Raw genomic sequence first — 560745 nt, 5'->3', positions numbered from 1 at the left:
CATTATGAACGCACGGCATCTGAGGGACACCACACTAGGTTATTTCTGTCATTGCAAGGAAACTATCAAGGCCTTTCTAGTAGCTATTCACAACCAACGTAATGTAAGTCTAACTGTATGGTGGTGAGTTGTTATTACACAAGTTTCACATGAACCGTATTATCTTCACTATTAATACAGAGTGTCTCACATTGCATGGTTTCTTGCTAAAACATCATTTCATTTTTAGCGGTAGAAAGAAGAGAAGATGTAACCTTGATAGCCTTGAAGACAAAAGAATTGATTGTGCACCATTAGCTTGAAGATCATGACTTTGATGAAGGTGAATTGTATAGTGAACTAGCTAATGTGCCTATGCTTCGCTACAGTTTTTTACATCGTATACGGATTTCTACATAAATTACACGCCGTAATTGAGATTTCATTAAATTTATTAAAGTGCATACCACTACTTTTGAGATTCACTTATCCTAAACGATACATCATATTAACAAACGGTTTGTGCCATTAGATGCTCCCTTTACTGTTCTACATTTTTAATTCTAAAACATTTTCTCATATCTCCGATATTTATGGATAATTTGAATTCAAAACTTTGAAAAGGGTGAAATTTGAATATATTTATAATGCTTTACATTATTTTTTGCATACTCAAGTATAATCTAGAATCATGCAATTTGGTCCACATATGGCCTTCAATCATGCCAATGTGTGCACCAAACTTGATGACGCTATCTTTCCTATAAGTGTGTCAAACAAAGAAATATACATGTAAAAATCACCAAATTCATGAACAATCCAGAAATACAGCCAAATCTAACGTATAAGGGAGAGACATATGACAAATCGCAGTTGTGTCGATCAAGTACTATCACTGACCATCCACTTGCCGGTTCCCAGAAAAGACTTAAGACATCAGTTGCATTCATTGACCTGACATCTGCTTATGACACCGTCTGGAGGCATGGCATGATCTATAAACTCCTACACACAATACTTAGTAGAAGAATAGCCAGACTTGTGGATAACATGCTAACGAATCACAGATTCCAAGTAATTTTGGGAAACACCATCAGTAATAAGAAGAAACTTAACAATGGGCTGCCTCAAGGCTCTGTCCTGGCCCGACTTCTCTTCAGCCTCTATATCTCTGACATGCCTGCAACCATTTCAAGAAAGTTTGGCTATGCAGATGACTGGGCAATTGCTATTCAGGACAAACAGATCGAAAATACAAAACATACCCTAACTACTTATTTATGCATTCTTGAAGAATACTTCCGAAAATGGAGGCTGAAGCCAAACCCAAACAAAACTAGAGTGACATGTTTCCACTTATGCAGTAAGCTAGCTAATCGTGAACTAGAAGTGTACCTGGGTAAAAATCGCTTGACCCACACCAATGAATCCAACTATCTAGGAATCACATTAGATAGAATCTCTTCTTCAAGAAACACCTGAAGAAAACAGCTGAAAAACTGAAGTCTAGAAACAACATACTTCAGAAACTGTGTGGCACTACATGGGGTTCGTCGGCCGACACTTTACGCACCAGCGCCCTCAGTTTGGTCTACTCAACAGCTGAGTATTGTTCTCCAGTGTGGCTCAATAGCAGCTATTTAATTGAAACAGGCAATGAGAATTGTATCTGGCACAGTAAAATCAACGCCTACATTCTGGTTACCAGCACTGAGTCACATTCCACCAGCGGAACTCAAAATGCAAACACCTTACTCCGGGAGTATAAGAAGATGAATGCAAACGACTACCTACCAATACACCAGGACATCATTACTGCTGAAGCCAGACGTTTACATTCGCGGAACTCCTCCATCCGGACAGCGAGACACCTGGTGAACAATAATTTCAACCTCTCGCAAACCTGGAAGGAAGAATTGGTAAAAAACATTCCACGTCAGCTGCAAGACATCACAAGCACCACAACACAGCCAAGTGGCTTTCACCTACCGTGGAAAACATGGTCAACTCTGAACAGGATAAGAACAAACCATGGCAGATGTGCAGAACTTCTCTACAAGTGGGAACATATACCTTCGCCAGAATGCAGTTGTGGAACTCCCAGGCAGCCCATACGGCACATAGTGAATGACTGCCCGATGCATTCATATAGTGGCAACTTCAGTGACTTCGTGGAAGCAGGTCCAGCTGTAATAGACTTTATTAACAACTTGAAAGTCAAACTGTAAATAATGTGAATATGTATTTTATTTTTGACTAATGTTGATATGTACAGCCAAACGGTAAATAAATACAACAAAAAGTCATAGTACCAAAGTTGTAGATCAGTCCAAATTGGCCCGAGAATGTGCTATCTCTTTTGTGGTACGACTTACCGTTTAGCCAACAAATACCTCAAAAGGAAAGCCTCTGCACTCATTAAAATTTTCTCCATATTTCGATATTTTTGGGGTAAAAAGTGAAAAACTTGAACATCTTGGAATTTTTCCATCGGTTACAGGCTAAAAGCTATAATTTCGCCAAAATTCAATGTTCTAGCTCATCTGGCAGATAGTACTGCCATCTTGATTTGGGGGGAAGGGGGATAAAAATTAGGAATTTCCTGAAATTTTTTTTATAGGTTGCCACTTTGTATAAATTATACGACTGCGTTCTTATGCTGAGCCCAAAATTTGAAGCCCCCAGCATGCCGCCTTCAGGGAATTTTGAGAATTTTTGATTTTTCTATGGATCCTGGGGTCATCAGGTTCTCCGGTACCAATTTTCAAATTTCTGGAAGTGCCTCATTAATTCACGTCTATTTTCATTTTTTTTAATATTTACTAACTGATGCACCCGTGCTTTGCAACGGAATTCTACATTGTATACAGAATTGTAGGTTAGGTAGAGTACACGTGAGCAAGATTGTATTAAATTGTATAGCTCTTAACGTTACCCTAGAAACGCGACTGAAAAATCACCAAACGTCTTTTCTCATATGAAGACTGTGTTAGGGAATTTTCATTGGAATGGTAGGCCTGCTTACCTACCATCAGTCACAATCAAGTTGGGGAATTGCATTATAATGGCAGACACTCACTCTCTACCTGCCTTTTTACATCCTCAGTGTGCATTTCCCAACAGAAATGAACATAGGTCATTACAAAGGCGTTAGTAGTAATGGCGCGAGAAAAGCAATGATTTTCCTGACATACTTGATCAAATGGAAAACCACACATTTTCTCACTTTTAACTAACAGTACTACGCTGATGATCTAACAGTCAAAAGTTTCAGAGCTGGAATGACCAGGCCGCAGACAGCCATGATCCGTGAATACTCTTAGTCTTTTTTTCGGGGGGGAAAGGGGGTCGAATAGTGGAGAGTCCCAGGACAAAAACTATGCCCTTTTACTAATCTGTTTCGTATGAGTACCCGATGAGTCAGAAAATCTCAATTCACTACACTGGCGGCAGAAAAATCTATCTGACTTGGAGGCAATTTTTTCCTCCAAGCCAGAAGAGAACTTCACTGCTAATCTATATATATAAAATAAGAGTTTTGTCTGTACATTGCTCAGAATTTGAAAAGAATGGTATTTCTGTATCGGTCATGTCCATAGTAACAAGAAAATGCACTTTTTACTTTTCCGTAATTTCTGTCTGTCTGTCTGTCTGTCTGTCTGTCTGTCTGTCTGTCTGTCTGTCTGTCTGTCTGTCTGTATGTCTGTATGTATGTATGTATGTATGTATGTATGTATGTACGTACATGCATCACGAGAAAACGGTTGAAGAGAATTTAACGAAAATCGGTATGTGAAGTCAGGGGATGAGCCTCTACAATCTAGGCTATAAATCATTTTACTCACGCCGAGTGAAATGGTAGTTTAGGGGAAGGCCTAAAATTGAATTCTCAACTATTTATGTTATTAGTGGTCTAATGAAAATCGGTATGTAAAGTCAGGGAATGAGCCTCTACAATCCAGGCTATAAATCATTTTACTCACGCTGAGTGAAATGTTAGTTTAGGAGAAGGCCTAAAATTGAATTCTCAACTATTTATGTTATTAGTGGTCGTATTTTAAAGAAAATGGGTATGCAAAGTTGGAGAATAAGTTGCTACAATCTAGGCTATCAGTAATTGTATTCACGCTGAGAAAAATGGTAGTTTAGGGGAAGGCCTAAAATATAATTCTCAAATATTTCTTATTAGAGGTGTAATCGATGAATGCTACATAACTAGGGTTATATTGTATTAAACTTCCTATTATTCATGTCTTATACATTGTTACCATACTGGCTATGATCACAAAGATATTCATGATTTTGGATTTTTGTTACTAAGTCCATATCAGCGCCGAGTAACCAGAAATGGGTAATAAGTATTTAATGAAAATCGGTATGTAAAGTTGGAGAATAAGAAACTACAGTTTATGGTATAAAATATTTTACAAATCACAGAGTTGAAAGAAAACTAAATGTGAAGGCCTACAATATAGAAAGCTCATAACATTGATCAACAATAACATTACTTTGACCATTGTTTATCGTGATGTGCTTTGTGTCATCTGTCGCCCTTCATCTCCGGTAGATAGGATTACTGCTGCGTACAGAGTATTTTTATTTGATTTACGTCGCACCGACATAGATAGGTTTTATGGCGACGATGGGTTTTATGGCGACGATGGGATAGGAAAGGGCTAGGAGTGCCTTAGGTCTTAATTAAGGTACAGGCCCAACATTTGACTGGTGTGAAAGTGGGAAACCACGGAATACCATCATCAGCGCTGCCGACATTGCGGTTCGAATCCACTATCTCTCGGATGCAAGTTCACAGCTGCGCACCGCTAACAACACGGTCAACTCGCCCAGTCGTACAGAGTGGAACAGCCTGCCTGAATATTGATGGGAAGTAGCTGGGGAGTTAGATAACTTTCTTCTTTAGCATGCCATTCCCCTGGTTTATAAATTTTCTGATACTACTGGTACGTAACACACTGGATCATCATAGCATTCGGGCTATTCAATCCCTACTCTGAGGCACTGATTGGAATGAACAGTGTGCATATTTAGCGGAATAATGGCAGATGAGTGTTCATGGCAATCTGCGGCCTGGTCATCCCAGCTCTGGAACTTTGGACTATTAGATTGGCACCGCAATCTAACCGCAACACTGTTCGTTAAAAGTGATAAAACGTGCGCCTTTCCATTTGATCGAGTATTTTATATGATAGCATTGCTTTTAATCGCTACATTCATACTTACGTTTTTTTTTTTTTTTTTTTTTTTTTTTTTTTGCTAGTTGCTTTACGTCGCACCGACACAGATAGGTCTTATGGCGACGATGGGACAGGAAAGGGCTAGGAGTGGGAAGGAAGCGGCCGTGGCCTTAATTAAGGTACAACCCCAGCATTTGCCTGGTGTGAAAATAGGAAACCACGGAAAACCATTCTCAGGGCTGCCGACAGTGGGGTTCGAACCTACTATCTCCCGAATACTGGATACTGGTTTGAAATAATAACATTAAGTTATTTATTAGACCACCTAATCAATACATTATTTCAATCTAATATCATCAATACGGACCAAAAATGATATTTATTACATGTAATACTGGATACTGGCCGCACTTAAGCGACTGCAGCTATCGAGCTCGGTACTTACGTTTTTGTAATGACCTATGTTGATTTCTGGTTAAGAAAACCACAAAGTCAGTCTTTCTGAGAATCCCGTAGCGAAGCACGGGTACATCAGCTAGTTTGGAATAAAATGAATGTAGAATTTAATAAAAGTGAAGAGGAAGAGCTCTTTTTAAGAAACGGCTCTTTTCAGGGTAGAATTTTGAGTTATTTAGTGAATTGCAGTGCTATAATTTGGAATATGCCTAAATTGTATTTCTTTTTTTTTTTTTTTTTTTTTGCTAGGGGCTTTACGTCGCACCGACACAGATAGGTCTTATGGCGACGATGGGATAGGAAAGGCCTAGGATTTGGAAGGAAGCGGCTGTGGCCTTAATTAAGGTACAGCCCCAGCATTTGCCTGGTGTGAAAATGGGAAACCACGGAAAACCATTTTCAGGGCTGCCGATAGTGGGTTTCGAACCTATCTCCCGGATGCAAGCTCACAGCCGCGCGCCTCTACGCGCACGGCCAACTCGCCCGGTGAAATTGTATTTCTAGACCAGGTCATACTACTACTGCCGGGCTGAGTGGCTCAGACGGTTAAGGCGCTGGCCTTCTGACCCCAGCATGGCAGGTTTGATCCTGGCTCAGTCCGGTGGTATTTGAACGTGCTCAAATATGTCAGCCTCGTGTCGGTAGATTTACTGGCACGTAAAAGAACTCCTGCGGGACTAAATTCCGGCAGGCCCGTGTCCGAAAACCGTAAAAGAATAGTTAGTGGGACGTAAAACAAATATTATTATTATTATTATTATTATTATTATTATTATTATTATTATTATTATTATTATTATTATTACTGAGAGTCTGCCTTAAGAGTGCACTATGCTCATTCAAAACAGTGCGTCAAGAGTAGGGATCGAATAGCTGGAATACTATGATGAACCAGTGAGTTTACATACCAGCAGTACGGTATCAGAAAATGTATGAACCAGAGGAATGACATGCTAAAGAAGAAAGTTTTCTAACTCCCCAGCTATTTCCCACCAGTATTCAGTCAGGCTGTTATACTCGGTACGCATCGATAATCCCATCTATCGGAGTTGAGCGGCAGCATAAGAGACAAAGAACATCACCACAAACAATGGTCAATGTAATGTTCTTTTTGATCAATGTTATGCGCTTTCAATATTGTAGGCCTTCACATATATTTAGTTTTCTTCCTACTCTGAAATACCACTCTTATCATAGTCGGTACCGTGCGGTAAAATTGAATAAAACATAAATGGTCAGAAATTGTATTCTCTATAACTTTTGTTATGTAAGTACTTAGATGTATGGCTCTTCAGGCGTTTGCTCTATTAACCAGCGTTTCGTCTTAGGTCTGACACTAGACTCTTCAGAGTGGGATGTGTCAGACCCTACCCACTGACGCTGGGTGTATAATAATAATAATTTCGTGTGGCTATTTCTAGCCGAGTGCAGCCCTTGTAAGGCAGACCCTCCGATGAGGGTGGGCGGCATCTGCCATGTGTAGGTAACTGCGTGTGATTGTGGTGGAGGATAGTGTTATGTGCGGTGTGTGAGTTGCAGGGATGTTGGGGACAGCACAAACACCCAGCCCCCGGGCCATTGGAATTAACCAATGAAGGTTAAAATCCCCGACCCAGCCGGGAATCGAACCCGGGACCCTCTGAACCGAAGGCCAGTACGCTGACCATTCAGCCAACGAGTCGGACGCTGGGTGTATGCAGGTGAACTTATCAGAAGCCTGTTTAAGAGGCACAGTCTGATAACTGCATACGGGAGATAAAACTCCTCAATGGAATTAATGCCCGCCTAGCAATTCCAAATGGAAATTCTAAATTCCCATGGAGGGAATTAGATATTTTTCCACCAATAGAGCATATCAAAAATTAGATGTATGGCTCTTCAGGCATTTGCTCTATTAACCAGCGTTTCGTCTTAGGTCTGACGCTAGACTCTTCAGAGTGGGATGTGTCAGACCCTACCCACTCTATTCCATGGACGCCGGGTGTATGCAGGTGAACTTATCAGAAGCCTATTTAAGAGGCACAGTCTAATAAATGCATACGGGTGATAAAACTCCACAATGGAATTAATGCCCGCCTAGCAATTCCGAATGGAAATTCTAAATTTCCATGGAGGGAATTAGATATTTTTTCACCAATAGAGCATATCAAAAATTAGATGTATGGCTCTTCAGGCGTTTGCTCTGTTAACCAGCGTTTCGTCTTAGGTTGACACTAGACTCTTCAGAGTGGGATGTGTCAGACCCTACCCACTGACGCTGGGTGTATGCAGGTGAACTTATCAGGAGCCTATTTAAGAGGCACAGTCTGATAACTGCATATCTAATTTTTGATATGCTGTATTGGTGGAAAAATATCTAATTCCCTCCATGGGAATTTAGAATTTCCATTCGGAATTGTTAGGCGGGCATTAATTCCATTGTGGAGTTTTATCTCCCGTATGCAGTTGTCAGACTGTGCCTCTTAAATAGGCTTCTGATAAGTTCACCTGCATACACCCAGCGTCAGTGGGTAGGGTCTGACACATCCCACTCTGAAGAGTCTAGTGTCAGACCTAAGACAAAACGCTGGTTAATAGAGCAAACGCCTGAAGAGCCATACATCTAATTTTTAATATGCTCTATTGGTGGAAAAATATCTAATTGCCTTCATGGGAATTTAAAATTTCCTTTATGTAAGTACTTTTCGATAGAACAAATAACATAGGTATTTAAAAATTAAATATTCGGTGCCTTCCCCTAAACTACAATTTCATACTGGGCGAATAAAAGTGTTTATAACTTAGACTGTAGTTTCTTATTCCCCGACTGTTATTAAATTAAATTCTGTTTTTAATATGGACTTGGCAACAAAAATACAAATTCATGAACATCTGTGTTATCATAGCCGGTACGGTAACAATGTATGACATAAATGATCGGAAATGTAATTCTATATTACTTTAGTTATGTAGTATTTATCGATGGGACCACTAATAATATAAATATTTGAGAATTCAATTTTAGGCCTTCCCCTAAACTATAATTTCACTCAGCGTGAGCAAAATTATTTACAGCCTAGATTGTAGTGGTTCAATCTCCGACTTCACATACCGATTTTCATTAAATTCTCTTCAGCCGTTTTCTCGTGATGCGTGTACATACAAACATTACGGAAAAGTAAAAAAGGCATTTCCTTATTACTATGAACATGACCGATACTGACATACCATTCTTTTCAAATTCTAAGCAACGTACAGACAAAACTCTTATTTTATATAGATAAATACATCGCTCCAGACGGATTTGCTTTTATATAGAGAGAGATGACGGATAAGCACGAGCACATGTAAAAGTGCAGACCTCCGCTTCGAGATCCACTACTCGTAAACGGTACATCATAATAACAAACGGTTTGGGCTATCAGACGCCCCTTTTATCCTTCTACATGTTTGTTGTAAAACATTTTCTCGTACTTCACACATTTATGGATTGAAATAAGTTCGAAACTTTAAATAGGGTGAAATTTGAATATATTTTATCGCTTTACATTATTATTATTATTATTAATTATTTTGCATGCTTAAGTATAAGCTAGAATCATAGAATTTGGTCCACATATGGCCTTCGATCGTGCCAATGTGCGCACCAAACTTGATTCTATCTTTCCCACAAGTGTGTCAAAGAATGAAATATACGTGTAAAAAGCACCAAATTTACGAACAATCCAGAAATACAAGCCAAATCTAACGTATAAGGGAAAGAGACACGACAAAAATTTATAGGACCAAAGTTGTAGATCACTCCAAATTGATCTGAGATTTGGCCATCCGTTTTGTGGTACGACTTACCGTTTACCCAGCGAATACCGGTACCTCAAAAATGTATGCACAGTCATTAAAATATTGCCTCCATTTTTTGACATCTTTGGTGGTAAAAAGTGAAATATTTGAACATCTTGGATTTTTTTTTCCGTCGGATAGAGGTTAAAAGCTATAATTTCGCCAAATTAAATTTTTCTAGCTCGTCTGGCAGATTGTACCGCCATCTTTGTTTGGGAGGAAGGGGAATAAAAATTAAGAAATTCCTGAAAATTTTTTAAGCCACGAAACCTATAGGTTGTCGCTTTGCATAGTTTATACGACTACGTTCTTATGCTGAGACAAATTTGAAGCCCCATTCGGTGTTCGGCTGTTGTGCAGTGCACACGTCTCGCTCCGGTCACTGGTGCAGCGGCTTTTTCCTGTCTGTAGATAAGTAGAGTGTTTTATGTTTGTGTTTGTATCCTAGTAATTTTTCTTTTGTGTTTGTTTCGGAGTTAGTATAGTGTAATCCCCTTTTGGACTACTATGTCTGTAGATAGTGGCGGTGGCCCGTTAGGACGACCTCCTGATATTGGTAAAGATGCCGTGCGTGAGGATTTACACATGAACGCTAGTAATACTGATACCCAATGAGACAGTTCTCAAGATACCATACGTGACATGGATCAGCGTCCGCCCGTTCCTGTACCTACCTATTCTAACACTCATCTTGGCCCTTACATAGTTTTTGTCGAATCGATTGAATCTCAAAATAAAATAGGACATATTCACCCTATGACTCTGGGTCGGATTTTCTATGAGAGGCAAATAGGTGACGTCAAGGCCATCCATAGGAAGGGAAGAAATAGAATTCAAGTTACTTTCATGTCTAGTAAGGCTGCAAACGCCTTTCTCTCTCATCCCATTCTTACAGAAAAGAAATTGACAGCTTTTATTCCCTCTTCGAATATTCAGCGAGTAGGGGTAATACGGGGAGTAGACACTACTATTTCTGAATCCGGCATTCTCACTTATTTAGACTCACCCTATCCTGTAGTGAAAGTACAACGTCTAAATAGACGTTCATCCAAAGACGGAAAAACTGAATATATCCCTACAGGTACTGTGAAGGTTGTATTCGAAAGTCAACAACTTCCGAAAAGTGTGTCCATTTTTAAAGTCATTTTAGAGGTTCAGGCCTTTATATTCTCTCCTTTATTATGCAAACGATGTCAGCGGTATGGACATACCGCTACTAATTGTCGTTCCAGGGAGCCGAGATGTGGAAAGTGTTCCCTTACTCATTCTACTGAAGACTGCACTCACCAAGTCGTTAAATGCGCTAACTGTGGCGGAAATCATCCTGCGGGAGCAGAACATTGTGAAATCCACAAACAACAAAAAGAAATTAAACGCATTATGAGTGTTGAAAACAAATCATATTTCGAAGTGAAAAACTATTTTGCCCCATTACAGTCTCTATCTAACCCCCTTCTGATGCCCCAACATTATCCTCCTTTACCCAATAGACCATCTCAATCGGACGAAACTCTCCCTCGAAAGCGTAAATTTACTATGGTGGTTAGTAACCCTTCCCGCCCACCCGTTACACCAGGTTATGACAGGGCATCATATCTTAATTTGATAAGTAATCCGAAGACGGTTCCAGAACATTCTGGCACTCCCGTCGTGCGTTTGCTACCTGCTACTTCTAACGAGCCTGCATCTACATCACGGAAGCCAAGTCCTCAAGGGCAACCTTCGGCTCCCCATCCGCCAATATCGGCATCTCCCTCTGTCATGGCTTTACATTGTAAATCAAACGTTAATTCTAATGAACAGTGTCGAAACATCCTTAAAAACCTTGCAGATATACTCGCCGAAATGGGCCCAAACGACCCACGGAAGCATCAGTTAAAATCAGTATATGATGAGTTTCTTCTATCCTTGGGACTTTCCCCTACTGCCAAGTAAAACATGCGGATACTGCAATGGAATTGTCGGAGCATATTAAATAAGAAACATCGTAAAATATTCTGGAATATTAACAGCTCTCATTTGTACTGACTCCTTAAGCACCTTGATGGCTTTCGACAATCCCGAACATACCAATAATTGGTACATTCAAAATTTATGCAAATTAATTTATGACTTGTCCATCCGTCATGTTAAAGTATTATTCGCACGGATTCCGGGTCATTCTCGAATACACGGTAACGTCACAGCGGATATCCTATCTACAGAGGCCGCCCAGGATACTGGATTGGACTACTATATCGCAGTTTCACACACAGACTCATGGGAACACTGTCGTCACTTCATCCACGATCAGCGGTGTGCAGAATGGCACCGAACTTCCCAGTTGAAAGGTAAGCACTTATTCACGCTTATGCCTGATATTCCTAATAAACCGTGGTTCGCCTTTGGTAACTACACTCGGCGTCATATTACTACAATCATACGGCTCCGCTTAAATCATGTGTGTACGCCTGCTCATCTCTATCGCTTTAATCTTATCGAAAGTAACTTATGTCCATGCGGTCGGGCAGTAGGTACTGTCAATCATATCTTTTTTCAGTGTCAGACATATGAACATCACCGTCGCGAATTCATTGCTAAGCTTCTTCCTGCGGGTTACCAACTGCCGTTAAATGTTTCGTGTTTAGTGTTTCAACCGCCTTTTCGCGTTGTAGACTTCATACTTACTTTTTTAGTTACCTGTAACATCCAATTGTAACCTTTTCCTTCCTTATAGGTACGAACTTTCGCATCCCAACCCCTATTTGTGGTCCGGTCTAGTTTGTTTGTAGTAAGACGTCGTGGCAGACCACACAGACGTGAAGCATTAGAACCCTGTGTCCCAGTGTTTTTGTGTTATGCCTTGATAGTTTAGCCTCCATATTATTGGTATTTTCCTTAGTTTCATTCTTGCCGGCTGTAATTAGCTTCATTACATAGCTAACCGTACTATCTCGTAGTGTACTAATTTCTTCTAATGTTGGTACCTCTCCCAGACATTACTTCTCCCGCAAACCAGTGACTGGACGTAGCGTCTTACGACGATGTCCAAAAACTAACCAAGAAGAAGAAGAAGAAATTTGAAGCCCCCATCGTGCCCACTTCAGGGAATTTTGAGAATTTTTGGTTGTTCTACGGATCCTCAGGTCATCAGCTTCTCCGGTACCAAGTTTCAAATTTCTGAGATTTCTGGAAGTGCCTCATTAATTCACGTCTATTTTAATTCCTATATACATTTATATATACATCACTCCAGACCGACTTGCATTTATATATATATAAATGACGGATAAGCATGAGCTCGTGTAAAAGTGCAGACCTCCACTTCGAGATTCACTACTCCTAAACGATACACCATATTCACAAAGGGTTTGGGCTGTTAGACATCACTTTTATCCTTCTACATGTTTGTTTGTAAACCATTTTTTCGTATCTCACATATTTATGGGTTAAATTGAGTTCGAAAATTTGAATAGGGTGAAATTTATGTACATATTTAAAGCTTGCATTATATTTTTTGCATACTTATATATAAGCTAGAAGCATGAAAGTTGGTCCACGAATGGGCATCGATCGTGCCAATGTGTGCACCGAACTTGATGACTGGAAGATTCCTATAAGTGTGTCAAACAATGAAATATACGTGTAAAAATCACCAAATTGATGAACAATTCAGAAATACGGCCAAATCTAACGATTAAGGGAGAGGAATACGACAAAATGTTATAGGACCAAAGTTGTAGATCACACCAAATTGAACTGAGATTGTGCCATCCGCTTTGTGATGCGACTTACAGTTTAGCCAACAAATAGCTCAAAATGAATGCCTGCACACTCATTAAAATTGCATCCATATTTCTATATTTTGGGGGTAAAGTTAAAAATTTGAACATCTTAGAATTTTTCCATCAGTTACAGGCTAACAGCTATAATTTCGCCAAATTTCAATTTTCTAGCTCGTCTGGCAGATTGTGCCGCCATCTTGATTTGGGGGAACAGGGATAAAAATTAGGAATTTCCTGAAAATGTTTTTAGCTCAGGAAACTTATAGGTTGTCGCTTTGGATAAATTATAGGACTGCGTTCTTATGCCGAACCCAAAGTTTGAAACATTCCAGCGTGCCCCAGGGAATTTTGAGAATTTTCCATTATTCTAGGGATCCTGCGGTTATCAGGTTCTCCGGTACCAAGTTTCAAATTTCTGAGATTTCTGGAATTGCCTCATTAATTCACGTCTATTTTCATTTTTATATATACATTTCTCCAGACCGTCTTATTTTATATGTACCTATACTAGCTGATGTACCTGTGCTTCGCTACGGAATTCTAGTGTACACGCTGTGAGCAAGATTGTATTAAATTGCATAGCTCTTAACGTTATCCCAAGGTTCTTAAACACTACTAAAGGTTGGGCCCAACGCGAGACGAGCTACTATTGGTTAACGAAATGACGTCACAGTAGGAGCAAAGCAACCGAGCCCAGAGCGCGCAGATCAGTAGGAATCTCGTAATACCAGCAAACATTACAGTTTCTCAGAACTAACTGAAGACCAGACAAAGTTTACTGCTGTAATAAGATTGAAAGAGAGTACAGTATAGTAAGTTTTCATTAATTCTATTACGAATAAGGCGTAAATGTAACGAGACGGCACACTGACCAACGCTTGAAATTTATTAACAAATCCAAGTTCCTCTATTTAGTTTGAGGAGGGTTCTCTCAAATCTGTCAACATAAATATTTAGAGATATGAAATGCTTGTAATATTAAATGTTGATCGCAGAACTTCCGTAATTGAACTACCGTATGTTAACATGCGATATACTGACTCATTTCCGCAGGTATCGAGTTTAAAGCTTAACACATATTATAACAGCAGCAGAAGTAAGTTCATATTCGAAACCATGCATAGATATTCCTACTTTTTAAAATTAAAGAATGAGAAAAAACAGGAAAAACACTTAATTAGAACACAGTCCTACCTGTGAGATCAGATGTCATGAAGTGGTTGCTTTTGAAGATAAAATCCACTGCCGTGCCTTTCGCCGATGAGCTGCTATGGATCTTTCAGTCCTTGCCCGAATGTTCATTTGTCGTATACGTATAAATGTTCTCGTTCTAACATACATTTTTACTATTTCTGGTGGTACAGCGGGGAATTGACTGCTAATTATTTGACACACTTTGCGTATAATATTAGGTATGCGTGACAGTTCAGCACGTCCGTGAGTGTCCGTGGTCTGTTCTTCTCCATTTTTTGCTCCGAACACTGTGGAACTGACGAATTTCTCAGGAATAATTGTGCACTTACTGGGCTACTACTGTAAATGCTACCGAGGAGGTTCTCTGTAGGTACTGCATCTTTTTTCAAGATCTTCTTGGAGGTAAATGCAGTAATTCTGCTGTTAAATCGGGAACATAACTGGCGTCAGTAAAATGCCACGAGCACACAGTAGAAGCAGCTACATTGAAAAAATCCTTCCTTTTATATTTTTGTATCAAAATTTTTGCATGTCTGAAGCTTTAGGAAAAGAATGATACACGATATACATATGTTAGTTTCGCCTTTCTGCTGTATGACAGACAGCCAGTTACTGCACATCCAGCCATTGTTGTCAGTTATTTCGAATAGACATCATCTGCTTTAGCCTAACAAATTTAAGAAATTTTATTCACACTCAAAATTTCGCAAAATGACATGCAAGTGGCACGAGGGCTGGAACGGGGTCAACTCAGCATCGGGAGATCAACTGAGTAGAGGTGGGTTCGATTCCCACCTCAGCCATCCCGGAAGTGGTTTTCTGTGGTTTCCCCACTTCTCCTCCAGGAAAATGCTGGGATGGTACCTAACTTAAGGCCACGGCCGCTTCCTTCCCTCTTCCTTGTCTATCCCTTCCGCTCTTCCCATCCGTCCACACGACTTTTTGTTCAGCATAGCAGGTGAGGCCGCCTGGGTGAGGTACCGGTCATCCTGCCCAGTTGTATCCCCGACCCAGAGTCTGAAGCTCCAGGACACTGCCCTTGAGGCGGTGGAGGTGGGATCTCTCGCTGAGTCCCAGAGAAAAACCAACCCTGGAGGGTAACCAGATTAAGAAAGAAGAAAGAAATATATTCACTGCAATGATGCTGTGAACACAGAAATTTAATTCCAGCTACTATTACACACGTCACGCAACTAACGAAAAGAAAATAAGTGTACCACCTCACTGCACGAAACACTGCAACTTAACAGAGATCTCACAGAAACGAACTACGACACACACACACACTACGCAAAATACAGTAGGCCACTATATAAACCAATAGCAATATACGGAAAGAAACTACGTATAGATATTACGTGGAAATCCTTTATTTATAAGACAGACAGCGATAAACAATGAAATAAGATGCACGTGCGGTTGTATCGTTGTATGGTACACAGTCACGGTGCTCCTGTGATGACGTCACGAGCAAGACGAGAGAAAACCAACATCAACTGCGCAGCCAATCTGGGCACGTTATCCTAGAAACACAATGGGGAAGTCACCAAACAAACAACTTTTCACATATGAAGACTGAGTTAGGGAATTTTCACTGTAATGCTAGATTGCATTGTTGGATGCGCTTGAGAACGTTTGGCTGTTGAGAGAGCTCTTGCATTATTGTGGTGATAAAGTAGTGAAAACCTATTGAAATAGCTAAATTTTGTGTATATCTGATTCATTTAGTGCTGTTTATATAGTGGTGTTTAGTGCTTGTTGGTAGAAATTGGGAGTAGTGATATTTATTTAAATTTTGTAACAAGTAATTCAGTTGGTCTTCAGTAAATTATGCTTTCTAGGTAAATTAGTCTAGCTAGGTGTACCTTGTTTCGAATTTAGGTTTAGGAAATACTTTAGGTAATAATATTAACTTTAAAAATATTTGTAAATATCTGTAGGTTCGTTGGTTATACTTACAAAGGCAGATTATCATAAGGAATAGTACTGTGAATTCTGCAGCAACTTCTCCGGTATTTCGTACAGATATCCGTTCAAACTATCGCGAAGGTAATAATTTACTACATTAAAAAATACGATACGCCTGTAAACTTCCATTTAAAAAGAAGTTAAAGAGATTACACGGTAATAGTTAACAGTCGTATTGTTATTGATTATTGTCGCTCCTCATATTCAAATACTGCATTGTTAGCTACAGTCGTGAACAAAGGGTGTAGTGTAGTCAAGTAAATATAAATAAAAATCAGCTGACCTTGTATTCCATTCATTTGTACGTCTGAGTAGGTAGTTAAAGTATCCGTAATTTATATTTCGCTCCCTCGATCTTTCAGTATTTATGAGCGGTTAGCTAATAATAATAAAGTTCATATATCCCAGTAATTGCAGTTCAAGTCCCTGGAGTAGGAGTAGTAGTAGTAGTAGTTTTGATAGAAATATTTGAGAAATTACTGTAGACAACCTCGTATTTTTCAGTAGGCCTAATTAAGGACACTTTTATTCTCCGTCCCGCGGAGTACGGAAAATAATAGTAATCCACCAGCTGTAATAATCACATAACCACATTTCAGTAGAATTGTAGTGAAGATAAGGTATAATATATTAGCTGTAATAAACACATAACCACATTTCAGTAGAATTGTAGTGAAGATAAGGTATAATATATTAGACAGTATCTTGCCAGTTACGTTCGTGTTTTTCTTCGTGTATGGCAATCCTTTCGATACTTAAGCATTTAACCAAACGCAGTGTAGAGTAGTGTAGATACATTGTAGTATGGATACAGTACATTTAGATAGTGCCGTATCTTGCCTGCTATATCCGTGTGTTATTTTTCGTGTGTATCTATTAGACCGTAATACTAATAATAATTTGTCTAAGCATTTAGCTTCGTTGGTAATCTTTGAGTACAGTAGTTCTTACAAATTTCATTTCTGTTGTGCTTAGTTTAGTGACATACGGTACGGTACCGATATCATAATTAGGATACGTCTGAAAGTAGTTTAAAATTACTGTAGTGTACTGTACAGTAGTATACGAGTAATATCCTATTAGAATTTACTGTGATTATTTTATTATTGTAAAATATTTGTGTAGTACTAGTGTAGTAGAGGTATCCGTAGAAACTCTTACTAAAATACTGTTGTTGTAATTAGAATAGGCTTAATTGCAGTTTGGAATTGTGTAGTTCTTGTGTAGGCTATTACTTTCGATATTCAGTAATTAACAGCAGTTTTTATCCTGTCAGGGGTTGTAGGATAAAAGAAATAGAACACGACTAAGTACTATTGTAGTGTAGTCGTATATTAATTACCTTATTGTTGTGTACTATCCCATACAATATATCCCTCCGTTCATTTATTTTTTGCAAATAAGTTATTTTATTTTTAATTTAATTTTTTCCGTAAAGAATGCCTAAGGAGCGCGAGTGTACTTACTGTGGGTGTGGCGAGGCATTGAGGGGTATGAGGGTGGAGTTGGAAAGTTTGAGGGAGATAATTCGAATTCTCACAGAAGACAGGAAGGAAGATTGGACTCCCTCAAACAATGTACAGGTTACAGTAAGTGTACAAGAGGGAGGGGAAGGAAAGGGAGGAGTTGTGGAAGACAGGTGGCCTAATGTTCTGAGGGGAAGGAGATTACAGGCTAAGGGCTTTATTCAGGATCAGAATTCAGGACAGGTGGTACGAGTCACTCCAGGTAGAACAACAGAGGGAAGATGAGGGACAGGGAACTGTTGCTGAGATGTGTGGAAGTAGGAGGAAGGGAAAAGGTAGGAAAGGGAAATGTAGAGTAGAGGATAGGAAACGACAGGTGGAACAGGGTCATGGGAAGGAGAAAAGGGAGGAGGAAGTAGCTTCTGCAGCTATCAGGAAAGATAGGCCTGACCAGGAGGGGAGGGGATCAAATGAGGTGGGTAGGGTTGAGGCTCTGGTCATGGGAGATTCCATCGTTAGACACGTGGGGAAAGTGTGTGGAGGAAAGGGTACCAGGGTAGAGTGTTATCCAGGAATTAGGTTGAGGCAGATGTTGAGGAAAGTAGAAGAGAGGGAGGAGGGGAAGGAGAAGGTGGTAGTGTTTCACGTTGGTACCAACAACGTAAGGCAAGCTGATATAAGTACCAACATAGTTGGAGATGTGTGGGGTCTGGTAAATGCAGCACGGGTGAAGTTTAAGAAAGCGGAGATTGTTATTAGTGGCATACTGCGTAGAAAGGATACTGACTGGAGGGTGATTGAGGATTTAAATGAGACTATGGAGTGGGTATGTGGGAAACTGGGAGTGAAATTTCTAGATCCTAATGGGTGGGTAGGAGATAGGGATCTGCGCTCAGATGGCCTTCATTTAAACCGCAGTGGTACGTATAAGTTAGGAAATTTGTTTGGAAGGGTAATAGGGAGGTACATTCAGGGAAACGGGATGCCCTAGGGAGCGGTGATAAGGGAACAGGGAACTGGAAATCAAGTAGGGATGACATAAAATTGTTAGTGTTGAACTGTGGAAAGGAATAGAATTAAGTAATTTAATAGATATATATTTACCAGATATTGTAATAGGAGTTGAATCATGGCTGAGAAATGATATAATGGATGCAGAAATTTTCTCACGGCACTGGAGTGTGTATCGTAGAGATAGGATAGGTATGGTGGGAGGGGGAGTATTCATTCTGGTGAAAGAAGAATTTGTAAGCTAAGGTAAAGATGAGACACATGAAATTCTAGGTGTAAGGCTCATTTCTAAAGATAATAGACAACTTGATATCTTTGGAGTGTACAGACCGGAAAAGGTTAGCACTGACGCGGATTCGGAATTATTTGATAGGATAGTCAGCTATGTGGGAAACGACATCGAAAGAAATGTGATTGTAGCGGGAGATCTGAATTTGCCAGATGTCAATTGGGAAGGAAATGCGAACGACAGGAAACATGACCAACAAATGGCAAATAAGTTAATATGGGAAGGACAGATGATTCAGAAAGTGATGGAACCAACCAGAGGGAAACATATCCTGGATGTGGTGCTGATAAAACCAGATGAGCTCTATAGGGAAACTGAAGTAATAGATGGTATTAGTGATCATGAAGCTGTTTTTGCGGTAGTTAAAAATAAATGTGATAAAAAGGAAGGTCTTAAAAGTAGGACTGTTAGGCAGTACCATATGGCTGATAAAGCAGGCATGAGGCAGTTTCTAAAAAGTAACTATGATCGGTGGAAAACGGTAAATAAAAATATAAACAGACTCTGGGATGGGTTTAAAGAAATTGTTGAGGAATGCGAAAACAGGTTTGTACCATTATGGGTGGTAAGGAATGGTAAAGACCCACCTTATTATAATAGAGAAATAAAGAGACTAAGAAGGAGGTGCAGACTGGAAAGGAATAGAGTTAGAAATGACTGTAGAAGTAAGGAGAAATTGAAGGAACTTACTAGAAAATTGAATCTAGCAAAGAAGGCAGCTAAGGATAACATGATGGCAAGCATAATTGGCAGTCATACGAATTTTAGTGAAAAATGGAAGGGTATGTAGGCAGAAACAGGTTCCAAGAAGGACATTCCAGCAATAATTAATGAACAAGGAGAGTGTGTATGTGAGGATCTTCAAAAGGCAGAAGTATTCAGTCAGCAGTATGTAAAGATTGTTGGTTACAAGGATAATGTCGAGATAGAGGAGGAGACTAAGGCCAAAGAAGTAATAAAATTTACATATGATAACAATGACATTTACAATAAGATACAAAACTTGAAAACTAGAAAAGCGGCTAGAATTGATCAGATTTCTGGGGATATACTAAAGACAATGGGTTGGGATATAGTACCATATCTGAAGTACTTATTTCATTATTGTTTGGTCGGAGGAGCTATACCAGATGAATGGAGAGTTGCTATAGTAGCCCCTGTGTATGAAGGAAAGGGTGATAGACATAAAGCTGAAAATTACAGGCCAGTAAGTTTGACATGCTTTGTATGTAAGCTTTGGGAAGGCATTTTTTCTGATTATATTAAACATGTTTGTGAAATTAATAACTGGTTCGATAGTAGGCAGTTCGGTTTTAGGTAAGGTTATTCCACTGAAGCTCAACTTGTAGGATTCCAGCAAGATATAGCAGATATCTTGGATTCAGGAGGTCAAATGGACTGTATCGCGATTGTCCTGTCTAAAGCATTTGATAGGGTGGATCATGGGTGACTACTGGCAAAAATGAGTGCAATTGGACTAGACAAAAGAGTGATTGAATGGGTTGCTATATTTCTAGAAAATAGATCTCAGAGAATTAGAGTAGGTGAAGCTTTATCTGACCCTGTAAAAATTAAGAGGGGAATTCCTCAAGGCAGTATTATTGGACCTTTATGTTTTCTTATATATATAAATGATATGAGTAAAGGAGTGGAATCGGAGGTAAGGCTTTTTGCGAATGATGTTATTCTCTATAGAGTGATAAATAAGTTACAAGGTTGTGAGCAACTGCAACGTGACCTCGAAAATGTTGTGAGATGGACAGCAGGCAATGGTATGTTGATAAACGGGGTTAAAAGTCAGGTTGTGAGTTTCACAAATAGGAACAGTCCTCTCAGTTTTTATTACTGCGTTGATGGGGTGAAAGTTCCTTTTGGGGATGATTGTAAATATCTGGGTGTTAATATATGGAAAGATCTTCATTGGGGTAATCACATAAATGGGATTGTAAATAAAGGGTACAGATCTCTGCACATGGTTATGAGGGTGTTTAGGGGTTGTAGTAAGGATGTAAAGGAGAGTGCATATAAGTCTCCGGTAAGACCCCAACTAGAGTATGGTTCCTGTGTATGGGACCCTCATCATGTTTTCTTATATATATAAATGATATGAGTAAAGGAGTGGAATCGGAGGTAAGGCTTTTTGCGAATGATGTTATTCTCTATAGAGTGATAAATAAGTTACAAGGTTGTGAGCAACTGCAACGTGACCTCGAAAATGTTGTGAGATGGACAGCAGGCAATGGTATGTTGATAAACGGGGTTAAAAGTCAGGTTGTGAGTTTCACAAATAGGAACAGTCCTCTCAGTTTTTATTACTGCGTTGATGGGGTGAAAGTTCCTTTTGGGGATGATTGTAAATATCTGGGTGTTAATATATGGAAAGATCTTCATTGGGGTAATCACATAAATGGGATTGTAAATAAAGGGTACAGATCTCTGCACATGGTTATGAGGGTGTTTAGGGGTTGTAGTAAGGATGTAAAGGAGAGTGCATATAAGTCTCCGGTAAGACCCCAACTAGAGTATGGTTCCTTTGTATGGGACCCTCATCAGGATTACCTGATTCAAGAACTGGAAGAAATCCAAAGAAAAGCAGCTCGTTTTGTTCTGGGTGATTTCCGACAAAAGATTAGCGTTACAAAAATGTTGCAATGTTTGAGTTGGGAAGAATTGAGAGGATGAAGAAGAGCTGGTCGACTAACTGGTATGTTCCAAGCTGTCAGCGGAGAGATGGCGTGGCATGACATTAGTAAACGAATAAGTTTGAATGGCGTTTATAAAAGTAGGAAAGATTACAGTATGAAGATAAAGTTGGAATTCAAGAGGACAAGCTGGGGCAAATATTCATTTATAGGAAGGGGAGTTAGGGATTGGAATAACTTACCAAGGGAGATGTTCAATAAATTTCCAATTTCTTTGAAATCATTTAGGAAAAGGCTAGGAAAGCAACAGATAGGGAATCTGCCTCCTGGGCGACTGCCTTAAATGCAGATCAGTATTGATTGATTGATTGACCCGCTTGCATACCATTTGTCACAGGTTGGGGAGTTTTCATTATAATGGTAGACACTCACTCTCCACCTGCCTTTTTACATCCTCAGGAAGACTGTCTTAGTGGTTTTTCCGAACTGAAATGAACATACATTTCAATGATGTCAGTAGGAATGGCGCGATTAAAAGCAATGCTTTCATATGAAATACTCGATAAAATGAAACACCACCCATTTTCTCACTTTTAACCAACAGGACTACATTGCCCATCTAACAATCCAAAGTTCCAGAGCTGGAATGACCTAGCCGCAGACAGCCGTGATTCGTGAACACTCTTCGTCTTTTATCGGCGGGGAGAGGGTCGAATAGTGGAGACTCCCAAGTCAAAAACTGTGCCCTTTTACTAATCTGTTTCCTAGGAGTACCCAGTGAGTCGGAAAATATAAATTCACTACACTGGCGGCGAAAAAATCTATCTGACTTGGAGGCAAATTTTTCCTCCAAGCCAGAGGAGAAACCCACTCTTCACTGATAATTTGGAATAAAATGAATGTAGAATTTAATAAAAGTGAAGAGGAAGAAGCTTTTCTTAAGAAACGACTCTTTTCAGCGTTGAATTTTGAGTTACTTAGTGAATAGTGGTGCTATAATTTGGAATAGACCTAAATTGTAATTCTAGACCATGTAATAATAATAATAATACTAAGCGAGCCTCTGCCTTAAATGTGCACACTGCTCATTCAAAACAGCGCGTCAGATTAGGGATCGAATAGCTGGAATACAATGATGAACCAGTCTGTTACGTACCGCCAGTATCAGAAAATGTCTGAACCAGAGGTATGGCATTCTAAAGAAGAAAGTTTTCTAACTCCCCGACTATTTCCCGCCAGTATTCAGTCAGACTATTATACTCGGTACGCAGCAGCAATCCCATCTATCGGAGTTAAGAGGCAGCACAAGAGACAAATAACATCACAACAAACAGTGGTCAATGTAATGTTATTGTTGCTCAATGTTATGCGCTTTCGATATTGTAGGCCTTCACATTTAGTTTTCTTCCGACACTGAAATACCACTCTTATCATGGTCGGTACGGTAAAACCGAATAAAAACATATATGATCGGAAATCGTATTCTCTATAACTTTTGCTACGTAGTACTTTTCGATTGGACCAAAACATAGGTACGGTATTTAAAAATTAAAATTTTAGGCGCCTTCCCCTAAACTACAATTTCATCCAGGTTCAATAAAATTGTGTATAGCTTAGACTGTAGTTTCTTATTCCCTGACTCTATATACCGATTTTCATTAAATTCTGTTAACCCATTTCTCGTGGCTCGGCGTCGATATTGACTTAGCAACAAAAATACAAATTCATGAATATCTGTGTTATCATAGCCGGTACGGTAAAATGTATAACACATAAATGGTCGGAAATTTAATTCTATATAACTTTTGTTATGTAGTATTTATCGATACGACCCCTATTAATATAAATATTTGAGAATTAAATTTTAGGCCTTCCGCTAAACTACCATTTAATTCAACGTGAATAAAATGATTTATAGCCTAGATTGTAGTGACTCATTCTCCAACTTTTCATACCAGTCTTAAATGAGATAGGACCACTAATAACGTAAATATATTAGAATTAAATTTTAGGCCTTCCCCTAAAATACAATTTTACTCAGCGTGAATAAAATTATTTATAGCCTAGATTGTAGTGACTTATTGCCTGACTTTGCATACAAATTTTTATTAAGGTAGGACCACTAATAACTTAAATATTTGAAAATTAAATTTTTGGCCTTCCCCTAAACTACAATTTCTATCGACGTGAATATAATTATTTATGGCTTAGATTGTAACGACTTATTCCCCGACTTTGCATACCGATTTTCATTAAATTCTCTTGAGCCGTTGTCTAGTGATGCGTGTACGTACATACATACAAACAGACAGACAGAAATTACGGAAAAGTAAAAAGTGCATTTCCTTGTTACTGTGGACATGACCGATACAGAAATACCATTCTTTTCAAATTCTGAGCAATGTACAGACCAAACTCTTATTTATATATATAGATGAAGGATAAGCATGAACACGACTAAAAGTGCAGATCTCCACTTCGAGATTCGCTACTCCTAAACGGTACTCATATTAACAAGCGGTTTGCGCCATTAGTCGCCCCATTTATCCTTCTACATGTTAGTTTGTTAACCATTTTTTCGTATCTCACATATTTATGGGTTAAATTGAGTTCGAAAAGTCGAATAGGTTGAAATTTGGGTACATTTTTAACGCCTTACTTTTTTTGCATACGTATGTATAAGCTAGAATCATGAAATTGAATCCACATATGGCCTTAGATTGTGCCAATGAGCGCACCAAACTTGATGACTCTCTTTCCTACAAGTGTGTCAAACAATTAAATATACGTGTAAAAATTACCAAATTTACGAACAATCCAGAAATACGGCCAAATCTAACGTATAAGGGAAAGAGATACGACAAAAATTTATAGGACCAGAGTTGTAGATCACTCCAAATTGAATTGAGATTTTGCATCCGTTTTGTGGTACGACTTACCGTTTACCCAACAAATACCTCAAAAAATGTCTGCACAGTCATTAAAATTGCCTCCATATTTCGACATCCTTGGGAGTATAAAGTGAAAAATTTGAACGTCTTGGATTTTTCCGTCGGATAGAGGTTAAAAGCTATAATTTTGCAAATTTCAATTTTCTAGCTCGTCTGTCAGATTGTGCCGTTATCTTGACTTGGGGTAATGAGGATAAGAATTAGGAATTCCTGAAACATTTTTAAGCAAAAGAAACTTTGGAAATATTATACGACTGCGTTCTTATGCTGAGCCTAAAATTTGAAACCCCCAGCGTGCCCCTTCGGGGAATTTTGAGAATACTCTATATTTTGATGGACGCTGGGATTATCAGCTTCTCTGGTACCAAGTTTCAAATTTCTGGGATTTCTGAAAGTGCCTCATTAACTCACGACTATTTTCATTTTTATATATTTATACACATATCGTTCCAGACCGACTTGCTTTCATATCTTGTGCACCCGCCTCCTACCCTATGGGCTCCGGCGATAATTGTACAGGGTCGCTAACGAGTTATAATCAAGCGGGCATAAACCGAAAATTAACTTATGGGCATACAAGGTAGGAAGAGACGGGTGGCATAACTATATTAGAATGAGAACGAATTTCTTAAATTTAAATTAAATCAAATGATTTATTAAATCCTGATGATTATGTGAATGAAACATGTATACACACAAGTGATATGCAGGATTTTGCTGTACATCGATGTGGATGATTTCAAAAGAAATTGATGTTGAGGGGTAAGACCGAGTATCGCCCATTGGTAAAACAGATATGTCATGACTTAGCGTATACGGAAAACATTTAATATGAGTCACTGTAGCTATTCCCATATTAATGGGCAGTTAACTTATACACTCATTGCAACCAAGTCTGAGCGACACCTATTCTACTACAAATTGTTCCCCATAGAATAACTGAACATATGATACAATTTGTACTAAGATCAAAATCTTGGGTTCAGATCGAACCTTCATTTAAGTAGATGATTTCTCCGAACCATTGTCGACGCTGAACACAGTACATTCAAACATAGGATACCAGGAAAGCAACTCTTAAAAATACACATTTATATACACAAGGCATGTGAGATGCATCACATTTATCTCAACACCTGAAAGTCGCTGTATACATGTGCCCCAGACCGAACTCGAAACCATGTCAACAGGGATCCTGAAACCCTACTTTCTATCTAAATGCAAGAGATAATAATAAAGTAAATATTATGTATTTATTACCGGGTCAGTTATTACTGGCGTAAACCTAGATCAGGTGTCTACAATGAATCCGTCCACACGCTCGCACGAACAAAAGCTCCTGTCAGACAACGATTCTTTTGAGGGTCGCAGTCCACACAAAAATAATGCACACAAAAAGATATGGTTCAGGCCTCGATACGGGCGAGACTTGTTACATCTAACCACTCGTTTAAAATAACACACTCGTCCTTTCATAATACATCACATTATGGCACAACATAACACCATCGTCATGGGGTCCTTCCCCATTTATCTCACAAATTAAATGCCTCTGCATGTGCAATTACAATTGACAATACTTTCTCATACCGTGAGTCCTGACCCCGAGTCTTCCTAATATTATAGACTGTAACTCTGCATTTATTTCACACACAGCTGATCGTATGGTCAATTCAACACGTACCCCTGAACAATAAGACACTGGCTTCCAATATTAATATCGTTACTATTATTATTAGGATTATAATTATTATATTTATAAATACCGGACAGATGGGATAAAGACATCCGGAAGATTACTGGGATCAATTGGCAGAACATCGCTCAAGACCGTCCCAGATGGAGAGACCTCATGAAAACCTACCTTGCTTCGGACTTAAAGAGGCCACATCGTAAAAACGGTTGAATATGGCTGATAGTGATAGTGATAGTGATAGTGATAAATACATTCAAATTAGTTTACCCTCCTCGTGACCTGCTTACGTGATTCCCATTGCACACACACACACACACACACATGAATCAAAATGACACACACGGTAATTATAGCAGCACACGCGTTAATAAACCAGTACACGCCTCAAACACCACACGCGTTTATCAAACGCGTTAATCAAACGTAACACGTGGCAATTAAAAAAACACAAATTAAATTAAATTGTCCCCACCTAAATATATAATTGGAGGGCTTTGGGCGGCTGTTATCGTTGCATCACTTCACGTGTTAATCATTCTACTATAATACCATTACACATGCAGTCTAACTACTCCGGTTAAACACAAGCTTATCCTACATTAACAAACCTAGAATCTATCAAACTACGGTACTGGTCTTAAAGAACGATTAATAAAACTTAAATCCCCCCAAAATAAAATGAAAAACAAAATCCCTTTTTCCCTGAAATAAGTTTTCTATATTTACAATTATAGCCACTCAGACTTGTTACAAAGAAAGACTCTGTGATTTGCTTTGGCACATTTACATTTAAATAAAAGTGAATCTCAATCATTTATAGCGACAGCTTTACACCAAATAATTCCCGTACGGTACTTAAAATCCATGAATAAGTAAAATATGGGTTACTCAGCCTAGGATCCCTTGTTACACCTTCGTCAGCTCAGGTGATCCATCTTGGAGTTCTTACCGCCGAACCACCAGCACTGAGAAGGTAGCTGGTTCAACCTGTAGACTGCTGGATTTCATCTCCATTATCCTTGGTGAATGATGACTCTCCGCAGTTATTTAGGCACAGAAATGCACGCGATTAATCCTCGTTACGTACGTCAGCTTCAACACGCACGACGCGACGCGATCTTTGATTTACCAGTCCCGAATCAAAGAATATTGCTACAGGGTATTTTGATGCGGCACGCACAATAAAAATCCGCAACTCGACACTGATCTTACTGCAACAATTCATGTATCACTACCCGTCCCCGCAGTTACCTCGGGTAAACACTGAGTAATAATAATAATAATAATAATAATAATAATAATAATAATAATAATAATAATAATAATAATAATAATAATAAAAGTTTACGAGTTAACCCAAGTGTTCAGAAACTCGACACAGTTTAAACAATTCACTTATTAAAGGTTGCGGTGTTAATAGAATGTATAATTCACTCGCATTAGTCAATTACTTTGCTTTTTTTACACCACAATTTACACAACAAAAGGACACTGGGAGCACGACTGACATAGGTCCGCACCGCGTGAATAACTAATCCAAGTGCAGTAGGGTGGCGCTTCTGCAGTCTTTTAATAATTAATTAGCACCCCTTCTCAAAACTCGCATAGGGACTATCCACGGCCTAATAGAGGTAAAATAGTCCGATATTTAGGAGACCAGTATACACCTGATGTAAATGAGACATATCCGTGCGAAATCCGATCGTGGAATTCCTCGTAAGTAATAAATGACACTCCTCGGTCTCTCTCTCTCTCTCTCTCTCTCTCTCTCTCTCTCTCTCTCTCTCTCCTTAGGTGAATCCCCGTGTCAGTGAGGTGTGACGATACAAGCCAGATGGCTGCCAGTATTTTTTCATGATTATATAACCAAGTATTCTATCTCTATCAGGAAATTAGCAACAGAAAGGACACCACGCACTCCAAATAAATACTCCAACCATCACCAGTTCTTCTGGATCGAAAAGCAATGCTAGAATATGAATTTTATTAATTCTCTCGGCGTAAATGATCAAGTTGGTCATGCTGATTTAAAGATGGCTCCCATATTCCGCTTCGAAAAAGTTTACCTCTCCCGCCCAGCTACTGCATGAGGTAGGGTAAACTTCTCCTACATACCACAGTGGTGGTCCATCGGCTCGGCCCCACCCGTAACGTCACAAGCTTCAACCACCCGCGAGCTTGCCGCTAGACAAAGAAAAGATTGCGCAACATAGCGTTAATACAGAAAAATTTCAGCATAAAATTTAAAGGGTGGTTTTATCCCTTGCCATGAAGTTGATAGTTATCGGTTTTAAATTTTTCTTCTCAAAATAGCGTTACGTCTGTAATTTAGATGACCACTCTTGACCAAAGGTCCTTGGATCATGCCCCTGTCGGGTGCAATATATAGATGACGGATAAGCATGAACACGTTTAAAAGTGCAGACCTCCACTTCGAGATTCTCTACTCCTAACCGGTACATCATATTAACAAAGGAATTGGGCTATCAGACGCCCCTTTATCCTTCTATATATTTGTTTGTAAAACATTTTCTCGTATCTCACATATTTATGGGTTAAATTGAGTTCGAAAATTTGAATAGGGTGAAATTTGGGTACATTTTAACGCTTGACATTATTTTTTGCATACTTATGTATAAGTTAGATTCGTGAAATTTTGTCCACATAAAGCCTTCGATCGTACCAATGTGCGCACTGAGCTTGATGACTCTATCTTTGCTACAAGTGTGTCAAACAATGGAATATACGTGTAAAAATAACCAAATTTACGAACAATCCAGAAATACGGCCAAATGTAACGTATAAGGGAGAGAGATACGACAAAAATTTGTAGGACCAAAGGTGAAATTGAACTGAGATTCTGCCATCCGTTATGTGATACGACTTACCGTTTAACCAACAAATACCTCAAAAGCAATGTCTGCACAGTCATTAAAATTGCCACCATATTTCGATATCTCTGGGGGTAAAAAGTAAAAAATTTGAACATCTTGGATTTTTTCCACCGGTTGGAGGCTAAAAGCTATAATTTCGCCAAATGTCAATTTATAGCTCGTCTGGCAGATTGTGCCGAAATTTTGATTTGGGGGAAGGGGGATACAAATTGGGAAATCCCTGATAATTTTTTAAGCCCACGAAACCTACAGGTTGTCATTTTGAATAAATTATACGACTGCGTTCTTATGCTGGGCCCAAAATTTGAAGCCCCCTTTAGGGAACTTGGAGAATTTTCTATTTTTCTAGGGATCCTGGGGTCATCAGGTTCTGACAGATTGTGCCGCCATCTTGATATGGGAAGAAGGGGGATAAAAATTAAGAAATTTCTGAAAACTTTTTAAACCTATGAAACCTATAGGTTGTGGCTTTGGATAAATTATACGACTGTGTTCTTATGCCGAGTCCAAAATCTGAAACCCCAGCGTGACCCTTTCATCGAATTTTCCATTTTTCTTGAGATCTTAGGGTCATCAATTTCTCCGGTACCCAATTTCAAATTTCTGATATTTCTGGAAGTGCCTCATTAATTTACGCCTATCTTCATTTTTTGTATATTTATATATACATCGTTCCAGACCGACTTGCATTTGTATATATGGAGATGACGGATAAGCATGAGCACGTGTAAAAGTGCAGACCTCCACTTCGAGATTCACTACTCCTAAACGATACACCATATTAACAAAGTGTTTGGGCTATCAGACGTCCCTTTTATCCTTTTACATGTTTGTGTGTAAAACATTTTCTCGTATCTCACATAGTTATGGATTGAATTGAGTTCGAAACTCTGAATAGGGTGAAATTTGAATACATTTATAACGCTTTACATTAACTTTGCGTACTTAAGTATAAGCTAGAATCATGCAATTTGGTGTACATATGGCCTTCGATCTAGCCAATGTGCGCACGTGTGTCAAACAATGAAGTATACGTGTAAAAATCACCAAATTTACGAACAATCCAGAAATACAGCCAAATCTAACGTATAAGAGAGAGAGAGAGAGAGAGAGAGATACGAAAAAATGTCATAGGAACAAAGTTGTAGATCACTCCAAATTGAACTGAGAATGTGCCATCCGTTTTGTGATACAACTTACCGTTTAGCCAACAAATGGCCCAAAATGAAATCCTGCACAGTCATTAAAATTGCCTCCATATTTCGATATTTTTGGGGATAAAAAGTGAAAATTTCGAACATCTTCGAATTTTTCCGTCGGTTACAAGCTAAGAGCTATAATGTCCCCAAATTTCAATTCTCTAGCTCGTCTGGCATATTGTGCCGCCATCGTAATTTGGGGGAAGGGGGATAAAATTCAGGAATTTCCGGAACATTTTTAAGCACACAAAACCTATAGGTTGTCGCTTTGGATAAATTATACGACTGCATTCTTTTGCTGAACCCAAAATTTGAAGCCCCGAGCGTGCCCCGTTCAAGGAATTTTGAGTATTTTCGATTTTTCTAGGGATACTATCAGGTTCTCCGGTACCAAGTTTCAAATTTCTGAGATTTCTGGAATTGCCCCATTAATTCATGTCTATTTCCATTTTTATATATTTATATACTTCGCTCCATACCCACATGCTTTTATATACAGATGACTAGGAAGATGTTCTAAAAACCAGAAGGGAAAGTATAGACACTGAACAAGGCGCAGAGAGTTGTGTTGAAGCAGGAGAAATTGACAGTATTTATTTCCTATGGCGATTATAGTTTCTAAGCAGGGTAAAGCTAATCCTCCAAGAAATGTTCAAGCCCAGTGACAAAATATCGTCATGCATTTATTTACCTCATGTGAAAGGTGGTGCAAAGAAAGCTGGAAACTATAATGTGATGACACAATGTTGTCTACTATAGTTGAGTGATCAAACGGGACAATTGAACAGGTTCAAAGGATCTACAGCAGGAAAAGAATGCTCAATCTACATACATATGTCAAATAACGGTCCCAATTTGTATCATCATCGTATTAATCATTAGCCGTTGTGCTCATTACTGAGCGTAGTGAGCTCATAACTCTATCATTTCAGTGTTGCAATCTTGACGAGTTGTCTCCATCCCAACTGGCATACCGATACTGTATTTACATATTGCAAGGAAAAATATAACCGCACAAATATCAAGGCGATTTGGGCTAGCAATTAGACGGGTGTAGAGCTGTGCCTCTTGCTTATGTGAGATATACTTTTTTGGTTCCTATATATTGCGTAATGCCCATCGTTAATTGATTTTATATCAATAAATTAGATTCAGTAATTTATATTCATCCTTTCAAAATTACCTAAAATTAATTGAATCATTATTCGAAACGTGGGACAGCATAATTGCCTCGAAAACGAAAAGGCCTCTCTCAGATGCCACGCGACTTTCTTTGACCTAGAATTGTGTGCGACCACTGCAGGCTTAATTGAATCTTTATATTTCCTCTTGAGCATTAATTCAGGGTATGTATTTTTTTGCTTTACGTCGCACCGACACAGATAGGTCTTATGGCAACGATGGGATAGGAAATGCCTAGGAGTGGGAAGGAAGCGGCCGTGGCCTTCATTGCGGTACATCCCCAGCATTTCCCTGGTGTGAAAATGGGATACCACGCAAAACCATCTTCAGGGTTGCCAATAGTACGGTTCGAACCCACTATCTCCCGGATGCAAGCTCACAGCCTCGCGTCACCTAACCGATGGTATGGTTTAATATTAATGTATCCTGTTCTATCTTACTGGCACTTGCACACAACTATCTGTAGGAATGGTAAACGTCTATCATTGTTAGGTGGTGGCAAGGAAAAGCCTGGTGAGAATTTACCGTATTTCACCGAATGCAAGACGACGTGTTTTTTTCAGAAGTTCATGTGAAAAATCAAGATCGTCTTGCATTCGCGACGTAACAGTGATCGACACCACTGGCAGCTACCATGGTAACCACACTGCTTCCCTTCAAACCCCCCCCCCCCCCCTCGCCGCTCGCCAAAACTGAACCTTTCAGCGTCCGCATCTTCATTGTACATCGCTATCCGCGGCAGTGAATTGTACAGTCCCTCTGTGTAATATTACTGTTTCCCTGAAAATAGTGAACAAAATGACATTCTACTAGTCTCTACAAAAACATTCCCCAAATCCTCAGAATAGCATCATAACATTAGGCCCACATACTCTTTTGAGCTAATTGCATGGTCAACCATAACGTACTTCCGAGGCCAACTGCGCAGGAAATGCCATTCGAATTGGAAAAACTTGCATGCGACCCTTCGAATTCTTAGAAAGGCCACAGTTACTCAGTGATAGAGTTATAACGCGTCTACTGTATCTGACGCCCTGTAAAATTAACAGTTTTATAGACAGCAGAATTATTTTCATGATGGATCATCATATTGTAGAGACACGTGGAAAAGGTATTGCCGGCAAATTTTAAACGGATTCTCTTCGATAATACGTTGCCAGTTTTAAATTAATGGTTATTAAACAAACGGATATAAAAGAATATTTCTGCAGCCGCAAGAAGATACAGGATAACTAAAGCCGATGTTCAGCGTTGGCCTGAAGACAAAGGTAGTCTAAAAATGCGTACTGTACAAGAAAGACATTCAGTGGAATGCAACAGGGACGCTTTAAAGAAGTCGAACATGAAATTTTAAGGCGTGTGCGCGAAAATGGCGAGATCGGAATGGCCATAACACGAGATGTGATACGTAAGTGGGCTCGCGAAGTGGAATTCCCTGAAATTTCAAAGGCAGTATCGGATACCCCTATTGAAAATGATTAGAGAAATATGTAGGATGTACATGATACTTGTGTGTGTTTAATTGCTTTCTCAAATTAAATATGAAATTTGTTATGAATAAAATTATGATTTCACAAAGCACTTTTTAAGCCTGATTTAATGTTTCTGAAGCAAAAAGTGGGGGGTCATCTTGGATTCGGAGAAATACGGTACTTTATGCTGACATCTTAGGTATCGTGGAGAGGATGAAGACCTACAAAAGAACATTCTATATTAGTATAGTTTTTGCTTTGTATATCATAGGTATGCAATGAAGAAGCTTACTGGTTATTTAACCCACAGAGTTCATGCTTTTCCAAGGTAGGAACATTAAAAAGAACACAAGAGGATAAACACACTGACATTTAGTTGATTTAATAGTGTATTGTAGCTTATGTTGTCAAGTGTATGATGCAGGATTACGCCATGCGTCGGATATGGAGCAGTGTTGCTACTTACATGATACGCACCCCAAATCCTACAAGACATGTGAATTTTTTTATTATTCCTTGGAAACAGGCTAAACGACTATTAAAGGATTCTCGGTTGCATGAAGCCGGCAGTCAGAATCTCAAGAATCTCGTAATCCCCTCTTGACTGTAGCATCAAACCTCTGCTGCCATTGATTATCTGTTCAACGGATATTTCTTGTCGTGAAACTTCTCCTCTCTACTACACAATGTACCAGCCAGTCTCTGCTGTCTAGTCAGCTTCTACTGTCAGATTCAAACGTATGGGTACTTGAGTTTAAGCTTCTGTGAAAAAATGAATATGTGCACAATCTCAAACCTAATAGCACCAAATTATACTTCATTTCTTCCTGCTTTTAATGGTGGTATATGTACTATATTTTGCCATGTTTATTTATGTATCTGTTGTAATCGTACTGAAAAAAAGAAAATGTTTTTTTAGCATTCTACAGATAAACCTCCTCTTTAAAACGTGTCATTCAAACATGATAATATTTGAATGTGCCATAGCCTAAACTGTCCCAAACGAGATTTCAAGCTTACAAAGGTTTTCACTATCGCTTAAAAGTTATCAATTTAATTTTTCTCTGGCTCCATGGCTTAATGGTTAGCGTGCTGGCCTATGGTCCAAAGCGTCCCAAGTTCAATTCCCGGTCGGAACCTTAACTGGTTAATTCTTATGGTTCGGGGGCTGGGTGTCTGTAGGTCCCCATTCTCACAGACGCGCAGGTCGCTTATCAGACATGCACCAGGCCTCTCCGGAGGCCACGTGCTATTATTATTATTATTATTATTATTATTATTATTATTAATTTAATTTGTAATGTGTTTCTCAGTTCTACTTAATGGGGCGTAGTCGCGTATTATAAAACTTAATCTTAAGTTTACCTAGAGATTAATTTTACTGCCACTAATCTAACGTTTAAACTGAAGTTTAAGAATATATAACCTTACAACATGGCAGAACAAATGGATCTCGAAGATATTTTTGAGGTGTTTGAAGAAATACTAAGCGATGATGAAGAAGTGGTTCAAATTATTGACGACCAGGGGCACCACGAGTTTTTCGAGTAAGGGCACGTCACTTTCACACATGGAACGAAACAGAGTTTTCAAATAGGCTTAGACTTACAAAACACTGTCATAACCCAAATTGGTGCTGGAATAAAACATGCAACGATAGGGCAAGAAAGTAAAAATGACTTTTTGATCTGCTTGAGTATCAAAAGTGTAAATTTTAGAAAATAAAGTAACTTCCTTCTATTTCAGAAATCATGCTGTAGAACCCCTCAGTCAGCTACTAACAGCATTGCGGTTTTATGCCCCCCGTAGTATGTTTATTACAATGGGAGATGTCGGAGGAATTCATAAGGCCACTGTTTTACGGACTATATAAATATTTTTGTACTAATTGCACGAGCAATTCTATTTCCTTGCAAGTAAAATTAGGACAACGTTTATTGTTTTTATGCGCCATCTTACCTACAAGAAGTAAACAAATCATTATCGATAATCATCTTTTCTTGCAAGTCACTGCAAAACATTATCGACAGTCATCTTTTCTCGCAAGTCACTGTTACTAAGATCGTATATTTCTTTCTTCGCCTCAGTTTAACTTAGGCCGGCCATTATAAGACTCAACATCGCTTTATACTCAAGTTACAGTTTAACGCTATCTTCAGTTTAAACCTACATTATAATACCAGCCTTAAGTCAGACAAAGCTGTGGTTAACATCGTTATAATCACTGCAGTTTCTTCTTTCATAATCAATATTTTATAATATTAATTTCCCATTTCCAGCTTCTCGGGTCGGATTGTGAATCAAGGACCTCCATAGCTGCCTGTCTCTCCACCACACTTTTCCTTTTTTATGTACACCTTCTGGTTTTTCTCCCCCTCTCCTCTACGCACTCCCACACTGAATCTGTCCACGTTTTTGGGGTCTTCCCCGTGGTCTCTTTCCTGTTAACTTCTCTGAAAAACCTATTTTTGGAACTCTCTCTTCTTCCCTTCTCATCATATACCCATACTACTTTAGCTTTGTTGTTTCTATCCTGTCTTGAAGTTTCAGTTGAAGTTTTCCTTATCTCTTCATTTCTAATTCTATCCTTTCTGCTCTTGCCCTTAATACCGCTTAGAAATTTCATCTCCGCTGTCTGTATTCTACTCCCCTCTCGTTTTGTTGTAGCCCAAGATCCAGCTGCATAGGATAGTACGGGTTCATAATAGGTTCAATATAATCCTTTCTTACATTCCTTCGGGATATCTTGGTTCTACAAAATACCCCTTACACTCTGGTAGAAGCTGTTAGCTTGCTGTACTCTTTTTCCAATTTCCTCGGTAATCTTTCCATCTTCTGTGATCACACTTCCCAAGTACTTGAAACTTTTAACCACTTCAAGAATTTTACCATTCAGTTTTATCTTTCCTCTTCCTTCCTTCCTTCCTTCCTTCCTTCCTTCCTTCCTTCCTTCCTTTCTTCCTTCCTTCCTTCCTTCCTTCCCCTTGTCATCACTATTGTTTTACTTTTCTCTGTGCCTACATTCATTCCAATTTTTTCTATCTCTTGATTCCATACATCTATTTGTTTTTGCACTTCCGTTTCATCCTCACCCCATACCACTATATCATCTGCAAACAACATGGCTTTTGTTGCCTGTCTTCCCAATCTCTGTTTAATGATCTTATGAATTTCATCCATGACTATGATGAATAGTGTGGGGGATAGTACACTTCCCTGTCGGAGACCAGTTTCACCTTTAAACCATTTTGTTTTTCCTATACTAGTCTTGACATTACTAACACAATTTTTGTACATAGCTTTTATCATTTGCACTTCTACTGTGTTAACTTGTTTTCTCCTTAATGTAAAAAAACCTCTACGGACGTCGGACTTGCTTCGGGCAGAATACGCCCTTACCCTTTCTTAATGTGTCCCACACCAACTGTCTGGGCACATTGTCATAAGCTTTCTTAATGTCGATAAATGTCATCACTATGTCTTTTCCAAACTCCCATCTTTTCTCCATGTCTTAATGTAAAGATCAGGTCAATCGTTGATCTGCCTGTCCTAAAACCATGCTGTTCTTCGTCCATTTCTTCTTCTAGCTTCCTCATCAGTATTCCTTCCAATACTCTATCAAATATCTTAGCTACATGGGCAATAAGGGCGATCCCTCTGTAGTTATTGCATTCATTTTTATCACCTTTCTTAAAATATCGGAATAATTAAACCCTTTCCCCACTCATCTGGGATCTCTTTCTTCCTCCAGATTATTCTAAATAATCTATACAGCCACTGCAGCCCTATTGGTTCTGCTGCTCACATCATTTCCGTAGTTACGTCATCCACTCCTGCTGCTTTACCGCTCTTCATCTTTTATGTGGATTCCTCTATTTCTAACATAGATATCTCTTCTTTTTCTTCGTCTTCTTTCCCAATTGTCTCTTCTTGCTCCTTCTCTTCTACAAGTTCACTGTATTTCATATTTAGCAATTCTGACAAGTATTCTTCCCATCTTTTTAGTAGCTAAGTCATCCCTTTGCGTCAATATCTGCCCTGTTTCATTTTTTACAAATTTTGTGTATCTTCCCTATTTCCCTATTTCACCAAACCACACAAGACATTTTTACTTCCCTTTATGTCCTCCTGTAATGTTTCTGTGAAACTTTCCCCGCTCTTCCGTTTTTCTTCTTGTACTATTTTCTTACATACCTTTTAGGCTTCATTACATTTCTGCCAATTCTCTGTACCATTGCTGCCTATCCACTTCCTCCAAACCATTTGTTTCTCTTTAACTGCTTCCTTTACCCTGCTGTTCCACCAAGGAGTCTCCTTTTCCTTTTTCCTCCCTGATAGTCTTCCACACGTGTTTACTGCACATTTTACAAATCCGTTTCTGAGACATGTCCATTCCTCTTCCAAACTGTTCAAGGCATCTTTGGGAATTTCTTTCTTCAGATCCTCTTGAAGCGTATCCCTTATTTCTTTCTCTTTTAACTTCCATCCATTTATTTTTCTTTCCCTTTTTACTATCAACCATTATTTTATCTAGTCTTAATTTGGCTACCACCAATTTGTGGTCTCTTTCGAAATCTGCTCTTGGCATTGCTGTCAAATCCTCCAGTTGTCTCCGTTCCTCCTTCTCCACCAGAATATGATCAATCATTTCCTTTGTCTTTCTATCTCCCAACCGTAACTAGTTATTTTGTGAGTTCTTTTTTTCTAAATGATGTATTGCCAACGATTAATCGATTCCTTCTACAAATATCTATTATCAAATCTCCTTCTTCATCTTGGTTTCCGTAACTATAGGGGTCAGTTATCTCTTCTTTTCCCTGTCTGTCTGTTACAACATGTGCATTCATGTCTCCCATTATTATAACCTCTTTGTCTTTAATACAACTTTCCAGTTCTTCTAGAAACTCTTCTAAACTTTCATCTGCATTCCCCGATTGCGCTGCATAAACCTGTATAAAATCCTTGATTCCACTCTCAAGTACAAATCTAACTTTAACTACCCTGTCACTGATCTGGTCAATTTTGTCCACATATTGCACTAAGTCTCCTCTCAATATAAAACCAACACCATTTGTTGCCATCTTTCCTCTACTCCAATATAATCACCCTTTCTTCAATTCTATTTGACCTTTCTTCTTCATATACTCTATCAGTTCTTCTACCATTCCATTCAAAGTCATGGCATTGATGATACCGATTCTTGTGATGTTCGGTAGCCCACTTCTCACAGTTTACCCAGAGCACCGGGAACTGCGCGTCACTTCAGGGTGACGCCGTAGAATTTTTCGAGGCCTCGATTGACTCGCAATCTTTTTACAGGCTGTTTGTACGATGGATTTGCCACTCCTAAATGCATTTTATTACTTCCTGCCAGGTTTAAATTAGGCTGCCCCTAACATGGAGGCAGACGCCTTTTGTAGCCGATCCCCGGAGTACGTACAGACGCTACGGGTTTGCCCCTTCTGCCATCTCCACTGTACTGAAGTCCATCTTCTCCGCCGTAGATGCCGTTGAGGTCTTCACCCATACCTCGGGGCAAGGGCCCTCCATATTTATGACCCTTGGAGAGAGGGTGTCCCAGTATTTTAAAGCTCCCTGGGACGCGCTCTCTATGGGTCAGGTTCCCTTGGTTACTTATTGGAAGTTAACCCCACCCACACAGGCTGAGGTTATTTTCAGGTTATATATATACCGATTTTTATTTGAGCGGCAAATGTAACGGGCTCCAACAGCAACATCATGGCTGCGTTGAGAGCGCAGTGTTGCTGCATTGCAGCATGGGGTTTATTTTAACCTGGTATTCCTGCTTAGGCCTGAATCATCTGGAATTCATCCAAAGCATGTGAAACACAGACATTCTCAGTGATACTTGTTCCCACCTAGGTTCAAATGCCTATAATGGCTTGGTATTCAGAAGGAGAGATTGCGATTTTTCTACGTGTGATTTCCTTTTCTAAAACTGAAAGCGAAAATGGAAATTATAAAAGGATTTTGTTGATGTCAGTCAAGAAGATTGGGGCCAGGTAAGGAAAACGGACAGGGACAGCCACTGAACTCAAGGAAGAAACAGCGCCTTACACATGAACGCCCAATAATCAATTTAGGCGAGTTCACTCTTTGAATAATCCGGAGAAGCATGTGCGATTTTTATATGAGCAGGGTTTTCGGTACTGTTGAAAGTCTTCTGAAGAAACTCAAAGGAAATGCGGACAGTTTTCCTGAAATGTCTACTTCTGCTCTGATCTGTGTAGTTAAAGAATTAGGACTTAGTTTGAAAAAGTTCAGTAAGACGAAGCCTTTTCGTTGAAGTTGCTGCTTCTCACTACACTTTTCTAAGGTAAATAAGTGCTCGTTCCCAAGGCTACCACCACCATCACCTACAAAAACTTCTATTAAGTTACCAGTCAAACTTGTGGTTAAAAATCATTCTTTAACATATGGATGGCAGGGAAGTATTGAACATAACCTAAATAGAGACATCAACAATTACGACCAATATCAGAGGCATATCAAGCAAATTTACGGATAACAAGGAGACTTTAAAATAACGTCCGGGACAGGAAAACGCATGATCATTTTACACATTGGAAGTGATGATGGCTTTATTTCTTTACCTGGTGTTGAGCTGTGCTTTTCTTTTGGCGAAAAGGAAAATAGATACACTGGCGGAAAAATATCCAAACACCAAGAAGGGGTTGTGCTAGATTAACGAAAGTTGGTAGGCGTGTTTATACATCTGAAAGATGACGTTGATTCAAATTTTCCACAAATCGCATTAGTGTGGCGCTAGTACGGGCCCTATGACGCTGCACATCAGGTTTGCCTTAAATGCGAGATGTACTGTGCAAGAGCGTTAGCAAATACAGTAGAGACAATACGCGACACTAGCGAGATATCGAGGGACATCTATTAGAACTCTCTCTAGCGGATTGACCTGAGAACTACTGATTTTGTCATAAGAGCACGTGTAATTGTGTGTGTAGTTTTTGGTGTTATTTATGCATTTTAAGTGAGTTGACATAATTAAATAGTAGCGTGTGTCATTCCTTGATATCTCCTCTCAACGTGAGGGGAAATGTATGTGCTGTGTTTGGCTGCAGTAACTATGAAGTAGAGAAGAATCCGCGGTCTTTCTTCAGTTTCCCTCGTGACAAGAAAATGTAAGTAATATTGTGTTTGCACATATATTCTTCCAGTGAAAAAGAGATTTTTATAGTACTTCATAACTTTCTGACCTGCTCGAACTGGCTTAAAATATAATACGGATATTTTATTGTATAGTGCAGCAGTTAACCTTCAATATCGATGTGTTGTTGTAGGTGTGATCTGTGGGTTTGATTTCATTCAGGAAAATGCATATGAGTGTGGCTGGTCGTGTTCCAATTTACCCCATTTGGAATTCCGTAATGCGTTGTCAAGCACTGAAGAAAAAAGGGGTGATTTAAGAAATGTGTATATTTTGTTGAAACAAGATGATGATGCAAATTTGCTTTATCGTAATTTAATTATGGCAAGTGTTACTTATAGGGAAAATTTGAATGGTTTTGAGGATAATTTTGTAGATTTTCTTTCTGTTAGTAGGCTTCAAGTTAAAAGGAAAATTGTCCAGCTCTTAAATGTAAATTCATTGAATCATATGTGTAAGGAATATGCTGATATTTTTGTTGACAAGTGTTTTAATATGATGATACAATGCTTTTGAATGAGAAAAAAGAAAAATCTAGCCGTGAACGTTCAGGCAGGAGTTCTAAAGCTAAAAATGTAATGCATAAATGAAAGCTCAAGCCCTTTCACAGCAGTCCATTTCACATATTGAATATATGTCAACTGTAATTTCAGTCTTTAAATAATAACCTGTTAAATAATTCTTCATTCATTTATCCAGAATTGCTTTACCAACTTTGAAGTTAATATCTTAGTAACACTTTCTGTCTAGACGTAATTTATTTATCCATTTCCGTATATACATTTCCATTGATATTTGAATTTAGCTCGAATTTTCAGGTCAAGCCACTAGGAGCGGCACTTGCGACTTGTCTCCCATTTTAACAAGGCTAAATCCGGAAGTGTCGCGTGTTGTCTATACTGTATTTGGCGTCAGTTACCTGTGAAATTGGACGGAGTGACTGTGAGTCTTGAAAGATAAGCATTTCACTATAGTCCGTATTGATTGATATAACAATTAAAATTAATAAAATTATGTAATGATTCCACCTTTTCAATACATGTACGCTGAATAAAGTAAAGTAACATCACTAGTTGATCATAAACGGTACCGGTTTCGACCCACGTTCCAGGTCATTATCAGCCGATCACTCAAAAACAGAAAAACCAATACAGAGATAAATAAATAGTAATGTAGAAGATATAGTTTTTTCACCAGACGTAAGCTTGTGTGGAGCAGTATAAAACATGTGACTTTAGCACCGTGTCTCAAAAGATTTTATCATCCTGAAGACTGTGGCGAAAACTGAAGGCTACCAAGGCTATCGTTGAAGCCCTAACCTCAAATGCGAACAATGTAAATCTAGAGCACATTATAATGTAAGCATCTGACACATTGTTCCTTTTACAAATGTTGAACGCAATGAGATGAAAAGTCGTTCGTTTCTCTGAGTACAAGCCATCGGAGAAAGATATTGCAGCCCAGGCACTCCGTCCCTCTCCCCTCGCCTAACCTCACACGGCTTGCCGCTGAAGGCCGGATAGCAGCGGGAACCGCGGGGAATAGGTGTGCTAGGCTTCGGTCTGTCAGATCGCCATTGCTAACGGAGGAGAGATAAATCAAATACTCGAAGTTCTCCGGAAGTTTCGGAATTGGCACATGCGTTCCTCATCGTATATACTTCCTTGCTGGTATTCACTCCCTTTTGCCCCTACATCCTTGTAGAAAGACACTGCAGGACTACAGTTTTCTTTTATAGTTAGGTCTGCTAAAATGAAATGTAACTTTTCATGTTTAGTGTTCTCTTTGGTTGGTTGTAATCGAAGCTGCGATCATGGGTCGGAAACCACCAGTGATCTCCCGAGAAGAAAGCTAATAAACCAGTGAACGTTGGGTACGATTGCTGGTAATGCTGTAAAATTGAAAACTTCAATTTAATAATAATACGAGCTAATAATAATAATAATACCAGGCGAGTTGGCCGTGCGGTTAGGGGCGCGCTGCTGTGAGCTTGCATTCGGGAGATAGTGGGTTAGAATCCCATTGTCGGCAGCCCTGAAGATGGTTTTCCGTAGTTTATTTTCACACCAGGAAAATGCTGGGGCTGTACCTTAATTAAGGCCAGGGCCGCTTCCTTCCAACTCCTAGGCCTGGTCTATCCCATCGTCGCCATAACACCAATCTGTGTCCGTGCGACGTAAAGCCACTAGCAAAATAATAGTGCATGGCTTCTTTATAGGCTTGGTGGTGGTCTAATGAGGATAAAATGAATGGCGAAGACGTGATAAACATCCAGTTCCTAAGTCAGGGGAATTAATGGTACGAGTGGGTTGATTCTGAGAATTGAACCGAGCCCCCCGGACCAAAGGCAAGCATTCTATCCATTTAGCTACAAACTGGACTTTAATTTGCTAAACCTTAGGTTTCCATCTCCACTGATCAGGTGTTGATTATTGACAGTAGTAGAGGCCAGGGCAGTAGCTTGTGAAACAGCACTGACAATACAGCAGGCTATTCTGTAGGCTATTGGTTGCAGCTCTGAACGCTTAGGGCTTGACATTCACTAAACGTAGTTGCTTTACGTCGCACAGACACAGATAGGTCTTATGGCGACGATGGGACAGGGAAGGAGTAGGAGTGGGAAGGAAGCGTCCGTGGCCTTAATTAAGGTACAGCCACAGCATTTGCCTGGTGTGAAAATGGGAAACCACGGAAAACCATTTTCAGGGCTGCCGACAATGGGATTCGAACCTACTATCTCCCGAATACTGGATACTGGCCGCACTTAAGCGACTGCAGCTATCGAGCTCGGTATTCACTAAACCGACTATCGAAAAGGGGTAACCTAAGTCTAGTGGTAGGCTATGTCTTGATCTCAGCATACTCCACTTCCTGGAGAGAAGAATAAACAGCTCGAGGAACAATTTTGCAATCGCTAACAAGCTCAAGTTCGTGTGGAGCAGTATAACACATGTGACTGTAGCTAGAGTTGTATCGTTCATGAACTAACTAGTTCATTTGAACAACTCGTTTATTTAAACTGGTACGAGTTCGTTGAAATGTTTTGAACTGGTCGTTCACACGAGCATACAACATGTGTCGGAGGACGAAGATCGAAGCAATCTATTGTCTATTGTAAAATGTATGTACTAGATCGCGCCGCTAGTGTTGTTGCCAAGATAGCACATAATCAACTACCTCTTTCATTTGATTTATTTGAACGACAAAATAAGCTCGCTCGCGAATAACCAATGGCGTGCCGTGTTATTGGTCACATGCCAGCACAACATTAACACTTCTCAACTAGGGAGGAGGGAGGAGGGGGGAGTTATAGAAAATTATAAAGCTTGTCTGTCTCTCCGTCTCTCGTAGATACCATTTCTCCACTTAGACAGGCGGCCGCATTCGGTAGTTGTATTCTGCTCGTGCCCATAATAAACTAACGCGTTGATTTGAAGCACTGCCTGCTCGATCTGCATCCAATGGCCGCTTATAATGCCTGCTCATTACAATGTTTTATCTTCTTCCTCTTCTTCTTCTCCTTCGTTTTGCCTCATGACTGAGGCGTCGTGACTATCATAATATTCAGCCATCCAGCCGCTGAACCATACTCCGCCATTCTTCCCTATCTATAGCTTTCAATGTGATTGCTCTGAGAGAACTCTGTAGAGGGCCGTTCACAAAGCCATCTACAGTTAAAGCCGGAAGGAACGCTTGGCAACGCTGTATCTATCTGTCAAGCGGAGGCCGAGAGAAAAGGGGGAGTGTCCGACTTTGAATTGACTTCATCCATATTCAGCGCACTTAGACCAACGTGATGGTTACGAAAAATAATCACACTGTGAAAAATGATTCCAAGAAACACACACGTCAAAAAATGCATTCGGTAAAGTTAGAAATACACATTTTACATGCATAAAAACAAAACCATTAAAGAACTGTACTCACAAGCTCAATATTTATGGAGTGTTGACAGCTTCCTTCGTTTACTGATTTTATCATCACTACTAGCATAACTCTTGTTCTTAATCTGCTTTCTATAATTATTCAACATGGCATTGGAAAATGTGGACAATAAACAGTCTATTAGACTATTATTGTCATGCCCACAGTTACCATGTTCAAACCAGAATTGTTGATATTCTTCTCTCCCTAAAGCAGCTCTGGACAGAGAGAAGAGAACTTCTTTGTGATTTCCACAATCCAGGTAATCTTCCTTGTAGTCTTCAGACACCAACAAGGTAAATATTCCTGTCACTGTTACACAGACACACACAACACAATCTGTTGGCACCATTAACCCACCTCTCTGAAGTTCTTCAAAATAGGGGTCAACTGTTTCATTGCACTGCAGGAGACCTAAACATGTGTCACAGCTTATTCTTTTGGATATTGTCCTTACTGCATACCCAGAAATGTATATTACACCTGACATCTCAAAATGCCCATCAAAAAAGTCACATGATTAAAGTGAGTCGAACCTTTTAATTACTGCCATATTGAGCCTAATATCATCTGTCTTGGTGGAATCAGACATATCTGACTGGCTACAGTCAAACTGTACTTTTCCATACCTAGATGAGTGCAAGCCCAGAACACACTTAATCCTAATTTTCTTCTCAATTTCTATAACTTGAAGTGCAGTAACATTGTAGTTACAACCACTAAGCTGTCTGTACTGACCAAACCTTCTTTCCAGATTGTCACTCTGAAACTTCCCTAACAGTAAATAATTTGAATTCACAGTCTCAAATGAAAATTGGATAAATTTTAACAGTTGTGGTATGTACCAAAGCTTTTGAAGTGTCAGTTGTTAAATGACCATGAGCCAAATTTAAATCACCCCTACTGCTTACCCACTCATAGAAATGTTGAAGAAATTGAATGCGGTCATCATCTAGTCCAGTAAAAGGCATTTGATTGTGGTCCCTCTTGCAAATTCCTTTAATTACACTTTTGACGTTTACGATACGCCACTACTTACTAATGATTTCTAAAAGTATTGCTGTGGCATTAGAATCTAGTTGACTGGTTTTTAAAGCAGCTATGGTGGAGTCATGGAACAGATTATCAACAAGTAACACTTTCTGCCTATCAAGATTGTTGGATACACCGTTTTATAATTAAGTTTAAACCTGACAATGAATGCTCTGACACTTGTTCAGAATACAGGACTAACTGTTATGTGCATAATAAAGTTACTCCCATAAATATTCGGTCACTCTGATTTTTGATACACTTTTATTGGATAATTATTCTTACACTGTAATGATAATGTATTATACAACGAAACATGTAGAAAATTTAATGCAACGTTATAGACACATTGTGATGTAAGTCAAACTCTTCTGGCAGTCATTAGTACGCCATCTGTCGTACATTTAAATATAAGCAACATTCCAATGCCGCCTCAAAAATATTCGGCCACCCCACAAAAAAAACAACATAAACTCGCATAATTCACAACCCTGTTACACATTCAGTACTTTGTAGTTCCACCTTCATATTTTATGACCTCTTCCAGTCGATTCGGCATACTGGCGATAACTTTCTTGATATAATCAGGGCTTAATGCCGCCCATTCTTGTAGCAGTCTCCTCTTCAAGTCTGTGAGGGAACTTGTCGGCCGGAATTGCAGAGCTGCCTTCATTTGACTGCACACATTCTCGATGGGGTTCAGGTCGGGTGATTGTGGTGGAGTCTCCAAAACCTTCGGGCAGTTGTACAGCAGCCACTCCCTGACAAGTTACGACTTGTGCTTGGGGTCGTTATCTTGGTAGAATTTGAAAGTACGCTGTGTACAAAGTTATTCCGCAGATTGTCGTAAATTGTTTTTGAGGACAGCCAAATAGCCCTCTTTTGTCAAAATATGTTCAGTGAAACTGAGTGCACCAACCCTGTTCGATGCAACACATCCCCACACCATTGCACTTCCTTCACCATATTTTACCGTTGCTTGTAAACTGCTTGTTTTCAGTACCTCGTGACGTTTCCGCCACACAAATTGCTTTCCATCGGACCCAAACACGTTGAACTTTGACTCATCAACAAATAACACATCCTCCCACCAAGCACTGGGTTTGGTTACGTAGGTTTTGCGAACTCTAACCGCTTCTCTTCGTATACCGCGCTAATGAATGGTTTCCTCCTAGCTCTTCTCTCAAGTAACTCATTCCTTCGCAGTGCTCTTCGCACGGTTGCAGTACTCACTTTCTTTCTACACTCCTCTAAGACAGCTGCTACCACTTTCTGAGCACTAATTTTTGGATTTCGTTTCCCATTCCGAAGCACAAACCGCTCCTGTCGTTCTGTCAGCCTACTTGGTCTGCCTGTGTGAGGAACCGAATCAATTCTGTCTTCATTTTTGAATCGTCTGATTATATCCAACTATTATTCTGCTATGTTAAGCATCTGCGATATCTTTCTATGCGATTTACCTCGAGCATGATGGAATATCACGAGCTGGCGTTCTTCAAACGTGGTATTGTGTTGTCTTTTGCACCCTATTTGATACCTATCCGCAACACTACAGCGAATGACTTTGGCACGATGGGTCTCGCGGCACCGCATTTCTGAACTGAAAGTTTTGCAACGCTATCTGCCCTGTCTCTGTCAATGAACACAACGGCAATCCTGGCCTTTCCGGGTGACCGAATATTTTTGAGGCGTATCATTTCACCCATGTGAGCAATATCCTTTCTTTTACAGTATAATGTAAATCAATGCTCCCTGATTCCTCTTCGGCATAAGCAACCACATGTAGTTCCATTACTTAGACACGTTTGGTTTCACTTCCTGCTCATGGTTGCGTTATTGTCATCACTTTTTCGCGGATTTTATCAGTGGCCGAATATTTATGGGAGTGACTGGATGTGACAACAATAGGATAAATAAGAATATGTTTAGCAGTATGTGTTCATTATTAGGAAGTGAAAGTCCATATTGTGTACCAAATCCCCAACATAAGAATTTACAAATATTTCTCATGTTTGATCCTGTACATATATTCAAGAACATCAGGAATAACTGGCTGAATCAGAAAGACAGAGACAAAACTTTTATTTTCCCTGATTTTGAAGTAGATCAGATTATCCATAAGGCGTACATTAATGATTTAAAGAACCTTTATGTGTACCGCAGTCATGCATCCAACCTGATTGCTACAGCTTTTAATAAAATATTTCCGGACTGTGCTTTCACTGGGGTGAGAGAGATGATTTCCTTAAAGGATCCTAACGCAGAATGCACCATGAAAGCTTGTATTGTTCTTGTTTCTTGCAATAGTCTATTCTTGGCTTTACGGTACTCCGTTCTTGTACTCAAGAGAGGGATTCACATAAATTTCATCAAGACTTAAAACTATATATTTTTCAATGTCTGATAAATTCCTTGTCAATCGGTAAAGAAAGTTTCTGTTTTCCTTTTTCGAATTAGGTGACACATGTAAATTTCCTGCTAATTTTTCAAGGTACTTAGGGTGTGGTAGTATCAGTGTACCACTCTCACGCAAAGAACAATAAGCAGCATGAGACTGACAGTTCAACATAAAGGCAAGAACCAATGTACTTTTTGAGTAACTCTTCTTCCTTTTAGTACAAAGTTCGAATTGTTAACAATGATACCGGTATTTACAATAACATACAAAAGTTTAAAACTAGAAAAGCGGCTTGAATTGATAAGATTTCTAGGGTTATAGTAAAGACAATGGGTTGGGATATAGTACCATATCTGAAGTACTTATTTGATTATTGTTTGGTCGGAGGAGCTATACCAGATGAATGCAGAGTTGCTATAGTGGCCCCTATGTATAAAGGAAAGGGTGATAGACATAAAGCTGAAAATTACAGGCCAGTAAGTTTGACATGCATTGTATGTTAGCTTTGAGAAGGCATTCTTTCTGATTATATTAGACATGTTTGTGAAATTAATAACTGGTTCGATAGAAGGCAGTTCGGTTTTAGGTAAGGTTATTCCACTGAAGCTCAACTTGTAGGATTCCAGCAAGATATAGCAGATATCTTGGATTCAGGAGGTCAAATGGACTGTATCGCGATTGTCCTGTCTAAAGCATTTGATAGGGTGGATCATGGGTGACTACTGGCAAAAATGAGTGCAATTGGACTAGACAAAAGAGTGACTGAATGGGTTGCTATATTTCTAGAAAATAGATCTCAGATAATTAGAGTAGGTGAAGCTTTATCTGACCCTGTAAAAATTAAGAGGGGAATTCCTCAAGGCAGTATTATCGGACCTTTATGTTTTCTTATATATATAAATTATATGAGTAAAGGAGTGGAATCGGAGGTAAGGCTTTTTGCGGATGATGTTATTCTCTATAGAGTAATAAATAAGTTACAAGATTGTGAGCAACTGCAACATGACCTCGAAAATGTGAGATGGACAGCAGGCAATGGTATGTTGATAAACGGGGTTAAAAGTCAGGTTGTGAGTTTCACAAATAGGAAAAGTCCTCTCAGTTTTAATTACTGCGTTGATGGGGTGAAAGTTCCCTTTGGGGATGATTGTAAGTATATGGGTGTTAATATAAGGAAAGATCTTCATTGGGGTAATCACATAAATGGGATTGTAAATAAAGGGTACAGATCTCTGCACATGGTTATGAGGGTGTTTAGGGGTTGTAGTAAGGATGTAAAGGAGACGGCATATAAGTCTCTGGTAAGACCCCAACTAGAGTATGGTTCCAGTGCATGGGACCCTCACCAGGATAACCTGATTCAAGAACTGGAAAAAAATCCAAAGAAAAGCACTTCGATTTGTTCTGGGTGATTTCCGACAAAAGAGTAGCGTTACAAAAATGTTGCAATGTTTGGGCTGGGAAGAACTGAGGGAAAGAAGAACAGCTGCTCGACTAAGTGGTATGTTCCAAGCTGTCAGCGGAGAGATGGCGTGGAATGACATTAGTAGACGAATAAGTTTGTGTGGCGTTTATAAAAGTAGGAAAGATCGCAGTTTGAAGATAAAGTTGGAATTCAAGAGGAAAAACTGGGGCAAATATTCATTTATAGGAAGGGGAGTTAGGGATTGGAATAAATTACCAAGGGAGATGTTCAATAAATTTCCATTTTCTTTGAAATCATTTAGGAACAGGCTAGGAAAACAATAGATAGGGAATCTGCCACCTGGGCGACTGCCCTAAATGCAAATCAGTATTGATTGATTGATTGATTGATTGATTGATTGATTGTTCTCTTAAAAGACAAGGTTAGATGAGAAGTCTGTGCTTTCACTAATGACTTCACAAATCTCTATGAGCTTGTCAAGCATTTTAAGTACATTACATGTACACATTCAACACTAACACTACTAGCAGTGGCTCCTGTATAATTTAATAAATATTCATTTAGCTGAAACCACTTGGAGATTTTACCATCAGCTAGACATTTAATTTCTTTGACTGACACCTGATAACTATTAACATATACAGTCACATTCATATCCTGGTAAATTTTTAGTAAATTACTTACATTTGGCAAATCATCCTGATTTAATCTGTATATGCAAAGAAATTCATTACAGACACTGATCTGCCATACTGACATATCAATTTTGGTATGAAGAAGGGATTTTAAATGAATAAAGTCTGATATTAAGTCATCTTGAAGCTTTGATTCCTCCAAATCTATTTTCCTCTTGTTTTCCCCACTCTTAATTTCCAGTCTCCTATCTTTCTAGTTTGACACTGCTATATACTCTTTGGTACAGCGCCTCTATCGCACATATCATTTTCCTAGAAACTACCACCCTCCCTAGTTTTTCTATTAACGCCTTTCTGCTTACCGTGTTAAACGCTTTCTCAAAATCTACTGCTGCTAGAAATAAGCTTCCTCTTTTTTCGCACAGTGTATTTCCCTGCTAGCATTTTCACAACCATGATATAATCTATCGCTTGCCTCCCCCTCCTGAAACCTCCCAGGTATTTAGAGATTATGCCGTTGTTTTAGGCCCAGTGTCTTAGACTATTGGCTAAGACACCTGTGTAAACTTTGCTCAATGAGTCTAACAGGGTTGTACCTCGGTAGTTATTGGGTAAATTTCTATTTCCTTTCTTTTTGTATATTGGGGATATTATCCCATACTCCCATTCCTTCGGTACCTTTGATCCTTTGAAAATCCTATTGAATAGATTTACAATTCCTTCTACCATCTGACAGTATTTACTTATTTGTTTCCAGCATACATTACTAATACCATTCCTCCCAGCCTCGCTGATTTTATCTTCGGATTCCCAATCACCTCCTTAACTTCTTCTATCGTGTTATCCCTATCTAGTTCTTGGATGCTTACTTCCACGTCAGACCACACAGCCTGCTTTCTTTCCTTGTACTCACACTCGTCCCTTCCTCATAATAGCTCGCTAAAATATGCCACCCATTTTGCATAGTCAATATTCATTTTCTTCGGACCCTTCCCTCCTTTATTGATCATATTTATTGTCTCCCAAATTTTTCCAGCCTGATTCACGCTGCATTCCTCATTTATTAGCTCTGATTGGTCCTTCAACCACTTCTTCTTCTCCGCAATTTTCCTTTTATATTCTTTCCTCAGTCTACAAAATGCTTCACGACTTTGTTCCTTCCCTTTGCTCTGTACTCTTTTAATGCTCCTAGCGCTGCTCTTCTACAAACCTCACATTCCGTATCATACCAGCCATCCCCTTATAATTTTCTTCTTCTGTTGTGTTCAACTGCCCGTGTCACTCTCCTTATAGGGTACTCTAACAGCTCGAGCGTTCTGTTTATGTTATTAGTCTTCTATCTTCAGGACCTTTTCTTTTCACACTCTTTGATGACAAATATTTGGGCAAATTTGGGAAAATAGTTGGACATTCATTAGGAAGAAGCTCATTAGGTTTAGGTGGTTGTATAGTTATATTGCTTTTACTATCACATAATTTATCCCCTTTTGAAAAACTGTCATCTGTGAAATGTTTTATACACACGACTGATTCCTTCCCAGGTTCCCAATTATCCAGCTTAACTTGACGAATCCATTTTTGTTTTAATTCCTCATCTGAAGGGAACCTAAACGAGGTAACATAACCATCCTTTTTGATGTCATAGTTGCTACGACACATAGGAACACAACATTTTCTGGGCATCTGCAAATACACGAAACGTGTTATTAATAACCCAAATTCGGGCATGCCTTCATGAATTTCGATAATAGGTTCTACGTACGTCACTCAGTCACCTACCTTGTTACATATACTCGAACATATCCATGAAAAATAAAAATTAATACAACACGAAGTTCACTACACACCAACATACACAGATAGCTCCCGTACTTTCGGCTTGGCCTCCACTGGACGTTGCCAAACTTGCAGGACTCCAGCTTGTAAAATGTAGACGGCTCTGGCCGTTCACCATGTCAATCCATCGTGTTGATACGCGTCCTCGTTGTCTGGTTCCCTGAACTTTGCCTTCAACAATCAACTCTTGAAGGCTACCATTTCGGCGCATTATATGTCCAAAGTAGCGTACGATCCGCTGGGAGACCTTACACGATACCCACGGTAGACGAAAGCACCAAAAGGCCCCAGTCTGTCGGATTGAAATAGCGGAAAATAGGCTACTACTGCACTTCTTTTCAGTGTAGATGCTGTGTTCTACAGAGTTGTATTTGTTGGAGGATTGCTTCCCCGAAATATTATGAGTATGGGCAGAGATTATAGTTAATATAGTCACTTTCACGTAGTACATTAGGCGAATATCCGGGAGCGATGACGTTTGGAGCAGGTAAATCACCGCTAATAAAGGAAAGATTGCAAGCAGAAGCCACTAATTTGAATGATCTGAAGAAAGTTTGCTCTCTTATTTGCGACGAAATGACAATTAAAGAGTGGCTGCTCTATAACAAAGAAGAGGACAGATTGTATGGACTTGTCAAAGCAAAGGGAGTCTATGGAGAAGAAATTAGAATATACTATCAACTCGCCAACGAATTGCTGTGCTTTGTAATTCATGGATTGACGAAAAAATGTATGAATCCGCTTGCATAATTCATGCTGAAGACATTACAAGGAAATGCATTTTATTCCTCGTTCAGCAGGTTTTGAATGCTGGATTCTATGTTATGCATCTTGTGACAGACAAGCATAGAACAAATACTCCATTGTTCCAGATTCGGTGACGGAGAATTAAGTCATGTGTGGTTCATCCTGGCAACTCCATGCGACAGTTTCTGCCAATATGTTCAAGAGATACAAGAAGCGTCCAAAGCTGCCTATAAGAAAAGACTTGCCAAAGAAACACATCAAGCTATTAATAATTTCGTGTGGCTATTTCTAGCCGAGTGCAGCCCTGCCATGCGTAGGTAACTGCGTGTTATTGTGGTGGAGGATAGTGTTATGTGTGGTGTGTGAGTTGCAGGGATGTTGGGGACAGCACAAACTCCCAGCCCCCGGGCCATTGGAATTAACCAATGAAGATTAAAATCCCCGACCCGGCCGGGAATCGAACCCGGGACTCTCTGAAACGAAGGCCAGTACGCTGGCCATTCAGCCAACGAGTCGGACAAAAGTAAACTCGGGTCCTCATCCCGGGGTGATGCAGATCTTTTCAGGCATACCCCCATTGGAGGTGAGCTGCATGTGCCATTTCAACCACATACCAGCCCTCCTGCCATTCTTAAATTTCTGGCAGTACCGGGAATCGAACCAGGGGCCCCCGAGGAGGCAGCTAATAACAATAACCGTTACGCTACGGAGGTGGACAAGCTATTATTATCCCTGTTCTGCTCCTTGGTTGAATGGTCGGCCTTGAAGTCTTTGGTTCAGAGTGTCCCGGGTTCAATTGCCGTCCGGGTCAGGGATTTTAATTGCGTCTGATTAATTCTCCTGGCTCGTGGAATGGGTGTTTGTGCCTCTGCCAACATTCTTATCATCAGATACAGACAAAAACCACACTACCAATCATGACAGAAACCGGCAATAATTATTAAGTCCCTTAACATAAGGGTGACGTCAGGGTCGCACCCGTTCGAAAAACAGGAGAAAATCCGCATATGAGTGACACAGTTCGTACCCGCATACCCACAGGTGTGGGAAAAGTGGTGGAAAGAGATTATCTACTTCCTCTTTCATTGTTCATCTTCTACAGAATGATTTTTTATGTGCTGACACAGGCCTTTCAGGAGATCCAATACTCAGTTGTAATCGAGCTAGCGAAGCGAGAGGTTGTATTGTTCAGTTAGTGCTGAGTGAGAAGAATTAATATAGCTGTGGAGCAGTATCGCGCGGCCATAGGGCGATGGCACGGGCGAGTGAAGAGTGTGTGTGTGTACGGCAAGTGGGAAGTTGCACCTACGACAATCTGGGCTCGAGGTAACTATGATGGTGGCACCAGTAGTGGCAATTCTTCTGATAATAGGAGGCATAAAAGTGAACCCAGGACCAACGGGATAAATGAGTTGCGAGGACATGGAAAAGATTAGGGAATTAGTCAGAGATGCTTGCCAGATTGATCAAAGAAGAGAGGTAATTCGCGAGCTGAGAAATGATATGGCAGAAATGAAAGACTGTATAAAAGAAGAGATAAGAATGATGATATAAAAGGTGGTAGAAAACTGTAGGGAAATAGAATTACTGAAGGCGAAAATGAAGGGGATTGAAGGGGAAATGGAGAAATTAAAGTGGAAACAGAAAATTCTATTCAGGACACAAAGAGGAAAAATATTTTCATATACGGCATATCGCAGAATGACAACGAGGATCTGAATGATCTAACGCGTAAAGTGTTGGATGTTATAAATAATTATGTATAGATAAGTAGTAAATAAGAAGGCATTAATGAAATTCTTAGGCTGGGGAGAGTCAAACGGAAAATACCTATTAAAGTTAAGTTGATCTCGGCTCTGAAGGTGAACAAAATCATCGTCATTGCGAAGAACCTAAAAGGAGAAAGGATTTGGGTGAGAAGAGATATGGATAAAGAGACTGTCATGGAACAGAGATTCCTGCGATTTCATCTAGTAGAAGCTAGGAATTATGGACTAAAAGCATACATAAGAGACAAACGTCTTATAGTAGGTGACAGTAACTGGTCGCGTATTTGGTCAATTGCACAGCTACGGGAAATGGATAGGTAGTTGAGTACATCGCCCCAGGAAGTGCAACTGTCTGTAGAGCAAGGAATTCGCCAGTCAGCTTCCTGTACTGTGGCTGACAATGTACAATCTGATGATAACAGCGACCTTCATACTCTACAGAACAGAAGACAGCAGAGTGACGAACGCATAGTAGAGGGGGATGGACATCCAGCTGAATGTCGAGTCGACACGAATCCAGGGAGCAGCGGCTTATCTGATGACAGAAGCAAGACGTTGGCAGGGAGAGGTAAATCCTTGAGTTTAATTTACTTCTGGGCTAAAAAGGACAAAGGACAGAAAGGCAATATAGACAAAGAAATTATTAGTTTGCCAGAGGGCAGTATTCTAAAACCGGAGAAAAAGAGAATGACTAGAAGTAAGAAAAGTAATTTGTCTGAGGATAAAAGTAAGAACAAGTTAGGAAATAAACAGGTGAAATTATTAATGGCAGAAATGCATATCATTACCTTTGTTGAGAGTTGGATAGCACCGGGATATGAAGTACATACTGAAGATTTTAAAACGTATAACAAGTCAAGGGGCAGGAATACGTGGTATACGAACCTCGATAAGGGAAGTAAAGGAGAAAATTGAAATAATAGAATCAGATATAGAAGAAATACTTTGGGTGAAAGCAAGGTTAATACAGAAGAGGGATGTTAATCTATGTCTCGGTTCTGTATACAATTCTCCCGAGGGCTCGACATTGGCAAACAAGGAATTTTTCACAGAGTTAGCATTAGAAATAAATAGATTAAAGAATATACGAGAGAACATAGGTATTGTAATGATGGGGGGCTTTAATGCGAGGATTGCAGACTTGAAACCAGTTTATTGTAAAGAGGCTGAGGAAATAATAACAGGAATAAGAACTAGACAAGGTAAAGGTTACAATAACTATGGCGAAAAACTATTAGAATTATGTGGAACAGAAGAACTGTATATTTTAAATGGGTGATGGCCAGGAGATGAAAGGGATAATTTAACGTTTATAACAGAAACGGGTGGTTGTGCTATTGATCTAGTATTATGTTCTAAGGAGGCATTACCAGTCATTAAGAGGATAAATGTTAAAGGTTGGGGAGAATAGCATCACTTAACCACAATTATAAATATGGTAAACACGGAAGAGAATAGTGGAGGGTATTGTCAAATTAATATTAAAGAGAGATCAGTGTCCAAGTTTATATGGAGAGAAAGCACAGAATTCAAGGAATATTTCGAAGGGAGGTCTTTTGAAATTATTAAGACAGGAATTAAGATCGCGATTGAAGAAAATAGACGAGGCGATAAAGCTAATAGAAAACACAATACTGTTGGCAGGACATAAGATGTTGGCTCGGGAGGTAAGAATACAAAGAAATAGTGGGTAGTACAGTGAAGAATGCAGACGAAAAAAGGCAGAAGTAATGAAAGCACTAGACACATTCAGAAAAATAGGTGGGCAAGAATCAAGAAAAGCATTCTGTAGCAAAATAAAAGCGTACAAGGAATTACTGGTAATAAGTAAAGATTTGTGGCAGAAGAAACAGACTGACAACTTAAACATAAATCCTATGAATATAGATGTTAATAAAGTATGGTATAGAAACGTAAAATTTGTAGAGACAGAAAAAGTATAACACAGGTAAATATGTCATAGAGAATGGATAGAATACTTTAGCAAATTGTTAAGTGGTGAAGATCGTTGGAAACAGAATGTAGAGAAGATGGGCGTCTCGAGAGGATTAGAGTTCACCCTGCCTGATTTAGATAAGGAAATTTCAGCCGCCGAAGTAAACGAAATATTAAAGACAGGGAGGAAGGGGAATCAGGAGCAATTTCGGTTATAAACAACGAATTGTGTAAGGAAACAGGCAAAACCAGCTTTATCCTAGCAAGTATCCGATTATAATACTGACCCTTGTGCTATTTTTTCTTCTTCTCTTCAAGATTTTAAAAGCTTTTAAAGCACAGTGCTACAGTCACAAGTATTGTACTGCTCCACATGAACTTGCGCCTGGCATCGACTTCAGTACTCTTCCTCGAGCTATTTAATCTTATTTTCTTCAATATTTTAAAAACTTTTAAAGTACCGGTACTGTGCTACTGTCACATGTGTTATACTGCTCCAAACGAACTTGCGTCTGTTAGCTATTGCAAAATTGTTCCTCGAGCTGTTTATTCTTATCTTCAGGATTATAAAATCTCTTGAGACACGGTGCTACAATCACATGTGTTATACTGCTCCACACGGACTTACGTCTGGTGAAACAAACTATATATTCTACATAGGGTTGCCATAATCTCGAAATCCAAAACCAGGACAAAACTTACGTTCAGCGTTATCGATCGAAGGAAATGGAAATGTGAGGAATAAGGAGTCCTCATGCCCCTAAGCTAAGGGAATTGTGCATTAAATTAATGATCCAGAGTTGAGGAAGGACTGCTTCAGTAAGAAAGCATTTATTATCAAAAATGATAATATGCATTAAATTATTCAGTACACGAAGTTCCATTGTCATCATTTAAGCTTTTTCTTCTACAAATCGTACTTTTCAGAACCTTGAACAGATGAAAGGAACTTCATCTGGTTCTCAATCAGTTTATGAAGTTCACTGCAACTTACATTTTTCATATTGTGCTGTATTTGCAACATTGCATTAACTGATTTTACTGTTAATCGATTCCTTTCTTCTGTCCATTGAGTATTCATGAGGGAAAAGTCTCTCTACATTGGCGTTATGACCGGGAACGGAGAAATAAAATTTCACAATTTTCAGCAACTCTGATCACTAGAAATACAATTATGAACGAAGAACACCCATTTCTTATATGACATCAAATTCTCAAAACTTTCATCTTTGACCTCCCCCAAAATACACTTTAATTCCAGTACTTGTCAAAGAAAAGGGACTCACTCAATTTACACCTTGTGTTTTCATGCACCCACTTGAATGTCTTTTCAACATTTTCCCATGAAGGTACAGTCTTTAACAAAATCCAGTCAAAATGTGTAATATCAGACAAGGGGTTACTCCATTTTATCAAGTAATCAATAGTAATTTGATAGAAAGGAGGGACTTCCCCTAGAAATGTAGACTGCTGATATTGTGTAAGGTCAGACATTTATATTTTAACTTTAGACCTAACGAAAACACACTGATTTCTCTCTCCTAAAATTTGCTGCATATTTTCTACCTCCAATCTTACCTCATTCACTGATATGTCTTCCCTCTCAATACTGCTAACTACCCTCTGGAAAGGATTCATTTGTGCATTCAAGAAGAGCAGATACATTTCACCTTCAGAATCAGAAAATAATTTCTTGAGAAGGGAAGGACACGTATCAAGTGAAAGAAAGTAAGACTTAAGTGCCTTAAACATGTGGATGAACCTCTCTATAGCAGGAAACATGATGAGCCACCTGGTTCTTACATGTCTAAGTAGGTCCTTATTTGTCACATCAACAAATTCTGAAAATTCTATCAGCGATGCTACACGAACAGTATGTGGAGAAATAATTAAAACCTTTATGATAATATTCTTAATATCATGAGAGAGGACATCTGCACCAGTCTGAATTGCATTATGCAAAATATGAGCTGCACAACCTACTCCTAAAATGTCCCTATTCAGTTTATTCTGAAGTTTCTTGTACAGATTGTTTTCTCCTTTTCTCGCAACACCCCGAAAGTTAGTATTTGTGTTATGTCCACCAAAAGCATATACTTTATCACTAAGCCCATATTCTAAAATGGCACTGTATACACACTCTGTCATTGTACTAGAATTCTCACTGTCACATTCATTTAAATTTAACAATCTACTTTGGACACCTTCGTCATAACCAAAATACTGCAAAAGAACAGGAAATATTTTCAAATACTTGTGGTTGCTAGCATCAGTGCTAATACCAACATAATTGGCCTTCGATAGACTGTTCCTTGTTCTGTCTTCAATGAACGGTGATATCATATTATTAACGATGGCTTCTGCTTTAGTATTGGCGCTGAAAATGTTTACTGCAACTTTCGAGTCACTAAAAACCTGAGATATAATTTTTGAAGTACAAGAACTGGAGTTGTATGAATGATGGTGCTTGACACAGTGAAATGCAAATGTAGCTTCTGCTGCGGCTACTTTATTACCATCTGCCTGTGTTTTGAAAAAGCAGGTGAGTTGTTTGGAAGATGATAAACCCACTGCCGTCTTATGATTTCCGATTGCACGTGGTCGTGAATAGCATGTTAAATCAATTACTGATTGAAATGTACGCACTGAGAAGAGGAAAAACGTATAATATAACGTTGAAAATTAAGTTACATCATTCTTGCACCACCGTTTTAATTTAGTCTCTAAATCATAAATCTTTGTCATGATTTTCCGGATCTTTCTGGGACTGATTTAATTTTCTTTGTAGTAAGGTACGTTGGCTGATAGGGTAAATGCTAGGATAGGCATCATTAGTTTTAACTTCGGAATTTTGCGCGGCACTGGAATTAGATCACCACTTTCTATAGGTATATGTCTTCCCTCAGAATACATTTGATTTCAAAAATGATAAAATCATTAATGCACACAACATTATTAGCCCTATGATTCGTTTCGAAGTTTTCCTTACGAATGCTCTTAACCCAATTTTACTAGGTCTATTGGAAACGGGAACACTGAGCTCTTACTTACATCCAGGCACGCAGCACATTGAACTGTAAACATATTGCATAGGTAACTAAAAATACAGAAAGTACTTTCGGAGAAGAACACGAGAATCAAAATTAACCTAATCACCACCGACATTGTTGGAACAAATAAGATCTTTGAGAACAAACAGCTTCTTACGGCACTGAAAGAAGATCTATAATCTTCTTAAGACCATAAATAAATATCATGTATGATTAATAATATTCAAATTTCCATAAATATTTGGTAACAACACGGCTCACACAATTCAAAACAAACGCTTGCTAGCACTCCAGCTGACGCCATTACGGACAGTTTCGATAGGTCGGTTAAGGTCTGAGATATTGTAGTTGGTCTTGATTTGCTGACCGCCCACTGTATCGACAAGTCGCAATCTCTCAAATCAAAGAGGATGTACTGTATACCATCAGAGATGACTGACTGCCCACTGATTCGATATCTCGAAAGCTGCTCTGTTCTCTTTGAATTATATATAATGTGAAGGCAAAGAGATAACATATTGATGCATCTTTGACAAAAATTCGGGCAATAAGCAACTAGCTGTGTATGGTTCGTGCATAAAATCAATTGTTGCCGAGGATGACCACATTATCTGTGACGGTGTCATAGAAAACATCACAGAGCGTGTGTTAAATTAAATAAACGGGAATTCAAGACATTAATTGAGGACAAATCAAAGAAGTGGTACTGCGGCAAGTGTGATAGTGTGACTGGCGATCTGGCTGCAGGGCCGAGTGACCATAAGCTTGTGGATAAGGAATCTGTAGTTAGGGGCATCCACAAAAGGCTATATAAACTAAAAGGAATCGAAGCTGAACAAGCGGAAATTAAAAAGTCGGTAACCTTCTGTGCTGAGAGTTTCGACGATATTAAGCGTCAGCTGCACAAAATAACTGACGATTTTAAAAACCCTATGGCAGAAGTAGCGGCTTTGAAGTCTAAGCTTGCTTTCCTCGAAAGGGAAAAGACAAGAGCAGATGAAGAAGTCTCTAAGTTTAGAGACGAAAATCAAGACCTCCAACAGTACGTCCGGAGGAAAAACGTAGAAATTCATGGACTGCCTCAGCTTGGTGACGAGAATCCAGTCGCAGTTGTGAAAGCACTTGGCAATGAGTTCTGTGTCGAAGTGACCGACAGGGATATTGATGCGTGTCATCATCTACCCCAAAAGAAGCAGGAACTCTCTCCTCCTCTCCTTGTAAAATTTTGTAGCCGGTTAAAAAAGGATCAGCTGCTCGCAGCAAGAAATAATAAATCAACACTAAGCTCAAAAGATTTAGGTATCCAAGCAGCTAACCGAGCTGTATATATCAATGAACATCTGTCTTCAGGGAATAAATATCTCCATAAGATAGCCAGGGATCTACGGCAATATGGATATACATATATTTGGACAAGGGACTGCAAAATCTACGTAAGAAGGACTGAAAACAATCGATCAGTGCGAATTAGGAGCATTGATGATATTAGAAAGTTGCAGAGCTAAGACACAAGTGTAACGACACAGCCAAGATATCATACCAACACTCGTTAATGGCAGTACCTAAGTGTTACAACAGATATTCCTTTTTTCCATTAGGCTGTTATGAAATTCAATACGTTTCCATAATTTTTTTTACAGAACATCAGTTCATATACAGTTGCTTCTCATCTGGACGGAAACAGCTCTACTGGTCCGTCAAAATCTTACAGTGCGGTTAGGTGCTTATACGTAAACAGCAGGAGTATCCGAAACAAACTTGAGGAAATAGAAATTATGTTGCACATTATAGGTCAGGTAGATATATTGGTTGTGACAGAAACCTGGGTTAAAAGTGAGGAGGCGAAATACTACAATATACCAAATTATAGGAGCATCTTTGGCACAGAGATGGCAAAGCTGGAGGTGGCTTAGGTATTTACAATTCGCACTGTTAGAAAGTAAATGTGAAAATGAATTGTGAACTTGATCATAGCTTGATATGGATTGAAATTTATAGGGATAAATTTAATTGATTTAATTGCAGTATGTAACCCAAATTGGAATAATGCCACAACATTTCTAGCATCCCTCAAAAATTTTCTAAGCACAACAACTAAGAATTTATGCCTATATTTGGGTGACACGAATATTGATATCTTAACTAGTGACCAACTAAAAAGAAAATACATGAACCTGCTTTCTTGCTATGATTTCAAGCAATGCAATAATGTATATCCAACACGAATATGTGATACCACGGGCACTTAAATAGATCATGTGTCTATAAATAATTCTGGAATATATTATTATTTATCAAATGTTGGTAGCTATATATGTGACCATTAGATATTGTTTTGCCAAATTCCAAATCTCCATCACAATTCGCTTGAACTGAAAAGGCTGAAAGCAACTAATGTAGACCGAAAAGATGATAGACCTGAAAGTAGTAGTATCACTGAACATAACACAAAAGTCATAAACAACACTACTAGTAGGATTGACATAATGTATAATTCCTTTATCGACCAACTACAGCTTAGTACACAAAGACAGAAAGCACAAAGTCATCGAACACAAAGAACTGGTAGCTCGCCATGGATATCGTCTGAACTTCTCAGCCTTATTATGCGACGTGATATTTTACATGCGAAACTTAAAAATCCCACCCTAAAGAATAACATCAATCTCAATCAGGAATATCGTACGTGGAGAACAATGTAACAAATCTAAAAAGGAGATTAAAAAACAAATATTACTCTGAAAAATTTAAAAATCATAACAAGAACCCAAAGGAAACGTAGAAAATAATCACCGAAAGCATACATAACAGAAAAACAACAAAAGGCGATAATTGTACATCTCTATAAATAGATAACAACATAATTAGAGACAGTCAGGAAATGTGTGAATCATTAAATTTATATTTTTCAAATATTGGTAAAATACCTCCCCAGAGCACTGAAACCCTTGGGGTTCCTAGTTACTTGAACTCATTTTACATATCCAACAGGTGAAACAGAAGTATGATCTATAATATCAAATCTAAAAAACAACAGTAGCTGTGGGCAGGATGGTATAACTGCCAACTTTCTAAAAGAATTCCAGGATTCTTTAAGCGGGATGCTAACAGAGATCAATAATGAATCCTTGGCATCTGGTACATTACCTATTTCATATTTTTGATTTACATAAATGACATACAGTCTTTTTTACACTAAAGGTAAAATGTAAATTATTTGCCGAAGATACACTGAAGAAAATCGAAATTGCAACACTCAGAAGGAGTGGTGCTACATTACTGCAATTGAACACGTAGGACGAGTGTTCAGTTGTGATTCGATGGTTACACTTTCAGGTCCCTCCAATCACAAGTTTGGACAACAATCAATACAGGATTTGCCCACAACGAGCTGCAATACATTGATGAATTCGTCGAGACATGGAGTCAATACGGCCTTGGATCGCTTCCTGAGTAATTGTGGCCCATGCTTGCTGCACTGCACGGGTCAGTTGTTCCATTGTTGTGAGTGGCTGAGGACGGTTGGCCAGTTGTCGACCCATCATGTCCCACACATGCTCAATAGGACTGAGGTCCGGGGAACTGGCAGGTCATTCTAAGGTTGTGATGTCCTGGAGAGCTTCTCTGCAGATGCGTGCAGTGTGAACCCGGGCATTGTCGTGCTGAAACATCCCATTAGCAATGTTCGCCATCATAGGACAACCACTGGATTGTGTACCCTATCAACGTACTGTCGAGCAGTCATAGTGCCCTCAACAAGCACTAATTGTGATTTCACATTAAAGCCAATAGCTCCCCAGATCATAATGCTTGGTGTTGGCACTGTGTGCCTCTCGACAATAAGATCTGGGCGGCCCCTCTCTCCGGTACGTCGGCGCACATGATTCCGGCGATCACTGCGGGCAAGACAGAAACGCGATTCATCACTAAAGACGACCCTATGCCATTCGCCGACCCACGTCGTTCTCGATACCAGGCCAGCCTTACACGTCGCTGTTGTGGGGTCAATGGAACACCTTCATCAGGGACACGGGCTCGTAAGCCATTTGCACGCAGGCGATTACCAACTGTTTGTTGTGTAACGTGGGGTGCCACAACTGCTCGAATTTGCGCTGCTGTTGCATAGGGTTCCATTCGGGCCATCCGAATGATGCAGCGATCCTCTCTCACAGTTGTCCGTCGCGCTGGGCCTGTGCCAGATCTAAGAGTGTGGGTACCTTCATTTGACCACTGCTGCCATACACGTTGTACCGTAGATGCCTGTCGGCCAACACGTGCAGCGACAGTCCTTAGCGATAATTCAGCCTCACACAGCCCAATTATCGGAGCCCTCTCAAACGGCGACAGTTGTTGATAGCGTGCTCTTCTCTGTCGTCGAGGCATGTCTGACGGGGAACACTTCAATGCTCAGACTGTAAGTTAACTACGCTACACAAGAGTCAGTATACTGGACTTGATTCCTCCGCGACCAATCACGTGGGGAGACCTGTAGCAACAATACAATGGATCTGAAACTTTGATCGTTTACATACCTACATGGCATCGTTCCATATCTTGAAAATCAACACAAACGATCAATGCCTTCATGGTGTTACAATTTTCATTTTCTTAAGTGTGTCTTAATAACTTATAAAGGAATAAGCGAAACACAAATTATAGAAATACAAATTGTGACTTGAAAAAGTTGTCGGATTGGGCTTTATCCCAAAGAATGATAATAAATTTGACTAAAGCAAAATACTTAATCCTTCATAAAACAGCCCGTAAAATCACAGCGGGTAACACTGTTGTCCTACAGAACCAAATAATAGCGTCAAGTTAGCTATGCAACTTGGTATGTTATTAAGACTCGATACGTCGCCATAAGATCTATCTGTGTCGGCGCGACGTAAAGCCCCTAGCAAAAAAAAAAGACTCGATACTTTCCTTGAAAAGCAATATTGATTATGTAATCAGCAAAATTACCCGTTTGATACGAATAATGTACAGATTAAGGTACATTAATTTCTCACACAAACTATTGATTTGTATATATTATGCAATTATATACCGACATCTATCATATGTAAGCTTCACTGGGTTAAATGTAGGGAAAATTATGTTACTAATTTAGAAATCCTACAAAAAAGAGCCATAAAAATCATGTATGGATTCCCTTCCTCAAACCGTCAAATGAAGTTTGTTCAGAGTCAAATATTCTGCCATTGCATACGGTAATTGTATTTTCATAATCAGTACTGTACTCCGCAGCTGGCCCGCACGGCGTGGCAGCTGGTACACGACGAAATCACACACTGTCTCTACGGGGCTGGCGAGCTCCTTATATTGCCCTAGGTCGGATGGCCAGACTGAAAATATGAGCCTTTTAAAAATTTCATAACTCGGCCATCCTTCCACCGGTTTTCATGAAATTTTGGGCAGTAGTATTTGTTCTCCAGGCCTACAAGATGACGTTCTTCAAATCACGATCGGACATCCTGTTCATGATATAATGACATCGAAGCGAATGGAACATTCGATCGTGACGTCACTTGGCCTTGGCTGGTACTCTGCAGCGAGCGATCACTTTCACGCTGTCACCTATGATGCCTGCGCACTCGGCGCTCGTTTTAAATCCACGCAGTCGGGCACTGCTAAGGACCGGTGATAGAAAATACGCGATACAAGTGCCGAAAAATTTTCTCATCGGACTCTAACTTCTCGTGAAAGCAGAGAACTTATTCATTTGTAATGTCGATCTGTCGAGCTGATTAACATTATTTTTGTATTTTGAATTTCGTATTGCAGAGACTATACAGTAATCGCTGTCTCGTAGATATTTTTGAAACTATGCTGTTATGAGAGTGTGAAGGACTTAGTGCGTGAAGACTGTGTCTTAGCGAAACATTGTTTCCTTTTCGAGAGTCTGTATTAAGTTATTTCGTGAAACTGTGCCCTCGTGAAAATACATTTCTTGTCAAAGGCTGTGTTAATTCGCGTCGTAAAGGACAGTGCCAAGTTTTCTTTCCAAAATACTGTGTTAATACACTTCGTGAAAAACTGTGCCGACATTTCTTTTCATAAGACTGTGCGGACATTTCTTTTCAATGAGTTAATACACTTCGTGAAATACTATGCCGACATTTCTTTTCAAATACTGTGTTAATTCACTCCGTGAAATAATGTGCCTTCATTTCTTATCAAAGGAATATGTTAACTCACTTCGTGAAAGACTGTGTCTACATTTATTGTCGAGAGATTGTGTCAAGCTACTTATAAAAACTATGCCTCAGTGGAGAATTTATTTCTGAGAGACTGTGTGATTTTCGATCAAGACTACGTCATAATGGAACTTGGTTCTTTTTCGCGAGACTGCGTGTTAAGAGTCATAAACTGTTTCTTAACTGTCTTCATAGAAACTTTAATATATTTCCACGCGTGTGTGTGTTGTGTGTTAGATTATTGCATTTGCTTCTCCGTACTCACTACAAACAGTACGAAAGACTGTGTCCGTAGGACTGACTTTATTTCTCTTCTTCACACTGAGATTAAGTGAAGTTGTATACAGTTGAATCACAGAAAGTTCCAGATTATTTTTTCGTAGCCTATGACTTCGAGTTCGCCAGTGACTATTTCATGAACAGTGTTAATTTCTATTAATTTCAAAAAACTGTGTTTTTGAATCCGTTTTTTCAAAGTAATGTGCGTCCAACACCATTTACAGTGGAACTTGTTCAGTTAATAAACAAGATCTCGCCACGACTTGCAGTGCAGTGCGGTAGAGAAGTGTCGTATCAGATTCTATTGATATTCTGTGCGATCCTCTTACATTTCTCTACCGGTACTCCCTTCATGGGACTTTAGTAGAATACAAAGCTAATCAACTATTACACGCTGCACTATCGTCAGACCACCGACCCCAGGTTCGAGTCACCTTTAACATCAAGGACCGACAACCGCGGTGGGACGGCGCGGACACCGAGGGACGACGCGGACGCCGACGCCAAGGGACAACGCATTTTCCACATCTTCCAGGACATTCAACTTCAATCATCCATCGGTAAAGGTGATATAATTTCCATGTTTTCTTGAATAAACTGCAATTTCCACTTTAAAATGAACTTATTGCACTACTCTTCTCTCTTATACTCTCTGAGCATGAAACGTACACGCCCTGGCGTCAATCCATGCTCTCCACTAAGCTAAAGTACGGGCGTTCATGTTTCAATATGCACCTTTCCATCTCATTAAGATCATTTCAGAAGCCGCGTTATTTGTAGCATGTTGGGCAAATGAAACGTCCCCGGGGCTTGATCGGCCTGTGTCCAGAACCGGACTCGCGAATGAGGACTCTTCAGACAATAGAAAGCAGAATTTAAAACCAGTACCCGCAGAAAAAGCACTCTTTTTCGTCAGACAGAATGAGCAATAAGACGGTATGCTACAAATAGTTAAATACGCCACAGGTGGAACTTTTTACAGGGTTCCACGCTAACGGCCAGCGTCGAATTTTGGTGCGCAAAATTATGCGATACTCTGAGCCAGACGTAGGAAAATTATGTATGGCACATCAGTGAACAGTGCTAAATTTTCCGTGTATTCCAGACTGAAAATGTGGACTACATTCTTCGCGGGGCGAATTGAGGTCACGAGCTGTCCAACTGCGCTGAATTGAAAATAAATGTGAATGCAGGGAATCTAGAAGCCGTGAATGTGCCCCAAATTTAACTCCACTCGCCAAGGAATGTTTGTGCTCTATTTGAAAGCGGCAGCTTGAATACATAAGAACTGCCGATCGATCTGCTGTCGCATTTAGCTCATGTGAAAGAAGAAGCCAAGATCTATAATATGCATCCTGTAAATGTTTTGAACTCTAGTTATTAACAGAGCTGATTTTCTTAATTAAACGTAACAAAGCCTGCAACCCAATGTGCCGTTTAGTTGGAAATAAAAGGAACGCCACTGGCTGACCCTAGAAAGCACACCGACAGCTAACAAAGGACGAAGTTATTGTCCGTCGCGATTGAAAATATTACAACCCGGGAGTGCATCTTGTGAACAGTGAATTATGAAACTTGAACAATAGCCATTCGACCTTAGGCAAAGGTCTCATAATTTGCGCATTATTAAGTAGGCTGCTAGAAAAAATTGAATAAATAAATAGCGGGAGCTGGGTAGAACAATGCCGGTGTAAGGTACGGCCCGTTAGCTGTCAACTAGCGTCATAAATACATGGCAGAAAATTCGATAGTAAGAATCGGGCGACCAGAACTATTCGGCGATTCTGAGTAAGTTTTTTTTTTTATTCTATGAGTGCCTTGCTCGTAGTATCAGTGTGAACCACCCGTGTCTATAGTGACCCGTTTACATAATGGAAACTCCTGTGTTAAATTCTGTGTGTGTCGCAGTAATCAGAATGAAATGCGTGAGGGTCCCGGGTTCGATTCCCGGCCGGGTCGGGGATTTTAACCTTCATCGGTTAATTCCAGTGGCCCGGGGGCTGGGTGTTCGTACTGTCCCCAACATCCCTGCAACTCACACACCACACATAACACTCCTCCACGCAGTGACCTACAAATGGCAGATGCCGCCTACACTCGTCCGAGGGTCTGCCTTACAAGGGCTGCACTCGGCTAGAAATAGCCACACGAAATTATTATACTGCCTCCATTCTCTTCAAGTTTGCAGGCGAACGAATGGTGATATCTTTATATAAAAGAAACGCAAAGCTGTTTCTAGCGAGAGTTTCTCTTTATATCGAAGATTGCTTTAGCCGCAGCTGTGTATCTTTCTTCTATTTGCTTGCTGAAGGTTTACTCTGTTACCGGTAGTTGAAAGGTTAGTCCCAAATACTTACAGGAGTTTACCCGTTCCTAGCTATCATTACCGCATTAGAGGGTATCTGTTTTTGATTTATTCCCTCTACGCCTAAATTTCATAATCTTTGTTTTTCTTGTGTTAATTTCTAATCCATTCTTTTGTGACCATATATACAACCAGTCCAATCCTCCTTGTAAATCCAGCTTGCTTTTTGACAATAGTATCATGTCATCCGCATGTAGTATCATTTTGATCTCTTATGAGGTAACCTCTTGGATAACGTCAGGAGTCAGGAGGTTAAACAGCATTGGGCTCAGGGGATCTCCTTGAAGAACGCCACTAGGATTGTTCCACTCCATCGCTGACAGATAAAATGTTGAGGTTCGCCTTAAAGTGATATCATCTCTCGTGTGAAGCCGGGGAAGGTAACTAGTAAATAAATAAATAAATAAATAAATAAATAAATAAATAAATAAATAAATAAATAAATAAATAAATAAATAAATCAAACATTCAATCAATACATATCACTAGATAATGAAAGCAGGCAAAGGACGCCGTACCTCCGTGGAATAAACGCCATGAAAGTAATAATAATAATAATAATAATAATAATAATAATAATAATAATAATAATAATAATAATTGACCATGAATTCCCCCCCCCCCTTAAGAAAACTTAATGTATGTTGCTGTGCTATTCAGCTCATTTGATATCTATTTAATTATGCTTGCTTTCTTTGCATCACGCCCGTCGCTGTGTTATAATAAATGTGTTCTCTCCCTGTTCTTAACTTATGGCTCCAGGGTAAGGAATTCTCTCCATCCTGGGGCGCCCTTCTCGCCCGTCCACTTTCCTTTCTTTCTTTGTTTCTTTCTTTCTTCGCCTCGCCGGGCGGTGGAAACACTCACCTCCTGCGCTTTGAGCAGATCACTTGTTTTCCGTCGAACCCAACACCGTGAGGTGGCATGGGAGGTAAGTTCAGGTTTTCAAAATATTGGTAGGATAATGGGAGGAACTAAGAAATGGTAATGTAAAGCCATGTATTTGGCATCTTTGGTCTCTGTGCTGATTACAGCAAGCTTGGTCTTGAGCCATCAATGTAAAACGTACTTTGAAACTAAGTGTACTTTCTTTAAAATTCTATGTTTGTTTTAAAACGATCATTAAATATTTGTGGGCTCTTGAGCCTTTGTTATCTGTGTTTTGACTTGTAGTCACGGTAGGAGCTGGAGAATGGGCTCACGGAAATGATATGTAAAGTGCCAGAATGTTCTGGGCCTTTAGTTTGAGAAGCGATGTGTTTCGCTCGGAATTGTAACTTAATGGGTTGCCAACTTCATATTGACTTTTAGATGTATAATGTATTCGAGGTCATTTGTGAACTAGATTTCAGCCCAGTGTGATTGTTCGAATATTATCTGGTACTAAGCCAAATAGTTTTCGTTGGTGTTAGTCCTCTTGTAGGAGGACTGAATTATGTTGCTGTTTTATATGGGGCTGGCCCCCTACTTACAGGTGAATAATGAAAACGGGCCAGAACCCTCTACTTAAACATGTTAATTCTCAAGCGCTTCCAAACCTGTTCGTTGTTATTATTTGTAAAATAAATATTCAAACCAAGTTGTTAAACCAATTGTCTTGAGCTTTGTAGCCTCTGGGTTGGTTCTTACGTTTGTTAGTCCAGATCCTTGGCCCGTACCCCTTTTTGACTTCCTGCCGGTAGAATTACGGTACAAATTGCTGGTAGCCAGGAGCGTGGTTCGATCTGGACTTATTATTAAGTTACTTGTGAAATTTGAGCCCTGGGAGCTCTATCGTCTCGGTATTTCTTGACTCTGCCTTGTGTCTTGCAGCAGTTATACGATGGCTACTCGAGACATCGTTTATCCGGGAGCCTTGCGGAAGGAGGAGCTGCTATATGAGCTAGCAATACGTAATCTAGAATCAAAAGTGACGATTAAGGCCGATGAATTTTGGTTAAGGAACAATTTGCATAGGACTGTTTCAGTGCCCTGTTATACCGAAAGCGAGGTCGTGAGTTCGGTATCTCTTATCGAGGCTAATCTCTCTGATATCGCCTCAGTGATGGATATCCTGGAGAGCGACGTAGCTTCGCCCCATCAAATTAAAAGTGTCCAGGGTCGTTTGATACATTACATTCATCGTGTGGAAGATCTGCTGTCATTAGAATTGAAGGAGGAGGTGTTGAATCAGGTTCGGCATTTAAAGGACAAATCCTCTAAACTTTTAGAGAAAGTTGAGGCTTGGCTAGCTGGCCGGTCTATCAAAACGAAGCCTGTGCTACCATCCACTGCCCCGGTAGTAGGCGAGTTAAACGAACCTACTCCTGACATTGGATCTAACGGACAGCGAGCTTCCCTCGAGCCGCATATCTCCTCTTTAAATGGTTATTCAAAACATCACTCTACGAGTCTCCAGCCAACTTTGTTTTCGCAAGTTTCACCCTTTTCGAGTATTCCTCATCCCTTAAATAACATGCTGAAAGGCAGTGATGTGGTTGCGTTTCTGCTTTTCCTTGTCGTATTCTTGGATCACGCTCAAGTATTGGGTTGACGCATGTACAGATTTTTACAGGTTATTTATCCGCATACAGTTGGAGTTCTTTCTGATAAGATTGTTAATGCAATATGTGAACAATTGTCGTTGCATCAGTTTCACGCACATTTACTAACTCTCATTATCCCCACTAGGGCTCTTAATTCTTTTGTGCAGCAATTCTATTTTAGAGTGCAACGTTTAAACGAGAACATTTCAGAATTTATTTCGGACATTAAATTTTATACCAGGGTTTTCACACTTCATTATACGGATGAGCAGGTTGTTTCTACTATTGTGGAAGGGATTGCTCCCTCGTATCGTTCTTGCTTGTATTTTGTGCCACAGCCTCGTAATTTTGCCGAGCTGGAAGCCATGCTTGTCTCTGCGGAGGGCATTCGTCATGCCGATTCACTTCGCGTTGCTGATCTTCCTTCTTCTGATCGGGGTGTTACTGAGCGTTCGGTTTCTCGCAAAACCGTCCCGTTAAAAAAATGTTTTGGCTGCGGCGCTTCAGATCATCTTCGTAATAAATGCCCTTCTCGATCTTTACAGGCACAAGGGTCTAGCCGTGGTTCGAGTACCGAGGTACCGCCTAGGGTTTCGAATGTTGTATGTTTTAGGTGTGGGACCCCTGGTCATGTGGAGAGGTATTGTACGCAAAGGCCGAATAGTAGCTGACTAGACCTGAAAAAGGCCAGGGACGGGCTCATTAATTCGTCGTCACCTAGTCAAAATCATTGTATGTATTCAGGTGAACATGTATCATCCTGCCCTGCCGAGTGTTTGCAGATAACTACCGAGATTAAGGGCGTGAGCCCATTTGTTAAGGCCGAAATTAATAATGAACCGGTGTCGGCACTCTTAGATAGTGGAAGTGCCGCTTCCTTTTTAAGCGAAGGGTAATTTGGTCTGCATAAATCTGTGTGCAAATTTCCCGTCGTCCACCCGGTTTCCTTTTCCTGTATGGCTGATAATTCTTCTAGAGTTGAAGTTTTTGGAGTTGTGAAGTGTAAGATTCGCGTTACTAATTTTTCCTGAAAATTCCCTTTGTATGTGACCAAAGATTTACCGTCTCCTATAATACTTGGACCAGATTCTTTGGCTTACTCAGGCTTGGTTTTGGATATGCAGGAAGGGTCCTGCTGGTTCAAATTTGGTCGTGCTGTTAACATTCCTGCATTGCTTTCTAACTCTGTTTCTTCTTCTGCCGTGGTGCCCCCTCAGGACGAAATGGTCACCGATCTTAACCATTTGCCTGAGGATCAGACTGAGTGCATTAGGGAGGTGTGTGATGCCTTTCCCGAGGTTTTCACTGAGAAATTGGGGATGACTAACTTGTTGAAGTACAAGATAGAGGTCACGGATTCGATTCCTGTTAGGAGTCTGCCCTACCGTCTTTCTCCCGCAAATCAATCATTAAAATGTTGGATGAGGGAGTAATTTGACCTTCTACTTCAGCTTACTCCTCCCCTACATTTCTCGTGCCTAAGCCTCAGGGAGGTTACCGTCCGGTTTTGGATTATAGGGCATTAAATAAGAAGGTGATATTGCAATCTCTTCCGCTCCCAGACTTGCATTCTTGTTTTACATGGTTCATAAAGGCTAGGTATTTTACCGTTGTGGATTTAAGCCAGGCCTTTTATCAAATCCCTTTGGCAGAGGAGTCCAGTCATTTGACAGCCTTCGCCACCGACTGGAATCTCTACGAATTCTGTCGTCTGCCCTTTTACATTTCCAGTTGCGCTGCTGTCCTCACTAGGCTACTGGAGCAATTGTTTTCAGATATTAAGTTCAGTTATCTTTATCATTACCTTGACAACGTTGTAATTTATTCGGAAACTTTTGAGGACCACCTTGACCACCTAAGCGAAGTGTTGTCACGACTACGTAACGCTGGGCTGACGGTTAAGTTGTCCAAGTTGTCTTTTGCGAAGCCCGAGATGTCCTTTTTAGGACATATAGTATCATCAAATGGACTTTCAGTCGACCAAGCTCGCACCCGAGGCATTCATGAGTTCAGACCACCGTCGGACGTTAAAGTTGTCACCCGCTTCGTCGGAATTGTCTACTTTTTCCGGAAGTTTATTCCTAACTTTGCTAAGCGTGCTGGGCCTCTCTTAACGCCCTTCGTCGTAAAGGTGTTAAGTTTGAATGGGGTACTTTCCAACAAGCTGCCTTTGATGATCTGAAGTTGGCAATATCTAATGCTCCGGTACTGGCGATGTCCGATTTCTCAAAAACCTTCATTGTTCAGACCGACACTGCATCCTCTACTGTTGCGGCTGTCCTACTTCAGGATTCCGATTTGGGACCTTGTCTCCTCTCGAAAGTAAATACTCAGTCTATGTTAGAGAGTTTGGCTGTGTTGTTTGCCTTGAAGAGGTTTCGAATATATTTAGAACATGTAAAATTCGAACTTGAAACAGATAACCAAGCGTTGAGCTGTGTCCTGGGCAAGCCTAGGAAAACAAGCCGTCCAGCTCGGTGGGCCATAAGCATCTCGGCGTTTCAGTTCGATGTTCGGCACATTCGAGGCTCGGACAATGTTGTGGCCGATTCTCTTAGCCGCATGTTCTCTATTCAGGCTGACGACTCTTCAGTTTCTTAGTCCCTAACCTCATTACCCCTTGCTGGAGCGATCTTGTCTGATGCCCCGTTATTATACCATGATCTTGCTAAATTCCAAGTGGAAGATCCCATCTTGGGGCCTATTGTTCAGCAGTTGAATGAAGGCAAGATTGTTAATCCATATGTGTTAACGAATGGTGTTCTTTGTTGTCCCTCCCGCCATGATCGCAAAATGAAAGTAGTTGTACCCTCTGTATTACGACCTATGATATTTCAATATTTCCATGAAACTCCTTTGGCTGGTCATCAGCGAGTGTTTAAGACCAGGGAAATGATTCGAGAAAACTTCCTTTGGAAGGGGCTTGATGGTGAAGTCCGCGAATTGGTCAAGGCGTGTAAAATTTGTAGGGTAAGAAAGCCTTCCCTTAATATTCGTGTCGGCCTGTTGTCTTCTACCCAGGCTACGCGACCCGTGCGACGTCTTTTTATCGTTTATGTGAGTCCCCTCCCCAAATTAAGGACGGATGACAATAGATTCGTCTTCGTTTGTGTCGACGGCTTCACTCGTGTTTCTTGTTTTTTTCCGATGACGTTAGCCACGGCAGAATCCACCACAAGGTGTTTAAAAACTATATTTTCATCCTTTGGTCCTATCCAGTACCTGGTTTCCGATAATGCTAGGGCGTTCACATCAAATTTATTTAAGAAATTTTGCTTTAGTCTGTCCATTGCACATGTGGCAACGTCTCCGTATTACCCGCAACCGTCTTATGCGGAGAGAGTCAACCGTAATTTGCGGTCCGCACTCATCGCTTTCCATCATGACGATGTTCAGAGGTGGAACCCATCGTTTCCATGGCTTGCTTCCGCTGTGTCTCTCATGTTTCTTTCGTTCCCAACTCTCCGCTCAGTAACCTTTGGAACATTAATGAGCGGTTACGAGAAAGGATTGACCCCCTTAACATTAGGGCCATTTGGAAAAAGGCCAAGGATACCTTAAGGTGTCATATGAGAAGAAGAGGGAGCGTTACGATAAGGAGCGCCGACCTACCGATCTCGCGGTTCGGGATGTTGTTTTTGTTAAGACTTTTGTGCCTTCCGGTAAACTCGCTTCCCGTTTCCGCGGACCATATGAAATTACTGATTTCTTAACGCCGGTCACTTGTTGTTGAAGGACCTCGAGATGGAGGGAGTCTTCCGAGTTCATCTTTCGCAGGTTAAGCCTGCTTAGCGTTTTCCTTCTGTGCTGCTGTGTAGCAGTCTGTCTCGGCTAAGGGTATCTTGATTTCATGTGGTATGGTGCTTTAACATGGTTATCTGGGCAATTTTGACTCAACTTCATCCTCGATTGGGGATGTAATCTCCCAAAGTTAGCTTAAGATATTCTTTTAATCTGGATGTATTATTTAATGTGAGTCCTCCCAGAGTCCTGTCGCACCCGTGCTGCTCCCATGCCCCCTGTCCGGTTACCTGCGCTGCCTTGGCCTCCTGTATTCTGCACCTGTGGATGGATTTTTTCAACACCCTTGCTGGCCTTCTGCTTTATTTTACAGTGGACTGGAGTATCCACCTACGCCCGCTGCACCATGGAAAGGGCCCCTTATGTCTGCGATCCTTGGCGATCATCGACTCTGGCCACCTTGTCTTACGGCTACCTACTTCAGAAGGATTGTGTATTCCAGCGCTCGTCTTGCCGAAGTAGGCTCTGAGACAGTCTACTACTGTGGCCGTCGTTTTGCAGTTGAATGCCGCGCATGCTGCTCAATTGTCCGTTTAGGTTCCATCCCAGCTATGTGTTTTGCCGGCTCTGGTGGCTCGCTTTTCCCCTGGCGATTGCTGGGGACATCTTCCACTTAATTTAGTCTACGTGTTTTTCTTGTCATACCCCGAGATAATCTTGGCAAGGACTCGCTTCTTCATTTTTATGTGCAGCAAGAATATTAGTATCGTATATAATTAATAATTGTAAGGCAAGAATACTATTCTGTATCCAGCAAGTGTTCAAGATAATGAACTTTACAAGGCAGTTTTATGTGTGGAAAACTATTTTCCAACCCTGTGTTGGTGTTTAGGGGGTCTGAGCTGTGAATTTAACCCCCCCCCCTTTTTAAAAACGTGATGTATGTTGCTGTGCTATTTAGCTTGTTTGATATCTATTTAATTATGCTTGATTTCTTTGCATCACGCCCGCCGATGTTCTCTCCCTATTCCTAACTTATGGCTCCAGAGTAAGGAATTCTTTCCATCCTGGGGCGCCTTTCTCGCCCGTCCCCTTTTCTTTCTTTCCTTCATGCCCGGCTCGCTTGCGCTCCCCCCCTCCCGGGTCACCATGAGAGGGAGCGCGCTAACGTAAACCTGGGTCATTCCCGTCCCGCCGAGACTGTTCGCCTCGCCGGGCGGTGGAAACACTCACCTCCTGCACTTTGAGCAGATCACTTGTTTTCCATCGAACCAAAGACCGTGAGGGTGCATGGGAGGTAAGATGTTCAGGTTTTCAAAATGTTGGTAGGATAATGGGAGGAACTAACAAATCGTAATGTAAAGCCATGTATTTGGCATCTTTGTTTTGTGTGCTGATATCAGCAAGCTTGGTCTTGAGCCATCATTGTAAAACGTACTTTTAAACTAGTCCGCCTCTATAGCGTAGTGGTTAGTGTGATTAGCTGCCACCCCCGGAGGCCCGGGTTCGATTCCGGGCTCTGCCGGGAAATTTGAAAAGTGGTACGAGGGCTGGAAGAGGGTCCACTCAGCCTCGGGAGGTCAACTGAGTAGAGGTAGGTTCGATTCCCACCTCAGCCATCCTCGAAGTGGTTTTCCGTGATTTCCCACTTCTCCTCCAGGCAAATGCCAGGATGATACCTAACTTAAGGCCACGGCCGCTTCCTTCCTTGTCTATCCCTTCCAATCTTCCCTTCCCCCTACAATGCCTCTGTTCAGCATAGCAGGCGAGGCCGCCTGGGCGAGGTACTGGTTATACTCCCCAGTTGTATCCCCCGATCTAGAGTCTGAAGCTCCAGGACACAGGCCTTGAGGCGGTAGAGGTGGGATCCCTCGCTGAGTCCGAGGAAAACACCGAACCTGGAGGGTAAACAGATTACGAACGAACGAACTTTTAAACCAAGTGTACTTTCTTTAAAATTCTATGTTTGTTTTAAAACGGTAATTAAATATTGGTGGGCTCTTGAGCCTTTGTTATCTATGTTTTGACTTGTAATCACGGTAGGAGCTGGAGAATAGGCTCACGGAAATGATATGTAAAGTGCCAGAATGTTCTGGGCGTTTAGTTTGAGAAGCGATGTGTTTCGCTCGGAATTGTAACTTAATGGGTTGCCAACTTCATATTGACTTTTAGATGTATAATTTATTCGAGGTCATTTGTGAACTAGATTTCAGCCCAATGTTATTGTTAGAATATTATCTGGTACTAAGCCAAATAGTTTTCGTTGGTGTTAGTCCTCTTGTAGGAGGAGAGAATTATGCTGCTGTTTTTATATGGGGCTGGCCCCCTGCTTACAGGTAAATAATGAAAACGGGCCAGAACCCTCTACTTAAACACGCTAATTCTCGAGCGCTTCCAAACCTGTTCGTTGTTATTATTTGTAAAATAAATATTCAAGCCAAGTTGTTAAACCAATTGTTTTGAGCTTTGTAGCCTCTGGGTTGGTCCTTACGTTTGTTCGTCCAGATCCTTGGCCCGCACCCGTTTGGGTCTTCCTGCCGGTAGAATTATGGTATAATAATAATAATAATAATAATAATAATAATAATAATAATAATAATAATAATAATAATAATAATAATAATAATAATAATACTAATAATAATAATAATAATATTTTTTACGAGGGATTGTGGAAAATCTTCAAAAGACACTTGTGAAGGGTCTACACTCCACAAGTGTGTGGGATTCGTGCCCACTAAAAACCACACACCCTTTTCCTACGATGTGTGTCATCACCCCGGAACCGCTCTCGCATTACTTCAGTGTGATATCGTGCTTTGCCTTTCAGACGTCTTCTTTCTTCATTTCTCCTTACGAACGTTCGTATGCTTCCAAATCCTTCTTCTTCTGACGAAGGATGTTCTCCACGTACACTGCCACGCGATCCCGTGATTCCTGCTTTCGCAGCATCACCGAAATAATATTATCTGTTGTCAGTTCTCCTAGTTCAGTTTCCACACATCTTCTCTGAATCGTCCAATGACCGCATACAAAAAAGGTGTGAAATACGTCGTCAATGTCATCACAGTATATGCATGCTGCGTCACTCACTCTGCCCAATTTATGTAGGAATTTCCGGAAATATCCATGCCCTGTTAGAAGCTGCGTGAGGTAGTAATTTACTTCACAACGGGCCCTTTCAACCCAGATATCCAAACGAGGTATCAGTCGCTTGGTCCATTTGCCTCGAGGGTCACTTTCCCATCTGAGTTGCCATCGTGTCATCCGTGACTGAATGTACGCTTCTTTGAACATTTCTTTCCCAGCTCTCCTTGGGCACGCCAGATTTCATGTCGCTCCAATGCAAGTAGGTCTATTGGGGCTATTGCTGCCACCGTGAGGATTGCAAGTTCATAAACCGTGCGGTATGAGTAGTATAATTGGATGGTTCGGCGGCCACCACCACCACCGGGTCCCAGAGGCCTCCTCCACCACCACCACAGCCAGAGGCCTCCCAGGGGCCTCCTCCACCACAGCCAGAGTCCTCTTCCAGTGCTGCCAACTTAACCTAACTAGCGCGAAATTTGAATTGGTAAATAAAGCCACGTGCATTTTTTGACAGCCACGTGCTTTTTGACAGACAACAACGGATCGCTAACCTCCGTACTGCCATCTTGACGAGCCTAAACCTCAGTGGTACCAACTTAACCTAACTAGCGCGAGATTTGCATAGGTAAACAAAGCCACGTGCTTTTTGACAGCCACGTGCTTTTTGACAGACAACAACGCATCGCTAACCTCAGTGCTGCCATCTTGACGGGCCTAAACCTTAATGCTACCAACTTAACCTCACTAGCACGAGATTTGAATCGGTAAACAAATCCACGTGCTTTTTGACAGCTGTCATCCGCCATCTTCAATCTATAGAGCATAGTGCTGCCCTCTTTAGCTACTTACCTTTGAAATGGGGTGGCGGATAATTTGAAAAATGCTTTTTGACAGCAGCCATCTTTAATCTAGAGAGCACCGTGCTGCCCTCTTTAGCTATATACCTGTGGTGGCAGGCAATTCTACGTGACAGCAGCCATCTGCTGCCCTCTTTGTGGTGGCGGGAAATTCAACGTGCTCTTGTTTGGAAACAAACTCACGTGCTTTTTCTGACAGCTGTCATCCGCCGTCTTGCATCACAAACCTCAGTGCTGCACTCTTTAGCTAGATACCTTTGAAATGTGGTGGCGGCAAATTCCACGTGCTCTTGTTTGGAAACAAATTCTACGTGCTCTTCAGCTGTCATCCACCATCTTTAATCCAGAGAGCACCGAGCTGCCCTCTTTAGCTACTTACCTTTGAAATATGGTGGCGGCAAATTCTACGTGCTCTTGTTTGGAAACAAACCCATGTGCTTTTCTGACAGCTGTCATCCGCCATCTTTAATCAAGAGAGCGCAGTGCCGCACTCTTTAGTTGAAATGTGGTGGCAGCAAATTCTACATTCCCCATCTTTAATCTACAGAGCGCCGCGCTGCACTCTGTGGTGGCGGACAATTTGAAAAGCTGCCAAGAGAGCATCGTGTTGGCATCTTTATTCTTTGACATGTGGTGGCGGATAATTTGAAAAATGCTTTTTGACAGCAGCCATCTTTAATCAAGAGAGCACCGTGCTGCCCTCTTCAGCTAGATACCTGTGGTGGCAGGCAATTCCACATCCGCCATCTGAGAGCACCGTGCTGCGCTCTTGATCGTAGTAGCGGACAATTTAAAAAGAACATGTCAAGGAATACCTTTGTTCTAAAAGAAAACAAGACTACAGTTCTGAACGGCTTGCGTAAGATAGCGATTGTTATAACCTCCTTTTCCCTGCTCTGTTAAGGCATAGCTTTATCGAATACTTGAAGATTATATTACAAAATAAGTGATTAAGAATATAATCGAACACTCTACTCGATACAACATATGATCAGAACATTGAATGATGTGTTTGGGGTGCACCTTCGTTCTAAGAGAATCGAACCCGAGACTGCCGGGTGAGAGGCAAGCACACTAAACCAAACCGTAGGAGCCGCAATTCTCTTTCTATATAATAATTTCGTGTGGCTATTTCTAACCAAGTGCAGTCTAAAAATAAATCCTAGTCTTGTTACATTAGGAAGGGTAACTGGCTAAATCCTAGTCTTTCAGCGTCAGGGAGGGCAATCGGCCGTAAAACAGATTCTTGCGATTTAAACTCTTGCGTCAGGAGGGGGCACTCGGCTGTAAAACATATTTTTAATCCCGGCCCTGTTACGTTAGGAACCACATCTAGCTGTAAAAACAAGAGCTCCAAACATTTACAGTGTTAAGCTTTAGGAGCAGGCTATGTGCTCACACTAGGTTATATTTTTTGTTCCGCTGCTTAGAACACTGTCTTTGAAGTTGTACCTGTGTAGTCAGAGTGAGTGAGGAATGCATGCGTTGACTGAAATTGTACGCTAGTCTTCCGGTTGTAGTAACCTTCAGCGATGTCAGTGCGTGCATGATAAGCTACTTGTAACTCACGGAATATTTTCTTAATCGTGTTAGTAATTCTTTCTTGTGTAAGTTCTTAAGATAAAATATTATGATTGTACGGAGAGGGTATAACCTAGTGCTAGCACACAGCCTACTCCTATTGAAAGAGCCTGCACGGTACCGGCATATAGGCTACTCATGTTGAAGGAGCCTGTACAATGTTTGACGTCCCCATCAACAGCGTTATATACCCTTACTTAATGCTGGCTTTTTGCACACCCTCTGGTTATTCGAAACTGCCTAAGAATGTAATATACAACAGTAGGGAGAGTGTAAAACCCGGTGCCGGTACATAGCCTACTCCTAACGAAAGAGCCTACGCATAGCTTATCACCTCCATCCGACAGATGAATCGCCATCAACATCTTGTACACACAATCATTTTCGAAGGAGCCTGCACAAGGTTTAACGCCCCCATCAACAACGTTATATGCCCTTACTTAATGCTGGCTTTTTGCACACCCTCTGGTTATTCGAAACTGCATAAGAATGTAACATACGACAGTAAGCTGAGAGTAACACGCGCTGCCGGTACATAGCCTACTCCTACCGAAGAAGCCTGCACATAGCTTATCGCCTCCATCCGACAGATGAATCACCATCAACATCTTGTACTCACAATCATTTTCGAAGGACCCTGCACAAGGTTTAACGCCCCCATCAATAGCGTTATATACCCTTACTTAATGCTAGATTTTTGCACACACTCTAGTTATTCGAAACTGCCTAAGAATGTAATATACAAGAGTAGGGAAAGGGTAAAACCCGGTGCCGGCACATAGCCTACTCCTACCGAAGAAGCCTGCACATAGCTTATCGCCTCCATCCGACAGATGAATCACCATCAACATCTTGTACTCACAATCATTTTCGAAGGAGCCTGCACAAGGTTTAACGCCCCCATCAACAGCGTTATATGCCCTTACTTAATGCTGGCTTTTTGCACGCCCTCTGGTTATTCGAAACTAGCTGAGAATGTAATATGCAACAGTAGGATCGCTTCCATCCGACAAATGAATCACCCTCAACACTCTTGTACCCGCAATCATTCTCGCTACTTCGGGAGTTTGCGGGTTCGAACCCCTACTGTCGGAAGCCGTAAAAAAGCAAATACTAGGCGTGGGACCTGCGCGATCGTCATAAGGTGTAATTGCATGATCTAGCCGGATGCGGTCTTAGCTCAATACCTTTAAGTGCCTACAGGTAAGGAATACCGCGGATGTCGGCTTCTTGCTTAGCTTAGTATCCTCCCGTTTAAGTCCAGAGGTCGAGGATCGCGCGCTAACTTTCTAAGGCTCGATCCACTGCAGAACTCTTAAATTCTGACACCTCGGCATCAACAGCAGGTTCGATCCCTGCTTAAATACATCAGCCTGCAGAACTCAGCGTAAGGCACTCAGGAGAGCTCTTGTTGCATAAACATTTAGTTCCAACTGTACTGCAGTTGTCAGCGACTTTCACATACGCTTGGTAACAAGCAGCATATTTAGTCGCTGCAGTCTGCGTGAAGCGCTCACAGTTCTTTGTGTGTGTTTATTACGTGCATATCCCCCGTCTAAGTACTGTATGCTGTGAATATTATTCTTCAGCCTTCAACTTAAGGTAAGCCTGAACTGTTAGTTACTTTTTGCAAAGCAAATTCTACGCTAGGTAATAAACATCTACATTCATATATTTTCTTTTCTTTTTAGGTACAACTAGAATATTATCGTTCGAGTTACAGGCTTGAAGGTACGCATTTTATTCATCCGAGTAACAGTCTGCAGCGCGAACATTTAAAGGTATGTTTCGAACTTTGAGTTGTAAAGATAGCTAGGCTAGCTGATGTACCCTTTTATATATATTCCTACACTACATTCATATATGTTTGTTCTTTTTAGGTACGACCAGAATATTATCATTCGAGTTTCAGGCTTGAACGCACGCATTTTATTCATCCGATTAACAGTCTGCAGCACGTGCATTTTTAAGGTATGTTTCGAACTTTGAGTTGTAAAGATAGCTAGGCTAGCTAACGTACCCTACACTACATTCATATATGTTTGTTCTTTTTAGGTACGGCCAGAATATAATCGCTCGAGTTTCAGGCTTGAACACACGCATTTTATTCATCTGAGTAACAGTTTGCAGCGCGTACATTTTAAGGTATGTTTCGAACATTTTCTATCGCAACTGTAGTCTAATCTCTATTGATAAATAGTTGTTTCCTTCAATCCGCACGCTATAGAAGAGGTTAATCCTATAATTTCAAACTCACAGCATTGTCTGTCCTCTATAGGTTGAAACTTGTTTTCTTCCGAGCATTGCAACTTTAGTCTTTTGAAAAATAGTTGTTCTCTACAATCCTCATGCTATAGAAGAGGTTAATCTTATAATTTCAAACTTACAGCAGTGTCTGACCTCTATAGGTTGAAACTTGGTTTCTTCCGAACATCGTATTTTTAGTCTATTGATAAATAGTTATTCTCTTCAATAAGCATGCTGTAGAAGAGGTTAATCTTATAATTTCAAACTTCCAGCAATGTCCGACCTCAATAGGATGAAACTTGGTTTCCTCCGAACATCGTAACTTTAGTCTAATGATAAATAGTTATTCTCATCAATCAGCATGCTGTAGAAGAGGTTAATCCTATAATTTCAAACTTTCAGCAATGTCCGACCTCAATAGGTTGAAACTTGGATTCCTACGAACATCGTAACTTTAGTCTAATGATAAATAGTTATTCTCTTCAACCAGCATGCTGTAGAAGAGGTTAATTTTATAATTTCAAACTTTCAGCAATGTCCGACCTCAATAGGTTGAAACTTGGTTTCTTCCGAACATCGTAACCTTAGTCTAATGAGAAATAGTTATTCTCTTCAATCAGCATGCTGTAGAAGAAGTTAATCTTATAATTTCAAACTTTCAGCAATGTCCAACCTCAATAGGTTGAAACTTGGTTTCTTCCGAACATCGTAACTTTAGTCTAATGATAAATAGTTAAACTCTTCAATCAGCATGCTGTAGAAGAGGTTAATCTTATAATTTCAAACTTTCAGCAATGTCCGACCTCAATAGGTTGAAACTTGGTTTCTTCCGAACATCTTAACTTTAGTCTAATGATAAATAGTTATTCTCTTCAATCAGCATGCTGTGGAAGAGGTTAATCTAATAATTTCAAACTTTCAGCAATGTCCGACCTCAATAAGTTGAAACTTGGTTTCTTCCGAGCATCTCAAATTTAATCTAATCTCTATTGATGAGTAGTTGTTCTCTTTAATCCTACACGCTGGTTAATGCTTAGTAATTAAATTTTCGTTTTTTCTTTGCGACTCGAGGAAAGGATATTGAGTTACTATATTTTTAACAACAAGAGTGCTTCAACTTTGTTAGGTATAGAACATTTATCTCTTTCTGTTTGCTTTTAAAAACTTACGACAATGTCTGACCTCTATAGGTTGAAACTTGGTTTCTTCCGCACGTTGCAACTTTAGGCTAATCTCCATTCATAAATAGTTGTTCTCTTCAATCTTTCATGCTGGTTGATCGTTATTAATTAAATTTTTGTTTTTTCATTGCGACTCGAGGAAAGGACAATAAGTTACTATAGTTTTAAGAACAAAAGTGCTTCTGCTTTGTTAGGTATAAAACATTTATGTCTCTCTGCCTGCTTTTTAAAAAAAATTACGACAATGTCTGACTTCTATAAGTTAAAACTTGGTTTTCTTCCGCACGTTGCAACTTTAGGCTTATCTCTATTCATAAATGGTTGTTCTCTTTTCAGGACTTGAAGTCAACATGTTTCCCTGCTCGCATTGCGATATAACTTTTACAAGACGAGATGCCTTTACACGTCATTTAAAAATAAAACATAGTAAGGCATCCAATACGTTACACTGCGACCAGTGTGAGGCGACGTTTACGAGGGTAGATGCCCTTACGCGTCATGTTAAATCAAAACACCCTAGCATAACATCCGCTTTATGTGATATTTGCGGGCTGTACTTCGCTAATGTAGAGCAATACCAGGCTCACTTAGCAGAGGTACATCAAATATCTACTTGCCCTCAGGTAGTAGGGAAAAAGCGTGCAGCTACTGATGTAGCTGTAGAGAGTACTAGTAGTAAAAAACCTAGAAAAAATCATGAACTTCAAACTATTCACTGCGAGCACTGTAACACTGATGTACCATCTTCGCATTTTCAGGGGCACTTACGCAGTAATGAGCATAAAAATAATGCTAGTAGAAGTGGCTGTAATGCAAACATCGAGGAAATTAATACTGCATTTAAAAGCAGGATTTTTAGTTGTAGAATTCGTGCCAGTCAAAAGGTTCCGAGCACTTCAAACTTTTTAAATTGTGTTCAACCGGATGTACAACAGCTTCTCGCTAAAACTTTGTCCAATCAAAATTTATTTAAAGTTAATTTTGAACTTTTCGCCTTGTACATTAAAAGCACGGATGAATCGGAAATAACGGACATTAAATCATTTAATACGAAAAATTTCGTCATAAGTCAGTCAACTAATTTTGGTGATGTACTTAGGGATGTCTCGAACATTATTTCAACTAAGAGCGAGGAATTTAATTAAAAGGAATCAGGGTGGGCTTTAGTTGAAATAATGTATCTAGAAGTTAACATCAATAAGTACAATCCTATGCGAGGTTCATCGTACATCGAGCTGCCGACATGGATTCAGCGAAAAGAAGCTGTTGTAAACATCCAAAACAATGACGAAGCATGTTTTGCATGGGCGGTGATGTCGGCTTTAAATCCTGCTAAATCAGACGTAGCTAAAAGAACATCATCGTATCCAATCTATTCAACGAAACTAAATTTCGATAGCATCGAATTTCCTATGCACTTAAAGGACATTAAGCGCTTTGAAGAACTAAATAACATTAGCATTAATGTGTATGGTGTAGAGAAAAAGTCTGTAGTAGGTCCTCTGTATTATACATATCATAAGAAGAGTACTCATGTTAACTTACTCTATATCGAAAACAGTGAGAATAGCCACTTTTGCTGGATTAAAAATCTGAGTAGACTTGTTCGTAGTCAGTAGTCAAACAGGTGTAACAAAAAGTGGCTATGTGATGGATGCTTTCAGTATTTTAGAACTGAAGATCACTTAACGAAGCATTCCAAGAATGACTGCAATCATGTATATACAGAGATACCTACTACGGGCAATGATGTTTCAAAATTTACAAATTTTCACAAGCAGATGTGGGTACCTTTCGTGATTTATGCGGACTTTGAAGGCATCCTCAAGCCATGCAGCACATGCTCACCTAATCCTGACAACTCTTTCACTAATACTACACACACGCATGTCCCGTATAGCTTCGCGTATTACATCAAGTGTAGTTATGATAGTACGCTTAACAAGTTAGAGCTGTATCGAGGACCTGATGCTGCTAAAGTATTTTTAGAAAGACTTGAAAGTGATGCAGTACTTCTTGGTCGTATTCTAAATAGTAATATTCCTATGAAGCCACTCACCGAAATTCAGTTAAATGATCATGAACGTGCTACAAAATGTAGTATTTGTAATGGGGAATTTTCCGAAAATGACCCTAAAGTGTTTGATCATGATCATTTAACAGGTTTCTACAGATGTGCCGCTCATTATACCTGTAATCTTAAGTACAGAGTTCCAAAATTTATCCCTGTAATTTTTCATAACTTCTCTGGTTACGACTCACATTTCTTCATTTCACAATTTGGAGCTTCAGATGAAAAAGTAGATATAATCCCTCAGAATAAAGAGCGGTACATTGCGTTTACAAAGTTTGTAAAAGTAGATGCGGAGCATTCTATAAAACTGAGATTCCTTGACTCTTTTCGCTTTATGGCTAGTAACCTCGATAAACTTTCTAGTCGTTTACAGCCAGAACAATTTACGGAAATACGACGCGTTTTTCCTGAAGAAGCGCAGTTTAATTTACTTCGGCGTAAGGGTGTTTTTTGTTATGAATATCTTGACTGCTTAGAACGCCTCGAAGAACGTGCCTTACCATCGAAACAATCCTTTTACAGCTCGCTGAATTCAGCAGATATTTGTGATGATGACTATTTACATGCACAACATACCTGGGAACAGTTCCACATTCAAACGCTGGGTGAATACTCCGACTTATATTTAAAGACGGATGTACTTTTGTTAGCTGATGTTTTTGAAAATTTTCGCTGTGTTTGCAAGAAAACCTACAGCCTTGACCCATGTCAGTATTTTACAGCGCCTGGGTTAAGTTGGGATGCGATGTTAAAATACACGCAGGTGAATTTGGAACTGCTAACCGATATTGATATGGTACACTTTATAAAATCGTCTATTCGAGGCGGTCTAAGTCAGTGCAGTGGGCGGTATTCTAAGGCAAATAATAAGTACATGCCGAGTTTCGATTCTAGTCAGGAATCTCAGTATATTGTTTATCTCGATGCTAATAATCAGTATGTGTGGGCGAAGAGTCAGCATCTACCGATGAGTGGTTTCCGCTGGCTAACGCAGTGCGAAATTGATGCTTTACAGCTGCACGCCCTAGGCGATGAAGCTGACAAAGGCTATTTCCTCGAAGTTGACTTACAGTATTCTAAAGAGTTACACACTTCTCATAATGACTTACCGTTCTGCCCTGAAAATATGGAAGTCCCCATACATCGCATCAACGACGAAAATGCTAATTGCTAATTTGTGTGATAAATCCAAGTATTTCATTCATTACAGAAATTTAAAACAGTGTTTGCAGCATGGTTTGAAGTTATCCAAAATTCATCGCGTACTAGAATTTAATCAGTCACCGTGGCTAAAGCCATATATCGATCTGACTAATAATTTAAGAACAAATGCAGTTTACGAGTTTGAGAAAGATTTCTACAAGCTCATGAATAACAGTGTGTTTGGTAAGACTATGGAAAATGTTGACACACGCGTTGATGTAAAATTAATTACAAACTGGGAAAATATTAAGAAAAGGTATGGTGCTAACTATTTAATAAGTAAACCAAATTTCCTCAGCTGTACCATCATACATGAGAATTTAGTTATTATACAGATGAATCGTGTTAAGGTTAAGTATGACAAACCTACCTACGTCGGCTTTGCAGTACTTGAATTGGCTAAAACACTCATTCATGAATTCCATTACGATTATATGATGAAGAAGTACGAGCATAATGCGCAATTGCTCTACACAGATACCGATTCGTTTATTTATCAAATCAAAACTGATGACTATTACAATGATATAAAGCCAGACTTGGGTAGGTTTGATACTAGTAACTATCCTGCAAATAATCAATATCATCTACCGCTAGTGAACAAAAAGGTTCTAGGTAAAATGAAGGTGAATGTGCTGGAAATATTATCGATTCATTTGCAGGTACTAAATCCAAGTCATATTGCATAAAACTCTTAAATGAACTACAAATAAAGAGATTGAAGGGGGTGAAAAAGAATGTAGTTCAGAATCAGCTAAGTTTTGAAAACTATAACAATTGCATTAAAAGTAATCCACCTATTTTGCATAAGCAAATGTCTGTCATTAGAAGCAAGAAGCACCAGTTGTACACTCATTTAATTAGTAAGGTAGCCCTTAATAGTGATGATTGCAAACGGTTTGTCATTCCAAATTCTACCAACACTCTAGCCTGGGGGCATAGTAGTATTGATAGGTACTACTTTACATAAAGCAGATATGTGTGTGTGTGTGTGTGTGTGTGTGAAAAACATTATGCTAGAGGTGTGTACTTTGTAACATATACTTTAAGCTGTCTTACATCACAGTTCACTGTACATATTGTATAAAGATAGGGAGAGGTACGCTGAGAGCGTAGTACGGCAAGTTTAAACTTGTACATTCAAGAATTGTGTCGAGAATAGGAGAAGTACGCAAACATCACTACGGTAAAATGATTCGAGATAAAACTTGTACATACAAGATGTAAATAAATAATGTAGAATTGGCATATTCTTTTATTTTAGATTAGGTATTACCTTCCTCCCGCTCCTTATTTGCAAGATAGAGTTTTGTTCAATACTATATCACTCAAGGAAGAAGAGTAAGTATGTCAAGAAAGAAGGTGTTGAGCAGATTCGAGAAGAGAATTTGCAGCGTTTCATTCTAGTCTTGCAATGCAGTATTCAACAGCATCGAACTATAAACGGTAGTATGTGTTCAAGTCTAAACTTGCATACTCTTGCTTTTGCGATGCACGTTCGATAGAGATGTACCTTGATAGAGGAGGAAGAGCAGCTTAGTAAGTATGTTGAGAAGATAATTTTTTTTCTTTCTAAACAGTGCTCGATTCTAGTCATGCAATGCAGTGTTCAACAACGTCGAACTATAAACAGTAGTATGTGTTCAAGTCTAAACTTGTAGGTACGCGATATGCGTGCTGTCTTATGTGTAAGATTGCGTTGTATGTTCGATAATGCTATGCCTTAACAGAGCAGGGAAAAGGAGGTTATAACAATCGCTATCTTACGCAAGCCGTTCAGAACTGTAGTCTTGTTTTCTTTTAGAACAAAGGTATTCCTTGACATGTTCTTTTTAAATTGTTCGCTACTACGATCAAGAGCGCAGCACGGTGCTCTCAGATGGCGGATGTGGAATTGCCTGCCACCACAGGTATCTAGCTGAAGAGGGAAGCACGGTGTTCTCTTGATTAAAGATGGCTGCTGTCAAAAAGCATTTTTCAAATTATCCGCCACCACATGTCAAAGAATAAAGATGCCAACACGATGCTCTCTTGGCAGCTTTTCAAATTGTCCGCTACCACAGAGTGCAGCGCGGCGCTCTGTAGATTAAAGACGGGGAATGTAGAATTTGCTGCCACCACATTTCAACTAAAGAGTGCGTCACTGCGCTCTCTTGATTAAAGATGGCGGATGACAGCTGTCAGAAAAGCACATGGGTTTGTTTCCAAACAAGAGCACGTAGAATTTGCCGCCACCACATTTCAAAGGTAAGTAGCTAAAGAGGGCAGCACGGTGCTCTCTGGATTAAAGATGGTGGATGACAGCTGAAGAGCACGTAGAATTTGTTTCCAAACAAGAGCACGTGGAATTTGCCGCCACCACATTTCAAAGGTATCTAGCTAAAGAGTGCAGCACTGAGGTTTGTGATGCAAGATGGCGGATGACATCTGTCAGAAAAAAGCACGTGAGTTTGTTTCCAAACAAGAGCACGTGGAATTTCCCGCCACCACAAAGAGGGCAGCACTGTGCTCAAGGATGGCTGCTGTCACGTAGAACTGTCTGCCACCACAAGTATCTAGCTGAAGAGGGCAGCACGGTGCTCAAAGATGGCTGCTGTCAAAAAGCATTTTTCAAATTATCCGCCACCACATTTCAAAGGTAAGTAGCTAAAGGGGGCAGCACTGTGCTCTATAGATTGAAGATGGCGGATGACAGCTGTCAGAAAAGCACGTGGATTTGTTTACCGATTCAAATCTCGCGCTAGTTAGGTTAAGTTGGTACCACTAATGTTTAGACCCGCCAAGATGGCAGCACTGCCGATGACAGGTGACGAATTTACAGCTACTGCGATAAAGAGGGCAGCACGGTGCTCTGTAGTTTAAAGATGGCGGATGACAGCTGTCAAAAAGCACGTGGATTTGTTTACCGATACAAATCTCGCGCTAGTGAGGTTAAGTTGGTAGCATTAAGGTTTAGGCCCGTCAAGATGGCAGCACTGAGGTTAGCGATGCGTTGTTGTCTGTCATAAAGCACGTGGCTGTCAAAAAGCACGTGGCTTTGTTTACCTATTCAAATCTCGCGCTAGTTAGGTTAAGTTGGTACCACTGAGGTTTAGGCCGTCAAGATGGCAGTACTGAGGTTAGCGATCCGTTGTTGTCTGTCAAAAAGCACGTGACTGTCAAAAAATGCACGTGGCTTTATTTACCAATTCAAATTTCGCGCTAGTTAGGTTAAGTTGGCAGCACTGGAAGAGGACTCTGGCTGTGGTGGAGGAGGTCCCTGGGAGACCTCTGGCTGTGGTGGTGGTGGTGGAGGAGGCCTCTGGGTCCCGGTGGTGGTGGTGGCCGCCGAACCATCCAATTATACTACTGGTATGCACATGAAATACGTAAAGCCGCTCTCCGTTGTACGGCAGCTATCCTTCTCCGATACCAAGCAAATCTCAAGGATTCAGCCCAGATTTCAGAGCCATATTGGAGCACTGACTGAACCGTCGACATGAGAAGACGTCGTTTACTGAATTTCGGTGATTTAATGTTTCCCATTAGTCTGCTAAGTGCAGTCATGTATTTGACTGCCTTGTCTGTCGCTCTCTGAATGTGATTCCAGAATGTGAGCTTGGAGTCAAGTATCACTCCTAGATATTTTTTGCTCGCAGATGTTTCAATCACTAACTTTCCAACAGTCATTGGTACAAGGGTTTCGATCCTTTTCCTCGTCAGAAGAACTATCTCCGTTTTGTGTTCGGCCAATGTTAGACTGTGGCTCATCATCCATTCTTTTATGCGCCTCATCACCTGGTTCAGTTTGATTTGAGCCATTTCAACATTACGAGCTACTATCAAGGCGGCCACATCATCAGCATAGCCCGCAAGCTTCGTGTACTCTGGCATCTCCAAACGTAACAAGCCATCATACTATATGTTCCAAAGATCTGGATCAAGGGTCGATTCCTCCGCTGCGCCAGCCGTCAGGCGTTTTGTCTTTTCTCCATCTTCCGTATCATACAATAGAGTGCGATCTTTGAAGTAATCTCTCATTATGCGCATAAGATATTGTGGTAGCTTGAAAGTTTCCTCAAGAGCTACCAACATGTCGCTCCATCTTGCCGAACTGAAGGCATTCTTCACATCCAGGGTCACACGAAGTGTCAATTTACGGGAATGATGGTTGCCCATTTGTGCCCTTTCTGCTGTATTCACCACCTCCCACACTGCATCTAGCGTCGAGTGTCCTCTCCGAAATCCATGTTGGCGAACAGATAGATCCCCTGCTAGTTGAACTGCTGAGAGGATTCTGGGCTGCAGAAGTTTCTCCAGGCCTTTTCCAGCTGTGTCCAGCATACATAAAGGTCTATAACTGCCAAGTTTTCCTTTGCTGATCAGAACCAAACGAGCCATTTTCCATCGGGGACTAAAAACACCCGTTTGCAGGCAATGATTGTACATATTCAGCAACAGTTCTGGACATAGTTCTGCTATTATCTTTAGCACTTCTGTAGGTATACCATCTGGTCCTGGAGTTTTCTTGTTTCTAAGAGAGCTAATAGCTCTATTCAGCTCTTCTACAGTGAAGAGGGGTATATCATCCAGTTCTTTTTCGTCGTCACAGTCAATCCTCTCTGGATGGTCTGGGAATAGTGTATCCACAATTTGTTTAATTGTTTGCGGATCCGCACTCGGGTCGCCTACGGGAGTCAAATAGAAAGACCTGCACCTGGCGAGCCGATCCCGTCCTGGGATATCCCGGCACTAAAAGCCATACGACATTTAATTGTTTGCGGATCCGCACTCGGGGTTGAAAATGTCCCGAGTTTCTTCATTACAATCTTATAACCTTGTCCCCATGGATCATCTTCTACTTTATGAGTTGTATTCATCATCATTTCATCCTCATCACGACGGACAGGTCGCCTACGGGAGTCAAATAGAAAGACCTGCATCTGGCGAGCCGAACCCGTCCTGGGATATCCCGGCACTAAAAGCCATACTACATTTCATTTCATTTCATCTTCTACTTCTTTAGCCAGTGCCCACCATTTATCGGCTTTACTTTTTCTGATTGCATAATAATAATAATAATAATAATAATAATAATAATAATAATAATAATAATAATAATAATAATAATAATAATAATAATAATAATAATAATAATAATAATAATAATAATAATAATAATAATAATAATAATAATAATAAGGAATTACAGTATTTCTAGACTTTAGAGAAAGCTTTCGACCCATTCAGTCATAAGCTGTTGCTGTAGAAATGAGATAAGTTATATATTCTGGGCCAGCCCCGTTGTGTAGGGGTAGCGTGCCTACCTCTTACCCGCAGACCCCGGGTTCGATTCCCGGCCGGGACAGGGACTTTTTCCTGGACCTTAGGGCTGGTTCCAGGTCCACTCAGCCTACGTGATTAGAATTGAGGAGCTATCTGACGGTGAGATAGGGGCCTCGGTCTAGAAAGCCAAGGATAACGGCCGAGAGGTTTCGTCATGCTGACCACACGACACCTCGTAATCTGTTGGCCTTCAGGCTGAGGAGTAGTCGCTTGGTAGTCCAAAGCCCTTCAAGGGCTGTAGTGCCATGGGGTTTGGTTTGTTTCATATTCTGGATTTATAAAATCCAGCTTTCTCAAGCACATATTAGAAAAGAATACATGATAAAATGAGTAAATGAAATATTCCTGAATAGAAGAATCTCAAGGAGCAGTGTTATTCCTGCTGTTCATAAATGGCCTTTGCGATTATGGGTAGACAGATAACGTTTCTCGTGTACTTACGACACATTATAGTAGTTATTAACGGAATGTCTTGAGAACACGTTTTTAACAAATGGAATACACTGTTGTTGTTTGAGTCATCAGTCCATAGGCTGGTTTGATGCAGCCCTCCATGGAATACACTACACACATGGATACACATGAATACACTATTAATACGAATAAAGACATGTATAAATGGTAACGTTTTGACTCGAAATGAAAGTTCGTGTTTATGGTGACACTATAGCCTACTGTTGTACCGGCATCTGTCATGCACGTCGTGCTAGAAGTTTGCATTTGGTCCGTCGATGCGGATATCATTAGAGTTAGAAACCAGGGCGTAGATTCTTATTTTCTTCAAAATGTATCCAAAGGTTTGCCTAAAACTATTGTACATAACGAACTGTCATATTTCCTTCGCATAATGTATGCTGTGCTACGTAATTTTAATGATTCATCAACAGGTTGCGAGGATTGATTCTTGTCGTTGTCAAACCTGGATTGTGCAAAATCGTTGTAAGCATTCTGCTCCCCAAATTTATATAGTATTCTGTGATACAGTGAGTTAAGTTTCTGTTAACACAGGCCGACACAGGCACGGACTGTCTTATCCGGTTATTATTAGCTGGCATTGCGGCTAATAATTTTACATGAGATTTTAGAAATCAAGAAGTTATAATGAGTCCGGGTTAATGAGAAGCGTTTAACACGTGTGTTAAGCGCTGAGATTGGCTGGAACTTTTGTCAATTTTGGAACAGTAAGTTAATTTAATGTTATACGTGACGGAGCAGGGGGAGGTGTCACTGGTAATTTGAATGGTTATTAACACTTCCTCTTGCCATGGCCAATTCCTGGCGATTTTTTCAGTTTGTGTGATTAATTGTTGATCTTCCATTACCGTCGAAATGTTCGCAGTTAACGGTATGAATCCGTAGGTGTACTTGAAAAACTGTCATCACCGGATATTGGTAGTAGTAAATAAAAAATTGAATGATTTTTTTCTTGCTAAGACAGTTGTTCAGGTGATATGTTATGAACTCTTCACCCATGGTTGTATGTTGATGCCAGTCCGTGTGTACTGGAGTAATGTAGCAACAACGTGCATTGTACCGACTGTCGCCGGACGTGCGTTATGAATCACTTGCGGTGTGATTATTATTTCATACGTAGCCGTGTTGGAGTGCCTTGAAGGGATGCTCGTTACTTCTAGTTTAATTAACAGGCAATGTGATATTTATTTGCATATATGATCAAGCCATTAATCGGTTTGCTTTATCTGACAAGTTAATTTGAGGTTAATTTAAATTAATTGTTCTTCGTAATACTGATGTAAGGCTTATTTCAAGATTAAAGAAGAATTTACAGTAGGACAGTGTTATTTTAATGATGCGATTTAGTTTAAAAATGTACAAAGCAATGAAGTTAGTTTTTTTTTAAATTTCATTTTGAAGGATTATTGGTTATGGTAGTAGAAGTAAGTATTATTGTCTGTTGGTGTATTTTTGAGGATTCTCTAAAATAGAGACCAGATTAACTGTGGATATAATATAGAATTCACACATGCATACATGCAACCACTGACCACAATTCTGAAGCTCTAACTATGAAGCATGCATGCAATATGTTAAGTTAGCATATATTAGGATTTTCTGAAAGTCACCGTGATGCTTTTTCCAAAGGGGATCAAGGTTATGTTAAATAATCTGTTTCTTATGCACTATAAGTAGGAAAATGGAGGTAACCTAAATAATTTATTAACCCCTGTCATTACTTTGCCTCATCTAGCCAGTCTTCTTATTCATAAATATTCCTTGAATTGTTTAACACTTGCTTCTCCGGACATGTATTTGATATTGAACGTATTCTCTCTCACTATCACCTTTATCTTTAGTGGGTTTTATCCTTTTTGTTTAGCTTAGGCTACCTGTTTGCAATTGATTCCAGCCTTAAAATTCTGGAGCGTCAACATAGTTCGGCAACAACCACAGCAGTTTGATGTGTCATTTGATTTCAAGTTTGGATGTGTTGTTCGGCCTTCATCAATGTTTTAAATTAAGATTGTAAATTGTGACATACCAGATTGTTTAATTTATTATAGGTTATATGCCTACATATGTCTTCCAATTGGAGCGTGGCTGAAGATGACCCAATATATATCAGGTCGAAACTAGTCCCAGTTTTATAAGGCAATATACAAGCTAACGGTATTGAATAGGTGGACACTTCTCTACCCTTTGTTAGGATCCATTGTCAATATGGGCCATAATGAAATTCATAACTTACGAAAAGAGTAGCGTTACAAAAATGTTGCAAAGTTTGGACTGGGAAGACTTGGGAGATAGGAGACAAGCTGCTTGACTAAGTGGTATGTTGCAAGTTATAAATATCATTGTATCACCTCGAGATTAAATCAGGCACCTAATTTAAAGGTAAGATGTACAGTAATTATTAAGATTTAACATTTACACCCTTAAAAATAGGTACAGTGAAAAGAAAAGTTGGATAACAATTTTGATTTTGTTTTGAATAACAACATATCAGTCATTGGTTGTAAATAATTGGTTGTGTCAAAAGTACATAGCATAATGCTTTATAGTAGTAGTTTATCTTGATGTTTTTATAATATTACAAAGTTTTCAAAATGTTTAGGAAATGCATTCCAACAATATGGTATCAGTTAATTAAGATCTTATTAAAAAAAGAGTCATTAAAGCTGTGAAACCATCTGGTTAATGTCTTTGGTTCGAGAGATTAAGATTTGTGATTATTGGCTTGTAAATATGTAATTGATTTGGCATTTGACGTAGTTCATATGAAGAGGTCAAATGTTAGTCTGACAACAACTTGATTTGAGTATCTTGAATTAAAACAGGCCATCGTTAATCTTGTTAAAGAAGTAAAGTTGTAAGTAGCATAGCTTGATGGTGTTGGTGCGTTGGCTAGGAAAATAACAGATAGCGAATCTGCCACCTACTTCCTCTAATGCTGATCACTGGTGATTGTGGGTGTAATAGAAAAATTGACTACAAGGATAATGTGTTTGCAGAAAAGGAAAAATTAAGAGGAGTGTCAATAACTCGTTCACAACAAATATCTTTTAAGAAAAAAGGAAATACATTCATGTAACTATTCATGGGGCAATTTATATACTGACCATAATATAATAGATATGCCACAGGGATATCTCGAGGTGATACAATGACTGAAGATGCCTTCTGTGAAAGGCCAAACATGTCCCATATTTTTGTAATGTAATAAGGACAAGATCCTAATTATGTAAGACCCAAATGTATTGAATAGGTGGTTAAATAATAAATTGATTAGTAATCTTATAAGTGGTATGTTCCGAGCTGTCAGTGGAGAGATGGCATGGAATGACATTAGTAGACAAATAAGTTTGAGTGGTGTTTTTAAAAGTGGGAAAGATCACAATATGAAGATAAAGTTGGAATTCAAGAAGACAAATTGGGGCAAATATTTGTTTATAGGAAGTGGAGTTAGGGATTGAAATAACTTACCAAGGGAGATGTTCAGTAAATTTCTAATTTCTTTTTAATCGTTTAACCCTCCAGTACTAACATGACAAATCCTAGCGCGAGTGCTAACGTTGGTCTGTGTGTCCGAAGTTATAAACATGCACATTTTTTTTATGTTTTTAAAGCAACTAAACCATTTATTAAAGAGAAACCACACAGTCTTGCATTGCTACTGTTAACAATACAGAGGAAAAATAAATAAATTCACCATTGTGAGGAGACACAAACACAGAAATAAATACTCTTAACGATTAAATAGAAAACAAACACAGAAATAAACACACCTAATGATTAACTAGAAAACTTGGATACAGTAGTGACAGTTCTTACAAAGATGCAATGAACAATTCAGTCATAGTCAATCACCATGTTCATTCCTTCTTTTCAGAACAAGTTGGACAAACAACCACAATGTGCTCCAAGTACATGAACTTCCACACAAATAGCACTTATATTTTGTTTCACGATTTTTCTCTAACTCAGTATACACACCGACCATGCGCTTCTTCCTGTGCATGCACCAGCATGTTCTCAGCTGGAATGTTACAGATCTCTTTAATTCTCATTCGAGTCAGTCTTGGAACATGATTGACTGTGGATCTTCTTTTCAGATGATCTCCAGTTAAGTTGAATGCCAGCATTTCTAAGAAAATTCTCATATTAGTTTTAGGATTGTTGCTGTTCATTAACACAAAAGCATTTATAATAGCAATTTCCATCAAACTTTAAAAAAAAATTACCATAGGCCACCGGCAAGTTTGCCTGGCACAGTTATACCCTGCACTAAGCTTATCAACTACATCAGTTCCCCCTTTCGTGTCATACAACATGATTATTTCAGGTTTATCAGTGTTGGGGTCAACGTTGTCGTCACGATGCAATGTGGATAAAAGCAGTGCACATTTTTGCCCTTTCTGGGAATGTATGATACTGTCGTGGAATTTGCTTGGAACCCAAACATGCTGGAGCCAAAGAGTCTATTTTTGCCTTCCAGAAATTCATGAGGTAACTACTGCCTTTTGTTTTTTTCTTATAGTACCAAGTAAAATCAATTTATCGTTCTTCAACAAACTTCAAGATAATTCTATGCTGGTGGACCATTTGTCCATGTTCACATCCCTACCTGCATTGGCAGTAGGTTCCACTAATCTTTCAACAACTGCTTTCACGCTGTTATCAACAGAATATGGGCCATCAGGCTGCTTACCAATATATACCTCATAGTTTGACGTATAAAACACTTTAGTACATAAAAACACATAGATTTTAATCCCATATTTATTAGGTTTGCTTCGGATGTACTGGCGGAAGCCGCAAGTCTTTCATCAACAGTTGTATATTCAGGTGGGGTGTAGTTAGCTTGACAATTTGCCATAAAACGTCAAATACATCCCGAATTGCAGCCAATTTATCTGTTTCGTGTCGGTGCAATCTCGTTTCTTTGTTGTAAAATCTAATATGCCTCAGCAGAAACCTAACTCTCCAGTGATATAGTGAGCCGAAACATCTGAATTGATGTACAGTTAGTTTCCGTAAGTCCATTGTGTTCAAATGGTTTATCTTACGTACACCAGAAAGGTACAAGAGACCTAATAAAGCTTTAATTTCCACTAAGTCAGTAGGTCTTGCTGTTCGATATTCTTGGTCATAAGGTTCACGATTTATAGAAAGATTTCTACAATCAACCAGAATGTTCAGAATTCTAGCATTTAAAAAACGCAGTTCCATATATCTACAATAGAAGTCAAATTTCTTGCCAGTCCTTCCACGCATTTTCCATTTCGTGACACCATCTTTTCCAATGAAGTGTGAAACATAATATTGTCGTTTTTGTTGTGTAGAAGTCCCATTATCAATATCTTGCTCACCTTGTACACCTCCACGTCCTGTTCCGACTCCGAATCTTCTTTGCGACATTCAAGATGATCTTCTTCCACAAAATCTTCTGCAGCTACGTCATTCTCTCCACGTTCCAGTAGTAATTTCAGCACGTACTCTTGTTCACGTTCGTAATTAATTTTGTTTCATTCCCAGCAGAAAGTAGCACGAGTACTAACTTAGGTCTGAGACATCAAAATAAACAAATCCTTGCTAAGAATTTGAGCCAGGCGCTTAACATTCACTCAACAATAAGTAAACTAACTGATTTCAAGGTACCAATAAGCAAAGCGTAAGCGAAGCATGCGTACTAAAGTTATAGGAGAATAATTGGGTGGTCGGTCTCGGAGACTGGATGTTAGTACTGGAGGGTTAAGAAAAGGCTAGGAAAACAACAAAAAGGGAATCTGCCAATACAGGTAAGAATCTGATTGTGGGTGTAGTAGAGACGAGGATAATGTGTTTGCAGCAAGGGAAAAATTAAGAGGAGTGTCAATAACTCATTCACAACAAATATTATTTAAGAAAACAGGAAATATATTTATGTAACTTTTCATAGGGGCAATTTATATACTGACCATAATATAATAGATAGCCTATGCCACAGGGATTTACCTGAATCTCTGCTGCCGGGCTGGATAGCTCAGGTGATAGGGCACTGGCCTCATGAGCTCAAGTTGGCAGGTTTGATCTTGCTCAGTCCGGCGGTATTTGAAGGTATTTGGCAGAGTGTTTTCAATAAAATCTTATTTTAATTTAATGTTTCTGTCTACCACTGCACAGAGCCCCCTTTCTGAACTATTCATTCTAAAATATGTGTCAGTTTGTACCTGTCTTACAAACTTGTGAATGTTACGTTGTGGAGACTCGTGTGGCCCGTCTCTATATAGGAAGTTCCGCAGCCTTAGGTCAACCCTCTTGTTTCTCAGTTTGTACTTGGGGATTACTCTTATTCCATTATGTGTTGTGATATGTAACCAAACAAACCAAACCTCATGATACAACAGCCCCGAAGGGCCATGACCTGCCAAGCGACCGCTGCTCAGCCCAAAGGCTTGCAGATTAAGAAGAGTCGCGTGGTCAGCATGATGAATCCTCTTAACCGTCATTCTTGGCTTCCTAGACCGGATGTAGCCAAATGCTGTCCATTATTTTGATGCCGAGATAGGTGTTGTGGACGATATCCCTGGATGTGAAAGAAAATTTATGGCTGTACAACAGGAGAAGGCTCCAATGGTCGAATAATTGTGCTATTATTAAGCACTGAAAATGGCAGGAACAGTTCTTAGGCCATTGCTCACCACTCAGTTTTGGGCTTCTTCCTTTGCCCAGCGACTATATATATAACTTACTTGTTATTATTGAGTAACATGATGTAGCAGCATAGCTGGTTGCCTGTCATCCTGGCTACAGTAGGTTGATTCCCGGTGTTGCTGGGGTGAAATTTTCAGTTGAAAATCCGGTGATGTCAGGAAGGGCATGTGGCGTTGAATCCTCGATGCCTTGGTGCATGCAGGGACCCTGTGCGAGCTGGCAAAGCAGTGGAAGATGATGATGATGAGGATTATAGTTAATATTATTTGGCATTCAGAAACAATCATTTGTTATTTCTGGTATAATCACAATGTACTCCTACTTCAGAGGTAAGAAGGTAAAACAATTGGATTTTGGGGATTTGCGAACCAAAAAGTTTGAATACCACTGTCATAGAACATATATTTAGGGTCTGGTAACAATGTTCGAAGTAATTAGATGGGTTGACTTTTTTTAATAGTGGGAACTATTTTTTATTTAGATACGTAGCATACTTACAACATTAGGAGTTTTACAGGCCTTTGAAGTAATCACCAGTTATGTGGGAGCCGTTGGATGCCGCTGAGAGCGCTTGATCTCTGGAGGTCGCGGGCTGAGCCTGGAGAATGTCATCCACTGTGCAGAAGCTTTCCTTTTAGGGATGAGATCATAGTCACAGGGGGTAAGATCTGGAGAATAATAGGGGTGGTAAAGCACTTCCCAGCCCCAGCAATTGAGCAACTCAGTTAGAGCTCCTGCTGCATGCGGCCTTGCATTGTCATGCGGAATGATGGATGGGTTTATTCATGAAGTGTCTCTAGTTTTTTCTTAGAGATGCTACCAGGTTCATTTGCAAAAATGCACAGTAATGCTCTGCATTAATGGTATGTTCTCGGGGAATGGTTTGCTGTATGATAATACCATCTGAGTCATAGGCAACGATCAGCATGGCCTTCACATCAGTTCCAGTCGACCGAACCGCTACTTTTCGCGGTGACCCGTGATGACACTGCTCGTTTGATTGGCGTTTCAGCTGCGGTTCATAAGCTCTGGCCCAGGTCTCATCAATAGAGTAGTGATTATCCGCTGTAAAAAAGCCTCACCTTCGCGTTCATAGCGCTACAAGTGTGTAAGCGCTGCATCATAACGCAGCCATTTTTGATCGGTTAAATCATGGTGGAACTCATTTGGAGGTGATTTTCCGCATTCCCAGCTGCTTCTTCAGGATTTGCAGCACAGTCAAAGGCGCCAGCCCTGTATCGTTGGCCTATTCACGAATTATGTTCCGATCCGCCAGCACCAATGAGTTCACATTCTGAGCATCATCATAACTTAATGCAGGATGACCAGACCTCGGCATGTCTTGTCACTATGTCGCATTTTGTCGTCCGTCTTTGAAGACCTTGACCCACCATGCTGCACTACTGTAAGGTAATGCACTTTCACCACAAGTTCCTTGCAATCCTTCGTAACACTGCCTTGCACTGCGACCTCAACTTTCAACCATCTCCTCCGATCTTGCTTCAAAATCATTACAGCTGTACTCCATGAGCACACGCTCAAAACTGCGTTCCTGTTGCCGCTGCACACGTGCATGGCGTGTGGAGGGTGAGTTCATTTACTCTGAGGAAGGTTAGGTATCTAAGCTATCTCAGCTATACATTATATTGCCTGGCTATGTTTCACTACATTGTTACAGCGTAGTTGCCATTATTAAAAAAATCAATACGTACATTATGCTCCGTGGACACTTGAAGAATGCTCCATGTGATAAGTTGTTCTTAAAAAATAGTAAGGTGGGGTTGGTCATGATGGAGAAGAGCTGAGGAGAAAAACACGAAATGCCAATTATTGGAACTCTAAATGTAACTATACGGCTGTGAACAGTGGCATACACTGAATTTTATCATTTGGGGAGGTTCATTTCTAAAACTGGTTACTCAAATGCAATTACTATCTGCGCACTTTTTAGCGATAGATTTGTGTACGTGTTTGAGGAGTAAGGAGGGAGCACTTCCGGTTCAGTTAGTACTGCCAACTGAATGGAAATGAAATCTGGAATGAATCGATAATATGATCGATCGATATGCATTTTCTTAATCTTTGTTATTTTAAGCCCACAACTGTGTCACACACACATTATATAACATTTCTCGATGCAAATCTTATTCTTAGAGTGAATTCTATAGTTTGGCTTTGCTGTGTAAATAACTACTACTAGTACGTAAAGTGTATGCCAGACGTCGCACAGCGATGAATAACCGATTCATAGTTTGTGTTTCAAAGATTGCTGTACGAATCTCGAAGATTGCCGAGGTCGACCGCTTCAGCACTAGGGTGTAAATCTATCGCTAAAAAGTGCGCAGATAGTAACTGGTATTTCAATTGCCTGCTTGCTGCTACTGCTACTACTACTACTACTACTACTATCAATGTATCTGGTCAAAAGGTCGAATATGTGAAACTAACAAAGATCAATTAATAATGTTTGTTGTTTTATGTTTCAATTAAAAAATAAATGTTCAAATTGGGGGAGGGGTTAATCCTATTAATAAAAGAACTTAAAAAAAACCTTTGCATATCATAAGTTATGAATTTCATTATGGTCCGTATTGACAGTTGATCACTATCAAAGGGTAGAGTCCACCTATTCAATACCATTAGGACACATCAAAACTGCTGCGGCTGGTGCCGAACTATTTTGTCGCTCCTACAGCAACCAAACGTTCCTGAGTTGATCTGGGAGTTGGCATTCACCATCTGTATAGTTGAGTCACTTGATTTATAAATTGTCTTGTTGAAGAGTAATATGGGTAATTGTTTGTATGTAGCTTGAAGGGGAACATTCATAACTTGAATAAGTATTCCTTTTCATCAGATGTAGTGATCTATTGTTTAATTTGGTTTGGAGTGAATGTCTAGAAAGAAAATATTTTGAAGTAAATTATTGAGAAAAGAAGGGAAGCTAGAAGATTGAGATTAATATATAGCTATATGAGACTCACCCCCATGTTCCTCGTAAATTGTGTGCACTTGGTGTGGACACCAACACCAGATTGACTGTTAAGAGGGAGCAGGAGTATAGCTTATGATAGGAGGGGTGGGTGGGGGGCAGGAGAGTAGGGATGAACTGATTGGTGGACTTACCATGTCTTTTTTTCATTTATACTTTGCGTATATAGGAATGATTATATCAAACAGAATATTAGGTTTTTCATTTATTTCATTAATATTATGGTTAGGGTTAAAGAACTGTTCTAAATTAATGTAACAGTTCTCCAATATGTTGAGCATGGTGCCCTTCTTATCCACTTTCAGTATGCTTAAATCTTGGTCAATTGATGTAAAATTATGTTTTAAATCAGACAATGTATGTAGGAAAGGTAACGATGCAGAAGAATCAGCTGAACACATACTCTTTGAATGTGAGGCACTGGGAAGAATCAGAATCACCACAGTGGGACTACCAGGTGAAGAGAGACGAAACATCCGAGAAGACCCAATAAGGAGGACCTGCAACTTTATGAAGGTAGCAGGTATAACTAGGTCGGGTGGAGGAAAACACATGGTAGCAAAAGATCTTCGAGGTCAACGCTAAAAGGAACTTTTTAAAGAGACCTCATGAATAAAGGAAGACGAAGAAGATGATGTTTTAAGTCTGTCATGTGTTGTGCCATGGCAGAGAAATGATTGTATCTTGAAGCATTGTCCTATATATGTGCTTTCACAGCTATTGCATTGTAGTTTATAAACACCTGATTGAGAAAATTTACGAGTTTGATTGATAGTACGTGTATTAATTATAGTAGGCCTAATTTGGTAGTCCCACGAACCTGCTACGCAGGTGATATTCCCACGTGGCGCGTCCCAGGTGGCGGATAGGGGGCTCCTAACTGGCTTGCCGGCGGACTTGAGGGAAATAAAATACCTCTCGCAGACCAAACACACACCCCCTGTGGGTGGGGGAGGCAGACGAATAATACACCCACGGTATCCCCTGCCTGTCGTGAGAGGCGACTAAACGGGGCGACCAAGGGATGATTGGATTAGAACCATGAAACTACTTTTGATTAGTACCATCACACGCGGAACACCATCGGTCGCTTTTACTTGCGAGTAGTACCACTCTGTTAGGTACTCCATATTTTTGTGATTTGTAGCACTCGAGTGGGGTTCAGTGTGGGTTTCTAGTACCTGTGAGTCGTGCCCGTGTGTGCAACACCACAGGTCTGGGCGTTGTCTGTGAGTTGTACCCGTGTGAGCGACACCACGCGTCTGGGCGTAGCCTGTGAGTTGTACCACTATACGAGCGACACCGTAGGTCTGCGTTGCCAGTGATTAGTACCCACTATGTGAGGAACAGCACGGGAATGCCGGCGCCCGTGATTAGTACACCTAGGTGAGGAACCTCATCGGTTTACGTTGGCTATGAGTGGCGCCATTTTGTGAGAAACACCTTTACGATGTACAATACTTGTGAGTAGTACCTTAATGCTTCGAACACCGTGAGTTTACGCTACCTTTGATTAGTACCGCAGCGTGAGGAATACCATGGTTCTACTTCACTCGCAACATATACCATTCTGAGGGGCCTTAGACATGGATTTTGGACCCCTTTAGACATCAAGCATCCTCGATTCAGGATTGTGCTTCATGAGTGGGCCCTTGGTCAGTAATGAATTATCTATGATCTTTTTTGAGTTGGATCCACTCCTTTTTTGTTTGCCCATTTTTTGGTGTTTTTTGTTTTTGGTTCATGTCCATCCATTCCTTCTTCATGACGATTTTTATTTTTTTATTTTGGTCAGTGGATGATTTTGATTTTTTTTGTCATTTCATTCCGTAACATTAGGGGCCGATGACCTCGATGTTAGGCCCCTTTAAACCACAAGCATCATCATCATCAATTTGGTAGTCCATATGTTTATATTATTGAACGTGAAGGAGGAATACGTTTCTTTTGGTATTGATTCTCTGGTTAAAATAGAAATTTGACGTCTTAATTGCATTAATTTGAAAAGGTATTGAATAGGTGGACCCTTCTCTACTCTTTGATAGTAATCTTTGCATGTTGTTGTTCGAGTCATCAGTCCATGGACTGGTTTGATGCAGCCCTCCGTGCCACCCTATCCTGTGCTAACCTTTTCATTTCTACGTAACTATTGGATCTTACATCTGCTGTAATCTGCTTGTCATATTCATACCTTGGTCTACCCCTACCGTTCTTACCACCTACACTTCCTTGAAAAACCAACTGAAGTAGTCCTGGGTGTCTTAAGATGTGTCCTATTATTCTATCTCTTCTTCTCGTCAAATTTAGCCAAATTGATCTCCTCTCACCAGTTCGATTCAGTATCTCTTCATTCGTGATTCAATCTATTCATCTCACCTTCAACTCTTCCGAAAAGTAAAACGCCAAGAAGTAAGTATAAAGAACCACCTAATCGATACGTTATTATTGCCGGTAAAGTATCGATTATAAAGTATCGATTAGGTGGTTCTTTATACTTACTTCTTGATTATACTCATCAATACGGTCATGAAATGGACAACTTGTAAGTAAAACGCCTTCGAACGAGGGAGACTATCGTCCAATCTGTATTTTATCAGTTTTGTCTAAAATCTTAGAATGTGTAGTCATACACAAATGTCTGAGTACCTTCGAACGCACAATCTCCTTAATCTTCTCCAGTCCTGATTCCGACAAGGACATAGTACAACTACAGCCTTACTTAAAGTGACTGAGGATGTTAGACAAGCAATAGACAGAGGACAGTTCACAGTTCTGGTACTACTAGATTACAGTAAAGCTTTCGACAGCGTAGACATTGACAGCTTACTTGTAAAACTGAAGGCTCTACATTTTTCTCAGAGTACGATTGCTTGGATGCATTCTTATCTTCACGTATGTCAACAATGTGTGAAAGGTAATAATGGAATCGTTTCCTCATGGCGCCACGTGAACAGAGGAGTCCCTCAAGGCTCTGCAATTGGTCCTCTTCTTTTCACACTCTTTGTGAATGTCATATCATCGAATTTAAAACACTGCAACTACCATATGTACGCTGACGATTTTCAACTCTACACAGACTCTACAGCACGAGACCTCCAGGAAAATATCGACTTACTAAACATTGACTTACAGGCTGTTAATGATTGGTCTGCTGTGCACGGCTTGAAATTGAACCCTACAAAGTCGCAAGTAACTCTTCTTGGTCATCAAAGTCAAATAACGAGTATAACTAAACGTCCGTTGCCAAAAGTAATCCTTCGGGATGTTCCAATACCTTTTGTATCACAATTTAAGAATCTCGGTGTTATCATGGATGAACGCATGACTTGGTCTCCACATGTCTTACATATCTGTCAAAAAGTTTACTCAGCATTACATTCTTTATATAAATATAAACATATATTTCCAATAAAGCTTAAAAAGAAATTGAGGCTCTTGTAATGCCACATTTTGACTATTGTGATGTTATCAATGACGTGAGGCCGCAATTTTCCCTAAGGGTACAGCACGCTCAAAATGCATGTGTGAGATATATATGCAATTTAAGAAAATATGACCACGTGTCACCATATTTCCTAAAATTAGAGTGGTCGCAACTCCATGTTCGTCGCAACCATCATACTTTGTCTCTCCTTCATCGAGTTCTTACTACATCTTCCCCATCTGACCTTTTTTTGTGTTTCCATTACTTCTCAAATGTTCATGACAGACATACAAGGGCTCAAACATCCAACCTGCTCACCATCGAACTGCCACATATAACAGCTCATTCTCGGTGTTTGCCGCACGAGAATGGAATCGTTCACTGGACGACGTCAGAGGAATAACAACTACAGTGTCATTTGAAAGAGCATTAAGAGGTATAGCAAGATGCGAGTGACCTGTGTACTTCTAGCCTTTCAGTGATTGTGCTACTACAATATCATTACTAGCTATTATTATTATTATTATTATTATTATTATTATTATTATTATTATTATTATTATTATTGCTGCTGCTTTTGTTTGTACGTCTCACTGTGGTGGAATTTTATTTCAGTTATATTTTGATTGTGTTTAAATTGTGTCTTCTAGTATTAATTACGGTAGTATTACTAATGACTTTAATGTATACTAATTGGTTTAGTGTAAGAGAAGGCCCAATGGCCTTAACTACGCCAATAAAGACATTTATCTATCTAACATTCTTCTGTAACACCACATTTCAAATCTTTGCATATGCCGCTGATTATGCATGATAATGGTGATACAGAACGATAATAAACACAATCAATTTATAACATAAAATGCACTATTGGTTTTCGAGTTTCATGACTCGGTGCATTGTAATCCAAGTATGAATTAATGGAAATATTTAAAAACACCATTCATTATCACATTCATATAAGTTGGTTACACACACAAGAGGAAACCCTGGCAAGATATTTTAAAAGACGCTAATTGTGTGTAGTTCCTTACTCTCGGTGAGAGAATTCTATAGCCGTTCCATTGAATGGTTTTATGCTGATGTATGATTTATGGATATAGCATGTGAGAAGATGGATTGGGTGTAATGTTGATGAGCATACGAGAAGAAAATATGATCAGAGGAAAGATACTGCAGTGTAGTATGTGTACACATCTCATTTGTTTGATATTTAACCACTAGAGGGTCTTGTGATGTGGGGCGACATGAGTAGTGTACTTTAAAGAAAAAAATAAAATGTATGCAAGAGTTCAATGCCTTCTGTAGTTCGTTCCTCAGTACAATAAACTAACATTGCAGTAGTTAAATACGAATAACAGGAGCATCTGAATTAATCTTACTGTCACATTGTATCAGAAGCAACTGGTGAATTCTGAGAGGGTGAAGTGAAGCATATAATTTCCTGCAACTATCAGTTATATGTTAATTCCTATCTAAAGCTTCATTTATAACAACCTGAAGGTTTTTCACAGTGGTATTACCACACTGCTGTTCATTACAGGGGGTGAAGGTTTTTCTTTCAGAATAGCTATACTGTTTGGCTTGTATGTTAATTGCATTAATTAGAAATTAAATACCATTGCTGTGCTTATTTTGTAGATAGAAAATCTTTTGGACTTGGGCCATTCATCATTAGGTTAATCATACTTTCTGTTAGTAGTGAAGATAGCATCTTATCCTTGAGCCGTTTCATAGAACTAAACTCCCTTTTCTGTGAAGCTGTTGACTTGGTAGTACTGCAGCAATGCTGATGAGTTTAACTAAGGTACTGTGGTCAAGTTTCAAAGTGGTAGTACAATTGTGCTTTAGTTACACATTTACTATAAGTGCTGCATAATGAACACACATCTCTTTCAGAGAGCTTGCACTGTTTATAACGACTAATGTTTTTAGCTTAGTGTAGTATCTGTTACTACCTACAAGCTGCCGCGACTTCTCGTAAGACGCAGATAGTAGGCCTACGTGCAATATAAGTGAGTACAACAATGCAGTAATATAATACATCATTTGCACACAAGTGTGTGTAGATTTATCAATGTTAAGGAAAAAATTAGAAAGTTAACAATTTCCATAAGTTTCCTGTCTGGTAATCATGTTGGAATTAACATATACAGTATCTCTCATCCAAATGAGTTTGGTTATTCACTTGACTCTTCCTCCTACACAGCTCATTGATGCAGTGTTTATGACTAATCAACTTTGTTTTCTCATGAACTCTGTAAACCTCATAGTTTATAACATTTGGTTTGCTACAAGGGCGCATCAAAAAGCAAGTTACACTTCCAAGTTATGGCCATTTATGAAACCACCTACACACAGGCAATACAGCTATGACAACATACAGTGTAAGTTCACTATTCCACATAGTTCACAAGAGACTGCAAACATTTCTCGGAACGGTCAACCATCTTTTCGATTTTGGATGCGTAGAAATCACCTCCAGCGCTATGTAACCACGTGGAGTCAGCTGCTTTCACCTCCTCATCGTTTTGGAATTGTCGTCCACCGAGATCCTTTTTCAGTTTACCGAATGCTTGATAATTGCGTAAGTCAAATGAAAGAGAAGTTCCACCTAATCAATACTATTTTATTGTCACATTGATTAGGTGGAACTTCTCTTTCATTTATGACTTATGGTGACTATCAATACGGAATAAAAAATGAAATTTATCAATCAAGACAATGATAATCGCGTGGCACTAAGTCTGGACTGTATGGAGGAAGTTGCCATACCTCCCACTTGAATCCATGTCAAAGAATACTGTTGCCATTACCTTTCCTGCTGAAGGTTGGACTTTGGCGGTATGTGGTGTGCACCCATTCCGTCGATATTCTCTTTGTTTCGGGGATGAAATGGTAAACCCACGTTTCATCCCCTGTGATGATTTGCCGTAGAAACTCGTTGTCATTCACAGAATCTGTGCGTCCAGCATCAAATTGCTTACACCACTTTACAATACCTGGGAGAAATATTGCACGCTCACCATATACAGCAGTGATTTCACGATTGAATGTCTGTGCAATTGAGCCGTTTAGCCCATGTGGAGCCAGATTTGGAGTGAACGTACAGTTGACGCGCCATTGAGTCTAGCCCGCTCTGCGTACACAACACGATGGGACAACCCTGCTATTGGACGTGTCAGCAATTACTGTAGCTTGCTCCGCATTGGCCACGGTCATGATACACAGCGTATTCTCGCGGCGAGCGAGTGTAACTTACTTTTGGATTCCCCCTCGTAGATCTTATTACTGTTAAATAGAGATGAAAATGTACATTCTTAGCCATTGTTTAATTTGAACTAGTTTCCTAATTATTTCTGTTTCTTGTTTTAGAATTTTCAGGATGACATCAGTAGCAGTGGAGGAGCAAGGTAGTCGAAGCGGGTCATCTGCTTCTACCTTCTCGTCTTCGTTGCCAGGAGACGAAAACCTTAATGGACGTCTAGTGGATTTTAATTCACGCCATTGTTCTGTGGTGAGGACACCTCAAGCACGGAAAGCAAAGCGGATTCGATTTTATCGTAATGGTGATCGGTTCTACAAGGGAGTGACGGTGGCTGTTACTCCTGAACGATATCGTTCCTTCGATAGCCTTGTGACAGACCTTACACGAGCATTGGTGGACAACGTTAATCTTCCTAGTGGAGTGCGCAATCTTTTCGATATGGACGGGCGGAAGGTTTGCTGTCTCGAAGATTTAGAAGATGGCAAGTGTTACGTGTGCTCAGGTTTGGGTGAATCTTTTAAGAAAGTAGACTATGCTGGTACACAGAATCAAAACAACAAGATAAAACCGCCTCGTAAGTCGGTATCATCGGCTCAGTCGCCAGATTCACCGAGGCCTCCAATCATTCGGAGCTGTGCTCCTGATTATGTGCATCCTCGGTTAATAACTGTGATCAGGAATGGAACCAAACCCCGAAAGGTAGTAAGGCTACTGATCAACAAACGAAATGCTCTTTCATTTGATCACGCTTTGTCGAGTATTACAGAAGCAGTTAAACTGGATACTGGTGCTGTTCGTAAAGTCTTCACTGTGGATGGCAGTCAGGTGGGTTTCCTTTACTTCAATCAAAACTTAATGTTAGTTCACTTTCATTGCAATAAGCAAATCTGTATAAAAATCAGTCTGCAGTGATTAGAATCCAGGGCTTTGAAAAAGATAGATAATACCTTTACTGGTTTCAAAATTAGGGCTCAAGGCCCTCCCTTACACTTAACTAATAGAAGAGTATTCATTTATATATAATTTCAGATGCAAATAAAACAAATAATATTAATAGCAATAATAATGCTAGAATTCTTAATTTTAAAATACACAAAATAAAGTACACTTAAATGACGTAACGACAGTAATCGATTCATTCATCTCATTCAATCCTCTATTCACTCAACAGTTATCCAGCAAGTCAGCAGGATCTACTCAACAAATCCTCGCGGCAAGCCACTTTAAACTTGCAATGAGAAGGATTGTCTCTAATGTTCGCAAGTAGCGAATTCCATGACCTAGACACAGATTATGAAGGAGCAGTTGTACACAGCAGTGCGGTTTACAGGTATGGCAAGAGAGGAGCCAGATCTTGTATTGTGTTCATGATAGGACGGGAGGTAAGAAAAAGATGAAGACTGATAGTCGGGAGTATTAATGGAAAGTACTTTGTGCAGAAGTGATAACATGTGAAGCTCACGGCTCTGGTGCACTCGAAGCCACGACAGCTATAAGGTGATATACGAGCATCATATCGCAGATTAAAAATATATCTTACGCAGCTGTTCAGGCTTTGGTCCAGTTTCTTGTTACTGTCGCAGATTATTTCAATCAGCACAGTGTCACAAAGTCAAATATAGGTAGTATTAGAGAGCGAATTAGTTGTACAGGGAATATAAGCATATATGTACTTCATTACATGTGCTTATCACCTGTTGAGTCCAATTTAGGGTCTGTCGTAATAATTCCTAAGTTAGTCACTGAAGTAGAGTAGGGTAAGATTTTATTGTTTAAAATTATTAGGGAGATGTCTTCTTGCTTGAGGGAATATAGGTTTTTACTGGTGCTGATAACAGCTTGAGTCTTATTTGGGTTTATTAACAAACTGTTTTTATTTGCATAGTCTCTAAGATGTTGAAGGTCGGAATTTATTTTAGTAATTGCAGTATCAATATCACTCGGTTTTGAATGATAGTAAATCTGTATATCATCCGTGTACACTTGTAATTGGCAGAATTTAAGAGCTTTTGATATATCATTAATTTGGATGATAAATAGCAGTGGTCCGAGAACTAAACCCTGAGGGACACTGAGAGTCTTACTTTGCCATCCTGAAATAAAATTTCCAACTGTCACACGTTGCTGGCGATTTTCAAAGTAAGATGAAAAGAAACAAAGTGACACACTATTAAAATTTAGCTCTCGAAGTTTCTGCAGTAGTAACTGAGGGTTGACAGTGTCGAAGGCACTACTGAGATCTAATATTGTCAGTACAGTCACGTCCCGTTGGTCCATTGCACGTCTGATATCATCTGTCACTCGTAGTAAAGCTGTCGCAATGCTATGTCCTTTACTGAAGCTGGATTGAAAGGGGTTAAGGATGGAATGCTTGGTAAGTTATTCAGTAATAATTTGTGTATGAACTAGGCATTCAAGCACCTTGGATAAGGGTGGTAGGATGGATACTGGATGATAATCCGAAGAAGAATCTAACTTGGAGCCCTTCAGGATTTGTCGATGATATTGTTGTTTTGTCTGAGAACATCTGGGAATACTCCGTTTGTAAGGCAGTAGTTAGATATGAGTTAGTATTGGCAGAACAGCTCCTAAGATAGCCTTAATAAGCGATATAGGAATGTTGTCATCTGCGGCATTAGATGTAATGTTCATTTGAACTGACATTTCTAAATGAGAATTGCTCATACACAGACTGCTGTTGTAACAAGGGTAGTGTATTTTTAGGGAAGGACTTGACTTATTTCCTTTAATTCCATGTGGAACATAGGGCCTCGACGAAATTTCTCCAGCTTGTTCTATCTGCCGCCATTGCTTTCACCTCCCTCCATGTCTTGCTAACTCCAGCAATGTCCTCATCTATGGTTCTCTTCCAGGTAATCCTCAGTCTGCTTTGCCTGCGACTGCCTTGTGGATTCCAACTCAATGCCTGCCTTGTGATACTCTCTTGTGGTCTTCTCAGGGTGTGCCCAATCCATCTCCATTTTCTTCTCATTATCTCTTTCTGTATGGGACTTTGACTTGTGGCCTCCCAAAGTTCTTTGTTTGAGATAGTTTTTGGGGACCATATTCTCATGATGTACTTCAAACACCGATTTATAAAAGTCTGTAACCTTGTGGTAATGTCTTTGGTCACTTTCCAGGTCTCACTTTCATACAGTAACACAGATTTAACATTTGAGTTGAATATCCTTAGCTTCGTTTTTATACGAATGTGAGGGGGATCTGCATATTGGTCGTAACTGTGCAAAAGCTCCTTTGGCTTTATTTATACGACTCACCACATCTCTAAAAGCACCTCCATCCTGGCTTACCATGCTTCCTAAGTAGCAAAATTCCTCTACCCTTTCTATATCCATTCCATCTAGAGTCAAGTTGCAATTGTTATGATGGTTTATGCGCATTTCTTTAGTCTTTTTGTTATTAATCTTTAAGCCTACTTCTTTAGCTTCTATTTTTAAGTCATTCAGTTTGATTTCCATGTCCCGAAAACATTCTGCAAGAAGACAGATCATCCGCATAATCCAGTTCTTCCAATCGGTTATTTAATCCCCACTGAATGCCACGCTTTCTATTCGTTGCCTCTCTCAGCATACAATCCAGTGTCATGATAAACAAGATTGGCGACAGTGACATCCTTGTCTTACTCCAGATTTTACAGCAAAAGTTTCAGACAGCTTCCCTTTCCATAGCCTTCCACATTTTCCTCCGGTTGATAGAGTCAAAGGCCTTTTCAAAATCAATGAAATGTATATACAGAGATGTCTGATACTCAGCAAATTGTTAGTGTGTTAATCTGATCCACAGTAGACCGACCTTCTCTGAAACCTGCCTGTTCTTGACGTAGTCTCCTGTCAACGACTATGCTTATTCTGTTCTTTAGGGAAGGAGGTAGAGGCTATTCTTGGCCGTGCAAAATGAGCCTCTAGCGATATGCTTCGTACATGTTGCTGTACGGCTTTACCTACACCTAACGTATGTAATTTACTCCATTTTTGTCTCGGGCTGTTATTGTTCATCAGTTCCTGAAAGTATTTATATTTAGAATTCCTAATTAACTGCTTGGTTCTGTTTCTCAGAATCTTGTACCGCTCGAAATCATCTGTGTCATGCGTCTGTATTGTCTATACAGTTTGTCACGACTGGCCATAGCAGATCTTATCTCGGCCGTTAGCCACGCAGAAGAATGGCAGGTTATTGTTACTTGTTTCTTTGGTGCATGCCTGTCAAATATTTCTAGTACCAGTGAATTGAATTTGTTTACTTTAGAGTTAATGTTCTGAAAATGACATACTATCCCAAGGCAGGTTACATGCATTGTGGCATAGTTTATTTCGGTCCATATGTCGTAAGTCTCATAATGCAATGTGGTTCGTACTTAGGCATTCGTGTAGAATAACACGCGTACAATAGGTCATGTGAAGAGATGCCAGGAGCAGGGATCTGTCCGTGCTTAGTTACATTTTGAGGTTGATTTGTCACAAGAAGATCAATTAAGATATGACTTGTGCGGTCAGCGTAATGAACATGATTAGTAGCGTTGAGGGGTAAAATTGTCATGTTTGTAGCGAGAAATAAATTCAGTCGATTGTTCGTGTCAATAGTGTGCTTCAAAAGGTCAGTGTTAAAGTCACTCATGATTATAATGTCATTGTATGCCGAGATAAGATTTGTTAATGCGTCTTCAAAATCATCAATGTAATAGACAAGAAAAATGTTCCACCGATCAATACTATTTATTGTGAGTGAATTATTGCACTAGTACCGGTTTCGGCCTTTCTTGGCCATCATCAACTAGCACACTATATTTACAGTCATCAGACAAAATTACAAAGATGTTGCGTTATAAATAATATTTCAAAATCATCAGTCTGTCTTAATTTAGGCGGCTTGTATACAATCCCTATTAATATCTTTTTATGGCAGACTAATTCTACAAACATAAATTCTGGTCACAGTATTAGTCTTGGGTCAGCAGTGGAAATTATCTTACATTTTAGATCATTTCTGTAATAAAGAAGTCCACCACCTCTTTTGTCAGTACGGTCATGGTGTAACATTGAGCATCCGTCAAGGTTAGCTGCTGATGACGGCAAGTCTTTACGCATCCAGCTTTCATTGATTCCAATAATATGTACCTTATTCATTTCAAAAATAGCCTGTACCTCTTCCAGATGAGCTAATAATGACTAGCCATTTAGATGGTAATAGTGAAACGACCGCAGGTAGCTGCTAAGCTTATCTTGCAACACAAGTCCCGTTGAAGGTGGTAGGGACGAAAGAGATGGGGAGGGTGAGGGCTGTGGAGAGGAATGCAGGTGAATGGTATTACCATTGTTCTGGTCAACAAACATATGGAACTAAGCAGTATGAAATAAAATTAAGTACAGTAAGATGTAAAATGAGCTTACCCGAGCAACTTGGTGAGTAGATCCACTGACTTCCACAAGCACACACTTGCACACATACAAATATAAACTAATTACTACACTTATAATTTCCTTTTCTAAGTTCACGAGTTCATTGTACTCCCTGCAATGTATTTTAATTGTACATATTTTTGAGATGTACTTCCATCTTCTCTTTAAAACACAAATGCATCCAACTTGAGTCCAGCATTTCTGCAGTCTCCATAAATCCCTTGCCTGATTAAGGATATTTCTTTTCACACTTGTTGGGGACTCTGTTGGCATGAGCCCACTACCCTCCCTAGCTCGCTTCGCACGCCACACTTGATCACGCTCATGGTACCGAAGGAACTTAATGATCGGTCGCTTTCCCTGGGAGACCACTTCAGCAAGACATTCGATTTTTGTGGCCTAGTCTGTGGCAGCGATCCACATCAAGAATTGAAAGAAGCAACTATCCAGAAAGGAGTGAGGCAAGGCTGCAGTTTGTCCCCCCTCCTTTTCAATATTTACATAGAACAGGCAGTAACAGAAATCAAAGAGGAATTTAGAAAGGGAATCACAGCCCAAGGAGAGGAAATCAAAACCCTGAGATTTGCCGATGATATTGTTGTTTTGTCTGAGACTGCAGAAGATCTCGAAGTTGCTGAATCATGTGGATGGAGTCTTGGGTAAGGAGTACAAGATGAAAATAAATAAGTGCAAAACAAAAGTAATGGAGTGCAGTTGAATGAAGGCAGATGGTGCAGGTTACATTAGATTAGGAAATGAAGTCTTAAAGGAAGTGGATGAATATTGTTACTTGGGTAGTAAAATAACAATGGCAGAAGTAAGGACATAAAATGCAGACTAGCACAAGCAAGGAAGAGCTTTCTTAAGAAAATAAATTTGCTCACTTCAAACAGTGGCATAGGAATTAGATGTTTCTGAAGACTTTCGTCTGGAGCGTAGCATTGTATAGAAATGAAACGTGGACGATAACGAGCTCAGGAAGAAAGAGAATAAAAGCTTTTGAAATGGGTTACAGAAGAATGCTGAAGGTGAGATGAATAGATCGCATCACGAATGAACAGATACTGAATCGATTTGGCTAAATTTACATAAAATTAGCTTCATGGTCCATATCGCACGTCAGTAGATTCACAACTATTTATTTATTTTCCACCTAGTCAATACAATGATTGCCTAAGGCATTTTAATGGTTAAGTGGTACATGTTTCGTTTATTATCAACATCTTCAGCCACATAACACTGTTTAGATGAAAAATACATAAATTGGCAAAGTAATGCTTTAGAGGGAGTGTCCTTAAAATTAACATAAGATAAGAACTTATGTTAATTTATGTTAAGGTAAGATCTTATTAACATAAGATACAATCTTATTTTAATTTTAAGGACACTTCCTCTAAAGCATTACTTTGTCAATTTATGTATTTTTCATCTAAACAGTGTTATGTGACTGAAGATGTTAATATACGAAACATGTACCACTTTTAACCATTAAATTGCCTTAGGCAATCATTGTATTGACTAGGTGGAAAGTAAATAAATAGTTGTGAATCTTTGGCTAAATTTGACGAGAAGAAGAGATAGACTGATAGGACACATCTTAAGACACCCAGGACTTGTTCAGTTAGTTTTTGAGGGAAGTGTAAATGGTAAGAACGGTAAGAGTAGACCAAATGAATGGCAGATTAGTGTTGATGTAGGATGTAGTAGTTACGTAGAAATGAAAAGGTTAGCACAGGATAGGTTGGCACGGAGAACTGCATTACACCAATCTATGGACTGATGACTCAAACACAACACAACCTTTGCTGAGGGGGAATCCGTGATTTTGGACCAAAAGTGGCCAAAAAACAAAAAAAATGCGAACTTTGGTGTACATGGTAGTGAGTTTTTTCTTTTCAATTGTTGCTGTTTTTTGCAGGTCCTGAGGAGACTTTTTAATAACACCTGCATGTCCCTTCAACTGTTTAGCAGTTGAGCTTTTTCTCAAAACAAACTTTTTCTAGAAAAAAAGATCTAGACAAACCCATTTTAACTTGATTAGCTTCAAACTTTGCACATATTTGCAACTACATGTTCATGATTTGTAATATCAGTTTTCAAAACTTTCAGAAATAGGAAATTTCAGTCAATGCATGGAAAGACAAGCTGTTTATGAGATGCAATTGCAACATTACTTAATAACAAAAAAAAAAAATGTTTAAAATGTGAGTTCTTAATCGGTAACAAACATAATACTACACATTATTCCTTTGACCTTCATGAGCTGAACAACAACATTTCGAACCAGAAAACTAAGAATTCGTGCTCCTGGAGCTTTTTGAAAAAAGATAGCTTTAAAAAAAAAAGCTATAGCCTAATTCCAAAGTAATTGCTCAGTCTAAACCATATTTTGAATTTCTCTTATCAACATCATCATGTCCCACTTCAGTCGCCTGGGTGTGGTTTACAAGCCGCCTCCACTCCTTTCTGTCCTTCCATTTTCCTGCTCCATTACTTCGCCACATCCAATCCAGTTCCTCTAATGTCCTTCCAAATCTGATCCATCCACCTTCTTCTCGGTCTTCCAACTGGTCTCTTTCCCTTAACTTCTCTAATTCCCTCTTGCTACCCATTCCTTTCCCATTCTTTTTACATGTCCGAACCATCTGTCTTGCTTTCTGTATGTTCTGTACTAATGATTCTATATTTAGCTCTTCTCTGATCTTAATATTTTGAATTCTATCTCTTCTTGTCTTTTTAACCAATGTTCTTAAAAATTTTATTTCTACTGCTTAGATCTTGCTGTCTTGTCTCTTATTAGTTACCAGCGTTTCTAGTCTGTGTTATAATTGGTATGAAATACTGTTTATATAATGTTAATTTCGTTCTCTTGGGTACTTTGTCATCCTATAAAAGCTCTCTGACTTGATGATAAAATGTTGTACCTTAACTTAGTCTGTTATTAATTTCAGGGTTCATTTCATTACTTCCATTAATAAAGCTACCCAGATATGTTATTGCTACTCCAACCACTACTCTTATACCTTCATCTCCTTCACACAATATACATAACATTTGTTTGAGTGCCAGTTGCTTTTTAAATAAAAACAACGAAATTTGGTAGAGCATACCTCTTATATCAATTATCTCAAGGCGTGAGGTGATAAACTCACATATCTGGCAATATACAGGGATATGGATCAGGACAATATTAAATTACTGTTGCATTTCCACAATTGAGGATTGTACATGGAACTGGAATCACTTATTATAATTAAAATAAAACTGAGTTTATGACTATAATTTACATCACAATGAACAAGCATTGACGTCTTTTAATTTAACAAAAAAAAAAAAATATCCAGTAAGATTTGCGGTAATATTAAAAAGGAAATTTAATCTAAATAAAAAAAGCTATTGGCATGAACTTGAAGTGAGATGTGATATTGCCGCTGATTACGTTCTTCTTCATGTTATGAATGCATAACATGTCTGATGCTTTAATTACCTGATGTCTGCATACACCGCTGTTGAACTTTAAATTCTTGGGAAAACCTATGAGCTGAAGTCGGGAGCCGTCTGCTGTTATCTTCTTATATAACAAGGAGTTGTCCTACATACCATGTACGCGTGTAGGGAGCTCCAATGTAATTACGTCCACTCAATATATTATAAGAAATAGGAAAATATTATTCAAACATCTTGTGAAGTCCATCCTCACAAGAAGATGATGTTTTTTATCAGCATAGTACCCGTCTCTGCTCGGATACAACCACCACTTGTAGACCTCGATTATTAGAAGACTTCTTCAAACACAACTCTTAGCTCTGACCATCACTCTAAGACCACTTCTTCCATTTGATACATCTGACTGATACATATGATCTGATACCTCTCACCACCGTTGCATCAACTTTTATAACCTTGCGATGACAACTCATCTCCCTACTCTCTGTTCATCCCTTCCACCTCAACATACAGTAGCTGGCGAATACTGACACTTGATACCAATATAAATGGTTTTATATACTATATATTGGTATTATCTATTGTATTGGTATATTGGTATTATAAATTTACTCATTCAGGACAAATATTTCAGATTCCCTATGGGAATCAACATCCACATCGTTACTGACACTTGGTCGCAATCACATGCCCACGCACTGATGTCATCAGTCATGTGTCGTATAAACGTACCCAAGCGGATTACAGTTGACTATGCTGCATGAGTCATCGGTAAACCTACTTGCACATAACATTCTCAGTTAAACATAGCCTCGATTGCAAAATACTCTGCTAACACATCTGGCTAGAGTTACAAGCCACAGAATGACTATATCAAACCAACAAATCTCACTAATATACAGGATAATTACAAACATATGCACTTAACCTATGATTAAATACAATAATATGCATGATACCTAATTATTACAGTCTAAATGATGAGAAACAGAATATAAAATCTAATGAATCGGGTTAATAATGATAATAATAATAAAAATAAACACTGAATGGAATCTGTAACCCTGTTGTACGGTTACAGAATGCCTCCCTCATGAAATAATCGATTAAATGAATCGATTGATTCATGAAATATATACATAATCACCTGAAATCGAGTAAAGTGCCCTTTACAAATTGGGTACATAGTATCATCCATCTGGATGTTCGTTGTTGCACATATAAAACATTGATCAATTATCATTTTCACTTTGATTATACAGTATTATTTACATACAGAGATTACATTTCTTTCTCACTTCTGTCATTTCAAACGTTCATTTAGTGTCCAAAAGTAATTCTCGAAGACATTTCATTATATACACTTTCTCCAAGCACTGGAGTTTATTGCACTGCCATGCTTCACTTATCACAACACATGCTTTTTTCACTGAAGTCCTGTTCGCAATGCCAGCTTCATAAAATATGGTGAATTAACATAGTAATGAGAATTAATCAACAAACTCGCATGATATATTTCTTAAGATTTCTTATGTTGTATGTGCCTACGATTTTTCCTTCCTTGTCTTCTAATGAATAAGCACATTTCCCAATCCGTTTCACTACAGTGAAGTATCCCTGATATAACAAGAAAAACTTAGAAAATTGACCAGCTTCTGCTGATGACGGGAGTGGCACTCGGAGTAAAACCTTGTCACCAAGCTCAAATTCATCCAATGTAGTCTTACAAAAGTTATCATGAACATAAATTTGTGTTCGTAAAGATGTGTTCTACCAGGCCGGTCACTAAAAACATCACAATGTGATATCAACAATTCACACAATTCGTCCTTCTGACTTTCTGCTAAATTACATTTCTCCACTGTCTCATACAATTCATCTCTAGAATCTCTCTGTATAGACACATGGCAGACATCAATATTTTTCCTAATATTAGGAATTTCACAAGACCCTTCCGTACTAGAACACACTTTATTCGCACTAATTTCTGACAAAACATCATATGGTAACCTGACTTCCCTGCTACTCTTTCCCCAAATAAGATTGGCATTACACAGATCAAAATTTAATTTAGCCTTGTGACACGTTAACCAGTCGGTACCTAAAATAACTGCATAAACTAAATTAGGCGCAACTAAGCATGGTTGGAAAATACATTCTCCACTTTTTGTTTATTCACCCTTTGGGACTTGTTTCCAACAGCTGTTACGATGAACGTATTCCTCACTGTAATTTCCGCTACATCATACTTCTCTCTCAAAACTTCCTCATACAGCTTGGAATTTACACATGACTTCTCACTACCAGAGTCCAACAAAATCTTAACTTTTATGCCCCATATCAACAGTTCAATCGTCGGTGTAACAGTAACACTACTTAGATTATCCTCATTACATAATATAAGATCACTTAACAAATCTTGCCTTATATCTAAATTTAAATTACACTTATAAAATTTATTGTCTACGATTAAGTCTTCACTTAAAACATTTGAATTATTGCTACTTAGGTCACAATCATGTTTACTTACAACTATAGGCTGGTCGACATTAACATACTTATCTACCTTATACGTGAACTCACCATTTACGGACTGTCTCAGTGACCTGTTTATACAGTCCGTTGCGCGTTTAAATTACTTGTTTCGGTTACGACTTGTTGGTTACACACCTCAGTCGGCCTCCCCTGTTGCCTATTTCCTCTAGCTTCATTATTATTATTATTATTATGGCCTGGATTCTCCCGCCTCCCAGCTTCTGGTTGATTTCCATAATCACACCTCCCAGTCCTGAAATGTTGCGAACTATTTTGATAATTTCTCTCCCTGTGGAAATTATTATTAGGTCTCTCCTGATATTCTCTTCTGTAGTTACGATTATTCATAGGCCTGTCCTGATTATTAGGTTGGTTACCCCTTTCTTCTACATTCCTATTTAGTGTCCTATTATTCAAGCTACTACCTAAACCATCAAAACTTTCCAACAAAATCTCCATTTCCTTAATAGTCTCCACTCTTTGCATACAAACAGCTTCTCTTATTCTATCGGGATAGTGCTTAGCCATAAGTCTAACTATATCAGCCTCAGGTCCAATACATTCTAAACTTCTCCACACCAAAACATGAGCCAAAAAATATTCTGTCATTCTAACACCCTCGTTAGAATTATACCTGCCAAACATTACTCTCTCTCTCTCTCTCTCTCTCTCTCTCTCTCTCTCTCTACTCTGAACACCTTCACTCCAAAATTTAGCCATGAATTTCTCCTTAAATTCAGTTAGACTAGACATCGAGCTTTTATATACCTGAAACCAAGACTTAGTCTCTCCTACGAAAGCATTAGCTAAGATCTTCAATACAGTTTTCCAGCTAATAATATTGTCTCGTAATTGAACAGCAAATTTCTTCTCTATTACTCTCATAAATTCCATTGGGTTGAATTCTTTCCCAGAAAACTTAGGTAAATCATGATCTCTAGTGATTAAACCATTATTTACAATTATTTCACGTACATTTCTACTATCACGCACTTCTTGCTGGAGTACTCTCTGGCAACTCAGAAATTTTTCTTCCACTGTTTCCTCAGCCTTTTCTTGAATTTTTCTTAATTCCTCCTGCAACTTTTCTTCCGATTCTCTCACCTTCTGTGATAATGATTTTTGTTCACTCTCTAGATCACCTACTTCTCCAAGTTTTCTTTTCACATGTTCTACCCTACTAATACATTTCCTAGTTTCTTGCCCCACTGTATTGGTTATCTTTTCAAACCTTTCTTCCACTAACTCATTGATTTCCCCCCTTTTAGACTCGATATTGGCGCCCAATTCATCAATCTTATGCCCTTGTTTGATGCATGTCTCACTAACTTGCTTGATTTCAGTATGGAGATTGCTCCGACCCAATTCCATCTCAGCTCTGATGTCACTACACTCCCTATTTACCTTACTTTCTAAATTATTAATTTGCTTACTTATTTCTAACACCTTATGATCTATCTTATTACTAACATCATTGATCTTCTTATTAATACTAATACCCTGAGCTTCAATTTTCTCACTAATGACCGCTTCAATTTTCTCACTTATAATATTATTCTGAGATTCAATTTTCTCACTAATGACCGTTTCAATTTTCTCACTCATAATATTATTCTGAGATTCAATTTTCTCATTCATAATATTATTCTGAGATTCAATTTTCTCACTCATAATATTATTCTGAGATTCAATTTTCTCACTCATAATATTATTCTGAGATTCAATTTTCTCACTCATAATGTTACTCTGAGATTCAATTTTCTCACTAATGATATTATTCTGCTCAGTCATTTTGGACATCAGCAAATTAAATAAACCAAGGTCAATCACCCCTTTACTTTGATCTTGCGTGACAGCGTTTTCCTCAGTCTCTACTATTTTCTGACTTTCAGCAGGTCCCATCTTAGTCACCAACTTCCTATTTATGTTACCACCTTGGATTTCCTTGGACACAAAAACCTCAGCCTCATCACCTGACTGCATATTGCTATCCTTGTCCATCTTTGGTTTCCTACTAATTTTTTGCGATCTCAAAGCTATTTCCCCTTGCACTTCCTCTGACATTACCCTTTAAATACAAACTTCAACAAAATGACCTTCCTAACATTACTTGGTGAATTTAACATGTGCGTACTCATTAAAAGAACTGATCCATGTATATTGCCATTCAGAAACACTTTTTCTGAACCTTTCGAGTCCCACGTTGCTGGCGACACGTTGTTGCTACTCCAACCACTACTCTTATACCTTCATCTCCTTCACACAATATACATAACATTTGTTTGAGCGCCAGTTGCTTTTTAAATAAAAACAACAAAATTTGGTAGAGCATACCTCTTATATCAATTATCTCAAGGCGTGAGGTGATAAACTCACATATCTGGCAATATACAGGGATATGGATCAGGACAATATTAAATTACTGTTGCATTTCCACAATTGAGGATTGTACATGGAACAGGAATCACTTATTATAATTAAAATAAAACTGAGTTTATGACTATAATTTACGTCACAATGAACAAGCATTGACGTCTTTTAATTTAACAAAAAAATATATATAGTGAGATTTGCGGTAATATTACAAAGAAAATTTAATCTAAACAAAAAAAGCTATTGGCATGAACTTGAAGTGAGATGTGATATCGCTGCTGATTACGTTCTTCTTCATGTTATGAGTGCATAACATGTCTGATGCTTTAATTACCTGATGTCTGCATACACAGCAGTTGAACTTTAAATTCTTGGGAAAACCTATGAGCTGAAGTCGGGAGCCGTCTGCTGTTATCTTCTTATATAACAAGGAGTTGTCCTACATACCATGTACGCGTGTAGGGAGCTCTAATGTAATTACGTCCACTCAATATATTATAAGAAATAGGAAAATATTATTGAAACAACGTATGAAGTCCATCCTCACAAGATGACGATGTTTCTTTATCAGCATAGTACCCGTCTCTGCTCGGATACAACCACCACTTGTAGACCTCGATTATTAGAAGACTTCTTCAAACACAACTCTTAGCTCTGACCATCACTCTAAGACCACTTCTTCCATTTGATACATCTGACTGATACATATGATCTGATACCTCTCACCACCATTGCATCGACTTTTATAACCTTGCGATGACGACTCATCTTCCTACTCTCTGTTCATCCCTTCCACCTCAACATACAGTAGCTGGCGAATACTGACACTTGGTCGCAATCACGTGCCCACACACTGATGTCATCATAAGTGTACCCAAGCGGATTACAGTTGACTATGCTGCATGAGTCATTGGAAAACCTACTTGCACATAACATTCTCAGCTAAACATAGCCTCGATTGCAAAATACTCTAACACATCTGGCTAGAGTTACAAACCACAGAATGATTATATCAAACCAACAAATCTCACTAATATACAGCATAATTACAAACATATTCACTTAACCTATGATTAAATACAATAAAATGTGTGATACCTAATTATTACAGTCTAAATGATGAAAAACAGAATATAAAATCTAATGAATCGGCTTAATAATGATGATGATGATGATAATAATAATAATAATAGTAATAATAATAATAATAATAATAATAAATACTGAATGGAATCTGTAACCCTGTTGTACGGTTGCAATGTAAACTGTTCTACATTCTCTAACTGTTCTCCATCTATGTTCACTTGGCTTCTCTTTTCCACAGTGCATGACTACAGTTTTCTTTTTACTAATTACCATTCCGGACTCCTTCAGATTTCCATTCCAAATGTCCAGTCTCCTTTCTACTTCCTTTTCTCCCTTTTCTCACATCACCACATCATCTGCAAATACCAAAGCATTCACTTCATCACTACCCATACTCTGTTTTACACGCTTTATGATTTCATCCATCAGTATAATAAATAATACTGGCGACAGTGCACTTCCTTGCTTATGGCATTTTCTTGTATAGAATGTTTGTCACTACTCCCCACTGCTTTTACTCATGATACAACATTTTTATCTTGTTAATTAATGATTTTGGTACATTCCTTTTCCATAGGCATTCCCATACATATTTTCTCTTAACTATATCATAAGCTTTTTCCAAATCCAAAAATTTGAATGATTTCCTTGTTCCTTTCCAGATGTTTTTCCATTATCGTTTGCATTGTAAATATCAAGTCTATTGTTGATCTATTTGGTCTAAAGCCATATTGTTCTTCTCTAACTGTGTTTCTATTAATCCCTCAGTCTTTTGTCTATGACTTTCTCCATTATGTTTAGCCCATATGATAATAGGGTTATACCTCTATAATTTTCACATTTCTTCCTGTTCTGTTTTTGAACAGAGCTACAATGCTTCCTTGTTGCCAATCTTCAAGTATCCTTTCATCATTCCATACGGCATTGAGGGCTCTGTGTAGCCACTGTAGTCCAATGCTTCCTGCTGCCTTAATCATATCAGCATTGAATTTGTCTTTTCCACTTGCTTTATCTTTGGTCATTGCTTTTCCTGCTCTTTCAAGTTCCAACCATGTTATCGGGTTCTCTTCTTTTTCTCCATCTATTTCCATTTTCTTATCTCCTTCTTCCTCCGACCAGTCATCCTCATTATAAAGTTCTTCAAAATACTTTGCCATCACCTTCTGAAGACCCTTTTCATCATGTACAATGGATCCATCTTCTCTCTCTAAGGCCTTGATTTATTCTTTTCAATTTTATTACTCTGTATAATAGCTTCTGATTTCCACGGCTATCTTGCTCAATTTTGTTGGTACACTCTCCCAAACATTTCTCCTTTTCTTCCTTTATACTCCTCTCTGCTTGTAGTTTCAATCTTTTGTATTCCACATGTAACCTTTCCAGCTCATTTTCATCCCTCTGATATTTTTTTGCTTGTCCTTATCCATTTCTTGCTTCACCTTGTTCCTTTCTTTTATTTCTTTTTTTATTTTGTCTGTCCACCACTGTGTCTTCTTTCCCTTAACCTTTGCTTTTGTTTTCACTGCATACATCAGTTGCTGCTTCCACAGGTGTCTGTCTTAAATTGTCCCACTCTTTTTCTCCACTTCGTATTTCTGTGTTAGGCAACTTCCTTTTTATACAATCTTGGAATGCCATTCTTTTATCCTCCTCCTCCAATTCCCAAATCCTGATCTTTGGTTTCAATTCAATTTTAGGGATTTTTACATGTTTTAATTCCACAATGATTAATCTATGATCACCTTCCATACTTTCACTGGGGATTATCTTTGTATTCATGACGTATCTTCCCCATTCTCGGTCTGTTATTATAAAAGCGGTAAGTGTTGCATACTGTCCATCCCAACTATATCGGCTGATCTCATGGCTATTCCTCTTCATAAACCGCGTGTTCTTTATTATCAGGTTATTTCTGATATAAAAGTCCAACAGTTTCTTTCCACCTTCATGTCTATCACCATACCCATGTGGGGCCAAACCGTTCTCATAGCCAATTCTATCAGTTCCCACATGGGCATTCAGATCTCCCATTATCATGATCCCATCTCCAATAATATAAGTTTCCATTTCATCGAGGAACTCTTTTTCTTTCACGCTACATTCTGTCTGTGGAGCATACACCTGTACTATCTTAAGTAGTTCCTTGTTTACATGTATGTGCATTATTATAATTCTTTCATTTATATACTCAACTTCAGCTATTGGTTCAACATTGTGATTCACTACAAATCCTACTCCATTTCTTTTTTCTTTACTGTTACCCATCCAGTACAAGGTGTACCCCTTTTTATTTTCTTCATTTAATCCAAGGATGTTGAGTTTTTGTCTCTCCATTAGGTCAGTCAATTCATTTTCCTTCCCATTCATTGTTAGAATATTTATTGTTCCAAATCTGGTTTTGTTCTCTGATCTAACACTTGCACGAACACCAGCATTGCCATCATACTGTGCAACTGTAGTCAGAGACTTGTCATTTCCATTTCCATTTTTAAACTTCCATTTGAGGTTTGTATTATAGTTGAAAGCAAGTACAAATTTACTCATCTGCTGACCTGCTAAACTTAACGCATCTGAGGATTTTCTTCCGGGGTTACTCCCTTAGCTCTTGAAGGTCCCTCTTCTCCACAAGGCAGTGGTTTCCTCTTCTAATTTTCCCCAGAGAGGGTGGGTTGCCTCATCCACCATCTTGCCATTCCGAACGTCTCCTTTCTCAGCCTAAGATGCTGTTAAGGTTTTCACCCGTAACGCTGGGCATGGGTTCTACGTTATACCGAGTGAGACTGGGTCCCTCTCAGAACTTAGGTCTTTCACACCGGCCTACTGATGTGGAGGATACCCACCCCCACAACGTGGATGCGCCAGACAGGAATTACTTAAGTGAAGGATAGAGAAGATGGCCCGATCTCTCTTGAGCTGGGTTAATGGTTGTGTATGATGCCTTAACCAATCTTAATTTATGTTAAACTAGCTGATGTACCCGTGCTTCGCTACGGGATTCTCAGAAAGACTGACTTCGTGGTTTTCCTAACTGAAGTCAACTTCAGAGAGAGTCATCTCCGTAAGGGCAATGAAGGCCCTTGGAGGGGTGGAAGGTAAAGGCTTCCACTATCTGTAACCTCGGCACTTGGTGGGGTAGAGTGGTTAGCTCTACGCCTGGCCTTCTTTGCCCCCACCCCTCCCAGAAATTAACCTGGTACTCATTTTTGATGTAGGCTGAGTGAACTTCAGGACCATGTGCACCTTCGGAAGTGGAAACGTAGTTTCTTAAATTTTACGACTTCCTGACGGGGATTCAAACCCACGTCCTTCCGGGCGAACCGAGTACGCCTTTACCACCTCGGCCAGGCAACATACATCATTAAAAAATCGTCTGTAGGAATGTAGCAACTAAATACAATGTTATCATATAAAATACTCGATCGAATAAAAATCTGAACATTTTCTCAATTTTAACTAACAGTACTACGGTGCCGATCTAACAGTCCAAAGTTCCACAGCTGGAATGACCAGGCCGCAGACAGCATTGAATACTCCTCTGCCATTATTCTGTGAAATATGAACACTGATCATTCCAATCAAGCCTCAGATTAGGGATTGAATAGCTGGAATACTATGATGAACCAATGTGTTACGTACCAGTAGTATCAGAAAATTTATGAACCAGAGGAATGGCATCCTATAGAAGAAAGTTATCTAACTCCCCAGCTACTTCCCGCAAATATTCAGGTAGGCTGTTACACTCAGTACGACCGGGCGATTTGGCCGTGTGGTTAGGGCCGCACAGCTGTGAGCTTGCATCTGGAAGATAGTGGATTTGAACCCCACTGTGGGCAGCCCTGAAGATGGTATTCCGTGGTTTCCCACTTTCACACCAGAAAAATGTTGGGGCTGATCCTTAATTAAGGCCAAGGCCGTTTCCTTCACAGTCCTATCCCTTTCCTATTCCATCGTCGCCATAAGACCAATCTGTTTCGGTGCGATGTAAAGCAAATTTTAAAAAACTCGGTACGCAGCAGTAATCCTATCTATCGGAGATGAGTGTCGACAGAAGACACAAAGCAATCACAACAATGGTCAATGAAATGTTATTGTTGATCAATTTTATAAGCTTTCTTTATTGTAGCCCTTCACATTTAGTTTTCTTTCGAGTCTGCGATATTAGAAAATAAGTATAAATAACCACCTAATCGATACTTTATTATTGCCTCAGGCAAAATTGAATAAAATTAAAACTTACAGGACATGTTTCGACCACTTAGTGGTCCTCTTCAGCTGTATAAATAAAGAACTGAAAAGAAAAAACATAACAATAAGCACAAATAAAAGTTTTATAAAATTATTTTTAGCGTAGACTGTAGTTCCTAATTCTCCGACTTTACATACCGATTTTTATTAAGTTCGGTTTACCTATTTTCTCGTGACTTGGCGCTGATATGGACTTGGTAACAAAAATCCTAATTCATGAATATCTCTGTGATCATAGCCAGGACGGTAACAAAGTATAAGAGATAAATGATCGAAAATTTAATTCTATCTTAATGAAAATCGGTATACAAAGTCGGGGAATAGTTCGCTATAATCTAGCCCATAAATAATGTTATTCACGCTGATTGAAATGGTAGTTTAGGGAAAAGCCTACAATTTTATTCTCAAATATTTATGTTCCTAAAATCACATTATCATAATATAACAATATTACTTTCAAATCCACCTTCAAATATACCGCCGTCGTAAGATTATTTTTTAAGAGTGGTAATTTTCTAAAACTCTTATTAGAGTAAATGTCAGGTCAAGGTGCAGTTTATGATCAAGTAAGAGATGGATTACAATAAAAAAATTTAAATGGATCTTGCATTGAAAGGAGTAGTGCATTTGAAGGTGGATTTGAAAGTAATATTGTTATATTATGATGATGTGATTTTAGCAACATAAATATTTGAGAATAAAATTGTAGGCTTTCCCCTAAACTACCATTTCAATCAGCGTGAATATTATTATTTATGGGCTAGATTATAGCGAACTATTCCCCGACTTTGTATACCGATTTTCATTAAGATAGGACCGCTAATTACATAAATATTTGAGACTTAAATTTTAGGCTTTCCCCTAAACTACCATTTTTCTCAGCGTCAATACAATTATTTACAGCCTATATTATAGAGACTTGTTCCCTGACTTTGCCTACTGATTTTAATTAAGATACGACCACTAATAACATAAATATTTGGAAATTACATTTTAGGCCTTCTCCTAAACTACCATTTCACTCAGCGTGAATAAAATTATTTATTGCCTAGATTGTAGCGACTAATTCTCCAACTTTACATACCGATTTTCGTGAAATTTTCTTCAGCCGTTTTCTCGTGATGCGTGTACATACATACATACAGACAGAAGTTATGGAAAAGAAAAAAGTGCGTTTCCTTATTACTGTGGATATGACCGATACAGAAATACCATTTTTCTCTAATTCTGAGCAATGTACAGACAAAACTCTTATTTTATATATATAGATTCATCAAATTTGGTGTGAATATGGTCAAAATGAACAAAAATGGAGAATTCAGTGGGGTCCTCCCATAAAGGACAAAGAATTTATTTGCTTTACGTCTCACTGACACAGGTAGGTCTTATGGTGGTGATGGGATAGTAAAGAGCTGGGAGTGGGAGGGAAGCGACCATGGCCTTGATTAAGGTGCAGCCCCGGCATTTGTCTGGTGTGAAAATGTGAAACAACAGAAAACCATCTTCAAGGCTGCTGACAGTTCCGTGACCCAAACTGCAGTCACTCTTTCGGTCCTTAAAGGACATATTTTGTGAAAGGATGATCTCTGTTAACAACTCTTGGATGTTAAACATTGTTACTTAGGGCCCAGCTCCATCTTTTGTTTCTTATTCACATGGTTTAGCATTTACGAGGGTTTAATGAACTGTTTATGAAGCAGCTACATGAGATTTGTTGCAAGGATCTATCACAATTTCATGATTTGTAAATGGTAATTTGTGCAGAAATTATATTTACATCGTGTGCTTCTCCACCCTGGCTTTGTGTGGTGCAGAGCACTGTCATGGCAGTACTCCTAGCATGAGCCACAGGTAGTATGAGTGGAGGAGTGTTGACAGTGGCATCTCCAAGCCCACGCTTAACACCCTGCTTACTCTATGCTGCTGCCTGCTACCTTGGTAGCCACGACACTGCATGCCTTATTGCCATTCGGAAAGTGTTCTTTGGATCATATCCCATCTTGTTGATACACTGAATAAGTTGAGTTTTCATCTATTCAATACTTAACAAGCAATGCAAAATTAGGATCTCATCCTTATTTTATTGCCTAATTATTCAAACATGGAACATGTTTCGTTCATTTTCTGAACTTCTTCAGCCAATAATTTCTTTACAAGGTTGATTGGTAACATTGATCGAGAATTTGTATACAGTATATGATTTGTCGTTAACAAACTTACTAATAACAATCTTTAAGAAACCTTATTAAATATAAATCTTTTATATATTACATCGTAAATTAATATTTGATATGGCAATTTGTTGAGTTTGAATTTAAAACTTATTCTAATATTTGGACTAGGTATTATTACATTTCACAATCTATTAAAACTGCTAACTGTCTTAAATTTTTTGTTGTTTGAAAATAAAAACATTTTGTTAAAATCTGGCAGAAACTTTTTCACATGTTGTACCATTTAGAAATGAAACTATGATACACTGGATAAGACAACAGCAAATTGTGATTTCAACAAGTTCTAATGTTAAAAAATTCAGTGTGTTACAATATCATAACCTATAACAAATAATGGTGCATCTGGTTGGACGTTTTGTGGTCGAACAAAATTATAATTATGCCTAATCTCATATGTTTTGCTCAACGAACTCAAAATTATTCCCTTGAGCAGTGCAGCTCAATCATCAGCATAGACAAAATTTTCTGTTCCCTGTGGTAACGGCTGAGCATTGATGTAAATGTTGAATAAGAATGGGGTGAGCACACTCCCATGGGGCAGCTCATTCCTCTGTCTTCTCAATCTGCTTCTTTGTCCCTGGAACTCAACAAATAAACTCCAGTTTTGAAGCAAGTTTCAAATAATGCAGGTAAGATGGTAGTCCTTCGTGATGTTCTAGACTTTTTCCAGGAGAAAACTATAATTACCGTATAATCCCGAATACCACCCACACTTTTTCCCCCAAAATATTGGTTCTAAATTTACATGGAGTATTGAAATAGATTTGAATACGGTTATCATACTCAATATACCACATGTAAACAGGCATTCAGATCTTATAGTGTTTTAGTTGCGTTCTAGAAAACGAGATCGATTTTTCTCAATACGGTTACAGTGGCATGTAAATGCGAAATGTAAGGTAATGAAATAAGTAAATCAAAGAATATGGGTAAATATGCGGTAAATACGAAAGCCGCTGCTGCGGATGCTCGTTTGTCATTTGTTTCACAAGTGTTGCTGGCATGATGGGTGCGCGAATAGCTGATCTCGCGAGATATCGTAATTTGCAGCAATCTTACAGCTGTCTCGTGTTGCCTCTTGCGGTCCGCGCCAAATTTTTCGTAAATAATTTATTTGTGTATATGTACATTGAAATTACTAAATTTGCGAGTTGTTGTCGTTGTTGTTACGATACAGTTGTTCTGCGAACTCCATTGTCCATGTTCTGATAACTTTTTGTAAATTGGTCTGTGTATGGTGGTAAACTGTTCTGTGTGATGTGGACATTGTTTGGTTAGGAAAGACGTTGAATTATATTGGTGATGATGAAATAGTGGAACATTTATTACAAGATACTGACAGTGACACAGAAAAAGACAATCCAGAAGAAGAACTGGTGGAAAGTGACACTGTATGTACTGACATTCCAAGTAAGCCTATGTCTAGATTTCATTTCATTGGTGATGCAGGTATACACATGGTACTGAAGTGTGATCCGCTAGACATTTTAAAATTCATTTTTACTGACGAACTATGTACACTAATTGCTGATCAAACAAATTTATGTGCCACACAATCAGTTTAAAAAAACTCAAGCTGGGAAAATGAAGAATAGAAGTGACAAAAAGTGGGAAAAGTGAAAACTTGAAAAATATAATAATGAAGGGAACACTTTGTATATTCATTTTTGTATGAACACACTGTGTATATTGAAACAGGAACGCCCGTACTTCAGTTTATCGGAGAGCATGAGAAACGACAAGGCGTGTATGGCCCATGCTAAGAGAGTGAGAGAGAGAAGGGTAGTGAAAATTTTTTTTTTAATGATTAAGTGGATCCTTCAGTTTATTCAATAGATATGCAAAGAATTATGTCACCTTTTACAGCTGAATCGTGGAGTTGTCCTTGAAGGCGTGGAGGGGACTTTGTCCTGCGGCGGCTGTGTCGTCTTGCGGTCGGCGTCGGCGTTGTCTTCCGTCGTTGGTGTTTTCTCTGTATTAGTGTTGATGGCGACTCGAACCTGAGGCAGGAACGGGGAAATGTGGAGCTTCCACATCGGACGTCATGGGACTCTGGTGTGACACCTCTCTAAGGCGAAGCACACCGAAATAGTTCCCACAGTCAATGATGTTGAACGCACTTTAGCAGCAAGGATAAAGTCAGAGTCACAGTTCCATGAGAATAAGATGGAAGGAATTATCGTATTTGGAATAATAAACAAACAAAAACAATCTAGGACCTTCCGAGGTGCAGTGATTAAGCACTTCACAAAGAAAATTAAATTCACCGGGTACAGTCTCTGCACTGTACACCATGAGCACAATATTCACACACTTGTTGAAATAAACGACAGTCCAAGTTCTGTTACGTCGTAATTTTTAGAAGATTATCACTGGCACTTAAGATGATACGTGATTCTGAACAGGTTATGATGGGAATTGGCATGGTCCCTCGGAAAGAAATTACGATCTTGATTAATAAATTTCATGATGTTCCGTATTGATATCTATAGTATGTCATAGAAAGAAAGAGATCCACCTTATCAATACAAAATTTAATATTGTTATTTAAAATAGGACCGGTTTCGACTTATTACAAGTCATCTTCAGCTGTCATTTACATTCACATTAGAATACATGTTCAAACAGGTGTATCTTACAAATAAACATGTCGTGTTTGATAGACATTAGATAGTATGTCTAGAAGTGAAATTCTGCTTCTTATATCTAAGTTTAAAGGATCAAAAATATTAAAAAGATATCTATCTTTAACACATTAAAAAATTACAACACATGATAAAATTTGTTGTTTACACCTGACCTTGAATATAGCATTATCGTTCAAGTTTTACTAATAATAGTTCTTAAAAGGACTTTTATATTGCACTGTTTTTAGTCGACTAAATATGCTTAAATGTAGCCGCATGTGCTTATACAGATACTTCTTATTAGGCTTAGACTTCGTCAAAATGAGTAATGTGAATTCAAAGTTGAAATTACAATAACAAAGTGAAGTGCGTTTGAATTAATATTGAATGACCTCTTTATATATATACTGTGTAAAATACATTAAAATCAACATAAAACAATGGTACATTTCAATATAAGTTAAAAAGTAAGAGGCAGTCCTGCAAATTTGTAAAACTTCATATGAAGTACTGTTCTTCATGTGTACATGCCAAGTTCAAATGGGGCACTATTGGCCACTATTTGCTTAAAGTCCAATCACTATAAATTTATATTGTCTGGTTGAATATACAGATTGAAGATGAATGTGCTGCTGGGGTTATGAAAGCTGTTGTTGTAGGTGGTTCTTTTTCGGTCTATGATACTTGCTAACTATCTGTAAAAAGTAAATGAAATCAGTTAGAAGCGCATTAGAATGTTAAAGTGTTAAACTTGTGTGTGTCTGTGTGTGTATTGTAGAGATTACTTACTGTCGTGAGATGATTGGGAAGTGTATCGCTTGGTAGCTTGGCGTGTACTATATCGTGAACTTGTGGTATTGGTGTCTGTTCCCGTGAGGGGAATGGAGGGGTGGGGAAGGGGAGTTGCTAATTGTGTAGAGGTGGAGTTAGTTGTGTCTTTCTCCTGCGCTGTGGATTGCGCGTGGTGTTGTTTATTGACTGTTCTCAAATAATAGTTTTTTATAAAGGGGATAATTTTATTAAATAAAATATTGGTTTTTTCTGTGATTTCATTAATATTATAATTAGGGTTGGCATATTGGTCTATTGTTATATATAGTTCTTCAGTAAGGGTCCTTTGGGGTTTGTGCTTAATATTATCATATCATTATCTATATTAGTAAAGTTATGTTTGTAATCAACCATGTGTTGTCCTATTGCCGAAAAATGGTTGTGTTTTATGGCATTGACATGTTCGTTGTATCTGATAGTAAAGTTTCTGCCTGTACGTCCTATGTAGCTTGTTAGGCAGTTATTGCAGCGGATACGGTAAACTCCAGAACGAAGGTATTTGTTGTTATTGTTGATAGTTTTTGTGTTATGTATGATGATGTTGCTGTTATGTGTAGTCCTGTAGGCTATTTCAAGGTTATGTTTTTTGAAAATGTTGGTTAACGAATATATGTGCGTGTTATTAAATGTAAAGGTTGCGTAGTTTTTCTTAGGTTTGTCTATTTTTGATAATTTAGTTTTGGGTTTTGATTTGAATTTATGAATGATTGAATTGACTGTATCTTTCTTGTATCCATTTTTTCTTGCTATTTCTTGGATTAAATGTACCTCTTCATTAAAATCTGTTTTTGAAAGCGGTATGTTAAAGGCTCTATACACCATACTGTAATATGCTGCTTTTTTTTGGGAGCTAGGATGAATGGAATCTGTTGCTATTGTGTTTATTGTATGGGTAGGCTTGCGATAAATTTTGAAGGATAAATGATTGTCTTGTCTAGTAATGGTCAAATCGAGATAGTTCAGTTTGCAGTTGTTTTCTGATTCTTTTGTAAACTGTATATGTGGGTCTATGGTGTTTAATGTGTCTAACAAAGTGTTGTCATTGGTTAGTCTATTATCGATGATAGCAAATACGTCATCAACAAAACGGCACCAAAAGAATATTCCGTTTATTGTACTGATTGAGTTGTATTCGAGGTGGTCTAAATATATTTCAGCAATTACACCGGAGGCGGGAGAACCCATTGGTAAGCTTAGTTGTTGATAAATTGTGTCATGGAACTTAAAAAAGTTGTTATTGACGGCAAATTCTAAAATTATTATGAATTCCTCGATTTCTAAATTACTTAGTTTACTGTAAGTTTTGAGGTTGGATGAAATTATATCTATAGTTTTTTTAGTGGGGATATTGGGGTACATATTGGTAATGTCATAAGACGCTAAGGAATGGTATCGTTCTAGTTGTAGCTCTTTAGTTTTGTTGCAGAAGTCTACTGAATTGTGTATAGTTTTATTGGCTTGAAATGAATAATGTTTTTTGAGGAATTTTTGGATGAATTGCGATAATTTATATGTAGGACTTGCTCTGTAATTTACTATGGGTCTCATTGGTATGTTGTCCTTATGTATTTTTGGAAGAGCTCTTGCATTCGGTAGTTGGGGGTTCATAACTATGAGATTTTGTGCTTCAGTTTCGGTAAGTAGTAGGTGCGTGTTTTTAAGTAGAGTCTTGAGATTTCTTTGTATTATATTTGTAGGGTCCTTGCGTATGATCCGAAATGTGTCGTTATTGAAAACTTCTTTTGTTTTTTGAATGTATACATTTTTGTCAATGACTACTGTGGTGTTGCCTTTGTCTGCTTTAGTTACGACCAGATTGTTTTGTTTTATCTTGTTGTTTAGTCTATTTATCTGTGTTATATTAATTTTTTTATTGTGTGAACTATTTTCTTGTAATTTCTTAATATACTGTGGTAGTCTTTTTGCGATGTCGTGTTTTACTTCATCTCGTAGGTCATATGGAATTTTCTGTAATGCAAGTTCAGTTTCCGCGGTGGTAGTTGTGATATTTTGCAAAACTGAGGTATTGCCCCAATTATGTTTCGGACCTTTACTCAAAATTTCAGTTTCTGTTTCATCGAATACTGTATTCGTGAGATTTTTGATCGAAGGATGGAAATTATGTTCAATGTCAGAATTAGGTTGGGATGAGGTAATCTTATTTATATTAGGAATCGTGGGTTCCTTTCTTCGTGTCTGTTTTAAAGACTCTAATTTTTTATTAAGGTTGTTTTGTTTTTTTATGGCTAAGTTCTCTATTTTGTCGTTAGTTGTTTTATGTTGATTTTAATGTATTTTACACAGTATATATTTGAAGAGGTCATTCAATATTAATTCAAACGCACTTCACTTTGTTATTGTAATTTCAACTTTGAATTCACATTACTCATTTTGACGAAGTCTAAGCCTAATAAGAAGTATCTGTATAAGCACATGCGGCTACATTTAAGCATATTTAGTCGACTAAAAACAATGCAATATAAAAGTCCTTTTAAGAACTATTATTAGTAAAACTTGAACGATAATGCTATATTCAAGGTCAGGTGTAAACAACAAATTTTATCATGTGTTGTAATTTTTTAATGTGTTAAAGATAGATATCTTTTTAATATTTTTGATCCGTTAAACTTAGATATAAGAAGCAGAATTTCACTTCTAGACATACTATCTAATGTCTATCAAACACGACATGTTTATTTGTAAGATACACCTGTTTGAACATGTATTCTAATGTGAATGTAAATGACAGCTGAAGATGACTTGTAATAAGTCGAAACCGGTCCTGTTTTAAATAACAATATTAAATTTTGTATTGATAAGGTGGATCTCTTTCTTTCTATGACATAAGAAATTACGATACCGTATTCCACAAGTTAACACTGCCTTTAAGAGGGAATGTTGGCACAGTTTATTACGAACACAGTTAAACGGATAGACACAGTCTTTAAATGAAATGAAGGTCGGCACAGTTATTACGAACACAGTTCAATGGATAGACATAGTCTTTAAATGAAATGCAGGCTCGCACAGTCTATGCTAGAAACACTATCGCTGTTTTCACACAGTCTTTAAATGAAATCAAGGTTGGCACAGTTTATGCTAGAAACACTATCGCTGTTTTCACACAGTCTTTAAATGAAATCAAGGTTGGCACAGTTTATGCTAGAAACACTATCGCTGTTTCCACACAGTCTTTAAATGAAATCAAGGTTGGCACAGTTTATGCTAGAAACACAGTCTTTAAATGAAATCAAGGCTGGCACAATTTATGCTAGAAACATTCATAGTCCACGAACGAAATATAATGGCCCAGTCGTACAGACTGATAAAAACGAAATTACGTTTTTGTTCATGCACAAAGTTCAAGCCCACGGAGAAAGCTTCTAACACTAACGTTTCTGAACTCAAGTATACAGCCGGACCGAGTGACGAATTATATCGCGACGTGCTTACTTGCACACACACTGAACTCACGGCTTACTGCCGACTCCCCTCACTCTCTCTGCCTACGGCACACTTCAGCTGCACACTGCCCACACTGCACACTCTCTGCTTTACCCCACGCTGGCGATTCGCTTATATTGCCGAAGGTCGGTGGGCGTGGCTACACATGTGGGCCCCAAGAAAATTTTATATCTTGGCCATCTTTACACCGATTGACATGAAATTTCGGCTAGCAGCGTTCATTATTCCTGCCTGCAAGGTGACGTTATTGAAAAATTGATATCACATTTCGTTCATGCTGCAATGTTATGGAACACGAAAGAACCTTCTGCGTGACGTCGCTTGACCTTGGCCGGTGTTCTGGAACAGCGCGAGCTTGCTTGCAGTTCCCACTATGCCTGTGCGCTCGGCGCAAGTTTTAAATGCTTACGGCCGGGTGTTAGCGAGTTCCTCTTAATAAATGAATGAAACGTGAATGCTCGTAGGGCGTTCCCGTTTCAATATATGTATATATTTGCGGGTTTACAAGAAAAATGGTAATAATATAATGCTATTGAATTTCTACTATATCACTAATAATTTAAATAAATCAAGTAAAATATATTTTTCTGTTGAGTATTTACATCTGCTGCACACTACGGTACCCATTCCAAAAATGCACGTTGCGCTGAATAATTACCCACTGGCTGGTTGACATTATGAAACTATTCCCCAGTTAAGGGGTTAAGACACCTGAACAAAATTTCTTCCTAAACTAGTACTCATGTTGTCAATATAAATGCAGATCAGATAGCCCATCAGATGCTAATGAATGTCAAACAAGCCAGTGAAAGCATTGACCTATCTCGGCCCTTTATGCTAGATTCAGCTGGAATTGGCTTTCAGTAAATGTTAAGACCGCCAAAGCAACTGGCCTGGATGACCACAGAGTGGAGCTGATAACTTTGGTCCTGCCGCAGAGCTCTGATTCTTGAAGTTGACAAATAACTCTGTGAAATCTTGTGTGACCCCAAAATTCTGGAGGAAATCAATGCCCATAACCATGCTAAAACTGCTAAGATCGAAATGACTCTAAAAGATATAGACCATTATCCCTCTTATGCCATCTTTACAAGATTATGGAGAGACTTATCTTACACTGACTTAGGAATAGGAGAGAGTCCCTTCTTATTTCATACCAAGACATGTTCCGGAAAGGGAAAAGTTGAACCTCCCAAGTAACTTACTAACTCAGCACATAGAGGATGGCTTTGAAAGGCAGAAGATCACAGGAGCTGTGTTCATAGGTCTCTTGACAGCTTACCGTATAGTCCCGAATGCCACCCGTCGCCGAATAAGACCCATGCCCTAAATTTGAGATGGCAAAATATGGGAAAAAATCAAATAACAAACATACCTATATAATTTTCTTCAAGTATACCACAAATATGAATTCAAACAGCTTACAATTAATAAAATCGTCACAAAAATCTTAAATAAAATTGGTCCAATACTCAGATCATTCACAATTCACCGTCGTCATCTGAAGTTTCACCATAGGAACTTTCGTCACTGGCATCTTTCCACAGTCGTCCTCACTACCGTCCACTGAATTTGAAATTCCACATTTTTTAAAGCTTTTGGACACTAGATCGTTGGGAATGCGTGCCCATGCGGTCTTGATCCAGCTGCATATTAGTCCCACTTCAGGCCTCTTCACTCGTCCGGTTGGTGTTAATGCATGATCACCATCAGACATCCATTCGGTGTACAACTGTTTCTTTGCAGTTTCGAAAGCCTGCTTCACGCACACATCCAGCGGCTGTAGAATAGAAGTGAGTCCTCCAAGAATTATCGCAAGATTGGTTTTTTCTTTCCTCATCATATCTTTTACGGTGTCAGTTGTATGTCCTCGGTAACTGTCCAGCACAAGCTCGTTTCGTTTTTGTAATAAAGCTCCCGGGCGACGTTGCCAAACGCACTTCACCCAGTCCTCAACTAATGCACTGTCCATCCAGCCGGACTCATGTGTTCTAACAATAACACCGGACGACAAGTTTCCTTTCGCAAGTGTTTCCCTTTTCAGAACCACACATGGAGGGAGTTTGGTTCCATCCGCTAATACGCACAACATTATCATGCATCGTTGCTTTTCGTTACCACCTGTTCTGATGTTTACACTTTTAGAACCCTTCGTATCCACTGTATTTTCCAATGGCATTTCAAAATAGACAGGTGTCTGGTCAGCATTCCCAATTTGTGACAGCAAATAAGAATTTTGCTTCCTCATATGAATAATGTGACGCTGAAAGGCCGTTATTTTTCTTCATACACCCCAGGGAGACTATGTGAAATAGATGTACGTCTCCGAATGCACAATCCCTTTTTCCGATAAGTTTCAGATCCATCTGCGGCTTGCTGTTAAACCATGTGTTTTGAGTTCTTTTGAGATCTCTAGTGCTTTCAATTGACACATTTCACTAGAAGCACCATATCCTAACTGAAGTTATTTTATCACGAATTTGTGGAGTCGTTCTTCAATTTCTGGAAACACTGCAATCTGCCCGCGGAATGTTCTGCGATCGCCGTTACTTTTTAGAAGTTTCTCATTCTTCCGTCAATCACAAATTCATGATTCATCAATATCGTACTTTCTGCCAATGGCACGATTTCCGCATATTTCAGCTTAGCTTACAACTTTGTTTCTCACGCACAGTAAATGACCGCAGGTGCCATTTTGAATCCATCGCTTACTATCGAGACAGCACTTTCACGGAACAGATACAGAACTCGAATGTGAGCGAGGTAGATTACCATAACCAACAGTCTTGATTCTCGCAAATTATAATATCCTGCGAGATCAGCTATTCGCGCACCCAGCATGCCAGCAACACTTGTGAAACAAATGACGATCGAGCATTTGCAGCAGCGGCTTTCATATTTACCCATATTCTTTGATTTACCTATTTCATTACTTTACATTTCACGTTTACATGCCACTGTAATCGTATTGAGGAAAAAATCGATCTAGTTTTCTAGAACGCAACTAAAACACAATAAGACCTGAATGCCTGTTTACACGTGGTATATTGAGTACGGTAACCGTATTCAGATCTATTTCAGTACTCCAGGTAAACGTGGTAAATATTTACTAGAATGAACAGCTTGAATACGACCCACACCCAAGATTTAGAACCAATATTTTGGGGGGAAAAGTCTGGGTCGTATTCAGGATTATATGGTAATTATAGTTTTTTCCTAGAAAAAGTCTAGAACATCACGAAGGACTACCATCTTACCTGTATTATTTGAAACTTGCTTCAAAACTGGAGTTTATTTGTTGAGTTCCAGGGACAAAGAAGCAGATTGAGAAGACAGAGGAATAGGCTGCCCCATGGGAGTTTGCTCACACCATTGTTATTCAACATTTACATCAATGCTCAGCTGTTACCATAGGGAACAGAAAATTTTGTCTCTGCTGATTGAGCTGCACTGCTCAAGGGAATAATTTTGAGTTGGTTGAACAGAAGTTATCCAAAGTTCTAGAACCATCCACTGTTTGTTATAGAAAAGAAGAAAACAGATAAAACCAAGTCCATCTGAGATGCAGACTTGTGCGTTCCGTTTTACGAATAAACATGCTTTTTTAGTTTTGAAGCTCAGCATGGATGGTATTTCATTGGACCACTACAGGACTCCAAAATATCTAAGAGTTACTCTCAACCATGCTTCAACATACAGAAAGCACTGCTCAGATATCAAGCAGAACGTGGCTACTGGAAATAACCTTGTATTAAAGTCGACTGGAACAACTTACAGTGCACGTCCAGAAGCAGTGATGTGCTATTGTGCAGCTGAGTACGCATGTTCAGTGTGGTATAAGCCGTGTCATGTCAAAAGTGTGAATTTGGCACTCACCGAGACATACCAAATTATATCTGCCTGTCCACGTCCTACACTTTGTAAAAACTTGCAGTATAGCTCGTCCTGACATTGCTGAGAAATGGGTAGAGAACTAGGCAAAGACATCTCAGGCCCATCCTTTGATTGGACATGAGCAAGCTTGCCAACATTTCAGATCAAGAAACAGCTTCTTAACATCTACTGAGGAACTTGGCAAGGTTTTAGGAGTGGCGGGCCAGAAGTTCCCATTTAAATGAATGGCTGATTCCAAATACACACATCTCTCCTGGCCACATGGCAGATTGTCTTCAGGTGTTACAAGATGTAGGGTAACCTCTAGAAGTGGGGCTTCGCTGTGGATTCCACAGATGATGCTCCAGAAAACACACGCACACTTGAAGAGACCAGCTTTGGTTGAGAAAAGTGTTATCTTGGACCCATATAATGTAGTATGTATGCATTTAAAAAAAATATTATGTTTTGTTTATGAGGCAGTAAATAAATATATATAAAAATATCCTTTACAGTATATAATGTCTTTAGTGTAATGGTTAGTGGTATTAGCTGACATTCTGGGAGACCTTGGTTTGATTTCCGGTACTGTCAGATTTAGGAGGGCTGGTATGGTACATGCAGCTCACAACATTGGGGATGTGCCTGAAAACAGCTACACGACCTTGGGACGAGGTCTCAAGTTTACTTGTATATAATAATCTGAATACGTGGTGTAAGAAGTTTGATGATTATTGAATGAAATTGAACCCATCAAAAACAGTAGCATTGAAAATCAGCAGACATAATACAGAATGCAACATAAAAATACAGGAGCACCGAGTTGAACCAATTCAGATATTTAGGGAGCGTAATGGCTAGTAATAATAGAGCTGAGATAGAAAGAACAGAGTAACCAAAGGCTCTAACTTTTACGGTATCATTAGACACCTACTGTGAGATGATAAGGTCCCACAAAGAACAAAAATGATCCTGTACAAGTCATATTTCATTCCCATCCTTACATATTCTCTGGAAACCTGCACACTAACATCAAAGTATTGTAGCAGGATGCAAGCCTGTGAAATGAAATTTCTTGGAACTGCCCTCCAAAGGATACGACTTGATCACGTGAAAAATTATGAGATCCAATCTAACCTAGGTCTAAATGAATCGAAGGGAAGACTTAGGTCATCTAGACTTAAATGGTTTGGGCATGTTAAACAAATGAATAGCACAAGGTTACCATGTCTTTATTTGGAAAAGAGAATAACAGGTAGAAGACCAGCTGGAAGAGCAAGAAGAAGATTGGTGGACCAACTGAGGGAAGACATGGAGAGAAGCGGATGGAATTAGGAATCTGTCATGGACAACAAAATTTTTTTAGATAGGCAACTTTGGAAGACGCTCGTTCTCAAACACCCTACCCGGCTGGCCGGAAGGGCAAACCGTTGATGATGATAATTTGTGTCAATGGTTTGGAGTATGATCGTTTTAATGAAAGCGCAGGAATGAAATATTGCTGGGGAGAAAGGAGCGAGTTAACAGGCAGGTGGCTGGTAGGGCCTTGAAAATGCCACACTGAGGCATATACATACATCAGGAGGGAAACAGCTGATATCTACAAGGAAATTTTATAAGGCCTGTCATCATAAATTCAAAATTGGTCCTGTGTAAAGCTGGGGTGAGTCACTATTTATATTGTTTTGGAAAATACAGAAACCATTTAATGGGTGAAAGATAATTAAGGCTCCATTGTATTATTGATTTCTGTATTTTGGTAAACTGAATGTTTTAAAGAACTGGGGAGTTCTGAGTTTTAACAACAATCATTGAAGTTTTGAAATGAAGTAATCCTTCAGTTACGTTCTATTTACTCGTTCTCTTCTTTTAGGTTAACCAACTTCAAGACTTCTTTGGGAACATAGATATATTTTTTGCTTACGGCTCAGAAAGACATTTCAAAGAAGACTTTGAGCTGGATGCAGAAGGTAGGTGTAATGCATGTATCAGCAGTGTAATTTCTTTGTCATTCTTAAGTGCCAAGACTTTTTCTTAATGATATAAAATACAACTTTTCGCTATTGTAGTAACATTATCCTGGGTTCATAGATATCAAATAACTTGGATATAACTACATTGAAACTGTTATTCATTAACACTTGACCAATAAAGCAACAGGTGTCCAAAGTATTGTCACATTCAGATAGATTGCATAGTCTTCTTCCACTGTTTTATGTATTCTCTTAGAGACTCGATATGCCACATTTATGTACTTCCATAGCAGGGTGTGCTTAGAGAGGTATAGTCTGACTACATGGGTATGTTCATAATGGACTTTCATATCCTCATTGTATGGGTACTTCTGGAAATAAACTGCAATCTAGGGAATCATTTCTAAATTCAGGTTATTTTTTTTTACCACCTGTTCTTTTCCTAATACTACATGTGTACAGTTATTCTAAATTTTCTGTGTTGAATTGGTATATTCCATAAATTGATTATTGAAATAGGAAGTGGTGACTCCAGTGGCTAGAGCAAATACAGTAGAGACAATACACGACACTTACGGATTTCGCCTTGCTAAAATGGGAGACAATTCGACGGTGGCGCTCCTAGTGACTTGACCTGAACAAATTGCGCTAAATTCAAATATCAATGGAAATGTATATACGGAAATGGATAAATTACGTCTAGAAAGAAAGTGGTATTGAGATATTAACTTCGAAGTTGCTAAAGCAATTCTGGATAAATGAATGAAGAATTATTTAAAAGGTTATTATTCAAAGACTGAAATTAGACATATAAACAAGGTGTGAAATTGACTGCTGTGAAATGGCTTGATCTTTCATTTATGCATTACTTTTTTAGGTTTAGCATACCTGCCTGAAATCTTACGGTTGGATTTGTCTTTTTCCTCATTTAAAAACATTGTATCATCACATTAAGACATTTGTCAATAAAAATATCGGCACATTCCTTACACATATGATGCAATGAATTAACATTTAATAGCTGGACAATTTTCCTCTTAACATGAAGCCTACTAACAGAATGAAAATCTATAAAATCCCGGCTTTAATCTGAGAAGAGGGATAAAAGAAAGAAAAGTTTGAAAATGTTGTGGATAGTGATGCTTTGAGGAATATTTACGTACAATTAGAGTAAAAATGTAACATACCCTTGGCTGTATAGTCGAGGATTTTTAATGTCGCTGGCCTGGAAATGATCTGAACAGATCTTATAATTCTTATACAAGCGTAACGTCCCTTATTTCTTGTACACTTTATCCAAATCGCTTCTGTGACATTTCAAAACCCACAGATCACACCTACAACAACACATCGGTATTGTACCAGGAAAGCCTAGGTCCTGGTCCATATTAATTGAAAGAAACATTACTTCAGCATAAAAGATCCGACCGACGTACGGACATCTATGTAAAGAATGTTCCAGTATGTGCCAGACCCCACGAGTGCACTAGGCGGAGTCAAGTGACGTCACCTGTCGCTTGAAGCTCACCTCCCCTAGAGATATTTCTCGAAAGAATTTTTCTTTTACCAGCTTTTTAACACCTTAACCAATTTCAACGGGACAAACGCGAATTATAGCGGACGTCATAAAAGTTAATCCCTGTGAATTTCGAATTAATTTATCCCATGGTTGTTGAGTTATAATAATTTAAAGTTTCAACGAAATTACGTAATCACGGTCACATGGCCGAGAGAGATGCTACCCCTCCCAGCGCTGGTATCTATATATGCCAAGGCCAGCCAGCCAGCAAGCCAGTACAAGGACGAGTAGACAGCTGTGTGAGTGAGACAGAGGAGAGACCGGCCCGCGTACAGTATGTTCGCGCAGTCACGGTGAAAGTACTTTCCGTCGTATTTCCGGAACGCGAAATTATATCGCCGACAGAATTATAAAAGACGTCGCACTATATTTAGTATATCGCGTCGCGACTACAGTCTAATCCTAAAGACATTTAAGAATGTAATACGAGTGAACTTATTGAAGTGCAAACATTAACTATTTTACGTTCACAGAATATGTCATTACGTGTAGACTTATGATTTTGAACTTCTGCAGAAACTAATGTGTAGAATCACCAGAACTCGTTTCTTTCCGAGTATTGAACTGTATTCCTTTATTCATGCCACGTCAGTATACGACTTACAGTAATTTGAGTGAAAATTAGGAACTTTTCTGAGGTAATATAACATTATAATAACAGGATAAGCAGAAAATAATTCTTAGTGACTTAATGACTGTGTTCAAAGACTGTGATTATCGACTTGCCTTTTCAAGTGTGAACTGTGCATTTATGAACGTTTCAATAACGACTGTAAATAGTAATTCATACAGGAAGGACTGTGATTCTTTCAATTACGCCATAAATAGTGTTCAACAGTCAATGACAGTGTCAGTGTTAACTACTCGCACTAAGTGAATTTTTCGTGTGCGAAAAATCACCCTAACGAGCTGCAATTCTACATGATCCAGTTCCAGCCGTCATCACCTCATCGGGAACGTCAACATGGTGTGTCAAGGGAACATCGCCGATCCTGATTCTCCACGGAACATTCCAGATGTCCATCCTTCGACATTTTGTAGCAACATTTCTTGCCATAAGTGAGTAGTAACAAACTGACTAAATTTTTTTTTTTCTTCATTAATTTGTGAACAGTGGAAACTTCAGTGCCGCGTGTGAACAAATATTTCAGAGTTCTCATAATTTCTCAGAAGTGATTAATTTAATTTCAAATTTCAGTTTCATATCTCGTAGAAAGACTTTAGGCTTTTCAAGTGTGCTATATATCAAGGGTGACGAACTGAGAACTGAAAACTATTAACCAAAATTTAATTTCTCATATCAACTTACAATTATAAGTGTGCTTAGGTTTAGAAAGACTTTAGGTGGAAATTCAATACCTCATATTCTCACATATGAAAGACTTTGAAATCAGTAGTATTTATGCCATTTTCATGAACAGAATTCAGGAAGATTACTTTCAAACTTTTAATTTCAATGCCAGATTTGAATCAAAAATCATATCGCAGGGTGAAGAATTAATAAATTGTTTTGAAAAAGATTTTTTAACCATCTATTATTCGCTCTGCGAGTCTATCCTACTCTGTATCAGCTCCAAAACCAAGTTCCACTCCCTGAGGTCCTACTCATGCCCTTTGCCCACAACTTTTCCTGGTACAGAGAGGATAGTAAAATAATAGATGGCGCCGCAACTTTAGGGGCCCGATTTTGGAGCCGTGCTATAATAATAGATGACGTCGCAACTTCAAGGGCTCGCTTTGGAACCGTGCCATATTAATAGATGATGCGCCAGTAATAATCGCAACATTCAGGGTTCGATTCAAGTCATTGTATTTTGCGCACAGGATCCGACTGCAGTCATTACGAACACGAAGAACTTGTTGTATTTGACTTATTCGAATATTCCGGAAACATGGATAACATACTTGCAGCAATCGAAGCTCTCAGGCTTAGCATTAACGATCAGAATGCCAAGATTGATAGGTCTAATAACCAGATAACACGAATGAACACGCAAATAGATCGAATTAATACGCAAATGGTAGAGTCTAATAACCAATTGCAATCACAAATGCAGGCTCAAAATAATCAACTTCAACAACAAATGAACACACAAATAACCGCACTACAGTCACAGATAGTTGACTCTAATTCTCAACTGCAGTCACAACTACAGGCGCAGATGGCAGAGTCTAATAACCAGTTGCAGGCTCAAAATATTCAACTTCAACAACAAATGCAGACTCAAAATACTCAACTTCAAGCGCAGTTAACTGAGTCAAATAGTAAGGTTGAAGACTTAACTTCTAAAATTGACAGGACCTTGGACACTAAGTTTGCTGAAGCGGATAAAGTCATTAATAAAAGGCTCACTGAATCTAGTGCCCTTATTGAGCAACGATTCCGTGAAGCTGGAACTCGCCTCGAAAAGAAACTTACTGATTCTAGTGCACAAGTCGAAGCCACATTGAAAAACATGCGGGATCAGTTTGTTGAAAACTTAGAGTCTATTAAGGAAGAAATAAAGACAGAGGTCGTCAAGTCTTTAGACAAAGATCTTAGAAATGTTCTTCCTTCCGTTCAAGCATTTTCCACTGAACTTAAAGATTTACGGACTGAATTTCAAGAATCCCATGGTAACATCTCACAAACTCAAGTAAAGCTAGCTCAGGTACAGGAAACCTTGCGAGATGCATTAAAGAGCGACGTGGGTAAATTACGAAGCGAGATAGGATTAATTAAGAGCACGCAAGGAGAACTCGACAAGCGTATTACAGGACAGCTAGACAGCACGCATACCCAGATAGCTGCTTTCTGTAAAGACGTACAAGTCATTAAAACTGACTTGAGAAATGAAATAACAAATTTAGACACCTCAATTAAGTCTAAAATTAAAAGTTTGTCTGAAGAAATGAATCAAATTAAACTCAAAGAACATACGACTGACGTCACAATTCCTGATTCGTCGAGGGAAGTACACAGCACAACAACACTTATTAAAGTACCAGATGACAAACCAGTCAAATTTTCAGGACGTGACGAGTATACTGCTCGAGAATTTGTGTTAAATGTCGACGATTACCTGGAAGAGAATAGGGTAGATGACGATAGGAAACTTAGAGTAGTATCCAAACTTCTAGAAGGACGAGCCTTATCATGGTTCATAGCTTTTAAGAGCAACTTTAAAAACTATGACGACTTTAAAAAGGCACTTCTTAAACGCTTTTGGGATTCAGAAAGACAGCACCTTGTCAAGATGCAACTCTAATCTAGTAAATACAATACTTCAGTCAATACTTCCCGATATTCCGATTATTGCCTAATGCAATTAAAGAAGCTCCAGTTTTTAGATCCACCTTTGCCAGATATCGAACTTATTCAGATCCTGACACTTCAATATCCGCCTCATGTTCAAGAAATACTAGTCGCTGCCAACATTAAAACATTGGAGCATTTTGACGCTACTTTGCGTAGGTTAGATACGGCTAATACCCAATCTAGTCCGAAAACTAACAGGAGTCGAGAAATAAATACGAATTCTGCGGAAATAAAACCGCCGGAGAGAGAGGAACCCAGGACACGTGAAGAAGGCAGATTAAGCCCTACCAACCCAACCAGATTCCGGAATTTCAGACGTCAGAGGAATCAGGATAGACACCCTTACCAACCTAGGAATTTATGGAGACAGCACGAAAGCACTCCTGAAGAAAATCGTGAGTCCAGACGACGAGAACTTGAAAGTAGATGGAAGGATACACGGGAATACATCAGGGAGAGAAATCGTAATCCTGATGAGCCTGGAGCTACATCCCTGGAATACCAACGTCAATTCGGACCAAGAGAACAAAGATCACCTGATCCTGAATCAACAGGCGCTATAAAAAAAAAAACGCCGATCTCGCAATAGGGAGATTAACTACAGAACACGATGAGGACGAAATTTCAAATTATTGTACTGCTGTTATCAATTACTGGCATATTGACGATTCCGAATTACTATTCGAAGACGCACAAACACTAAGGCCAATTATTACACGTTCACTACCTGTCATAACAGTACGCACAGGCAACCTACAGGTGATTACGCTCATCGATTCTGGAGCGCAAGCTTCTTTAATTTCTGATAAGCTTGTAGACTCGCTTAAAGATCAGAACAATGTTTTGTTATTGCCTGCAGCTCAGATTAAAGTAAGAGGGATAGTTCCTGATAAAATTGTTAAATGTAAATCCCAGGCATTTTTAGAGTTTGAAATTAACAGTCAGACATTCGAACACATATTTTTAGTAGTATCACGTCTTAACTTCAACTTAATACTTGGATCAGATTTTATGATCAAATACAAAGGAACCATTGACTATGATGCCAACCTCGTAAGATTCAAGAATAATTCCGTAGGACTACAGCTGGTAGGACGAAGTGACCTGGAAGTTCAAGAGAAGGGAGCCCGTTTCGAAGAAGCCGGTGGTGACATTATTAAGCCCGCTGTAAGTGAGGTTGCGCCAGCCGTAGCGGAAAGTAGAAAGGGTGACCAAAGTGAGGACGACGCAGAGTCCCTATTCAATGAGAACTCCATCATAGGTCCGGACTATATAATGTCAATAGCCAGTGTGGTTGAAGACCCGGAAATTAAATTAAAACTGGAGGAGGCTAAAAATGACGTTCTACAGAAATTTGCATGTATATTCGATGGCAAGCCTGGAGAGATAGCTGGCTATGAATATCATCTTGATGTAAATGACTTGTCCCCTTATCAGAAGAAACCATATCCCGTACCCGAGAAATATCGAGAAGAAGTTCGCAACTTAATTCATAAAATGACAGATGATGGGATAATTTCGCCTTGCGTAACTAAGTACTTGAATCCATTGGCCATAGTGCGTAAGCCTAACGGCAGTATCAGAATTTGCCTCGACGCAAGGGTCCTAAATGACCGACTGACCTTAGAATATGACCGTCCTCCATTACTTAAGGATATTATCAGAAGATTCCACGGCATGAATTTCTTTAGTTGCCTTGACGGAACTTCTTCATACTATCACATAAAATTGGATGCTGAAAGTAGGCTATTCACAGGCTTCTTATTTGAAAATAAGACCTATGTTTTCAACAAAATGCCCTTTGGTATTAAGAACTCGGGAGCTGTTTTGATCAGAGCCTTGGAAAAACACTTATCAGATGATGTAAAGGACATAACTACGATTTATGTTGACGACATTTTGATTGCCTCGAGAACTTTCGAAGAGCACGTGAGAGATGTCAATCTGGTCCTGCAGGAATTGGAGAAGAAGAATTTCAAGATAAATGCCCAGAAAAGTCAACTTTTTCAAACATCAGTATTATTCTTAGGACATGTAATTAGTGGTGATGGAATTCAACCCAACCCTGCCAAGATTAAGAGTATCATTGACTTTCCTAGACCTCAGCGCATTAGAAACGTGAGACAGTTCCTAGGACTTTGTCAGTTCTTTTCTCAACACTGTCCAGATTACACTGAGACGGTAGCTCCTCTTCAGCAACTGCTACTTAAGAATAATAGATGGAAGTGGACCGAAGAATGTGAACGAGCTTTCCTTGCCACCAAGGACATGTTGAAAAACTCTGTTAAACTAGTTTATCCGGATTTTTCTCTTCCATTCTTCATAGAGTGTGATGCCAGCTCTGTAGGAATAGGCGCAGTACTGTATCAAGCGAGACCTGAAGATCCCGATTACAGACTTTTCATCTCGTTTCTAAGTAGAAAACTACGACCTCACGAAAAGTCTTATACTATAACTGAACTCGAAGCTCTGGCTGTTGTTTTTTCTCTCCAGTATTGGAAGAAAATCATCTACGGCTATCCCATTACGATTTACACAGACCATAAAGCTCTGACATTCATACTGTCATCTGACATGACGAATGAGAGAGTTTCCCGATGGGCTCTTTTTATTCAACAGTTTGACCTCACAGTAATACATAGGCCTGGCCGGAAGAATGCATTAGCAGATGCCCTCAGCCGCAACCTTGCTGAAGTTATTGAAGTTCACGAGGTTAACATCATGACTGATGATGACGAAGAATGTCTTCGCAAACTTCGTTACCTTGCCCAGATGCAACGAAGAGACGCCAATTGTAGGGAATTAATTCGATTTTTATCAGGTTCGATTCCCGCCGATGATGATGAATTCCCACGTCTCCAACGACTCTCTTCAAACTTCTGTTTACGAGATGGGATTCTTATGAAATACATTGATTTAGCCAAGACGCAATGCAGGATTTATGCACCTGTTAAAATCAGGAAGGCTATCATATGGCATTGTCACTCAATTTCAGGTCATGCTGGTACGGATAAAGTTCTCAACCTTTTTAAGGAAAGGTTTACATGGGAATATCTTAGGCGAGACATTAGGAGAATTTTACGGTCCTGTGATTTATGCCAGCGGATCAAGTCGAATAATTATCTCCTCAAGGAATTTCCCAAACCGCTGATCCCGGAAAAGCCCGGAGAAATAATGGCAATCGATCTGTACGGCCCTTTGCCAAAGGCGACCAGGGGGAACAGACATCTCATTGTAGTTGTGGATGTCTTTTCTAAATATACTATGTTATTGCCTATCCAGAAAGCTAACGCCGGTAACATCTTAAGGAGGCTGAAAAAGAACATCATCCCCGAGATGGGAAAGCCTGAATACCTACTGACGGATCACGGAACACAATTCACTTCCGTAGAATTCCAACAGGCTTTGGAAGAACTCAACATTCGACATATCATGAATTCTATTAGGCATCCGGAAGCTAACCCTGCTGAAAGAATAATGAGAGAACTCGCCAAATTCTGTCGAATTTATTGTAGTGAACATCACTGGAAGTGGATCGAGGTCTTGCCAGTAATGCAAAAAATTATGAACTCTATTGTGCATGAATCTACTAATGACATTCCTCTCAGCCTACATCATGGGTCAAAACCAGAGCGACCTTGGGACAGAATTTTACCAGCTCTACCAAATGTTATTGTGCCGCAGCAAGTTAAGATCAACGACGCGCTGACCAGGTTAAGACATGCAGCCGCCCTCAGAGAACGACGCCAGCGTAATAGGAAGTTCAGAAGACCATTGAATCCTGGAGACCTTATTTTAATACGGAGACCAGCTACTTCCAACCCTGAGAGAAGGATTTACGCTAAGTTCTGTCCACTATTCGTAGGTTCTTACCGTGTCCGCACTGTATTGAGAAACGGGGCTTATGAAATTGTGAAACTGGACGGCACTTTCGAGGGTATTTATAACTCAGCCAATTTAAAACAATATGTACCACAGGAAGAGTAAAGCCTGGAAAAGAAAATCCTGCGTATTTTCTTTTCGTCCAACCAAGGGGAAGATGTACCAGGAAAGCCTAGGTCCTGGTCCATATTAATTGAAAGAAACATTACTTCAGCATAAAAGATCCGACCGACGTACGAACATCTATGTAAAGAATGTTCCAGTATGTGCCAGACCCTACGAGTGCACTAGGCGGAGTCAAGTGACGTCACCTGTCGCTTGAAGCTCACCTCCCCTAGAGATATTTCTCGAAAGAATTTTTCTTTTACCAGCTTTTTAACACCTTAACCAATTTCAACGGGACAAACGCTGAATTATAGCGGACGTCATAAAAGTTAATCCCTGTGAATTTCGAATTAATTTATCCCATGGTTGTTGAGTTATAATAATTTAAAGTTTCAACGAAATTACGTAATCACGGTCACATGGCCGAGAGAGATGCTACCCCTCCCAGCGCTGGTATCTATATATGCCAAGGCCAGCCAGCCAGCAAGCCAGTACAAGGACGAGTAGACAGCTGTGTGAGTGAGACAGAGGAGAGACCGGCCCGCGTACAGTATGTTCGCGCAGTCACGGTGAAAGTACTTTCCGTCGTATTTCCGGAACGCGAAATTATATCGCCGACAGAATTATAAAAGACGTCGCACTATATTTAGTATATCGCGTCGCGAATACAGTATAATCCTAAAGACATTTAAGAATGTAATACGAGTGAACTTATTGAAGTGCAAACATTAACTATTTTACGTTCACAGAATATGTCATTACGTGTAGACTTATGATTTTGAACTTCTGCAGAAACTAATGTGTAGAATCACCAGAACTCGTTTCTTTCCGAGTATTGAACTGTATTCCTTTATTCATGCCATGTCAGTATACGACTTACAGTAATTTGAGTGAAAATTAGGAACTTTTCTGAGGTAATATAACATTATAATAACAGGATAAGCAGAAAATAATTCTTAGTGACTTAATGACTGTGTTCAAAGACTATGATTATCGACTTGCCTTTTCAAGTGTGAACTGTGCATTTATGAACGTTTCAGTAACGACTGTAAATAGTAATTCATACAGGAAGGACTGTGATTCTTTCAATTACGCCATAAATAGTGTTCAACAGTCAATGACAGTGTCAGTGTTAACTACTCGCACTAAGTGAATTTTTCGTGTGCGAAAAATCACCCTAACGAGCTGCAATTCTACATGATCCAGTTCCAGCCGTCATCACCTCATCGGGAACGTCAACATGGTGTGTCAAGGGAACATCGCCGATCCTGATTCTCCACGGAACATTCCAGATGTCCATCCTTCGACATTTTGTAGCAACATTTCTTGCCATAAGTGAGTAGTAACAAACTGACTAAATTTTTTTTTTTCTTCATTAATTTGTGAACAGTGGAAACTTCAGTGCCGCGTGTGAACAAATATTTCAGAGTTCTCATAATTTCTCAGAAGTGATTAATTTAATTTCAAATTTCAGTTTCATATCTCGTAGAAAGACTTTAGGCTTTTCAAGTGTGCTATATATCAAGGGTGACGAACTGAGAACTGAAAACTATTAACCAAAATTTAATTTCTCATATCAACTTACAATTATAAGTGTGCTTAGGTTTAGAAAGACTTTAGGTGGAAATTCAATACCTCATATTCTCACATATGAAAGACTTTAAAATCAGTAGTATTTATGCCATTTTCATGAACAGAATTCAGAAAGATTACTTTCAAACTTTTAATTTCAATGCCAGATTTGAATCAAAAATCATATCGCAGGGTGAAGAATTAATAAATTGTTTTGAAAAAGATTTTTTAACCATCTATTATTCGCTCTGCGAGTCTATCCTACTCTGTATCAGCTCCAAAACCAAGTTCCACTCCCTGAGGTCCTACTCATACCCTTTGCCCACAACTTTTCCTGGTACAGTATTGAAGGTTAACTGCTGCACTATACAATAAAATATGCATAATATATTTTAAGCCCGTTAAAACATGGGTCGAGCAGGTCAGAAGATTATGAAGTACTATATAAATCTCTGTCACTGGAAGAATATATATGCAAACACAATATTACTTGCATGTTCTTGTCACGAGGGAACCTGAAGAACGACCGCGCATTTTTCTCTACTTCGTAATTACTGCAGCCAAACACAGCACATACCTTTCCCCTCATGTTGAGAGGAGATATCAAGGAATGACACACACTACTATTTAAATATGTCAACTCACTGAAAACGCATAAATAACACCAAAAACTTCACAAAAAATACACGTGCTCTTATGACAGAATCAGTACCGTTCAGGTCTATCCGCTAGAGTGAGCTCCAATAGCTATCCCTTGATATCTCGCTCAGTGTCGTGTATTGTCTCTACTGTATTTGGCTAGAGGTTCACAGGGTTGTGCCAAGGCTACTCACTAGTTATAAATGATAAACTGACAACATCTGTGACAATGTGTGTGTTGTAATATGTAAAATAACTCCAAATGAATATGAACTAATTGAAAATAGAGGTTCATCCTTCTTATTAGGACAGAGAAATTGACTGCAAATATATAGGGGGCAGTCAAATGAAAACTGAACACGTGCTGCAACATGACCATGGTTTTATTCAAAGATAATTACCAAAAGCATTAAAATACATTCATCATGCTGGGAGCAGAGTTGATCAATTCCAGTTTTGTAGGAAGAGTTAGGTCGCTGATGGATCCACAACTGCACTCTCTTGCACTTCCTTGTCTGAATGAAACAGATGTCCACAAATGTCTTTCTTCAGTTCACAAAAAATGTGAAAATCACAAGGTGAATGATCTGGGCTATACAGAGGATGTTGGAAGTATTTCCCAACCAAATCGCTGAAGTGTAGGAGTAATGGCTCGATGGACCTGTCTTGGGCAGTGAGATGCGCTCTTCTCGGAATCTCCTATGCCACTCATACAGTCATGGAAATGCAATGTTGGCCATACACAGCAGACGTGATGGTGAATTTTGCATACTCCAGCCTCCTCAGCCACCAGGAAACGAACCGCTCTTCTCTGCTCTTCTTTGCTTGCCTCCGCTTCTACAGCTGGACGAACAGACCAGACCGCACACCAACAGAGACATAACCCAACAACTGCATGCATTTGTGAGTTGTCACTATTCAGTTCTCCTACCATAGCAATGGCAGTATTGGTACATAACAGCAGTATTGCCATCTTTTGCACGGAATGTGCGTTATGGCGGGTGTTTGGTTTTCATTTGACTGCCCCTTATACCATACATTTGTAATGATAAAAACTGTTCTTTGTTACAAAACATACATTTTCATAACAGAAATGATGCATTCTAATGTCGGGCCAGGGTATATTACCCTTCTGTGGTTTGGGAATAGACTGTAGAGTCAGCAACTTGATGCTGAGTGTTGGGTGGTGTAATTACTCGAGCCCTAAAGGAGCGCACTGCATCGGGTGGTTGAGCATCCTTAGGTAGGAAGATGGTTCCTCGTTGGAGGAAATGCTATTGGAATCCCTCCCTGCTTGTGTCCTGAGTCAGCATGTCTGGAGACAAGGCCACGGGGAGTGCTGCAGATTCAGGATGGATATTGCAAGAGTTGGTGGCATATCAACTGCTTTTGGTCAACAGCAGCATTCAGGTCTTCCAGCAAAACTACGACTTTGGCCTCAGGTGGCAACTGGCCATAAAACTTTTACCTACTATTTATTGTAATCATGAGGTACAAAAGGAAAGGTCTGAGTAACGAGGTTAGGGTGTCCCCGAAAAGTGATGAACCACAGGCTAGGAAATTCCCTATAAGTGACAGTCCACAGACTAGGGCATCCCCTGTAAATGACTATCCATAGGCTGGGGCATCGCCATAAGTGACAATTTACAGGTCAGGGCATTGCCCACAAATGATGATCCAGAGCTTAGGTCAAGCTCTGTAAGCGACAAACCACAGGCTGGGACACTCCCTGTAAGTAACAGTTCCGAGGTTAGGGAATTAGGGCATCTACTGTAAGGGACAATCCAGAGGGTAGGGCGTTCCTTGTAAGCAGCGAACCATATGCTAGGGCGTTTCCTGTTAGTGAGTAATGCCACAAAGGACAAGTAAATGAAGTATGATACTTCCGGAAATAAGAATTGGAACATAGAATATTGGCTGTGTGACAGGATGCAGCACTGAACTCGACAAGGTACTCGCCCAGGAAACAAAATGGAAAGGAGTAAAACCTTGTTAGTTTAGAAAGGGCTTCTATACAGTGGAAACAGTGTTGGAATTGCATTGGACCAGAACTTCAGGGGCAGGGTTGTAGCTGTAGTACCTGTAATTGATCAGAGTCATGTCCATTAAACTGGCATTAGAGGCCTGTGTCAATATCATTACAGCATATGCGCCACAGATCAACTGCCCATGCACAGAAAAGTTAGACTTCTGGGAAGAACTGCCGGTCCCCATAACCTAATGATGAAAAAATATTTGTCTGTGAGGACTTCAAATGAACTTTTAGGGAAAGATCCTGGCACCTTGTTTCCCCCTCTTTCATTTCATCTCATTAATTCCTCTGATGAGGTTGACCTCAGGAAGGGCATCCGGTCGTAAACACTCGCTGTGAAAGATTCATCTCGGTTCATACCCAGTAACAGCTGGAATATGCTACTTGATATATGTCCAACCCCTGTTCTGTTCCTCTAAGTGGTCTGCTCAAGGCCGAAGGACAAATCACTGTCATCAGTGTCATATACCCTTGCTCCATATGAACACTGTGGAGAAGTTTGGAATTGAATCCAGGCTTTTGGCACGCCGACCAATGTTGTGATGGTGAATGGGACTCGAACCTGCTAAAAATGGTGTCTGACCCTGTGGACTTTGAAGCCTTAATGATGTGGCCACCAGGCAGGCTCTGCAATTCCCTGCTTGATATTTTCCAGGAAATGACCATGGCAAGCACTTTCGAAAATAATCAGGGGTTTTGATGTTCTGATACTTTTTGGGAGAGAGTTCCATAATTTAGAGGAAACAACAGTGAAAGAATGACTGAACAAAGCAGTTCAATGTAAAGGAAAATAGAGGGTGGTAGTTGAACGAGAACGTGTTCGGCGGTTGAAAGAAGATGAAACCTGGATGCCAAATATGCTGGTGTCGAAGAGGTAGTTACGTGTGCACCATATCTTAGATTATAAATAAATCTCACACACACATTTTATGTTCGTTCAGACATTGGTCTTTTGTTAGGTCAGTAAGTAGGTACAATGTCACATTAGTTAGTTGAGTGCCTGGACATGTTTCATTTTTAATTGAAAAAGAAGGAAATTCTTTAGCCACTTCACAGAATGCAGAGATGCATACATGTTTTACACGTAGTAGATGTGTATTTGGTCCGACTTGGTGTCTGTTAGGTTGATGCCAAGGTTCTTTACAGGTGATGAAGTGGGTATAATGACATTGTTTAGCTATAATTGGAAGGCTAGTGGAATGCACTTTTTTGGGGGGTGTTTGGAATATCCAATTATAATAGACTGGTTTTTATGAGGATTAATACCAAGAGCATTGCTCTGGCTCCATTTCAGACTTATCTTCATTTATACTGTACTACGACCCTTTAGATAAGATCTAACCATTCCTATGGCATTCTGGATGGAAGTTAAGTGTATGCAAATTAGCAAGAAGAATTTCAAAGTCGACATAGTTAAAAGTAGGCTACTACTGAAGTCCAAGAGTGTGAGAACAATCGGCTATCTTGTGTCCATCGATTGCATTAGCCAGGTGTATCAGGAAGAGCATTATCGTTCAAGTACGACATAATCTGTGACTTGGGAGAGAGCTCGTAGGAGGCAGATGAGGCGATAGTCACTCTCTTCTGCAGGTGATTGTATTTTGGGAATGAATCAAACCAAGGCTTTCTTCCAAATTAATGGAAACTGAATTAAGAGACAGTAATGAAATGTGTATGTTAGAACTTGTAACAGGGCATCCAAATTTTTTTGTATGAGCAGTATGGAGACGTCATCAGCTCGTATAGGTCTGGACCCAATTCATTTAATTTTACCTTTCATCTTGATGGATATTGGTGTGAATTTAAAAGCCTCTGATGCTGCTTTGGGGGCTTGAAGCAAATTATTTATATTTACATGCATTCTATTTCGGATCTGTTCCGTTCCTATAGTGACAAAATGTCTGTTTCATCATCGGTTCCTTCCGTGCGAAGCGCATAGCGCAGCGAGCTTCCACCAACAAGCCCTATTCAAAGCGGCCTTTTTGATATTGTCCCACCTGATGTTAACTATTTGTAGGTCTTTGAATGTTTGATGCCATGGTCTGCCTGGTTTCCGCCTGCCTCCTGGTGGCTCCCATCGCATAGCGTTGTTCAAGTATCGGCTGTCTGGTAAGCGAAGAACATGGCTTGCTAGACACATTTTACATTCTGCCACAGTATTTACAACAAAATTAAATTCTTTTCAAGGTCCACCTATTCAATACAATGACGTTTTATTGTGATTTAATCACATGTCAAATAGTCAAATGGTACCAGTTTCGGCATCTATGTGCCATCATCAGCCTTGGGTACAAATTAAAACAAGATATACATTCCTAAAACATCTAAAACACATTTTAACACATTATAAAATAACATACAATTAATGTGGTGATACATGAAATACGATAAAATTATGATACAATTGGTATGATAAAAAATTCTTAAAATTCCGGCTGTTCGTTACATAATTCAGTCTGTGTGCATCCGGGTGAATTTTTACAGTTGTATGCTGTCTATGTGAATGACATTTGTTCCTTTAGATATTAGGTGGTTCCAGGGAAGTTTACTTTGATCATGTAAGATCGCGATGTATTTAGAGATGACTTCCCACTTCAATTTGAACCTTGAGCAGCATGTGAACGTGTTGTTACACAGACGGAGCCGGCTCCGTCTGTGTAACAACACGTTCACATGCTGCTCAAGGTTCAAATTGAAGTGGGAAGTCATCTCTAAATACATCGCGATCTTACATGATCAAAGTAAACTTCCCTGGAACCACCTAATATCTAAAGGAACAAATGTCATTCACATAGACAGCATACAACTGTAAAAATTCACCCGGATGCACACAGACTGAATTATGTAACGAACAGCCGGAATTTTAAGAATTTTTTATCATACCAATTGTATCATAATTTTATCGTATTTCATGTATCACCACATTAATTGTATGTTATTTTATAATGTGTTAAAATGTGTTTTAGATGTTTTAGGAATGTATATCTTGTTTTAATTTGTACCCAAGGCTGATGATGGCACATAGATGCCGAAACTGGTACCATTTGACTATTTGACATGTGATTAAATCACAATAAAACGTCATTGTATTGAATAGGTGGACCTTGAAAAGAATTTAATTTTGTTGTAATCCCACTTCAATACGGAACCAATGAAATTCATAACTATAAGTGCCACAGTATTTTGTAATTTCCTGCGGCCACTCTGTCATAAAATTTCTTTGTTGGTGACTCGGTCACGCCAGGTGACCTGTTATCACCCTGAAATATAACGCCAATGAAAGGATGTCACATTGCAAGAAGTGTTTCTGTGTGCAACTATGACCTCCGATTTGAAACTCTCATTGGCATATTGAGAAGTGTTGTGTGTTGCGAGTGCTGCTTTATGGCATTAAAGGGTATACCATCAACCTGCTGCAGGCCTTTGAACTATGGATGTTTCATAGAATGTTCAAGTTCTCATGGCTGGGCTGTTTCACCAATGGGAGGTACTGTTGTGATGGGAACTCTTGCAAAAGGCAGAAGAGCAGCTCGTTTCCTTCACATCTTTTGAAATGACAAATACAGTTTGATAGAATGATCATTGCCAAGGCGAGTTAGAAGAGAAGAGAAATGTGGAAACAATTATCCTAGTTCAACAGTGGCACATCATCCACGATATGACAACTGAGATACGGTAAACAAGAAATATAAAAAATTACTCGCCAACCATCTGTGAGGAGCAGGTACAACAATAAGAAGAATAAAGATGAGGTGAATATCTAAGCGATGCCAGACCCAGCTAAGGGCCCTCTGATCGCTAATTCATGCTCTCAAGGTGAGAGACCCTGGGGGAGGTTTAATTAATTGGTAGGAATTAAGATATTCTGTGTTAGGGGAGGAAAAAAAGGTGTATTATTTTCTATGATATTTATCAAACTATACAGTACATTTAACAACCTTTTGGAAATGCCTAGTATTTAGAGTAATGAAGATTGTTACTGGCATTGTATGAGTTCAATTTTGTTGCTTCTTTGATGTAGGCCTGCTTGATTTTCAGACATCTATTTCACTACCTCTGTAAACATGTGTGTATGAAAACTTTTGAAAGCTGTAATTTGTTGCAAATACATACATACATACATACATACATACATACATACATACATACATACATACATACATACATACATACATACATACATACATACAGCTATTTTTCTTGTGTAATTCTGTGTAATTCAGCTTTGTACTTGCCTGCCAGGATTTCCTATAAGAACTGGCCTGAGAGATAAACCCACCTGTTGGATTACAGCTCAAGTATTGATCTGAAATTTTGAGTGACTAATACACAGTTAGGGTTTTCCAGTGTAATTGCAGCAATGGTTTCTGTTTCCAAGTTTAAGAGAGATTCTATTATAGGTCATTTTCTTAAATTCTTTTATATGTTCAGTGAGTGTGTTTTATGAAATAATTGATAAAAATCCTTTTCATGTGAATTTGTAATTTTTTTCAGAGACCAAAGCAATACAAGCCCAATGTAAGGGCCCTAGTAGTAGACGTCTGCCATGGGATTCCTGTTCTTCCCTCCGAACTTCTAGTTCTCAGGATGGTAAGTTTAGTGTTAGATTTCTTCCTGTGAATTACTGATATTTTAAATTGAAACATCTGCTGTTCAATTAAGCAAATATGCAAGTATACCTTGTAACAGTAGGAAAAATTACTGTATGTGGTGTAATAATATGAACAACCCAATTTTGCTGAGTGAACAGAGAAAATAAATTAAAATCCCAAATATTTTACACACCCAATTTTGTTAAGTAATTGGAGTGTAACATTTATACTCCCTGGCTCGTAAACTTACGTGTACACTAAGGGTGGCATGCACTAACCAAGAGTAAGTTCTACTTCCATAGTAAAGTACTCTTGAAGTCATCATTTGACGACTTCCGTATGAGAATAAATTACTTCCGAAGTACTGTATTTTAGTCCTTTCAGATACTCCTGAACTAAATTACTACAAGAGTAAAATGTTGAAGAACCCCATCTTGTAGTATATTACTAAAGAAGTAAATAAAGCACAAATATAGTTTAGAATTTACTCTCACGTCATGCATGGAGTCAGCTAGGATTAGACTTATTGACCAAGCAGAATAGCATGTCGTATACCAGAGGAAAACGCTTCAAACGTGTATGGATTACTTACATTATATTGATGATCTTGACGAAGAAATTGACAGGAATGTAATAGTGCGTACAGTGCATGAAATTGATTATTTTCACCATGTTGGTCCGTAGTGACTTATATTCAAATTTCTGTAAAAAAATATTTTCACTGCCTTGTCAATACTTTATACATTTTATTTTATTTAATTACCGTACATGTACATGTTTCGAGAGCCACCGCTCTCTTCTTCAGCGGTGCCAAACATTAATTGATCCTTGGACTATGGTACAATGGTATAATATAACAAGTATGTATGAATTTTGGAAATTGTTACAACAATTTCTCTTAGTTTCACCTTTCCTATTTACTATGTCATAGTTCCTTAACGTTCCTTACTATGTCATAGTAAATAGGAAAGGTGAAACTAAGAGAAATTGTTGTAACAATTTCCAAAATTCATATATAATTGTTATATTATACCATTGTACCATAGTCCAAGGATCAATTAATGTTTGGCACCGCTAAAGAAGAGAGCGGTGGCTCTCGAAACATGTACATGTACGGTAATTAAATGAAATAAAATGTATAAAGTATTGACAAGACGGTGAAAATATGTTTTACAGAAATTTGATTCAGTGCATGAAATGCGAGATCCGTATAATATGTACGCAGAGAGAGTTTAAGGAACGTTTTGGTTGTAGGAAGGAATGCTTTACTTTCCTTCTAAATCTACTTGGAGACCACTTACGACAAAATGCAGACTGGAATTCAGCTGTATCTCCCAAATTACAGTTGTTGTGTGCCCTGTGAGTGTTTTGTACTGGGACATTTCAGTTAGTTGTCACTGATCTAATTAATGTTTCCCACACAACTGCTGGCCATATCTTTAATCACGTGGTTAGGGCACTCGTGAGGTTAAGAGGGCAAATGATGAATGTTCGGAAAATAAAACAAAATTATTCACATTGGCAGGTTTCCCCTCACATCGTAGGTGCAGTTGACTGCACGCATATCCCCATTTTGTGCCCTTGCGGTGACAACGGTGAACTTTTCATAAATTGGAAGGGGTGTTTTCTATTAACACACAAGTTATTTGTGATGCAATCATGAATATTGTTTGCCGATGGCCTGGTTCTATGCACGATGCACAGATTTGCTGTGAACTTTGAGCATGGTTTATATAATAGAACTTAAGTGGGAGATAAAGGTTATGCCCATGCAAAATTCCTCTTGATACCACTACTAGAACAAATTCACCTGCTGAACAACTGTACAACACTGCTCATGCAAAAACCTGCAATGTTGTGGAACGCACTTCTGGAGTGTGGAAAATAAGATTCCAAAACCTTGAAAAGGAAACATGCTTCACACCTACTGCGTGTGGCAACGCAGTAGTAATACGGCAGTCCTTCACAACTTCGCTCTGGATGTAGGTGATCTGTATGCAAAAACCACCACCAGTTTTAATTTTTTCCCACATATCCATGGCTTTCTGCTTTTTGGCCTTCACTTTTAAGTCCTTCCACAGAATTGTAAGTTGCTCTTTACTGCGTTTTCCATCACTTGAAGCATTGAATTCTTCTGCCACATCTTTCCATGTATTTCTTTTCTTATCCAGCATTTTTATGTTGTGTTTCTTACAGTCTATATTCTTTGCATGGATATTCATTACCTGTACTAACAGGCATTAAGTTTTCACCCTGTTTTTTATTGCACATAACCTTACCCATTTAGATTTCTTTAAAGAAAACACGCAAACACAACTACACTCCACGAGTAACGAACGCTACTTCTGTAGTAGTAACTAAAAGAGTAAATAGTACTTCAGCTCTCCGACATTAGTTCTGGTAGTTTACTTCTGTAGTATGGACTTCTTTAGTAGATGCTATTTCCAGAGTAATTTACTCCAAGATGGTGCACGCCACCCTAAGGGGTCCTCTGTTAATACAGAAGGTAGTTGAAAATTAAAACCTACAACCTGTTATCCAGTCCTTGACCGGGTCAGGGATGTAATGAATGAACCAGATATATGCTATTATTACAATGGGGTTGCCACTCCTAAGGTGATTATTAATGACTGATAAATGCTATGAAATGATAGTGGAGAGTGTTGCTGGAATGAAAGATGGCACGGAAAACCGGAGTACCCGGAGAAAAACCTGTCCAGCCTCCGCTTTTTTCCGCACAAATCTCACATGGAGTGACCGGGATTTGAACCACTGTATCCAGCGGTGAGAGGCCGACACGCTGCTGTCTGAGCCACAGAGGCTCTACAGAAGGTAGTTATTTATAGTTATTTTCTAACTGTTGGGTTCGATTCAGTGTCGCTAACCATACAGTTGAGGGATCCTACTTGCTGATACATGTTACAGGTACTGTTAATCTTGCACGTTGGCACTATATAGTAATGTTTTTTTTTCGTGACTTGTGACATTTACATGTTGCCACTGCCATATTGTTTAAATCACTAGTGTAACATTTGCTTGTATAATTAAAGCATATTTTCTTTTTGGGATTGTAAATCTGTTCAGGTAATACCAGGTAAGTAGAATTGTGGCATATTCGGTTAATGTATTTAATAACGTAGTTGGTGTTAAATGCTGATCACAGCATTTGTCCAATTCGTATGTATAGAATTCAACTAGGATGTATAACAAGCAAGAAAAATCTGCAAGAACTCCTCTGAAAAGGAAAGCAACAATACCTCCTGTATAAAGATCAGTTCAGTTGAAATGGAAGGAAATTTTGTTATCGACCTAACCTTGTATTGTCGCAACTTTGGGACGGTTTTCAGGCTTAGCCTTCGTGTATTCTTATTGACTTACGGCATGTGTATGTAATATATTTGCTTGTGTGTGTTATTGCAGTGAGGTTTCACTTCAGTCCAACAAGGAATAGCAAATTTCAAGAAGGGAGCTGAATTATTTACACCAGGCAAACACTGAAGAATATGGTTATAGAAATGCATATATCAAAATAAAGGGAGAAATATATAACATTCTGAGAGAGAGAGAGGGAGTGAATGTGTTTTTCCTTAATTCCATGTTGAGCTTGAAAACAGACTTAATTATGAATATTACGATTGATCATTTACTTGGGTAAAGGAATCTCTGTTATTGTTACTTACATTGAGGTTAGTTTGTGGTTATGTCTCGTGATTTTAATATGTACTGTAACTATTCCAGTTGGCAGCAGTGATGGGCCATTAAAAAACAGAATAGGCCAGCAGTACACTTACTTGCTTTTAGTGTATAGCCTTACTTGATGAATTACAATATTTTTGGAGGTATTATGAAGCAGTTATGCAGTGATTAATCAAGATTGTATGAGGAATAATATTTGGAGGTCAGAAACTGGATTTTTACTCTTAAACAATGAAATAATATGGTAATGTAATTTATACTTATGTACCTTTTCTAACATTCATCTCCATAATGTCATCATCCCCATTCTTCTCACTCTGCAAGTTGTTTCGTTTGGTACTGCCGAGTGCATTTGACTTACTACACTTTTAAAACTCTAGACTATAAGTTCTACAATGAAATTATTTTGGAATGCTTGGAGAAAAATTCCACCTTCACAATACTATAAATTGTTTATTCTATTAAGAATAACGATGAAGTTAGTGGGTCATGTTTCATCTCTTTTTTTTTTTTCTTTTTTGCTATTTGCTTTACGTCACACTGACATAGATAGGTCTTCTGGCGACAATGGTATAGGAAGGCCTAGAAATTGGAAGGAAGCGGCCGTGGCCTTAATTAAGGTACAGCCTCCGCATTTGCCTGGTGTGAAAATGGAAAACCACGGAAAACCATCTCCAGGGCTGCTGACAGTGGGGCTCGAACCTACTATCTCCCGATTACTGGATACTGGCCGCACTTAAGCCACTGCAGCTATCGAGCTCTGTTATCTCCGTTTTAGAGACATAAACCAGCCATAGAAATCTGGAACAAAGCCAAAGTACAGAGATATAGGCCTATGTACAGTTTAAAAATTAGGTACCAAAACAGTGTTAAAATGTTCTTTCCATGTCAACATATCTCAATATGTACACTTTGGTAATAGATTAGTCATAAGGGCAAACAGTTGAATGTGCCACTATGGAGCACTATTAAATCTAAGGTGAGCATGCATTTAAGATGAAAATTGATTCATGTGATATAGATGTTGATTCCCATAGGGAATCTGAAATATTTGTCCTGAATGAGTAAATTTATAATACCAATATAAATGGTCCGTTGTTGGACATTATAAATCTTCCAGCTACCTCATTCCTGGTTGCCAGCATTTTGCCACAGTGTGCTAGGTTGGGTTCATCAGTTGGTACTTAGCACACGTACCAAGATGCATGGCTAGTGCATACCACGGAGGCCACTGCGTAGGCCACTTGGAGCCACCGGCAGTGCCAATGCACTTGAGACTTTGTCTCATTACCAAAAATTGATGCCTGCTTGGCCATCAGATGATTCCCATAGGGAATCTGAAATATGTGTTCCGAATGAGTAAATTTATAATACCAGTATAAATGGTCCCTTATTAGACATTATAAATCTTCCAGCTACCTCATTCTTGGTTGATTCATAACATTGGAATGTTTTTCCCTATTAGTTGTATCTTATTTGCAAAAAATTAGGCTTGATGTTGCTGAGAACTGGGAGCCAATAAATGGGAGTCGATCTTATTAGGCCATCTGCTGACAGGTTTCAAGTGTCAGGGAGGGGTGCAGTAGTAACCAGTTTGGCCTATGTTGATGATTTGGTCTTAATGGCAGATTGTGCTGGAAGTCTGCAATCTAATACCCTGGAACTTGAAAATTTGTGCAGGAAGTATGATGAGAAATTCAGCTTTTCCGAGACTAAATTGATACCAGTAGGGAAGAAATGTAATAGAAATGATTGTCAGGTTTAGGACACGAAACTTCGACAGGTAGATCATTTCATTTTCTTAGGATGTGTGTTTTCCCAGGATGGTGGTTTAGCAAGTGAGATTCAATCAAGGTGCAGCAAAGCTTATGCAGTGAGCTAGCAGGTTCAATGGACAGTATTCCGTTAGAAAGAAGTCAAGCTCCCGGATGAAACTATCTTTACATCAACTTTGCTGTACGGGATTGAAACTTTGGTGGGCTGGCATACCTGCCAACGCTTCCGATTTACCCAGAAAACTTTCCGTTTTTAAACTCTTCTTCCGATTTTTCGATTGATTCTTACTTCTTCCCATTTTTGACCAATATAACCTCCAGTACGGTCAATACTCTTCCCCTAGGATAAAGGATAAATTCTTATGCGCTTGTGTAATTTACGCAACCTCATTTTCAAGTGTATTTATTTGTTGCTTTATTTCGCAAGTGTATTGTCTGACGTCCGTCGCCTTCGTGTATCGTGTTTCCCGCTCACCACAGCAGCATGTATGCTTTACAGCTAGGGATTCGGGATGGCAATCTTTCTACAAGCAAGAGATGCTAGCACGCGCTGGCGATTCTGTTAATTGGAATGAAAGAATGAGGTAGATGAGGTAGATGCGTAGATTTGATGGAGTTGTAGGCCACGTGTTTTTCCTTGCGGTTTTGTGCTTTTTCCCCTGTCGAAGTCATATGTTAATAATGTACGAGACACGTTGATCTGTTTTGTATGTGGTAGTTTTGGTTATTTCATTGCATTTGTGTTCATCATAATTTTAACGAGTTGAATGTATTTTAGGGAGTTGTGTCGGTAACAGTTTCTGGTATTTTCTCTTCACGTTATGTCCATCAAACATAACACAAACATTATTTCCAAGTGATCAGATATGCCTATACATTAAATTTCTGTTCATTTTACAGTCTAATAAAGGAAACTAAGTTGTTATGCATTTTTTTGCGTGTGTCGGTGTGATATAAATATTATTCATTTATTTCTCATAAATGAGAATGATTAGGTACATTTTCTTGTAACCATGTTTGCTTTCTTAGTTTAAGATTTTAAATTTAATGGTCAGTTTGCATTGTAACTGTAGATATGTATGTCTTTTATCCTGTCCGTTCTTCACCTAGACCGTGGCGCAATTTGTGTGATGAAATCCAAGACTTAAATCTTTCTATTTTTTATTTCTAAAAGTTGGCAGGTATGGACTCAGGATATCTTATTCATAAGCTGGAATTAACAGACGTGAAAGTAGAGAGAAAGATCACTGGTACAAACAGGTGGGAACAGTGGGAGGAGGGTTGTCAGGATGAAGATATAAAGACCACCGAGCGAATTGACCGTGCGGTTAAGGTCTCATAGCTGTGAGCTTGTATTCGAGAGATGGTGGATTCGAATCCCACCGTCGGCAGTGCTGAAGGTTGTTTTCCATGGTTTCCCGTTTTCACACCAGATAAAGGCTGTACCTTAATTAAGGCTACGGTTGCTACCTTCCTAATCCTAGCCCTTTCCCTGCATGGTGTCACCAGAAACCTTCGATGTGTCAGTGCAGTGTTAAATCACAAGAAGAAAAAAAGAGATAAAGACTAAGTTAGGAATGAACTCGATGGATGATGAACTTCTACGCATAAACTATTTTCGGTGGTGGGCCATGTGAGGTTTAGATAGTTTATTGATTCCACCATCAAGCACAGGAAATCTACATTAGGTATTGTCAGTATTAATACAAATAATCTATAGACATCATCTTAGCCATAATGCCTGACTCATTAGAAAAATAGAGGAGGAAAAGTTATCCAGGAGAATAATGGACTCGGTCGTGGTGAGTAAGAGAGAGGGAGACCAGAATGACAAGGTTAGACTTTGTTGCTTGTGATTTAAGAGGTACCGTATGGAACTAAACGAGGCTATGGAGTTGTTTACAAATTGAGGATTGTGAAGGCATTTAGTGTATTCACAAAGGCTTAACAGTCTATAATGATGTATTTATTGTACAAACAGTAAAACACAGATGAGCTTGTGAATGAACACTTCATAAACAAATTCATCACTGCTTCAGAATTAATTTACCGACTGTTTCTAATTAATTTGGAGTTTGGAATGTCAGCAGTTTTGTATTCACAGCAATGCGCAAATCATAGAATATCTGGTAAACTATACATGTTTTGTTTTATACATTTCATAGAACTTGAATAGGGTTGCGCTACCAACCTCCACAGAAACAGACATCCCTCCACATAGGGTTGACATGTCAGGAAGGGCACCCAGCCATAAAAAGTTGTAAGTTTTGTGCTCTCCCTCTTGGCTCTCTCTTGTGCTCTCTCTTTGCCCATAGCCTAGTTAGCCTATTGGGAAATCTGGCCTTGCAGCCTAATATTTGCCTGGTATGAAAATGGGAAATCAGAAAAAAACATGTTCAGGGCTTCTGACGGTGGCGTTTGAACCCACCATAATTAGATGTTGGCTTACAACTTTGCTGCCTGTACCGTGCAGCGAGCTCACTTTGTCAGGTTAATGTTATTGTCTCCATTTCCTTCTCCAACTCATAGTGCAAAAGTAATTTAGGTGTGGAGAATAAATCGTGGGATAATGGGAACTCCAGTCCAGTAGACAATATTTTAAAAAGCATTATTTTTAAGCCTTAAAATGTGCTCATTTCTGTAGTTATGGAGGGGTAATTTGCAAATATTACCTCTTTTCTACCTCATTTTTTAATTGATGCATAAAATTAGCCTATCACTTTCAATTCACAAAGACATCCATAGATTTGGTTCAACCAGACTGAAATCCAGACACCCTCCCCTGTGGCTGGCTCAAAAACTGATGAAAGAAAACTACTGTGGACTGTGAACCTGGAACCTGTTAAGGCCCCCGATGAATGGAGATCGATCTATGACCCTACGTAGCCTCCACCTGGATTTCATGTTCCACAGAGTGTTTGGGCCCCACTAAACAGATTGCGCATTAGGCACGGAGGAAGTGGCTCTGCGATGCATGATTGGGGCCTTTGACCTTCTCCAAGCTATGGCTGTGGTAAAGAATTCTGGACAATGCGACATATCACTTTCAGATGCCAGCACAGAACCTTCTGCGGAACTATCAATGACATTCTGATAGTTTCAACAACAGTTATTCAGTGGTTGCAACAACTAGACATCCTAGTTTACTTATCATTTTTTGTTTGTTAATATATTTTGCATTATTTCTGTGCTTTTGTATTCTTTGCTTTTGTATTTGTTTTGTATTTGTATTTTTCTGTATTACACATATTTCTCTCGATTTCTATGTTGTGTTTTATCTTGACTTTTTATATTTATTCTGTTTTGTAAATTATTTGTTTTTTTCATAATGTTGATCAATTTGTGCGCGGCTTAACTTGTACCATAAGCTAAATAAATAAGCTTATGTTATGTTTCAGGTTCAAGGATTCCAATGCCTAAGATGCCTGTGAAAACCAAGATTCCGAAGGGAACACGTTTACCTACCCCTCAGGATTCGTCTCCAGCCGTCCCTCCACCTCTTAAGCTCAAATACCAGGTGGGACCAGTGATTGGTGATGGTAACTTTGCTGTTGTGAGGCATTGTATAGATCGGTAAGAAAGTTTCTTTAATGTGTCTGGAATTACTTTGCTACATTTGAATCAGTTCATGGTGTGAATATGATTGAACTCGCAAAATTGTACGAGGGCTGGGAAAAAAAAAATTGGTGACAATGGCGAAATATGCATTATGCAAAACTATTTATTATTGAACTGAACCATCATACCACTACAGGGCTTCAGTATAATCCCTTGTAACATGCTGCATCCATTGCCAGATGTGAGAAAGCTGCAAGATATCAATAGCAGTGCCACCTTTGTGATATCCATGATGGAGCACCCTACTGCTTGAAGTATGGCGTCTCATGTATGGAAATGTTTCTCTCGCAGTGATTCCATTAGTTTGGTGAACAGGTCGAATTCTGGTGGATAAGGTAGATGTGCTCAAGTCACGTCGGGTACTTCCTGCTACCGTATGCAACAATAGACGGTACTACCTGTGACTGTCTGGCCGAGGGTTGGGCGGCTGTTACCAAACCTGACAAACTAAGGGAGAACCAATGGCTATGGGCAGAGGAATTCACCCTTAGGGGGCTTGTTGAAGCCATTGTGTAGGAAATGACACATAAATTCAGCTGGAAGCTGCTGCCTTGCATATGTGGCAGGGGACTGCTAAAGGCTAAGGGAGATAACCCTGACAGAAAATCTTCTCTAACGTTAGGCCTAGCAAGTCACTTGGAGAGTAACTGCAATCGCTTTCAACACTTATACGAGCCTCGGAATAGACAATAGCACCCGCAGACCCATGCCAGGTATGATGACATACAGCCTGATGATAGGCCAAGCCTTGCGGTTGTGCAACAACCCCGGAGAAGACCACTCACTCGAATAGGAACAATCATTGTACTGAGTTTGAGTGGGAAAAGTGAAGAGTTACTGGACATCATGGAGAGAAGGAAAATATCAATTCTAGGAGTGAGTGAAACTAAATGGAAAAGCAAAGGGAAGAAAGAGTTGAGGAAAAACTATTCCCTCTACTGGAATGGTAACAACAGAGAAATGAGAAATGGAGTAGGATTGATATTGTCTAAAGAGTTAGATGGTATTACAGAGATCCAGTACCTCAGTGAGAGGATTATAAAGGCAACAGTCCACCTTGGGAAAGAGAAGCTGACACTGGTGCCCCTCAGATGGGTTGCAGTCAAGATGAAAAGAACAAGTTTCTCGAAGACCTAGAAGAGACCATCAGTGAAGAGAGGGCAATCTTCATTGGGGACCTCAACACACAGCTCGGGACAGGCAGGAATGGCTATGAGAAGGTGATGGGACCACATGGCTATGGGAGAAGGAATTCAGAAGGGGAACATTCCCTCCCTAGACTTTTGCATAAGAAAATGTTTGGTAGTAAAAAAAAAAAAGGAGTTGGTTCAGCAAAAGAGTCGGTCACAAGATAACCCATTACAGCTGGGATAGAAAGAGAAAGACGGTTATTAACTATGTCATTACAGATAAAGAAAGAAGTATACTTGTGATTGATGTCAAGGTGATTCCAAGTGAGAACCTCAATAGCGACCACTGGTTATTAGTAGTGTATCTGAAAGACATTAGTGTACCAAAGGTAACAACCAGGAAATTACCTAAGATTAAGGGGTAGGAACTACAACAGATTGGGAAAAGTAATTCAGGATCCTAATGGAAACCTGGCCGGAAAAGAAGAGGACATCAGAGAGGTTCTGAGGAATCATTTTGATCACTTATTGAACAGTACAGAAGCAGATCAGAGAACAAAAGAACCCGCTGTTGAAACCTACATGGGCAGAAAGAAAAGCAGCACGGACATGATTAAAGCAGGAGTCCAGGGTTTATATTGGCTACACAGAGTGCTCAATGCAGTTTGTAAAGATGACTGATTGGAGCAAGGGTGTCGTTATCCCTCTGTTTAAGAAAGGAAATGCTCTAACTACCGGAGAATAACACTCCTTTCTTATGGCCTTAATGGTTCTTGAGAAAATCTTAGAGAGCAGATTGCGAGTCATTTTAGAGCCACAGTTTGAAGAGGAACAGTGTGACTTAAAGCCTAACAGGTCAACAACAGATGTAATCTTCAGTGTCTGTATGTTAATGGAAAAATATTGGGATAAAAGGCAAAGACATTGAGAAGGCATATGACAAAATTGCAAGTGAGAGGGCATGGGAATGCCTGAGAAAAAGGAATGTGCCAGAGGGACTGGTGAGGAAAGTTCAGATGCTGTATGAGAACTGTACCAGCTATGTGCGATTGGGTGATGGACATTCGTCCTGGTTCAAGACCAAAAGTGGGAGTCCAGCAAGACAGTGCACTATCCCCATTATTGTTTATCACCATCATGGATGACATAATGAAGAACATCAAGAAAACTTCTGGTAAACTAAATGCTTACATTCGTTAAAGGTCAGTTCCCTGTTGTCTTGAAAATAATTCATGATGGCTACAATCGGCAAAAATCACCTTTTCATCCGTTTCCACACTATAATCCCTGTCACTGTTGTACTGTCACACAAATCTTTGAATATCAGATGCCCAATTTCTGAGTTGTCAATAAAGTTAGCAGCTATATTGCTTCTTAGGCCTCAGAAGTGATCATAATACTTCCACTTCTCTTACCACATAACCGCTTGCAAGTTGTCATTTGTGTCTCAAAGACCTTCAAAACTACAATACACTCCTGAACTACTATGATCCAAATTGGTGCCATCTGATGACTCATTACTTTGCATTTGAATTTAGAGACTCTCTCTCTTCCAGGAAGACTGATCGTAGCTCTGGGGTTAATAATGAATAGGTCAAATATTGAATTCTGGGGTCTACAGGGAAAAAAAAAAAAAAAAAAAAAAAAAAGGATGCCCGAGAATATCTCTTTTTCTAAGTTTCCTATGGTTTATGAAAACAAATGGCTGCATAGTATCTACTACAAGTAATGTTTCACCTCATTTTTAATCACGGCCAAAACTGAAATATAGTTTTACACATAAAGGGAATATAAAGGGTTCATCCAGCATGTTATTTAAAGCATCAGGTATGAAGAAACATAGTCATCTGATGGTCATAGCTCAAGGTTGAATGTTATTTTTGTAAAAAACTGTCAGCATTGTTATTGGAATTCATGAGGAAGGATTTCATGGATAGTTAAATTAGATTTGTTGAAGGTCAGTTCCCTGGTGTCTTACTTTGAAAATAATTCATGATGGTTCTTGCTAGCAGCCAGCAACCAAGGAACTATCCATGCTACCTACATGTTGTGAATCATGCACATACTAAGTAATTGTGACAGCTGGTCACTCCATAATTTAACTTATGTAATAATTGTAAACTATGGGCTGCAGGTGTATATTAAACTGTGTATTATCCTTCGGTTACAGCGAGAGCCCCCCCGTGCATCCGTTATTACGAGTGATTAAGCGTGTGCAAGTTTTTAGGTGACCGGTATTTATGCACCCCAGCAATTATGTTGCATGCGATCGATTACCTTCGGTATCGTTCCCTCGCTATTTCCACTACCGAGTTCTCTCATCGACATTCGAAGGTGATTTCGGAGTCTATTTTTAATACCCGTCGACTGCTGTACCATAACAAAAATTTGAAATGAATGAGGACATATTTCGTAATAAATGCATAAATAATGTGTCCGATAACAATTGTTAACAAGTTATAAATCTCATTTTTCAACCGTATTGGAGTTCAGAGTATCAAATTATTATAATTAATGAACCACCTTTCCAATACATAAAATCCTTATATTTAGGATGAAACCATTTAATCACAAATTGGACATGTTTCACTCAACTTTGTGAGCATCATCAGCAATAGTTAACATAAATCATTGGTGGGTCAGGGCCCTGATCCTGGTGTATATCACAAAAGAATGTCTAATATACATTGATAAAATATATAAATTTAACAATTTAAAAATAATCAATAAGATTATTTATGTCTATTAAAACAATTAAAAAAAAATCAGATTGTTTAAAATGTAAAACAGAATGGATGGCTTAAATGTTAAAAATAGTATATGGTAATTAGATGTTCTTAAAAATCGTTGTCCAACATATCTACGCTCGATTATATTAAGACTGTTTATGATAAAATCAGTTTTTCAAATCAGGGTGAGTTCTTATTATAGACTATGTTGCTGTTTTTTAAGAATAAACATGATGAGAAACGCTAAAATCGCACATGATGGTTGAAAAACGAGTTCACTGGTGATAAAATGTCCAAATGTCCAATCGAACATCGAAATGACGTGAAATATGAAATAAAGAAGAATCTCCCCTCTTTAGTTAAAGAATTGAATTCTAAGTCAATATCAAACTTTAACAAACAGATAACCGAACTTAAGTGTAAAATCAATAACAACAATGTTATAGTCACAAAAGCTGACAAAGGTCCTACAACGGTACTAATGAATAAAGAAGAATACATTAGCAAAACCGAAAACTTCTTTTCCGTTGAAACCTATAATATAGTGGAAAAAGACCCCACATTAAAAATCCAAAGAGACCTTAAGAACCTGTTAAAGAAGTCTTCTTTTCTTTTACAAGAGTACGAACAACAAAAACTTACCATAATGAACCCTAAATTACCCACAGCCAGAGCTTTACCAAAAATACATAAACAAGAAATTCCAATACGCCCCATTATAAATTGTAGAAATAGTCCCACATATAACGTTTCAAAATTTTTGCATCGTTTCCTGTATAAGCATTATAAATTCAACAATAAAGCCTACATAAAGAATTCTGTAGATTTCTGCAACAAATTGTCCACATTCAAACTAACAGATAATCACGTTATGGTATCTTATGACATCACTAACATGTATTCGAATATACCCGTATTTGACACAATTAAAATCGTAAAATCTAACCTTATGAAACAAAATAATCTAAGCAGATACGAAATAGACGATTTTATTAATTTATTGAAATTTGTACTTAACAATAACTATTTCACATTTAATAATAAAATATATCATCAAAAAGGATTAGCAATGGGCGACCCAATTTCCGGCATTCTTGCCAATATCTTTATGGACGATATGGAAACCAAATTAATAATTGACAAAATTAACGGTGTAAATCTATGGCTGAGATTTGTGGATGATACATTCGTAATCATAGATAAACAATTGAATAATAGTGACAACGTACTCAGGCTTCTTAACAACCTTAACCCTAGTATTCAGTTTACTAAAGAGGACGAGATCAACAACTCCCTAAACTTTCTAGATTTAACCTTGACTAGAGATAAAGATAAGTTCACTTACCAAATTTACAGGAAACCATCTGCCGCCCCTATAACAATAAAAAGCGATTCCTTGCACCCTCGCTCCCATAAACAAGCTACATTTTACAGCTTGATTCACAGGGCCATGAACATTCCCCTTTCTAAAGCTAATCGAGAAAAAGAAATACGTTTAATCAAAGAACTAGCGATGATGAATGGTTTTAAACCTGAAATGATCACCAGAATCATAGGTAAAATTAAACTAAAGAATTCAACTACACTAGTTCCCGAAAAAACCAAAAGAACAAATTTCGCTATTTTTACTTTCACCAACCCAGCTATTTATAATGTCACTAAACCATTAAATAAGCATAATATTAACATCGCATACCGAACCTATAACACCAATCGTAATATCTTTTTCAATTCTAATTCCGTCAATACAATTTACGACAAATACTCAAACTCGGGAATATATAGACTCAAATGCACGCAGTGCAATTTTTCTTATATAGGGCAAACTGGCCGCAGTTTTCGAATAAGATATTTAGAACATTATAATGCCCTGAAACACAGAAAACATTCCGCTATGAGTATTCATATGAGAGACACAGGGCATAATTTCAGCACTATCGATCAAGATATGCAAATACTCAAATACGTAAATAAAAGCAGTCTAATGACCGGGTATGAAAATGTTTACATTTCTTTGGACCAATACTTCAATAAGGATAGTAATTTAAATGAAGTATCGGATATTAACAGTCCCATAATTGAACAAATCCCCAACTTAATTGCTAAATTCGGAATTAATGCTAATAATTTCCTGAAGATTTTCCATTATAAACATGCTTTTAATCCTCCTGTAGCATCAGCAATAACAGTAGCCACTCCCACAACGCTTCCTACCATTGCATCCTCCCCATTGGCCGACAACTCGCGCAATGCCCCGCCTCCCTTCCCCTCACCGCTACCTTCCCCGTCTCCGCGACCGCATTCGTACAATACACGCAGCAGTAAGCCAGTTACCGTCAAACCTAAGTAAATAACCAAGGGACCAGTTCACACACGGGTAAGTGCTTTCCGTTATCATCTCCTTAAAGTGCTACACTCTTTAAATTTTCCAATAGACGACACTCATATTTTTCCCCCTTTTTTCTTTTTCAGGATACATTCGATCAATTTCATATAATAGATCAGCATTTTTTCCGTTAGAAGAAAAATTTCAACATATTACTGCATAAAATAATGGCAGAAATTACAACGCAAGGAGTCCCATAAAGGCTAAATTACGCCGATCTAGACGACATTTTATCACCAGTGATATAATAGATCAGCATTTTTTCGTTAGAAGAACAATTTCAACATATTACTGCATAAAATAATGGCTGAAATTACAACGCAAGGAGTCCCATAAAGGCTAAATTACGCCGATCTAGACGACATTTTATCACCAGTGAACTCGTTTTTCAACCATCATGTGCGATTTTAGCGTTTCTCATCATGTTTATTCTTAAAAAACAGCAACATAGTCTATAATAAGAACTCACCCTGATTTGAAAAACTGATTTTATCATAAACAGTCTTAATATAATCGAGCGTAGATATGTTGGACAACGATTTTTAAGAACATCTAATTACCATATACTATTTTTAACATTTAAGCCATCCATTCTGTTTTACATTTTAAACAATCTGATTTTTTTTTTAATTGTTTTAATAGACATAAATAATCTTATTGATTATTTTTAAATTGTTAAATTTATATATTTTATCAATGTATATTAGACATTCTTTTGTGATATACACCAGGATCAGGGCCCTGACCCACCAATGATTTATGTTAACTATTGCTGATGATGCTCACAAAGTTGAGTGAAACATGTCCAATTTGTGATTAAATGGTTTCATCCTAAATATAAGGATTTTATGTATTGGAAAGGTGGTTCATTAATTATAATAATTTGATACTCTGAACTCCAATACGGTTGAAAAATGAGATTTATAACTTGTAATGTTACAGCCAACCTGGCAAACTCAAAGAATAGATTTCTTAATCTCAAGGTGAAGGTCAATAAAATATCTAGGGACATTATATTTCTAAAAGAATGTTTAAAGAACAATCTAATCCCAAAATTCTTAAGAAGCTCACAAAGGGAAAATAATATTTCTTCCAGTTTGCTAAATACTCAAAAGAAAGTAAATGACATTTGGTTGAAAAACGAAATCAAATTGCACTATAAGAAAAAGGCATTTTTGAATGTACGGCTCTATAATGCACATTTAGAGATTTCTTCAAGCATACCTCCATTAGAATGGGACTCCTATTCTAAATTCGTTAATGAAAAAGTATCAGCTGCAATAAGCAATAAGCAATCAGTTTTGGAGAAGAAACTAAAACTCCTTAAGGATTCACAAACAAAATCCGTTAACTCTCACAGAATGAATAACTCACATACACCCCATTTAAATAATATTCCCTCCACGATCAATCTATCTAATATCACACTCTCTAGCAGCGAATTGGACCTCTTGCATAAAGGTATGAAATTCAACTGGCCCAACTCCAATAAGTCTGACGACCTCATTACTAATATTGCCGAGGCTGAATCTAGTATTTTAAAACTCCCAATCGAACATCGAAATGACGTGAAATATGAAATAAAGAAGAATCTCCCCTCTTTAGTTAAAGAATTGAATTCTAAGTCAATATCAAACTTTAACAAACAGATAACCGAACTTAAGTGTAAAATCAATAACAACAATGTTATAGTCACAAAAGCTGACAAAGGTCCTACAACGGTACTAATGAATAAAGAAGAATACATTAGCAAAACCGAAAACTTCTTTTCCGTTGAAACCTATAATATAGTGGAAAAAGACCCCACATTAAAAATCCAAAGAGACCTTAAGAACCTGTTAAAGAAGTCTTCTTTTCTTTTACAAGAGTACGAACAACAAAAACTTACCATAATGAACCCTAAATTACCCACAGCCAGAGCTTTACCAAAAATACATAAACAAGAAATTCCAATACGCCCCATTATAAATTGTAGAAATAGTCCCACATATAACGTTTCAAAATTTTTGCATCGTTTCCTGTATAAGCATTATAAATTCAACAATAAAGCCTACATAAAGAATTCTGTAGATTTCTGCAACAAATTGTCCACATTCAAACTAACAGATAATCACGTTATGGTATCTTATGACATCACTAACATGTATTCGAATATACCCGTATTTGACACAATTAAAATCGTAAAATCTAACCTTATGAAACAAAATAATCTAAGCAGATACGAAATAGACGATTTTATTAATTTATTGAAATTTGTACTTAACAATAACTATTTCACATTTAATAATAAAATATATCATCAAAAAGGATTAGCAATGGGCGACCCAATTTCCGGCATTCTTGCCAATATCTTTATGGACGATATGGAAACCAAATTAATAATTGACAAAATTAACGGTGTAAATCTATGGCTGAGATTTGTGGATGATACATTCGTAATCATAGATAAACAATTGAATAATAGTGACAACGTACTCAGGCTTCTTAACAACCTTAACCCTAGTATTCAGTTTACTAAAGAGGACGAGATCAACAACTCCCTAAACTTTCTAGATTTAACCTTGACTAGAGATAAAGATAAGTTCACTTACCAAATTTACAGGAAACCATCTGCCGCCCCTATAACAATAAAAAGCGATTCCTTGCACCCTCGCTCCCATAAACAAGCTACATTTTACAGCTTGATTCACAGGGCCATGAACATTCCCCTTTCTAAAGCTAATCGAGAAAAAGAAATACGTTTAATCAAAGAACTAGCGATGATGAATGGTTTTAAACCTGAAATGATCACCAGAATCATAGGTAAAATTAAACTAAAGAATTCAACTACACTAGTTCCCGAAAAAACCAAAAGAACAAATTTCGCTATTTTTACTTTCACCAACCCAGCTATTTATAATGTCACTAAACCATTAAATAAGCATAATATTAACATCGCATACCGAACCTATAACACCAATCGTAATATCTTTTTCAATTCTAATTCCGTCAATACAATTTACGACAAATACTCAAACTCGGGAATATATAGACTCAAATGCACGCAGTGCAATTTTTCTTATATAGGGCAAACTGGCCGCAGTTTTCGAATAAGATATTTAGAACATTATAATGCCCTGAAACACAGAAAACATTCCGCTATGAGTATTCATATGAGAGACACAGGGCATAATTTCAGCACTATCGATCAAGATATGCAAATACTCAAATACGTAAATAAAAGCAGTCTAATGACCGGGTATGAAAATGTTTACATTTCTTTGGACCAATACTTCAATAAGGATAGTAATTTAAATGAAGTATCGGATATTAACAGTCCCATAATTGAACAAATCCCCAACTTAATTGCTAAATTCGGAATTAATGCTAATAATTTCCTGAAGATTTTCCATTATAAACATGCTTTTAATCCTCCTGTAGCATCAGCAATAACAGTAGCCACTCCCACAACGCTTCCTACCATTGCATCCTCCCCATTGGCCGACAACTCGCGCAATGCCCCGCCTCCCTTCCCCTCACCGCTACCTTCCCCGTCTCCGCGACCGCATTCGTACAATACACGCAGCAGTAAGCCAGTTACCGTCAAACCTAAGTAAATAACCAAGGGACCAGTTCACACACGGGTAAGTGCTTTCCGTTATCATCTCCTTAAAGTGCTACACTCTTTAAATTTTCCAATAGACGACACTCATATTTTTCCCCCTTTTTTCTTTTTCAGGATACATTTGATCAATTTCATATAATAGATCAGCATTTTTTCCGTTAGAAGAAAAATTTCAACATATTACTGCATAAAATAATGGCAGAAATTACAACGCAAGGAGTCCCATAAAGGCTAAATTACGCCGATCTAGACGACATTTTATCACCAGTGATATAATAGATCAGCATTTTTTCGTTAGAAGAACAATTTCAACATATTACTGCATAAAATAATGGCTGAAATTACAACGCAAGGAGTCCCATAAAGGCTAAATTACGCCGATCTAGACGACATTTTATCACCAGTGAACTCGTTTTTCAACCATCATGTGCGATTTTAGCGTTTCTCATCATGTTTATTCTTAAAAAACAGCAACATAGTCTATAATAAGAACTCACCCTGATTTGAAAAACTGATTTTATCATAAACAGTCTTAATATAATCGAGCGTAGATATGTTGGACAACGATTTTTAAGAACATCTAATTACCATATACTATTTTTAACATTTAAGCCATCCATTCTGTTTTACATTTTAAACAATCTGATTTTTTTTTTTTTAATTGTTTTAATAGACATAAATAATCTTATTGATTATTTTTAAATTGTTAAATTTATATATTTTATCAATGTATATTAGACATTCTTTTGTGATATACACCAGGATCAGGGCCCTGACCCACCAATGATTTATGTTAACTATTGCTGATGATGCTCACAAAGTTGAGTGAAACATGTCCAATTTGTGATTAAATGGTTTCATCCTAAATATAAGGATTTTATGTATTGGAAAGGTGGTTCATTAATTATAATAATTTGAAACAATTGTTAACTCGTTAAAAATAAAAATAAAGGCTGACTAAATGATCGCTTAATTTTAATGCAAAATAATGCAATTAAGTAAGAATGGGATACACTTCGAGATATGGCAGAGTGCATAATTGATTTCAGAGGTAAGTATTTTTTCTCGCGTCTGGTTAAATTACGGAAAGGCTATTATCGTGCAAATTTATAGCGAGAAGATTATAATTTCCCTACTGGTGCTTGAAGCGTGTTTTCGTCATACATATAGTGCGGTTAAGTTAGGATAAGTGACGCTGTTTGAATAAGGAAACTGGAACGTTTCCCACACAATGCGATCATCTTCGGTATGGTATAGTTTTCTCACTATGTGCATTTGCGAGCTCTCTCGTAAACATTCGAAGGCGATGTTGGAGTCGATTAGTAATACCCGTCGACTGCTGTTTTCCAAAGAAAATTCGAAATGAAAGAGGATAACATGTTTTTGTAATAAATGCGTAAATAACGTGGCTGACAGCAGTTGTCAACTTGTTAAAAATAAGGGCTGAAGTAAATGATCGCTAAATTTTAATGTTATATACTGAAAATTAAGTAAGAATGTGATACACCTCACGATAGGACAGAGTACATCACTGATTTCAGGGGATAGTTCATATTTTCTCGCGTCTAGTTTGAGCCGCACCCCCTCCCTTATCGACAACCTACCTCACCATAAAACACACACGTCGGAAGATTCGAGGCGTGGACTGCGAGTAGGAAAGGCCAAACACAGCCCTGAACTGGAAACGGTCCTCATTTCAAAAAGTAGAACAGGAATGAGACCAAAGCTACTAGCAATAAAATCCCAACTAAATTTAAATGAGGTTTATTGATATAATAAAATCGAAAAGAAACAAGAAATGAAGCCAGCAATTAAAAACAAGGGATACATACATGTGCAGAGCTCATCCAATTGAGGTCATAACACTAATCGTGAGCACAGCTTTTTCGAACACCTAGCTTAAATTATTCATAAGACGGGCTCATTGTCTCAATTGCAATCTTGCTACATAATGTGGTAATGTGAATACAATCCACACGGATCAACTCGGTCATTCTTTCCGCGAGATTAACAGAATTCATTATATACGCGTCTATGTAACTTCCACATCGTCACAACAATTACCACACAGATCGAAGCTCCCACGTGGCATGGAGAAGAAAAAGGGGTCCAGAGAAGGTAAAAATAAGAAGCGAGAGATCACAACATAGCACAGAGTAACATCTTTGGACCAAAGGAATAAAAGGAATAGCCTGAATAAGAAAAGAACATGGCGGCCTCGTGGGCAAGCAAAAGGCCGTGATAGAAACCAAGGCAAAATAAATATCACTGTGCCGGCAACAAACATGGGGCACAGAAACAAGATTAAAATATAAAATGAGCTGACCGATATGTCATCCTTTCTCCCCTTTCACTCACCAGCACACACCCAAACATTCAGACATTGCCGGTATCGGCAAACAAACTGAGCAGTTGCTCCAGTTAATAAGTTGAACACAATCTCGTATAGTATGACTCTCATGGTCACACACAAAGGTCTCCCGTATGTCAGAGATAGCGTGCATGGCGCAGGCAATTAGCAGTAGGATAATAGAGACCCAGTGGTCACACATAAACCCATCAGCTCACACACTCCGTACGACACGAATGGATCTCCGCGTCGACATGCAGGGCATACATTCATTGATGGCGAAATACTTCAGAATGTAGTGCACGTAAATAAAATCAATCAGAGACCCAACTAACATCATAACTCAGTCACAATAAAGACAACTAGCACGCAGCTCATTCATGCAGCAGAGCAGAAGGATGCGTATCAATCAGTTATGGACGATAGTGAAGAATGTCATGACAGCACCGTAGAAATAATATAAATACAAGGATTACCATACCAGTAATATCAATAATCAAAGTAACAAAAAGGATGGTAGTATGGGTTAAGTTTAAATCTATTGAAAACCCATTTATGGCTTAAAAACGCCACTCCAATCGGTGTGGGGTCCATGCTTACACTCCACACACATAACAATGCAAAGAATTGCTCCAAAGAGATAAAACTACTGTCTCGCCGAAAGAATGATCTTCCGTGCTCATGACCGAGGGAGCTGCCCTCTCTGGTACAATCATGGAAACACTTAAGTCAATTGAGGTGAGGCTGATACAAGCTTTTTGCAGTATGGGAAACATCATTTTTTGAACCTGCCATATTAGCATGGCTCAAGTTAAATTTCGGAAAGGCTATTCACATAAAAATTTTTAGCGAGGAAGTTATCATTTCTCCAGATGGGTTTCAAATATGTTTTCATGATACATATACGGTTAGGTCTGCAATGTTGGCCACAGAAGCCTCTGGAGTGATACCGTATTTCTCCGAAACTGGGACGACGTATTTTTCTCTGAATCTCGTGCTAAAAATCAAGGGTTGTCTTGCATTCGCGGCCTAACAGTAACGAATACCACTGGCAACTATCGCGGTAACCACGCTGCTTCATTTCACCCTCGCATACACAAAACTCGTTGACAGTAAACGACCGCCTCTTTATTATACATCGCTAGCCGCGACAACCAGTTGTACAGTGCCTGTGTGTAACGTCACTGGATCTCGGTAAATATCCCCCTGTGTGTCGGGGCGGTATAATAACTCCCACGGTATCCCCTGCCTGTCATAAGAGGCGACTAAAAGGGCCCCAGGGGCTCTGAAATTCGGGGCGTGGGTTGGCGACCATGGGGCCCTTAGCTGAGTCCTGGCATTGCTTCCACTTACTTGTGCCTGGCTCCTCACTCTCATCTATCCTATCCGACCTCCCTTGGTCTACTCGTTCTTTTCCGACCCCGACGGTATTAGGTTCCCGAGGCCTAGGGAGTCTTTCATTTTCATGCCTCGTGGCCCTTGCCTTCCTTTGGCCGATATCTTCATTTTTTGAGGTGTCGGACCCGTTCCATATTTTCCCTCTGATTAGTGTTATATAGAGGATGGTTGCCTAGTTGTACTTCCTCTTAAAACAATAATCACCACTACCACCACTCTCGGTAAATAGTGAAGAGAGAATGACGTTCTGTTAGCCTCTACAAAAACTTTTCTCAAATCTCCAGAATGGCATCAAAACATGTAAGCCTTTGAATTCTTAGAAAGGCCATGGCTACTCAGTGGCAGAGTTATAACGCGTCTACTGTACCTGACGCTTAGTAAAATTAAGTTTTATAGACAGCAGGAACATTTTCGTGATGCATAGTCATATTGTAAAGATATGTGGAGCAGGTATTGCCGACAAATTGTCAACGGGTTCTCGTCGTTATTATGATGCCAATTTTAAGTTACCGTAACGGTTATTAAACACTCGGAAATGTAGAATAATTGTGCAGCCGCAAGAAAATGCGACATAGGCCTAACTAAAGCCAATATTTGACGTTAGCGTGAGGACAAAGATAGGTAAAAAATGCGTACTGTACAAAAATGCTTTCTGTGGTCCTCAATAAGGATGCTTTAAAGAAGTTGAAGATGAAATTGTGAGGCGTGTGCACGAAAATCTGAAGGGCAGAATGGCCATAAGGTGGCACAATAAACTTTTTCGTTGACCTTAAACGTCCGCGATTAGGCCTATACATCGCCTGCCGCTGAAGATGGCCGAATTCGGCAAGCGAGACATGCGTGTAGTGGTCGGTAGCCGGTAATATCTGACGCTGAGTAAAAGTAACAGTTTTATAGACAACAAGAATATTTTCCTGGTGGATAGTCGTATTGTAGAGACGCATGGAACAGGTATTGACGGCAAATTTTCAACGGGTTCTCTTTGGTATTAAGATGCCAGTTTTAAGTTAGTGGTCATTTAACCCGCAGAAATAAGGAATAATTATACAGCCGCAAAAAAAAAAAAAAAGAGCAAAACGAAAGTCAATAGTCAATGTTCGTCATCTAAGAATTCGTACTTTACAAGAAAGGCATTCGTATGATTTTATAAAGCACTTTTTGAGCCTGATTTAAAATTTTTGACGGAAAAGGTGGGGTTTGTCTTGGATTTGCAGAAATACGGTACTATAATTTTTTCAGAATGAAATTAAACATGCGCTTCCACGAGAAATAACAAACAAGTACCGTTATCCATAGTGTGGATATCATCCACGGAAACGCAAGTTTTGAACAAATTGATTGCTGTTTCATACCGATTTTAATGTGTAAGGGGTTTTTTTCCGACTTTCATACAAAAATCGGGTATAACGACAATCCGCTATAGCGAGTAAATTTTTCGCTGTTATGAATTCTCGCTATAACGGACTTATACTGTACAGTGAAACCTCACTAGTGTGCTCCTCATTAACATGTTTTCCCGGTTAGCACGTCATAAATTCGAAGTCCGGATTTCTCATCATATTAAATCTCTATAAAAATACCTATGTTATCGTGTCACGAATTTTTGCTATTACCGCTTAGTACGATCACATTTTTCCTAGACCTGAGAATGTGACTGTATTTGTCATCCCTTCTGAAAGAAACACGTTCCAACTCGGGTAAGAGCCGTTGCCACAGTTGCGTGATTACATGAAAAGGCCTACCTGAACTTCAGAGGATAAGTTACACATTCGGGTAGCAAGCTGTTAGCCTTAGGAATGTTCAGTTTCGATTGCCTGTTAGCAGCGAGATTGCTGAATAGCAGAGTGAGCCTATTTGTGCTTGTATTTCACATTCCATTGAGATGGTAGAAATTTATTTTGTATTGAGTGGTACAGTGAAGTGTAGCTGATATTTGACGCATGATACGGTAGCCTATATCTGGATTAGGAATATAATCGTGTGAAATTGATTAGCGTAGTGCATATTAGTCTTGTAATAGCCTAGTTATGGACATGGAAAACGTGAAATTCCTTAATATCTTAATGAAGACTAAATTAAAATCTGTCAAAAAGTGGACTGGCATAAGCGCGCGGAGGTTGCGAATGTTGAAACTCACTCATTTGAGTATTGACTTGATCACTCAAGTTGGTCGAAGTTCCATTCGATTCAAAATGGTAGCCAAAGTCATTCCTCGCAGTTGCACAGGGTTGAATGTGACCGCCAATTCATTGTCTAAGAGTGGGACCAGAAAATAATGTTTAATAACCCAGTTCTCCGAAATAAAAGGCTTCTACTAACATTTGTTGTAAAAAGAGTGTGATCCGCAATAATACATTGATATTTTTGTTTACTCCTGTGCACAGGTTTTCATATTTGTTGTCTGGTGTTTTTCACATCTTTCAGTGTACTGGTACTTGTTATTTTATAATCCCCAGCAGAAAAGGTTTTCATATTTGTTCTTGTGTTTTTCACACCTTTTAATAATTTCCTCTCATCTTTAGAAATGGTACATAGGCCTATGGTTTTTGCTGTACCCACGGATACACGACGTAAAACGCCCTCATACCGTAAAAAATCATATCTAGAGTTTCCATATCACTGTTCGATAGTTTTTCTTTGTATATTCATTAGTACGTTTTCTCACTTAACACATTCTTTTTCCTTGTCCCTTGCTGAAACGTCTTAATGAGGTTTCCCTGTATATGGATCACCCTGTAAATTGTCCTAAATCTTGCGAAAGAATTTTCAAAACTATTGTATATTTTCCCAGCTTTCTTTCTTTATTGAAAACTGTTGTAGTTCCTTATTGGCTTTGTCATGTATTTTGATTTAGCAGCTGATATTAATGATGTGATTCTTATTTTATTGTGTTTTGCTGTGCATACTTGCTTTGTTTTTGTGTGTAGCCTTCCTTATTTCTCTTTATTTCAGATCAACTGGTATTGAGTATGCTTTAAAGATAATTGACAAATCAAAATGCAGTGGTAAGGAACACATGATTGAAAGTGAAGTTGCCATCCTTAGGAGAGTTCGTCATCCCAACATAATACGACTGATTGAAGAGCACGATTCTCCTACTGAGTTGTATCTAGTCATGGAGCTGATTAAAGTAAGTTCCGTGCTCTGTGCTTGCTTCAGAAATTTTCTTCTTCCGGTATGTGAATAGCTTTTGTTTTTTCTGTTCAGATGTTTATAGTTTCTTGTAAAACATAAAAATGACTGTGAAAACTAGAGACTGCAAACTAATCGAGGCATCAGTTAACTTGATATAGGTATTGATTCCCGTAGGGAATCTGAAATATTTGTCCTGAATTAGTAAATTCACATTTCCAAAATAAATGCTCCATTATTGGAAACTATAAATCTTCTACCAACTCATTCATGGTTGCCAGTGTTTCACACCAGGGTGCACAAATATTTCAGAAAATTGTGATGTGGAGAAGTGTAAAATATTTTCTTTATTTAGAAAAATGCATTGACATGTGCACAAAGAAATGGCTTTAAAATATATTTGAGAGGATAGATCATGTTGTCTGAATTCCAAATTCACCAGAGTCGAAAGTCTTATCAAGAACATTTCAAGTTTAACCTTTCTGCTGCTAATATTGTGAGCGACTATCCGAACCCTCCGTGCTGAATTATTAAAAAAATATATATATAATTTCTCAAAATACACAAAATATATGAAAATTGTGCAAGATATTTCATATGAATTGGCCAAATAATTCCAGAACAGCTTTCAGTTTTGTTTTTTTCCATAAAAATTAACAGAGAAAATCAGGGTTGTTCATGGGAGCCAGAAATATAATTTCCTATATAAAGGTCTACATTCCTCTTTCACAAGTGCTAAATTCTCACCAAATTGCACAACGCTCTTTGAACAATTACGAATGTGAGACATTTTAGCTATTTTACAAATCAGGGTTGTCCATAATATTCAAATTACTCACTGGTCATCGCCTCGAATAAATCGGTTATGACTGATTATCTATATATATATATAAAATAAGAGTTTTGTTTGTACATTGCTCAGAATTTGAAAAGATTGGTACTTCTGTATCAGTCATGCCCACAGTAACAAGGAAACGCACTTTTTACATTTCCGTAATTTTTGTCTGTCTGTCTGTCTGTATGCACACACATCACGAGAAAACGGCTGAAGAGAATTTAATGAAAATCAGTATGTAAAGTCTGGAGATTAGCCCCTGCAATCTCGGCTATAAATCATTGTATTCATGCTGAGTGAAATGGTAGTTTAGAGGAAGGCCTAAAATTTAATTCTCAAATATTTACATTAGTGGTCATCATCATCATCATCATCATCTTCCTTCAAAGTATTGGGCCATGTGACCCAAAGGTCTTGCATTTTACTTTTTGCAAGACTTGAAAGCAATCAAATATCCTTCCGACGGGTTGCTAGCCTGAAGGAATACATTAGTGGTCCTATCGATAAATACTACATAACTAAAGTTATATAGAATTAAATTTCCGATCGTTTACCGTATCAGCTTTGATAACACAGATATTCATGAATTTGTATATTTGTTGCTAAGTCCATAACAATGTTGGGCCACGAGAAAATGGGTTAACAGAATTTAATGAAAGTCGGTATATAGAGTCGTTGAGTAAGAAACTACAGTCAAAGCTATAAACAATTTTATTCACCCTGGATGAAATTGTAGTTTAGGGGAAGGTGCCTAAAATTTAATTTTTAAATACCTATGTTTTTGGTCCTATCAAAAAGTACTACATAATAAAAGTTATAGAGAACAAAATATCTGTTCAGTTTTACCGTACCATCTATGATAAGTGGGAAGAAAACTAAATGTGAAGGCCTACAATATCGAAAGCGCGTAACAGTGATCAACAATAACATTACATTGACCATTGTTTGTTGTGATGTTCTTTGTCTCTTATGGTGCCACTCATCTCTGATAGATGGGATTACTGCTGCGTACCGAGTATAACAGCCTGCCTGAATATTGACAAGAAATAGGTGGGGAGTTAGGTAACTGTCTTCTTTAGCATGCCATTCCTCTGGTTCATACATTTTCTGATACTACTGGCACGTAACACATTGATTCATCATAGTATTCAAGCTGTTCGATCCCTACTCTGACTTGCTGTTTTGAATGAGCCGTGTCACTGGCCGTGTGCACACTTAAGTCACAGGCTCACTTTGTAGTAGTGGTAGTATAACCTGGTCTAGAATTACAATTTTGGCCTATTCCAAATTATAGCACCACAATTCACTAAATAACTCAAAATTCAACCCTGAAAAGAGCCGTTTGTTAAGAAAAGCTTCTCCCTCCTCATTTTATTAGATTCTTCATTAATTGTATTCCAAATTAGCAGTGAAGGGGGGGTTTCTCCTCTGGCTTGAAGGAAAACTTTGCTTCCAAGTCAGATAAATTTTTCCGCCGCCAGTGTACTGAATTGAGATTTTCCGACTCCTCGGGAACTCCTATTGAACAGATGAGAAAGAGGGCGTAGTTTTTGCCCTGGGACTCCATTATTCCCCCCACCCCGTCCCCCGTCTTCACAACACACACACACACCCCACGTTCTGAAATTAAAAAGTGTTCATGGCTGTCTGCGGCCTGGTCATTCCAGCTCTGGAACTTTGGACTGTTAGATCGGCAGCGTAGTACTGTTCATTAAAAGTGAGAAAATGTGTGATTTTTAATTTGATCGAGTATTTCATATGATAGCATTTTTTTAATCGCAACATTCCTACTGCGTCATTGTACTGATCTATGTCGATTTCGGTTGGGAAAACCACTAAGACAGCCTTTCTGAGGATGTAGAAAGGCAGGTGGAGAGTAAGTGTAATGAAAACTCCCCGACTTGATTGTGACTGATTGTAGGCAAGAGGGCCTACCATTGCAATAAAGATTCCCTAACCCAGTCTTCACAAAAGAAAAGGCGTTTGGTGACTTCCGCATTGCGTTTCTAGGGTAACGTTAAGAGCTATGCAATTTAATACAATCTTGCTCACATGTACACTACCTAACCTAGAATTCTGTATACAGTGTAGAATTCCATAGCGAAGCACGGGTACATCACCTAGTAAAATTCTTTCTTGAATCACCTAGTTTCCAAATAAAAAGGAATCGAAGAACATTTCATTTTTAATAATGTAACAAAAATTAAATTTAAGTCAGGGTTGGCCAAAATAAGAACTGTAGTGAAAACACCAAGTTCTAAAATATCAACTCACCTAATTTACACCAAATTGTTTCAAAATTTACTGCAGACACTCCAGTGTGTTCGTCTTCAAAACTTCACCAATGTGTGCTATATTTCGAAGCAGGGGTGAACACAGAGCCACGTCACATTTGACGCGCATGTACCTGGTTTCTCGCCTCTTCTTTTCACCAGTTGTTGTGTTGGAGCAGACATTGCAGCATCTTGTAGGAAATTTCTTCTTTGGAGTAGGTTGTACAGGGGATGTGAAATGTTTCTCCGTCAGTCTGAGTGGTTGGTCACCAGTTGTAGGATGTCCTCTTTTACTGGTTTGTCTAGATACGTGTTACTTCTGGATGAGTTCCCTTATAAGCTGTTGCTGTAAATCTGCTAGAGATATGTTCTGTCCAGTTTTGACATTGAAGAGGGCATGAGAATTTAGAACAGTGATGTCCAGCTGGTGGAAATAGAACTTTTGGTACCATTTCATTGACTTCCGCACACACTCGATAGAACTGATCATCATGTCTGACCAGTCAACAGGACCCATGTACTTGTTACAGTCAATAATGCAATGGGGTTTCTCTACAGGCAGTCTTGTCTGTCTGTCCGTCTTCCCTGTAGGTCTCATGTTGTCACTATGTCGCGTGGTCAGCATACAAACTTCCCTACGATTGACCCACCTGATGGCAATCATGTTATCTGTCACTCTTGATTCAGTTTTGTTCTTTCTTCAATTTTGTAGTAAATTTCGGCGTACCCATCCTGTTTTTCCTGACGGTACCACGTGTGTTGTGTTTGTTTTTGTGTAGGTGATTGTACAGCTGTGGACTTAAATACCAGTTATCTATCCACAATGTATGTCCTTTCTGCAAGTACCTTTCAATTAGCGTCAAGAGAACTGCGCCTGATACCCCAAATTCATGTTCAGGAATTTTTTCTGTAGTTGACCTTGTGTAAACAACAGAATCCAGCACATATCCGGTCTCACAATCGCAGATAACAAATGTCTTTATTCCAAATCTGTGTCTCTGATGGGATAAACTGTATGAATGAAAGCCTGCCTTTGAAAAGCGTTCAACTTTCATCAATGCAAATGTTTTCAAACGGGGTGAACGTTTCTCTGAACTTGTTTCTGAGATGGTCAATTACAGGCTTTATTTTATACAGATGGTCACCTTCAGGCTGACTTCTTGTCATTGAAATGTAACAACCGCAATAATAAGAGATACCTGTCTCTAGACATCAAATCCGAGAACTGCGGTGTCATTATTAGAGGATCAGTTGACCAGTATTCAAGAATGGCAATTTTCTTCATTCTTGCCATAAGCATTGTCACGGCGAAAAAGACGTACATTTCTTCAGGTGTGGTTTCCCTCCATTTCTGTAGCCTTGAACTTGGAAACGGTGGTACTGTTTGCATAACAGATACAAAGTAGTAGTTCGTTTCAACTGCTATATGCTCCATATTCTCGTGAAAAGAAGCACTGAAATACGTCTAAAGCCACTGGTTCATCATGAATTGCACCGAATGATATACCCGATGAACTGTCATCAAAACTGTGTATTACGGGATTAAATATATTACCCATGCGCCATTGAAATAAATCGGGTTTGGAACAAACTCTTTTCCTAGTTTGTGGAGCTGGTAGTTGAGGCTCAGTACTATCACTGTCACAAGGACTGTAATCACTACCCAAATCACTGATATCTGAGTACTCATCTTCCGATTCAAGGGTATTCACAGCTTCTATAAGTTCGAACTGGGAAAGAACGCGCCGTCCGCTACTTGAAGCCATTTTTACGAACCCTGGACACAGGTGGGTTGCGGGATTGCCAACATAGGTTGCGCACTGAGCTGAGTGCATTATTTCAGATGTTATTCAGATATCTCGGGCATAGCAGTATAAGAATTAAGGCGATTGAGTGTTGAGGCTAGATCTGTGTAACTGAAGCACCAGCCAAACACATCTGTTGCCTCAGAGGTGGAAAAATTTCAAACTCATAGTAGGTAGATACAGTCGAAACTGGTTAAGATGTCTCTTTCTGAAGTGTTTCCCTGGTTATTACATCATTATTTCAAAGTCCCAGTCCATATCCTATTAAATACTGTACACGTTAAAATCATCATCATCATAAATGTCCTACTCCAGTTGTCCAGGTGTGGTTAACAAGCTTCTTCCGCTCCTTCCTGTCCTTCCAATTTTCCTGCTCCATTATTTCCACTACATCCAATCCAGCTTTTCTAATGTCCGTCCAGATCTGAACCAATTCACCTTCTTCTCGGTCTTCCAACCAGTCTCTTTCCCTCAACTTCTCTTTCCAATTCCCTTCTTGGTACCCGTTCCTTTCCCATTCTTTTTTACATGTCCGAACCATCTGTCTTGCTTTCTGTATCTCCTGTACTAATGGTTCTATATTCAGCTCTTGTCTGATTTTAATATTTAATTCTATTTCTTCTTTCCTTTTTAATCGGTGTTCTTAAAAATCTCATTTCTACTGCTTGGAACTTACTTTCTAGTCCATATTATTTAATTTATTTTCCGGGTTGAACCGTGTTGTACTTGTACGCATATCACGTACAGTTTGCCGACGTTTCGAATACATTGCAGTATTCTTTATCAAGGCGACTGAAATACCCCTACTCGATTCGAGGTAATCAGTCTCCCAGGCAGAAATTACACTACTAGAGTGGCCTTGATCTTGGCCTTTTATATCCTAGCCTATCTGGCTGACGTAAGCCCTGGCTGTCTCGCGAGGCTTCTGGAAAGTTTGTCACAGCCAGGTAGTGGGGGCTTGCCCGCGCTGTTATGTAATGGGGTTGCGGCCCGTGTGTTTATGTTGTGGTCTGTATGTCTTAAACTATGAATGATGGGCATCCAAGAATTACTGATTTTGTATCCTTCTTCTAAATTTATGTTATTGGGATGTTTCTTGATTTCGATAGCCTCGCGGATTTTCCTTTCCAGGTTCCAAGGGATAGCTGCTAGGATCTTGGTCTTGTCAAAAGATATTCCGCGCCTAGTTTCGTAGGAATGCTTGGCTACTGCTGAAATATGTGTTTTGGTTCTTGGTGTGACGGATATGTTCTTTTAAGCGGGTGGAGATCAGACGTTTTGTCTCACCTACATAACAAGCTCCGCAGCTACATTCAATGTGATACACTCCAGGGGCCTGTAATTCTATTGTGTCTTTTACTGGTGGTAGATAACGGGCTAGCTTACGGTGAGGTTTATAGATAGTTTTTATGTTGTATTTGTCCAGTATCTTGCCGATCCTGTCTGTAGTGTTTTTAATGAATGGCAGTATCGCTGTTTTCTGGCGGGTCAGTTCTTCTTTCCCGTTGTTTTCTCCTGCGGTGGTCTTTTCTTTCTTCTCTTCTGATTTTTTAAGGACTCGTCGGATGTTATTGAGCGAGTAGCCATTTTTCCTAAGGGTTTCCGTGAGGTGTTCTTTTTCTTCCTCGAGGTGCTCTGCGTCAGATATCGCTATGGCCCTGTTCACTAGTGATGTTAGGACAGCCTGCTTTTGTGATGGGTGATGATGAGACGAGGCGTGTAGGTACCTGTCTGTGTGAGTGGGTTTCCTGTATACAGCGCGACTCAGCGTCCCATTGGGGTTACGTATTACTAGCACATCCAGGAACGGTAGTTTTCCGTCTACTTCTATTTCCATGGTGAACTGAATATTTACGTGTATGGAGTTGAGATGGTCGAGAAATAGCTGTAGGTTATTGCTCCCGTGAGGCCAGATTACAAAAGTGTCGTCCACAAAACGCAGAAAACATTTCGGTTTCAGGGCAGATGTAGCTAAGGCTTTCTGTTCGAAGTGTTCCATATACATGTTGGCTATTATTGGAGAGAGTGGCGACCCCATCGCGGCCCCTTCTGTCTGTTCGTAGAACTCCCCGTTGAAATAGAAATAAGTGGCGCTAAGGCATTCTTTAGCTAGTGTTGACAGGTCTTCTGGAAGTTTCTGATCTAATAGCGGAAATACTTCTGTTAGCGGCACCTTGGTGAAAAGTGACGTGACGTCAAAGCTTACTAATAGGTCCGTACTTTCAATTGATTGGTCCTTAAGGAGCTGGATGAAATGTCGGGAGTCCTTCACGTAGGTTTCAGTGTTTCCTGTATGTGGCTGAATAGTCCAGCTAGGTAACGGGCGATCTCGTGCGTGCGAGAGCCTATAGCGCTCACGATAGGTCGCAGGCTCTCCCACGCACGAGATCGCCCGTTACCTAGCTGGACTACTTCAGCCACATACAGGAAACACTGAAACCTACGTGAAGGACTCCCGACATTTCATCCAGCTCCTTAAGGACCAATCAATTGAAAGTACGGACCTATTAGTAAGCTTTGACGTCACGTCACTTTTCACCAAGGTGCCGCTAACAGAAGTATTTCCGCTATTAGATCAGAAACTTCCAGAAGACCTGTCAACACTAGCTAAAGAATGCCTTAGCGCCACTTATTTCTATTTCAACGGGGAGTTCTACGAACAGACAGAAGGGGCCGCGATGGGGTCGCCACTCTCTCCAATAATAGCCAACATGTATATGGAACACTTCGAACAGAAAGCCTTAGCTACATCTGCCCTGAAACCGAAATGTTTTCTGCGTTTTGTGGACGACACTTTTGTAATCTGGCCTCACGGGAGCAATAACCTACAGCTATTTCTCGACCATCTCAACTCCATACACGTAAATATTCAGTTCACCATGGAAATAGAAGTAGACGGAAAACTACCGTTCCTGGATGTGCTAGTAATACGTAACCCCAATGGGACGCTGAGTCGCGCTGTATACAGGAAACCCACTCGCACAGACAGGTACCTACACGCCTCGTCTCATCATCACCCATCACAAAAGCAGGCTGTCCTAACATCACTAGTGAACAGGGCCATAGCGATATCTGACGCAGAGCACCTCGAGGAAGAAAAAAAACACCTCACGGAAACCCTTAGGAAAAATGGCTACTCGCTCAATAACATCCGACGAGTCCTTAAAAAATCAGAAGAGAAGAAAGAAAAGACCACCGCAGGAGAAAACAACGGGAAAGAAGAACTGACCCGCCAGAAAACAGCGATACTGCCATACATTAAAAACACTACAGACAGGATCGGCAAGATACTGGACAAATACAACATAAAAACTATCTATAAACCTCACCGTAAGCTAGCCCGTTATCTACCACCAGTAAAAGACACAATAGAATTACAGGCCCCTGGAGTGTATCACATTGAATGTAGCTGCGGAGCTTGTTATGTAGGTGAGACAAAACGTCTGATCTCCACCCTCTTAAAAGAACATATCCGTCACACCAAGAACGAAAACACAGATATTTCAGCAGTAGCCAAGCATTCCTACGAAACTAGGCGCGGAATATCTTTTGACAAGACCAAGATCCTAGCAGCTATCCCTTGGAACCTGGAAAGGAAAATCCGCGAGGCTATCGAAATCAAGAAACATCCGAATAACATAAATTCAGAAGAAGGATACAAAATCAGTAATTCTTGGATGCCCATCATTCATAGTTTAAGGCATACAGACCACAACATAAACACACGGGCCGCAACCCCATTACATAACAGCGCGGGCAAGCCCCCACTACCTGGCTGTGACATAAACTTTCCAGAAGCCTCGCGAGACAGCCAGGGCTTACGTCAGCCAGATAGGCTAGGATATAAAAGGCCAAGATCAAGGCCACTCTAGTAGTGTAATTTCTGCCTGGGAGACTGATTACCTCGAATCGAGTAGGGGTATTTCAGTCGCCTTGATAAAGAATACTGCAATGTATTCGAAACGTCGGCAAACTGTACGTGATATGCGTACAAGTACAACACGGTTCAACCCGGAAAATAAATTAAATAATTCTTCACACCGTGGAAGCTTCACTTCTAGTCCATATGTTACAATTGATATGAAACACTGTTTATATAATGTTAATTTCATTCTCTTGGGTACTTTGTCATCCCATAAAAGCTCTCTGACTTGATGATAAAATGTATCTTTACTTAGTATGTTATTAATTTCAGGGTTGATTTCATTACTTCCATTAACAATATTACCCAGGACACTAACAGTTCAGCATGTGTTTTTAACGTTGATAATTGCAACTTTGATTTCGTGGTGAATTACAGTAAAACCTTGTTAATTCAAAGTCATTGGGACGCAAAAATTGGACTTCGAATTACGCGTTTTCGAATTAACCGCCAACACGTACTTCGGAAATGCCAATCCTTGCGGCGTTACAATATATTCTAAGACCCGTTACTGCATGCAGTTAACCATGATTCACAGTTTAAAGCTCTCAAATGCTATGGAAAAAACTATTTCCAAAATGTATCCAACAAACTGCATTTACAGTATTCAAATAATGCCCTTGGATAACTCACCGGCAAACATAACCTCACGCAATGAAATCAAAAGAAAGAAAACTTGATTCAAAGACGAGGAGAAATCTATACTGGCTCCCGTGTGCAAGTGCTTTATTCATTGGATTATTGTACTGTATGCATTTTAGATGCCTTGTGCTTGCACGGAATGTACCCGATGCCCTTAAGACATCGTGGCTTATTGAACTTTCCAACGACGAGGGGAGAAAGTCTCTCGTTTCCGTTCATATTACAACAGTACAGTGACTATACTTCTACGATTTCCCGCCATGGCACTTCTAAGACCCATTAATGAATGCAATCACCTTGATTCTCAGTTTAAACTTTTCAAATGCCATGGAAAATACTATTTCAGAAATTTATCCAACAAAGTGCATTTACATTATTCAAATAATGCACTTGTATAAAACAGTGACAAACATAACCTCAAGCAACGAAAGGAAAAAAACACGATTCAAAGACGAGGAAAAATTATGCTGGTTCCCCTGTGCAAATGCTTTATCTTTTGGATTACTGTACTGTCTGCATTTTTAGATGCCCTGTACTGGCATGGAAAGTGCCCGACGCCCTTACAACATCGTGGCTTTTCAAACTTTCCTATGACGGGAAGGCAGTCTCTCGCTTCCGTGTGCAGTGTGCACTGCATAGGAACACAGTACATTTCCCAGCTGGCAATTCTCCTTTAAAACTATAAGTCCGTTTGGCCTCAGCATTTAAAAAAATAAAATAAACAATGCAGTTTCATCGGCACTGACAATATTGTTTGGTGCGTACGAATTGATTGTAGGCTATAAGCCACGCTTTTTTGCCAACTGTCGGCATCGCCAGTGTTCGCGGATTCTACCTCTCCGCACACTGCCTGCTAAGTGATATTGTGGCGTTCCTAAAAACACCAAATACAAAATAATTACGATTCCGCTCGAACATAGCAAGTATGAAGCACACTGTAGACATGCCGAAGTAGGTGAAAGGATGCAAAGTTACCCCTTCACATTCCGAAAGACGCGTTCTGTCATGACGCGGAAAAATGTTGAATTTAAAATACTACTTTTTTCAAAATGTAAAGGCAGTTTCGAATTAAAAGTCTGAATTTTGGTAACGGGACCGACATTGTTCTTCGAATTACGAATTATCCGTATTTAGAATGAAACGATTTAAATAACATGCAAAACCGTACCTCATGTTTCCGGGAACGAGAACTGCTTCGAATTAGGCGCGATTTTGAATGAACCTATTTCGAATTATCGAGGTTCTACTATAGCTCTATAGACACAGAGGCCTACACGTTCGAGATATTCGTTAAGATACTGATGAACCAATTTCAGAAGTAATGTCATTAAATCACTACTAAATGTACCTATGTATTTTTCACATATTACTTTCAAGACAAGGAACACTGTCTTAATCTGAACAAAACACAGATTGCACATAAACACAGTCATCGGTCAGTAAACAGAATGCACAGCCTTGAAACATTACAGTAATGAATACACAATTTTAAATCATTATTTAAATGATAAATTCCGAATTAAGTCACATCAGATCTCATTTAGAATCACATGTTCAGAGACAGCTGATCACTATATATCTACACCAGCGCCGCATAGTGTAGGAACATATCAATCAGCAGAAGTCGTCACACTATGCATTTCTATTCGTCCTGACATAACCTTTAAAAGTCGATATAGGCTTAATTTACGCGGTACAAAATTTCCATAAACTGACTACGAACAGTATTCTGGTGACCAAATTACAATGGATGAATTAAAAAAAAGGGATTTTGCCATCATGTTGGGCGCTTTTGTATCTTATGTGCTTCATTTTATTAGATTAGGGAATTAAAAACTACTTGTGGTTGATTGTTGTTTGTCTTGGCATTAGCGGGTATTGGATTTTTCGAAGAGTTTGGCTGATCAAATTTGCTGAACTGAAAGAAGTTTTCAGAGGAAACTGACAAAGTTTTCCCGGTAAAACTGAATGTAAAGTTTTGAGATTTTTAAGTCTCGTACCGGTAATTAATGTTTGAAGCCGGCCCTGCGGTCTAACTTGCCTGCCTCTCACCCGGAGGGCCCGGGTTCGATTCCCGGTCAGGTCAGACATTTTTACCTGGATATGAGGGCTGGTTCCAGGTTCATTCATTACACGATTACCTTTACTTGAGAAGCTATTTAATGGTGAGATGGCGACCCCGGTCTAGAGAGCCAGGAATAATGGCCGAGAGGATAGATCACACTGACCATGCATCACCACCTCGTAATCTGCAGGCCTTCGGACCGAGCAACGGTCGCTTGGAAGGTGGAAAGCCCGTTGGGGCTTTGGTTTAGTTTAGGCGTGTTTTTAAGATTATAAGTATACATATATCATTTTTTGTGATGTTTAGCCAAATTGTTGATGGTTCATTCATTTCCAGATTTTCCGTTTTCCCGTGTTGTACGTTTTTTTCCGTGGTCCCTCCAAAAACGGAGAATCGAGGTTCCACTGTATTCCTTTTTTTATTTTGTCTGTCCACCACCATGTCTTCTTTCCCTTAATCTTTGCTTTTGTTTTCCCACATACCTCAATTGCTGCTTCTACAAATGTCTTGTCTTAAATTGTCCCACTCTTGTTTTCCACTTTGTATTTCCGTGTTAGGCAACTTCCTTTTTATACGATCTTGGAATGCCATTCTTTTACCACCTCCTCCTCCAATTCCTGAATCCTGATCTTTTTTTTTTTCTTCAATACAATTTTAGGGATTTTTGCTTGTTTTAATTCCACAATCAATCTATTATCACCTTCCGTACTTTAACTGGGGATTATCTTCGTATTCATGACATATCTTCCCCATTCTCGGTCTGTTATTATAAATTCGATGAGTGTTCCATACTGTCCATCCCAACTATATCCACTTTTCTTACGGCTATTCCTCTTCATAAACCATGTGTTCCTTATTATCAGGTTATTTCTGATACAAAAGTCCAACAGTTTCTCTCCATCTTCATTTCTATCGCCATACCCATGTGGGCCCAGAACGTTCTAATATCCCATTCTATCAGTTCCCACATGAGCATTCAGATCTCCAACAATATGTGTTTCCAGTTCATTGAGGAACTCTTCTTTTTCTTCCACGGTACATCTTGTCTGTGGAGCATACACCTGTATTATCTTCAGCTGTTCTGTTTACATGTATGTGCATTATTATAATTATTTCATTTATATACTCAACTTCAGCTATTGGTTCGACATTCTGATTCACTACAAATCCCACTACATTTCTTTTGTCTTTCTGTTACCCGTCCAGTACGAAATGTACCCCTTTCTTAGTTTCTTTTACTTCACTTAATCCCAGGATGTCGAGTTATTGTCTCTCCATTAGGTCAATCAATTCATTTTCCTTCCCATTCATTGTTAAAATATTTATTGTTCCAAATCGGGTTTTGTTCTCTGATCTAACACTTGCACTAACATCAGCATTACCATCATACTGAGAAACTGTAGTCAGTGATTTGTCAGTTCGATTTCCATTTTTAAACTTCCACCCGAGGCTTTTATTGTAGTTGAAACAAATTTAAATTAGCGTTCCCGGCTACGTTGCGCACATGATGCACCAGCGGCGACTGGCCTGGGTGAGGATTTGGTAGAGAACTTACTTTCACGGCCCTAGCGTGTCGGCCTACAGCTGCAAGGAGCGGTGGTCTGAAGCCGGTCTTTGTGGGAGCGTGTTTGTTTGGATCACGCAACAGTAGCTCATGTGCCAGGTTGGTGCTTAATTTTACGTTCGTAAGTGCATTGTGCAACGACGTACATAAATTAGGCCTACTGTACTTACACACATTGGTTTGCAGGACTTTCAGTTATGGAGAAGAAGAATGCTAGATGGTTTAAAAATGATAACAAATTGAAGTTAATTGAGAAAGCAGATGCTAATCCACACATGAAACTTGTGCAAATTGCGTGGATGTTGGACATTGGACAGAAAATTAAAATTTATTGGACATGTCATCAGACACAATACTTTCATCACTAACATACTTGAAGGGAAAGTGCTGGGAAAGAAAGGGAGAGGAAGACCTAGGATGAAGTATTTGGACGGTATCAAGAAGAGGTTAAGTTGTGACAATTATATGGTACTGAAACGAACAGCCAACGAAGGAAAAGAGTGGTTGCATCGACAAGGCATTAGCCTTTAGAATATTGATTGATTGATTGATTGATTGATTGATTGATTGATTGATTGATTGATTGATTGATTGATTGATTGAATTGTTTTTCATTTTCTTAGCATGTTCCCTCTGACTTTTTTTTTTTTTTTTTTTTTTTTTTTTTTTTTTTTTTTTTTTTTTTTTTTTTTCGGTCCCCACAAAAATGCTCTAACCAGTTTTGGCTGTGCTTTATTTCAACAGTACCTATGAGGCAGTACATACTCTGCGTTAAAACTTCCTGTCATCACTTCGACACAGCTCCCTTTGATTTTTTTTCATTTCTTGTTAGTTTTTCATCGAACATGGTCTCTCTTATCCTTTTCATTCTTTTTTGAAGGGTGGAGATCTGTTTGATGCTATTGCTGCTGCTACAAAGTTTTCTGAGAAGGAAGCAAGCATAATGATCCGTAATCTGACATCAGCACTTTTTTATCTTCACAATTTGCAAATTGTGCACCGGGACATCAAACCGGAGAATCTGTTGGTAAGTAATTGTGTATTAAATTTTTTTGCAAGAAAATGTACCTTTCATTTAGTCTTTCGCGCGCGTGCGTGCATGCATGCGTGTTGATCCATCCAAAGGCTGTTTGGTTCCTTACAACATACCAGAGTTAAGTATATACTTAACAGTCTTTTGAAAGGACAATTGACAAATTGAACACTTCCTAAGGAATATTTCCTTCGGATTATAATAAATATTTTCAGTTACCTTATTCTGAAATTAAATACACCGGGTTAAGCCTTTTTAAAATGAGATCTGCTATAGTTATTTGCATTTTATTTTGTAGGTTGAAGTGGATCCACTAGGAACAAAGCTGCTCAAACTTGCTGACTTCGGGCTGGCCCAGAAGGTTACAGAACCTTTGTATACTGTGTGTGGAACACCTACTTATGTTGCTCCAGAGATCCTTGCTGAAAGTGGTTATGGACTCAAGGTAAATATATTTTTACCAACCTTCACATATTCCTAATTCATTTCAAAGCATGGCATTTTCTTCAGAAGAGCACAATGGTCTACACCAAGGTTCTGCAACAAAGTCAACTATGGGCCTGTTCAACTATCTGCTGGTAAACTAGATGGCAGCTTGCGGGAGGTAAACTATCCAGGGGTGTAAATCACCTGGTACTTTGGCTTGCATGATACCAGCTCTGCGTAAGCACTAGGTATGGGGGACCCATTTTCTGGAAAAACAGGGAAAACATAGGAAAATAAGAACACAGAAAATATTCAGGTAAAACACAGGGAAATTACTTACCTCGAAATTAAGCTTCCAACTTAAGACCGGACCTGAACAAAATGACTGAGTGAGACTGATATGTAGACGAGACGAAAGTTATATGCAGCGAGTGTACTTTGAGAGAGAGAGATAAAGACAGAGTGCACGTGGTAGTGAAAGTGAGAGAATGAAAAAGATAACATATACTAACTGCTCAAAGATGGCAGTACACAAGTCATGCGACGTATTTAATGTTGCATTCGTTTGAGTGTGGTGTAGCTTACAATTTATTCTTAACGATAACATAATTCCAGGTCTTCACTTTATAGTAAAATAAAATGTTTGTAGATAATAACTCTGCCGCATTAATTTGTAATTGCCTTCTCATTAAATCAAAATTTAAATTATAATAATATAAATTGATTTGTTTGGCTTTTATGGAAACTGCTTTATCCCACACTAGATTTCGTATCTGATAGAAGAATGTGGAACCTTTTGTCACTCTTCTGGATTTCCAATTTAGCACTCCCCTCGTTTGATACAATATTTCAAAGATAGCTGAAGCTTTCTACACATTCAATTCTCCATGAAGTTTGAGGTCACATTCACTGGGTGTTCTACTCAATTTAATTGCTACTGTTTTCTTCCTACTCACAGTTAACTTATACAGTATTCCTTAAATTTGTTGACCCAGCAATCTAATTTCCTTTGGACTTCTTGCTCTGTTTCTCCCCAAATGGCGACATCATCTGCAAACACTAATGCATTCAAATCTCCAGGTTCTGCAGCTTTAATTTCTTTAATGATTACATCCATGAGTGCAAAGAAAAGTAGTGGAGATAGTGCACTGCCTTGTTGTACACCTCTCTTTGTTTGGAACCATTCAGATCTATCATTCCTTGTTTGTACACTACTTTCACAGTTTTCATATAGCAATTGGATCTTACGAATTAGAGAACTGGGAGTCTGTAGTTTATGTGGACATTCCCATATTTTGCTCCTTGGAACACTGTCATAGGCTTTTTCTATATCTAGGAACACTACTATCAAATCTTTCCCCTTTTCCCAGTACTTTTCCATTAGTTGTCTAACGGCAAAAATTAAGTCTATTGTTCCTCTGTCCCACGAACCTACTACGCTGGCGTAGCAGAGGGAGAGATGATACTCCAATGTGGCGCGTCCCAGGTGGCGGATAGGGGATCCTAAACGACTTGCCGGCGGACTTGAGGGAAATAAAATACCTCTCACGGACCAAACACACAACCCCCTGTGGTTGGGGTATGCAAACAAAGAATACACCCACGATATCCCCTGCCTGTCATAAGAGGCGACTAAAGGGGCGACCAAGGGATGATCAAATTAGAACCACAAGACTACTTGTGCTTAGTACCACCATGCGGGGAACACCATGGGTTGCTTTTACTTGCGTGTAGTACCACTATGTTAGGTACCAAGTGGCAAGGAATGGAGTTGGTTTTATGCTCCATAAAGACATTGAAAGTGTAACAGACATCTCATTCACCAATGAGAGATTAATGAAAGCTAAAATATGCCTAAATGGAGAAAGTCAAACTGTGATCCAAGTTTATACTCCCCAGCAGGGTTGTAGTGACGACCAAAAAGCAAGCTTCGTAGAAAAACTAGATGACAATTGATGAAGAGAACATAATGATAATTGGGGATTTTAATGCCCAAGTAGGAACTGATAGGTGAGGTTATGAAGGAATGTGGATTTGGTAATGGAAATGAGGAGGGTGAACTTTTGCTTGATCTTTGTAGATGAAACCAACTTCTGGTGAAGAACTTGTGGTTTCAGAAATAGGATAGCCACAAGATAACGAGGTACAGCTGGGATGGTCAGTATAGATCAGTGATAAACCTTATCATCACAGATAGGCCAAGTGGAGAAAAAGTGCAGGATGTAAAAGTGATACTTAGTGAAAGCCTTCATAGTGACCTAAGAGTCACCAAACCTATTATTAAAATAAACAAGAAGAATATACCACGAATCTAAGTCTGGAAATTGAAAGATCTGGAAGTCAGACAGCAATTTCAAGAGGAAATCAGAGCTAAAATACTAATAACAGACACAAAGAAAGGTAATGAAGAATGGAATTATTTTACGGGAAGTCTGGTTGGTAGCGCAGATAAAGTATGTGGAAGAACAAGCAGAAGAGTTAAAGAGAAAAGGACATCTTGTTGGAATGATAAAGTGAATGAAGCTATAATGAAAAGCAATAGAGCCAAAAAAGCTCTTGATATGGCTAAGTCTGACAGAAGAATCAACAGCGACCGAATAGACAACAATAAATTGGAAGAGATGGCGAAAAAATATAGATACAGGAAGTTAGAAGTTCTCAGGACAGTATGGAAGGATAACAAAATACCTGAAGATTGGACAAAAGGGATGAAAGTTTCTATCTTTAAGAAAGGGAGTAGAAGGAAAAGTCAAAATTTTCTTAATTGTACACGAAGAAAAAGAGAAAAGTTGGAAAGAATTTACAACTAAACTGGAAGAAGACAGTAAAGGGAATATGAAAATGATATAAGGAATAGATCAGATAAAGAAGCAATTTCTGCTCTGGAGACGGCAGATGGGAATATAGTTCGCAATATGAAAGATATCAGGGATACAATGGGACAGTATTTTGATGAGCTCCTAAATGGCCCTAAGGAGATCTCTGAGGATGTAGGACAGAAAATAGAGGAAGATATCCCAATTACATGGACAGAAGTAGAGCAAGCTCTCCATAAGATAAGTGGTAAGTCAGCAGGAGCTGATGGAGTTACAGCTGACATGATTAAAGCTGATGGCCCACCAGGAATACATTGGCTGTATAGAGTTCTTAGAACAGTAGGGAAGGATAACGAAATACCTAAAGATTGGACAAAAGAGATGATAGTTCCTATCTTGGTAAGAAAGGGAGTAGAAGAAAAAGTGAAAATTACAAGGGCATTATCCTCCTATCACATGGCCTTAAAATTCTGGAGAAGATCATTGAAGCCAGAATAAGGGATATACTAGAGCCTATCTTAGAAGAGGAACAACATGGCTTTAGGGCTGGAAGAAGCACAACAGATCTGATATTTGCTTTGAGGATGTTGGCAGAGAAGCACTGGGAAAGAGGAAAAGACCTAATTATTAAGTTTATGTACCTTGAAAAGGCGTATGATGATGTTCCTAGATCAACTATTTGGAAAAGTCTTAGAAAACTTGGTGTACCGGAGTACCTTATTAGGAAGATACAAATGCTATATACTAATTGCAAAAACTGTGTCAGTATTGGAGATGGTCTCTCTGAATGGTTGAATACAACCAAAGGAATACAACAGGGAAGTGACTTATCACCTCTTCTATTCATAGCAGTTATGATTACTGTTACGGGGTTACCCGTGGACCAGCAGAGGTGAAAGAAGGTGCCGGGGTGAATGGGTCTAACTACTATGTCCAGAAAGAATTTAAACTGAAATGGAAGGTTATATTTTCAAATAAACAAGAAGTTACAAATTCTCACTTAATGAGAACAATGACATAGCAATTTAGAAACAAGACTTAGAAAAATCCAAGATTTCAAAACCTTAACACACTTGGGTTACAAGCCCCTAGTTTTACAATTTCTGAGCTTCCATCTCTGTTACCTCTACTACAGTGGTAACACCAAACAAGGTACAAACAGAGTTAAAAGGGGAAGGAAGAGCAAACTACACAATATAAGAAAACACTACACACTCGGAAAAACAGTAGCTGGCATTACTCGGATCTCCAACAAAACGTACGAAATATCAGCAGGGCCAACTAGTGATCAACAAACCGGGAAGATGAAAGGGCTGGGAACCTACCAATGGCATGGACATGGCTTAGATAGCGGATTCTGAAATGAATCACCGTGATCCTTAGTTTTTAAAAATATTATTTACAAGATAATTTTACAAATACATTCCAAGTTATGAGCTATAAGTTCAGTGATATACATAGGTTATTCGTAGCAGTGTAAATTCAAATTTCAAATCAACTGTACATCCAGTTACCAATGCAGTAGTACAATGCAATTTACAGGTTATCCAATATCTAGCGTACCTCAAGTGATACAGAACTACCAGAGGCAACCCCCAAGGGAAATAATGTTAAACTACAATATACATATTTTAGTGAAACAAGAAATGGGAATGCCTCGGAAACGAACAGGTAAGTCCAGCTCAAAAACTAAGGCGTCATAAGTAACTAATTTGGTGAATCTAGGCGAGATTAGGGCAGACTCCTGTATGAAAAGCAAATCGGAACATTACGGAAATTTTAGCAGGAAAGGAATTCAAGAATGCTTACCCGAGGAGTGTGCCATCCCGGAAACCGGGGGACGTCAACCAGATAGGCTGCTCGCAGACAGATAAACCGAGACCCACAGAATTCAGGATACAGAATTCATTCGAACACTGCCTCGCTCACTATATATAGGAATTACTGGCCTTGGAGGCAGCCAATCAGCGTGCACGAGTTCCCTATTCCCACCTAGACTCACCAATCACAACCTTACTTTCGATCGCGAACTTTGACTAACATTCTAGAATACGCATGATTGCGAAAGTCGTATTTTTCCAGAATAGACAGAACACACTTTCTAGAACACATACCAACAAAGTAACACACCCTGTACAAAAGTCGTGTAACTTTCTGGATCTTTCCAGGAACTATAGACAGAATTCTACTATTTACAAATGCCTATGTTACAACATTATACAGTACAGGTTAGGTCAATAAAAATAAAACATCATATCGTATTTTTCAAACAAGGTCTTCAAAAAAATACATTCCACTCGCATTACATAGTTCACCAGTAACATCTTCCTCCCCCCCCGAAAGTTGAGCCCTGCTCGACCAATAATATAACCTCACTGGGGAGCAAGCGATAGAACGTTTTCACACAGTACCGATAGTAAAGGTACTTTACTTTAACACACCTAATTTCTTGAAGTTAATTTTGTCATAACCAACAATACAAACTGTCACATAATTTTCAAAAATATTATAGATCCACCTCTTGAATAAATATCACAAAATCCACATGGATTGTCACATTGCACTTCAAAATGCCTTCTTTCACAGATGATTAGACAATTTGTAGTCTGTCCACCAAATCATGTACACCATACTTTCTTCCAAATGTTAGAAATACCAAAACTTCTCACTTGTTGCTAACACTTTTGCACTACTTTCCCACAACAGTCACAGCACAGCTAGGCCCCAGGTTCTTGCTGATGATGCGGCTGCCGACACGGCCGTTTGCTGCCAGCCTCCATTCAATGTCAGTCCAAACCCGACACCTAGGTGAGATGCAGTTCAGTGATCTCTTGCACCAAATAAGCAGGGGTGAGACACCGTCCAGTCCGCCTGCCACCAATAGGATGTTCCCCTCAGGATAGTGGTGCCGGATGGTGACGCCCAAGGCACACAATGTGCCTCCCAATTTGGCACTTCAGGTTGCTGTCCGAAGAAGCTGGTCACTGCAGGCACTGTAACACACACAAATCGCAGCAGACAGGGGAATACTTGGAGGTAAAAGTATGCTGCTGGGCTCAAGATCTCGCGTAGAGTCACCCGATGGCTGGCTTAATAAGTATGCAGTAGGGACTCTCCCTCGCACACCAGAGATATTAGGGCACTAGCCCCGGGGTAAGCACTACTATCTACAATTCACATGACAAGATTATGGTGGGCGTGAAAAGAAACCACAGGAGGGTGTCCTAAACCTGACCGTAAAAGGGAGAAAATTCCAAGTAGTGACCCTAAACTAAAACTCATCCAACTTATAATACTAAATCGATTACACTATAGGATACCTAAAGTATTCACTTACACAATTACTTACAAGTAACTTACAATAAAACTTATTATCTTATAACTGAAACCTTATCTTATAACTGAAACCTTATAAATAACCTCACAATAAAATTATTTTATAACTAAATTATTACAAATAACTTACAACTAAATCTACAAGGTCACCAACAATGGTATTTACCCTTCCCTACCAGACTTAGGGTACCTTGATCTGGGGGAGATGTACTCTGCTGATCCTTTTCCTTTCGGGATCGCTCACCAATAATGTCACCGGGGTAAGGAACTTTAAGATGGTGCAGGGACCTCGAAATCTGGGGGCCAACTTACTGATAACATGGTCCGCAGCACTACTGACGGGATGTGTTCTAATAAACACCTGGTCACCCACAGAGAGATTGTGTGGTCTTCGCCCGTGGTTGTAATTACGCTGGACCTTAGCGTAATAAACCTTCAAGTTCTTTCATGCACGGTGCCAATTAGCTCGGATCTTTTCTGGGCTGACATCGTCGGGCAGAAGATCATTAATTGACCATAGGTTAGATAGAGGGGAATTTGGAGTAAAAGCCAACATTAACGAAGCAGGGGTTTGCTTGTGGCTTTCATGGACAGCAGTGTTAAATGCAAATGACAACCAATTCAGTGAGGAATCACACTTGGAGTGGTCTGAGGAGTGATAAGCGATTAGGGCAGATCGCAGGTTACGATTCACTCTCTCAGCATAGTTGGGCTTCGGGTAATACGGAGTAGAGGTTACATGAGCAATGGATAGATCAAAACAGAAATTCCGGAACTGGGCAGAAGTAAAGGCTCTTGCGTTATCACTTACCAAGAATTGACAGGGTCCAAACGAGGCGAATATCTGTTTCAAGCACGAGATGATGGTGTTGGCGTTAGCCATCCGAGTGGGGAACAGCCACGTAAAACGCGAAAAGGCGTCAACACACACGAGTATGAAATGATGACCATTCCGAGATCTCGGGAAAGGACAAATATAGTCTTTCCATGGGGCGAGAAGCTTGCTCAGAAGACAAGAGACCTAGACGAGTATTCGGGGCAGGTTTACTGATGTTGCAAATCTTACAGGACTTAACAAGGGTACGGATCTCACTATCCATGGATTTCCAAATAAAGTGGTTACGGATTTTTTCTCTTGTTTTGAAAACGCCCACTGGGGATTCATGAAAGTATTTGAAGAGAGCCGGGACCAGGTTAGTTGGGACTACAATTTTGGGGTCTCTCCGACCATGAGCAGGACAACACAAGACACCATTCTTAAGAATATAGGGCTTAACATGCTCACCGGACTTAATCCTGTCGACAATGGCTTTTAACTCAGGATCATCCTCTTGATGTTTGGCAATATCCTTGAAAAGGAAGGGAGAGTCAGTGAGAACTACATTGACAAAAGCTGATACTTGTTCGGGAGATGAGTCTGCTGGCTCGGATTGAGGGTCAGAGCTGTCTGGATGGAACATCCTACTGAGGCCATCAGCCACAACGTTTTCCGTGCCACGAATGTGGCGGGCTTCAAATTGGAAGGCTGAGATGCGCACTGCCCATCGTGCTAGACGACCGGTCTTTCGCGGCTTGGCCAGTACCCAACTCAACGCCTGATTGTCAGTTTCCAGATCGAAAGGGAGATGTTCCAGGTACATTCTGAAGCGTTCTAAGGAGAAGACAACAGCCAGGGCTTCCAACTGATAAATGGAATAATTGCGCTCAGCAGGATTCAGGGCACAGGAAGCATAAGAAATAGGACGACGCCCTTCTTGAAATTCCTGTAGAACAACTCCGGATATGCCTGAGGAAGAGGCGTCAGTCTGAAGGATGAAGCGTTTAGAAAAGTCTGGCATAGCCAGTACAGGGGCGTTACATAAGGCAGATTTCAAGTCCATGAAGGCTTCACGTTGGGCATCACCCCACACAAATTTGGCATACTTTCTTCTCAAATCATTCAATGGAGCTGTACGTTCAGTAAAATTAGGAATGAATTTCCGAAAGAAATTCACCATGCCAATGAATCTGGCTACAGCCTTGACGTCCTTTGGACGGGAAAAATTCTGGATGGCGGCAGTACGAGACTGATCGATTGAGACACCCCTCCCCGACATGATATGTCCTAAGGACATCTGGGGTTGTGCGAAAGAAACCTTGGATGCCTTGAGGGTTAGACCTGCTTTACGCAGTCTTTCAAGCACTTCCTTGAGATGGAGTTGGTGTTCCTCGAAGGTTTCGCTAAAAATTACGAGATCGTCAAGGTAATTATAAACAAACTTGAACTTAATGTACGATAAGACATAATCTAGTAACCGTGTAAGGACAGCTGCTCCAGTTGCTAGGCCAAAAGGGACGCGTTCGAATTCATATAGGTTCCAATCGGTTGTAAATGCAGTGAGATGCTTGGATTCTTCGGCAAGGGGTATCTGGTAATAAGCCTGATTTAAATCGAAAGTGGTGAAAATGTTTGCATTAGCGAACCAAGAAAAACAAGAGTGCAGATCAGGAAGTGGGACAGATTGGAGGACTACCTTACGGTTCAACATCCGATAGTCGACTACAGGGCGATAACCACCTTGTGGTTTGGGAACCAGAAACATTGGAGAAGAATAGGCTGACTTGGAAGGCCGTATCACTCCATCAGTGAGCATTTGATCAATGATCGCCTTCAGGGCTTTCATTTTGGGAGGTGACAACCGGTACGGAGGAGAGCGAACAGGTATGTTATCTGTAACCTCAATTTTGTATTCTAATACATTGGTGACGCCTAACCTGTCGGTGAAGACATCAGGGAACTTATCGCAGAGTTTAAGTTGATTGGCCTGCTCTTCGGGTAAGTGATTAAACTCAAAAGCCTTGGGTTCATCAGAATCTTCGGGAACAGCGTTAACATGGCAAGGCAGAATAGGGGAGCGATCACACAGCTCAAATGTTCTTGCACAAAATTTAAAATGGAATCTGTTGAACTGGAGGTCCAAAATCATGCCTGTTTTTGCAATAAAATTTGCACCCAATATGAATTGGCAGGACAAATCTTTTGCCACTTGCACTGGCATTTTCCAGGTGAAATCACGGACTCTAATCTTGACCTCTAGGGACCCTACAATATTCAATGAATTGAAATTAGCAGTATGGCAGGTTAAGGACACGGGTTGTAATGTAGGTAGCTTGCAAACAGTTTTCATAGAATCATACCAGGTCTCATTCATCAAGGTGACACTACTCGCAGAGTCTAGCCACGCACAGACAGGTTTATTATTGACCTCTATGCATAAATATGGTAGTTTACAAGAAGGTATGGCAGAAATCCTACAAGATTGTAAGAAATGAAGACCCAAGTCAGCCTGGGAGCAATCGTTAGCCTCAGAATAAAGTAAATCAACCAAGGTACAGTCATGATCGACAAGACAAGAAGCTATGCTTTGGGATTTGTCATCAGAACAGGCGGTTAGTCATCTAGCACTACTATGGCCTGGCGGTCCAGAGCCAGAAGTGTTCCGTGGGCACTGCCTAGAGAAATGCCTAGTTGATCCACAGTTACGGCAAGAAGTATTGGTGGAAGAGCCTCCACCCATCGCAGGTTTCCTATTGCCTAATGTCCCAGCCTTGGGACAGTCCCGCTTGAGATGAGCCGTGGAGCCACAATTGAAACATGAACGGGGATTACGCGAGTTGGAAGCAGGTGACGGGGCGGTTTTAGAATCCTGAGTAGGGGGTATGGTTATAGGAGGTGGGGCTAATGCCAGGCGTAGCTGGTCAGCATATCGAATGCCTTCAGCGGACACTGTAATTGCTTCCAACTGGGCGAATGTTGCAGGTCGGGGTGAAAGAGCCAGATATGATCTATAGTTCGGGGCGAGACCTTCAACTTTGTTGGCAACCATCTGAGCCTCTGAATAGTGGAGCCGGAAAATCTTAGCTTGGAGCTTAATGTCTTGAACATACTCAGATAGTGACTCATTAAAATGTTGTACTCTAAAATAGTGCTTCTGTACTAATGCAGACAAGGCACGAGCAGGAATAAAATATTCAAGAACATAGGCATGAAATTGATCTACTGACCATCTTTCAGTAATGGCCCAGACAATGTGCTCAGAAAGAGCTCCAGAGACATATGGGTATAGAATTTGAAATACCTTGTCGTTACTGAGATTATACACTATTGCCTGATCCTTGAACTCGGTTAGAAAGCGAAGGAAGGAAATAACTTCATCAACGGAGTTAGCTGAAAATTTAGAGATACCCCTAAACACAGTGGTCAACGGGTGAGGCAGATTGGAGAAAATCTGGGGGAAGACAGCTGTAGGGGGTGCTTGGGAAGGCTTAGAATAGTCCAGAGGGTTTAGCAAGGCCTCGTGCCTTTGATTCGGGTGCCCTTGTGAAAAGGACGGAGTACAGGATAGGTTAGGATTAACATTATCCTGCAATGTTACGGGCGCAGACAACCTAATTTGAGAAAGGTTCTCACTAATCTGAGAGACCATTTGGGCATTAACCAGTTGTGTAGAGGTTATGCAACTCGATACGGATGGCGCTAGGACAGGTGGGTGGTTTTGCACCATGGAATCAGAACCGGGTTGATTAGGAATAGAAGGTAAACACTGAGCTTCAACGGAATTAGCAGGAATCATAGGAAAACTTGTACGGTTACCAACATGCAAAAGAGATGTATCATTAGAATGACTTACAGGTGTCCTAGGTCCAGACAACGAAACAGACCAGTTACAAACGTAGTCACCTCAAACCAATGTGAAGGGGAGCTTGAGAGGGTACAGCACTCTCTATCGCCGATTTACAGTTAAAGATATTATGAAGTTTTTACATAAGCCGGCAGAAAATTACATTTGTAGAAAAGTAGGTTACATGGTTAAAGTTTCAGACCTTTCCCTCAGGTTAAACTGCGGAGCTAGCAAGAAATAAAGATGTTAACTGGCCATTACCGTGCGGAAGACCTGCTTCCTGATAAAAGAGGCGCCTCCCGCCTCTTGCTTGACACACATATTAAGTTAGATGTTGATCAAATGGCCAAGCGACGTGAAAATCTGCAGTTTATAAACCCTCGGGGAAAGTTCGAGACCTTTCATGACTAATCAAGCCACACCCTCTCACTTTATTGGTTACCTTAGAGTTACACACAAAATCGAAGAAGAAGCCTGTGATAGGCGAAAAATTAATTACAGAAATTCGTGTTTGGCTGAATTCAAAACTGGCGGAAACAAAGGATAAATATTGCCAACCCAAAAATGAATGAACGAAATTTTGGTAAAGAAAAGACTTAGGAATACAAAACTTCTAAAAGTTCTTTCACTTCGCACCAGAGTGCATGATCATAGTATTTAGCAGAGACATCTGTTGAAGAAAGTCCAAAGTTCTTGATGACTGGTAAACAAAACGCGTAGAATTTCATACAGTACATGAAACTTCAAAATAAGAAAATTACGTCCAATTACTGTAGGGACATCTTCTGAGTAATGGTTGACGTAGGTGTAGTATCAAGTTCACTATTTCTCCAGAAGAGGAGTTCTTTTAGGCGCAAGCTTTAAATGTGCGGCGTAGAGGTGTACCTCCCGGTACAATTACCATTTTAAAGGAACTGAAAGGAAAAGGTAATACAGATCTTCAGGCTCTGGTGTTTGCAGATGATGTGGCAATATGGGATGAAACAGAGGAGGGAGTGCAAAATAATCTCAATTCATGGTGCAAGAAGTTTGATTATGGAACGAAATTGAACCCATCAAAAACAGTAGCATTGAAAATCGGCAGACATAATACAGAATGCAACTGGGACTAAACGAAAAAATTAATAGGTTGGTGCAAGCCACCCTGCACAACACCACTTCCAAAGTTAAGTTTAGAGGTCAATTATCAGAGAGCTTTACAATCAAAACAGGGGTGAGGCAAGGAGATGGTATCTCATGCATATTATTTAACTGTGTCCTGGAAAAGATCATAAGAGAATGGACCAGGTCATTACCTGAGAACACCGGATTAAGAATGGGGTTTAAATCAGACAACCTGAGGATTCCATGCCTGGCCTTTGCTGATGACCTTACTTTATTAGCAAACGACATGCATGAGGCCACTATGCAGCTTCAAACACTGCACTCTATAGCAGCTAAAGCGGGCCTCATGATCAACATTGGAAAGACCGAGTTTATGACCAACATCAAAGATGCCCCTACAACAATGGGAGTCAGTGATACAAAACACATCAAGAGAGCTAAAAATGTGAGGTACCTCGGAGAGTGGGTATCGGAGGACCTAAGTGAAACGATGGCTCTTGAACAAAGGAGAATCAAATTAGACAAGGCCTACCATGCCTGCAGAAAACTGTATGCCTCAAAGCATTTATCAAAGAATGTAAAACTGAGACACTATAATGCAGTAGTCAGACCATCAGTCCTCTATGCAGCAGAATGCCTATCCCTAACTAAAAAAACCCCACTGAGAGCCCTGGAAGTGCAAGAACGGAAATTCCTGAGAAGAATAATAGGGCCAAGGATCCTACCAGATGGAAGGCGATGGTACAAACCCAACAATGAGCTCTACCAGCATCAAGAAAACCTCATAGATGCCATCAGGAGAAAACGTCTGACTTTCTATGGACACCTATACAGAATGGATCCTAATAGATTATCCCATAAGATCTTCAAGGTTGCTAACAAAGGCAAAGCTACTGGATTCCCCTGGACCAAACAAATGGACAAAGATCTTGCAGAGCTTAATATTAATCAAGCCGCCATTACTGACAGAAATACATACCGTTTAATGGTCAAAACTAAACCTTTCCGAACATCCCTTACATCAGCTAGCCACAAAGGAGCCGGGAATTGGTCAGAGGAGCGCAGGAAAGAATTCAGCGAGAAAATGAAGGAATACTGGGCCAACAGGAAGGCTCAAGAGGCCACTAAGAACACAATCCAGTATGCTAAAAGGGGCAGACGAAGACAAAAACACAGCTAGAACACAAGCACCGTGGTTCACAGATGGCCTAAACGCAAAGAGAGGGAGAATGCAACATCAAAATACAGGACCACCAAGTTGAAGTAGTACACCAATTCAGATATTTAGGAAGCGTAATGGCTAGTAAATAGAGCTGAGATACAGTGGAACCTAGATTATCCGTTCCCGGAACCTACGTTTTCCCGGATCATGCGTTCAAATTACGTGGTCCCGCTAGCATCGTAATTAAATCACGTTGTTAAAATCCCACATCCGTTCCTCGAAGAAACGATTTCGCGGATCAACCGCCCAGAAATTTCAGTCGCATCAACACTAAATCATCGATCAAGCGTTTTTCAATAAACTGTATCACACGAAAGGACAACTATGTCATATTTATGGTCTCGGCAGTGAACTTGCATAAGGGACCATCTTAGCATCGAATTTGGGTGATATTGTGTAGAGAATCTCGGAAATTATAAAGCAGAGAGTGACCACAATAATTGTAAGGAGATACAGAGCATTTCGACAGCTCTACTTGAAGACTGAACTAGTTTTGTCAAATGTTCGCACTTATAAAACGTCCACATTATGTCCAGGGTTAGAAGTTTGTTTTTACTTTCTTCGATTGTATTGCCGAACACGTTTTCGGCACTTTCCTCCGGGCACTGTATAGTAAATGGGCTTTCCGGCAGGAATCAAAACTGCTCCTTAACACAAATTTTGCCAAACCTAGTGTTTTAATATTATCGTATAAGATTGTTATCGAGACCAGAACAGATGTTGCACATTACATACTGTACCGGTTACGACCTGTACATAAGTATTTTTTTGAGCATAAGTTACGTTTATTTACCACGCGTAATGTTCCGAGCGCGCCTGGTTTGTTTACCAGCAGCGAGGACCAGCTAGCGAGTGTGTGACGACTGTGAGTTATGACGTAGCCACAGGGGCTAGCTAGACCGCCAGCTCGTCTCAACCCGTGTTACCAGCCTTGACTGGTATTTTCTGGATTCCACGTCACTTGTTCTAGTGAGTTCGATGGAGAAAATTTTGAAATTTCTATAATAATTGTGCTAGCGAGTCGAGCGATATGTTATCTTGTTTGGGATCACCTAAACGTCCCAATGCTCGAGTTTCAAGCAAATCCATCGAGGGATTCGGGAGATATTCAGTCAAACCGTATTATGACGTAGACGCCCCGAATCGAATAAAAGGAGGACCTACTATAGCCTATTCAGACAGTCTCAGCTGAGTAGTCAGCGGGGACACTCTTGCTGCTACTATCATCGTGGAACTCTGTCATTATACAAGTGTGGGAGGACGATTCTTCCAAGTTTTATAAAGTGGACTCATAAGACTTCGAGTGTTGTAGAAATTTTTCTAGGTCTTCGTAATTGAACTTAGAATATTTACAAGTGTTCATTGAATGGACTTGTATTATTTACGTGTCTTCGAAGCTGGAATTTTTCTAAGTGTTCACTAAATGGACTTGTATTATTTACGCGTCTTCGAAGCTGGAATTTTTCTAAGTGTTCACTGAATGGACTTGTATTATTTACGAGTATTCGAGATTTTCTAAGTGTTCGTAAAATGGACTTGTGTTATTTACGTGGAATATTTGCAACTGTTGAGGAACTCATTCTTCTAATAGACAGTGATTAACATTGCTAGTGATGAACTTTAACTTTCCAACGGCTTTGAACAAAGTTAGGATTTCATTTGCATTTACTCAAAGACTTGTACATTTGCCAGTGTTGGTTTAAAAGACTTATAAATTTCGTCAACGAATTTATTTATGTGAATGGACTTGTGTTTTCGTCAGTGGTCACTCAAAGACTTTATGAATTTCACCAGTGATTAACTTTAAATATATTCAGACTTCCAAGTGAATGGACTTGTGTTTTTTTTCGTTCGAGTTTAGGCAAAGACTTGCACCTTCGCCAGTAATGAACTTTGAGTTTAACTATAATTTCACAAGAAGGGACTTGTATTTTTCGTTGCCAAACGTTATTCAGAGACTAAGATTTTCCTAATGATGAACTCTAAAATTATTAATACCACTCATATCATTTTAGGAGTGTTGGAAGTCTTGATGTACAATTATCAAGATCTCTGCTTATAAGTTGATCATCCAAGGTTTTCGTGGACTCAATGCTACTAGTGACCTTGGGAACATCAATCCTCTCAGTCTCATTGGGCTGAGGCAGTACATGACTATCTACAACATCGCCTGGATCATCGGGGTTCAACCCGGGCCTCAGAGTTTGAGACATCTCTACTTGCCGTCAATCCAGACAGTCCAGCTGCCTCTGTCTGGAGTATCTGGAGTCCCTGGAATCCCTGGAGTCTTCTGGAACGTGCTTTAACCAGCTTGGCTTGGTGAGCTGGAGAACCCGAGCCATACTATTGGAATACGAGGAAGACAGTCCATTTCTACTTAGAGGTGATGTGCAAATTCATGACTTATTTGAATAAACTCTTATACAATCAGAGTCAAAGTTTTTCTCTAGATAGGACCCTACCTCCTGTACCGAGCCCTAGCTACAATTAATCCAGTTTTTCGCCCTGAGAACTCTATTTCATGCTACTTTAAAATTTAATCTGAGAGTTGGGCTCTTTTACTGGTACAATACATACAGCCATGGGAGGTCTTGGGATTGCCCGTTACTGATTTGGTCGTAATATAAGACTGGGAATTTTACGTTTTTGTGTTAAAAATAAAAAAAACGCAGTCGTTTTATTTGCCCACGTTATTTGTAGAAAATAAATAATGGTTTGTATCATTTCCAACTCGTACGGACATGTGCAGCATGCGCGCTTTCCAGCTGAGCCCAAGGTCACGAATAACCATAATTTCTTAAGTTTTGATGATTTTTTTCCTCTATTCAATTTGATTGGATTAAGGGCAGGCAGAATTGAACATAATACATTCGAGAAACTCTGAGAATCAATACTTAAATTTTAAATTCGTTCTCGAGTTCAGCATACATAACCTTTAAAAGTCGATGTAGGCCTAATTTACGTGGTACAGTATAAGATTTCCAGAAACTGACTATGAAACGGAGACCATATTACAATGGAAGATTAAGAAAAGAAGGCGCTTTTGTATCTAATGTGCTTTATTTATGAGATGAGAGAATTAAAAACTACCTACTTGTGGTCGTTTGGCTTGAAGTTATTCTATTTTTTTAGAGTTTGGCTAATCAAAGTTGCTGAACTGAAAGAAGTTTTCACGAGAAACTGACAAAGTTTCCTCTATAAAACTGAATATAAAGTATCGAGATTTTGAACTCGTGTACCGGTAATTAATGTTTGATGCCGCTTTCGCGGTCTAACTTGCCTGCCCCTCATCCGGAGGGCCCGGGTTCGATACCCAACCAGGTCAGGCATTTTTACCTGGATATAAGGGCCTGTTCCAGGTCCACTCAGCCTGTATGATTACCTTTAATTGAGAAGCTATCTAATGGTGAGTTGGCGATCTGGTCTAGAGAGCCACCAGGAATAACGGCCGAGAGGATTCGTCACACTGACCATGCGTCACCTCGTAATCTGCAGGCCTTTGATCTGAGCGGCGGTCGCTTGGCAGACATAGGCTCACTGGGCCTGTAGTTTGGTTCAAGAGTGTTGTAAGATTATAACTATACATATTTCTTTTTTGTGATGTTTAGCCAAATTGCTGTAAATCCAGGAAGGGACCAATGTTCACATTCTGTACAATATGTAGGTGTGATTTTTCAGTTGTGCATGGCGGGAAGTGCGATCTACTCAAAACATGTGCAAACGAAAAATATAAAGAGGGTGTCCAGTGTGTAGAAAGAACCCAGAAACTGAACTTTTCATGTAAAAACAAAGATGCAAATACTGTGATGAATGCCGAGGCTTTATTTACATCATTTACCTGCCTGTAAATTGTGTCGACCAAGCAGGTCCTTTGTTTTGCAAATCGCTAAACGATATGGGTGTGCTAGAATGAAAACAGCGGCTATCATCTCAGAAATATGCATGGAAGAAAGGGCGAACATTGTATCACATTTGCAGGTGAATGCATTTTCTGTTGCTACTGATGGTAATAATAAAAGTGACTTGAAAATATATTGATAAACTTAATCATGATAGGTTAAAATGATTGTATGATCCATATTGACTAGTTTGAATGTAGTACAGAAATATCTAAAATAGTTATATTTGAATCAGCCTTGTCAATACACTTATTTAATGATAGAAAATTATTTATTCAACCAAACATGTTTCAGGAATTCAACCATTCCCTTCATCAGTGGTCAGATCAAAGAATAAAACAACATAACACAATCTTTTGTTTTTACAATTTAAAGAAGTATTGTGTCCTAATACACCATATCGATGAGTAAAGAAAACTTATGAAATATTATAAAAATGATCAATACTTAAAATTTTGTTGAATTGAATGAGAATACTATACAAATTTAAGATCAAGTTTTTCTTCTTTTTGTTCCTTAACACTAGGACCGCCGGAACATATTGAATACCTAGAACCGCCGATGTGGTTATTTTGACCTCTGTATTGGAATTATTATTTTTGTTCTCAATACGTATAGTAACTCATTATCCTCCTTTCAAATATGTATTGCTAAGTTTATAAAACATTAATTATGGGATCTAACACGGAAAAGAAACAAATTATTTAATTGTATTACTAATGTAATATTTTCCTCATTTATTACAAATACAAAAACGTTTCTATAAAACACACTTATCTAATAAACAAACATTGTTTTTACTTCAGATTCTTTTAGTCTAAATAGTAAAATAGTTATTACTCATTTTCAGAAAGGAAAATTACTGTAACATTTTTTAAGTATAATTTATGACCTGAAACATTTTTGTCAAATCCTCGTACCACAACATTTTATGAAACACTGTCTTTCTTTTCCTTCAGTGTATTTGCACACGCTGATGCAATTCTGTGTCTTTAGAAGCAGGAACTACATACATACCACAACCTTAGTTATGTCCTTTGAGCAAGAACCACACACTTTTTTGCACTTTCTGCAAGTAAAGCTTGTCTTACTCCTGCATTTCTTCATTTGGCATTACCTCCTCTGCACATTTACTTCCACAGGCTCCCTAAATTCGGGTTCTGTATCCACAGACTTAGGTTTCAATCTCATGTACCCAATACGAAGCTCCTCTGCTAGCTTCAGGATGTAATTTTGGCGAATGATCTTCTTCCCTGTCACTTTTTTGAAAATGATCTAGGAATTGATAGCTGCCAAGTCAAGAATATTATGAAATACATGAACAGGGCATCTTCGTGTGCGGATCGAACAGTATATTTTCTTACCAATTGATCCACCACGTCCACACCATATTTTGTATTGTTGTAGAAGTCTACTGGTTTGGGAATCCTTTTGGGATTAGCTTGAAGTTCAACTTCTGAGTGCAAAGTACTGTATAGAAGGACGTTCTTGTTTCGTTTACCTTGATAAACTGTAATTGTGTCATTGGAATGTTTCAGTCGTAAAGACTAGCTTTCATAGCCTTCACAGCTTTAGGAATTTCTCTCCTTGATCGTATAATGGGTCCTGCAATACTCGTACCATTACTTTTCAACTTTTTTCCAAGTTTCACTGTTGTAAAGAAGTCACGTTTCGCCCCTTCCTTTGAAACGGCTCCATCAACCTCATTACTACACTTTCGGGAAAAGTCTCGTCACATGGTCTGAAGTCGTCTCTTCCTAGGTAAGGAAATCCATTGCGCAGAAACTTTGAGTCAACATCCACAAGAAGCCAAAATTTAATTCCAAATTTATCTGGTTTGTTGGTCATGTACTAGAAGAAAGGACACCTTGTTTTGCTTGGAAATAGCTGCTCATCAGCAGTCAGGTTTTCACCTGGAATATAAGTCAATTGACAATTTTCAATGAATTTGTTCCATACTTTAGATACTAACGCAAATTTATCAGTCTTCAAACGTTCTGATCTTGTAGTTCTGACATCGAAATGCAAAAATCTTTGGATTTCTCGAAAACAGTTCCTCCCCATTGTTTAGACCAGGAGTTCAATGTTACTGGCTCCAAGTACACCACGAGCATACACTAGGGCAATAAATGCCTCCAGTTTTTCTAAACTTACACTCCACAATTCATCACCTAGAGCACGTTTTGCTTCCGTTTCCATACAGTGTTTGATGTGTTTCAATATAGATTCATCAGTAAAGACACCATGCACTCGCTACACTATTGTCAGAAACATACCGCTTTGAATATGGAGTAGGTCCTGAATTTTCTTTCAAGATGTTGTGACAAGCCATCCTTCCAGGTGTAGTCTTCCCAAACTCTCCTGCACTCCACTCCGTGATGCCATCTGTACCTAGTAACGTGTTACTTGGTCCTGGGAGGCTTGTGTTGATGCGTCCCCTCTTTTCGTATTACGTTTTCTGCTGCTGTAATAGAACAATTGAAAACTTTCAGTTCTCGGCCTATACCGGGTGTAATTGCAGTCTAAATGCTGAATTTCAGTACCAAAGTTGAAATGTTGACATTAAGATAACATTATTATAACTTACCTGCTTGAACAGTTGGATTTTCAGCATCAACTGAATCACTGCTTTCAGAATGGTCACTTGGTTGGTAGTAATCTTCGTCTGCAGCTTCTTCTCGTAGGCCCTCTACATCTGGGTCACATTCAACTTCAGACATATCTGGAATGTCATGCAGTAGAGCGAGCAATTCTTTATCAGCTAGGGACGGTGGTCTATGATCCATGATCTGTGACAAGCTGACGAAGCCATGGAGCCAGACTGCCCAGAGAGATCAGTAGACAGTTGTCCCAAGGTCGTGATTGTCTCAAGGAGAAAGGAGGGGTGAGGGAGACCTTGAAGGGGATTGTGACAGCGGAAGAATGTTTGCTACTCTCAGAGGAGAGTGACCCGTTAGCTCTCGTAGCCGCCTTTCGATGAATGAATAAAGAAGAGAATGAAGAATGGTCATATATAGACTATCGGAGTTTCATTGTTGTGCTTACATTATTGCAAGGAGAATAATTATAAACAAATTTTATCTCAACCAGAGGAATAAGCACATGATTTAACACATTCTACTGTGGTAATCAATACAGTGATCAAAATGACCGCTACGGCGGTTGTAGGTATATTTGTTACCTACGTCCTATCCAATGACGCAAAATTAATTAAATAATACGGATGATTCTGACCGGTAATCAGGAAAAGTCACTGAAGCTTCTTGCAATACGACAGAAAATATGGTCAAAATAGGGCTTTGAAAATGTGTAGCGGTCATTTTGACCGCTCCAGTGGTTCTAGTGTTAAATGATCATATGCTTAGTCTATACAGTGGGTTATTTTCTGCACTTCTCTCATTTAAACTTTATTCAAAATTATTTTTTTGGGTAAGATAAATTTTCCAAAACAGTCATTAATTTTCCCTTTTTGGCCATGTCATTAGAAATGTCTGTGAATTTATGATTCTTTTCAACCATATGTTCTCCCATTGCTGAATATTATTTATGTTTGACTGCATTAACATGTTCTTTGTACCTTATAGCCAAACTTCTCCCAGGCTGTCCTATGTATTGTTTTTTTTTAATGTTTGGCATGTTAATTTGTAAATTCCTGATTTATTAAATATAAATTTATTCTCTATCTTATCTGAATAGAAAATTATCTTCTTAGTATTTTTATCCATTTTGTATGCGGCATAGATGTTCTTTTTCATGAAAATTATAGCCAGTTGATAAGAGTGCTTATTTCGAAATGTTAGAACTGCAAATTTCTTTTTCTCCCTTTAATTAAAGTTGTTTTTGGTTCATTTTTCACTTTATTTATCAATCTATTAATAAATCTTTTGGAATATCTGTTGCTACGAGTGATTTGATGGATTCTATTTATCTCTCTATTTTAATTCCTCTTAGACATAGGTATGTTCACAGCTCTATTAATTAAACTGTGAAATGTTGCCTTTTTACGTTGACCTGGATGATTGGAGTCGTTTCTGATATAGTATCTGTTTGAATAGCTTTTCTGAAAATTTGAAAATCAAAATGACCAGAATTTCTAGTAATTGTTAAATCTAAATAATTTAAAGTCCTATCATTTTCAGATTCCATCGTAAAATGCACTTGTTTATCTGAAGTATTTAAGTAGTCTAATATACCATCAGGTTTAACCTTCTGTTCATCGATAATAACAAATATATCATCGACGTATCTCAACCATTTAAATCTAAGAATTTCATTTTTTGTCTGTATTGAACTGAGAACATAAGAGTGGTAACTTAAAGGGTCCACCTTTTCAATACAAATAAATGTTATAATGTTTAAGTTACAACATATTTACTTGGAACTAGTTTCAATACAATTTAGTGTCCTCTTCAGCCAAAATGTGAGAAATAGGCATAGGCGTATACATGCAGACATGTACATTACAGAAAATGTTACAACATCATGATTCAATAAGAGTAAAAGAGATATAAAATAGTGAATTACAAGTTCAGAAATTGTCAGTCATCAAAATAGTCCATGAAGGGTGAATCAAAACTGTATGAACATGAGTTAGGACTCAAAAACACAATCCCCCATAACACATACAACACAACAAAACCACTCGGAAGTTCGAGATGAACTTGGCAGTTAAAGATTCAAATATTTGCGGACACTCTGCCATTAAATGTCGCCTGCCACGAGTGTAGTACAAACATAAGTTTGGATTCAACAAACACAATAGTCTCAAAAATGCACATAACATTAAAAAAAACTTAAGATTGAGATGAATTTGGCAGTTGTCTGTTAGGTCATCAGCCCAGAGGCTGGTTGGATCCTCAAATAGCACCACCAAAGGATTTGCAGTTATAGGGAAACCACAAAAACCAATGGCAGAGCCCAGATGACGCGTACTAGGCAAGATAAAGAGTGAGGTAGTTTGCCATTGCTTTCCTCACTGGACCAGAAGGTGCTACTGCAGCACGATTATCCTATGAGCAACACCTTTCATAACACTTGGACACACTAGTTGTGCTCTGAAAGTCACTACTCAGTACCACCCACACCCCAGCAGCTTCCATATCATCACAGCCATGGATGAGACTGGGACTTCGGTGAAAGCTACACTTTGCTCTGGCCTGTGCCAAGAGACGGATACAAAAATACTGCATCCATCAGAAATGGCAACAGGCGGTACTTGGCAGTTAAGGATTCAAATTTGTAGTCACTTTTCACTAAGTGTTAACTCAAAACAGGCTGTACAAATAATTTTATTTCACCCTTCACAGCCTGTTTTGAATTGACACTTAGTGAAAAGTGACTACAAATTTGAATCCTCTTTTTTTTTGCTATTTGTTTAACGTCGCACCAACACATCGAAGGTTTTCGGCGACGGAAGGGTGAGAGATTGGGAAGGTAGCGGCCGTGGCCTTGGCCTTCGTTAAGGTAGAGCCCCAGCATTTGCCTGGTATGAAAATGGGAAACCACGGAAAACCATATTCAGGGCTGCCGACAGTGGGGTTCGAACCCACTATCTCCCGCATGCAAGCTCACAGCTGCGCGACCCTAACCGCACGGCCACTTGCTCGGTAATTTGAATCCTTAACTGCCAAGTTCATCTCGAACCTCCGCGTGGTTTTGTTATGCTGTATGTTTTTTAGGGGATTGTGTTTTTGAGTCCTAACTCATGTTCGTACAGTTTTGATTCACCCTTCATGGACTATTTTAATGACTGACAATTTCTGAACTTGTAATTTACTACTTTATGTCTCTTTTATTCTTATTGAATCATAATGTTGTAATATTTTGTGTAACGAACATGTCTGCATGTATACGCCTATTTAAAGTTAAAAACTTCATAACTGATCCGTATTGAACTAATAGTAACAATGTTAAAAAAGGGAAAATGTTCCACCTTTTCAATACAATAACACTGTTGCACGAATCAATGTAGCAACATATTTAATTTATTAAGGGACCGGTTTCGACATCTGTCCATGTCATAATCAGCCTACACAAAAAAAAATGGCAAGAAGTTAACACAATGGTAGCACTTATGACACTTTTCTTGAATTAAAAATAGAAGTTCATGTAGAGGTTCTTGAGCACTCTTACTGATCTCAAGTTACCTCTCTTAGGTATCTCAACCATGTAATCAATCCATCTATTTTATCCACTTTTAAATCCACTATTTTATTATATTCCATGTAATCCATGAATATGTTTACTAAAATACCTGAAGCCGGTGAACCCCATTGCTAGGCCTTCAGACTGTTGCTAAACTTTGCTGTCAAAAACGAAATAGTTATTTTCCAAAGCAAATTCTAGTAGTTTTAAAAATTCTTCAATTTCTACCTTGCTTAATTTGCTGTGTTGCATTAAATTCTTTCTTACTATTTTTATATTATCTACGATAGGAATGTTGGAGTACATATCTTTGATATCCAAACTATGTATTGTGTAGTACCGTAGTCTGTTAGCTCAGTGTTTTTAATTCTGTTACAAAAGTCAATAGTATTAGGTGCGTCTGGCTATAAAACTTAGTGTTCTTTTAAAAATCTTTGTCTGAATTTGGCCGTCTTATATACTGGACTATTTCTAAAATTAACTATTGGTCTAATAGGAATTTCTTGTTTATGAATTTTTGGTGTAGCCTCCGTGGCTCAGACGGCAGTGCGTCGGCCTCTCACCACTGGATACCGTGGTTCAAATCCTGGTGACTCCATGTGAGATTTGTGCTGGACAAAGCAGAGGCGGGACAGGTTTTTCTCCAGGTACTCCGGTTTTCCCTGTCATCTTTCATTCCAGCAACACTCTCCATTATCATTTCATAGCATTTATCACTCATTAATGAATCATCTTGGGAATAGCGACCCATTGTAGTAACAGTAATGTTTCATTCATTACATCCTTGACCCGGTCAATGACTGGAAAACAGGTTGTAGGTTTTCATTTTCATGAATTGTTGATAGTTGTTGGCAGTGGGAGAACACGTGGTTGAAAAGAAGCATAAGTTCACAGAAATTTCTAATGACATGAAATTATTACATTCGGCCAAAAAGGGAAAATTAATGACTGTTTTGGAAAATTTATCTTGCCCAAAATAATTTTGAATAAAGTTTAAATGAGAGAAGTGAAGAAGATAACCCACTGTATAGACTAGCAAATAATCAGTTAAGGAACAAAAAAAAAAAAAAAAGAAAAAAAAGAAGGAAAAAAAAGAAGAAAAACTTGAAGATCTTAAATTTATATAGTATTCTCATTTAGTTAAACAAAATTTTGTGTATTGATCATTTCTATAAAATTTCATAACTTTTCTTTACTCATTGATATGGTGTATTAGGACACAATACTTCTTTGGATTAAAAAAGAAAGATTGTGTTATGTTGTTTTATTCTTTGATCTGACCACTGATGAAGGGAATGGTTGAATTCCTGAAACATGTTTCTGTACTACATTCAAACTAGTCAATACGGATCATACAATCATTTTAACCTCTCATGGTTAAGTTTATCAACAGTGAGTATGCCAGCCATTCTAAGAAATTGTTTAACAGATTTATGAACTTAAAAATTAAAATTTCCAAAATCTCTAAAGACATACTTTTTCTTAAAAAATGTTTATCTTATAAACTGGTACCTAAACATTTGATATCCTTGCAAAAAAGAGGAAGGTTACATCCTAATGAGGTAAAAACACAAAGTTAATCCAGTATGGCTCAGGAATGAAATTGTTTCTTTTCCATAAAAAATCCAGACCTAATAATGAATTATGAGTTACATTTAATGATAGCCAAAACAGCATCAAAAATAGTGGGACTGGTTAGAGAATAACATAGAAAATTCAATGTATAATATTCTGAGCAAGAAACAAGTGTTATTGGACAAGAAGTTCCAAAATTTACTTGATAATAAAGAAAAACACTTTAAAGGTAAGAAGAAGGTAAATATTCTTGGTGATAATGCACATAAGTTCTTTGAACCTGTTGGAAATCTAACTCAAGTTAAATTTGATGTTTTGCTATTTGTTTTACGTCGCACCGACACAAATAGGTCTTATGGCGACGAAATTTGATGTTAAGGAAATGAACATTTTTAAGTAAAGGGCCTAAATTCAATTGGGAAAGGGAGAATTATAGTAATAGAAAAGATTTGGTGAAGTTAATAGTTGAAACTGAAGTGGCTAACCTACGAGTTGATGAACAAGTTCCTCTTAGATACGAAGTTAGTAGAACACTATCCAGTATGATAGAACATACGGTAGAGAACCATAAGGAGTTGAATAAGAATATAAAATTATTGAAGAATAAGATGATAATAATAATATTGTTGTGACAAAAGCTGATAAAGTAATACTATTGTGCTGATAGGAAGACAAAATTATATTGAAAAGACTAAGAATTTTCTAACTAGCAATAATTTTGAATTGATAAAAAAAGATCCCACGTCATCTATGCAGAAAAAACTTAAACAAATTCTCAGTAACATAACTTTCTTAGACTCCAAAGATACTGTTGAGTTAACATGAGCCCAGAAATACCTGCTGTAAGGGCACTATCAAAAATCCATAAACAAGAAATTCCTATTAGGCCAATACTTAATTTTAGAAATAGTTCGATATATAAGACAGCCAAATTCATACAATGATTGTTTTAAAGAACACTATAAGTTTTATAACCAGACGCACCTAATTAATACTATTGACATTTGTAACGGAATTAAAAACATTGACCTAACAGACTACGGTGCTACATAATACATAGTTTGGTTATCAAAGATATGTATTCCAACATTCCTATCTTAGATACTATAAAAATAGTAAGAAAGAATTTAATGCAACACAGCAAATTAAGTAAAGTGGAAATTGAAGAATTTATAACATTATTGGAATTTACTTTGGAAAATAACTACAGTAGAAGTCTGCTATAGCGAGTACGGCATATAACGAGAACCCCGTTATAACGATAAATTTTGTCCGTCCCTTCAAAATTCCTATATTAAACTGTGTATTATCCTTCGGTTACAGCGAGAACACTATCACTGACGCATCCGTTATTTCGAGCTATTATGTACGCTCGATTTTTTTCCGTTGCCGATATTTATGCACCCAGTCATTATACTGCATGCGATCAATCATCTTTGGTACTGTATCGTTTTCTCGCTATGCCCACCAGCGAGCTCTCGTCAACATTCGAAGGCAATGTCGGAGTCGATTAGTAATACCCGTCGACTGCTCTTCCGCGAGGAAAATGAAAGAGGAGAACGTGTTTTCATAATAAATGCGTAAATAATTGTGTCCGATAACCGTTGTTAACTTGGTAAAGATAAACGCCGAATAAACTATCGCTTACTTTTAATGCTAAATACTGCAGTTACCTAAGTGAGAATGAGATAGACCTACACCTCAAGATATGGCAGAGTGCGTCATTGATTACGAGGTTAGTTTATATTTTATCGCGTCCGTTAAATTACGGAAAGGCTATTATCATGTAAATTTATAGCAAGAAGGTTATAATTCCTCTACTTCCAGTTGAAGTATGTTTTCATCATACATATAGTACAGGTAAGTTAGGATATGTGACGCTATTTGAATAACAAAACTGAAACGTTTGCCACAAAATGTGATCGATCATCTTTGGTACAGTATATTTTTTGCGCTATGTGCATTTGCGAGGTCTCTAGTCAACATTCGAAGGTGATATTGGAGTCTATTAGTAATATCCAAGGTAATACCCGTCGAATGTTGTTCTCAAAAGAAAATTCGAAATGAAAGAAAATAACACATTTTCGTAATAAATGCGTAAATAAAGTGGCCGATAGCAGTAGTTAACTCGTTAAAAATAAAGGCTGAAGTAAACGATCTCTTTATTTTAATGGTATTCCGTATACTGAAATGAAGAAAGTGATACACCTCAAGATATGGCAGGGTGCATCACTGATTTCAGGGAATAGTTTATATTTTCTCGCGTCTAATTTTGGAAAGCTATTCCCATATCAATTTTCTGCGGGATGGTCATCATTTCTCTACATGTGTTTCAAATAGTTTTTCATGATGCATACACGGTTAGGTTAGGTGATGCCGTTTGAAAAAGAAAACTGAAATGTTTGCCACAGAAGCCTCTGGAGTGATACCGTATTTCTCCAAATCCAAGACCACATTTTCCCTCAGAATCTCATGTGAAAAATCAAGGGTCGTTTTGCATTCGCGGCCTGATAGTAATGAACACCACTGGCAACTATCGCAGTAACCACGCTGTTCCTTTTCACCCCCGCGCGCGCGCACACAAAACTCATTGACAATAAACGACCACCTCTTTATCATAGGCCTACATCGCTAGCCACGGAGACCGTTCGTACAGTGCCTATGTGTAATGTCACTGGATCTCGGGAAATAGTGAAGTGAGAATGACATTCTATTATCCTCTACAAAAACCTTTCTCAAATCTGCAGAATGGCATCAAAACATGCAAGCCTTCGAATTCTTAGAAAGGCCACGGCTACCCAGTAGCAGAGTTATAACGCGTCTACTGTGCCTGATGCTGAGTAAAATTAAGTTTTATAGATAGCAGGAATATTTTTGTGATGAATCGTCGTATTGTAAAGATACGTGGAACATCTATTGCCGGCAAATTTCAACGGGTTCTCGATGTTATGATGTCAATTTCAAGTTAATGGCTATTAAACATTCGGAAATGTATAATTGTGCAGCCGCAAGAAAATACGACATAGGCCTAACTAAAGCCAATATTCGGCGTTACCGTGAAGACAAAGATAGCTTATAAATGTGTACCGCACAAAAAATGCATTCAGTGGCCCGCAACAAGGACACTTTAAAGAAGTCGAAGATGAAATTGTGAGGCATGTGTACAAAAATGCATGGGCGGAATTGTCATACCGCGGAGCAATAATCTCGTTCGTTGACTTTCGAAGTCCACGATTAAGACCTATACACCGCTAGCTGCTGAAGTTGGCCGAATCTGGCAAGCAAGACTTGAGTGTAGCGGCAAACAGTTATATCTGACGCTGAGTGAAAGTAACAGTTTTATACTAAGCAAGAATATTTTCCTGATGGATCGTCGTATTGTAGAGACGCGTGGAATGTGTATTGCCGGCCAATTTTCAACGAGTTCCCTTCGATATTATGATGCCAAGTTTAAGTTAATGGTTATTAAACCCGCTGAAATAAAGCATAAATGTACAGCTGCAAAAAATTATGACGTAACTAAAACCAATGTTCGGCGTCTAGAGTCTAAAAATGCGTGCGTACTATATAAGAGAAACATTCATATGACTTTACAAAGCACTTTTTAAGCCTGATAATTTTCTGAAGGAAGAAGTGAGGGTCTGGATTCGGAGAAATACGGTAATATATATTTTTTTCAGAATTAAATAAAACACACACTTTCACGTAGTATCGGATTTTGAAAAACAACAAAGTAGTAAGCCGCAGTGTGGATATTATACACGAAAACTCAAATATTAAACAAACTGATTGCCATTTCATACTGAATTTAATGTGTATGGGGTTTCCCCGACTTTTACAAAAATCGGATATAATGACAATCCGCTATAGCGAGTAAATTATACCCCGTTATGAATTCTCGCTATAACGGACTCCTACTGTATTTAATTTTTGACAAGAAAATTTACAAACAGTCTAAAGGCCTAGCAATGGGTTCACCTGCTTCAGGTATTTTAGCAAACATATTCATGGATTACATGGAATATAATAAAATAGTGGATAAAATAGATGGATTGATTACACGGTTGAGATACGTCGATGATATATTTGTTATTATCAATGAACAGAAGGTTAAACCTGATGGTATATTAGAGTATTTAAATACGTTGGATAAACAAGTGCAATTTACGATGGAATCTGAAAATGATAGGACTTTAAATTATTTAGATTTAACAGTTGCTAGAAATTCTGGTCATTTTGATTTTCAAACTTTCAGAAAAGCTTCTCAAACAGATACTGTTATCAGAAACGACTCCAATCATCCAGGTCAACATAAAAAGGCAACGTTTCATGGTTTAATTAATAGAGCAACGAACATACCTATGTCTTAAGAAGAATTAAAATAGAGAGATAAATAGAATCCATTAAATCGCTCATAGCAATGGATATTCCAAAAGATTTATTAATAGATTGATAAATAAAGTGAAAACTGAACCAAAAACAACTTTAATTAAAGGGAGAAAAAGAAATCTGCAGTTCTAACTTTTTGAAATAAGCACTTTTATCAACTGGTTATTATTTTCAGGTAAAGAACATCAATGTCCCATACAAAACGGATAATAATACTAATAAGATAATTTTCAATTCAGAGAATAAATGTATATTTAATAAATCAGGAATTTACAAATTAACGTGCCAAACATGTAAACAATACATAGGACAGTCTGGAAGAAGTTTGGCTATAAGGTACAAAGAACATGTTAATGCAGTCAAACATAAAAGATATTCAGCAATGGGAGAACATATGATTGAAAAGAATCATAAATTCACAGACATTTCTAATGACATGAAATTATTACATTCGGTCAAAAAGGGAAAATTAATGACTGTTTTGGAAAGTTTGGAAATGTATCTTACATTTTAAAAAATAATTTTGAATAAAGTTTAAATGAGAGAAGTGCAGAAGATAACCCACTGTATAGACTAGCAAATGATCATTTAAGGAACAAAAATAAGAAAAAAAGAAGAAAAACTTGAAGGTCTTAAATTTATATAGTATTCTTATTCAGTTCAACAAAATTTAATGTATTGATCATTTTTATATTTCATTTTTCTTTACTCATTGATACTTTGTGTTAGGACACAATACTTCGTTAAATTGTAAAAACAAAAGATTGTGTTATGTTGTTATATTCTTTGATCTGACCACTGATGAAGGGAATGGTTGAATTCCTGAAACATGTTTGGTTGAATAAATAATTTTCTTTCATAAGTGTATTGACAAGGCTGATTCAAATATAACCATTTTAAATATTTCTGTACTACATTGAAAATATATCTTATTATTGCAACTTTTTATAGGCCTGAACTCAATTAAATTCAGAGTTGTCTACTCTCTATGCCTAATTTGAAAGTGGATGCTACTGGAGCTTACATTGCCAATGTTTTTCAGGAATTCTGCATTCCATTATAAAGCTGCCTAGCTCTTGATGCTGATAATGCTCCAGTAATGGTAGGAATAAATAATGGTGTGGCAGGATGTTTGAAGCGGGTAAATAGTAACATAATTATCGTAAGCTGCTCTTGTCACCTAGTTAATCTTGCTGCAGGTAAGGATGCCTGTAAATGTAGATGAAAGTATACTTGATATATTTTATTATCTGGGAAGAAGTGCAAAGAGGAAAGAAAAGTTCAGAGCATTTCAGAGTGTACACAACACAGAGATCAGGAAAATTCTGAAGCATGTGTCTACTCTATTGTTATCACTGAGAAGGTGTTTAGAGAGAATTTTTCTGCAGTGGGACCCTTTGATTACCGTATTCAGGAGTGAAATTGTGAGTAAGGATTCTCAGATGGAAACTTTGATGACAACAATATGCCTAAGCACAGTCTAGTTGCAGATGTGTCTTGTTTGTTTGAAAATGTGAAGCATTGTCAACTTTTCACCACACTCCTCTGTTAAAAAGAAAACCTAGTCATCTGTTTCACCCTCCCAAAATATTAAACTACAGTTGACACTAAGAGCCATGATTTGTCACGTGAGGAACGACTGTTCATGTTCCTTTCATCGAATTTCCATAAATCTTTTTGCCTTTTTCTCAAGTTTTATGGATATCTTTGGGAATCCAAATGTAGCTCTTCATTGGATGCTGCACGTCCACTTATTGAAGTCAATTTTGGAGGAACTATCGAAGAATGTGATGGCAAGGTTTGTGAAACCACACGTTATTAAAAGCTCCTCCTCTCTCCGTGATGTAAATTATCATACTCCAGCAAATCGAAAGGATGATTGTTATCTGATGATAGTGAACTCTGCATTTGTTTTGGTGAACACTTTAAAGTCTGTGGAAAAGTGCATATTCTTTAAGTCTGTGAGAAAGCGTTTCTCTTCATTATGTGACTACATTGTACGCAAATTTCCGTTCAAAGATGAAGTTTTAATTAATGCAGAAGTTGCAAATATTTCTGCTATAAGTAAGACATCATTTTTTAGTCTTAGACTTTTCACTAACAAGTTTCTGAACATTCTGACTAATGAAACAGAACATTTAGATAAAGGAACTGATATTCTGCACTCCCAGTTCTGTAATCTTCAGCTTGAAGAAACAGACCTGGCAAAAGGGAGAATTGATGTTTAATGGGCATTGGTCAGGTGAAATCAGCTGATGGTGTACTTAAATATGACACTCTCTAAGGTGATGCTTGCTATTTTATCAGTTCCACATAGCAATGCAGAATGTGAAAGGATTTTAGCAGTCATAAAGAAAAAAAAAAACACAGTTCAGATCCTTGCTGTCTGAACTAACTTTGGAGAAACTTTTAACCTTAAAATCAGTTCAGCAAGGCAAGTGCTTTGAGCAAAAATTTAGTTACGAGTTTCTGAAGAGGGCTATGTCACCTACGGGTATGTTGAACAACAATTAGTCGTAATGTGTTCAGCATGTCGTTGGACGAGAAGTCACATGTTCCTAAAGTTTATGTCCAGTAATTAGTATTCACATATAAATAATGAAAAATATATATGAAACCAAACCAAACCCCATGGTGCAACAGTCCTGAAGGGCCTTGGCCTACCAAGCGACCACTGCTAGGCCGAAAGGCCTGCAGATTGAGGTATTGTGTGGTCAACACGATGAATCCTCTCTGCTGCTTTTCTTGGCTTTCTAGACCGGGGCCGCTATCTCGCCGTCGGATAGCTCCTCAAGTGTTATCATGTAGGCTGAATGGACCTCGAACCAGCCCTCAGACCAAGGAAAAATCCCTGACCTGGCTGGGAATTGAACCCCTACAACGCGGGGCCGGCGAAAAAAAAAACCATGTAGGCCAAATAGATTTGTTAATGTGTTGAATTGTAATGAATTAGTATAAGTTCTGCCATCAGTGATGTATCGTAATACGTTGCGATTTGCTGCCAAATTTCTCCTGATTTTTTACTTTTGAAATTTGGCATGTCTGCCTGTTGGACGTCCCAGAAGAAGGTGGCTGGACCAAATAAATACAGACCTTATTGTTTAAGGAACAACACTGTGGGATGTGAAAGGAAAGGAACTCTATAATGACAGGAACTGATGATGGCATATTGTCCACAAAAGTCCTACCCGGCCCGCTGGAAGGATACCCAAATGATGATGATGATGAATAACGCTTATTTTCTTTACGTTCATTTTTAAATGCCCAGTGTCAAAAGCTACCCATGTAATTTACATAATGTAGAGGGGCTAACTATTACAGATTGTCCGTTATTATTATGGATGTCACCACACTATTAAGGAGAAATTACTGTGGAAAAGCAATATTATCACAGAAAAAATTCTACAAATAATGATTGTGTCAATGGTGCTGGTTTCTATGCACTTCTAGTTCACCAGCATAGGTCCATTTCTACAGGATCTGGAATCTTATTCCTGAGTTTCTGTACACTAACCCATGTGTTCCTCTTAAAAGCGTGTTTAGAAATGGACATGCTCACTTATGCCAATTCCAAGAATAAGGTCCCTGATGAACACAGGCATTAGTTTGAAGAGTAATTGACTGATGGCTTCCTATGAAAAATGCAGTTAATTTTCATTGGTTGTAGTGTTTCTTATAGTCTCTCTCTATGATGGGATTATATCCCAGATTGGCACTTCGTGATTAGATGTAGCTGGTTTGACTTACGATACTTTTATTTCAAGTTCTTTATGCCCTTGTAAGTGTTCATGCAAAATATGTTTCAAGATGATGATGATGGCGGAAGCATCACTCTTTATGTACCTAATGTAATGCAGGGAAAACTGTAATATCTCAGGGAAAATACAGTGAAAACAGATTTAGGTTTCTAGCAGGCACCCTGAGGTATCTACCTGGAGCTAGACATCGATATACGGGATTGGCTAGACTGATTTATCATCTGTTGACTGAGATGCTGCCAATCGTCAGAGGTATGATATCATTTCAATCATCTTATTTTTGCATCAGTTGATTATCACCAACAAGTCTAATGAAAGGAGTCTCTGTTGTTACAGACAACGATTTATGTAAAACTTTCGTGGGGTTAAATATCATAATCATCATCATTTTATGGTTCCAGTTTCCTGGCTACTGTTGGAGAGCCTCTTCCATTCTCTCTTGTCTTGAGATACGTTCTGTTGTTAATGACTTCCTCCACTGTCCTTCCTCGATCTGCAATGTCCGTCTTTACGATGTCTATCCAGTGGGTTCTTGGTCTTCCCACCATCCGTTTCCCTGGTACATGTGTCTCCAAGTTAACATATGCTGTCCTTGTTGGCTCCATCCTCATTACAAGCCCAAACCACCTCAGTCTGGACATGCTGACACAATGTAACAATGATGTCTTAATCCCAGCTTCCTTCCTGACCACATAATTCCTTAACTTGTCCAGTTTGGTTTTTTGAATTGTGGACCTCAGGAACTTCATCTCAGATGCCTTCAACCTGGATGAGTCTTTCTTAGTGAGGGTGCAGTTTTCAATACCATACGTTAAGATTGGTATGAAGTACTGACTGAACTCCACCAGCTTTGATTTTGTTGCTACTTTGGGATCACAGAGGAGTGTTCGTACTTGCTGGTAAAAGTGAGAGCTCTTCTGCACTCGATATTTTGCCACCTCCTTAGTGGCTAGTGTATCTCGAGATATTACACTGCCAAGGTTTGTAAAGTTTTCCACACTTTATAGTCGATGGTTTCCTAGAATGATGTTCGCTGGTCATCCCTCTCTGTTTATTGCCATCACTACTGTTTTGAGTTCACTTATCTTGAGATTGAACTCCTGGAACTTAACCTTCCCTTCATTGAGTCTCGACTGTACTTCTTCCTCACTTTCTCCCCAGATCATAACATAATCAGCAAAGGCCATTGCATTTAGTTCACCAGAGGTTTTCTTGATGTTCTTCATTATGTCATCCATGATTGTGATAAACAATAATGGACTCCACTTTCGATCTTGAACCAGGATGAATGTCCGTCACCCAATTGCACACAGCTGGTACAGTTCTCGTATAGCATCTGAATTTTCCTCACCAGTCCTTCTGGCACATTCCTTTTTTTCTCAGGCATTCCCATATCTTCTCTCTTGCAATGCTGTTATATACCTTCTCAATGACAAGGGAAACCATAAACAGATCTTTGCCTTTTTCCTAATACTTTTCCATTAACACACGCACACTGAAGATTAGGTCTGTTGTGGACCTGTTAGGCCTGAAGCCATACTGTTCCTTTTCAAACTGTGGCTCTAGGATGATTCCAATCTGCTCTCTTAAGATTTTCTCAAGAATCGTAAGCCCATGAGAAAGGAGAGTTATTCCCCAGTAGTTGGAGCATTTTTGGCGGTTTCCTTTCTTACACAGGGGTATAATGACACCCTTGCTCCATTCAGTAGGAATCTTGACATCTTTCCAAACTGCATTGAGCACTGTGTAGCAACTGTAAACCCTCGACTCCTACTGCTTTACTGTCTAAGAAGAATTATAATAGAGAGATAAATATAATCCATCAAATCGCTCGTAGCAACGGATATTCCAACAGATTTATTAATAGAATGATAAATAAAGTGAAAAATGAACCTAAAACAACTTTAATTAAGGAGAGAAAAGAGAAAAAGAAATTCATAGTTCTAACTTTTCGAAATAAGCACTCTTATCAACTGGCTAAAATTTTCAGAAAAAAGAACATCAATGTCACATACAAAACGGATAATAATACTAATAAGATAATTTTCAATTCAGATAAAATAGAGAATAAATGTATATTTAATAAATCAGGAATTTACAAATTAACATGCCAAACATGTAAACAACGATACATAGGACAGTCCGGAAGAAGTTTGGCTATAAGGTACAAAGAACACGTTAATGCGGTCAAACATAAAAGATATTCGGCAATGGTAGAACATATGGTTGAAATGAATCATAAATTTACAGACATTTCCAATGACATGAAATTATTACATTCGACCAAAAAGGGAAAACTAATGAATGTTTTGGAAAATTTAGAAATTTACCTTACACAAAAATGTAATTCTGAATCAAGTTTAAATGAGAAAAGTACAGAAGATAACCCACTGTTTAGGCTAGCATATAATCATTTAAGGAACAAAAAGAAGAAGAAAAGAAGAAAAACTTGAAGATCATAAATTTGTATAGTGTTTCTCATTCAGTTCAACCAAAATTGTATGTATTGATCATTTTTATAATATTTCATAAGTTCTCTTTACTCTTTGACATGATGTATTGGGACACAATACTCCTTCAAATTGTAAAACAAAAGATTGTGTCATATTATGTTATTCTTTGATCTAACCACTGGTGAAGGGAATGGTTGAGATTTCCCGAAACATGTATGGTTTAATAAATAATGTTTCTTTCATTTAATGAGTGTATTGATCAAGGCGGATTTAAATAAACTATTATAAATAGTTATATTGTACATTCCTACTGCTTTAATCATGTCCGTGCTGACTTCATTGATTCCTGGGGATTTCCCTTACGGCATCTTAAGGGTTGCTTCTGTTTCTGCCCATGTAATGGGAGATTCCTCTCTGCAGGTTTCAACAGCTGGTTCTTTTGTTCTCTAATCTGCTTCTGTCCTGTTCAGTAGGTGATCAAAATGATTCCTCAGAAACTCGCTGATATCCTCTTCTTTCCTGGCCAGGTTTCCGTTAGGATCCTCAGTTGCTTTGATGGTTTCAACTGAATTCCTTTTGTTGTTGATCAATCTGAGTAGATTTCTCTCAGCATTTTATCTTCTCTTCTACTACTCTTTTAAACTTGATCGAGGTCTCTGATCTCTCCCTCGTCTCGTACCTGTCCTGGCTTGGATTTCTATTTCGTTCTTTTCGTGCTATGTTCCTTTTCTTTATTGAGGATCTTGCTCTTTCATTCCACCAGGTGTGTCTTTTTCTCTTACTCTGAGTTGTCTTCCCGCAAATCTCTATTGCTTTTTTTATTAAGGTGTTTTTAGGTAATTTCCTGGTTATCTTTGGTACATTAATGTCTTTCAGATCTGCTACTAATAACCAGTGGTCGCTATTGAGGTTCCCACTTGGAATCACCTTGTCATCTGTCACAAGTAAACTTCTTTCTTTATCTGTAATGACATAGTCAGTGACAGTCTTGCTCTTTCCATGCCAGCTGTAACGGGTAATCTTGTGACTGGCTCTTTTTTTTTTTTTTTTTTGAACCAACTGTGTTTTACTACCAAACAGTTTCTTATGCAGAAGTCTAGGAGATGTTCCCTTTTTGAATTCCTTCTCCCATAGCCATGTGGTCCCATCACCTTCTCATAGCCATTCTGGTCTGTCCCGAGGTGTGCGTTGAGGTCCCTGCTGTTGATTGCCCTGTCTACACTGATGGGTTAATTTATGTGGGTTCAAAATCAATACCTATTTAGGATTAAAATCCCAAGATTTTAACATTTAATTTTTTGCACACTCCAAATGGGGTGAACTTTTTACTACATTTCTACAAGCTAATATGTATACTAAACTACGAATTCAATTTTATTTTTCAGCTCAATTTTTCTCATGTTTTTTAAAAGAGAACACTTTATCACTTAAGAGTGTAAGAAATATGGTGTAACATTCTCTTTGTTTAGACAATATGTACATTTTGTCCCTCGGCTGAAGATGGCCCAAAGAGGCCAAAACATTTCCTAGTTATGTAAAGACTTTGCAGTTAAAAATGGTAAATAAATGTAGTTTTTTCTTTCTTTTGCAAGTTTCTGTCGCACTGACTGCTAGGAGTTGGAAAGAAACGTCCATGGCCTTAATTAAGGTACAGCCCCAGCATTTGCCTGGTGTGAAAATGGGAAACCTCAGAAAACCATCTTTAGGGCTGCCGACAGTGGTGTTCGATCCCACTGTCTCCCAAATATTGGATACTGGCAACGCTCAAGTAACTGCAGCTATTGACTAGGTGGGCAAATACAGGGTCTGTCATACAAACTAAGGCCGTCGAAGCGCTGTTTTAACTCTCTGGTATGTAAGCTGCAGTATGGAGGCGCGGGCATAGTTCTTGACCTTGCAAGCAGCCTGCATGTGTTCGACCTAGCAAGTATCAGTGACCAGTCTGAATCTCAGCTGTTAACATGGTGAGACGGTTATTATTGCAACACCATATTTTCGTATGTATATGTTCGGGTTTCATCTTAATAGTCATGTGAACAGTCATAACTCTCGCTATCGGTGTGCAGAAAATCCTAATGGTGTTTATGCTGTCCCTCATTGTGATAGGAAGATTGGTGTGCTGTTAGCGCAAGACGAATAATTGAGCCTACTTTTTTTTTGAGAAGACAGTAAATGCAGAGAGGTACCAAGATAACATTTTGATGCCATTCTTCCATCAACAGGCAGAAGAAAAATTGCTTGGTTGGTTTCAACAAGATTCAGTCCCTGCTCATACAGCAGAATGTAGACAGAGTGATCAGTACTGGTCTACTTCCCCTCGTTCTCCAGATCTAACAATGTGTGATTTTTTACTTGTGGGGTAAACTGAAGGAAAAAGTGTATGGAACAAATCTTCACACATTGGAGGAACTAAAAAAAAATTACGATTAAATGGGAAACATTACACTCACAGAAGTCACTCGCGTCAGCCAGAATGTGGTTACCAAATCCATTGCCTGTTCAATCCAGGAAGGACGACAATTCCAGCAACTTTTAAGATTGTACAACCTGTGGCAAAGTTTGGTGAATGAAGTCAGAACGGTCGATCCGGCAACATTGGCGACACAACGCTGCACCTGCGTAGCAGCAGGTTTTGACCACCTGCTCCCAACGTTGTTCAGTTGAGCATCGTGTGTGTGCTGTGTAAGACCTGTTAGACACAGTGTGTGTTTAGTGCGTTGGTTCTGAACTGTGAACAGGAACATGAACGACCAAAAGATCAATGTACAGTTTTATTTTAAGCTTGGCAAGACACTGAAAGAAACGCATGCGATGCTGGTACGTGTTTATGAAGATCAAGCACTGTCTTTGAAGTGTGTGTACGAGTGGTTCACCTGTTTTCGAAGAGGCCGGGAAAGTGTTTCTGACAACTCTCGTAGCGGAAGACCGGCAACCGCCGTCAGTGAAGAAAACAGTGAGAATATGAGGACATTAATCACGAACGGTCGGCGATTAACTGTGCGCATGATAGCAAATGAACTGCAGATTAACTGTGAATTCATGCGACAAATTGTTACCCAGAAGTTAGGGAAGAGGAAAACGTGTTCTCATCTTGTGCCACATCACTTGACCGACAATCAGAAGCAGGCACGTAGAGAGGCTTCAGAGGATTTTGTCGAAACGGTGGATGTGACACCAAATTTCTTGAACAGTATTGTCACTGAGGATGAAACCTGGTGTCTCAGGTACGACCCTGAAACGAAACGGGAAAGCATGGAATGGCATTCTCCTGAATCCCCTCGTCGGGAAAAGGTCGGAGCTGAAAAGTCAAGCATCAAAACGATGCTCATCATCTTTTTTGCTAGTCAGTGCATTATCCACAAGGAATTTCTACCCGAGGGAACGACGTTGAATGCTGCACGGTACATAGATATTTTGACCTGTTTCATGAAACATCTACGCAGGTTATGACCCCAGTACACACAACAAGGTTCATGGTTTTTTGTCCATGACAATGCTTGCCCACACACAGCCAATATCGTCAAACAGTTCATGGCAAGAAAAGGGATGGTGCAACTTGAACATCCCCTATACCCACCAGATCTCAATCCTCCAAACTTCTTCCTATTCCCACGACTCAAACTCGCTTTGAAAGGAAAGAGATTTGACGATATTCCTCACATCCAACCAAACGTGACAAGGCTTTTGAACACCATCCTGAAGGAAGCCTTCTTGCAAAGTTTCTAGGAGATGTATCGCTAATCTCAGCAGTTCATGGTTATGGCAAGGGACTATTTCTTAGGACAGTAGGGTCACTATTGTGTGCATTGTTCATCTATGTTGATCATACAGGACTATTCACCAAACTTTATTGTCACGGGTTGTATACATGCTTAAAGCGGGGCGGCCGTTTGATGTAAGTTTGGCTGAGCCAGCAGCTGTAGCCCAGAGTACAAACACTGTGAGTTTGGTCTTAGTTTATATAAGAGACCCTGTATATTACCATTTTTCTATTTCATTGTCAATTGTCAATACGGAATCACGATGAAATTTATCATATGCAATTCGTTTTGCCTTACGTAAAACCCTCAATTTCAAGTTTATAACTCCCCCTCCCCTCTGCTGCTTCAATTACTTGATGTGATGACTCTTTTCCACACGATCCACTATGACTGGAATAGTGACCAAAACTCAGTGCATTACCACAATCGCACCGAGCCAAGCAACAATACATGACAAGCCACATATTGGATGAAAATCATAAAAGCTTGAGAAATTTCTGTTTATCTGTGAATTGAGTTCAGCTGCTTTGCGCATGTGACTCCACTGCACAAGCCAGTACAGTTTGGGAATTAGACAAACAGACTTTGTACGTGTATAACTTACAATTTTCCATTTAGTGTTTCAAGTATGTTCAGGAAACTTCTGTTATGCGTGTGCTGATTGAATAGAGCTGTGGAACACTGACTTAGTGAGGATTTCTGTGTGTTCATTTAGAACACACGAGGACGGTTTGAAAAGTTCTTGGAATCACCGCTAGATGTCAGTGCTAGAGCAACGAGGTTCCCGCGCAATAATCGCACATCCTTTGTGAGTGAATGCATGGCGCATTGGTGTTCTAGCTGCAGGAGTGTGGTAGCGACGACTCTTTGTTGTTGTTCCCGCGTAGTGATTTGTGACAATGGAAAAAACTGAGATTCGAGCAGTGATTAAATACTTTGTAAAGAAAGGTATGAAAGCAAAGGAAATTCATGCTGACTTTCAGAACACACTGGGGGACTCTGCTCCTTCATTTTCAACTGTTGCCAAGTGGACCAGCGAGTTAAAATTTGGTCGGGAGAGCTTGGATGGAGATCCGCGTAGTGGACGGCCAAAAAGTGTTACGACCCCAGAATTTATCGCAAAAATGCATAAAATGGTCATGGAGGATCATCTACTGAAAGTGCGGTAGATTGCTGAAGCTGTAGGGATGTCTTCTGAATGGGTATATTATATTTTAACCGAAGAATTGGGTATGAAAAAATTATCCACAAGATGGGTGTCGTGGCTCTTGACATTGGACAATAAACGCAACAGATTGGAAATGTCCGAACAAAGTCTGGCCCGTTTTCAGTGCAACCACCAAAGATTTTTTGCGCCGGTTTGTGACTACAGATGAAACTTGGGTCCACTACTATACCCCAGAGACAAAACAGCAGTCAAAGCAGTGGAAACATGCTGATTCACCACCACCACCAAAGAAAGCAAAGGCAGTGCGTTCGGCCGGAAAGGTCATGGCCTCAGTTTTCTGGGATGCAAAAGGTATTCTGCTGATAGATTATCTTCCTACTGGCCAAACAATTACGGGGCAATACTACGCAAACCTCCTAGACCAACTACAGGAAAAGATACGCGAAACAAGGCCTGGTTTGGCAAGGGAAAAGGGTCATCTTTCATCAGGACAATGCTCTGCCGCACACAAGTGTTATTGCCATGGCAAAACTTCATGAACTGGGGTACGAATTGTTGCCACATCCACCTTATTCACCTGATTTGGCACCATCAGACTTTCATCTATTCCCCAAGCTGAAAATTTTCCTCGGTGGACGGAGATTTTCTACAGTTGAAGAACTGACAGCCGAATTGGAGAGGTATTTTGCAGGCCTGGAGGAATCTCATTTTCGAGATGGGATCAAGGCATTGGAACATCGCTAGACCAAATGCATTAGTCTACAGGGAGACTATGTTGAAAAATAAAAGCAGTTCCTCCGAGGTAAGATACTTAATTCTAGTACATTCTGAGAACTTTTCAAACCACCTACGTATACTGTATCTTGTTTCTTTGCAGATGAGGCACATAAAAATTGTTCACTTTACAGACTGTTCAGTATCTATAATGGTGCATCTCTTAAAAAGGCTCCTTGATTTCAGTACAAACATGACAAAGATAACAATGATGACACAACGCTGTATACATTGTAAAAACTAGTTCGGAAAAATGTCTTCAAGCCTAGGCCCATATTAACAAGATGAATTGGATGGTGTTATGCATCACTTGACCAAGCGCCAAAAGTAGATTTTGAGATATTGGCACAAACGCAAAATCCTTTGTATTAATTCATATTTCCTTTTAAATGTGAGGTATTATATACCAACATGAAGAGAAGAACATAAATTTTCTTCTTAATGTATTCATTTTAGGGAAATTTGAAGTATATCGTCGTAATCTGAGATAATGGCGCTTGGTCACTTGATGCTTTATTGCGCTTACAGTAGTTTTTGTTTTGCATCACTTGACCAACAAATAAAATTGTCATTTAGTGTTAGATTTGACTTTTAAAAATTCAGTGCAGTGTAAAATATGGCATTTGCTAACTGATTGTATTGCTTATTTAAGTATAGGATTAAATTATACAGAACAGCATACAACATGACATAGAAAAAAGACATGAATTTTAGAACATACAGTAGTATAGATATTACACTGCTACCGAGCTTGATAGCTGCAGTCGCTTAAGTGCGGCCAGTGTCCAGTATTCGGGAGATAGTGGGTTCGAATCCCACTGTCGGCAGCCCTGGAAATGGTTCTCCGTGGTTTCCCATTTTCACATCAGGCAAATGCTGGGGCTGTACCTTACTTAAAGCCACTGTCGCTTCCTTCCCACTCCTAGCCCTTTCCTGTCTCATCGTTGCCGTAAGACCTATCTGTGTCGGTGCAACGTAAAGCAAATTGTAAAAAAAAAGCATCATCATCATGTCCTGAAAGTTACCGTCCAATTGCTCTAATGAGTGTTAGTTTCAAACTTCTTGAATGGCTCATCTACAATTATCCCTCTAATTTTACGATCACTCCCAGCAGAACAAGCTGGTTTTAGACCTAACCGTAGTTGTGAAGACCAAGTACTTGCGTTAACTACCCACATTGAAGCAGGTTTTGAAAAAACTACTGAAGGGTGGTGCAGTGTTCATAGACCTTACAGCCCCTTATGATACGGTTTGGAGAGAGGCAGTTGTGTATAAGTTTTTAATGCTTGTTGGATGCAGAGTAATGTCAGAAATCATAAACAGCATGCTGTCAGATAGAATGATCAAGGTAGTTATGGATAACAAACATAGTACAGTTAAAAAGCTCAACAATGGTCTCCCTCAAGGATCTGTGCTCTCTCCATTGCTGTTTAATGTGTACATAGCCAATATACCTGGCACTACATCATGCCAGTGTGCTTATCCAGATGACTTAGTAATAGTTAATCAGTAGTCCAATGTGAATGAGGTAGAACCAATTCTAAACAGAGACCTTGACATTTTGAGCTAGTACTTTGACAAGTGGTGTTTGATACCTAGCACCAGTAAAACAGAAACCTGTCCCTTACACAATAACAGGCAGGCAAATATTACTTTGAATGTTTTCCTCAACAACTCTCCGCTACCACACAATCCTAACCCCAAGTAGCTTGGAGTAACTCCTGATCGGATACTATCCTTCAGGAAACATTTAATGAATACCACTGCTAAACTGAAGACTAGGAACAATTATCATTCAGAAACTTACAGGTTCTACATGGGGAGCATCAGCATCCACTCTTAGGTACCTCCTGCGGGTGGGGGACACACATATAGAATACACCCACAGTATCCCCTGCCTGTCGTAAGAGGCGACTAAAAGGGGCGACCAAGGGATGATTGAATTAGGACCATGAAACTACTTTTGATTCGTACCATCATGCGGGGAACACCATGGGTTGCCTGTACTTGCGAGTAGTACCACTAAATTAGGTACGAAATAGGTTTGTGATTAGTTGCAGTAAAAAGCCTGGCCTGGTGGCTTCCAGTACCCGTGCGTCGTACCCATGTGAGCAACACTGCGGGTCTGGGCGTAGCCTGTGAGTTGTACCGCTATTTGAGCGGCACCGTGGTCAGCGTTGCCTGTGATTGGTACCCACTATGTGAGGAACACCACGGGAATACCGGCGCCCGTGACTAGTACACTTAGGTGAGGAACCTTACTGGTTTGCGTTGGCTATGAGTGGCACCATTGTGTGAGAAACACCATAGGTCTGCGTTCCCTGTACGAAGTGCAATACTTGTGAGTAGTACCATCTTGTGTGGAACACCGTGAGTCTTCGCTACTTTTGATTAGTACCCCAAAATGACAAATAGCATGGTTCTACTTTACACGCGACATGTACCATTCTGTTGGGCCTTAGACGTGGATTTAGCATCCCTTCAGACATCAAGCATCATTGTGCTTTATAAGTGGTCCCTTGGTTAGTAATACTCTAATTAACTACCTTCTTTTTGAGTCTGATCCACTGTTTTTTTGTTTGTTTGTTTTTTGTTGGGTTCATGTCCATCCATTCATTCTTCATGACATTTTTATTTTATTTTGGTCAGTGGATGAATTTGAACTTTTTGTTCTTTCATTTCGTACCATTAGGGGCCGATGACCTTGATGTTAGGCCCCTTTAAACAACAAGCATCATCATCATCACCACTCTTAGGTCGTCAGCATTGGGACTGGTATACTCTACAACTGAGTGAGGTTCTTCTGTTTGGCTGAATAGCCCTTAGGTTAAGAATATTGATGTTCTGAATCAGACGATGTGCATTGTTAGCGGCGCTCAGATCTGCTCCTCTTTTTTTGGTTGCCAGTCTTGAGCCACACAACACCTCCAAGAATACGCAGACAAAACATCCTAATATACAAGTTCAGGAAGATAACAATGAACCCAAGTCTACCCATTCATGAAGATATGGTTGTTTGGTATGGATGTCTGAAATCAAGATCTCCAAGATCTCTGCAAGGGAACTCATCAATAGGAACTTTAACGGTTCTGATGAATGGCAATTAGAGTGGACCAACACAGCTCCAGATGAATGGCAGACCATCTTTAGTCTTCAACATCCACCATCTGGTTTTAATCTCCCCAGAAGAACTTGGGTTCTTCTCAACAGAGTCCATATCAATCATGGATGATGTGGGTCATTGTTGCATAAGTGGGGTATGCACTCCTCCCCTGAGTGCAACTGTGGTGAGAAGAAACACACCATCCGTCAGATTGTTATTGAATGTCCAAGGAGGTCATACTCCAGTCAAATGAAGGAGTTTGTGTGTGCTTCTGACAGGGTTGTACATTGGTCGGACAGTTTAGATTTGAGTTTGTGAACCATTTTTGAGATTGGTTGCTTGTTTGAAATGTTATATTGTTTGTTATATTTTTGAATGTTTGTATGTAGAGTTATGTACTAGCCATAAGCTAAATAAAAAAATTTCATCAGTGCCTCAGAGTAGGGATTGAATAGCTCAAATGCTATAATGAACCAGTTTGTTACATACCAGTAGTATCTGTAAATGTATGAACCAGAGGAATGGTATGCTAAAGAAGAAAGTTATGTAACTCGCCAGCTACTTCCAGCCAATATTCAGGCAGGCTGTTATACTCGGTACGACCGGGCGAGTTGGCCACACAGATAGGGGCGTTTAGCTGTGAGCTTGAATCTGGGAGATAGTGGGTTCGAACCCCACTGTCGACAGCCCTGAAGATGATTTTCTGTGGTCTCCCATTTTCACCGTAATTCTTTCCCACTCCTACCTCTTTCCTATCCCATTGTCGCCATAAGACCTATCTGTGTCAGTGCAACATAAAGCAAATTTAAAAAAAATACTCAGTATACAGCAGTAATGAGGTGAGTGGCAAGAGATTCAAGGCACATCACAACAAACAATGGTTAATGTAATGTAATCAAAGTAATCAAGATTGATTGAATCTTGATTACTTGGGGGAAGGTTGAACTGAAAACTTTTCTTGAGTTGATTCAGAGTTAAGTAATTCAGAAAAATATGTTGCAAGGATTTCACAGTTACCACTATTATGGCCAGTTTCTGTTACACCACAGTTACCAGTAAGTTATTTAAAGGTGCTTGTACGACTTTGACCACGTCTTTTGCAGGACATATTTTTCTGTGTTTGTGATATCGCTTTTATTTTGTTAGAGAAAAATGTATGTACTATCGCATTAGGAGAAATAACAGGCAAATTTAATTTAATTGTTACCCTTGGTCGACCTGGTACTGACTAACATCTCCTGTGTCTTGAAATCATTTTATTAGAACTTCCTAATTTATATAAGCAGAAGTCTTAGTCTCGGACCAAATGATTTTACAATGACCATAGACAGTGCTCCATTGACAGTTTATCATGTTATCAAATGTATTCCATTTTCACATTATATGTACCAATATTTTAAGTAATAAGGTTACAAGGCTAATATTCTAGCTTCTTTTTAAAGATTGTGTAATATTTTTAAGTTTGTATTAAGGCTGAAGATGCCCTATAAAGAGGGCGAAACATGTCCCAAAAGTGTTAAGTGTTAGTATGTATTTATAACCACAATTAAGTGGACAAAAAGTATTGAAAAGGTAGATTAATAAATACCTTAATTGGTTTTTAAGTCATTCAACATGATGCCACTCCACACCATGACGCCACCACGACCATACTGGTCCTGTTCCACAATGTTCCTGTGGTTTTATCGGCTACCCGGTTCTCTCCAGATTAATGTGCGACGGGAATCGTTCTGCAAACTGAAGCGGGATTCATCTGTGGCACATGCCTCCATTCAATCATGGTTCAGTTTTGATGTTGATGGCTTCACAGTAAACGGGCCTGCCTCTGTGCTGGAGAGAGCGGAATGCACGCTGCTGGATGTCGGGCAAACAGCCCTGCTGTTCTGAGCCTCCGGTGCACAGTTTGCCGGGAAACGGCAACCCCTGAGACGGCTGCAAGCTCCACCGTCAATTGTCTTGCATGTGCACTCCGATTTTGTCGGGCGGTTAAGGCTAGATATCGGTTGTGCTGTGGGGTTGTTACCCTTGGTCGACCTGGTACTGACTAACATCTCCTGTGTCTTGAAATCATCTCTAAAACCTGGAAATGACTCTTTGTGGCACTTTCAAGGATACGGCGACTTTGGTCTGTGTCTGGCCTGCTTCCAGGTGGCCAAGTATTCTACCGTGCAAAATGGCATTGTTGTGCCATTATGTTGTCACGTTCACCACGAGGCTATGCTCCGCACACTATAACAGGGCAAACACGACTGGGGGAATATGCGGCGTTTACCTTGCGGTTACGCCGCTGGTCAAAGTAGGGTATACTCCTTTTCTATACAGAGTGAACACGTAAGTTTGGTAGGTGCATATGTCATGCGATTTGCGGTCTTTTTCCTATTGTCCTGCTTATTTGTAACTTATGCTTAACTTTTGGACACTAGTGTATGTAACATTAGTTATGTAGTATTTGTCGATAGGACCACCAGTAACAAAAATATTTGAGAATTAAATTTTCGGCCTTCCCCTAAACTACCATTTCTCTTAGCGTGAATAAGGTTATTTATAGCCTAGATTGTTGCGACTTATTCCCAGAGTTTACATACCGATTTTTATTAAATTTTCTTCATCCATTTTCTCGTGATGTATGTACATACAGACTGAAATTACAGAAATTTAAAACGTTCATTTCCTTGTTAGTATGGACACGTCCGATACAGAAATACCATCCTTTCTGAGCAATATACAGACAAAACTCTTATTTTATATATATATATATATATATATATATATATATACTCTTATTTTTTATATATATAAAATAAGAGTTTTGTCTGTATATTGCTCAGAAAATATATATATATAAAATAAGAGTTTTGTCTGTACATTGCTCAGAATTTGAAAATAATGGTATTTCTGTATCGATCATGTCCATAGTAACAAGAAAATGCACTTTTTACTTTTCCGTAATTTCTGTCTGTCTGTCTGTCTGTATGTATATATGTACACGCATCACGAGAAAACGGTTGAAGAGAATTTAATGAAAATCGGTATGTGAAGTTGGGGGATGAGCCTCTACAATCTAGGCTATAAATCATTTTACTCACACTGAGTGAAATGGTAGTTTAGGGGAAGGCCTAAAATTTAATTCTCAAATATTGTTGTTATGAGTAGTCCTATCTTGATGAAAATCGGTATGCAAAGTCAGGAAATAAGTTGCTATAGTCTAGGCTGTAAATTATTTTATTCATGCTGAGTGAAATGATAGTTTAGGGAAGGCCTAAAATGTAATTCTCAAATATTTCTTATTAGAGGTGTAATCGATGAATGCTACATTACTAAGGTTATATAGTATTACTTTTCCTATTATTCATGTCTTATAGATTGTTACCATACTGGCTATGATCACAAAGATATTCATGAATTTGGATTTTTGTTACTAAGTCCATATCAGCGCCGAGTAACGAGAAAATGGGAAAACGGTATTTAATGAAAATCGGTATGTAAAGTCGGAGAATAAGAAACTACAGTTTACGGTATAAAATATTTTACAAATCACAGTGTCAAAAGAAAACTAATTGTGTAGGCCTACAATATAGAAAGCTCATAACATTGATCAACGATAACATTACATTGATCATTGTTTGTCGTGATGTGCTTTGTGTCTTCTGTTGCACCTCATCTCCGGTAGATAGGATTACTGCTACGTACAGAGAATTTTTTGTTTGATTTACGTCGCACCGACATAGATAGGTTTTATGGCGATGATGGGATATGAAAGGGCTAGGAGTGCCTTAGGCCTTAATTAAGGTACAGGCGCAGCATTTGACTGGTGTGAAAGTGGGAAACCACGGAATACCATCTTCAGCGCTGCCTACAATGGGGTTCGAATCCGCTATCTCTCGGATGCAAGCTCACAGCTGCGCACCGCTAACCACATGGGTCAACTCGCCCAGTCGTACAGAGTGTAACAGCCTGCCTGAATATTGATGGGAAGTAGCTGGGGAGTTAGATAACTTTCTTCTTTAGCATGCCATTCCCCTGGTTTATAAATTTTCTGATAGTACTGGTACGTAACACACTAGATCATCATAGCATTCGGGCTATTCAATCCCTACTCTGAGGCACTGATTGGAATGAACAGTGTTCATATTTAGCGGAATAATGGCAGATGAGTGTTCATGGCAATCTGCGGCCTGGTCATCCCAGCTCTGGAACTTTGGACTATTAGATTGGCACCGCAATCTAACCGCAGCACTGTTCGTTAAAAGTAATAAACGTGCGGCTTTCCATTTGATCGAGTATTTTATATGATAGCATTGCTTTTAATCGCTACATTCATACTTACGTTTTTGTAATGACCTATGTTGATTTCAGTTAGAAAAACCACAAAGTAAGTCTTTCTGAGAATCCCGTAGCGAAGCACGGGTACATCAGCTAGTATATATATAGATTTAATTTGTATGACAAAGAATGGTAAAACCTCTATGGCTCAACACCATTTCTAGAGGGAAGGGACAAATGGACGAAACTAGTTCAAAAAGACCTAAAATTAAAAAAAAAAAAAAAAAAAATCCCAAGAATATATTTGTTACCGAAGTAACGTTTAGTAGTCCTCTCCATTTACATTTTTGATCTGGCTATACACCGTTGAAATCTGTGGCTCTTATATTAATTTATGTCTTCCTTTTTTCAATTATTTTCTTACGTGACTGTATGTCACATATCTAATTTAGGATATCGTCTTCTCTCTGAACGCTTGCTCTTATTTTTAAGCGACCTCTTGTCATGTTTCGACTGCTCTGCGATTCAGCGATGACCCATCTGTTTTGTGCTGCACTCTACTGTGGTTGAAGTGAACTTCCGGGTGCTCTCTCTCCCTGGTCAATCAGAGATCTCTGGCATTCTTGAGTCTCTTCCCTCTCGACTCAGGCATACAGCAGCCATGATTAGCTCTTCTACCGCGATGTGGGTTAGACGTGTACCTAGCCAATGGACCGTTTTGGTTTCGGGCCTGTTGGCATATATAGGGTAGTTTCCCATTATGTGAGGATGTTTTCTTCCTCATAAACCTTATTTTGTTTTCTATGTTCTACCCTGGATTTCCTATGGTAGATGGAGTATACCGTATCTGAGGTTCACCTATTGTATGTGATTGCACATTATACATCATGGAAGCCTCATCTTCATAATTTTCATCGCCCTGGAATTACCTCTTCGCCTATGTTTTGGAGCTCTAAGAAATATGCTACAAATTATCTAATCTTGGTGGTTGGTGTGACTACTTGAAAATTCATCTGTTACCTTTGAACTTAAAAGCACGGAAAAACACATTAATTCCTCGATTTGGTTGACTATCGGGTTTCTGTTTGTATACTACTAAAACATCATACTCTCCTGAAATTATTTTTATTATTACGGGGTATTCTTTTCGAGTAACGCTATTGTACTTTGGTAAAGCTATGGAATTACTGGATGTTAATTGAGGTTGTTTAGTGACTGCATGAGTTTCCACAAGGATTCCTTAATTCTTATTTTACCCCTTCATTTGATTTCACATTTGGTTTTTATTCCTCTCATTTCTCGTGTGTGAACTATTATTGTGGGGTTCGTTTTGATTGGTGGCTTCTGGTCCTTTTAGCGTACATGGGTTACTATAGCAACATATATTGAATGTGAATCATTGTGATGATAAGTCCGAATGGGATATAATTGATATCACTGAATCGTTTCAGATTTTGGGTAACGATTACTTGTGCATTCCTCTTCTTGGGAATTTTGAATTTTGCCTCCCCTTCTGTATTTATCATTGTCTTTCTTATGGAGTTGGGTGTTTTTTTATTCTATTCTTTATGTACCTTGGAATTGAATTATTTTCGTGACTTGTGGGAACTCCTGCTACTAAATTTTACCTTAAAGAAAAATACCTAAATGTGAAAGGTAACGTTTTAAGGTTATATGAGGAAAGTGGCATGAAAATAGGGGTCATTAAAGGTAATATACTTAATCTGCCACCAGTATTGTAATTTAAATTATTTTTTCCTCGTTTTAAATAGATCATAATTCAGAATAATATTTAAATTAATTTAACTTCAAGCTATTCATTTATCCTTCCTAAGAGGTCAGTTTGTGTTTTACATCCTAACTATGAAACCTTATTGAATTAAATTTATTTCTTGTCTCCTAAGGAATTGCTTGTTTATTTCTTCAACTAATTTTAGCCGGTTTGATATCGTACCAGTTTTCTTATTTCATGGACCTATGCTCTCTTCAGGTGAGTGTCTTGTTGGTCTCTAATTTAGCTGTTTCATCTGCGCTTCCTGTGTTTGCGGTGTGCTCTCTTTTCATGTCCTATTTAACTATGTTTAACTTTTACTGGCTCAAAGGATGGTACCAGCTGGTACAATATTCAACACGGATAAATAGAATGCTGATCAAAACATCCGACACTCTAGCACTGACAGCTGGAGTGGGAGTAAAGTGGACTCGGGAAGGAAAGCAACCCACAGTGCAAAGCTGAAGGAATACTGGGCTGAGAAGAGAGCTCACCAGTGTTAGCAACCACTTGGTCCAAGGGGGGACAGGCTGATGAGGCTTGTCTAGTCAAACAACACCCATGAAGGTACGAGTTGTATAAAAGAGATTGCTCAGGAGGAGGAAAAGGTATCAGAAAGAATGACCACTAGGCTCTGCAACAAGGGCCTTTATGGCAGTTTAGGTGTGCCAGCATTGCTTCCTGAACTGGATTCTTCAGTCATAATTAGTGACCTAATGCATGTGGATGATACCGTTATGCTTGCCATAAGTGCATACCGATGATGATTTTGGGGAATACTTCAGTAGAGAGCACTTCAAATGTTTTGAATTGACAGGTTTCATACCAATAGGTGGTGAGATATTGAAGATTATGCTGTGATTTGAGATTTGATCAAAGTTTTATTATTTGCAAATAATTGACAGTTCTGTGTTATGTTCATATCATTATGTTTATATACTTTCATAATAATTTTCTCTTGTAGATTGATGTTTGGGCTGCTGGAGTAATCCTATACATCCTGCTGTGTGGCTTCCCTCCCTTCGTAAGTGCTACAAATGACCAGGAGGAATTATTCGACCGTATTTTATGTGGGCACTACGAGTTCAGCTCTCCATACTGGGATGATATTTCTCACTCGGCTAAAGACCTTATCACGCACATGCTTCAAGTGCAGCCAGAACTCAGGTTTTCTTCAGAAGATGTGCTGGATCACATTTGGCTTGCGGTAAGAATTTTGTCTCATTTTTAAAAGAAAAATAATCTTTCTTTCCTTTCTTTCATTCTTTTATTTCTTCTTTCTACTTCTTCTTGTGCCTTATCCGGTTGATCATTGGGCCTATTGTAGTTGTTCATAGATCTTTGGAACAACTCAGCAGAGGACAGTTCAAACCATTGATGAACGTTTTTCAGCAAGGAGATCAGACGGCAATTAGGACCTCTTTTTGCAAATATCTTGCCTCGCATGACGAGTTGGAGTACTTGATATTTCTTCTCATTGCGCATTATGTGTAGTGTAGTTTCTGCTTCTTCGGGATTTTCAACAGATCTATATCCTGGCCGATCCGCTGCAGAACTATGATGTTGGTCACGTCTGAGCAACCTTGTATGGATCCACATTGCAACCACGTCTATTCTCTTCTCAGTTGCTTGCGTTAGTGTCCATGGCTGTACTCCATTCATCAGAACAGGGTAAACATTGTACTTGACGATGTGCAGTTTGGTCGATGGGCTCAAATGTCTGGAGCACAACAAGGGTCTCATTTTAATGAAGATCAATTTGGGTGATTACTATTCAGACTTTGATTTGTGCATTGGGGTCCCTGTGTGCATTGAGACTGCTTCCCAGGGGGACAAATTTGTCAACTCTCTCAGTTTCTTTGATTCCTGCCATAAACACGCCTGCTCTTTCTGTGCGGCTTATCAGCATGAACTTGTTAAACAAGAGCTAAAAGGTTTCCATCTATTCAATACTCATTTATTGTAACCTAAAAACATTACGTACATTTGAAACTAGTTTCGGACTTGCTAGAGACCATCATTAGTCAAAATCGTGAAGTTCGAATTACTCTCAATGTTTTCTTCTAATTTGAAGAATGCACTTCTTAAAAGACTAGGTTAACCCCTCAGTGTCGCAGCCATTTGAAGAGCTTTGTATCCCGCGGCCGGATGTGATTTCAACTACGCGTGGCTGAAATACATTGATTCACATAAAGCGTTACTACAAGAATAAGAGTAGCCCGATCTTCAAGAAATTTAGAATTCTTTATGACAGAACTATGTACATGCAGATAATTACATAATTGTTTCACATTTCCTTAGTAATTTAGTTCCGTGTGATAGAGTTCGAAGCACTCTTCGAGACAGAGACCCAAGTCACATTCCTGGCAGCAGTACACTGACGTCTTCTTTTCGCCGTGTTTTGAACACACGATACAACGTCTCTGAGGTTTGGATTTCTCACTTTTGGGTGCTAATTTCCTGATAAAATGTCTTTCCTGCAACCTTGGAACTGTATTATCTGATGTGCGCCGGCCTTCAATATCTCGTTCCCCGCCCGAGCGAGCGTATTTTATAAACAAACCTTTCACCAGCTGAACTCGATAAGGTAATTGCTCAATATTTGTCTCTGTAACCTGTGTGAATATTATTAGAGAATTTAGGAAGTAAAATTCACAGTTGAAAACTTCCCTTTGACCTGTATGATTATCTATAGTCTCCTACACGAAATTTCCAAGTACTGTTGTGACTTCCCCTCTTGGAGAACAATCATGGAACGAGAAATGCAACCATGCAAGCTAAGGCCGCCAATCTTTAAGTTGATGACTTAAAGATAAAAATTTATAATTAAGCTTGGACGGACTCTTATCACAGGGGTGGGGTGATAGTGCACTAATCATTAAGCAGGAGAATTAGAAATCAAAAGGCTAATTAAGGCAAATTGATTAAAGTGAACTAGAAAAATACTATTTATTATATTGAATATAAATGACGACGGTTTAACGAGAACTGAATTTAAAATAGGAAATGAATTTAACAAAAAGTTGAATGACTCTACTTCGCGAAAACTTGCAATATTTTTAACTCGCTTGCTCACCATGTAGTCTTGTTCTGCTGGTCCTTGGAAAGGTTCCATCCTTGTAGCTGGGACATCACCGGTCGTCTTTGAGATATCTTCATCTGCAGCTAAGTACCATTCCTGCCTTGCAAAGTGCACCGACCACTAACTGGAAGATGGCTTCGACACTAACACTCCCTATTATGCTCTATCCCATATATTGGAGATGAGCCCTAAGTCATAGTTAGAAAAACCTCCTTGGGTTATGTGGAGAGGATACTCAATTAATAATCCTTCCAACTTTACTGAAAATGTGCCCTGAAGTTTCATTTCTATCTAGTTTAATACTACCTATTGTCTTAGACTGGTACAAACCGGTCTAGTAGCCGAGCTGTACGTACTTCCTGATGAGAGTGGCTATACACCCCTCATTCAGAAATTCCTAAGTACCACGTCGTGGTAATGAAGTAATTAATGTAGAAGTGATAAACTATCACACTAGTCCACTATGGTACAACAACCATAAGACAAGTTCTCAGACCTACAGCGATATACAAGATCGAAGAATCAAGAATCCAGAAGAATAATAATAATAATGAATGCAGAATCAAGAAGATTAATAATAACGAATGCAGAAGACGAATGCAGAATCAAGAAGAAGAATGAAGCCAAGAGCTCCAACACGCCCTTTTATAACCTTCTCTGGCTCTAATTACAGGTCGCTACACGTGGTCCAATCAGATGACACGTCTCTCCCCACTCCAGATTTTAGAGTTGATGGGTCTTAACCATGATATCAACTGTTCTTCTATTAGCCCTTCCACTCAGTATCCATGGCAACATGACGCTCCTTTGAAAATATAGGCGGTGATCAGTTTGAATTATTCTGGTCGAAATACGGTAACTGTCGTTACAGCGCTTGAACACGTGCTTGCTTTTCCCAGAATTTGATGTCTAAATTTGTCCTTCCTTCTTCCTCGGTGATGTGGCAAGATAGAGGAAATCTACTGCAAGTTAATTTTAAACGAATGTCGCAAGAATCTAAGTGAATATTAGGATATTCAGCCCTCGTTTACAAGTCGTAGTTACAAAGTAATGAAATGATAGTGATCAAATGATTAAACATGAATTATAATAAAATTACATACCAAGATAAATATCATGACGTTAAATTCCTGAATTAATCACACATAATAAAATTAACATAATTACACTGTGACGTCTGGAACGTTATACTGTTTCCTCCTCGTCGTCACTCTCATAAATTTATCACTGCCACATCATCGATTTCATTATCACTGCTGCTCATACTATCACTACTACTTCTGACTAATCTTTCATCTGAGTTATACAATATTTCAAGTACGTTACTGTCAGCTAGACCACGGCTGGAGCTAGTCATTGAGTCACATGGACTGATGAAGGTGCAGCGAGACCGAAAGCAGCAGGAAGAAACTGAATGAGGGGAATGACATTTATGACGAAACAAACCAACTCCATACATATTTCAGATGAAAGGTCGAGACATCGTCTTTCAAGCGAGATATATATACTGCACAACTGTCTCTCGTATCGTATGACAGAAAGTAGCATTTACGGATGCCTACACAGAGCGCTTGTTGAGAGTTACGATAATATTACGAGCTGCGAAATAAATTACAATATTTAAAAATTAAGAAGGTTCCTCCTATTCAATACAAAGATATTTATTAATGTGAAAGAATCACATATCGTTCAAATGAGGTACTAGTAATCCCACTTCAATACGGATCATGAAATTTCTAAATATTACTGCGAAATAAAGACAATATGATAAATAAACCGCACTCCCAATGTACAAATAGAGCAAAGAACATCACGCGAAAATACAAACTTCTCAGATCATCATTTCTTTACTTTATTCTGTGGGAAAGAATGAAGCAAACAGGCTTTAAAATAAAAGCAGAGAATAGTGCTCAGACTTACTTGACAAACATTTATCCTTGCAGAAACAACTACATTTTAACGATTTTCAATTCTTATTTACAACACTGATAAACCTGAATATGTCTTCTTGGAAACAAAACAATTTGCATATCCATAACTCCAAAACTCTTCGCGCTATAGCCGTAAATGTGAAACAATGTATTGGGTCTATACCACGTATAGAGGTCGGCGGCTACGGAAGAAAAGAGGGTCTATACCACGTATAGAGGTCGGTGCTGAGGGGTTAAACACTTAAAATTTCAAACTTACACTAGAACAGATATGATCATAATGTCTTGCACTGAATGTCAACTCACTCTTATTTTATAAATATATATATATTGAACCCTTTAGGTCAAAGGTCATGGGTTCAATATATATATATATATATATATTAAGAGTTTACTGTAAACAAATTTGGCAAATCCGTCCATCCGTTCTGCTGGACCGATTTGCTTCATTTTTGTTTTATTCTCTTCAGAATTACGTGCTGGTGAATCATGAGACATCAATAGGTCTCTAAGTTCAGCCAACATTGAGTAATCATAAAATCAAATCATTAAATGATCACTGCAATAATTGCAGGTGAAGCCTTACCCTAACCTGCAATAAATTCTGTACTTAGCAGGTTGCTAAGTGACTAACACTTTCATTAATATTCTGATTATGTGATAGTAATGTCATTGCATGCAGCCATGTTTGATTACCTGTCAAGCCAGAGAGTAAACTGTACACTTCCTCTGATCACAGAAGAATACTATTCTCTACCAGATACTCTTTGATTCTATAACCTTTCCCAGCTTCCAAATATATTCAACAGATGGCAGAGCATCCCTAATAACTTACATGCTGCTAAGAGGAAAAAGTCTAAGTACAAACAGACTCCATCATTATCTGGGAACACCTGTAAGAGGATAATCTAGCTACACTAGAACAAGTGAAGGCCATGTATTTAAAAAAGTTCTCTGTCAAAAAAAAAAAAAAACTGTGCTCCTTTGAGACTAACCTACGAGATCACAAGATCTATGTAGAAGAACTGCCATTCCCTTCTACGATACAATATCAAGCTTTAGATCAAGAGCTGCAGCATATAAAAGTAAATACAGTAGAACCTCGATTATACGTTCCTGGAAACTATGTTTTCCCATATTATTTGTTCAAATTTCGTGGTCCTGTGGGCATCCTAATTAAATCACGTTGTAAAAATCCCGCATTAACTGTTCCTCGAAGAAACTATTTCCCGGATCAACCGTCCAGAAATTTCAGTCCCATCAATGCTAAATCCTCGATCATGCGTTTTTGAAGAAACTGTATATCGCAAAAGGACACCTATGGCATACTTATGGTCTTGGTGTTAATGTCCCGTCTTTGCGGTAATTTGAGGAAGTACTGTAATTGAAAAGTGATCGGCGGTGAACTTGCATCAGAGACCATCTTAGCATCACATTCGGGTGGTATTGTTTAGAGAATCGTCTGAAATTGTAAAGCAAAGAGTGGCCATAACAATTGAAAGGAGACAGAGCCCATTTCGATAGCTCTTCTTGAAGACAGAACGAGTTTCATCAAATGTTCGTACTTGTAAAACGTCTACATTATGTCCAGGTTTAGATGTTCATTTCACTTTTTTTCGAGTGTATTGCCGGACAGGTTTTCGGCACTTACCTCAGGGCACTGTATAATCACTGGGCTTTCTGGCAGGAATTGAAACTGCTCCTTCTTAAGTAACACAAATTTAGTATTTTAATATTATCATATACGGTTGTTATAGAGACCAAAATAGATGTTGTACCTTACGTATATAAAGCCACTAGCAAATGTACCCGTGCTTCGCTACGGTATTCTACATTGTATACGGATATCGACGTAAATACTGTGCGTGCAGCAAATGAGATTGTTTTAAAATTGCATGTCTCTTAGCCTTATCCGAGAAATAGCATGGGGAGGTCCACATACGTTGTTTCCAATGTAAAGTGAGGGTTGCGGAGTTGTGATGATAACGCCAGGCTCACTTGCCTACTGCCATTCACAATCGAGTTGGCAAGTTTACATTATAATTGCAGGCCCCAATGCCTACTGCGCGGTCACAATCGATTTGGGGAGTTTTAGTTACAATGGCAGACCCATTTCCTACTTTCAGACAGGTTACAGTTGAGGAGTTTTTATTATAATACCAGGCAACATCCCTACCACCAGTCAAAATTGAGTTGTGCAGTTATCATTATAATGACAGTCCCTTTTTACTGCTGCTAGCCAGCTTACTGCCAGTCACACGGAATTAGTGAGTTTCCATGAAAATAGCAGGCCACTATGCCTAATGCTAGTCAAATTTTAGATTGGAACATTTGTTTATAATGGCGGGCACCCTGGCCTAGAGCCAAACACAATAGAGTAGGGGACTTTCGAACAAAACTGCATGATCCCTTGCCTTCTGCAAGACAAATCGAAAAGTGAATTATTCATGAAAATGGTAGGCCTCCTTACTAATGCCAGTTACACAGGAGTTGGAGAAGGACCCCATTCCTACTGCCAGCAGTCAAAGTCGGTGTAGGGAGTACTGATTACAATAGCAGACACATCCTTTCTCGATCGCTACAAATCGACATCAATGAATATATACAGATGGACATACGAAAGTATATGAATGTCTACAATATTGCAGACCTTCATTTACAGATTAACTGCTGCTAAACGGTACGTCATATCGACAAAGGATTGTACCGTAAGGCGCAGTATTTAGCGATCTAAATGGCTGGTCCTATGATATTTTCTCGCATCTAATCTATTCATGGGTCAGATTGAATCAGAAACGTTGAATAGGTTGAAATTTGTGTAAGATTATCTTACATTGCATTACTTTTCGGATAATTATGTGACATAGCATTTGGCTCACATATGGGTACTGGGTGGGCCAATGTTCGTGTAGAGTTTGATCATACTATCTTTCCTGTAAGTGATTGAAATGATGCACATGAGAAGAAAAGGTTTAGAAATTAATTTCCATTAAGGCAGGTAGATTTCCATTAAGTTTGGTTGTGTGTATTTTGAGGGAGTGCAAAATCACGGTTTGGTTTCGTATAAACCCCCAATTAGTTCAGGGATTTAGAAACAATATTTGCCCTAAAACCTCCCCAAAGGATAGGTGGATTCTAAATATGAAGCTTGGTGGAAATATATCCAGTAGTTTTCAAGTTAGAGAAAGGCAAACAGACCAAACAAACAAACAAACTAACTAACAGACACCAAGGAAACCTACCCTTGGACAGATGGATGCTATATATAAAATTTGGTTCAAATATCTTGTTAGTTTTCAAGTTGTAAGAAGTACGCTTTACACACACCCGCTCTTGCGTTAAGTCCGCTGGGATTTGTACCGAAAACCGGTCCGTTAATGATATCTCCCTTACTAAATCCTGTTATCGAAATGAAGCACATGAGAAAAAAAGGTTTAAAAATTAATTTTCATTAAGGCAGGTTGATTTCCATTAAGTTCGGTTGTGTATACTTTGAGGGAGTGCAAAATCACGGTTTCGGTTTCGTAAATATCCCCACTCAGTTCAGGGATTTAGAAACGATATTTGCGCTAAAACCTACCCAAGGACAGGTGGATTCTAAATATGAAGTTTGGTGGAAATATATCCAGTAGTTTTCAAGTTATAGAAGGACAGACAAACAGACAAACAGACAAACAAACAAACAAACAGACACCAAAGCTAAAAATGATGCAGATGGTCATTATTACACCTGAAACGGATAACTGTACCGAAATTTCGCCAAAATAATCAATGTACAGACACACGGTCGTTACGATTTTATTTATATAGATGACGGATAAGCATGAGCACGTTGAAAAGTGCAGACTTCCACTTCGAGATTCATATCTCCTAAACGGTTTATGATATTAAGAAACGGTTTGCGCCATCAGACGCCTCATTTATCGCTCTACATGTTTGTTTCTAAACCATTTCCTCGTATCTCCCATATTAAGGGGGTAATTGAGTTAAAATTTTGAATAGGGCGAAATTTGGGTGCATTTTTAACATTTTACATTACATTTTGCCTACTTATGTATAAGCTAGAATCATGAAATTTGGTACACATATGTCCCTTAATCGTGCCAATGTGCGCACACAACGTGATGATCCTATCATTGTTATAAGTGTGTCAAAGAATAAAATATACTTGTAAAAATCACCAAATTTACGAACAATCCAGAAATACGGCCAAATTTAACGTATAAGGGAGAGAGATACGACAAAATGTCACAGGACCAAAGTTGTAGATCACTCCGAGTTGAAGGGACGTTGTGCCATCCGTTTTGTGATACGACTTACCGTTTAGCCAAAAAATAGCTCAGAAAGAATGTCTGCACAGTCATTAAAATTGCCTCCATATTTCGATATCCTTGGGGGTAAAAAGTGAAAAATTTGAACATCTTGGAATTTTCCCGTCGGTTAGGGTTCAAAAGCTATAATTTCACCAAATTTCAATTGTCTACCTCGTCTCGCAGGTTGTGCCGCCATCTTGATTTGGGGGATGGGGGATAAAAATGAGGAAATTCCCGAAAATTTTTAAGCCCACGAAACCTATAGGTTATCGTTTTGGATATACTATACGACTGTGTTCTTATACTGAGCCCAAAATTTGAGCCCCCCCAGCGTGCCCCCTTCAGGGAATTTTGAGAATTTCCGATTTTTCTAGGGATCCTGGGGTCATCAGTTTCCCTCGTACCAAGTTTCAAATTTCTGAGATTTCTGGAAGTGCCTCATTAATTCACGTCTTTTTTCATTTTTAAATATTTATATATACATCGCTCCAGCCCGACTTGCTTTTATATATATAGATGACGGATAAGCATGAGCACGTTGGAAAGTGCAGACTTCCACTTCGAGATTCATATCTCCTAAACGGTTTATGATATTACGAAACGGTTTGCGCCATCAGACGCCTCATTTATCGCTCTACATGTTTGTTTCTAAACCATTTCCTCGTATCTCCCATATTAAGGGGGTAAATTGAGTTCAAATTTTGAATAGGGTGAAATTTGGGTGCATTTTTAACATTTTACATTACATTTTGCCTACTTATGTATAAGCTAGAATCATGAAATTTGGTACACATATGTCCCTTAATTGTGCCAATGTGCGCACACAACGTGATGATCCTATCATTGTTATAAGTGTGTCAAAGAATAAAATATACTTGTAAAAATCACCAAATTTACGAACAATCCAGAAATACGGCCAAATTTAACGTATAAGGGAGAGAGATACGACAAAATGTCACAGGACCAAAGTTGTAGATCACTCCGAGTTGAAGGGACGTTGTGCCAACCGTTTTGTGATACGACTTACCGTTTAGCCAAAAAATAGCTCAGAAAGAATGTCTGCACAGTCATTAAAATTGCCTCCATATTTCGATATCCTTGGGGGTAAAAAGTGAAAAATTTGAACATCTTGGAATTTTCCCGTCGGTTAGGGTTCAAAAGCTATAATTTCACCAAATTTCAATTGTCTACCTCGTCTCGCAGGTTGTGCCGCCATCTTGATTTGGGGGATGGGGGATAAAAATGAGGAAATTCCCGAAAATTTTTAAGCCCACGAAACCTATAGGTTATCGTTTTGGATATACTATACGACTGTGTTCTTATACTGAGCCCAAAATTTGAGCCCCCCCAGCGTGCCCCCTTCAGGGAATTTTGAGAATTTCCGATTTTTCTAGGGATCCTGGGGTCATCAGGTTCCCTCGTACCAAGTTTCAAATTTCTGAGATTTCTGGAAGTGCCTCATTAATTCACGTCTTTTTTCATTTTTAAATATTTATATATACATCGCTCCAGCCCGACTTGCTTTTATATATATAGATGACGGATAAGCATGAGCACGTTGGAAAGTGCAGACTTCCACTTCGAGATTCATATCTCCTAAACGGTTTATGATATTACGAAACGGTTTGCGCCATCAGACGCCTCATTTATCGCTCTACATGTTTGTTTCTAAACCATTTCCTCGTATCTCCCATATTAAGGGGGTAAATTGAGTTCAAATTTTGAATAGGGTGAAATTTGGGTGCATTTTTAACATTTTACATTACATTTTGCCTACTTATGTATAAGCTAGAATCATGAAATTTGGTACACATATGTCCCTTAATCGTGCCAATGTGCGCACACAACATGATGATCCTATCATTGTTATATGTGTGTCAAAGAATAAAATATACTTGTAAAAATCACCAAATTTACGAACAATCCAGAAATACGGCCAAATTTAACGTATAAGGGAGAGAGATACGACAAAATGTCACAGGACCAAAGTTGTAGATCACTCCGAATTGAAGGGACGTTGTGCCATCCGTTTTGTGATACGACTTACCGTTTAGCCAAAAAATAGCTCAGAAGGAATGTCTGCACAGTCATTAAAATTGCCTCCATATTTCGATATCCTTGGGGGTAAAAAGTGAAAAATTTGAACATCTTGGAATTTTCCCGTCGGTTAGGGTTCAAAAGCTATAATTTCACCAAATTTCAATTGTCTACCTCGTCTCGCAGGTTGTGCCGCCATCTTGATGTGGGGGGGATGGGGGATAAAAATGAGGAAATTCCCGAAAATTTTTAAGCCCACGAAACCTATAGGTTATCGTTTTGGATATACTATACGACTGTGTTCTTATACTGAGCCCAAAATTTGAGCCCCCCCAGCGTGCCCCCTTCAGGGAATTTTGAGAATTTCCGATTTTTCTAGGGATCCTGGGGTCATCAGTTTCCCTCGTACCAAGTTTCAAATTTCTGAGATTTCTGGAAGTGCCTCATTAATTCACGTCTTTTTTCATTTTTAAATATTTATATATACATCGCTCCAGCCCGACTTGCTTTTATATATATAGATGACGGATAAGCATGAGCACGTTGGAAGGTGCAGACTTCCACTTCGAGATTCATATCTCCTAAACGGTTTATGATATTACGAAACGGTTTGCGCCATCAGACGCCTCATTTATCGCTCTACATGTTTGTTTCTAAACCATTTCCTCGTATCTCCCATATTAAGGGGGTAAATTGAGTTCAAATTTTGAATAGGGTGAAATTTGGGTGCATTTTTAACATTTTACATTACATTTTGCCTACTTATGTATAAGCTAGAATCATGAAATTTGGTACACATATGTCCCTTAATTGTGCCAATGTGCGCACACAACGTGATGATCCTATCATTGTTATAAGTGTGTCAAAGAATAAAATATACTTGTAAAAATCACCAAATTTACGAACAATCCAGAAATACGGCCAAATTTAACGTATAAGGGAGAGAGATACGACAAAATGTCACAGGACCAAAGTTGTAGATCACTCCGAGTTGAAGGGACGTTGTGCCATCCGTTTTGTGATACGACTTACCGTTTAGCCAAAAAATAGCTCAGAAAGAATGTCTGCACAGTCATTAAAATTGCCTCCATATTTCGATATCCTTGGGGGTAAAAAGTGAAAAATTTGAACATCTTGGAATTTTCCCGTCGGTTAGGGTTCAAAAGCTATAATTTCACCAAATTTCAATTGTCTACCTCGTCTCGCAGGTTGTGCCGCCATCTTGATTTGGGGGATGGGGGATAAAAATGAGGAAATTCCCGAAAATTTTTAAGCCCACGAAACCTATAGGTTATCGTTTTGGATATACTATACGACTGTGTTCTTATACTGAGCCCAAAATTTGAGCCCCCCCAGCGTGCCCCCTTCAGGGAATTTTGAGAATTTCCGATTTTTCTAGGGATCCTGGGGTCATCAGTTTCCCTCGTACCAAGTTTCAAATTTCTGAGATTTCTGGAAGTGCCTCATTAATTCACGTCTTTTTTCATTTTTAAATATTTATATATACATCGCTCCAGCCCGACTTGCTTTTATATATATAGATGACGGATAAGCATGAGCACGTTGGAAAGTGCAGACTTCCACTTCGAGATTCATATCTCCTAAACGGTTTATGATATTACGAAACGGTTTGCGCCATCAGACGCCTCATTTATCGCTCTACATGTTTGTTTCTAAACCATTTCCTCGTATCTCCCATATTAAGGGGGTAAATTGAGTTCAAATTTTGAATAGGGTGAAATTTGGGTGCATTTTTAACATTTTACATTACATTTTGCCTACTTATGTATAAGCTAGAATCATGAAATTTGGTACACATATGTCCCTTAATCGTGCCAATGTGCGCACACAACATGATGATCCTATCATTGTTATAAGTGTGTCAAAGAATAAAATATACTTGTAAAAATCACCAAATTTACGAACAATCCAGAAATACGGCCAAATTTAACGTATAAGGGAGAGAGATACGACAAAATGTCACAGGACCAAAGTTGTAGATCACTCCGAATTGAAGGGACGTTGTGCCATCCGTTTTGTGATACGACTTACCGTTTAGCCAAAAAATAGCTCAGAAGGAATGTCTGCACAGTCATTAAAATTGCCTCCATATTTCGATATCCTTGGGGGTAAAAAGTGAAAAATTTGAACATCTTGGAATTTTCCCGTCGGTTAGGGTTCAAAAGCTATAATTTCACCAAATTTCAATTGTCTACCTCGTCTCGCAGGTTGTGCCGCCATCTTGATGTGGGGGGGAGGGGGGATAAAAATGAGGATATTCCCGAAAATTTTTAAGCCCACGAAACCTATAGGTTATCGTTTTGGATATACTATACGACTGTGTTCTTATACTGAGCCCAAAATTTGAGCCCCCCCAGCGTGCCCCCTTCAGGGAATTTTGAGAATTTCCGATTTTTCTAGGGATCCTGGGGTCATCAGTTTCCCTCGTACCAAGTTTCAAATTTCTGAGATTTCTGGAAGTGCCTCATTAATTCACGTCTTTTTTCATTTTTAAATATTTATATATACATCGCTCCAGCCCGACTTGCTTTTATATATATAGATGACGGATAAGCATGAGCACGTTGGAAGGTGCAGACTTCCACTTCGAGATTCATATCTCCTAAACGGTTTATGATATTACGAAACGGTTTGCGCCATCAGACGCCTCATTTATCGCTCTACATGTTTGTTTCTAAACCATTTCCTCGTATCTCCCATATTAAGGGGGTAAATTGAGTTCAAATTTTGAATAGGGTGAAATTTGGGTGCATTTTTAACATTTTACATTACATTTTGCCTACTTATGTATAAGCTAGAATCATGAAATTTGGTACACATATGTCCCTTAATTGTGCCAATGTGCGCACACAACGTGATGATCCTATCATTGTTATAAGTGTGTCAAAGAATAAAATATACTTGTAAAAATCACCAAATTTACGAACAATCCAGAAATACGGCCAAATTTAACGTATAAGGGAGAGAGATACGACAAAATGTCACAGGACCAAAGTTGTAGATCACTCCGAGTTGAAGGGACGTTGTGCCATCCGTTTTGTGATACGACTTACCGTTTAGCCAAAAAATAGCTCAGAAGGAATGTCTGCACAGTCATTAAAATTGCCTCCATATTTCGATATCCTTGGGGGTAAAAAGTGAAAAATTTGAACATCTTGGAATTTTCCCGTCGGTTAGGGTTCAAAAGCTATAATTTCACCAAATTTCAATTGTCTACCTCGTCTCGCAGGTTGTGCCGCCATCTTGATTTGGGGGGATGGGGGATAAAAATGAGGAAATTCCCGAAAATTTTTAAGCCCACGAAACCTATAGGTTATCGTTTTGGATATACTATACGACTGTGTTCTTATACTGAGCCCAAAATTTGAGCCCCCCCAGCGTGCCCCCTTCAGGGAATTTTGAGAATTTCCGATTTTTCTAGGGATCCTGGGGTCATCAGTTTCCCTCGTACCAAGTTTCAAATTTCTGAGATTTCTGGAAGTGCCTCATTAATTCACGTCTTTTTTCATTTTTAAATATTTATATATACATCGCTCCAGCCCGACTTGCTTTTATATATATAGATGACGGATAAGCATGAGCACGTTGGAAAGTGCAGACTTCCACTTCGAGATTCATATCTCCTCAACGGTTTATGATATTACGAAACGGTTTGCACCATCAGACGCCTCATTTATCGCTCTACATGTTTATTTCTAAACCATTTCCTCGTATCTCCCATATTAAGGGGGTAAATTGAGCTCAAATTTTGAATAGGGTGAAATTTGGGTGCATTTTTAACATTTTACATTACATTTTGCCTATTTATGTATAAGCTAGAATCATGAAATTTGGTACACATATGTCCCTTAATCGTGCCAATGTGCGCACACAACATGATGATCCTATCATTGTTATAAGTGTGTCAAAGAATAAAATATACTTGTAAAAATCACCAAATTTACGAACAATCCAGAAATACGGCCAAATTTAACGTATAAGGGAGAGAGATACGACAAAATGTCACAGGACCAAAGTTGTAGATCACTCCGAATTGAAGGGACGTTGTGCCATCCGTTTTGTGATACGACTTACCGTTTAGCCAAAAAATAGCTCAGAAAGAATGTCTGCACAGTCATTAAAATTGCCTCCATATTTCGATATCCTTGGGGGTAAAAAGTGAAAAATTTGAACATCTTGGAATTTTCCCGTCGGTTAGGGTTCAAAAGCTATAATTCCACCAAATTTCAATTGTCTACCTCGTCTCGCAGGTTGTGCCGCCATCTTGATTTGGGGGATGGGGGATAAAAATGAGGAAATTCCCGAAAATTTTTAAGCCCACGAAACCTATAGGTTATCGTTTTGGATATACTATACGACTGTGTTCTTATACTGAGCCCAAAATTTGAGCCCCCCCAGCGTGCCCCCTTCAGGGAATTTTGAGAATTTCCGATTTTTCTAGGGATCCTGGGGTCATCAGTTTCCCTCGTACCAAGTTTCAAATTTCTGAGATTTCTGGAAGTGCCTCATTAATTCACGTCTTTTTTCATTTTTAAATATTTATATATACATCGCTCCAGCCCGACTTGCTTTTATATATATAGATGACGGATAAGCATGAGCACGTTGGAAAGTGCAGACTTCCACTTCGAGATTCATATCTCCTAAACGGTTTATGATATTACGAAACGGTTTGCGCCATCAGACGCCTCATTTATCGCTCTACATGTTTGTTTCTAAACCATTTCCTCGTATCTCCCATATTAAGGGGGTAAATTGAGTTCAAATTTTGAATAGGGTGAAATTTGGGTGCATTTTTAACATTTTACATTACATTTTGCCTACATATGTATAAGCTAGAATCATGAAATTTGGTACACATATGTCCCTTAATTGTGCCAATGTGCGCACACAACGTGATGATCCTATCATTGTTATAAGTGTGTCAAAGAATAAAATATACTTGTAAAAATCACCAAATTTACGAACAATCCAGAAATACGGCCAAATTTAACGTATAAGGGAGAGAGATACGACAAAATGTCACAGGACCAAAGTTGTAGATCACTCCGAGTTGAAGGGACGTTGTGCCATCCGTTTTGTGATACGACTTACCGTTTAGCCAAAAAATAGCTCAGAAAGAATGTCTGCACAGTCATTAAAATTGCCTCCATATTTCGATATCCTTGGGGGTAAAAAGTGAAAAATTTGAACATCTTGGAATTTTCCCGTCGGTTAGGGTTCAAAAGCTATAATTTCACCAAATTTCAATTGTCTACCTCGTCTCGCAGGTTGTGCCGCCATCTTGATTTGGGGGATGGGGGATAAAAATGAGGAAATTCCCGAAAATTTTTAAGCCCACGAAACCTATAGGTTATCGTTTTGGATATACTATACGACTGTGTTCTTATACTGAGCCCAAAATTGGAGCCCCCCCAGCGTGCCACATTCAGTGAATTTTGAGAATTTCCGATTTTTCTAGGGATCCTGGGGTCATCAGGTTCCCTCGTACCAAGTTTCAAATTTCTGAGATTTCTGGAAGTGCCTCATTAATTCACGTCTTTTTTCATTTTTAAATATTTATATATACATCGCTCCAGCCCGACTTGCTTTTATATATATAGATGACGGATAAGCATGAGCACGTTGGAAAGTGCAGACTTCCACTTCGAGATTCATATCTCCTCAACGGTTTATGATATTACGAAACGGTTTGCGCCATCAGACGCCTCATTTATCGCTCTACATGTTTGTTTCTAAACCATTTCCTCGTATCTCCCATATTAAGGGGGTAAATTGAGTTCAAATTTTGAATAGGGTGAAATTTGGGTGCATTTTTAACATTTTACATTACATTTTGCCTACTTATGTATAAGCTAGAATCATGAAATTTGGTACACATATGTCCCTTAATTGTGCCAATGTGCGCACACAACGTGATGATCCTATCATTGTTATAAGTGTGTCAAAGAAAAAAATATACTTGTAAAAATCACCAAATTTACGAACAATCCAGAAATACGGCCAAATTTAACGTATAAGGGAGAGAGATACGACAAAATGTCACAGGACCAAAGTTGTAGATCACTCCGAATTGAAGGGACGTTGTGCCATCCGTTTTGTGATACGACTTACCGTTTAGCCAAAAAATAGCTCAGAAGGAATGTCTGCACAGTCATTAAAATTGCCTCCATATTTCGATATCCTTGGGGGTAAAAAGTGAAAAATTTGAACATCTTGGAATTTTCCCGTCGGTTAGGGTTCAAAAGCTATAATTTCACCAAATTTCAATTGTCTACCTCGTCTCGCAGGTTGTGCCGCCATCTTGATGTGGGGGGGATGGGGGATAAAATGAGGAAATTCCCGAAAATTTTTAAGCCCACGAAACCTATAGGTTATCGTTTTGGATATACTATACGACTGTGTTCTTATACTGAGCCCAAAATTTGAGCCCCCCCAGCGTGCCCCCTTCAGGGAATTTTGAGAATTTCCGATTTTTCTAGGGATCCTGGGGTCATCAGTTTCCCTCGTACCAAGTTTCAAATTTCTGAGATTTCTGGAAGTGCCTCATTAATTCACGTCTTTTTTCATTTTTAAATATTTATATATACATCGCTCCAGCCCGACTTGCTTTTATATATATAGATGACGGATAAGCATGAGCACGTTGGAAAGTGCAGACTTCCACTTCGAGATTCATATCTCCTAAACGGTTTATGATATTACGAAACGGTTTGCGCCATCAGACGCCTCATTTATCGCTCTACATGTTTGTTTCTAAACCATTTCCTCGTATCTCCCATATTAAGGGGGTAAATTGAGTTCAAATTTTGAATAGGGTGAAATTTGGGTGCATTTTTAACATTTTACATTACATTTTGCCTACTTATGTATAAGCTAGAATCATGAAATTTGGTACACATATGTCCCTTAATCGTGCCAATGTGCGCACACAACATGATGATCCTATCATTGTTATAAGTGTGTCAAAGAATAAAATATACTTGTAAAAATCACCAAATTTACGAACAATCCAGAAATACGGCCAAATTTAACGTATAAGGGAGAGAGATACGACAAAATGTCACAGGACCAAAGTTGTAGATCACTCCGAGTTGAAGGGACGTTGTGCCATCCGTTTTGTGATACGACTTACCGTTTAGCCAAAAAATAGCTCAGAAGGAATGTCTGCACAGTCATTAAAATTGCCTCCATATTTCGATATCCTTGGGGGTAAAAAGTGAAAAATTTGAACATCTTGGAATTTTCCCGTCGGTTAGGGTTCAAAAGCTATAATTTCACCAAATTTCAATTGTCTACCTCGTCTCGCAGGTTGTGCCGCCATCTTGATTTGGGGGGATGGGGGATAAAAATGAGGAAATTCCCGAAAATTTTTAAGCCCACGAAACCTATAGGTTATCGTTTTGGATATACTATACGACTGTGTTCTTATACTGAGCCCAAAATTTGAGCCACCCCAGCGTGCCCCCTTCAGGGAATTTTGAGAATTTCCGATTTTTCTAGGGATCCTGGGGTCATCAGTTTCCCTCGTACCAAGTTTCAAATTTCTGAGATTTCTGGAAGTGCCTCATTAATTCACGTCTTTTTTCATTTTTAAATATTTATATATACATCGCTCCAGCCCGACTTGCTTTTATATATATAGATGACGGATAAGCATGAGCACGTTGGAAAGTGCAGACTTCCACTTCGAGATTCATATCTCCTCAACGGTTTATGATATTACGAAACGGTTTGCACCATCAGACGCCTCATTTATCGCTCTACATGTTTATTTCTAAACCATTTCCTCGTATCTCCCATATTAAGGGGGTAAATTGAGCTCAAATTTTGAATAGGGTGAAATTTGGGTGCATTTTTAACATTTTACATTACATTTTGCCTACTTATGTATAAGCTAGAATCATGAAATTTGGTACACATATGTCCCTTAATCGTGCCAATGTGCGCACACAACATGATGATCCTATCATTGTTATAAATGTGTCAAAGAATAAAATATACTTGTAAAAATCACCAAATTTACGAGCAATCCAGAAATACGGCCAAATTTAACGTATAAGGGAGAGAGATACGACAAAATGTCACAGGACCAAAGTTGTAGATCACTCCGAATTGAAGGGACGTTGTGCCATCCGTTTTGTGATACGACTTACCGTTTAGCCAAAAAGTAGCTCAGAAGGAATGTCTGCACAGTCATTAAAATTGCCTCCATATTTCGATATCCTTGGGGGTAAAAAGTGAAAAATTTTAACATCTTGGAATTTTCCCGTCGGTTAGGATTCAAAAGCTATAATTTCACCAAATTTCAATTGTCTACCTCGTCTCGCAGGTTGTGCCGCCATCTTGATTTGGGGGGATGGGGGATAAAAATGAGGAAATTCCCGAAAATTTTTAAGCCCACGAAACCTATAGGTTATCGTTTTGGATATACTATACGACTGTGTTCTTATACTGAGCCCAAAATTTGAGCCCCCCCAGCGTGCCCCCTTCAGGGAATTTTGAGAATTTCCGATTTTTCTAGGGATCCTGGGGTCATCAGTTTCCCTCGTACCAAGTTTCAAATTTCTGAGATTTCTGGAAGTGTTTCATTAATTCACGTCTTTTTTCATTTTTAAATATTTATATATACATCGCTCCAGCCCGACTTGCTTTTATATATATAGATGACGGATAAGCATGAGCACGTTGGAAAGTGCAGACTTCCACTTCGAGATTCATATCTCCTAAACGGTTTATGATATTACGAAACGGTTTGCGCCATCAGACGCCTCATTTATCGCTCTACATGTTTGTTTCTAAACCATTTCCTCGTATCTCCCATATTAAGGGGGTAAATTGAGTTCAAATTTTGAATAGGGTGAAATTTGGGTGCATTTTTAACATTTTACATTACATTTTGCCTACTTATGTATAAGCTAGAATCATGAAATTTGGTACACATATGTCCCTTAATTGTGCCAATGTGCGCACACAACGTGATGATCCTATCATTGTTATAAGTGTGTCAAAGAATAAAATATACTTGTAAAAATCACCAAATTTACGAACAATCCAGAAATACGGCCAAATTTAACGTATAAGGGAGAGAGATACGACAAAATGTCACAGGACCAAAGTTGTAGATCACTCCGAATTGAAGGGACGTTGTGCCATCCGTTTTGTGATACGACTTACCGTTTAGCCAAAAAATAGCTCAGAAGGAATGTCTGCACAGTCATTAAAATTGCCTCCATATTTCGATATCCTTGGGGGTAAAAAGTGAAAAATTTGAACATCTTGGAATTTTCCCGTCGGTTAGGGTTCAAAAGCTATAATTTCACCAAATTTCAATTGTCTACCTCGTCTCGCAGGTTGTGCCGCCATCTTGATGTGGGGGGATGGGGGATAAAAATGAGGAAATTCCCGAAAATTTTTAAGCCCACGAAACCTATAGGTTATCGTTTTGGATATACTATACGACTGTGTTCTTATACTGAGCCCAAAATTTGAGCCCCCCCAGCGTGCCCCCTTCAGGGAATTTTGAGAATTTCCGATTTTTCTAGGGATCCTGGGGTCATCAGTTTCCCTCGTACCAAGTTTCAAATTTCTGAGATTTCTGGAAGTGCCTCATTAATTCACGTCTTTTTTCATTTTTAAATATTTATATATACATCGCTCCAGCCCGACTTGCTTTTATATATATAGATGACGGATAAGCATGAGCACGTTGGAAAGTGCAGACTTCCACTTCGAGATTCATATCTCCTAAACGGTTTATGATATTACGAAACGGTTTGCGCCATCAGACGCCTCATTTATCGCTCTACATGTTTGTTTCTAAACCATTTCCTCGTATCTCCCATATTAAGGGGGTAAATTGAGTTCAAATTTTGAATAGGGTGAAATTTGGGTGCATTTTTAACATTTTACATTACATTTTGCCTACTTATGTATAAGCTAGAATCATGAAATTTGGTACACATATGTCCCTTAATCGTGCCAATGTGCGCACACAACATGATGATCCTATCATTGTTATAAGTGTGTCAAAGAATAAAATATACTTGTAAAAATCACCAAATTTACGAACAATCCAGAAATACGGCCAAATTTAACGTATAAGGGAGAGAGATACGACAAAATGTCACAGGACCAAAGTTGTAGATCACTCCGAATTGAAGGGACGTTGTGCCATCCGTTTTGTGATACGACTTACCGTTTAGCCAAAAAATAGCTCAGAAGGAATGTCTGCACAGTCATTAAAATTGCCTCCATATTTCGATATCCTTGGGGGTAAAAAGTGAAAAATTTGAACATCTTGGAATTTTCCCGTCGGTTAGGGTTCAAAAGCTATAATTTCACCAAATTTCAATTGTCTACCTCGTCTCGCAGGTTGTGCCGCCATCTTGATTTGGGGGGATGGGGGATAAAAATGAGGAAATTCCCGAAAATTTTTAAGCCCACGAAACCTATAGGTTATCTTTTTGGATATACTATACGACTGTGTTCTTATACTGAGCCCAAAATTTGAGCCCCCCCAGCGTGCCCCCTTCAAGGAATTTTGAGAATTTCCGATTTTTCTAGGGATCCTGGGGTCATCAGTTTCCCTCGTACCAAGTTTCAAATTTCTGAGATTTCTGGAAGTGTTTCATTAATTCACGTCTTTTTTCATTTTTAAATATTTATATATACATCGCTCCAGCCCGACTTGCTTTTATATATATAGATGACGGATAAGCATGAGCACGTTGGAAAGTGCAGACTTCCACTTCGAGATTCATATCTCCTAAACGGTTTATGATATTACGAAACGGTTTGCACCATCAGACGCCTCATTTATCGCTCTACATGTTTGTTTCTAAACCATTTCCTCGTATCTCCCATATTAAGGGGGTAAATTGAGCTCAAATTTTGAATAGGGTGAAATTTGGGTGCATTTTTAACATTTTACATTACATTTTGCCTACTTATGTATAAGCTAGAATCATGAAATTTGGTACACATATGTCCCTTAATCGTGCCAATGTGCGCACACAACATGATGATCCTATCATTGTTATAAATGTGTCAAAGAATAAAATATACTTGTAAAAATCACCAAATTTACGAACAATCCAGAAATACGGCCAAATTTAACGTATAAGGGAGAGAGATACGACAAAATGTCACAGGACCAAAGTTGTAGATCACTCCGAATTGAAGCGACGTTGTGCCATCCGTTTTGTGATACGACTTACCGTTTAGCCAAAAAATAGCTCAGAAGGAATGTCTGCACAGTCATTAAAATTGCCTCCATATTTCGATATCCTTGGGGGTAAAAAGTGAAAAATTTGAACATCTTGGAATTTTCCCGTCGGTTAGGGTTCAAAAGCTATAATTTCACCAAATTTCAATTGTCTACCTCGTCTCGCAGGTTGTGCCGCCATCTTGATGTGGGGGGATGGGGGATAAAAATGAGGAAATTCCCGAAAATTTTTAAGCCCACGAAACCTATAGGTTATCGTTTTGGATATACTATACGACTGTGTTCTTATACTGAGCCCAAAATTTGAGCCCCCCCAGCGTGCCCCCTTCAGGGAATTTTGAGAATTTCCGATTTTTCTAGGGATCCTGGGGTCATCAGTTTCCCTCGTACCAAGTTTCAAATTTCTGAGATTTCTGGAAGTGCCTCATTAATTCACGTCTTTTTTCATTTTTAAATATTTATATATACATCGCTCCAGCCCGACTTGCTTTTATATATATAGATGACGGATAAGCATGAGCACGTTGGAAAGTGCAGACTTCCACTTCGAGATTCATATCTCCTAAACGGTTTATGATATTACGAAACGGTTTGCGCCATCAGACGCCTCATTTATCGCTCTACATGTTTGTTTCTAAACCATTTCCTCGTATCTCCCATATTAAGGGGGTAAATTGAGTTCAAATTTTGAATAGGGTGAAATTTGGGTGCATTTTTAACATTTTACATTACATTTTGCCTACTTATGTATAAGCTAGAATCATGAAATTTGGTACACATATGTCCCTTAATCGTGCCAATGTGCGCACACAACATGATGATCCTATCATTGTTATAAGTGTGTCAAAGAATAAAATATACTTGTAAAAATCACCAAATTTACGAACAATCCAGAAATACGGCCAAATTTAACGTATAAGGGAGAGAGATACGACAAAATGTCACAGGACCAAAGTTGTAGATCACTCCGAATTGAAGGGACGTTGTGCCATCCGTTTTGTGATACGACTTACCGTTTAGCCAAAAAATAGCTCAGAAGGAATGTCTGCACAGTCATTAAAATTGCCTCCATATTTCGATATCCTTGGGGGTAAAAAGTGAAAAATTTGAACATCTTGGAATTTTCCCGTCGGTTAGGGTTCAAAAGCTATAATTTCACCAAATTTCAATTGTCTACCTCGTCTCGCAGGTTGTGCCGCCATCTTGATTTGGGGGGATGGGGGATAAAAATGAGGAAATTCCCGAAAATTTTTAAGCCCACGAAACCTATAGGTTATCTTTTTGGATATACTATACGACTGTGTTCTTATACTGAGCCCAAAATTTGAGCCCCCCCAGCGTGCCCCCTTCAAGGAATTTTGAGAATTTCCGATTTTTCTAGGGATCCTGGGGTCATCAGTTTCCCTCGTACCAAGTTTCAAATTTCTGAGATTTCTGGAAGTGTTTCATTAATTCACGTCTTTTTTCATTTTTAAATATTTATATATACATCGCTCCAGCCCGACTTGCTTTTATATATATAGATGACGGATAAGCATGAGCACGTTGGAAAGTGCAGACTTCCACTTCGAGATTCATATCTCCTAAACGGTTTATGATATTACGAAACGGTTTGCACCATCAGACGCCTCATTTATCGCTCTACATGTTTGTTTCTAAACCATTTCCTCGTATCTCCCATATTAAGGGGGTAAATTGAGCTCAAATTTTGAATAGGGTGAAATTTGGGTGCATTTTTAACATTTTACATTACATTTTGCCTACTTATGTATAAGCTAGAATCATGAAATTTGGTACACATATGTCCCTTAATCGTGCCAATGTGCGCACACAACATGATGATCCTATCATTGTTATAAATGTGTCAAAGAATAAAATATACTTGTAAAAATCACCAAATTTACGAACAATCCAGAAATACGGCCAAATTTAACGTATAAGGGAGAGAGATACGACAAAATGTCACAGGACCAAAGCTGTAGATCACTCCGAGTTGAAGGGACGTTGTGCCATCCGTTTTGTGATACGACTTACCGTTTAGCCAAAAAATAGCTCAGAAAGAATGTCTGCACAGTCATTAAAATTGCCTCCATATTTCGATATCCTTGGGGGTAAAAAGTGAAAAATTTGAACATCTTGGAATTTTCCCGTCGGTTAGGGTTCAAAAGCTATAATTTCACCAAATTTCAATTGTCTACCTCGTCTCGCAGGTTGTGCCGCCATCTTGATTTGGGGGATGGGGGATAAAAATGAGGAAATTCCCGAAAATTTTTAAGCCCACGAAACCTATAGGTTATCGTTTTGGATATACTATACGACTGTGTTCTTATACTGAGCCCAAAATTTGAGCCCCCCCAGCGTGCCCCCTTCAGGGAATTTTGAGAATTTCAGATTTTTCTAGGGATCCTGGGGTCATCAGGTTCCCTCGTACCAAGTTTCAAATTTCTGAGATTTCTGGAAGTGCCTCATTAATTCACGTCTTTTTTCATTTTTAAATATTTATATATACATCGCTCCAGCCCGACTTGCTTTTATATATATAGATGACGGATAAGCATGAGCACGTTGGAAAGTGCAGACTTCCACTTCGAGATTCATATCTCCTAAACGGTTTATGATATTACGAAACGGTTTGCGCCATCAGACGCCTCATTTATCGCTCTACATGTTTGTTTCTAAACCATTTCCTCGTATCTCCCATATTAAGGGGGTAAATTGAGTTCAAATTTTGAATAGGGTGAAATTTGGGTGCATTTTTAACATTTTACATTACATTTTGCCTACTTATGTATAAGCTAGAATCATGAAATTTGGTACACATATGTCCCTTAATCGTGCCAATGTGCGCACACAACATGATGATCCTATCATTGTTATATGTGTGTCAAAGAATAAAATATACTTGTAAAAATCACCAAATTTACGAACAATCCAGAAATACGGCCAAATTTAACGTATAAGGGAGAGAGATACGACAAAATGTCACAGGACCAAAGTTGTAGATCACTCCGAATTGAAGCGACGTTGTGCCATCCGTTTTGTGATACGACTTACCGTTTAGCCAAAAAATAGCTCAGAAGGAATGTCTGCACAGTCATTAAAATTGCCTCCATATTTCGATATCCTTGGGGGTAAAAAGTGAAAAAGTTGAACATCTTGGAATTTTCCCGTCGGTTAGGGTTCAAAAGCTATAATTTCACCAAATTTCAATTGTCTACCTCGTCTCGCAGGTTGTGCCGCCATCTTGATTTGGGGGGATGGGGGATAAAAATGAGGAAATTCCCGAAAATTTTTAAGCCCACGAAACCTATAGGTTATCGTTTTGGATATACTATACGACTGTGTTCTTATACTGAGCCCAAAATTTGAGCCCCCCCAGCGTGCCCCCTTCAGGGAATTTTGAGAATTTCCGATTTTTCTAGGGATCCTGGGGTCATCAGTTTCCCTCGTACCAAGTTTCAAATTTCTGAGATTTCTGGAAGTGCCTCATTAATTCACGTCTTTTTTCATTTTTAAATATTTATATATACATCGCTCCAGCCCGACTTGCTTTTATATATATAGATGACGGATAAGCATGAGCACGTTGGAAAGTGCAGACTTCCACTTCGAGATTCATATCTCCTCAACGGTGTATGATATTACGAAACGGTTTGCACCATCAGACGCCTCATTTATCGCTCTACATGTTTATTTCTAAACCATTTCCTCGTATCTCCCATATTAAGGGGGTAAATTGAGCTCAAATTTTGAATAGGGTGAAATTTGGGTGCATTTTTAACATTTTACATTACATTTTGCCTACTTATGTATAAGCTAGAATCATGAAATTTGGTACACATATGTCCCTTAATCGTGCCAATGTGCGCACACAACATGATGATCCTATCATTGTTATAAATGTGTCAAAGAATAAAATATACTTGTTAAAATCACCAAATTTACGAACAATCCAGAAATACGGCCAAATTTAACGTATAAGGGAGAGAGATACGACAAAATGTCACAGGACCAAAGTTGTAGATCACTCCGAATTGAAGGGACGTTGTGCCATCCGTTTTGTGATACGACTTACCGTTTAGCCAAAAAGTAGCTCAGAAGGAATGTCTGCACAGTCATTAAAATTGCCTCCATATTTCGATATCCTTGGGGGTAAAAAGTGAAAAATTTGAACATCTTGGAATTTTCCCGTCGGTTAGGGTTCAAAAGCTATAATTTCACCAAATTTCAATTGTCTACCTCGTCTCGCAGGTTGTGCCGCCATCTTGATTTGGGGGGATGGGGGATAAAAATGAGGAAATTCCCGAAAATTTTTAAGCCCACGAAACCTATAGGTTATCGTTTTGGATATACTATACGACTGTGTTCTTATACTGAGCCCAAAATTTGAGCCCCCCAGCGTGCCCCCTTCAGGGAATTTTGAGATTTTCCGATTTTTCTAGGGATCCTGGGGTCATCAGTTTCCCTCGTACCAAGTTTCAAATTTCTGAGATTTCTGGAAGTGTTTCATTAATTCACGTCTTTTTTCATTTTTAAATATTTATATATACATCGCTCCAGCCCGACTTGCTTTGCTTTTATATATATAGATGACGGATAAGCATGAGCACGTTGGAAAGTGCAGACTTCCACTTCGAGATTCATATCTCCTCAACGGTTTATGATATTACGAAACGGTTTGCGCCATCAGACGCCTCATTTATCGCTCTACATGTTTGTTTCTAAACCATTTCCTCGTATCTCCCATATTAAGGGGGTAAATTGAGTTCAAATTTTGAATAGGGTGAAATTTGGGTGCATTTTTAACATTTTACATTACATTTTGCCTACTTATGTATAAGCTAGAATCATGAAATTTGGTACACATATGTCCCTTAATTGTGCCAATGTGCGCACACAACGTGATGATCCTATCATTGTTATAAGTGTGTCAAAGAAAAAAATATACTTGTAAAAATCACCAAATTTACGAACAATCCAGAAATACGGCCAAATTTAACGTATAAGGGAGAGAGATACGACAAAATGTCACAGGACCAAAGTTGTAGATCACTCCGAATTGAAGGGACGTTGTGCCATCCGTTTTGTGATACGACTTACCGTTTAGCCAAAAAATAGCTCAGAAGGAATGTCTGCACAGTCATTAAAATTGCCTCCATATTTCGATATCCTTGGGGGTAAAAAGTGAAAAATTTGAACATCTTGGAATTTTCCCGTCGGTTAGGGTTCAAAAGCTATAATTTCACCAAATTTCAATTGTCTACCTCGTCTCGCAGGTTGTGCCGCCATCTTGATTTGGGGGGATGGGGGATAAAAATGAGGAAATTCCCGAAAATTTTTAAGCCCACGAAACCTATAGGTTATCGTTTTGGATATACTCTACGACTGTGTTCTTATACTGAGCCCAAAATTTGAGCCCCCCCAGCGTGCCCCCTTCAGGGAATTTTGAGAATTTCCGATTTTTCTAGGGATCCTGGGGTCATCAGTTTCCCTCGTACCAAGTTTCAAATTTCTGAGATTTCTGGAAGTGTTTCATTAATTCACGTCTTTTTTCATTTTTAAATATTTATATATACATCGCTCCAGCCCGACTTGCTTTGCTTTTATATATATAGATGACGGATAAGCATGAGCACGTTGGAAAGTGCAGACTTCCACTTCGAGATTCATATCGCCTCAACGGTTTATGATATTACGAAACGGTTTGCGCCATCAGACGCCTCATTTATCGCTCTACATGTTTGTTTCTAAACCATTTCCTCGTATCTCCCATATTAAGGGGGTAAATTGAGTTCAAATTTTGAATAGGGTGAAATTTGGGTGCATTTTTAACATTTTACATTACATTTTGCCTACTTATGTATAAGCTAGAATCATGAAATTTGGTACACATATGTCCCTTAATTGTGCCAATGTGCGCACACAACGTGATGATCCTATCATTGTTATAAGTGTGTCAAAGAATAAAATATACTTGTAAAAATCACCAAATTTACGAACAATCCAGAAATACGGCCAAATTTAACGTATAAGGGAGAGAGATACGACAAAATGTCACAGGACCAAAGTTGTAGATCACTCCGAATTGAAGGGACGTTGTGCCATCCGTTTTGTGATACGACTTACCGTTTAGCCAAAAAATAGCTCAGAAGGAATGTCTGCACAGTCATTAAAATTGCCTCCATATTTCGATATCCTTGGGGGTAAAAAGTGAAAAATTTGAACATCTTGGAATTTTCCCGTCGGTTAGGGTTCAAAAGCTATAATTTCACCAAATTTCAATTGTCTACCTCGTCTCGCAGGTTGTGCCGCCATCTTGATGTGGGGGAATGGGGGATAAAAATGAGGAAATTCCCGAAAATTTTTAAGCCCACGAAACCTATAGGTTATCGTTTTGGATATACTATACGACTGTGTTCTTATACTGAGCCCAAAATTTGAGCCCCCCCAGCGTGCCCCCTTCAGGGAATTTTGAGAATTTCCGATTTTTCTAGGGATCCTGGGGTCATCAGTTTCCCTCGTACCAAGTTTCAAATTTCTGAGATTTCTGGAAGTGCCTCATTAATTCACGTCTTTTTTCATTTTTAAATATTTATATATACATCGCTCCAGCCCGACTTGCTTTTATATATATAGATGACGGATAAGCATGAGCACGTTGGAAAGTGCAGACTTCCACTTCGAGATTCATATCTCCTAAACGGTTTATGATATTACGAAACGGTTTGCGCCATCAGACGCCTCATTTATCGCTCTACATGTTTGTTTCTAAACCATTTCCTCGTATCTCCCATATTAAGGGGGTAAATTGAGTTCAAATTTTGAATAGGGTGAAATTTGGGTGCATTTTTAACATTTTACATTACATTTTGCCTACTTATGTATAAGCTAGAATCATGAAATTTGGTACACATATGTCCCTTAATCGTGCCAATGTGCGCACACAACATGATGATCCTATCATTGTTATAAGTGTGTCAAAGAATAAAATATACTTGTAAAAATCACCAAATTTACGAACAATCCAGAAATACGGCCAAATTTAACGTATAAGGGAGAGAGATACGACAAAATGTCACAGGACCAAAGTTGTAGATCACTCCGAATTGAAGGGACGTTGTGCCATCCGTTTTGTGATACGACTTACCGTTTAGCCAAAAAATAGCTCAGAAGGAATGTCTGCACAGTCATTAAAATTGCCTCCATATTTCGATATCCTTGGGGGTAAAAAGTGAAAAATTTGAACATCTTGGAATTTTCCCGTCGGTTAGGGTTCAAAAGCTATAATTTCACCAAATTTCAATTGTCTACCTCGTCTCGCAGGTTGTGCCGCCATCTTGATTTGGGGGGATGGGGGATAAAAATGAGGAAATTCCCGAAAATTTTTAAGCCCACGAAACCTATAGGTTATCTTTTTGGATATACTATACGACTGTGTTCTTATACTGAGCCCAAAATTTGAGCCCCCCCAGCGTGCCCCCTTCAAGGAATTTTGAGAATTTCCGATTTTTCTAGGGATCCTGGGGTCATCAGTTTCCCTCGTACCAAGTTTCAAATTTCTGAGATTTCTGGAAGTGTTTCATTAATTCACGTCTTTTTTCATTTTTAAATATTTATATATACATCGCTCCAGCCCGACTTGCTTTTATATATATAGATGACGGATAAGCATGAGCACGTTGGAAAGTGCAGACTTCCACTTCGAGATTCATATCTCCTAAACGGTTTATGATATTACGAAACGGTTTGCACCATCAGACGCCTCATTTATCGCTCTACATGTTTGTTTCTAAACCATTTCCTCGTATCTCCCATATTAAGGGGGTAAATTGAGCTCAAATTTTGAATAGGGTGAAATTTGGGTGCATTTTTAACATTTTACATTACATTTTGCCTACTTATGTATAAGCTAGAATCATGAAATTTGGTACACATATGTCCCTTAATCGTGCCAATGTGCGCACACAACATGATGATCCTATCATTGTTATAAATGTGTCAAAGAATAAAATATACTTGTAAAAATCACCAAATTTACGAACAATCCAGAAATACGGCCAAATTTAACGTATAAGGGAGAGAGATACGACAAAATGTCACAGGACCAACGTTGTAGATCACTCCGAATTGAAGGGACGTTGTGCCATCCGTTTTGTGATACGACTTACCGTTTAGCCAAAAAATAGCTCAGAAGGAATGTCTGCACAGTCATTAAAATTGCCTCCATATTTCGATATCCTTGGGGGTAAAAAGTGAAAAATTTGAACATCTTGGAATTTTCCCGTCGGTTAGGGTTCAAAAGCTATAATTTCACCAAATTTCAATTGTCTACCTCGTCTCGCAGGTTGTGCCGCCATCTTGATTTGGGGGGATGGGGGATAAAAATGAGGAAATTCCCGAAAATTTTTAAGCCCACGAAACCTATAGGTTATCGTTTTGGATATACTATACGACTGTGTTCTTATACTGAGCCCAAAATTTGAGCCCCCCCAGCGTGCCCCCTGCAGGGAATTTTGAGAATTTCCGATTTTTCTAGGGATCCTGGGGTCATCAGTTTCCCTCGTACCAAGTTTCAAATTTCTGAGATTTCTGGAAGTGTTTCATTAATTCACGTCTTTTTTCATTTTTAAATATTTATATATACATCGCTCCAGCCCGACTTGCTTTTATATATATAGATGACGGATAAGCATGAGCACGTTGGAAAGTGCAGACTTCCACTTCGAGATTCATATCTCCTAAACGGTTTATGATATTACGAAACGGTTTGCGCCATCAGACGCCTCATTTATCGCTCTACATGTTTGTTTCTAAACCATTTCCTCGTATCTCCCATATTAAGGGGGTAAATTGAGTTCAAATTTTGAATAGGGTGAAATTTGGGTGCATTTTTAACATTTTACATTACATTTTGCCTACTTATGTATAAGCTAGAATCATGAAATTTGGTACACATATGTCCCTTAATCGTGCCAATGTGCGCACACAACATGATGATCCTATCATTGTTATATGTGTGTCAAAGAATAAAATATACTTGTAAAAATCACCAAATTTACGAACAATCCAGAAATACGGCCAAATTTAACGTATAAGGGAGAGAGATACGACAAAATGTCACAGGACCAAAGTTGTAGATCACTCCGAATTGAAGGGACGTTGTGCCATCCGTTTTGTGATACGACTTACCGTTTAGCCAAAAAATAGCTCAGAAGGAATGTCTGCACAGTCATTAAAATTGCCTCCATATTTCGATATCCTTGGGGGTAAAAAGTGAAAAATTTGAACATCTTGGAATTTTCCCGTCGGTTAGGGTTCAAAAGCTATAATTTCACCAAATTTCAATTGTCTACCTCGTCTCGCAGGTTGTGCCGCCATCTTGATTTGGGGGATGGGGGATAAAAATGAGGAAATTCCCGAAAATTTTTAAGCCCACGAAACCTATAGGTTATCGTTTTGGATATACTATACGACTGTGTTCTTATACTGAGCCCAAAATTTGAGCCCCCCCAGCGTGCCCCCTTCAGGGAATTTTGAGAATTTCCGATTTTTCTAGGGATCCTGGGGTCATCAGTTTCCCTCGTACCAAGTTTCAAATTTCTGAGATTTCTGGAAGTGCCTCATTAATTCACGTCTTTTTTCATTTTTAAATATTTATATATACATCGCTCCAGCCCGACTTGCTTTTATATATATAGATAGATAGATGACGGATAAGCATGAGCACGTTGGAAAGTGCAGACTTCCACTTCGAGATTCATATCTCCTAAACGGTTTATGATATTACGAAACGGTTTGCGCCATCAGACGCCTCATTTATCGCTCTACATGTATGTTTCTAAACCATTTCCTCGTATCTCCCATATTAAGGGGGTAAATTGAGTTCAAATTTTGAATAGGGTGAAATTTGGGTGCATTTTTAACATTTTACATTACATTTTGCCTACTTATGTATAAGCTAGAATCATGAAATTTGGTACACATATGTCCCTTAATTGTGCCAATGTGCGCACACAACGTGATGATCCTATCATTGTTATAAGTGTGTCAAAGAATAAAATATACTTGTAAAAATCACCAAATTTACGAACAATCCAGAAATACGGCCAAATTTAACGTATAAGGGAGAGAGATACGACAAAATGTCACAGGACCAAAGTTGTAGATCACTCCGAGTTGAAGGGACGTTGTGCCATCCGTTTTGTGATACGACTTACCGTTTAGCCAAAAAATAGCTCAGAAAGAATGTCTGCACAGTCATTAAAATTGCCTCCATATTTCGATATCCTTGGGGGTAAAAAGTGAAAAATTTGAACATCTTGGAATTTTCCCGTCGGTTAGGGTTCAAAAGCTATAATTTCACCAAATTTCAATTGTCTACCTCGTCTCGCAGGTTGTGCCGCCATCTTGATTTGGGGGATGGGGGATAAAAATGAGGAAATTCCCGAAAATTTTTAAGCCCACGAAACCTATAGGTTATCGTTTTGGATATACTATACGACTGTGTTCTTATACTGAGCCCAAAATTTGAGCCCCCCCAGCGTGCCCCCTTCAGGGAATTTTGAGAATTTCCGATTTTTCTAGGGATCCTGGGGTCATCAGGTTCCCTCGTACCAAGTTTCAAATTTCTGAGATTTCTGGAAGTGCCTCATTAATTCACGTCTTTTTTCATTTTTAAATATTTATATATACATCGCTCCAGCCCGACTTGCTTTTATATATATAGATGACGGATAAGCATGAGCACGTTGGAAAGTGCAGACTTCCACTTCGAGATTCATATCTCCTAAACGGTTTATGATATTACGAAACGGTTTGCGCCATCAGACGCCTCATTTATCGCTCTACATGTTTGTTTCTAAACCATTTCCTCGTATCTCCCATATTAAGGGGGTAAATTGAGTTCAAATTTTGAATAGGGTGAAATTTGGGTGCATTTTTAACATTTTACATTACATTTTGCCTACTTATGTATAAGCTAGAATCATGAAATTTGGTACACATATGTCCCTTAATCGTGCCAATGTGCGCACACAACATGATGATCCTATCATTGTTATATGTGTGTCAAAGAATAAAATATACTTGTAAAAATCACCAAATTTACGAACAATCCAGAAATACGGCCAAATTTAACGTATAAGGGAGAGAGATACGACAAAATGTCACAGGACCAAAGTTGTAGATCACTCCGAATTGAAGCGACGTTGTGCCATCCGTTTTGTGATACGACTTACCGTTTAGCCAAAAAATAGCTCAGAAGGAATGTCTGCACAGTCATTAAAATTGCCTCCATATTTCGATATCCTTGGGGGTAAAAAGTGAAAAATTTGAACATCTTGGAATTTTCCCGTCGGTTAGGGTTCAAAAGCTATAATTTCACCAAATTTCAATTGTCTACCTCGTCTCGCAGGTTGTGCCGCCATCTTGATTTGGGGGGATGGGGGATAAAAATGAGGAAATTCCCGAAAATTTTTAAGCCCACGAAACCTATAGGTTATCGTTTTGGATATACTATACGACTGTGTTCTTATACTGAGCCCAAAATTTGAGCCCCCCCAGCGTGCCCCCTTCAGGGAATTTTGAGAATTTCCGATTTTTCTAGGGATCCTGGGGTCATCAGTTTCCCTCGTACCAAGTTTCAAATTTCTGAGATTTCTGGAAGTGCCTCATTAATTCACGTCTTTTTTCATTTTTAAATATTTATATATACATCGCTCCAGCCCGACTTGCTTTTATATATATAGATGGGAGGTTTTGGGATTGCTTATTACTGTTTTGTTCCTAATATAAGACTAGGAATTTCATGTGTTTGTGTTAAAATGTTATCATTTTATTTGTGCACGTTACATTTAAAAACTTTGTATCATTTCGCAGTTGTACCGACTTGTACAGCGAGCGTGCATTCCAGCTGAGCTCAAGGTCGCAAATAACCGTAATTCCAGAAGTGTTAATGATATTTGTTCTATTTCCAATTTGATTGTGATTAGTGATGTGCAGAATTGAATATAATGCATTCGAGAACTTTACAATCGATACTTACATTCAAAACCATATTCTCGAGTTCAACCGGTTCAACATAACCTTTAAAAGTCGATGTATGCCTAATTTACGTGGTACAAGATTTCCATAAACTGACTACAAACAGTATACCGGTGACTAAATTACAATGGAAGATATATAAAAAAGGGATTATGCCATAATATTCGGTGCTTTTGTATGTAATGTCCTTTTTTTAAATTAGATCCGAGAATTAAAAAATACTTGTGGTCTATTGTTGTTTAGCTTGGTGTTACGGGTATTAGATTTTTTGAAGAGTTTGGCTGATCACAAAGTTGCTGATCTTAAAGAAGTTTTCAGAGGAAACTGACGAATTTTCCCCGTTAAAACTGATTTTTAAGTTTCGAGATTTTTAAGTCTCGTGCCGGTAATTAATCTTTGAAGCCGGCCCTGCGGTCTAACTTGCCTGCCTCTCACCCAGAGGACCCGGGTTTGATTCCTGGCCAGGTCAGGCATTTTTACCTGGATATGAGGGCTGGTTCCAGGTCCACTCAGCCTATGTGATTGCCTTTAATTGAGAAGCTATCTAATGGTAAGATGGCGACGCCGGTCAAGAGAGCTAGGAATAATGGCAGAGAGGATTCATCACACTGACCATGCGTCACCTCGTGATCTGCAGGCCATCGGACCGAGCACCGATTGATTGGTAGCCGGAAGGCCCATTGGGGCTGTAGTTTGGTTTGATTTAGGGGCGTTTGTAAGATTATAAGTACAGTGGAACCTTGGATTGCGAGCATAATTCGTTCCGGCAACATGCTCGTAATCCAAATCGCTCGTATATCAAAACAAATTTTCCCATTAGATACTATTGAAACTCGGATGATTCGTCCACAACACAAAAACATTTATTCGCATAACATTTCTAAAACAAAATATAATGTAAAACAATTAAACTGCACTTTACCTTACAATAGAATCATTGTTGGTGTGAGGGAGACGAGAGATGACATGAGAAGAGTTACTGTGTAGCACGAATTTCACTAACGGAATCACTGCTATCGGTTGGCTCATTGGAAGCGTTTTCTTTTCGTGCAACTTTAACGAGGAACCTGTCCAATGACTGTTGCTTTTGCCTCTTTTTGAGGATTTCATGAAATTGTGACATTGCATTGTCATTGAACAGATTCATCCTCTGTAATCATCTCCTTCTTCCGACCGAATTCCTTTTTAGCCTTCTTTTCGTTCACAGGGGCCATTGTTGCAGAACAGTTATGTCACAGATGACAGAAACAAAACATGTACACTCGTACGGTGTTGACTATGCGAGCGAGGCACGCCAACTGAAGTCCAGCGCGGGAAATGATTACACACACTTTCCCAGGAAAGAGAGTGGCAGGGGGAGGGGAAAGCAAAGGCACATGGGAGGTGGAAACGTACGTACACGTGACGCTCGTATTGCGAAACCTCACTCGCTTATCAAGTCGCAATTTATTTAAAATCTTTGCTCGTCTTGCAAAACACTCATAGACCAAGTTACTCGCAATCCGAGGTTCCACTGTATACATATTTCATTTTGGTGATGTTTAGTCAAATTGTTGATAGTTCATTCATTCCCGGATGTTCCATTTTCCCGTGTTGTACATTTTCTTTCTGGAGTCCTTCCAAAAATGGAGAAATGAGGTTCCACTGTATATGGATAGATTTTTACCAAATAGACGGCATGATGACGTTCAGAATGGGTGAATTCTGACTGCAAACTGTGGCATACCATAATCATAATCATCATCATCATCATCTCCAGTTTCCCAGGTGTGGTATATGAGCCTCCTCCATCTCATCCTCTCCTTGTACCATTCTTCCTCCACCAACTTGTCCCAATCATGACCTCTCAGCAGTACATCGTTCTTAACTAAATCTATCCATTTCCTTCGTGGCCTTCCCACGGGTCGTCTTCCTTCTACTTTTCTGTCAAATTCCTTCCTTGCAGTTCTGTTTACTGGCATCCTCTTCATTTGACCAAACCATTTCAGTCTTGATATCTGATTCTTATTGAGGAGAGAATCATCTATTCCTACTTCTCTAATTTTCTCATTCCTAATCTTTCCTTTCCTGTTTTTCTGGATCGTTGTGCGTAGGAGTTTCATTTCAGCTGCCTGAAGTTTGGAATTATGTCTATTGGTCAGTGTTGTGGTTTCGAGACTGTATGTAAGAATTGGTGTATAATAGGACTTGTACAATGTCATTTTTGTTTTCATGGGTATTTGCTCATCCCACAGCAGGTGTCTTACCTGGTGGTAAAATTGTGATGCCTTATTGATTCGATTGTTCACCTCATGTTTTGCTAGGTTGTCATTTGATATAACGTTACCCAAGTATTTTGAAAACTGGAATGCTGTCCTGTTGGGCTTCATTTAACATGACTATTGGTTCTGCTCCTTCCCCATACACTTTCATCACCACCGTTTTGGTCGTGCTGCTGATTAAACCATATTTCTTAAACTCCTCATTCCATCTTTGCATTCTCTCTCCCAATTCCTTTTCTGAGTCACTCCAGATCGCAACATCATCTGCAAATGTGAAGGCTTTGATATCTCCATGTTCTTTTCTTTTAATAGATTTAATGACTACAGCCATTACAATAATAAATAGAAGTGTTGACAATGAGCTGCCCTGCTGCACTTCTGTCTTTGTTTCAAACCAGTCCGACAAACCACATCCTACTTGAATACAACTTCTATTCCCACTATACAACATTTTCACTTTGTCTGTGAGGCTGTCTCACACTTGAAGTTCTTTCACGCATTGCCAAATTCTTTCCCTTGGTACACTGTCGTATGCTTTCTCAATGTCCAAAAATATTAGAAATAAAGGCTTGATTTTCTGTCAGTATTTTTCCATTAGCATTCTAATTGCAAATATAAGGTCTGTAGTTGACCTTCCTGGTCTGAAACCATACTGCTCTTCTTCCAAAATTGGTTCAACAATATTTCTGATTCTGGTCTCTATTATTTTTTCCAATATTTTCAGGACATGAGACAGTAGTGTGATACCACAGTAATTAGTACATTTTCGTCGGCTTCCTTTCTTGAACAGAGGTACAATGATGCCCATCTTCCAGTCCTCGGGAATAGTATTTTCCTCCCATATCTTGTTGAGCAGTCTGTAGAGCCACTGGATTCCTGAAATTCCCGCTGCTTTCAGCATATCTGCACTTGGTTCATCTATGCCCACTGCCTTTCCTTTCTTCATGCTCTTGAGCGCATTTTCAACTTTAAGCCATGTAATTGGTGGTTCAGTTGTGGCTCCTCGACTTGGCTCTCCTCTGTCCGTTGTTATGTTTTCTGTATCTCCATTCAGCAGCTTTTCGAAATAGATTTTGAGTTCTTGTTTAATTTCTCCCTCTTGTGCCAGAGTTCCATCATCACGTTCTATTGCTTTAATGGTCTCTTGATCCCTTCGCTTGTTTTTCACTACTCTGTATAGCAATTTCATATATCCTCTACTGTCCTCTTCCAGTTTGTCTGCAAACTCATTCCATTTCTTCTCTTTTTCTTCCCTTACAATGTTCTTTACAGCAAGTTTCTTGTTCCTGTATACTCCTTGAAGTCTTTGTATTTCTTGTTCACTTCGTTCTTGTCCCGGTTTTTGTTTTTCCTTGTCCAGTGCCTTCTTTATTTGGTTTCTTTCTTTCACCGCTGTTTTCACTCTATCGTTCCACCATGGTGTCTCCTTTTTTCTTTTGATAGAACTTGTAACTCCACGTAAGTTTTTGGCTTCTTCCACAAAGGTGTCTTTGAAGGCCTTCCACTCTTCATTAATGCTGGTTACTTCACCCTTCGGCAAACTCTGTTGAATCCTTGGTTTGTATTCTTCCTTTATTTGGACTTCTTGCAACTTCCAAGTTTTAACCCTTTGTTTATTCATAATAATTTTCTGCGTTTCATTAGTCTTATATTTGAAGTGTACTACCAACAATCTGTGGTCACTGTCCATGCTTTCACTAGGGATGACCTTTACATCTGTGATGTACCTGCCACCATCTTTATTTGTGATTACGTAGTCAATCAGTGTTCTATACTGGCCATCCCAACTGTACCTTGTTATTCTGTGACTGTCTCTTTTTTTGAAGAATGTATTTTTGATTATAAGATCATTTCTTCTGCACAGATCTAATAGTTGTTCTCCTTTTGGGTTCCTTTGTCCAAATCCATGTGGACCAATGATGTTCTCGTACCCAAGTCTGTCTACCCCAACTTGTGCATTTAGATCTCCAATAATAATATTTTCCTCATTAACTGTATCTTCCAGGTCTTGCCAAAATTTATCTTTGTCTTCCTCACTGCAGCCTGTCTGTGGGGCATACACTTGTATGACGGTGTACTTAGTGTTCTCCAGTTTCATACCATAATCTGATTAAATATTCACAAAACCATTGAAAAGGGCAGCCTAAACAATATGACTATGACAGACATATCAGGATGAGTTATCTGACCTATTAAAAGAATTAAAAACACAACACTTCCACTATATTGATATGTTTTTTTGCTTAAGGCAAATTAAAAATCTTTAGGACATGTTTAGTCTACTTTGTAGTCATCTTAAGCTACATATGTTTAGGCTTATTACATAATTAATATGGACACAGTCCTGTTATTTTAATATTAAAACACACATTAAAAACATTTAAACAAATTTTATTTCTATCTGCTACACTAGCAAACTCAACAGTAACTTAGAAGACAAAATACTGTGTAGTCAACATAGTTTGTCCTTGTGGCAGTCTCCGCATGGGGGAAGTTGTATTAATAAAAAACTAATAAGTACGTGTCATAGGAAGAGGGGTGTGGAAGGGGCCGGTTTATGGATGGAAAGGGAATATAGTACATTAACTATTCTCACTAAAATATCCTTGTAACAGTAATAACTAAACTTAAAAGGTTTACCATTGTCACTGTTCATATACATTGGAACCTTGATTTTCCGTTCACGGAAACTACATTTTCCTGGATTATTCGTTCAAATCATGTGATCCCGCGAGCAACCTAATTAAATCATGTTGTAAAAATCCTGCATTATTCGTTCCTTGAACAAATGATTTCCCGGATCAACTGTCCAGAAATTTCAGTCCCATCAACGCTAAATCCTCGATCAAGCATTTTTCAAGAAACTGTATCTCACAGAAGGACAGCTACGGCATACTTATGGATCTTGGCGATAACACGCCGTCATTGTGATAATTAGAGTAGGTACTATAATGGAAAAGCGATTGGTGGTGAACTTGCATAAGGGACCATCTTAGCATTGTATTCATATGGCATTGTTTAGAGAATCTTCGGAAATCATAAAGCAGATAGTGGCCACAATAGGGAACATGCATAATTTTCAAAAACATTTTTTTTGAAAAGTACACCAATGAAATAGTACGTAAATGTATTACATTGTAGTAAGTTGCCTTGTTTTCTACCATTAAAAAAATATTTAATAGTGCCTTTCCGCAAGGCGAGTGAAACGGCCTCTGGCGTAAGTGGCGCGCTGTGACGTCACGATCCAGTACCGCACGCAGCTCTACCAGCCGTTGTGCATCAGCCGTTACGCATCAGCCGTTACTAAAAGCCGATTGTTTATCATTCATGATCGCGAATAACTTCGAAATGACAGAAGAAAGGTTCAAAACAGCACAGTCAGACAATCTACCATGTGCAAATGTCATCATTCTTGAAAAATAGTGACTTTAGTGGCCGCAGAAATTCGCGGATAAAAAACAAGTTTGTAAGTAGTGTCTTTTATATATGTGCAATGTACTGTAACCCATAGTATTAGGATAATAACGAACCTGGATAGATATCACATCACTTTCAATATTTCCTTCTAGACTGATTCCCATATTAAAGAATAACATTACATTTTCGGGCTTTCAGCATTAGTAAAGTTAGAAATCGGATTTCAGCACTAACATAAACATATAGGTAGCATTATAGTACTAGTCTGCCTCTGTGGTGTAGTGGTTAATGTGATTAGCTGCCACTCCTGGAGGCCCGGTTTCGATTTCCGGCTCTGCCATGAAAGTTGAAAATAAATAGTACGAGAGCTGGAACGGGATCTACTCAGCCTCAGGAGGTCAACTGAGTAGAGGGGTTTCGAATCCCACCTCAGCCATCCTCGAAGTGGTTTTTCGTATTTTCCCACTTCTCCTCCAGGCACCTAAGGCCATGGCCGTTTCCTTCCCTCTTCCTTGTCTATCTCTTCCGATCCTCCCATCCTCCAACAAGGCCCCTGTTGAGCATAGCAGGTGAGGCCGCCTGGGCGAGGTAATGGCCCTCCTCACCAGTTTCATCACCATACCCAAAGTCTCACATTCCAGGACACTGCCCTTGAAGCGGTAGAGGTGAAATCCCTTGCTGAGTCCTAGAGAAAACCAACCCTGAAGGATAAACTGATTAAGAAAGAAAGAAAAAAAGAAGGAAAGATCATAGTACTATAGGGCTATAATCTATCATTCCCCAAAAAATATATATTTATGGTTCGGACAGCTGGCCTGCCCACTTCCGGGGCCCATAAAAGAGAAACATTAAATATATTTGTGGAGGGAAAAAGTTAAACATGATAAAGATAAATATGGCTTCATCTAGTTTTCACAAGTCGGGCTGAGTGGTTCAGACTGTTGAGGTGCTGGCCTTCTGACCCCAACTTGGCAGGTTCGATCCTGGTTGAGTCCGGTGGTAGTTGAAGGGGCTCAAATACATCAGCCTCGTGTCGGTAGATTTACTGGCACGTAAAAGAACTCCTGCAGGACTAAATTCCTGCACATCGGCGTCTCCGAAAACCGCAGAAGTAGTTAGCGGGGCATAAAGCCAATAACATTAATTACATTTGGCTTTTAACAAGCTGAGCATATCAGGCGAGAAAAGTGTCCTGATGACATTTTAGTCATTCAATACAGGAGTGTCTTTGGGTGCTGTGACTTTTTTTTTTTTGCTACTTGCTTTACGTCACACCGTCACATATAGGTCTTATGGCGACGATGAGACAGGAAAGGCCTAGAAATGGGAACGAAGCGGCCGTGGCCTTAGGTACAGCCTCAGCATTTGCCTGGGGAAACCACGGAAAACCATCTTCAGGGCTGCCGGCAGTGGGGTTCGAAACCCACTACCTCACACCTGCGCGCTCCTAACCGCACGGCCAACTCGCGTGGTATTTTTACCCTTCGGTTTATTGACTTGGCTTGTATAATCTAAAACTTAGGCTAAGTTGGATAATATTTTAAACACCAACATCACTATTTTCACCTGTGTGCAGTTATGTTATTTATTTCATTAATATTATGATAATTATTATAATTTAGCATTGTTAACTTATAAGACCCCAACAGACAAGCATTGGTTTTGTGTAGAGTTATACATTTGTTAAATTCACGTTGTTTCCTCTCATGATGTACACGCCTATTTTTTCTTTACAAATTAAGCTCCTCAATAAAGACATAAATAACTGTCGCATGCCAAGATAAATTGGTAGAATTAGAGCTGTCAAAATGGTTCATAACCCCTTTGATTTTTTATCTTGACATGGATCACCCAAGAAAAAAGGTTAGGTTTGGAGAATACTTTAATAATCAGCATTATTTAATGCCCTGTTTATTACTTTCATATTCCAAGATGTAATTGAAGCATTTAAATAAAGCATCATACATTAAAATTTAAAGTTTTACCACTAGAACAGCTGACATGGAAAAGTGATTAAAAATTCAAACAAATTCATCTTATGTTAAAATCTTCAAAAAAATAAACTGTAGACTTTTCCAATATATCACCAGCATTTCTCCGGCTCGCCAAAATCCATTTCTCCCTAGTTTTAGCGTCTTTGGAACATTTATAAACAATTTGTTTGGGATGGTATGCGATGTGCTATTGCACATCGGAACTCTACACCATTTATAAGTTTGCTGCCTCACTGCCTGCGCAGGATTCATTTTAAGTCTACAATATACCACTCAGATTATTATCCAATGTATAGACCTCGAATTTAACTATACCAGACACTAACATAAAGTAGAATACGCAAAGTGTATCCTGCTTCTCACAGCACACTATTTGTTATTTCGTCTGCTAATTCAGTCAACCTGTACGATGACGTCAGACCAATGAGATCGCGTACTTGCGTCACGTGACAGTTTCATACATTGACTTAGATTTTTATCATGTTTGGAGTTATTATTTGTACATTCTGATCACATTTTTGAATTCTGCATGAAATTTTGAATCAGATTAGCATATTTTTAATTAAAACCCCGGATCATGCAAGTTCCCTATTGGAAGGAGAATGAGTGAATTTTGACTGCTCTACTTGAAGACGGAACAAGTTTCATCAAGTGTTCGTACTGGTAAAACGTCCACATTATGTTCAGGGTTCTAGATGTTTATTTAAAAATTTTTTTTTTTTATTATTATAATTTTTTATGTATCGCCAAACAAGTTTTCGGATTTCCCTCGTACTGTATAGTCACTGTGCTTTCAGCTTTCAGGCAGGAATTGAAACTACTCCTTCTTAACACAAATCTAGTATTTTAATATCATATACAATTATGTAATTGAGAATAATAGATAAGTAAAATTAAAAATCCACCTTTTCTGTACGAATATTAAACTAAATAATTTATAACATTTACTTATCGAGAGCAGAACAGATGTTGCACCTTACATGCATAAAGCCATGGGAGGTCTTGGGATTGCCTGTTACTGTTTTGGTCCTAATATGACTGGGAGTTTTATGTTTTTATGTTAAAATGGCATGAAAACAGCAGTTGTATTATATGTGCACGTTACATTTAAAAAAATTGTATCATTTACCATCGTACTGACTTGTGCAGTGAGTGCGCATTCCAGCTGAGCTTAAGTTCACGAATAACCATATTTTCTGAAGTTTTGATGATGTTTTTTCTCTTTCCAATTTGATTGTGATTAGTGACGTGCAAAATGAAATATAACACATTCGAGAACTTTTCGAGAATCGATACATTCAAAACCATATTCTCGAGTTTAACATAACATTTAAAATTTGAAATAGGCCTAATTTACGCGACACAAGATTTCCAGAAACTGACTACGAAGAGTATACCAGTGAGAAAATTACAATGGAGGATGAAGAAAATAAGTTATATTGCAATCATGTTGGGAACTTTTGTATCTAGTGTGCTTTATTAAATAATTAAAACTACTTGTGGTCAATTGTTTGGCTTGGTGTTATTTGATTTGGGCAGATCAAAATTGATGAACTGGAAGAAGTTTTCACAGGTTCGATTCCTGGTTAGGTGAGGCATTTTTACCTGGTTATATGGGCTGATTCCAGGTCCACTCAGCCTATGTGATTACCTTTAATTGAGGAGGTATTTAATGATGAGGTGGCGACTCCTGTCAAGAGAGCCAAGAATAACGGCCGAGAGGATTAGTCACACTGACTATGCATCACCTCTTGATCTGCAGGCCTTCGGGCTAAGCAGCGGTCTCTTGGCGGGCAAAGTCCCATTGGGGCTCTAGTTTTGTTTGTTTTAGGAGTGTTACTAAGATTATAATTATACATGTTTCTTTTTTTGTGATGTTTAGCCAAATTGTTGATGGATTTCATTCATTCCATGATTTTCAGTTTTCCCGTGTTGTGCGTTTTTCTCGTGGTCCCTCCAAAATCAAAGAACCGAGGTTCCACAGTATCATGTAAAAACTTCTTGTAAAATCTTTGTGGCTAATCTAGCTGCAATACATTAGGTGGATGATAATTTGGTGTTCTTCTTTAGAACGTTATCCTTGTTGTTGTGTTCGGAAAGAGAGCCATTGTCTTATTGAGACTCTTGTACTGTCCTGTATTTAACTATTGGCAGTTTTGATGGTGGCTTGCAACCATTTCTTCTGATCTCCCCGAGTTACTTATTTGATAAATTTTTTATGAGCAGTTTTCCTGTCCATGCCTTAGGTCTCTGCCTAGTGTTGTACTGGACAGTGCAAGATTATCAACAAGACAATGGCTCTCTTTCAGTACACAACAAGGATAGCATTATGAAGAAGAACACTAAATTATCGTCCACCTAGTGTACTGTAGCTAGATTTACCACGAAGATTTTACAAGAAGTTTTTTACATGATATTGTGATAGTACATATATCACACCCTTGCATTATATGTAGAAGTGACAGATATTATTGTCAGCATTCGAATTATTATTATTATTATTATTATTATTATTATTATTATTATTATTATTATTATTATTATTATTATTATTTCATTTGTATATTTTGTCATTTATATTTGTAAGCTGGGTGATATCCACATATGTAGGTATGAGTAATTTGTTTTGTACTGGGAAAACATTGTTATATTGGACTCTGGTAATTTGTATGACTCGTGCGGGCATCCCAGTCTGATGAGTTGAGCTGCTTGTTGTACTAGGAAAGTTCTATGACTCATGTAAAACACCAGAGAGTTTGTTTATGTCTTGGGACCAAGAAGTAGTTCAGGGCATGGTCTTGACAAGAGGATCTATCATGATTGGCTGGCAAGGACCAATCCAGATGTATCATGTGAGAGGAAGGGGAATGCTGAAGTCTTTATATACTTCGACATCACGCGGAAAAGGACTACTAGAACTACAACAAACACTCGATACGGACAAGAAGGAGTACTGACATACTCTACAAGAAGGAAGTAGTGGGGACAGACTGTACGGGAAGGAAGTAGGGCTGATACACGGTACTGGAGTGACACGGCTACAATGGACTGGAACATAGTCTTGTTATGTTCGTGGAAAGTGGCTGATCGACAGATTGTGGTGTGCTTATGCATTTAGTATTGTAGCACTTGTGGTGGCTTGGCATTGTATGTTGGTGAAAGCTGTCTCAGACTTTCCATAATTTATGTTTGGGATCGACGAGTGTGTGTTACTCAGATGTATGTCTTTGCAAGTTTTGGGGTCTGTGAATACGGTATTGCGAGGTACAGTATTTGTGTGATGTTATAACCGCCGATTGTGAGAATTGGCAAGTCGTATTGATACAGAGACAGTGAAGGGGTATTTATCTACATATATGTATATTGTTTATTGGACTATCTACAAATGGTAGCTTAGTTCTCGCTTTCGTTTTCCCACTGTTTTCATTATTGTTGTTCTTGTAAATATGGAGTCTTCCAGCAATCTTTTGTGTGTGTATTATATGTATAATTGTGTGTGTTGATGAGGTGCTCATGCACGGATTTTGTTAAGAATATAGTTAGCTATTTTAGAAACAGTGGTGTTATTGATGAACCTAGGTGCACTTCCTACCCATTTAGTCGTTTTCAGGCGGTTAGGTAAGGCCTGCAGCAGATGTACCAGTACGCAAGCATTATGTACACGCCCTGGGATATAAAGAATTATCATGCTCTATCAAAATTCAAGGGATCCATTCTGGTGAACTCTGGCACCCATACAACGGACATTTCAACTAACTATTTTTATTCATTTAATTTATTTCAAGTATTTTATGAAGTTTTTGAGTAATGTTATTTATTTACATATTTTTATTTATATATTATTCATGATTTTATTTATCAGTATTCATCAAATAGTTACAATATATGAACAGTGACAACAGCAAACTTCATTTGTGGCAACTTAAATTCAAGAAGTGTGGAGTGAAAGTCAGCACAGCAAAAACTGTGACACTGAAAATTAGCAGGGGAAATTCTGAGTGCAACCTACAACTGCACGACCGACAGGTTGAAGTAGTAAACCAGTAATGTCGGAGCAAAGCCATAAGGACTGAACAGAGTAACTAAAGGGTCTATTTTCTATAGACCTGTGAAAAACTTAATGTGGGACAGGAAGGTTCCTCAAAGGCAAGTCATATCTCATTCCCGTTGTTGTATATTGCCACGGGCTTGGTGTCTCTGTTCGCCATTTCAACCTCCAGTGGGGTGGGACCAGCGCGTGTGAGCCGCTTGACTGTCTTTGGGCTGGCGCTCGTTGGTTGGACATCGCTACAAGTGCGGTCATTTGTCGATGAGGCCTTGAGGTGTGAGAGGACAGCTAGGTCACAGTCCGAGAACCTTCTATATCTGAAGGCTTCCACGAGCTTCGAGAGGCCGATGTATCTCGAAGGGCCGGTAGTAGGTATATAAGACAGGAGTGACTTGCTAGTGGGGAATTGGAGTTGGTGTAATTCAGTCATGAGCTCAGTCAGTTAGTGAGCAAAAAGGGCGAAGAGTGCGTTCAGCTGTGTGTGCCAGCCTGCAGAGTGTTTGTCTGTTGGAGCTGTCGCCTCACGTCAAGCGTGGGCCTCTCTGGACCGGCTGCTGTAGAAGGACATAGAGTGTTTTGGTGCAGCTTAATGGGGACACTGGGTGCTGACATGTGTAGGCTGCAAACGGAGTTCCATCGGAGTGCGGACGGCAAACCTCATCCTGAGCTACGAGACTGTCGAGCGCAGGCTGTAAACTGTGGACTGCGACGAGTGTCACTTAGTGGCTGAGTGAGTCTTTAGTATAATTGATCAGAGACTGTGTGTTCCATGGTAGATAATAATCTGTGAGAAACTGAGAGAGGGAGAGGGGGAAAGAGAGCGAACTGTGTGTGTGTCCTGTGTGCAGGGGCGTAACAAATATAATACGGGTCCGCCTGCTGAAATAAAAATTCAGGCTCCTTCAAATAAAAAGTAAAACCTGTGAATTTAATACAAATTTAATTACTGCAGACTGTAGAAATAATGCCTATACTGTCAAGTTATATAAACAAAGGGGTTATTCGTTATTGTATGATGATCAAAAAGTAATGTTTAATAGTTCTTATTTGACTGCTTCTGTGGTTTAGTGGATAAGCTGACGAATTGCCAATTACAAACCACTTAAATGTTTGTACTTAAACTGGTTCCATTTTTCAGTAACTGCAGAACTGTAGCTGAAATGAAGTCTTGGTTGTAATAATTTATTTGATTACAACACACAATAATATACGAACAGAATTAAATAAAAAACTGTTCAAATAATATTTGAAAAATATCAAACCGCACAATTAACAAGGCTATTATTAACTTTGTACAAAGAGAGCTCGTTCAAAACTGAGTTGACTGATTGTTACTACACAAAATTCTTACTGACATACACTGTTGTCAAATGTGTCAAAAGTTAAATGTTCTGCAAAATTTGTGCATAATACAAGCTCAGGTCATTGCACGTCAAGAAAGTATAATTTTCTCACTAAAATATATTTTGGTATCAATTTTGTAACGTGATCCTGAGATGAGAAGAAATGACGTTACGCTAACAAGCGCCATAGGGTTACGTTAACAGCAGAAAGAGTAATGAGCACAAATCAAAAAACAATGCACAAACCATCAAGAAATTTTTAACTTACCCAGACAAGCAGAAGTGATGAAATCTGTACTGCAAACCCACCCCATTAAAAAAGGTCTCTTGATCCCCAGGATATACTGAACAGGACATCAAAGGAGAACACCAGTATTCTTTAAAATAAAATGATAAGTTTTGGAATAGATTACATTAAAGGAAAATTTTCTGTGCATTGGAGAAGGTTATGCGTGAATGGAACACGAAATGCCAACCAACGATCAAGATCGGTAGAAGTATTAAACTCAACTGCCTTGCTTTTGTGGACGATTTAGTATTACTTGCAAATACAATAGAAGAGGCTAAATTTCAAATTAAACAAGTAGAAATTATAGCAAAAAAAGTGGGATTCCAAATTTCATTTGAAAAAACAGAAATGATGCCAACTTTTAAAGTTGATTTACCAGTTATTCAAATGAACAGTAATAGATTAAAATTGTTCAGAAATTCAAATATCTTGGGGAAATAATAACATGGAACACAATTGAAAAAGAAGCAATAGAACACAGAACAACTAAATTTAAACAAGCACAAAGACTTATCTAGCCAACCTATAAAAAAAAAATCTCTTTTGATAAACGCTAAGCTGAAACACTATAATTCCATAGTTAAACCAGAGGCAACGTATGCTAGTGAAACTTTATCCAAATTAAATGTAAAATCTACAACAGACAAATTACAGAAAACTGATAGAAGAATTCTTAGAACAATTATTAATAAAAAACACCAAGTTGATGGACAGTGGAGATTGTTGCCTAACAACATTGTCTATCGTGAATGTGAATCAATAATATCTACAATGCGTAAAAGAAGAATTTCCTTTTTCTGTCACATATCAAGATTATCAGACACCAGGATATTGAACCAACTATTTAATTACTTTTTGAAAAATAAAATCAACAATAATTGGTTCAAAGAAGTTCAGGTTGATTTGGAAGAATTGGGTATAACTCAGTAACAAATCAAAGACAGAAAAGAGAAGAGGATTTTGAAGAACAAAAGCATAAGTCTCAAACTAAAAACAGTTGAACGGAAACAATATAGTATTACATGTAACTAATCTCATGATTAGACCCGTATTGAAATTTACTATAAATGCTTACAATATAGTGATTATTTTAATCCACCTATTCAATACAAATTGGTTTTGTGTTGCTAGTTCATGATACTACAACACGAATTTACAGGGACATGTTTCGCTTTATTTACAAGCATCTTCAGCCTACATAATTGTCTCAAGGTTAAGACCTGTCATATTTGGATTGTTTTTTACAAATTTTTTGCTTGAGTATAAATCCATGTTCAGTAATGATATGTAAAAAACAGGAATTATGTACACATTAAAAGTATGACAATATGAATTACAATGTTGAATTGAAGTAACCCTTAATTCTAAAATACATTGACGTCCAAAACATAGCAACTACAATTTAAAAATTTTGGTTAAAATTGTTTTCACAATTACAATGTTGAATTGGAGTAACCCTTAATTCTAAAATACATTGATATCCGAAACATAGTAACTACAATTTGAAAATTTGGCTAAAATTGTTTTCACAATGCTGTGGTTGATTGAATCAACTGTAATATGGCTTTAAATTTGAGTCATAAATATAAACTGAAGGTTAAAATATAGGAATCATTTTTTCTAAAATCCATTGATTTCTGGAACACAGTAACTTCCGATATTGAGAATTTGGTTAATAATTGCGATCTCCAATGCAATTATTTAAAAACAACTATGATTTGACTCCGTGTGTAATTTGAGTCGAAATGTTTTTTCTAAAAATTAAAATCTTGGAACCGTTTGAGACCAGCTTCTAGAATTTTCGAGGCTTGCTGCAGTTTGGTGATTTGATCAGTGAAAGTATTATAATAATTAGTTCTTGTTTATTGCGACTTGAATATCCATTGGTAGCAGATTGTATTAATGTAGTTGTAGTTAAGGGGGGGGGGCGTCTATCCAAATCTTGAGTAGCTGTTATGTTTCTTTCGAGGTAATAGAATGAGTGAAGCATCTGGAACAAATGGAAATTAACTTGAATACTGTTATCTGTTGTTGTGCTTGTAATGTGAGTTTGATATGTTTTTTCACTTACCCCTTTGACTGCTGCTACAAAGTCTTGTGGTCTTTCTTACGTTACTGTGACTAATGTCTGTTATGGTTCTACTCCTTGTGTTGTACGTGTGGAGGGGCTGTTGTGAGGGGCAAGTAGGGGGTTGAGGGGGATAGATTTTAGGCGGGGCATTTGCTATTGGCATACCATGTGGTGGGGAGTTCTTATCTGTTGTCGAGGGGGGGGGGGTAGGGGACGATCCTGCGGGTGGGACATTAAGCTTTGGTGTGTTATGTAGAGGGGGATTCGTAGTCGAAATAGTTTCTGTTGTGAGTGTTTTTAGATTAAATATCCTAAAGAATTTGCTTTTAGCTGATTTGAAAGTTTGTAACAATGTTGGCAACTGTTCTATTAACGGGCTCTTTATTTCGGCCGCGTCGTTCACATTTTTTTCTTTATTAAATTATTGATCCAAATAAATATGTGTTTTCAAACTCTGTCATTAGCTTCCCCTTTTCGATCCTTTTGATTATTGTAAGGTCTTTGTCTATTGATGTATAATGATGGCCGGTTTCTTTCATGTGATTACTCAGTGCGGAGTATTTATTATGCTTTAATGCGTTAAGTGTTCCATGTACCTGGTTAGGAAGCTGCGGCCAGTTTGGCCAACATATGAAGATTTATTCTGTGTGCATGTTAGTCTATATATTCCGGAACTTTGAAATTTGTTATTGTAGGAATGTACATTTGGATGTGCTAGGAGTAAGTGATATTCGGGTAAGGGGAGATAACGAGGAAGAGATAGGAGATTATAAAGTGTACTTGACGGGTGTTAGAAAGGGAAGGACAGAGTCTGGGGTAGGGCTCTTTATCAGGAATACCATTGCACGCAACATAGTTTCTGTTAGGCACGTAAGTGAGCGAATGATGTGGGTAGATTTGTCAGCACCGAGCTCGATAGCTGCAGTCACTTAAGTGCGGCCAGTATCCAGTATTCGGGAGATAGTAGGTTCGAACCCCACTGTCAGCAGCCCTGAAAATGGTTTTCCGTGGTTTCCCATTTTCACACCAGGCAAATGCTGGGGCTGTACCTTAATTAAGGCCACGGCCGCTTCCTTCCCACTCCTAGCCCTTTCCTGTCCCATCATCGCCATAAGACCTATCTGTGTCGGTGCGACGTAAAGCAACTAGCAAAAAAAAAAAAAAAAAAAAAAAAAAAAAGATTTGTCAGTTGCAGAAATTAGGACTAGAATTGTGTCTGTGTATTCACCATGTGAGGGTGCAGATGAGGATGACGTGGACAAGTTTTATGAAGCATTGAGTGACATCGTGGTCAGGGTCAACAGCAAGGATAGAATAGTGCTAATGGGCGATTTCAATGCGAGAGTTGGGAATAGAACTGAAGGATACGAAAGGGTGATTGGTAATTGTGGGGAAGATATGGAAGCTAATGGGAATGGGAAGCGTTTGCTGGACTTCTGTGCTAGTATGGGTTTAGCTGTTACGAATACATTCTTCAAGCATAAGGCTATTCACCGCTACACATGGGAGGCTAGGGGTACCAGATCCATAATAGACTATATCTTAACAGATTTCGAATTCAGGAAATCTGTTAGGAATGTACGAGTTTTCCACGGATTTTTCGATGATACAGACCACTATCTAATCTGTAGTGAACTAAGTATCTCTAGGCCTAGGGTAGAGAAAGTGAAATCTGTCTGCAGACGAATAAGGGTAGAAAATCTCCAGGATGAGGAAATTAGACAGAAGTACATGGATATGATTAGTGAGAAGTTTCAAACAGTAGACAGTAAGGAGGTTCAGGATATAGAAAGTGAATGGGTGGCATACAGGGATGCTGTAGTAGAAACAGCAAGGGAATGCCTAGGAACAACTGTGTGTAAAGATGGGAAAAGGCGAACATCTTGGTGGAATGATGAAGTGAGAGCAGCTTGTAAACATAAAAAGAAGGCTTATCAGAAATGGCTCCAAACAAGGGCCGAGGCAGACAGGGATTTGTACGTAGATGAAAGAAATAGAGCGAAACAAATAGTTGTTGAATCCAAAAAGAAGTCATGGGAAGATTTTGGTAACAACCTGGAAAGGCTAGGTCAAGCAGCAGGGAAACCTTTCTGGACAGTAATAAAGAATCTTAGGAAGGGAGGGAAAAAGGAAATGAATAGTGAGTAATTCAGGTGAACTCATAATAGATCCCAGGGAATCACTGGAGAGGTGGAGGGAATATTTTGAACGTCTTCTCAATGTAAAAGGAAATCATCCTTGTGGTGTTGCGAACAGCCAAGCTCATGAGGAGGAGGAAAATGTTGGTGAAATTATGCTAGAGGAAGTGGAGAGGATGGTCAATAAACTCCATTGTCATAAGGCAGCAGGAATAGATGAAATTAGACCTGAAATGGTGAAGTATAGTGGGAAGGCAGGGATGAAATGGCTTAATAGAGTAGTAAAATTAGCATGGAGTGTTCGGAAGGTACCTTCAGATTGGACAAAAGCAGTAATTGCACCTATCTATAAGCAAGGGAACAGGAAGGATTGCAACAACTATCGAGGTATCTCATTGATTAGTATACCAGGCAAAGTATTCACTGGCATCTTGGAAGGGACGATGCGATCAGTCGTTGAGAGGAAGTTGGATGAAACCCAGTGTGGTTTCAGACCACGGAGAGGCTGTCAGGATCAGATTTTCGGTATGCGCCAGGTAATTGAAAAATGCTAAGAGAGGAATAGGCAGTTGTGTTTGTTTTGTAGATCTAGAGAAAGCATACGACAGGGTACCGAGGGAGAAGATGTTCGCTATACTGGGGGACTGTGGAATTAAAGGTAGCTTATTAAAATCAATCAAAGGTATTTATGTTGTCAATTGGGCTTCAGTGAGAATTGATGGTAGAATGAGTTCTTGGTTCAGAGTACTTACAGGTGTTAGACAAGGTTGTAATCTTTCACCTTTGCTGTTCGTAGTTTACATGGATTATCTGCTGAAAGGTATAAAATGGCAGGGAGGGATTCAGTTAGGTGGAAATGTAATAAACAGTCTGGCCTATGCTGACGACTTGGTCTTAATGGCAGATTGTGCCGAAAGCCTGCAGTCTAATATCTTGGAACTTGAAAATAGGTGCAATGAGTATGATATGAAAATTAGCCTCTCAAAGACTAAAATGATGTCCGTAGGTAAGAAATTCAACAGAATTGAATGTCAGACTGGTGATACAAAGCTAGAACAGGTCAATAATTTCAAGTATTTAGGTTGTGTATTCTCCCAGGATGGTAATATAGTAAGCGAGATTGAATCAAGGTGTCGTAAAGCTAATGCAGTGAGCTCGCAGTTGCGATCAACAGTATTCTGTAAGAAGGAAGTCAGCTCCCAGACGAAACTATCGTTACATCGGTCTGTTTTCAGACCAACTTTGCTTTACGGGAGCGAAAGCTGGGTGGACTCAAGATATCTTATTCATAAGTTAGAAGTAACAGACATGAAAGTAGCAAGATTGATTGCTGGTACAAACAGGTGGGAACAATGGCAGGATGGTATTCGGAATAAGGAGATAAAGGCTAATTTAGGAATGAACTCTATGGATGAAGCTGTACGCATAAACCGGCTTCGGTGGTGGGGTCATGTGAGGCGAATGGAGGAGGGTAGGTTACCTAGGAGAATAATGGACTCTCCTATGGAGGGTAAGAGAAGTAGAGGTAGACCAAGACGACGATGGTTAGACTCGGTTTCTAATGATTTAAAGATACGAGGTATAGAACTAAATGAGGCCACAACACTAGTTGAAAATCGAGGATTGTGCGATGTTTAGTAAATTCACAGAGGCTTGCAGACTGAACTCTGAAAGGCATAACAGTCTATAATGATAATGTATGTATGTATATGTATGTATGATTAAAAAATAAATTTTTATTAGTGTTACGTGTTTTAAAGGCTACTTGCATATCCCGCTTTTTGAGTGAGTTTGCTATTTGGTGGATCGTTGAACTGGTGTAAGTAAAGGTTGTGTATTTTGACTTTTTGGTCTTTTCCGGTGCAAGATTTGTGGCTAATTTGAGCTTTACTTTGTTGATGATTCGATTCACCATCTCTGCTTTATATCCGTTGACAAGTGCTAGATCTTTTATAAAATTTATTACTTTCGTGAAATTCGCGGGTGATAAGGGTATTTTATGAGCTCATCATACTGAAAAAGGTTGCTTGTTTATGGGATTTCGGGTGGAGTGAATAATTTCTTATGTGTGTGTCGGTTTTCTGTATATTTGATAATCGAATTTATAATTTAAGCGTTTTACAGTAAAGCCCAGATAATTCAATGAGTTGTCATTCTCGTCTTCTTTGGTAAATTTTATGTATCTATCAATGCTATTTAAAAATTTTGGATTTTTTTCACTGTTATTTTTTCGGTTGTCTGTTATTACAAACGTATCATCAACAAATCTCAGCCAAAGACAGATTCCTTCTATATTCGGTTTAATTATTTTATGTTCTATGTTGTCCATTTAAATATCTGCTAATATTCCTGAGCTGGGGTCACCCATGGCTAAACTCAACCGGTGGTAGATTTTATTGTTAAAAGTGAAATAGTTATTATTTAGTACGAATTTAAGTGGTTTAATAAATTCATCTATTTCTAGCTTACTGAAGTTACTCTGTTTGGAAAGGTTTAAGTTAATCATTTCAACCGTCTCTTTAATGGGGATATTTGAATACATATTGGTAATATCAAAAGAGCTCATCCCGTGGTGAGGTTGTCAGTTGAAGTTTTTTAATCTTTCGCAAAATTCAATGGAATTTTTAATTGAGGAGTTACTCTGAAACTTATAATGCTTTTTGAGGAACTGATGTATAAATTTTGATATTTTATATGTTGGGCTATTTCTGCTATTTCTGATTGGTCGAATGGGTGTTGTTTTTTTAATTTTTTTTGTACCTTAGGTAGTGCCTTTGCCTTAAGCAGTGTTGGATTCATGTTGACCATTTTTTGTTGTTCTTGCTCATCAAATAAACAAGTTGAATTTTTAAGGATTGTTTTTAGATTCTGCTGAATTTTAGAGACTGGGTCTTTATTTACTATTGTATAAGATTCAGTAGAAAAGAATTCTTCAGTTTTATTAATGTAGTCACCTTTATTTACTAGGACTATTGTTTCGCCTTCATCCACCTAAGTTACGATAACGTTGTTATCCCTTATTTTTGTCTTTAATTCTTTTATTTGTTTTAGGAGGGCTTGGTCGGGATTGGTTTTTTTTTCCTTGTACTGAACTTGTGAGTTTCTTTTTTATTTCATATTTAATCTCATTTTGTATTTTTGCCGGCAATTTCCGTATATTTACTTCTGATTCTGCTATTGTGGTGGTTAATTCTTCCATTTTTTATGGGTTAGGCCAATTGAATTTAGTTCCTTTATTAAGTGTGTTCATTTCATTTTCAGAAAAATTGGTGTCTGATCGATTGTCGTGGGGGTGTTTTTCGTTAAAGGATTCGGGTTTTTTTCTTTATTTATGTATGCTGTTGACTTTTTTTGGTCTTCTATTAGATGTTTTAATTTGTTTTCCAGGGTTTTTTGCTTTCTATCTAAGATGTTGGAAAGTTTTTCAGTGGTATATTGTTGAATGGAACTCCAGTCTAAAGGGGATGTAAAATGGGATGTACTTAAGTGCACTTAGTAAAGTTGCAAGTTTAGTAGCGATTTCTTCCAATACAGTAACTTTATTTTGTTTTTTAGCCATATTTTGTTTACTCTGTTTTGGGTGTCAAGAGATTTTGAACCTGATATGTTCCTTCTTTGGGTAGACCTTAAGAATTTAGGTATTACACCGCATCTTAAACATTCTTTCAAAAACCATATGTCTTTAGCTATCTGCTACCAATGGATATTCAAGTCGCAATAAACAAGAACTAATTATTATAATATTTTCACTAATCAAATCACCAAACTGCAGCAAGCCTCGAAAATTCTAGAAGCTGGTCTCAAACGGTTCCAAGATTTTAATTTTTAGAAAATCATTTCGACTCAAATTACACATGGAGTCAAATCATAGTTGTTTTTAAATAATTGCATTGGAGATCACAATTATTAACCAAATTCTCAATATTGGAAGTTACTGTGTTCCAGAAATCAATGGATTTTAGAAAAAAATGGTTCCTATATTTTAACCTTCAGTTTATATTTATGACTCAAATTTAAAGCCATATTACAGTTGATTCAATCAACCACAGCATTGTAAAAACAATTTTAGCCAAATTTTCAAATTGTAGTTACTATGTTTTGGACGTCAATGTATTTTAGAATTAAGAGTTACTCCAATTCAACATTGTAATTGTGAAAACAATTTTAACCAAAATTTTTAAATTGTAGTTGCTATGTTTTGGACGTCAATGTATTTTAGAATTAAGGGTTACTTCAATTCAACATTGTAATTCATATTGTCATACTTTTAATGTGTACATAGTTCCTATGTTTTTTGCATATTATTACTAAACATGGATTTATACTCAAGCAAAAAATTTGTAAAAACAATCCAAAAATGACAGGTCTTAACCTTGAGACAGTTATGTAGGCTGAAGATGCTTGTAAATAAAGCGAAACATGTCCCTGTAAATTTGTGTTGTAGTATCATGAACTAGCAACACAAAACCAATTTGTATTGAATAGGTGGATTAAAATAATCACTATATTGTAAGCATTTAACAATATAGTATATCGGACACACAAAGGGCTTTCAGGTCGGAGAGGATGAGAAAGTTCTGGGAGAAGAAAAAGAAGAAATTAACTCAATTATATTGATTTAAGTGCTCCAATGTGGGCGTAAAATATGTAAATAATAAAGGAAAATCTTGATATCAATTTTGTAAATAAATGGCAATTTGAAAATATAAAGAAACAAATAATAGTTATAATAAATCTTCTGCAAAATAAATCAATGAAACTAACATGAATATAGGGTTTCAAAATAAATTTTCTGCATTAACAAATCATAGAAATGGTGCACAATTACATTAAATTTATCTTCAACAAGGTTTGAAAATTCTTGAAATTTATCTTCAACAAGGTTTGAAAATTCTTGAATTTTATAAATCTAAATGTGGGAAGGAAAGCTAGGATGAGTAAATGTGAGAAGCTTATGACAATTCCTAGTGGAGGTATCACATACCCGAAATATGGTCCGAGGCATAGTTTCATTAATCGTCATATGAAATTAAAACGAAAGGACCATCCAGACAAAAAATTAACACATAACCAGCCCAAAATTTAGAGGGAAAAAATCAAACACAGATACATCAATCATAAATCCCAAAACAAAATCAAATTGATCAGTAAACCAAATAAATTAAATCTCATAGTCAATAAATAGAAACCGAGGCAGGCACGGTAGCCCAAGGCATCCACACACACTGAGATTCAACGACGACCTCACGCCAAGATCAAAACAATAACAAACCATTGTCGCCACGTGAGAACAAAAGAAGGATGCGCAAAATAAGGCAACAATGACACCGTTATGTAATAGGACGAAATGGAGGCAAGATAATGCAGCAATACAAGGTTAAGATAAGGATAATAAACGCTTGAAACACTCCACTAAGGAATGCATAAAACCCCTACGAAATAATGGATATTAAGTTAACACTTCTTAGAATATTTTAGTTAAGTAATAATAATAATAACTTAAATGTTTCCACCTTTTCAATACAATATATTCACAAATTTACAAAATTATACGGTACTAGTTTCGACCCATCTAGGGGTCATCATCAGCCGTATTGATGGGTCGAAACTAGTACCGTATAATTTTGTAAATTTGTGAATATATTGTATTGAAAAGGTGGAAACATTTAAGTTATTATTATTATTACTTATATATTGTTCAATACGGACCAAAAACATGAAATTCATAACCATCAATATTTTAGTTAAACCATATACTTAAATAAACAAGCTTTAAAATATCTAGGACATCCCAGCATTAATAATGAAGGTATTCTATTAAATGACTTATAACGTGTATTAATTTTTAGAAAAGAATACGAAATATGTACAATATTGAGCAAGTTTTAAAATAATTAAATAATGAATTAATAAATAATAGTAATAGTTGAAGAAAGAAATGGATAAGGAAAAGCAAAAAACATGAGAGGTATGAAAATAAGATAGAACGGTTACATGTGCAATACAATCTAGAAAGGTTACATGTGGAATACAAAAGATTGGAACTACAGGTAAAGAGGAGTATCAAGGAAGAAAAGGAGAAATGTTGGAGAGAATTTACCAACAAAATTGAGTAAGATAGTCGAGGAAATCAGGAACTATTATGCAGAGTAATAAAGTTGAAAAGAATAAATCAAGACACAATCAAGGCATTAAAGAGAGAAGATTAATCCATAGTATATGACCAAAAGGGTCTTCAGAAGGTGATAGTAAAATATTTTGAAAAACTTTATAATGAGGATGAATGCTCGGAGGAAGGAGGAGATAAGAAAATGGAAATAATGGTTCGAGAAAAAGAAGGGAATGCGATAACATGGTTGGAATTTGAAAGGGCAGTGAAAGCAATGACCAAAGGTAAAGCAAGTGGAAAAGATGAATTCAATGCTGATATAATTAAGGGGAGTGCGTACTGCCTATGCTGACAATGGTAATTTCTCTATTTTTGGGTACGCTCAGGCAAAAGGTCTTTTGTCCTACAGATTTGAAACTTAGTGTTATTGTATGAACTTCGTTCTTTACAGTGTTGTCTTTAGTTTTAGCATTAGATACATGGTTATTTTTTTGGATTTTTTTTCCAAATTTAAAAAATGTTCATGAAAAATTAGAGTAATAATAATTTTTTCTGGTCTCATATATTAACATATCTAAAATAAACCGGTAGCTTTACAGAGAGATGGTATGGAAGTATCACTGATAATTATTTCAGATTTCTACCGTTTATAGTATTTTGACTGAGCGTACCTATATAAAGAAAAAACCAAAAGCAGAGAAAATTAACTTTAATGTTTACCTTATATAAATCTTACTTGAGATGTAGTCTAGAAACCTCCTGCTGCATATTCCTCATTCTCCTTGTCCTCCAGACTCCTTTTTGTTGCTCTCCTTGACTTCCTTATCTTGGCTTCCGCTATGAACAGCTTTTTATCCTCGATTTTGATCTGACGAACATCAACAGCTTGATACGCACTGAGCGAATTCCACCCTGGTTGGATCCCCAGCTGTTCTGCTACCTTAATTCTGCCTACATTTCCCATATTAAATGATAAACAGCATCATGTACTCCTAATTTTAAGGTTATATATCCAACAAAAAATATTTTTAGGTAGGCCTACTCGGCTCCAAATAACACTGTTAAAAGACTTGTTTACATTTTGGGTTTTCCCATGCAAACATTTCTTCAATAAATGGGAATGAGCAAGATCTTTATAAATACTTAAATACTTATAAATACTAAATACATAAAAACTTTGAAGAAAAATCTAATATTGCTAAAACTTGAAGTTGGATTAAAGAGGTTATCTGTAAAAAGTGCACTATGTCTTCTGGTATGGGCTGTATCAAATTTGTTACTTTCATTGACCTGTCTCAGTCTCGTCGTTGGCTTTGACAATATGAAAGTGACTGAGGTATGAGTGATGCTAGTAATACCATTCCTTATGCAGGCAGTCCCTGTTATGAATGGTGTGAAGATATCGCTCATAGGGTCGGTTGGTGCATGCATTTCAGTGGGCTTGGCAGACTGATAGGTAATAGCAACGGCTGGCTCGGTGAGGAAAGCAACGGGAAACTACCTCACTCCTCATTTCTCTAGTACTACGCCTCTTCAGTGATGCCTAGACTATTAATGACAGCTGTTGGCAGAGCTGCACAGGATCAAACCAGCCTTCGGGCTGAATACACAACATACATCTGTAAAAAAATGATGAAGTTGGATTAAACGTATTCAGATCCTAGATGAAAATGAAAACCTACAACCTGTTTTCCAGTCAGTGACCGGGTCAGGGATGTAATGAATGAATCATATATATGCTGTTATTACGATGGGGTCTCGCCACTCCCAAAGTGATATATTAATGAATGATAGATGCTACGAAATGAGAATGGAGAGTGTTGCTGGAATGAAAGATGACAGGGAAAACCGGAGTACCCGGAGAAAAACCTGTCCCGCCTCTGCTTTGTCCAGCACAAATCTCACATGGAATGACCGGGATTTGAACCACGGTATCCAGCGGTGAGAGGCCGACGCGCTGCCGTCTGAGCCATGGAGGCTTTCAGATCCTAGATATTATCTGTAACTCATACGGTATAATTATGTCTTGGAAAATTTCACGTTAGTTTGTTCTCTTTTTCTGTCTAATCTTGGGCAAGTTTCGGTACTGATGCCGTTTGTGCTATTTTGGATATTTTTGTTGCTGTGGGCAACTTTTCTTCTTAAGATTTTGATTGATGGGAAGCCCCAACATAGTCTATGCCAGGGGTTCCCAACCTGGGGGGCGTGGGGCTTTATCAGGGGGGCGTGAAGTGATTTCCAAATTAATTTTTTTTAACTCAAATATTACAATTTTGTGCAATAAACGTTTTTCGAATCTCTCCAACTGATTGTTGCGCCAAGTCAATCGTTCAAAAGCACTGGTAATTGCCAACTGTCGGCACAAAACCTTTACGGAGCCATGAGGCTGGGCGTGAAATAAGAAAGTTGCTGTGAAGTGAGGAGCTAAATGAAGCCTGAGAGCAAGTGCGGGAACAAGACCACTTAACGCATGTAGAAGTTGCTTTCATTTTCCAGTATTATTGTTACATACTGTACAAAGTTTTTCTCATAAACAAAATATATTACATAAAGGAGGTACTCGAATGAATGTCGGTATTAAATCAAATTGATCTAGTAGTAAGAACAACTGGAGATAAGGCAATAATAGTAGGCTAAATTATAATAAAATTTATTTATTATATCATGTTAGGCTTTCACGGCTATCGTGAAATTCTGTGTAGGCTTACTGGTATTTTGGGCTACAACTAATTAAGATAATGTTTAACCACAGAAGGTAATGAAACAGTGACATTTTCTCACCAAAGCCCTTAACTGGCAATAAGTTACTACTGTCAGGAGTCGACAGTAACTCTGAAAAACAAGGCATATGGGAGTTTCAGAAGCAACAAATGAAGTGGAAGTTCCTCCTTCCCTATCACTCTGCGGCATGTAGACTCGTTTTGTGGGCAGCTCGTCGTCGAAAGCTCTGTTCCCACGCCTATACATTCTTATTCTTCCCTTGCAGTCAAATTGGCGGGAGCTACATAGTACAACTGTCCCATCAGGGATGGCGCAGTAATGGCCTTGACATCACGTCGCCCAGAGACCATCAGTGGCCAGGCCCTTCGACTGTTGATTCTGAGCCTCGTATGCTTTCGCAGTGGACGTGTCTGTCAAGTTGTTTATTGTGAGTGTTGTGTATGCTTCGCTGTAACGGTGTGACTGTGTGAATTGTATAATTTAATATTGTGACTTAAAAAAAAATTGATAACGATGTCCAAGAAGAGACTATGCAATGATGCCTGCATTAAATATGGCTTCACAGTCGTTGCAAGGAACGGAATACAACAGCCTCAATGCGTAATCTGTCACTGTGTTCTAAGTAACGATGCGATGAGGCCTGTGCGTTTGGAGAGACATTTAAACACGAATCATTCAGGCTTAAAAGTCAAACCCATAGAATGAACGTATGAAATTAGATTCATCGGGTAATTTTAACGAAGAAAATGAGAAAGCAGTGGAAGCATCATATGAACTAGTTCTTCTGATTGCCAAAGACAAAAAAGCACACACAATTGGGGAAGCATTAGTAAATCCATGTATGTTATTAGCCGCAAATATAGTTTTGGGTGAAGGAAGTCAGCAGAAATTGTCTAAAATTTATTTTCTGATAACACAGTGAAGTGCAGACTTCAAGAACTGTCAGAAGACATTAAAATGCAAATTTTGGTGCAGGTGAAAGCATCTCCAGTGTTTTCAATTCAGTGTGATGAAACAACTGATGTGGCCCATTGTTGTCAACTGATTGTATATTAAAAAAGGCTTTCACGGCCGCAGATCTTAAAATCACAGGAATAGAACCAGCTTTTGGGTGGTTAGGCTGTGTGCATAATGCAGAGTTTCGTCCAGACGTGCCATTTGGACTCATCAGCTGGAATGGCACGCCCCTCCAGGACTCTGCTTAGCAGTGGCAGACCAAACTGTGTGGCCCCGCCGTGTTAGCAAATCAAGTTTGCTAACCTGCTAAAGGAGAAAAGATTTCTCCGTTCAAAAAATGCTCCCCCATTGGAGATACAACATCAAAAAAGGCTTTCACGGCCACAGATCTTATAATCACAGGAATAGAACCAGCTTTTCTGTGGCCGTGAAAGCCTTTTTTGATGTTGTGTCTCCAATGGGGGAGCATTTTTTGAACGGAGAAATCTTTTCTCCTTTAGCAGGTTAGCAAACTTGATTTGCTAACACGGCGGGGCCACACAGTTTGGTCTGCCACTGCTAAGCAGAGTCCTGGAGGGGCGTGCCATTCCAGCTGATGAGTCCAAATGGCACGTCTGGACGAAACTCTGCATTATGCACATGGCCTAACCACCCAAAAGCTGGTTCTATTCCTGTGATTATATGATTGTATATTGTCGATTTTTCGACAGTGGAATTTTAAGTGAAGAAATATTATTCTCCCAATGTTTGAAAACAACTTCGAAAGCTTGTAATGTGCTTTCTGTCATCGATACTTTTTTCCAAGAACATAGAGTCATAGACTTTCCTGGGGAAATGTAGTGGGTGTATGTATGGATGGTGCACCTGCTATGATTGGGTCACGTTCTGGGTTTCTAAAATTGGCCAAAGATAAAAATCCAAACATCACGGGAACCCACTGTATAATTCACAGGCAGCCTTTGGCGGACAAAACCTTGCCCCAAGATTTTAATAATACTCTAAAAGTCGCTATGAGAATTGTGAACTCTGTGAAGACAAGCTGTTTACAGACAAGATTGTTTGAAGCCCTTTGTGTTGACCTTCAAGCCGATCACAAAACTCTCCTTTTCCACACAGAGGTTCGCTGGCTATCAAAAGGGAACATTTTGGCTCGGCTGTTTGAATACAAGTCTGAAGTTGAAATTATTCTTCTTGGTGAAGGTAAGAACGATCTGTATGAAGTGTTTACTGATGCCAATTTTGTCGTCTCATTGGCATATCTTTGCAATTTTTGAAGCTTTGATTAGTTTGACCTTAAAGAGCCAAGGCAAAAAGTTCAAAATTATGCTTGCTTGTGATGCCATTAGAGCTTTCCTGGAAAAATTACAGTTAACGAAACGCTGGCTTCAGTTGAACAACTTCTCATCCTTTCACTGCCTTAATGAAATTTTGCCGGAAAATGAACGTGATCGTAATAAACTTAAGGTGCAAATTCAGTCACATTTAGATTCCCTGGCAAAAGAATTCAATTTCTACTTTCCTGATATCTCATCAGATTAATGGTCCTCGATGTTAACAAGAAATGCGATTGCCATATACATTGAAGCACTGCCAATACAACTTCAAGAAGAATCCATAGATTTGAAGTATGATTCAAAGCTAAAAGATGATTACAAAATATTAGGACTGTGCGACTTTTGGGTAAACTGTCTTGCAGTGTATCCTGAAATAGCCAAAGTAGCATTGCGTGTCATTGTCCCATTTTCAACGACATATTTATGCAAGTCAGGATTTTCAATGCTGAGTGTCATAAAAACATAGCAGCGCTGTCGGCTTCATGTTGCAAGTGACCTCCGCTGTGCTCTATCTAATATCAAACCAAACATACCGAATCTTACCAACAGAAAACAGTGTCAACTCTCTCACTGACATTTGTTGACTAATTTAAGGATTTGTTGTAAAAATGTGTTCTTTGTATTGTGCTAAAATGAAGTTAGTATGACATATATATATAAAGTGCGTACTTCATATTACTTTTTCATAAATAATTGAAAAATGGAATAATTCATTATGTAGTGTCATTAGGTTAGGTCTGTATCCTCCACGTCAGTTTATCGAAAAGGGTATAGAAGCGACGGGGAGGGGGGGGGGGCGTGACGACCACCCGTATCTGAAAAGGGGGGCGTCAGCTGGCAAAGGTTGGGAACCACTGGTCTATGCGGTTCACTAATGTACTTGCATTTCCTAAAAAGTTACCAAAGTTATCAGCCTGCAGTCAGAGGAGGGTGTGGCATTTGTAAATGGGAGGGGCCATGGAATATCCAAATTATGGGCACTTTTAACGCAATTTCACTGAAATAAAATACGGTGCTCTATTGTACACATACAAAAGAATACTAAAATACATGAAAATGAAATTCGCAAATTTTTGCAAAAATTGAGATACACCCCCTGCGGGTGGGAGATGCACATGTAGAATACACCCGCGGTATCCCCTGCCTGTCGTAAAAGGCGACTACAAGGGGCCAAAGGGGCTCTCAACTTGGGAGTGTGGATTGGCGACCACAGGGCCCTTAGCTGAGTCTTGGCATTGCTTCCACTTGTGTCGGACTCCTCACTTTTGTCTATCCTGTCCGACCTCCCTTGGTCAACTCTTGTTCCTTTCTGACTCCGGCAGTATTAGAGCATTCGAGACCTAGGGAGTCTTTCATTTTCACGCCCTTCGTGGCCCTTGCCTTTCTTCGTCCGTTGCTTCATTTTTTGAAGTGACGGATCCCTTCTTTCTTCTTCTTCTCTACCCTCTGTGGGTGGGGGACATAGAGATACACCCACGGTATCTCCTGCCTGTCGTGAGAGGCGACTAAAGGGGGCGACCAAAGGATGATTGGATTAGAACCATGAAACTGCTTTTGATTCGTACGATCACGCGGGGAACACCATGGGTTGCCTGTACTTGCGAGTAGTACCACTATATTAGGTACGAAACAGGTTTGTGATTAGTAGTACAGTTGGTTAGTAGTTGGTTCTCCTGTGGGTTTCCAGTACACGTGAGTCGTACCCATGTGAGCAACACTGCGGGTCTGGGCGTTGCCTGTGAATTGTACCACTATATGAGCGACACCGTGGGTCTGCGTTGCCTGTGATTAGTACCCACTATGTGAGGAACACCACGGGAATACCGGCACCCGTGACTAGTACACGTAGGTGAGGAACATCATCGGTTTGCGTTGGCTACGAGTGGCATCATTGCGTGAGAAACACCATAGGTCTGCGTTACCTGTACGACGTACAATACTTGTGAGTAATACCATCGTGTGGAACGCCGTGAGTTCACTACTTTTGATTAGTACCCCAACATGACAAATACCATGGTTCTACTTTACTAGCGACATGTACCATTATGAGGGGCCGTTGACCTGGATTTTGGACCCCTTTAGAAAACAAGCGTCATCATCATCATTAGGATTGTTCTTTAGAATGGTCCCTTGGTCGGTGACGCTGTTTCTTTCTGGTAGTTTTTGGGTAGGATCCACTGATTGTTTTGGGTTCATGTCATCTTTTTGTTTTCTTTTGGTCAGTGGATGATTTAAAACTTTTGTTTTGTCATTTCATTTTGTACCATCAGGGGCCGATGACCTAGTTAGGCCCATTAAAACGACAAGCACCATCATAATCATCATCACAAAAAAGGAAATGGGAAAAAATGGGAAAATTATAGAGGTATAACCCTACTATCACATAGGCTAAAAGTAATGGAGAAAGTCATATACAAAAGACTGAGGGATATAACAGAAAAAAAGAGGAAGAACAATATGGCTTTAGACCAAATAGATCAACAATAGACTTGATATTTACGATAATGGAAAAACATCTGGAAAGGAACGAGGAAATTACGTTTGTATTTTTGGATTTGGAGGAAGCTTATATTACAGTTAACCCCTATGCACCCGTAAGCGGACTGGTATGCGCTTGAGCGGCTGGGCCAGGACTCCACAAGCGGACTGGTACCCTGGGATGCAAGGTCGCATATTGGAGACATTTGTGACATCTGTTGGCTTTTTCCGGAAACATTTCTAATTGAAATCTGTTCTTGGTGTCTCAAAGTGTCACCAGAGTGCTCTGGTATGCTTCTTTGGCAAATAGAATTGATTAAAATATCGATCGAGAAATCTGTATTGTTGTTGACAAGATGGCTGAGAAGGAAGTTGCTTGCTCGTGCGAAATGCTCAGTAATAGCAAAATTCAAAGCATATTTGATGTTTTAGGCTCTGATTTCAGCAGTATTAGTGAGGAAGAAGTTATTCGTGATCCTGTGCATGAATGAACACTAAATATATCACCAGAGATCTTTCGCATAGTAATATCGTACGACATGGAATGCCGAATGAACTGTCTCCCGCCCCTCAAGATCCGATTGCGACTGCCAGATTTGAACCTACGATCTTGGTACCAGCATGTGAATACTTTACCACTGATCCTCAGACTTAATAATAATAATAATAATAATAATAATAATAATAATAGAAAAAGTCAAGGAAATGGAGAACCAAGGATTGATTGAAACTTCAGTATCAGGATGGGCTTCTCCAATAGTAGGCCTACTACCTAAGAAGACATGGCAGATGCCGCCCACCCTCATCAGAGGGTCTGCCTTACAAGGGCTGCACTCGGCTAGAAATAGCCACACAAAATTAATTACCTAAGAAGAAAAATGATTACCGACTTTTTATGGACCTACGTCAGGTAAATAACAAGACTACATCAGATGCCTACACCATGCCGGATCTCAGACATCTGATAAAGCAAGTGAGTGGGGCAAAAGTCTTCATTACCCTCGATTTGAACTCTGGCTACTGGCAAGTGGAAGTCGAAGAAGAGTCTCGACCGTTGACGGCTTTTTCCACCCCAAGAGGACTCCTATCAATTCAGACTCGTGCCCTTTGGTCTTAAGAATGCTCCAGCCACCTTTATGCGTCTGTTGGACGAAGTCTTGTCCGGATACACAGGCGAATTTTGCCAGGTCTATCTGGACGACATCCTCGTGTACAGAAAGACGTTTTCAGACAATTTGGAACACTTAACTAGAGTCTGAGAGGTTGAAGATTGGAAGATAGGAAACTCAGTTCAATACGGACAAAAATGAAATTCTTAGATTTAAAAAAAAGGTTGAAGATTCACGGACTTGCCTGCCAAGTTAAGAAGTGTCAGTTCGCATCAAACTCAGTTAAGTACCTAGGTCATGTATTGGCGGACAAGGGCTTGGAGAGACAAACTGAGAAGTATAGGGCAATGGAGGAACAGGAAAGGCCTCGTACGAAATGCCAGGTACGTCAATTTTTAGGCCTCTGTGGGTGGTATAGGAGCTTTAACTACACTTTGAAACGAAAGCTGCTCCGCTAACCGACCTCTATAAAAACATACCATTTAAATGGACCCAAAGGCAAGAAACAGTTTTCCAGGAAATAAAAAGATCTATTTGTGATGCTCCAAGTCTAGCTTGGCTGTATACAAGCCGGGAGGTCTGCTTGCAGACAGATGCGAGTGACATTGGTCTTGGAGCTATACTGTTCCACAAGAGAGGAGGAGGAGGCAAGGATATAATTGAGTATGCCAGTAGGAAACTTCCTGCTCCTGAGAGAAACTATTGTACAGCTGAGGAGGAGGCATTAGCGGTTGTATGGGCTGTTGGGAAGTTCAGAGGATATCTGGAAAGAAGGAAGGAAGTAAGTTCAGACTCTTTACAGATAACTTCCATATTACATCTAAATTGATCTCATTATTTCCTCGCCCGATAATGAGAAGCACAGGGTCGGTTTGAGACTTCTTACTTGGCCCAGGAATCTCTCTCTCTCCGGTAAGTTTGTGGTTGATTTCTATCTGTCCTCAGGATTTCTTTTTCTGGAAAATTAACCTCAGTTCCTTGAAAGAGTATGAAATGATTTTCACATCCAAATTACTTACTTCAGTTGTATGTACCATAGTTTTGCATTCTTAGTTTTGTAAATCAAAAAGATATTTTCTTTACTTTGTTCTAACCTGTAGATACTTCATTTTAGTCGTGGAAAGCAGCAGTTGGAGAGTCCACTCTGAGTCTTTCACCTGAATTTAATCATTGGGGGAAATTGTAACTACTTGGATTAGTAGTAGAACTGTTTGAGATTGTACTACATCAGTGTGTTGAAGCTGCCACAATGACTATAAACAAGGCTGTAGGACAATCTCTGAAAGGAACAGGGGTTAATTTGGAAACTCCTTGTTTCTCTCATGGTCAGTTGTATGTAGTTTACTCCGTGGTTGCAACTTAGAGAAATTTTTGCTCATAAATGTGACATGTAATGTTTTTTCCTACGGAAAGATGTACAAAATTAACGAATTGATATCACTTATCAGTAGGTTCAAGAAGCGCCTGGTGTCGGGCAGCAGTAAATAACCCGATCCCCTGAGGAGACCAACAGCTTCGGGCGGATGAGTTTCCTTGGTTGGGATGATGGTCCCCTGAGGGTAGGAAACAAAACTGGAACCCATTGAGTAGCATCTAACCCCAGGGTAGGGGCGGCTCTAAAAGGCTTCTCTATTCCGTGTTAGGAGCAGCCTGATCACTTGCTGGCAGTAGCTCTAAAATGCCTGTAGGAGCAGCAAGAATGAAAATGGCCCTTTTAAATCAGCCACAGAAAACGCTAGGGCATTTCCCGGAAGCGAGGTGCAGTTCTTATGCCAGGGGAACTGAGAGAAATGGGTGACCAGTAGAGAACATAATGAAGATGGCAATATCCTCATGTCGCTGACTGGAAAGTCAGAAGAGGTGATTGATTTTGTGGAGGAGGAAAATATAGCTAGTGAGGTTAAGAGGAGAGGAAAAAATACATCTACTGGAGTGGGGGACACGAGGCAAAGAATGGAGTGGGAATAACAACCAGCAAGATCTTAAGCCGCGTATACACTTGAGCATTTGCCTCGAATGAGCCTGCGTTGCCGATGCGGGAGCGCACAAGCACGACCCATATGCCAATCTGTTGAGCAAGTTTCCACTGTGTTCAGACCTTGTGCGGACCGAGAACACCGTCTGTGTTTAGGTGTAGTGTAGTGTTTTGCCTGACCTGAGGCTACAATGGTGAATTGAAAATTGATCGTCGCCAGTTATTGTTATATGTATTTATTGCATTCCTTGAAAACAAAAAGGAGAAAGAGGTGGTGGTAAAGAAAACTGTATGGAGAGAGATGATTTTTAAGGTATTGCAATAGAACTTGTCCTTGGGGTTCCACAGAACGGGATACTTGTGGTAGTACCCCACGAGGATACGAGAATTATCCTGGGACAATTCCATTTCAACTTGAAATTACTTTCACACTCTTCCTTCTCTTCACTTGCATGAGCGAGATCGCATATGCATAGGCGGAAGCAGTCTGCTCATACTGTTCGGGCCACCCCACTCGTCATCAACCGTCCACACTGAGCACGAACAGAGCACGTGCTCACTTTGAGGTACCGACAATTCGGATCGGGCTGAGTGAGGCATGCGGATCCGTTCGGTTTGCCCTGTACTCATCTGAGCAAAACTGGACAAACGCATGCTCATTCGGGGCGAATGCTCAAGTGTATACGCGGCTTTAGATGAATATGTAGATAAAGTGGTCTACATAATTGACAGAATAATAACAGATACAGTTACGAACAGAGAATGGAGCAGACTGAATATGGACACATTGCTGAAGATAGTGCAGAGAAAAATTAAGGATGTGGAAGTGACTGTCATGAGAGACTTTGATACAGTGGTGGGGTATGACAAAAATTTAGTAGACCTTTGGGATTTGTAATGGAAAGAGGAATAAAGAGGGAGAGAAGTTGGTCAATTTATACGTGAGAAATGGGTTAAATGTGGGCAATACATAATTCTGGAAGAAGAATAGTAGAAAGATCACAAGATTTGGGTGGGGAAACAGGAGAACAAAGACAGTAATTGATTATTCCTTGGTCGCAAATCATTAAGACAGTTAGATGTAACAGTCTTGCCTTTGATGGAGACCATAGAGTAATGGTAGCAAAAATGAAAGTAGGAAAATAGTGAAAATGAATGATATGAGGGAGGAAAATAAAAGTATTGAAATTGAAAGATAAGGAAGTAAAATAAAATTTCCAAAATGAATTTAGACATTACGTATGCAGAATTGAAGTGGAGAGTGTGTAAGGGGAATAAGACAGGTTCAAGGTGTCATTTGTAAGTAGTGAAGAGAGTGCTTGCAGCAGAATGGTGACTGTATGAGTGAAAGTGAGAGACCCCATGGTAGAATGAGAGGGTAAAGGAAGCAGTGAAAAATAAGAAGTATAGAATAGTGATAAAATAGAAGAAAATATCTGGAATTGAAAATGTGTAAGAAATTAGTTAGTGGGCAAAAGCTGGGAAGGATTTACACTAGAGTTGGAGGAGGATGGTATATTGACTTGTAAGAAGGAAGAGTCTTCACAAAGCAGATGAAAGTGAAAAAGGAGAGATAACTATGCGACCAGAGGAGATTTGAGGAAGTTCTGAATGTGAGATGGAATATCATATATGAGATGATAGAGATTGTGTAAGGAGACAGAATCTGCGAGTGAAATCACAATGGAAGAGGTGGGAACTGCTGTCAAATGAATGAATGTGGGAAAAGCAGCAAGATTGGATGATTTTAGTGGCTGTAGAGGCTATTTGGATGCATTTAGAAAGAAAAATTGATAGCAAAGTAAAGGAGTCATAATATCTATTTTGAGGAAGGTGGACAAGGAGATATGTGATAATTAAAGAGGAATCGCACTCATGTCGGGTAGCAAAAATATTTGAAAGAGTACTAGAAAAGAGAATGAGAAGAATGGTGGAAGGAAATTACAAAAAGAATCAAAATGGAACATTAACACTAGACCCAATATACAGTATGAGACAGTACAAAAACACTGGGAACGTAGAGGACATTCATTGATTTAGAAAAGGCTTACGAAAGTGTATCGAGAGCAGAGGTGTGGAAAGTAATGCAACAGAGAAGATTTGGAAACAAATGATGGAATATGTGCAGGCAAATGTAATTATTTCAATTTGTAATGTATATTGAAGTGTTTATTATAATATTACATTCTGTTATCACAACAGTTCATAATTATTTTTACATTACCTTGAAACATTGTAAGTACATTATTGAACATGATACATGTTGCAGCAGTTTCCAGACACATGCGAGCAGGACAAAGTGGTTGTGGAATGAAACAGGTCTAGAACAAGGAACTATTGTCACCAGTGATATTCATAATGGTTATGAACGAAATTGTTAAGGAGACAAAGGTAAAATATCAGGACAGGGAGCTGTTTGCAGATGATACAATGGTGTGGAGAGCAAGCAGAGGGGTAGTACAAGGCAACTGAACATGTTGAGTGAGATATTGAAAACTATGGAATGAAAATCATTGTGGAAAGAGTAAGGCAGTGGTGTTAACTAGAAGAGAAAGGAAAGGGAAAGGAATTATAAAAATAATGGGGAAAAACCTTGAAATTGTGAAGAGATTTAAATTCTTGGGAAGCTGACTGATGCAGGATGTAAGTCTGGAGATGGAGATCAGTAAAAAAGGATTCAGCAGGGATATCGTCCTACCGGAGTGTGAGAAACCTGGCATGAAGGAAGTACCAGTGAAGCATAAAGAGGTGATGTATAAGATGTACTACTGCAGCGGAGACCTGGACACTGACAAGTACAGGCCAGTGAAATGTTTTTATGAAGTATGAAAGGAAAGACAAGAAAGGACAGAGTAAAAAATTAGGATGTCAGAGTGGAAAAGTGTTATGACAGAATGGAGAAGGATAAACTTGGATGATTTAAACAGATTAAGAGGATGGAAGAGGGAAGGATGCTGAAGTGGATGATGGAGACACAGATAGAAGGAAGGAGGGTAAGAGCGAGACCCAGACTAAGGTAGTTGAAAACCATCAAGAATAGTATAACTAGAAGAAATCTTGATTGGGATACAGTTACGGAAGAACAATGGTGTTGGATAGAGGAAGATGGAAAGGTGCCGTAAACATCCCAGCCTGGCGGGAGCTGGTCAAGGGAAATGGATGACAAAGTTCAAATGGTTACCAAACTGTAGAAAAAAAAAAAAAAAAAGTAATTCTATTTGTGATGTATTTTCAAGTGTTTGTACATGTAATATTACATTCTATTATCACAACATTTCATGTGTATTATTTCATTATCTCAAAATGTTTAAGTACATTAATGAACAACATGATAAATTGTCTGCAGAGTCTGCTGGAAACTGCTGGTACACCTATAGAAAGATGGAAGGCTCTTTGATCCTGGCTCAGTCCAGTGGAGTTTGAAGGTGCTCATATACGTTGGCCTTATGCCGGTAGATATACTGACACACAAAAGAACTCTTACGCAATAACATTCTCGCACCTCAACCTCCTTGAAGTATTTAGTGGGACGTAAAACCAGTAACATTATTATTTGTATAATTATGGGAAAAGTAACAGAATTATTACAATCATACTAAATTATGATGAAATTTATAGAAATTTAACTGTCAATGTGCGATTAACCAGATGTTGGTAGTTCTGTCAAAAGAGGCCAATGTCCTATTGATTGGATATCCAGAATTTTTTCCCAAGTTTCCCAAATTCATATCCATCCATCCATTCATTCTTCATCCTCACGTTTTGAATTGTGGTCAGTGGAGGATTTTGGGTTTTTAATTTGTCATGTCGTCTTGTCTCATTTCGTACCATTAGGGGCAGATGACCTAGATATTAGGCCCCTTTAAACAACAAACATCAATCATCAGCACGAATTTATGCTAGGTTACATGCCTGTATTCAAACGTTTATTATGGCATGTTAAACTGATATTCTCCTACGAAAGCACGTCGCAGTAACGTGAAGTACGATAAAGCTGAACAAAGTGGATACAGAATGGGATAGATTATGGAGTTTATTGAACGATACAGTTCCTGGTCCGAAGTTGTGTGTAATTCTCCCTACTTCTCGGTTACATATTGTTGTTCATCTGAAACCGGGAGTGGCGCTCTGGCTGAAGACTCATGAAACCAATCGTTGACGATAACATTCCTTATTATCTGTTCTATCGAAAAGTAAAATGGCTCTTTGGTTAAACCATTTAACCCAACTTGAAATGACATGGCAGCCTGTAAAACAGTCCATTAGTGATAACTCCCTTGTTATCCTATTGAAAAGGTGCACATGGGAAAAAACATTTTTAGAAATTGATTTCCAATAAGGCTGGTAGTTTTCCATTAAGGTTGATCATGTATATTTTGTGGGAGGGTAAAAGCATTGTTTTGACTTCCTATAAATTGCTAAACCAATCCAGGATTTAGAAATAATATTGATCCTAATACGTACCCAAGGGCAGACATAAAGTTTGGTAGTAATATATAGTTTCCCAGTTATAAGAACTCGCCAAACAAACAAATTGACGAAAAAAGCTAAAAAAAGTCTGATCGAACTTAGACTGCCTTATAAATCAGTATCGAAAGGATGCATATAAGAAAAAAGTTTTAGAAATTGATTTCCATTAAGGCAGGTAGATTTCATTTAAGTTTGGTTGTGAATGTATTAGCCCTAAAACCTACCCAAGGAGAGGTGGATGATTGGTGGTGGTGATTATTGTTTTAAGAGGAAGTACAACTAGGCAACCATCCTCAGAGAGGTGGATTCTAAATATGAAGTTTGGTAGAACTATATCCAGTAGTTTTCAAGTTATTAGAACTCGGACAGACACCAAGGCAAAAAAAAAAAAAAAAAAAAAAAATGCAGATGGTCGTTATTACACCAAAAACAGATGTGTCTGTCTGTTAGGTCATCAGCCCAGAGGCTGGTTGGATCTTAAAATAGCACCACCAAAGGTTATACGGTTATAAGAAAACTGCAAAAACCAATGGGCAGCACCAAAATGAGGCGTACTAGGCAAGACGAGGAGTGAGGTAGTTTGCCATTGCTTTCCTCACTGGGTCAGAAAGTGCTATTGCAGCAGGACTGACCCTATGAGCAACACCTTTCATAACACTCAGATGCACTAGTCGTGCTCTGAATGCCATTACTCAGCACCACCCATACCTCAGCAGCTTCCATATTGTCACAGCCATGGATGAGACTGGAACTTCGGTGAAAGCTACACTTTACTCTGGCCTGTGCTAAGAGATGGATACAAAAGTACTGTATCCATCAAGAAATGGCAGCAGGCAGTCAAAAACAGATAACTGAATGAAAATTTCATCAGTGTACATATTCATGATCATTACGATCATATCTCCTTTATCCATCAAGGTTGGTCTGGTATATTTTGTGGGAGAGTAAAATCACTGTTTTGGTTTCCTATAAACCCCCAGTCCACTCCGTGTATTTGAAATACTATGGACCTTAAAAGCTACCTTTGGACAGGGGATGCTAAATATGAAGTTTGATTAAAATATTTCTAGTAGTTTTGCAGTTGTAAGAAATATGCTTTTCACGGACTCACTTTTAGGCTAAGTCCGTTCAAACTTAGTGTAAAAAGTGGTCTGTTAATGATATCTCCCTTATTAATCCTCGTATTGAAATGTTGCAAATTGATTTCCACTAAGGCAGGTAGATTTCGATTATGTTTGGTTGTGTATATTTAGTAGGAGTACAAAATCACGGTTTTGGTTTTGTATAAACCTCCGGACAGTTCAGGGATTTAGAAACAATATTGGCCCTAAAATCTACCCAAGGACAGGTGTATCTTAAGTATGAAGTTTGAGAGAAATATATCCAGTAGTTTTCAAGTTTTAAGAACTCAAACAGATATACAAAGAAACAGACATCAAACCTAAAAAATCTGCAGTTGGTCATTATTACACCTGAAACGTATAACTGAATGAAAATTTTGCCTAAATAGTCAATGTACAGACACACGGTCATTGCGATTTTATTTATATAGATTTATAAAATACTGAACATGTATAGAAAGTGTAATATAGAAACATTAAAGCATTACCTTCAAAACACCCAACCATCCATATTATTTACATAATATTACGTACAAAATAAAAAAATGCTGATTAGGCCTTCACGTTATAGGAAATGTCTGCCACGTACGATGCTGGTGGATAAAGGGTTAAATAAAGGAAGTTAAGAATTAATATTACTTCAGTGAGGAATTTTCAAGAAATAACTTACTTTTCAAATATGGTTTTTTTTGAAATCTTAGAAGTATTGTGTTAATTATGCAGGAAGCAGTTTTCTCTATTTTCTGTTAAATCTTCCCAAAAAAGATGTACTATTTGTCCAGCCAGATATTTCCAACATTTTTGTGTTTTTAAATTTGGTCGATAGTATTCTTCTCAGTTCCTTAGCTTGGTTTCTTTCATCAAGGTGCTTTCAGGGAAGAGCAGAAATTACCATAACACAAACTATCATAAACATATTGTCATGTGCAACTTATTTTTAAGTTTGGATTACCTCCCAAAGTCTTCCAAATGTAAATATAAAGCTTTTCAGTCTGTCAAAAACACTAATTACTTTATTTTCACATGTATAGAACCCCTGGTTTTCGAGACTAAGAAAAAAAATAGAAAACTCTCGTATAAGATCCCCCCAACGTGATTCATCCGAAAAGCACAAGGATTCAGCTTCAGTGAGGTACAGGCCATACTGCAGCTCCGATAACATCATACAAATTAGTGAATATTTTCGTCCGCCCGACTCGCGCGGTAAAAACATGGATCAGAGTTATTCGGTGTGTTTGTGTTTCGTAGTTGCAAAATGTCCAGCTCTGCAGCTCTGATGACTTTAAGCAAATAGATGAACATTTTAGAATGTCCAACCTGTGTGTTGCAAGCACGCATCAGTCACGCGATATGTCTGTGTTTTGTAGTTAAGAATGATGTATACTTGTGAAATCCTTTATCAAACACTTAACCTGTACAAATTGTCTGTCTGTATTTTTAAGGTAAGAGTGTTATATTTCAAGGTATGCTTCATCCTCCTTTAGGACATCTTCAGTCAATTATATACAATTTGTTCTATTTTTTAAGATACAATTTTATGGTTTTCACGACATGACTTTATGATCACATTCAATTTACAAAGTATACATTTATTGTTCACCTATTCAATACCTACAGTACCACATTTTGTGGTTAAATAATCATAAAAGGTTGAAAAGTTGTGGACATGTTTCGCCCTTCTTATTGGGCATCATCAGCACATTAGTTAATCTTAAAACAAACAATTTTTTAAAATAAGATTACATTATGTTTATGAAAAATTGAGTTGAGATATGTTGTGATATAAAAAAATAAATAATTCTATGATACAGTAGTTAAGAAATTTGACATGGGAAATAAAATTATTGTAGTATATTTTAAAATATTGTCTAAAAAATTGATTGTAATGATAAGAAGTTTTTAAAATCGGCATGTATCTGGAATTGAAATGGATCCTCTTCTTACTGGAAGTCAAAAATATTTGCCGCGATCGCTGCTAAGTAGATCAAAGGATGAATTTTGTTTTAAATTATATATTCCAACTGTTAAATTTAGGTTGAAAAGAAGCAGTTGGTGTTCCTTTTGAAACCGTACAGTGTCCTGTACAGCTCATGGGAATGATATGGGCCTTTCTACTCCATTAAAATTACTCCTGAAGGTCGCGTCATTGGTAGCAGTATGGGCGAAGGGGATCGAGCGGCGTCCTGCCAGAATGGAACCCGCGAAAAGAGCACTTGCCAAACAAAGCAAGAGCCAAGCCCCCGCGGAAATACGCTCTCAACTTGCAGAGAGAGATAGAAGGGGACGCGATGCTGGAGTAGTCAGATACGCCCCGAGGTGGGGCTTAGCTTCCCAGAGTTCCAAACGAACATAAGGAACTTCCGGTTTTTTATGCACGTGTCACGGGTGCCAACGTCGGACTTTGGCGCGTAAACAATGGAATGATATTTTAATCCAGACATAGGAAAATTATGCGAGATACACCATTGAATAGAGCGGAATTTTCTGCGTTCTCCAGACTAAAAATATGTAATAACTTATGCGGGGGAAGAAATGAGGTCACCAGCTGTCCAGATGTAATATATCGCTAACACATGTGGATACAGCGGCGTCACCCAAGCCAAGAATCGCGCTTAAAAGATAACTCCACCCTCCAAAGGACGCTATGAATTAATCAAAGGCGGGAAGCAAATTACATAAAAACTGCTGATCGTAGGTCCAGCACGCCTGGCTCAAATGAAAGAGGAGACAGAGGGCTACAAGATGCAATATTTAGATATCGTCAATTCTTGGTACGAAAGGAGCTCTTGTTCTTAATGAACCGTGAACGTTGACGCCCCCAAGCTTCCGGCGGGCAAGATAATATAGGCCGAGCAGGCCATTGCAGAGACAGTTGTTCTTTTACGGTCGTGAGACGGACACTGTGTCCCGCGGTGCTCCAGTTACAGTCAGAAACCCCTGACCGCGTACAAAGAAGTGTTATTGTGTCCAAAAGCCTTTGTGTAGTGAACGGGAGGCCAAACGAGCCTAGGTATTGTTTCTGTGCTGCGTGTCAAACTAGTAAAAACCGCGAGCATAATTTACGAACAGGTAGCAGAATGTATGTCTCAAGTGTTATTACAATATTATAAGTCCACCTGTTCAATACAATACAATATGATCCACTATTTCATATGGTCAAATGTTTTTTATGTATTATGTATAAATGTTTTTTATGTATTATGTATAAAAAACATTTGACCATATGAAATAGTGGATCATATTGTATTGTATTGAACAGGTGGACTTATAATATTGTAATAACACTTGAGACATACGTCAACTTCAATACGGAACCAAAATGAGAATAGTCACTTGTAACAGGTAGCAGAATACGGCTGAGAAACTGCCGGTTTAATGAGTCAGTGAAATTCATAATTTGGTATCACCCAAAGTGTTACTTTGAATCAGGGGCTCGAGTCTCGTGAGCCACCCGATTTTTACTGTGAACGCGCCCGCCGTGGTTTGAAAGACCGTTTTATTCGTGGGTGTAAACTCTGAAATAGAGGACGTGTGACGAGTGTAAAAGTGTTACCCACTTGGATTACTGTAAGATTTCAGCTGTGACGAGTTCCCCAGGATGTCGGACTTGTATGGACCAGGGATGAAGGACTGTACGCCCGCCACCTACCGAGTGGTCATGGAGTACTAAGAACTTCACCATGGGTCTCCCGTGGCAGGAGAAACAACGGCCACCAAACAGATGAGTGATGTCCAAATTTAATTTCTAAGCATGACATAACCCGGGGATAGGATTAGCGTTCTTTTGTAAATATCAAAATGTTGTAAGTTAATGCATGTCCTAGATGGAAATTTTATTGATTTTTATAATGTTGAAGTAAAATTCAAGGGAGCTAAATTCCCGGACGACTCATATTTCTTTCTTAATGATTAGCTTATCGTGAGGGTTATATTTTTAGTAATATGTAGAATGTCCTAGCAAAGATGGGAACAAGGTTAGGAGAATATTTGAGTTTCCCGTAGGGGTTGATGGAACAATAGTGCTGGCAAGCAGGGAAACATGTCGAAATGTTGGTAGTCACTGTCCCACGTGGTTGTCGGATATGCCAGGGAAACTCATGGGTCAGTCAGACAATGCATGCCTAGCTTACAGATATAATCCGTGCATGGACAGCAAGAAAGAAGAAATCCCGACCGGGAGAGGTACATGTTGTGTGATTTAGATAAGTGTGTGGAACCATGTGCAAGTCTCCCGTGATTTTTGATTAATTGGCCATAATGGTTTGGAGTGTTTTTTTATCTATAGCCGGGGCGAGACCCAGGGGCGGGAGTCCCTAATATTTGGTCAGAAGGTCTAAATATAAGTGTATTTATGTGGTATGAACGAGGAGCCATGAGAGCCATATGCCCAAGGGAAGAAGATACGCGATATGAGACATAGTGAGAGGGCCGAATGCCCGAGTAATTTACGATGAAATGAGTTAGAAGTGATTGTGCCCATAGTCGGCGCTCAGCGATAATAATGAGAGAGAATAAAAGAGTATTTTATGGGAATTCCACGATAATATAAATAAGCAAATGAAATGGGCCATGGATGTGTCCCCGAGACGAGAGGGTGAACGTTTGAGGGAGAGAAGAATCTGAATGGCCGTGCGAAGTGAATGGCCGGCCTTCCTTTTTTTTGTGAATGTCTAGCTCTCGCCCTCGTGACAAAAGGATTCCGTCTCCCATTGTGTTAGGGCTTGGAGCCCGGGTCTGCCCGCGTTCTTTTGTTTGGGTTAAATGGCTTAGCTAAGAATACTTGTATAATGATAATATCACGGTAACTTCTTTTAAAGGTATTTAATAAATGAGTAGGGATCCCCCCGATATCCGGCGATATGAGAGTAACTATTCTAGGGATCTACAGAAACCCACAGCACCTCTCGGTCGGGAGTCGGCCAGTTCGACCCCGGATGATGGTGGCGCCCTTGAGCGAGCTGCTCCAAGCTTGCGCTTTGGGCCGGAGACAGTGATAACCATGCTGTTTCTTTTCTAGGAATGGCTCTCCTTTGTGGATGAAGTGTATATATCCATATATCTGTGTATGTTTCGTAATTATGTGCACATATTTTTGAGTTCAAACAGAACCTATGTGCACGTTGTTTGGTCTTGGTGATAGATGAGGAGTCCGGGGTTTAGCAAAAATGGTATTTGTGTCTGTTTGTGCATTATGCAAATGTGTCTTTTAATATGATATTATGTAGTGTAGGCCCCGGTTATGTTCGTGCTTAGAACAGCTAGTAATATTTGTGAATAGGGACATCAGGTCATCTCACGGTGTGATCGACAGAATAATGTACAAATTTCATGAACGGTATGAATTAATGAGGGAAAATGAACGATAGCAAGTCGCAAAACCTCAATCATACCGTTATGCAGACGACGCCCATGGGCGATTCGTACTTTAAAATGATTATTATTTTCTTTTCCTCCCATATGTGGAGAGTCATTGTATAGAGCGGTGTCAACTTTTTTTTATTGTCATTTTGAATAAATTTGTATTCGTAACCCCTATTTTATGGTTCTTGTCATTTGTAGCAGTGTTAAGCAGTATCCAATAGGCATTTGAACCCAGAGATCCTACTTTCATATTATAGACATAAGGCTCCATCTTAAATATTAGTTTTTTTTTCCTTTCGAACGTACCACTTCCCCAAGTGCTCAGGCTGCCGGGCCGGCACAGAAGGTAGGAAGGGGAGCGGTTCGAAGCTCGTTAAGCAATTCGACCCGCTCTTCAATCCAATCTCATCCGTGGGTGTTTACCCCGTTACGTGGAGGCATTCTTATGCGTGGGTCATCCATTCGAAGCCCGGTAGGGTGTACTTTGTTGGGTTGAATTGATTTAAGATACACTCTGACGTAATCGCTGGAATAGAGTATAAGTTCGAGATTTATCTGTGTTCGATAGTTATGTTGATTTTCACATGTATTAGTAGTTTTTCAGATGTTGTAGGAAATCTCGACGGGTAGAGTGTTGTTAAACTGCAAAAGAACCAGTGTGCTGGCATAAGAGTTGATGGTCGTGTCTCGGAAGAAGTCTCAATTATGAAAGGAGTTCGCCAAGGCTGTATTCTTTCCCCCATGCTTTTCAACATCTATTCAGAAAAGATTTTTCGAGATGCTCTTTACGGAAAGACTCAAGGAATTGTGGTTAATGGTTTCATCATAAATAACATCAGGTACGCCGATGACACTGTGCTACTTGCAACCAATCTCCAGGATCTACAGGAACTACTTAATGCTGTCACTGAAGCCAGCAGCGCAATGGGCTTGAAGCTTAATGTAGAGAAGACCAAGTGGATGGTTATAAGTAGGAATGAAGATGGCATTCGAGGTAATCTCACAACAGCGAAGGAACAGATCGCGAGAGTGGCAACATTTAAATACCTGGGATGTCACATCAATGATGACTGGGACCTTACTCACGAGATCCGATGCAGAATTGAGCAGGCCAGAACTTCTTTTCAGAGACTTAGGAAACTTTTGACAAGCCGTGACCTTTCCATTTCACTACGGACACGACTACTCCGGTGCTACGTTTTCAGCATTCTGTTGTACGGCGTTGAGGCATGGACACTAACTGAGACCATGTGCAAGAGATTGCAAGCATTTGAAATGTGGACGTACCGAAGGATGCTTAAGATACCTTGGACAGCTAAAATGACCAATATAGACGTTTTGCACCGTATGAACAAAGAACCAGAAATTCTCACTACCATCAAGAGAAGGAAACTAGAATACTTTGGTCATATGATGCGGAACTCTAAATACCACCTTCTGCAAGTAATACTCCAAGGGAAAATTAATGGAAAGCGTGGTCCGGGGAGAAGTAGGACATCATGGCTCGGCAACTTGAGCCAGTGATTTGGGGTGACAAAGCTTACTCTGTTCAGAACAGCTATGAACAAACAACAGATCATGCTAATGATCGCCAACGTTCTGCGAGGACATGGCACATGAAGAAGAAGAAGAAGAAAAGAATAAAAAGACGTATTTAGTGTGTGTGTTTAAAGTGTATATAATTGTACAGTGTTGTGGATTGCGTAAAACTGGATACTTACTCAAATGCCGTGTGAGTGTCTATCTTGTTTTGTTAGCAGCTTTGGTCTGACTGGAGTTCCTACTTCGCGTATTGTATGGGTGTGACGGAGGGAGAGGGGCGAGTTGAGGGAGGGTAGAACTGGGCGGAGTATTACGTATCGGTATCGGTGTGGGAGGGGGACTATTTGGAGGGGCAATTGTAGGCTTAGTAGTCGGGGGGATAAGTGGAGTTATTGAATTGACACTTTTTTTAAGTGTTCGTGGGATCTTATTATGCTTTGGAATAACTGTTTTTAATAACTTGGGCGTTAATGTATATAAGGAACTCTTAACCTCCGTGTCGTCGTTAAGGTTGCCATCTTTATTAAATGTTTTGTCTAGAAAAATATAAATATTCTCTAATTCATTTAGCAGTTTCCCCTTGTTAGTAATCCTGATTATTGTAAGATCCTTTTCTATTGAAGTAAAATGGTGACCTGTTTCCTTCATATGCGAAATCATAGCGGAATATTTGTTGTGTTTATCAGCATTGAAATGAGATTAATGACTTGTAATGTAGTAGCCAACCAGGCAAAATACCAAATGTACAAATTTCTTAATCTTAAAACAAAAATATGTAAATTAAACAAAGATGTAGCTTTTCTAAAAAACTGTCTGAAATTGAAATTGATTCCGAAATTCTTAAAATCGATACAAAGAAAGAATTTAAACAATGCAACCGCACACAAAGTTCAAAACAGAGTAAATGACATCTGGTTGAAGAATGAAATCAAAATAAAGTACGAAAAGAAAGCCCAATTGAACCTTCAGTTAGAGAGAACACATTTAATAGTAGCCCAAGAACTAGTCCCACTGGAATGGAAATCATTCCAACAACATGTAGACAACAAACTAACGCAACTAAGATTAACCCAAACACAACAATCTAAGCTGAAAACAGACAAACAACAAACCCATCGCATACTAACACTCCTATAGTAACAAATTTGACAAACATACAGTTCTCAAATAAAGAGGTCGGTATTATAAACACAATAGCCGAAATAGAAACCAACATTTCGAAACTACCTTGTGAAGTACAAAACGACATAAGAACAGATTTAAAGAAAAAAACTTCCAAGGTTAGCGGAAGACCTGAACAATAAATTTGACCCTGAACAACATACATTAATACAGAACATGAAAACCAAAATAGATATCATCATTGTAACCAAAGCTGATAAAGGAGGCTCAATAGTTCTACTAGATAAAGATACATATATTTAAAAAAACAGAAGATTTTCTTAATAATAATAATAATAATAATTACACGATAGTTAATAAGGACCCGATAGCAAGAATACAAAGTAACCTAAAGGCACTACTAAAAAAAAAAAATCAACATTTCTTTTTAACGATCAGGAACAACAAAGGCTCACAAACATGAATCCCGGTCTCCCTGTAGCAAGAGCCCTTCCTAAAATACACAAGAAGGATATCCCAATACGTCCCATCATTAACTGCCGTAACAGTCCAACCTATAAAATTTCGAAATACATTCATAGCTTCCTCAAAAGACACTTCACATTTAATAACAAGCAGCCCTTAAAGAATTCAATTGATTTTTGCGAGACCCTTAATAATTTTAACCTACAACCCCATTACACAATTTGCTCCTTTGACGTAGTTAACATGTATTCACACATTCCGACCAGAGACACTATTAATATTATCTATAATAACATCTGTAAACACAGTAGCCTCAGTAAAATGGAGATCGACGAATTCATGACAATATTAAAGTTTACATTAGATAACAACTATTTCACTTTTAATTTAAAAAATCTATAAACAGAACGGCCTAGCGATGGGAGACCCAATTTCGGGCATCCTAGCTGATATCTACATGGACATGATAGAGCACACAAAAATCAAAACAGACATTAAAGAAATTTGTTTATGGTTAAGGTATGTGGATGACACGTTTGTAGTAATTGATAAGAATGTCACCAACAGCAACGTAATATTAGAAAACTTAACATCAACCCTAACGTAAATTTTACAAGAGAAGATGAGGATAAAGGCTCCTTAAACTTCTTAGATATAAAGGTCACCCGAACCAATAACTCCTTTGAGTATCAGATACACAGAAAACCTACACATTCGTCAGTAACCATAAATAAGTCCTCACTATACCCCGGATCACAGAAACAGGCATCCTTTTATAGCCTGATATACCGAGCTTTAGGAATCCCATTATCCCCTGTAAACTTAAAAACTGAATTAAATTACATAAGGAATCTTGCCAAAATTAATGGATACAAGATCGAAATGGTAAACCGCATAATACATAAAATTAAAAACAAGTTTTCAACAAACCTTATACCAGACAAACCTAACAGAAATAAATACGCCATTTTTACATACAGTAACCCAACTATCCACCAAATTACTAATACCTTCAACAAATATAACATAAACATAGCCTTCAAAACAACCAACACAACACAAAAAATATTTTTCAATTATAATAAAATAAATAATAATAATAATAATAATAATAATAATAATAATAATAATAATAATAATAATAATAATAATAATAACAGTAAATATTCAGGCTCAGGAGTGTACAGGTTAACATGTTCACAGTGTGGATTTTCATACGTTGGTCAGACTGGATGAAGTTTCGTTGTAAGATACATGGAACATTTCAATGCTGATAAACACAACAAATATTCTGCTATGATTTCGCATATGAAGGAAACAGGTCACCATTTTACTTCAATAGAAAAGGATCTTACAATAATCAGGATTACTAACAAGGGGAAACTGCTAAATGAATTAGAGAATATTTATATTTTTCTAAACAAAACATTTAATAAAGATGGCAACCTTAACGACGACACGGAGGTTAAGAGTTCCTTATATACATTAACACCCAAGTTATTAAAAACAGTTATTCCAAAGCATAATAAGATCCCACGAACACTTAAAAAAAAGTGTCAATACAACAACTCCACTTATCCCCCGACTACTAAGCCTACAATTGCCCCTCCAAATAGTCCCCCTCCCACACCGATACCGATACGTAATACTCCGCCCAGTTCTACCCTCCCTCAACTCGCCCCCCTCCCTCCGTCACACCCATACAATAAGCGAAGTAGGAACTCCAGTCAGACCAACGCTGCTAACAAAACAAGATAGACACTCACACGGCATTTGAGTAAGTATCCAGTTTTACGCAATCCACAACACTGTACAATTACATACGCTTTAAACACACACACTAAATACGTCTTTTTATTCTTTTGCAGTTTAACAACACTCCACCCGTCGAGATTTCCTACAACATCTGAAAAACTACTAATATATGTGAAAATCAACATAACTATTGAACACAGATAAATCTCGAACTTATACTCTATTCCAGCGATTACGTCAGAGTGTATCTTAAATCAATTCAACCCAACAAAGGAACACCAATTGCTTCTTTTCAACCTAAATTTAACAGTTGGAATATATAATTTAAAACAAAATTCATCCTTTGATCTACTTAGCAGCGATCGCGGCAAATATTTTTGACTTCCAGTAAGAAGAGGATCCATTTCAATTCCAGATACATGCCGGTTTTAAAAACTTCTTATCATTACAATCAATTTTTTAGACAATATTTTAAAATATACTACAATAATTTTATTTCCCATGTCAAATTTCTTAACTACTGTATCATAGAATTTTTGATTTTTTTATATCACAACATCTCATCTCAATTTTTCATAAACATAATGTAATCTTATTTTAAAAAATTGTTTGTTTTAAGATTAACTAATGTGCTAATGATGCCCAATAAGAAGGGCGAAACATGTCCACAACGTTTCAACCTATTATGATTATTTAACCACAAAAAGTGGTACTGTAGGTATTGAATAGGTGAACAATAAAATAATGTATACTTTGTAAATTGAATGTGATCACTGTAGTCAATACGGACCAAAAAATGAGATTAATGACTTGTAATGACTTAATAATACGTCGCATTTTAATTGAACACCTTCAACTTTGAATTTCAGTTAACATTCAGTGTCTTTAATGCCCTTGCTATATTTTAAAGTGTCTTGTATATTAATGACTGAAGATGTCCTAAAGAAGGACGAAACATGTCTCGAAATATAATAATAAAATACAGGCAGACAATTTGTATTGTAAAGGTGGAATGTTTGATAAAGGATTTCAGAAATATATACTTACCAATACGGGCTTTGTGATGAAATTGATTTTATGTAATAATAAGAGTAACAATGGTTACCACAATGAGCTCGCATTTTTGGGGGCCCAAGTTTCATTTCGGGTACTGTCAGATTTTTAAGAATGGCAGAAAGGTTGGTATGTGGTAAAATCATACATTCAGCTCGCCTCCATTGGGGGCATGCCTGAAAAGAACTGCACTACCGTGGAATGAGGACACGAGTTTACTTTAGTTATATTCATGGTAGTTACTATGACAATAATATAGCAGCTGAGATCATTAATAAAATGATTGTTTAATATCTTGTAACTTAGGCCAATATAGGTATTTTTTGGAGATGACTACAATGCCAGTAGCAGAAAAATTGGTGGTACAAGATGGTGATGATTCAAATGAAAGCAGGCCTACTGCTCAACTGACAGACCGTTAACTTGCCACTAAGTTCTTTTGTATTAATATTGCATAATACGGTAAATAAAACTGTATGTCCAAACGTTATCCCTTTTCTCTACAGGGTCGAGTGTGATGTGAGACGACTCCTTCATAGTGAGTTTTTACGACCGGATGCCCTTCCTGACGTCAATCTCATCAGAGTAGTAATGAGATATGAATGATGTGATAAAAGTAAATAAAACTGATTACATTTAGGCCTAAAAGTCATGTGTTCATCATTTATTGTTTTCATGATATTGTTACAAGTGGTGGGGTAGATAAATGAACACACAAACTGGTAGCGTTTAACTTCTAAAATTTATTATCTAATTACTTAACCTACACATTGACACACACGGATATATCAGGATCACAACTTACACGGCATAGTACTACAGATCACATAATTGCACAGTTCGTGCTCCATCTCAATTACTCTTGTTACTGCTGTCACAGTCCTCAGTTCACAGCCTGCACACGTCAGTCTCACAGTTCAGGAAGACTACACTGCCTGTTCACTCCAGTAAAAACCTCCATCCCCTGCCGATACCCACTGTTCTCTTCACGCCGCTTACGCAAATAACTTTCGCTACACAGCGGCTGACTCGAGTCCCACACGCGGCGACAGAACGAATGCTCTACAGGCTGTCAACTCACTCCGACTGCCAGCACTCAACTCGCTGACGATGCTCAACTAACAACGAACCTGACTAGAACTACACTGGTATGTCACTCCTGTGTTACATACCTGGGCCACTCATTCCAGAACAGTCCAGAAGTTGGACACATTCACAAACCTGGCGAGATAGAAAATTCCAGGTTGATCGTTCTTGTATTTTCCATTTGGCCCTTGCCCCACCACGGGTGAATAGAGAGGGGGCTGGCTTCGGACCTAGGCTCGACCGTGACTAGTGCGGCTTGGAGGGAGCGAATGAGCCCGATGATGACGTCACTGCTTCGGGCGCTGATGCCGCCCAAAGTTGGATATTGAAATGGCGGATGTGGATGTTTTCCTCATTGCAATATTTTAAAATTTAGGAATAGTGCCTTCCAACGAAAGCCGGCCCCGTGGTGTAGGGGTAGCATGCCTGCCTCTTACCCAGAGGCCCCGTGTTAGATTTCCGGCCAGGCCAGGGATTTTTACCTGGATCTGAGGGCTTGTTCGAGGTCCCCTCAGCCTATGTGATTACAATTGAGGAGCTATTTGACGGTGAGATAGCGGCCCCGGTCTTGAGAGCCAGGAATAATGGCCGAGAGGATTTGTCTTGCTGACTACATGACCCCTCGTAACCTGCAGGCCTTCGGGCTGAGCAGCGGTCGCTTGGTAGGCCAAGGCTCTTCCAGGGCTGTTGTGCCATGGGGTTTGGGGGCCTTCCAACGAAGGTAGCCCGTAAGAGTCGGAATATAACCATATATTTGTTAAAGAATAGTGTAGAATAGATACATGTAAAATTTATAGTTTTATATCCAAAAGTCATTGAACAAAATGTGAGGCTATCACATATTGGAGCCCCCTTTACTTTTTGCGGCTGTAAAAGCAGAGAAAAGGGGTTCTAATATACGAGGAAATATGGTACAGCACATATAACAGTATAACATACCTGTAAAGGAATACTATTGAATAAAGAATGACATGTTTTGTTCTACAAGAACATCCTCAGATTATATCAAATCACTTGCAAACCTGCGAATATATGTACAGTGTAACCTTGACGTACGCTGCCTATTAATTCCAGTAAAACCTCCATCCCCTGCCGATATTCAGTGTTCTCTTCCATGCTGCTACCGCTGATAATGTTTGCTATGCAGCGGCTGACTCAAGAGTCCCACACATGGTGACAGACATGCAGAACAAATACGCTACAGTCTCTCAACTCGCTCTTGGACTGGAGGGACTACAAGAAAAATATGTACAACACAGGAATGAATGAAATCCATAAACAATTTGGCTAAACATCTTGAAAATGAAATATGTATAATTTTAACCTTACAAACACTCCTAAACCAAACTACAACCACAATGGGCCTTTGCCTGCCAAGCGACCACTGTTCAGCGTGAAGGCTTGCAGATTACGAGGTGACGCATGGTTGGGATTGCCATGAACTGTATTGTCGCTGCTGCTGGTTCAGCAGTAATACCATCGCTATATGTGGACCATTTTGTTCTGCATTATAGCTTGCACAATATGGCAGTCGCAGAGCGACAATTACAGCAAGCCATTAGAAGAGTGGACCAGTGGACTTTAGAACATGGCTTTGGTTGTACCTCTGTTGTACACTTTTGGTGGAAGCGCATTCTTCACTCCCGAGCTTTTCTTACGGAATGTTGCTCTTCCTGTAGTTGACACCTTGGGCTCCTTTTCGATACCAAATTATCATGGGAGCCACACGTGCGACAGTTAAAAGTGCAATGCACTAAGAAGTTTAATATTTTTAAGTTTCTTAGCGGCATTACTTGGGGAGCAGACCACATGGTGCTCCTCCAATTTTATAGGACACATATTTTATCTAGGTTAGACTACGGTGGTGCAACATATGGATCAGCAAGGCAAAGCGTCCTTGCGAAACTGAATAGCATCCACTACAGCGGGGTTAGGTTGGCAACGGGAGCTTTTCGTACAAGCCCCATTGCTAGCCTGCTCGCTGAATCTGGTGTGCCACCTTTACACCTGAGGTGCCAGCAAATGCTTCTGTCCTATGCTGCAAATTTGTGATAGATGCCACTTCACCCAAGCTATCCTTGCATATTCCACAATGGAAACCATCGGCTGTACGCTGCTTATCCTGGAGCAATGCAACCGGTTGGAATATGCTTGGATAACAGTCACAGATTGTTTGATGTACCTTCAGTTCCCTGTCTTGTGAGGCAACCAAGTGGGGTACCTCTGTGGATAATATGATGACCTAAAATAATCCTGGATCTGCACACTGGCCCAAAGGGAAACACGGGGCCCCTCAATTTATGGAGGATCTTCCTATCTGTTGTTGGCCGGTATCCAGATTCAGTCGTCATTTACACTAATGGTTCGAGGGCAGAAACAAAAGTGGGCTGTGCATTCATTGTCGACCATAACAGGTTTCTTTTTTCCTTTACCAGAAGTCTGTAGTGTGTGTACATATATATAGCATAGCTCTATGCTATCTGTGAAGCTTTGCGGTACACGCTGTCCAATGAGTGCTAACACTTTCTGCGGTGTACAGACTCCTTGAGCTCACTACAATCCATTGATACATGTTTCCCTCGGTACCCTCTGATGTAGCGGATCCAGGACCTGCTGGCCGGGTGTTTGGATGCCGGCACCAGAATCGTGTTTATGTGGCTCCTAAGCCACATGTGTGTAAAGGGAAACGAGTTAGTTGATATGGTTGCCAAGGAGGCTGTTACATGGCACCCATTGCATTACTAGGTTCCAGCAAGTGATATTCGTTCCCAGCTAAGACATTTGGTTATGTCCCATTGGGAGATGGAGTGGCAGTTCACTCCACTTGCAAATAAGCTGAGAGCGATAAAAGGAAAACTAAAGTATGGAGGACTTCCCATCGGGCTTCTCAGAGGAAAGCAGTGGTGTTATGTCGTCTTCGGATCAGCCACTGTATAATAACGCACTTATATTTACTGCCCTTCCGGTGTGTACTTGTGGCGATCATCTTACCATGGGACGTATCTTTACGGATTGCGTGGACCTGGCCGATCTGCGCTGTAGTCTAAAACTCCTGAGTACCATCTCCCTCATCCTACGAGATGATGAGCAGTCAGCAGACCTCGTCATCCGTATTATGAGGGATAGTGGTTTGTTTTATCGTATATAAACGTAGTGTTTAGTATTACTAGTCATTATATTATTGTTTTCTGAGCTTCATTAAAATGACTCTGTTTTAGTTTGTGTTTGTATATTTTAATGTGTTCCTTAATAAATTAATTTGCACGATATATTATTGCAATTTAAGGTCCAGGTCAGGTCAGGAGTGATCCTGCTACCGTATGCGACAGTAGACGGTACTACCTGTGACTGTCTGGCCGAGGGTTGGGCGGCCGATACCAAACCCGACAAACTAGGGGAAGACCAACAGCTACGGGTGGAGGAGTTTTCCCCTAGAAGGTTCGATGAGACCCTTGTGTAGGAAATGACACATAAATTCATCAGCTGCTGCCTTACAGTGAGGTAGGGGACTGCCAAAGGCTAAGGGAGAATACCCCTGACAGAAAATCCCCAGCAGTGTTAGGCTTAGCAAGTCAACTGAAGGGTTATATCTATTGCTTTCAACTACAAAACGAGCCTCGGAATACAAAAATACCAGATAGACACATCTTCTCAAACATCTGCAACGTATGATGACCGCAAGGCTGATGTTCAAGTATGATGTTCTGAGAAGAAGCCCAAAAGAAAGAGTCCTAAACACAGAATTGGAACATTAAATATCCTGACCCTGACTGGCAGAAGCGAGGAGCTGATAGATATGATGGAAAGGAGGAACCTCTGTATGCTTGGCCTGAGTGAGGCAAAGTGGAAGGGAAGAGGAACAAGAAAGCTAAGAAAAGGATACAAACTACATTGGAATGGAAATAAAAACAGAAGCCAAAAATGGTGTAGGTTTTATATTAAGAGAGGACATTGATGTCATCAGTGAGGTAATATATGTTAATGAAAGAATTATTAAGTTGAACATCTCTCTTAACAAGTGTGCTGACAGTAGTCCAGGTGTATGCCCCACAGACTGGCTGTAATGAAGAGGAAAAAGAACAATTCCGAACTGATTTAGAAGAAGCTATAGAAAGAGAGGAAAATATCATAGTAATGGGAGATCTAAATGCTCAAGTTGGATCAGACAGGCTTGGATATGAAAATGTATTAGGTCCACATGGTTATGGAGACAGGAACCCAGAAGGAGAAAGTCTTCTAGATCTATGTGTAAGGAATGGCTTGAGAATAAACAACAGTTGGTTTCAGAAGCAGCTAAGTCATAAACTAACAAGATACAGTTGGAATGGTGATACTAAAACTCTGATAGATTATTTTATATCAGACAATGAAGCAGGAAAGACAATATGTGATGTCAGAGTTATACCAAGTGAAAGCCTGGACAGTGACCACAGACTTCTCCTCGCAACAATAAAGTACATTGAAATGTATAGACCTCAGAAATACAGGAAACCAAAAATCAAGACATGGGAGCTAAAGAAGGCAGAGAAACAAGTTGAATACACAAAAAAAAGTGACCAATAAATTACCATCAGATGCATTACAAGAAGACAACATCGAGTGGACTAGATTCAAAGAAAGCATTGTCGGAACTGCAGTAGAAGTTTGTGGTAAAACTAATAGCAAAATGAAGGGAAAAGAAACTCCTTAGTGGAACGATCGGGTGAAGATTGCTGTGAAAGCAAAAAATGAAGCTAGGAACGCCAGAGACAAAGAAATGCAAAAAGGAAGTCAAAGGAATGAATCTAGAGTAAACGAACTGCAACAGAAATACAGAGATCAGAAGCTACGAGTAAAGAAAATTGTGGCCGAAGAAAAACAGAAAGCTTGGACTGATTTCACAGATAAACTAGAGGAAGACAGCAAAGCTAATTCTAAACTACTTTACCGAACAATACGAAATATAAGAAGAGACAATGAATACATAGCAGCAATAGAGGAACCAGATGGTAACATAGTTAGGGAAGAGACAGAAATAAAGAAGTTCATGAAATCCTATTTTGATAATTTATACAACAGTACTGGGAAAGACTCCAATGATGTAACCACGCAGGTCAGTTTAAGCTGCAATGATGAGCCTGACCAATTGAGCCTGCCAACATGGAAGGAAGTAGAGACTGCCCTTAATAGTATGCCCAAAGAAAGATCAACAAGATTTGAAGAAGTCAGTGCAGATATGATCAAAGCAACTGGTGCAATAGGAATACAGTGGCTTCATAGAGTAATTAATGCAATGTGGAAGGATAGGAAAGTGCCAGTTGATTGGAAAAAGGGAATAATAATACCTCTCTTCAAAAAAGGAAGCTGGAAGAAATGTAGCAGTTATAGAGGGGTCACTTTATTGTCTCAGGGTTTGAAAATATTTGAGAAAATACTTGAAAAAAGGCTAAGGAAAATAATAGAACCACAACTACAGGAAGAACAATATGGGTTCAGAGAACACCGATCAACTACTGATCTCATATTTGCACTTAGAATACTGTTAGAAAAGCATTGGGAGAAGGGCAAAGACTTAACACTAGTGTTTTTGGATCTCGAAAAAGCATTTGATAGTGTTCCAAAGAAGACTATATGAGAATGCTTAAGGAAGAAAAATGTACCCAAAGGGCTTATCCAGAAAGTTAAAATGCTTTACAAAGACTGCTGCAGTTGTGTACAGATAGGAAATGGTAATTCTGATTGGTTCCAAACCACTAAAGGAGTGCAACAAGGCAGTACCCTTTCACCCTTACTTTTTATCACTGTCATGGATGAAGTCATGAAAGAAATTAAGCAGAAGAACAAAATGGACATCAATGCTTTTGCATTTGCAGATGATGTAGTAATTTGGGGAAATACAGAGAAGGAAGTCCAAGAGACGCTGAACACCTGGAATGAACATTTGAAAGCACACGGATTAACAATAAATAAATCGAAAACTGTTACTATGTCTGTCAACAGGCAGAAGACGAAAGGAAAAATAATGCTGGAAGGTACACAGCTTGAAACAGTAGACCAATATAAATATCTTGGGTGCATCATTTCAAGTGATAACAGAATACAGCATGAGATTAACAACCGCATTAAAAAATCAGCTCAGTTTTACCATCAAGTTCGGAACCTCCTCTGGAACGAACAAGTTCCCTTAAGATCAAAGCAGATTCTATTCCAATCATACTTCACCCCCATAATAACATATGGCCTAGAAACCTGCACAACGACCCAACAAGTGGATAGCAAACTACAAGCCGCAGAAATGAAGTTCCTACGAACTATGGTACAGAAGACAAAAAGGGACAGGGTAAGGAATGAAAGAATAAGGGAGGAAAGCTGGTGTGTACCCATCCCTGAATGAAAAAGTGACAAGGGCCCGTTTGAAATGGTTTGGCCATGTCAAACGAATGGACGATGGAAGGACAGCAAAACAATGGCTACACACAGTCGTGGCCGGAAAACGACTGGTAGGAAGACCTAGGAAGAGATGGCTGGACCAAGTGAAAGAGGACATAGGAACAAGAGGAGTCGGCTGGGATGTCGTCCTGAGAGAAGAGTGGTACATGGACAGACAGAAGTGGAGAGAGCTCGTAAACCACACCCGCGCAACTGGAGTGGAAAACTGATGATGATGATTATTGCAATTTAAAGCAATTCTTCATTGTACCATAATCTATCATCTATCATTTTACCAAAAATAAGGCATTGCAATTTTTTTTTTTAAATTTATTTTTTTATTTTTATTTTTTATTTTTTGCTAGGGGCTTTACGTCGCACCGACACAGATAGGTCTTATAGCGACGATGGGATAGGAAAGGCCTAGGAGTTGGAAGGAAGCGGCCGTGGCCTTAATTAAGGTACAGCCCCAGCATTTTCCTGGTGTGAAAATGGGAAACCACGGAAAACCATTTTCAAGGCTGCCGATAGTGGGATTCGAACCTACTATCTCCCGGATGCATGCTCACAGCGCATTGCAAATTAGATCCACTGATTATTTTAAACTCACAATCATTGTTCGTCATAGTCTGTTTTAAATTCTAGTCGGTGGATACATTTTAAACTTTTAATTATCATATCATGTTGTCCGTCTAGTACCATTAGGAGCCAGTGACCTTAGATGTTAGGCCCTTTTAAACAACAAGCATCATCATCATCATCATCATCATCATCATCATGAATCCTCTCGGCCATTATTCCTGGCCGTCTAGACCAGGGTCATCATCTCACCATTAGATAGTTCCTTTATTAAAGGTAATCACGTAGGCTGAGTGGACCTGGAACCAACCCTTTATATGCAGGTAAAAAAGCCTGACCTGGCCGGGAATCGAACCCAGGCCCTCCAGGTGAGAAGCAGGCAAGTTAGACTGCGGGACCAGCTTCAGACATTAATTACCGGTATGCAAGTTAAAAATCTCGATACTTTATATTCAGTTTACCGGGGAAACTTTTTCAGTTTCTCGTGAAAACTTCTTTCATTCCAGCAATTTTGATCAGACAAACTCTTCGAAAAATCTTGTAACGCTAAGCTAAACAACAATCAACCACAAGTAGGTTTTAATTCTCTAATGTAATGTAATAAAATAAAGCACATTAGATACAAAAGCACCCAACATGATGGCAAAATCCCTTCTATTCTTCATCTTTCATTGTAATTTGGTCACCGGTATACTGTTCGTAGTCAGTTTCTGGAAATCCTGTACTGCGTAAATACGGCTTACATAGATTTTTAAAGGTTATATTGAACCGTTGCCTACGAGATATACAAGGCTAGGACATAGCTACTAATTTATTGCTGAAAAGAAACCCTGTTCACGGCTTGGCCACTAGGTGTCAGGTTTCTGTTCTCTTCTAGGCGGACTTTAACATTGTGATGCTGTGTTGATCTTGTGCAATTTATTGTGAGTATAGTTTCTGTCGGTGAGGGTCTGTTTCAGTTTGTTAAGGTGAGAAGATGGTGCACTGTTGTATACCTCTATGTACTTTGGATACCGCTAAAAGCAAGAAAATATGACATTCCATAGTTTCCCTTCGGAATGCAGTTTAAGAGAGAAATGCAGACAAGCTATTTTGAGGCAAGGTGGTACTGATTAAGTAGGATCTCGTTGGGTACCTAACAGTTTTCTTCCCAAGTGTGTAGCTTGCATTTTAATACATCACATTTCACTGTAAGCACATCAAACGAATTCTTCCCAACAAAGGTCATTCTGTTTTTAGTGTGTATCCTGTTTGCAAACAGAAAAGTGTCAAACGCAGAAAGGATCCATCTCCCTGAAATGACTTATTGCCATAAAAATTTAGTAAAACTTCCTATTTATATAATGATGAAAATGTCATGTCTTCAGTAAATAACTGTTCTACGTCAGCCAGAAAGGAAAAAGTAGTACAAGTCTCATTTCTCTGTCAGAGAAAGGCAGCGAGTATCTCTGTTAAAACTAAATATATACTGATGAGAAAATCAAATATCTGATTAAGATAAACAATCTTTAAGTTGAAAAGTAGGATGTGGTAATGAAAATCAGAATTTTTTAAAAAAATATCTATACTTCACTGAAAAGTTAACCAAATTGAAAAGAATGGTAAAAATGGTCATTTAGGAGCTTGTCTCCCAGGCAGTGATAGCTGACTATTTGGTAAGAGTGACTGAGGAGCATACAGACAGAAACCTGCCTACAAGGACTGTCACTGGTGGAAATTTCAGAATAAAACCCCTGAACCACAAAGTGCTGCAATTCTTATGTACTGGTATGTCACACAATATCTACAATAAGTTATTTTTCTGAGATGAAACTAAATGAAGTGGTCCTTGTGAATATTAATGTTGCTGATATATTTGTCTTAATTTATCAGGAAGTTTTTGTGAATTATTTCGTTTTAGCATAGTGTAAGAAATATGTTGTGGGAAGTAAGTGATACAGTTGCTCTTGGGCTATTTTTTATATCATATCTGTGTGGTGTCTCCTGGAATTGCTTGGTTTAATGAATTGTTATAGCTTTTCGTATTCGAACATGTGGCAATGAGCGGGCTAGTGGTAATAGTTGGAAGTATCTCTAGTTCAAGTCTACTGCGCTATATTTCCCGGCCTTTAATATCTTGTGGGCATTAGTTGAACTAGAGAATATGGTTTTGAATGTAAGTATCGATTCTCAAAAGTTTTCAAATGCATTATATTCAATTCTGCCTGTCACTAATCACATTCAAATTGGAAAAAGAGAAAATATCATCAAAACTTCAGAAAGGACAGTTATTCGTGACCTTGAGCTCAGCTGGAAAGCACGCTCACTGCACAAGTCAGTACGAGTGGGAAACTATACCAATTTTTAAAATGTAACGTGCATAAAGAAAATTCTCAGATGCGTCAGGCTTAGCAGATTAATAGATGAGTAAATTTCTACTTGCTTTCAACTATAATACAAGCCTTGGATGGAAGTTTAAAAATGGAAATGGAATTGATAAATCTCTGGCTGCAGTTGCACAGTATGATGATAATGCTGATGTTCGTGCAAGTGTTAGACCAGAGAACAAAACCCGATTTGGAACAATAAATGTTCTAACAATGAATGGGAAGGAAAATGAATTGATTGACCTAATGGAGAGATGAAAACTACATCCTGGGATTAAGTGAAGTGAAATGGAAAGGGAAAGGAATGAAACTAAAAAAGGGGTACACCTTGTACTGGATGGGTAACAGTAAAGAAAAAAGAAATAATGGAGTGGGATTTATAGTGAATCAGAATATTGAACCAATAGCTGAAGTTGAGTACATAAATGAAAGAATTATAATAATGCACATACATGTAAACAAGGAACTAATGAAGATAGTACAGGTGTATGCTCCACAGACAGGATGTAGCGTGGAAGATAGAGATGATTTCCTCAATGAACTGGAAACACGTATTATTGGAGATGGGATCATGATAATGGGAGATCTGAATGCCCATGTAGGAACTGATAGAATGGGATATGGAAATGTTCTGGGCCCACATGGTTATGGCAATAGAAATGAAGATGGAGAGAAACTGTTGGACTTTTGTATTAGAAATAACCTGATAATAAAGAACACATGGTTTATGAAGAGGAATAGCCGTAAGATCAGCCGATATAGTTGAGATGGACAGTATGCAACACTTACCGCTTTTATAATAACAGACCGAGAATGGGGAAGATACGTCATGAATACAAAGATAATCCCCAGTGAAAGTATGGAAGGTGATCATAGATTACTAATTGTGAAATTAAGACAAGTAAAAATCCCTAAAATTGTGCTAAAGAAGACACCAAAGATCAGGATTTGGTAATTGGAGGAGGGGGCTAAAAGAATGGCATTCCAAGATTGTATAAAAAGGAAGTTGCCTAATACAGAAATACGAAGTGGAGAAAACGAGTGGGACAATTTAAGACAGACATTTGTCGAAGCAGCAATTGAGGTATGAGGGAAAACAAAAAGCAAAGGTTAAGGGAAAGGAGACATGGTGGTGGACAGACAGAATAAAAAAAGAAATAATGGTGATGATGATGATGATGATGATGATGATTGTTGTTTTAAGGGGCCTAACATCACAGGTCATTGCCGCCCCTCCCCCCCAAAAAAATAAGAAGAAATTTTAAAAAAAGGAACAAGGTGAAGAAAGAAATGGATAAGGAAAGGCGAAAAACGTATAAGAGAGATGAAAATAAGATAGAAATGTTACATGTGGAATCCAAAGTTTGAAACTACAAGTAAAGAGGACTATCAAGGAAGGAAAGGAGAAATGTTGGGGAGAGTTTAGCAACAAAATTGAGAAAGACAGTCGAGGAAATCAGAAACTATTATACAGAGTAATAAAATCAAAAAGAAAAAAATCAAGGCATTAGAGAGAGAAGATGAATCCATAGTATATGACTTAAAGGGTCTTCAGAAGGTGATGGCAAAATATTTTGAAAAACTTTATAATGAGGATGACTGCTAAGAGGAAGGAGGAGATAAGAAAATGAATTAATAGATGGAGAAAAAGAAGAAATCCTGATAACTTGGTTGGAACTTGAAAGGGGAGTGAAAGCAATGATCAAAGGTAAAGCAAGTGGAAAAGACTAATTCAATGCTGATATGATTAAGGCAGTAGGAAGCAGTGGACTTCAGTGCCTATACCGAGCCCTCAGTGCCATATGGAAGGATGAAAGGATATCTGAAGATTGGCAACAAGGAAGTATTGTACCATTGTTCAAAAAAGGAAATAGAAAGAAATGTGTAAATTATAGAGGTATAACCCTATTATCACTTGGGCTAAAAATAATGGAGAAAGTCATAGACAAAGGAATGAGGGATATAATAGAAACAGTTAGAAGAAGAACAATATGGCTTTAGACCAAATAGATCGACAATAGACTTGATATTTACAGTGCGAACGATAATGGAAAAACAGCTGGAAAGGAACGAGGAAATTAATTTTGTATTTTTGTACTTGGAAAAAAGCTTATGATACAGGTAAGAGAAAACATGTATGCAAATGTCTATGGAAAAGGAATGTACCCAAATCATTAACAAAAAAAAAAAAATTGTATGATGACAGTAAAAGTAGTGTACAAGCAGGGAATGGAGACTCTGAAACATTTTATACAAAAAAAAGTCAAGCAGGGAAGTGCACTATTGCCATTATTGTTTATTATATTTGGATGAAATCAAAACGTGTAAAACAGAGTATCAGTAGTGATGAACTGAATGCTTTGGTATTTGCAGATGATGTGGTGATTTGGGGAAAGGGAGAAAAGGAAGTACAAAGGAGACTGGACATTTGGAATGAAAATCTGAAGGCCATGCACTGTGGAAAAGAGAAAAAGAGAAGCCAAGTGAACATAGATGGAGAACGGTTAGAGAATGTAGAACAGTATACATAGACGGGTAGCATTATTAACAGAAAGAAGTACTGAAATCAACCCTGAAATTAATAACAGACTAAGTTAAGGTAAAATATTTTATCATCAAGTCAGAGAGCTTTTATGGAATGACAAAGTACCCAAGAGAATGAAATTAACATTATATAAACAGTATTTCATACCAATTGTAACATACATACTAGAAACACTGCTAACTAATAAGAGACAAGCAGTAGAAATGATTTTTTTAAGAACATCGGTTAAAAAGATAAGAAGAGATAGAATTCAATATATTAAAATCAGAGAAGAGCTAAATGTAGAACTGTTGGTACAGGACATACAGAAAGCAAGACTGAGATGGTTCAGATGTAAAAATAATGGGAAAGCAACGGGTAGCAAGAAGGGAATTAGAAAGAGAAGTTAAGGGAAAGAGACCAGTTAGAAGACCGAGAAGAAGGTGGTTGGATCAGATTTGGAAGGACATTAGAGAAGCTGGAATGAATGTGGAGGAAGTAATGGAGCAGGAAAAGTGGGAGGACAGAAAGGAGTGGAGGAGGCTTGTTAACCACGCCCGGGCAGCTGGAGTGGGACATTGCTGATGAACGTGCACAAATAAAACGACTGCAGTTTTTGTAACATTTCAACACAAAAACGTAAAATTTCCAGTCTTATATTAGGACCAAAACAGTAATATGTAATCCCAAGACCTCCCATGTATTTATGTATGTAAGATGCAACATCCGTTCTGGTCTCAATAACATAAACATATTTTAACGTGTGACCTTTAACGTATTCTGATTTAGGGTTTAAGTTGTTAATGTTATGCCTCGGCTGGTGACATGCTGAGATGCAAGGAACTCCACTCAAGGGATGTGCAAGTTCGTCGAGACTGGTCACAGGATCTCACCATTTAGATTTTCGAAGTCTGACTGACATATGAGAATGTATATGCAAAAATAATTTAAAACTATACCATGCTATGATACAAAACCTACTAATGAGAAATCAAAGAATTTTTCTTTTCTTGGAAGTATATTCTGTTGAATGAATATCATCATGAAAACACAGTTACAACTTAATTGAAAAGCATCATGAATGGACATTTGTTTGAAATTGAGTATCATGACTAAATATAACTGTCCAAAGTCCCTAAACTTTTGCTGGTTATCACATATCACCACATTAAATTCCATCTATATATATAAAATAAGAGTTTTGTCTGTACATTGCTCAGAATTTGAAAAGAATGGTATTTCTATATCGGTCATGTCCACAGTAACAAGAAAATGCATTTTTTACTTTTCCGTAATTTATGTATGTATGTACACGCATCACGAGAAAACGGCTGAAGAGAATTTAATGAAAATCAGAATGTAAAGTCGGGTGATGAACCGCTACAATCTAGGCTATAAATTATTTTAATCACGCTGAGTGAAATGGTAGTTTAGGGGAAGGCCTGAAATTTAATTCTCAAATATTTGTTATTAGTGGTCGTGTCTTAATGAAAATCGCTAGACAAAGATGGGAAATAATTCGCTACAATATAGGCTATACACGCTGAGAAAATCGTAGTTTAGGGGAAGGCCTAAAATTTAATTTTCAACATTTATTTTATTGGTGGTCGTATCTTCACGAAAATTGGTATGCAAAGTCGGGGAATAGGGCGCTATAATCTAGGCTATCAATAATGTTATTCGCACTGAGTGAAATGGTAGTTTTGTCGTGTACCGACCTCCCACGGACTCGAACCGGCGGACTGCCAGGTGGAAGGCAGCCGGGGTTCGCAGCCGAGTTTAGAGCTCAAGGTGTCAGAGGAGATTAATTAGCGTTAGAATAATGATAGTCATCGACATGAGACACCTTGTAGTACTTGAGTAATTGCATAATAAGTATAATAATTATAGTTAGATTTAATAATTAGAAAGCAGAAGGAAGCCTTCAGCTAAGTATTGGAGAGCAGTTTGCGAAACGCGCTCGCTTACAAAAGTTGTTGACTGAGAGTGGAGACTTGTTGATCACAACAAGGTATTTACTGTGTATCGACAAACAGAGCTAGTATGGCAGCGGGCTGCCTGATGCCCGACAAAGAGACAAAGTTGAGTACACGGCCAATCAAGGCCATTACAGATGCGCTTTAGGAAAACAAGGAAAGATGAGGACAAAGTAAGACAGAAGACATTAGTGCCTAGGTAGCAGCACTTACTGTGACAACTATTGAGAATAGCCACTTGAGGGCGCTAGTGACTGGATGATCAGTTTAGCAATGCCTGTAAGACCTAACCCCTTAGTAGGAGGTAGGGATAGAACTTTGAGTTCAGGAGCGGAGATATAACCCCTGGCCAAGATGGCGCGGGGCCTTCTTCCAGCTAGTAGTTCGTACTTGTCAGAACGATATTCTTTTCGAGCATAGCCCAAGTGCCGTAGGGCAAGATTCAGATAGACGCGTAGTAGAACAGTAGGCGCGTGGAACAAGCTCGCTCTCTCTATAGATCATTACATTCAGACTTGTAAATATACTGTACATAGTAGTTTTAGTGTCCTCAGCAATAAAGGACAGGGAAACCATTTCATCTTTTATTTCGGGAGTTGCGGGACGAGTCATACCTACAAATTACCTTCCTACAATCCGCTCGGCAGGTCAGGTAGTACTTCAACATCCAACGGCCTGGTGACCAACCTACAAGAACGTCTCTCAGGACAGGTAGGTCACGACAGTTTAGGGGAAGGCCTGAAATGTAATCTATATATAAAATAACCTCCTCTGCGAACCATGTGACCTTGCCGCGGTGGGGAGGCATGCATGTCCCAATGATGCAGATAGCAGAGCCGCAGGTGCAACCATATCGGATAGGTATCTGTTGAGAGACCAGACTAACGAATGGTTCATCGAAAGGGGGGTAGCAGCCTTTCGGTAGTTGCAAGGGCGGCAGTCTAGATGATTGACTGATACGGCCTTGTAATAATAGTCAACATGGCTTAGCTGTGTTAATACTGCTACACGGCTGAAAGCAGCGGAAAACTACAGCCATAACTAACTCCCGAGGACATGCAGCTCTCTCTGTATGAATGATGGCTTCCTCCCGGGTAAAATATTCCGGAGGTAAACTAGTCCCCCATTCGCATCTCCGGGTGGGGACTACAAGAGAGGGGGCGATCATCAGGAAGATGGATACTGACATTCTGCGAGTCGGAGCATGGAATGTTAGAAGTTTGAATCGTTGTGGTAGGTTAGAGAATCTGAAAAGGGAGATGGATAGGCTAAAGTTAGATGTAGTTGGTATAAGCGAAGTACGTTGGCAGGAAGAACAAGATTTTTGGTCAGGCGACTACCGAATTATCAACACAAAATCAAACAGGGGAAATGCAGGAGTTGGTTTAATCATGAATAAGAAAATAGGGCAGCGGGTAAGCTACTACGACCAGCATAGTGAAAGAATTATTGTCGTCAAAATAGACACCAAACCAATGCCCACCACAATAGTGCAGGTCTATATGCCTACTAGTTTAGCGGATGATGAAGAAATCGAAAGAATATACGAGGAGATAGAAGATTTAATACAATATGTAAAAGGTGACGAGAATCTAATTGTGATGGGAGACTGGAATGCAGTGGTAGGCCAAGGAAGAGAAGGTAGTACAGTAGGAGAATTTGGATTGGGACAAAGGAACGAAAGAGGAAGTCGGCTGGTTGAATTCTGCACTGATCATAATTTAGTCCTTGCCAATACTTGGTTCGAACACCACAAACGACGGCTGTATATGTGGACGAGACCTGGAGACACTGGAAGGTATCAAATAGACTTCATTATGATTAGGCAGAGATTCAGAAACCGGGTGTTGGATAGCAAAACTTTCCCAGGAGCAGACGTGGACTCTGACCACAACTTGTTGGTCATGAAATGCCATCTGAAGTTGAAGAAATTGAAGAAAGGAAAGAATGCAAAAAGATGGGATCTAGACAAGTTGAAAGAAAAGAGTGTGAGGGATTGTTTCAAGAAACATGTTGCACAAGGACTAAATAAAAAGGCTGAAGAAAACACTATAGAGGAAGAGTGGAGAGTCATGAAAAATGAAGTCAGTAGGGCTGCTGAAGAAATGTTAGGAAGGAAGAAAAGATCAACTAAGAATCAATGGATAACTCAGGAGATACTAGACCTGATTGATGAACGACGAAAATACAAGAATGCTAGAAATGAAGAGGGGAGAAAAGAATACAGGCGATTAAAGAATCAAGTGGATAGAAAGTGCAAGGTAGCTAAGGAAGAATGGCTGCAGGAGAAGTGCAAGGATGTCGAAGGCTGTATGGTCCTGGGAAAGGTAGATGCTGCATACAGGAAAATCAAGGAAACCTTTGGAGAAAGGAAATCTAGGTGTGTGAATATTAAGAGCTCAGATGGATAGCCACTTCTAGGGAAAGAAGACAAAGCAGAAAGATGGCAGGAGCATATCCAACAGTTATATCAAGGTAAAGATGTGGATAATTTGGTTCTGATCCGGGAGATAGTAGGTTCGAATCCCACTATCGGCAGCCCTGAAAATGGTTTTCCGTGGTTTCCCATTTTCACACCAGGCAAATGCTGGGGCTGTACCTTAATTAAGGCCACGGCCGCTTCCTTCAAACTCCTAGGCCTTTCCTATCCCATCGTCGCCATAAGACCTATCTGTGTCGGCGCGACGTAAAGCCCCTAGCAAAAAAAAAAAATTTGGTTCTGGAACATGAAGAGGCTATTGATGATGATGAAATGGGTGACCCAATTTTGAGGTCGGAGTTTGACAGAGCTGTGAGTGACCTCAATAGGAACAAGGCACCTGGAATTGATGACATTCCCTCTGAATTACTGACTGCCTTAGGAGAAATCAGCATGGCAAGGTTATTTCATTTAGTGTGCAAGATGTATGAGACAGGAGAAGTCCCATCCGATTTTCGGAAGAATGTTGTTATACCTATTCCCAAGAAAGCCGGTGCTGACAGGTGTGAAAACTACCGCACCATTAGTTTAGTATCTCATGCCTGCAAAATTTTAACACGTATTATTTACAGAAGAATGGAAAAACAAGTTGAAGCTGAGTTGGGAGAAGATCAATTTGGCTTCAGAAGAAATGTAGGAACACATGAAGCAATCCTGACTTTACGTCTGATCTTAGAGGATCGAATCAAGAAGGACATACCCACGTACTTGGCATTCGTAGATCTGGAAAAGGCATTCGATAATGTTGATTGGACCAAGCTATTTAAGATTCTGAAGGTGATTGGGATCAAATACCGAGACCAAAGAATTGTCTACAATCTGTATAAAAATCAGTCTGCAGTGATAAGAATTAAGGGCTTTGAAAAAGAAGCAGCAATCCAGAAAGGAGTGAGGCAAGGCTGCAGTTTGTCCCCTCTTCTTTTCAATGTTTACATAGAACAGGCAGTAAAGGAAATCAAAGAGAAATTTGGAAAGGGAATCACAATCCAAGGAGAGGAAATCAAAACCCTGAGATTTGCCGATGATATTGTTATTTTATCTGAGACTGCAGAAGATCTCGAGAAGTTGCTGAATGGAATGGATGAAGTCTTGGGTAAGGAGTACAAGATTAAAATAAATAAGTCCAAAACAAAAGTAATGGAGTGCAGTCGAACGAAGGCAGGTGATGTAGGAAATATTAGGTTAGGAAATGAAGTCTTAAAGGAAGTAGATGAATATTGTTACTTGGGTAGTAAAATAACTAAGGATGGCAGAAGTAAGGAGGACATAAAATGCAGACTAGCACAAGCAAGGAAGAGCTTTCTTAAGAAAAGAAATTTGCTCACTTCAAACATTGATATCGGAATTAGAAAGATGTTTTCGAAGACTTTCGTGTGGAGCGTGGGATTGTATGGAAGTGAAACATCGACGATAACAAGCTCAGAAAGAAAGAGAATAGAAGCTTTTGAAATGTGGTGTTACAGAAGAATGCTGAAGGTGAGATGGATAGATCGAATCACGAATGAAGAGATACTGAATCGAATTGGTGAGAGAAGATCGATTTGGCTAAATTTGACGAGAAGAAGAGATAGAATGATAGGACACATCTTAAGACACCCAGGACTTGTTCAGTAGGTTTTTGAAGGAAGTGTAGGCGGTAAAAACTGTAGGGGTAGACCAAGGTATGAATATGACAAGCAGATTAGAGCAGATGTAGGATGCAATAGTTACGTAGAAATGAAAAGGTTAGCATAGGATATTGTGGCATGGAGGGCTGCATCAAACCAGTCTATGGACTGATGACTCAAACAACAACAACATATAAAATAAATGTTTTGCCTGTGCATTGCTCAGAGTTTGAAATGAATGATATTTCTGTATCTGTCATCTCCACAGTTACAAGGAAATGCATTTTTTTACTTTTCCGTAATTCCTGTCTGTATGTATGTATATATGTACACGCATCAATAGAAGACGGCTGGAGAGAATTGAATGAAAATCGGTATGTAATGTCGGGTGATGAACCACTGCAATCTAGGCTACAAATTATTTTATTCACGTTGAGTGAAATGGTAGTTTAGGGGAAGGCCTGAAATGTAATTCTCAATTAAGTTATTTATGTTATTAGTGGTCGTATCGATAAATACTACGTAACATAACTTTAGTTATGTCGTAAGTTAGTAGTAGTTATGTAAGAAGTTATTAAATTTCTGATCACTTATCTTATACATTGTTACCGTACCGCATATAATCAGAGATATTCATGAATTTGGATTTTTGCTGCTAAGTCCATATCAGCACCGAGTCACGAGAAAATGGGTAAACAGAATTTAGTGAAAATCGGTATGTAAAGTCTGAGAATAAGGAACTACAGTCGACGATATAAATAATTTTGTAGGACACCCTAATATCACAGAGTCGAAGGAATACTAATGTGAAGGACTGCAATATAGAAAGCTCATAAACTTTATCAACAATAACATTACATTGGCCATTGTTTGTTGTGATGTGCTTTTTGTCTTCTGTTTCCACTCATCCCCAATAGATAGGATTTCGGCAGCATACCAAGGTTTTTTTAATTTGCTTGACATCGCACACTCACAGGTAGGTCTTATGGCGACGATGGGATAGGAAATGAATAGTGGTGTGAAGGAAGCGGCCTTGACTTTAAGGTACTGCCTGGTGTGACTGGTGTGAAAAATGGGAAACCACGGAATACCATCTTCAGGGTTGCCGGCAGTGGGGTTCGAATCCACTATCTCCCGGATGCAAGCTCACAGCTGCGCACCCCTAACCACACGAGCAACTCGCCTGGTCGTACCGACTGTAACAGCCTGCCTGTATATTGGCAGGAAGTAGCTGGGGTGTTAGATAACTTTCTTCTTTAGCATGCCATTCCTCTGCTTCATACATTTTCTGATATATCTGGTACGTAACACACTGGTTCATCATAGCATTCGAGCTATTCAATCCCTACTCTGAGGCACTGATTGGAATGAGTAGTGTGCATATTAAACGGAATAATGACAGAGGAGTGTTCGCAGCAGTCTGCGACCTGGTTTTTCCAGCTCTGGAACTTTGGACTCGTAGATCGGCACCGTAGTACTGTTCGTTGAAAGTGAGAAAGTGTGCGGTTTTTCATTTGATCAAGTATTTTATATGATAACATTGCTTTCAATCGCTACATTCTTACTGACGTTTTTGTAATGACCTATGTTGAATTCAGATAGGAAAACCACCAAGTCAATCTTTCTGAGAATCCCGTAGCGAAGCACGGGTACATCAGCTAGTTCATAATATGAATGAAACATGTTGGCTTCACTATCAATCTTAAAATTCCAATAAATAAACAAAAAACCAACATACAAGATGCTGAAGGCTTAATTACATTGTTGTTGTTTGAGTCATCCTTCAGAACCAACAATAATAACACTAAAGTCTTACATAACTCATCGTCTGTTAATAGAACTGATTTTTTTTTCAAAATCCGGTGTATATAGGGTAAAATGCAACAGCTGCAATTTTTCTTATATTGGACAAACAGGAAGAAGCTTTAAAATATGATACTTGGAACATGTCAATGCCCTAAAACACAATAAATTTTCTGCACTTGGTCAACACATGAATGATGATAATCATAAATTTAGAGACATTAAACGTGATATGATAATTCCCAAAATTATGAATAAAGGACCCCTCCTTAACACAACAGAGAATTGCTTTATTAATCTAGACGAATATTTTAATCCAAACTTCAATCTTAATGACATTTCCAAAAAATCGAACATTCTTTTTGATCTGCTCATTCAGCTTTTCAGACAATCAAAATCAAATATTAAAGGTCCAATTTTTCATTCTATTTATAGTACTTTTCTTAAACAATCTTCCATATTCCCACATCCCTCAGCCCCACCTTAATATCCTCTCCCCCTCCCCCTTTTTCTCCTTCCGTTCTTTTTCTCCCTTCACCTCCTCAAGATATCCTTTGAACCTCACCTACCCCCATTTCTCTCTTCAGCTTATTACAACACGCGTTAATTCCCTTATGACATATTTTATTTAAATATTTTCTTCCACCGGACCAAATTTCTTTCTTTCTTTCTTTCTTTTTTCCCTTCCTTGCTGTCATTTATTCAGAGTCAAATGTATGGTCCGCATTGAACTGCGAATTTCTATCCACCTTTATTTAACTCCATATATGTTAATCCTCCTCGCGTAACATCCATCGTCCTTCAAGATTCTAGAAACAGAAGAGCTTTCTTCTAGCATCTTACTTCGCATCGACATTTATTTCAAGTTTATAAACATCTTGAGAAGACAATGTTACGGTACTGTAATTTCAATTGATCTCTGAATGAACAGCAGCATCGCTTGAAAATCAACCTCTTTTAATTTCCATGACCAACAACTTAAGGATTACTTTTACAACTTGTTTCTTTTATACGGTGCAAAGGACCTTTTTATTGATCTCTATTTTTTAACATAATGTAGTACATCTCTGGATTCTTAAGCCTCCACGGGCAACAATGACCTTCCTTCAAGTTCCAAAAAACTGAAGAGCCTTTCCAGCATCCATGTGTTTTTACGTCTATGAATATCTTAAAACACAACGTAACTTCATCTCAGTTGTTCTTCGAATATACAGCAGCAAATTAGAGAAGCCAGCATATGTTGAATTCCTTGACCCACAACTGAAAGATTTCCATCCCTCTCAACTTTTTAATGCTAAACGCCGCACTGGTCTTTAATCGTAAATAAACTACGTGACTTCAGCTCAGTGGTTCTTCAGTTGGATACCTGCATCTTAAAGGAGCCAGCATATTCTAATCTTCTTATCCAGCAACTCAAGGATTCCTATCTATAACATCTTTTTAATGTGCACTGGACTTATTATGAATCTCTTTCAGAGAGTTATTTTTTAACATAGTGCTGCACAATATCTCACATGGTATGTATTTTTACGAGACCTCACATGTTTTTACATTGTTTAATTTCTTCAGTATTTGTGTTTTAATTTTGCTTTAGGCTGACGATGACCTAGTACTAGGTCGAAACTAGTCCCTAATCAGTTATGTAATTTGAACTCTTCACATTTTGTATTGAAAAGGTGGACCCATATAATACATTAATTTACTCTATTGTAATCACAGTTCAATACAGATCCATCATTATGAAACTTATTTCATTTAATAGATAGACAATGTATGACCACCGTGTATGAATTGAGTTTGACCCGTTTGATTCAACACATTCAATGGCCTCCGCTACACATTTTCGTCATTGACGTTCCATGCCATCTATTGATATCTGTTTATCTTCCGCTGAAGAAAATACAATATTTATTCAATATTATCTGATCGTACTATGACATTTTGTTTCTGACCATCACTTAATAAAATACCATGGAGTTCTGAGATTGTGAATTTACCGGTACCTTCAATTCGTTATCTGTTATTTATTCATCTGTGCGAGTTATTTCATTTACTGATGTACTTGGATGTATGACAACTGGACATATAATGACTGGACGTATGATTTCATTAATTTTATCTTACCATAAACTTCCAGTGTTCTCCTAACTTTAATCCAACAGACGTTGGAAGGATATATTATGCGATAACATTAAAATACTAAATTTGTGTTTCAATTCCTGCCTGAAATCTCAGTGACTATACAATGCCCTGAGGGAGGTGCTGAAAACCTGTCCGGCGATACAATAGAAAAAAAGTAGAAATATAAACATCTAACCCTGGACATATTGTGGACATTTTACAAGTACCAACATTTGGCGAAACTCGTTTTGTCTTCAAGTAGAGCTGTCAAAATGCGCTCTGTTTCCTTCCAATTGTTATGGCCACTCTCTGCTTTATAATTTCCGAGGATTCTCTAAACAGTACCACCCGAATGCGATGCTAAGATTGTCCCTTATGCAAGATCACAGCCGATCGCTTTTCCTGTACAGTATTTGCTCTAATTATCGCAATGCCAAGATCCATAAGTATACCGTAGTCGTCCTTTCATGAGATATGGTTTCTTGAAAAACGCTTGATCAAGGATTAAGCATTGATGGGACTGAAATTTCTGGATAGTTGATCTGGGATATCGTTTCTTTGAGGAACGGATAATACAGGGTTATTACAATGTGATTTAATTAGGATGCTTGCGGGACTATGTAATTTGAGCAAATAATCCAGGAAAATGTAGTTTCGAGGTTCCATTGTATAAAGATAATGTCTTGAAGATACCTACTCTTTAATTCAATTCATACTTTTATTTCATCAAAATCTGTAATTTCTATTTACTCCCTAATACACAAAAATACATTATAACGTGAAGATGCAACTTTTTCCTTCCTCTCTTCAATGAACAGAGTCATTGCCCACAACATTCCTCCTCGCTCCCCTACTTCCCCCTGCCCTCTCCATGAAACAGATTTCATTGGCTACCAAGGCCGAGCAAGGACACCGGCATCAGTCCAAACACAGATGCTGTAGGTAATGGACAATTGGTTAGCAGCAGTACAGAAACATTTCTGTAAGTTAATAAGGTAACATTTGAAGAGTACAATCATTATTTGATATTTCTTGTTCATAATATCAGCAACTCACAATCATTGACGAGTTTACACACTGTAAAGAATAATGAGTATTAATGGGGAATGTCTTTCATACATGGACTTGTCACTTGAGAGGAAGGGGCATCTCAGTATACGTTGACCTACCCAAAGCTAACTTTTGAGTGAATTATCATAGTAGAATCATAGAAGAAGAATCTTCGGAGTGGACAAACACCCTTAAAGTGGTTGTCCAACCTCTTGGCAGTTTGAGCCGTCCCTGGAAAGTGAACAAGTACAATCCACTGCCGTAATCCTGAGGAGAGACTGAAACTTCAGGACAGGAGCTTCGTATCTGTCCCAAGGGAGTACCACCATCACAGTGTTAGATCAGCTCTAGCTTCAGCATTGAATCGAGTTGAATTTTTTGATAACACTGACCTGCGAATTCAAACTTTCCAACCATTGCATGAAGTTTACATAGTGATCTTCTATATTTCGGGCATGCTCATTCCAGAACTGAAGTCAGTTTTCCCCTGTCACTTCAGGTTTTTGTTCAAATTCAAAATGAAAATTTGATAAATATGCAGCACGCGCACATGCAAGATTCCTATTATCACATGTAAAGAATGCTTCTTTCTTATTATTTTCACCCATCTGAACACTCCTATCTTACACTGGTATACTTATGAACATAATATAAAGATATGTAGTGTATTGTGTTAACAGATCTGTAGAGAAACACAACCAAATGGACCAAAATTTACCACGCATTAACCTCATAACATACTGAGAATGGTAAGTCTACGGTTTCAATTTTATAATGTCCTACCTTAGTATAAGAAACGTCTTCACCTTGATTTTCATGTGTGAGGAGTAGTTGGACCTTCTCTCTCTAGTAACCAGCAGTAATCTGCCACCATGGTTTTGTTCGATTTACCTTGATTTCTGCGCTTCACTTCCTGTAGATTCTGATGGAATCTTTCCCCTTGCTCTTCGCTCAGCTTTCCTAGGTTCTCAGGGAAATAGTCCAGATGTGAATGTAACATGTGCAATTTCAAGCTCATTTTGCAGCCTAAATCTTGGGAAGAAACAAGCAATCTATCCACTATTTGTTTGTAGTCTGAATCCTTTGTGTTTCCAAGAAAGTTTTTAACCACATTCCGGAATGCTGTCCATGCCGATCGCTCTGCAGCACACGTAATGTCTTCAAAATTAGCACCAGAAAGAAGTTTTCTGATATCTGGACCTGTGAAAATACCCTCCTTGATTTAGAATTACTGATGACTGGGAATCGATGACGCAGGTACTGAAAGCATTCACCTTCGTTGTTTAGGGCCTTAACGAATTGCTTGATAAGCCCTAGTTTGATATGAAGTGGAGGTAACAGTATTTTGCTCTCATGAACAAGAGTTTGTTTTATGTTTTTCAACCCTACAATCCATTGTCTACATGGCCATTCTTTTCGAGTCCAGTGATGTAACACAATTTAATAAATATGAAGTCCCAAAATGGTGTAGAAGTCGAAGATGAGTCGCTTGATTGAAGCAAATTGCTAGCTCCTGAAGATCAGCGCAACATATTCAATGTCCGGCACTGTGCTTTCAAATGCTGATGGAACTCGGTGAATAGCTTAACGATCCAGTCTGTAATAGTTACGGTTGTGAAAATGTGTGTATATATATATAATACAATATAATTGAAGTATGTAACTAGGATCTTGTAGATTCTTTAGAACAGTTGTGTTGTGACTTTGTGCCTGATAGTATGTGCAGGCTGGCCCACTTAACTGTTCACCTCTTCTCGTAAACATTTTGAGACAGTGCCGAACTTTGCGTGTGTTGTGCTACTATTCAGAAGATTGCGCCTTACTTCATGTAAGTGACTGACCTTCTACTTCTTCTAGATTTTACACTTTAAAATCACACAGTGCCAATCCCCACCATTATCTTACATTGCCTCTTCAACTGTTTTGTGAAAGACTCATTCTTTAATTTTCTTATTTACCTATGCATTGTTTTTGCATTTTATTCGGCTGATGATGGCCCGGATTGGGGTGGAAACAGATACCGCTTCCGCTTATAATTAAATAGGAATGTAACACTACAATTCATATTTATTTGTATTGAATAGGTTGTGAACTACATTATTTGTTATTTCAATTTAATTGTGATACAGTTCAATACAGAACATCATGAAATTTGTATCTTTCTAGGTGTAATATTCGATACAAAATTACAATTTAAGACCCTCATAGAAACATATACAACAAAGGCTATGAAATTACTAGGCATTCTCTATCGCTTCACAAAAATTTCTGACCCCATTGCTCTTCGTCACTTCTTTCTTACGATCATTCAACCTCTACTGCTCTCTGATCTGGACCACAGCTGCCCCCTCCAATACTAACCAGTTAGACAGAACAGTGTTCTTCTTTGCTGCAATTGTAAGGAACAGAAACCCCAAGCTCAGAAATTTGTCTACGCAACACTTATTAATAGCAATTAATATGTTATCGCTGCACATCAGGCGACAGGTAGCTGACCTGAGTATACTCCACGGGATCTTAAATGGGCATTACCGCTCGGAATATCTTGTCTCACTCTTCTCTCTCTGTGTTCCTTCCCTCTCCACCAGAACCAAAGACTTTCTCCACATTCCCCACACTCAGCACTCAATACTTCAACGATCTTTCCTAATCCGCCTCCCAATACTCTTTTAACAATATTAATAGGAGACAAGAGCTTGATGTAGCATCAAATAAAAGCATACTCGAGAGGGGTGTAAATAGTCTCTTAAAGATAAGTTGATGTGAAGGGATTATACTGTCATCTTGACCCACGACGACTTGGCTATGAACATGGACATTCTCATGGTTTCCGATTTGGACAGTTGTTATTAGTAGGCCGTGTACCTGATCTTGTTATATTTTGTTATTTTTGTTATATTTTATTATGAAAGTTTACGTTTGAACCTACACTTCAGGAGGAACAACATGGATTTAGACCTCATAGATCAACTATAGACCTCATTTTTGCCACCAGAATGCTCTATGAGAAGTATTGAGAGAAAGGTAAAACACTTTAACTGTTTTTCTGGACATCGAGAAAGCATATGACCATGTACCACACAGGCATATATGGGAATGTTTGGGACGTAAGAAAGTGCCCAGTGAAATCATAGCACGAGTACAACGATTATATGATGGAACCAAGTGTTGTGTCCAGGTCCAGGATGGAAGGTCAGGTTGCTTTGAAACGAAGAGTGGAGTCCAGCAAGGAAGTTGTCTTTCACCACTTCTCATCATAATCATAATGGATGAAGTTTCAAAAGCAGTTAAGAGAAAGGATCCAACAACTAATGCCCTGTTTTTTTCTGATTTAATGGTATGGAGTGAGACAGAAGCGGAAGTACAAACTAGACTAGATCTCTGGCATGAAGCTTTTACAACCTTAGGTCTCAAAATCAGTAAAACGAAGACAGTGATGAGTAGAAACTCTCCAACTGTTCATCTAGGAATTGGAGATGAGGAGATGGATATTGTAGACAACATCCAGTATTTAGGTAGTGTTCTGTTATCAGATAATACCATACATCAAGAGATTAGTAACAGAATACAGAAAGCTTCCAAATTCTATCACACTGTACGTCAAATACTTTGGGATGAAACATTTCCGTTTGTTTCCAAGATCAGCTTGTACAAAATATATCTAGTACCTATATTGACAAATGGCCTGGAAGCAGCAACACTTACTGGACTAACAAAGAGTCGTTTTCAGGCAACAGAAATGAAGTTCCTCCGTTCTTGTCTACAAAAAACAAAAATGGATAAAATAAGAAATGTGGATATCCGACAACAGCTTGGATTAGTAAGAAGCTTGCTGGAGACTCTAGAAGTGAAGAGATTGCAATGGTATGGTCACATGAAAAGAATGAACCCTCACAGGACTCCTTGAACATACTTTGACCACAATGTTCCTGGGAAGAGACCAAGAGGAAGACCTTGGGGTGTTCGGGAAAAACAGATAATGAAGGACCTTGAAATTAGAAATGTGAACTGGTGTCGCATAGATGAAAAGCATCTGTGGATGGGTAGAACAAACCGGAGGAGGCTCGTATACAACCGCTCCCGGCTTGCTGGAGCGAAGAAATGATGATGATGATGACGTTTGTTAAATAGTCTGTTGACAGTGCAAGTGAAATTTGCTCAGTGTAGCTGTATCTTGTGCTTCGTGAATAAATGAATAAATAAATAAATAAATAAATAGGTATGGTTTGAAAGATCAAGTTGCTTTTTGGTGGTCTAATATTTTTTAACCATTTCATGTTTGTGGGTTACTGTAGTCACGTCCTAGTTCGTGAACCATGGGCACCGGCTGAGTGGCCTAGTAAGTGGTCCTGAGAGTCGGGATACCAGTTGCTATGGAATGGGAGTGGGCATCTCGGACATATTCTGAGTCGTGGCCCTCCTTGTGCTCAGGCGGCTAGGACTACACAATTCACCAGTGGTCCATAACCCGTTAGAGGAGAGATCCTCACTTGGACTATGTGCAAGTAGGGCAGCATCCTGCTTCATGAATTTACCGAGCTCAGAACACTTTAAGCAAGCCTCGGACCTATGGGAGTAATGGAGTCCCACTCCCATTTGACAGGCGAGGGACTCCTTGGAAACAACTTGGCGAACGAAATGGAATTCGATAGGGAGCTATCAATATTAATGGGGCTTATGAAAGAAAGAAGGTAGAACTGGCTGAGTCAGCAAAGAGGATGCATCTGGATGTGCTAGGAGTAAGTGATATTCGGGTAAGGGGAGATAAGGAGGAAGAGATAGGAGATTATAAAGTGTACTTGACGGGTGTTAGAAAGGGAAGGGCAGAGTCTGGGGTAGGGCTCTTTATCAGGAATACCATTGCACGCAACATAGTTTCTGTTAGGCACGTAAGTGAGCGAATGATGTGGGTAGATTTGTCAGTGGGAGGAATTAGGACAAGAATTGTGTCCGTGTATTCACCATGTGAGGGTGCAGATGAGGATGAAGTTGACAAGTTTTATGAAGCATTGAGCGACATCGTGGTCAGGGTCAACAGCAAGGATAGAATAGTGCTAATGGGCGATTTCAATGCGAGAGTTGGGAATAGAACTGAAGGATACGAAAGGGTGATTGGTAAATGTGGGGAAGATATGGAAGCTAATGGGAATGGGAAGCGTTTGCTGGACTTCTGTGCTAGTATGGGTTTAGCTGTTACGAATACATTCTTCAAGCATAAGGCTATTCACCGCTACACATGGGAGGCTAGGGGTACCAGATCCATAATAGACTATATCTTAACAGACTTTGAATTCAGGAAATCTTTTAGGAATGTACGAGTTTTTCGGGGATTTTTCGATGATACAGACCATTATCTGATCTGTAGTGAACTAAGTATCTCTAGGCCTAGGGTAGAGAAAGTGAAATCTGTCTGCAAACGAATAAGGGTAGAAAATCTCCAGGACGAGGAAATTAGACAGAAGTACATGGATATGATTAGTGAGAAGTTTCGAACAGTAGACAGTAAGCAGGTTCAGGATATAGAAAGTGAATGGGTGGCATACAGGGATGCTGTAGTAGAAACAGCAAGGGAATGCCTAGGAACAACTGTGTGTAAAGATGGGAAAAGGCGAACATCTTGGTGGAATGATGAAGTGAGAGCAGCCTGTAAACGTAAAAAGAAGGCTTATCAGAAATGGCTCCAAACAAGGGGCGAGGCAGACAGGGAGTTGTACGTAGATGAAAGAAACAGAGCGAAACAAATAGTTGTTGAATCCAAAAAGAAGTCATGGGAAGATTTTGGTAATAACCTGGAAAGGCTAGGTCAAGCAGCAGGGAAACCTTTCTGGACAGTAATAAAGAATCTTAGGAAGGGAGGGAAAAAGGAAATGAACAGTGTTTTGAGTAATTCATGTGAACTCATAACAGATCCCAGGGAATCACTGGAGAGGTGGAGGGAATATTTTGAACATCTTCTCAATGTAGAAGAAAATCATCATGGTGGTGTTGCAAACAGTCAAGCTCATGGGGAGGAGGAAAATGATGTTGGTGAAATTATGCTTGAGGAAGTGGAAAGGATAGTAAATAAACTCCATTGTCATAAGGCAGCAGGAATAGATGAAATTAGACCTGAAATGGTGAAGTATAGTGGGAAGGCAGGGATGAAATGGCTTCATAGAGTAGTCAAATTAGCGTGGAGTGTTGGTAAGGTACCTTCAGATTGGACAAAAGCAGTAATTGCACCTATCTATAAGCAAGGGAACAGGAAGGATTGCAACAACTATCGAGGTATCTCATTGATTAGTATACCAGGCAAACTATTCACAGGCATCTTGGAAGGGAGGTTGCGATCAGTCGTTGAGAGGAAGTTGGATGAAAACCAGTGTGGTTTCAGACCACAGAGAGGCTGTCAGGATCAGATTTTCAGTATGCGCCAGGTAATTGAAAAATGCTACGAGAGGAATAGGCAGTTGTGTTTATGTTTCGTAGATCTAGAGAAAGCATATGACAGGGTACCGAGGGAAAAGATGTTCGCTATACTGGGGGACTATGGAATTAAAGGTAGATTATTAAAATCAATCAAAGGCATTTATGTTGACAATTGGGCTTCAGTGAGAATTGATGGTAGAATGAGTTCTTGGTTCAGGGTACTTACGGGAGTTAGACAAGGCTGTAATCTTTCACCTTTGCTGTTTGTAGTTTACATGGATCATATCCTGAAAGGTATAAAATGGCAGGGAGGGATTCAGTTAGGTGGAAATGTAGTAAGCAGCCTGGCCTATGCTGACGACTTGGTCATAATGGCAGACTGTGCCGAAAGCCTGCAGTCTAACATCTTGGAACTTGAAAATAGGTGCAATGAGTATGGTATGAAAATTCGCCTCTCGAAGACTAAATTGATGTCAGTAGGTAAGAAATCCAACAGAATTGAATGTCAGATTGGTGATACAAAGCTAGAACAGGTCGATAATTTCAAGTATTTAGGTTGTGTGTTTTCCCAGGATGGTAATATAGTAAGTGAGATTGAATCAAGGTGTAGTAAAGCTAATGCAGTGAGCTCGCAGTTGCGATCAGCAGTATTCTGTAAGAAGGAAGTCAGCTCCCAGACGAAACTATCGTTACATCGGTCTGTTTTCAGACCAACTTTTATTTATGGGAGCGAAAGCTGGGTAGACTCAGTATATCTTATTCATAAGTTATGAAAGACATGAAAGTAGCAAGAATGATTGCTGGTACAAACGGGTGGGAACAATGGCAGGAGGGAACTCGGAATGAGGAGATAAAGGCTAATTTAGGAATGAACTCGATGGATGAAGCTGTACGCATAAACCGGCTTCGGTGGTGGGTCATGTGAGGCGAATGGAGGAGGATAGGTTACCTAGGAGAATAATGGACTCTGTTATGGAGGGTAAGAGAAGTAGAGGGAGACCAAAACGACGATGGTTAGACTCTGTTTCTAACGATTTAAAGATAAGAGGTATAGAACTAAATGAGGCCACAACACTAGTTGCAAATCGAGGATTGTGGCGACGTTTAGTAAATTCTCAGAGGCTTGCAGACTGACCGCTGAAAGGCATAACAGTCTATAATGATAATGTATGTATGTATGTATGTATGTTAATTAAGAGATCAAAAAGAATATTAGATCTCAGAAAGTTCATTCAAATTATAGTTAGGATTGAAATATTGATCGCAGTGAATAAAACCATTTTCAAAAATGTTCATGAATGGCCCTTTGTTTGTTATTTGAAGTATCTCAAAGTCATGTTCATTGTCAGTGAACTTATGGTTAGAGTCGTGAATACGTTGGCCTATAGCAGAAAACTTATATCTTACCGCGTTGAAGTGCTCTGAATATCTGGTTGTGAAGCTGTGTCCTGTTTGACCCACGTAAGAAGCGCTGCAGTCATTACATTTGATCAATAGATTCTGGATTTAGAAAATCTGTTAAGAGGTATTTACAGATGCTGAATTGTGTAAAATTTCTGAAGTCCTGTTATTAGTTCTGAAGAAAATTTTTACGTTATGTTTTCAAAAGAGATTGGAGATTTGATGGACGTTGTTATTGAGTGTAAAAGTAGATGAAGTTGTAGTCTTATATTTTTCTTTTATGAGAGTGGTCTTAAGCCGGTGTCTGAATTTATTTTCTGTTCTATAAATGATCTATAGTAACCGTTGAATTTGGTGATTGCCCTTATAGTGTTGAATTCATTATTGAGGTCTTGCTTAGTCATAGTTATCGTGAATGCACGATGAACCATGCTATTATACGCTGCACGTTTGTGTGTTTGGGGGTGTATGGAATCTTGATGAATGGTATTGGGACTTTGTGTCTGTTTTCTGAAGGTTCTATATGATAGAGCAAAAGGGTTTCTGAGAATAGTTAAATCTAGGAAATTATTTTATTATTTTTAGACTCAAGCGTAAATTTGATGTGGGGGTCGATGTTTAGTTTCTGCAGGGTAGAGGTCGAATTCTTGATTTCTTCATTCATTATGACAAATGTGTCATCAACGTACCTGGTCCAAATAAGGATATTTGGAAAAGTGTTGTTATCTATTTTTGTATATTCCAAAAATTCTAAGTAAATGTCCGCTAGAATTCCTGAAGCGGGTGATCCCATGACCAGTCCATTTTGTTGATTGGATTTATCAAACATAAAGAAATTATTATTAATGACCAGTTTCAGAAGAGAAATGAAATCTTGTATTTCTAATTTGCTGAGAGAACTCTGTTTGTTATTTTCAATAATGGAGGAGAGTTTAGTTGTAGGTATGCTTTGATACAAATTTACTATGTTGAAAGAATGAAGAGTGTGGTTGGATTGTACATTAAATGACTTTATTTTTTCGATTAGTTTGGTGGTGTTGTTGATGGATTTTTTAGAGAGAAATTCATAGTTCTTAGTTAGAAAACGTTGAACAAATTGAGAAACTTTATATAGAGGGCTGGGTTTGTACGAAGGCCATCCGGAGAGTGGTACCCGTTTGTGCAATAAAGACACAGGAGTAAATATTAACAAATATACACATTTTTATTGGAAAGAGCATACTTTACACTACTTCTCTACATAATCTCCAAGCAAATTTAGGCATTTGTCATAACATGGGATGAGTTTTCGTATTCCAGCATCATAGTCCTCCGCCGCCAGCGTATTGAGATACGTAGTCATGGCTCATTTAAGTTCTTCATCGCTGTCAAATCTTTTTCCTGCCAGAAAGTCTTTAAGCTTTGTAAAGAGATGAAAATCCAAAGGGGCCAAGTCCGGGCTATACAGGGGATGGTCGAAGGTTTCCCACTTGAATTGCTGCAAAAGTTGTGTTATCGCAGCTGCATGAGGCCTGGCATTGTCATGAAGGAGAATGACGCCTGTAGACAATAGACCTCACCGTCAATTTTGTATTGCCCGCCGTAATTTCTTTAATGTTTCACAATACGCATTAGCATTAATTGTCTCCACGGGCCATAAAATCAATGAGTAGTACACCTCGGCGATCCCAGAAAACGGTTGCCATGAGTTTCCTGGTGGACAGAACTGTCTTGAATTTTTTTGGTTTGGTTGGTGAATGAGCATGATGCCACTCCCTTGACTGTCGTTTACTCTCAGGTGATGCATAATAAACCCATGTTTCATCCCCAGTAATGGTACGAGTCAGGAAAGAGTCTCCTTCATCGGAATAACGTCCCAGAAATGTCAGTGCTGCAGCCATACACTTGGTTTTGTGCTCCTCTGTAAGCATGCGAGGGACCCACCTTGCACAGATTTTTGAATAATGCAGATGGTCTTTGACAATGTCATGAACAATTGTTCGAGACACATTAGGAAAATGTTCACAGAGTTCATCAATTGTGACGCACCGATTGTTCCTCACGCATTCGTCTACTGCGCTCAGCAGTTGGTCTGTAATGACAGATGGTCTCCCTGAGCGCTCCTCGTCGTGTGTATTCCCCCTCCCCAGGTTGAAGTTGCGACACCAGCGCCGAAGAGACGACTTGTCCATCACATTGTCTGCATACACCTCCGTTAATTGACGATGAATATCACAAGGTTGAACGTTTCGTGCATTAAGAAATTTAATCACGGCCCTCACTTCACAACTGGCAGGGTTCTCAATTTGCTTAAACATTTTAAACGATCACAGACACAACACAGGTAATATTAGCGTCACGCAACCTCGCACAGAGCAGGCAGACAAGTCACTGACACGGTTTGACCTTGCCCAGCGGCTACCCGAGTCGTGAGCGCTTCGTGCGGTGCTAACGGGTACTACTTTCCGGATGGCCCTCGTAGTTAATAATGGGCCGGATAGGAATGTTAGCTTTATGTATTTTTGGGAGGGCTTTAACTGTGGGTAAACCTGGTTTCATGTTTAAGAGTTTGTTTTAATTGTCGCTATATTTTCTGTGTAAGATCTTTATTGATTATTGTAAACGTGCTATTGTTAAAAAATTCTTTGGTTTAAGATATGTAATTAGTTTTGTCCATGATAACTTTAGTATTTCCTTTATCTGCTTTTGTGATTATTAGATTGTTATTTTAAATTTTCTTTTTGAGTTCTGCAATTTGTTTATGTTCATTGGTGCAGTTGAAATGATAGGGGGGGGGGTCTTTATTTACGTTATTAGAATTGAACATCTTATCCAATTTTCTTTTTACTTCAAATCTAATTTCGTCCTGATATTCTAGCGGCATTTTATTGATTGTAGCTTCCGACTCGTTAGTGGCTGGGTTCATTTTATTCATATTAGGCCAATTATGCTTTCTGCCTTTCGCTAAGATGGTGGTTTCTTCCTTAGTTAAAATTATGTTAGACAAGTTGACTACAGGAAGGTGGAAATTCTCGATTAAGTTTCTTTGTGAATTGGTCTCTTTGAGCTGATTTTTTGATGCAGTTCTGTTCATTTTTAATGCATTTAATTTCTTCTCTAAAGATAGTTGTTTTTGTGAGAGTATGTCAAAAAGTTTATTATTAATCTGGTTTAGAAATAAATTCCATTGGATGCTAGGAAGCAGATTGGCTGCTTCAAGGTGACTCTCGTAAACTTTACTATTTAAAAACTATTTTTTCTTTTATAAAAAGCAGAGTTCGTTTTTTCAACCAAATTTTGTTCGTTCTTTGTTGTGTTCCAACAGAATGTGGTGCGGAACACTGTTTTTTGATGGTTCCTTTCAGAAAGTTTCGTGTTAAATTGTGCATAATGCACTGTATGGAAGTGAAACATGGACGATAACTAGCTCAGAAAGAAAGAGAATAGAAGCTTTTGAAATGTGGTGTTACTGAGGAATGCTGAAGGTGAGATGGATAGATCGAATCACAAATGAAGAGATACTGAATTGAATTGGCGAGAAGAGATCAATTTGGCTAAATTTGATGAGAAGAAGAGATAGAATGATAGGACACATCTTAAGACACCCAGGACTTGTTCAGTTGGTTTTTGAAGGATGTGTAGGTGGTATGAACGGTAGGAGTAGACCAAGGTATGAATATGACAAGCAGATTAGAACCGATGTAGGATGCAGTAGTTACGCAGAAATGAAAAGGTTAGCACAGGATAGGGTGGCATGGAGAGCTGCATTAAACCAATCTATGGACTGATGACTCAAACACACAATCCATTGTTTCAAAAAGCTAGTATCTTTGCCTAATTTGGCGACTTTAAACCCATATATTGATAGGCTTTTCTCTTTGCCTGGTAGGCCGTTTCATTGATATTTAGAAATTTCATGATCCATATTGAAGTGGGCTTACAATAATTGAAATTATTAGGGGTCCTCCTATTCAATACAAAGACATTTATTAATGTGAATTGATCACACATCATTCACATGAGGTACCAATCTGTTTCGAAAACATAACGTAAAATTTTTCTTCAGAACTAATAACAGGACTTCAGAAATTTTACACATTTCAGCATCTGTCAATACCTCTAACAGATTTTCTAAATCTGGAATCTATTGATTCAAATGTAATGACTGCAGCGCTTCTTACGTGGGTCAAAGAGGACACAGCTTCACAACCAGATATTCAGAGGACATCAACGCAGTAAGATATAAGTTTTCTGCTATAGGCCAACATATTTCCGACTCTAATCATAAGTTCACTGACATTGAACATGACTTTGAGATACTTCAAATAACAAACAAAGGGCCAATCATGAACATTTTTGAAAATGATTTTATTCATTGCGATCAATATTTCAATCCTAACTATAATTTGAATGAACTTTCCGAGATATTTAATGTGCTTTTTGATCTCTTAATTAAATGGTTAAAAAATATTAGACCGCCAAAAAACATAGATAATATATATCATCATTTACCCCCACTACCACATCCTTCCACTCCACCTAGCTCCCTGACAGTTGCTCCTCCTCTACCCCTCCCCTCTCCTCTCCTTCCCTTCGCCTCAGCCCTCAACCTTATGATCGTATCCATTAGTCCAGCTCCGTCTGCCGATCAAACAGGCTGCTCAAGGTGAGTTTGTTTCTGGTTGTTTCTTGTCATTTCTAGACATTTCTTTTTATTCTTTCCTTCCTATCTTTTGCCTATTTTGGCTTCTAATTTCTTCTTCAGGTTCCAAAACCCCATATTGAAGTGAGAATTAATTCTTAATTCTTTGAGTCTTAACTAAATCCATCACATGATCGTCTATTCTTTTGGAACCAAACCACAGATCAAACAAAGTGTCAACATATGACATTAAAACTCTGCAGCGTATTTTCAACAAGATTAAAGAACTAAAGACATATACAAGCTGGACTAACCACCATGTGTATAAAACAATGGAGTTGTCATTATTTTTAAATAGATTTTATACTTGAGTGCAATATCATCATGTACCGTATTTTATTTAACATTCATCTATGCAGGTGTTACAGTGTGTTTTAAATTGTTTGGAAGTTGTTTGTGTTTGCCTGATATGACTCGTTGGCTGATGGCACAAGTTAAGTGCTGAAACTAGTACCTCATGTGAACGACATGTGATCAATTCACATTAATAAATGTCTTTGTATTGAATAGGAGGACCCCAAATATTTCAATTGTTGTAATCCCATTTCAGTACGGATCATGAATTTCTAAATATCAAGGGAGAAATCACAGTCATAGTGCCCGCCATTTATGTGTCAGGTTCAGAAAAGGGACAATGCTGTAAATGTTCTGGACGCTGTGGTACTGGTGTATCTGGGCCATGAAGAACGGGTAAAATTGCAGATCGAACATGGCTTGGATACACAATGTTACCTTTGTTGCTGCTGTTAAATCCCTTCACATTCTCAGAACAGCAGTAGCAGTGAATACTGTGGTCGGGGGGTTCTCGCCACACCATTGGAATACCGAATGCAGACGTGCCAAGTCTCCCGATTTGAGCGGGAGACTCCTGATTTTTCATCGTTCCTCCCGATCTCCCGATCACCGGGTCCGATCTCCCGATTTTCAGATCAATTTCCATAATTTTCTTATTATTTTAAACTCCCACAGATTTCCTCATTCTATCAATATATGGCTGAGTATGGCTGGTCGATAGTAGTTCTAATAATGATACCAGATGGCAGTACGGGGCACGGTGGCCAGTCATGTGCTGCTCTTTGGTCTATAATACAGTCATTCTCTTTGCAAGCGAGTAACATTCTCTTTGGAGTAACCTAACCTCAGAAGTAGCACACCATAGTTGTTCTACCTGGGGCAAGACCTGCAGAAGTGCTTGTGTTGTGCCTTAATATTTGTTGTGGCCAAAATGTCAAAAAAAGAAATTGATGCAATGTTTAAAAGTGCTTATAGGGAAGAGTTTCCGTGTTTGAATGAATCCAGAAAGGGACCAACGTTCACATTCTGTATTATATGTAGGTGTGATTTTTCAGTTGCACATGGCGGGAAATGCAATATACTCAATCACATGCAAACGAAAAAAACTTAAGGAGAGTGTTCAGTGTGTAGAAAGAAGCCAGAAAGTGAACTTTTCATGTGAAAACCAAGATGTAAATCTTGTGACGAATGCCGAGGCGTTATTTGTGTCATTTATAGTAGAACATAATCTGCCTGTAAATTGTGCCGATCACGTGCGACCTTTGTCTCGCAAAATGTTTCCTGATATATAAGTAATAATAATAACAACGTAAACGTTTCCACCTTTTCAATACTAAAATATATTCACAAAATTATAAATTACACGGTACTAGTTTCGACCCATCTAGGGGTCATCATCAGCCGTATTGGAGCAAAGATCACTTTTGGTGAAATCCTAAGAAAATGTTATTTTAAAGAATAACAAGTGAAATGAGATGTTATTATGGTAATAGTTAATAATACAAGGAATATACATACTAAGAGGTTTTTAACAAAGAATAAAGTATAAATGGGGTGTTGTAAAAATTATAATCATGGAAATCAGTAAGTTCTTGTATTGAAATGACATATATAAAATTATATATGGCTTAGGAAGAGGGCTTAAGGTGGGGCTGAAGGGTGCGGGAGAAAGTGTAATTGTCTTGGAAAAGTACCTTTGATTAAATTTAGGATTGAGTTTAGGTTGGCTGCATTATTGTTTCTGAGGAAAGTGATAAATAGATCGAAGAGTATGTTGGGTTTCTCTGAGATTTCATTGAGATTGTGACTGGCATTAAAGTATTGGTCTAGGTGTATGTACTATGTAGTATTAGCAAACAAGGGCCCTTTACTCAACATAATGGAAAATTACTACATACACCTAGACCAATACTTTAATGCCAGTCACAATCTCAATGAAATCTCAGAGAAACCCAACATACTCTTCGATCTATTTATCACTTTTCTCAGAAACAATAATGCAGCCAACCTAAACTCAATCCTAAATTTAATCAAAGGTACTTTTCCAAGACAATCACACTTTCTCCCGCACCCTTCAGCCCCACCTTAAGCCCTCTTCCTAAGCCATATATAATTTTATATATGTCATTCCAATACAAGAACTTACTGATTTCCATGATTATAATTTTTACAACACCCCATTTATACTTTATTCTTTGTTAAAAACCTCTTAGTATGTATATTCCTTGTATTATTAACTATTACCATAATAACATCTCATTTCACTTGTTATTCTTTAAAATAACATTTTCTTAGGATTTCACCAAAAGTGATCTTTGCTCCAATACGGCTGATGATGACCCCTAGATGGGTCGAAACTAGTACCGTGTAATTTATAATTTTGTGAATATATTTTAGTATTGAAAAGGTGGAAATGTTTACGTTGTTATTATTATTACTTATATATTATTCTCAGTTCAATACGGACCAAAAACATGAAATTCATAACCATTAAAAATGTTTCCTGATTCGGAAATCGCTAAACGATATGGATGTGCTAGAACGAAAACAGCGGCTATCATTACAGAAATGTGCACGGAAGAAAGGGCGAAAATTGTATCACATTTGCTCTGTTGCTACTGATGGTAGCAATAAAAGCGACTTGAAGATATATCCCATTGTTGTAACATTTTTTAGGCCTGAACTCAATGAAATTCAGAGTTGTCTACTCTCTGTGCCTAATTTAGAAGGAGATGCTACTGGAGCTAGCATTGCCAATCTTTTGCTCTCAACTTTTTGGGAATTCTGCATTCCATTAAAAAACTGCCTTGCTCTTGGTGCTGATAATGCTCCAGTAATGGTAGGATTAAAGAATGGTGTGGCAGGATGTTTGAAGCTCTTGTCACCTAATTAATCTTGCTGCCGAGAAGGGTGCGGCATGCTTGCCCGTAAATGTAGATGAACGTATAATTGATATATTTTATTATCTGGAAAGGTGTGCAAAGAGGTAAGAAAAGTTCAGATAATTTCAGACTTTACACAACACAGAGATCAGAAAAATTCTGAAGCATGTGCCTACTCAATGGTTATCACTAAGAAGGTGTTTAGATAGGATTTTGCTTCAGTGGGACCCTTTGGTTACATTATTCAGAAGCGAAATTGTGAGTAAGGATTCTCAGATGGGAACTTTGAAGACTTACAAAATTCCTAAGCACAGTTTAAGTGCAGATGTGTCTTGTTTGTCTGATAACTTTTGCCTTTTTCTCTCAAGTTTTATGGATATCTTCGAGATTCCAAACGTAGCTCTTCAGTCAAGTATGCCGCACATCCACTTATTGAGATCAGTTTTGGAGGAACTATTGAAGAATGTGATGGCAAGTTTTGTGAAACCAGACGTTATTAAAAGATCCTCCTCTCTCCTTGATGTAGATTATCATACTCCAGCAATTTAAAAGGATGATTGTGATCTGATGATAGGGAACTCTGCGTTTGTTTTAGTGAACACCTTGAAGTCTGAGGAAAAGTGCATATTCTTTTAGAAAGTGTTTCTCTTCATCGTATGACTACATGGTACACAAATTTCCATTCAAAGATGAAGTTTTAATTAATGCAGAAGTTGCAAATATTTCTGCTATAAGTAAGGCATCATTTTCTAGACTTACATTTTTCGTAAATAAGTGTCCGAACATTTTGACTGGTGAAACGGAACATTTGGATAAAGAAACTGATATTCTGCATTCCCAGTTCTGTAACTTTCAGCTCGAAGAAACAGACCTGCCAAAAGGAAGAATTGATGTTCAATGGGCATTGGTAGGTCAGATGAAATCGGCTGTTGGTGTACTTAAATATGACAGACTATCTAGGGTGATGCTTGCTATTTTATCGATTCCACATAACAATGCAGAATGTGAAAGGATTTTTAGCAGAGTCACAGAGACAAAAACACAGTTCAGATCCTTGCTGTCTGAACAAACTTTGGAGAAACTTTTAACCTTGAAATCAGTTCAGCAAGGCAAGTGCTTTGAGCAAAAATTTAGTTCCGAGTTTCTGAAGAAGGCTAAGTCAGCTACTGGTGTGTTGAACAACAATTAGTTGTAATGTGATCACCATGTTGAAGGATGAGAAGTCGCATGTTCCTACAGTTCAGGTATGTCCAGTATTTAGTATTCACATGTAAATGATGGAAAAAATATATATGGGCGAATAGAATTGTTAATGTATTGAATTATTATAATGAATTTGTACATGTTCTGCCATCAGTGATGTGTCGTAATACATCGCGATTCGCTGCGAAATTTCTCCTGATTTTTCACTTTTGAAAGTTGGTATGTCTGCGAATGGCAACGCAGTTCGCTTACCTTTCACCCATTGCCGTAACTGCTCTATACAGGTTCTACAAGCCTTATGTTATGTGGTGCCCACGGCTTGTCTTGGTCTCCAAGTTTCAAGCCAAAGTAGGCCTTTCTTACGAACTTGGTTATATTGCGCCGCTGTCTCATCGGCACGAAACTTCCACATAGATAGCAGAATGTATCTGGATTGTTCTTGCTGCCACGTTGTGGCATGTTGATAGATGTAAGTTCAATAAAAATATTAACACAGTACGTCACTCACATATAGAACACTTATGAAGACAACAATCTCTTTTACTAGCAAGCGAAACACAACTCAGACTGTTGTGGACGAAGCACAATGAGAGAATGATGCCACTCGACCAAAACCGTGCGTTGTTGGCTATATTGTACATACTTGTTGGCTCTATACTCTGAGCGTGATAATACAGGACTATGAGATGACTGAAGGACATCGAATTAATAAAATAATAAATTAATAAAAGAATATGGAAATCTAAATTAAAGCAACACTCTTCCTAAGAATGTAAGAAGTGCATTAGTGCATTTGATGAAATAAACGTAATATAGGAATTTTGAGAAAATGTGATGTGATAGGGAAAAATTAACTTCGGTTCCTGATTCAGGATGTAGAAGTCATCTTAAAAAGCAATACAGGATGGTGGCAATGAAATATCGCAGGACAGTGTAATTTATATGCCACTGGGACAGAAAAGCCCCTTTGTGTAGAGTCTTTATACAATATGAACACACTAAGTTGTTATGATAATGAAATATTAATTTAACTTTAAAATTAAAAATGAGTTAAAATAGAGATACCAAATCCAGTAAAATTAAAACATTGTTTATATAATAAGTAAGAAAGTAAAACATTAATCCTATTTATTATTTTAGACTACAAGCATCTAAAGAATATAAAGCAAAATCAGAGAGTAAAACAATTCTGTAAAAAATATACATATTTCTGATAGATTGAAGAATGCATGATCTCAACCCCTGCGTACTCGTCCTAATAAATAGATATTAAGGACTGCTTTAACCCCGAGCTAGTCTCACGCAGTTCTGTGTCATAGAAGGTTGCGTGGTATCTTGAGAAACATTATTGTGTTTCTGAGACAATTATGCTATTCTAAGTTTCGGATAATTAATTAATTAATTTTAGGACATTTTGAAATGATGAATATAAATTATTGAATCTAATTTATTGATACAAAATCAACTAATGATGGAAAATGTAGGAACCTGAAACGTCTATCTGACATAACCAAGTGGCACAGCTGTACACCCGTCTAATCGCTAACCCAAATCTCCTCAGACTTGTGTGGTAATATTTTTCCTTGCAACACGTAAGTAAGTAAGTAAGTAAGTATGCAAATTGGAGCCTTTATTTTACATATGTCGGTAGATTGAGCGTCCCTTTCCTGCAGTAGTTCCTTTGTACCTGTTCAGTTTTCCCATTTATGTACTCAAGTATAGTCATCAGAGAATAGTTCCCAGCATTCTTTAGGTGTTTTAGCAAGCTTCGCAACACCTTTCATGCAAGGTAATGTGTGACAATATTTTGTCACTGGATTTGAACATTTATGCCACTTAGAAATTATATTTGGCCTTAGGAAATACTGTCATTTTCTCCTGCTTCATCTTTACTGTCGAGTCTCGTTCAATGTCTATAATTTCCCTTCTGGTTTTTAGAACATCTTCCTTTTCATCACTATAAAATTCACAATCATCGTTGTCATCTTTAAGCAAACTCTGAACAATCCTTCTATCTTCTAGGCGATCAAGGTTATACCTTCTCTTCTTTCCACTCATTTTCAGCCCTAAAAATATGAAGTACTTACATTTTAGCAAGATACTATGCAATCTGAGACATACTTTAAAACAGCATCTTACTGTGTAGCGGTGAAGTTCGCATGGCATCGATTCGACACCGTTGACACTTCTGTGTAACAATAACTTACCATCACACGAGTTAGACTTACGCTGACGTATTGATGCTTTATTATGTTTGTTGTGAATAGTCACTTGAAAGATAGACGAAATTTCCAGTTAGTGGCCTTGATAGTTTCCTTGCAATGACAGAAACAATATAGCGTGATGTGTCTCATATGTCACGCGGCCACTCCAGGGTTGAGTACAGATAGTGTTATTTGCAAAACTGTGACTTTAAAGATACATGATGCAGTGCAAACGAAGGGTTAGTTAAATTGAGTGGTACGATGGACGGGAATTTGAAGGTAGTTTTTGTAAACCTATTGTCTCTGTTATGTACTGACTCCATAGGTTTAAATGCATTGTAAAAGTAGGATGGCGTCTTCATTTTGAGAATTTTGTGCGTAGAAACAGCTACAGATATCTCACGACGTTCATGGAGTTTTAACCATTATAATAATCATCATCATCATCATCATCAGTCAATTCTGTCATTACATGATGTGGCCTCTTTAAGTCGTGAACTCAGGTAAGTCTTTAGCAGAACTCTCCAGGTAAAATGGTCTCGAGCAGTTCTCTGCCAGGTAGCACCAGCTATTCTGCTGATGTCTTTGTCTCATCTGTCTGGCGGTCTTCCTCTGGGCCTTTGATGATATCTTGGATTCCATTCTAACACTAGCTTCGTCCGTCTGTCATCTTCCCTTCGAGCAATATGTACAGCCCATTGCCATTTGAAGGTGGCTATTCTTTCAAGAATGTCATTAACTTTAGCGATTGATCTGATATCATCTGCTCTCTTGTTATCTTTCCTTGTAAAACCCAGCATTGACCTTTCCATGCCTCTCTGCGCAGTCCTAAGTTTCCCTTTCATAAATTCGTTCAGTGTCCAGGTCTCACAGCCATAAGTCAGCATAGGTAGAATGCACTGATCATAAACTATTTCCTTCAGATTTACTGGCATATTTGATCTGAAGACGGTTGAGTTTCTTTCATACGCCTGCCATTCTAGCTTAATGCGTCAAAAAATTTCTGGCCTTATATCACCTTTCATGTTCATCAACTGGCCCAGATGTATTCATTGACCTTCTCTAACGGCATGTTGTTGATGTTCACAATTCCTGCTGTGACCCACTTGTTGGACATGACTTTTGTTTTGGAAAGGTTCATCTTCAAGCCGACTGACTCACATTCCATGGCAAGATCAATAACTATTGTCTGGAGTTTGTCACTGTCATTTGCCAGTAATACAATGTCATCAGCAAATCTCAAGTTGTTAAGCCTTCTGCCATTGATCCTTACACCCTTTCCTTCCCAATTTAACTTCGACATTGCCATCTCCAAAACAGCTGAGAAAAGCTTTGGAGAGATCGGATCACCTTGTTTAACACCTCTTCCGATAGGGAATTCTGAAGTTGCTTCACCAACATTAACAAAGGCTGAAGAACTCTTGTAGATGTTATTGAGAACTCTGTTATAAGCCACTTCAACTCCCTGCTCATATAAGGCTTGTAATATAGCTGAATGGCTGATTGTATCAAATGCCTTTTCAAAATCAACAAAGGCTATGCACAGAGGCATCTGGTATTCATTTGCTCTGCTAATCACTTCACGCAGAACCAGAATGTGGTCCATTCTGCTAAAGCTGCTGTGGAATCCTGCTTGTTCAACTGGCTGGGCTGAGTCAAGGGTAGAGCTGATTCGATATAACAAGATCTTCATAAAAAGTTTGTACAAAACAGAGAGCAACCTTATAGGGCGATAGTTTTGGATATTGTGAATACTTCCTTTATTATGCAATAATACTTTCTTTGCTTGATTCCATGGTGCTGGGATTGAAGCATTGTGTAAACAAGAAGTGAAAATTTTAGCCAAGTGATTTACTGTTTCATCACCTGTAAGCTTCAGAATATCAACAGAAAGATCACCACCGGCAACAGTTCCTTTCTTCATGTTGTCTATAGCATATCTGACTTCCGAAGGAAGTATATCTGGAACTTTAGTTACGCTTTTTAGGTCAAGTGCCATCAAAATTTCCTTTGTTTTGCTATACAGACTGCTATAAAAGTCTCTAATAAAATTCAGAATCTCCTCCTTTTCAGTAATTTGATCATTGTCTCCATCAATTGCTATGATCTGTTTTTTACCAATTGTGAGCTTACATTTAGCTGCCTTGAAACTTGTCTTGTTCTCTACACTTGTTCTTAAGGTTTCTTCATTGAACTTATGTATGTCAGCTTAGATTTCTCTTATTAAGGTCTTACATAGCTCAGAATATTCTATTGTGTCCTGATCATTTTGAATTTTTATTTCTCTTCTCCTCTGTAGCAGGTCTTTGATTTTGTCACTGAATTTATTTGGTTGGTCGTTATTCTTACATAAGCCACCTTCTTCTTGTGCACTTACAACTAACATTTGTGCCAGGTCTTCTTCCTGTGTTACCTGAAATTTTCTTTGGATGACTTTCTGGAATTCCTCTTTGTTTTCTAAATTTTTTAGATTGATTACGTTTCTCCTCCTTTTTAAGAGTTTTAGGTTCAAACCCCACTGTCGGCAGCCCTGAAAATGGTTTTCCATGGTTTCCCATTTTCACACCAGGCAAATGCTGGGGCTGTACCTTAATTAAGGCCACGGCTGCTTCCTTCCCAATCCTAGCCCCTTCCTGTCCCATCTTCGCCATAAGACCTATCTGTGTCGGTGCGACATAAACCAACTAGAAAAAAAAATCTTTCATCTCTTACATTGATTTCAATTCTTGCTCTTACAAGTCTGTCATCACTGTCAACTTTGGATAGTATTATTTCATAAAAAAGGAAGTATTCACAATATCCAAAACTATCACCCTATAAGCTTGCTCCTGTTTTGTACAAACTTTTTATGAAGATCTTGTTACACAGAATCAGCTCTACCCTTGACTCAGCCCAGCCAGTTGAATTTGTTTGCTACAATGGTTGACTTGACCCTTTAACACGTTCCGTGCGGTTCGGGTCACCATGTGCCCCGAAACATGTTACTCTTATCCGTCGGTGCGAACTTCCCAGAATTGCGAAGTAAGTAACTACGTCCTAGTTACGAATTTCCGTTAACTAATGGCAACATAGTGTTCCAATTGAAGCAAAGGATCGAGGCATACTGCTAGTTTTGATCGGCCCACCGGTGACCCGAAGGAAGTTTTTTTCATCTTCCGTTCATATCGCATCGGGTCACCCTGAGTCCCGATTGTTGTCTGACCTATATTTTTACGCGGGAATCGCTTAGCGCGGTTACGGTGAATGAAGCCTAGAGTGTTGCTGTCCGCAGCTCGTAGACTGTTGTTTAAGGAGTACCACCCTTCTGATATCTGCTTTCTACATTGCTCTTAGGAAAGCCAATAGAGGTTATTGGAGTTATTGGAATAGTTATTGACATATTTACTATCTTCCGTATATAATATTTACAAGCAATTTCACGTCCTTTTTTAGGTATGGAGCTTTCACATTCTGACACACCGGCGGCACGGAAAAGAAAGAGGGTTAGGACAGCACTGGGGTGGGCCTATATTACGTTCCGTGCGGTTCGGGTCACCATGTGCCCCGAAACATGTTACTCTTATCCGTCGGTGCGAACTTCCCAGAATTGCGAAGTAAGTAACTACGTCCTAGTTACGAATTTCTGTTAACTAATGGCAACATAGTGTTCCAATTGAAGTAAAGGATCGAGGCATACTGCTAGTTTTGATCGGCCCACCGGTGACCCAATTATTTCCGGGGTCATTTCTGTTTCACGCAATTGTTGAATCGGAACACTGTCGCACAGGTAAATACGCTGGAATGTCTCCTCAACAATAACGCACACAACAAGTGCACATGCATGGTTTAGGATGTCATACTAGGGAGTAAACAAAGTCAAATTCGTCAGGTCACCGGTGACCCGAACCGATAATAACTAAAGGCAGCATCGGGTCACCGGTGGGCCGATACGACGTAACATTAAGTCATCGAAATTCACTGCCGCAGGGAACGTGTTAAGTCAACCATTGTAGCTGTATTATGTAATTAAGAGAAATGAAGTGGCTGCATCGCTATCAGCTTGCATTTGAAAAATATTAGATTCCAACCCCACTGTCGTCAGCCCTGAGGACGGTGTCCCATTTCCACACCAGGTCTCATTTGCTTCCTTCCCATTCCTAGCCCTTTCCTATCCTATTGTCGCTGTACCGGGAAGTACACCTCAACTCCGCACATTCAAATGAAGCGCCCTAAAGAACTCTATCTATCAAACAAAACGTAAAACTGCTACTGCATGAAGTTGGGACATTAATCAGAAGATGTCACTACTGAATAACTGAGAAGTTTGTCATGTCTAAGTTTCCTAAACTGATTGGATTTGTTTTGTTTTGGTGTACATCAAGGAGTTTGAACTTTTCTCCATAGATGTCTCTACTAAACTGAGGTCACGCACTCTGGTGCAAAATGGAATAATTTGTTATTGAAAGAAATTTTGTGTTTATAGGTTTTCTCAAGTAAATTAACTTTCATTTATTTTCTTATTTATTTCAAGGTTTGCAACACTTCATTCTCTTCCCGCCAGCTTTGGTGTCTGGCCAATCAAAATTTTTCTGTAACTATTTTTCAGCCTATCACAGGCTTCTTGTTGGTTTTGGGGTGTAACTTTTGATTCTGCCAATAAAATTGAGAGAACCCTCTAGAACCGTCCCCTCGCGTATATAAGCTGCAGTCTTTCAGGCTACCTTGTCTTTGGATCACCGAATTTCTGACTGTGTGTGTTAAGTCAGGCAGTTCAACCGCCAAGGTAATGGCCACCTATCTTATTTTTCTGTAGCTACCTCCGCAGACTTACACGAGGGGAAGGTTCTAATTTCTAACTATGTAACCTCCTGTTTGTTAAAATGTAAACCCTCTTTCGGCTAATGTAAAATTTCATAAAATCTTAAACTGTAAATCAGGGATACAGAGTGCGTTACCCTCTCGAGTTCCCCTTCAACTTAGTTTGAGGTGACTGTGATTATATAACCCTTTCTCTTTTCTGTAAAGTGTTAAATTAACCTCCATTCTAGTCACCTCAGTAGCTTGGGATTAGCCTCTGCATCATCGGGCCAAGAGCCCAATTAGGGATTTTAATTTTCTAGGAGTGCAAGTGTATACGCCTCCATTCATTTTGTGTTCGGGCCAGTAATTTAACCTGTTCTTCTTTCAACGAAGGCCCAGTAGTTTGGGTAATAGATACCCCTGTGTACTCATTGTAAATGTTAGGTTGGGCCTAGAGAGGCTGGAAGATGTTAGTTTTTGTGTAATATTGCCTTCAGTAGGCGGTAAGAAATTGGGAGCACCGTCTCCTTGATTAATGTTGGAGAGCATGTAAAGCTCTTTTCTGAGATTGTGAATTTCTTGTAATAGTGAGGGGTGCCTCTGGAAGACTATAGATTTGTAACCTTTGGAGCAAAGTGCTCTTGAATTTGCGAGATTTCTGTCATTGTCTAATCACTTTTGCAAAATTGTAAATTTGTAAACTAGGGGCTTGAAGCCCAAAATTGTTAAATTCCCTAGTCTGGGGTTCTCTATTTTTGTATCCAAATTGTTATTTCACTAAGTGAAATGTTGTTAACTTTGTTTTTTGAAAAGAAATATAACCTGTGTTAAAGTTTTAAAATTAATTTTTGATATTTTAGATAGATCCATTCACACCAGCACCTTCTTTCACCTCTTTCTGCTCCACGGAATCTCCGTAGCAGTCGCCATAAGACCTGTATGTGTTAATATGACGGAATTCAAATTGAAAAAAAAAAAGAAAAGGAAGAGAGAAGATTCTCCATTATCAAAAATTTGTTGTGCCCATGGAGGTATATTAGCAATTAAGGCTTTCACAGATCAAAGAAACATAGTCTTGGTTTGCCATTTAGGCTCATCGGTTGGACTGGCTGGCCTATCCAAGATGTTACATAGATGTGTTTTGATCTGCGGCTGTGTGTGAAAAACTTTAATTGGCATTGTACTTTGTTGAGCAGGACAAATTTTTAATAATGGAGTATCAGTTCTCCTTTAGCAAATTTGCACTTATTTGTTAACATGGTGAGATTCTTAGTTCATCTGCCACTATTAAGTAGAATCTTCTAACATCTCTAATTATTTTGACCACTCTAACTTTCAAATTTATATTGTACGCTATTCTAAGTTTGACCTCAACTCTTACGTTCATATATATCTCACACTAAGTCATAATGCTCCTCAACAGTTCCAATATTGCACTTTTTAGTATTTTTTCTCTTCATAATAGTTTTTTCTCTGTCATATGTTTTTTTAACTTCATTGATCTATCTTAAGAAACTTTTGGAAGCACAGTGCCGATCTTCTCTTCAAGAAATTGCTCCGTAATACATTTACGTATTTGATCTGCGATTTCCTTTATAATTCTTGGATGTATCGAGAAGCAGTGCTAATTCCTAAAATTATACAGTGCCTCATGGACTACAGGTGAACTCTTCAAGAATTTACTCCATGCTACATTTAGATACATATTTGAACCTGGACTCCTTCACACACAGTGCTCTCTAACACATCTAACTAAAGAGACTTTCAGAAGCACAGTGCTGATCTACTCTTTGGGAACATGCTCCGTAGTACATTTGCGTATTTTATCGGCGACTTCTTCATAATTTTGGATCTATCGACTAGCAGTGTTATTCCCTAAAATTATACAGTGTCTCATAAGCTGCAATTGAACTCTTCAAGAATTTGCTCAGTACTATATTTGGATACATATTTGATTATGGGCTTCTTCCCGTACCGTGCTCTCTTAACGCTTATGTCTTACTATCGTTCATGATTGACATGTAGTATTCTTTAAAATTGTACAGTGCCTTATAAACTGCAGCTGATAAATACGTGTGTTACAGTGCTTCATAAACTTCATATTTTTACCTGTGCATCTTTCAATGCACATTACTCCCTAAAGATTTTAGTGCTTCAGTATCAGCAACCTACAGAATTCTTTATACTTTACAATTTATTTATCTGTGCATTGTTTTACACCTATCTGTGATCGGCTGATGACAAAAAATACTGGTCGAAACCGGTACCAATTTTAATTAAATAGGAGTGTAAACTTACGTTTCTTATTTTAGTAGTATTGAATGGTTGAACCATTTTATACTTTCTTTTAACTTATTATTTTATCATGTCAATGGAGAGAATGTATTTTCTCTTCTGAGGAATCCCCCGGTGGGTGGGGGACGCAGACGTAGAATACACCCACAGTACCCCCTGCCTGTCATAAGAGGCAACTAAAAGGGACAACCAAGGGATGATTGTATTAGAACCATGAAACTACTTGTGATTAGTATCATCACATGGAGAACACCATGGGTCGCCTTTACTTGCGAGTAGTACCACTATGTTAGGTACACAATAGGTTTGTGATTAGTAGCACCAGAGAGTGGTTCACTGTCGGTTTCCAGTACATGTGATTAGTACCATTGTGAGAAACGCCACAGGTCTGGACGTTGCCTGTGATTAGCACCCACTATATGAGGAACACCAGGGGAAAAGCGGCGCCATTGATTAGTACACCTAGATGAGGAACACCATTGGTTTGCGTTGTGTATGAGTGGTGCCATTATGTGAGGAACACCACAGGTCTGCGTTACCTGTGCGATGTACAATACTTGTGAGTAGTGTCATAATGTGTGGAACACCGTGAGTCTACACTACTCTTGATTAGCACCACAACATGACAAATACCATGATTCTACTTTACTAGCGATAAGTAGCATTATGAGGGGCCGTTGACCTGGATCTTCTATCCCTTTAGACAGCGAGCATCCTAGATTTAGGATTGTGTTTTAGAAGCAGTCCCTTTGTCAGTGATGCTATTGTTTATGATAGTTTCTGGGTCGGATCCACTGATTGTTTTAAATTCATATCCATCCATTCATTCTTCATCACATTTTTGTATTGTGGTCAGTGGATGATTTTGAACTTTTAAATTGTCCCCGATGACCTAGATGTTAGGCCCCTTTAAACAACAAGCATCATCATCATCATCATCATCATCTCCTTCTGAGGAAAGGTTCCATTTTATCTGTACTTTCCGAAAATTTTGTATTAGAGGTTTTACATTGTGCAAATGGTTTCAGGAAGCAGGAGGCGCTGAACAGCTGAAAGTACATCGTACCACAGAGTTGCAGTTCTCCAACCACCAGAACAATGAAAAGTCATCAGACGTAGCTCTCAGTGCAGTTAGTAGGTAAAGCTTGATGCCCTACATTTAATTTTAACAATGCTCAATTATATGTAGCCATTTGTATATTTTTCAGTATTGTGGCAATATTTTCATTATGTTTGAGGCAAGTTAGTGTGTATTTTCAGCTCTTTATATTGTTTATTTGATCATTTTATGCTGGTAATGCAGATATTTTAACAAATTTGTCCTCCACTCCTTGTAATAAGGAACATGGTGTAACCTAAGTGCAAATTCATTTATAAGGAAATAAATCGCAATGTTCAGTTCATTCAGAGATTGCAATTAGATTTGAGCCTAGAGGGAGCTTACATATTATGGGGAAAGAAAAATTAAAAGTTCGTGCTCAGTATTATACCTCCACTAGTCTCAGATTTTTGGCTTTGCCTTTTAAATTTAGGATATTCTGTGTATTTATTGTTAGGAAAGTCTGTCATTTTCATTTTCATAGTGGTATTGTAGATTTTGCAGAGCTTCAATGACTGTGATGGATGCATGTGAATTCCATAGTTTCATTGTCATCTAATATTCAACAGCTTTTAACTGTATTGTTCATTTCTAACCTCCTGCTGATCTTGAAATATTTTGACAACCCTCAACATTCAAACTCAGTATCAAAATTCCTGCAGTTTGGTCATGAGTTTAATTTCTGACTTTTTTTTCTAATTAAGACTCATTTGTTTGATTTAGGCCACCGTTCAATCCAGCCTCTAAATTTTTAATAATTTAGCAATACAAGAAGATTATATTAGGAGTCAACATTGTAAATTGCATCCATAATGACATATATTTGGTAAAACTCTCTCGCTTCTAATCCATGTCCATCTCTGTAGCTAAATGTTTAGCATGATGCTCTTTGGTTTAAGATATCCTGTCTCGATTTCAGTTCCTGACTGGTTTGATTTAAACCTTCATTGGCTATTTCCTCTATCTCAGCGACTGGGTGTTTGTGCAATCTTCAACATTAGATTTATCCTAACTAGGGCCCCATCCTGACAGCTGCACAGGTTCCTAGTTCTGATCCATCTTCTAAGGTGTTATAGAGATTTATGCAGAGCAGAAAGGGATAGAAGGGTGAGCGGTGAATGGCTGGACAACGCATGAACTGAAGTTTAAATTTTGATAAGAATATCTACTGAAAATTTATTTTCTTTCTTTTCTTATTGGATGATCTTTTCAGAACCATAATAACAAAGATATAGCAAGAGGGAAACATTAACAGTAAATACAGGGAAGCTTAGTTACTACGGCGGATCAAATATAAAAGGGATTTTTTTTTTTTTTTTTTTTTTTTAATTTATTGCATCGCCCAAAAAAATACACATATAGAGATCACTGTTCTGCATAGTGTCCTGCCTTCGATACACATTTCCTCCATCAGATTGAAAAGTTTTTGATGCCATCCTAGTAGGAAGAAGGACGTGTGCAGAGCCAGTTGCACACAAACTCTTCTATACTTGCAGCATCATCGAACCGCTCTCCTCCTAGGCCTTATTTGAATGGTCCAAACAAATGGTAGTAGCAGTGTGATAAATCTGGACTTTACAGAGGGTGTTCCAGAGCTGTCCTGTGAATTTCCTGTAGTTTTTCCCGTGTTAAAGCGGCAGTATACGGCCTTGCATTGTCATGGTGAAGAATGACATTTCGGATCGGTTGCCGGCGTCGCTTGTTGTGAAAATGCAGCTTTTGCTTCATCCAAAAGGCGACAGTAATAGGCTGCATTCATTGTCCTTTGTTCGTGAAGAAAATCCACCAGCAAAACGTCCTCAGAGTCCCAGAAAATGGTTGCAAGCGAGCACCTTTCCTGCATTTGCTCGTGTTTTGGCCTTGACTGGACCTGCTTCGTCTCTTCGCCGCCGCTCCATGCTTGCTTACTTTAACTCTGGGGTGTAATGATGCACCCAAGTTTCATTACAAGTCACAATACGATGAAAGAAATCCTCTCCTTCCTCCTCGTAGCAACACAGGAGACTCTGAAAAACTCCTTGGCGTAAAGTTTCTTGTTCCTGGTTGAGGAGACGAGGAACCCACCTGGCAGACAATTTTCTGAAATGGAGTTCATCTCGGATGAGGGTTTGAACACTTCTGTAACTTATTCCTACGGCTAAAACAATTTGCAAAATTTTTATTCGCCGATCTTCACCAATGATGTCACAAATGGCAACAATGTTGTATGCCGTGATGCTTGTCTGTGGTCTCCTTTCATGAGGTTCATTTTCCAGAGCTTCTGTTTTTGCCATACATTTTTTAGCCCACTAATACACTCCATTCTGCAAAATTGTTTCTTCCCCAAATTCTGCACAGAGCCGTCCCAAAATTTTGGAAGGTTTCATGCCTTCTTTTGCGAAAAATTTGATGATGCGTTGCACAACCGACGTGCGCACGTCTCGTTCACTCATGGCGTACTGAAGCAGCCCAGCACTCCACCATCGTTCGCACGCACAAACCCCTTCTCCGGATACCCCTACCAACATCCTGCCAAAGCTTTGCCTCCCAATTATTACTAACAGCAGCAGTACATTCAAATTCCTGTTTATATTTGATCTGCCTTCATTATTTACAATCAGGGGAGGACCCCCATTTCCTACAAGTCTGTCAGAGAAACTCAGACCAATAGATCTTACAAATTTACAAAGGTCCATAGCAGAGAGAAAATAGAAATTTATACAGCTTAAAGAAGAAGCCATAGCTTCTACAAGAAAGTTACGAATATTAAGATTATCTTTATATCAAAGGGTCTCAAACCCTGCCTGAAATTTTGCATATGAAATCTTACAACTACCCTCTTTGGGCCTGGTAATGTTGAGTCAAACACCAATAAAAAAAAATGTTTAAAAAATTTCAAGAAAAACCTAACCAGCTTTCCCACTCGCTACCCTAATATCATAGGGAAGCCACATTTGAAAGCGGGCGTTATTAATGGCATTGACATTTATCCAGATACCTAGGTTAACATCAACAGCTTCTCTAAATACAGACTCAGAGTAGATTTTAAAAAAAAGGAGAGGGGACCATCTACATACAGCTATGTTCTCAGTGGTCTCTCCTTCTAATTTGGCCTCTATACTGTTTGGTTCCAGTAGAGCTGAGTGGTGATGTGTAAATCACCAGCATCAACACCAGTAGTTTTTTTTTTTTTTTAATCTCACCAAGTTTTGTATGAGGTATGCAGCCAAAAGCTTGTCAATAGTCTGTGAAGCATGCCTACACATCGACATTCATAGCCACGCATCTCTAAGTCAAAACATTCAGGTCTGATGACCTTAGATGTTAGGCCCCTTTAAACAACAAGCATCATCAAAACATTCAGAGAGAAAAGAGCCTAGTCCATTTCTGAAACCAAACTGAGTAGTACCAATTTGGCATTCGCATTTTGCATAGATGGATGATTTGTAGGAATACCTTTATGTCGCACTGACAGAGGCAGGTCTTGCGGTGATGATGGGATAGGAAAGTCCTAGGAGTGGAAGGAAGCAGTCATGGCCTTAATTAAGGTACAGCTCCAGCATTTGCCTTGTATAAAAATGGGAAACCACGGAAAACCATATTCAGAGCTGCTGATAGTGGGGTTCGAACCCACTATCTCCCGGCTGCAAGCTTACAGCTGCGTGCCCCTAACCGCACGGCCAACTGGCCCAGTAACATTCGATATTAGCCAGTCAGGTGGAATTCTCCCAGCCTTATATGCTGCGTTGAACAGTTAGCAGGTTTAGGCCTTGAGCAATGAGTTTGACGAGTTTCTGCATGTATCTTGTCTGGACCCACAGCTTATTGCATACAACACTTCCTCTTTCGTTATGTTAGGACTTGCTTCACTGCGTTCTTCAATACAGGGTGCACATCGTTAAATAGATTCTAAACATAGTTCTTCCAGCACATAAGCTTTTCTTCAGCTCCTGCTAAAATAGTGCTCTTGGCATCCCTCAGCTTTATATGGCTTGCAATATTTCCCAGTAAGTTCCTTGATTTTCGTATGGAAGTTGAAGAAGTCATGTTTCTCCTAGAGATATTATGTTTCTCTGCATCGTTCTGCCAGCCAAAGTTCGTTTGACTCCCTGCATTTTCTTCGCACTCTCCTGTTCAACTCTTCATTCTGTTCCTTTTCCCTGTGCTTCATTTTCCATATTTCTTCCATAAGTTGTGAGGTTTTATCTGTTATCCATTGTTGCTTCTTCTGGTTGCTTGAATATCCAATGTCTGTTTCTTGTGTATCAATGAGTACGTTCTTTAGGACACTCCATTCTGTAGATTGTTCCTGAATTGTCAAAGTTCTGTCAATGCACTTAGGTTTTTCAGAGTGTCTGACCTTGACAAAGCAATGGAGTTTGAAATCCATGGTGACGGGGTTGTGGTCACTATTAACTTCTGCACCAGGGTAGGTTTTTGCTGATTTCACAAACCTTTTCAGATGACTTTTAACGAGGATGAAGCCTGTCTGGTTCCTGATAATATGACCGTCATAGTCCACAGGGGATGCAGTTTGAAGAAAGTCTTGATGATAGATAGCTGTTGTTCTGAACAAAACTGTACCAGGTGAGCTGACGATCTCATCTGGTATTTCTCTCACCAAGACCATTCTGTCCAACATCATCATCCTCCATGCCAAGACCTATCTTTGCATTGAAGTCACCGAACCACTGCTATCTCCTCTTTCTTTATAAAGGCCATTGCCTTCTCCAGTATGGAATAAAAATCTTCAACCAATTCGTCTTTTTCTCCTGTTGGAGTGTAAACCTGACAATGTTCTTGGCGCGATGTGATGTTTGCAGTTTAAGAAGCGTGACTCGATCTCCAAGGGGAATTGAATCATGACTGACTTTGCCAGATAGGAAGAGAGGAGCATCACCAGAGTAATAGAGGACCCTATATTCAGTCTTGTGTGTTCCTGATCTAGGCCATCCAGCTTTATACAAACTTTGCACATTCCTGGTGGCAACTCTTTTGTAATATTGACTTATCACTAACTGTCTTCGGTAGGAGGGCAGATTCCTAGCACCCTCTCCCCAAGTATGGGGTGCCCTAGACTAAGGGCCGATACTGTAACAACTCTTACCATATTGAATGTTTTGGAGAGATAGCACAGTAAGACTTCAGTTTCCTTTCTGCGCTGCACTGTGGGAACTGTAGAGGCTGCTACAGCTGTGCCTTCCTGTCCACTGTAGTGCTGTTAGTGAAGTCCATCCTCGTGCACCACTACGTGGTACTGTTGGAGCTGCTGCCCCCCCTGCTGGAAATATCCACTTAGCCCTGGACAGTGGGCTGCCTCCTCCATCAGCTCTGCCATACTGGAGTCCCTCTTCTCCACCTTTGCTGATGATGAAGAACCTGTTACGTTCAACTCAAGTACAGGGCTGCCTCCTCTGCCATTTACACTGTACCAGAAGACTACCTTCTCCACTCTAAATTCCAGTGAGGTCTTCACTCATTACCTTGAGGTAGGGCCGTCCATATTTATGACTCAGAGAGAGGGTGCCCCAGTATTATTAACCCGTGAGTGGTCGCTATATGAGATTTTCTCTCACATTATTTTGTATTGTGAGTTTGCTTTTCAGTGGTGCAAGGAGGTGACTGTTCCCTCTTCTAGCTGAGTTGATAACTGTCGTGAGTAATTAAAATTGAAATAATTGATAAGGAGATTCCACCTATTCAATACCAAAGAATAAGAAATGTGAATTACGTTCTCATTTAATAATAATTAGAAATGGTACCGGTTTCGACCCTAGTCCAGGTCATCATCAGCCGATTAAGAAATGGAAAGCAATGTATAGGATCAGTAGAAGAGGCAATATGAAAAGGAAATGAACGGGGGTAGACACTGAAACTTAGAAGAAGTAAAATACAAGTCATTCAAAAGAAAAACAGTGCGCAATTCTCTTAGCGGCAGCAAGGCACACGCAGCGCTAGGCAAAGTCCCACAATGATTACGAATAGCAGAGAACTGTTCAAAGCCAGTTATTTAAACACTGTCAGGCATAAAGTCACATCACAATCGAACACATACAAAGGTCCATATTCGTGTAGGAGTTGAAGACGAGCAGATTCATTGAAGCAACTTGCCAGCTCCCGGTGATCAGCGCGACACATTCAATATCAGGCACTGTGGTTTCAAACGCCAAAGTAAAATGGAGAATAGCTTGACGATCCAGTTATTTTCCTTGGTTGCGGGAAAGTAAGTATATAGATAAATATAATACAATTCAAGATTTGATTTGATTTGATTTGATTTGTTTATTTATCACCAACAGAGTTATTGATTCTCCAATTACAGATGATATAATACATTCAACTGGAGTAAATTGGGACAGTCAAGGAAATTGCCGACATATTTGTACAAAACAAATCATAATCTGTCGATGACAGCTTGATACCCAAACACTTTTTACTAATCCATTTTGAGAATCTGATCTGTACTCGCTCTAAGGCATTAACTAAGAATTGCTGTGAGGGGATCCACACTTCAGAGCAGTACTCTAGACTAGATCGTATAAGCGAAAAATACAGGGTTTTCAATGGGACAACAGATTTAAAACTCTTGCAATTTCTTTTGAGGAAGCCTAGCGTTTTAAATGCCTTGTTAACGATATTTAACACATGCTCATTGAAAGATAGACCATTTTGATTACTAAAAATAATACCAAGATCGTTAATTTTATTAACACGCTTCACTTCTTGATTCCCTACATTATAATTGAATACATTAACTTGCGTTCTCGTGAAGGAATTGAGTAAGTAATTATATTATATTATAGATGTTATTGCCCAGCAGAAATTTCGACAGATAGTCACACTTTGCCTTGCCAATGCTTTCGACATTCAGTTGTAGGAGTCTAATAGATGGACCGATGTTTCTCGTTAAATAGTTCTGAGAAGAACTGTTTCTGTTATTTCATTGATATGTCATTGCCAGGAGATCCATGGATAGTCTGGCTGCTTGTTTTCGCTGTTGTTCAGTTAGCACCACCCAGGAGGCACGTGTACGGCAGTTAGAGGTTTAACCTACGGACGTGAACAACTCTACCTCCCCTGCCCTGAATAGAATCAGAACAGGACACGGCCGGTGCAGAGCCGCTCTCCGTAAGTGGAAAAAGCTACCTAATCCAGACTGTGACTGTGGAGCTCCACACCAGACTGTTGATCATATCTTCGGGTAATCCAAGATTCGAGCCTATCATGGTGATGAAGCCAACTTCCTGCTGGTAACTCCAGATGCTGTACACCAGATTGAAGAACTAGACATTCAATTGTGAAGCACAAATTACTTTGTTTCTCATCTGTAAATATGTATATGTATATATATGTATTCCTGATATTGTCTGTACAAGCCATATGCTAAATAAATCTGTAATATACGCTAATCATTTCAGTTTTTAATCTAAAATGTATAACGCAGATTTTGAATCTCATTTCAGTAATTCATTTCACCCTTACACCCTGCAAAATTGTGGAAGATGTTTATTTTAAATGAAGTTTAATGCAAGAGAAAATCTCACGGGCGACCACTCGTGCTGCAATACGGTTAGCGACCACTCGCGGGTTAAGCTCCCAGAAATTGGGCTGCCTGTGTGTCTGTGAGGCCATATCCGGGGTGTCTGATCCAGCCCACATGTGGGCCCCCTATCGGCACCCTCCGGGTGTTAACAGGCTTCCCCAGAGGGACATATGTTTATAGGAAATGTAATTTTAAATCCTGTGCATATGATCCTCTTTTTCAATAAGTTTACCCTTTAGTGTGGATGCACCATCATGTCTTGGAAAACTCCTAGAGTTTGGAAAAAATACATATAAACGTTTTCCTTGTAAAGAGAATAATTTTTCTGAATTCCTTCAATGTACTCAATTTTCATTCAACATATGTTATTTATTACTAGACGTCGTACAGATTATCGGTCCCAGTTTTGAAAATTTGGTGTTGGAAATAAACACTACTTGCCTACAGATGTGAATTAATCCTTCTGTGGTAGATATGTCTTTTATCAGACAATATAAAGAAAATTCTTTTAATTTATGGATATTGTATTGCCTATGAGTGTAGCAATGATATCATATGGCAGTACTTTATGCTCATAAGCACATTTGGAAAGGTTTGAAACTGTGTATCTCGTTAATAGGTGCACATTGAGGTATTACATTCACAAGCAGTATTAACCATTTAGTCACATTTTGTAATCGTATGTTTATAATTTATTGATATGTTAAAAACTGTTATACCATACATTTTATTTTAAGAGAATATTGTTTTAAGGAATGAAAAATGAGATTGCATATATTACCAACTTGCTCATATAAGTAACGAATGGAAAAATTTAATTAGAATTCATGTTCATGATCATATTATTTTAGATTATGGAATTGCTTTGCTTTTGAATATTGAATTTTCACGACCGCATTGTAATCGAAACAGACTTTCAACGTATTAGGTCGTGTTACGTACATGTACTACATGTACATGGCGTTTGTGACATGTACGTAACACGACCTAATACGTTGAAAGTCTGTTTCGATTGCTTTGCTTTTGTTACTATCTTACTTCAAGTATTATTTTCGTGTTCAGAATAAGATGGTTGCAACTGTTTTCTATTGCTCAAAGAAAAGAATCTCATTTTTTACTTCTGCACCTGGCACTTTTGGTTAGGATAGTAGAGAAAGAGAAATCTGTTTATCAGCAGCAAACACAATAAAGCCTGTAATGTAATTATAGAATAAATTTCACAACACTGCATCATGCCAGTTGTCCTTCTTGAATGCTGTTAGTTTGTTAGTTCATAAAACGCCCTTAATGAATTGAATCAGAATACCATTGCTCTGATTTTAACCTTTAAATACTCTGCACTTGCATAATCAGGCTCCATCTAGCTTAGCATGAGTCTTAACTACAGTACTTGACACAAAGCTTATTTATATGGTATACATAGCTCAGCCATTAAGTTTGTGGACTGGCTGCATAGTGGTGCACTACAGTGGGCAGTTCTTTGCTTGTTCCCACTAGAGTTCTGCCGAAAGTTATGCAAATCTGCTAGCCGTATGTTTCAGTTGACAAAGCAAGAATAATGCTTTTGGCTACAGTGCTGGATAATTTTTAAGAAATAGCTGATAAAATACTGTTTTTTATTTCTTATTTCTTTTCAGATAGTATGTGGTTTCAACTTTTGCTGTAAATAACACATTACATTGGTTTTCCAAAAGCAAGTAAACATTTCAGCAAGGTCATTCGTTAATTTCAATGTGGGATATTAAGTTATTTCCAAAGAGATCATACTGTACTACAGATGGAGAAGGGACTATGTCTGCTGTACAGATTTCCTAAATCTGCCATTTGTAGAGACATTAGAGTATTTGATGGTAATTCATCATGAGATGGAGTATCAACAGCACCCACACGGAAGATGATAATATAACAACAGTAAGGATTAACCATAGTATTTGCTGGAAAATTCTGTGTGATATAAATTTGTGTTCTCATTCTGAGGTGGTACAATTCTTTTCATGCACACCTGTAATGGAGATCAGCTGCATATACCTTTTTAGCCACTTACTAGCTCTCCTGCCAATCTTAAATTTCTAACAGTACTAGAAATCAAACCCAGGTCTGTGAGAACAGCAGCTAATAGCAGTAACTATTGAACTACGATGTGGACACGTCGTGTGTTACCAGTACAGTGTGCCTGGCATCCTGACACAAGACTAATGTGATGATCGCATGACCATTTATGTTGACGTTCCCTTAATGCTGATAATGATGGGGCGTTTCTGAGCCAGAAAACAACTGGAAATAAAACTTGGTGTTTTCTGTGAAATTACATTCTGCCACCTGGAAATGGCTTGTGTCACTATGACAAGGAACTGGCAAGGGAACGGGTCATCTTTTTGCCACATCCACCCGATCTTTCATCATGTGATTTTTCTCATTCTGTGCTTGAAAGCAAAGCTTTGTGAGTGCATATTTCATTCCGCCATGGAGATTATCACTGCTACAAGAACATCCATACAGGATCTTCCTAATATCTTTCCACAGTGTTTCCAATAGCAATACCAGTATTGGCAGACGTGCATAGCAGCCAATGGCAATTTTTTTTAGGGACAATGTTGAGTTGTGGTAAGAGTATGCTGTGTTGCACGACTGCCTACGTTCCACAAACTCCGCCAGTCCACAAACTTTCTGACTGTGGTAGTGTTCCGGTTCTGTCAAGAACATGGCAAAAACATACTCCTTCAAATCTAGCTATGCAGTAACTATGGAATGGGATCAGTTAGAAGCTAACCCTTGCTTAATAGGTCTTAATACACTAGTTGAAGCTTGCAGATCCTACTATGTGGCGAGTTCTATGAGTACTATGAGTACTGTCATGTTTGGACTGATGTAATCTCAAGAAAAACTGGAGTGAGTGAAGAATAAGTATAACTGTAACCTAAATAGATATATCTGTGTATGATACTGGTATGATGACCTAGATGTTATGCCCTGCAAAACAACATTCATTTTGTGTGATACTTTTTATATTAGATAACATCCAGTCAGCATCAAAGTTACTTCCATGTGCTTTAAGTGCAAATTTACTCATTTTGAATGGTGTGATTATTGTTGTTGTTGTTGTTATTATTATTATTATTATTATTATTATTATTATTATTATTATTATTATTATTATTATTATTATTTAATATAATCACTTTTGATTAGTTATATCAGAAGCATTTATCAGTTTAAGGAAATATTTTTTTAAGACAATAGAAATACTAATAATAAAATATCTATTGCATTTATTTATTAATTCTTATTATTGAAATAATTTGTCTTTGAAGTTGTCGTAAATTTATCCAGAAAGTGGATGTGGTTTTATTTGTCATCTACAGATCATAAGTGCAGCTTCCTACGCTTCCTGTAAGTATGGTTTTTGCTACCAATCCATCCCTTTTCCGTCCAGCTTAGTATCAAACATAGTGCTGTCGCTAAAGCCATCCATACCTCCATTTTTTTAACAGTGAATAAAACGGTCAGTCTAGTGTAATGTATCATTCCTTCCAGTTCCTGATATATTGTCCAGGGGGCGACGACAACACAGGTATCCCCCTCTTACTTTTAATAACATTTTGTCATAGATTCTTCTTCAGTGTGTGTGACATTTCAGGTCACATATTTTGTCTCTTATGAAGTACTATCTTCCATGCATGTGTTATGTGCATAACTGTCATACACATGTATGATTGTTGTCTAAATGTATAATGTTGATGTAAAAAAAATAACCCAACCTCTTATGACACTCCTGAAACATGGACAGATCTTATGTCCCAACAGAAATAATACATAAATCATTATAAATTCAACTCTCATTTAAGGTAATCTACACTAATGGTGAATTCTCCACACAAATTGATCACTGGCTAATAAAAAGGCACGAGCTCAAACTGGAAACCAATGCTAAGGTAATGCCATCTGATAGTGTAGCACCACAACACAGGCAGCTTGTCCTACATATGTGAATTGGAAAGATTAAAACAATTCGTCTCCAGAAAACTGGCTTGCAGATGATAAAATGGTGGAGACGTAACGCGGAAAAGGCTTCACTTGCATCTAGGCTCAACATATTCAGTGCGAATACTGACCAGCCAGTGGAGGCCATGTGGAAGAAAACAACTCAAATACACACAACAGCAACTAAAAACCTCAGAAAGACAAAGCCAGGAAAACAGTTCATTGATAAACATACATGATAGTGTAAGGAAGTAGTCCATCTGGCAGTAAATGCTAAGAAACAGGATTTTAAAATTTCACACCAAAGAAGGGCAGAGGAGGATCCATGCCAGTACAAACTACTAAAATTTGTCGCAAAAGGTGCTCTTACCAGAGCAAAGAACTGCCAATATCAAGAACTGTATGACCTGTTGGAGAAAATGTCTATCACCTTACAAAATCTCGTCATTGAGCTATCTACGATACAGGACATGTCATACAAATAAAAACCTCTTTGAGAGCCATTAATTAAACAATTGGAGACTTTTCAGATGTGGTTATACAGAAGGGTATTGAGGGTGCTGTGGACAGACCATGTCACAAATGTTGAGGTTCTCCAGAAAATGAAGAAAGACACATTGACCACCGTTAAAACAAGGAAGATTCAGTATCTTGGATGTTTCATGAGGAATGAAAGTAGATACCATCTCCTACAGTCTATTCTTCAAGTAAAAATACTTTTTATCGTGCAATGGAAAAATACCTGTAAAGAGAAGTGTTGGTCAGAGAAGAATATCCTGGTTACAGAATATCAGAACTTGGACCAAACCGCAGGTGACAAGAACAGCACATCCAAGATGATTGCCAACATTCAGAATGGATAGGAACAAGAAGAGAGCCAACACGAGTATTAGATTGATGTGGACATAACTTCAGAGAAATGTGCAGTGAAGAATTTTCTCGTCCACCCTGTAGTGAGCTGTGACCTAATTGCTGGACCTGTTCCACTAGTTACAACTGATATCCAGACACGTCACCCATGAACAGTCTTTTATGCTCATAGCTGGGCTTTGGATGTTCAGGATCTAAAAATCGCCCAAATATGCAGGCATATACTAAGCTCTTAAAATAGCTAAATATGACCCAAAAATGGAAAATATGACCAAACATATGTACTTCCAGTGTATGATTTTTACCACTAGTTCTTTTATATTAAAGATACAATTCTTTATACAATCTTATTACACTTCTTCCACCAACTAATTTCTTTACTAGCTCTTTTAACTTCAATTAGCTAGTCTTTATCATCAATTCATTATCATTCATGAAACTATGGTCACTACAGAATATATTTTTAATTAATATTGCAGTCTTACACAGTGGTGACAAGAGATGATTTTGCTGCTTCTGCAGATTGATGAAAATCATATTAATTATCGGAATTAGGACTGACACATGCCTTGGGCACAAAATATTAATTGAAACAAAATATAGAAGAAAAAACAGTGTTGCTGTGCAGGGGCGCACAGCTGTGAGCTTGCATTCAGGAGATAGTTGGTTCGAACCCCACTGTTGGCAGCCCTGAAGATGGTTTTCCGTGGTTTCCCATTTTCACACCAGGCAAATGCTGGGCTACGGTCACTTCCTTCCCACTTGTAACCTCTTCCTATCCCATTGTTGCCATAAGATCTATTTTGTGTCGGTGCGACATGAAGCCAGTTGTAAAAAAATAAAAAAAAGATGTTTTGCTGTGCTGCTGGACATTAAAGCACTTTATAGCACTTACTTTAACTTTGCACACTTTACAGAAGAGAATTTTTCCTTTGTTAGAGAAGTATTCCTCCCCAAGCTCTAACTTGGTTTTTATTTTAACACTTTCATTATGCTTTCTGTAGTATCTTTGTCAGCTCTGTCACTTGTGATGTAACTATGAAGCCTTGAAAATAGTCTGTGTTGACATTTTTAAGAAAAGATGAAGGGAGAAGGTAATTTAGATGCTACCAGAAGTGGCCACAAGTGCTAAGACAGATGCCATTGTGGTATTTCCTCGTCTTTTAAGAAGGCTGACATTCCAGTGGATGCAAATACCTGCACTGCAAGTCTTACTCTAAAGGAAGTTATTCTAAAAGTAGCAATGCAAAATCAAACAAGATACAATAAGCGCCTAGTAGGCTTTGAGTCCCGGGCTTCAAGTTTCATCACATTGCCACAAACACACTTACACGAGCAACATCAGACATCACATTTCAAGTATAGTACATTTTTCCTTGCAAAACATAAACAAAATATGATCTTAAACAATTAAAATGACCTGAAATATGATCAAAACTGTTAAAAATATTAATGCATTTATATACCCTATAAAATATTTCCAATTCACGCTTAAGGGGGGATGTAAATGGAAATGCAAGCTTTTCTTTAAAATCATTACAACCATAGTTATTGAATTAGAGCCATGAACTTTTGTATGTGTATAGATAAATAATTGTAGAAAATGAAAAAAATACAACAAGAGACCTAGATGTAAGGCATGTAGATAAATACTATAAAATATTTAACAGTCAAGCCCATTTGTTGCATGAAAGCTATAACAGGAATTCTGATGATGCAATTCATTTGGCAATTTTTTATTGTATGAAACTATCACTACAATATGAATACTGAAGTATAATAAATTACATATGCATATTAGATTTTAAATTACAAATTTTTGAACTTATCATTGCAAAAATAAGGCATTTTTTCATCACCATAATACCTTATAAATAGCAATTTCTGGAAACAGATGTCTCTGCCAGTTACAGTGTTACGGGAGATTGCCATCATAGCCTTAAGGGGCTCACTGATAATTCTAAGATATCACTGTTACAAGTAGGTTACCTTCAACATTTATCAAGTACGGTATATCTATTTATCTTCTAAAAATAAATGTAAAAGTATACTTTCTCGCAAGGCAGCCTCTGCATGAGAGGAAGTATTTCATAAAATAAATAAAATACAATTATAATTCAATATGTTCCACAATGTGTTATGAACTCCTAAAATAGTTATAGCTCTGGGATTTATAGCTTTTGAGAAAAGGCTTCATATTCTGCAAAAAATGTACATTAGAGAAAAATGGATTTAAAAATTTGGTTACCATATTCCTGCGGACCAATAGGCAGGTAGCGCCTGATCCAGGGTGGGCGGCTACACCCAGCGTCTGTTTTCCTTGTTAGGAGCGGCTGTATTCATACAGGGGAAGGCAGCGGGAAACTACCCCAGTGACAATATTCCCAGGAAGTTACTATGGAGAGAAAGAATAAATCAAAGGCCCCTAGTCCTGGGCAGCCCTTAAGTGGGCAAGGGGTGCTAAGAATCCCCCAGTTTAACATAATTAAAAATCAACTACGTATAGCTACATGGAACGTTAGAAGTTTATATGCAGCTGGAAAGCTGGACAATATGATTCAAGAAGCCAGGCGATTGAAAATGAACATCTTAGGAATCGGTGAGCTATGCTGGGCAGGTTCTGGATTGTGTCGCGATGAACATGGCACACTCTACTACTCTGGCAGGGATCCACAAGACCACAATCACTGGAATGGAGTAGGTGTGTTCGTTTCGGCGAACTATGTCAGATATGTCAAAAACTTCATACCAATCTCTGACCGTATAATGCTGTTACAGATGCAGAGTCAGCCCTTTAATGTAAGCGTTATACTCAACAGCACTGACATAATAATATCAGGAGATTTCAATGCCAAAATTGGGCAAGGTAGAAGGTCTGACTTAGTGGGAGAATATGGATTGGGTTCAGCTAATAAAGCGGAGACAGTCTATTCCAATTCTGCCAAGAGCAAGATCTAGTTGTTTGTAACACTTGGTTCAAACTTCATAAACTGCGCCTCTACACATGGATTTCACCACTAGAAAAGGAAACAGGAAGACCAGTCAGGAATCAGATTGATTATATTCTGGTTAACAAAAGATTTAGAAATATTGTCAAACGAGCAACAACGTATCCTGGAGCAGATATTAGGTCCGACCATGTGCCATTAGTGGCAGATATCAGATTGAAATTGAAAACCACCACATCAAAGCAAGTGTCTAGCAAGTTTGATGTTACCAAATTGCAAGATAGTACAATTAAAAAAGCAGTAATACAAGACTTGAATAACAAAATGCAAACCAACAATAGCAACAACAATGACAACAGTACAGAATATCAATGGAAAATATTATATGATACACTGTTAAAAGTCTGTAAGGATCATCTTACATCAACAAGGCAAAAGAAGCAGAGATGGATGGCTGATGAAATACTTGATCTAATGGAAGGGAGAAGACAAGAAAAGGGCAGAGAAGACAGCTACCGACAGACACAAAGGGAGATTAAGAAGAAAATCTGATTAGCCAAGGAAAGATGAATGACGATGAACTGTGAAAAAATAGAACAACTAAATAAAGACCATGATAGTTTAAAGTTATACAAGAAAGTAAAAGAGATAGCTGGGCTGTACAGAAAACAGACGCCGATGACTCTCTTTGATGACACCAGCAAACCCATCCTAGAGGAACAAAAAATCATACAGACCTGCACAGAATACATAAACGAATTGTTCAGTGATGACAGGGGTGAAATTTTGTACTTACACAATGCAAAAGGTCCAAAAATAACAAAAGTAGTAGTATTACATTCCCTCACAATATCACCTAATGGTAAAGCAGTAGGTCCAGACCAGATACCAGCTGAGGTTCTAAAACTAATAACTGAAGAGAATTGCTAAACTTTTTTAATACAATTTATGATACTGGAATAATCCCAGAGGACTGGTTGCAATCGGCATTCATCGCAATACCTAAAAAGTCTCATCCAAAGAAATGCAGTGACTACCGTCTCATAAGTCTGATGAGTCATATGCTAAAAGCATTCTTACGTATAATACACGCACGCATTAGGTCGAAGTGCGAAATAGACTTGGATGACAACCAAATGGGTTTCAGAAATGCCTTTGGCACACGAGAAGCCTTATTCAGCGTCAACGTCCTGCTTCAAAAATGGCGCCAACTACACAAAGATGTATTTGCATGTTTCATTGACTATGAGAAAGCTTTTGATAGAGTGAAACATGAAAAACTGATTGAGATTCTCAAACGAAAACATCTCGATGGAAAAGACATACGCATCATACAGAATCTCTACTGGGGCCAACAAGCATCAGTCAGAATCAACCAAACCAAAACATCAGATGTGAAAATCACAAAGGGGGTACGCCAAGGTTGTATACTCTCACCGCTCCTTTTTAATATCTCTTCTGACATTTTTAAAGAAGCTTTGCATGATGTTGAACTGGGTGTGAAAGTAAATGGTGTTTTGATCAATAATATTAGATATGCAGATGACACTCTGATTCTGTGCAACACTATAGAAGGCCTTCAAGAACTCCTGAACAGAATCCATGTCAAAGGTTCACAGTATGGTCTCAATATAAATGTAGCAAAAACTAAATTAATGGTATTTAGCAGAAATAGTAATGCAAATGTCACCTTGTCACTAAACAACCATAAAATAGAACAAGTCCACCAGTTCAAGTACCTCGGCAGCATAATAACAGACGGTATGGATCCAGATAAGGAAATCAGATGCAGAATTGAGAATGCTGGAGCTGCATTTCACAGGATGAGCTCTTTGTTCTGTAATAATCATCTGAATCTGAAGCTCAGAGATTAATGAAGTGTTACATCTGGTCAGTACTGTTATATGGAGCAGAAACATGGACCTTAAAAGCCACAAGTATCAAACGACTTGCCGCCTTTGAAATGTGGTTGCACAGAAGAATGCTTAGAATACCCTGGACAGATATAACAAACGATGAAGTCCTGAGGAGAGCTAGGACGAAGCAAGAACTAATAACAACTATAAAAGTTCGCAAAATAGCTTATCTAGGCCACATATCAAGAGGAAACAAGTATGGCCTCATGAAACTCATTCTCCAGGGTAAAATAGAGGGCAAACAGCAAGTTGGCAGACCAGAGATAACATGGTTGCACATCAAGCAGTGGACCGGTATTGAGACAACTGAGAGACTCTTTCGACTGGCAGAAGACAGAAAAACTTTCTTCAGAGTAATCGCCGACATCTGGGCAACCGGATATGGCACTTGAAGAAGAAGAAGAAGAAGAAGATATTCAAATACGAAAAATGCTTAGCCTTTTCTCAAAAGATATCAATCCCAGAGTTATGATGCTTTTCAGGAGTTCATTTCACAGTTTGTGAAACATACAGAACTATAATTGTAATGATTACTTATTTAATTTTTTATTTATAGGATATTATGTGATGAAAAAAAGTCTTATTTTTTGCAATTATATAAGTTATGCGTCAACACAGAAATGAAAATTATAACTTACGAAGACTAAAGAATGTCGCTTCTTCTTTTTAACTGTGCACTAGAGGACGTTATGAGGGAATGGTACAAGAGCAACTAGAAAAATATAAAAATTGGAACCCAGAAGGATAACATACATTTGAACTGTCTAGGATTTGCTGATGATCTAGCTCTTCTGGCCAATGATAGTCAGGAAACAAAACAACAACAAATAAAATCTTTACAGGAAATAGCTCAAAATATTGGTTTGAAAATTTCATTTGAGAAAACAAATGATGCTAACTAAATTTCTGCTTGCAAACAAAATTAAGCTGGGAGACCAAAAAAAATAAAAATTGTAGAAAAATTTAAATAATTTATGTGAAATAATCACATATAACCTAAATGAGAAACCAGCATGGCAAAATAGAATAAATAAACAGCACAGCATGTTACCAAGAAAACATATAATAAAAAATGTCTCTCAATAGCAACAAATTGAAACACTACAAATCAGTCACCCAGCCACAAATTACATATGCATGTATGAAATATTATTCAAAACAATAAACAAAGTTGCAATAGATAGAGTACTCAAGTTAGAAAGGAGAATATTGAAAACCTGTTTAAATAAAAATTATCAAGTAAACAGAGTCTGGAAACTAGCTTTCCATGAGACAGTTTATAAATAAATAGAACCTGTGACTAGCACAATGAAAAAGAGACAAATATCTTTCTTAGGGCATCTAATACGGTCACCAGAAAATAGAATCAGTAGAAAAATAATAGAAAAATTATGGAAGAGTAAGAGTAATATTAGATGGATCACAGAACTTAAAGAAGACATGAGAGAATTACATATTACTATAGAAGATTTATAATACAAAACAAATTCATCAAGATATTGAATGATAAACACACTAGAGTACAGACGAAAATCAACAAGCAGAGAATAGAAAGAGTGATTCCAGAAGCAGAAAGAAAATTATGTTCAGAAAGAATGAAACAGTATTGGGCTGACAAAAAGAAGAAAAACCTCTATAAACCTGACTAAAGTAGTCCTATGTTGGCTAAAAAATTAAAATAAATAAAGATGTTACTGAAGTGACTGACCTCAGACCTGAAGATGCCCTCGACAGGTAGAAACGGAGAACAGCAACCAGACTGTGCACCGTTGCAGGAAACATGCCAGAGAGAGCGACAGGTGAAGAGTCCTAAAGATTGCTTTACCTCTTGCCTATGGACAGAACTGGGATTTCAAGACCTAGTTCGCTCTACTGTGTGTTATGAAAATTTGTTTTGTAGACTACAGAAATGTACTGTATTGACAAGACAATAAGATTCCCTAGTAGTAGCCCTCCAGTAAGGAATGTATGAACAACAAAATCTAACAATAAATCTCCCTACAAACTACACCAACTATATGTGAACTGTACTAATGGTATTTAAAAAGAAAAAAGAAAAAAAAAAAAAGGTAAACTCATGTCCTCATCCAAAGGTGATGCAGCTCTTTTCAGGCACACCCCCACTTACCAGCCCCTCTGCCATTGAGGGAAATGAAGAAAGATGATTATTTGACGTATGAAAATTCAATTATGACAGTACTTACTCAAATATAATGTTCTGAACTGTCCTTGAAAGTTGAACTGATGCTCCAGTCAGTATTCAAACTGACTTTGGTTCCTGGGAGTAAAAGATTGAAGTTGTGATGGAAAGTTTTGTGCATGTGTGATATGAAGTCTCATTATGAAGAAAAAAGTAAAAGAAAGAGAGAGAGAGAGAGAGAGAGAGAGAGAAATTCACTAGGAGACTTAGAGATTGAATGTACTGTGTAAGAGAAATAAAATACTGTACTGGTAGACTTAAAAGATAATATTGCTAGCTGCTATGTTCAGTGGTTTCAGAGTGTGATGAAACTACACTCTCATTACTAACAGGTAGAACAGTCATAGATTTGAGGAACACGGTTTTTTGAATATGTATTTTTTTTTGTAAGCTCTCTGTCAGGCCCTTGTAAAAAAATATACAGTCTGAATGCACAAAATATTGCAAATGGTATTCCACGTTGTAAAATTGTAAAGAATCAAGCTCGCTCTCTCTCTCTCTCTCCATTGAACTTTAATTTTCTTATAGTCCAATATGATGAAGTTTTTTGCAAAGTAAAATAGAATGTTTTGGTCTTTCACCCAGGAGGAAATGATCATGTGATATACCTTAGTTTTTGTTTTTTGCTAACAAGTTAGTGACAATAGAACTGTGAATAAAATCTCAGTTTTCAGCTTCTGCTTTTATTATCAACAGGCTCTGTCTCTAGTATTGCTACAAAAAGTAGTTTACTCTTAAACATTTGCTTTTGTCATGTGATGTGTAGAAAGTCCATAAAACAGCTTTATTATAAAGAATTAACCTTTTGTGTTACCTACCTGCTAATCATAAAGTTATCAGAGACAATGTTATTGTGACATAAATGCTTTCGCATACTGATCAGTGTGTGTTTTTGCAGACCGTCTGGCTAACATAAGCTAGATATATGTTTTAGTTATATAATATTAATACATATTTGAGTCCTTGGGTGCTCCAAATTAAAATGTAAATACTGTAAAACTGTATATTTAAATGATAAATATTTATAATTGTCAGCATAATTGCATTGGATTATATTTATATTTATCCATCAAATCGCTCATGGCAACGGATATTCCAAAAGATTTATTAATAGAATGAGAAATAAAGTGAAAAATTAACCAAAAACAACTTTAATTAAAGAGCAAAAAGAGAAAAAGAAATTTGCAGTTCTAACTTTTCGAAATAAGCATTCTTATCAAGTGGCTAAAATTTTCAGGAAAAAGAACATCAATATCACATATAAAACAGATAATAATACTAATAAGATAATTTTCAATTCAGAAAAGATAGAGAATAAATGTATATTTAATAAATCAGGAATTTACAAATTAACATGCCAAACATGTAAACAAGGATACATAGTACAGTCTGGTAGAAGTTTGGCTATATGGTACAAAGAACATGTTAATGCAGTTAAATATAAAATATATTCGGCAATGGGAGAACATATGATTGAAATGAATCATAAATTTACAGACATTTCCAATGACATTACATTCGGCAAAAAAGGGAAAATTAATGAATGTTTTGGAAAATCTAGAAATTTACCTTACACAAAAAAAGTTTTTGAATCAAGTTTAAATGAGAGAAGTGCAGAAGATAACCCACTGTATAGACTAGCATATGACCATTTAAGGAGCAAAAAGAAGAAAAGAAGAAAAACTTGAAGATCCTAAATTTATATAGTATTCTCATTCAGTTCAACCAAAATTTTATGTATTGATCATTTTTATAATATATCTTTTTACTCTTTGATATGTTGTATTAGGACAATACTTCTTTAAGTTGTAAAACAAAAGATTGCGCAATAATGTTTTGTTCTTTGATCTGACCACTGAGGAAGGAAATGGTTGAGATTTCCCGAAACATGTTTGGTTTAATAAATAGTTTTTCTTTCATTTAATGAGTGTATTGATCAAGGCGGATTCAAATAAACTATTTTAAATAGTTACATTATACATTCAGACTAGTCAGTACGGACCAAACACAATATTAACCTATCATGGTTAAGTTTATTAACATACTCTGTTATCAAGAAGTAAGTATAAATAACCACCTAATCGATACTTTATTAATGCCTCAGGCAAAATTGAATAAAATTAAAACTTACAGGACATGTTTCGACCACTTAGTGGTCCTCTTCAGCTGTATAAATAAAGAACTGAAAAGAAAAACTGACAATAAGCACAAATAAAAGTTCTTTGGAGACTCCTTTGATAAAAATGGAGGTCATCAGAATAGGTCATCTTGCCTCTCGTTCTTGTTTGGAAAAGATGTTTATTCTGCGCTGTCTAGAGGGTCTGTCTTTGAGCGCGACCTGGTGAAGTAACGATGTGATAAAGTTTGACAGTTCATGGAAAGCTCTGGAGAGAAGGGAAGTAGAGTTTTATCGTCATCTAAAATAACATGCGAGGGAGGAGGGAGATTGGGCTGTGCGTCTGCGATGTCGTGTTTGATTATATCTCTTGTTCGTCTAGTCTGTTTCATGTCTACCCATTCTAAGTATTTGCTAATATTCTCATATAAGATGTTTTTATGCTCGTTGTTTTCGTTGAGATTCTCTTCACCGTTTTCCAATTTATCAAGAACGATGTGGATGTTTTCCAGGTTGTTCATAAGATTACCTTTATTAATCATACAGATAATTTGAAGGTCCTGTTTTATATTGGTGAATTTGTGGTTGGACTCTTTCATATGGGATCCCATGGCAGAGAATCTTTCGTATCTTTCAGCATTGACTTCCCTTCTCTCCAGAGCTTTCCATGAACTGTCAAACTTTATTACATCGTTACTTCACCAGGTTGCGCTCAAAGACAGATCCTCTAGACAGCGCAGAATAAACATCTTTTCCAAACAAGAACGAGAGGCAAGATGACCTATTCTGATGACTTCCATTTTTATCAAAGGAGTCTCCAAAGAACTTTTATTTGTGCTTATTGTCAATGTTTTTCTTTTCAGTTCTTTATTTATACAGCTGAAGAGGACCACTAAGTGGTCGAAACATGTCCTGTAAGTTTTAATTTTATTCAATTTTGCCTGAGGCATTAATAAAGTATCGATTAGGTGGTTATTTATACTTACTTCTTGATTAAACATCGATACGGTCATGAAATGGACAACTTGTAATACTCTGTTATGTCGTGTTCGTGAGAGTTACACTAAAATAGTAAATATTTAGCTGTCTGATGTCATTGTTAATGCCCTCTGTGGATCAGTGGTAGAGATAGCAGCAAAGGTGGTCAGATTTTTGAAAGGCGGAACAAATTTTCTTTGATATTCCATGTCGTACGATGTTGGCACATAAAAGATCTCTGGTAACAAGTTTGGTGTTTACCTGACAGAATTCATTAAAACTCGGTCTTAGACGTCCAAGAGAGATTCAGCTTACTCTGCCATCTAGTAGGCCTAGAGTAAAACGGAAAGTTGAAATTGACGATCAAGCAGCCAGATGGTATCAGATTAAAGTGATTGCACAGGGTAGCTGAGGCCATAGGATGATGATGATGATTATTATTATTATTATTATTATTATTATTATTATTATTAATTGAAATGTTATCATATTCGTGTTTTAAGTAGGATTCCCCGCCCAGCTACTCATTCTTGCCACCCAGCTGACGAACATTTCTGGGGAGAACGCTCTACTGACAGTATGAAAAATAGTGGATCATACTTCCTGTTGGCTCTTCAATTGGTATTATATTTAGAGAGACAGCCTAATTGTCCCTGGAAAGGCAAAGGCCTCTTCTCTAATGCAGTGAGCTGAAATGCATTAGGGTGTTATAATTATAGGCTATTAAAAATGTATTGTTGACTAACCACCTTAAACTACTCTTTTCTTTAAAGAATATCCATAATAAACTCATGTGGTGGGAGAAAGGGCGTGCTTAGGCGCAATGGCTGTTACTGGCTGGCTATCCGGGCAGCCAAGGTTCTAGTTCTAGTGAATCTTAGATTGAAAGAACTTGTGTGATGTCACGTAGGGCTTCCAACCTGGAACTCTTGAGCTGAAACCTAAAATGAGTCATTGTGATTCTAGTGAAATAAGCTGAAGATTTGTTTATCCTTTCTTATTGGTGATCTGAATGCAGCGTACTGTACTACACTGATGTTGCACCATATTCTCAGTTAACCTGAAATCAAGATTCTGAAACTGTTAAAAAAAGATATAGTATTTAAAGGGTGTCTTAAATACACTCGTATTGCGTGAAGTAAAATTTTCACTAGTATGCCCTTGACACTGCCTAGATCCAGGCACTTCGGTATGTTTGAGTCTTGATACGGTAATTACGTGCATGGTTTTATATGTTTAAGGGAGAAAAAGGCTTATTTATATATATAAAATAAGAGTTTTGTCTGTACATTGCTCAGAATTTGAAAAGAATGGTATTTTTGTATCGGTCATGTCCACAGTAACAAGGACATGCGTTTTTTACTTTTCCGTAATTTATGTATGTATGTATGTATGTATGTATGTATGTATGTATGTATGTATGTATGTATGTACACGCATCACGAGAAAACGGCCGAAAAGAATTTAATGAAAATCGATATGTGAAGTTGGATGTTGAACCACTGCAATCTAGGCTATAAATTATTTTATTCACGCTGAGTAAAATGGTACTTCAGGGGAAGGCCTGAAATGTAATTCTCAAATAAGTTATTTATGTTATTAGTGGTCGTATCGATAAATACTACATAACTAACATAACTTTAGTTATGTGGTAAGTTAGTAGTAGTTATATAAGAAGTTACTAAATTTCCAATCACTTATGTCTTATACATTGTTACCGTACTGCATATAATCAGAGAGATATTCATGAATTTGGATTTTTGTTACTAAGTCCATATTAGCGCTGAGTCACGAGAAAATGGGTAAACAGAACTTAGTGAAAATCGGTATGTAAAGTCTGAGAATACAGAACTACAGTCTACGGTATAAATAATTTTGTAAGACACCCTAATATCACAGAGTTGAAAGAAAACTAATGTGAAGGCCTGCAATATAGAAAGCTCATAAACTTTATCAACAATAACATTACATTGACCATTGTTTGTTGTGATGTGCTTTTTGTCTTCTGTTTCCACTCACCCCTGATAGATAGGATTACTGCAGCGTACCAAGTTTTTTTAAAATTTGCTTTACGTCACACCGACACAGGTAGGGGTCTTGCGGGGACGATGTTATAGGAAAGGAATAGGGGTGTGAAGGAAGCGGCCTTGGCTTTAATTAAGGTACAGCCTGGTGTGACTGGTGTGAAAATGGGAAACCACGGAATACCATATTCAGGTATGCCGGCAGTGGGGTTCGAATCCACTATCTCCTGGATGAAAGCTCACAGCTGCGCACTCCTGACTACACGGCCAACTCGCCTGGTCGTACCAAGTGTAACAGTCTGCCTGTATATTGGTGGGAAGTAGCTGGGGAGGTAGATAACTTTCTTCTTTAGCATGCCATTCCTCTGGTTCATACATTTTCTAAATACGACAGCCTCGTGTCGGTAGATTTACTGGCACGTAAAAGAACTCCTGCGGGACTAAATTCCGGCACCTCGGCGTGTCCGAAAACCGTTAAAGAGTAGTTAGTGGGACGTAAAACAAATAACATTATTATTATATTATCATACATTTTCTGATATTACTGGTACGTAACACACTGGTTCATCATAGCATTCGAGCTATTCAATCCCTACTCTGAGGCACTGATTGGAATGAGTAGTGTGCATATTTAACGGAATAATGACAGAGGAGTGTTCACGGTAGTCTGCGACCTGGTTATGCCAGCTCTGGAACTTAGGACTGTAGTACTGTTCGTTGAAAGTGAGAAAGTGTGCGGTTTTTCATTTGATCGAGTATTTTATATGATAACATTGCTTTCAATCGTTACATTCCTACTGACATTTTTGTAATGACCTATGTTGAATTCAGTTAGGAAAACCACCAAGTCAGTCTTTCTGAGAATTCCGTAGCGTAGCACGGGTACATCAGCTAGTATTATTCTAAAGTTTCAACCTCTCCAAAGGGTAAGGTTACAATTAATAGGTTTAAAGAAGAGAAAATGTTTGCTACCGTAATGCTTTCACCAAAAGTACTGTACACTAGGCATGTCAACATGTACGAAATTAAATTTGCAAGCCCATTAATCACAGGAAATAAACAAACAGTTTAACCAACATGACTATTAAGAAAGGATAACCGGGAAGCGGCTGGGAACCATATCCAGGCGGTGGAAGGTATTGGTAACACTGAAGAAGCGAAGTCAATGTAATCCTAAACTTTACTTAACAAGTTAGATTCGATTTCATATATAAAGCAATAACCAAGACACAATTAAAATAATGACGGCATAATTTCAACAACCATTACAATTTACATGAGGGTAGCATTTAGTAATTAAATTTATTTTACACCGGAACATCACACATGACGTTCCACTGTCGTGGCGTTACCTTTAAAAACCCAAAACAGTTCGAAATAAATAAAGGAAGGTAACGTTATACTAAAGTGAAGAGATACATCTAAGGAGGAAAAATAATTTACGTATAATCATGGAGCAGAGCATCTTCAGTGGGTAGCCCCCTCAAAAACACTTCTGAGAAAGGGTACCCGACCTAAAGATGAATATTCCATGATGAAGCGGAATGAATGAGATAGTCCCGAGAAAAATATTACTGATAAAGATTACTTCGAAAGGCGTATAACAATTAATTTACAAAACAACAAACGGGAACTATCTCTTGACAAAGTGAGGCGACTTACCGAAACGGCTAAGTCATAATTATAACATTTGGAAGCAGAAGGAAACACGGGTACGCTCCGGCAAGATAAATTAAATGAAACACTACATCTGAAACTGAATACCAGAAAAGTTAAAAAATAATAATCAGTGCTTACCGGATGGCGGGGCCAAGAAGACCCGTACCTTGGAAGGTGACCGTTCCCTTCAGTGGTCAAACAGAAAAGACGCCCTCGCAGAGCAAGGCTCCAGCGACAACGCTTCTCCCCGGAAATTATGAAATATTGCCACGGCCAATGAGCGTACGATGATTTCCTTCACCTACCAATCACATTTCCTTTTATTTTCTCCAATAGGAGCGCAGAAAAAATAGTGCTGACAAAGAACATTTAGGAAGCCTTTAGAAATTACGAAATTTGTGCAATTTTACGAAACCGGAAATCTCCCACGCCGATGTGGCGCGTGTGGTACAGGATGCACCAGAATTACAATGACAATCAAATAATTTTAAAATCATATCGACTTCAAACAAATTAAACAATTCCAAAATTCACATACTGAGGAAAACCAAAACAAACAATTGAATAAATCCTTTACATACATAATCTATCGCCGTCTTCCGAGTCCAAATAATCAAATCCCAATAATCACAACAATTATATTATCATACATTTTCTGATATTACTGGTACGTAACACACTGGTTCATCATAGCATTCGAGCTATTCAATCCCTACTCTGAGGCACTGATTGGAATGAGTAGTGTGCATATTTAACGGAATAATGACAGAGGAGTGTTCACGGTAGTCTGCGACCTGGTTATGCCAGCTCTGGAACTTAGGACTGTAGTACTGTTCGTTGAAAGTGAGAAAGTGTGCGGTTTTTCATTTGATCGAGTATTTTATATGATAACATTGCTTTCAATCGTTACATTCCTACTGACATTTTTGTAATGACCTATGTTGAATTCAGTTAGGAAAACCACCAAGTCAGTCTTTCTGAGAATTCCGTAGCGTAGCACGGGTACATCAGCTAGTATTATTCTAAAGTTTATTATCCTTATATTTTGGAGTTCATTATCAAGTTCAGTTGGAGTTGCCTTATGCTGGTGAGAAAATAATCTCAGTGTTGTAGTGATTTGTAATAAATTGTACTTTTCATGTCTTATAGTGCATAGGTAGTTTATAATTTTTAATACCTAATTCCTTTCTTTTCTCATACACTTAAGGGTATTACCATTCAAAATGAGGTACACACACCTCATGAATAAAAGGGAATTATCCTGAGAACCATATAAGCACATCCCAAGTCTGGAATGAGAAGGGAGGAGGGTTTGCTGGTCTGGCACCCAGCTGTAAAATTGCCAACGCCGAGTGTTGGGCGGCGGGAAATAACCTGACTCCCTAAGGGGGCCAACGGCTTCGGGCGAATGAGCCCCTTTGGGTGGGGTGATAGTCCCCACAGTGGAGGAAAGGCCACTGAAATCCATTATGCAGCGTCTGTTCTCCAGGTTAGGGGCGGCTGCACAAGGCGTCTGTACTCCAGAGGAGCGGCCTCATCACCTCACTGGATCACATCCAGAGTTATAATTCGGGACCTAGTCCCACACAGGTGACACCTTGACAGTCAACCATGGAAGGTCTTTTAAGGAATACTCCACCGGCTGAACCAAGAGTTCAGAGAAGGCAGCATTCGGATACGGTGGGCTGCCACCTGAAAGATACCGTGAAGTCGGAGGCACAGAAATACCCCAGTACTACATACACGAATGAGACAAAATCAAGAATCAAACCAAAGCAGATAACATACTTCTTTACACACAACATAAACTCACTCATGCAAACCGGTAAACTAAAAGTGATCACCGACATAATGGACCAACACAAAATTCTTTTCATGGGATTACAGGAAATTAGAAACACTGACCAGGATGCCTTGGAATCTCAAGGGTACAGACTTTATAAAGGTATACCCGGGAAGAGAGTGATGAAGAATGTCCCACAATTTGGAACAGGATTTTTGGTCAGCCTTAAAATAATAAACTCAGTTCAAGAATTCAGATCACAGTCTCCACGACTCAACGCTCACCTTAAAGGCATCTAATAAAATCTATACTATAATAAATGCCCATGCTCCCACTAATGATAAAAACAACTCCTCAAAAGACCAGGAGGAAACATGAGAATTTTGGGACCTATTGGACCAGACCATAGATAACATCCCCAAACACCATATAAAATTATTAATAGGCGACTTCAACGCTCAACTAAGCAGAGAAAGAAAATACCGTGACATCATCGGAAAATGACCAGCACACAAGAAAACAAATAAAAATGGAGAGAGACTAGTTGACCTGTGTAGAAACCATAATTTAATCTCAAAATCTACATGTTTTAAGAGGAAATCTCAAAAACTCAAAACATGGAAACACCCTGACTACACTAAAGGAGAATGGCAACTGGACCACGTCTGCATGGACAAATACCACCACAAAGAGATCTATAACGTCAAAGTCCTCCGAGGAATAGACACAGGTTCAGATCACTACGTAGTTAAAATTAAAATTAAACTCACTCCCCAGAGGAGACAACAAAAGCAAGCCCTTAAAACTAAAAGAAAAATAGATCCTACCCAGCTAATCAACAACAAAAATTACCAGAAAGCAACTGAAAAAATAAAAATCACAGACAAACTTGAAGACTTAGTACACAACCTTAAACAAATTGCAGAAGACCTAGCTCTAATTAAACCACGTAAAAAACACCAATGGTGGAACAGTGAATGTGATGAAACAGTGGAGAAAAGACATCAGGCATGGCTATTACATCAGTCCCAAAAGACAGAAATATCCTATCAAAAGCTAGTAAAACAGAGAAAAGAAACTACCCAAGTCTTAAGAAGAATAAAAAGACAACATCATAAGGACACCCTGCAGTTAATTGAAGAACAGTTCAGTAAAACTAAATCAAGGGACTGCTACAAAACCTTCAGAAAGCAGCTCCAAAAATATGAACCCCCGACCCTACTGATGAATAATGAAGATGGTAAGCTGGCCCATAACAATAAAGACAATGCAGAAATTCTGGCTAAACATTTCAACAAGCTTTTAAATTGTGAGGAACCTACAGAACTCCTTCATTTGGACACCAACACCCCGATAAAAACATCACCAGAAAACATCAATCCCCCCACAATAAAGGAAGTCTACCAAGCTCTGAATAAATTAAAAAACTACAAAGCGCCAGGAGAAGATCAGACCTTTGCGGAAATCTGGAAATATGCAGGAACCTCAGCAAAAGTTGCCCTCCATCAACAACTTGTCTCTATCTGGATTAAAGCAGAACTACCAGAACGCTGGACAACAGCCCTCATTCATCCTCTGCACAAAAAAGGGGACAAAACCGACCCTAATAACTACAGGGGCATCTCTCTCCTAGACATAACATACAAAATATTTTCAATAATCATCCTTAATAGGATAAGTTTACAACTTGAGAAAGAACTAGGAGAATATCAAGGAGGTTTCAGACCCTGGAGGAGCTGTCCTGATCAGATCATGAGTCTTAAATTGATAATGGACTATAACAGGAGAAGAAACAAAGATATGGTGATAACATTTGTAGATTTCAAGAAAGCTTATGATTGCATCCATAGAGAATCTCTGTTTAAAATTTTAAGACACCTTGGACTACACCCCAAATTAATAAACATGATATAGGGGCCGATGACCTTCGATGTTAGGCCCCTTTAAACAACAAGCATCATCATCATCATTAATAAACATGATAAAATTGACTCTCACCAATACCAAGTCAAAAGTGAAGTTTAGGGGTGAAACATCAGAGACATTTGAAATTAAAACTGGACTACGGCAGGGAGATGGGCTCTCACCACTATTATTTGACTGTGCTCTAGAAATGGTAATAAGGGAATGGTTTAGAAAATGTCCCCCCAAAATAAAGATTGGCCGAAAAATCAAAACAAATTGCCTGGGTTTTGCTGACGATTTAGCATTACTAGCAGTGGACATAAAAGAAGCAAAAACCCAGATATCAGAACTTCAAAACATTGCAAATAAAATTGGCCTCAAAATATCATTTGAAAAAACAGAAATTATGCCCCAAAAACCAACACAGCTAAAAGAAGTCACCATAAATGGTAATAAAATCAAAATAGTAACTCAGTTTAAATATCTTGGAGAAGTAATAACACATAACTTAAATGAAAAAATCTCAATCCAAGTAAGAACAAATAGATTAGCTAAAGCACAAAAATTAACATGGGATATCTACAAAAAGAAATGTCTATCAATAAATACAAAAATAAAACACTACAACACAGTTATAAAACCGGAAGCTACATATGCAGTAGAAACACTTTTACCTGAATAAACAATCAAAGACTGACAGACTTAAGAAAATTGAAAGGAGGATTGGAAGAACCTGTATCAACAAAAAATATCAGAAAGATGGACAGTGGCGGTTAATACCTAACAAAGTCGTGTACAAAGAGCTAGAACCCATTACAGATACTATGCGTAAGAGGAGACTGGGATTCTTTGGACATATCATGAGGATGCAGGACTCGAGACTTCTGAAACAACTAGTACAACACAATCTCGTCTCAAAAAATACCACAACAGGATGTAAATGGATCAGAGAAGTAAGAGAGGATCTGAAGGAAATAGGCCTTACAACAGAAGACACCAAAAATAAGATAAAATTGAATACAAAACTCAAGAATACAAACCTCCGCTTTACCCTTACACAAAACAAACCAACAACACGCACATTTTCAACTGAGGAAAGGGCACGAAGATCGGAGCGTCTGAAGTAGTACTGGGAGGACCGCAAAGCCCGAACAATCCCTTCAAAGAGACCTGAACGACGGACTGACTAAAGTGATCCTATGTGGTCATAAAAGAAGAAGAAGAACTGAATTTAGCAGAGTTTTGATTTTTTTACTTACAGTAATATTCTCTCAAACTTTTTGATACATTAACTGTCTTCCAGATAATTTGCAGTACACGTTTCCATAATCTGATAGAATGGTTAAAATTAGTGGAATCCTTGTGATTGTTGAGTATGGTGCTGATGGTTTTTTATTAATGTTTATTGTTCTGATTCATCAGAAGAAAAATTAATCCAGATTGATATGTCATGTTCATGTGAGTATTTCATGGTCACAGAGTAACATTGTTTATTACAGGAATGAAAAGGTCTAATCTACTTCAACAATAGTTTTAGAACAGGTCAATGAACATTGATCACTTACAGAGCTATGGTGCTCTTCATATCCAGTTAAGTACCATTTTATCAGTAGTTTTTTAAGTTTTAATTCTCAGATGGGAAATACAAGACCCTCCGTGGCTCAGGCGGCAGCGCGCCGGCCTCTCACCGCTAGGTTCCGTTGTTCAAATCCCGGTCACTCCATGTGAGATTTGTGCTGGACAAAGTAGAGGCAAGACAGGTTTTTCTCTGGGTACTCCAGTTTTCCCTGTCATATTTCATTCCAGCAACACTTTCCAATTTTATTTCATCTGTCATTCGCTAATCATTGCCCCAGAGGAGTGCGCCAGGCTTCGGCTGCCTGCATAATTCCTATCCTCGCCGCTAGATGGGGGCTTCATTCATTCCATTCCTGACCCGGACAAATGACTGGAAACAGGCTGTGGATTTTCATGGGATACGACACAATTTTGTTTAAAAGAAAAGCGATTGAAAACAGCAACTAAACAAATAAGATCATGGTTGAGAACAGTTGTAAAGATAACATTTTGGTTGATCCATCAGTAAAGGATCTGCTAAGAATTATACATCTTACATTTATGTTCTCAACCATGTCCTTACATCTCATTTGTTTCTTCTCCTTTTTAGCATTAATATGATGTTACTAGTGAGACTTGAAAGCTCCTCAGTCTAGTTTCTTTTGTTGTATTGAAGAGTGCGACACAAATGTTGTTTGCGTGTGTGTGCGGAGGTAGCCTGTTTGCGCACGAGGCTATATGCAGCGAAACAAACGATACTGAAATTACGAATATGCTGTGAACATCAAGATATGTCTTTATAACATGCACAACAACACACATCTATGTGCATTTGTACAGCATGTGTGTAGTCATGTTCCTAATGGCCTTGAAGATTGTCGAACATGTTGATGAACACAGGTGGTCGCAATGAGACGAAAAAATTACCGTCTTCACTTGTGATACGGGAACATTTCCTGATCAGAAAACTGACAACTGGCAAGCCCCACGTGTAGTCATCTCGGAGCGTGAGATCTGGGGAGTGCACGGGAAATTAAGCAATCTCCAAAGTGTTGTTACAGAAGGGTAAGTGACCACCTTGCAGTCTGGGCTGTAGCTCCATCTGGCTGCATCCATTGTTGTTGCAGTGGCAGGTTTCTGCTGACATTCAGTGCTGTGTGTTGTTCAGAGCGTATTTGTTACAAAGGAAACCATACTTTCTAGCATCGACTCAGTTAACCCATTGTCATGCAATTATTTTCCTTTAAAAAATGTACCTTGGAATGAGATTATTTTTTTTACTTTTTATGTTATGGATGCTAAAATGGTTAAGAAAAGCATACTGCATCAAACTAACAACATTTTGGGTTAGAGTTTAACTTACTACAGTTAATGGAAGTGTTTTAAGGTAGGGTACACCTTGAAACATCCATCCACGTGGAGGGCAACTTTGCATTTGTTGCACTTGAAGCAAGATTCCTTCCGGATTCCATGTTCAAAAGATACGTTACATATCCTTGTTGGGGCTGATTTACTTGCTGTAGGAGCAATCATTTTCAGGAAAATGACCCCAGTGCCTTCCCTGTAGTCTCATTGGTGTGCTACCTTGAGATGGACGTTCTCTAGTGGCGTGATCAGGAAGGGTGACATCTTCCAGAATTTGCTCTGCAACATTGACTCAGAATGGTGAGAAGCTCATTCTCTTTTTCCTCGTGCTCAGCATGTCATGAATGTAGCTAGAATTCAGCAATGTCACATCCACCAAGTAGAAGTACACTTTCTTGTACCCTTTTACATTAGTGCGCATAAAAGGGTAAGATTCTAAATGCTGGTCATGCGAATCCACGCCAACCTTTCCTAAATTGAAGTGCATTACAGTGTTTGCCTTCAGTTCCTTTTTACTGTGGCCATACTTCTTTTCAACCTCTACGAAGTGTGGTGTAGCATGTACTTTTGACATCATATGCACAGTCTTCTTGTTGAACCATTTTATAGCTAAGATACCAGTGTCGGAGGCGAATGTGAGTTTGCCTTTCTTCAAACTTGTGGACTTGAAGGTAGGTGGGATGAACTTTGTTTGGTCGCACTGTTCCAATTGCATTAGTGTCCCTTTCCAACAATAGTCTGAATAATGTAGGAGAACTGTACTAATTGTCCATGTATATTGTTCTCCAAACACAAAGTAATTCTTTGCAGAACTCAAGCACTATCTTTTCACTTGTTAGCAGCTGGATTCCGTCCCCTGCCCCACCCTCATCCTGGTTTTCTCTTCCTGTATAAATCTGGAAGTTCCAACAATAAGCACTCATAGGCTCATACTTTGTAGATTTTCAGTCCAAATCATGCCCTTTTTGAAGGATTGTACTGGACATAAGCTAATCTACCTCGGAACTTCATGAGGCTTTCATCAGTAACTACTTTTTCACCAGGAGTTTAAACTTTCTGAAATCTGTCCAAGAGAAGGTCAATTACTGGTCTTAGTTTTCTCAGTTTATCCCTTTCTGTTTCTTGTGAATCTTTGGCAAAGTGTAGATATCTTGATATTGCTGCAGATCTTCTGTAAGGCATTGTTTCTCCAAAAATAGGGGACTCCACATCCCTTCATTTAGTTCAATAACTTTGCTGTGTTGATTTCTGTGACTGTGACATCAATATACAAAGAGCAAAGTGTGCATTTTAGCTCATCTGCAGTGACTCGGAACTAGTGAGCTTTGTCATACAACTCCTTTTTCATTGGGTCATTTTGAACAGAATTAATGATTTTATTTGCATAGGCATTGGTTCCATTGCAAATTCCCTCCCAAAACGTGTCAGCAAGGAACTGACTCACAACGTCATATTCTGTAGCATTATCACCCAGGCGCCCCCTGACTATAATATTCAGCTCCCAAATAACTGCACACGCATTGCATTTCGGAACATTACTGGCCAAACTCCAGTTCCAATTGCTCAATGTGGTGAGGTTATGTACATTTTTATCTTCATCCTCACTATCACTTTCACGAGTGGAGTCACATTTCTAAGATGCGCTAACACTGCTAAAACTGAGCTATCTTTATCACCGCTGTCAAGAAGAAATTGCAGAATTCTTGCAGAATTCTTTCCTCTTCCTCTTTGCAATGTTTACATGACATCTTGCTCTGTAACATTGATTTCATGAACAAGATGACCAACTTTAGAAGTAAAATATACATTAACAAAATGGCCTTTGGATAATAACGTTGGCATGTAAACACGGTAGCACTATCTAGGAACGTAATTCTATAAAGTACAACATCACAATCGAAAGAAATCTATAGTCAGACAGACGTATTTCCTGCTTGAGTACACGGCGATGGTTGTACCCGTCATTGCATGTTAATGAATGCGGAACTCTTGACGGCTGTACCCATCATTATAGCGGGATGGGTTAAATGTAACTTAAGAGCTTTCCAGTGTGTTGAAGGCACAAGTTTATAAATGTTACACTATATCATACCTGTAAAAGAAAACACTATTAAACAAGGATTATTTGTTTAATAGTGTGTTCTGTCTCAGTTGTCACTCTAGAACAGGTAGAACACATTTCGTACCTTTTTGTCTAAATAATCTGCCTCAGAAGAGGATGTGGAAAACAGACTTCATGCTGCCCACTTGGCATTTGGTCAGCCATCCAGGGGGGGGAAAGAGATGAAACAATTCATTCCACTCGTGGTATATAAAGCAGTGATCACCTCAACATTACGGATCTGAAACCTCTGCCCTGTACTGCTGTGATGTCAAGAAACCTGAGCATCAACAGGAACTTTGTTCCATTGTAAGTACCAAATGGGAGAACCGTGTCTCCATTCTTGCGGTTCCTGAGAAAGCATACATCAACAGTGTAGAAGCCTCCATCATTGGCAGTCGGCTTTGGTGGACTGGGCATGTCTTCTGTATGAGCGACACCAGGAGTCTTCGCCAATTCGTGAGTGATCAACTTTCCTCCAGCACTGGATCCTTTGAAGAGGGCTTTTTTTTTTAACAGTTGCTTTATGTTGCACTTTCACAGATAGGTTTTATGGTAATGATGGGATAGGAAAGGCCTAGGAGTGGGAAGGAAGCAGCCGTGGCCTTAATTAAGGTACAGCCTCAGCATTTGCCTGGTGTGAAAATGTGAAACCACAGAAAACCATCTTCCGAGCTGCCAACAGTAGGGTTCAAACCCACTGTCTCCCAGATGCAAGCTCACAGCTGCGCCCCCCTAACCGCACAGCCAACTCACCTGATGAAGAGGTTTTAAGGATATGCTTAAAAAAACCCATGAAGGTCACAGATCTCAACCCTCAAACCTGGGACACACTTGCTAAGGATTACGCGCTGTGGTGCCAAAGCACTTCCACAGCTGTTGAACTGTTTGAACCAAAGGGTCTCGGATATTAAAAGCGTAAATAACAGAAACACTTGTACTGTCAGATGCAAGTTCGTTCTCCCCCATCCATCGAGTGCAATCTATGTAGATGCAAGTTTCTTGCTATAATTGGCTTGTTCAGTCATTGGATGTACAAGCACAAACAACATTGGGTGCTGACTGATTTTAACCCATTCGCATCCTATTTAAATACCGTAGCAGTTCATTGAGAAAACACGTTTAAATCCCACACTACAGCAGTCGTCTGCACAGTATCTTTTTCAATAAGTTATCACTAACCCCGCTGTATTCACTTGATGTATGTACAACAGGGATATTGTCACTTTATCCAGTTCCAGTCATTCAAGTTAGTCTGTGCCGAGGTACAAACTCGTTTTGAAAGATTTGGCCCACCGTTGTCATTTGTATCACTTTATGTGTCATCAGCACTATTATACGCATCACTCGAACTCGAACTAAGACCTTCAGGGTCTATTTCGTCGTCACAAACATCACTGTCTTCATAATCACTGTCTAAAACACTATCTATTAGCTTTCGGATTCATCAACACCAACACATCTGCTTGACGCCATGATTGCAACTGATTGGGGCGGAATAAGACGAACAAAGATTCTTTCATCTCTTGTTCCAGAAGTATGTGGATAACCTGAGCACGGAGCGCGGGAATTAACCGAAGCCACATGTCTAAACTTCAGCTCAGAATTCATACAAGTGACATCTGTGAGTTAGTAGCTGAACTGCATGTATTGATATACAGCAATGCATCGCCGCGAGCTGAGCTTGTCATAGGATTCATATACCGGGAATAACTTTTGCGAGCTAGGGTTGTCAAATGATGTGATTGGGTTAAGCAGGGGAAATTGTATACTCGGAAGTAACAGCACACCGCTGACAAACTCTGAAGTGACCGCTGGGTAAAAGTTTCACGGTTGATCATGAGTGAAAGATCCCCGTCATGCACATGCAAATTAATGTAAACAAAGAACAAAATCCAATAATTTCCACATGTTTCATGCAGCATCCAGGATATACAAGATATACGTATAAGAAAATGTGGAAATGAAAAAAAGGGATATGCACTTACAGTGCTGACAATATGTTTTAATCATTGGCAATAAAATAGACCTATACAACAGGAATTGAAGGGGATGTAAATGATCATAAACATAGAACAAATGCATTTTTTAACACACACAAGTTTATGTCTATTGTTGCTTTCACTTGTTACATATGGCATTCAAGAATATAAAATAAGGAAATTTTAAAAAACCAGAATACTAACAATAAAAAATAACAATAAAGTAGACCTATAAAGAAGAATTGACAGAAAAATCTTTTACAGGGGCTTACAAAAAGTCAAGTTTGGTTAGAATCTCTCACAAGTAGTGCAAGTGCTTGGTAATCGGTTAGTATCCTTGAAAATACCAGCTTGTGACTAAAGATTACTGGTAGAAATGATGGGTTATATTTCTAAGTATTCTCAGTATTGAGAATGACGTCTTTTATAATAACTCGTATTTTATTAGCCATTGAAGACATTTCACTAGAAATAGAAAATTATGTGATAAGTAAAGTAAAATATTTGGGTCATACATGTAGCTTGAACCAAACGGTTCAGATCTCACAAGACTCATTTGTTAGGCTTCTTGATATCTAAGGCTGGAGATACAGCATAATATTGTGAATTGCAGCATTGATTGGAAGAAAAAAATCTAATCTCGCAGTTATTTGTCTTTTGCCCCTACCCTCATTTGTGCTGCAATGCATAGCATGTCATCTTGAGATAAACTTGTCTGGATATCGAGAAGTCTCAGGTCTAAGTTCTGGAAGAATTTTTTTTACCATTATGTTCTATAAATATCCTATATTAAAACAGTTATTCACTTCTTTGTGATCTGAGCTCATAAAGTCAGCAATCAGAAAAAAAGTGCTGTATCAGGAGTAATTTCTTTTTTCATCTTTCCTGGTTTCTTTACATAGATTACTATACAAGGCATGTTCAAGAAATGACCAAACTTTGAAAATACTGCACAAATGCAAAGTCTTAAGAGGTTGCAAGTAAGTGGTATCCTTCCAAAGTAACTAGCCATTTGCTGCGCATGTCCGAAACATGTAACTTTAAAGCTTTTCAGTTTGTCAAAAACACTAATTTAACACACACAGCACACCTGTAAAAATCCCACACTATTAAACAAAGAATGACACATTTCGTTCTGCAGATTCTATCAAATCTCCTTAAATCATGCATATATATGTACAATATTATTTACGTTGCATAAAACTTGTCAATGATTGAGAGTTGGTGATTATGAACACGTATTAACAAATGATGATTTTAATAGTATTCAACCAGCACCTTATTAACTTATAGAAATATTTCTGTACTTATCTGAGCTGCTAATAAATTGTCACTCACCTTCAACAACTGCTTACAGACTGCAGTCATAGCCTAGCTAAGCAGAGGGGTCAGTAGAAAATTCTATGGGCAATGGGCTCTGTTCCTTGGAGAGGAGAGGGGAAGTAATGGAGTGTTGTGGGCCATGATTCTGTCCATTGGAGAGGTATATTCCTTCTTCACGTATAATGTATTTTTGTGTATTAGGAAGATAATATTTTGATTAAATAAAATATGGAAGTGGATTAAAGAGTATTTTTAGTGATGAATAATAACCTAAATAAACTGTCTCGTGGCAAAAGACACTGTGTAAATTCAGAGTAAAAATAATGTCCTTCAAAGTACAGAAACATGAAAAACTTTAGAGGTACATTAACAAAGTCGATACTGAAAAATATGGCTTCCGTCTTAACAAAGAAAAAAATCTCTAACAATAGTTATTGCTCAGCAAGTGTGCTTTGTACTTTTTGCAGTCATCAAGATATCTGATTATTAAGAGCAGTGTATTAACATTCACTTATGCTTCAAACCAGGGAAAACTTTTATGGAGACGTATTAAAGAATCACCGTGATTTGCCAAAAAAAAAAAAAACGTTCAGACTAAATTAAGCATGGCAGTTGGGTCAAATGTGTAAATGTTGTTGACCTGATGTTGAAACTTTAAATCGCTGGTATTATCTCAATCTTGAGAGGATATCGGGAAGGAAGGACTGGTCTGATGGAGAAACAACTCCTGGAACCTCTATCATGACAATGCGCCAACTTGCACATCACCATTGATTTGAGGATTTTTGCATGTAATGAATTTCTCAAGAGAGTTATCTAAGTTACTTTTGACAATCACGAAGGTAAATCTTAATCCTAATTCATTTGATGGAGCCTCGGCAGACATTTTTCTATTCTCCAAATTGAAATTCACTCTGAAAGAAAGACTATTTCTTGTCGTTAAAGAGGTCATACGGAAATTGCAGGCAATCCTCCAAATTGCCTACCGGAACTGCTTCCATAAGTGGAAATGGCATTGGGAGTGTTGTCTTCTTAGAGGAAGTATTAGCTAACTACACTGCAGGTAAGCTCCCTAAGGAGTTATTTTCAAAGCTCGGTTTTTTTATGAACAGGCCTCGGATATTACCTCCATCTTCATTGCTTAAGTATTAATTGACCAACTTATGAAAATTGGAAATTGCACTTAATTGAGATGGCAAAATGTGTTTTTTGTCATTCTGCAATGTGAGAATTAGACTTTTTTCATCAGTGTAGTTATATAGGTAAGAGTTCTCAGTCTTTTGTGATGTATTGAGCATGATAATTTTGCAGGTTGTTTTGTTGGGCGTTGTCGGCAGTAGCAAACACAATACCTTGATTGTAAACCTGACAATTGACTAAGTGCCTGCCACACAATCTGGACGAAGTAGATGATGAACTAAGGAACCAAACCTGTCTCTACCTCAAGTGATTTCGAGAATGTAAATGTTCTGTATGTCACAAAGTATTTGGATGAAATGGGCATTCATGTTCTTTTTAAGTAAATGAATTTCATTAATTTCATTTCATTTGAGAGAAATATTGTCATTCCAGTTTCTGTGAACAGTTGTAAAACATGTCCATGAGTGTGAAATAAAAATTGTTTGTTAACAATTTCATTTGTTAAAATTACTTCAGTTGCCCTGTACATTAGATTTTTCATTCAAAACAAGAAGGCATGGGATGGTTAAAAATATTGTGTTGTTTTTGTCTTTAATATTAAGCTTTATATAATAGCACTGCAGGTATGTGACTAGAATTAATTCTATGATATTCACCAGCAGTGGCAACTTTTTTAGGCTTGTTTTCACTCTCATATGGACGGTCTTTGCAGTCATCGCCGTAATTCTGTTAATATGACACCCAAAGAAATAAACAGACAATGAATACAGTTTTTTCCTTTGTTTTATAATTATTACACATTGCGCCACTGCAGGTTTCAGTTGGTATTGTATAGACTTGTTTGCTCGTAAATAAAATTCAGTTTATGTTTTTACTGCGGAAGTTGACTTGCATGTCTCTGCCCTAGAAATGAAGTAGTGTCTCATGATGAATGTTGAGAACTGCAAGATAGATTAGATGCTTAGAAGTGAATCGTCGGCTAGTTTTCAGTTTTCTCAGATTTAAAAATGACCTTTCTGCTGTAGAAATTTATACAGGATCTCTTATGGGAGTCAAACTTCAATAACTCTGAAGATATAGTCGTCATTTACTTAATTTGTCTAATTTGGATGAGAGGAGACTCTGCTAAATATTTTTCAGTGCGGGAGTGGAGTGAAGGGACCTGGGTGCCATGGAGTTGCCACCCTTGTGTTTTGTGTTAAGTAATTTTTTCCTGTTTTTGTTTCTTTCATGAAGACCATGTTGTTGAGTTTTACAGCCAGGTTGATAATCTCTTCTTTTCGTAGCAAGTATGACTGGTATGTTGAGATGGTTTTTTCCCCCTGTGGGTAGTTGCAATGAAGTGAGGAAACGGTGATATAAATGATCCTGAGTACCAGTATTGTAGATGCTTATGGTGCGCAGTAGCTTAACTCGTGTTATTGTTTTGTGTAAGTGGATTGTAGTGTTATAGTCAAACCCAGCAGAGTTTGTAGGATTTTTGAAAGGGAGAAGGGAAAAGAAATGTCCACCTAGGACTCCATGTCATTTGATGTGTCTGCATGAAAAAGATCTCTGGTGACACATTGGGTGTATACCTGACAGAATTAACTAAAACTCAGCCCCTTGCATGGTTTTGAGCTAGGTGTGAAAGTAAATTGAGTCATCATAAACACTATTAGATATGCAGATTCGTCGCCATAAGACCTATCTGTGTTGGTGCGACATAAAGCCACTTGCAAAGAAATAATAATAATAATAATAACTATATGCAGATGACACCATTGAAGATCTTCTTGAACTTCTCAGTAGATTAAGTGGATTAAGATATGGTCTAAACATCAATACTAAAAAAACAAAGTTCATGGTATTTACAGAAACAACCATAATAGACAATCTTGATTCTGAGAAAGAGATCAGACTCGATATTGAGATTTCCAGATCAACTTTCCAAAAGATGAAGTCATTATTTTGTTATGATAATGTAAATCTCTCAGGCAAAAGCTGTTGAGATGTTACGTCTGGTCAACACTGCTTTATGGAGTAGAGACCTGGACTGTCAAAGCTTCCTCCATGAACAGATTAGAGGCCTTTGAAATGTGGTTACATAGGAGAATGCTCATAATAGTCCGGACAGATTTTCTAACGAATAATGAAGTGTTGAGGAGCCTGCCTGGTGGCTATGGTCGTTAAGGCGTTGAAGTCTAAAACGGTCTGACACCGAGGTTAGCCAGTTAGAGTCCCGTTGGTCGAAAAAATTTTCACCATCAGAACGTTGGCCAGCAGGACAGGGGAGGTGTTGGTATACAATTTCTAATCACTAGATTGCATGCCAAAAGCCTGGATTAAATTCCAGACCTCTCCGCAGTGCTCATATGGAGTGAGGGCATATGACGCTGTTGATGGTGATTCCTCCCTCGGATGGGGACGTTAAGCCTTGAGCAAACCCCTTGGTGCTATTCGACAGGAGTAGGTTATGTGCCGGCAGCAGATTTCACCCTCTCCCTACTATCATTTATATCATGTCATTCCTTTCATAATTAGAATTAAAGAAGGTTCAACCTATTCAATACAAAATGTGTTGTACAAGGTGTTCACAATATATTATTTATTATTACTAGTACCGGTTTCGACGCTTAATGGAGTCATCATCAGCTAGAAATCACAAAGTGGGCGGAGTACATGTCATAAAAGTTGTATAGATAATACATACATTGCAAAATATAAATGATAGGCTGTTTTCTCATTAAAAGCTAGAAGAATAATGTGTAAAATATGGTGATATAATATAACACATAGAGGCGTTGTAGTCTAATGAGGCAAGTGAGTATTGTACAATAAAATTGGTCTGATGAATGAGAATAAAACTCTTCATATGATAATAAAACGATGCAGTAAAATTGTCCACTCTTCTATTGTTGTTCAATGGAGACATATATAAATCCAGGTCCAGTGTTGTATGTGGTTGGCAAGACCATCAAATATTTGTCTGAGGCCGGGACACCTGACGTTGAGAGGTTGAATAAGGTTGATTTTTAAGGTTGTCTCAGCTCAACGTGGGTGGTGAAGCTTAAAAGGAAGAAAAAACTAAGTTAATGAAATGGATAGCTAAAAATGGGATCGCGGCCGAATACGATAGGATATGAGACTCGCCTTGTTTAGCGTGCTGGTTGTATGTTGTGAGAAGAGTTGTGGACGAGTGAGATGGGTGTGAGTGAGTGTGAAGGTAGGGTGGGAGAAGCGGGAAGAGGAGGGGGGAGGGGGAGAAGGAGAGAGGAATGGAATGGAAGGGATGGGAAGGCGGAGTTCAAGGTGGGTCAGGGGGGCGGAGTGGCGGTGGTGTGGGACATAGAAGAGTGTTTTGGAGAGCGTAAAAGATCGATTTCCTCTCCATGATTTTGATACCTCTAAAGACTTCGATTAGAAAATCGAAAAGGATATTAGGTTTTTCTTAAATTTCATTAAGGTTTAGATTAGGATTGAAAAAATGATCTAAGTGAATAAAACAGTTTTCCGTAACATCGAGTAAAGGACCCTTGTTTATGTTTTTGAGATTTTCTAGGTCTTGTTCTATGGTAGTGAAATTATGCTTTGAGTCATGTATGTGTTGGCCTGTTGCAGAAAACCTACTATACTTAATGGCATTGACGTGTTCTAAGTATCTAACTTTGAAGCTTCTCCCAGTCTGTCCAATGTTATTGCATTGGAAACGGTAAACACCTGATTTTGTGTGAATGTCGGATTTGTTTATTGACTTGGTATGGTGAACTATATCCATATTTCTATTGTTGGTTCTGTACGATATTTTAATATTATGTTTCTTGAAGATGTTAGTTACACTGTGTATGTTTTCATTAAAAGTGAAGGTGGCGTATAGGGCAGGGTTAAGTCTTTCTTTGGTTAATGTTGTCTTTAGTCTATGTTTACATTTGTTGATAATGCATTCTATGAATGAAGAATTATAACCATTATATTTAGCGATGGCACATATGGTATTCAGTTCTTTCTTTAGGTTTTCCTTGGATAACGGTATTTTTAGTGCACGGTCTACCATACTATAGTAAGTGGCGCACTTGTGTGGGTGTGTGGAGTCTCTTCTGATAGTTGTCGCTGTTTGTGTTGGTTTTCTGTAGATATTATATTCTAGTAAAGAAGGAAGTCTCTTGATTGTGAGGTCTAAAAAATTGAGTTATTGGTCCTGGATTCCAATGTAAATTTTATATTAGGATCTATCTTGTTTAAATTGTTGAGTGTGGTAGCTGCATTAACCGTTCTGTCATCCGGAATAACCAGAGTGTCATCGACATATCTGGACCAGAAAAGTATGTTTGAGAAAATATTATTGTTATTAATTGCCGTGTCTTCTAGGAAATCTATGTATATCTCCGCCAAAATTCCTGAGGCCGGCGACCCCATAGCCAGTCCATCTTGTTGGTATATACATTTGTCAAATGTGAAATAGTTGTTGTGTATCACTAGTTTCAGGACCTGCATGAAGTCCTGGATCTCGAGTTTACGTAGCCCTCTATGTTTTTAGGTTATTTTGGATTATGGGAAGAAGTGTTTTAGTGTTAATGCTGGGATACATGTTATTGATATCAAATGAATGAAGAGTGTGAAACGGTTGTATTTTAAATTTATTTAGTTTTCCGATTAATTCAATAGTGTTTTTAACGGATTTTTCGACTGAAATTTATAATTTTTACTAAGGAATTTTTTGGATGAATTGGGCCAATTTGTATAATGGGCTAGGTCTGTAGTTAATGATGGGGCGTATGGGAACGCCAGTCATGGATTTTGGGGAAAGCTTTGGCGGTAGCCAGACCGGGATTCATGTTAATTAATCGCGTTTTTTCTTGTTCTGTGAAAAGAAATTATGTATTTTTTAAAGTTTGTTTTAGGAGACGTTGGATTTGCTGAGTTGGATCTTTTTTAACTATAGAGAAGGAGCCATTATTGAAAACACTTTTTGTTTTTTTAATGTAATCATTTTTATCCATGATAACGGTCGTATTGCCCTTATCGGCTTTTGTGATGATAAGGTCGTGATCTTTAATTTTCTTCGCGAGTTTGGTAATGTGTTCTCGTTCTGCGAAGGTTTCTTTGTGTATACTACTATTAGTGGGTGTTGTTTTGTTTTTTAGGTTATGGATTTTGTTTAATGTCCGTTTAACGTCCAATCTGACCTCATCTTGTAAGTCTAAAAGGCATTTTGTTTATGGCTGTTTCAGACTCTGACTAGTGTGGTAGCGATATTAACTTTGGATATGGCCAATTGTGTTTTGGTCCTTTTAAGGATCTCATTTTCCTTGTCTGAAAGTTTTATTTTTGTTATGTTAGCTACTGGAGGGTGAAAATGTGCTATTAAAGACTCTTGGTTATGGGTACTCGATTTATCAGAAATTTTTGTAATTGGTCTATTTAGCCTTGCGTTATTCTTAAGGTTATTAAGTTTCTTCTCATGTGTTGCTTGTTTTTGCTCTAGTATATTGAACAGTTTTTCCGCGAGTTTAGTTTGGAATATGTCCCATTGAGCTTTGGAAACTAAGTGTGCTGTCTTAAGGTGTGCCTCATATAGTTTGTTATTCAAGAAAGATTTTTTCTTGTATAACAATCTTATTTCATTCTTAAGCCACATTTTATTTACTTTGATTTGGGTTTTCGAGTGTTGAGGAGATTTACGGTGTATTTTTTTCAAGTTGGTTTTGAGAAAATTCGGAGTTAAATTGTATGATAAACATTGTTTCAAGAAGTGAATGTCTTTGCCCAATTTTGCGATCTTTATTCTTAGGCCCATGTATTGATGGGCTTTAAATTTTGCTTGGTTAGCTTTGTCATTGTAAGTTAAGAACTTCATTTTCCCATATTGAACTGAGATTCACAATTAGAATTAAAGAAGGTTCAACCTATTCAATACAAAATGTGTTATACAAGGTGTTCACAACATATTATTATTACTAGTACCGGTTTCGACGCTTAATGGCGTCATCATCAGCTAGTAATCACAAAGTGGGCGGAGTACATGTCATAAAAGTTGTGTAGATAATACATACATTGCAAAATAGAAATGATAGGCTGTTTTCTCATTAAAAGCTAGAAGAATGATGTGTAAAATATGGTGATATAATATAACACATAGAGGCGTTGTAGTCTAATGAGGCAAGTGAGTATTGTACAATAAAATTGGTCTGATGAATGAGAATAAAACTCTTCATATGATAATAAAACGATGCAGTAAAATTGTCCACTCTTCTATTGTTGTTCAATGAAGACATATATAAATCCAGGTCCAGTGTTGTATGTGGTTGGCAAGACCATCAAATATTTGTCTGAGGCCGGGACACCTGACGTTGAGAGGTTGAATAAGGTTGATTTTTAAGGTTGTCTCAGCTCAAGGTGGGTGGTGAAGCTTAAAAGGAAGAAAAAACTAAGTTAATAAAATGGATAGCTAAAAAATGGGATCGCGGCCGAATATGATAGGATATGAGACTCACCTTGTTTAGCATGCTGGTTGTATGTTGCGAGAAGAGTTGTGGACGAGTGAGATGGGTGTGAATTGAATTGTGAATTGTGAATCTCAGGTCAATATGGCAAAATGAAGTTCTTAACTTACAATTCATTTCATCTCATTAACTCCTCTTCAGAGATTGACGTCAGGAAGGGCATCCGGTCTTAAAAACCCGCCACGACAGATTCATCTCACCTCATACCCGACCCCATAGGGAAACTGGACAAGGGTTGGACAAACAAAAATGAAGTGTTGAGGAGAGCTAGAGTTGAGTACAAGCTGGCAGCAAACATCATCAAAGACGGAAAAACAGCTTATTTAGGCCATGTTCTAAGAGTTAGAAAATATGGGTTTCTACACGTCATATTAACAAAGCAAGATAGTGGGCAAGCCCTCGCTGGTAGACCACCGATGTCATGGCTCCAAAACATCAAAAACGGGACTTGCATCAACACCAAACAACTCTTCACGTTAAGGGGTGCTTTCTCAAGGATGATCATCAATGTCTGGGGGGGCCGGATATGGCACTAGAAGAAGAAGCAAGAAGAAGAACAGCCCTTTATTTATTTATTTATTTATTTATTTATTTATTTATTTATTTATTTATTTATTTATTTATTTATTTATTTATTTATTTATTTATTTATTTATTTATTTATTTATTTATTTATTTATTTATTTATTTATTTATTTATTTATTTATTTATTTATTTATTTATTTATTTATTTATTTATTTATTTATTTATTTATTTATTTATTTATTTATTTATTTATTTATTTATTTATTTATTTATTTATTTATTTATTTATTTATTTATTTATTTATTTATTTATTTATTTATTTATTTATTTATTTATTTATTTATTTATTTATTTATTTATTTATTTATTTATTTATTTATTTATTTATTTATTTATTTATTTATTTATTTATTTATTTATTTATTTATTTATTTATTTATTTATTTATTTATTTATTTATTTATTTATTTATTTATTTATTTATTTATTTATTTATTTATTTATTTATTTATTTATTTATTTATTTATTTATTTATTTATTTATTTATTTATTTATTTATTTATTTATTTATTTATTTATTTATTTATTTATTTATTTATTTATTTATTTATTTATTTATTTATTTATTTATTTATTTATTTATTTATTTATTTATTTATTTATTTATTTATTTATTTATTTATTTATTTATTTATTTATTTATTTATTTATTTATTTATTTATTTATTTATTTATTTATTTATTTATTTATTTATTTATTTATTTATTTATTTATTTATTTATTTATTTATTTATTTATTTATTTATTTATTTATTTATTTATTTATTTATTTATTTATTTATTTATTTATTTATTTATTTATTTATTTATTTATTTATTTATTTATTTATTTATTTATTTATTTATTTATTTATTTATTTATTTATTTATTTATTTATTTATTTATTTATTTATTTATTTATTTATTTATTTATTTATTTATTTATTTATTTATTTATTTATTTATTTATTTATTTATTTATTTATTTATTTATTTATTTATTTATTTATTTATTTATTTATTTATTTATTTATTTATTTATTTATTTATTTATTTATTTATTTATTTATTTATTTATTTATTTATTTATTTATTTATTTATTTATTTATTTATTTATTTATTTATTTATTTATTTATTTATTTATTTATTTATTTATTTATTTATTTATTTATTTATTTATTTATTTATTTATTTATTTATTTATTTATTTATTTATTTATTTATTTATTTATTTATTTATTTATTTATTTATTTATTTATTTATTTATTTATTTATTTATTTATTTATTTATTTATTTATTTATTTATTTATTTATTTATTTATTTATTTATTTATTTATTTATTTATTTATTTATTTATTTATTTATTTATTTATTTATTTATTTATTTATTTATTTATTTATTTATTTATTTATTTATTTATTTATTTATTTATTTATTTATTTATTTATTTATTATCCCAATGAGCTATTAGCTTAGGAGAGGGACTGCCCTTTAAAATTTTAGTAACTTGGTTCAACAGCAATATTATCTTTGGTGGGACCACAGCTCTGACGAAAGATCGTCTGGGCCAGTGGATTTTTATGGCTTTGTTTGCTGCAGAGCCGTCTTGACTTTGTTTATGTCCATTTGAACGATGTGTTCTGTTATTGTTAGTCTTGTTGTCATTGTGTTTGGGATTGGTTTGTGGGTGAATTCTTTAGTTGAGATCTCTTTGAAGTAGCTTTACCAGCATTCTCGAGCATCTTTCTATTTTACCAACAAATGGTCATTTTTGTCGTTGCAATTTTCTGTATCTAAATGAGAATGAAAATGCTACAGTAGAAATCAGTTGTAGCTGAACAAGAATATAAAATGGACCATAACAACTTTCATTCCAGAGAACTGAAATGTTAAACATCTGCTCCCCGTTCCCAAGAATTAGGGTGGAAAATAAAATCCTATACCAAAGAACAGTGGCTGTGTGAACTGACACTTCCAAGGGAACAGTTTGCATTGGACCAGATGTATTTCAATGAAACTTGGATGAAAGATCAATTAACATATCCTAAATTGAACATTATTAATCATTTTGTGGTTGGTAGCAGAAGTGCTTTTTTTTTTTTCCTGCTGATATGCAACGGTATGCAGTATCGGCACCTATTCTCCATTAAAAAAAAAAAGAACTGTGATTTACTAACAGAGAAATTTACTATAAATATTCTAGTAGATAGTACTGTTCATGAACTGAATTTTCGGTTTTGATTATCGCAAGCTGATACCATGCTTGCATATTTTGTAGGCTTCCTAGGATGGTAACGCAGCTGGAATCGGGAATTTTGTGTTCACTCCCGATTGTTTCCAGTGTCACATAATCAGTTCTATATCTGCTCTTCAAAATGCAGGTGTTCACACTGGTTTGAATTAGTCTACTGTAAGTTAAATCAGTGCAATCATTCATACCAATATAAATGGTCCGTTATTGGACATTATAAATTCTCCAGCTTACTCATTCCTGGTTGCCAGCGTTTCGCCCCCATGTGCTAAGTTGGGCTCATCAGTTGGTACATTCGGGACAAATATTTCAGGTTCCCTATGGCAGAGGTTCCAGCTATTACGGATTATCTGTAATTATTACGGGTTTCTCCGTTTACGGTATTACGGTCAAAGGGGAAATTATTATGGAAAAGTGACATTGTCGCGAAAAAAATAATTTCTACGGGAAAAAGGAAAAAAATAGTTTCAAGGATTACTGCTCAATCCTTGTTGTTTCAATGCTTGTGAGTTGGCAACAATACTTCAATCATCACTTCAGTTTGCTACCCGTGAGCATTGTGAAATTCATTGTAAAGGAAGGAGCTGTAGGTACTCTGCTCTTCTCCACTATAAAATGTAACGTATTATTGCAGTATCAAGTGTACTTGACAGTAACTCTCCCACAGAATGAGTTTTCAGTGTTAATAGGAAAAAACTAAAGGAATTCAGACCTACGTTAAGAACATCTACACTGAAATTACTTATTGTTCAGAACACAAAAATGTCATGACAGGGGAAAGGACACATCTAGAAAACCCACATTGCTGCTGTTTGCAAAAAAAAAAGAAAAAAAAAGGTATAAAGAATGTTTTATGACAGAATTGACTGATATTGTGCAACTTTTATTGTATAATATGACATAATTTAGATTAGATTTCTATCAAGAAGGGAAGAAGCGTTGTCATTATCGAGGAATGATATGGATTTGACTCGAAAACTTTCTGATGGGAGGTGGGGATTACTGAAAAGCCCCTTCAAAGGTTGGCACCTCTGCTATGGGAATCAACATCTATAGCATGTGATGGCCAAGCAGGCATCAATTTTTGGTAATGAGATAAAGTCTCTCATAGTGCATTGGCACTGCTGGTGGCTTCAAGTAGCCTACGCAGTGGCCTTCACGGTATGCACTAGCCATGCGTCTTGGCGGGTGTGCTATGTACCAACTGATGAGCCCAACTTAGCGCACGGGGGCGAAACGCTGGCAACCAGGAATGAGTTACCTGGAAAATTTATAATGTCCAATAACGGACCATTTATATTGGTATTATAAATTTACTCATTCAGGACAAATATTTCAGGTTCTGTATGGGATCAACATCTATATCAGTGCAATCGTGTTCAAAATGAGTAAAGTGATGAAGGGTGAAAAAGTAGAAATTGTCAAATTTACTTTCGATTCTGTAAAACACACAACTAGCACCGAAAATACAGGCAGGGAGTATTTAAAGATAAAAATTTCATTGTTCCGTATTGAAATTTTTAACATCAGTGAAGAGTATCACGAAGACCAGAAGTCCACGGAGTCGAAAGGCATCAGATTCTGATATCGACTGGCCAGAATGTTGGACATTTTTGCAAAAGAAGTAACAAAAAGGCTTCTGCAGGGGAAAGGAATGGGTGGTGACGTTGAGGGTATGTGCCAGTGTATGTTAGAAGTGTGAAAGTTGCTGTAATAGTGCCTAAATGGTGAGTACTGGCACATTTTTACACAGAAAAAGAGCATTGCGTAGTGGTATAATTCAAGCTGGCACCACGATGTAGGGGTAGTGTGCCTGCCTCTTACCTGGAGGGCCCAGGTTTGATTCCCGGCCATGTCAGGGATTTTTACCTGGGTCTGAGTGCTGGTTCGATGTCCACTATTACTATTGAGGAGCTGTCTAATAGTGAGATAGCGGTTCCAGTCTAGAAAGCCAAGAATAACAGTCGAGGGGATTCCTCATGCTGACCACACAACATTCTGTAATCTGTTGGCCTTTGGACTGAGCGACGGTCGCTTGGTAGACATTGGCCTCTCAGGTCTGTTGCACCATGTAGTTTGGTTAGTGGTATAATTAATTACTAAAAAAGTGGTTGGCTGGCTCGGAGCAGTTAGCTGATGATGAGGTATGCACTTTAGAAATATACTGATAGTTTTTAAAGCTACATAAAACCTGCAATCTTTATAAAAATCAGTCTCCAGTGATAAGAATCGAGGGCTATGAAAAAGAAGCAGCAATCCAGAAAGGAGTGAGGCAAGGCTCCAGTTTGCCCCCCACTCCTGCTCTGTTTCAGTGTTTACATAGAACAGGCGGTAAAAGAAATCAAAGAGGTATTTGGAAAGGCCATCACAATATAGGGAGAGGAAATTAAAACCCTGGGATTTGCCTATGATATTGTTATTTTATCTGAGACTGCAGAAGGTCTGAAAAATTGCTGAATGATATGGACGAAGTCTTGGGTAAGGAATACAAGAGGAAAATACGTAAGTCCAAAATAAAAGTAATGGAGTGCAGTTGTATGAAGTCAGGTGATGCAGGTAATATTAGATTAGGAAATGAAGTTTTAAAGGAAGTAGATGAATATTGTTACTTGGGTAGTAAAATAACTTACGATGGCAGAAGTGAGGAGGACATAAAATGCAGACTAGCACAAGCAAGGAAGAGCTTTCTTAATTTGCTCAGTTCAAACATGTACCTTTGTAAATTGTAAAACAAAAATTGTAATGTGTTAGTTTTCTATAAATGTATAAGTATAAGAAAATAAAACTGACTGTTTACATGGAGCGCAGTATAAATCAAACAGGAATATCTTGGAAAGGTCGCTTTTCTTGCAATTACAGAGCTTTTTTAATTTTTCACTGTACCAAAAAGCAGCATTTCGCTGAGTAGCAGAGGAGATCTTCGCAATGACAATCGGACGTCAGCGTTCCCTTGCTGCATAGTGCGTTCGCTCTCTTGCTTCACTGTGACGTGTGCTTGCTACGTAAACTGCCTGCATTTACGTGACGCCAGCTTCAATGGGCGCCCAGCAGATTGTTTACTTTATTGACAACTGTATCAAATGTTATATTTCTTTCATTTTTATGTGACACCATAATTCACCAGGGAAAAGAAAAACGCAATAATTTTGCATTATATTCCTATAAGAGTTTTATTTCTTCCTGGATAGTTGGGAACAGTTCTTCATCAATAATTTTGCACCATTGTCTTTACATGATTGGCATGCTTTGTTGTGTGGTACTTAACTGGTACAGTGGCTACCAGCAATTATGTGTCATATTGGTGCACAAAGCCATGGGCTGATAATGTTGTTGTGTATATTTCCTGAATGTGACAAGTTTTCACATACCATTAACATTTTTTGAAAATTATTCAAAATACTACCATTTCTGCTACAATTTATTCATTGCAGGAGAGTCAGTTTCAATCTGTAGGCCTTGCTCAACTCCTTTCTCGAGATGGACTGCGTCAGATGAGTCATCGAGTGCACCACTACACCAAATAGTTTTGTTACAATGGTAAAATCTGAGTAAGTGTTCTGTATTTTTGATCTCAGCCACAGAGTGTGTGACATTATTTTTGAATGGAAAGTGGAGGATTTGGCCTGATCTCAACACCCAACAATCCTGAGAGCTTGTTAAAAAAGAAACACCTTTTGCTTTTTCCTCCCATATGGAGTTGTTTTTATCATCTTCTATGTACCAAATATCTTCTCACACTACAGGTAGGATGCAGTTGCATAGTCAGATGAAATTACAGTCTGGTCACTCCTTGAAATCATTGTTGGTATCAAATGAATGATCCACATTTTACATTAATTTCTACTTCCTGAAATAATACTTGTTTTTGTAGCGTAGTTTTCCAGTCTGTTGGAAACAAGATATAACTTTGTAAAAGCCAGACTGAGTGGCTCAGGCGGTTGAGATGCTGGCCTTCTAACCCCGTGGCTCAGTCCGGTAGTATTTGAAGGTGCTCAAATATGTCAGCATCGTGTTGGCAGGTTTACTGGCACATAAAAGAACTGAGGGACAAAATTCCGTCAACTAGGCGTCTTAAAAAACTGTCAAAAGTTCTTAGTGGGACATAAAAACAATAACCCATTAATTTTGTGAGAACACTACAATATGGCTGAAGAAAAAAAAATTAATAACATTATTATATTTATTCAAGAAACTTCAATGGCAGATCATCCTTTGAAGTTAATCACCCAAATAATAGGATTTAGTTCTATGCTTTGAGCAAGCTGTACTGGAACCTCTTATGTAGGTTCTGTTACACATCCTCAGTTTGTCCTTCTCTTTCTTTGCAACTGCATCCCATTCCTAACGGGTTTCAGCACTTTACACTTCTCTTCATTGTAATGGCTTTAATTTCTACAATCTTCCATTTCTTCATTGTGCCAGATTTCTGTTCTCAAAAACTGCTTTTGTAGTTTCTCCACAATCTTGAGATGTTATTTTGAGATCTGCTTTTACTTCCTTTCATGTTCTTTCACATTTTCTTCAAAAGGAGTACAGATTAAAATGGGTCTTCAAGCAGTGTTCGACAGCAGAAACCCGGCACAATGAAGATTTGTAAGATTTTAGGAATTAAAGCCATAATATTGTAGTATTTATTGCTGAAACCTGCCAAGCATGGGATCCACTTGCAAAGAATGAGAAGGATGAACTGAGGATGTTGAAAGAAGAGGCTAATGATGAGGAGGTTTAACATTTATACTGAAGTCATTCAGTGTGATGCTACACATTTTCAAATTAGGACACCCTTTTAAGTTGGTTCTGTAGGAGAGAAAGTATTTTACCAGAAGTATTAGTATTTGTCCTCATGTGGTATATTACCCTTACTCTAAGTTGCCGACATCCTAGATTTTGTAATACAGTACTGTATTCAAATCAAATGTCCGAAGGTGTCCGGGATAACGATTGTCCCGTATTTTATCATACTCTTAACCACAAAAGAAGTATGCAGTGTTTCCATCTCTCATGAATACCGAGTTTATTTCTTTCAAAGAATTGGTTTTCTTTCTATGGTTTAAGATTCTTTAGCCTAAGTGTTCGGTGATTCTTCAGCCTAGCAGATATAACATATAATACCAGACTGAGGTAGTCAGAGTCCATCTCATGCTTGTCCCATTTAATTGATTTCTGTTATAGGGGAAGATGGAGCCTTCAGTTAAGGTACCCTGCACCTATAATTATAGTGCCTTTACCGAACTCGATAGCTGCAGTCGCTTAAGTGCGGCCAGTATCCAGTATTCGGGAGATAGTGGCTCGAACCCCACTGTCGGCAGCCCTGAAGATGGTATTCCGTGGTTTCCCATTTTCACACCATGCAAATGCTGGGGCTGTACCTTAATTAAGGTCACGGCTGCTTCCTTCCTACACCCAGGCCTTTCCTATCCCATCGTCGCCATAAGACTTATCTGTGTCGGTGCGACGTAAATCAACAAGCAAAAATGTATATATATATATATATAGTGCTTTCAAACACTGGCGTGACATGGCAATTTTCATGGTGTTGCTGGTTCGAAATAGCTAGTCAAGAAGAGGATTAAGTTCTTCTGAGCATTCGACTTATGAAGAAAAAATCCTAATACAATAACCAAAGTATAGAATTGTACGAAACAAAGAATAGTAATAATAAATGTGTGAAAAATTACCTTAAAGTACTATATTTGAAGATCTGCCAGAAGTTGTGTTGCACCCACTTGTACTTCGATTCATTGATTTGTTTCTTTTCTCAGCTTAATTGTATTTTCTGGTGATTTTTATGAAACAACGGATGCAACATTATTTTGAGAAATTTTATGAAGCACGCATAGTACATGGAACTATCGATATTCTTGATACTATCTTTGGTCTAGGCTTTTTTTTTTTTAAGAAAAGTGAACATGGCCAGCAAAAGAAATTGTATTTTTTTTTTTTTTTTTACAGTCACAGTGATTCTTTAGTTTATACCATGATACATTAAAATATCTTTCAGTCAGACGTTTGCAAAATTACATGAAATTACATCACTATGGAGTTAAAGGTAAGCAGCTTGATATTCTGAGGTCACACCTATATCATCATAAACAAGCAGAAGTGGGAGGCATGAAGTCATCTAAACTTTACGTTATACATGGAGTCCCACAGGACTCAGTGTTAGGACCATTTTTACTTTTGGTGCTGATAGATGCTCTAGTTTACAATGTGGGCTCTACAGCCAGTTCAGTATTATATGCAGAAACAACTTTCATAATCTATTAGTTCAGGAGTTGGTCTGCCATTCAAAATATTGCTTTTGTCACTGAATGTACATGATCCTAAGGAATGGTTTAAGAGTCTCTCTGTAAACAGTCACAATCATAGGAGAATACTTCTCCAATCAGTTTAGAAGCCATGCTTGTGGAGTGTAAGGGAAGGAAGAAAAAGACAGCTTGCCTTTATCTCTCACCAGCAAATGATGCATGACTCCGAGCGTGACACTCTCGCACCATGGTGCTGAATGTCACTGACATCCAGCCTGGGTGAGCTTACAGTTGAAGTGCTATAGGCAGCGTGGACAAAATCTGAAACATTGAAGATGTTTCGTGTATGTAGTATGTATTTAATGTTAAGAATTAGTATGTATCAGTTCAATTCTTCAGCCCCAGATGGCAATCGTATCTTTTGACATGTGTTATAGGAATCCGGTGGATTTAGATTGATGATAGAAAATACAAATTATGTATTAAGGAATGTACCTAATTTCTATTTTTCTGTATGTTGCCAGCGGCAACACCGGTAGCATAGACACCACATCCCTGCTTTGAAGTATGTCTTAAACATAATGGATGTAGACAATTAGGGTTTTTCATGTTTTTATTCCCATCAGTTTGAAGAAATGAACTGAAAAAAAGTATGAACGAATTTGTTGAACAAGAGTGATATGAACTTCTGCCGACAGATAAATAGTGTGTTATGAAGCATCAATGTCATGTTTTATATATTGAGGTTCAACTGTATCCAAAACTTTGAGGCCTATTGTATTTAAGCAAAACATTACTTAGATGATATGGAAGTTACTTTACACTTTGTAAGTCATATTTGGGCATGTTTCTTGTCACCCAGCGAGAAGCTAGACTGCACTTCTGTCCTGTATTTTGATTTCAGGTATCTGGTTACCCTGCCCTTACTGCTCCTCAGTATTTGGATGGATTCTTCTGGAGCATACTGTGCCTTTTTCTTAACCTTGTTTATTAAATGTCTTATGTGAGGTAATGCACATGTGTAACAGAACCTATAAAGGATGTTGCATTAAGGCTGGGTCAAATTCTGACTATGATCTGCCAATAAAGTTTCTTCAGTAAATGCTGTCATAAATTTTTTGTTGTTATTAAACTGTTTTCTTTTACAGGTGTGCTGTGGTGTTTTCATAAATTTGTATTTTGTGTTCTACAGACTGAAAAACGACACTTAAAAGAATGGCTTCACTCTTAACAAAAATCTTAGCGAGTTATTTGTAAACAAAAAGGTGCAGTAGTGAAGCCTAACAGATAGCTGTGATTTTTGACAATAATTCAGGGTTGTAAATAGCACAGAAGCAAAGCAAAGCAAAGTCATATCCCTTAGAGGGGTGGAAGGTAAAGGCTTCTACTGTCCGTAACCTCAACACTTGGTGGGATAGAGTGGTTAGCTCTATGCCCAGACACCTTTGTCCCAAGTAGTTAACCTGGTACTCATTTTTGGTGTAGGCTGAGTGAACCTCAGGGCCATGTGCTCCTCCGGAAGTGGAAATCTTGTTTCTTAAATTTTTCAACTTCCTGATGGGGAATCGAACCCACGTCCTTCCAGGTGAACTGAGTACACTTTTACTGCCTCGACCAGGCAGCCCTTGTAAATAGCACAGAATGTTTTAAAATATCCTTTCTGTTGTCCTCCAAAGATTTGGTACTCACTACAAGGCATGTACAATGGTTCAAGCTACTAATTTATATGGCGATTGATTATAATATTAGCAATGAAAAGGATGGGTGCCCATAGAGCCCATTTGCGGCCCTAAGAAGTTCTGAAAAATGAATCGGGTACTATGAACATATGATGTAGCGGAAGTTAATGGAACGTTCATTCTGGAAGCGACAAACAACATTGTGAGTGTTGATGTATGGTTTGTGTTTTGATATGATGCAGAAAAATGTACTTACCTTCCCAGCCTGCATATGGGTCCCGGCTGTTCATCCCAAGGTCGTAACGGGTATACCTTGGTGATGATTTCGAAAATAGATTTACTAAAAATTAATAATTAGGCAGGGAAGATGTAAGAGAAAAAAATGTGACTGAGAACAATTTTAAGGAAGACAAAATGTATTTAATCTTTTGGCTGGGAGAAAAGAAAATGCAATATCAAATAATATTAAAAAGCCATAACTAGCTCACATAGTTACATAATGAAATAAATTCCTACTAGAACCCAAAGGGTAATTAAATAATTCCATTAATTGAAACTTCAAAGTCTTTATTTTTTGTCACTTCAATAAAATTTATTTAAATCATAATTTCTTTAAGTGGAAGAAGTATCCCCTGATTTTGTTAATCACTGTCAGAAGTGAAAATCAGATTATAAATAATCATGTAAACAAGTAATAACTAACTGTCAACTGATTCAATGAACAATCAGGTAAATTTTCATTAAAACACTTCATTAAATATATAGCGAGAGGCCCTAGGAAACCTTAATGTAAAACCCTCAAAATCTTAAATCTACCGCTGACTTGACAGCAATAGGGAGATGATCCCCTGCTGCAAAGGCATATCAACCCTTTTGGAACTGAGTCCACAAATCAGTAAAATGCCACAAAACAGAATATGTAGTGGTATGTGATATTGCAGCAAACTTTAGCCTCAAATCTCATGCAATTTTCAATATGTTACCACTATTCATTTTCCTACAAGATTGAAAATCTTGATTGCAATTCATGACTTATGAAAACCACCTATCACTTCTCTGGCTGAGTGGCACGTTCAATCGTGGCTTAGTCTGGTTGTACTTGACGGTGCTCAAATATGTCAGCCTCGTGGGGGTAAATTTACCTGTGGGAGTCTCTGAATACTGTAAAAGTAGTTAGTGGGACGTAAAAGCAATAACATTATTATTAATTAGACTACAGATGTACAAAAAATATAATTTCCTCTTCTACCGTAAACTTTTACAGGAAAAAGTATTATTTTTATAATAGTTTTTTTGCAATGTGCAGTAGTGAATAGCAGCAGTTATCGTTGTAAGCTCCTATTTGAGGATCAGTCTAAATTATTATTATTAATAATTTCCATTAGGAGTAGTTTATAGCTTTGGCTGTAACTTATGAGTTTTGGGTATTAGATTGAAAATTAAATTTAAAACTGACTTTGTGCTGTGTTTACTCATCTTATGCTTGATAAGTTTACTCATTCTAACTTGAAGTCGGGGAACAAAATCTCTTTAGTGAATGATACTACAGATTATATAAATATATATTCTGGCCAGTAGTTTCATTGTAGGTCCTTCCTCCGAGACTTTGAGATTGAGAAATGAAACGGAGGTCTTTCAACATCGGGCACTGTTAATTTCAGCAACAACATTTTACAGTGGTAATTCGCTAATCCCTCCGTGGAAGATTGCATCCATTAGTCTGGAGTAGAAATCTTTATAACCTTCAAACTTGATGTCAACAAAAGTTGGAAATGAAACATGACATTTATTTAAATTATTTTTATAGCTCTTCTGTGATGCAGTTGGGTGTTGATTCAGGCACAGTGTTGAATTCAGCAAATAACCAAAGAAATGACATATTATACAGTTTATGAAGCATTTTCACTGAGAGGGATCAGATATCTCATAGTTTTAAAATATTGAAGGACATTCTTCTCTACCTTCCCCAGCAATTGAGTTGTAGAAGTCTGGCAGTGGATGATGTAGTCTAATTTTGTGTTTTAATTGTTAAAATAGTATTGAAATTTGGTTTCTGAAATGTGGTTTCTGATTTCATACTTAAGTACTGTGTGTGGACATACATATCAGATATTGATGCTCATTTGTTACATATTTTCTTTCAAATGTCAGTTTGGAACTCTTAAAGAGATTACTGAACTGGGTGGGTCAGCCTCCTCTTATTTTTTAATTTTATGCAAATATAGGTTATATGATTTGCAAGTACTGCAGCGTCGTTGTACACCTAGCAAACAGGATGAATAATATGACAGATATTGTACGTATCGACCTTGAATGCTGTTGCAAAACGTTTGCACAGCTGAAAGTAGAATGAGATATAAAAACTTTCCAGTCTGACAAACACACAAAATTTCAATATAAATTGTACCTCTATAAACATACCTGTAAAAAAAAATACACACTATTATACAAAGAATGACATGTTTCGTTCTGCAAGAGCATCTGCAAATTCTATCAAATCACTTAAATCCTGCGTAAATATGTACACTATTGTTTACGTTGCGCAAAGTTGTCAATGATAGAGAACAGTTGATAATATGAACAAGTATTAACAAATAACGATGATTTTATAAGAAATCAACCATCTGCGTATTAACATAATGAAAATAATTTTGTACTACTAATTCTCTATCATTGACAAGTTTACACAACGTAAACAAGGTACATATTTACGCATGATTTAAATGATTTGATAGAATCTAAGGATGTTCTTGTAGAACGAAACATGTCATTCTTTGTACGAAGGCCATCCGGAAAGTGGTACCCGTTTGCTCAATAAAGTCACAGGAGTAAATATTATTTTTATTGGAAAGAGCATACTTTACACTACTTCTCCACATTATGTCCAAGTGAATTTAGGCATTTGTCATAACGTGGGACGAGTTTTTGTATTCTAGCGTCATAGTCCTCCACCGCCAGCGTATTGAGATACGTAGTCACGGCTCGTTTAAGTTCTTCATCGCTGTCAAATGTTTTTCCCGCCAGAAAGACTTTAAGCGTAAAGAGATGAAAATCCGAAGGGGCCAAGTCCGGGCTATACGGGGGATGGTCGAAGGTTTCCCACTTGAATTGCTGCAAAAGTTGTTGTGTTATCGCAGCTGTATGAGGCCTGGCATTGTCATGAAGGAGAATGATGCCTGTAGACAATAGACCTCGCTGTCGATTTTGTATTGCCCGCCGTAATTTCTTTAATGTTTCACAATACGCATTAGCATTAATTGTGTCTCCACAGGCCATAAAATCAATGAGCAGTACAACTCGGCGATCCCAGAAAACGGTTGCCATGAGTTTCCTGGTGGACAGAACTGTCTTGAATTTTTTTGGTTTGGTTGGTGAATGAGCATGATGCCACTCCATTGACTGTCGTTCACTGCATAACAAACCCATGTATCGTCCCCAGTAATGATGCGAGTCAGGAAAGAGTCTCCTTCATCGGAACAGCGTCCCAGAAACGTCAGTGCTGCAGCCATACGCTTGGTTTTGTGCTTCTCTGTAAGCATTCAAGGGACAGATTTTTTTTATAATGCAGACGGTCTTTGACAATTTCATGAACAATTGTTCGAGACATATTAGGAAAATTTTCACAGAGTTCATCAATTGTGATGCGCCGATCGTTCCTCACGCATTCGTCTACTGCGCTCAGCAGTTGGTCTGTAATGACAGATGGTCTCCCTGAACGCTCCTCGTCGTGTGTATTCCCCCTCCCCAGGTTGAAGCTGCGACACCAGCGCCGAACAGACGACTCGTCCATCACACTGTCTCCATACACCTCCGTTAATTGGCGATGAATATCACAAGGTCGAACGTTTCGTGCATTAAGAAATTTAATCACGGCCCTCACTTCACAACTGGCGGGGTTCTGATTTTGTTTAAACATTTTAAACGATCACAGACAACACAGGCAATGCTAGCGTCACGCAGCCTCACACAGAGCAGGCAGACAAGCCACTGAAGCTGTCTGACCTTGCCCAGCGGCTCCTCGAGTCGTCAGCGCTTCATGTGGCGCTAACGGGTACTACTTTCCGGATGGCTCTCGTATAATAGTGTGCCTTTTTTACAGGTATGTTTATAGTAATATAATTTATGTTGAAATTTAGTGTGTTTGACAGACTGGAAAGTTTTTATGTCTCATTTTACGAAGTCGAGACTGGAAAGTATGGCTTCCTTCTTAACAAAATACATAGAACCAAAAAGCAGCTGAAAGTGTACACTGAGACCACCACAGAGTTTGTAATGTAGGTGTACCTGTTGTGTAGCTCATTTGGAACAAGTGTGTGCATAGCAGAAAGTTGTGTGATGAAAAGGCTGTTCTTGCCTCAAAAGTGGGCTCATTTTTGTAATATGTTCTGGAATATTTCAAAAAGGTTGTAATTTAAAATCTTTACCTTAAATGATGTCAGTATTGTTCAAATGTAAGTAATTTTTGCTCTAGTTTCATTGGTTCTCTTCTTATTTTGTATTTATTTTTATTATTTTATTGTACTGAGTTTTTTACTGTGGCAGTGGGAAGGAATGTGCACGGACCTGGAGTGGCCGGTGGCCAGAATGGACCAAAATTAAATTTAAAGTTAAAATTGAAATTATCATAATTGTGCATATTGATCTTGGTATATTTATTTTAAAAAAATAGTACTAGTGTGTTATGAATATTCATGATTTTAATTTTGAACGTCTTGGGAAGGTGTGGTATCCAACTGATGAGACCCTGCCGCACTGAGGCGAAACACTGGTAAAATTTTTGACGATTGAGTTTCCTGAATTTTATTTTTAGCTATCTCAATCGGAAGCCATATTTTTGGTAACCTTGAACATCATTGCACTTCTCTTTCAACCATTCTTCCTTAGGTGTCCTGCACTTTCTATCTACTTTATTCTTTATTCGCCTGTATTCTTTCCTGCCCCCCCCCCCCCCAATTCTTTTGCATTCTTGTACTTTTGCCGTTCATCAATCAGGTCTAGTATCTGTTGGGTTATCTATTGTTTCTTAGGTGATCTTTCTTTCTTCCTAATTTTTCTTCAGCAGCCTTACTGATCTCATTCTTCATGACTGTCCATTCTTCCTCTACTATGTTTTCCTTCAGCCTTTTCATTAGGTCCATGTGTTACATGTTCCCTGAAACAACCCCTCACACTATTTTCTTTCACCTTGTTTACATCCCATCTCCTTGCATTTCTTCCTTTCTTCAATTTCTTCAACTTTAGATGGCATTTCAGGACCAACAGGTTGTGGTCAGAGTCCACGTCTTCTCCTGGGAAAGTCTTGCAATCCAACACCTGGTTTCTAAATATCTGGCTCCTCATAATAAAGTCTATTTGATACCTTCCAGTGTCTCGAGGTCTCATCCATGTATACAGACGTCTTTTGTGGTGTTTGAACCAAGTGTTAGTCAGGACTAAATTGTGATCGGTGCAGAATTCAACCAACTGGCTTCCTCTTTCGTTCCTTTGCCCCAATCCGAATTCTCCTATTGTATTACCTTCTCTTCCTTGGCCTACCACTGCATTCCAGTCTCCCATCACAATTAGATTCTCATCACCTTTTACATACTTAAATCTTCTATCTCTTCATATATTATTTTGATTTCTTCATCATCCGCTGAACTAGTAGGCATATAGACCTGCACTATTGTGGTGGACATTGGCTTGGTGTCTATCTTGACCACAATAATCCTTTCACTATGCTGGTCATAGTAGCTTACCTGCTGCCATATTTTCTTATTCATTATTAAACCAACTCCTGTTTGATTTTGTGTTGAAATTCTGTAGTCGCCTGACCAGAAATCCTGCTCTTCCTGCCAGCGTACTTCACTTGTGCCAACTGCATCTAACTTTAGTCTATCCATCTCCCATTTCAGATTCTCTAACCTACCACAGCGATTCAAACTTCTAATATTCTACGCTCCGACTCGCAGAATGTCAGTATCCATCTTCCTTTCGTGTAGTCCCCACCTGGAGATCCGAATGGGGGACTGTTTTACCTCCAGAATATTTTACCCGAGAGGAGGCCATTTTCAGTACATCATCATATAGAGAGAGCTGCATGTCCTCGGGAGTTAGTTACGGCTGTAGTTTCCCGATGCTTTCAGCCGTGTAGCAGCACCAACCCAGCTAAGCCATGTTAAGTATTTTTCAAGACCATATCAGTCAATCATCTAGACTGCCGTCCTTGCAACTTCCGAAAGGCTGCTACCCCCCCTTTCGATGAACCATTCGTTAGTCTGGTCTCTCAACACATACCCATCCGATATGTTTGTCCCTACGGCTCGGCTACCTGCTCCATTGGGACAGGCAAGCCTCCCCACCATGGCAAGGTCACACAAATATATGTGACGGGGTGTTTATTTGGTACGAAATGTTTAAAGTACACCGTAACAGCGTTATTTACATTTTCACATTTGATGCCACAATTATTTGGAAAAAATTGAAGAGTACCGGTGAACGAGTGTATGGTTTATTTGAGTTTCAGTAACTTTTCTTGTTTATGAATATCTGATGATAGGGTTAGTACGCAACTTTAACATGACAGGTTTCATTTTAACCGTTCTTATCTCCTTTCTGCTTTGGAGGCATTCTACTGGATAAGTCTTCCAGAGTGCTAGAGAGGTGTCCCAGTTAATACAGGCTGGGAAAGATCAGTATGCCATCTTGAATGAAAGACTTAAGAATCAACGATATGGCAGTTGTTGGAAAAATGCTATTTCATCTTTAAATGATGGATGTAAGTAAAGATCTCAGTGAACGCATTCAGAGTGACATTGCGTTAAAATTTACTGGCTGTTTCTTGAAAATGTCCGGGCATGAATCATATGAATGTGATAAATTGGTAGAGTTACTAAGGAAAGAATGTATGCAAGAGATATGTCAGACCGAGCATTTAATGTGTATATGGAGTTTTATACACGTACTCAAAATGTGCTTTTTTTCTTCAAAGTCAATTTTGGCATGAAGAAACTGAGAAGACCATAGACAGATTATCTGCTAGTTCTGCTAAAGTAACTATGCAGTTAGAGCAAGCTGAAGAAACACAGAATACAATATTTAAGTATAAAAAAGTTCAACAGGAACTGCTTGAAAATGGTTTTACTCTCAAAGAAGTTTTGCAGGAATCTCATAAGAATCTTAATGAAATCCTGTATGAGTTTAAGACTTCAGCTGAAGAAATACAGAATACTATATTCAAGACCGAGCATTTAAAGACTTCAACTGAAGAAATACAGAATACGATATTCAAGACCGAGCATTTAATGTGTGCATGGAGAAATAAAGAGAAGTACAAACATGGTATGCACGTGCCCTATATCGTGAGATTTTACACAAAGTTTACTGTACGTAAACTATTTGCATGATATTAAAGAACTAAAGTGTACTGATGCAACAGAAGGAGTCGAAAGTGTCAAAGCAACGGCCACGTGTTCTAAAAGATGTAGGGGTTCCTTCTTGTGTGCATCATGTTTTATCAGTACATATTTTTGGGTACAAATCATCTGCGTTTCAATTATTTCTTACGGATATAAGAGTGCTTCGGATTACAAGCACGCTTGGTGAACAAATTATGCTCGCAACCCAAGGCTGTACTATTTTAAATACATGGCTGATCATAGTGGGAGTTGAAAGCTGGATTCCATGGGAATTGTTCGCTTGGCGATAAACTACGGGCAAGGTGACCAGATTTTGAAGACAGAAAACCATGTCAACCATACATCAGATCAGTAATAATCCGGGGGGGAAAAATTGTGTAAATACTGACATTTTTAAAATGGAACTGTTGATATAAGACCTACAAATTACAAAATATAGCATTGTAAATGCTGCTTCAATGGATGACATCATTAATGCAATTTCAGCCATTTTATATTCATCAGAACCATGTGTCTCAGACCGGTCAAGAAAGCCAAGATCGAGCTCGATAGCTGCAGTCGCTTAAGTGCGGCCAGTATCCAGTATTCGGGAGACAGTAGGTTCGAGCCCCACTGTCGGCAGCCCTGAAGATGGTTTTCCGTGGTTTCCCATTTTCACACCAGGCAAATGCTGGGGCTGTACCTTAATTAAGGCCACGGCCGCTTCCTTCCCACTCCTAGCCCTTTCCTGTCCCATCGTCGCCATAAGACCTATCTGTGTCAGTGCGACGTAAAGCAACTAGCAAAAAAAAAAAAAGAAAAAAAAGAAAGAAAGAAAGAAAACTGCCGAGAGTATTTGTCGTGCTGACCACGTGACATCTCATAATCTGCAGGCCTTCGAGCTGATGAGCAGTCGCTTGGTAGACCAAGGCTCTTTGGGGCTGTTGCGCGATGGGGTTATGTGTCTCAGAGAACAGTTATGTCCTATTTTGGATCCAGAATTTTAAGTCCATACAGGAAATGAGTTTTACACAATGAAAACTTAAGTACTCTCACCGAAGCTTGAATATTATAGTGTTGGTAAGGGTGGTATACTTTCTGTAGTTCTCCAGAGATGCAAAGTTTTCTGGACACTTTTTCACATATCACAGCCATAATACATCCTCTTTCAGTTCCACTGATCTGCACAGATATTTGCATGTTCTTCTGGTTGAGAAAGTTTATATCAAACAGTTTATCATTGTTCTGTTGTCTGGCTCCATGGCTAAATGGTGATTGTGCTGGCCTTGGGTCACAGGAGTCCCAGGTTCGATTTCCGGCAGGATTGGGAATTTTAACAGTCATTGGTTAATTTCGATGGCATGGGGGCTGGGTGCACATGTCATCTTTATCACCATTTCATCCTCATCATGACGCGCAGGTCGTCTACGGGCATCAGATGAAAAGACCTGCATTTGGCGAACTTGTCCTCGAACACTCCCGGCACTAAAGACCACACGTCATTTCATTTCATTTCATTATTCTGTTGAACAATATATTTTTGGCATTATTACTGAAAGGACTGTCACACTCAATACCGACAACAAACTATTATTTGCTACCTGTACATCACCCTTGCACTGAACGACCCAACTGGAAGTGTGTCTACTTCTGATTACTGGAGGGTCTAGGCATGCCAATATGTGGTGTGATCTGTTCAAGACTGGTCCACTGAAATAGAAACATTCACAAAAGCATCAAATCGTCGTTTTAAAAAAAAGCGCACACACACACACACACACATACAAAATATTTCTGCATCTCGAGAAGCTTTTTCGGGACACAGGGGCAAGCCTCGAAAAAATTGGGGCTGTCGGGATGCCTGGTCACTCTGGCTATGGGTTGGTTTTGGATTATTAAAAGTTCAAAGTATGACAAGCAATTTCAACTCCCTAATAAGTGTATAAATCTGTATCTGATGAGAGCTTGTCTTAATATTCCATATCCGTGTCAAAAATAAGACTTGGCTATGTTTTCATAACATGGCATATTGTTGTGTTGTGTTTTGTTGCATGCCCCTTTTCAGTTTATGATAAAAACTTCATCATTCCGTTTCTTTTATTTAAGAATTACTCAACTTTGCCAGCTCAGCTTTTATTGACTTTTGCAGAGAAATCACATAACGTGAGCAGGGTTTTTACTTTTTGCTTAACAAAGAATTATTTTAAGGAAGACTCTCAGAGATAGTAGCGTTATTAGTAGTTTTTTTTTTTTTACTTTGCCCATGTATGTTGCTGTTTTCTTCAGTGTTGTAATGTTTCAATAAGATGATGTGCTTTTGCATGCTTTTAGTATTATGTTAGTACAGACTTGCAAATAATAATAATATTACAGACTTACAGTATTGAAGAGAGAAATTATAACAGTTTGATGTGTTAGAAAAATGTTTGTATATATGTACATAGTTCAAGTGCTGCTATATACTCATAAATTTGACTGCTTATGTTATTAATAGTGGGTGCATTCTAATATTTAAATTCCCTTTTGTATTCTGTAAATTTATTAGGTGCCAGTAGTTACCTCATTTCAGAAAGACCGTATTTTTATGTATCGGACATCTTTCTGGGTAGATGATTTCTGATACAATATTGTGAGTGCAATTGTGCTCGATTCCATGTTAGATTTTAAACTCCCTCCATTAAGTAATAGCAATCAATGAGGCAATTATATTGCTATTGTTCCTCAGAACTTCCAAATGAGCTTAAAAATACTATCGCTGTAAGGTTTAGGAATAATATATTACAAATCTATTTTACTTTGGCTCATTCATAGCTAAGGAAGATCTTTTATAATATAATGCACAGCTTAACACATTATCAGGAAGAAAGTCTTGATCAAACTGATTACTAGATGTCAGTTTCTGTGTAGTTTAGGTTAAACATTCTCGTCTGTTGATGTTTCTTTACGTCATTAGTTGTACGAAAATTGTTAATATATATCACATAAGAGGAAAATTCAGGCATCATCTTTTCTCTGAAGTAAGTCATGTGTTTTATAACTTATTAGCTTGCATTTGGAGGAATTGGTAATTATATGATCAAGTTACTCGCACACAAGGTTGCCTACATCACAAGCCCATACCCAGGGTGGGGAGGTTAGTGGGGTTCAGGCCCCCTCCAAAATAAAAAATGACATTGACAAATTTAAACAGCCTAAATTAGAAATATTACAAAAATAAGCATTTGCAAAATAAACAAGTGAATTTAACCTATACAATCTGTGTCATTTTCAAACATTTCTCTATTTACTGAAAAATTAATGGAAATTTTAATTTTGGTGAAATATACAGATTGTTTTTTAAATGTTCTTAATACACTTTGCAGCATAAAAATCAGTTTCATTAAGCATATAAAAATATGTTCATGTTATCGAAACGCTAGAAGATTTTTAAAAATAATCAGACCTCTAAATATTTTTTAATACAGTGAATCAAGCAGACCTTTCGACTTCACCCATTGACTTGTGAAAGGAATTGTTCTAAAACTCAAACGGCCTGTCGTAAGGGTTGGCGACCACGAGGCCCTTAGCTGAGTCCTGGCATTACTTCCACTTACTTGTGCCACGTCTCTCCTGTCCAATCTCCCTTGGTCAACTCTTGTTTTTTTCCGACCCCGAAAGTGTTAGAGCATTCGAGGCCTTGGGAATCTTTCATTTTCATGCCCTTCGTGGTCCTCCTTTCTCTATCTGTTACTTCATTTTTCGAAGTGACGGATCCCTTCCTTTTCTTCTTTTTTCCTTCTCTACCCCCTGTGGGTGGGGGACGCAGATGAATAATACACTCACGGTATCCCCTGCCTGTCGTAAGAGACGGCTAAAAGCGGCGACCAAGGGATGATTGAATTAGAACCATGAAACTACTTGTCATTAGTACCATCACGCGGGGAAAGCCATGGGTCGCCTTTACTTGCGAGTAGTACCACTATGTCGGGTACACCATGCATTTGCCTGCCTACGTGTGGGGCCATTATGTGAGAAACACCATAGGTCTGCGTTACCTGTATGACCTACAATACTTGTGAGTAGTACCATAATGTTTTGAACACCGTGAGTTTATGCTACCTTTGATTAGCACCGCAACTTGAGAAATACCATGGTTCTACTTTACTAATGATAAGTGCCATTATGAGGGACCGTTGATCTGGATATTGAACCCATTTAGACAACAAGCATCATCGGTTCAGGATTGTGCTTTGGAAGCAGTCCCTTGGTCAGTAACATTATTTCTGGGAAGGTGGGGCATTGCAGGTCGGATCCACTGATTGTTTTAAATTCATATTCATCCATTCATTAAGCATCATCGATTCAGGATTGTGCTTTGGAAGCAGTCCCTTGGTCAGTAACATTGTTTCTGGGAAGGTGGGGCATTGCAGGTCGGATCCACTGATTGTTTTATATTCATCCATTCATTAAGCATCATCGATTCAGGATTGTGCTTTGGAAGCAGTCCCTTGGTCAGTAACATTGTTTCTGGGAAGGTGGGGCATTGCAGGTCGGATCCACTGATTGTTTTAAATTCATATTCATCCATTCATTCTTCATCATCACATTTTGAATTCTGGTCAGTGGATGAATTTTGTACCTTTAAATTGTCATTGCATTTCATCTGGGTAGATGATTTCAGATACAATATTGTGAGTGCAGTTGTGCTCGATTGCATGTTAGATTTTAAACTCCCTCCATGAAGTAATAGCAATCAATTGCTATGACCTAGATGTTAGGTCCCTATTTCAAAGTAAAGATATTTATTACTATAGCTTTTGTTTTTGGAATGCTCCCCTTCGCCCCCAAATCCTAACTCCCTCCAAAAAAATTTCCTGGGTTGAGCCTTCTACTGTTTGGCTCTATAATGCACTTTTGAAAGGAAATGTATGTGCAGGACATGAGGATTTGAATAATATCAATTATAAAATACACTGCCTTTCAGTATAAAACTTGGATATTTGGACACTTTTGTTGCTTTAAATTTCCACTTGACTCATTCGAGTTCAGAGTAGGATGGTTGTTCAGTTAGAAAGTGAAACTAGAAATAAGGTGGTTATTAAAATGATAACTGTATTCTGTACAGTAGTAAACAATTACAGTAGATATTTACAAAGGTAGGGCATGTATGTAGAAATTTGATACACTGAATTATACTTTGTTGGCCTAGTACAGCGCTACTTGCACAGCCTCATCTGCACATAGATGAACTCTTCAAGTTACACGAGCCAAAGGGTAGTGAGTAAGATGGCACATAGTCTGGGTTCCTCTACATGCACATAGTGCATTATCATAATCTCCCAGATATCCCTATTTCTGCAAATTACCTCGACAGCTTCCCACTCCTATTGAAAACTGGTAAGAGCTATAACCTGGACAGAGTTTTCCTCCGATTGTAACCATGCAGGCAGCTCCGTAATAATTTGGCACTGTTAAATATTTTAATGATTATACAGTGAAGATAACAAACCTTGTGTTGGTATTATCTAGTAACTGTCAGGATTGAATGTTGGGAATACTGAGGGTGCCAACAAAAGTAAAGTGGTGAGCCAAACGAAGGAACAAACACTTCTATAGGGAGAGTAAGGTACATAGGATAAATGCAATGATAGATCAGTGCAGGAAGAGGGAGCAGTAGACAGAAGAGACTGTTCTTGAACAGAAAGCAATTATTTCACAAATATGATTCAAACACGTTTGTTATTGTAATCTGTGGATGCATTTCCTAACGTAAAGTCAGGATGTTGGAAAACATGAACCATTATTTAGACCCTAAGTCGAGCATTTGTTCTTGTTGGTTTTAAACTAATCAGTTGTGGGTAGCAGAACTTGCAGTTGCTTTTGTTTGTGTATAATAGAAATTTCTTGCTATATTTCAACCAGTGGTGAAGAAGAACCATTTCTGTATTTGGATGGGAACTGGACCTCTCATATTTTATTAACTTGTAGATTTGCTCTTTACATTTTTATTCGGTCATGATTCAAACTATCGCCACCACAGGGGAACGTTAAACAAGCTGCCACAGCCCGAATGGGTCGTGGCCTATCAAGCGGCCACTGCTCAGCCCAAAGGTAATGTGTGGCTAGCATGACTAATCCTCTCAGTGGTTTTTCCTGGCTTTCTAGACTGAGCTCACCTCACCGTCAGCTACAGGAGAATGATATTTTATCAAATTTGTGATGTTCTGTTGTTTTTTAGTATGTCTTTTCATTGTTCCTGAAATAATGTGTTTAAGCTGTGCTGACAATTGCTCACAAACTGCCTGTTGCATCAGAAGTAGAATAGGTCAGTTTGCCTACATATCAAAAAGAAAAGTAAAAAGTACTTCCTTCCAGTTTCATTCTGGATCATGAATGCAACGAGTTCCAATACCTAGAAATAAGTTGTTCAGTTGTAATCTTGAACTTGAAGTCTTGCAATTCTAAATGTGCTTTTTTAGACTAGTTACATAATAGACAACTTACTTATAATCTCAAATTTAAAACCTACTATACATAATTAATGCTAGGTAAGTTCATATTTATGGAGAAATTACAGTTTTTTAAAAAGGCTAAAGAAAGAACATATTATTTAGGACAGGCCTGCACAACTGGGCAACAATGGGTCACATGGTGCAAGTTACCGCATGCCTTTCCAGCTGTCCCTTTCCTGTGCATGCCATGAAAATGTTCGCAACACGAGCTAGATAAGTTGTGTTTGTTAATTAGAATATTGGATGTAAGGTCATAAATGGCCCTTTAGTCAGACCGAAATTTGAATGAAGATGAACAAATATTTAAACAAGTTTGATGTCTCTGTTTCAGCCCATACGGATAAAAAAATGCAAATACTGATATGTATGTCTCATTTATTCAGGGCAGCTTTGAGATGTCTTACATCTTGTTTGTTAAAGACATTCAGGACATTTCAATGTTGAAATTACTACCATTTCACCCCAGTTTGGCAGTGGCTTTCTCAGTTGGAATGCCACACCTTCCCAAGGTGCTGGCGACTATAAGCCTCCTGTCAATGCAGTGACAGTGCACTAGGGGAAGAATGTTCCTTCACTTGTATAAGTACCTGCCTTTGGCTTTTATATACTAAGAAAAGATAGATATATTTTTTGTTGTATGAGTTTTTCAATGTTTGAAGTCAGTTTTTGTGCACGGGTTTATCACAGACAGCTTTTGAGGTGAACATCTAACTTGGTGCATGGCTCTCAGAAAGGCCTGACACAGGACTTTCGAGTTGACCTGAGCATCTGTGAGGATGAGGCCTTACCTAGGATGAAATCTAATGTTAACAGTCCTCGAGCTAGAGGAAATAACCAATGAAGACTGGCCAGTGATCAAACTAAGACCCATGGATCGAAGGCCAGTATACTAATCAGGTACCTGTAACATAATTTAATTCTAAAAAACAACAGTTCGCACAGATACGTGCTACTGAACATACTTAAGATTATGGCAGCCCAGTCTGTTTAAGCTGGAAAACCTTTCTCTGGAAAACTTTTGGTGAGAGATGAGATGATGTTTGCACAGGAGACAATATTTCTCTTGGATTTGCCAGTCACTTTGTAGAGTTGCGGACCTTGCACTCGCTTGGTGAAGAGGGAGGGGAGGCTGGGTTGAAGGCAATGACAGAGCCGTAGAGGGAAGAAGGAAATGGCCCTGGCCATTGCCACGTTGTGCTGGCCTGATTGAGGATGACGAAAAAATAGTAGAATTCTTCATCTTCATTTTCCACCATTGTGAAAATATCAATTCTAGTCAGTTTGAAATGTTCTCAGTCAACAGAATCGAGATTGCAGGTTATCCCTAGGAATCTGATGTATCAAGAATATTCTACTAATGAAGAAAACATGGTGCACTGTTTCCTTGCTCATTGAACATCCATTAAGGGCACCTGGCAAAGCAGGTGAGACAGGAATCTCCAATAAGCTGCTGTAATCTTCAATAGTGAATTGACCTAGTCAATTATTATTATTATTATTATTATCATCATCATCATCATCATCATCCATTTCAGCCTCATACTATTGTAACATTGTATATTTTATATTCCATTTTTTATTTCTGCGAAATGTTTGTAGGAAGTTTTATTGCATTTAATAATGAACATTTTTGAGATATAATTTTATATTGTTAATAAATAATGTTATAAACAGTTGAGTGCATTAAATATATATTTGATTCATGCGGTTATTAAAAGATAAAATAAAAGTAGCATTACTTGCAAGAAATAAAGACCATTGTTTGGGAACAAAGTATATTGCTACCAGTTGCTGAATTCTATTTTGTTTTGGTTTGTTGTGTAATAAACAAATTAATGTACTCACATTATTATTTATGTTTTTATTAACCCTGATGAGTTCCATTTCCTTTCTTGCCCAGCAGATAGTTGTTAAACACTCTACCTAATCTTTAGATGCATATTTTACAACGGGGTCCAGACTAAGCCTGCCGTTAGGACACAGAATAACAAATATCAAAATTAGCTCAAAGAAAATAACTTTGTACATTCCGCTAGTGGATGCAGTAGTTCGAAGACCCAGCATTTATTTTTGAAATGTCAAGAACATCGGGCTGACGAAATGAGCGTGTTGCTGTTATAATAAATAACATGAGCTTTCAAAAACATAAGTTCATAAACTTAGTTTTTCATTTACAAATGTAAAGAGCAAGGTTTTGTTAATATCTTCGCATGCATTTATATAAAATAAGAGTTTTGTTTGTACATTGCTCAGAATTTAAAAAGGATGGTATTTTTGTATCGGTCGTGTCCACAGTAACAAGGAAATGCACATTTTAATTTTCCGTCATTTCTGTCTGTCCGTCTGTATGTATTGTATGTACACGCATCACGAAAAAACGACTGAAGAGAATTTAATGAAAGTCGGGTAATAAGTCGCTACATTCTAGGCCATAAATAATTTTATTCACACACAGGAATGGTAGTTTAGGGAAGAGCCTAAAATTTAATTCTCAGATATTTATTATTCACCCTATCTTAATGAAAATCGGTATGCGAAGTCAGGAAATAAGTCGCCACAATCTAAGCCATAAATAATTTTCACGCTGAGTGAAATGGTAGTTTAGGGGAAGACTTAAAATTTTATTCTCAAATATTTATGCATCGTATTGATAAATACTACATACTAAAGTTTTAGAATATAATGAAAATTGGTGTGTAAAGTCGGAGAAGGAACTACAGTCTATGCTATAAATGATTTTATAAGATGCCCTGATATCACAGGGTCGAAAGAAAAACTAAATGTGAAGGCCTACAATATAGAAAGCTCATAAAATTGATCAACAATAACATTACATCACCGGTACATGATTACTGCTGCGTACCGAGTTTTTTTTTAATTTGCTTTACGTCGCACTGACACAGATAGGTCTTATGGCGACGATGGAATATGAAAGGGCTAAGAGTGTGAAGGAAAGTGGCCTTGGCCTTAATTACAGCCCCACGTATGCCTGGTGTGAAAATGAGAAATCATGGAATTATATCTTCAGGGCTGCTGAGAGTGAAGATCGAAAGTTCGAATCCACTATCTCCCGGATGCAAGCTCACAGCTGCGCGCCCCTTGGCCGCAAGTATAGCTGGGGAGTTCGATAACTCTCTTTAGCATGCCATTCCTCTGGTTAATAAATTTTCTCGTACTACCGCTACGAGACACACTGGTTCATCATAGCATTCAAACTATTCAATCACTACTCTGAAGCACTGATTGGAATGAGCAGTGTGCATATTTAACGGAATAATGGCAGAGGAGTGTTCACGGCTGTCTGTGGCCTAGTCATTCCAGCACTGGAACTTTGGACTGTTAGATCGGCACCGTAGTACTGTTCGTTAAAAGTGAGAAAATGTGCGGTTTTTCATTTGATCGAGTGTTTTATATGATAACATTGCTTTTAATCGCTACATTTTTGTAATGACCTATGTTGACTTCAGTTAGAAATACCGCAAAGTCAGTCTTTCTGAGAATCCCGTAGCGAAGCGCGGGTACATCAGCTAGTTTATTATAAAACTGCATGCTTTGCAACACCGAACAAAAAAATGTCCCAAGGCCTGTAAAAAAAAATCATTGAACTAGTTTTGAAATGCCCTGTGCAAAAATTAGCGGAGTTGCCGTACTTCAGTTTTATCGCTATCATTTAGCGTAGAACGTAGAGAAAATATATTCCATTCCATGCTGTGATTTTCATACGCCTCTAGAAAATGGGAGTACTTGAAATACAATACCTACTCTATGAAATGAAATGCCGTATGGCTTTTAGTGCCGGGATATCCCAGGACGGGTTCGGCTCGCCAGGTGTAGGTCTTTCTGTTTGACTCCCGTAGGCGACCTGCGCGTCGTAATGAGGATGAAGACAACACATACACCCAGCCCCCGTGCCATTGGAATTAACCAATTAAGTTTAAAATCCCCGGCCCGGCCGGGAATCGAACCTGGGACCGTCTGAACCAAAGGCCAGTACGCTGACCGTTCAGCCAACGAGTCGGACACCTACTCTATGAAGCATATATATTTCAAGGTGTGAAGTATACCATGCTCACGTCCTATCATCCTTAATAAAATCTTAACAGAGTTGATGTGCACTTACTCTGACACGCCCGGTCTTCACGGAGATCCGGAAAATTTTCCAAACAGAGAAATGTTCGTGTTTGCACTAACTTATTTCAAAAAGTTTCTAATGGATTTTGTTTCTTTCAGTAACTTATCACAGCCAATCTTCGTTTCCCCTCATTTCCATGAATAATTTAAATACTTATAAATTGAGGAATAATCCTTTTTTCTCGAGTGTCCGAATACGAGGTCCAACATAATGTGTGTTCACTCTGGGTCACTGTTGGCAAGAAAATAGTGGGTTTTATTTGCCTTTTTTTTCCTTTACTTTTTTTGGCTTATTGGTCCTCAATCTCTAGGCGTAGTCATGCATTAAAATGTCAGGTGACCCCTCAAAACAAAGTGAATAGCGGTGCGTCCGTGTGTCGTCGTGAGGTACACAGACTACTGCGGTCATTTGAGCACGTTGTACGTCAACCAGCACATCGCATGAGACATCTTAACGAGGTTCAAGTGGTAAGGGCAGTCACTTTGATCCATGAAGGATGGATGGACTTTCGTCGTGTTCGTGTGGATCTCAGTGTCTCTCCGCCAGTTATTCACCGCTTGTGGAATCGATACAATGAGACAGGCCAATTCACAAGGAATGTTGGACAAGGTCGTGGACGCATGACAACGCCACGGAATGACCGATATCTGACCATCTGTGCGTTGAGGCGTAGTTCAGCAACTGCCAGAGAACTGCAACAAGACCTCGGGAGGGTCACTGGAGTCACGGTGTCTGACCAGGCAGTAAGGATCAGGTTAAAAGAAGTGTCCTTACGACCTGTTCGAGTCCCGCGTTTAACGCAGCAACATCGTGCAGCTCGCCTTCTGTTTGCCCGTACCCACGTCAACTGACAACTTCGCCAATGGAGACCTGTGTTGTTCACAGACGTGTCTAGATTTCCCCTGACACAGTTGATGGACGTCAGCGTGTATGGAGACGCCGTGGTGAGCAGTACATGCCAAATGCTGTCCAGGAAGGCGACCGATTCGGACAAGGTTCTGTGATGGTGTGGGGTTGCATCAGTATTGATGGACCTACGGATCTTGTCGTCGTCCGCCGTAATCTTACCACTGCGGGGTACATTGAGCAGATACTGCTACAGCATGTGTTGGTTGCTGCTTACGGTGTTGGCCCTGAATTCGTCCTCATGCACGACAATGCCAGGGCTCATGTAGAGCGCATCACCAGAGCTGTCTTGCGAGAACTAGACATTCAAGAGATGGAATGGCCAGCAGTGAGTCCCCGACCTTAATCCCATCGAGCATGTATGGGATAGGTTTGACAGAACTGTTTGTGGGTGTCCTGTTGCACCACAGACTCTCCAAGACCTCGATCAGGCTCTGATAGAAGAATGGGACCTGATATCGCAACGTGACCTCCGTTGATTTATACGGTTCAGGCCGCGTAGGTGCCAAGCTGTGATAAATGCTCGTAGAGGACGTACACCATACTGAAGCTCTCCAACTGTGATAAAAATCCACCCTGGAGGACTGTTATCACTGAGTTTTCGCCCCTATTTGGACATTTCCGTTGGTGTTCTCAAAATGAACGTGAATCCATCGATGTTCTTTTGTACACTTCAACGGTAAAGAATAAAGGTTTAGTTGGTGTGAGGTATTGTTTCGTAGAGCATGACATACGTTCAAGAACATGCTCCCTTAATTTTTTGAACTGTGCATTTCACTCATATGTTTGCACTGTATGTTGCATATACCAGCATTTTTAAACACTATACTCCTTCATTAAATATGTAATTAAAACTAAAATTATGAACGAATTTGGATCGCATCTCTACGTCCTTTCTGCCAGTTTTAGGTCCTTTTTTCGGATATTTTTACGAAATAATTTTAATTTTTGCCTTTTATGAAAAAAAAATGATAACTATTTCCATCTAACGAATCGTTTTCGAGAGACATCTGTCGACAAGTGTAGGATTCAGTGCATGGAAAGGGGGAAATGACTCGGAGCCTTTAAAACTGCCACGAATGGAATAACCCATCTCCTAGAGTATGATAAGATGGGGCCTCTTTGATAAAAGAGCCTCTTGTATGTTTCTCACTCATGGTCATCCATCGGTACTTCACATCACAGCCTGCAGAGTTTCTAGGTAACATCGCGGTCGTCACACGTTTTCAGATGACTTCCAGCCATAAGACATCTTTATGTCAAAATAGAGTCAAATATCCGTTTGGAAAAATGAAATGGCCATAAGTACCATGTCTTTCAGTGATTCACATCACAGCCTGCAAGATAACATTGACCATCTCTACTGATATGTTTTTGTCATGGCCATCCATCATTACTTCACATCACCGCCTGCACAGTTATCTTTTGTCATAGTGCAGTTATGAGTACAGTAGAGAGAATACCTGTTTGTCAGAAAAACGTGAAGTAACTCTGTATGTCAACAGCTATACTAAAGCCACCGACGTCCGGCCACGCGGTGTAGGGGGCAACGTATCCGGCTGTCACCCGGCGGCCCCGGGTTCGATTCCCGGCCAGGTCAGGGGTCTTTAATTGTAATGATTAATATCCCTGGCCTGGGGACTGGGCGTTTGTGACGTCACACAACATCCCACACTACCGCCATTCCAATTACACGCAGGTTCATACAATATGGTGCCAGTAGGGGCAAAAGATCCACATGGGTCGACGCCCCGAACAAATAGCATTTTTTTAAAAAGGCCACCGGCGAGAAAAAGTTGACTAACGCTGCTCGAAAATTGTCGTTGCTATGGCAACAATAACAAAGATGCCACATTTAAAGAAGGTATTGCCTGGCTTGTTGCTGCTTTATGTATTTCCATGTTTGTTTTCTAAATGTTATTTCCGTTGTTAGTTTATTTTTTTGTAAGTTAATCAGTGGCTGGTTGTACAGTTCTATTCTATATTGAACACGTGCATTTGTTGAGGTTATTGTCAGAAACTGATGATTTTGTTGGTGATTATTCATGTTTATCGGCAATGACGTGTCCTGTCTTAAAGTCTGGAATTATTAATACGAGCTTAGGAACGGGTCAAAGTTTATTCAATTGCATTAGACCTGCATGTTTTATTGAAAGGGAGATACGCAGCGTACTTCGCAGTTACTGCTTTCGCCGCTGAAATCAGACTCCAACTCTCGTGGGCACATAGATCATGTTTCATTAGCGCGAATCGAAGGGCAGCGCGTTTGAATATAACTTATAATTTATTCTCGAGAAGTACTTGTCCGAGTTTCAAACTAATCACGATGCTGAATTTGTAATGTTTGTAAGCTTAAGGTTACGTGTAGAAAACAAAGTTAGTACCACTATCTCAGAAGATAATGACGTTAAGTACTGGAAGTCCAATTACGAGCCCCTTAGTACCATTAATGAAAATGAAAACAGGATGTCAATATTTTTAACCGTTCGCGAGTTACTTAAGGCGGACAACTTAGCAGAGTAACCTTCGATCATATATCCAATAGATGGCTGATGACGTCACATTCTTGAAGCAAAGATCTCAATCAGCTGACTGGTGGGTAGTGCGAGAGTTTTGAACATTGTGTTATAGGCGAGAATAGTGATCAGCGTACTTAAAAGTGACTTTTAGCTACTGTTAATGAAACGATGGTGCACTATTGCGTAGCGTATGGATGCAAGGAGACCTTCAAAAAAGGATCTGGCATTTCCTTTCACGGGTAAGTAAATATTTACGTAAATATGATGATGATGTAAGGGGTTTCATACAGTTGTTGTCAGGTGTCTGTAGAATACGTACGTTTATTGTATTGGTTACAGTTCCAGTTTCCCGGTTACAGCAATTTTGAATACTGTGCTTTTATTGATTTCAGTTTTCCTGCTGATGAGACAAGGAAAAAGCAATGGGTAGTTGCATTAAGAAGAGAGAATTTCATACCTGGAAAGCATTCAAGATTATGCTCTAAGCATTTTTCACCGGAATGTTTTGATAATGAAGCATTTGGTGTGGGAGTTAAACTGAAGCCAAATGCAGTACCAACAATTTTTAATTTTCCACCCCACCTTTTACCAGCTGAGAAGAGGAGAAAACCTCCTGTGAAGAGGAAACTTCAAGTGGATCCTGTTGCATCAACAAGTTGTGTGTGAGCAGATTTTTTTAAATTTATTATTTTCCATAGATTTATGCAGGAATGTGGCCTGTCATCCTTATGTGAAATATTTGTGTTTAAGATATTTAACATACTGTTCAACTGCAACATCTATTGCAGCATATTAGGTTACTATATTACACATAGGTAATACATTTTTGTTGTTGACCCTTATAATTTTCATATTTTTTCAGTGTTCCTCAGGAAGAGGAGAATGAGTCTCTTCCTAAAACAAAGGTGTTCAGAAAATCTTATGTTGGTGATTACACTGAGGAAATGGTAAAGTCACCAAGGAAAGCCCAGACCTTCATGCAGGTTGCCAGGGAAGTTATTCATAAATCCCATAAGAAGCTGAAATTGGAAAGGCAGAAGTATCGGCGAGCTATTAATCAGTTGCAGAATGGGAAAGCCTTAGTAAACCATCTGAAGGAGAAAATGATGATAACTGAAGATGCTGCTTGCACGCTTGAGGTAAGAAAACAACAGCTTAAATATTTTTTCGGTTTCCCTATATCCGCTAGCCTTTGGTGGTGCTATTTGAGGATCCAAACAGTCTCTGGGTTGATGACCTAACAGACAGACATACATACATAAAATTTGGAGCCTTTAGAAGTCTGTAATTTGTTTTTATTGTATCACAATCTCTGTTAAACAAATATTTCAAAAATAATGTAATACCATAAATTAACTTGTGAAAAAGCATAATGCACCTTTTAACTTCCATTGTTCCAGAAATGTCTTTCTCCTGCTGCTGCCCAACTTCTGATGCGAACAAAGGATGGTGATACAAGAGCAGAGTATCCTCCTGAACTACGCTGCTTTGCACTTACATTGAATTTCTATTCAAGTCGTGCATACAGCTACTTGAGGGATGTATTTCCTCATGGTTTGCCCCATCCAAGTACACTGCGGAAGTGGTATCAGTCGGTGGATGGTAAGCCAGGATTCAGTTCAGAGGCTGCAACTGCTCTCATTTCAAAAGGGAAGGAGATGGCTATCAGTGGAAAGCCCCTAGTGTGTGCACTGATGATGGATGAAATGTGCATCCGGAAGCACATTGAATTTGATGGAAAACAATTTCTTGGTTATGTGAATTGTGGTACTGAAATCGAGGATCAGGATTTACCAGAAGCCAAGGAGGCTTTAGTGTTTATGGTGGTCTCACTAAATGGACACTGGAAAATTCCAGTGGGTTATTTTTTGATTAACGGTTTAAGTGGCTCGGAGAGAGCAAATCTAGTGATTGAGTGCCTTAAATTTTTAAATGACCTAAATGTAATTGTAGTGTCACTTACTTTTGATGGTGCTGCTTCTAATTTATCCATGGCCCGTTGTTTGGGAGCTTCTTTTGATGAAAATAATATGGTGAACTGGTTTGAAAATCCCTCAAATGATTCTAAAGTGTTTATTCTTCTAGATGCTTGCCATGCTATAAAATTAGTGAGGAATACTTTAGGAGCTAAGAGAACTTTTGCCAGGGGTGATAATGTCATAGATTGGAGGTACTTAGAAGAGTTAGAGAAACTTCAGAGTATCGAGGGCCTTCATCTAGGAACAAAACTTTCCAAAAGGCACATTCACTGGGAGAAGGAACCCATGAAAGTAAAGCTCGCCACACAAACATTCAGTGAAAGTGTTGCAAGTGCAATGACATATTGTGACAGAGACTTAAATCTTCCTCAGTTTCAAGGGTGTGAGGAGACTGTAAAATTTGTTAGGCTCATGAACAATATATTTGATATCTTGAACAGCCGTAATCTTTGTTCAAAGGGATGGCAGAAACCATTGTAAGCAGAGAATATCCACAGTACGAGGGCCTACATTCAGGAGGCTATTGAATATATACAATCACTGCAAGAGATGGATGGTGGTGTTTGTCTAGTGAAGTGCTCTAGGAAAACTGGTTTCATAGGTTTGATTGTGTGTCTAAAGTCTGTCTTAGGAGTGTATGACTCAATTTTGAACATGCCACAGCTGAAGATGCATTTTCTGCTCACCTACAAACTTAGTCAGGATCATCTGGAAGTATTTTTTAGTGCCATTAGGAGTCATGGTGGTCATAACAACAACCCCACAGCTAGGCAGTTTGAAGCAGCATATAAAAGACTTTTGCTCCATATACAGATAGGTACTACAACCAGTGCCAATTGCTCTGCAGTTGACCCTACTGTTATTATGAATTGTAGAGACAGCAGTCAAATAACTGGTGATCCTATTCATCTGCCTGCCAACAGTACTGATGTACTTTTTGTTAGTCATGATCATGACTACATTCCACACCCAGCCAACCTGACACTGTATGTTGAGGATGTAGTGGAATATATAGCAGGTTTTGTTGTGAAAAGATTACAGAAAGCAGTTAAATGTGATGTTTGTAAGGCGGTTCTCCAAACAGCAGTTTCACATTCAGCACTCCTGAAGAGGAAAAACAGAGGTGGCCTTTCAATCCCATCATTAGATGTGATATACCTCTGCAGGGAAGGTGAAAAGATGATGCGACAATTCCAGCACAAAATGACAAGGATGAAGGACCCTTTAAATGTACTTGTAATGGCAGTACTGAACCATGCTAAGAGAGAAGTGTTTGATGAACTTCAGGAGCATACATTTGCTTCTCCGCCCCTTGACAACCACATTCATCAGCTGAAGCGAGCAGTTTTGATGGAATACTTTAAAGTGAGGTTACACCATAAAGCACGGCTTGAAACAGAAAAACTTCACAGTGTGAGGGTACGAAGCTTTCACACAAAGACTGTTCTATTCAGGAACCAGTAATATAAGGTAGGCTGCTTTATAATATAATTATTGCATTTGTTATATAAACGTGTTAGAGTGTGTAGGCCTATATGAGGATTTCTATGCTTCCTATGACTGGAATATTTATATAGACTCAAGTTGCTAATGTAAGAAGATGCTGGTGCGGTATGCTAGTTTCACTGATTTGTATTAGTGTTCTACTTTTAGGCATATTCCCTCTAATCATTCTGTCTATGAGTCAGGTTGATTTTTATAGAAATTCATTCTTAAATTACTTTTATATTGGCATGTCTTGTTTCTGTATTTTTGGAACAACATTACTGAATGCTGCAGGATGTTTTCTTTTCTTCAGATGTGACCTCCTATTTATAGGCCTACTTCAAATGTGGCATGTGCATTAGTTTATGTTGGGCTTTAAACTAAGCTTAATTTAGTAGGTGGCAGTGGAGTGAAATTTTACCTGTGTAGCATTTTATGTATCCCTTTATTATTATTATTATTATTATTTATTAGTATTATTATTATGATGATGATTATTATTATTATTATTATTATTATTATTATTATTATTATTATTATGTTGTTGTTGAAGCAGCATATTACAACAGATCCCTGCTTCATAGGCATAAATAGGTACTACAACCAGTGCCAATTGATATGCAGTTGACCCTACTGTATTGTGAATATTTCTTGTTATGGTACCTGTTTATCGTTTACCCTGGAGAGTTCATTTTTGTTGCCATCTGTTGGTGGTGTATGGTTCACTTAAGTGTGATACTTGTGTTATTTTCTTTCCATAATGGTCCTGTAGGCTATATGTCACTCTTTGCATCTTGTGTTGTTGGGCATTGATTTGAAGTAGGCCTATTTCAGTCAAAAGTATACCGAGCACGGTAAATACAGTATTTTAAAGTTGTTTTTGGAAGTTATGAAGTGTTTATTGTAGATGTCAGTCGCATTAATATTTCAAATTAGGCTACACTTCCTTACGGACAACTTTCAGAGGTTAGCTTTCAGCTATTAATCCCAATATGATGCGGTAATTGGAAAAAATTACTTGTCTCTTACATTATAATAAATAATTAACATTAAACAATTAGTGTTACTCACGGGGATGTAATACTTGCAAAAAAAAAGATCATAATGAGGGTGTATCCTATCGTAGCTCTCTTTTGGTTTTAAACATTTTCGTCGTAATTATGCATTTATGTCCACGGTTTTTATTGTAATTAACGCTTAACCACAACAGCTAAGCAGGGTACATATCATATTCCGATTTCGCCGCCTTTTCGAATGTCACTGTTCGACAATTTCCTTATATCCTCTCGGACTCTGCTTCGAACTACCCCCCAGTCAGCTGATCGAGATGTTGGCTTCAAGCCGCAACATGGACGAGGTGGCGCTAAGCGCACTCTATAGTATTAATGCTCTAAGAGAGTAACTATGTATACCATTTTGTTCGGAAGACTTCCGAGTACAGTCGAACCTCGATATCTCGAACCTCCATTACTCGAATTTTCAGTATCTCGAAGTAACTTAAATTTCCGGCCGTTTGTCCTATTCTTCGCGTGTATTTATTTCTCTATTACTCGAAATTCGGTTACACGAATTTCTCGAAGCAAACATTTCCTCCCTTGAAGCAAAAAATACACTGCAGCTCGAATTTTGTGCAACATTAACTGTGCAATACAGCATTTATGGTTTGTAAGGAACAGCTAACAAGGAAAGGGTTACAGTGTTGCTGGGAGCTGATATGACGGGAACCGAAAAACTAAAACTTCTAATGATCGGAAAATCGGTGAAGCCTCGCTGTTTCTCGGGTGTGAATTAATTACCGGTCACGTATGAAAGTAACTCCCGAAGTCGCGGTTGACGAGCTCCATTTACGAATCTCGGCTGCGTGGTTATTGACGAGAAGTTTCAACGTGAAGCGAGGAAAGGTTAACAGTAACAAACAGAAGAGACTACCGGTAATGGATTTCTTCCAAACGTGTTAACGGAGGTATGTTTCTTGTTTCACTATTGTCTTCTAAAAAGTTACTATAGGCCTAATAAGGGTTATAATTAAAGTGATGCCGTAAAATTGTATATTTTTAAATACTGTTAAAAATAATGTATTGAGTGTAAGCTAGTAGATACATTTGATTCGGTTATGTGCTATACTGTACATGCTCAAAAACGGTATTTCCTATAACTCGAAATAAAATTTAGCTCCCGAGGTGATTCGAGAAATCGAAGTTCCGTTGTATTTATTGCAATAGAGAACGATTTTTAAAAATCCGTTCATACTTCCGGGTTCCCTTACCAGACTTAATGACATTGAACGCCTCATTTTTAACATAAACCAGTCACTGGAGAGACGAGTGCGCTCTAAAGCCGACCTGTTGGTGTTTAACTGTTGTTATGTCATTCTGTATCCGCGACATAAGAGCAGCTTTTGTCCTCTCGTAACTCTTTAACAAGGGCTGTGGTCACACCACTCGTGGATTGCAACTCATTTCTGAACCGACAAAAGGGGAACTCAGCCGTCTAGTGAGTAGAGCAATTTACATTTTTATACAAGTTGAAACCAAACAACATGGTGGTATGTGTGGGGTCACCCTCGCCTCTACATTTGAGAGTCAATAAGCGAGAGAAGTGAATGCATAATCGCGATGTCACATGGATGGAGGAGGAGGAGGAGGAGGAGGAAGTGGGGACTTGCTATAGAGGGGATGTTTGCCGTAGCTTACCTGCCGGCGGTAATAAAAACATCCTGCCCTTCTGGGAGGTCTGGGGAGCGCACGTTCTTTTGGGCTGCCATTTTATAACACGAGACGAAATAATATAGAGAGCGGAACTGGAGGTATGAATTCCACGGAGAAAACATCATTACGTAATAGCTCATTTACGAAGATGGTAATGTCAGACGTCTTACTGCAGTAAGGAAGGACCTGTATGGGTTGGACTAGACTGATAAACTTGATAAGGTGATCAAAGACGACACCACCACCACCAAGAACAACGTACTTTGCGGGGGGGGGGTGTCCTAACTTAAAAGTAGGTAATTAAAGAATAATATAGAATACTAGCTGGTGTAACCGTGCTTCGCTACGGAATTATACATTGTATACAGAATTCTAGATGAAATCGTGTACACGTTGTAAGAATTTATTGAATTGTGTAATAACAGGTATTTAAAAATTAAATTTTAAGCGCCTTCCCCTAAACTACCATTTCAACTAGAGTGAATAAAATTATTTATAGCCTAGACTGTAGTGCTTTATTCCCCGATTTTACATACTAATTTTCATTAAATTCTGCTCACCCATTTTTCTCGTGGCTCGGTATTAATATGGACTTAGTAACAAAATTCGATATTCATGAATATCTGTTATCATAGCCGGTACGGCAAAAATGTATGACATAAATTATTGGAAATTTAATTCTATACAACTTTGGTTATTTAGCGTATGGCTAACACATCACACTACATATAAATACAGTACTAATACATAATATTTACATTTGAAGTATTTACAGGTTCAAATTATTTACATAGTCAACACACAAGGATGAGAGCAGAAAAAAGTCTCCAGGGTTTCCCTGGTAGGCAGTGAGAGGACACTGCTCAACAATATGCCGAACTGTTTGCTTCACAGCACCACAACCGCACGCTGCCGAATTAAGTATTCCACATTTATGGAGGGAGTCGGCACATTTGCCATGGCCAATGTGAATCCTTTGATGATTGTGCAGGTCTTCCGTGGAAGATCAAAACCCTCTGGATTGTTTTTCAGCCATGGTAGATTGTGATATTTTGATGGAGCACTGGATATCCATACTTGCTTCTAGGCCTGAAGCAGATTAAAGTTAGCGTCTGCTAGGTTTCTGGCTGTCCTAACAGGTGGGTGTCTAGATTTTAGCCTGTTAATAAGAGCATCATTCGTGTTATCATGGATTGGCAACTGACTGTTGTTAGTTATTTTCTTATAATCTCGTAGGAGAGCATTTTCTCGACGGAGGTGAGTTGGTGGAAAATGGGATAGAACAGGTAGCCAGAAACTGGGAGTAGATCTAATTGTCCCTGGTATCATACGCATAGTGTGATTCAGCTGAGTGTCAGTTAATTTGGTGTGACTGCTGTTCAGCCATAACGATGAGCAGTATTCTGCAGTAGAGTACACAAGACCAAGAGCTGAAGACCGTAGGGTAGATGCTAATGATCCCCAGGGGGTTCCACACAGCTTCTGTAAGATGTTCCTTTATCATTACTTAGCAGCCGTATTCTGAAGGTGTTTCTTGAATGGCAGAGTTCTGTCAAGAGTAATCCCTAGATATTGTGGATATCTGTTGTGGACAAGACAAATGTTCTCAAACAGAACCTTCAGTTCACGATTGACCATTTTGTTACTAAGGTGAAAAAATGTAACTTCACTTTTATTTGGATTCGGTTGTAATCTCCATTTGCGGAAGTACTGTCCCAAGGTGGTAAGATCAGCTGTCAGTGTTTCTTCAGTGTTTTCCATGAATTTATCTTGTACTGCCAGAGCCCAATCATCAGCATATCCGAATTTCCTAGAGCTAGTTTCAGGTATATCAGCTATGTACAGGTTGAAAAGCAGAGGAGCTAATGCAGAACCTTGGGGAAGACCACTGTTTAGAATTTTCTCACTGCTAGTGCCATTTCCCAGTATTACACGAAACTTCCTCTTGGTGAGCATGCTTTCAATAAGTCGTGCAATCTTCTTACATGGCAAAACGCGTAGTAGTTTGCAGATAAGTCCTTGTTTCCACACAGTATCCCCAGGTGGTTTGACACAGCTTCTGTAAGATGTTGTTCCTTGGTCGTAACTTAGCAGCCGTATTCTGAAGATGTTTCTTGAAGGACAGAGTTCTGTCAAGAGTAATCCCTAGACCATGCAGTCAAATCAATAAATGCCACAGAGGTTTTTTCAGTTGTTTTTGAAAGTTAGCCTCAATAAATGTTGTTAGTGACAAAACCTGATCTGTACAGCTACGGTTTGGTTGGAACCCTGCTTGTTCAACAGGCAAATTCTGAAAAATGACGAAACTAATTCTGTTATAGATTAGCCTTTTCAGAAGTTTGTATTCTATGCTCAGAAGAGCAATTGGACGGTAATTTTTGGGTTGATCGTTAGATTTTCCTGGTTTCAGGATAGTAATGATCTTTGTCCGTTTCATAAGCTGAGGGATAGACCCTCTCTGAAGAATGTCAGAGCAGAATTTAGCAAGCCATATTCTAGCATATCTTCCACAGTGTATCAAAAATTGAGGGTGAATGCCAACAAACCCAGGGGTTTTGCCTGACTTCATACCTTGTAAAGCGTTTGATATATCTTGTGGAGTGAATGGCTTGGAATAAGTACTTTCTTCTGGACTGGTTGCCCCTCTTTGTTTTCAGTTCACGTTTTATCCGTGTAGTATGATCCCGATCTTCTGGAGTTTGTGAATTGTTCACAATCTGTGCTGCAACCATATCAGGAGTTATTGGAGAACTAATTCGACATACCCGACAGCCCCCGCCTAGCTTTCTTAGAATGGACCATGCTTTTCGACTTGAGCGTTTGAAGTCAAGGCTTTCAACTGTCTCTGTCCATTTCCAGCATCTAGACTGTGGAGTAATTCATCTGCTATGCACGGTTCACCAGTTGTAAGGAACTCTTGGTAGAGAACATGACTGTTTTCATTCCAACCAGGGATATATTCCTTTCGGTAGACTCTAGGTATAAACTTCTTTGCTGTGCTTTTCATAGCACCAATAAATCTCTCGTAGTTGTCTTTTTCAGGTGGAATCCAACCTAGGCACTTATCAAGGTGTTCAGCATAGCAAATCCAATCTACTCTCTGAAAGTTCCAGCCTGGATGAGGAATTGAGGATACAATTGGAATTTTAATTCCAATTTCCACTACAACTGGTCGATGTTGGCTATGGAAAAAACAGGGAGAACTCTTGGCATGGTTGGTAGAGGTATAGTGTTGTAGTCGGTAGACACATAGCATAAATCTGGATTATACTCTCTCCTCCAAGCAGCTGATCTGAAAGTACGCCGATCTTTAGAGTCATAAAGAAGATGGAAATTGTGCTCTTCAGCCCACGAAGTCAAAGCGTCCCCGTTGGAATCAGTCACAGAATATCCCCATAGACAGTTGGGTGAGGGTATGGTTGAACGACATGTGCTGGCCATGTGGAAGCAGGAAGTTCATAGATATCGATGACTGTAACATCTCTTATCTTGATTACAATGGAATGGACATCATCTCTTGTACTGGTGGAGATGAGGGAAGCATTCTCTACTGTATTTCGTACATATGTTGCAGTTCCATATTGAAACAGGAACGCCCGTACTTCAGTTTATCGGAGAGCATGAGAAACGACAAGGCGTGTACGGCCCATGCTAAGAGAGTGAGAGAGAGAAGGGTAGTGAATTTTTTTATTTATGATTAAGTGGATCCTTCAGTTTATTCAATAGATATGCAAAGAATTATGTCACCTTTTACAGCTGAATCGTGGAGTTGTCCTTGAAGGCGTGGAGGGGACGTCGTCCTGCGGCGGCTGCGTCGTCTTGCGGTCGGCGTCGGCGTTGTATTCCGTCGTTGGTGTTTTCTCTGTATTAGTGTTGATGGCGACTCGAACCTGAGGCAGGAACGGGGAAATGTGGAGCTTCCACATCGGACGTCATGGGACTCTGGTGTGACACCTCTCTAAGGCGAAGCACACCGAAATAGTTCCCACAGTCAATGATGTTGAACGCACTTTAGCAGCAAGGATAAAGTCAGAGTCACAGTTCCATGAGAATAAGATGGAAGGAATTATCGTATTTGGAATAATAAACAAACGAAAACAATCTAGGACCTTCCGAGGTGCAGTGATTAAGCACTTCACAAAGAAAATTAAATTCACCGGGTACAGTCTCTGCACTGTACACCATGAGCACAATATTTACACACTTGTTGAAATAAACGACAGTCCAAGTTCTGTTACGTCGTAATTTTCAGAAGATTATCACTGGCACTTAAGATCATACGTGATTCTGAACAGGTTATGATGGGAATTGGCATGGTCCCTCGGAAAGAAATCACGATACCGTATTCCACAAGTTAATACTGTCTTTAAGAGGGAATGTTGGCACAGTTTATTACGAACACAGTTCAACGGATAAACACAGTCTTTAAATGAAATGCAGGCTGGCACAGTTTATGCTAGAAACACTATAGCTGTTTTCACACAGTCTTTAAATGAAATCAAGGTTGGCACAGTTTATGCTAGAAACACAGTCTTTAAATGAAATCAAGGTTGGCACAGTTTATGCTAGAAACACAGTCTTTAAATGAAATCAAGGTTGGCACAGTTTATGCTAGAAACACAGTCTTTAAATGAAATGCAGGCTGGCACAGTTTATGCTAGAAACATTCATAGTCCACAAACGAAATATAATCGCCCAGTCGTACAGACTGATAAAAACGAAACTACGTTTTTGTTCATGCACAAAGTTCAAGCCCACGGAGAAAGCTTCTAACACTAACGTTTCTGAACTCAAGTATACAGCCGGACCGAGTGACGAATTATATCGCGACGTGCTTACTTGCACACACACACCGAACTCACGGCTTACTGCCGACCCCCCTCACTCTCTGCCTACGGCACACTTCAGCTGCACACTGCCCACACTGCACACTCTCTGCTTTACCCCAGGCTGGCGATTCGCTTATATTGCCGAAGGTCGGTCGGCGTGGCTACACATGTAGGCCCCAAGAAAATTTTATATCTTGGCCATCTTTACACCGATTGACATGAAATTTCGGCTAGCAGCGTTCATTATTCCTGCCTGCAAGGTGACGTTATTGAAATATTGATATCACATTTCGTTCATGCTGCAATGCTATGGAACACGAAAGAACCTTCTGCGTGACGTCGCTTGACCTTGGCCGGTGTTCTGGAACAGCGCGAGCTTGCTTGCAGTTCCCACAATGCCTGTGCGCTCGGCGCAAGTTTTAAATGCTTACGGCCGGGTGTTAGCGAGTTCCTCTTAATAAATGAATGAAACGTGAATGCTCGTAGGGCGTTCCCGTTTCATCTCCCCTGCTGCTCGGGAAAAAGAAAATTGCTGGGCGATTTTCTTTTCGCTCATCTCCTAGTAAAGTATTTCTTGAGGTTGGCCGAGTTGAAGATTCCCTCAACGTCGCTATCTGCCCTTCCTACTTCGTAGGCACCATTATCTAGTGCGGTAAGTATCCTGAAGGGTCCTATGAATAAGGGACAAAATTTGGCGTAAATTCCCTGGTCGGGGTGCGAAACTGCAGGCTTGCGTATTAATACCAGGTCACCCACTTGTAAGGGTTGTCGAAACTTGTGATGTCGTAACTTCTTTTCTCGGATTTGAGCAGCATGTCGTAATTGCCGAAGTGCCTTGGTAATGCGAGCTTGTTGGCTCACCGCTGCATCAGGTTGATCAGGCAAAACTCGATCCCAAGGTCTGTCAGGAGTGAGGCCTTTATGTACATTCAAAGGGATGTCCTGAATAGACTCATGCATGGTGGTATTGACGATCCTTTGCATAATGGGGAGAACTTCAACCCACTTCCAATGCTGTTGGCCACAATACAATCTACAGAATCTGGCAATTTCTCGCATAACCCGTTCGGCTGGGTTGGCTTCCGGGTGTCGGATGGAGTTCATGATATGCCTTATCTCAAGTTCTTCCAGTGCAACTTGGAATTCCATGGAGGTAAACTGACTTCCATGGTCTGTTAAGAGAAATTCCGGCTTGCCCATTTCGGGAACGATGTTTCGACGAATCCTGCTGAGAATGTTCCCGGTGTTTGCCTTCTGAATTGGAAGCAACATAGTGTATTTAGAAAATGCATCTATGGTGACAACAATGTATCTGTTGGCACGTAACGCCTTGGGCAAAGGTCCATATAGGTCCATTGCGAAGATCTGGCCAGGTTTTTCAGGTATTAAAGGTCGTTTATATTCCCGGAGGAGCCTGTTATTGGGCTTGATCCTTTGACAAATATCACAAGTCCTAATGGTGTTACGGATGTCAAGGCGTAAGTATTCCCACGTAAACCTTTCTCTAATCAGGTTTAGGACCTTGTCCGTACCGGCGTGTCCAGAAATGGAATGGCAATGCCATATAATAGCAGTCCTTATTCGAGGAGGAGCATAAATACGATCTGTTGTTCTAGCGAGGTCGACGTACTTGTGAAGTAGGCCATCATGATAGCAAAAATTTTGAGCTATCCTAGATATACGAGGATACTCGTCGTCGTCTTGAGGGATAAATCCTTTAAAAAAACGAATCAGCTCATGGCTTAGAGGATCTCTTCCTTGAGCTTGCGCTAGGTACTTTATTCGTCGCAAGAACTCTTCATCTTCATCATTCATGACTTCAATCGCATGGATCGAAACCTCATCTGTCGGATTCCGACTTAATGCGTCGGCTAGGATATTTTTCCTTCCGGGCCTGTGAACGACAGTGATATCAAATTGCTGTATAAACAGCGCCCATCGGGTTATCCGTTCGCTTGTAATGTCTGATTTGAGAATAAATGTCAGTGCTTGATGATCTGTGCAAATAATCACCGGATATCCAAAGATTATCTTCTTCCAGTAAATGAGAGAATGTACTACGGCAAGGGCTTCTAACTCTGTTATCGTATAAGCCTTTTCATGGGGTCTCAAGTTGCGGCTCATGAATGAGAGAAAGATGCGAACTTCAGGTTCCCTTGGATCAATTTGGAAAAGAGCTGCACCGATCCCTATGCGGCTGGCGTCACATTCAATATAAAAGGGTAGCTCATAATTAGGATAGGCCAGTTGAACACTGTCTTTCAACATCTGTTTTGTCGCCACAAATGCTTTATCGCAGACATCAGTCCACTTCAACCTGTTGTTCTTCAGTAACTGCTGCAGGGGTGCTACAGTTTCAGTAAAATTAGGGCAATGCTGCGCGAAGAACTGGCAGAGGCCTAAGAATTGCCTAATGTGCTTCATTCTTGTGGGTTTGGGAAATTCTAGAATACATTGAATCTTAGCCGGATTGGGCTTGATCCCATTCCCTCCAATAAGATGGCCTAAAAACAAAACTTCAGTTTTGAAAAACTGGCTTTTCTTGGCGTTAATTTTAAAGTTCTTGGTCTGTAATTCCTCCAATACCTTATGAACATCTCGTACATGTTGTTCCAGGGACTCGGACGCGATGATAATATCGTCCACATAAATGGTGGTGGTTGCCTTTACTTCATCGGAGAGTTGTTCCTCTAAGGCTCTGATAAGAACTGCACCAGAGTTCTTAATGCCAAAAGGGAGTCTTTTAAAAGCATAAGTGACATTATCAAAGATGAATCCGGTAAATTTCCGACTATCTTCATCCAATAAAATGTGAAAATATGAAGAAGCCATGTCCATAGCAGAAAATACTTTCATGTTATGAAATCTCCGAATTTGATCCCGGAGTAGGGGAGGGTGGTCATATTCTAGCACAAGGCTATCGTTCAAAGCCCTCGCATCGAGGCATATGCGCAGATTACCATTTGGTTTTCTCACTATAGCCAGAGGATTAATGTAAGGTGTGACGCATTTTGATATGATTCCATAATTCTCCATCTGTTTAATGATGACCCGAGCTTCTTCCAAGTACTTCATGGGTATCGGATAAGGCCGTTTCTTATAAGGTGAAGTGTCAGTAACATCTAAGTGGTGCTTGAAACCCTTAATGACTCCAGGTTTCTCGGAAAATACATCTAGAAACTTCTTGAAAAGCTCTTGGATTGCCTTTGTTACTTCATCATCATCGTTATCTGGGCTTTCAGCTACATTGGCGTAAAGCGTGAAGTTGTAGGGGTCCTCGTTCAACTCATCATCGATGATGGACGCCATCTGGTCCTCTACGGGTCCCACTTCCTCGGGTCTCCCCTCTTCGTGGACGCTTTCTTCGACAGGCGGAGCCTCGCTCATCTTGTCTTCTACTATGTCCACCGGGGTCTCACATTCCGGATTCTTCACGTCATTATAAGTAACCAACTGTAGCTCTACAGATTCGACGTGGAAAAATTTAATCACATTAGCGGGATAATCAATGATTCCCCCATGTTGAATGAGAAAGTCTGATCCAAGGATTAAGTTAAATTTCATTTGCGTCAAAATCAAAAATAGATGTTGGAACTTAACACCACCAATTTCTAACTCAAGAAACGCTTGGAATTTACATTTAATAGCTTTGTCAGGAACTATGCCTTTAACCTTAACTTGAGCAACCGGCAAGATGGAGATGTAGGTCGTCTCCTGCGCCACATCTATTAATTTCTGCGAAATTAGTGAGGCTTGCGATCCCGAGTCTACTAAAGAGTGGACAATCATATTGCTTAACTTAATGATAACGATCGGTAAGTCGCGTTGTATCTGAGGCTGTCGTGATGTTGAATCCTCATATAGTAAATCTGCATCTTCTAAATACCAATGGTTAATGAGTGCGCTACATACTACTTCTCCTCCCTCCGGGTTTTCAGGCAATCTCTTTATTGCTTCGTCAAAGTTTCTTTTTTGTACCCGTAGCTCTTGGATCCATTTCCGTTCTCTCATTTCTTCTCTGCATCTCTGGCTGGTATTCCAAAGAAGCTGCTCCAGGTAAGCCCTCTTCCCTGTTCTTATTCCTTACATATTCCGTAGTCTCTTTCCAACGTTTCTCTAATTCTTCCCGCTGGGAGTTCCTATTATCATTGGGTTGGTTAACTGCCTGTCTCCGTGAAGGTCCAGGTTGAAAATTAGCCCTCCCTTCGTAGGGACGATTCCTAGATCTTCTGTACCGAAACGGAATATCTCGGCGAGTTTCTCTTTCTTCTCGCGGTTCTGGATTTACTTGAACCGGAGTCTTCATTTCCGTAAAGTTGGTCGTAGTTTCTTTGGTTCGACCTGCTTTTGTTGCGCTCTGAGTGTGCGCAGTATCGAGTCTCCTCAGGACATCATCGAGCTGCTCCAAGTCCTGGACGTTTGCTGCCACCAATATTTCCTGAACATTTGGTGGAAATTGCAGCGTTATGACCTGAATAAGTTCTTGCTCCGGCAAAGGAGGGTCGAAAAACTGCATCTTTTTAAGCTGAGATATGAGATAATCTGAATATCGCGAGGAATTAACGGAAGTGTTATACTTTCTGGAGTATAATTGAAGTTTTATCAGGTGCTGAGCCTCAGCACTCCAAAATCGTCTAAGTAAGGCTTCCTTAAACTCTTCGTAAGTGTTAATACTGAATTTAAAAGCGGTAAACCACATTAACGCCTTGCCTTCTAACAATCGAGACGCTATTCGTAATCGGCGGTCGGTCTTAATGTGATTTTCTTGAAAGAACTCTTCGAGGTTGAGGAGAAAGTCCTTAGCAGTATACTCCTCCTTCCCCGAAAATTTGGCTGGTTTTTCCTCAGTCATTTTAAAAACTGTGGAAACATTCATGGATTCTCCACTAGTGTTGTGAAGGCTAGATGATGAAACATCCTGTTCAATTTGCGATACTTTGCTGTTGAGAGCTTCTATACCTCCTTGGAGTTCAAGTTTTAGGGTTTTAATTTTCCCCTGTACGGAATTCTCAATTTCCTTGACCTCCTTTGCTAAGTCGGTCTTGACTTCTGCTACATCGCGACAGATACGAGTAATCTGCGTGTGAGCATTATCTAACTGAGTCTTGACACGTTTATCGGCCTGACTTTTCAGAAGAGTAATTTCGTTTCCCAACTTCATGAAATTATTTTTAACAGATTCATGAAGTTTGTCTTGAATAGAAGCGATTTTAGTTTGCGCAAGAGATAATTGAGCATGGGACTCTTGAAATTCTTCCTTTAAGCTTTCTACTTTAAGGACTTCCTGAGAAGAAGACGGGAAAGTAAGTTTTAAGTCCTCCGCCACTTGTGATTTTATATCTTGCTTAATGGTTTCTAAGTCACGTGTTAATCTTTCATTTATTTCCGTAAACTTAGAATCCATTCTTTTGTTAGATTCTTTAAATCGTTTTTCAATTTCGGCACCTGCACTATTGAGCCTACGTTCCAAATTATTAACTTCTGCAAACTTTTGATCAACAGATTCTGTCAATTTTACAATGTTGGCATCATTAGCCTCCCTTAGTTGAGTGATATTACGATTAGTTACTTCATTAGCCTCCCTAAGCTGACCTATAATAGCCTTAGTGGCTTCCATACGACTTTCCAAGGCCGCGTTAGATTCTTTAAGTTGAGCTCCTAAAGTATTATTACATTCAGCAATCCTACGCCCGAGATTAGTGTTACTTTCCGTAATCCTGTCATTTAGACTGATTTTTAAAGCCTCAATAGCAGCTAGTATATTTTCCATATTAATGGCGTTATTTTCACAAAATGCAGAAAATACAATCATTCACTTCATACGTAAAATCACCATTATTGTCCAATGGTAAAGTTCAGTATTTCACCAACACAAAATATCAAACACTTGTGCATAAAATTAAATATCACCATTATTGTCCAATGGTAAAGTTCAATGTTTCACTGACATAAATATCAAAAATTTATATGAGACTGTGCATAAATATTGTGCCTGAAATGTTTTACATAGCAAAAGAAAGAGAAAAAAATCACTTGTGCCATAAACTTAATCAGAGTTCTGTGCCAAAAGTTCAAAATTTCGCCAAAGTCATTGAATTGAACTTCGTAAAATTTTAACACATTCACTGAACTGGAATTAACGTACGTACTATGCACTTTTATTTGAATTGGTAAGTTAAGATATCACTGATTTCAAAGTTAATTTTTATCACTTTAATCTCTTTAATCTGGCCCCAACGTCACGGGTGCCACTTTACTATTCACTACCTTCTCTCTGAAACAGGAACGCCCGTACTTCAGTTTATCGGAGAGCATGAGAAACGACAAGGCATGTACGGCCCATGCTAAGAGAGTGAGAGAGAGAAGGGTAGTGAATTTTTTTTTTTTTTATGATTAAGTGGATCCTTCAGTTTATTCAATAGATATGCAAAGAATTATGTCACCTTTTACAGCTGAATCGTGGAGTTGTCCTTGAAGGCGTGGAGGGGACGTCGTCCTGCGGCGGCTGCGTCGTCTTGCGGTCGGCGTCGGCGTTGTCTTCCGTCGTTGGTGTTTTCTCTGTATTAGTGTTGATGGCGACTCGAACCTGAGGCAGGAACGGGGAAATGTGGAGCTTCCACATCGGACGTCATGGGACTCTGGTGTGACACCTCTCTAAGGCGAAGCACACCGAAATAGTTCCCACAGTCAATGATGTTGAACGCACTTTAGCAGCAAGGATAAAGTCAGAGTCACAGTTCCATGAGAATAAGATGGAAGGAATTATCGTATTTGGAATAATAAACAAACGAAAACAATCTAGGACCTTCCGAGGTGCAGTGATTAAGCACTTCACAAAGAAAATTAAATTCACCGGGTACAGTCTCTGCACTGTACACCATGAGCACAATATTTACACACTTGTTGAAATAAACGACAGTCCAAGTTCTGTTACGTCGTAATTTTCAGAAGATTATCACTGGCACTTAAGATCATACGTGATTCTGAACAGGTTATGATGGGAATTGGCATGGTCCCTCGGAAAGAAATCACGATACCGTATTCCACAAGTTAATACTGTCTTTAAGAGGGAATGTTGGCACAGTTTATTACGAACACAGTTCAACGGATAAACACAGTCTTTAAATGAAATGAAGGTCGGCACAGTTTTATTACGAACACAGTTCAATGGATAGACATAGTCTTTAAATGAAATGCAGGCTGGCACAGTTTATGCTAGAAACACTATAGCTGTTTTCACACAGTCTTTAAATGAAATCAAGGTTGGCACAGTTTATGCTAGAAACACAGTCTTTAATTGAAATCAAGGTTGGCACAGTTTATGCTAGAAACACAGTCTTTAAATGAAATGCAGGCTGGCACAGTTTATGCTAGAAACATTCATAGTCCACAAACGAAATATAATCGCCCAGTCGTACAGACTGATAAAAACGAAACTACGTTTTTGTTCATGCACAAAGTTCAAGCCCACGGAGAAAGCTTCTAACACTAACGTTTCTGAACTCAAGTATACAGCCGGACCGAGTGACGAATTATATCGCGACGTGCTTACTTGCACACACACACCGAACTCACGGCTTACTGCCGACCCCCGTCACTCTCTCTGCCTACGGCACACTTCAGCTGCACACTGCCCACACTGCACACTCTCTGCTTTACCCCAGGCTGGCGATTCGCTTATATTGCCGAAGGTCGGTCGGCGTGGCTACACATGTAGGCCCCAAGAAAATTTTATATCTTGGCCATCTTTACACCGATTGACATGAAATTTCGGCTAGCAGCGTTCATTATTCCTGCTTGCAAGGTGACGTTATTGAAATATTGATATCACATTTCGTTCATGCTGCAATGCTATGGAACACGAAAGAACCTTCTGCGTGACGTCGCTTGACCTTGGCCGATGTTCTGGAACAGCGCGAGCTTGCTTGCAGTTCCCACAATGCCTGTGCGCTCGGCGCAAGTTTTAAATGCTTACGGCCGGGTGTTAGCGAGTTCCTCTTAATAAATGAATGAAACGTGAATGCTCGTAGGGCGTTCCCGTTTCATCATGTATGATAGAATGTTGCGCCTAAAAGTTCATAATCTGGTATTTTACCTCTGGTACGCAATTGGTTTTCATTTGCTACGTGAGTTTCCTGTAAAACAATTACATCAACATTGTTACCCAGAGATAGTCTTGATAAAAACTGACACTTTGATCTGCTTAGTCCTTCTATGTTGATCTGCATTATTTGAATACTTCGACCTAGGTTCCTATATTGTTGGTCCTTGTAAGGACCGTTTCCCTGAAGTTTTGTCACTGTGATATGTTTTAAGCCAGGAGATCGGAAGGATTGTCTGGCTGCTTTCTTAGCACCACCCAGGGGTCACGTGTAGGGCACTTTGAGGTTAAATCTACGGACGTGAAGCAACAGCGTACTCCCTTTAGTTATGTAATATTTATCGATAGGACCACTAATAATATACATTTTTGAGAATTGAATTTAGGGCCTACCCCTAAACTCCCATTTTACGTAGTGTGAATAAAATTATGTATAACCTAGATTGTAGTGCATTATTCCCCAACTTTACATACCGGTTTTCATTAAATTCTCTTCAGCCATTTTCTCGTGATGCGCGTAAGCTTAGATGTTGTGTTTGAGTCATTCGTCCATAGACTGGTTTGATGCAGCGCTCCATGCCACCCTATCCCGTGCTAACCTTTTCATTTCTACATAACTATTGCATCCTACTGTACCATTTCCTGTCTTTGTTGTCGACTAGACTCAGGGTTCGGTAAAGTGGTGGTCCTGTTCGATGAATTTGGGCGACTCAAAAACGAATCTAAACTTATACTAATGAGTATGTTGACAGGAAGAATGGATATATACACTCATGCTCAGATATTAAGAATAGTGCTGATACATGGTGAAACAACGCTATAGTGGGCGGTTTGCTGTTTTAAATCACCTCGCGGTATGACCATGTGGTGCATTTGACCTGCGGTCGTCGCACGGTGGCGCTGGCAGCAGTCCAAATACTCAGAGGTGTGTTGGTGCATGTCAGAATACGGTGCAGCGAGTAAGTGTGCAGATGTTTTCAGACGTGCTAATGGTGACTGTATGGTGAAAATGGCTCAAATAACACATATTGATGACGTTATGAGGGGTAGAATAATAGGGCTACTGGAGGCTGTTTAAACACAGCAGGTCGTAGCACGGGCCCTCCGTGATCCACAAAGTGTGATCTCAAGATTATGGCAACGATTCCAGCAGACAGGAAACGTGTCCAGGTACTACAGTACGGGACGTCCGAAGTGTAGAACACCACAAGAAGAACGATATCTCACCATCAGTGCGCACAGACGGCCACGGAGTACTGCAGGTAGCCTTGCTCGGGACCTTGCCACAGCCACTGGAACACTTGTCTCCAGACACACAGTCTACAGACGACTGAACAGACATGGTTTATTCGCCCGGAGACCTGCAAGGTGCATTCCACTGACCCCTGTTCACAGGAGAGCCCGTAAAGCCTGGTGTCAAGAACACAATATATTGTCATTGGAACAATGGTCCCAGGTTATGTTCACGGACGAGTCCAGGTATAGTCTGAACAGTGATTCTCGCTGGGTTCTCATCTGGCCTAAACCAGGAACCAGATACCAACCCCATAATGTGCTTGAAAGAGAACTGTATGGGGGTAGTGGTTTGAGGGTATGGGGTGGGATTATGATTGGTGCACGTACACCCCTGCATGTCTTTGACAGACGAACTGTAACAGGTCAGGTGTATCGGGACGTAATTTTGCACCAGTATGTCCGCCATTTCAGGGGTGCAGTGGGTCCCACCTTCCTCCTGATGGATTATAACGCACGGTCCCACCGAGCTGCCATAGTGGAGGAGTACCGTGACACAGAAAATATCCGGCGAATGGAGTGGCCTGCCTGTTCTCCAGACCTAAACCCCATCGAGCACGTCTGGGATGCTCTCGGTCGACGTATCGCTGCACGTCTTCAAACCCCTAGGACACTTCAGGAGATCCGACAGGCACTGGTGCAAGAGTGGGAGGCTATACCCCAGCAGCTGCTCGACCACCTGGTCTAGAGTATGCCAACCCGTTGTGCGGCCTGTGTACATGTGCATGGTGGTCATATCTCACATTGATGTTGGGGTACAATGCGCAGGAAACAGTGGCGTTTTTAGCACGTGTGTTTTGGGACGGTTTTCTCAACTTATCACCAATACTGTGGACTTACAAATATGTTTCGTTTGTGTTCACTATGTGCCTATGCTATTAGCGCCAGTTTTGTGTAGTGCCACGTTGTGTGGCACCACAATATGCAATTATCCTTAATTTATGAGCATGAGTGTATATTGAAATGAGAAACGCTTATGGGGTAAAATGGATTTATTAATCCCGAGAAAAAACATATAAATGGTCCATGCTAATTGGAATAGTATAAGAATTACTGAAATCGACCTCAAACCAGTCGTAAATATAATTAATTACACTGCGTAAAGCGCTTACAAGAAATATTACAATTTAAACAAGCAAACAAGATCGGGTTCAGGCCCTTTGGATTACAGTGAATCCTCGTGCCTATACAGGGGAATTAGTCGTCAATATAATTAAGCTGATTGGTTAAAATTTTAGCAATTACAGGTTAATTAATTATGAGCTGACGTTATAACAGCTGACATACGAACGGTCAACGACCTAAAAATGACGAATAAAACATCTAACGAAAAAATGAATTGACGATTAAATTATTTGACGACTAAAGTATTTGACCCATCGTATTTGAATGGTTGACTACTCCGGATAAGAACCATAAATCCAAGATGATTGCCCGTAGGGCTTGTTGTAACACAACGTCTCTGTGATGAACCGGTAGGACTAATACGTTCGTGAAATAACTAATACAAATATTTACAGTCCGTCTAAATTGCGGATACAAACATATAAAGACACTATGGCTTAGGGGGTTCCCTAATTAACTTATGTACTACACAGCTTCGACCATGAGCCCGCGGGCTCACCAAAGCATTCCAGGCGGAACTGGATATCAATGAAATCAGCCGACGAGCTGACATGTACAAAATTTACACAACAAGACATAAATCACATAAACAATGCAGAAGATCACACCTGTGGAAAGAACTGCATACAAATATATATATTCTACCAGGAAGGCCTAGGTCCTGGCACATATCAATTGAAAAACTTTATTTCAGCATACAATTTCCGTCCGACATGCGAACAGCGGAGCGAAGGAACATTCCAGTATGTACCAGACTCCACGAGCGACCCGGCGAGGCCAAGTGACGTCACCTACCGCTTGAAACTTGCCTCCCCTAGAGATATTTCTCGAAATAATTTTTCTCTCGTGAACTTTTTAACGCCTCAACCGATTTGAACAGGACCAACGCTAAATTTTAGCAGACATCGTAAAAGTAAAATCCTGTAAATCTCAAAGCAATCTGTCCAGTAGTTTCTGAGTTATAACAATATAAAGTTTAAGAAGATCGCGCGCTCTCGGTCACATGACTTAGAACACCACCCCTCCTGGCGCAGATATATATCCCACTAGGTCAAGGCTAACAAGCAGTTCCAGTTCAGCAGTAGTACAGTGTGGAGTACAGTACAGTCTGGCAGTGCAGTATGTGTGTGCGAGTGAGACAGAGGGGAGACTGACCCTCGTACAGTATGTCCGTGCAGTCTCAAAGACAGTACTTTCCGTCGTGTTTCGTGGAGACGAAATTATGGGATAATCAATCGCCGTCGTACTTGTAAAAGACGTCGCACCGTAATTAGTTTATCGTGTCGCGACTACGATATAATTCACAGACATTTCGAAGTATAACACGTGTGAAATCATTGAAGTACGAAGTTAAATATTGGACATTCACAAACTAGAACATGACGTGTGGACTAAATTAATTTCACATAATATTAAATTACCACTATAAACAAACTGTCGTGTACAATAACTCTAACTACTCTAGAACTCATTTTTACTAATACAGTACATCCTTGAACTGTGTCTCTTTATTTTACGTGTCATATTAGGACATGACTTACTACAGTGATAAACTTGGTGAATATTAAGAACTTTTTCTAAAGTAATATAATTTTATCACCACCAGAAAATCAGTGTTATCTGCTAGGATAACGATTCAAAGACTGTGGTCAGAGACTGTAATGAGAAATATTACACGTAACTTTTTCAAGTGTTTGAACTGTGTATTTATGGACGTTCTCAGTGACGATTTAAAATAGTGTTTTATGCAGCAAGGACTGTAATCATTCATTTAACGTCATAAAATTAACACACGAACTGAACTGTGTTCAACAGTGAATGATAGCATCTGTAAATACTACTTGCGCCAAACGAACGTTCCGTGTGCTAAAATCACCTCCACGAGCAGCGGAGGTCTTGATGAAATTCTACAAGATCCAGCTACCTTCAATATCATCTCATCTATGGTACCCATCGAGGGACGTCAACATGGTTTCTTCCTGGAACATCGAGTTCGAGTCTTCATACGCACCCCGCGGAATGTTCCAGATTCCCATCAACATTTGTAAGCCAAATTTTCTTTATTAAGTGAGTAGTCACAAACTGACTGACTTTTTCCTATCAATCTTGAACAGTGATTTACTCAGTGCTGCGTGTGACGATATTTCGTAGTTTTTCATCATTTCTCAGAAATTCATCTTTTAATGATAAATTTATTTTACGTAGAAGAACTCTAGGATTTTCAAGTGTTCTATATTTCAAGACTACAAACTGAGAAACTTTCAACAGAAATTTAAATTCTTATTTCAATTTTCAATTATAAGTGTGTGTTCATTTCATGAATTAATACTTAGAAAGACTTTAGGTGAAGAACTGACACTTTGTGTTTTCACAAAAGACTATAGGATCTGTGAGATTTATTTATTTTCACGAATTGAATTCAAGAAGATTTACGTTAACATTTTTGATTTCAACAAAATATCTGAGTCCTATATTGATATTGAAGGGTGATGAATCATTTAACATTATTAATAAATTGTTTGGAAAAGGTATAACCATCTATTATTCGCCCTGCGATTCTATCCTGCTCTGTATCGGCTCCAAAACCAACTTCCACTACCTGAGATCCTTCTCATGCCTACTAATGATGATATCTGGGGAGTCGACCTCGTGATATGCAGATGGCGTCAGGTTTTGCGTCTTACAGACACAAAGTTGTCAGTATTTTCGGCTCTGTAACAATCAGCTGTTGAGGGAAACAAATACTGAGCGGTCGAGGGAAGGCACCCTCAAGGCGACTTTCATTTTCACACAGTAGGGGAGACATGTTCTCTGCCAGTGGTTCACTGAATGAACGGTACTGCAAGTAGTCAGGTCTTGGCTTCCTACACAAATATTCTCGAGGCAAAACAAATGACAAACACATTCTCTACTTAGCCGATGCATTCTTTACATTTCTCTGCTGGCTAATTTAGCACTCACATGTATAAGGCTCCCTTAATTCTCAAAGGCGTATCTCGCCTTAACACATATATTAGGCCTCATTTCAAGCCTCAAGCATGTCAAGCCTCTCATCACAATGATTCTGGGTTCATCCCCAAGTGGTATCCCTGACTTGCCTTCCCGCAATTTTAAAAGAAACTATCTCAACAAAGGACAAGCTCCCACACCAAGTTCCGAGACAGCTGAAATAATATTAATATAGCATGCAGAGAATTACCTGACTAACATTATGCTGCTAAGTACGTGAATTACCCAACGCTGTTGGCGGGTAGCCTTTGTTCATATCAATGACTCTCTTCCCCAAATAACTACAGCAAACGTGGAATAACTTAAAATACACACAAGCAAAAATGAACACAAGCAGACTAAATAATCCTAAGGCGTGACCCTCTACCCTTTTAACTAAAACAAATATGTACAAGTGGCATAGGTATAAAGCATCCACACCCCCTTTGCCAAACATTTACCGTTACATGAAACAAACCAGACTGCAGCTATAATAGCTGATATTTAACATGAATAAATAGTAACTAATTTCCCTAACCTGAATGTACTTTTCCTACACTGATATCATGCCATTTAATATTGGATTTAGGTACTTATCTTTTGTAGTCAGTTGTCATTCACCCCGGATTCCACAGCCACATGTCTAGGCTGTTTAGCTGCTCATAATTCCGGTGCTACACAATGGTTGGCAGTTCCGGACGTTGATACCACGTTCATCCATGATTGCCTCCTGGGTTTCTTCACCGCTTAACGTGTACACTTTACACGATGCCTATCCTGATGTTAGGCTGTAATTGGCTCAGCCTACACATGAATGTTAGTCCGAAATATGTACCATCAGTTTAAGGGTTCAAACCCAATCGACATAAGTTTATGTAGCGGCTAAAATGTACGAGACGCACACGGTACACATGTAACCCGTTCACGAACCGCTATGAGATATCAGTCACAGTTCGAGTGTCCATCACACTCAAGGGCAGCGCTCGAGCTTAATTAATTTGATTTTATGAATTAAATCTGCGTGTGACCAGCTCGTGGTCCATCAACACAGCGAAATAATAATTTAGAACTTTATATCTGTCCTGTAATTGTCTTGCCCGAGATGAATGTAAAGTTGAATATAAACGCGCACATATGTATAACGGTCCTTTGCTCATACAAAGAAAGTCTCCCGTTCGCGGACAACGTGTTACTCGCACTACCAAGTTCAGAAGAGTGAGGACGCTTACCCCACCAGGGTTCCTTAAGTAACCGTCTACCCATTTGTGTCACGAGGCGCACCCACGGCTAACGGTAGCTGGGTGACGGTTCACCGGCTTTCTCCTTGTCAACGACTTCTCGTTCAAATGAAATTATCAAATAGAGACTCGAGATGACATTATTAGGATCCAAGAGTGAATGATAGTTATAACTGCAGGTGATATTTAGTTTGGAACTGTGGAATTCTAGCTTAATGGGGAAATGATCGCTGACAATCTCGAGATGCATTACTGCGAATTCGGAGCTGGCCATTCTGGCACCTTGTTGTAGAGCTCTCTTCGTTTGAATCTAGCCACTCCCACACAAAAATCAGTAAAGTTTGAAAGCTTGAACGCGGGTAGCGTGCATAGTAACCATGGCAACGACTCGCTTCGAATTCAAACTGGAGAGCTACCCTCTGGAAAATTCCATTCCATACCGCTCCCAGCTTGCCTATAACGGAACTTCAGAGTTCGTACCCTGCTTCTTGCATGCGAATGATCGATGCGTTGTTAAGATTACCATGTTACGTATATTCAGGCCCCGATTTCAAGTAGTTAGTGCCATGGGCAAACAATATTTAGCCGAACAAATTAAAAATTACAGTTTTCAAGATTATGACTTTTAAAACAGCACATTATGAAAATAAAGTTAACTCTCATTATTATATTTATTAAGCTAAATAAAGTCAACAGCCAAATAAGAATCAGGCCGTTTTCCTTTTTATTTAAAAAGCCGTTGGTTCAGTTTGATAGTTTGTGTGTAAGTAAATAACTTTAGAAATACGACATATAAATTATCATTAATTTATTGTAATTTATTTCGATCACATTTAAAAATACAAGTTTTGTTTATAGGCTACTTGTATATAATACTGGCAAAGAAAGCAAAGCAAATGTATCTCCATACAGGGCATGAAGGTCCTTGGAGGGGTGGAAGGTAAAGGCTTCTATTACCTGTAACCTCGGCACTTGATGGGGTAGAGTGGTTAGCTCTACGCCCGGCCGCCTTTGCCCCCAGGAATTAACCTGGTACTCATTTTTCGTGTAGGCTGAGTGAACCTCAGGTCTATGTGCACCTCCAGAAGTGGATATCTCGTTTCTTAAATTTCACGACTTCCTGACGGGGAATCGAACCCACGTCCTTCCGGGCGTACCGAGCACGCCTTTACCGCCTCGTCCAGGCAGCTCTTGTACATAATACTACTTTACATAAAAGATTTTTTACTAGATTTTTTCCTGGCAAACTCTTGAACAATTCATCAAAGTTGGTTTTCAAAGTTAAATCTTTTTCAGTGCACATAAAGATTAATGAGCTTAACTTTTCATTAAAAAGAGTTGCCCTCTTGGCATTTTTTACTCTGCTTAAAACTGAAAAATCCCTTTCTGCAATACAGTTGGTTATTGGTAAGGTCAAAAACATCCTAACTACAATTTCAAGGTTGGGAAAAGTACTTGACAAATTGTCTTGTTTAATGTACGAGTAAGAATACACTTTAGGCAAGTTTTGGAATCCCTCGATTTCAATACACATTTGAAAGTGTATACACTCGTTTACAAAATCTTGACTGGTGTCTTCAGGGTACAGCGAACAAGCTTTCAAAACAGCGTTCTTCACTTCTGATGATTCGGATGAGCAAGTCAGTGGTAGAGGTAACACTTGAAATCTGGAAGCTACGACTTCATATGCTTCTTTCCTTCTTGCTAAGTTTCCTATAAGTGTGTCCATTATTTTAAGGAACACATTATTGTTGAACTTTGTTCTTGCGTCTAGGTCTCCTTCAATCCCACGTGTTTCATCTGTAAATACGAAAGTTCCGTTTTCTTACTCTTGAGTAGCTTGGATCATCACATCCACCTATTTTCAAAGCAGATTCTTATATATACGTATGCCAAACTCATCCCTTTTCGCGTTGATGAATACTTCCAGGGTTTTCATTCTTTTACTCCTCCCTCAAGATTAAGATTTTCATACCGCAAGTTTTTAGAACTCTTGTCAACGCATTCCAAAATGTCATATTTCTTCGTAACCTTTTACCAAAGCTCTGACAGAGTCTGCTCTTGCAGACCATCTGGTTTCTAATAAAGATTTTATCACTGGCGTATCGTATTTTGCCATGAATTGCTTCAAAATATTCCACCTGTACGTTGACACAGAAAATAAATTGTACAACTCCTGGACGAAGGCAAAGAAAACCACTGTGGCAGTGCAGCATTCTGCGGCAGCCGAACGAACAAGATTTAATGAATGTGCTGCACACGGTACGTATACAGCAAGGGGACTTAGCTGCTTTATTCGGGCTTGAAGACCTGAGTAAGCTCCTGACATATTGGAAGCATTATCATAACATTGGTTCCTACAATTCTTTATGTTGATTTCGAAACTCTCAAAACAGTCAACTACAGCTTTTTCTAGTCCAGCAGATGTATGTGATATTTCAGCCAGAAGCTTAATGAGTCGCTCTACAAGCTTTGGCTCTGTTTGAGGTACATATCGTAAAACAATAGCCAACTGGTCAGTGTGAGAGCAATTAGGCGTCGAATCTACGATGGGAGAGTAGTACCTAGCTTCTTTTACTTCATCAATACAGTTTTAAGCACACAATACCCCATAACTTAAATAAATTCAGTACAAATTTGAGAAGACAGGTATGAGGTGTGCCCTTGACCTTTGTTACCATATTTTCTGATATGCTGGGCAAGGAAAGGGTCATATTCACTGATCAATTCGAGTCATCCAAGATACAAACCATTTGAAGTTGATCCTAAATCCTCATTGTCTCCTTGGAAAGAAACTATTCTTGAGATTACACTTCGACAGTAGTTTACCTCTTCTCCATACAGTGTAAACAGAATTTTATCAACATGCATTAACTGTTTTTGTCTGGTTTGATGTACGTAGGGACATTACGCCTGTGATCATGAGAATGTTCATGATGTTTCAGTAGTTCGTAGCTGTGCTTCCAGTCATTAAAACCGGTAGAAAAATGTATTTTTTCATTGTCTGGAAGAAATAAACAGCACTGAATACAGAATACTTTACAATAACCAATCTCTTAAAACAACGTCTCCATTAGGAAGAGTACTCTTAAACATATTTTGAGACAATGTTCTTTTACCATTATTGTAAGTTCGCAGAGATTTTAAAAATCCACCATTATGTCTTGCTTTGGGCAATGTTTAATAACATTCTCAACTACTGAATTTAACTTGACATTCCAAGTAGCAGGATCATCTATAGAAAATGAATTAGGTAAGGTTACTTCAGGTTGTAGGAGCCTCCGTGACTCAGACGGCAGCGCGTCGGCCTCTCACCGCTGGATACCGTGGTTCAAATCCCGGTCACTCCATGTGAGAGTTGTGCTGGGCAAAGCGGAGGCGGGGCAGGTTTCTCTCCGGGTACTCCGGTTTTCCCTGTCATCTTTCATTCCAGCAACACTCTCCATTCCCATTTCATAGCATCTATCATTAATTAATATATCACTTTGGGAGTGGCGACCCCATCGTACTAACAGCCTATATCTGCTTCATTCATTACATCCCTAACCCGGTCAATGACTGGAAAACAGGTTGTAGGTTTTCATTTTCACCTCAGGTTGTGATTGTGAATAATGTTCCAAACAGCTGCTGGACAACTTCAGGCTCATCGTTCAATTTAATATTAAAACAGGGCTGATCAGTCTGTATATGTTGGGCTTGTAAGTCTTCTTGTGTAAAGTTAAATGGAACCGATGAAATGAAATGTCGTATGGCTTTTAGTGCCGGGATATCCCAGACGGGTTCGGCTCGCCAGGTGCAGGTCTTTCTATTTGACACCCGTAGGTGACCTGCGCGTCGTGATGAGGATGAAATGATGATGAAGACAGCACACACTTAACTTTTTACTCATGGTTAAATACTGAAAAACATGAAATAATCACACGAGACAATGAGTTGGCTAGATGAGATTATCAGGTTGATTGTGAGCGAATGTAAACAACAATACGCACACGAATTGTCACGAGCCAATGACAAACTGGGCAGTGGCTGTACAGACTAACAGGGTTGCCTAGCCACCAACTACAATTGCCCACCCAGCACCCGCACGAGTTAAATAATGCCTTCTTATCGTTTGCAGTTATTTAATTTTTTCATAAAATATAAATATATAGATTAAATCCAGGTTTTAAAATTAGAATAGTTTAAAGTGTTTTATACAGGCTAATAAAATAATTGGAATAATTTGTGGAAAGGAAAAGTAATTTGAGTGTAATGAATTTAAGACGTAATTCACGCAGGCCATAATTACTCGATCCGCCGGCCGCCGCTCCTCAAAAACTGGCGCCCTGGGCAAATGCTCAGTCCGCCCATTTGTAAATCGGGGCCTGCGTATATTGAGGCATTAAGGGAATGGCTCACTACATCTGCTCTAATCTGCTTGTCATATTCATACCTTGGTCTACCCCTACCGTTCTTACCACCTACACTTTCTTCAAAAACCAACTGAACAAGTCCTGGGTGTCTTAAGATATGTCCAATCATTCTATCTCTTCTTCTTGTCAAATTTAGCCAAATCGATCTCCTCTCACCAATTCGATTCAGTATCTCTTCACTCCTGATTAGATCTATCGATCTCACCTTCAGCATTCTTCTGTAACGCCACATTTCAAAATCTTCTATTCTCTTTCTTTCTGAGCTAGTTATGCCTACAATGCCACGCTCCACACGGAAGTCTTCAAAAGCATCTTTCTAATTCCTATATCAATGTTTGAAGTGAGCAAATTTCTTTTCTTAAGAAAGCTCTCCCTTACTTGTGCTACTCTGCATTTAATGTCCTCCTTACTTCTGCCATCGTTAGTTACTTTACTACCCAAATAACAATATTCATCTACTTCCTTTAAGACTTCATTTCCTAATCTAATATTTCCTGCATCACCTGCCTTCGTTCGACTCCACTCCATTACTTTTGTTTTGGACTTATTTATTTTCATCTTGTACTCCTTACCAAAGACCTCGTTCATACCATTCAGGAGCTTCTCGAGATCTTCTGCAGTATCAGATAAAATAACAGTGGCAAATCTCAAGGTTTTGACTTCCTCTCCTTGGATTGTGATTCCCTTTCCAAATTCCTCTTTGATTTCCTTTATTGCCTGTTCTATGTAAACATTGAAAAGGAGGGGGACAGACTGCAGCCTTGCCTCACTCCTTTCTGGATTGCCGCTTCTTTTTCAAAGCCCTCGATTCTTATCACTGCAGACTGATTTTTATACAGATTGTAGATAATTCTTCGTTCTCGGTATCTGATCCCAATCACCTTCAGACTCTTAAATCAACATTATCAACATTATCGAATGCCTTTTCTAGATCTACGAATGCCATGAAATGTCGTATGGCTTTTAGTGCCGGGATATCCCAGAATGGGTTCGGATCGCCAGGTGCAGGTCTTTCTATTTGACTCCCGTAGGCGACCTGCGCGTCATGATGAGGATGAAATGATGATGAAGGCAACACATACAGCCAGCCCCCGTGCCATTGGAATTAACCAATTAAGGTTAAAATCCCCGACCCGGCCGGTAATCGAACCCGGGACCCTCTGAATCGAAGGCCAGTACGCTGACCGTTCAGCCAACGCGTCGGACTACGAATGCCATGTACTTGGGCTTGTCCTTCTTGATTTGATCATCTCAGATCAGACGTAAAGTCAGGATTGCTTCACGTGTTCCTACATTACTTCTGAAGCCAAATTGATCTTCCAACTCAGCTTCAACTTGTTTTTCCATTCTTCTATAAATAATATGTGTTAACACTTTGCAGGCATGAGATACTAAACTAATGGTGCGGTAGTTTTCACACCTGTCAGCACAACATTCTGCCGAAAATCGGATGGGACTTCTCCTGTCTCATACATATTACAAACTAAATGGAATAACCTTGCCATGCTGGTTTCTCCTAAGGCAGTCTGTAATTCAGAGGGAATGTCATCAATTCCAGGTGTCTTGATCCTATTTAGGTCACTCAGTCAAACTCTGACCACAAAATTGTGTCTCCCATTTCATAAGCATCAACAGCCTCATCTTGTTCCAGAACCAAATTATCTACATCTTCACCTTGATACAACTGTTGGATATGCTCCTGCCATCTTTCTGCTTTATCTTCTTTCCCTGGAAGTGACTTTCCATCTGAGCTCTTAATATTCATACACCTAGATTTCCTTTCTCCAAAGGTTTCCCTAATTTTCCTGTATGCAGCATCTACCTTTCCTAGGACCATACAACCTTCGACATCCTTGCACTTCTCCTTCAGCCATTCTTCCTTAGCTACCTTGCACGTACTATCCACTTCATTCTTTCCCTTCAAGATGGTGGCTAGAGTAGTCACGCGCAAGCTTAGTGCTGCTGCAGTTTGTGTTGTTTGTGTGGTAATAATCAGAGTTGTTGCGCTTTACGGTTCTCTGCACGGGTCTATTCGAGTTAAGGAATCGGTGTGTGCAAGTGAAAAAGTGAGTTCTCCATTTGCATGGCTACTAGCAGAGAGAAACTACTACATTCCGGCGTTCTCTCTGACTGGATGCGCCATTTTCCAGACTTACAGGCGCCTCCCTACTAGCTCTGAGCCGAACGAGGCTAGGCCTGGTCGCTCAGCGATTAGGGGCTTGCTTTGCCTCCTACTACTGGCTGGAGATGTCCATTTACACCCCGGTCCCACCACTTGTGAAATGAAAACAGACATAAACATCTATTGTCATCTATTGTCTGTCTGATTGTGAACTATCCCTGCCAGACTTAAGAGAAGTAGACGTGATCGGACTTACTGAAACATGGCTCTCGTGGGCTAGTGACAGTGAACTACCACTCAATGCTAATTACAGCATATTTCGTCGTGATCGCACTACTCTAGGTGGTGGAGTGATGCTAGCAGTGAACAGTGCTTTAACGTAGGATCTCGAACGGAGCTGTATGTTAGTGTGGGTGGAGCTACTCTTTCCTTGACGCCCTGTACTTGTGGGATGTTACTACAGACCACCAAACAGCCCATTCTGTGACCTTGAACAGTGCCTGGACTCAGTCATTGCAGCTCTCCCTCATGGTGAGGTAATTTTAATGGGCGACTTTAACCTGTCTATAAAGTGGTCTTCTCCGACTATCGGACTGTCATCTAACAACTGTGACACATACTTTATAGACAGTTTTATTAATGGCCTCGGACTGAAACAGTTTAATATGTACCCAACACCCTGGACCTCATACTCTCCTCATCAGAACTTGAAACAATAACCCCAGCCAGAAACCTTTTCCTGTGCGACCACCAGTCTCTCGATGCTACATTACTCCTTCCCCACCCCTCCTCAAAGGCTCACAGCAGGACATCCTACCGCCCTACCTACATCTGGCGCCGTGCCGACTGGCCTGCAATGTGTTGTGCCCTGGAATGCCTTCCCTGGAGTCTGCTCGAAATAGCTGATATCGAATCGGCTCTTGACCTGCTGTACGACTGGCTGCAAAGTGCAATTAAAGACTTCGTACTTGCACAACGGGCTACTACCAGCAAATATCAACACTGGATATCACAAGTGACCAGACTGATACTATTTAATAAGAAGAGAGCTTGGCGCCTGTGGATAGACTTCCCTAACCCACACACTCACAATACGTTCGTTAAAATCCGCCGCCACGCGAGGTTTATGGTCAGAAGAGACTACAAAACACACGTAGATACTGTCACTGAAAACGTCCGCAGCAATCCAAAGCGCTACTGGAGTCTCATCAACACACGGAGAAGGACGGAGCGGATTCCTGTCAGCGTGAACCACAACGATGCAACAGCAGACGGTGCCGATCGCAATGAACTGTTCAACAGGTATTTCTTCTCAAACTTCTCCCCTCCCTTACAAAAGCAACCGCTCCCGCCCGCAGGTACAGCTTCAAACAGAACCTTATCAAGCTTAACTACCACACCAAGTGAAGTTCATAACCTTCTTCAAATTCTTCGTACCAACAAAGCTACCGGTGCCGACACTGTAGGTCGTCTTTTGCTAAAAAATACTGCCAGCACTCTTTGCGTCCCCCTCTCTAAATTATTTAACAAATGTTTTGCCGCGGGCTATTTTCCTATTACCTGGAAACAGGCAAATATTGTTCCACTTCTCAAATCAGGCAACAAACTTAATGTTCCATCTTACCGACCAATGTCTCTTTTTCCCCACACTATCCTTTATCTTTGAAAAAATTATACGCCAGCGTCTCCTCACATTCACTTTTCCGTATATCTCAACCAACCAGCATGGTTTTCTACCAGGTGGCTCTTGTCTAACAAACCTGGCCATTCTGCATAGCTTTGCATCATATGCCATTGCAGCTAAATTACAGCTGGATATCTGCTACATAGACATTTCGAAAGCTTTCGATTCTGTAGACCATACTCGATTGCTCCATAAACTCTCAGAACGATTTAATATACATGGCAGTCTTCTGACCCTTATTGCTGGCTTCCTACATAACCGTTGGCAGAGAGTGGTAATATCAGGCACTTCATCCTCATGGTTACCAGTCACCTCCGGTGTCCCACAAGGCAGTACTCTTGGCCCCTTGCTGTTTTCTTTGTTTATGGACGATCTGCTGTCCGAACTCAACGAAACAGCGAATACCCTACTCTTTGCTGACGACTCCAAGATATTTAGGGAGATCAGGAATCCAGCAGATGCAGCTCTGATACAGTCCTCACTTAATGCCCTCTCGAACTGGTGCCGTACTTGGAAACTTATCCCCAATCCACAAAAATGCAGCCACATGACCATAACATTACGTAAATCTCATCTACCGACATCATATTACCTACTCGACAAGCCCATCACCGTAGTTACGCAACAGCGTGACCTAGGTGTAATATTCGATACAAAATTATAATTTAAGACCCACATAGAAACATATACAACCATGGCTATGAAATTACTGGGCATTTTCTATCGCTTCACAGAAATTTCTGACCCCATTGCTCTCCATCACTTCTTCCTCACGATCATTCAACCACTCTTAAGCTACTGCTTTCCGACTTGGACAACAGCCTCCCCCTCCAATACTAAGCAGTTAGACAGAGCAGTGTCCTTCTTTGCTGCAATTGTAAGGAACAGAAACCCCAAGCTCAGAAATCTGTCTACGCAGCAGGTATTAATGGCAATTAATATGTCACCGCTGCACATCAGGTGACAGGTAGATGACCTGAGTTTCCTCCACGGAATTTTAAATGGACATTACCGCTTGGAACGGTTTTTTTACTAGGGGCTTTACGTCGCACCGACACAGATAGGTCTTATGTCGGCGATGGGATAGGAAAGGCCTAGGAGTTGGAAGGAAGCGGCCGTGGCCTTAATTAAGGTACAGCCCCAGCATTCGCCTGGTGTGAAAATGGGAAACCACGGAAAACCATCTTCAGGGCTGCCGATAGTGGGATTCGAACCTACTATCTCCCGGATGCAAGCTCACAGCCGCGCGCCTCTACGCGCACGGCCAACTCGCCCGGTCGCTTGGAACGTCTTGTCTCACTCTTTTCTCTCCGTGTTCCTTCCCGCTCCACCAGAACCAAAGACTTTCTCCACATTCCCCACACTCAGCACTCAATACTTCAACGATCTTTCCTAATAAGCCTCCCAACACTCTTTAACAATATTAATAGGAAACAAGAGCTTGATACAGCATCAAATAAACGCATATTCGAGCGGGGTGTAAATAGCCTCTTAAAGATAATTTGATGTGAAGGGATTATACCGTCATCTTGACTTACGACGACTTGGCTATGAACATGGACATTCTCATGGTCTTCGATTTGGACAGTTATTAGTAGGCTGTGTACCTGATCTTGTTATATTTTGTTATGTTTGTTATATTTTATTATGAAAGTTTACGTTTGTTAAATAGTCTGTTGACAGTGCAAGTGAAATTTGCTCAGTGTAGCTTCGTGAATAAATAAATATTCCTTTCTGCCCTCTTCATTTCTAGCATTCTTGTATTTCCGTCGTTCATCAATCAGGTGTAGTATCTCCTTCCTAACATTTCTTCAGCAGCCTTACTGACTTCATTTTTCATGACTATCCACTCATCCTCTATTGTGTTTCCTTCAGCCTTTTCATTTAGTCCTCGTGCAACATGTTCCTTGAAACAATCCCTCACACTCTTTTCTTTCAACCTCTGTATATCCCATATTTTTGCATGCTTTCCTTCAACTTACCGAGCTCGATAGCTGCAGTCACTTAAGTGCGGCCAGTATCCAGTAATCGGGAGATAGTGGGTTCGAGCCCCACTGTCGGCAGCCCTGAAGATGGTTTTCCGTGGTTTTCCATTTTCACACCAGGCGAATGCCGGGGCTGTACCTTAATTAAGGCCACGGCCGCTTCCTTCCACTTCCTAGCCCTCTCCTATTCCATGATGGCCATAAGACATATCTGTGTCGGTGCGACGTAAAGCAAAATAGCAAAAAAGAAAAATAATAAAAAAAAGAAATCTTCAACTTCAGATGGCATTTCATGACCAACAAGTTGTGGTCAGAGTCCACGTCTGCTCCTGGGAAAGTTTTGCAATCCAATACCTGGTTTCTGAATCTCTGCCTAATCATAATGGAGTCTATTTGATACCTTCCAGTGTCTCCAGGTCTCGTCCACGTATACAGCCGTCGTTTGTGGTGTTTGAACCAAGTATTGGCAAGGACTAAATTATGATCAGTGCAGAATTCAACCCAGCCGATTTCCTCTTTCGTTCCTTTGTCCAAATCCGAATTATCCTACTGTATTTCCTACTCTTCCTTGGCCTACCACTGCATTCCAGTCTCCCATCACAATTAGATTCTCGTTACCTTTTACATATTGTATTAAATCTTCTATCTCTTCATATATTATTTCGATTTCTTCATCATCCGCTGAACTAGTAGGCATATAGACCTGCAGTATTGTGGTGGACATTGGTTTGGTGTCTATCTTGACGACAATAATTCTTTCACTATGCTGGTCGTAGTAGCTTATCCTCTGTCCTATTTTCTTATTCATTATTAAACTAACTCCTGCATTTCCCCTGTTTGATTTTGTGTTGATAATTCGGTAGTCGCCTGACCAAAAATCCTGTTCTTCCTGCCAACGTACTTCACTTATACCAACTACATCTAACTTTAGTCTATCCGTCTCCCTTTTCAGATTCTCTAAGGTAGCACAACGGTTCAAACTTCTAACATTCCACGCTCCGACTCGCAGAATATCAGTATCCATCTTCCTGATGATCGCCCCCTCTCGTGTAGTCCCCACCCGGAGATCCGAATGGGGGACTAGTTTACTAGTTTACATCATTCATACAGAGAGAGCTGCATGTCCTCGGGAGTTAGTTACGGCTGTAGTTTCTCGTTGCTTTCAGCTATGTAGCAGTATCAACACAGCTAAGCCATGTTGAGTATTATTACAAGTCCATATCAGTCAATCATGTAGACTGCCGCCCTTGCAACTTTCGAAAGGTTAGGTTGTAGTGCCTTATTCCCCAACTATACGTACCTTCATTAAATCTCTTCAGCCATTTTCTCGTGATGCGCGTATATACATACATACAGAGATGACGGAAAATTAAAAAGTGTCTTTCCTTGTTACTGTGGACACGACCGATACAGAAATAGCTTTCTTTTTAAATTCTGAGCAATGTACAGACGAAACTCTTGTTTTATAAGTATATATAGATTTTGAATTCGCAAGCTTTTATTGTCTCCAGAGCAAATATCTGATATTACCTACTCAGTTGCACAACTCTTAAACTGTTTTGATCTAGCCTCTTCATCGTACATTCTTATACTGTGGGCCTGACATTGCTTCCACTTACTTGTGCCACTTACTCCGACCTCTCTTGGTCAACTTTGTTCTTTTTTCGTCCCCTGTAGGTATCGAGGCCTACGGAGTCTTTCATTTTCACGAACTTCGTGACCGTTGTCTTTCTTTGGCCGATACCTTCAGTTTTCGAAGTGTCGGATCCCTTCCATTAGTGTTAACAGAGGATGGTTACCCTATTGTACGTCCTCTTAAAACAATAATCACCACCACCACTTGTACTTGATCAGTTTCGATCTCACTTGATGGATTCCGTCAAGCAAAAATTCCAACAGTGCAATACTGAATTTATTGTTAATCCAGGAGGACCAACTTTTCTACTACAGCGTCTTGATGTTTCATTAAACAAACCTCTTCAAGTGTATATGAAAGAAGATTAAAACGAATGGATGATGGATATCAAAGTTCATCAGATGACTTGAAAGGGTCTCTCGTACGGCAATATGTGCAAGTGGGTCGCTAGTGAACGAATCAACTGTGATTATTATTATTATTATGATTATTATTATTATTATTATTATTATTATTATTATTATTATTATTATTATTATTATTATTGTTACCGAGTTTTCGTGGATGTGCAGAGGTTAAAGAAGGTGCGGGGGCGAACAGGTCTCGAAATACGAAATTAAAGTTAAGATAAAATTTAACAAGGTTATATTTTCTTTTCAAGAATAAGAAATAACAAATTGAACAGGTACTCAGCAGCCGAAACACAATTCGAAAATGTACAATTACAGTGATTACAGGATTTGGGCTCCGAGAGCCAGACACACAATTCTTGAGCTATAAGCCCAACCTTACGATATACAGAATTCAACAAAGGGGCAGAAGACTCCAATCATGCCTAGGAGCACTTGCTCCTCTTTACACGGTGAAGCCTCCTCGAGGCATACAACAACTCAATTTTCAAGAAAGAGCAATTCGCTCTCAAAACTTAAGCCTATCAAAGGCCACACCAAACTCCACATTCAAGTTGTCCTCCAAGGACATGAAAACAGGGGTAAAAATACCCAACCTACTGACCCCTATTAAGTAAAGAAACAGGAAAATTACATGGCCTCTAAAATACCAACTTGATAGGAGGCGTTTTTGCACTCCTAATACACTTTATATAAAACCTACTTGGCACTAGGCCGCTAATGCAAGGGCTAATCCCATACTAAAGAGGTGACTTATAAAAGGAGACAATTTACATTACGTTAAGGACGAACGGTTGAGAAAATAAGTTCACCTCAATGCAATATGAGTTTCTCCAAAAACATAGTTCTTTCACTTCGCACTAGGGTGCACAATTGTAGTTCTTCAGTAGTGCCATCTGGAAGAGAATGTCCACACTTCTTACTACAGGCAAAACAAAAATACGTCGAAAACGACCCAGTTCAGAAACTTCAAAATTTCCAAGTAGTGACATCTTCTGAGAAACTTGAAAATTAACACAGTAGATAAAGTTCAGACTTCCTCCAGTAGAAGAGTTTCAACTGGCGCAAAGTTTGAATTAGCGGCGTGGGGGTGTACCACCCGGTACAATTATTATTATTATTATTATTATTATTATTATTATTATTATTATTATTATTATTATACGAATTTGCTTTACGTCGCACCCACACAGACAGGTTCTATGGCGACGATGCGATAGGAAAGGGCTAGAAGTGGGAAGAAAGTGGCCTTAATTCAGCATTTGCCTGGCATGGAAATGGGAACCCATGGAAAACCTTTTTCACGGCTGCCCAAAGTGGGGTTCCCGGATGCAAGCTCGTAGCTGCGCACGGTCAACTCGCTCGGTTATTAACTATTTTCTTTAAACGTGTAAGTGGTGATTATTGTTTTGTACTGGAGGGTGTGAAAATGAAAGTCTCTCTAGGCCTAGATACCTAATATCGTCGGGGTCGGTAAAGAACAAGAGTTGACCAAAAGAGGTCGGATATTACTGATGGAAGTGAGGAGCCTGCCACAAGTAAGTGGAGGCAAGCGAAGGACCCCGTGGTGGCCAACCCACGCTCGCAAGTTAAGAGCCCCTTTCAATCGTCTCTTACGACAGGCAAGGGATGCCGTGGATGTTATTCTACCGCCCCCAGCCACGGGAGGATCTTAAGCGTGACAGGATCATTTTTGTACTATATGGACGGTGATGAAGAGGAAGAAACAGGCGTCGTCGGTAACGAGGAGAAGATTTAGATGTCAACTGCATGGATTTTGCACGTTTCTAAAAGGTCAGTGCACGGTTCCGTGGCTATTGCTGTATTTTCTTAAGTATTTTAAAATTATAGTCATTCTTTTACTTTCAATTTTTTGTTCAGTTTTGGACTGCGTCTTGCACAAAGGAGCGTCCTACGCAACGGAAAATACCTTAGCCATTCTACCGTTTATGTCCTTAAAGAAACAGTAATTAAGTTACTACAGTTTTAAATGGATCTTAGTACTGTATATCGAAGACATCGATTACAGTGAAACTTGGCACGGTGACCAGTTACGACATCAGAACATCGTTCAGTTTCCTCGTTTGTACTGATCAGTGATTGTGTTAATAGCATACACAAAGTGAGTCTCTACTCTATGGCGAAAAGTAAGATGATTCGGTAGGTCATACGGAAGATTAAAAAAAAAAAACACCACAAACACCACCTCTCCTTCGAGATTAACACATGAGCTCATAAGACAACCGTTCTATACAGAGGAACTCCTATTAAAATACCATTGGCTTCTACGACAGAACACCAAGCTTTAAAGCAAGAACTGTAGGTTGAAAAAGCAAATATATTGATAGATTTTTACCAAACAGACGGCATGATGACGTCAGAATGGATGAATTCTGACTACGAACTACAGCAAACCATAGCGCTATTCTTATTAAATGTTCATATATAACCATTGAAAATGACAGGCAAAACAATATGACAAGGACAGGCGTATCAAGGCGGAGCAGCGCGGGTCCTCTAGTTTATTAAGAAAACTAGGCCTCGCATACATACACACAAACACTTCCGAATATTACGGGCTGGTGGCTCCTCGTGTCGCGGGCCCAAAATGGCTTCCTACTCAATGGACTTACAGTCCGAGGAATACTACTTCGCCCGCGGCATGCTCAGTCATAATGGTGGCTTCAATAACATCCATCAGTTTCAGAGCCGTGTTCATTGCAGAGGGAAGGATTCATATTCCTGAGAAGGATAATCGGTGCCACAATCGTCCACCCCAAAGATGTTCGAGGGTACTCCAGGTGACACCAAATTGTTCAAAATTTCTGTCGTGTAGTTGAGAACCTTATCTGTATGACATGTCGTGTCGATAGACTTTTCAATTTATAGGAAACCGGATAATTCTTGTGAGTGTTGCTTGTTGATGACGTTGACAGCTTCATGTCTTGGTGCAAGAATTGCTCTCAAACACAGCCATGCGTCGTAGGTGAAAACCTGTGCCCACCTATGACAAACATTTTAGATCTTTGTTGGCGTGGATTTGGCTGGGCATCGCACACATGAACACAGACAGATAAACACACACACACACACACACACACACACACATCATTGATTGAAGGAAAATGGCTTCCTATTCCACGGACTTACAATGGCATCCTGACTGATTTATGTAAGTTATTATTCCTTGTTTATTATTATCGTATATCTTGTGTCATATATGTTTCCTCTAAATGTGTACGTGTCCAAACCTTGTCCCCTTTCTCTACGGGGTTTGGGTATGAAGTGAGATGAATCTTCGTAGCGAATTTTTACGACCGGATGACTTTCATGATGTCAACCTAAACAGATGAGTTAATGAGATGAAATGAATGACATTATATACGATAGAAGAATGAAGAGGATGAAAGTAGTATAAGTCAGGGATTCGGCCGCCTCCTCCTCCACAGGTCCTCCTCAGAGGCCTCCTCTTACCGCGGGAAATTTGAATTTTGGCGGGAGATTTTAATTTTGGCGCGAGATTTGAATTTGTGAACAAAGCCACGTGCTTTTTGACAGCTGTCATCCGCCATCTTTAAACAACGCATCGCTAACCTCAGTGCTGCTATCTTGACGGGGCAAAACCTCAGTGCTGCCATCTTTACGGCACTAAACCTCACGGGCGGGAAATTTGAATCTTAGCGCGAGATTTGAATTTGTAAACAAAGCCACGTGCTTTTTTGACAGCTGCCATCCGCTGTCTTGTATCGCTAACCTCAGTGCTGCCATCTTAACGGCACTAAACCTCAACAACATCGCATCGCTAACCTCAGTGCTGCCATCTTAACGGCACTAAACCTTATAGGCACGTGGTGGCGGGCCATTTCCACGTGCTTTTTTAACAGCTGCCATCCGCCATCTTGCATCGCTAACCTTAGTGCTGCCCTCTTTACGGCACTGCGGGCAATTTGAAAAATTCCACGTGCTTTTTTGACAGCATCCATCTTTAATCAACAGAACACCGTGCTGCCACATTTAGCTACTACCTTTAAAATGTGGTGGCGGCAATTTCCACGTGGCAGCTGTTATGTGCCATCTTTAATTAACAGAGCAAACAAAGCCATGTGCTTTCCTGACAGCTGTCATCCGCCATCTTACATCGCTTACCTCAGTGCTGCTATCTTTAGCTACTACTTTTGAAATGTGGTGGCGGACAATTTGAAAAATTCTGCGTGCTCTTGTTTGGAAACAAACCCACGTGCTTTTTGATAGCTGACAAGCTGACAGCAGCAATCTTTAATCAACAGAGCATCGTGCTGCCATTTTTAGCTACTACCTTTGAAATGTGATGGAGGGCAATTTGAAAAATTCTACGTGCTCTTGTTTGGAAACAAACTCACATGCTTTTTGACAGCTGACAAGCGGCCACCTTTAATCAACGGAGCATCGTGCTGCCATCTTTAGCTACTACCTTTGAAATGTGGTGGCGGTAATTTCTACGTGCTTTTTTTTGACAAGCTGCCATCTTTAACCGTGCTGCCTTCCTTAGCTACTATCTTTGAAATGTGGTGGCGGGTAATTTCTACGTGCTTTTTCGACAAGCTGGTATCTTTAACTACATGCGCATGGCTTACTACTACTATCTTGACGGAAGTAAAACATTATAGCGCGGGACTTAGCCACGCCGCAAGCAAGCAAGCTTCTTACGATCTTATAGGAAGCTGCCCTTCTCAGCATACTATTATGTTAGTTTTTTAACCAAGATGCTGTTAGAGATGCCAGCTATGGGCGATTGCACAGAGGCTACTGCGCAAGATGGCGGCTGCTGTTATGAAGAAAGCTAGCTCGGAGAAGACATAGCTCTCTATCGAACATGTTTAAACATGCATCATGAAAGCAAAAGTGTGCACGTGCCGCAGCAATGACCTCTTCATAGTTGTGCATGTTTAGACTTGATCGTTTTCTCAAGAGTGAGTAGGTGTAAGGAATGACAACATTCTGAATGCAATGAAATATTTATTTAAAATGTACTACAACAGTGTTCGTTTTGCTGCTGACAAGGTTAGTATGCTTCTTAAGGGGAGTACGTACCTCAATTTTTGCAAAAATCTGCGAATTTCATTTTAATGTATTTTAGTATTCTTTGGTATGTGTACAATAGAACACCGTTTTTTATTTCAATGAAATCGCGTTACAAGTGCCCGTAATTTGGATATTCCATGGCCCCTCCCATTTACAAATGCCACGCCCTCTTCTGACTGTAGGCTGGGTTTTACTGTTTGATAACTTTCTAGTTCTAGGAAATAAAAGTCCATTAGTGAACCGCATAGCCTATGTTGGAGTTTCTCATCAGTCGAAATCGTATGAGGAAAAGTTGCTCACAGCAACAATGTCCAAAATAGCACAAACGACATCAGTACCGAAACTTGCCTAAGATTAGACAGAAAAAGAGAACAAACTAACATGAAGTTTTCCAAAACATAATTATACCGTATGTTGTACAAGTAATATCTAGGATCTGAATACGTTTAATCCACCATCACAATTTTTTTACAGGTAATCTCTTTAATCCAACTTCAAGTTATAGCAATATTAGGCTAGATTTTCCTTCAAGGTTTTTATGTTAGCTTATTATTTTGGGTTACCGAGTTGCTTCTCGTGGTTCTTCGTGCACGTATAATAAAGACAAGGAAACCTACAAACTCCATGGACTTCCAGTAGGAGTGTTGCTTCTGATTAAGCCCATTTATAAGGATCTTGCCCATCCCGATTTATTGAAGAAATGTTTGCATGGGAAAACTCAAAATATAAACGAGTCTTTTAACAGTGTTATTTGGAGCCGTGTACCGGTACTTAAAAATATTTTTGTTGGATATAAAACCTTAAAATTAGGCGTACATGATGCTGTTTTATCATTTAATATGGGAAATTCAGGCAGAATTAAAGTTCTAGAACAGCTGGGGATCCAACCAGGGTGGAATTCGCTCAGTGCGTTTCAAGCTTTTGATGTTCGTCGGACCAAAATAGAGGATAAAAAGCTGTTTGTAGTGGAAGCCAAGATAAGTAAGTCAAGGAGAGCAATGGAAAAGGAGTCTGGAGGACAAGTAGAATGAGGAATATGCAACAGGAGGGTTCTAGACTACACCTCAACTAAGATTTATATAAGCTAAACTTTAAAGTTAATTTTCTCTGCTTTTGTTTTTCCTTATATAGGTACGCTCAGTCAAAAAACTATAAAAGGTAGAAATCTGAAATAATTATCAGTGATACTTCCACACCTTCTCTCTGTAAAGCTACCAGGTTATTTTAGATATGTTAATATATGAGACCGGAAAAATTTATTATTACTCAAATTATTCATGAAAATTTTTTAAATTTGGAAAAAAATCCCAAAAAATAACCATGCATCTAATCCTAAAACTAAAGACAGCACTGTAAAGAACAAAGTTCATACAATAACACTATAAAGTTTCAAATCTGTAGAACAAAGGTCCTTTTACCTGAGCGTACCTAAAAATGGAGAAATTACCATTGTCAGCATAGGCAGTACCCCCTTAACAATGTTTCACGAAGAGGTAGCATGCTTCCGAAACGCCTCCTGCAACGTTCAAATTAAACAAAACATTTAGAAATATATTATGCTAAGTATGTTATGCTTTATAAAGAAGATAATACACTTCATACCTTGTTGTTATTCCTTTTCTGAATCATCACCATCATGAGGTACTAGAAAATGTTCATTCATACACTGTGCACAGTGTCCAATCCTCGGATTTGGTCCATCCTAATCATCATCACCATTTTCTCCTCGATGCTTGTAATGACGCTGACAGGTTCTGCATAAAGTTACATCGATTGACATCTTACTGTGTAGAGGAAGGATGTCCCAAAAATCATGTACGTAAGGGGCAGCGTACGTAGATAAAAATCCTGGTGGTAAGTATTGAATAAGATGTGTTGCCATCGAGGTTCTATGTTTATAGAACATCTTAATAGCCTTAGATAGATAGATAGATGAAGCCTTTATTTTCTGTGGCGAAGTTAGGGCTCTTGGCCCTTTCTTACACTTAACCACACATATATTGTTATTATTCCATATAATGACATTGATTAACTTAAAGAACTACAAATAACACTAATTTTTAAGACAAAAATATGTATATATACACGCAAAGAAGAAAGAAAGAGAAAGTAACTGCCTACACAATACAGGTTTGAAAAAAATTCAATACACAACGAAAGAAATACGAATGTACAACTACTAGTAAGCTTAATAAAAATATTAAATGAAATTTAACTAATTGTATCCTTGCATGACTAGATCTAAGTTAAATACTGTACTTACTACTAGCTATTTTTAGGCTACTTCCACCTCGTAAATACAATATGGATGTTTTTAATTTAATTTAAATTATCATATTAAACCAATATTTAATTTATTGTGCAATAATCTCATATCATTTTCACACACAATCACTCGTTCCACTCATACAGGTACTGTACCTTGCTGGAAGCACTTAACGAGGAACTGCTGATAGGAGGTTTTAAATATCCTTTTTGATGCAGCATCCTTGATGTCTTTGGGAAGAGCATTCCACCATCCCGAAGCAGTGATAGTAAATGATCGATAGTATGTGGTTGTTCGGTGGACAGGTATTTCTAGGAGGGACACTGAGCGAGTATCATGGAGATGTAAAGAACCAAGGTGACGAAAATTGCTGGAGAGATAAGCAGGGATGTCTTCCGAAAGTACCTGGTACACAAGAGTATTTGAATGTAGTTTACGCCTGTCGTCTAGTCGTAACCAAGATAATTGTTTATAGTAGGGAGAAACTCGAGCGTCATACCGTAAATCCATAGCATATCTAAGACAAGCATTTTGAGTGCGTTGTAGTTTCAAGCTTAATTCATTTGTTATATCCGTAAGAATTACATCACAGTAGTCAAAAATGGGAAATAATAATGACCGAACAAGTTGAATTTTTAGTGATCGAGGGAATACATTTCTGAACCGTTTTAAGGGGTGCAAGCCACAATAAACCTTTTTGCATATATTCTTAACTTGCGCTGACCAGTTTAGAGTTTCCGTTATAATAACACCAAGGTTAGAAACTGATTCACAATAAGGTATAACAGTATTATTTAAAGTTACGGGAGGAATGCAATTTTGTTTTAAAATGTGAAGATTCTTTAATGAACCGATTATAATGGCTTGCGTTTTGTGGGGGTTTAATTTAAGGTTGTTTTTAATTGCATAGCTATTAATTTGCTCAAGGTCAGCGTTTACATTACATATTGCTTGTTGTATATTATTAGTTCTAGTGTGGTAATAAATTTGCAGATCACCAGCATAAAGATGGTACTTGCAGTGCTTAATTGATCTGGTGATATCATTTATATATAAAGTGAATAGGAGAGGGCCTAGGACTGACCCTTGTGGAATACCAATATTTCTTGTTCGCCACGTTGATTTATTATTATTTGCAACCACACACTGCCGGGTTTTTTTTAGGTAAGAATAGAAAAATTCCAGCACTTTCTGGCTAAAGTTTAAGGACTGTAATTTGGGAAGAAGCAACCTAGGATCGACAGTATCAAATGCGCTACTGAAATCTAAAAGAGTGAGTATTATCACTTGTTTGTTGTCCATTGCATATCTAATGTCATCTGTCACTTTCAGCAGAGCTGTCATGGTACTATGTTTTTTCTTAAAGCCTGATTGGTAAGAGTCGAGTAAAGCATATTTATGTAAGTACGTAAGGATTTGCTCATGTACCAGGCGTTCCAGCACTTTGGACAGAGGTGGTAGGATAGAAACTGGTCGGTAATCTCAAGGAATACTGGGTCCATCCTTTTTTGGGATTGGGATGACGAGGGCATCCTTCCACGCCGTAGGGAAAATTCCTTGGGTTAAACAGTAGTTAATAATGTGTGTTACGATCGGCAGAATGGCGCCAATGATATATTTGTAGAAAGACAGAGGTATGCCATCGTGTCCAGCAGCATTTGATCTGAGAGAATACATAACTCGTTTTACGTCATTTATACCAACCTCTTTACACACAAATGTATCTTGAATTGGCATAAAATGAACATTATTATTATTATTATTATTATTATTATTATTATTATTATTATTATTATTATAAAAATTATTACTATTACTTGTACAGTTATGAAAATTATTATTATTATTATTATTATTATTATTATTATTATTATTATTATTATTATTAGTTCTTACAGTGGATTAGGCCGACGTGAAGTGTAAATTTAAGTCATCAAGGGATACATTCGGCGCCTGCTTTAATAACTTTCGCCCTATACCCATCATTCGTAATTGTTTCCATATTTCTGTCGAGTTCTTGCATTTGGATACTTGACATATGTGTTTATATTTACTGTTTTTGATTAACTGTTTAACCCTGTTGCGGAGAACGCGGTAGTTTTCAAAGTCATTAGCATTACCCGTTCGTTTAAACCTTCTGTACCATGAGTCACGCTTTGCCATTTCTGATTTAATCTCACTAGTCAACCACGGAGAAGGTGGTCGAGTTATCCGGATCTCTTTCTTGGGAGAAAATCTGTCATACATTTCTAACACCAGCTCAGATAGTTTATTTATTTTTACGTCAATATCATCCGTGTATAAAATATCGTTCCACGGCAGATAATATGCTTCGTGTCGTATTCTTTCCTTGTCCAGATTTTTTATATCCCTGCGTGTTACATATTCATTTTCATATTTTGACATCTTTAATGAATAGCAGACATATATTAGATCATGGTAGAAATACCTGGCACTGCAAGCAGTCCGTGATTTAAAACTTTCTGAGTATTGTTAGTTATGATCAAGTCAATCAAAGTATGAGTCGTCCGGTTTACTGTATGTAGGTGATTTGTAGCATTTAGAGGTAGGATGCTCAGGTCTAAGCTAAAGAACATATTTTGTAAATGTAATGAGTCGTTTGTCGCAGTCAGCAGATTTGTATTAAAATCTCCAAGTATAATTATATTTTCGTACAGTGGAATTAACTTGGCTCAGCAAATTTCAAGGTCCGATATATGTCTTACGTCTGGGGGTTTATAAACTACTCCGATCAGTACTTTTTGATTGTTAGCCAAAACTTCTATAAACATAAACTCAGGTCGATTGGGAATTGTCTGGTCTGAAGTAGCCACTATTTTACTTTTGAGATCATTGCGACAGTATATAGCACACCCTCCCCCTGTACGTTTTCTTCGGTCTAGACGATGTAAAGTCATGTTATTTAATTCAACTAGGCCTGAGTTTAGTGAGGGTTGTAACCAAGTCTCAGTTACACATATGCAGTGCAAGGTATTACTATCATGAAAGAGTGATTGTATTTCATTAATGTGAGCCATTAACGATTGCGCGTTAATATGACAACACTGTAGGACTCGCCGATATCTTGAAAGACTTTCCCTGAGAATATATCCTGCCGACTTTGTTAAAGGGTAGGGTGAGGGGGGCGACTGGGGAGGTTGTGGGAGCGGGTCACTGACATCAAGGTCACTACAATCGGTAGAAATAGCACTCGTATTGTGACTAGCCATTATCTATAAAAGACTTCTGCTTACTCACCTTGTTTTCTCCACAAGTACTTCCAGGGGCACAATCACATTAACTCACACACATACACGCACATTTACTTAAAACTACAACATCCATTAATGCCATCTCAGTAATGAGTCCGTATCAATGCTCACTCGTGTTTTACATTAAACTAACAAGTTGTACCATTGCAGTAATTAACACCTTTCGTCTATTGTCACATAGCACAACAATGCAACCGTTCTAGCTCCAGACACGATTTAAGCCAAAGTGATCTCGTGCACGATTTAAAATATTTTTCCTGATACCCGTGAGCGATTCCGTCAGGAGAAGGTGCGTGCCTTTTAGCCGACATTTAGCCCTCCAAATGTGGTCACGATCCTTCTCGTGTAAAATAAATAAGATACTGCGTATGAGCATGCAAACAACATGCACATTTACAGTTTTGTTCCATAGCGTACGATGTCGAAGCACACACTAATGTTGATGATAAAGGGCTATCTTTTTCTATAGTCTAGTAACAATATTCGTTAGCGGATGGTAAGTAACATCACTCATATGCTGTGTAAGCAGGAATGTTTTCAGATGTTTCAAATTCTAAACGAATATCAACAAGAGATTCTTTTATAGATTCTTCATGATAAGAGCAGTCTATAACTACAATCTTGAGGCGAAAATATTGGACGATCTTCTTTCTGATAATACGATGATTGGAATTTACAAAACATGTCATAGAGCATCCCAAATTTACTTTTCTCAAAGTGAATGTCTATGTTTTCGTAGGGATACGTAATTCCGTTGAGATATAGTCTAACATGTCTTAATTTAAAGTGATCAAACAGTGAGCTATCTTTTTCGTGATTAAATCTACGATTGGTTTGAAATCCAAAAATAATATACAAGGGCTTCTCAGTAAAACGTAATGTTTTAACAGCCCAGCTTGCTTGTAGGTGGTAACACAGGATACTCATACAGTTCGCAACTTCGAAAACGTATAGGTAATGGTGTATCATTTTCTACAATCTTGAGCAATCGAAGTTTTTTACGATCAGATAAGGTTACATGTGGAATCCACCACAATATACGATGAAGTGTAATTTTCGATTCCACTGGTGTTTCTGCTGCTTTAAGAGAACTGTAATCACTTCGATCATGGATCAGAATAAGCTCTTGTTTTGCGTTGATTATAATACGTGTAAAGTTTTCTGCGAAGCCAAAAATATGTTTCAGTGATAACATACCCGTAAAAGTTCCATCCTCATTAATCATCCAGTTGTTAGTAGCTTTTGGACACCATCCTGCGATCCGCAAAAGATTACTTTCTTCATCACAGAAAGAAGGGCAGAGTTTCATTGCACTTGTAATATCAACATTTTTCGTTCGATCTATTTGAACATTATTTACATTATTTACTTCATATCGCACTTCAGAAAAGAGAAAAGCTAGAGCATGGTTGTTTAGATGTGATGTGCTTGGTCCACTTGCATCTGACTTATCTAGTCGTTCTTCAATATAGAGGTAGCTTTCATGTGGTAAGGTGTATACATCTTGCTGATTAATAATAAAATGAATTTCATCATTGTTATTTAATCCAAACGTAAAAGGTTGATGGGAATGAAGCTCACTTCATACTACACCTTCATGAGTTTCTACTGTATTCGTAATGTCTAGTATTCCCTACCTTCTGTTATAGTAGTGTATAACCTAAATCTTGGAGTATCTGTTTATGGATATCTGTTAACTCGATGAGTCTTCGCACACATGTAGTATGTCTTCGGAATGTACACCGTGTTTTATAGATGTTTTCCATACTGGTTTGAGATGAAGTTTGTAAGCTACGTACGCGTGCCGATCTAAATGAAAAAGCTGATTATGTTTATTTACAAGCCTAAGAGTAATGTTACTAATGTATTTTACAGACACAGGATGATAAAGAACTACTGCTGGTTTCTCACGAATAGTATATCCACGTTCCTCTGTAATAATAAAGTCGTGCAGGACATGCGAAGGTTGTAGATTACTATTCAAGTCTGTAATAATATTACAAGTAATGTTCACATGATAATCATCGAAGAGTGTTATAGATTGATCAGACTCGTAACGTACGTTCGGTAGGAGCTCCCTTGATGAAAATCCAAGCAATGGTCTAATCGAATCAGGTTGTGATTTGAAGTCAATCTTAAGTGATGATTCATTAATACATTTATGTGTATTGTTGCTGACAGTGATTGAGAACTTGTAATTATGATTTCTAAAACTATCTTCTCCAAACTGATTAATTAACGTACTTTCAATATAGTCATCAATATCGTCTATTGAATAACTACCTGAAGGTAGCGTTAGCACATACTCATCGTGATAGAACTTGTTTACAGCATCGCGCACATTATAGATTTTATTGTAGCTTTCAAACGATACTAGTCAAAGACTATGTGCCTGATAGCCAAGTTCGATTGGCGGATTAAAATAGACGGTGGTTTCAGGTTTCAGGTCCTTCTCCACGTAGAGCAAACGTTCTTTCACTGTTAGTCATCACGTAGACAATAATGCTCTCTCTCTACTGTCTGGGTTTGATGTAAGAACATAAGACATAATCGTCCGCACATGCGTGTATTAAAGTTTTGCACACGGTTTTTATTGTAAACAATGTCTGCACTGCTTCCAAAATAACGTATGAGCTCAAATGGAGGAGGTAAGTCTCCATAGCTATCGAAATACCATACTTTAGATTTACGTTTTACATAAGCAACGTATTGAGTTCCAGGTCCGCGACTGTGGTCCAAGTTAATTACGGCACGTTCACGTGAGTGCGCTGGTAGTTGATTGCGCATATACACACCTCGAAAATAACGAATTCCTAGTTGTTTAGCAAACGTAAAACCTTCTTCATGCGTCAGAGCTCGATGTGGCAGTGCATTCAGTAGACGTTTTTTGGAGAAATGTACATGTCAAGCCCTTTTTTTGTATGGTGCTAGCTTCATGTGTACACATTTGCCTCGTAATGCAATTGCCTCCATCGTCTTGTTATGACGCCCACTCTCTTTCAACTGTTGTTTCGCTTCTTCTACGGCCTTAACAGTTCTTGCTACAGCACTAGCACCGCCCAGGAATGACCCTAAAGCTGCTAGGCCAGCAAACAGCGCAGGACGAAATCCTCCTCGTTTTGGTACAGGAATAATTCGTGCACGTTTACTAAACATTGCTCTACACTTTGGAGAAATCCTCGCTCTTGCTGCGCGTAATACCTTAGTAATAGCTACACGAGGATTGTATTCACCTCGAATAGGTTTTTTTGCAGCCTTTATAACATCTATCCATCCGACAGTTTTTGCTTTCTTCTTCTTCATGTCGTTTGAATATCGTTGTTTCCCCATTCTGTGCACGACTTTACTCGTCAAGAGCAAATCATAAAATAACCGTCACCTCTTATTTCGTTGTGGCAGTGCATTCAGTAGACGTTTTTTGGAGAAATGTACATGTCAAGCCCTTTTTTTGTATGGTGCTAGCTTCATGTGTACACATTTGCCTCGTAATGCAATTGCCTCCATCGTCTTGTTATGACGCCCACTCATAAGCATAGGTGTGCAAATTATTATGGTAAAACACTTTGTTCTACTGTTTCTTCTCACTAGTAACTTTTAAGCACAATTTCTTGGTTGACAAGTTAGTCATGACACATAATATGTATGCAGGGATACTATGCAGCAAATATATTACTAGTTATAACAATATTGGGTGCAAATGGTGGCAACACTGACTTGAACTGCAATTATTGACCTTCATCTGTTGAGCTTCCATGTTACAACGTGTTGCTTACATAAAGTTTGTGAAGGTATCTGATCTTTTATTGTTGAGTTTGAGTTGTGGTATGTATAATATGATGTTATTTGGTTATTGTTAGACTGTTTTGTTATAGTGTATGGTATTTCTTTTGCAGGAATTTTATTTTGAACTTGGATTCTTTGAAGTGAACTAAATTTTTAGGTTATGGGGCGTAAGAAGGACCTTACTGCAAGAGAGGTGTTATACACAGCAGCAGATAGCTGAAAGACTCTGTATTTCTCAACAGGCCGTGAGTAATATCAAGAAAAGTGATGACAGGGGTAGTGTATACCAGCAAAGTCGTGTTGGGAAATGTGGCAGAAAGCCAAAATTAACACCAAGATCCACAAGGAAACTCAAGAATCTTGCAATATCTAACCGTAAAGCAACTAGCAGGGATCTGTCTGTGAAGATGGAAGAGTATGGGGTACAGATATCTCCTTCAACAGTCAGAAGACAACTTTGCCTTTCAGGTTTAAAGACAAGGAGACCAAGAAGAAAAGCCAAGATCACCCCAACAATAGCAGCTAAGAGACTTCAGAGGGCAAATTCCTTAAAGGATTGGAGTGTTGAAGACTGGAAGAAGGTCGGAATATTATTTTATACAATTCTTGAGCAATTTCTGTAACTGTAGGGTTTTCAAACATGTCATTGCCTCTTTTTTACAATGAAGTAGAAAAGTTATCCAGATTAACAGATCCAACACACAATTTATTACCACGTAATCATGTGTAAATGTATGGCCTAAATACTTCATTTTTGCTTCAGGTGTGCTTCAGTGATGAATCTGTCTTCTGTGTCGCTGAAGAATCCGCCCAGTATGTCCGCAGGAGGAAAAACGAGGAATTCCACCAGGAGTGCGTCCACCAAACGGTGAAACACCCAACATCGGTAATGGTGTGGAGTGTATTTTCTTGGCATGGAACTGGAAGGTTGTACATTGTGGAGGGTACAATGAGGCATGAACAGTGACTACCACCCCAAATGAAGGACTGGCATGGCTCAAATGAGTGCATTTTCATGCAAGACCGTGCACCATGCCATAAGGCAAAGAAAGTGATATCCTTTCTACAAGAAAATGGTGTTAAAATGCTTGACTGGCCTGGCAACAGTCCTGATATGAACCCATTGGAAAATCTGTGGGCTATAGTGAAAAAGAAAATTAAAAAGGAAACCATTACTACTAAAGCACATTTGGTCGAGACACTCACAAAAATATGGCATCAAGATGAAACTATCAAAGAACAGTGCAAGACATTGATAGAAAGCATGCCAGATAGAGTGAAAACACTCATAAAGGTCAAAGGCATGCATACCAAGTATTGAAATGAAATTGTGAATCACTTTGTAACTTTTATGTCACCTCAAAACTGAAATAAAATATTTTTCTGTCTTTACCATAATAATTTGCACACCTCTATTATCTACTATTATCTACTTTATGATTCAGTTATCATGAAGATTATAAAGCAGCAAGACACACTACCTGTTACCGACATTGTGCCACATCTCTTACCTAGTTCTAGTACAACTACAAGAAAACGTCATGGAACGTTGTTTCCTCTTACTGTTCGATGTTTTATATCAGGCCCCTCGGGATGCGCGAAAACAAATATTTTACTTACACTTATTACTTCTTTAAATGATATACGCTTGGAGAATATTTGCATTTTCGCAAAGTCACTCTATCAACCGCTATATACTATTCTACAAATTGTAATGCTCGATCTGGTTAAAGATGGAATAAGATATTTTGAATTTAATTCGCATGAGCAAGTACCATCACCGGACGATGTGCTTCCTAATTCTCCTATGATCTTTGACTATGTCGCAACAAAACAGCAAAATGTTATTCGTGCATTCTTTAGTATGGGACGACATAAATATGTTGATTGCATCTATTTGTGCCAAACCTATTCTCGTGTGCCTAAGCAGTTGATACGCGACAACGCAAATGTTATTGTGCTTTTTCGGCAAGATGAGCGCAACATGCGACATGTGGATGACGATCACGTTAACACTGATATGGCATTCAATAACTTTAAACGTATGTGTGCTACATGTTGGTCATCACATCGTTACAGCTTTTTAGTTATTGATAAAGAATGTGATGTTCATCATGGACGATATCGCATGGGTTTCGATCATTTTATATACATTAACACAGAATTACAGTAACTACTTGATCAAAAGCCATCATCATGTTAACATCTAGCAGGGAGATTACAAAACATATCATCCAAGCTCGAAACAATATTCGACAGAAATTTAAAGAGCTTAAACGTATTCAAGCAGATACGGATTTATTTTTAAATACACAACTAAGTACACCACTCAAAGAAATTTTTAATTCTACTTCATTACCGCAGTGTACTTCAAGTTTTGCTTCTATGCAAACATCATATGATAAAGAGAAGCATCAAGAAGAAGAGAAGCATAAACAAGAGAAGCGGGATGAGGAAGAGGAGAAGCAGGATATAGATCAAGAAGAGGAGGATAAAGAAGAAGATCTTAGCGATACTTCACCATCTAGGCGTGTTGAGTTTTTAACTACAGATGTTATTGTTGAAACACCTACTACATCTACCATCTTTGTCTGAGGTTATGATCACACCAGAGTATCGTAATCAGTTTAGAACTTTTATTCAAGATACCTATGGATCTCGCTTTGCGCCTTATATAGAAAACTTTTTATAGGACAGACGGACACTACGTACGGTATTCGCTACGAAGATGAGTGTTTCTGGATAGGAAATTCAAATGTTAAGATTAATAACAATAAACTTATTGTAAAAGGTGTTACCTATAAACCTACGAAAGGCCTCTTAGAACTTCTTTTCTCACGAATTCCTGACAAGGGTATAATTTTACAAGATGATCTTAAAAAATATAAAGCAATACTTTTTGCTACTGACGAAACACGTCGTAATTACAAGAGAACAGAAGCTGTAAATGCAAAAACGATTTACAAGTACCGTGAGTTCATTTCTAAGCTGTTTCCGACTGCACGTAGTCTTGATGTTATCTACAAGCCTTTGTTACCACATGTGGACGTAAGATACTGGAATGACCCAAACTTACTCGTTCAACGATTACAACTTTTAAGAGCATCACACAAGTCACGAATCAGAAATTCTAGACATAGAGAATTACGACATGCCGGTAATGGCTCGTCAAGAGAAGATCTCACCTGTAAAGGTAAACATCGCACATGAGTTACATAAACCAGCACGTCGCACCTACTGCCGCAGAGGAAAAGATGATCTCTGGCAAGCAGACTTAGTAAAAATGATTCCTCTAGCAATAGGGGGTATAAGTATCTACTTACTGTTATAGATGTGTACTCGAAGTTTGCTTTTGCACAACCTGTGCGTTCTAAGACAGCAGCTCGAGTTAAAAGAAGCATTTAAACATATTGTTGAAGAATCCAAACGCTGCCCAAGGCTTCTTCAAACTGATCAAGGTAAAGAGTTTCACAACAAGGATTTTTCTTCTTACCTCAAGTTACTTGACATTCAACACTACTCTACGTTCAGTAGCTCAAGGCAAGTGTTGTAGATCGCTTTAATCGTACACTAAAAACAATGATGTGGCGGGCATTTACAGCACAAGGTTCATATCGTTGGATTGATCTGCTACCTAACTACTAAACTAATGAGTTTTGGCGCCCATAACACACTGCAATCTAACACAGCCACCTCTTTAAACACAAATTTGTTGCCGTTTACTTTAAACCCTTGTACATCAACTATTAATGTTCTCGTCATGTTTGCACTCCACTCTCTATCATTGTATCTCGAAGACTAAAGCTTCTAGTCAGCGAACAGGTTTAAACATGCACAACTATGATGACGTCATCACTGAAACACGTGCTCACTCTAGCCTTCGCTATGCATTTTTAAACTTGTTCGATAAAGCTATGCCTTGACAGAGGAGGAGGTAGAGGAGGCGGAGGATGTGGAGGCTATAACAGCCGCCGCTGTCTTGTGTAGTCGCCTCTAAGCGCTAATTAGCGTCGGGAAGGGCATCTTGTCGTAAACTAAGGATGGCTCCCTTCAAGATGGTAGATGAAAGGTTAGGTTCGCGAATGCACTAAATTTTTACTGTTTAATCATGATAGCTAACGGAACTTTTCAAATTGCCCGCTACCACGTGCTTAAGGTAGTAGTAAAGATAGCAGCACGGTGCTCTGTTGATTAAAGATGGCTGCTGTCAGCTTGTCAGCTGTCAAAAAGCACGTGGGTTTGTTTCCAAACAAGAGCACGTAGAATTTTTCAAATTGTCCACCACCACATTTCAAAAGTAGTAGCTAAAGATAGCAGGACTGAGGTAAGCGATGTAAGATGGCGGATGACAGCTGTCAGAAAAGCACGTGGTTTTGTTTGCTCTGTTTATTAAAGATGGTGGATGACAGCTTTCACGTGGAAATTGCCGCCACCACATTTCAAAGGTAATAGCCAAAGATGGCAGCACGTTGCTCTGTTGACCAAAGATAGGGGATGACAGCTGTTTAAACACGTGGAATTTTTCAAATTGCCCGCAGTACCGTAAAGAGGGCAGCACTATGGTTAGCGATGCAAGATGGCGTATGACAGCTGTCAAAAAGCACGTGGAAATTGCCCGCCACCACGTGCCTATAAGGTTTAGTGTCGTTAAGATGGCAGCACTGAGGTTAACGATGCGATGTTGTTGAGGTTTAGTGCCGTTAAGATGGCAGCACAGAGGTTAGCGATGCAAGATGGCGGATGACAGCTGTCAAAAAAGCACATGGCTGTCAAAAAATGCACGTGGCTTTGTTTACATATCCAAATCTCGCGCTAAAATTCAAATTTCCCGCCCGTGAGTTTTAGTGCCGTAAAGATGGCAGCACTGAGGTTTAGCCCCGTCAAGATAGCAGCACTGAGGTTAGCGATGCGTTGTTGTTTAAGGATGGCGGATGACAGCTGTCAAAAAGCACGTGGCTTTGTTCACAAATTCAAATTTCGCGCCAAAATTAAAATCTTCCGCCAAAATTCAAATTTCCCGCGGGAGGAGGCGGCCTCTGAGGAGGAGGAGGCGGCCGAATCCCTGACTTATACTACTGATGAAACCCGGCGCCGGCACATAGCCCACTCCTCTCGAATAAATCAAGACTTTACGTCCCGATCTGACGGACGAATCACCATCAACAGCGTCATATGCCCCCACACCATATAAGATCAAACCGGTTTCCTACGCCCTGTACTTAAAATGTCTCCTTGAATATTGTGTTCTCTACCTATCTTGTGTACGTTGCCTAACGACAGCGACTCTGTGCATTTAATTTTGGTGACAGCACGTTGGATTGTCATATCCCAATGTACGTTTTCCGATGGTTTTTCGTTCATAACTCACCAACGAAAGCGAAAATGAAAATTCCGGCTTCGAGGAGCATTCGGACCCCTTTCCATTTACCTAAATTCGAAATTTCAGATCTCTGCGTGCTGTAGATTTTGCTGGCCATCGCGCACAGGCTCACAGACAAACACTTTCTTTTATTATTATTATTATAGATGTATTTATTTATTTATTTATTTATTTATTTATTTATTTATTTATTTATTTATTTATTTTATGCCTTTGTATGTGGCGAAGTTAGGGCTCACGGCCCTCTCTTACACTTAACCACTACGTACAGTACATAATCACATACTTTAGTAAAATAACATTAGCAGACCCTAGGAGCTACTTAAATTTATGGAGTAATATTATAACAGATTATAATTGTTATTTTTAATGATTAATATTATCTAGCCTATCTACATCTACATCACCTAACAATAGTTCTAAATCATAATTGCACTCATACACACTAACATTCATACAAGCTGGTCACGTATTTAAGAGGAAATCTCGACAAGACCGTTTAAATGAGACTGTTGAAGTGCTATTACGTATACTGACAGGGAGTGTGTTCCATAGCCTTGCCCCAGACACTTGGAAAGAGTGGCTGTATACAGATGAATGATTAACAGGTATCATAAGGGTAGAAGTCGATCTGGTATTATGTCCATGGAAAGATGAGAGGAAGTTAAAATGTGAGGATAGGTCTAATGTTTTTACTTGTAATTATTTTTGATAGCTTCGTACATAAAATATTCCTTCAAATATTTGTTGTATTTATGAATCAAGTTCTATTTTTCTGTTTACATGTGAATATTACTGAAAACTTCGTACTAAGACTCGTTCAAAAATGTATTTTTAGAAACAAGCTCTATTATTGTTCTGTTTGTGAATATTGTTATTATATAGGAATGTTTGCATTAATAGTTGTTCATTATTTCAAATGCCTGTGTTCATGTTAATCATGCCCCCCTCCGACCACCACCACCGCCACCACCACCACCACCAATAATTACCCAAGGTCGGCGCGCATGCGTCATTGCAATAACAATGGCGCTAACGATTTTATTTCTTGAGCATGAACTCAAAGGTATAGCTGTCCTACGGTAATATGAGAAGCTTATTTCCAAAATGTACCAAGTTCAAAAAAATTCCAAACTGAGATGATGACACGTTGGTAGGAAGCTCCATAACATAAGAGAAAAAGAAAACGTCAATACGGCCCAAATCTACGTCAACCAGAGCGTTGAAAGTCACGTTTCACGCCAGTAAGTACCAAATCCTACGAGGTGAATTTACCAAAACCAAATACGTTACAGACAATAAACGACACTTCCGGATTTAGCCTTGTTAAAATGGGACACAATTCGCAAGTGGCTCGACCTTGGAAATTCGCACTAAATTCAAATATCAATGGAATTGCATATCACAATCAGCCAGTTCTATCAATAACAGATGTGGCCTCTTGAAGTTTGAAACTTACGTGAGTATTTAGGAGTTGCCTCCACTTCCAGCGATCTTGAGCAATGTTTTGCCAATTAACTCCGGCGATTTTACGGATTTCCCTGTCCAAACGATCCGGTGGCCTACCGTACCTCGCGGTCTCAGTTCATCCCTTGAGCTCCATTCGAGAACAACCTTGGTCCATCTGTCATCCCTTCTTCGGGCCAGATGTCCTGCCCATTGCCACGTCAAGGATGAAAGTCTCGTTATGATGTCAACAACATTTGTGACTGCTCTTATGTCATGGGCCCTATTTCTATCTCTTCTGGTAAACCCAAGCATAGACCTCTCCATTCCTCTCTGGGCAGTTCTTAGTTTCCGTTTAGCGAACTCATTCATTGTCCAGGTCTCACAGGCGTAGGTTATGACAGGGAGAATGCATTGGGGATGAACTTCCTTCTTTAGGTTTACTGACATGTTGGATTTGAAGACGGTTGAATATCGTTCAAATGCCTATCATCCTAATTTGATTCTTCGGAAAATTTCTTGACTTATATTTCCTTTCATGTTGATTTGTTGGCCAATGTAGATGTATTCACCAACATTTTCATTAGTTATTATCTCTATCACTACATTTTCTGAAGTTGCCCAATTGTTATGCATGACAGTTTAATCTTTAGGCCTACTTGCTGACAAACTAGTACAAGATCGCGAACTTGTGATTGCAGTTCTTCCATATCGTTAGCTAACAATACCATATCGTCCGCAAATCTCAAGTGATTCAGCCTCCTCCCATTGATTCGGATGCCTCGATCTTTCCATTGAATTTTGGACATTGCCATTTCTAAAACTGCAGAGAAGAGCTTTGGTGAGATGATGGTCACCTTGTTTTACACCACGTTGAATGGGAAAATCTTCAGTTGTTTCACTGCCACTAACAAAGGCAGAATAAATGCATATACAGAAATGGAAATAAATTACGTCTAGAAAGAAAGCATTATTAAGATATTAACTTCAAGGTTGCTAAAGCAATTCTGGATAAATGAAAGAAGGATTCTTCTTCTTCTTTGTCGTTTAGGCCTACTGAGGACCACGGGGCTCGTATCTACTCTTGTGTAAAGTTGTTGCTTTCTTCTTCTTCCAATACTCCTTCATTTGCTGACTATGAGCCAGCTTTCTCTCCTCGGTCCACTTAGTTCCTGTAGTCTTCTTACTTGTAAGGGACGTTGGGAAAACTCCGTGTCGTCTGGCTTGACGGAACAGTAGTCGGTGATGAATTTGTCCCAGTGGGATATCTAGTTGTTCCATATCTGACTTAACTGACGTGATCCATTTGTTCTTAGAAGCCTTGCCTCTTCCTGTTACTGTGAATATCCTGTTGGCGAGTCTTTTGGAATCCAGACGGGCCAAGTGTCCATAAAAAGGTCAGGCGCCTTTTCCTTATAGACGTGACGATGTCCTCCTGGTGTTCATACAGTTCATCATTATGGCGGATTCTGTAAGTGCCTCCTTCCTCTCTGATTGGTCCTAATATCCTCCTCAGGATCTTCCTCTCTTTTAACTCCAGCTTTCTGAGTGGGCCCTTCCTAGCCATTACGAGGCACTCAGAAGCATACAGAACAGATGGTTTGACTACCGAGTTGTAGTGTCTGAGTTTGAGGTTCTTGGAGAGGCACTTAGATGAATAGATACTACGACACGAGTGATAAGCCCTTTCAAACTTGGTACATCTGGCATCTATGGCTGGGTTCACGCTCTGATTCGCAGAGATCCATTCTCCCAAGTACTTAACTGCAGGTACTTTTCGTATGATAGCGTCTGTGAGAGGAATTGTAGAAGGGGCCTCCTTGATATTGGTCATAAATTCAGTCTTCTGGATGCTGATTTTCAGACCAGTCTTAACCGCTACACAATAAAGACTCTGTAAGTTGTAGGTAGCCTCTTCTATATTGTTTGCCAGTAGAATGAGGTCATCGGCAAAGGCTAGGCACGGGACAATGAGGTTGTCTCTCTTGTACGCAAGCTTCAGTCCAGCTCCCGGTGGTAGCATCGTTCTCCATTCTCTAATGATCTTTTCCAGGACACAGTTGAAGAGAATGCAGGAGAGACCATCACCCTGTCTAACTCCTGTTCTGATTGGAAAGCTTTCAGATAGTTCACCTCTGAACCTGACCTTGGACGTCGTGTTCCGCAGAGTGGCTTGAACCAATCGTAGGTTCTTCCCATCCAGACCAAGTTCCCATAGTATGGAGAAAAGGGTGTCTCTGTCCACAGAGTCATAAGCTTTCTGAAAATCTACTAGGACCACCACCCAGGGATGTCCACCTCGGCTTTTGTAATTGAGAACTGTCTTAAGATTGTGTATCTGTTCTGGACAAGATCTAGTCTTACGGAAATCAGCTTGGTATTCACCTAACTGTGAGTCTAGCTGTGTGGTAACTCTATTGAGCAGGGCTACAGAGAGGATCTTGTAGGTAATTTGTAACAAGGAAATACCTCTATAATTGTTGAGGTCTGTCTTACTTCCCTTCTTGTGGAGGGGATGAATCACGGCAGACGTCCATCCTTCGGGTGGGGACTCTGTTGTCCATATGTCCTTTATGATTTGATGGATGCTCTGCAAAGACTGGTCATCTGCATGTTTCCACATCTCGGCAACTATGCCGTCTTCACCTGAAGCCTTGTTGTTCTTGAGACTAGCGATAATGTCCTTTATTTCTTCTCTTGTAGGTGGTTGAGAATCAGGGTTCCTGTGTGAAGGCTCATGGAAAATAAGCTTTTCTTTAGGTTCCTCTGCGTTTAGTAGCTTCTGGAAATAATCTGCAAGAGTTTTGGTGCAGTCTTTATTGTTCAGTTGAAGTTTTCCATCTGGCCCGTGGAGGATGAGGGTAGGAGGTGTGTACTGGGTCATTTGCTTCTTAAGTCCTTTGTACAGGTCTCTTGAGTTGTTTCTCTGAAAATTATTTTCAGCCTGTTGCATTAGGCTCCTGAGGTAATTTCTCTTGGCACTGCGGATGGTGTTAGCTGTAGCTTTTCTTTGCATGAAGGCTTCATAATTGGCTTCAATTTTATGTTGGTTCCACCTAGTCCAGGCTTTACGCCTTTCTTCTATAACCTCATCACACTTTGAACTCCACCATGGGTGTTTGCCTTTGGTTAATGAGGCAGGGATAGTTTCTTGAGCGGCATCCAGCAAGGCCTTTTGTAAGGCAGGCCATCCTTCTTTCTCTGTATTCTTCCTGAGGGTATCCTGAAAATCACAATCCTCATCACGCAGTCGCAGAGTGTTGAACCTGGGTATCTTATGACTACTTTGGAGATATGGTGTTTTTCTAAATGGTTGCATATTAATCTTGACAAGTGAAAGGTAGTGATCAGAATCTATGTTGACTCCTCGCAATACCTTGACGTTCTGTATGTCCGTATGATGTTGCCGTGCTATAGCAACATGGTCTAACTGGAATTCACCAAGCATAGGATTTGGACTCCTCCAGGTTTTGGTCTTTCTAGGTAGACGTTTGAAGGCTGTTGATTTCAGGACTAAGTTGTACTGTTTTTTCTCTTATTTGCTGGATAATGGCCTATTATCTTCCGGTACTTCCACTCCTTACCGACTTGTGCATTGAAGTCTCCCATGAGTATGATGGAATGGTGGGAAGGGATCTTATCTACAGTTCCTTCTAAGGTGGCCCAGCATTGTTCTACATTTTCCAGGTTTGAACGGTTTGTGTCATTCGTGGGTGAGTGGAAATTTATGATTTATATGCTCTATTACGAAACCTGAAGGATAACGAGGAGGTCCTTCCGTTAGGTGAAGTGAAATCTAAAATATGGTCAACCATCTTGTGGTGTACCGCAAACCCAGTACCAAATTGTGGAAGTGTCTTGATAACTCTTTCACCAGATTTCCCCTTGTAGATTCTGTACACTCCGGACTCTATTGTATCCTCGTCGGTAAACAGAGTCTCTTGTAGCGCTGCTATCATAACCTTGTACTTTTCCAGCACATCAAGCGTTTGTTTGAGCTTACCTACCTTCAGTAGGGAATTAATATTTATTGTAGCAAAGTACTCGATGTTTCTCTTTGGTTGTCGTTTAGCAGAATTAGATAGAAGTGGGAAGCATGAAGGTGCAGGTTCCCCAGAATCCGATGACCTGCTTGCCCCAGACTGTGTGGAGGTGGATTGTTTACTACCTGGGGTACATTTCTGAATATTCTTTGTCTCCATGTTTCGAGTATTACGAGAGTCGTAATGGTGGTTACCTAAAAGGTAACGGGTTTTTAACTATCAAGGTTGTAAGCCTTGAAGCCACCAGCACTGATCGGCTCACCGAGCCAGTTTCCCGCTGGGATTGGTTACCCAACCTTCCACTGGGTTGCTCGGTTTAACAGGGACACCTATTGTAAGTTACATGTTGGAGTTGAAGTGAAAGAGGCTAAGTTGGGCTCTCTTGCTGAACCCAATATGTTATAGTTGCAGATGACAAGCAACGACGCGTTTCACTCCCATTTGCCCAGAGCCATGTGGTGACAAAAGCCACATGGACTCCTCCCAGGTTAATTCCTCGGACCAAAGAAGGATTATTTAACAGGTTATTATTTAAAGACTGAAAATGGACATATATTCAAGATATGAAATGCACTGCTGTGAAAGGGCTTGATCTTTCATTCATGCATTAATTTTCTTTTTGCTTTAGCATTCCTGCCTGAACGTTTCTGGTTAGATTTGTCTATTCTTTCATTTAAAAAAGTTTGCATTAACACATTAAGACACTTGTCAATAAAGTGATCGTCGCATTCCTGTCTTTTTCTCTTGGAAGGACTACCCCTTTTGGAAGGGTCATGTTTCATTTTTTGGGAGTTAGTACAGATCACGGCTTTAATCTGAAGAGAGGGATAAAATAAAGGAAAGGATGACAATGCTAAGATTGTTATGTTTTGAGGAATATTTACATACAATTAGAGTAAAAATTTAACAGAACCCTTCGCTGTATAGTTGGGGATTTGTAAAGTCGCTGACCTGAAAATGATCTGAACACATCTTATTCAAGCGTAACGTCCTTCTTTCGTATAAACCTTATTGAAGTCCCTTCTCTGACATTTCAAAACCTACAGTTCACACCTACAGCAACATATCGATATTGAAGGTTAACTGATGAACTATACAATAAAATAAGCTTATATTTTAAGCCAGTTAAAGTATGGGTCACGCAGGTCAGAAGTTTAGGAAGTACTATACAAATCTCTTTGTCACTGGAAAATATATATGCAAACACAACATTTACTTACATTTTCTTGTCACGAGAGAAAGGAAAGAAAGACTGCGAATTCTTCTGCACTTCATAATTATTGCTGCTAAACACAGCACTTATCTTTGCTTTCATGTTGAGAGGTGATACAAAGGAATGACACAAGCTAATATTTACTTATATTAACTTACTGCTAACGCATAAATAACACCAAAAACTTCACAAACAAATACACGTGCTCTTATGACAGAATCAGTAACTGCAGGTCACATCGCTAGACAGAGATCTAATCGCTGTCCCTCGATATTTCGCAGACTGTCGTGTATTATATCTGCTGTATTCGCCAAAACATAACGTATCCAATGAGGAGCCAGTTTTGATTATTGTTTTATTTAATACAGTCAGTTTTCTGATGACTGCAGTGATATTTATGACTTTAGAACGGAAGCATGAGAGTTTCAGAGCCAGAAAATAACCAAATCCATCCCTATCCCCTTGAATATTCCTTATTTTTCAGAAGTTTTGATAAAATTTAATTAACAAACTGTAGTAGGCCTACTGCGTTCTTTAAATCTAAGGGTTTTGTATCGGTCGTACCCACAGTAACAAGGAAATGCACTTTTTAATTTTCTGTCGTCTCTCTGTCTATGTACGCACATTACGAGAAAATGGCTGAAGAGAATTTAAGGAAAATCGGTTTGCAAAGTAGAGGCATAAGGCTATAAATAAGTTTATTCACGCTGAGTGAAATTATTATTCTCGTGTCAGATACATCAAAAAAAGAAAACAGTTACAATCATTTCAAGTAACATTTAAATAATCTTGGACCAATACAACGCTACTTCGAGTCCTCTCTTCGTAGCTCGATGCAGGTCATCTTGCGTGCACAAAGATGGACACAGCGGACACTGAAGCATATGCTGGATGGTTTGATCTTCACCGCAGTCACACTTGGTGTTGTCGCCATTGATGAAGCCCCATCTTGCCAAATTAACTTTGGACCTTCCCACTCCTGATCTCAACCTATTGAGAGATTTCCAGATTGTCCAGCTCTCATTGCAACCGGGTGGCAAACGTTCCTCAACTGCCATCTGCTCAGAGCCTTGGGGGATCTTCGTCTTCCATACCTGTATCCTTGCCTTCTCAGCTGGTACTATAAGTTCCTGAGATGTTCGTAGGAAGCTCTTCCTAGATTTCAGTCTCTGTACTGGAAGCTCATGTCCATGCAGTAGATGAGTACTTTCGTGCTTAACCTTTGTCCTTTCCTTATTTGCAGCTATTTCTCTTCGCACACCGGGTGGTGCTATCCCTGCAAGACGATAGAGTTTTTCAGTTGGAGTAGACTTTAGACAACCTGTAACAAGTCTGCAGGTCTCATTAAGTGCTATGTCTACTTGTCTGGCATGAGATGAATTGTACCAAACAGGGCAGGCATATTCTGCTGCAGAATAACATAGTGGCTGAGTGAAATGATAATTGAGGGGAAAGCCTAAAATTTAATTCTCAAATATGTATGTAATTAATGGTCCTATCAATACATATTATATAACTAAAGTTATATAGATCTAAATTTCCGATTATTTATATCATATACATTTTTACCGTACCGGTTATGACAACAGAGAGATTAATGATTTTCGGTTTTTATTGATAAGTCCATAACACCGAACCACGAGAAAATGGGTGATCAGAATTTAATTAAAATCCAAATCTAAAGTACGTCTACAGTCTAGGTTATAAATAATTTTATTCGCACTGACAATGAGTAAAATGTTAGTTTAGGGAAGGCCTAAAATTTAACTCTCAAATATTTGTGTTATTAGCTGTCCTGTCAATAAGTACTACATAATTAAAGCTACATAGAATTACATTTCAGACCATTTATGTCATGCAGTTTTAACGTTTTTTTTTTTTTTTTTGCTTTACGTCGCACCGACACAGATATGTCTTATAGCGACGATGGAATAGGAAAGGCCTAGGAATTGGAAGGAATCGGTCGTGGCCTTAATTAAGGTACAGCCCCGGCATTTGCCTGGTGTGAAAATGGGAAACCACGGAAAACCATCTTCAGGGCTGCCGACAGTGGGACTCGAACCCACTATCTCCCGATTACTGGATACTGGCCGCCCTTAAGCGACTGCAGCTATCGAGCTCGGTCAGTTTTAACGTACCGACTATGATATTAGAATTCATGAATTTAGATTTTCGTTGCTTAGTCCCGAGCATTGCTCATTGGTGTCAAACCGCGTGGTCGTCGGTCCGTATGGACAAGGGAAATTGTGAGGAAACCAGTCAAGCGCCAAGTCTGTCATTTTTGGGAAAATGAAAAAACTGTCTAGCATCAAACAAAATGTTATGGTAGGGGTTTAAATATTTTAGCTTGAAAGTATTATATCTCTTAATACTTTCTATCTAAGGAAAAATAATGTGTGCATATTAACTTTGCTGTAAAAAATCCGAAATATTCTTCACTTAACTGGTTTCTGAAATAAAAGAGTGTTGCAAACATATTTTTATGAGATAATTCTTGAATTTTGAAAGGAATTAATCATAAACCCCACATTTGTAGAAATAGAAAATATTTTAATAGTTTCAGACTGCATTGCTGATATAAAAGGATGAAATCAGCAATGCCTGCTCATCATGACAGGAGGTAATCAATCCTCATCAAAAAAATCTGCAGCACATTCTGTCTCTGTAGTAGGCCATTGTAAGATGCTAACATAAAGTGTTCATATTCCATCAAGTAAGGTTTTAAGGCATTTAGGTCACGTATCTCCTTAACTTTTTCCATCCCATGCCCGAGTTAACTCGGATGTCAACATTTCTCCCGCTGTACCCAAACACGAGTTAATTCGGATTTAAAGCAATGCGCTCTTGTTCACTTCCAACGCTGCTGATATGCTTTGTTCAGACGACTGACGATTTATAAATCGCCTTACAGTTTTTCGACGATAATTATGTGCCTTGCGTTTTTCATTCACAGCTGTCTTCTGAGATGGGTGCACGGGAGTGTAAAGAAAGCATAAACGAAAGATTATATTTTAGTAATTTTAGCCAATGATGATGAGTCTGATTTTTTATTAATATAGTGGAGATAAGTTTCAGTGAAACAAGCTGTCGACATTCATCACGCCATGTTCTTTAACGTTTTGGGAAAAGTGTTAGGAGAAAACTATTGCTAATATTGTCGTTTCATGACTTTTCAGTAGCTGTGAAAATACAAAGTATGTATGGCCTATTACAACCACTGTCGAAACGTCCAGAAAAATCTGATATGGGGCATGCATAAGGCTGAAAGAAACTTGGGAGTGAAAAGGTTAATATTGATGGGCACCTAAAACAAACAATAACAAAGAATAATATAGAGCTCAGACTTCCTTGTCTGAGTAGGAAATATAACTTCTCCTTTTACCCTTGCATTCCGAATAATATTACGCGTGTGAATTTGTTTGTCTACCACTACTCGTTTCTTTTTGGATACAGGTTCGTCTTCTGAACTTTCAGACATTTCACTACTATTATAAAAACACTGCACTAAACAAAAACACTTTTTGAATCAGTTGTTGACAAAACTACGAACATGCGATTCTAGAAACACAACAATGACAATGAAAACAGCAGGATTCTGGATTCAGAGCAGCCGACAAGATGCGGCACATCACAAAATGTACCAGCAGTTTACTGCAGAAACCAGCTAAGCGGCGTCACTTGACTGGTTTCTGAACTAAATACGAAATTCAACGTAATGCCTGACCATTTTAGGAGGACGTTTGTTGACTGGTTTCAGCACCAAAATGTGCGTATACCCTCTTAGTAAAGTATTCTGCCATTAACTCATTTTTTCACTTTTTGGCACTTGACTGCTTTCTGAAATAATCGATTAAATTGTGAAGATGTTTATAAAAATGAGAGAAATCGTAAAGGAACGGCCGCTTGAAGAGTAAGACAAGAGGGAGTCATGAAAGAAGGAAGGACTCATTACAAGCCCTAATGTCACAGAGTGGAAAGGAAACTGCAATTTGCTTTACGTCGACATGGCGACGATAGGACAGGAAGGCCCTAGCAGTGGCCTTAATTAAAGTACAGCCCCAGCTTTTGTCTGGTGTGAAAATGGGAAACGACGGAAAGACAGTTTGAACCCTATCTCCCGGATGCAAGCTCACAGGTGCATACCCCTGACCGCACTGCCAACTTGTCCGGTGCCTAAAGCTTACAAAATTGATCAGCTTTGACATTACATTGACCATTGTTTGTTGTGATGTGCTTAGTCTCATCTACCACTCACTGCATCACTGCTGCGTCCCGAGTGGAATGTGCTATATGGTTGTCCCAGCAAGGACGAAACACTTATTGGGACAGAATATTTCAATTTGGATACAATAAATTAATTAATACAATACACTAATTTGTTTCTTCATATCTATTACATTATATTTAGAAGCGCGGTGTTACGTGAGGAACATTGATTGGAAAGAAAGACACATGTTGCCTCTTTTCATTCAAAACGTAGCTATGTCGAACGGACATTTTTTATCAGCAGTGAACAAATTACAAACATAATAATTATAAAAGTAGAGTTATGGCATGACAAGTCCCATGCAATGAGATTTTGAATTTGGCATAACTCTACTTTTATATTAACATAATAAAAATATCAACGCACGGACACGGATGATATTGTAAAATATCATAGCTATATTAATTGGACAATTTTTATGAATTTCGGTCTTAGCCGTTGAAAGAAAGAATATATTTTTAGGTCGTCTTACACTAAAAACATTGCGGCACATTTCTATAACCAAGTTTAAGTAGCTGTATTACCCGACGCTGCCCGAATATTTCTTTGAATGTTTACTTCCAGAATGTGCATTACTTGTTAATTATGTGTCAAGTGAATTTTTCTTTATTGTGAACTTCATTGATATTTTACGAACTTTCGGATGGAATTATTTAGACTTTCAGTGCCAGAAAATACTAAATCCATTCTTTTCCTTTCAATTTCTGAAACCGCAGAACTTTTGATAACATTTAATTTATAACCAACAATAGTACTGTGTTTTTTTACAATCATGCGAGGAGCTAATGATACAGGTCACAGTACAGTATATGCCGTCAACAATGCAAAACAGATGTATTGGTCAGTATTTCTTGGTACGCTATTTCTTTCTTGATGTGCTTACGAAAATGAACACGCACCCTCTTACAAGACAGTGGCGCATCAAAGGTCAGTAATATCATAAATGACAGTGTCCTTAATGCTGACAAATTTATTGCTTACACTATCTTCTCTTCTATTTCACTTATTTTATATAAAAATAGTGGAAATATAGTTTAATCAATGTTACGAGAAATCCAATAATTATAATACTTTTTAAATGCACTTTTAAGAACTCATAATGAATTGTAGCAATCGGCCTTCTCTAACACATTACTGAAATGAGAAAATAAACAAGAAAAATTCACGATTGCACTGAAGAGTAAGACGTTTTTCACCACACATATTAAATAATAAGAATATTCTGTATCACTGAGTATACACAATATACAAGACTATTATTGTTTGCCATCTGTGTCACTAATTGAAGACAACCCTTCAAGGCTTATTGATGAATCCACTCCGAAGGCTGAATCAACCTCATCTCGAGGGGTAAACTTCTCTGTCACAGACTTGCTGATCTCTTTCAATTCGTTTGTGGTCTCTATTGAATCTTTCAACAATTGCTCTCGCATACGCTTACACATACTAGCTCTAGTTGTCTTCAAATGGTCAAGGAACATTTTGGTCTGACCAGTTAAACCTTGAATTTGATCACTGAGTAATTCCATGTCCTTCAGTGAATTTCGTTCAGAAGTCATAGAATGGAACTCACCAACGTGGGTTGCGAGATAATCGTATTGCTCAGACCTTGACGACGTCCCTGTAGAGTGGTTGCAGGAAGTGGTGGTTTTGAGATCTTTCGCAAACTCCATCTGAAAATTTTGATTGCTCTCCGTAGCTTACTTCGTTTACCAATTGATCCCAATAATATTCATACGACTGATTATTGGTATTCAACAACAAACGAACGTATATGACCATACTTGTTGACTTATTGTCCTCCTTACCATCTCACCAGTCACGGAACCTTAGAACAACTTATCAGTGTGGTGATGCGCCGGACCATAAAGCCATTCACCCATTGAACAATAATTTTAAAGAAACAGGATGTATAACCAAAGGAAAATGACCAGGCCAACCAGGAACATCAGAGGATAATGTATTCGCTTGTCGTGTGTTACAAGTCCCAAGAAATCTAATGCGCAGAGAAGTTTGCAGTTAAGAATACCTGAACATTGATGCTTTCACGGCCCGTACTTATATACATGATATAGGCTTTTAGGGCTTATACTGTGTCAAGAAAATAATTGACACGGTATAAGCCCAAAAAGCCTATAACATGGGCTATACTATCCAAAATGTTCTGCCTAAATATTTATGTCTGTACGCCTACAAACTTCAACTTGGACATGAAATTAAACCAAAATGATGTCGTAAAACGTACCAGTTTTGCAGTTTCTATGCTAGGGAAATCCGCCTCCATGGCTAATGTGACTTATGTCTAGTGCCTGACAATATAGCCACTCGGCTGCGCTCGGGTGAGATCTGTCGGCTATACTCGACCGTGCTCGGGTGAGATCTGTCAGCTATACTCGGCCGTGCTCGGGTGAGATCTGTCGGCTATACTCGGTCGTGCTCGGGTGAGATCTGTCGGCTATACTCGGCCTGCTCGGGTGAGATCTGTCGGCTATACTCGGCCGTGCTCGGGTGAGATCTGTCGGCTATACTCGGTCGTGCTCGGGTGAGATCTGTCGGCTATGTTCTACTGGTGCGCCTGAAGTAATGAAATATCAGTGTCCAAATATTAGGAAGTACCGTCTTTACAATTACTAAGTAGTAAATTTGTCATGGCTTTTGTAATATTGCACTTTTCTATAGCAATGGGACACCAGTATTCAAATATTAGATAATACAATATGATAGAAACTTGAGACATGTTTCGGCATGAGAGATGTTGACAGAGATGCACTGGGCATTGAAGTCAAGCTGGCTAACAAAATACTGTGTATTCTATTCAAGGGCTTTCCAACATTTTATATAATAGTCCACCGGCTTCATTATATGTCACTTATTCGCTAACCGGAAAGCAGGTGGCAAAATTTACATTAAATGCCATTGAAGCAGTCGAAGAATATGGTTTTCAAGTTCTTACAAGTCTTCTTACGTCGCACCGACACAGCTAGGTCTTATGGTCTTATGGGATAGGAAAAGGCTAGAAGTGGGAAAGCCTTAATTAAGATACAGCCTGGTGTGAAAATGGGCAAGGACGGAAAACCATCTCCAGGGCTGCCGATAGCGAGGTTCTAAACCACCTAACCCACTATCTGCCGAATACAAGCTCACTGCTGCGCGGCCTGACCACACGGCCAACTCGGTCGGTCGTTTTCACGTTTCTCGAATAGTAACCGATAATTACCAGGTTAATATTTCAATGTTTGAAACATTGTGCGGGGACGTGGTACTTTTCAAGCATGAAATAATGCATCCATCTGATAATGAAAGGTCACTATTTCTTTGTAATAACCCTAGTCTTCTTTTGTATCGCTTATGAAAATTGTCTCTAATTTTCTTATTGCAGTCGTGCATTGCCTTCCTCGAAATGAATTACTAAACTGCTCCATTCTCATGATATACAAATTCACAAGAGAAATAAAATATGGCACTTGTAATGATAGGCTTCCACAGCTCTTTTTAGAAATAGCGACTTTAAGCAACATTGTCACAAATCATTTACAGAAGTGCGAGCGATTTAAAAACTCAATAAGAAACCTCTCACCTCGGACACTCTCGGCACTAAAAGCCATACGCCATTTCATCTTTTATGCTTGGGGAAACTGATTTATTTCTTCTTCATTTCGAATCACCCATCTTTGGGTACGTCAGATCAATCACTTCTCAGATGCTTATGCTCTTTTCTTCTCCCAATAGTTATTCATTCTAACTGATCTCCTCCTCCTTTCCTCCTCTGATATCTGAATCGTTTTTCTGGTGTTGTTCTTAACTTGGAACCTCTTTAGTTTTGTCTTTTGTCACGGTTTTGGCTGTACCATTCCTGAACATGAGTTCGGTAATCTTAAAATCTCTCAGATCCTTTTCAACTTCCTTGAACCAATTGGGTTCACCACGAATTAAAAATCAAATCAAAATCCAAAAGCGACTGTTGCCAAATTGGGCGGCCTTTGGTCAGCGACTCTAGAAGTCACCCCCAGAATTCAAAGAATTCTCAATCATGGAAAAGTGTGATGTGAAATTTATTTATTTATTTATTTATTTATTTATTTATTTATTTATTTATTTATTTATTTATTTATTTCGCACCGACACAGATAGGTCTTCTGGGGTGGGATAGAATATATATAAATACGACTAAAGAACTGGAATCAGAGATAAGGTTTTCTGCAGTTGATGTTATACAGCATAGAGTAATACATTACAAGATTGTCAGCAACTGCAAAAAGACCTCGACCATGCTGTAAGATGGACAGCAAACAATGACATTGATAAACGGGATTAAAAGTCAGGTTGTGAGTTTCACCAATAGTCCTCTCAGTTTTAATTTCTGCGTTGATGGGGTGAAAGTTCCTTATGGGCAGTGGCGTATGCTGCAATCAAGACATGGGCTATCACTAGACTTAGGTTACCCATTTTCGATAGTTGGTTTAGTGAACGTCAAGCCTTTTAAGCGTTTTGAGCTGCAGTTATTAGCCATCGAAGTAGCCTGCCCTAGCCTCTGCTAGTGTCAATACTCAACACCTGTTGAATGTAGATGGTAGCCAAAGAATCAGCCTCCTCGTACTCTTAATTCCCCTAGTTCGGGGACTGGGTGCTTATGGCGTCTTCACCATTCATTTCATGAGGTCACCATCAAGCCTTTCCAGAGGCTATGCATTATTATTACTAGCTGATCCGACAGACGTCGTTCTGTCGAAAATAAATGACAATGGAACGAACTGAAATTCAGTCTGTACTGCACGCAAAAATCAGAATAATGCAAATACTACATCATCAATATGAAATGAGTTATTTTTCTACTGCTACCAAAAGTTAGTAACAAACTACTGGAGAAACGTGTTTTCATTACCTGCAATATTAATATCTTGATTGTGAATAAGGTCACAGCATATGACTACCCAGAAATAACCCTGATTGACTGTAACGTAGATGGGAACTGTTCAGCAGGTCTTCAAATCCCTCACAGAGCCATAATTATCCCCCGTTGCAATTCAAGTAATTTGATAAGTTGATGGCGTGAAGATAATGTGGCAAAACTTACTCCTCTTTCTTCGTAGGAAACAACTGTCATAGAAAACACTGATTCCAATCAACACTATGAAGATATTTTTTATTGTAAAGCTTTAAGGTTCACGATATTGTTTGTTTGATTACCTGGCGCATAAACAAACAAAGTTGATGGTTTTCCAACACTGGAACAGGCAACATAAAATTGGCCATGCGAGAAACATGGGTTTTCAAGATTAATCCCGCAAACACTCAATGACTGGCCCTGGGATTTATTTATGGTCATAGCAAAAGCGAGCCGCACTGGAAACTGCAGTCGTTTAAATTCAAATGGTACGTCAGTCGGAATCATAGGGATGCGTGGTATCATAACGTCTTCTCTTTTATACTTCCCCGTTAGAATGGTTGCTTCGATCACGTTGTTCAATACCGTGTGCCATTACAAAGACGCGGCTGGTTGATATTTCGCAACATTATGACCACTGATCAGTGGCGGCTCGTGAAAAAATCGTCCTACGTGCTACAAAAAACAAGCTAAATACGCTGTTTTAAATCTGCATATTGCCATGATGAACAACGCATACTTCAAACCTGGTAATAATAATAATAATAATAATAATAATAATAATAATAATAATAATAATAATAATAATACAACTTTTCTCACAATTTATAACTCAGAACAAACAAAAACAACATTAATTTGGAAGCAGGTGAATTCTTCGACAACTGTCTATGAGATAAATAATTCATTGGAGAAATATTGTTTTTACTAACCTAATGGCGCAACTTACATCAGTGCAAATAGAATCGTGGGATATAGATCCCCACTAAGAAAACTAATTTAATTTCACTTTATATACACTGCAGTGGATAAATAATTTGATAAATCTTCGTATAAACTTTATCACTAACACAATGACAGAGAAAACACGCACCAGTAATATAACCGCGAGATTAAAAACCGCACAAAGCAACTGAAAGAGCTGCCAACTGATTCATTGAGACCTCCCCTATTACCAGAGTAAATGTCCGGCTCCATGGCTAAATGGTTAGCGCGCTGGCCTTGGGTCACAGGGATCCCGGGTTCGATTCCCGGCAGGGTCTGGAATTTTAACCATCATTGGGTGTACGTGTTGTTTTCATCATCATTTCATCCTCATCACGACTCGCAGGTCGCCTACGGGTGTCAAATCAAAAGATCTGCATCTGGCGAGTCGAACATGTCCTCGGATACTTCCGGCACTAAAAGCCATACGCTATTTCATTTCACCAGAGTAAATGACATTGTAATGCGGGATAACATTTAGGGTCAGTCAAAGATTCTTTGACTCGCCTACGAATTCCTTATTTTTGACACAAAACGTAGATGGATATTTTAATAAGCATGTGTGAGATAGATTGCCTCCACTTACGCTTTACTTTCGAGGCCAGACGATGCTACTCTCTAGTGGCAGATTCGCTTACCACGTTCAACATAAGCACGGCCGACTGGATCCCTCGCTTTGCTCCAAGGAGCTAGCTAGAGCGACGCATCAAGTCGGCCGTGAACATAAGGGTAGCAGGAGACATCGAGTAATTCTACCCCCTTGCGGGAGAGGAAGTAACTATAAACGGGATCAGTGAAAGTTGATCCCGGTTTACGGTATACTCCGCCGGCTAGGGGGAGTGTTGCAAGCTTGGCTGCGCCTGCGTATTGCTTCCTCCAGGCTACAGGCAAGGGCTCACTTCACATGAGCACGAGCCTTGTTCCCCGGGAGAACGGCGCTAGGTGTTCGACAGATCTCGTCCTGATTTTCACAAAACACAAATTCATATCGTACTCAAAACAACGAAAAGGCACCAGGATAATTGTACTGTACATAAATAATATTCCTTACAGTTCCAAGCTACGTGCTGGAGCCCGGTAGCACGTACTGACCGGCCGCCACTGCCACTGATCCGACATTTAATTGAAGAATGTGAGGTGGCAATCCTGGCAAATCCAGCGAGTTCAAAAATTCGGCTGGATAGTTGACTACATAATCTTGGTTTGTAGCGGAATCAACTGATTTGTATGTCCTCAATTCACCGGCAATTTCATTTTGAATTTTGAAATTTAATTCATTTACATCCAAATTTTTGGCAGTCAATATAGCTCGTTCGCTCAACCAAATTTGATCTGTGTAATTTTGAGCAAAGTTTGCGAACACTTCTTGAATGAGTTCGGTTTTGGATTCAATAAACCGACAAAATTGTCAGGAAAAGTAATGCAGCCAGTCAGAACGTCTGAAGGGAATTTGCCATTACCGATGTCAATGAAAAAATAAAAAATAAAATTGAAATGGCGTATGGCTTTTAGTGCTGGGACATGTTCGGCCCGCCAGGTGCAGGTCTTTAGATTTGATTCCCGTTGGCGACCTGCGCGTCGTGATGAGGATGAAATGATGAAGACGACACATACAACCAGGCCCCGTGCCAGCGAAATTAACCAATGATGGTTAAAATTCCCGACCCTGCCGGGAATCGAACCCGGGACCCCTGTGACCAAAGGCCAGCACGCTAACCACTTAGCCATGGACCCAGACACCAGTGTCAATTAGTTGTTTTGAAAATATCTCTCCTGATGGATCACTTTGCAACTCTACACGCATATTCTGGCTTAAATTTAGTATCTTGACGTGTTTCTGCAAAACTGATGACTTTAAACATGCATTAAGTTCATCAGCTGGCGTTGACCGTGGAATCACTGGCAATGTTTGACGAAAATCTCCTGCTAACAATATCATCGCTCCACCAAATCGGTTTTGATTGTTCCGCAGGTCGGAGTTTCGTTGTTTTGCATAGTCAACGGAAATTTTAGCGCTGAATGGGCTGTTCGACCGCCTTCCAACAATGTAGCTGCAATGACTGATGAAGTAAGTGCGAGTGCAATTTCATTGTGTGAGCGAATTGTTGCTAAAATCAATGAAATTAAGAAAGTTTTTCCTATACCCCCGGGAGCGTCCAAGAAGTAAATCCCTCCAGTTCCATCATTTACAACTTTCATTACAGTATCAAATACATACTTTTATTGTTGGTTCAACAGCGGAAGATTTATTCGAACTGATTCTCTTAAAGCACCGAGATCGTACAGTTTTTCGCGTTGCAACTCTTGATTAAAAGCGTTGTGCATCGGGCGATTGGGCGCGGCCATGCCTAATTGAGATAATACTTTGTTTGACATCATCAAACACATGTTCTTAATTGATATCAACGCCTCATTTCTTCACTGATTTGTAAATTTGTGCAGGCCGATTAGACTGAAAATTGGCTTGGCTTGCAGCATTTCGAGTTCTTCGACCGAAGTTGCTCCGCCCGCGTCTTATAGGCGGCATGAGTCTTGAAATGAGTATACTGTATATGGAAGCACACACAAAATAAACCAATCAACCAAAGAAATCGATGAACTTGTTTGTTGAGAAGCGAAGATTTAAAAACAATCAAGGTAGACAAAGGTCTCTAACTACGATACTGCGTGCGACTGTCTGGAGAGCGTACGCGCGAAACCAAAACCCAAGGAGACATTTTTCCTGTCACAAACTGAGAACTAAGCGAGATAAGAACTTGGGGTTTGGTATAAAAATAACTTCCATATCTGAAGACCATTTGTCTCGCTTTGACCCCATGCAAATTCAATAGCAAAGAAGTTGGCCAGCGGCTGACTTTTTCGTGCCTGCACATAAAAAATCTCTGAACATGACTGAAAGGAAACACAAATAGTGCATGTTCTTATCATTTAAATTTAAAAACAAACTTATTTACGTCGAGCTGAAATGTTCCTTTACCAGCAGTGAAAAAAGTACGAATATAGTGAATATAAAATAGGAGTTATGACATGATACGGTCTATGCAATGAAGATTGCATTTGAGGTAACATTCCATTATATTAACATTTTCAAACTCAATTATTTTGTAAAACTTTTTTCTGTTAACGGCATCAAATGCGGCTTGAAATTTTGTACATAATCCGATATTCACCCATTTTAACCGATAACATTGAGATTAACGGACATTCGGCAAATGCGCTGGATTAGAGGAGGACAGCGCTAAGCGCAGACTTGGGAGAAGGAAAGAGAGACGAACAGTTTGAATGGAAAAAGAGAAATGGGGCTTTTACCGTTTTTCCTAGTATTTTTTCCAATTTTTCTCTTCGTAAAAACCTTACTCGGACTTCGACGAATATTTGAAAAAAAATAATTAGCCGAATTGTTCCAGCCGTTCCCGAGTTTTGCGCTTAGCAACACATTTAGCGATTCATTTTTATTTATATAGATTATTTCTTAATCCGTTTGTCCTACACGGTTGGCTTTTCCCTCCGACTCAGCCAGAGATCCCACCTCTACACTCAAGGCCAGTGTCCTGGAACGTGAGACTTTGGGTCGGTGGGATACAACTGGGAAGAAGGACCAGTACGTCGTCTAGGTGGCCTTACCTGCTGTGCTGAACAGGGACCTTGTGGGGGATGGGAAGATCGGAAGGGATAGCCAAGTAAGAGGGTAGGAAGCGGCCGTGGCCTTAAGATAGTTACCAACCCGGCATTTGCCTGGAGGAGAAGTGGGAAACCACGAAAAACCACTTCGAGGATGGCTGAGGTAGGAATCGAACCCTCCTCTATTTAGTTGACCTCACGAGGCTGAGTGGACCCCGTGCTAGCAATTGTACCACTTTTCAAATTTCGATGCCGAGTCGAGATTCGAACCCGGGTCTCCGGGGGTGGCAGCTGAACACACTACACCACAGAGGCGGACATCATTATTATTATTATTATTATTATTATTATTATTATTATTATTATTATTATTATTATTATTATTATTATTGTCGTTATTTTCTCAGTTGCAAACAATAAGCATGGCCAACAATAAAGTTTGTGAAGATCGCATGAGCCACATAACCATAAATACTTTTCATACTTGAAATACCCTTTGGATGGATTCTTGTTTTTCTCCTCCTGTTCACACTAACTGAGTAAGAGGTGGGGTAGGCCTACCATTTTTAATTATCACCAATTTATCTTCATATTTCAGTTGCGAGAATGGTTTATCCAGCAACTTACACACGGTTCAGCCATTTCACAAAAGTAACACCACAAGATCACAGTCACGTTAAACACTATAACTTCGGATAAACTAAAATTGTTCTGAGATCAACTGAAATATACCAATAATATCCAGCTATAAGCAACCCATAAGATGTCCTGCACATGCAAAAAAAAAAAAAACTCGTGATACGGTACTGTAGCACATGGGTGAACCCCGGGTCCGTCAAATCGCCGCCGCTAACGAGAGAGACAGCGGTGGAAAGAGAAGGCTCAAAGACTCGAAGTTCTCCGGAAGTGTCCGAATTGATGGGGTTCACCCACGGGTGGCCCAGATTGGTTGCGCAGTAGATGTTAGTTTTCCCTCGTTCTGCTCGTGACGTCATCACAGGAGCACCGTGACTCATTTCGTTGTTTATATATTATTGTCTTATAAAGAAATGATTTCCACGTAATAACTATACGTAATTTCTTTCCGTATATTGCTGTTGGTTTATATAGTGGCCTGCTGTATTTTGCGTAGTGTGTGTGTCGTAGTTCGTTTCTGTGAGATCTCTATTAAGTTGCTGTGTTTCGTGCAGTGAGGTGCACTTATTTTCTTTTCATTAGTTGCGTGAACATTGTCATAGTAGCTGGAGTGAAATTTATGTGTTCATTGTACAGTATCATTGCGATAGAAAACTGTGCCGTTAATGATTCACCGACCGAGCTCGATAGCTGCAGTCGCTTAAGTGCGACCAGTATCCAGTATTCGGGAGATAGTGGGTTCGAACCCTACTGTCGGCAGCCCTGAAGATGGTTTTCCGTGGTTTCCCATTTTCACACCAGGCAAATGCTGGGGCTGTACCTTAATTAAGGCCACGGACGCTTCCTTCCCATTCCTAGGCCTTTCCTGTCCCATCGTCGCCATAAGACGGTGCGACGTAAAGCGATTAGCCAAAAAAAAAAAAAAAAAAAAGACTCACCGCAATCTACAGCGACACCTGATTGTTCAGCAGAGGGATTTCGGTACCTCGCAGGCTACATCGCCTACCGTGAAAGAAAATATGACAGGTCAATGCGAAGTCCCACTGGGGAAATGATTTACATTTCTTCTGGTACAGGCCCTGTGGGATGGATAGAAATGTTATCTCGGGGAGGTCTACTCGTTCCATCGTTAGAATGGTAAACCAAAAATAATAAAGGATTTTGAGTTAATTTTCAGGGACACTCACGGACGTGCTGAACTGTGACGCATACCTAATATTATACGCAAAGTGTGTCAAATAATTAGCAGTAAATTCCCCGCTGTACCACCAGAAATATTAAACTGTATGTTAGAACGAGAATATTTATACGCATACCACAAATAAACATTCAGACAAGAACTGAAAAATCCATAGCAGCTCATCGGCGAAAGGCACGACAGTGGATTACATCTTCAAAAGCAACCACTTCATGACATCTAATCTCACAGGTAGGACTGTGTTCTAATGAAGTGTTTTTCCAGTTCTTTCTGATTGTTTAATTTTTAAAAAGTAGACTATCTATGCGGAGCCTCGTGGCTCAGACGGCAGCGCGTCGGCTTCTCGCCACTGGATACCGTGGTTCAAATCCCGGTCACTCCATGTGAGATTTGTGCTGGTCAAAGCGGAGGCGGGACAGGTTTTTCTCCGGGTACTCCGGTTTTCCCTGTCATCTTTCATTCCAGAAACAATCTCCATTATCATTTCATAGCATTTATCAGTCATTAATCACTTTGGAAGTGGCGACCCCATTGTAATAATAGGCTATATATGGTTCATTCATTACATCCCTGACCCGGTCAAAGACTGGAAAACAGGTTGCAGGTTTTCCAGCACTATCTATGCATAGTTTAGAATATGAACTTACTTCTGCTGCTGTCATAATATGTGTTAAGATTTAAACTCGATACCTGCGGAAGTGAGACAGTATATCGTATGTTAACATACGCTAGTTCCATAACGGAATTTCTGCTGTAACGATTTAATATGACAAAGTTTTCATATCTCTAAATATTTATGTTTACAGATTTGAAAGCGCGTAACCTTCCTCAAACTAAATAGAGCAACTTGGAAATGTTAATAAATTTCAAGCGTTGGTCAGTATGCCGTCACGTTACATTTACGCCTTATTCGTAATGGAAATAATGAAAAGTTACTATGCTGTACTCTTTTTCAATCTTATAACAGCAGTCATCTTTGTCTGGTTTGCAATTAGTTCTGAGAAACTGTATTGTTTGCTGATATTATGAGATTCCTACTGATTTGCGCGCTCTGGGCTCGGCTGCTTTGCTCCTACTGTGACGTCATTTTGTTAACCAATAGCAGCTCGGCTCGCGTTGGGCCCAACCTTTAGTAGTGTTTAAAGAACCTTGGACAGACCGAAGCCTAGCCCAGCTCAAGGTTAATATCCCCTCGTTCCCCGCACCATTCCGACATTCGCCAGCAAGCCTCGCGCGGCGGGTCGAGGGGAGTGGACCGAAGGCTTGGGCTGTGATGTTAGTTTCCAATGCCTTGCTCTCAGAAATACGAGCGACGTTCTTTCTTAATGCTTTGTAAATGGAAGAATGTGTCAGATGCTTACATTACAATAAGATTTAGATTTCCATCGTTCTCATTTGAGGCTTGGGCTTCACTGATAGCCTTGGTAGCCCTCAGTATACCCCACTGCTTATGGGGATCACTGTAAGTACCTATGTGTTAATATAAGGACATATCTTCATTCGCATAACCAATAAACGGAATTGTAAATATAGGGTATAGATCTCTGCACATGGTTATGAGGGTATTTAGGGGTTGTAGTAACGATGTAAAGGAGAGGGCATATAAGTCTCTGGTAAGACCCCAGCTAGAGTATGGTTCTAGGATATGGGACCCTCATCACGATTACTTAATTCAAGAATTGAAAAAAATCCAAACAAAAGCAACTCGATTTGTTCCGGGTGATTTCCGACAAAAGCGTAGCGTTACGAAAATGTTGCAAACTTCGTGCTAGGAAGACTTGGGAGAAAGGAGACGAGCTGTTCGACTAAGTGGTATGATCCGAGCTGTCAGTGGACAGATGGCGTGGAATGTCATTAGTAGACGAATAAGTTTAAGTGGTGTTTTTAAAAGTAGGAAAGATCACAATATGAAGATAAAGCTGACATTCAAGAGGGAAAATGGGGTAAATATTCGTTTATAGGAAGGGGAGTTAATGATTGGAATAACTTACCCAGGGAGATGTTCAATAAATCTCCCAATCTTTGCAATTATGGAAGAAAAGATTAGGCAAACAGCAGATAGGGAGTGTGCCCCCTGGGCGACTGCCCTAAATGCAGATCAGTGGTGGGTGTTTGTGGGAAGAAAGCGGGCGTGGCCATGATTAAGATACAGCCCAAGCATTTTACTGACGTGAAAATAGGAAACCACGGAAAATCGTCTTCAGGGTTGCCGACTGTGGGGTTCGAACCCACTATTTCCCGAATGCATGAGGAAATTGACAATGGTGATACATTTTGAAGCCGGTTACTGTTAACCACGGTGGAGGATAGACTGGTGTGGAAGCGGGCTTGATATTTTGTGTCACTGTAATGTTCAACAGTTAACCGCTACGCGCGTTGCAACCTTCAGGCCGAGAGAACAGGTCATTTAGGGAAAGCATGGTAACTACATTGCTTTTAAAAACACCGAAATGTATACTATAACGTTTGATTCAGGAAGGATACATTCTAAACAATAACTTTTAACGTCTTATAAACAAACCATAAGTTTGATACTAGAAAATTTAAAAACATAAAAGATGAATTAGGCCAAAAGACCTCTTCCAAATTAATCCACATACGACTTTGATTGTTTCAATCAATCAATCAATCAATCAATCAATCAATCAATCAATCAATCAATCAATCAATCAATCAATCACTACTGATCTGCGTTTAGGGCAGTCGCCCAGGTGGCAGATTCCCTATCTGTTGTTTTCCTAGCCTTTTCTTAAATGATCGCAAAGAAATTGGAAAATTATTTAACATTTCCCTTGGTAACTCCCCTTCCTATAAACGAATATTTGCCCCATGTCCAACTTTATCTTCTTTCCTCTTCTCCTTTGTCAAAGTCCAAACGTAGTATTCTTCTGTTTGCAGTACCGCCTCATCCTTAAAATAATATAATAATGCATCATTTCTGCAACTATATATATATATATTTTGTGCTCGACGCTAGGAAAAGAGCTCTGATAATTTTCAGTGAGATCGAACAAGGTGCTTTCAAAAACGGATGACGAAGTTATGTTTTGTGCCAAATAATGTTCAATAGTTGATAATAATTTGAATACCGTAAGTGAATATTTTTCTGTACTCATTTTCCTCTTGTTTTAACATTTACCAAATATACTACAGGAGAACGGGGTCATAATAAGCATGTCAAGAATTTTAAAAGACAATAAATTATGCACTCTACAACTTCAGCCATTCCATAATCATATTCAAACACGTTGTGGCATTCCCACTATTCTTCATTGATTAAACTGTAGAATTTCTTCTTACCTTCAGCAACAGCAGTATTGTATTTGTAAGGGAAAATGTTTTTGAAATCTTCCAATGTTACGTATGGTTTCTCCTCAGAATCTCGCACTTCAGAGCTTCCCAATTTAGGTGGTTTCATTAGGCTGTACTTAAAAAGCATTTTATATAACTGCAAAAAATGTTGGCATTGTTGGGTGATCATCTTGTCCACCGAGAGCTCTAATAATTCCAAAGCCGGGCTGAGTGGCTCAGACGGTTGAGGCGCTGGCCTTCTGACCCCAACATGGCAGGTTCGATCCTGGCTCAGTCCGGTGGTATTTGAAGGTGCTCAAATATGTCAGCCTCGTGTCGGTAGATTTACGGGCACGTAAAAGAACTCCTGCGGGACAAAATTCTGGCACCTCGGCGTCTCCGAAAACCTAAAAAGTAGTTAGTGGGACGTAAAGCCAATAGCATTATTATTATTATTATTAATAATTCCAAAACAACTTCTCTAATGAATCTTGGTTATATTTTTGCCAAGAGTACATAACTAAAATCAGAGGAGTGCAGCAGAGCGGTTGTTGACATTAGTGTTACTCTCTCCTGTGCAGTGCTTCGTGTCAAAGAATTATCTTCATATCGTCGGCGAAGAAACAATTGGGCCGATCGCAGAAACGGTATTTAGACGATGTTTGCAGGTTAAACAATGTTTAAGTACGCATTGCAAAGACGTTATTTATCACTTAGGACCCATTTACAATGCAAACGTAACATAACGTAACGTAAACTTAAAATTACCGTTATGGTAGAAGTTTGCGGCCATGTTATGTGATGGAACCATTCACAATGCACCGACGTAAACTTAAATTAAGCGATCGCACACTCCAAGCTCTTGCGGTTAATTTTTTGTTAAGTTCAAGAACCAGCCAATCAAAGCAAACGTAAACATTGTATTTTGTGCGCGATGTGATGACTTCTTTCGACGAAACACTTGTAATTCTCTTTCAAAATAATCTTTTTGTGTATGTATGATAAAAGGAAAAATAATTACAAAGACGCTGTACCGAAAGAGAGTACGTGGAAATAAATATGCTGTAGCAATGAAATCTGGAGGTAAATGGCGGGAGACAAGCTCGCAGCGCTGGCGATGGGGCGAGTTGACAGTCTCCGTCATAGATAAAACAGTGTCCGTGTATCACTGCCTGCTCGATCTGCATCCGATGGCTGCTTATAAGCAGCCATCGGATGCAGATCGAGCAGGCAGTGCCGTGTATTATTTCTTAATATTATGACAGACTACTAGTTTACGACATCATCCAAACATTTCATCGGAGTGTTATAGCTAGGCGCATGGATGTCGGTAAAGGAGACCTTGCACTTCTTTTTGTTACGTAGAAAAGGGGAATCAAATCGTAAGATAGTGTCAAACAGTTCCGGCTTCTTCCGCATGTACAAAACAAACTGATGAGGGTCATTTCTTACAGAAGATTACTGAAATCACCCTGAGATAACCTTCTTTGATTCAAGGGATGAACCCATTTTCTGCACCGTTGTTTAGTTCGCCTTTTCATGTACACAGCTCCCAGGAGCAATGCAAGAGATGTTTGGAGTAATATGAATTCCGCTACCATATTGTTTGATTCCATTGAAGTATTAAAATATAAAACTGCGAGATGGTATAAAACCAGACTTCCGTGCTAAATAATATGGCAGTTTTTCGATTACCTGCTGTGTTCTCTTTACGTTTATGTTACGTCCCTCCATTGTGAATACCACAAATTCTACGTTAATTTTAGGTTACGTTACGTCGTTAAGTTTACAGTTACGTTTGCATTGTGAATGGGGCCCTACACACTGTCTAAAACCGATGTTCAACCGGCCATGTTTAAACACTGCCGAGAACACTGTTTAACCTCAAATTTGAGGGGTGAATCACAATCAGAGGTTATGTACCATGAAACATATGACTCAAGGGACAGTCCGGTAACTGTCAACCTGACTATAATTCTTGTGTCAACCGATACACTGCATTTTATTACATCGGGGAAGCTTTCCCCGGAATTATAGGCCACTTCGACTACATCCGTACCAGAATAACTTGTCCCGATCGTCACATACATCAACCGGGAGGGATTCAGTTATTTCATTTACTGCCAAGTAAACACACATAATAGTGACACTAAAAGTAAGGTGTGTGGGTGTGTTTTTCTTTGCGGATAATCGTCGTGCTAATTCAGGCAATTTTACAGCAACTATGACATAGGAAAAGGCAAGGACTGGGAAGAAAGATCTGTGGCAATAATAATAGCCCCAATATTTTCCCGATGTAAAAATGGGGAAACTATGGAAGACAATCTTCAGGGCTGCCGATGGTGCGTTTTGAACGTATGATCTCTGCATCTATATGGCCCATACAGTACAATTAATTTGGTCATCACAGTACTATTGTTTCATCTTCCCTTTGCAGAAGCTATTCAGATTACACTATCATCAAAGCTCCACTTCCTCGTACGGTGGCGTGTCGCTTTAGTGTTGATAATATTATGAGATTTTATTTCCACCGAGAGCGATATTCTTATCTGTGGGCAAGTCATGCTAATATTTGAGTAATGTGTAGGAAGACGACAGCTGACTAAGGTTTGGCCCACGCACCGACGAATTTCATTGGTTGCGAAAAGCAAAGACTTGCATGGAAGATACTTCTACATTCATTTTCGAACCAATATTGAAACTTTAAACGACGTCTAGCTAAACACCGGCTGAACGTTGTTTATGCAATGGAAGATCGTATACGATTTAGTCGTTATTTAGGTAGACGTCTACACAACACAACGACAATTGTTCTGATAATAATAATAATAATAATAATAATAATAATAATTGTTACCGTGTTTTTGTGGTAGGTAGGCGTGAAAGAAGGTGCTGGGTGGTGAATGGATCTCAAGCTACTAAAGAGAAATTAATTTCAAAATTTAACGAGGTTATATTTTCTTTTCAAAACAAAGATATAACAAGCATGGCAGGTACAATGTAGCAAATCAACGGGGAGTCACAATATTTACAGGATTTGGGCTTCGAGCCCCGAAAACACAATGCTTGGGCAATCAGCCCAGTTTTACCTCAAAGACACTAGTTTCAACAGAGGGGCAGAAAACCCCATTCATACCTCAGAGCCCTTGCTCCAAATTACACTAAAAAGCCTCCACGAGGCATATGACACTCGATTTTCAAAAGAGCCCCACGCTCTCAAAATTTAAGCCTCTCAAAGGCTACACCAAACTCCATCTTCACGTTGTCCTCAACGGACCAAAACACAGGGGAGAAATACCCAATCTACTGAGGTCTAATAAATGAAAAGAAGGTTAATTACGTGACCTCTAAAATCACAATTTGAGAGGAGGCGAACTTGCACTCCTTAATACACTTTGTTTCTAAGACCTACGTTGGCTCTTAGGCCGCTGATGCAAGGGCTAATCCCATACTACTGAGGTGACTTAAGAAAACACAAACTTACATTACATTACTGAAGAATAGGTTGCGAAAAATAAGTTCACCTCAAAACAATGTGAGTGGGAGCTCGAGAGGGTTAAGCACTCTCTATCCCGATATGTAGTTTGAAAGATAGAATAGATACCAGTTGCTTTTACATTTGAAAGGAAAGTTACATGGTGGAAGACCTAGAACCCGCCGCGAGAGATGTTATTAAGAGGCCATTACCTGAAGTTGAACAGCTGGAGAAGAAAGAGGCGCTTCCCGCCTCCTGCTATGTACTTTACACACTGAGAGATGGAACAAAAGTGGCCCCGAGACCCTAAAATCAGCAGTTTAAATACTCTCGCGGAAGTTTCTAGGCGTTAGGGGAAAGAAAACACCCGCCCACAATGTTTTTATTGGATAGGCCCCAGCAACATATTCAAGTTGGGGGAAGATACATCTGATTGGATAGAAATTAATTTAAGAAATTCGTGATTGGATAAATCTAAAACAAGGGGAAAAAGAGGGGTATACAGCCAACTTAAACAATAACAGAAAGAAATTTAACAAAACCCAAACTTTTGAAATAAAAATTTCTCCAACAAAATAGTTCTTTAACTCCGCACTAGGTCGCACTATTGTTGATCTTCAGTAGTGTCCTCTAGAAGAGAAAGTTCACACTTCTTACTTCAAGCGAAACAAAAACGCATCAAAAGTGACACAGTTCAAAAACTCAAAATTTTCCACGTGGTGACATCTTCTGAGAAAGTAGAGAATTAATAGAATAGATAAAGTTCAACCTTCCTCCAGAAGAGGAGTTTCAACTGGCGCAATTTTTAAATAAACGGTGTAGAGGTGTACCGCCCGGTACAGACCTCCCCCCCCAAAAGTTCCTCCAGGGGTGACACATGAAATCAGTTTGAAACAAAGTCCAAGTAATGATGTTGATACGAAGATAGATAGCAGAAGCATTTACAAGATTTCTTAATTCAGTTTCAAAATGTTGTTGTTGCAGGTGAATGAAAGTCTTTATGTTTGTAAAAGTTGAATTTCTGAAGATAAACATTTAATACTTGAAATTGAAGGAAAAATTTGCAATGTCCACCAAATATTGCTGTTGAATTCCCATGAAGCGGAATTAAGGTTGAACAGAAATGTCTATGTAGTTGATGTAGGCTAAGTTGAATGGCCAGACCGGCCGTTGCAGCTTGCGTCCAACGGAGGCCGCTCGGACCCCTCAAGTACCCTGAGATACCGCTCGCCCGCACTATGAGGGGAGCAGAGGTGTTGAAGTACGCCGCGCCCGCGGTGAACAGATACAGGCTGCGGGCGTGTAGCAGGTCGTGCGCCGCACAGCAGCCTTGGCCGGGAGGTGAGCTCCGGCTCGCCGTGCACATGTCGTCCTCGCTGGAGAGGAGGGGGCCCATCCCCCTCCCCAGTCGCTGCACGGCGCTGCGCGGCTGCGGGGGCGCTGAAACATTAAAGCTAGGCGGCAGAATTGTGTTGGACCATCATGTTTCTTTTAAGGGCACAGGCATGAAAAGAGATTGAGGGGCCAGCGGCGTGCAGATATCCATGGCATTTCATCTAAGCCAGCCACTGAGTGTAGTGGAGCAGGAGACGGGAGCGTGGTAATGGCCGTGGAAAGGACAGAATGGCAGTTTAACGGATCGGGGCAGGTTGTACAAAAGGCTTACATCTAAAACCAAAATATTACAGAAGGGGCAGAATGCCTTAAAAGTGAAACTCAAAAAAAATATAACCTTCATATCCTTTCAAAATAATATGAAGCAAGTTAACACAGAAATTACACCGGTTTCACCTGGGACAGGTGAACTCTAAATATCCTCTCGGTGGCTGGATTACTTAGCAATAAGGTAACCGGCGTAAGAAAATCGAGAATGATACAAGGCCCATGAAATCTGGGGGCAAGCTTGCCCGCGGGAACAAAATTTTTGACCATAACCTGGTCGCCTACCTTCAAAGGGGTGGGTCTCCGTCCACGATCATACCTTTCCCTAACCTTTTCATGAGATACTTTAAGATTGGCTTTAGCCTTCTTCCAAAGATCTTTAATGTTATCCGGATCTATTGTCTCGGGCAGAATGTCATTCAGAGACCAGAGGTTAGAGAGCGGCGAGTTGGGAACAAACTTGAACATCAAAGAAGTTGGAGTAAACTTGTGAGATTCATGAACCGCCGAATTCAAAGCAAAAGCAATCCAATGCAGGGACGTGTCCCACCTGGAAGGATCTTCATGATGATAGGCAATGAGTGCGGACCTGAGATTACGGTTAACCCGTTCAGCCAGAGATGGTTGAGGGTAATAAGCAGAAGTAGTTACATGAGAGATGGACAAGTCAAAGCAGAATTTACGAAATAAATTTGATGTGAACGCCTTAGCATTATCAGATACAATATATTGGCACGGACCAAAAGAAGCAAAAATAGAATTTAGGCAAGTAATGGTGGACTGAGCGGTAGCCAGCTTAGTCGGAAATAACCAGGAAAATCTTGTAAAACCATCTACGCACACAAAGATAAACTTGTTAGCATTGCCCTTTGACTGGGGGAAGGGTCCCACATAATCGATATACAGACGTTCCATGGGGCGCGACGCTTGATGCGAAGACAAAAGGCCTACCTTGGTGGACATGGTGGGTTTACTGAGCAAACAAGATTTACAAGCTTTTACAAGTTCACGGATTTCACCGTCCATACCTTTCCAGATGAACATTTCACGAATCTTCTCACGAGTTTTAAAGATTCCAAGATGCCCTCCTAATGGGGTCTCATGATAATACTTGAAGATCATAGGTACAAGAACAGCTGGAACGACAACTTTCATCATCCTATCATGCCTCGATGGGCAACATAGAACACCATTCCTCAGAACATAAGGGACAACATGTTCCCCAGAAGAAAGGGTTTCCATTATCGGAGCCAGCGTCGGATCTTCACGTTGGTATTTCTCAATATCCCTAAAAAGCATGGGAGCATCTGTTAAGATGGCATTAACACCAGATAGTATGGACTCGGGAGGTGATGAACTGTCGACCGTGTCGTGGGTCTCGACGTCGTTATGAAACATACGGCTGAGTCCATCAGCAACAACATTTTCGGTACCTCTGATATGTCTAACCTCAAACTGGAAGGCGGAAATACGGATGGCCCAACGGGCTATACGACCAGTACGACGCGGCCTACCTAAGACCCAGCTTAAGGCTTGATTATCAGTCTCCAGGTCGAATTTGACATGTTCCAGATAGAGACGGAACTTTTCTAAGGCGAATAAGACTGCCAACCCTTCGAGCTCATAGATGGAATACTTGGCTTCTTGAGCCGATAGAGTCCTAGATGCATAGGCGATGGGACGCCTCCCTAGTTCAGTCTCTTGAAGAAGGACTGCAGCTACAGCTGACGACGACGCGTCCGTTTGGACGATGAATTTCTTCGAGAAATCAGGCATAGCAAGTACAGGGGCATTACAGAGAGCTAATTTAAGATCTTCGAAAGCGGCTTGTTGAGAAGGTCCCCACTCGAATTTGATGCCTTTCCTACGAAGAAGGTTTAAGGGCGCCGCTCTATTAGCGAAGTTAGGAATGAACTTTCTGAAGAAATTCACCATACCAATGAATCTAGCTATACCTTTGATGTCCTTAGGAGGTTTAAAATCACGGATGGCCTGTGTTCTAGAATGATCGACAGCTACCCCATCGGGTGACACAATATGCCCTAGGAATGACATAGAGGGCTTAGCAAAGGCAACCTTGGACAACTTAACAGTTAACCCAGCCTTACGAAGGCGATTGAGAACTTCTCGCAGATGATCTAGATGTTCTTCAAAGGTCTCTGAAAATACGACGACATCATCCAAGTAGTGATATAAGTACTCGAATTTGATGTCGGAGAAGACCCTATCTAGTAGCCTAGTAAGCACAGCTGCCCCCGTGGGGAGCCCGAAAGGCACGCGGTTGTATTCATATAAATTCCAGTCCGTGGCAAACGCTGTAAGGTGTTTAGACTCTTCGGCAAGGGGAATTTGATTATAGGCCTGATTCAAGTCCAAGATAGTGAAGAACTTGGCCTTACGAAACCATGAAAAACAAGAATGAAGGTCAGGAAGGGGCACAGATTGCAACACCACCTTCCGATTGAGAGCCCTGTAATCAATGACAGGCCTGAAGCCTCCTTGGGGTTTCGGGACTAGAAAAATAGGCGAAGAATACGCTGACTTGGAGGGCCTAATAATACCATCCTTCAACATCTGATCGATGATTTCTTTCAGAGCTTTCATTTTAGGAGGAGACAGCCTATAAGGTGGAAAGCGAACAGGAATCGAATCCGTGACCTCAATTTTGTATTCAATAAGGTCAGTAACACCAAGAGTATCAGAGAACACCTCGGGAAACGACTGACACAATTTACGAATACTATCAGCCTGCTCCTCAGGTAGATGTCTAAGGTCTAACAACATCTCATCCTGGGTAGGCGAAATAGATGAACATGATGCAGAATTACACTTTAATAGAGGGATTTTACAATTAGAGGCAAATTTGAATGTGCACGACTTACTCTGAAGATCGAGCACAAGACCAGTGTGAGACAGGAAGTCCGCTCCCAGTATGATGGGGCAAGACAAATGCTTGGCCACAAACAATTTGAATTTCCATGTAAATTTAAAAACACGAATTTTGACATGTAAGGAACCTAGAATTTCTAATGGAGATGAATTAGCCGAAACATATTTAACAGGAGATGAGTCATAGTTAGGGAGTTTACAAACAGATTTCAATTTAGAATACCATTCAGCCGAAATAATTGAACAAACACTGCCTGAATCTAAGAGAGCTGTTATAGGCTCGTTATTTAACTCAATCTTAAGAAAAGGAACAGGTGCGGGGGTATCCGCCGCAATCCTAAGACACTCTCTGGGGCATTCAAAAAATGAATTTGAAGATTGCTCATTCCCTGAATTCTTGACCTTTTTGCCCGGGGCTGAGCCTTGGAAAGCAGAATTAGTCGACTCAGCCGAAGCCGTTAGTCACTTTTTATTATTGGCATAGGTGGAATTTGCACCAGAAGTTGAGCAGGAGGGGGTGCTATTGGAGTTTGGGCAATTCTTGGCGATATGTGAGAAGGCCCCACACTTAAAACAGCCTTGTGATGACCCTGCTCCATTCCTTGTCCCACTTGACTTGATCAGTGGACACTTGTTGCGCAAATGGTCAGGCGACCCGCACGCATAACATTTACGGGGATTGACTGGTCGGCGAGGTGGAGGCCGAGTGTTACTAACAGAAGGCGGGGGTTCTTTTGCCACGCGCAAGGAATCGGCATACCTAACTCCTTCCGCAGAGACGGCTAACGCTTCAAGTTCAGAGAACGTTTGCGGGCACGCCGCGAAACACAAATATGACCTATAGGGAGGTGAAATTCCCTCTACAATAGCCTGTACAATCTGATCTTCAGGAAAGTGCAGAGCAAACACCCTAGTGTAGAATTTGATATCTTGTATGAAATCAGCCAAGTTTTCATCCAAGCGCTGTACACGGTAATAGTACTTCTGAATCAGGGAGGACCTGGCCCTAGCCGGGATAAAGTTAGCTAGCAAATGGGCATGGAAATCCTCAATAGATGATTGCTCGGCAATGGCTCTAACTATTTTATCAGAGAGAATACCAATAGCATACGGATAGATAATTTGCAAGATTTGACATGGCGAAAGAGAAAAAACAAGAGCATGATCCTGAAATTCCACTAGAAATCTTAAAAATGAAATTACATCACTAGTGGTGTTGACAGAAAACTTAGAGATACCTCTTAGCAACATTGCCAATGGATGAGGCAAGCTGCTAAACCCAGGTGACATAGTAGGTAAAGGTTTCAATGGCAAGGAAGTTAATTCAGCACGTACATTGTTCAACGATGTGCGGCGTTCAGACTCGTTGTCCAATGGGGCAGAGATAGTTTGAGCAGCAACGGTTATCCTATTGCCTTCTCCCTTAGCAGGTTCTTCCTCACTACTTACATTCACAACGGTGGGCTGATCAGATTTGGGAGGAACTTCCCCAGTTAACAATTGAGTGACTTTACTAGACAATTCAGAGATAGTTTCAAGGAGCGTATTAGCTTGTTTCCTCTGAACGTCATTCACCTTCAGAGACAACAGATCATTAACTCTATTTGAAAAGTGATATAATCTGCCTTGCACACGCTTAATTTGATTAGGAGACGGATCGTTTTCATCAAAAAAGCTGACTACAGATGCAAGCCCAGTAATATTCTCGACAATCGTGGAAAGAGAGTCATCAATTTCTTTCTCTCCCAAATTGGGGATGGAAATGGGCAAATCAAGGGACTCTCTAAGCTTGTTAGTGTCGATTGCAACCGTGCCTCCAGATTGCACATTTCTAATAGTTAACTCGTATATCAACTCCTCTTTGCGCAAATAGTTAAGGAGGAGAACATCACGAGGGCCGGGCATGATGACAGAACAATTTTGAAAAACTCAAAAAATTCCAGCAACGGAGAAAATTGTTAGAGTTCGAATCAAAGCAATGTTTAGCCGACAAAAGGGGCTAAACTGAGACCCATTCATCCACGCTCTGCTACCACTTGTTACCGTGTTTTTGTGGTAGATAGGCGTGAAAGAAGGTGCTGGGTGGTGAATGGATCTCAAGCTACTAAAGAGAAATTAATTTCAAAATTTAACGAGGTTATATTTTCTTTTCAAAACAAAGATATAACAAGCATGGCAGGTACAATGTAGCAAATCAACGGGGAGTCACAATATTTACAGGATTTGGGCTTCGAGCCCCGAAAACACAATGCTTGGGCAATCAGCCCAGTTTTACCTCAAAGACACTAGTTTCAACAGAGGGGCAGAAAACCCCATTCATACCTCAGAGCCCTTGCTCCAAATTACACTAAAAAGCCTCCACGAGGCATATGACACTCGATTTTCAAAAGAGCCCCACGCTCTCAAAATTTAAGCCTCTCAAAGGCTACACCAAACTCCATCTTCACGTTGTCCTCAACGGACCAAAACACAGGGGAGAAATACCCAATCTACTGAGGTCTAATAAATGAAAAGAAGGTTAATTACGTGACCTCTAAAATCACAATTTGAGAGGAGGCGAACTTGCACTCCTTAATACACTTTGTTTCTAAGACCTACGTTGGCTCTTAGGCCGCTGATGCAAGGGCTAATCCCATACTACTGAGGTGACTTAAGAAAACACAAACTTACATTACATTACTGAAGAATAGGTTGCGAAAAATAAGTTCACCTCAAAACAATGTGAGTGGGAGCTCGAGAGGGTTAAGCACTCTCTATCCCGATATGTAGTTTGAAAGATAGAATAGATACCAGTTGCTTTTACATTTGAAAGGAAAGTTACATGGTGGAAGACCTAGAACCCGCCGCGAGAGTTAAACTGCCAACTCTAGCTAGAAAAGATGTTATTAAGAGGCCATTACCTGAAGTTGAACAGCTGGAGAAGAAAGAGGCGCTTCCCGCCTCCTGCTATGTACTTTACACACTGAGAGATGGAACAAAAGTGGCCCCGAGACCCTAAAATCAGCAGTTTAAATACTCTCGCGGAAGTTTCTAGGCGTTAGGGGAAAGAAAACACCCGCCCACAATGTTTTTATTGGATAGGCCCCAGCAACATATTCAAGTTGGGGGAAGATACATCTGATTGGATAGAAATTAATTTAAGAAATTCGTGATTGGATAAATCTAAAACAAGGGGAAAAAGAGGGGTATACAGCCAACTTAAACAATAACAGAAAGAAATTTAACAAAACCCAAACTTTTGAAATAAAAATTTCTCCAACAAAATAGTTCTTTAACTCCGCACTAGGTCGCACTATTGTTGATCTTCAGTAGT

The 560745-nt window shown here is 39.0% G+C and overlaps 1 protein-coding gene across 9 annotated transcripts; it reads left to right on the top strand.

Moving 5' to 3' along the window:
- The first annotated feature begins 92776 nt into the window (after window positions 1-92776).
- Window positions 92777-444175, top strand: LOC136866602 (serine/threonine-protein kinase GA29083). Of its 9 annotated transcripts, XR_010859568.2 has the most exons (12): window positions 92777-92964; window positions 108727-109444; window positions 142626-142722; window positions 160327-160422; window positions 169294-169468; window positions 186063-186240; window positions 200229-200375; window positions 200680-200826; window positions 251969-252211; window positions 387965-388074; window positions 440146-440262; window positions 443867-443885. XR_010859568.2 is itself a non-coding variant. In XM_067143720.2 (11 exons), exons 2-10 carry the CDS (start codon window positions 108737-108739, stop codon window positions 440236-440238), a joined length of 1884 nt encoding a protein of 627 aa, XP_066999821.1. In that variant the 5' UTR covers window positions 92777-92964; window positions 108727-108736; the 3' UTR covers window positions 440239-440262; window positions 443867-444175. The 9 variants fall into 9 exon arrangements, 7 of the variants coding, with proteins under 7 accessions (XP_066999821.1, XP_066999820.1, XP_066999819.1 ...); XR_010859569.2 differs by lacking the exon at window positions 443867-443885 and having other exon boundaries at window positions 387972-388074; XM_067143720.2 differs by lacking the exon at window positions 387965-388074 and having other exon boundaries at window positions 443867-444175.
- The last annotated feature ends 116570 nt before the right edge of the window (window positions 444176-560745 follow it).

This window comes from Anabrus simplex, chromosome 3 (genome assembly GCF_040414725.1).
Source record: "Anabrus simplex isolate iqAnaSimp1 chromosome 3, ASM4041472v1, whole genome shotgun sequence".
In the NCBI taxonomy this organism is placed as follows: domain Eukaryota; kingdom Metazoa; phylum Arthropoda; class Insecta; order Orthoptera; family Tettigoniidae; genus Anabrus; species Anabrus simplex.
The sequence above is the reverse complement of the archived record's forward strand: the minus strand, read 5'-3'. Positions and strand labels throughout refer to the sequence as shown.

Bases quoted from the DNA above. Each gene is read 5' to 3' on its own strand.
- LOC136866602 (XM_067143715.2), top strand. From the start codon at position 108,737: ATGACATCAGTAGCAGTGGAGGAGCAAGGTAGTCGAAGCGGGTCATCT. The intron at 186,241-200,228 runs GTAAGTTCCGTG...TCTTTTTTGAAG, and splicing joins TAGTCATGGAGCTGATTAAA to GGTGGAGATCTGTTTGATGC. The intron at 200,376-200,679 runs GTAAGTAATTGT...TTTATTTTGTAG, and splicing joins TCAAACCGGAGAATCTGTTG to GTTGAAGTGGATCCACTAGG.